The sequence below is a fragment of the Orcinus orca genome, chromosome 2 (assembly GCF_937001465.1).
Source record: "Orcinus orca chromosome 2, mOrcOrc1.1, whole genome shotgun sequence".
NCBI lineage: Eukaryota > Metazoa > Chordata > Mammalia > Artiodactyla > Delphinidae > Orcinus > Orcinus orca.
The window spans coordinates 53910771-54481332 of record NC_064560.1 but is presented as its reverse complement, the minus strand read 5'-3'; the positions used below and the strand labels follow the sequence as shown (position 1 = coordinate 54481332).

Genomic DNA, 570562 nt, shown 5'->3' with positions numbered 1-570562 from the left:
TCTTCTTTTTCACTTTGGGTGACTCATTTGAATACAGTATTTTGGGTTTCTTTTCCTTTGTTTGTTTTAGAGTTTTTCACATATCTGAAATCCTTTGTTTAATGAATGTGCATCTTCTATTTTAAAAATTTAATTTCTTATGTGACTTCCCTGGTGGTCCAGTGGTTAAGACTCTGCGCTTCTACTGCACGGGGCACGGGTTCGATCCCTGTTCAGGGAACTAAGATCCTGCGTGCTGCATGGCCAAAAAAGAAAAAAAATTAAAAATTTAATTTCTTATTCTGATGGCAGAATAGAAATTTTAATGCAAGGCAGAGAGATTTTGTGTGTGTGTGTGATATTATAGGTAAGTTCTTTTTAAAAATGTGTTTCTGGGGCTTCCCTGGTGGCGCAGTGGTTGAGAGTCCGCCTGCCGATGCAGGGGACGCGGCTTCGTGCCCCGGTCCGGGAGGATCCCACATGCCGTGGAGCGGCTGGGCCCGTGAGCCATGGCTGCTGAGCCTGCGCGTCCGGAGCCTGTGCTCCGCAATGGGAGAGGCCACAACACTGAGAGGCCCACGTACCGCAAAAAAAAAAAAAAAAAAAAAAAAAAAAAATGTGTTTCTAACCGAGGAATACATTTGAAATGATATCAAGAATAGCCCAGACTTCAGATTCTGTCAGTAGGTAATCCTGGATGCAAGTGAGTTCAGTCTTGCCAGCTCTGAGCATAGGAAAGATATTTTATTTTTCTCAATCTCAGTTTCCTCATGAGTAAAATGTGAGTAACGAAGTTATCAGTTGTTAAGGATGAAATGAGCTAGTGTGGTAAAGGGCATTTCACTCCCTACAACATAGAGCTCAGAATATTTTAGTTTTTTGAATAAAGGTCTTTATTGTATAAGGGATTTCACAATCGAAGTTACACTTACAGATGAGATAAACTTTGTAACTCCTCACTATCACATGGAAAGTTTCTTACTTTTATAATCTGTCTGAGCTCAACATCATTATAATTTTCAATGTAAAATATTGAACTGACTTTTAAAAACTGAGTTTGAGGGAAAACGTACATGAAATGCCATGAGCACTTTCTTCTAATTGGATTCCAGCTTATTCTATTGGATTACCATTTTCCTAAAGAACACACTTAAGTCTGGCTTAACTCTTATTTTTAAAAATTATTTATTTATTTGGTTGTGGCAGACGGGCTCCTTAGTTGAGGCAGGCAGGGTCCTTAGTTTCAGCTTGCCGGCTCCTTAGTTGCAGCTTGCCGGCTCCTTAGTTGCGACATGCATGTGGGATCTAGTTCCCTGACCAGGGATTGAACCTGGGCCTCCTGCCTTGGGAGCTCAGAGTCTTAACCACTGTGTCACCAGGGAAGTCCCTTAACCCTTATTTTTATTTTTCAAAAATCCCACTCAGGGAATCTGAAGACTAATGTTATTAGGTTGAACAATATAAAAGTGTCAATACTCAATTCTTTTGACCTAGAAAAATATTTTATTTTCACAACTTTTTTTTTATAACTGCAAAATGAATACAGGATCAAGAAAATAAAAATATAAAAAAGAAAATTAAACCACATATAATTTTACTTGCCAGAGATTAATATATTTAGCAATTTATCGTATTTCCTTCTTGTCTTTTTTCAATTAATATATATTTTTATATGGTTGTGATCATTTTCTCCAATGAATATCATAGTTTTTCACTTAATATGGAAAAATAATCTTTATCAACAACTTCTTTAATGGTTACATAAATCATATCTATGAATAAATCACAACTTATTTACCCACGCTGCTATTGTGTGTGTGTGTGTGCACGTGCACGTGCACGCGTGAGAACTTGCTGACATAATACGCCATTTACGTAAAGGATTCCAAAATGTGTTTAACATATAACAACTAAGCACCTCTCTAACAAACTCTTGGTTAAATGTTAACTAGAAATAAATACATATGCATTTAAAACAGATGGCAACTGTTTATTTCAGTTATAGGCTTACCTAGAATGGAGGCATACACTAAGACAGTTTTATAATTAGCATTCAGTACATTAGCAACTATGTAAGAAACTCTGTACTTATCCCTTGATATTCTAGTCTGTAGATTCACTTAGTTTCTCTTTCAGCAACTTTCCTTTAAAAAAATACGATTACTAATAAAAACCAAAAATGTGCTGAGTTTCACTTTTTCTTTGACTTTCTTTGCCCATATCCTGGAGGAGTTTTCAAAATGGCAATAAGAAAAGAGAAATGAGTACAAATAAGAAATGACAATTCTTTTGAATTGAATTGTGAAAGTTAACCCAGGCTTCACCATGAAGAGGGAGGCAGAAAAAGCCTCGATTGCAAGAGGTGGCCTTTTGGACAGACTTGCGTCAGAAACAGAAAGAAATGCATTGGTTTTTGCGTGCAGCTGTCGAGGAAGCAGAACTTCCTGTGTTTGAAATTCTGTCTGCAGTTAAATAAAAAGAAAAAAAAAAAGGAAGTATGTAGTGCTCTCTGCAGCTTTTCTCCAACTTTACCTAAATACTGCATATGAGCAAAAGAGACCATCAAACTGCAGATGTGGAGACAATGAACAAATGATTCAGGAAATATTTCCGGAATGTAATAATTTTTAGGAAAGTATAATTTGGTGCTACAGTTATTTACTTTCATTTTACTGTTCATCTAGATTTTTAATTCCTACACATTTCCCCTGGGAGATCTAAAATGTCTCATACATTTTTCTTCTGCTTTTTAAGGGATTTATCAAGCTGGGCAATTCAGTGAGATAGTTTCCTTCAAATGCTAGAGAGAAGGTAAGAACAGAGAAGGACATTTTATATTTCACTGCTAACAGAAGACAATTTTCTCATGAACTATTTATTTAGAATTATCTCTAGTGTTCCTGTCCCCTAAGGCTTTAAAAAATTTCTCTCAACTCTATTGGTATTACAAACCCAAAACATGCATAAAGATAACATCACTTTTAATTTTATGTCAATTATCCACATCTGAAAGAAAGCTCCTCTAAATATCAAAAATGGAGGATCCTTCAGAACAAGATACAATTAATTCCAAAGTCTACAATAAAAAATACTCTGACATTTTCTTTTATTATTGATTAATTTAAAAATTGAAGTATAATTAATTTACAATGTTGTGTTAGTTTCTGGTGTACAAAGTGATTCAGTTATACATAAATACATATATATTATTTTTCATATTATTTTTTGTTATAGTTCATTACAAGGTATTGAATACAGTTCCCTGTACTATACAGTAGGGCCTCGTTGTTTATCTATTTTATACACAGAAGCTCGCATCTGCCAATCACAAACTCTTAATTTTTCCCTCCCCCCAGCCCCCTCTTTCCCCTTTGGTAACCATAAGTTTGTTTTCTATGTCTGTGAGTCTGTTTCTGTTTTGTAAATAAGTTCGTTTGAATCATATTTTAGATTCCATAAAGTGATATCATATGATATTTGTCTTTGTCTGACATATCATTTCATATGATAATCTCTAGGTCCATCCATGTTGCTGCAAATGGCATTATTTCATGCTTTTTTATGGCTGAGATGTGATATATATATCACGTTTAGGTTGCTTCCATGTCTTGGCTATTGTAAATAGTGCTGCTATGAACATTAGGGTGCATGTATGTTTTTGAATTAGGGTTTCCTATGGATAGATGCCCTAGGAGTGGGATTGCTGGATCATATGATAACTCTATTTTTAGTTTTTTGAGGAACCTCCATACTGTTCTCCATACAATGGAATGGTGGAACCAATTTACATTCCCACCAACAGTGTGGGAGGGTTCCTTTTTCTACACACCCTCTCCAGCCTTTATTATTTGTAGACCTTTTAGTGATGGCCATTCTGACCAATGTGATGTGATACCTCATTGTAGTTTTGATTTGCATTTCTCTGATAATTAGCAAAGTTGAGCATCTTTTCACATGCTTATTGGCCATCTGTATGTGTTCTTTGGAGAAATGTCTATTTAGGTCTTCTGCCTATTTTTTGCTTGAGTTGTTTGGGTTTTTTGTTATTGAATTGTATGAACTGTTTGTATATTTTGGAAATTAAACCCTTGTCGGTCTCAAGGGTTTAATAAGTTTAAGTATTCTTTGATAATACTTCCTCCCAGTCCATAGGTTGTCTTTTTGTTTTGTTTATGGTTTCATTTGCTGTGCAAAAGGTTTTAAGTTTGATTAGGTCCCATTTGTTTATTTTTGCTATTATTTCTTTTGCCTTGGGAGACTGACTTAAGATAACATCGATATGATTTATGTCAGAGAATGTTTTGCCTATATGCTCTTCTAGGAACTTTATGGTGTCATGTCTTTTTTTTTTTTAGTATTTTTAAAAATTATTTATTCTTTTGGCTGTGTTGGGTCTTCGTTACTGCACGCAGGCTTTCTCTAGTTGCGGCAAGAGGGGGCTACTCTTTGTTGCGGTATGTGGGCTTCTCATTGCGGTGGCTTCTTTTGTTGCTGAGCACGGGCTCTAGGCACGTAGGCGTCAATAGTTGTGGCTCGCAGGCTGTAGAGCACAGGTTCAGTAGTTGTCGTGCACGGGCTTAGTTTCTCCGTGGCATATGGGATCTTCCCAGACCACGGATCGAATCTGTGTCCCCTGCGTTGGCAGGCAGATTCTTATCCATTGCGCCACCAGGGAAGCCCTATGGTGTCATGTCTTATATTTAAGTCTTTAAGCCATTTTGAGTTTATTTTTGGGTATGGTGTGAGGGAGTGTTCTAACTTCATTGATTTACATGTGGCTGTCCAACTTTCCCAACACCACTTGCTGAAGAGACTGTCTTTTCTCCATTGTATATTCTTGCCTCCTTTGTTGAAGATTAATTGACCATAGGTGTGTGGATTTATTTCTGGGCTCTACATTCTGTTCCATTCATCCATGTGTCTGTTTTTGTGCCAATACCATGCTGTTTTGATTACTGTAGCTTTGTAGTAGTGTCTGATGACTGGGAGGGTTATGCCTCCAGCTTTGCTCTTTTTCCTCAGGATTGCTTTGGCAGTTCTGGGTTTTTTGTGGTTCCATATAGACTTTAGGATTATTTGTTCTAGTTCTGTGAAAACTGTCAGTGGTAATTTGATAGGGATAGCATTAAATCTGTAGATTGCTTTGGGTAGTATAGCCATTTTAACAGTGTTAATTCTTCCAGTCTAAGAGCATGGGATATATCTTTCCATTTCTTTGAATCACCTTCAATTTCCTTTACCAATATTTTACAGTTTTCAGCATATAAGTCTTTCACCTCCTTGGTCAGGTTTATTCCTAAGTTGTTTTTTTCTTTTTTTGATGTTCTTTTAAAAGGGATTTTTTAAAAAAAATTCCCTTTCTGATATTTCATTGTTAGTGTAAAGAAATTTAACAGATTTCTGTATGTTAACATTGTATCCTGCTACCTTGCTGAATTTGTTTATCAGTTCTAGTAGTTTTTGTGTGGAGTCTTTAGGGTTTTGTATATATAGTATCATGTCATCTGCATACAATGACAATTTTACCTATTCCCTTCCAATTTGGATACCTTTTATTTCTTTTACTTGTCTAATTGCTGTGTCGAGGACTTCCAGTACTGTGTTGAATAGATCTGATATTTTATTAAATATGAATCTGTGTGGGAAGGGACATAAATACCCAATAACAACTATCATGAAGCTGAAGGAAGGGAATAAAAAAGAATATATTAAATACTATACACCGCAGTACTGGATTTTAAAGAAACTCAGAATAGTTCCCAAAGGTTCTCATTTGTTGGGTGGCAATGAGAGAAAAGAATTTATGTAAAATGTAGCATTGAAAAGGGCCTTCTGTTCACAGTTCCATGTGATCAGATTTGTTCATCTGCCGTCACTGAGAGTGTAGACCTTAGTAATAATGGGTAATGCAGGTGTCTCTTATTTTAATGTAAACTCACTATAAGAAATTCTTAATAAGATGATGGTGTAGAATGTGACTAAATTTTGTCCTCCTTAAAAAAGTGACAATGTTGAAAAGTTATCTCTGACAAGAGGTTGGAGGATGATTATAAAAATGCAGATGTGCATTTCCTGGTATTTTCTATGGTTAGATAAAGAAGTAGGAGAGAGGCCTCTACCTGGAGTTAACAGGTGTGGTGGTGTCTGTTCAGAGGCCAGGAATCATTTAACACTCTGCCAAAAACAATCAGAAGGGGGAAAATGAAAGTAAGGAAACCAGGAGTAAAGAGAATAAGGGCACATGAAGAGAAAGAACACCTGAGAAACAAACTTTCACAAGGGTCCATAGAACAGTAGAGACGAAAGGAACTCTGGGAACAGGTGTGAGGGTAGCACTTTGGAGATCGTAGAACTTTGGTGCCAATGGGAACCCGAAAAGGCAGTGAGTAAACCTCCCTCATTTACAAAGGAGAAAACCGATGCCTGGAGAGGTTGCTGTGACCACTACCCACATATATTCACATTCATTTTTATTAGCTTCAATTGCCCAACAGTTATATTTTTTTGGCTTTTTATATAAATTTTTGGATGTGAGCTATGGATAGATTGCAGGCACAAAATCTCCATCTACTGACTGACTAAAGAAATCAATGGAAAATAAGATTCTGAACAACTTAATTTTATTAGTTTTCTGAAAACATATATTATTTCAAGTAAGGGATACATAGTGTTGTGGGAATAACCAGTCTCTTAGGCTAGTATTATTAGCAATTTTTTCCTAATTATGGAAAAAAGATTTTTAAGAAAGAAGATATCTGTAACCCAGAGAAATGTTCACTGTTAACATTTCCTTCCACAGTATTTCCTTTTAATATCTCACAAAATTGAAATCATATGCATCTGTGATTTTATATTCCTTTCCAATTAACAGTTTCTAATGCTGGATTTTTATCTTATTTCAACTTTATTTTATTGGTATTACAAAAAACATTGTAATGAATCTCATTCATTAATTCATCAAATAGTTTTGAGTGCCAAATATTTTTGAGTTACAAATATTTGGAAAAAGTGTCTAACCCTAAGTGGTTACAAACCTCACTACCAACTTCCTGCCTTCTCTTCCCCCCCAGTTTCATTCCAGCCCTGACCCTGGGTGGTGAAGTTCAGGTCTCCTATGCCAGATCTGTTTCTAAAAATGTTAAAAAAGGAGAAAAAGTGATTTGGAGAATTGTGTTATCTCTGAACAAAGCCATGCTTGCAATCCATTCATCTTGCTGTAGATTAAAGTTTCTTATTTGGAGTGTTAGCCACTTGATATTGACTTTCTGTCTATATAAATTCTTGCTGTGCCAATCCTAATGTCCTCCAAGGTACGCAGATGCCTCAGGCTAACTAGGGATCTCGTGCATGAAAATGCAAAGGAGAAAAGCGTGTTAATATGCTTCAAAAATATCACCCCAGGCATATATACCTGCCTGTTTCTCTCTCTCTCTCTCTCTCTCTCACACACACACACACACACACACACACACACACACACACTCTCACTCATGCTTGCATGGCCAGAGAGAACATTACTTGGCTCCTCTCAGGGCTTGGGGGACCTGCATTTACAATATCCTTTATCCCACAGCCCTGAGCTATTAACCTAAGTATAACATGATTTAATTAACATGTAATGTTGATTAACATGCATTAAGAAGGACTACAATACTTGAGTGACAGAGCCACTGGTATTATGTTATTTAAAAGCAAAACGCTAGTACCTTGATAGTACCCTCTCGAGTGCAACGAGACCACCAATTTTTCCGTGCCACTTTTGCATTTACCATAATCATTGGTTGTCTGGGTATGCTATGGAGAGCAAATCAGCTCGTTAGTCCATAAACTCTAAGGTAAATATATCATTTCAATAATCTTGTCTTATGGAGAAAAATAGAGAGCGCCAATTTAGATTGGGGCTCAGTTTTTGGAAAAAGTGACAATTGAATAGACACCTGAAGAATGAGTAGGATTATCCCCAAGGAGACAGGGGAAGGATGTTCCAGAAGGAGGGGACAAACTTTGTACTGTTCTGATATGGGACAAATGTTAGTGAGGCAGCAATGAAACGTAGAATGAGGTTAAAATTAGGAAGTAGGTAGGGGCCAGGCAAAGCTGGGCCTTGTGAGCCAAAGAACAGGGTTTGATTTATTCAAGATGCTGCAGAAAATCATTGACGTTTTTTAAGCTGGGAAGAACAATTTGTGCATACATTCTTGCTTGTCTTTCAGAAGATATATTTAGGATAGATTTCTAAATGTGGATGTCTGGGCTTAAAGATATAACTATTTTTAAGGCTCTGGTATTTCAACCAGTATTCATACCAATTCAATTTCCTATCAATAGTGTATGAAAGAGTGTCCATCTCGCTAACCCTCAATAGCATTATCATTGAAGAAGAATTCTGCCATTGAAGAAAAGCAGTGTTGTGTTATTTTGTCATTATATTACTAGGGAATCTGAACATTTGTTAATATTTATTAATAATTTATATTTATTTTTTCCTAAATTATCCATGGCCTTGTTTCTTTTTTTTGGTGGTGTGTGTGGTATTTATCTTACTGATGTGACATAGCTTTTTATATTTAAAGACTATTACCCTAGTTCTTATTTCTTGCATATATATATATTCTCCCAGTTTGTTTGCCTTTTAATTTTACTTGTACAGCCTTCCTCACCTTATAAGAGTAATTTGTTATCAAAAAAACATTATTGTAAGTTGAAAATGGAGGTACTATTATTTTAAATTAGAAAAGGTGATTTTATATATATATATATATATATATATATATTCCAGAGTCCCCATAAATGAAAAACACCAAGTCTCATTGAAATAGACCTATTTTACTTCACTAGTTTACAGTACTTGTGATAACACAACATAACAATTTCTATTCACTAATTTCTGTATAATGTGCTGTTCACCTGCATTCCTGAAGGTTTTTATAGTTATTCTGTACATCACACTTAAGACTATGTTCTCAAACAAAGCATACATACAGTATTCAAAGTTTATGTAATTCAACCTTTAATGCAAAATAGAAACATAAAACCAAACTTTAAACAAATAAAAGCAAGACTTTCAGGAGCACGTGCATGAACTTGTTATTGCTACATACTAGCAAACCAGGAACACTCTGAGGCGGGAGTTTAGCAGGATACCCCAACTCTATATAACTGTGAAGTCACCCTCTCTAAACTGGTCCTAAAAAAAACTGAATTGGTCCTCTTTATGTGAAGAAAGTGGGGAAAAGGGTATTAGAAGAAACTCCTTATAAAGTATAAAAGTTGTAACCCTAATGGGCGTATTTTAAAATAGGTCTATATTTGTTTTTGACATATAGGATACATAAATTTTTATATAGTCAAATTTATCACTCTTTTCTGATAAAAATTATTGCTTTAGAGCTTAGGATATTTTTCTCCACACTAATATTACAAACATTCACCTATATTTTCTTCTACCTTTAGAATAATGATTTTCAGTTTATATATATGTATTATTTAAGTCATTTGGATTATTTTAAAGTGTGGAGTGTAAGGTAAGGATATGATTTGATTTATTTTTTAAAGAGACAAAAATTCCACACCAACCTGTTGAATAATCCATGCCTTCTGTATTTACATAATATTTCTTAAAGCAGAATCTGGAAAAAGTGATATGCTGATCAAGTCAGACATTACTTGTCTAGTGTCAGTTGGGGTTGGGGAAGAATTAGGGGTGCTGCGTGGGGTCTTTCTTTGGGTGGTGGTAAATCTCTGAAACATGGCCAAGTTGATGTAAACCATTCCTCACAGCCCACTACTCTTCCTTTTCCCTCTTTTCCTTGACACCTCAGTTCCTTGCCTTCTCTTTGCAGTTTGGCAGATAAATTCATGGTATAACCTAAGTTGTATGGAAATAACTATTTGGGTCTTCTGGGCGTCCCTCCAACTCCCAATCCCAAACCACTGGCCCCCAGACCATCTCCCCTGCCTATTAGTTATTCAGCTGGGGGGAAAATAAGGTAAATAAAACTGTTCTGAAGGGAGTATAGGGCCAAGGGTTAAATTCTAGGCAAAACCAACGTAGAATGAGAGAGAATATCTGTGTACAAAAATAAAAATGATGGCTAAAAACTTTGATTGTAGACAAATGTGCAGTTAGGGTTAGTGACTTCTTTCCTAAAATGTAAGTTTCCTTTTATACATATATGATGTTTTCCTTGAGTGGCCTCTGTGAAGTATATAGAATCATGCAGTCCTCTATTTTACAGATGACTTAAAAAAAAAGATGATTTACTTAAAGCTATTCATTGTTAGAATTCCTGGTCCCGCATTCAAACCAGGCATGTCTTGATTTTTTTCTGACATCTTTTAATCCCTCTGCTCGATTTTAATGGAATATATTTATCCATACAATTAAAATGAGTTTAAATTATTTTGTGATGTCTCTTGAGATAACCAAAATCTCTCTGGGATGTATTAGAACCAGGGCTATGAAATGCTATGTTTCTTCCACAGGTGTACATCATAGAACTCCTATTCAAGTACCACCCATTTCTAAATTCTAACTTAGAGACCAGCTGTGAAAGATTGTTGAATTGGATTAGAATCCCCAAATTTCTTGGACAAGTGTCTTCCGGTGATTTTCAGGTATATATGTCCAAAGAGAATCAGAGTAGGAAGTTTTGGCTGATAGGTCTTCCTTCTAAACTCCTATGGACAAAGGTCATTAGAGAAAATATGTGAATCTATTAAGTATGCTTATCTCTGAGACTTTCTTAATCCACATATGAGGATCTTCTCCTTAGATCTAGAATTACAAACTAAGAAAGATAACCTTCTCCTTACACAAATTGGTAGTGTTTGTGCCAAAAAGGTAATGGGTGGTCCCGTTCTTTCTGAAGTCCTGTTTGTGCACGTATGGAATGAGGAATTCAGCATATTCCCGCAATTTGTTTCGCTGACAGATTTTAAAAGGTATTAACACCATTTTACCGATCTTGCCAATTAAAAAATTAATGCTCCTCCAAGACTTTGCCGTTCCGACGGTGACTCTAGGCAGGTACGAGGCACACGAAAGCAGGCGTCGGCCGGGCAGTGCCCGCAGCCGCGGGTCCGAGCTGACGATGCTGCGGGTGCCGGATCTTTGTGCGCTCCGCTCCCGGCTCCCGCGTGCCCGCACGTACGTAGCTTTCACGTGTGTGTTGATATGAAGTGCATGTGTGGATATGTAAGAATATGCTCAAATTTGGGGAGAGGCGCGGAGCACAGGACGGCGGGAAGGTGGGTGTGGGCGTGCACGGCGGGCCGGGCCGGGAGGGAGCCCGCGCCGAGCCCGAGCCCGCAGCGCGGCCGGCCGGCGGGCCACATAATAAAGCCCGGGGGCGGCGGGCAGGCGGCGGTGAGGAGGCCGGGCCGGCGAGCGGCCGCCCCGCTCAGCCCGCCATGTGAGCGGCGCCGCGGCCTCGCAGGACGCAAACTTTCCCGGCGGCGGCGGCGCCTCAACTCCGCGCCCGGCCACGGCCCGCCGCTCGGCGAGGAGACACCGTAAGTGCGGCGGCGGGGCCTCAGCGCTCCCCTCGCCGGGTGCTTGCGAGTTTCTGTGGTGGAGGCTTGTAAACATGGCGCCCCTGAGGCGCGGAGCCGGAGCGGGCAGGCCGGGTCCGCGGAGCCGGGGAGCCAGGGAGGAGGCCGGGCCCGTGGAGCCGGAGGTGGGGAGGTCGGGGAGCCGGGGCGGGCGGCAGGGAGGCCGGGTCCGCGTAATCGGAGGCGGGGAGGCCGGGGAGCCGGCGCGGGCGGCAGGGATGCCGGGCCCGCGGTGGCTGGGAGGCCGGGAGACCGCAGCCCCCCCGCTCTTCGCCGGCCCTGGCCCGGAGGAGGAGGCGGCGCGGGCGGCGGGCCGGGCGCGGAGGGGGAGGGCCGGGCGCGGCGGCGGCGGCGAGGACCGTCCGGAGCATAATGGTGGGAGACGCTCGGCCTCGGTGGCGGGGCGGGGGCGGGGGCGCGGGCGGGGTGTCCGAGGCGGGGTGTTTGTGGAGCTCGGGCCCGGCTGCAGCTTCTCGGGCCGCGGGCGTGACCGCTGCTCGCCCCCTGCAAACAGCGCCGAGTGAACGGCGGAGCTTTGTTTGCGTCGGGCAGGGGCCTGTTGGTCTGCGGGGGTTCGGCTGCGCACCCCGCCTTCGGCCGGCCGGGGAAGGGCGGCCCTGCAGGAGGAGGAGGCCCCGCAGGAGCAGGACGGCGCGGGGCCTTCACGGGCCGCGAAGCCGGGGAGTCGCGTGAGCGCCGCCCGCCGGGCCGGTCCTCCCCGCGCGCCCAGGCCTCGGGGCCAGCGGTTCGGCTCGGGGTCCGCCGGGACGCGGCCCTGTGAGTTTGGGGGCGGGTGGGGGGCGGGCGTCTGCCTTGACGGCTAGTTGTTGGGAGCGAAGGCCGCGGCTGGGCAGGGTGGTCCCCAAGGGCCCAGGCGAGGCCTGGTCCCCGGGGCTGGTAACGGGCGGCAGCGAGGCCTCCGCCTCCTCTGCAGATCCTCCCGGGCCCCCAGGACCGCCTAAGTGTCCGCCACCCATCCCGCCGGGCGTCCGGAGGGGAGCTAAGCTGGGGCGCAGCAGCCGGCCTGGGACCCCCAACTTCCGCGTGGACTGTCCCCTTACGCTTTTCTGGCCCAGCGCTGGAGGCGCTCACGGTGTGTCCGTGGTGCTCGGTGTTATGTACGGTGGGGGTGTGATACCCAGTGTGTCCGTGGTGGTCGGTGTTACATACCGTGTGGTCATGGTGCTTGGTGTGTCCGTGGCGCCTGGTGTTATATGCTGTGTGTCGGTGTTGCCCAGTGTGCACCTGGTATGTGGTGGGGCATGATTCCTAGTGTGTCCATGCTGCCTGGTGTGTCCGTGGTCCCGAATGTGTGCCTGGTGTTGTATACTGTGGGAGCATGCATGATACCCGTTGTGTTTCTGGTGCTCGGTGTGCACCTGGCACTTGGTGTTATACATGGTGGGGATATCATACCTGGTGTGGGCATGGTTCCTGGTGTCACATATGGTGTGTGCATGGTACCTAGTTTGTCTATGGTGCCTGGTGTTATATACGGGTCCACATGGTTCCCGGTGTGGGCATGTCATACCCGGTGTTACATACTGTGTGTTCATGGTGCTTCGTGTGCGCTTGTGGGGTGTGTACATAGTATCCGGGGTCTTGTGAACTCAAAGCAGGTACCCTGTTGAGGGATGGGTGCCTGAAGGTTGGAGGGGCCCGCTTGGGTCAGATTTTTAGAGGCCCACAGGGCTTACTGAGGTTTAGGTCCTGGGTCCTCTGGTCTGCCTCACCCAGGTGTTCTGCATCCTACAGTAAGCGGTGTCCTGTGGAAACGAGACTGCTTAAAAATAATTTAGTCTGTTTAAGAGCATAAAGTAAAACGTTTTTCTTTTAAACCGAGAAATGTAGTGGTTGTACCTTAGTAATTATGGGATGCATAACCTTTTCAGGCTTTTGGGTCATTGATTCTAATTAATGGTTTGAAGTTAGCAGAGAGATAGTCTTCGTTGTCCTTTAAAAGTTTGAGTGCTTTCTGGTAAGCAGGGTCACCTTTGTGACTTTTCTGAATTCTAACTTGAACAAGCAGGAGATAAAATATGAATTTTGTACAGGCATGTTATTTTCTTTGTCTTTAGCGTTGATTAGTCATTATTTTGGTGGACTCTTCTTTATAAGATGGCCAAGTTAGAGAATCAGAGGTCAGAAAATATGGTCTGTGATTATGACATAATCAATAAAATATTTTTCTTGCTTAACTCCATGCATGATTGACAGAGGATCTCTATTGTGGTACTTTTTCCCTGTAGATGTTGTTCATATGTTTCCCCTTAGATGTTGTTCATATGAAAATGGAATCTCCCTTTTACATTTTGTAATTGGGCAGTTTATTTTTTCAGTTACCTGTTGCAAGGTGGTTAAATAAACATATGTAAGTGCTCCCAGCTTTACAAAGAAAGATCAATTAAAATGTTAAAATTATCTCCTTAGTTCGTATGCATTATTCTTAGGATATCATTACGTTGATACTTTGAGTGTATGGCATCTTGCATGTTTCCGTGAATTGACCTGTGTTTTTTTGAACTCTCACCTTTTTGTAACAGTATCCACTTTTCCTTTAAGGGTTGTTCAGGTAGTGTATAACAGAGACATTCATACCCTTTGGCATACCTAAATTGAGACACTGATTGAAGCTAATTAAGAATTGTAACATTTGTAATAAAGTATCAAATACTGTCCTACTGTTGCTTAAAGCCCTAAACCTCTGGTATCAGATTTTGTGTACCTACCCCTACCATCCTTCAATTGAATTCTCCATAGAAAAAATTTAAGCCAAGAGGCTGTATCTGGAAAAAAGGAGAAAATGTTAAGGAGAAGAGTCTGACTTAAAGAAAAAAAAAAAGTTTCACTGTTTGAAAACCTTAACTTGGACTTAACGTTGAATTTTTTACAGGTTGATTAGATTTTTGTAATTTGATTGGAGGTAGTATAGCAACATGAGTTTGAGGCCAGGTGACTTGGGTCTGAATCTCACCTCTGTCATTACTAGCAGAGTGATCTTGGGCAAATTATTTAAACTTGCCATGCCTGGTCTCAATTTACCCATCTGAAAAACAAGGAGTTTAATTGCTATCTGTATCTCTTACCTGAAGACTTTCAGTTACTTTGTTTCAGTGGCATTGTCAACATTTCAAAACAATAGTAAATCTGCTTTCGTACAGTGATTCTGTGAAGATCAATAGTGGTCTGAAGGTCCTCCGTATCATCAGTGGTCTGTCTTCCTTTGGTCTTGATTTTTGAAATGTTTTTGTATCCACAAGTTTATAACATAAATGAGTACCATGATGAAAATAGGCATCATATATTGTATGTTTACCAAGTGTCAGCCATTGTGCAAAGTTCTTTACATACACTATCCCACTTCTAAAAATCATACACATGATCATCTTAAAAGCATAGCGGTCTTCCTTTTAATTGTGTAAGGTCCCACCTCCTTGTAGCACACCCACACCCCTCAACACACATACATACTCTCTATAATAAGAAGTGAGTGAACTATCAGTAGTAGTTTTTTGAGAGAATATGATCCATATAACATACAGGCTTGAGAATCTGTGTGATAAGAGGTGAAATGATAGAAATGAACATAATGGAAGGGAGATACAAATTGAAATCTAAATACCCAGCAGTATGATGTAATATCTCACATGTAGTATCTTAAACATATGTGCTGCCTTAAGGAAAGATCTTTGTGTGTGTGTGTGTGCCTAATACTGATTTTCCGCTTAGAAAATTCTTGGAAAGCTATTTACAGGCATACCTCAGAGATACCATGGGTTCTGCTCCAGACCACCGCAGTAAAGGAGATATCACAATAAAGCAAGTCATGTGAGTTTTTTGGTTTCCCAATGCATATACAAGTTATATATACACTATACTGTAGTCTGTTAAGTGTGCAGTAGCATTATGTCCAAAAACCAGTGTACATACCTTAATTAAAAAATACTTTATTGCTAAAAAATGCTAACCAACATCTGAGCCTTTAGTGAGCTTTAGTAGTCACATCAAAGATCACTGATTACAGATCACCATAACAAATACAGTAATAATGAAAAAACTTAAAATGTTGCAAGAATTACCAAAATGTGACACAGAAACACAAAGTGAGCCAATGCTGTTGGAAAAATGGCACCAGTAGACTTGCTCAATGCAGGGTTGCCACAAACCTTCAGTTTGTGAAAACAGTATTTGTGAAGGCCTGTAAGGTGAAGTGCAATAAAATGAGGTATGCCTGTAGTGTGTATTGTGAAAATGCTGTACAATATTTGATATCAAATTACTTACAAATGCAAATAAACAGTATGCAAAATTTAAAAAATATTTATTTGGAAATTAAGAAAATATTTGTAGAGACCATTATGTATTTAGTAGGGAAATTTAGCAAATTGTTAGGCTTAGGTATTCAACTCAATTTTACAAATCTAATTTATGTTCAACTAGTAAATATTTAGACATTTTTCATTGTATTTTGGGGGTTTGTTTTCTATTCATCAATACATAATGGCTAATCATTTGCCTAACTTCATGTGAAATTAAAGAAATAGACAAAGAGATTAATAGAAATGACAAAGGTAATGGAATACTGTCATATCAGCATTTTTTTTTTTTTTTTTTTTTTGCGGTGTGCGGGCCTCTCACTGTTGTGGCCTCTCCCATTGCGGAGCACAGGCTCCGGACGTGCAGGCTCAGCGGCCATGGCTCACGGGCCCAGCCGCTCTGCGGCATGTGGGATCTTCCTGGACCGGGGCACGAACCCGTGTCCCCTGCATTGGCAGGCGGATTCTCAACCACTGCACCACCAGGGAAGCCTCCACTTGAGGATTTTTAAAAACAACTTTGTTATGATTAGTAATTCTTTTTTTTTGTTCTCCTGATACTATCTAAGCATTTAAATGAAAGATAGTCCCACTTAAAATCTTTAATATTTTTTCCTAATTTGACCTGCTTGTGTGCTAAGTAAACTTAAAATAGAATTTAAAGAAGGAAGACTCTTCCTTCCTATCCAAGCATTTATCGTATAAACAAAAGAAAGATATATACAAATAGTTAGAAATGGATTTGTTTTGAGAGCTTGTTACTTAATACCAACTTTCACAATTGGGATTTAAAATGCTATATTTTAAAAATGAGGAAGATACTGTGGTGTATTACAAGATAATCTGTCATAAATACATTGTACTTTGATTATGTACACACATTATGTCCCTTTAGAAGTCTTTGTAAGCAGTTTTTAGAAAGCTGTTTTTCATTGTAAAGGTATTGCTTGTGGCAGCACCATTGTTTGTAAAGGAAGGTGTCATTGAGCACCTACTATCCTAGGCATTTTACATACTCCTTTTAGTTCTCACAGTAGCATAATGAGGGAAGTATTTATTATAGTATGATTATATGATAAATTACAATATTATACAGCACAGTTATAAGTATTACATAACTTATAATAGACCCTAGTGCCTGGGGTCACACAGAACACATGATCAAAGGGGTATTTGAATTCACGTCTATGATTAGCAAACCTATACTCCATTAAAAAAAAATTATTTATTTATTTATTTACTTCCTCCTTCCCTTCTTTCCTTCCTTGGGTCTTCGTTGCTGCGCTGGGCTTTCTCTCATTGCGGCGAGCGTGGGCTGCTCTTTGTTGTAGTGTGCGGGCTTCTCATTGCGGTGGCTTCTCTTTGTTGCAGAGCACGGACTCTACGTGTGAGGACTTCAGTAGTTGTGGCACGCGGGCTCATTAGTTGTGGCTTGCAGGTTCTAGAGCGCAGGCTCAGTAGTTGTGGCGCGTGGGCTTAGTTGCTCCATGGCATGTGGGATCTTCCGGGACCAGGTTTCGAACCTGTGTCCCCTGCATTGGCAGGCGGATTCTTAAGCACTGTGCCACCAGGGAAGTACCCCTATACTGCACTTGGCTGCTCTTGTCTCCCTAAAACTCACCAACTTCTTGGATCTTTGTACTCATACACTGTCACCTTACAAGTATACATTTATGTCTGCAAAAGTATGGAATAGTAAAGGAACGTGAAACTATGCTCACTCTTCTTTCAAAAGTAGGAGATGGAAAGAAAATATTAGAAACCTCCTGGTAATCAGAACATCCCATACATAAAATTCTGGTTAATTCCAGTTTCACTGGTAACGACAGCTTGTAACCTAAGAACAAGCATAAATAATTGGCTCATTTTCCTGCTGTAACTATTAGCAACTCACATTATGAAGATAACTTGCCACAGGGTGTGTGGGGGGAAACTTACAATCATTATTTTAATACTTATGTATAGGAGAGAAATGTTTGAAAATATTTGAAATTAACTTTACCACTAAAGTTTTTGTGCTGCATCAGAAGGGGCAGTCATTGTCTTGAGGAATCTTTTAGTATTCCCTCTGTTGGATAAGTTCACTTTGGATTGAAATAGCTAATTTCTTGAAAGTTACTCTAAGTGCTGAGGCTTCAGGAGTCAGTAGGTGTTTATTGTCTAAAATAAAATAGTGTGAAGCATATGGTGAAGTGAGACATAGATCAACTGAGTTGTAGCATGCCCAGGTTCAGATTGTGTTGATGCTCATCAGCGGGGATATTACATAAGGTTTTCTCATATTTAATAGTTATAGAAAGATTTTTTTAAAAAAGTCTTTTAATAAAGGCTAAAGTATCTCAGCTTGAAAGCTATTATGAACGCTTTATTTTTTTTGTAGATTCTTGATTTATCTGCTTGTTGATTGCTTTTCTGTCTCAAAACTGTATCTGAAAAATGCTGTTAGGGAGATCAAGTTCTTAATTTTCAGCTGAGTTTTGACATGGAGGCCATCTCAAATTAGTATTGAATATAAATACTTAAGCTGGCCAGTACTTGTGGTAGGAACAAGTGAGATTGATTTATTTGGGCTTGCCATTGATACCATATTTACAAGGTTTTGGAGCATTTTATTTACTATTAGAGATGTTATCTTTTTAAATTGTAGAGGATATAAAGTTTAAAGTGGTTTATTTTTCTACAGCACTTATAATTTAACATTTCTTTTATGTTTAAAAATGCCACACTTAGTGTAATGTCAAAACACCTGATCATTTATTTTGAAATAACATATTTTCTTATTCTGCACATATATTTTCTACACATACAGTTCTGAAGAAGCCTCTCGATTGTGATGAGTGTTCGTGTTAGATTGTTTTAGTTAAGAAACTTACACTTGAGTAATTTGAAAGTTAAATTTTATTTTCTTATGATTATTAAAATAAACCTAGCTTTAGTCTCATTTATTTCCGAGTGAATTAAAAGTTGAACAACCACCAATCCAGTTTAAAGTTAGACTTTCTCTTGATTCATTTGCGTATTTTAAACAAATGCTAACCAAAAAGATACTGTTGTAAGCCTTGAAATAGTACTTGCATCTTATTCTTTTAAATAAATTCTTTGGGATTTTGGATGACACATGGGAAGCTCTTGATGGTACACTGGTTCTCAGTCATGACTGAGCATCTGAATTACTTTTTTTTTTTTTTTTTTTTGCGGTACGCAGGCCTCTCACTGTTGTGGCCTCTCCCGTTGCGGAGCACAGGCTACGATGCGCAGGCTCAGCGGCCATGGCTCACGGGCCCAGCCGCTCCGCGGCATGTAGGATCTTCCTGGACCGGGGCACGAACCTGCGTCCCCTGCATTGGCAGGTGGACTCTCAACCACTGTGCCACTAGGGAAGTCCTACTTTTTTTTCTTAACAAAAGCATTAAGTCAGAATCTCTGGGGATGGGTCTGGGCTCTATTTTAAAGTTCCAGTTGGGATTTTTTTCTTTTTTTTCTTTTTGTGATACGCGGGCCTCTCACTGTTGTGGCCTCTCCCGTTGCGGAGCACAGGCTCCGGATGCGCAGGCTCAGCGGCCATGGCTCACGGGCCCAGCCGCGCCGCGGCATGTGGGATCTTCCCGGACCGGGGCATGAGCCCGTGTCCCCTGCATCGGCAGGCGGACTCTCAACCACTGCGCCACCTGGGAAGCCCAGTTGGGATTGTTTTTAACTTTTAAAGTTACAAATTTTTATTTCTTTAAGTAGGCCAAGTATATGTGACGACTTCTAGAAAGTTCTTTTTGTAATGGTTTATAGAAAATGATGTACTCTACAACCTTCAGCTCTCTGTCTCAGAAATTATTTTTCAGGAATCTTATTCTTGAAGTTTCCTACACAGGATAATCAAAATAGCCTGAAAAATAAATATATCCCAGGAGAAAACCTCAAGTCTTTTCAGGTTCCTCAGAAATGCTCTGGTATTGTTACTCTGCTGATGGTCAGGGAAGGTGGATAGCAAAGGTGGGGTTGGTTGGTGTTTCCTAATGGTCCTGCATTGTGTCTGAGGCAAATGATATCCGGGGGTAGGCTGCCACCCAGTTCAGTGTCTCTGAGATTTCCTGTAGTTTGAGCAGCGGCCAAGTGTTCCTGCAGGTTGTGGAGTAAGCTTGTGACCCTGACAGGCATCAGAAGCACTTGGATGTCTTTCCCTGGGCGATTATGCCAGCCATGGTGAAGTTGTGCCTGCAGGTGATAGTGGGGCCATCTGAGGAGGTTTTCCTGGCACTGCTGTTTAGCAACCTGGGTATCCTTGGCTTTTGTCTGGATTTTAGGTGATCCTTGATATTCCTACAGATTGTGGGTGTCATTTCCACTTACAGGTTGTTCCCCAGAGATAGGGCCAGAGCAGGAGCAGATTCATTGTCTAAGCTGAGTACCAGAAGATTCTGAGGGAAGAAGCCTGTGAGCTATGAGATTCACTGTCCCTCCAGTCACTGATGGCCAGTATCTGTGTTCTCTCCTGTTCTTGCACTTCTCCCTCAGCATGCTGAGGCTTCCCAGTGGTCTTCCTGAGGACCTGTGGAGAGCCTGAGAATTTGCACGGGTTTCTCTTCCTTCCTCTCTAGTGCAGAATCCATCAGTCTTTGGAAGTCAGGGCTTTAGAGGAGGAGTGGCCTGGAGAAGCCTCATTTGACCTGGTGCTGACTGTTGGTCTTCAAGTTCTGAGCAGGTCGTTCACTCTTCCAGCCGGATGCCATAGCCTCCTCTGCAGGCCGTGTCCCATTGGCATCAGTCCTCTCGCTTTTGTCTATTTTAAAGTGTGTTAAGTCAGATTGTCTTAAATAAACATAAATTTCTCAGTTTTAGATTACCAGATATGTTCAAGAATTGGTTGCTCTTGTCAGAACTGCATTTTAACATAGAATATTCCTATAAAATTGGACCTTGCAGAATAGAGTGGAAAATGTTAGATGGGTATACTATTACAAATTATTTTATATACTCTTTGTTCCTAAGTAGAGGTACTATTTCATAGAATGATTCTAAATATTATAATAATAGGGAGGGAAGAGGATCTGACATCTGATTCATAGGGAAAGTAATTGACTAAAAAATTTGAATTCTACCAAATGAAATGCTGAGCTGAAAACTGGTCACTGCAGTCTGCTCTGTCTCCTCAACTCAGGGAGACCACAGGCTCTGTTCCTGTTTTCTTTCCCTGCACTGTGGCCTGAAATCTGCTAACAGGCAGTATTCAGAGACAATTATAAACCTCTCCTCATTCATTTTCCTTCTCCCAGAGCTTATGATCCTGTCATCAGGATATTTTGGAGTCTGTTCTTAGTCTAATTTTCTAGTCTTATCTCCTGTTCCCCTAAGTAAAACTTTTACTTCAGCCAATTATGTTTATTCTTTCAATAAGTGTTTTCTTTAATGCACAAGTAGTACTTTTATATTAATAATACTTTATAACTTTTGCTCAGGTATCCTCCTTTCCCCTCTGCATTCTGCCCCCAGTGCTGAAGTTAGCTTAAAATTTAATTTAAAATTTGTTGGCATTTGAGATCTCTATCAAGTTTCATCTTCTCCATCTTATTGCTATCCCACAGTGATCTGTCCCCTTACAGCATTTAAAGTTTGCCTCAACTAGTTCTTATTCTGTTGCCTTTTATAATCATCTTATATTTATCTTACCTTCCTATAATTATCTTATTTTCCCAGTTCCTTGACCTGAGAACACTAACTTAAAATTTCTTTATAATACCTAGTACAGTGCTGTACATATAGTAGGTCACATAGTGCATGTAGGTAGACAAAAGAATGCCCCTTTATCTTTTCAGTGCCTACAATGTATAGACAAAACCTGAATTCTGGATGAATTTACCCTAAAACCTGCATGCTGGTAGAGGGAAACTACGGAGCTCATGACACTGTATGTAGGTTCTTGGAAACCAACATACATGGTCATCTGGGCTCTCAGGCTTTCTCTGGTCAGTTCACCGTCCACTTTTCAGTAATGACTTACTAAACTTTCTTCACTTTCCTCACACCTCTCTACCCCCCATTACTCTTGTAGAGGAGTTTAGCCTCTTTTCAGAGAAGGAAGGCTTCCTGTGGGAAGTAAGTAACTTGCTTTACTACAGATCTGCAGACATGCCTGCCCTCACATCTCCTTCTGTCATTCTCTTCACCTGTGTCTCTGTAGATCATCCCTTCTGAAACCTCTTACCTATCTCATTTGCATTCCCTTCTATACTTGCTCTCTTCGATTTTCATTTAGATATACTCTGACATCATCTCACCATTACAAAACAAACAAAACAAAAACAACAAAAATCTTTTCAGAACTCCACATCCACTGCTCTGGTTTTCTTTTCTCCCCTATATAATCTTTCTCCTTTCTGAACACTCATCCAAAGAATCATCTTTCTTTTTGTTTCTGTACTTCTTCCCAGTCCAGCTTCTACATTATCAGACGACTGAAGCTGTTCCAGGGAGGTGCTGTGACTGCCAAGTTGCTGAGTCCACCTGAGCCTTTCAGCCCTCCATTCTACTTGACTTTCAGCAGCCGAGAGGCACAGTTGACCATTCCCTTCTTGAAACACTTTTTTTTTTTGTAACGCCACACTCTTTTGCTTTTCTTTAGAACCTTTGGCTGCTGCTTGTTTACCAGCTGCTCTTCTACCGCCTAGAATGAAACATGAGGTGCCCCCCACTCTGCCCTAGGACTCCTTTCTTTCTTCACTACCTGCCTCCCTCCAGAGTCTCATCCCGACTCATGGTTTCACTTACCACCAACATGGGAATAATTATTATATCAGCTAAGGTGCTTTTAGCTGGAACTTACAGAAGAACTTGACTCAAACTGGCTAATGCAAACTTATTCTCTCATCTAACTGGAAGTCCAGAGAGAGGAAAGACTCCAGGTGACACAAGCAACGGCTCAAAGGACCATCTTTCCTTTGTCCAGCCCTCAGCATCAGCTTTATTCTCAGGCTAGTTCCCCTCAGGGCGGCAAGAAGGCTGCATCAGTTTTGGGCATCATATTAAGACCTAATGATATTTAGAGGGAGAAGAGGCCTTTTTTTAGGGCTAGGAATTGGTCCTAAAAGTAGCCCTAGCACACTTCTCCCTCATTGAGTCACATAGCACTTGCTGGACTTGATGTCAGCTGATAAGGAAGATGGAATTACCATGATTGGTGCAGGCTAAATAGCTGCTGGGAGTCTAATCACTGTCTTCTGCTGAGAATTCTTCAGTGGCTTCCCTTGCCCTTAGGTTAAAGTTTCAAATCCTTTATGAAAGGGTTGGCATATGAAACTCCATGTAATCCGGTCCCTGTGTACTGTGCCGCCTGTGGTTATGGCCATGGCCATTTTTAATGCTTATGAGATGGGATTATTTCAGAAAACAATATGCCTTCATAAACCACAACTAATAATTATTTTCTTTTTTAAAGTTTCCTGGAGACTCACTCTCCTCCCGCTCCTTCCCACTGTTTGCTCCTTGGCCTCAAAATTCTTAACACAATGTCTGTCCTAGGCAGTCATTACTATCTATTAGAAATGTGAAATGAGACCAGACTTTTTTTTTTTTTTTTTTTTTGGTACACGGGGCTCTCACTGTCGTGGCCTCTCCCGTTGCGGAGCACAGGCTCCGGACGCGCAGGCTCAGCGGCCATGGCTTACAGGCCCAGCCGCTCCGCGGCATGTGGGATCTTCCCGGGCCAGGGCACGAACCCGTGTCCCCTGCATCGGCAGACAGACTCTCAACCACTGTGCCACCAGGGAAGACTTTTTTGACAGTACTTGTCAAGATGATGGGAAACATGTTTTACCCTAATTAAAACTCAAAGTACTTTAGAAACAGACATTGTATTAAAATAAGTATTTGGCAACTTAGCTATAGGAAGTGCTGGATTTATTTGCAGACATCAATGTCTGCTATTGCTATTTATTTGCAGACATCAATGTCTGCTGTACACATTTCAGTGTGTAAGATAATTATAAGATTTCAGATTTTCTTGCATAAATAATACTTTATACACTGTCAAAGATATTATAAGCTTTGTGATGTTTATTATAACAGTTCAATAAGACAGTATGAACAACAAGACAGGAATGTGTGTTCCCCAGTCCTACCCAGAGGCCATTGCAGCCTAAATGCCCGCTGTTCTGGATGTTTGACATTAGTGCAGGAGGAGTGCCACATGTTCTCACCCGTCCTGTGTATTTACTTTAATCTAGAAAGTGGTTATGTAATTTCTAAGTTCTTTATTCTTTTGCTCTTTCATTATGGTAAAGTAGATGTAGTTAAGTGGGATATGCTCCTTTGTTGCAGTAAAATATCCTTGTATGGACTGCCAAATAATTGAGGGTTTAAACAGTTATCGATGATTCTCATGCATTCAGAATCCAAATAATGGAAAAGTTCAGTTGCAAACTTCGGTCTCATTTCATTAATTAAAGAGATGGTAATTGTAAAGGTAAATGTATTAGGAAAAAAGAGAGGTCAGTACAGACTGAGAAAGCACCTAGACCTTGTCTGTATAAGTGTGTTGTGATTATTAATGTGCGTGAAATATAAGCCGTTATTTGAGTTGTCTACCTTTTAAATTCATTCAGATGTTTATTGAGCAAGACATGTTTCTTTTAGTATAAACTGTTTGCATTGGATAAAACTGACTCATTTTATGTTGTCTCTCTTTGACCTTGAATATGTTCAGCATGGTGCTAATATGTGCTCTAATTCATATTCCATCAGTTGTGAAGTACAGAATTGCTATTTGTCACTTTCTTCAGATTTCACATTTACCATTATACAGTCTCCAAATTATGAGAGACTCCTCTTGAAAAACATTTTTTGAGAGATGAAGCATTCTGGTTAACTTAGCATGGGCTGGTAATAAATGAATGGCTAATTTAAAATAATTTTTAATACAAACATTATACGCCCTATTTCATAGATATCTAAGTTCCTATAAGACAGTAATTGGGTCAGTTTAAAAGCCTTATTAGGAAACGTTATGAGCTGATTATAGGGGCACAGTAATCCCTGTTCTACCATGCTGGTATTTATCCAGAGTTGGCTATCTCTAACTGGAACCATCATAAAAACCTTCAGTTTTCTTCATCTCCCTACTTAAAATGGTTTTCAGGATGTTTATAATGTTATAAAAATGGTATTCTCAAAACATTTAAAAAGTAAAGATCACATTTTGTTATAATTTCAATTTTTGTTATTCACTGTAGTTATGTTCTGTAAGGTCACCACAAACACTGAATCAGCCAATACTGACCCTTTACCCCAGGGGAAATGCAGGGTTCAGTACCTGCAAGCCTCTGGCCACAAATTTTTCTAAACCAAAATTTCCAATGAATAGGTTCATTTGCCAACATCCTGGTTAAAAAAACAAAAAAAAACAACTCAGTGTCCAAACATGTTCTCCTACAGAGCACTTTTCCTGTAGAGGATTTGCCTGCAAATTTCATTTTTCACATAATATCACCTTTTGAAACCTGCAGGCCAGCTCTAGCTGAGGAGGGTTTAGCATTTTCCTGAACCCTGACGTGATTGTGAATTTCTGTGGCTTTCAGCCTCAGGACAGCGCTGCCCGCTGCACTTTTTATGGATCCAGGAACTTGGCAGCTTTCCTGTCTTCTCTGTAGACAGGTTCCTAGTTCTGGACGTTAGGATGGTTGAGTCTTTAGGAAGCACCTTAACTGGGCCTGAGCTGCGCTCACCAGACACACCAGGTGCATCCCAGCCTTTGAGGCCCAGGAGCCAGGACACACCTCAGCACTGTGGGGGCCATTTTAAACAGCAAAAACACCAACTTAAAAAGCACAACAACTCCAGGCACATGGCCTACATAGAGTTGGAAAAGGACACTGCTTGACGGAGCTGGAACATGAGGGCAAAGCATTGCCCTGTCCCACCTCGGCTGGCGTGTGTGCCTGTCTGCCAGTAACTACCAGAAGGCCATGAGTGTTGACTCGGGGTCACAGATTTAGCAAGTAGGTGAATTCACAATGTGGAATCCACGAATAATGACAACTGACTATAGATGCACTACTAAAGTTCTGTGTCAGGGTTTTTATGATGATTTTCATTTTTGTATGTTTTATTTCATTTTATAAAACAATAAATATTGTGCTGAAATTTCACGGCTACAAATGAAATATAAGAAAATTCCTCTTAGTTTTGAATTCTATTAATTGGACTTCTTTTTCCCTGTAATTTTATCTCTTTTTACAAGCTAGGTAGGGCTTAGTATATACTAGGCCCTTGGTAAATTGGGCTTTGAAAGAAGGATTAGGATTTTTTTTTCCAGAAAACATTTTATATGATTAAACAAATTAAATGTACTTCAGAGAAATTGAGATTTTATGGGGGAAAAATGTACATTGTTTTGGTATGTATTTTTTAAATATTGAGTAAAGTGGTTGATACCAGGGGCGAAAACTGTAAAGGGAAAGATTGGCAAGTTTGATTACATAAAAACTTAAAACTGAAAAAAACTCATTATAAACAAAGAAGGAAACTGGGACAATATCGGCAACATAAATGATAACCCAAAGCATAGTATTCATCAGGTGTTCATAAAGAATTTTGAAGAATCATTAATAAAATGCCAAACCATATAATAGGAGATAGAGAACACAGAACTTTTCTAAAGAAGAGCTACAAATGTTAAAAAACAAAACAAAAAACTTGAAAGATGTTTGGCCTCAATGGCAATTTTAAGAAAAACAAAATAGGATACAATTTTTGCACTTTTGGTTTTGGTGAAAATTAAAACGAGATCAAAAAATCTAAAAAGGCTAACTAATAATCCATAATAATTATGACCTAAAAGCACACACTTTAGTCAGAGGAGAGCATCTACCGTCTTCCACCATGACCGAGGTCCTCCCTGGGAGACCATCTGTCATGAGGGTGTTTATCTGATATTTTGGTGGACAACACATTTAAAACAGTTAAAAAAGGAACAAGGAATCCTTTGAGAAATGCATACTAAGAAGAGGTTACTGTGCCACTGAGTGTGAACACTGAGGGAGAAGGTAGAAAATTACAAAAATCAAGCACGTGAATGCAAAAAGCACGCCTGTTTGGTTTGCAGCAGTCAGTTTGCCCCCTAGGGGATATTTGGCAATGTCTGGAGACATTTTTGGAAGTCAAGCCTTGGGGGATACTCTTGGCATTTGATGGGTAGAGGCCAGGAATGCTGCTAACACCTTACGATGTACAGGACAGCTCCACAACGGTCATCTGGCCCACAGTAGCCCTGAGGTGGAGAAGCCTGGTGTAGGGGCAGGCAGGTCCTGTGTACCTCAGGGGCGTGTTGATGTACTGCTGCAGGTGATGCTGACCCTGGGTTGTTAAGAAAATGTGTGTTTGTTATATACAGCACGCCGGTTAAACAGGTGTGGACATTTCTAATACGTGTATGTTAGATTTCCAATCACATTGTTTAAAGAAATTTTTAATGCATTAAAAAATCATTTACTTGGAAGATCTTTATATCTTATTTTTAAGGATAAACTAGGCATTACTGTATTTAGTGTTTTAACTACATGAGTTACATCACTGTTACTTACTGGAAAATCTTTTTATCTTTTCATGTGATTGCTTTCTTTGTAAAAATTAATTAGGCTGCGCTGGCTCTGTGTTGTGGCACGTGGATCTTTGTTGCGGCATGTAGGATCTTTAGTTGAGGCATGCGGGATCTAGTTACCTGACCAGGGATCAAACCCAGGCCCCTTGCATTGGGAGCACAGAGTCTTAACCACTGGATCACCAGGCAAGTCCCCTTCACGTGATTACTTTCTCAACATAAATATGCTAATCACAAATATGATACATGCTTTAGCTTAAAGGCCCTTAAAGTTAAAATAGTTCTCTAACCTTTAGATAATGTGAAAACCATGTATTTGGAAGTATACTGGTGGATTATATTCATTTGGGAGGTAGCATATTTGTGAAATGGTGAATTTCTCATTGTTTGGTCTGAGTTTTCATAATTTTCCAGGATATGGTTCAGAGTACTTATTTAGTAAAAGCACAAAATAATTTGAGTCAAATTAAAAATTCAAAAAATACCTTTATATTACTCACTATTTTAGGTTATGTAGGCACAGATCTTTTCATTGGTACTGGGGAGTCAGTGGTATGTAATCTATCATTTCTTTGATATTTTTTGCTGGTAGGGGGAGGAGGATATAAAGGCTCAAGTTTGTTTTTTTAACTGAATTTTATAACTTACACTTAATCATTGTTTTTGTTATTAAGGATAAATTACTATGGACAGTAATGAATATTTGGTACCTTTGTCTTGGGAATTTGAGGAAAATAATTTAGATTTAAAATATATGGCAAGATGTTAATTGTTGAAGCATAAGAGTTTCATATAATTCTACTTTTGTGTGTACTTGAAATTTTCCATAATAGTTCTTTTAAACATCTAGTAACAGTGAAAGCAGACAGGAGCTACTCCCTAGTGGGAAGGGAGCTGGTCTCAGGGAGGGAAGGGGAGACACATTTAAAAATAAATGATCATGGTTTGAAATTTCCTTTTAAGTTGAAAACTTTTAATAGAAGCTATAAAATAATCCTCTCATGACTCCTCACATCAACAAAATGACATGTCTGTTGGCTTTGGTGACTGTTTTGAAGTGCACAATTCTGTTGTTTCTAGCACATTCTCAAGGATGTGGAGCCACTACCACTATGTAATTCCAGACAGTTTTCACACCCCAAAAAGAAACTTCGAATCCATTAGTACACTTCCCATTTCCCCTCCCTCGACCCAGGCAACCACTCATCTGCTTACTGACTCCATGGATTGGCCTGTTCTGAGTATTTCATATCAGTGGAGTCATACAACATGTAGTCTTTTGTGTCTAGCTTCCTCACTTAAAATGATGTTTTCAAGGTTCATCCATGTTGTAGCATGTGTCAGTGCTTCATTCCTTTTTATGGCTCAGTAGTACTCCATTGCAGGAATAATATTCCATTGGATATACCACATTTTGTTTATCCATTCATCAATTAATGGATATGTGGGTTGTTTTCACTTTTTGGCATTTATGAATGATGCTGCTATGAATATACATGCACAAAGTTTTGTTGGACGTAGGTTTTTTAAATTGAGGTATAATTGACATATAACATGTAAATTTAAGGTGTATGTGTTGATTTGATACATATATATTGCCCTATGATTACTGCCGTAGAGTTAGTTAACACTTCCATCACATAACGTATCATTTCTTTTTTGTGGTGAGAACATTTAAGATCTAGTTTCTTACAACTTTCAAGTGTATAATACAGTATTGTTAACTATAATCACAATGCTGTGCATTAGATCCCCAGAATTTATCTTCTAACTGCAAGTTTCTGTCCTTTGACGAACATGTCCCTAATTTTCTTGGGCCATATGCCTAGTAGAATTGCTGGGTCATATGGCAACAATTTTTCTCCCTTCTTTTGAGGAGCTGCCAAACAATTTTCTAAAGTACCTGTACCATTTTACATTCCCACTAGTGATGTATGAGGATACCAATTCCTCTATATCTTTGTCAGCACTTGTCTAGTTTCTCAGTATAGCCATCCAATGAGTGTGAACTAGTATCTCATGGTTTTGACTTGCATTTCCCTAATGACTAATGATCTGGGCATCTTTTCATGTGCTTATTGGCCATTTATATATCTTCTTTGGAGAAATGTCTGTTTAAATCCTTTTCCCATGTTTAAACTGGATTGTTTGTCTTTAGTCTGAGAGGTGAGAAATGGTATGTTAAAATGTAGTGTTAAATTACTCTTCTCTAATTATGAGGCAAATTAAGCATCTTTCCATAAGTTTATGGGCCTTTTGTATTTTTCTGTTTTCTGCCTGTCGACATCTTTTGTCCATTTTTTTCTGTTGGGTTTTTGAGCTTTTTCTGAAAGTTGAGGTTATTTACATATTAGTGATATGTAATTTATGACATAAGTGCAAATATTTTTTATACCTTTACCTATTCAGTTTGTCATGTATATTTTTACATTGGTTTTGCAGTATTTTGGCCATGCAAAGGGCCATAATTGTGTTCATTTGCTTACTTGTTTTTAGATTTTTGTTTTTTGTTGTTATTGGTCATGGTAGTTGAATTTCAACCTTTCCCTTATTTTTTTAATTGAACTGTAGTTGATTTACAATATTGTATTAGTTTCAGGTGTATAGCAAAGTGATTCAGTTTTTTATATATATATATATATATATATATATATATATACTTTCAGGTTATTTTCCATTATAGATACTGAATATACTCCCCTGTGCTATACAGTAAATCCTTGTTGCTTATCTATTTTATGTATAGTAGTTGGTATGTGTCAATCCCATACTCCTAATTTGTCTCACTCCCCCTCCCTATCCCATTCTCCTGTTGTTTTGCTTCTGGATTTTGAAACACAGGAATGTTTTTTTTTCAACTCTCGGTTTTAAAGAAATTTATCTATGCTTTCTTCTAGTACTTGGCTGGTTTCATTATTTTTATGTGTAGACTTTTGAAACATTAGGAATTCTAGTGTATAGGTGGAAAAATCCAGCTGTCCTAATGTTATTTATTAAAAATCCTTCTTTTCACCACTGATTTGAGCTGTTTCCTTTATCATATATTTCTGTAAACATTTGGGGCTAAATGTGAACTTTCTATTTTGTTCCAGTAGTTTCTGTCTTCTTATGTGCCCAGTACCTGACTATGTTAATTGTATATAATTGGTTATGTATTAATCCCTGGTAGGGCTAGCTCTTCCTCATTGTTTTTCTTTCTTAGAAATTCTTGCATATTCTTCCAAATGAAGTTTTACAGAACACTTTTCTAGCTCCAAAGGAAATGGAGTTTTAGAGTGTTTTAAGTGAAATTGCATTAACTTACAAATTAACATAGGAAGAATCAGCATCTTTATGATATGAGTCTTTCTGTCCAAGAAATGGTATATCTTTCCATTCATTCAGTTATATATCTGTGTTTTTCTGGAGGACTTTATAATTTTTACCATACTGGTTTTCATATATCTTAAGTTTATGAGTAGATATTTCATTTTCTTTTATATTTTATTATTGTAAATAGGATATATTCTTATATTATTTCTTCTAACTCTTTATTGTACATTATATAAAGGCATTGATTTCTGCATGTTAATTTTCTATCCTGTTTTACTAAATTTCCTTATTTGTATTTTTGCATTCATTCTTCATATTTTTCTGGATGCATAATCATATTATCTGCAAGTAGAGGTAGTTATTCCTCTTTATTCCAATTTCTGTTACTCTGATTTCTTTCTGTTGTGTAATTGCATTGGTAGATACCTCAAATGCAATAGTAAATAAGAATGAAGGGCTCCCCTGGTGGCACAGTGATTGAGAATCCGCCTGCCAATGCTGGGGACATGGGTTCGAGCCCTGGTCCGGGGAGATCCCGCATGCCACGGAGCAACTAAGCCTGTGTGCCACAACTACTGAGCCTGTGCTCTAGAGCCTGCGAGGCACAACTACTAAGTCTGTGTGCCACAACTACTGAGCCCGTGTGCCACGACTACTGAAGCCTGTGCGCCTAGAGCCCGTGCTCCGCAACAAGAGAAGCCACTGCACTTGAAAAACCTGTGCACAGCAATGAAGAGTAGCCCATGCTCACTGCAACTGGAGAAAGCCCGCATGCAGCAACAAAGACCCAATGCAGCCAAAAATAAATAAAATAAATAAATTTAAAAATTAATAAAGTAAATAAATAAGAATGCATATAGTGAAGAGCCTTAACTTGTTCTTTACTTCAGCAGAAAATTATCTAATATTTCTCCATTAAGTAAAACGCTGGCTTTGTGGCCAGTATGTGTTTATTAAAGAAGTATCCCTCAGTTCTTAAGTTCTTGAGCTGCTTTTTATTTTAAACATGAGTGGATGTTAAATCTTGTAAGGTACTTTTTTAGTACTTACAGAGGTGATCATATTCTTCTTAGCTCTTCTAATATTTTTAATTGTGTTAGTGTATTTCCTAATATTGAACCATCATTGCATTTCTAGAATAATGCATTTATTTTAATGTGCTGTTTGATTGTTTGCCAAAGTTTTATTTAAGATTTCTGCAAGGATATCTATAAACTTACATGTATTATTTGTTGTTTATAGCATAAACTTGTGTGTTTATTGACTGTAAGATAATTGCTCCGTTTCAGTCTTACTCCCTGAGATGACATCTTGATGCCTCTCATGCTCTCCCTAATATGGGACTGGATTCTCTCTGGGTCTGCTGTAGAGCTTTTGGTCCAGGAGTTCCCTTTGCTTCCTTTCTGTGCTCAGTCCTGTTTCCTGGACAATGTGGGATCTCCTTTTCTTATGATTAATCTATTGATATTAGTAACTTCCTGAGAAAGAGTGCATAGGATGTAGATTTTGGGGTTACCTGCATGTTTGAAAATCTCTATTCAACCTTCACTAGTTGAACATTTGAATAGGAATTTAGGTTGAAAATAATTTTTCCTTCAAATCTACAAGGCACTTGCCCATTACTGCCCAGCTTCCACATTGCTGTTGAGCAATTTGATACATCTTGGTTTGTGACCACTCCCCATTGTAGTGGAAGCCTGGAGCTCTTCTTTTTCTTTCTTGTATTTGACATTCTAAGTTGATGTGCTTTGGGCCTCCTGCCATTCATGTGTTGGGCACTTGATGGACTCTTTCCATCTGTAAATGCCTATTTTCAGTGCTAAGTACTTGAGTTATTTCTTGGATAATTTTCTCCCCTCCAACTTCTTTTCCTGAAACTCTTGTTATTCAGATATTGTATCACATGAAGTTTTTTCCTCTAGTCTCGATCGTGCGTTTCTCGTCTTTTGGTTCTACTTTATTGGATATCGCCTCAACTTTATTTTCTACTCCTTTAACTGAATTTGTTATGCATCCTATTTAAAAATTTCGTGAATATTCCTGTTTATATTACCCTATTTATGGTTTCATAAATACAGTTCCTTTTCCTGCTCTTCAATGATATTAATTATGTATATTTGGAAACTCTTTACTGTTCCTTCATTTTCTATTTTGAGTTGTTCCCCTCTTCCCCACCAGGCCCCAAGCTCTTCTCTTTGCTTGATATACCTCTTTTCTCTCTTTTATTAAGAAGTGATTCTCCAATGTCTGGTGATCCTTGGCTGTAGGTTTATATTTAAGGGTGAGATGCTAGAAAGCTAGTTGAAAATTCTGTGTATGGGCTTTACTGTAGGGATGTCAGGTGGCTAGATAGCTGTTTCTTTAGGTTCCCTCAGATGTTAATGTTTAAAGGCCCTTGCTCTGGGATAATTTTATTTTTCCAGAAAGGTCTCACTTGGCCTGAGTCTGGAGTTTGGCAGTTGAAAGGGCTTGCCAGCTATTCACAATTCATTATGTAGCTTTTTACTTAACTCTTTGTTTTTAGTCTGTATCTTGCCACTACTATTCTGTCATGCTAGGTTCAGTCTCTCTGGTTTAGCTTATTCATAGCCTGTATTCCTGTTTCCTCAGGGATGAGGATGGGTAGCTGTTTGACAACCTGATGTTTATTCAACATCCCAAATTATCCCTGTACCTGCTGCATTCTATTCCCAAATCTTTCTGGAGTTCTAGGCAAGGGGCTTGCTTTTCATAACTATTTCCCTATGTAAATTTAATCTTCCTCTGGCCAGAAACTTACAATTCCTATATTCATTGTCTTTCTTCACTTTTTGTGGAGTATATGTTCATCAAAGATGTTTGTTTTTGTTTGTTACTTTCAGAGAAGGGGTAGAATGGTCTTTTACTCTGCCATCTTAAAATCTGTAATCAAAGGATAACCTTCTTGAAACAAATCAGATTATGTTATCTTTCCTACTTCCCTGAAGTTCAAAATCCTCTAAATTGCTGCCCATTGAAATTATGTGGAAATCCACGCTGGTTATTCTGGATTTTGGGTCCCCTGTGGTCTAATCTTAACTTCTGCCTCTTAGCCTCTGCCTCCCTGCCTCTTTTCACACTACAACTCTCCTTATTTACTACATTCTGGCCAGTCTTTTCTGCCCCTCAAATATACCAGGTTCTTTCTCACTGTGGCCTTTGCATGTGTTTTTCCCTTTGTGTGGCTTGCTCTTTTTCATCATTCAAGTCTTACCTCAAATAGAGTCTCTTTAACTTCCTATGATAGGATTGGTTAGGTCATGCTGTGATAACAGGCAGCCTCCACATCTCAGTGGCTTCTTGAATGAACAGCATTCCCTTGCTCATCTGACATGTTCCTCACTGATTGACTGGGAGCTCTGCTGTGTGTTGTTCTCATTCTGGGATTTAGGATGACAGAGCAGCCACCATCTGGAGCCATCACCATTGCCCATGGCATAAAGAAAAAGAAAGCATAGCAAATCATAGATTCTAAATCTTCCCAAGTGGAAGTGGTGTAAATCCCATTTACTCAGATTCCATTTGCCAAATCTAGTCACATGGCCAAACCTAATTTCAGGGCAGTGGGGAAGTGCAGTCCTACCAGTGCCTAGGACAAGAATTAGAAATATTTGATGATGAACAATACTAATGACTACCATAGCAACTTTGACCAACCAGTGTAAAGGAACAGTGCTAGGGTTCTCCAGAGAAACAGAACCAGTGGTGGACCCCCTCTCCCTTCAACACACATATGTACGTGGAGATTTATTGTGAAGAGTTTGCTATGTGTTTATGGAGGCTGAGAGGTCCCATGATATGAAGCTTGGAGACATAGGAAAGCTGATGGTGTAGTTTCTGTCAGAGCCTGAGGGTTGAAAGCCAGAGGAGCTGATGGTATACATCTCACGCAGGGGAATATCAGATGAGGTGACCCAGCACAAGCAGTAAGGCAGGGAAAAAAGGGCAAATTGCTTCTTCCTCCACCTTTTGTTCTATTCAGGCCCTAAGTGGTTTGGATGAGGCCCACGCACAGTGAGGAGGGAAATCTACTCTTCTGAGTCTGCTGATTCAAATGTGAATCTCATCCAGAAACACTATCTAATCAGCTATCTGGGCACCCTGTGGCCAGTGAAATTGACATGTACAGTTAACCATCACAGTAGCTTTCCCGATTGCCTGTTATTTTATTATTTTCCTTCTTTTATTTTCTTCATGCGATTTATCACTCACTATCTGATTTCATCTAACTTGTTTCTATGTTTATGTTTTGTCCCTCTATGTAAGTGCAGGAACCTTTCTGAGTTGTCCACTGCTATATCCCAGTTACCTAGAGCAGCGCTTAGCAAATAGTAGGTACTCATAAACAGTGGATACATGTTGACTAGATTAATTCTTTTTTTTTAAATAAGTACAATAATGACAGCATTTTCCACTAAAGGGTCTTTATACTTTCATAAAACTACTTCCATCTTCTAGTTTCTTTAATATCCATTGAACAAAATAAAGTATGCTTTTACTATGAATTGCTATAGACAACTGAGAGGAGTTTCTTTTAATTTAATAATTTTTAGGTATTTGAAACATTTTAGAAAAAGTCGTTAAGAAATCACCACCATTAATCAGTATAAAACAAAGTTATGATAAAAAAGGTATTATGCTTGTAATTTTATGAACTTCTCTAATTGTAACATTGATTTATTTAGGTCACTGATAAAAATAAAACTTCCTTGGCCCAACAATATGGAAAAACAAAATTAGGAATGTTGTCTAAAAGCAAATACTTTCAGGGAGTTCCCTGGCGGTCCAGTGGTTAAGACTCCATGCTTCCAATGCAGGGGGCATGGGTTCAATCCCTGGTCGGGAACTAAGATCCCACATGCCGTGTGGCGTGGCCAAAAAATTAATTAAAAAAAAAATCAAACATTGGGTTGGCCAATATTCAAAATTGGGTTTCCCAAACGAACTCTTTGGCCAACACAAAACTTTCACCTCTTAGCTATGTAATGTTTTTATGACATACTTGTTTGTTTTCTATAAGGAGAGAGACTGTGTTAATCATAATTTTCATTACAAGTCTTTAAAAATAAAAACAACCTTTTAACCTACATCTTTTTGTCTCTGTGGAAATGAATAGTTACTAGCTTTACTCCCTTTGTTTTCAGATGACATTCTTGCTTATGAAAGAAAAATTTGTTTTTTCTGTGAATAGAAAAGTTGTCACATTTTGGAAGGTTTAAGCTTTATATAGTAACAAGCTGCTTTTTGTTAGAAGTGTAAAATTTTAATAGAATAGTTATTGCAAATTGGTATTGATTAGGTTTGCATGCATTATCCACTTTGGTTAAAATTAAATTACTTAGGGAAAGCAGAAAAACTAACAGATTTCATAATATAGTTCTAAAATTTTGTTTGTTTAGTAAATTGTTTATAAGATCAGTTACACCCAAATCTCTTCTATAATTTGATTCATTGCAGATTTCCGTTTTTATGGAGAAATGTGCTGTAGATGGCAAAGCTGTGCATTAGGTCATTTTTTGTATGTGTTCATGTGTTTTTGATGTGTTCAAAATGCAAAAAAAATTTTTTCATTTGAAACGTAGACGACATGTTAACGTATTAGTTTTAAGTATACAACATGACTTGATATACCCATGTATTGTGAAATGATTACCATAGTAAGTTTAGTTAACTTCCATCACCTCACGTAGTTATGTATATTTTTTCCTTGTTGTGAGAACTTTTAAGATTTACCCTATTAGCCACTTCCAAATATATAATACACTATTGTTAACTGTAGTCACTGTGCTGTACGTTATTATATCCTCAGGACTTATTTATCTGGAAATATTTAACTGGAAACTTGTACCCTTTGACCATCTTTACCCATTTTTCTCCCACCTTCGCCTGCCTCTGGCAACCACCAATGTGTTCTCTATTTATATGAGTTTGGTTTTTTTAGATTTCACATATAAGTGAGATCATGCAGTATTTGTCTTTCTCTGACTTATTTAGCTTAATGCTCTCAGGGTCCGTCTGTGGTGTTGCAAAAGACAGGATTTCTTTCTTTGCTATGTCTGAATAATATTCCATTGTATATATATACCACATCCTCCTTATTCATTCATCCATTCATGAACACGTACGTTGTTTCCATCTTTTGACTATTGTGAATAATGTTGCAGTGAACGTGGGGGTACAGATATCTCTTTGAGATAGAGTTTTCATTTCCTTCAGATAAATACCTGGAAGTGTAATTACTGGATCATATGGGAGTTCTATTTTTAAAATTTTCTTTTCCATTATGGTTTATTACAGGATATTGAATGTAGTTCCCTGTACTTTACAGTAGGACCTTGTTGTTTATCCATTCTATATATAATAGTTTGCATCAGCTAATCCCAAACTCCCAATCCATCCTCCCCCACCCCACCTCTCCCTGGGCAACCACAAATCTGCTCTCTATGTCTGTTTCATAGATAAGTTCATTTGTGTCATATTTTAGAATCCACATATAAGTGGTATCATATGGTATTTGTCTTTCTCTTTCTGACTTACTTCGCTTAGTGTGATAATCTCTAGGTCCATCCGTGTAGCTGCAAATGACATTATTTCATTCTTTTTTTATGGCTGAATAGTATTCCATTGTATATATACACCACATCTTTGTCCATTCATCTGTTGATGGACATTTAGGTTGCTTCCATGTCTTGGCTACTGTAAATAGTGCTGCTGTGAACATAGGGGTGCATGTATCTTTTTGGATTAGAGTTTTCTCCAGATAATATGCCCAGGAGTGTGGTTGCTGGATCATATGGTAATTCTGTTTTTGGTTTTCTGAGGAACCTCCATACTGTTTTCCATAGCGGCTGCACCAATTTACATTCCCACCAACAGTGTAGGAGGGTTCCCTTCTCTACGTACCCTCTCCAGTGTTTATTGTTTGTAGATTTTTTTAATGTTGACCATTCTGACTGGTGTGAGGTGATACCTCATTGTAGTTTTGATTTACATTTCTCTGATAATTAGTAAAGTTGGGCATCTTTTCATGTGCTTATGGGCCATCTGTGTGTCTTCTTCAGTGTCTATTAAGGTCTTCTGCCCATTTTTTGATTGGGTGGTTTTATTGTTGTTATTGAGTTGTATGAACTGTTTGTATATTTTGGAAATTAAGTCCTTGTCAGTCACGTCATTTGCAAATATTTTCTCCAGTCCGTAGGTTGTCTTTTCATTTTGTTTATGGTTTCCTTTGCTCTGCAAAAGCTTTTAAGTTTGATTAGGTTCCATTTGTTTATTTTTGCTTTTATTTCTTTTGCCTTGGGAGACTGACAGAAAAAAATATTGATACGATTTGTGTCAGAGAATGTTTTGCCTATGTTCTCTTCTAGGAACTTTATGGTGTCATGTCTTATATTTAAGTCTTTAAACCATTTTGAGTTTATTTTTGTGTGTGGCATGAGGGAGTGTTCTAACCTCATTGATTTACATGTGGCTGTCCACCTTTCCCAACACCACTTGCTGAAGAGACTGTCTTTTCTGCCTTGTATATTCTTGCTTCCTTTGTCAAAGATTAATTGACAGTAGGTGTGTGGTTTATTTCTGGGCTCTCTATTGATCCTTATGTCTGTTTTTGTGCTAGTACCACACTATTTTGATTAATGTAGCTTTGTAGTAGTGTCTGAAGACAGGGAGGGTTATTCCTCTAGCTTTGTTCTTTTTTCTCAGGATTGCTTTGGCAGTTCTCGGTATTTTGTAGTTCCATATAGATTTTGGGATTATTTGTTCTAGTTCTGTGAAAAATGTCATGGGTAATTTGATGGGGATTGCATTAAATCTGTAGATTGCTTTGGGTAGTATAGCCATTTTAACAATGTTAATTCTTCCAGTCCAAGAGCATGGGATATCTTTTCATTTCTTTGAATCATCTTCAATTTCCTTTATCAGTGTTTTATAGTTTTCAGCATGTAAGTCTTTCACCTCCTTGGTCAGGTTTATTCCTAAGTTTTTTTTTTTTTTTTTTTGATGTGCTTTTAAAAGGGATTAAAAAAATTTCCGTTTCTGATATTTCATTGTTAGTGTAAAGAAATTTAACAGATTTCTGTATGTTAACATTGTATCCTGTTACCTTGCTGAATTCCTTTACCAGTTCTGGTAGTTTTTGTGTGGAGTCTTTAGGGTTTTCTGTATAGAGTATTGTGTCGTCTACATATCATGACAATTTTACCTCTTCCTTTCCAATTTGGATATTTTTTTACTTCTTTTTCTTGTCTGATTGCTGTGACGAGGACTTCCAAAACCACGTTGAATAGAAGGGGTGAGAGTGGGCATCCTTGTCTTCTTCCAGAATTTAGCGGGAAGGCTTTCAGCTTTTCACTGTTGACTATTATGTTGTAGGTTTGTCATAAACAGCATTTATAATGTTGAGATATGTTCCCTCTGTGCCCACTTTGATAAGAGTTTTTATTATGAATGGATGTTGAATTTTATCAAATGCTTTTTCTGCCTCTATCGAGATGATCATGTGGTTTCTTGTTGTTGTTGATGTGGTATATCACATTGATTGATTTGCATGTGTTGAACCATCCTTGTGACCCAGGGATGAATCCAACTTAGTCGTGGTGTATGATCTCTTTTATGTGTTGTTAGATTTGGTTTGCCAATATTTATTTATTTATTTTTTCTTGCGGTGCGCGGGCCTCTCACCGCTGTGGCCTCCCCCGTTGCGGAGCAACAGGCTCCGGACGCGCAGGCTCAGCGGCCATGGCTCACGGGCCCAGCCGCTCCGCGGCACGTGGGATCCTCCCAGACCGGGGCACAAACCCGCGCCCCCTGCATCGGCAGGCGGATCCTCAACCACTGTGCCACCAGGGAAGCCCTGGTTTGCCAATATTTTGTTGAGAATTTTTGTGTCCATCTTTATCAAAGATATTGGCCTGTAGTTTTCTTTTTTGGTAGTATCTCTGTCTGGTTTTGGTATCAGGGCGATGGTGGCTTCGTAGAATGTCTTTGGGAGTGTTCCCTGCTCTTCAGTCTTTTGGAAGAGTTTGAGAAGGATCAGTATAAGTTCTTCTTTGTGTGTTTGGTAGAATTTTCCAGTGAAGCCATCAGGTCCTGGACTTTTGTGTGCAGATCTGTAGGCGCAGATCCACTGAAGTCAGGTACCAGGACCGCAGTAGTCTTGTACCTGGACCCACTGTGGGACCTATGGAAGCAGCCCGGACCCCAACGCCGTCCCTGTGCATGCACACCCACAAAGCCTACAACTGCTAATGCCGGACTTGCTCCAGGCACCAGTGCACCCATAGTCCACTCGACTGTCCCACAGGTGCTAAGTTTACAAAGCTGGCCATGGTAGCGTAAACTGTGGAGTGCATAGCTGTGGGGAGAGGGCTCTGATTTCAGCCCTGCTTCTAAGTCATGTGGCCCCTGGGGATGGGCTCTGAATTCAGTCCTGCCTCCACGTGTGGGCAGCCTGCTGGCGCTTGTGAACTCCCAGAGCTTGTAGAGGTGGTGCCCTGCCTGCTGTGAGCATGCAAAGAGGCTGCTATGGCAGGCCCGCCTCCCTTTTGCATGCCCCTTAATAATGGAGCTTCACCTCTATGGTGGGCCCAGGCGTTGTCCGTGTACACACCCTGGTTGCAGCCTGTACCGCACTCCAGCCCCTTCAGGCTGTCTCCATGCAGCCAACCCCAGTCCTCTCCCCGGGTCTGTCCTCTGAAGCCCTAGTTTCAGCACCCAGCCGCCTCGCACACCAGCAGACATGCATCTCCGGCTGGGGAATGCACCAAGGGGCATGGACCATCTATGCTGGTCTCTCTCTGTTCTGCCTGCTACAAACCCATTGCTGTGCTCTTCTCTGAGTCTCCGAAGCTCCCTTTTTGTCCTGACTGATCTCCCTGCTGGTGAAGGGGCTTCCCAGGGTGAGGGAACCTTTCTTCTTTTACAGTTTCCTCCCAGGGGTGCAGGTCCCATCCCAGTTCTTTTTTTTTTTTTCCTTTTGTCCCACCTGGTTACGTGGTGACCTTTCTTGCAGTTTTGGTTTTATGAGATTTTCTTTCAGCGTTCAGCAGGTGTTCTGTGAGAATTTTTCCACATGTAGACATATTTTTGATGTATTTGTGGGAGGAGGTGAGCTCCAAGTCCTTCTATTCTGCCACCTTGCTTGCAGCCCTATTTTTAATTTTTTGAGAAACTTCCACACTATTTTCCATAGTGATTGCACCAATTTACATTCCCACCAACAGTGCCTGATTGTTCCCTTTTCTCCACATCCTTGCCAATAGTTGTTACTTCTTGTCTTTTCAATAATAGTTATTCTCATAGGTGTGTGGTGATAATCTCATTGTGATTTTGATTTGCATTCCCCTGATGATTAGTGGTGTCTAGTAACTTTTCATGTACTTTTCGGCCACCTATCTGTGGTCTTTAGAAAAATGTCTGTTGAGATCATCTGACTATTTTTAAATTGGACTTCTTTTTTGTATTGAGTTTTATGAGTTTTTGTATATATATATATTTTTTCTTTTTTTGGCCATGCCATGTGGCATGTGGGATCCTAGTTCCCCCACCAGGGATCAAACCCGTGCTCCCTGTATTGGAAGCGCAGAGTCTTTAACCACTGGACCATCAGGAAAGTCCAAGTTTTTGCATATTTTTGATATTAGCGCCTTATTGTATATGATTTGCAGATATTCTCTCATTCTGCAAGTTACTTTTTCATTTTGTTGATGGTTTTGTTTGCTGTGCAGAGGCTTTTTAGTTTGATGTAGCTTCACTTATTTTTGCTTTTGTTGCCTTTGCTTTTGGTGTCAAAATCATTGCCAAGACAGATGTCTAGGAGCTTACCCCCTATATTTTTCTAGGAGTTTATGGTTTCAGGTCTTATGTTTGAGTCTTTAATCCATTTTGAATTAATTTTTGTGCATGGTATAAGATAGTGATCTAGTTTCATTCTTTTGCATGTGGCTGTTCAGTTTTTGAGACTGTCCTTTCCCCATTGTATATTCTTGGCTCCTTTGTCATATATTAATTGACCATATGTGCATGGGTTTACTTCTGGGCTCTTTGTTCTGTTCCATTGATCTCTTGCGTCTGTTTTTATGCTAGTACCCTACTTTTTTGTTACCATAGCTTTGTAATATAGATTTTGTCTCTAGTTAAGATTTTTTCTTCAAGTTTTATTAAATAGTTGACATACAGCACTGTATGAGCTTAAGGTGTAAGCATAGCATAGTGATTTGACTTACATATATTGTGGAATAATTACAAGGTAAGTTAACATCCATCATTTCATATAGAAAGGAAAAAAATTGTTTTCCTTGTGATGAGAACTCATAGGATCTACTCTCTTAACGACTTTCAAATATTCACCAGTGGTTAGCTATAGTAATACAATTTGAAATCTGGAAGTGTGATGTCTCCAGCTTTGTTCTTCAAAATGGAGAAATTTTTAATTACCCAATCTGCACCCTAAATTTCTATTCAAATAGACTTATTTACCTCCCCAGTTAGGTTCTGGCATTACTGAATTTGTATTGATCTCAATAATTTTATGGGATTGCCAAAAAACGAGTGCTTTCCTTAGGATTCTGTAGATTTAAAAATGTTAAGAAATCTTTGAAATATGATGAGAACTATTAATTTGCATATGATATGTTACTAGTAAAAGCTGATTACTTCTCTTGCTTGTATTCATCTTCTGGCTTTCCAGAAAGTTTATACATTCCTTCTCTCTCATGTGTAGTCAGCCTTTGCCTCTCAAGTGAATACTCTTACTGGATCTCAGACATTTTCAAGTCTTCTATATTTGAAATAAAAGTTCAAACCTGGCTTTGTCAGAACACAATGAAGTGAACATGTATTCTTACCTGAAACCCTATTGAAATGAGTAAAAATACCTAATCCTATAAGGACAAAAGGAAAGAGATAGACTACAGCACAGAAGAGATGTCATCAACATTTTAGAAACTGGAAAGAAGGTGGATGAAGTGTTTCTGATTTAGCAGTCTGGATAGCTAAGTGCCTGCAGAGGGAAGGACCAAGAAACATGCCAATTTCAGTCTCAAAATCCTGGAAATCTCAAGAATTAGAAGTACTTTGTTCCTCTGGTGGCAGGGAAAGTGGTGTGTGTGTGGTGGGGCAGTAAGAGTAGGGTGATTCATCCTAGTGTGTACAGTTCTATGCCCAGCTCCCTCCTCCAGCACCTTCATCCATGTCACTACCCTGTCCTGTACTGAGAAGTCTTGAATTGTATTTTCTGTAAAGGGCACCCAGAGCAATTGTGAAGTAGTCCCACCTGAAAATGGGTGATACCCCATTAAAAACAGGGGTATTAGGAGGAAGCTTAGACTTCCACTTCCAGCCATGATGGAGGAACTGGTACCAGCCTTGCATTCCCATCATAAACAGTTGTGAAGCTGGATGGGATATATGGGATATATGAGTTCCTAGGCACTGGATAGTAGGCAATGTAAGACTGTGATCCCTGAGGTGAAGAAGCTTAGGAGGTGAGTTCCACAATCACCCTGCTCTTTGTGAAAACTGTCCTGATGGAGCCAAGCAGAGGCTGAGGTTCCTGGGAGCTGAGGAGGCAGGTTAAGGTTTGGAGCAGTTGAATGTGTTGGTCAGTGCATAGAGAGGAGGAAACTGCTCGTCTTAGCTGTGGACATGTTTGGGTTCTCCTAATAGTTTAATCACTGATACTGATTTAATCAGAGGTAGGGGTCTAACTTTCTCGAAAAGTTAAAAGGAAGGGTGTGTGTGTGTGGGGGGGGGAGGTGTGTATGTGAAAGAGATTAAATGACATAGAGCAGGAAATCAATAAATAAGGGTAGGATAATTGTGTTATTTGTAAATACTGAGGTAAGTACCAAAAACAACTAAAAGTGATTGCCTCAGGGTAGCAGAGTTGGGGTAGCAATGGGTGGGACTGTTTAATTTAAAACAAAATCATGTACGTGTATTATTTTAGTTTAAATGAGAATAAAATTTGAATAAACCACAGACCTTCAGGTGACCTCTCATCTCTTTCTAGCTACTTCTCCATCTGCCTCCTTCCCTTTTTTTTTTGGTCAGTCTTCTGGAGAGAGTTCTGTTCTCTATTTCTCTACCTCCTACTTATTCCTTACCCCTCTCCAGTCTGGATTGGGGCTCTATTACTTCACCAGAACAGCTCTTGTTATAGTCACCAGTGACCAACATTTTGCTAAAGCTAGTGGACATTTTAAATTCTTTTTGCTTTTTGACTTAGCAGCAGCAGTCTGTACTTCTTGAAATTCTGTCTTCACTGATTTAAGAGGGCTCTCCTAGATTTGCTCCTACTTGTTTGGTCATGCATCCTCTCCCCAGGTTAAATGTTCTTTATCTAATATTTAGATGTTGGGTTCCTCGAGACTTGATCCATGTTCTCTCTACGAAATTCTCTTGGGTAGTCTAATCTACAGTGATGGTTTCAGTTAGTGCATTTATGTAGGTAACTCACACAGTTGTATCTTCAACACATGTTCTCAACTTCTCTGTGCCCTCTCTCCATATGCCTATCTGGTATCTCCCCTGGTATGTCTAAAAGATAACCAGAACTTTGTAAGCCCCCAAACCAATGCACACACCACTACCTTCTGCAAACTTGGTCTTCATCCTAAATTCCTTATCTCAATTGCAAACACCCCAATACAGCATGCTATGTAAGCCAGAAACCTTGACACTTACCTCTCCCTCATTCCTAGTCCAAAATTAAGTGCTGGTGATCTTTTCTCCTCTCTGATACATTCTGCATACTGTAACCAGGGCAACTTAAAAAGCCCATTATTTTCCACAGCTCCTGTTGGTCTTCCTTTTCTTTTGCTTCTTTTTATCAATTTTGTTCTCTTCCCCGCCTTCCTCTCCCTCCATCCTTCCCCTTCCCTCTTTCCTTCCCCTCCACTTTGAAATGTATACTTTGCACTTACTCCCTGGCATTTGATTGTTAGATCTGTAAATGAACCAGATTCTTTCTTCCTTTTTAACCTTTTGTGAAGTCAGGTTTGCTCTTCCTGGTTGTAGATGGCCATAGCTCAAATTCACAAATGGAATATTTTATTTCCTTTCCTGGGTAATAGCAACTGGGGAAGATTTTCTATGAAAATGGTGGGGGTGAGGATTTGTGATAGAGAGATAAGAACGAGAGGACTGTTTTCAGGTTTTGTTCTGAACGTGGCCGTTGATTTCATGAAAACCAAGAGTAAACACAGAGGCATACAATTTGTTAAATTAAAAATCTTTTTTCTTGTAAACTACACATAATGTAAAATTTACCATCTTAACCATTTAAAAATGTATATTTCACATTCTTGTGCAGCCATCCATCCCTATAACTCATTTAAACTTGTAAAACTGAAATCCTATACCTATTAAATAATAACTCTCCGCTCTCTCCCCAACCCCTGACAACTACGATTACACTTTGTTTCTGTGATTTTTACAGTAAATACCTCATGTACGTGGATTCATACAGTATTTGTCTTCCTTTGACTAGCTTATTTCACTGAGTATAGTGTCCTCAAGGTTCATACATGTAGCATATTGCAGAGTTTCCTTCATTTTTAAGGATTAGTAATATTCTGTTGTGTGTGTAGACCACATTTTGTTATCTGTGCATCCATTGATGGACACTTGGATTGCTTCCATGTTTTAGCTGTTACGAATAATGCTGCTATAAACATGGGTGTACAGATATCTCTTTGAGAACCTGCTTTCAGTCCTTTTGGGTATATACCCAGAAGTAGAATTGCTGGATCATATGATAGTTCTATTTAAAATTTTTTGAGAAATCACCATACTGTTTCCACAGTGGCTGCACCATTTTACGTTCCCACCAACTGTACAAGGGTTGCAGTTTCCACAGTGGCTGCACCATTTTACGTTCCCACCAACTGTACAAAGGTTGCAGTTTCTTCACATCCTTGCCAATTCTTGTTGTTTTCTGTTTTTTTGATAGTAAAACATCCTAATGGGTGTGAGGTGGTATCTCGTTGTAGTTTTGATTATTCTAATAAATCATTACATTTTAAAAAATTATTTATTTATTTATTTATGGCTGTGTTGGGTCTTCGTTTCTGTGCGAGGGCTTTCTCTAGTTGTGGCAAGCGGGGGGCACTCTTCATCGCGGTGCGTGGGCCTCTCACTATCGCGGGCTCTCTTGTTGCAGAGCACAGGCTCCAGACGCGCAAGCTCAGTAATTATGGCTCACGGGGCTTAGTTGCTCCGCGGCATGTGGGATCCTCCCAGACCAGGGCTCGAACCCGTGTCCCCTGCATTGGCAGGCAGACTCTCAACCACTCCGCCACCAGGGAAGCCCAATCCATTACATTTTTAAAGTGAGAGTCTTTTAAGTTATCTGATCTATTTACAGATCTAACAATCAAATGCCAGGGATTAAGTACAAAGTATACATTTCAGAGGATTCATTTTTCCATTTAGGCATGGAATATCAGGTCTTAGAACATAAGGCCAAAAGATTAAATGAACCCAAAGCACCTTAGTTTGAGGTTTTCCAAGTAAGAGCTGTTTGGTGGGCAGATCATAGTTTCTGGAGGCTCCTGACATCCTCACTTCCCACCGTGGTTTGAGCCCACATCTCCTTTCTTTGTGGTTTATTTCAGTTTTAGTGACTAGAGGAAGGGAAGCATCACTTAAAGAACAGATGTACTATTATGTTAATTTGGAAATTTCTTGAAAACAGAGTCTGCATTCTAGTTGAAGTAGTATAAAATACACAGATAGGTGGAGGACAAACACATTGATTTTCATCACCATTCCATAATTGCCCTCCAAACTGTTGTGGTAAGGTTTGATTGATTTTTTCCCGCCATAGTGATAATCTCATTGACCCAGCAGTGTTTTTTTTTTTTTTTTTGCGGTACGTGGCCCTCTCACTGTTGTGGCCTCTCCCGTTGCAGAGCACAGGCTCAGCGGCCATGGCTCACGGGCCCAGCCGCTCCGCGGCATGCGGGATCTTCCCGGACCGGGGCGTGAACCCATGTCCCCTGCATCGGCAGGCAGACTCTCAACCACTGCACCACCAGGGAATCCCAACCCAGCAGTGTTTGTAGAAAGAGTTGTCTTAAATCTGTTGCTCTGCTGTGCCATCTTTGTCACATAAATCAGGTGTCCATATATGTATGAGTCTATTTCCAGATTCTCTGTTCCTTCCCATGAATTTATATGAGTGTTCTTATTCCTATTGGACACTGTCTTATTAATTACTATGGCTTTACAATAAATCTTGATATATGATATCAGATCTTCCAATTATATCTTATTTGTTACTTGTTATTCATATCTTTTTTTGTTCCTGGTCGTTCTTGGCTGTTTACATTTCCGTATCAACTTCTGAATCAGTTTGTTAATTTACACAGCAAAAATTCCACTAGCCTATTGATCGGAATTGAACTGAATTTGTGAATTAGTTTGGGGAAGAATTAACATTTTTTTTACCATATTAGTTTTCTAATCTATGAATATGTTGTATTTTTCTATTATTTAGGTTATTTTTACTTTTTTCAATAATGTTTTAAGGCCTTCTGAATAGAGATCTTGCATATCTTTAGATTTATTACTAGATCTGACTTTTTTTTTTTTAGATCTGACTTTTTAAGGTAACATTGTAAATAAAATTTTAATTTTTTTCATTTACTCATTGTTCATTACTAGTATACAGAACCAAATAATTCTTTATATATACCTTATATCCACTTATATTATTGAAGTCACTTACTAGTTTTAATAATTCATCTGTAGATTTTTGGGGGATTTTTCTATAGATAGAAATATGTCATCTCTGAATTATGGTAGTTTTAATTCTGCTTTTCCAGTCCATATGTATCATTTCTTTTTCTTGTCTTATTGCACTGACTAGGTCCTCCAGTACAATTTTAATTAATTTATTTATATTTTGGCTGTGTTAGGTCTTCATTGCTGCGTGGGCTTTCTCTAGTTGCGTTGAGCGGGGGCTGCTCTTTGTTGCGGTGCGTAGGCTTCTCATTGCAGTGGCTTCTCTCGTTGCGGAGCACGGGGCTGTAAGTGTGTGGGCTCTGTAGTTTGCAGCAGGTGGGCCCTAGAGCGCAGGCTCTGTAGTTGTGGCGCATGGGCTTAGTTGCTCCGCTCTCCGTGGCATGTGGCATCTTCCCAGACCACGGCTCCAACCTGTGTCCCCTGCATTGGCAGGTGGATTCTTAACCACTGCGCCACCAGAGAAGTCCCTCCAGTACAATTAAAAAAATTTTTTTTACTTTATATTGGAGTATAGTTGATTTACAAAGTTTTGTTAGTTTCAGATGTACAGCACAGTGATTCAGTTATACACGTACATATATCCTTTTCCCACATAGATTATTACAGAATATTGAGTAGAATTCCCTGTGCTATACAGTAGGTCCTTGTTGATTATCTTTTTAATAGTAGTGTATATATGTTAATCCCAAACTCCTCCTAATTTATCCGTCCCCCAACTTCCCCATTGGTAGCCATAAGCTTATTTTCTAAGTCTGTGAGTCTGTTTCTGTTTTGTAAATAACTTCATTTGTATCATTTTTTTTTAAGATTCTCTGTATAAGTGATGTCATATACTTGTCTTTATCTGACTTACTTCACATAGTATGATAATCTGTAGGTCCATTCATGTTGCTGCAAATGGCATTCTTTCTTTTTTTATGGCTGGGTAATATTCCATTGTATGTATGTACCTCATCTTTATCCATTCATCTGTCGATGGACATTTTGGTTGCTTCCATGTTTTGGTTATTGTAAGCAGGTGCTGCAGTGAACATTGGGGTGCATGTATATTTTTAAATTAGAATTTTCTCCAGATATATGCCCAGGAGTGCAGTTGCTGGATCGTGTGGTAGCTCTGTTTTTAGTTTTTTGAGGAACCTCCATACTGTTCTCCATAGTGACTGCACCAGTTTACATTCCCACCAACAGTGTAGGAGGGTTCCCTTTTCTCCACACCTTCTCCAGCATTATTGTTTGTAGACTCTGATGATGGTCATTCTGACTGGTGTAAGGTGATACCTCATAGTTTTGATTTGCATTTCTCTAATATTTAGCTACATTGAGCATCTTTTCATGTGCTTTCTGGCCATCTGTATGTCTTCATTGGAGAAATGTCTGTTTAGGTCTTCTGCCCATTTTTTGATTGTGTTTTTTTTTTTTAATATTGAGCTGTATGAGCTGCTTGTATGTTTTGGAGATTAATTCCTTGTTGCATTGTTTGCAAATATTTTCTCCCATTCTGTGGGGTTTTTTTTTTGTTTATGGTTTCCTTTGCTGTGTAAAAGCTTTTTAAGTTTAATTAGGTCCCATTGGTTTATTTTTGTTTTTATTTTTATTACTCTAGGAGGTGGATCCAAAAATATCTTGATGGAATTTATGTCAGTATTTTGCCTATGTTTTCCTCTAAGAGTTTTATAGTATCTGGTCTTACATTTAGGTCTTTAATCCATTTTGAGTTTATTTTTGTATATGGTGTTACAGAATGTTCTAATTTTATTCTTTTATCTGAAGCTGTCCAGTTTTCCAAGCCCCAGTTATTGAAGAGGCTGTCTTTCCTCCATATTCTTGCTGCCTTTGTTGTAGATTAATTGACCATAGGTGCATTGGTTTTATTTTTGGGCTTTCTATCCTATTCCAGTGATCTCTATTTCTGTTTTTATGCCAGAACCATACTGTTTTGATTACTGTAGCTTTGTAGTATAGTCTGAAATCAGGGAGCCTTATTCCTCCAGCTCCATTTTTCTTCCTCAAGATTGCTTTGGCTGTTTGGGGTCATTTGTGTTTCCATACAAATTAAAAATTTTTTTTGTCCTAGTTCTGTGAAAAATGCCATTGGTAGTTTGAGAGGGGTGGCATTGAATCTGTAGATTGCCTTGGGTAGTATAGTTGTTTTGACAATATTGATTCTTCCAGTCCAAGAACGTGATCTTTCCATCTGTTTGTGTCATCTTTGATTTCTTTCATCAGTGTCCTACAGTTTTTGGAGCACAGGGCTTTTGACTCCTTAGGTAGGTTTATTCCTAGGTATTTTATTCTTTTTGGTGTGATGGTAAATGGGATTGTTGTTTTAATTTCTCTTTCTGGAAATTCACCCATTTATGATTAAAAACTCTCCAGAAAGTGGGTATAGAGGGAACATACCTCAACATTATGAAGGCTGTATATGAAAAATCTATAGCCAGTATCATACTCAGTGGTGAAAAGCAGAAAATATTTCCTCTAAGATCAGGAACAGGACAAGGATGTCCACTCTCGCCACTTTTATTCAACACAGTTTTGGAAGTCCTAGCCATGGCAATCAGAGAAGGAAAAGAAATAAAAGGAATCCAAATTGGAAAAAAAGTAGTAAAACTGTTTGCAGATGATATGATACTATACATAGAAAATCCTAAAAATGCTACCAGAAAACTACTAGAGCTCATCAATGAATTTGGTAAAGTTACAAGATACAAAATTAATACACAGAAATCTGTTGCATTTCTGTACACTAACAATGGAAGAGCAGAGAGAGAAATTAAGGAAAGAGCCTAGTACAATGTTGAATAGAAGTGGTGAGTATGATATCATTACACATTCCCATTTGCAGAGAGAAAGTTTTCAACATTTCATTGAGTATGGTTTTTCTGCTGTTGGTTTTATAGGGGTACCCTTTTTCAGATTAAGGCGTTTCCCCTCTATTCCTATTTTGCTTTTAGTTTTGGTTATAATGAGTTTTATTCAGTTTTTTCCTGCATTTATTGAGCTGATTATATGGTTATTTTCTTTAAGTCTATTAATGTATGAATTGCTATGACTGTAACAAACACGGTCACACTGTATTGTTCTTTGTGTATTGCTGAACTTGATTTGCTAGTACTTCATTTAGGATTTTTGCATTCATGTTCATGAATGAGATAGGTCTCTAACTTTACTTTCCCTAGTGTTCTTTGTCATGTTTTGATTTCAAGGTTACATTGATCTCATATCACAAATTTGTACATGTTTCTTTCCTCAGAAAGAGTTTCTATAAGATTGGTGTGTTTTTCTTTTTGAAATGTTTGGTGGAGTCTAAGGTGAAGCAATCTGGTTCTGGAGTGTTTTTTTTTTTGTGGGGGAGGGGGTTTAAATTATTATTCAACCTCTTTAATAGTTATGTAGGCTTATTCAGATTTTCTGTTTCTTATGGGTCAATCTATGACAAAGGAGGCAAGAATATACAAGGCAGAAAAGACAGTCTCTTCAATAAGTGGTGCTTGGAAAACTGGACAGCTACATGTAAAAGAATGAAATTAGAACATTCTCTAACACCATATACAAAAATAAACTCAAAATGGATTAAAGACCTAAATGTAAGACCAGATACTATAAAACTCTTAGAGGAAAACATAGGCAAAACACTCTTTGACATAAATTGCATTAAGATCTTTTGGGATCCACCTCTTAGAGTTACGAAAATAAAAACAACTCTTTTGGTAGTTGTTTAGTGGTTTCACCAGGAGCTTGTCAATTTTGCCCTTTTGAAGAATCAACTTTTCCGTTTAGTGAATCTCTCTTTTGTATATTTGTTTTCTTTTTTTAAAAAAATATTTATTTATTTATTTATTTGGCGGGATCTTCGTTGTGGCATGCAAACTTTTAGTTGCAGCATGTGGGATCTAGTTCCCTGACGAGGGATCGAACCTGGGCCCCCTGCATCAGGAGCATGGAGTCTTAGCCACTGGACCACCAGGGAAGTCTTGTATGTTTGTTTTCTAGTTCATTGATTTCTGTTTAGTGTGTGTGTGTGTGTAATTTTTTTCTACATTTTTGATTTGAGTTTTTATTTTGTAATTTCTTGAGGTAGCTGCTTTTAGCCCCTCCTTTTCTTATTAACACATTTAAGGCAATAAACTTAAGTACATCTCAGAACTTTTGACAATTAGTGTTTTCATTTTTCTTCCTTTCATTATATTTCCTGATTTTTATTGTGAAGTTTTTTTTTTTTTTTTTTTTTATTGTGAAGTTTTAAAGTTAACCATTTAGAGATATGTTTTTTAGCTTTCAGAAACATAGGAATTTCCTTTTTTTTTTTGGCTATCTTTTGTTACTGACTTTTTCAGTTCTATTGTGGGCAGAGAGCAGACTGTATAATTTCAATCCTTTGAAATTTGTTGAGACTTGCTATACCCGACACATGATCAATTTTGTAAAAATTCCATGTGCATTTGAAAAGAATGTGTATTCTGCAGGTATTGGCTGCAGAGGTTTGTATATATCAGGTCAAATTTGTTAAATGTTTTTGTAAATCTTTTATATACCTAGTAATTTTTTCTTTGTTTTATGAGTGGTTGTGAGAGGTACATAAAAATCTCCTGTTGTGATTGTGGATTTGCCTATTTTTTTCTTTCAGTTTTGTCAGTTTTTGCTTTATGTGTTATAAGATTATGTTAAATACATAAAATTTAGAACATTTCCTAATAAGCTGGATCTTTTTATTATTATGAAGTGACCCTCTTTTTTCTTAACAATACTTTACATTATTACACTCTTGCCAACTTTCTTTTTGATATTTTTGCATGGTACTTTTGTTCTTTTTTTACTCTTTTCTTTACAAACTTTTTATGTCCTTGTATTTAAGATGTATCTTTTGCAAGCAGCATGTAGCTAGATTTCTGTTTTATCATAGTTTTTAATTCAGGCTCAAAATTGCCATCTTTTATTGAAGCTTCTCTGTTTAGATTTAATGTAATTGCTGATATATTTGGGTTTAAATCTATCATCATAATATATGGCTTTTATATATCTTACTCCTTTTTCTTTCTTCTTTATTGGCGGTAGTGTTGATAAAGCATTTTGTATTATTTTTTTCCCCATCAAAAGCTTGGTAGGTATTCATTATTTTACTGTCCTTTTATTGATTACTCTAGAGGTAGTAACTGTGTTCTCAGTGTATAAAGGTCGTCAGTTCCTTTTTGCAGTTTGACTTTTTATTTGGGATTCTTTTCCTTCTGCGCGAGGAACATCTTTAATTTCTGTATTGTTGAACTGCGGGTGATGAAGTATTGGTTTATATAAACTATATCTTATTTACCTTTCTTTTTTTGCAGGCATAGAGTTTTTGGTTGGCAGTTACAGCCTTTGAGCACTTTGACGATATTATTTCATTATCTTCTGACTTTTGTTGTTTTGGTTGAGAAGTCAACTTGCAGTTGTATTATTGCTCCTTTGAAGGCATTATGACTTTTCCTCTGGTTGCTTAAAATATTTTTTCTTTTTGTTTTCAGCAGTTTTACTGTGATGTGCCGAGGTGTAGTTGTCTTTGCATTAATCTGATTTTGCGTTCTGGTAGTGACTGTTGAATCTGTTGCTTGACATCTTTTGTCAGTAATGGAAAATTATCAGCCACAATCTCTTTGAAAGTTAATTTTGCTCCCTTCTTTTCTCTGTTCTTGGGATTGCAGTGAAATATAAGTTAAGCCTTATTATCATATTCATATGTCTCTTATGCTCTTGTTTTCTCTATGCTTTCTTCTGGATATTTTCTTTTGAAATAGTTCTTAGGTTCACCAATTTTCTGTTCATCTGTATCTAATCTGATGTGAAACCCATCAGTTTAGTGATTTAGGTATTGTAGTTCTTCAGTTCTGTCCTTTCCATTTAGTTTCTTTTTATTGCTTCTTGTTCTCTGCTGGAATTATCTTTTAATTTCTTGAACATATCAAGTATAAAATTATTTTAAAGTCTGTGTCTAATAACTGCATCATCTAGAACTCCTCCTGTAAGTTTGTTTCTCTGCTTGTCACATATGGAATTTGGGCAGCAACTGATTGTTTTGGAGGTTCTTGAGTCTACTTAAGACCTAGTCAACCATTTATCATTATTAAAGGCTAGCTTTATTCCTCTTCCCTGTATTATTATTATTATTTTCCCTCAAGACTTATTGGGGAATGTATTCAATGAGTAAGTGTTTTAGTGTACAGTTTGTGGTAGAATTTGTTAGGGACATAAGGAAGTTTTAAAATACGGCCTTCTTTCAAAAAACTGATAATGTTGGGCAGATAATACTCACATATGAAATAATTATGTAGCAATGAAAGACAACATGGAATTGATTCAAATTATAACTTTTATATATGTAACTTATAATAAATAAGCTATAATAAATAATAACTGAATACAACTTGATAATTATAACTTTAACTTAATAATAATAATAAAACAAGTTAAATAAAATTATGGGATACTAACAAAAGACCAAACATATCAAAGAAACTAATGCTAGTATAGATAAGAATTTAATATATAATTTAGGAATGTATCACATTCCATTAGAGAAGGAAGAAATCTTTCAATAAATTGTTCTACTACAATTGATGACCTCTATGAAGACATATATTTTCATCTTAAGTCATATTCAAAAAGTAATTCCACAGTTTCTGGTTGGACATGTAAGATGATTAGAAGTTGTCACTCTATCTTAATAGCAGGTAATGAACTGAAGAACTGTAAAATCAACAAATCTACTGAGATCCATGAGAAAAGTGAGGCCACAGGACGAATTGCTGCCACGGAAGCTGGAGAGACAGAAAGGCAGATAGAATCACAACTTACAACAACCCACCAACGGAAACCTCTGCAGGAACCAGTGCTGGGGTAATGAGACCTGGATGTAACTGGCAAATTGCTGGAGGCTCAGGGCAGACAAGTCTGAGTGAAAAACCCAGTGGGACCCAGTCTTAGGGGCTCCTCACACTTCTGTGGGGTTTTCCTCTAGGAGTTCTACCAGACTCTCACAGAGACTGTTGGAGAACAATCCTCTCATGATTCCATCGTGGGTAAGCACAAGGAACCAGCTTTAAATATGCCAGAGCATTCTGTTCTTCTTAACAAGGTGTGCCCTCATGAGAAACTGTTTTACCAGAGCCTAACCATCTGGTGTTTGGTTAGAGCCTAACTGACCTGGGGAAGTGAAATACTCAACTCCCTCCCATTACTGAAGGCCTTTAACTGAAGTTCCTTCTACCCAATACATTATGTCTGCCTTTCAGAAAAATACTAGGCATACTCGAAGGCAGAAAACAGTTTGAAGAGACTGAACAAGCATTGGAACGTGGGTCAATATGGCAGGGATGTTGGAATTATCAGAACAGGAATTTTTTAAAAAGTTGATTAATATGCTGAGAGCTTTAATGGAAAAAGTGGACAATATTTAAGATTACATGTATACTGAAAGAGATGGAAATTCCAAGAAAGATCAAAAAGAAATGCTAGAGTGCAAGCACACCATAGCAGAAATGGAGAATGCCTTTGGTGGGATCATTAGTAGATTGGACACAGCTTAGGAAAGAACATCTGAGCTTGAAGATATGACAACAGAAACTTCCAAAACTGAAAAGTAAAAAGGAAAAAGACTGAAAAAAAGTAAAACAGAACATGAAGGACAGTGGGACAACTACAAAATGGTATCATATGCATAATAGGAATGCCAGAAGGAAAAGAAAGAGAAAGGAACAGAAACAATATTTGAAGCAGTAATGACTATGAATTTCCCCAAATTAATGTCAGACACCAAACTACATTCAAGGGAGAGAATGTATACATATAGCTGATTCACTTCGTTATATAGCAGAAACTAACACAACATTGTAAAGCAATTATACTCCAATAAAGATATTAAAAAATAAAAGAAGCTCAGAGAATACCAGGCAAGATAGATGCCCTCCAAAGGCAGGATAGATGCCTTCCAAACTACACCTAGGTATATCATTTTCAAACTTAAGAAAATTACGGAAAAAGAAGCAATCCTGAAGAAGCCAGCAGAAGAGAACCCTTTCACCTATAGAGAAGCAAATGTAATAATTACATCTGACTTCTTAGAAACCATGCAAGCCAAAAGAGTGGAATGAAATATTTAAGTTGTTGAGGGAAAAAACCCACCAGCCTAGAATTTTGTGTACTCAGTGAAGTTATCCTTCAATAGTAAAGGGGAAATACTTTCTTAGACAAACATTGATGGAGTTTTTTGCCAGAACAAATGTTAAAGTTTTGCAACTGCCTTACAACAAATGTTAAAGGAAAACGATACAGGTCCGAAACTCAGGTCTACGTAAAGAAAAGAAGAGTATTGAGGAATGAGTAAATGAGGGTAAAATAAACTTATTTTTCTGATTCTTAATTGATTTAAAAGATCTGTTCAAAATAATAGCAACAGTGTTTTTGATTATGTGTGCTTATGTGCATGTACAGTGATTCTTGAACAATGTGGGAGTTAGGGTCACCAGCCCCCCAACACAGTGGAAGATCTGCATATAACTTTACAGTTGGTCCTCCACATCTGTGTTTCCACGTCTGTGGATTCAACCAACTGCAGATCATGTAGTACTGCAGTAGTATTTATTGGGGGAAAAGAAATCCACGTATAAGTGGACCTGCACAGTTCAAACCCATGTTGTTCAAGGGTCAACTGTACATGCTTTTGTATGTTTATGCATAAGTGAAAGGAATGACAGGAAACAATATCGGGTTTGGAAGAGAGAGATTGGAACATTTTATATTATGAGGTATTTGTTCTACATGGGATATGAGGTATTTGTACTACATGTGAGTCAGAAAAATAAACATGGGGTTAGTTGTAAATGTATATTGCAACCACTAAAAAAAGTAAAAAAAAAAAGTGTAATATGGTAAGAAAGAGAGAATTGTTACATATAAAGTTCTCAGTTAAAATGACAAAAGACAGAATGTGTGGAAGACAAATAGGCACAATGAACAAAGGTAACAAATAGAAAACAGTAACAAATCTGAGAGATACTAGTAATCCATCTATATCAATTACCTTAAATGTCAGTAGTCTATACCAATAAAAAGATGAGATTGTCAGAGTGGATCAAAAAACAAGACCTAACTCTGTGTTGTCTACAAGAAACCCATTTTAAATATGAAGACACACATAGATTGAAAGAAATGGGATACAGAAAGATATACCATACTAACACTAACCAAAAGAAAGTAGGAGTAGCTGTACTAATTTCAGACAGAGCAGACTTCAAAGCAAGGAATGTCATCAGGTATAAAAAGGGCCATTACATAATAATAAAGGGGTCAATACTCTTAAGATATAACATTCCTTAATGTCTCTGTGCCTAACAACAGAGTGTCAAGATATATGAGGAAAAACTGATAGAACTGTGGGGAGAAATAGATGAATGCAGTATTATAGTTGGAGACTTTTCACCCCCCCGTCAGAAATGGACAAATCCAGCAGGCAGAAGATCAGTAAGGACATAGTTGAATTCTTCACAACAATATCAGTGAATTGGATATAATTGATACCTATAAACTGTTTCATTCTATGACAGCAGAATACACATTCTTTTCAAGTTCACATGGAACATTCACAAAGATAGACCACATTCTGGTCTATCTTAATTAATTTAAAAGAATGGAAATCATTGCAATGTCTGCTGTTAGCCCACAATGGAATTAAACCAGAAATCAAAAACAGAAAGATAGCTCAAAACCCTAAAATACTTGGAAATTAAACAACACACAGGTCAGAGAAGACATCTCAAGAGAAAGTTTTTAAAGTTTTGAACTAAATTAGAATGAAAATACATCTTATCACAATGTGGGATGCAGTGAAAATAGTGCTTTGAGAGAAGTGTCTATAATAGAAAAGAGGAAAGATCTAAAATCCGCAATCTAAGCTTCTACCTTGGAAAGCAAGAAAAAGAAGAGGAAATTAATTCAAAGTAAGCAGAAGAAAAGAAATAAGAATTAGAACAGAAATCAATGAAATTTTAGGTAGGAAATCAATAGAAAAAATCAAAACAAAAGCTAGGTTTTTTGTTTTTTTTTGCGGTACGCGGGCCTCTCACTGTTGTGGCCTCTCCCGTTGCGGAGCACAGGCTCCAGACGCGCAGGCTCAGCGACCATGGTTCACGGGCCCAGCCGCTCCACGGCATGTGGGATCCTCCCGGACCGGGGCACGAACCCGTGTCACCTGCATCGGCAGGCGACTCTCAACCACTGCACCACCAGGGAAGCCCCCAAAAGCTAGTTTTTTGAAAAGATCAGTAAAATCAGAAGTTACTAGATAGGTTAACTAAAAAAAAAAGAGAAGACACAAATTACTAATATCAGAAATAAAAGAGGGGCAATCACTACTGCTTCTGGACCATGAAAAGATAATAAAGGGATATTATGAATAACTGGTGAAAAAGTTGATAATTTGATAACCTAGGTAAAATAGACCAATTCTTTGAAAGGCCAGATCTGCCAAAAATCACACAAAAAGAAGTAGACAGGGCTTCCCTGGTGGCGCAGTTGTTGAGAGTCCGCCTGCCGATGCAGGGGACACGGGTTCGTGCCCCGGTCCGGGAAGATCCCACATGCTGCGGAGCGGCTGGGCTGTGAGCCATGGCCGCTGAGCCTGCGCGTCCGGAGCCTGTGCTCCGCAATGGGAGAGGCCACAGCAGTGAGAGGCCCGCATACCGCAAAAAAAAAAAAAAAAAGAAGTAGACAATCTGAGTAGGCCTATATCTTTTAAAGAGATTGAATCAGTAATTAATAACCTTCAAACACAGAAAGAGCCATGCCCAGATGTGTTCACTGGCGAATTCTACCAAACATTTATGGATGAAATTATACCTGTTCTCTGCAATCTCTTCTAGAAGGTAGAAGCAGAGACAATACTTTCTAACTCATTCTTTGAGGACAGTATTACCCTAATATACAAATCAGACAAAGACAGTACAAGAAGGAAAAAAAACCCCAACAAAACTACCATTGGCCAATCTCATGAACATAAATGTAAAAATCTTCAACAAACTATTAGCAAATTGAATCCAATATTGTATAAAAAACGTTATATACCACGACTAAGTGGGATTTATCCCAGGTGTGAAAGGCTGCTTCAGCATTTGAAAGTCACCGTAATCTATCACATCAACAGGCTAAAGAAGAAAAACCATGTGATTATTTCAATAGATGCAGAAAAGCATTTGACAAAATTCAACACCCATTCATAATTAAAACTTATAGCAAACTAGGAATAGAGAGGAATTTCCTTAACTTGATAAAGACTATCTACAAAATCCCTACATTAACACTATACTTAACAGTAAGAAACTCACAGGTATCCCACTAAGATCAAGAACAATGTCCCCTGTCGCCATTCATTTTTAACATTGTTCGGAATTCCTAGCTAATGCAATGAGAGAAGACAAGGAAATAAAAGTATACAGATTTGGAGTGAAGAAATAAAGCTGTCTCTGTTTGCAGATGACATGATTGTCTATGAATAAAATACAAAATAAGTGACAAAAAACTCTTGGAAATAATTATAGCAAGATTGTAGGATACAAAGTTAATATACAAAAGTCCTCATCACTTTCCTATATACCAGCAATGAACAAGTTGAATTTGAAACTAAAAACATGTTACCATTTACATTAGAATCCCCCAAATGAAATACTTAGGTATAAATCTAACAAAAATATTATTAAAAGATTTGTTTGAGGAAAACAAGATTCTGATGAACAAAATCAAAGAACTAAATAAGTGGAAAGGTAACTCTTGTGCATGAATAGGAAGACTAATATTGTCCAGGTGTCAGTTCTTCCCAGCTTGATCTATAGATTCAGTGCTATCCCAGTCAAAATCTCAGGAAATAATTTTGTGGATATCGATGAACTGATTCTAAAGTTTGTATGGAGAGGCAAAAGACCCAGATAGCCAGCTCAGTATTGAAAGAGAGGAACAAAATCAGGGCCTGATACTACCCAACTTCAAGACTTGTTATAAAGCTATAGTAATTAAAAGTGTGGTATTGGTGAAGTAATAGCCAAATAGATCAATGGAACAGAATAGAGAGCCCAGAAATAGACCTACGTTAATATAGTCAGCTGATTTTTGACAAAGGAGCAAAGGCAATGCAACAAAGCAAAGTCTTTTCATCAAATGCTGCTGGAGCAACTGGACAACCACACACATACAAAAATGAACCTAAGCACAAACCTTATGTCCTTCACTAAAATTAGCTCAAACTGGGTCATAGATCTAAATGTAAAATGCAAAACTATAAAACTCCTAGAAGATAACAGGAGAAAACCTAGATGACCTCGGATATGGTGATGACTTTTTAGATAAAACACCAAGACATGACCCATGAAAGAAATAATTGATAAGGTGGACTTCATTAAAATTAAAAACCTTTGCTCCGTGGAAGACAGTGTCAGGAGAATGAGAAGACAAGCCATAGACTGGTAGAAGTATATAAAGAAGTCTTAAAACTCAACATTAAGAAAATGAACAAGCTGATTAAAAAATGAGCAAAAGAATTGAAGTGATACCTCACCAAGATGATATACAGATGGAAGGTAAGCACATGAAAAGATGTTCAACATCATATGTCATTAGAGAATTGGAAATTAAAACAACATTGATTTACCACTATATCTATTAAAATGGCTAAAATCGAAAACACAACACCGATCGCTGATGAGGATGTGGAGCAGTAGGAACGCTTATTCATGGCTGGTGGGAATGTAAAATGGTGCAGCCACTTTGGAAGACAGTTTGTCAGTTTCTTTCAAAACGAAATATACTCTTAGTGTACAATTCAGCAGTCATACTCCTTGGTATTTACCCAAAAGAGCTGAAAACTTACTTACAGAAACCTATACAAGGGTGTTTATAGCAGCTTTATGCATAATTGTCAAAATACAGAAGCCACCAAGATGTCCTTCAAGTTGACTGGATAAATAAACTGAGGGGCATCTAGACAATGGAACATTATTCGGGACTAAAAAGAAATGAGCTATCAAGCTATGAAAAGGCATGGAGGAACCTTAAATCCATTTTACTAGGTTAAAGAAGCCAGTTTGAAAAGGCTATATATCCTGTATGGTTCCAACTATATGACATTCTGGAAAAGGTAAAACAGCAGAGAAGTAAGATTAATGGTTGCTAGGGATTGTGGGGAGAGGGAAGGATGACTAGATGGAGCACAGAGAACTTTTAGGACAGAGGAACTATTCTGTATAGCATTTTAATGTCTTTATGCGTATGTGAAAACCTATAGAATGTACACCACCAGCAGTTAACTATGGACTTTGGGTAATAACGGTGTGTCACTGTAGGTTTGTTGTTTTTAAGACATGTGCCCTCTTGTTTGGGATGTTGATAATCAGGGAGGCTGTGGGAGTGTGGGGGTATGGGATTCTTTGTATTTCCTGCTGAATTTTGCTGTAAACCTAAAACTGCTCTAAAAAAATAAAGCTTATTAATATTAATACCTTAGAAAAGTTATTCCCAGATAACAGTACTGATGAACCTAGTGCCAGGGCAGGAATAAAGATGCAGATGTAGAGAACGGACTTGAGGACACAGGGAGGAAAGGGGAAGCTGGGACGAAGTGAGAGAGTGGCATGGACATATATACACTACCAAATGTAAAGTAGATAGCCGGTGGGAAGCAGCTGCATAGCACAGGGAGATCAGCTCGGTGCGTTGTGACCACCTACAGGGGTGAGAAAGGGAGGGTGGGAGGGGAGTCTCAAGAGGGAGGGGATATAGGGATATATGTGTACATAAAGCTGATTCACTTTGTTGTACAGCAGAAACTAACAGAACATTGTAAAGCAATTATACTCCAATAAAGATATAAAAAAAGTTATTCCCAGATGGATTAAGAAGTCAGTATTTAAAAAAAATTGTATAAAAGAGGAAAATACAATTGAATATTTTTCAGACTTGAGTGTGGAAGGACTTCTAATCATTAAAGGTGACCATAAGGGGAATACATAGCTAGATTTCAACATTATAATTTCATTTGATGTTTACTAAAAGACAGACAAAAGTATTTTGTGAATAACTTTAATATGTGAAGAAATTAATATGTAAATGGGAAAATAGCATGAATAGACTATCAATAAAAAGTAACTTCAAATTGCTAGTAGAGTTTGGGAAAATTTTAACCTGAACTAAGTCACAAAGAAATGCACATTATACAATGAGATTAATTTTTAAATTTTATGCATTATTTGATGTAAATACTTTAAAATATTTATATATTTGTTAGATGACATAAAAATAAAACAAAAACTTGCACCCCTCCACCAGAGGGGTAAAAATCAGAACATATTTGATGCTGTGTATTCTCCCAGTGTGTTCCTCCTCAATGCAGCCTCTTTTTCCTGCCCCCCTCAACTATTCTCTTGTCCTATCATGTTTATCATTTCCTTGCAATAAAAAGTTTCCCCATATATGTATGTGTCACCAAAAACTCCTTGTTTGATTTTACTTATTTATAAGTTTTTCCTGATTTGCTTTCTCTTTTATCTTTTTTTCCCCCATTTGTAGCATTTGTATGATAGGAAACAAGGTACTTACATAGATGGAAGGGATTGCATTAAATTGGATTTGTAAGGATAGAGAATTACTGGTATTGCCTGGAGGCTTGCCAAAGTTACTTGGACCAGCTTACACCCATCAGAATAACTAGTGTCAAAAAACTACAAAATTATAAGTGTTGATGAGAATGTGGAGAAATTGGAACCCTTGTGCACTATTGGTGGGTATATGAAATGATGCAGCTGCTATGGAAAACAGTATGATAGTTCCTCAAAAAATTAAAAATAGAATTGCCATATGATACAGCAATTCCACTTCTGGGTATTTGCCCAAGAGAATTGAAAGCAGGGTCTTGAAATATTTTGTATACGCATGTTCATAGCAGCATTATTCACAATAGCTAAAACGTGTCCATCCACAGATTAATGGATAAGGAAAATGTGGTATATACATGCAATGGAATATTATTCATCCTTAAAAAGGAAGAAAATTCTGCAGTACGCTACAGTATGGGTGGATCTCATGGACACTATGCTCAGTGAAATAAGCCAGTCACAGATGGACAAATCCTTGATTCCTCTTCTTTGAGGTACTTAGAGTCATCACAGTCATAAAAACAGAAAGTAGAATCATGGGTGCCAGGGGCTGGGGTGGGTAATGGGCAGTTAGTGTTTAATGGGTATAGGATTTCAGTTTACAAGGTTAAATGAGTTGTGGGGATGGATGGTGGTAATGGCTGCACAGCAATGTGAATGTATTGATACCACCGAACTGTACACTTAAGAATGGTTAAGATGGTACATTTCATGTGTATTTTACCACAATAAACGAAATTGGTAATTTTACTGGGAAGTTTTTGGGTTTTTTTTTTTATTAAACTATAGAACTCTTGAGAATCACTGCGAGTCTGTCATATTCCTCAGATGTGTTGGAGCTAAAAAAAAAAAAGATTGAGGACTATATTGTGTATCTCTACAAGTTTTCTGATCTTTCTTTTTGATGTCTTAATCTTTGATATAACATAAACGAAGGCTTACTCTGGGACTTTATTGTTTATATAATATAACTGGAAAAGTTTAATTTTATAAGTCTATATCAAAAGTTTATCATGTTCATAACTATGCTGTGCACCTTGGAAGACAGATGAAAAATAAGACACGTCTTTTCCTTACTTGAATTAATAAATTCTTTTTAGGAATTTAAAATTATTTGTACAAGGCAATACATTTGTAAGAGATGAATAAACAAATTACAGTTAGAAGACACAAGAGAATTGAGTATGATTCTTGTGAAAGCATTGGTCAGCAACATTTGCATCGTAGTAAGTCCTAGAAAGAACAGGGAATTTTTAGTAATTAGTAAAGGGGCAGGGAGAACATTCTAGACAGAGAGAACTGCTTAAACAAAGGGATAGAGTTATGAAGTTTGGGGACACATTTAGAAATTTTGAGTAGTTCAGTTTAGTAGAAATATAATATACATTCAGGTACAATAGACTAAAGTTTGGTTTGGCCAAAATAAATTAAAGGCCTTATATGATAAGCTGTAGGTGCCTAGAATATAAGAAACTAATTTTCTAAGATTTTCTTTTTATTGACAAACACCTAAATTACTCTCCTTATATCTAGCCACATTATTAATCATATTTACTAGCTAATGGAAGGATTTTTGTTTACCTTATTATTATATTCCCAGAGCATAGAATGCCTAACATGTAACAAGCATGCCTGAAATGAATGATTTTAGATTTCATAAGAAAGGAGAATTTCAATGATTGTACTTTAAAGAGATCTTGTCCTAATAAGTCAGGTTGTTTTTGGTACTTTTATAACATGCATCCAAGCTTCACTGTATTCACCTGACTTGGGTTTGCATCTTTGCAGTGTTCTATAACTATGAGCATGTTCTTTATGGTGTACCTTCATTACCAGGCATATCTACCTGTGTGACTCGGTGTAGGTAGATGTCAAAAATCTTTGGCTTTAACTTTACATCTGTTTTCCTGAAGTGTAGCATTGCTTAATTCTTTAATCTTGAGTTTAATCATTTCTAGGAATTAAGTGACATCACTTTTAGAATTTCTGCTACTAGTCTACTATATTCTTCTGGTTGTTATGTAAATAGTTATATTTGCTATTTATTTTAGTATTTGTAAATATTAGCTTTGCCATTATATATCTTTGTATTTCTGAATAAACTATTCTTAACTTTATATGTATTTTGAAAACATCAGTTGAGTTATATATATGTCAACTGTACCTGTTTGTATTCTAGTGTTTGTTCCAAGGATTGTAATACGCATCCTTGATTTAACATAGTTTCTCTTGAATTAGTATAATAAATACCATTTCACATAAAACGTAAGAATTTACAATGATATAATTACTTACTACCCCTTCCCCTCCTTTGTGCTATTGGGTTGTCATCTATATTTTACTTCTACATATGTTATAAAGCTAATGATACCTAACAATTATTTTTGTTTGCTTTAAACAGCCAATTATCTTTTCAAGAAATTAAGAAATTTTGTATTTTCCCACATATTTACCATCTTGTAGTGTTAGTTAAGCTAGAAGTAGTATCTGTTTTGTCTGAATTCTCACAACATATATTTTGTACCATTTATGTCATATATGACATTACAGTTAGTAGTTCCATGTATATGTCAAATTGCCTTTGCGAGTTTTATGTTTTTTTCTGTCAAGGACTAGAGTTCATACATTTTAAAATACTTCATTGTGTTTAGCTATTGCCTTACACAAAATAGGCAACATTTTTTTAAGTGTGCAAGAATGACTGAAATTTTGTTCTTTTATCCGAGTATTTGTATAATCTGACAAGTTGTATTTTTACAGTTCACCATTAGATGTCACTTTCTAACATTTTATATTCTTACCAATAAATTCCATACCATATTGCTTATCAGATTTGGAAAGTTGACACTCCTATACAAGTGCACTTAAACTGAGAAGTTTCTGTACATTTTAAAGTGGTTACTTTCTAGAACAGAGACATTCATAAATAATAATTATAATTTAAAAAATCTCTTAATTTTATATTGAAGTCTATACTGAACCAACTAATTTTCCTTAAGTTTTCTTTAAAACTTGAATGCTGCTGTTGTTTTTGATTCTTAATTGTTTTGTAATTCTGAAAAGCACTTTCTTATTTCAGGAGCCTAACTGATCCTAGACTCACCAGAAGAGAGTCTCTAGTTAAGCTTTAATGGCAACTGCTGGTTTTATTTGGGTTTTTTGGAGAAAGAGGGAGAATTGACTTAGCTGTGAAAAGAAATGTAGAGGTGGAGAAAAAGATTCATGAGGCTCTCCTGGCCAGTCATGGAGTACAATGAAGTGCTAAGAATGAATTTTCCTTTTTATTCTCTCCTCTTAAAAGATAGGAAAGGTCAGGTCAAGGAGATTTCAGCCATCCCCAAAACTTTGATGTTTACCTATGCCTAAGGGCCTCAACATCATAACCTGTATGATTTAGGGGTCAGGTGTCTCGGTGCCTGACAGGTCCCTCTGTGCCCAGGGGAGAGTCCAGGCGTGTGGCCTCTTCTTACAGTACCATCTCTCATCAGACATTCAGGCTGCGACTCCGTGTTTTCCCCCAGTCTTGCAAGGACACAGCTGGTGGCCATTTTCCTCAGTCTATTCAGAATATTGAAATTTGAATAAATTAGCAATGTTGTTTCCTAGTAACATAATGAATGACCAACACCTCATCCAAGCATCTGAACATTTCTAATAATGTGGGTCCATCCATGTCATCCTCTGGTATACCAACCCCCAGCCTTTCACACCTCAGCCAGAAACAACTATTCTATATTTTCTGTTTATGGTTTTATTTTTTTAAAAAAGGAATGTTGTTTTCATTATCAGTATGTCTATATTGAATTAAAATATTTAAACCATGAGTATAATAAACTAAAGTACTTCTAATTCGGACATTTAATTTCCATTTTGCATTGATCTGTCAAATTACACACAATGTAATATCAAAAATGAAATTTTATATAGTAACACTTTTGCTTTATAATAAATTTTAAATGTATATTTCTTTGACATATTGGTATAAGATGGCCACTCATTCTTCTTGGGAAGACCTTTTTTACTGTTGGTCTTGTAGTGTCATTCTTTGTGAAGTAATGAAATGAAAAGTTTTATGGAGTAATTGGTGATGTGGATGGTAGAAAATAAAATAAAAAGTTGGCCATACTATATATTGAGGTGCTGAGAGTGTTACTTATATTGATGATAATTCATTTTGTAACCCGTGCTTTTCCCTTATGTTTTTGTATATTGCTACAGCTGAAGGAGTAAACAGGTCATGGCACGCTTAACAAAAAGACGGCAGGCGGACACAAAAGCTATCCAGCATCTTTGGGCAGCCATTGAGATTATACGGAATCAGAAGCAAATTGCCAACATTGACCGTATTACAAAGTAAGTAATTTTAAACAAAAAAAGTCTATGTAAAATTTTATATAAGACTTTGGGAGAAAAGGTCCAAAGATTATTTATTTATTTATTATGCTAATTAACATATATTACAAAGTACTAGATACTTTGCCTTACAGGAGTATAAAGTTGTTAGGGAAATAAATACTGAAACATACACAAGCAACTTGTGTTTAGAGGTTGTATAAATGAATATTAGATAAGTAAAGTATCAATGTGTACTATTTCCAATAGTACACTAATAGATTTATACTTCTCAAAAATTTTTTAGCTCTTGAAAACAAGTCCTTATTTAAGTCTTTTGTTAAAAAGGCTTTTAGTTAATCACTTGCTTTTATGTAAGCTATCTAAAAGTCTACTGTTCATTATTCATTTTAATGTATGAATAATATATGCTACCATATAGCTTGGTGTAGGTATAGTAACATCTTACTAGTTTGTAGCACACTAACCAAGAATTTTTAACAATTTCATTTTATATTTTAGAAGTTAGAGTAAATATATCTTCAGTTGACAGAAGAAAGTTCTTAATTTTCCAATGCTGTTTATCTTGGCAGTCCAAGATTCAGAATAGAAAAAAATCAGACTACTGTATGAATACTCTATTTACATGTTATGTACTAATTATAAGGGAGTCTTCAAATAGAACTTGATTTTGTTGTGTTTGGTATTTTTAAAGGAATAAAGTTGATCTTTTAAAATGTTTGATATTTTTTCGTAATTTAAATAGAATTTCTTTATACTTATTCTCCAACACATTCTTTAGATGCTACCTATAAAAATGGAAAACAGATGATTTACGAAAGCCCATTTAATTAAGTGCTTATTTTTGTCGTTATTAATAAGTAACAAAGTTAAGTATCAGATTTTTGTCACTTAGCCATATTCTAGTGAAGAAGATTATAAAGGTTACTTGAGAGGGAAGGGACATGAGAAAGAAAGATGATGCTGTATATTGCTTTAACTCTATATTTAACCCTTTGAATATTTTAAAGTTGTCCATGTACAACTCCTAGCTCCTATAGGTGAATAGAAGGGAAAAAAATAGGTAACAGCTATGTGGAAAATAAGAATAAAATAAATAGTACATAATAATTAAATTACTTTTAATATTGGTGATATTGGAATAAAAGTTTTTTTTAACAACCTCAAAGGAAAAAAAGCCTTAAGGATTTTCCTGTGGTTGGGATTTTTAAAAAACCCATAGTTTATGTATATCAAAAATTACTTACAGAAGAATGTAGAAATCTTTGGATTTAATTTTTTAAATTAAAGTCATTTAATCTTGACTGCGCTATTTCAACTTTACAGGCTATTACTTCTTATTAATGCATGGCATCTTTCTCTGAAAGCTCTAGGGACATTCTCTAGGAAGCTGTGGGAATCTCCAGGTGACATGTATAGAGTTTGGCTGACAAGGTTGCTGATATGGGTGTCAGAGTAGTCTTTGGATGACTGTAACGTGTGTACATGTGTATACATGTTAAATTGTGAGTGATGCAGAGGCTGTTGACAGCACTGCACACCTCTTCTCGTTGTGCACAATGGATTGTCCATAAACATTCTCTCTCCTCCTTTCCTCATCAGTACAACCTTAAGGGTGCCAAGGCTTATTTACCTTTCTGTCCTAAGGTCCATCCATAGATCTTAAGATAGATATGAATAAATTCATTTACCTGCCAAATAGTCATTGTTTCATCAGTCTTATCTAAAGATGAAAAAAATACTGAGAAAATCAGAGGGTAAGTGTTTGAGTGGTTCCCAGTGTTTCTTCTGCCTCATCTCATCTGAGAGTATGTCATATTCCTTTTTATTACGGGGGTGCATTTAGAGCATCTTGTACTTCTTTCATAACACTAGTCACATGTGTAATTATTTCCCTGCCAGACCGTCAGCCCTGGGAAGGAGCTGTCTAGATAATTGCCTAGCCCAGTGCCTTGGCTTCTCAGCAGTGTTAATTTCCTTGCTCGTAACCCTTGCCAAGGTAAGTTAGGAAGAAGAATTGGACCATGACAGGAAGTCAGATCTTTTGCTTTAAAGTCTAATAATCTTATTCTGTATTCTAAATAGGTAAATACTTTTCAAGCTTTAGATTAATTTTAAATCAAGGTACTCTGCTTAGTTACAACTAAGTCTGAACATAGAGGTATCTTTAATCTTTATCCAAATATCTTAAGTTACTGAAGGCTTTAGTAGAGTTGATGTGAAGAATGTATATGTAGTCATTAAGTTTCATTCTATATTTGACTGGTGAGTGACTCCATAAAAATACAAACTGTACAGCTTCAGTCACGCATTAAGTTTTGGGCTTTGGGGTCATGGATCTTTATATTTTGAAGCCTGGCACATCCTAAACACCATACTTTACCTCTGTATAATGTTTTAGTTCTGCTTGTTTTTATTTAAAATGTCTTTTAAGTCACTTTTAATCTATAGGTTTCTCATTCATCTTTTTTTGTTGTTTTCCTTTGCAATTTATTTATCTAAGGACCTGGTTCATTTGCTCTGTTGTTTCCTATAGCCTGCCTTCACTGGTTTCATCCCTGTGGTGTACTTTAACCTGCTGCTCATTCCTTTGCATCTCATGGAAATTAATAGTTGATCCTAAGGCTTGGGGGTGGGGGTGAGACTTCTTCATAGGTGGTGATGTGTTCTGCCCTCAGGAGGCCATAATGTATTTCATCTGGTGAGGTTAGTACTAAGCCTGGTATGCAGTGGCTAGATCCAATAATTCATTAAGGATTGCAAAATAGTGATAATCTAGTTTTATCTTTTCTTTTTTAACTGGAATAATTCTATAAGGACATAAACTTCCCATCATGTAGTATATGGTTATCATGTGTTATCGTTCATATCAGAAAGGTAGAATAACTGATTCTTTTATTTACCAGTTTTCACAATAGCATCCTCTAATGGCAACCAATTAGGTTTTTTTTTTTGTCATTTGGAATTCATGCGTTTCAATCCATTTGATATATATCAGTCTGTTTCTGATATAATCCCTATTGATGCTTAACTTTTCCCTTCTTTGACAATTTGGAGCCTCTTCACGTTGGCCCCTGAAGTTCCTCTCTGTTTTCTGACATGACAGAATTTTTTCAGGCTCATCTAGGATACACCCTGCTCCAGTCCTGGAACCACTGATTTCTCCAAGGGTCTCTGGTTTCTCGCAGTTAGAAATTATGTTTCAAGAGCATTTTTTGGCCTTCAGTGTGCTCATTGCTGCCAGGTTGGTCTCTCTTTCTAGGTCTTTTAGTGGACGAGTTAGGAAATACATATAATTGTAAAAGAAAAAAACTACATTATGAATTCATAATGATATTTTCCCCTTGAATTTATGGCTACTGGTTTTTACTGAGCTATCTAAAATCTTTAACTCCTTTCTTACACAGTAAGAGTCATGATTCTTTAGGACATCATGGATAATAACATTTTAGAATATCATGTAGTTACTCAATTGTTTCATCCCAGGCTGTCTGAGAATAATAGCATCAACACTTAACTAATAATACATTTCATGGAAACCATATAAGTTGTCTTGCCCATCTTTAAACAGTTGTGCAAATTCTAAACTGTCACAGAAAATAGCAATTATGTATTATACTTTCTTCCTTACAACTGCCATTTAGTCTTACTTCTCCAAGTAAGTGTGTATTTCATGCTCACCACTGATATCTAAAGTTCATTCTCTAGTACATTCTTTAAAAAAAGTTTTTCACTTCCCCACCCCTGCAGTTTTATTGAGATACAGTTGACATATAACATTGTATTAGTTCAAGGTGTACAACATAATGATTTGATATATGTTTATATTGTGAAATGATTACCACAGTAAATATAGTTAACATCCATCACCTCTCCTAGTTATGAAATTTTTTTTCTTGTGAAGAGAACTTTTTATACTCTCTTAACAATTTTGTATTGTTAACCATGCTGTACATTACACACCCAGAACTTATTTATCTTATAACTGGAAGTTTGTGCCTTTTGTCCACCTTCACTCATTTTGCCCACCCCCAGCCCCTGCCTCTGGCAACCAACAGTCTGTTCTCTGTATCCATGAGTTTAGTTTTTTAAGAATCCACATATACGTGAGATCATATAGTATTTATCTTTCTCTGTCTGACTTATTTCACATAGCATAATGCCTTTAAGATTGATCCATGTTGTCACAAAATGACGGGATTTCCTTCTTTTTATGGCTGAATAATATTCCACTGTGCATGTATACCATATTTTCTCTATCCATTTGTCTGTGGATGGACACTTTGGTTGTTTCCATGTCTTGGCTGTTGTAAATAGTGCTGCTATGAACATGAGGGTGCAGATATCTTTTTTTTTTTTTTTTTTTTTTTTTTTGGTGGTACGCGGGCCTCTCACTGTTGTGGCCTCTTCTGTTGTGGAGCACAGGCTCCGGACGCGCAGGCCCAGCGGCCATGGCTCACGAGCCCAGCCGCTCCGCGGCTTGTGGGATCTTCCTGGACCGGGGCACGAACCTGCGTCCCCTGCATCGGCAGGCAGACTCTCAACCACTGCGCCACCAGGGAAGCCCCGCAGATATCTTTTTAAGATAGTGATTTCATTTTCTTTGGATAAGTACTCGGGAGTGGAATTGCTGGATCATATGGTAGTTCTATTTTTAATTTTCTGAGGAAGCTTCATAGTTTTACATAGTGGCAGCTCCATCTAGTAGATTCATAAGCAAGACTTCCTGGGGACAAATATTTGAGTTCTTGCAGGTTATAATAACAGTTGGTCTGCAGCCTTTTTACTTAAAAGGGAATTTGGTTGGATATAAACTCCTTAGCTTTTATTTTCTTTCTCTGAGGTTCTTATATATGTTATCTATTCTGGCTTAAAGCGTTGCCATCAAAAAATCTGTTGACAAGTTGATTTTCTTTCTGTTGTGACTTTGTCCTTTTGCCTAGGTTCACAAAGATTTTTTTTTCTTTGAAGTCTAGGAACTTGACCGTGTCTCAGTGTTGGTCATTCTAGGTTGTTTTGTTGGGTATACAGTGTCCCTTTAATATGTTTTTTTGAAATATTGAAAATTTTACTTTAAAAATGATAACAGTTTGACCCTTGAGCAACATGGGTTGAACCGTACAGGTCCACTTATATGCGTATTTCTTTCAATAAATACACACCACAGTACTACGTGATTCATGGTTGGCTGAATCCAGATGTGGAACCGCACGTACAGAGGGCTGACTGTAAAGGGAGACAGAGATTTTTGACTGCGTTGGGGGTGAGGCGGACTCTAACCCCCGTGTTGTTCAAGGGTCAATTGTATATATATCATCCATGGACTTTTATTATCTTGTTTAGTTGTCATTTATTGGGACCTTCTCTTATACTGTGTTGGTTTCTTTTCCTATCTTCTATATTTGTAATTTTCAGTTTGGGCAGTTATAAATAAAGCTACTATATATTTTTTGTTTTTAATATTTTCTTTCTTTACAACTTCTACTTATGACTTTTTCTGCTATGTACTCACTCTTGTGTGCCTTTTACTTTGGACTTTTTACTTCTGAAGTGAATTTTTTCATTTACTTCGCATGTTTAAGTCATTTCTGAGTTTTTCTAATTCTGATTTATATCTTTCCTATATCTTAGCATCATCTTCTTAACGTCTTTTCACGTGTTTTAAAATAGTAGTTACAGTTTTCATCTGTGTTATAGGCACATCGCTCAGGCGTGCTTTCATTTTAAGGATGTCCTGCTTCTTCAACCACAGTCCTTTCATGTGAAATCAAGCTTCCAGAACTTGTGTCAGGGAAAGGTGGTTGAGAATAGTTTTTCTAGATATGGCTCTAAAGCATCTTCTTATGTCACTTTTATGAAGAGCTTAACAATATGGCCTCATATTTACCATGATTTCCTGCTTCTTCTGTACCTTCTTCCAGAATCGTAATTTCTTTTGTACCCATTGTCCTTACATTGGAGATCTTTATGACCAGACTTCAGTAGTGTTTGGTACTTTTATTACTAGCAATTCCTCTACACTGTGGAGCTCTGTACTGAAAGGGAGCTTTGGATTATTAATTTTGAGCGTTCATAGGTCTCACTATGTTCTAGCCCCTTAAGGCTTTACCATGAATTCACAAATTACCATCAATTACCTGCAAATGGAAGTGTGTAAAACCCTACCCAGTTTCAACTGCTGTTCTCAAATTGGCCCACTTTGCTTTTCAGTGACTGCCTGTTGGTTGTTTTATCCTCCTATACTCACTTCCATTAGGTGGTCTGTTGTGTCCCTTGCTTTCTCCTGCACAGGTGTCAATACCAATTGCGATTGCAGCTCTTGGAGATTTGTCCTCACCTACTAAGACTTTGGGATTCATGGGGATTCTCATCACTTAATTTTGTTGTTTATGTTGTGCAGGGGTTGGGTTGTTTGTTTGCTTTGGCTAACTCTTCTAGTAACTTTATGTAGAGGGTTTGGGAGACATTAAAAACCATGTTACTTCTACCATCTTCCCAGCTCACAGCAGTCTTGCCGTTTTTCTCAAAAAAAAAAAGTTGTTAAAGGTACTGTGTATTTTCTGAAGTCCTAAAGCAGAGCTAAAAGTGGTAAAAATTCCTTCTAGCAGAGGCAAATTCAAGGAACATTTTTCATTTTTGTATATAACACTAGACACATCAGAATCTACAGCAGTATCATCCTCAAAGGATCATTAAAATATTAAATTTGTGTTGAAATTTAAAAAGAAATTTCATGAGTAGAAGCTTCAGGTCCTCCAAGTTAATCGAACAATTAAGGACTAATAACAATTTCTTTAACAAAATAGGATAATTTTTCTGTGTTGCAAATGTTTCTTCCACCTAATATGATGATGTCTAACTTTCAGGGTTCATAGCAGTAGCCTCCTGTTAGTTGTCAGTACACCTCCCTTGGAAAAAGAGTCCTGAGTCTTTTTTACCACTTTTTTTTATTTTTCTTTTTTTTTTTGTTTTTAACCTGCTAGTTTTCTGTTCAAAAAGGAGTAGAAAAGGTGCTGTAAATTAGAGAATCACTGTTGAGATTTATTGAATATTTCAAGTATTTAAAAAACATCACTAAGAGAAACTTCTTTGACAAGTTCTGTTATTTGGGGATGTGTTTTTATAAAAAGAGTCAATCTGAAATCAAAATACATGTATGGGATGAAGTTTGATTGTTTAAAATTAATGGGTAACCTATGCCTCTGATTTAAAAGCTCATGTTTATAAATTTGATTTAATGATGATATAAAATTCCATACATGTCTGCACTTGGAAACTAAATAAGCACAAATAAATTTTGGCCTCTCCAAAATTTTATAAAATATAAAAAAACATTTTATATTTTTAGAAACTGAAAGATGTTTTGTGATGTTCTAGTCATCATAAGATGGAAACAAATGATTCATTTTATCATAAAAAAGAATATACGTTAGTCAGGTTAGATGAACATAAGCATAGGCAAGAGTAGCTTCTCTTTTAAAGGTCTATAAATGCTAAATTATAAGTAGCACATATGAATTCATCAATTTTTTGACATTTGGATAGGTGTAATGAAATTAAAACTTAGAAATAGTTGATTGCTTAGCACTTATATAAAACAAATATTTATAAAATATTTTTATGTTTAAAATCGTGATGTTAGCCCGTGTTTTACAGTTTTTAAATCAAGGAGCAAAGAGGTGAAGATTCATATGACGATGAAATCAGTAACAGAAATGAAATTTAAACTTTGAATCCCTAAGATTCCCAATATGATTCATAACTCATTGTCAGGTTATGTTTTAAAACGTCACCTATATTTTAATATCCAATAAAAATAAGTTACATGTCATTTTTTCCTCTTTAATCCAAACAAATAATTCATATCTAATTTGGATAATTATAATATAACATTAGAGTTTCATAAGTATTCTAAGTAATAGTTATAATTTAAAGACATATTTTTGAAATAAGTATGGATTTTATATTAGTCTCTGCCAGCATTATTGGCTAACATTATTGGTGTCATTGGGAGAGGTCAAATTAATTTTTTTGTTTACTGTTGGAAAAAGCTGTTGAAACTTTCTTTCCTGTCTTGAACAACTTTGATTTTGTGTTTCTAGAGGTAACCATGTTTGTGACTAGCATGATTAGACTAACATTGGATTGGTTGACTTAGTCCCATTCAAGTTAATGTTTCAGATTAGGGCATCAATTAATTACATGTATTGCTTACTTTAGGGTCAAACCCCAGTTAGAAAATGTGACCTCTGACCTCTTGTGACATGTTTGGCATTGAAATTTGAGTTCTCCTGGAGTTCTTCCTGTCACTACAGACAGACATAAGCCCAAACTGTAAGTCTTCTTCATGTGTAGGTTGCCTTTGAAGTTGCAACTAGGTACACATTATTTATTTATTTGTTTATTTATTTATTACAGTTCAGTTTTATGAAACCCATGATTTCTAGGAACTATTTGTTAAATTATAATTTTGTCTTTGTCAATTTCTATTCCCTCATAAGATTTATTGTAGAATAGGAAAATGGCCATTGCCTAAGTTACTTCTTTGAAAATAAAGTTAGTTTTAAAAAATTAGCAGTTAATGTTATGCTGTATATGTACTTCCAAGAATTCTTCATTCTCATAACTACATTCTCATTTCAATCTACATTGATTTATTCTTTCTTATATATCTTCTTATGGTAGCAGATTGGCAGGTACAGTTTACCACTGTTACCATTGTTATTTTATTTTACATAATAACAGCCTTACAGAAGAAGTAACTGATTCTGAAGAACCATAATCCACAATTCTACAGTGAGTTTTTTCTAGTGGCACTCGCCTTGGCTTGGATTGTTGTCTAGCTGTTTTCATGTTTCACATTTCTCTGCAGTTCTGTGATGGAAACATACAGACAAGGCACAGAAAAGTGTCAATAACCATTAAAGAATAAAACAATAGTACCAAATAATAGGAGAGGTATCACAGACAGAAGACAGCTCAGCCCCATGTGAGTGGAATGTTTAATTAATAACATGATAGACCTTATTTGAGGGGGCAGTCACTGAGGGAGAGTCAGGGAGGCCTTATGGAGGGTATGGAATTGGTCAGGCCTTGGAAGTTGGATGGGATTTGGTGAGGCAGAGAGGGGAGTCAAAACAGAGGGACTGTAGAGTTTTGGGGGAAAGGGAATGAAAAGGCAGAGAGGCCCAGACTAGGAGGGCCTCTAATGCCAGCATTGAGATTTTAATCCTGTGGCTAGAGGGGAATGTAAATGTGTTTGGAGTATCCTAGACTGGATAGATTGAATGGTCCTCTTAAATGTCTGCTCTTCCCTACCTGGCCTGGGTTTTAGCCTTGAGTAATTTCCTGCCTTTGCAGTGGCAGCAGGTTCCTAATTGGGGCCTCTGGTCTCCTGGTCTTGCTAGTCTGTTTCCTCTTCCCGTCACTGGTGTCAGAGATGTTTTTCAAAAACACTATCTTATCAGATGTTCCACAACTGAAAGCCGCCTTCTGTTGCCGATGCTTTCCCAATCCCTTGTTCAGGGTGTCAATACCTCGGCCTTCCTCATTTGCATCACCTCTTGCTGTTTCCTGCTCAGAATGGCCTGTACTGCAGACACTGGGCTCTTGAGGGCCTCAGCTCTGCTGTGTTCCACACTTGGCTGGGATGCCAGTCCTCCTGGACTTGTCCACTAGACAGACTCCTTTTTCAAGACATATCTCCTAGGAAGTCATTTCTGACACCTGTAAGTTGACCTAAGCCTCACATTTTCTCAGTTTTCTAGATTTTAGGTCTGATTATGTTCTTGATTTCCCCATTGTGCGTAAAGTGCAAATACTTGAACAAGCTGTTTGTGCTGAGCCTTTCACAGTCGGACCCTAACTTTCCTTCCTTCCATGACCTGCCTCCCTCAACTCAGAGTCCATCTGATGAGACTATTCTCAGTTGCCTCAGAACCCTATTATTTTGATTCTTTATTTTGTATTTTTCCTTCATTAATGGACAGAACATCCCCTTTCTTTTAAGATCCAACTCAAACATGATTTCCTTTGAGATATTGATTTATTCCTCACTATAACCAATCCCTTTACTCTTACTCTTTGCTCACATAGTAACATGTATAAAGCTGAATTTTTATTATGTGTTATAGCCTTTTATGATCTTTAAAAAATATTTCTGCTTCCTTTGCTGTTTGTGAGCATCTTGAGGGTAGGGCATGCATCTTTCCTACCTTTGGATCTTAGTATGAAGCATAGTAGCTGGGACAAGATGCTGAGAAAAGGTTTCTTAATTATAATAAATATTCGGTTGCATTAACTGAAGAAGTAGTTTCAAAGAAGAGTATAATAATTGAGAACATCGAGTCATTATTTTGTGACAAGCACAATGCCCTATATGATTTCTCATTTAATTTTCACACTGGAACTCCGTGAGGTCTATTGTCATTACCCTCATTTTGTTGATGAAGATGATGAAGTTTAGGCAGGTGAAATAAAATGCCTACAGCCACAGGTTTCTGGCGGTAGAACTGAAATTTGAATATAGATCTAATGTCATAGTCCAAGCTCCTAACCATTAAATGTTTCCTTTTGATATTTAATGAATTTATATTTGTATCCTTGCAAACTTTGAAGTTTTAAAAACATTGTCGTCTACTCGGTGTTTCCATATTATCTCATTTCAGCCTAACAGCAACTCTGGCGTTCATTTTAGCCCCACTTTATGGGTAAAGAATATGAGGCTGTATGAGTAAATTATTTGTCACAGGTTAAATGTTAGAATTAGGGAGAACCTAGTTCTTCAGAGTATAATCTAATTTTAAAAATAAATTCATTGATGATGCTGTTTAGGTTTGAAGTTTATTACTTTTTTGTTCAATGCAATCTTAAAATATTATATACCTATCCATCTATAAAGCACCTAGTGGCAGATCATTATTATTTCTTCTAATTTTTTTTATTGTGGTAAAGTATACAGAACATAAAACATACCATCTTAACCATTTTTAAGTATGCAGTTCAGTGGTATGAAATACACTCACATGGTTGTGCTGCTGTCACCACCACCCATCTCCATAGCTCTTTTCATCTTGCAAAACTGAAACTCATTACCTATTAAACAGTAACTCCTCCTTCCCCCCCAGACCCTGGCAGCCACTATTCTACTTTCTGTTCCTATGACTATGACTACTCGAAGTACCTTATATAAGTGGAATCACACAGTATTAGTCTTCTTCTGACTGGCTTATTTCATTTAATATAATGTCCTCATGTTCATCCATGTTGTAGCATATTGCAGAATTTTCTTTTTTAAGGATGAATAATATTCCATTGTATATATAGACCACCTTATGTTTATCCATTCACCCATCATTGAACACTTGGGTTACTTCCACGTTTTAGCTATTGTGAACAGTGCTGCTATGAACATGGTGTACATATACCTCTTTGAGACTCTGCTTTCAGTTCTTTTGGGTATGTACCCAGAAGTAGAATTGCTGGATCATATGATGATTCTATTTTTAATTTTGTGAGGAGCTACCATACTGTTTTACACAGCAGCTGTACCATTTTACATTCCCACCAACAGTGCACAAGAGTTCCAAATTTTCTGTGACCTAGTCAACACTTATAATTTTCTGTTTTGATAGTAGCCATCCTGATGGGTGTGAATGGTATCTCCTGTTTTGTTTTGTTTTTTTTTAAATTGGAGTATAGTTGCTTTACAATGTTGTGTTTCTACTGTGCAGCAAAATGAATCATCTATACACATACATACACATACATATATCCCTCTTTTTTGGATTTCCTTCCCATTTACCACAGTGCATTAAGTAGTCTTGTTGTGTTTTGATTTACATTGCCCTAATGATGAGTGATGTTGAGCATTTTTTCATGTGTTTATTGGTCCTTTAAACATCTTCTTTGGAGAAATGTCTGTTCAGGTCCTTTGCCTGTTTTTGAATCAGGTTTATATGTTGTTGAGTTTTAGGAGTTCTCTGTATGTTCTGGATAATAATTTCTCATCAGATATATGATTTTTGAACATTTTCTCCTTTTTGTGGGTTGCCTTTTAACTCTGTGGGTAGTGCCTCTTGAGGTACAAAATTTTAAAATTTTCATGAAGTCCAATTTGACTATATTTTCTTTTGTTGCCTGTGCCTTTGATGTCATATCCAAGAGATCATCACCAAATCCAGTGTTGTGAAGCTTTTGTCCTAAGTTTTCTTCCAAGAGTTTTATTGTTTTTGATCTTACATTTAGGTCTTTTATCCATTTTGAGTTTATTTCTGTATATTCTGTTAGGTGAAAGTCTGACATCATTCTTTTGCATTTTGATGTCCAGTTTTTACAGCACCATTTGTTGAAAAGAGTGTTCCCCACTGAGTAGTCTTGGCACCCTTGTCAAAAATCCTTTGGCGGTATATGCAAGGATTTTATTTCTGGGCTATCTTATTCCATTGTCTGTATGTCTGTCTTTATGCCAGTACCACACTGTTTGGATTACTGTAGCTTTGAAGTAGATTTTGAAATCAGGAAGTATGAGTCCTTCAATTTTTTCTTCTTCTTTCAAGATTGTTTTGGCTATTTGGGGTCCATTGAGATTCCATATGAATTTTCTGATTGGTTTTTGTATATCTGAAAAAAAGTCATTGGGATTTTGATAGGAATTGCATTGAATCTATAGATTGCTTTCGGTAATATTGACATTTTAATAATATTAGTTCTTCCAATCCACAAACATGGGATGTGTTTCCATTTACAGTTAACCCTTGAACAACAAAGGTTTGAACTGTGCGGGTCCACTTATACACAGACATTTAAAAAGTAAATATGTACTACAGTACTACATGATCTGTAGTTGGTTGACTCCATGGATGTGGAACCATCGATATGGAGGGCTGACTGTAAGGATATACATGGATTTTTGACTGTATGGATGTAGGTGCACCCAACCCCCATGATGTTCAAGGGTCAGCTGTATTTATGTCTTTAATTTCTTTCAGCAGTGTTTTTTAGTTTTCACTGTATAAGTCTTTCACCTCATTGGTTAATTTAATTCCTAAGTATTTTATTCTTTTTGATGCTGTTGTAAATGGAATTATTGTAATAATTTCCTTTTCAGATAATGTCAAATACTGTGCTCATTTTACTTTTTCTTTTCCAATTTAGATTCCTTTTATATCTTTTTCTTGTCAAATTTCTCTGGCTAGAACTTCCAGTACTACGTTGACTAGAAGTGGTGAAAGCGGGCATCCTTGTCTTGTTCCTGATCTTAGAGGAAAAGCTTTCAGTCTTTCACCATTGAGTATGATGGTTGCTGGGGTTTTTTCATATATGGCTTTTATTATGGTGTAGTAGTTTCCTTCTGTACCCCATTTGTTGAGTGTTTTTTATCATGAAGAGGTGTTGAGTGTTGTCAAATGCCTTATCTGCATCTATTGAGGTCATCATAGGATTTTTTATCTTTCATTCTGTTAACGTGCTTTGTTAACATTTGTTGATTTACATAGTTTGATCCATCCTTGTGTCTATAAAGCACCTAGTGGCAGAGCATTACTGTTAAATTTTTTTTAAACTTCTAAAAGTAACATAACCATATTGTAGGATACTTGCAGAAAAATAATCACCTGTAATTTCTCTACTCCAATCCCATTTTGATGTATTTCTTTCTGGTCATTTTTCACATGCTTATTATTTTCTCAACATTATTTAGCCTTTTTCCTTGTTATATGGTTACCATAAATTATTATTAGTAATGGTTGTACAATATTCCATCTGGTGAGACTGTTCCGTACTGTTTTGGGAGGGAGGAGGGATGAGTAGTAAGATAAACATTTATTGTAAGGTTACATTACATTATCTTACCTTCAAATCAACTGCATGGGTTGACACTATTAATTTTACTTAAGGATATGCCCACTGGGATGCAGAGAGGTTAAATCACTTGTTCAGGGTTATGTAGCTAGTAAGTGGTAAAGCTGGTATTGGAACTGAGACCTGGTGACTTAAGAGGCCATGCTTTTTCCCCTTTACTTTTGTATTGCCTCCATATGTCATTTATTAAATTCTTATAACAACTCGTGTTTTAATATTCAGTAATATAAGTAATGAAGGTGAAAGCTTAGAGGATAACAGTGGTTGGTACAGGAACCATTGGTGTAGAGTGGGTTAGTGCTGGGCACTGGACTGATCGCTTTACATTCATTACCTTGTTCAGCTTTTATTACGACCCTGTGGGTACATATTATCATCATGCTGCCATTGGTTGGATAACTTGGGTGTTTTCAGTTTTTTCACTAGTCTCCTCATGCTTTGAATTATTTCCTTATGATGGATGCTCAGGTTGTCTCCATTTTCCCTCCACCTTGCAAATAACCATGCATTGCTCCAACTCTTCACAGCTACAAGTAACAGTTTAATTTTGACCCGCATGAGTAATTTGTTGATGTGTGTATCCGGGAACATTTTGACTATAGGAAATGCATCCACTTAATTTGACCAAGCTCTCGAGAGGATGCCCATCTACATGTTCATTAGTGCACAAGGACACAGTTTCTGCAAGCGTCTGCATATACTTGACGTCCAGCATAAATTTTGTCACTCAGATATTTTAATTTACATTTCTGTCTTTATTAATGAGAGCACCAGTTCTTGGTGTTCTTAGAAGGTTTTGGCCTTTCTTTTCTGTGGATGTCTGTTTTTATACTTTGCCCATTTTCCCACTGGGGTTGTCTTTTTCTTTTGGTTTGTAGAAGCTCTTTCTGTTAATTCTCCTATACACTTTATGCTTTGTAAATATTTTTTCTTATTCTGTTAATCTGTTTACTAACCTTTCCCAAAGTGTTCTTTGTTGAACAGAAATTTTAGATTTTAATATCAAATTCAATATTTTTTGCCTAATGTTTTGTGCTTTTGAAATTTTATTTAAGGAATCCTTCTTAATTAGACCACAAGAATTAGGTCTTTATCCGTAGTTCTCTTTTTATGCGGTGGTAGAAAAGGATCCAATTTTATTTTTCTCTCTATAGTGAGTCTGCCTGCTTCTTTAGAATTCGAACTTTAGAGTCAGTAACTCTTGGAGATGTTTTAGGGGCCCTTAGCACAACATATAGTTTACTCTTAAATATTTAGTCGTGCCATTTTTTGTTTGCCCTCGGCCCCTGCAACCTCCTCCCACCAATAAGTAAGCTTTATAGGTACGGATCTTTTTCTGTTTTGTGTATTGGTATATGCCAAGCACCAAAAGATAGTGACTGGCACATGACATTCACTCAGCAGCCTTCACCTTACTTGTGAATGTTGGGTGCATGTCCGCTCTTTTCCTGTAGCCAGTTGTCCTTGCTACAGAAAGCTTGAAATCTCTACTAGAACTAGACTGTTTCTGTTATCAGCTCTCCTATTAACTAGCTGTGTTTTCTCAGGGAAGTCAGTTTCCTTTCTTCATCTGCAAATTAATGCCCCTGTGTAACCACCGTCTTAATCAAGATATAGAAAGTTGGGCTTCCCTAGTGGCGCAGTGGTTGAGAGTCCGCCTGCCGATGCAGGGGACACGGGTTCGTGCCCCGGTCCGGGAAGATCCTACATGCCGCGGAGCAGCTAGGCCCGTGAGCCATGGCTGCTGAGCCTGCGCGTCCAGAGCCTGTGCTCCGCAACGGGAGAGGCCACAACAGTGAGAGGCCCGTGTACCGCCAAAAAAAAAAAAAAAAGATATAGAAAGTTGTCATCACCCCCAGAAGTTCCCTTGTAGTCCTTTGTAGTCAGTTCACCTGTTCCTCAGCCCCAGGCAGTAGTGATTGGCTTTTCTGTCACAGTGACTGATTATCTTTGCTTGTTCTAGAATTTTATATAAATGGAATCATATAGTATCTTCTTTTTCATGATTAGCTTCTCCTGGTCAGCATGTTTTGAGATTCATGTGCTACGTATATTGATAGTTTATTCCTTTTTTATTGCTAAGTAGTAGTCCATTATATGGATATACCACAGGGTTTTTTTGTTCATTTGTTTTACTTTTTGGTCACACCACATGGCATGTGGGACCTTAGTTCCCTGACCAGGGTTTGAACCCACGCCCCCTGCAGTGGAAGCGTGGAGTCTGGACTGCCAGGGAAGTACCTATGCTACAGTTTTTAAAATCCAGTCACCTGCTGAGGGGCATTCGGGATTATGATAAAAGCTACAACGTGTTTTTGTGTACTGGTGTAGATGATGTATGTTTGGATAAATACCTAAGAGTAGAATACCTGTAACTGGGGCCATAAAAAAGGATGGATGGTGGATGGTTTTTAATTTGTGTATATATATTATATTCATATGTGTATCAAATAAATATAAACAGCTAGAACTTCATTTGTTCCAAAAATATTTTGGGGACAATTAGAGAAAGAATTAAGTAGCGTAAATAGAGTAAGGTAGTATGTATCAGAAGGGGACGGGAAGGGTGAAGAAAAGAGAAATGAGCATTGATCTGAGTAACCTAATCAACCATTACAGTAGTATAACTCTCTCTCCTATATGTATATACATGTATATATTTTAAAATCTTGTCCATTTATATCTTTAATATTATACCATGAACATTTTCTCACACTGTTGTGTTTTTTAAAACAATAACTTTATTAGGTGCATTTTGCTGTATTGGGTGAATATGTAACTTATTTTATATCCATAATTTATTTTACTGTTATGGACACTTGGATCCTTTTTTTCCCTATAAAATTTCAGGTGTGAGGAACATTTTTTTACATAAATTCCATATCTCATACAGATTGTTTCTATAGAAGTAGAATTACTGAGTCCAATGATAGGGCCATCTATAAGGTGTTGTGAGAAAGTGCTTTCCAGACGGTGTTTTTAGCAAAGCTGTGTTGAGAGTTGGCTGTCTTAATGCATCTTTACCAGCTCTGAGAATAATTTTAAGTATTTTGCTCACTTGACAGGTGAAATAGTTTTCTTACTGTTATAGTTTTGCATTTTAAGAATACAGGCTCTTTGTCTTATTTGTAATAAAATATTCCATTTTATTGTTTGCTTTTCTTTTTTTAAATATTTATTTATTTATGGCTGAGTTGGGTCCTCGTCGCTGCGCGCGGGCTTTTCTCTAGTTGTGGTGAGCGGGGGCCACTCCTCGTTGCAGTGCGCGGGCTTCTCATTGTGGTGGCCTCTCCTGCTGCGGAGCTTAGGCTCTAGGTGCATGGGCTTCAGTAGTTGTAGTTCGTGGGCTCTAGAGTGCAGCTCAGCAGCTGCGGCGCATGGGCTTAGTTGCTCCGTGGCATGTGGGATCTTCCTGGACCACGGCTCGAACCCGTGTCCCCTGCATTGGCAGGCGGACTCCCAACCACTGCGCCACCAGGGAAGCCCCTGTTTGCTTTTCATTTGCAGAATGGAAGTCAGTGGTGGTTGCTCCAGAGGCTAGGGGAAAAAAAAAGGATTTGTGATGTTTATGTCATGGAGAAATTTCACATTTCTTATCTAGTCAGATATTTTGGATCTTCTCCTCTGTTATGTCCATAGCTTTTATACTCAGAATGTCCATTAACATCATGAGATTAGATCAATCTTCACTTAAAATTTTATCTCAAATGTAATGTTTTCAGTTGAGTCTTTTTTCAGCCCCTGAGCCAGTTCAGTGAGGCCAGTTGGGAGCCGTTAGGTACTGAAATTATGGGGCAGTACTGATTTTATCCAGATCATCCAGAGTACACTTAAAATAAATTTGCTATATTGCCATCAAAACGAAGGCCTCTAGCCTTCATGATAGTGTGAAGGTGTAAGTAAGGCAGTGGTCCCCAAACTTTTTGGCACCAGGGACTGGTTTTGTGAAAGACAATTTTTCCACGGAGCGGGGGTTGTGGGGAGGTGGTTCAGGCAGTAATGGGAGCGATGGGGAGTGGTGGGGAGGGATGGGGAGCGATGGGGAGTGGTGGGAAGCGATGGGGAGCGATGGAGAGCGGCAGATGAAGCTTCTTCGCTCACTTGCCTGCAGCTCACCTCCTGCTGTGCGGCCCGGTCCCTAACAGGCCTTGGCCTGGGGGTTGGGGACCCCTGAGGTAAGGGGCAGGAGGACAATACAAGGCGTTCCTTGTATTTTTTAATTAACAGAAAACATACCAGTGCATTTTTTGGTGGTTCCTTCTTCTGCAGGATATGATCATAGTTATATTGTTTTCATTAGTGTGCCCATCTCTCAATATACTCATTTCAAACTGCATGACATGTTTCTGAGATTGAATCATTAGAAGGGTTAAAGATAGATAATTAATTTTAGGAAATTATGATTCATAAGACTTCTTACTTTTGTAAAAATGTTAAATTAGCAATGGCTGTTACCGTCAACCATATTTTTTTGTCTTGGAACATGCAGAATTATCTCAGGGGAGATGAAATAACCCTGGGTTCTGCAGCCTTTTGCTTGGACACACCAGTGCTCAACACCTGTTGGAAAGTAGCATCCTAGGAGAGACGTTGGGAGGGAAGTTATTGGAAAGAAAATGGATAGGATGGGAGAAAATTAAAAAGCTGTTGAAAAAGTTCAGAGAAATTGACTATAATATTTAAATTGTGGACATTTACATACTATTTCATGATTTATACTAAGTGAAATTAAAATAGGAGACTAGATGGCCTTTGTAAATGCATCTCAAACCCAAACTGCTATTTTTGTCTCTCTATTTGAAGATCAGCCCTTGTGATGGATATGTAGCATGTAAGAAAATGAGAGACCTGGAGTGGCCTTAACCTGAATTATTAGCATAAGTATTTTCACAGGAACTAAACCTTCCTGAGTACTTGATGATCTAAGAAAAGGAAGAATGGGTTGGGACCCTTTGTTATATTTAAGGTATTGTTTGAGTCACTCAATCCTTCAGAATATATTTATAATTACCTTGGATAGTCTTAAGGCTTATCCAGTATGCTTAGCCTATAATACTGAGTAAGATGACGTTACTCCTCATTTGTGTAACATCTGCAGCACTCTGGTTCTGTTCTACTTTTTGAGAAAAACAGGTGAGAAAAAGTAAGGAATTCCTCAAGTTTAGGCATTGCTCTGAACTAAGGAAGTCGAGCCCAACATGCTGTCACTAAGAGAAAGGAAAGTTCTCTTCTATTGTGCCTTCATCCATGCTCTACTGTTTGAGTGCACAGTGGCTAAGAAGACCCATTTGTGTGGTGAAATTCAGTGGATTAAAATATATCAAGGAATAATAAAGTATAATGCGTTTCTTGTTAAAACAAAACAGCAAACTGGGACTGGAAAGGAATTTTCTTAATAAAAGCTACCAGTATCCTTTAGCAAGCATCATATTTATATTTGTCACTTTATATTGATAAAATATATCTAATAGTAACCTTCAGCAAGTGTGTTTAATGATGAACTGTTATATGAATCCTTTGTAAGATCTGAAACAAGAATATCCATATTAATACTACCTAAGGGTACATTGTACTGGAAGTCCTAATTAGCACAATAAGAAAAGACAAGTTTAGTAGACGTACTTAGACAAACCTAAAACTAATACGGGTTTAGCAGGGTTTCCCAACCTTGGTGTACCAGCAACCACCGACCAGAAAATATTAAATAAAACCCTCTTTTCAAAAGAAACAAAAAACATGCAGTACCTAGGAAAAACCCAAAAGATGTGCAAGAGTTTTATGGGGAAAAATTATAAGACCTTATTAAGGACATAGAAAAAGTTATAAATAAATTAACAATTATGCAAAGTTCATCAGTGAAAGTTAACATTACTTAATATTGTAATGGTATTTATTCTCCTCTAATCTAAATCACAGCAGTGTTTTTCATGGATCTTGCCGATTGACTTTAAAATTACTATGGATGAATAAAGGACAGAGAGCTAAGATGAGTTTAGAAAGGAAGGAGGGGACCTGCCTAAGATTGGCAAGCTTGTGTGGGACCAGGGAGCTTTCGTACATTTGGATGGATGGTAGATGGTGGCTACTTTTTCGTAAAAATAGTCTTTAGCCAATAGGTACATGAACAAAAATCAAAAGGGAGTACTGTTTAAAAAAAGAAAAGTCTTCCTCCTACCCCTGCCTGCTGAACCAATGTTCTTGGAAGTAATGTCTTTTTTTTTTTTTTTTGCGGTATGCGGGCCTCTCACTGTTGTGGCTTCTCCCGTTGCGGAGCACAGGCTGCGGAGCACAGGCTCCGGACGCGCAGACTCAGCGGCCATGGCTCACGGGCCCAGCCGCTCCGCGGCATGTGGGATCCTCCCGGACCAGGGCACGAACCCGTGTCCCTTGCATCGGCAGGCGGACTCTCAACCACTGCGCCACCAGGGAAGCCCCGGAAGTAATGTCTTTTACAGTTCCTGGAATATACCTCTAGAACTCTTATACAGAGATAATTATATAATGTTTTTGAGAAATTGTACCATTTTATACCATGATTTTTTTTCACTGACTTTTTTTTAAATTGAGGTATAAGTGACAAATAACATTGTATTAGTTTTAGGTATACAAGATAATGATTCAATATTTGTATGAATTGCAAAATGATCACCATAAGTCTAGTTAACATCCATCACCACACAGTTACAAAAAACTTTTTTCTTGTGATGAGGAATTTTAAGATCTATTCTCTTAGCAACTTTCAAATATGCAGTACAGTAGTATTAATTATAGTCACCATGATGTACACTATATCTCCATGAGTTATTTGTCTAATAACTGGAAGTTTGTACATTTTGACCATGGTCACCTGTTTTGCCCACTCCCCTCCCCACTCCCCACCTCTGGCAACCACCAGTCTGTTCTCTGTATCAAATGAGCTTTTTTTTTTTTTGGTTTGTTTCACATATAAGTGAGATCATATGGTATTTGTCTTTACATGTCTGACTTATTTCACTTAGCATGATGCCTTCAAGATCCATCCATCTATGTTGTCACGAAAGGCAAGATTTATTTCCTTTTTTGTGGCTAATATTCCATTATATATCTGTATCTCACATTTTCTTTATTCATTCGTCTGTCCATGGACACTTAGGTTGTTTCCATGTCTTGTCTCTTGTAAATATCTTGGCTATTGTAAATAATGCTTCAGAGAACATGGGGGTGCAGATGTGTTTTCATTTTCTTCAGATAAATACCCAGAAATAGAATTGCTGGATCATATGGTAGTTCTATTTAAAATTTTTTGAGGAACCTCCTCTATTTCTTTTCCATAGTGGCTAAAGCAATTTACATTCCCACTGACACTGTACAAAGGTTCCCTTTTCTCTACATCCTCACCAACACTTGTTATCTCTTGTCTTTTTGATGATGGCCATTCTAACAGGTGTGAAGTGATATCTCATTGTGATTTTTGATTTGCATTTCCCTGATGATTAGTGATGTTGAGCATCTTTTCATATACCTGTTGGCCATCTGTATGTCTTCTTTGGAGTGTCTATTCAGGTCCTCTGCCTGGCTTTTAGTTGGGTTGTTTTTTGCTATTGAATTGTATGAATTCTTTTTTTTTTTTTTTTTTTTTTTGCGGTACGCGGGCCTCTCACTGTTGTGGCCTCTCCCGCTGCGGAGCACAGGCTCCGGACGTGCAGGCCCAGCGGCCATAGCTCAGGGCCCAGCCGCTCCGCGGCATGTGGGATCCTTCCAGACCGGGGCACAAACCTGTGTCCCCCACATCGGCAGGCGGACTCCCAACCACTGCGCCACCAGGGAAGCCCCATGTATGAATTCTTTATGTATTTTGGATATTATCCTTTATACCATGATTTTTTAAACACAATATATCTTAGAACTTATGTCATCTTAATGTCTGTAATACTGCTTCATTTCTTTTAATGATTATATAATAATCCTTGGCATGTTATATTATAAATTAGCCAGGCCCCTAAGATGTATGTTTAGATGTTTCTCATCTCTTCTTGCTGTCAAAAATGCTAAAATGAATTTCCTCCCTTGGGTATTATTTCACACGTGTCTGACTATGTCTATAGGATGAATATCTAGAAGCAGAATTGCTGAGAAATTCTTGTTTAATCCTCTACAGAACTTTAGAATCAACTTGCCTAGTTTGTGGTGGTGTTCAGTTAAATTATCTTAGAGGCAATTTGGATTTTGTTGTCTTTCATCTAAATATCGAGCATGTCTTTCCATTTGCTCTTTTTTTATATCAGTAGCTTTTCAAAAATTTCTTCGTATAGTTCTTGTCCTTTCTTCTATTACTAAGTATTTTATTTTTCTTATTGCTGTAGTAAATAATTGGGGTCTTTTTTTAAATCTCCTAAATTTTTTTGTTATGTATGTGTATATGAATGCTATTAATTTTAGTATATTAGTTTGTACCCAAACAAATAATTGATTAAATTCTTTGATTTAAAATAGCACACTAGCTGATTTTCTTGGGTTTTATAGGTATGTATTATGCAAATAATGATCATTTTAACTCCTTACCAACTTTATACACCATTTCTTTCTCTATTTCAGCTATGTTGGTTATTACCTTTGGCAGAGTGTCAAAGACATTTTTTTTTGTTTGTTTTGTTTTTGTTTTCTTTTTGCGGTACGCGGGCCTCTCACTGTTGTGGTGTCTCCCGTTGCGGAGCACAGGCTCCAGACGCGCAGGCTCAGCAGCCATGGCTCACGGGCGCTGCCGCTACGCGGCACGTGGGATCTTCCTGAACTGGGGCACGAACCCGTGTCGCTGCATCGGCAGGCGGACTCTCAACCACTGTGCCAGCAGGGAAGCCCCAAAGACATTTTTGAATATGCCTGATCAGGTTAAGGAAGTGCTTATTCATTCCCATTTTGTTAGGGGCTAGATGTTGAATTTTACTGATTTTCAACATGTTTAGAAATTCTGTGCTTTTTCACTTTCGATCTATTAATGGGGTGAATTATATTTCTAGATTTCTTAATAATAAATCTTCCTAGAAATCCTGGAATTAAATACCCAGTTATGGTACATTCTTTTGATATTTGAATGTATTAATATATTAACATTAATTTATGTTAATATTTAATATTAGACTGTATATTCAAATATTTTATTTAGGATTTTTTAATACCAGTATTCCTATGGGACACTAGTTTTCTTTTTCTATGCAATTTTTATGGGGTTTTGTTACCATTATTATGTTAGATTGCTTGCTTTCCTTCTTTATTATGTTCTGGAAGACTCTAAATTGCATTGGAGTTACCTGGTCACTAAAAGTCTGATAGAATTACCTTGTGAATATGTCCCTACCTGGTGTTTTTCTGGACAGGTTATTTGCCAACTTCCTCTGTTTATTTCTTTGGAAACATTGGCCTTTTTAAGTATTCTTTTTTTTTCTGTGGTCAACTTTTGATCATTTATATTTTCCTAGAATATTGTAGTGATTATATCTTCGTACAGAAATGAACAAAGTAGTTGCTTATGACTGTTTTAATTTCCCTTTTATATATGGCTTTGTCTCTGTAGACATTTCTTAGTTTGTATGTTTTTGTGCTTTGTGTCTTCATTCTTGATTAGATTAGCTAATGATGTCTTCATTTTATTTTTCACTGAGAAGGAGCTCTTGGATTAATATTCTACAATTTTTGTTTTTTTTCAACTAGCACTGCTTTAGCTTTTTAATGATTTTTTTAGATTTTTTGCAGTTTTCAGATAACCTTCTGAATCAGTAGTTTATGAGAGTTTTCTAGTTTCATTATTAATGTCTGGTTTAAGTTCACTGCAACTAGGAAATGTCTATATCACTTTCGGAATCTATTAAGGTCATTTTTTTTGGCTGTGTTGGGTCTTTGCTGCTGCGTGCAGACTTTCTCTAGTTGCAGCGAGCAGGGGCTACTCTTCGTTGCAGTGCGCAGGCTTCTCATTGTGGTGGCTTCTCTTGTTGTGGAGCACGGGCTCTAGGTGCGTGGGCTCAGTAGTTGTGGCTTGCGGGCTCAGTAGTTGTGGCACATAGGTTTAGTTGCTCCACGGCATGTGGGATCTTCCTGGACCAGGGATCGAACCGGTGTCCCCTGCATTGGCAGGCGGATTCTTAACCACTGTGCCACCAGGGAGGTCCCAAGGTCATTTTTATGGCTGACTTCATGCTCAATTTTAATGAATCTTTCTTGGACCTATTGACAAGTTTGTTTTGGATTTCAGAATGAAATCAATTAGATCTGTCTTACGAATTAGGTCTTCTGTATCCATACTTAATTTTGTTCAGTAGATGTTTTTGTGGACTGAGAAAAGTGAATTAAAGTCTCATAATTCTGTATTCCTGTCCATATTTCCTTTCTTTCTTATAGTTTTTGTTTTATAACTACCTATGCCCTATTTGTCTTTTTTAAAAATGATTTTTGCCCTGATTTCCAAATCCTATCCATTGCAGTATTGATCCCTGTTTCATTTGGATTGCATTTTTATGATATGCCTTTGCCCATTCTTTTTCAGTCTAAGTCACTTTAAGTGTCTCTTGTAGATAGTATATTTTTTGTTTTGTGATCCAATATGTGTTTTTCTTTTAATTGTTGAGTTTAGCCAATTTGTATATATTAGAAAGACAAACTTGTTTGGTTTTGGTCCTCTCATGTTTAATAGCCTTTCTTTTGTTGGTTTTTATCTTGCTATATAATGTGTTTTTTATGAGTTTCTTCAGATAACTTAGAAATTTTGTGTTTTTGTTCAAAGAGTACCTTTATAAACTTAAATGCAGTGGTGTGCTTAATTCCTAAGAGAATTTCTGTTGGCTCCCTATTGTGAACAGTGAGGAAATTAGTACATTTTCACTTTTGCCCATTTCCCTTCCCCATTTTCCAAACTTCAGTTGATTATTTCTATTGGTGTTGACCTTTATATATCAAAATATATTTATACCTCTACTGCATGATTTGTCTCCCTTGACTGACAGTCAGTAAAGTTGACAAATCGGTCTGTGTGGACTGACTCCACCTTGTCTTCTCCTGCCCCTTCTCCTACTACAGTGGGGCTGCGACTCCCCACGTCACTTCCTTCTTACCCTCCAGTTAACTTTAAATAGTGCTGTTTTCTCTGCCAATGCAGTTATCTCCTAAACAGAAAACAGTTCTCTTCCATGAACTGAAGACACAGAAGGCTCTGCAGTCCCTCTGCCACAGTTTACTCCTTGTCTTGCTTGAAATTCATCCCCTGAGTTTAGAAGTTTCTTCAGGGATGAGTTCTTGCTTTTTTTTTTTTTTTTTTTTTTAATTTTTGGGCCACGCCGAGCAGCATATGGGATTTTATTTCCCCGACCAGGGATCGAACCCGCAACCCCTGCACTGGAAGTGTGGAGTCTTAACCACTGGACTGCCAGGGATGTCCCAAGTTCTTGCATTTTGTTTTTTTAGGTTTTTTTAAAAATTAATTAATTAATTATGTTAATTTTTGGCTGCATTGGGTCTTTGTTGCTGTGCATGAACTTTCTCTAGTTGCGGTTGAGCGGGGGCTACTCTTTGTTGTGGTGCGCAGGCTTCTAATTGCGGTGGCTTCTCTTGTTACAGAGCACGGGCTCTAGGGCCTATGGGCTTCAGTAGTTGTGGCACACGGGCTCAGTAGTTGTGACTCGCGGGCTCTAGAGTGCAGGCTCAGTAGTTGTGGCGCACGGGCTTAGTTGCTCCACGGTATGTGGGATCTTCCCGGACCAGGGCTCGAACCCATGTCTCCTGCGTTGGCAGGAGGATTCTTAACCACTGCGCCACCAGGGAAGCCCTTGCATTTTGAAAATGATTTGTTTTGACTGCTTTGATACTTAAATGACAGATTAACTGGATACAGAATCCTCGTGTCGTACTTAATTTTCTTGCAGACACTTGGGCACTTCTGCTCTGTCTTCCAGCACAGAATGTTTCTCTGGAGAGACTGAGGCCAGCCTGGTTTGTCTCATAGTACGTTTTTGTGTCGGGATATCCTAGTTTACTGGTAGAGGGTGTTGGGGTTTGATTTTGGAGGGGAATGGAAAATGGCACAAATTCAACTGTAGCTGTAACATTTTATTTCCTTAAAAAACAAAATGATATGAAGCAAATATGCCATGAGTTCAGTATGATTGCTGAGTACAGGAGATTCTGCAATATTATTCTCTGTGGTACAGGGTGTGTTTGAAATAAAATTTTTTAATTAAAAAATATGCCAGGTAACTATAAATCAGGAAGAGCTTGTATTCTTTAGTGATCGAGTTCAAAATATATTTAATCGAAAAATCACATATTTGCCTTATTGATCACAGCATTCATTCTTGTTTTCTTTATATGTTGACAACCACTTGTGTAATTCCTGTATTTTCTTTAGTGTCATTCCCTAAGTTTTGAGTAAAAGTACTTTATATTCTAACATCTTGAAGATTATAAAATTCTAGACTTAGGATCTGTAGAGTGGAGGTTAGTGGCAATTGCTACAGAGGCTAGAACTAAATGGGATGTTTGACTAAAATCTGTTAAATGATTTATATATGCTAGTTTGGGACTATTTTGAAGAAATATTCCTCTAAATATACAAAGTAGACTTAAGGTTTAAAATATCGTGATAATTGAAAGAGTTAAGTATTGAGGACTGGCTTTTCTCTCTTTCTGCAGGGCTCTGATAAGTATGTCACAATAAAAGAGAAATCACCTCTATTTTCTTATTTTTATTCATTTTTATTTTTTAGTACTAAGGGATTTTAAATTTGTTTTTCCTCTGTATTCAGGTACATGTCTCGAGTCCACGGTATGCATCCAAAAGAGACCACTCGTCAGCTGAGCTTGGCTGTGAAAGATGGTCTTATTGTGGAAACGCTAACAGTGGGCTGCAAAGGTTCAAAAGCTGGTATCGAACAGGAAGGATATTGGTTGCCAGGCGATGAGATTGTAAGTTTTTTTTATTTTATAAATCTGGAACGTTATTTAAATATAACCCATAGAAATTTATTTTCAGAAGTTTAGTAATATTCACTTCCAGTTTTTATTAACATTAAGGACTACATTGGTAGGATGGATACTTTCCTTCCTAATTCTTTAGGAGAAAACTTGGAGCCTGCTTTTTCTGTCTAGATTACCTTGAATCTGAAAAATAAAACAAAGGAAAGCCCTTTTAATGTACGCACAATTTAATGGTACTCCTAAGCGTTTTCTTCAGTAAATATTAGTAAAAAATGTTTCGATGAGGATAATGTTGATGCCATCTAGACAGATTTGAAAGGGATATATACTTTTTTGCTTAGGGGCACATATAGAAGTATATTTTTTTAATGTAAAGCTTGGTTTCATGTGTACTGTTTCTGTCTTCCTACCTTATTTGCTTTTGATTTTTCTAATACCTTCATGAAAAGTCTATTTTTGGAAAGCTTTCAAATATAATAAACATTAATTTTTTAGTTCTGAAAGGAATAGATTTAGTAATTAGATATATTGAGAGTGTTTTATCATGAATTCTCTAAAACCTAAAATTATAAAAATGACACAGAATCTTAAAATTGGTTATTTGTGGAAACATTTCCCCCAAACATTGTCTTTCCCTTTCTGGCTCTAGGCAATTGAGCCAACACACAAACACCCACCTGTTAGGTCTGAGAGCAATAAACTAAGAACACTGTTTTCTGTGGGGAGCTGGTCCACAGAGGCAGCTATCAGTTATATACTTAGAGAAGCTGTTAGTTTTTTACACTGTTTTTGTTAATTTAATATGTGCCTTGAAAGTTTCTGGAAAAAAAATTCACGTTTTCCACAAACAGAAAACATGGAAGAAAAAAATGTTTAATTTCATTGGTATCATTTGATTTGTGCACTAGAAGTATTCTTGAAAACTTAGGTGAAAATGTTTATAGGAGTATAATTCTTCTGTAAGCTAATTCTTCTTTAGCTTACAGAAAAGTAAAGCTTTTTGCCAATAAAGAAACTTTGGGTGCCAGGCCATAATAATAATAATAATGTCAAGTGACATAAATCTGTCTACAGCAGACATTTAAAGGAGGGCCATGATTAGCTGATACCTTATTATACACTCAAAATAATCTAGATAATATAAAATTTCTAGTCCCAAAACACTTAGCCATGTACAGATTTAGTACAGAAGGGTATATTGATACTGGGTTGGCCAAAAAGTTTATTTAGATGTTTCTATAACATGTTACAGAAAAAAGCGAACGAACTTTTTGGCCAACCCAGTAATTTCTGAGATGTATATAGTAACTAACCAATAGTAAATGCAACTTAATCCACAGGACTTTGGTTTGTGGATCATGTGTACATTTATTCATAAAAGTGATTTTATTTCTCCTTTTTAGTTTTGTCCTTTTCCATCTGCTTTTTTTCCCCTTCAAGTTGAGGCTTTTTTGTTCAGTTTAATTCAACAAGCAGTTAATGAGTTGTATGTTCACGACTACATTAGGTTCTGTATTCTACTTTTATTTTTGCATGTTCTTACTGCATATATTTTTATAGCATCCTTTTTCTTTTTTCTAGATGAAATCTTACATGTAAATCAAACAGTGTATACAGATTTTATTAATTCTGGTTGGTTCTTATTCACAAGCATTTTTATACCAAGTATGTGTATATGATTTAACTACAAGTATATTAAAATTATACCTAGTTTATGAAATATGCAACTATTAAAAATACATAGGCAATGTAGTGTAGTTGAAAGAGCTAAGGTCACCTATGTTACAATTGATGAGAGTTTCAATCCCATCTCAAGTATTTTTTTAGTTGTATGACCTTGAGGAAATTTCTTAACCTCTGATCCTCATTCCTCAGCTGTAACAGGGACACATTAATATAGCTTTCATTTGATTGTTTTGAGGATTAAATGAGATTATTTGTAGAAAGCATATAACTATGTACTCAAAGCAAGTTTTTGACTAGTGAATAAGTATGTTTAAAACAAGAAGTGCCTATATATAGAGTAGCAAAAGCACACAAATTTCTTACTGAACAGCAAGCAAAAATTCCCATCACGTTTTTTTTTACTTTTAACCTGTAACCTCAAACACAAGATTTGTTAAGAGATTTTCCCATAAGATGATGGATCTATATTTAAGGCACAGATATAAAATGATGAAACTAATTATATGTGTATCTCATGGCTATGGCTGGTGGACCACCTGCCGACCCTGGGGCTGTCTGTGTGCTATAGTTTTCATGCCCTAAGAATACTCTAGAAGGACACGTGACTGACATGGGTCACACTTGGCACAGCACAGTCATCTTACAATGGCCAGCTCTGTGTATTTGTAGGGACTGTGTGGCCTGTGCATGCAGGCTGCTGTGTATCGGGGCCGGTTTTGAACCGCACAGCTTAGGAAGTGCCATCTACTTCTCAGACATCAGGTACTTGCATGTTTATTCAGCAGATCTCTAGCAGATGGCAGTAAAGCGTCCTGTTCTAACAAAATCAGTCTTAGGGAAGGGTCAACTTTCTAATTGGCACAAAGGTACTTTGTGGGCTAGTGACAGCCCTGCATGCTGGCATTTCAGTCTGGGACTCTCCTTTATAGTTTCTCCACTTTGTATATGATATGATTCCTCTAAAAGCTTGAGTTTTTAGATTGAAAGGTGTACGTTATTATTTTTGTTGACTTCCTACTCATTATCAAGAGAAGAAAAAGTCAAGTAGGTATATATGGCCTTGGGAAGGAAAGGGATAGGAGTTTTTGGCTATTCATTTTTAAACCTTTATTCAAAGTTACAAAGATTCTTTACTCAGCAAGTCAATTGAAAAATGGTAGTAAAGCTCTTCTTCTTTTCCTTCTATAGCCTCTAAAAGTAGTAGCTATAGCTCAGAGGTGGGGGAAAAGTTGATTCCTCTTGATAAGTCCCACAAGTTATATCCCTCGAGATACCTTGTATTAGCAAAGAGGCTGGAATCCTCTTGTATTCACGGCCATGATTATGTTGAGAAAGAGAAGGTAGGCAAGAGTGTCATTTCTTTAGGCCACTTAACTATCATTGAGCAAAGAGTCTGTTGTGTCATGTTTTTATTCCGCCTTGCTACCTTTTTTTGAATGCTTATTTTTAAAAACTTGATGCAATTGAAAAATACGCATATCTTGAACAATATTTTTATTAAACCCAGCTCTCATGTAATAAAAGCCTAACTCTAAGACTATTTCAGGATATAATTATATATAACCGTTTAAGAGGAAGCCTGTGTAAGTCAAAGAGTAGCCTCCATTGTACTGAGACTCTTTCTGCTAGGAATGGAATGATTTTTAGACATTTTGAGATGCTGATATTAACCACCATTTGTATCTCTATTGAAGTGATAATTTATTTGGAGAAACTATGATAAAATTCAGCAATAGACAAGCATCTTCACGGTGATATTTTAAATATGTCCATTTGAGATAGTAGAATGAAAAACATAATTATTAAAAATGAGGCCTCTCTCAATTTTAAATGGTTAGCTTAAATATTAGCAGAATTAAACAAGTAAAAGTATATGTACCAACCAATTTTTAAAACGACAAGCTTGCTGAACCTGGGCAACACTTGTAAGTTTTCTATGGTAGTCCTTAATTTCCAGATTTCTGTCATTAAGATTCACTCATGATCTGAATAATTCTTTTAGAGATCGTTTTTAAAGCTTTTGAAATTATATTGGTAAAAGGCCACTAGACCTGGGCACAGTGTGAAACTGTTGTGTTATATCAAGGCTTGTTTCTTTTGATTTTTCAATTTTTAAAGAAAGACTACATGTTTCCATAGATTGCTTCATCATCTGCTTGCTCTAAACTAATGTACATGGATGGTTACATTCAATCCATATTCGATCAAGATATTTCACATCCTCTATTCTAACAACTTGAGAAATATATTTCTTGGGCAGAATTTTACCATTGCTCAGCTGAGTTGAGTTTGGTATTTAGCTCCCTTTGTAATAAATACAAGTTAATTTCTTATGAGTTAAACTCTTAACCCACTAAAGATAGAAAGGTCTTATAAAAATATTTAATGTAATACAGGCATACCTCGTTTTATTGTGATTTGGCTTATTGTGCTTTTTTTACAAATTGAAGGTTTGTGGCAACCCTGCGTTGTCAGGTGATGGTTAGCATTTTTAGCAATAAAGTATTTTTAAATTAATGTCTGTACATTTTTTTAGACATAATGTTATTGCACACTTAATAGACTGCAGTATAGTGTAAACACAACTTTTATGTCACTGAGAAACCAAAAAAATTCGTGTGACTCACCTTCTTGCAATAATAGCTTTATTGCGGTGGTCTGGAACTGAACCCGCAGTATCTCCGAGGTGTGCCTGTATAAGTACAGTAGGGCCGGTGACCTTGATTTATGGATCATTTGCAGATAAAACATATCAAACGTGTGTTTTAATATTGAGGCAGTTGATATTATTTATTTGGTGACTCCCAACTTGATTCATGGTCCCTGGCACAAAGCTATGACTCTCCCTATAATTTGACAGGTACTTTTTATCTGACATTAAATAATTTGGTCACCAGTGTAGAGGATAACTTAGAAGTGTAAAAAGGTGATGTTTGCTATGAGACTACTTCTCTCTTTACTTACCTGCCAGATCTGGACTCAGGGTCTCATTTCTTCTTGCGTGGTTAATGCCAGTCCAAAAATAAAGTATCAGCTTAGGAACCACAGCTTACATTTTCAGTTAAAGTCCTTCCACCAGGTTCGAGAGCAACTGCAGACATGAGCTCAGGTCTTGGCTGGTCAGCCCTGCTTCAGCTTCAGTACTTTTTACATAATCCAGTTTGTTCTGCTGATAAGCAGGACCTCATGCTAGTTTTTATGTAGGTCTTTAGTTAAGGTTTGATACCTTTTAAGAAGCATCATTAATGAGAATACAAATTTTATGGTTTCTTGAAGAGATTAACATGTTATGTTGGGGATAAGTGGATTTAGTTTTAGTTTACAGAGGGACAAGATAGGCACTTCTTTCCATCTTCATCTGCTTCTCCTGATTCAAAAGGACCAGTCTAAAAGAAACTAAGGTTTATATACCTCTTAAAACTTGGCTAAAAGCTCACATCTTTTGTATAAGAGGTAGGATTGGATTTATGTCTTATTCTTCAGAAATCACACCATTAAACAGCCCTGTCCAGAAGTGTTCTCTTGCTTTGTTCTTGGAAAAATATTGAGAAGCCTGCAAACAGCTTGACTTTCCTAGCCCACTTCATAAATATAGCTCAGTGAAGTAAGATTTTTTTTTTAAAGTTTATATCTTTGCATTTTTCTTGTTATAATTATAGTTGTCATAAATTAATCAGTCATATGTTTTAAATACCCTAAGTCCAAAACTTCATATCCCTTGGATTCTGTTGATTTTTTTAATGTGAAATATATTTTATTATATTTATGTTAATTATGTGCAGAACTACACATTTCTTCCAAAGGTCGTTACCTGCATCAGATACAAAAATATAAACAATTATTTATTTACTAAGTAAAGTATTAAGTAGTAAGTGAAGTATTGGTGATTATTAATTAGAAAACAGTTATACTATGGTTCTATGTGCAAAACTGTAATGTACTTAGATGTTATTCTTGCTTTGGTGAAGAATTTCCATTTTATTCAATAGAATATTTTGGGTCACGCTATCCTGTTATACTCTTTTCACCTTGTGTGTGTGTGTATGAGAGTTCTGTCTTTTTTTGCCCTCTTTCTAAATTTTATTTCACTAAGCAATGTTTTAATATTTTAATTAAAAAATAATATTTAAAATTACTGCAAATATTTAACCATAAAATTCTTACCTCTCAATGATGAACTGAATTTATTAACAGAATTAAACTAAACCTAGAATTGTATAGAATTAATTTTACATTGTATCTTTGTTAAAATACCACATGAAACACATATTTGATGATGTAAGATTTATCTGCTCATTATGTAGGAATAGGGAATTAATTTAAAAGCTGAACTCTCTTTTGAATATGAGGGTAGATAGTTTGGGAGACCCTGTCCAGACACAGTTCTCCCACGGAGCCCTCTTGCTTCAGCGTCTTCTCTAACGCCAAGTTAACAGTGTTTTTGCTCCATCTTGCTTACAGAGTCAGCTGTCTTAATGAACTTAAGGTCCCGAAGAAGAAATTCACGTGTATAATTGAAAGTGTCACATCATTTTGTGACTTGTCAATTCCTGTTTTGTGCTCTATAGCAAATAGATCATCTTAATAACACCAGCTAACCGTTTAACGAGCATTGTAACTCGTTTGATTCTTACAAAAACCCTATAAGCTGGGATTTGAGCCGGTCTGGCTCCAGAGTCTTAACTGAATGCTATAAATGGTGACAGAGACGTAGATCAGCAGGCTGCCTCTTGGTGGTGGAATGTTTTCTACTAGGTTCTGAAGACAGCCTGTATAAACTTCACACTGTGGTGAATTATCAAGTTTACCACATTTACATTCATCACTCCTGATTTTTAAAAAAAAGTCCAGCTTGAACCAGTTTCGGATCAATAAGACATACATTCATGATCTTGTGCAAATTTATAATGACACTGAATTTGTTAGTAAAATGTTTTTCTAACATCTTTATAGGTTTCATGGCACATGAATTCCTATAGATTTTCTCTATGTCCATTTTGTAGCTTTTGTGGTAGTGTAAAAGTTTCCTCTTAAACTAGTGATGATTCTTGAGTTTGCATGCTACTGTCTTTTCATTAATGATTAGCACATTGATAGATTATCAATTGATATCATCTGCAAAATAATATGTCGTAAAGCAAATAATAAACAGTTTGACCATGTACAAAATCCCTTTAGCTCTGTGTATTGCCTGATATTGAGCAAAGTTATAGTAGAGAGACCAAGATTATTTTGTTTTTATTTTGAAAGGCCTACAGTATGCAGCCTTTCTCCAGGACAGCAACCCCAAACAAGGTGAACTAATTTTGCACTATGTTATTTTACTTTAATTCTGCTTTTTTAAAAATTAAATTTCTCTTTCTTTAGGCTAGCTTAGTTAACTCTTGCTAGAATTGTTCATTAAAACCATACTATCTTTACATTGCTTCTAGTTTTGGATTTTGTGCTCATAGGTTTGCTTTTTAAAAACTTTCTTGTATTGAAGTGGCATTTCACATATTATGATGTTGATCAGACTGAATGTAGAGTAGTTGCTGATTTCTGGTGAAATCCAGTGAAAATGCAAGCTTAGCTTTTTGGCATACATTATTGAGTATTAGTCAAAAGCACTGTATAAATGAATTCTGTTTACTAAAAGACAAAGCGTAGGCAACTCTACCTATAATAAACATGCTTATATCGTTTATACCTCAGAAAAATGTTTCCTGGATTCAGAATGTAGTAACTTTTGAACTTGACTTTTGCATGTTTTGTATATTCTAAACAGCTATTGCAGTGATTAGAAGAATGAACAGCACATACATTCCCAGCTCATACTTTCTTTTATATCAGATAAGAGTTAGTTGTATGCCATTATATAAACATATATCCAAATGTTTCTCTACTTTTACTTCATTTGAATTACACTTTCATTTCTATAATTTTTATGAAAAACTAGGTCTAGAATTAAACACCCCATTGAAGAAAGATCCGTTTTCATCCTCGTTTCATAGGTGGATGGGAGAAGGTAGGGATAGACGAAGGTAGGAGGTGATATGGGGAGGCTGGAGCTATGGACCAAACTTGTGTTCTCTTGCTTCCTTTTCTTAGTTAACCTAGTAACTATCATTTTGAGAATCACAGGAAGATGAATTAATGTAAAAAAATTCAAATGATGAAGAATGGCAGTTTCTTTTGTTAATAATGAGTATATATAAGCCACGAAAATCCTTTAAGATGTTTCTGAACAGATATGAGGAAAATATTCTGAAATCCTTTGTTTTAAACTTGGGAAGAGTTAATTAAAAAAAATCTTATCTCCATTGAAACCTAGATCATCAATGATTTTTTGATACAAACATTGAAAGAGCTAAAATGCAGCTTACTTATGAGCTCTGTGAAAGGGGTACACCAATGATTGTTATTTTAGTACAGCCAGGCACCACAACTTACTGTGTTTCTGTGGCATCACTGTGTCAAACTTTTTGGGGGAGATTTTTTCCTACCATGCACAGATTAGGGTTTTCTGTCAAATCAGTATCTTACGATTTTTTAAGCAGTCTGACTGAAATTATTCATAGTAAATCTCCAGAGTTTATACATCTGCAGCAAATAACTAAAAATGGTCATGCTTTTTTCTTTATTACTTTGGTTGATAAAGACCGCCAATTTCTTACTAAAAAGCAAACCAAAAAGTTTACATTTTTGTAGAACTTACTAATGTACTTTAGCCATGACTCTGAATGTAGATTGGAAGGTGTGAATTTCAGAACAGTAGCAACTCCCTTCACTTTTGAAGGAGAGAGACGTAGGCTTCTCATATGGTCAAGCAGTAATACATTTGAACCTTAGGTGCCAGTGAGTCAGTGCTTACTAGACAAGTGCTCTATCGAAGCCAATTTATTGGGGGAGTTATTGATGTAAGAGGGAATGAAAAAGCTGCTCTCTCCCAGAAGCAGAGTAGACAGTGATTTATAAAAAGAAAAATGATGGCAGAATCCAAGTTTGAAATTTCAAGATCCCCATTGGGAAGTGGCCTTGATAACACTGAATGTGGGTTTAACCCTTATTCATGTAACTACCACATCTACAAAAGAAGGTTGAGAATTAATCCATCACTCTTAACAGGGGTATTTTTTGATAAAAGCTAAGAGTGATATTTATGAAGAATGAATTCCAAATTAAGGGAGCTTACACTATTCTCCTGTTTGTGTTTAAATGGTACTGGCTGTACAAAAAAAAAGAGTGTAACAAAAAAGAAAATGTTGAAGAAACCTGTATACCTGCAGTTATGGTCTTTTATTTCCAGGAATAGTCCCAATAAGAAAATAAGCCTGCTTCCTTTTTTGTTTTTTTTTTTTGTGGTAATGTCCTTTGGAGAATGTGATTAAACCTTTAGTTTCACATTTTCAATTTATTTTTCCAAATTCAACAGACCCTGAAAATTTGACAACCTATCAGAACATGGACATTCTGATTAATGGTTATTTTCAATAAAGCATCCAATACCATGGATGAGAAGATAAGAATAGTGAGCATCACCATTTATTACTATTCTCTCTGTTCCCAAAGTATGCTAAGTACTTAGTATATTTTTAAAAAATCAGAACAAAACAGAGGTTTGTTTATTTGAAATACTAAGTTATAGATCTTGCTTTGGGGTATTCCATTTACTGAAGAAATTATCCCATAGACGATATAAAAACGAAAGATAATGTTAGAACTGGGATTGGCTTTGGACTTATTTCATTTTGGACTGGTTTTGTTATCAGATCACCTTAAGATATTTCTGAATATTAATATGTTTAGGAGAGAATTAAAAATTTAAAGAAGCGAATTTCTAGGTATTTTTTCCCTCTTGTTTTAACACAGTAAATGTCTAAAATTGTTTATAATGCCTAACTTCTGATGGACTTTAGTTTCAATTTTGTTCTTAGTCATTGCAGATATTGACAAAATGTCATACGAAACTATTTTGTATTTTTTGTAGGACTGGGAAACAGAAAATCATGACTGGTATTGTTTTGAATGCCATTTGCCTGGAGAGGTGTTGATATGTGACCTGTGTTTTCGTGTGTATCATTCCAAGTGTTTGTCTGATGAGTACAGGCTTAGAGACAGCAGTAGTCACTGGCAGTGCCCAGTTTGCAGGGTGAGTACCTATGAGCTTTAATGTGCTGGTCAGAGGGGTGGAATTCATTAATAATAGCTGCACAAAGATATCCCAGGTGGTCTTGCCAGGTTAATGGATAAAGTACTGGAGGGTGGGGGTTATCTACTGCAATGTTGGTTAATGAACATAGAACACTCATAAATGAATATCATAGGACACATATTCAGGGTATGGATTTTAGAAAGTTTCAATCATGTAAAAATATACTCTTTTCTCTTACTTTACAATTCCCTCTGGATTGTGTGACTCTTTAATGGATAGCCTTTAGGAATCAAGAACCACTCTCCCTTCCCAAGGTCTGTTCAGTCAGTCCTCTCTGCTTCTCAGAAAACACAGGTAGCAAAAGGCACATTGTTGGAAACGTTCTGTATCTACTTCCCATTTTATATCCATGTAATGTGGCCTTTATTTTTTGTCATATCATGGGTTAGTTTATTTCTTTTATTTGGAGGGTGGAGGGATGGAACAGTTGTATATAAAGAATTCTACAAAATGAAATAGTCTGGTAGGTAAAATAGGTACTTCCCACAATTATTTTCATTCATATTATTTCCCCATTGAAAAGTATACATGGCTGTGCTTGTTGGTTGCAGATGTGGTATGTGTGTATATGAGTGATGTGAGATGCCTAAACACTACATTATGTATGGCATTGATGGTGATCAGTAAAGAATTATTTGATTGGAACTTCTATTGTTTTGTACTTACAATTGTTAAGATACTTACTTGGAACCATGCAAATTGCCCAAATTACTCATGAGTCCTGTTGGTGAATACGTTTTATAATACTCATTTATTCGTCCAAAAAAAGTTTTGTCTTTATCTCCTCTTTGGTATCAGCTAAAAATTTCCTGGCTCATTTGCCAGCACGATGAGCAAAGTACAGTGTTCATTCTAGTCTTCCCTTAGTGTCTGTGGCTTTGTATTACCTTGGTATGTTTCTTAACAGCACTGCTGTACATATTCAGTAGGCAGAAAAAAAAAAAAGACCATAGGGATTGCATTTTAAAAAATGTGTAATGATGACTTGTAATCAAATGCCTAAATGCTAGGTAAGTTGTGATAAATCCCTAGGTCTGAATAAATCAGTGTCAGGCCTCAAGGTATAGACCTCCTCTTTGAGGTCTGCAAGAATTATAATGGCTACAAGAAATCAGTGTTATTGGTCGTGTGGGAACTGCATTAATACTCATAATTTACTCTCATGGATTTGTGTTTTACCAGTAAATATATCCTGGTTTTTGGTAACAATTTACACTAGAGGAAGTAAAGAATTAATGAGATCTGAAGAACAAAAGCATTAATGTAGTGAAAATATAAAAGAGGTGTGGTCACTGATCAAATAATAGGGACTTAGGAAATACAATTCTGGACACACCTATGTCTTTATAGCCATAGCTTTTTAATATCTAATATTTAGTTCATATTCTCATAGTAAAGAATTTAAACAAAAACACTGGGATTTTTGAGGTTGGGTTAAACGTGATGGTAGATGTTTTATATTCCTTACATGAAGAATGGAAGTTGAACATTTATACCTTTGAAGAAAATGTGTAATACTTTCTCCATCAGAATTCACTATCAAGTAGTCAGATTCCATTTTCTAAATGTGTTTGCTCTACTCTTTGCTGATAAGATGAAAAATTTTAAGTTTCAGTGAGTTGCTGGCTCACACAGAAAAGTGATAGCCAAAGTAGAACTTAGCCAATCCCATTCTGCCTTTCTCTTCTTTCCTTTGGTTTTCTTTTTGTCTTTGTCAGGCTAGATATTTTCACATTGTGATATAATTATGCTTACTGAAATGATGCTGTGAGTCAATAAAAAATTGTGATTCACATATTCCTTTCATAGACTGTGAGCTACTCTTTCGTTAGACTCAAAAAGCCTGTGTCTGGGTTGGGGATGGTGAGTTTTAGCTTGAGCTTTAAAAATTCCAAAGAGATAGTTATTTCTATGTTAGATCTGTTCTATTTTTTAAATTGTTATGTTCAAGAAAAGGATAAGTGCTAACAGTTTCTTTCCTGAGAAAAGGGATAATAATAACCTTGAGATTCTAAGAGAATTTTAAATATCTTTTTTGGTTGGTTTTGGGTTAATTTATTTTTTTAAACGATGTGTCAAGACTTCCAGTAAAGCTGTTTTTAATAATCTAACGTGAGAGTAACTGACCAGATTTAAATATTCTTGGACTAAGAGAACTAAGTCTGTAGACTGAAACTTAAAAATTATGGTTCCAAGTCAGCATAATGACTTCTCTACTTTTCTTTGAAATTAATGTTTGGAAAGAATATATATTGATTAGATTTACTAATGAAGAATTTTGAAGATAAGATGCGAGGGCCAAATTTCAGTACAGGATAGAAGCCAATCACTGCTATATAAAATTGAAGATGAAAACATTTTTAATACTTTATAGTGGTCAGAAGACTTGTTTTTATATAACCTCTGTCCCTTACAGCACTGAATAGGTTACCTCTCACCCAGCTGTGAGCTGTTACCAGATTCACTTCAGCTCAAGTAACTTTATATCATATATCTGATGAATTCCAAAATATCTTAAGAAGGCAATGATGGGAATTTTTCTCAATTTAGAATAGTTTTTTCAGTTTTCATAATAAATCTCAGAACCCTGAAGATATTTCTTTGGAATGTATGCCTTTCTAAACAATAATTAAACTATTGTTTTACAAGTACAGTAGATTGTTATTGAAATAGAGCCTATGAATATCAGATTAGCATTTTGCTTTGAAAAAAGTTCAAGTAATGTCCTGTTTCACACTCCTGTTACTGAGAACTCTTATTAATTGAAAATAAAAAAGAATTTTAAATTACTTTTTTAAAAGTTTACTGTAAAAAAAAAATTCAAATAATTTAGAGGAGGATAAAGCAAAAAAATAAAATTCCCAGAAATGCAACTGCATCATAGGTGAATGTGCTCACAGACCTCTCTGTACGCACATGCACATCCATTTGTATCCATCTGTGTAACTGGATGGATTGATGGCTTACATACACTGCTGGATCATAGCCAGTTTGCTTCCTCAACAATGTCCCAGACATCTTTTTTCTACAGTGTGAAAGGGCTTCCCTGATGCACATTTATGTTGTTTCCATGTGCTGTCTGACAAGCAACACTGCACTGAAACTCACCTGTCAGGGTGGGCGGGGGATGGGACACCAGTACCACCGTGTTTGGGATTGTGCCCCCTTACACCTGGAAGAGAGTCTGCTCATAATAATTTATTTCTGTATGAAACTGAAGTTTATATTTTGTTATATTTAGATATATTTGAATTTTATATTCCTGAAATAGCCATGAATTTTCCAGAAAAAAAATGAGAAAACCATAACTTTTAAGTGAAAATTGCTTTAGAGATTTTATTTGCCTAAAGGATATATCTTCTAAACAAAATGTAGTCAATTATATTTTTAAAAAAGAGAATTAATTTACATATGTCTACCTAATTCTGTTTGATTGCCTTCACAGGATAAATAAATTCATTGAAGTGGAATTCTTAAAGGATAGGCACATTTCAGTTTGTGATTAAAAGAATCACCAAGTTGTCCTTCAGAAGATTATACCCATTTATACCAACATTGAAAGTATTCTCCAACTTTTTGTTACCAATTTGATAGGCTCCAAATAGATATCTCATTTTAATATTCCTTCATTTTCATTTATATGGTTTTCAGGTTACAGTCATTTTTTCCTTGATGCCGTAATTGCAGAAGGCAGGCCTGTGTGTGTGCACAAGACTGTGTGTGCGTGTGTGCCTGTGAGCATACGTGTATCCAATGTATGTCTGTGTGTGAATGTGTATGTGTGTATGCATGTCAGAGTTGTGTGTATACACGTGTGTATGCATTTGTGTGTCGTGTGTGTGCAGCTATGCATGTACATGTATGTGTGTGTGCGTGCATGCACGCACTGCACACTTGGTGGCCTCCAACCCTGCTGGTAAACATCATGGTACTGTTTGAATGATATCTACTCGGGTTTTTTAATACATGGGCAAGGTGACATCTTACAGGAAACCCTCAGACCACCCCCCAGGTTGGTGCCATGTTGCCTTTTAGATCATAGCTATCTGGTAGATCTTTCTATGGGCATGGAAGTGTTCTCTCTGTGCTGTCCAGTAGGAGCCACTGGGCATGTGTCTGTTGAGTACTTGAATGTGGCTTGGAGACCCAGGAACTGGATTTCAGTTTGGCACATGTGGCTTATGGCTACTTACTGTATTAGACAGTGCAGTGTTATAACTGCATATCTAAATGCCTGTAGTACTCCAAGAGAAACATTTTGGTATAAAATGTCAGCCTCATGAGTGGCCTGGCATTTGTTCTCCCTATCAAGCCATAGTTACGACTTGGAAGAATTCTAAAGGAAGGTTATAAACCAGCTTGCGCCCTGCCGCCCCTCCTCTGCACAGCAGATCGTACAGCAAGCACTGCATTGTGGCTGTGTAAGTTACAGTGTGGTGTAATGTAATGTATAGTGCACAGATCAATGGCTACAGTATTTGATAGTGCTGTGTTTGCTATTAAGCTGGTACTTCCCAAAAATCAGATCAACTGCAGGGGAAACTGTATAGCAAAACAAAATAGTTGGCACTTTCCAGGCTAACAATTCTGAGACAATAGTATTTTGAAAGGTCCCTATTTCCTCCATCCTCTTTTAATACGTTCATGTTCCTTACATAAATGAATTTTGTTTTTATAACTTTAAGGAGTTGTAGATTCATGTTACTGCTTTCAAATTCAGATAAATGAAAATTTTATGTTAGGACTAAAATCTGTCATTAGGGAGCAGAATGGAGGGCTCTGAACTGTGCTCCCGTGGAAAGTACTAGAATGGGAAGTCTGCAGTGACCTCTTTGCCTCCTTTTCCATATTTGGTCCACTGTGCTGCTCCAGTGAAATCCATCCAAAGATTTTTTTTTTTTATTGAGGTATAGTTGACATACATATTATGTGTTTCAGGTGTACAACATAGTGATTCACAATTTTTAGAAGTTATATTCCATTTAGTTATTATAAATATTGGCTATATTTCCTGTGTTATACTAAATATCCTTGTAGCTTATTTATTTTATGCATTGTAGTTTGTACCTCTTATTCCCTTACCCATATCTTAGGCTTTTATAATTGTCTTATAATATAAAAATGTTGTATTACTATTTATATCCTTAACATCTTTGATTCACTTTACATCCCATTTATGATGCACTTGTCGTGACTTATATATGAAGGGATCAACTTAAGTCACAAAAGAAAAAATACCATTCAAAGTATTGGATAGGGGATATATTATTCCAGTATGTCTTTAAAACTATAAAATACTCATCTGCCCACAAATGTTTCATATGGTATTTTTCTCTGTTTAAGGGTCACAAACTTTAAAATTTGTGTTAATGTACAAATGTATGGTGAATCAACTTAGCCTACTAATAAAATACAGAAACACAAGAAAATGTAGATAAGAAAATGAAGAAGAATTTATATGGGAGAATTTTACTTATTTAAGAATACTTTGGTTCTACATCTAATCCGCAAAGCTCTCCCAAATTTGCAGTGCCTGATTCTCTGATGCTTGACTAGTAGGCCATCTAAGGAGATCCGAGGAAGGGAGCTACACTAGTAAGAATTATTCCTAAAATCTCCCTACTACTGCAGCTTCTCCTTAAAATATTTAGAATGAAGATGTCTATTTTACAGGCAACTTAATAGATATATACAGAAAGAAGTCTATAGAAAGCATTTAAAATTAACTTTTAGATTGGATGTTAATCCCCAGGTACTATATATTTTTTTCACATGGGGTATAGTATACTCGTTAGACAGCTACTGAAAACAAGGGAATTTAACTGTTTACTAAAACTAAACCAAGACTGAGTTGCTATTTAGGAGGTCACCATGGGTACATACTGACTTGTCACTGTTAACTTAGTTCTGGGTAAGTTATATTTGAGTCATTTGTACTGTGACTCCTGATGAAAGCTATTTCTTGAAACTGGAGATAGAAATTTACTTCTGAATTCATTTTTCATTCTTTTGGGTATGTAGGCAGTATAGTTTTTTTAAATCTCAAAATTAAGGAGAATTCTCATTTAATGTTCAGAGTGAAACAGGACAAAATGTGAAACGAAAATATTTTGAACGTATATTCTTTATGTATCTACTGTGAAACTGTATTCTTGCTTTCTGATTAGTCTTCCTTTTTTAATGTGGGAAGTTTATTAATATTTTCACCCTGAAAGTAAGTACTTTTACCTTCAAGATACATATTATCAATTCTGGAGTAGAGATTTGATTTTTAAATAAAATAGAAGAAGCGTTTTTTAAAAATGTAGACAATCATAGTATTGAAAGCTACGAATGAACATTAATCAAATTTTTTTTTACAATTTTTAAAGACAATGGGGTCTTATTTTTATACTCACAAAAGTAGAAAATTAATTTTTAAGAAGATCTTTGTCTGAACCAATTACTTTGTAAGGCAGTTTTGGTATTCATTCCTGGCTTTACTAGAGGAAAAAGTAATGGGAACATTGATAAAGGATTTTTTTTTTTGCGGTACGTGGGCCTCTCACTGTTGTGGTCTCTCCCGTTGCGGAGCACAGGCTCCGGACGCGCAGGCTCAGCGGCCATGGTGCACAGGCCCAGCCGCTCCGCAGCATGTGGGATCTTCCCGGACCGGGGCACGAACCCGTGTCCCCTGCATCGGCAGGCGGACTCTCAACCACTGCGCCACCAGGGAAGCCCTGATAAAGGATTTTTAAAATTGGATCTAGGATATAAAATTGTAAAATCTCATGTATTGTTATATAAGCTCTTTATAAAACTACCTGGAGCCAAGCAAGAAAGAAAAAATCCACACTTTCTACATTGCCTCCCCATGATGAATTTAACAAGTTACAGTCAGAAGGTGTTGGATGTGAGTGTGAAATGTTTGGGGTGTATTTTGTCCTTGAGATGTATCTTTTTAGTGGCTTTTAAAAAATGTTAATTGAGCTTTATCTTTTATTTTTAGCTATAAGGGATTAAAGAGATAATAGTTGGACTGGTTCCTACATCAAGGTGGTTACAACTTAATCTAGATAAGTGTTTCCAGTATTGATGTACTGAAAATATGTACAAAGTGCGCACAATTTCCTTTTATTGTCTCTGCAGGTGATGAGGCCGGAGAGGAAGGGGTGGAGAGGTAGGAGTGGGGAGGTAGGGAAGGAGTGGGGAGGTAGGTAGTGTAATGTTGCCTGGTTGTCAGCCTCATTAAGCAGAGAACATATGATACTCATTCCGCGACCCCAGAACAGAGACATGTAAGTTATTTTCAGAAGAGAGAATGGAAAGGTTTACTCCATTGAAGAATCCGTCCTCCCTCTGCCTTTTGAATCTTGTTCTTTCTTTAAAGACTAGTGTTGGTAGAAGATGGAAGGAACAAGGAGACACAACCTGTGTTCTATGAACTTTTTCGAATGTCCCTTTCCTATTCTTAAATCCCTGTAATCTGCTGCAAAACAACTTAAAGTTATGTCCAAAAGTAAATTTAATTTTGAATGATAAAATTCCTGACATAACAAGAATAACATAACACCCTTCTCTCTATAGCTAGTATTATAGCAATTTCTATGTGGATGTAGTGGATATAGAAATATTCCATGTTTTCACAATACCAGTCAGTTGTGTGACTTGTGGAATTAATTTGAGACTATACTTTAATAGTTGGTAAATCACCCTGGACTGGCAGATACAAAGCTGATTATATCATCTGAACTTAGTCAAAACCTCCCAACCTCAGTTAGAGAGCAAAGAGTTGACTCTGTTAAAATTAATAAATATAGATACAACTGAAGTAGCATTCAGTGCTGTTTTGTGAATCTCCATGAAGAAGTCTGGAAACCCTGTGCGTTAGTGATTCAGTAGGAGCAACTTCTCAAGTAGAGAGTGCTTGGGAGTAGAGTCATGTTTGCCAACACACTCCAAGAATCCACCTCAACATGTTCTTTGTGGTTTGAATTATCCTCCAAGTTCAACTTTTACCTATGAGTAAGAAGGCATATTTGTGACAGCCTAGGGGAGATATTTAAACTTAAGTTTCTTTAACTTAAGTTTAAAAAAAAAAAAACTAGTGCCAGAAACTCAAGTGCAAATGATTGTTGCTGGACTGACCACGGGAGATGTAGGATGGAGCTATAGGGAGTCATGCACTCCTAATGCAGAAGTGTTTAACCAAGTTCCTACCCTGGTGCTGGCAGCAGGTGTGGTGTTCTGTTCTTCTGCTCTTGTTGAGGAGACTTAATTTCAGTGTGTCAGTACTGGGGGTGAACAAGACTGAACATTGGTATATTTTTAGAAGACTGTGCTAGAAAGTGATTGTCATTGAGGGGCTGCTGGGGTCCCAGTGGTACAGAGGAGAAATAAATAGTAGGGCTTGGGGCCACTCCCACCAGACCAGCTCTACTGTTAAAATCTCAGATATTGGGTTTCTTATAAATTCTTTGATTCCTTTGTGTTCCAGCATTACAAGTGGTTATAGAGAATATTGCAGAGCCCCTGATTTCCTTAACATAGGCAATTTAGGTGCAGCTAAAATTCATTGGGATTCATTTCTATTCTGTGATTGCAGATAGTTATGGAGGAGAGCTTGGAGCTTCCTGGTTCCTCTGACAATATAGGTAATTTATATGCAGACTAGTGTTTCTCCAATAAGCCCCAGAGACCATCTGTAGCAGAATTACTGGATGTGCCTGTTTAGAACACATCCTTGGGGTTGGGGCTCAGGAGTCCTGCACGCTCACTAACATCCAGTGAGCCTCTGATTGCTAGAGGACATCAGCCATGTTTAGGTGTCATCTGACAGTGAAATGGTACATTAACAAAATGGTTTATGGTGGCTTGAATGTGCTAACACAGCTTGGGTGTGAATAAGTATTTCACATTTTGGAAGGATCTTGTATTGTTGAGTTCAACTACATGGAATGTTTTTTTCTAGTAGGCAATGAAGTTGGTTAGTAATGACTGCCATTAGGTCAATTCAACTAGTATTTATTGAGTATTTACTATTTGATAGATACTGTACGAGGCCCTGGCAAAAGAACACTGAACTAAACCATCATGGGACCCTGCTGTCATAGAACTTATAGTCCAGGGGTTGGCAAACTACGACCCATGGGCCAAATCAAGCCCACCACCTGTTTTTGTACTGCTCATGAGCTGAGGGCGGGTTTTCTACTTTCAAATGGTTGAAGAAAAAGAGAAATAATATTTTGTGACATGTGAAGATTATAAGAAATTAAAATTTCAGTATCTACACGTTTTATTGGAACACAGCCCTGTTCATGGAACGCATGCATTATTTATAGCTGTCTTCTCACCACAATGGCAGGGCTGAGTAGTCGAGACAGCCACTAACTGAATGTCCTCAAAGCCTAAAATAGTTACCATCTGGCCCTTCACAGAAGTTTGCCTGCCTCTGGTCCAGCCTGCTGTGGGAAGAACATTTTGGGTGTTGGGAATCCCCAGGAAAGTGGGAAGCCCTTGTTAATAACAGACTTGGGAGCTTGGATTTGGCGTGGTGAGCAGCACAGATATATTATCTGAGGAAAAGACCCCTGGATTTCTGATTTTACACTTCTTTTTTTCTTTTGGATACTTGGTGTATAGAAGTGGTATTTCCAGAAGTTAATTCTCTGCTAAAATATGTTTCTACAACTGAAGTGCCCTATGTTTCTAGGGCACATTGAAAATTCCAGACTATTCAGTCCTGAATGTTCCTTCAAATAATGGTGCTTGGGCATCATTATCAATAATCAGCTGTGGATAAACCTTGACAGGATCAAAACTTGTTCCTACCTGCTTCCAGCCAAAAAACACTGTAAGGCACTGAGCATGGCTGAATTACTTTATTCATGTTTTGTCTTGTGGTATCTACCTAGACCCATTTGATTTGCTATAATCCAGCAATTATTGTAACTAGCTTAAGAATTCCTTACTCAAGAAGATATTCAAGATTTTCTATTATTTTTCCCTTAAAGGGAAGCAGCCCCTCGGTTATCTGTAATATACCTAAGTGCATCTTAGGTTAGTGGATGTCTTATCCACCTCTGTAACACAGCTTTGGCCATGTGATTTCTGTTGTCTAACAATGGTTGCAGCAACTTTGGGCATGTAATAGGAAGTTTCGCTCTTTATTATTTGTAGATATTGACCAAAGTCACTCCTGTATGCTGCCAGGTGATATGGGCAGTTACCAACACTTACTGGGCTTCACTCTGCTGGATCCTGAGCTGTCACTCTTACAAAAAGGCCTTTACTGAGGAGTTCTGAGGTCTGCAAAGCAGTTCTTCAAAGTCTGAGAAAGAATTGGATCTGAAATAATATGCAGATTTTATACAGCACTATTTTTCTGTTTTTCTTACCTTGTTGTCAAGAGCTATCTGCTTAGTTATGTTACAAGCAGAATGGTGTTTACCTTAGAAGCTACCTCTTTCATTTCTCTTATAGTGGCTTTTTTCAAGCCACGCCAATGTCCTGGTTTGGCCGACAGGCACTAACTCTGCTGTGACTGTCACATAAGGCAGCTCACAACATGCTAACTAAGATGTCCTTAGAAGTCTTAGGGTGCAGCCCTGGACGGAGCTGTGTGCTCTGTTGATTTCCTTTGTGAAATACCAACTCTCTAAATCATAACCAGAAAGTGTTAAAAAGAAAGCCCACAAGTTTAGCAAATGTGGAAGCGTCTTATAACAAGTGCTTCGTCCCTACAAATTGTTGAAAGAGATTTTGCATCTGTTCAGGGTCTTCTCTTTTGTTTGCTTCCCTTCTCTGAGCAAGTGCCTCAGCCTGCACGTGTGGGAAGTGGGCTCCCCCAGCCTCCTGGATACACCTACCAACTGGAGTGTTCACACGCACTTCAGTTCTTGCCCTACATCTTCAGTAGAATCCCATATCTGTCACCAGAAAAGATGTATTGGGTAGCAAGTAAAAAAATAAGTAACACAGAGGCTTTCAAAAAAATAATCCTCCTTGGATAGGAAACTTCTTTTGGTGACTCCTGTACAGCCAGAATGATTGAAGTTTCTAATACGTTAACTGAAGAGAACCAACAAATAGTTGAAACGTAAGAGAGGTGCCTTTCTGTTAGTGTGAGCAAGTAGACAGAGAGGCTTCCAGATCTGGTGTCACTTTAGAAGCCAGCTTCGCAGCTCTGCCTCTTGACTCTTCTCGGGACAGCAGCAGAGGTGAGTTGGGCCACTGCATGTGTTTGTGTAAGGAAACAGCCTCTCTTATGTTGCTGTGCAGTGGTTCTCAGTCGGGACTGCCTGGGAGAAATACCTGGGGTGTTAGGACTGCCAGTGCCCAGGCTCCTCTGTAAACCAGTGTCAGCACCATCTCTGGGTGGCACCTAGACAGTGGTGGCTTTTTCCTTGGAGGTAAAATTTACATTGCAGTGATTTGCACAAGTCTTGAATATGCCACTTGAGAAATAGACCAATGCACACATAGCTGTGTACCCAAGTCCCACCGACATGACCATTGAATCCCACCCCATACCAGATGGGCGTCACTGTCATTAGTGTCCGTCAGATAAGTTGTTCCTGTTCCAGAACTTTGTATAAATGGACATTGGTGTTTTTTTAAAGGCTTTCCCAGGCGGTTCTAATGCACAACCAGAGGTGATCAGCACTGAAGTGGGCTGCTTAAATCTGGGTGGCACTTTATAAAATGTGTAGGGGACTTTCTAGGTAGTAATATTTTGCCAGAGTTGGAGCCGTGAAGGGTGGGGGTGGGTCACATCCATTTAGCCACAGAAAGTCATCCATCCCCCTTGTTTCCTTTTACATTTTGCTGAAATATAGTCACTTTCCTAAGCGTATATCACCACTTTCAGTTGCACACTGAAGAGGAGAGATACTCTAGCATCTTACTCTAAGCAAATTTAAACATGATACAAAATCAGATTTTTATCCTCTAATTTATCATTTATTATATAGTTTTGTAAAATTAAGGCCCTCGGCCTGAACTCTGTACATTTGGAGTCTTCCCAGAAAGAAGTGTTGCTGCACATGGTTATGCTAAATTAGCAATTAATCTAGAAATGTTTAAACAGGTGAAACCAAAGTAAAAGCATTCTGAGAGCACGTAATACCCATGTATTTTGTAGATTCTCTATGGAAAGGAAATAGGAACTGAAAATAGACCTTCATTTAAACAGGGGAATTACATGAACAATGTAATGCACAGTTACCTAAACTTAAGCAAAGTAAAATAGGGTTTTCCCTGTTTCAAAAAGTTTCAATATTTTTTTATTTCAAAGAAAGAACCAGTTGGTTAGGATATTTTAGCTATACAGGCATACCTCGGAGGTATTGCAGATTTGGTTCCAGACCACAACGGTAAAGCAAATATCACAATCAAGTTAGTTGCACAAACTAGTTGGTTTCTGGATGTACATAGAAGTTATGTTTAAACTAGTAAGTATGCAATAGCATTATGTCAAAAAAGGTACATACCTTAATTAAAAAGTACTTCATCGCTAAAAAATGCTAACCATCGTCTGAGCCTTCAGCGAGTCATAATCGTTTCACAATAGTAACATCAAAGATCATTGATCAAAGATCACTGTGACAAATATAATAATATAGTAATATTGAAAAAGTCTGAAATACTATGAGAATTACTACATGTGACCTAGTGACACTAAGTGAGCGAATGCTGTCGGAAAAAGGGCGCCAATAGACTTGCTCAATGCAGGGTTGCCACAAACCTTCAATTTGTAAAAATCACAGTATCTGCGAAGTACAATAAAATGAGGTATGCCTGTAGAGATATTCTGATTCTAGCACTGCATAAATTTCACCCACAGAGAAACATTGAATTGCTTTATTTTCTAAGGCTCTAAAACCAAAAGGAGTTGGATTCTAACTAACAGTGAAGTACTTCGTAGGTTGATGTTGAGAGTGCAGAAATGAGAAAAAAATATTACTGTGCATGTGTAGAATACACAGCAGCCCTGGAGACAGGGCAGCCATGTTGCAGGGGATGCAGTGAGCACCCATCCCCACCGTCACCTCTCAAGTGACTGCAGACGTCCCAGCACTAGTGGACATCGGCTTCAAGAGCACTCATTGCCTGGTTGAGCTCGAGGTATTCAATGGGAGACCCAGAGAGGAGAGTGTTCCCACCCTGCTTAGTTTGGCACAATTTTTAGTGAGCATTAAAGTAATATTTCAGCACTACATACAGTGCTGGTTGTATATTTCACCTGAATAATATGTTACCTATTAAAAGAACCATGACCCCACAGATAGTATTACAAGACTTCTAATCTGATGTAGGTTGCTGTTATACCTGAGTTTATACACAGTTGTATGATTTAATGACCAGAATGATATTTGGGATCTGCAGTGTTGGTAGTCCTCCCAAAATATTTCCGAGTTGGCATGATAGAGCATGTAGTTGGAAGCATTTGGCTTTTTTGTCTGTTTGTTTTTGGCCATGCCATGCGGCTTGCAGGATCTCAGTTCCCCAACCACGGATTGAACCCGGGCCACGGCAGTGAAAGCCCGGAATCCTAACCATTAGGCCACCAGGAAACTCCCTGGAAGCATTTGTTTTTATTCTCCTCTCTTTTTAAGGGAATATAGGTTTCCCAGGAGGTGAGGAAAAAGCCTTCTTGGCCTTCTTACCCTTTCTTCCCTATATCCAGTAGCTCATCAAGCTGTTTAGTATAGAAAGCAGTGCTTGGAGGGATGGCCGTGCTAGCAAGAATGTTTACACAAAAGCATTAATAGCTGACTGTGTTTCAGATCCACTGTTTTACTCTGGCTTACAGGAGGGAGCAGTTAATAGTTCTCATGTGTTTGTGTGCCTGGGACTCACTGGGGATTTTGTTTAAAATGAGAATTTACAAGCTACATCAAAGTCCCTTTCCCCAGAGATTATAAAAGCTGGGGTTCAGGAAATGTCATTGCATTTTAAACTCCACATCTACACCATTGGTACTTGGTCTTGGCCAGATGTCACAACCACCTGAGGAACTAACAGTGAATGAATGAACTTTCCCTTAGAAATTCCAATTCAGATGCTCAGGGGTGGAGCCCAGCTGCATTTTATGGGAGTCCACCAGTGTATCTGAGGTATGGCGGGGGTTGAGAAAAACTGCTCCATAATAAAACTGCACAGGTCATAGAATAAAGCTGAGTAAGGAGAGCACTGACTGCATTGCCAAAGAATCCAGGTGAGGAGGAAGGGAGGGGATCATGTCAAACATGAAGTGTATGAAAGTAAGTCTCCAGCTCAGAAAACAGTTTTCCACTTGTTATGCAGATATTTTAATGTTGTGTATGTATAATCAGTTTGCTTAAGCCATAGCTAAGTTTTCTCATTTACATGAGAAAGTTTTGCTCCTTCTTCCATTGTACTTAGGATATTGAGATGACTTCCTGTGTATAAAATTCTTTTGGGAGTAAGTAATAATACCACTGGGTAGAGACTCATAATGTAGCGGCCTGAAAAAGTTAAAGCGTCTATTAAATAGTGGCCCAAACCTACTCAGTCCTCTGCAGTGCAGTCTACTTGTGGTCCAGTGTCTGTCATGGTATATTAACCTTGACTAGGGAAACGGGAACATTGGTCCTTGTTTCCTAGCTGTCTAGAAATGACATAAAAGTTAAAAAATCCTGTCTTTTTTTCTTCATGTAAAGTTAATTTTCTGAGAGATAAATTAAGGAACCTAATTAGCTTTTAGGCAAGACTAACAGAAATTGGAGTTATTACTGAAGAGATCTGTGACACTTTAGAATAGTTATGTAGATGTGTGTGCTGCAGTGTATGTAATTCCTTTGTGACACAGACATTTAATAATCTTTTTAACAGAGAATAATGTTATGTTGAAATTCACCATTCAATATTGCTATTTTAAAATATTCCCTAAAGGATTTCAGCCATTAATGTTTTTTAATAAAATAAGTGATTCTACATTATATCATTATTATATCATTATTGTTATTATTTCTTTTCATCTGAAAATTGGTTGAAGTTTTAAACATCAAGAAAAGAAAAAAATGCATAGTTCTCTAAGTTATTATGTCAAGGACAGTATAATATTTTCTGATTCTTACCTTGTTAAATGCTGTTTTTGGTATGCAAATTTTGAAGATTTCTCGGCATCAGATAATGTTGGAAATAGTACATCTTTTAAGAAAATCTTCGCACACTATAATCTTTTATATAAGAGACATCTTTTACAAGAATATAGACTTATAAATGATCAGATTTTATCTTGGCCTTTTCTATCTTCAACAGAGCATCAAGAAGAAAAATACGAACAAGCAGGAGATGAGTACGTACCTGAGGTTCATCGTCTCCCGCATGAAGGAGAGGGTGAGTCCTGTAAGGGGGGCTCTCAGAATCGCCCAGAATATATTTCACTCTGGCTTACTCCTTAAAAGTTAGTGACTGACAAGGAACAAATATGCATAGAGCAGTATGAGGGGTGGAAACCACTGCTGTCCCGTTTCTTTTGTGCAGTAAATAGTTCTATAAAAGGCTTTTAAATTTGTTTTGTCTTTGTTTTCAACTCAGGCATTTCTTTAGCTGTATTAGATTAGAAACATTTATATTTTAAAATTCCATTTATCAGAGTGAACATTTTCATTGATAATTAGTGTTTAAAATGAAATTGAATTTTCCAAAATAACTGTTCTTTCTATTCAAACCTTAAGGAATGCCACATTAAACTATAGTGCATGTACATTTTTCATTAAGTTCTAAAGTACTTGTTGTTTAGAAATTGATGTTTTACCCCTCTCTCTAGCCACGTTTAAACTGATGTGTCTCATGACCTTTCAGGCTATTGACCTTAATAAAAAGGGGAAGGACAACAAACACCCCATGTACCGGCGGCTGGTGCACTCGGCGGTCGACGTCCCTGCCATTCAGGAGGTAAAGCTCCCTGACAGCACAGCCCTGGTCGTGCACCTGCCGCCCTCCTGCCTGAGCAGCTGCCCTTGTGAATGGCATGCACTCCCTCTAGTGCTCTTTAGGGGTCATCTTTTAAGAGGCTTGGTTTTCAGCAGCCTGTTGATTCTTGACACTTGCTGCTTAAAGAAGATGTATTGTAGCCTGGTCAGTGTAATGTTCCAGATGTAATTAACATGTGGATGTGGTTTCCTAGTTTCAGAAGCAGTACTTAGGAGTTTCTCTCAAGGGAAGATTAGAACATAGAACTGATCTAGGATCTTGGGAAACACAATGACATGCACTTGAACAAAACAAAGTTTTAACTAGAAAACTTTATCCTTCTTTAATGAAGTTCTTATTTTTACCTACTCTAGCTGAGGATCGTTAATGGGTTTGTTAATATTTAATTACAAATTGCAGTAAAATGCAGTGAACACTTTGACCTGTTTCCAGTTAGCTTTGCAGATTTATTAATTCTGTACCTATGTATCGTTTTGAAGTTTTAAAATCTTATGGTTGGCCATAATTAGGGAGACCATAGGAATAATTTAATATCATCTTACTCCTTTCTTAACCTGCTTAATAGCTGAGGAAGAATGAAGGTGTATTATTTCAGTGGAAGAAAGGGATAAATGAAGGTTGTTCATAAAAACGAGCAATTTAAATTTTACCTCCTACCCCTAGATTGTGTGGCTTCAGGCATAGCCTCTTTTCCTAACTCTGAGCCTCTGAGAACAATGAAGAACTCAGCTGCCCTTCCTGCCCTCTCCCTGTGTGGCCCCTCCCCACGTTCTGCAATCTGATCCTGTTGGGTCCATGGAGCACACTGGCTGGGCTGATGGTGCCTTGTTAGCAAGTGCTGACCATGAGCGGAAGCACCATAAAGAAAATGAAGAGGAAGACATGATTTTCATGCTTTCAGGAGCTTACAGTCCAGACCAAAATACGAGCTATGATGGTGCTTGGGGACTGTGGGGTGCGGTTGTCCCCACCTGGGTATAGGCAGGTAGCCTGGGAGCGCTGCACAATGCCAAGGCCTGAGCACCTGCGAGCCCAAGACCATGAGAAGTTCAGGGTGGAATTCAGATATCAATATTCATAAAAGTGCCCTGTGACCCTTGATGCCAGACAGAACCATCATTTGCCTTGGTGCATAGAGGACCTCCTAGGACTTTAAAATTGTTTATACATCAGCACCTAATCCCAATTCAGAATTATAACCGTATCTTCTTTGTGATAACGGTAAACTGTCACAGAGGCTAACAGCTCTTTGTTCTTTCAATTTTTATTCTCTTGAGTTATAAAAATAGTAGATATGTAGTTAGGGTCTCATCAACCCCACTGACCAAAGCTTTCGTTATTTACAGTGCTTAGCAGCAGCTTTTGTTATTACAGAATGAGGTGTTCACGCTGCAGAGTTCATACTAGTAAATAAATATTGGGGACAACGTGGCTGCAGGATGTTGGCTCTGCACACTTCACCATCCTGTAATAGTCTAACTGCAGACGGAGTTGTGGGTTTCTTGTACGCACATTCTGTCAGTACCATGGGACACAGGAGTAGTCATAATGCCATTCTGGAAAATTTGCCTGTTTCCTACACTCTAACGCTGTAATGCTGACAGGTGTTTTCACCATTAACCCTTTGCCATTTTGTTGTTTTCCCTCTGCAGAAAGTGAACGAAGGGAAGTACCGAAGTTACGAAGAGTTCAAAGCTGATGCTCAATTGCTTCTCCACAACACAGTGATTTTCTATGGAGGTTGAATATTTTTTGTTTTTTTCTTTTGTGTAGTTTTTAAAAATTCATACCATTTACATTCCATGTTGAAAAATATCTTATATAAAATATTATATTAAAACAATACCTGAATGATCTGTAAGTAATAATGTTAGGGTTTAAACTTAAAAATATTTGGTAATGGAGTTATAGCTTATAGAATTGACTGGCCAAAAGCAGAACTCTAGTTACACTAAGTAATATTCATAGTTTTATATATAAACTTAGTTGAAAGGCTTTTTATAAGCACTTTGATTGCTTTTGATTTTCTGCATTAATATCCCCTCATTCAAAAGTAATGAAAGAGGTCCCTCTGTACCTAGAGTATTATGTTATATTGGATATAAAATTAAAGCTGCTGATAGCGTTTTCTTTTACTGCCTTAATTTTATTTTAAATACACGTTTTTTGTTTTAAATGGTATGTGTCCACTTTTGTTAAAAATGAAAGAAAATTTAAACGGCTGTATTAATTTTGATAGTCTTGTGTTTCTAGATCACTGGTAATAGATACCTGTCTTTAATTACAGCAGACAGTGAGCAAGCTGACATAGCAAGGATGCTCTATAAAGACACATGTCATGAGGTACTATCCATGCCTAATAACTAAACTCTTGCTATATTCCACATTAATCTATTTCAGAATTCCACTCTGATATGTACATTTTAATTTTGCCATTTTCTTTAAATATAATTTTATTTCCATGTATGACATACATGGGAAATAACGCAAACAGAAGGGGAAGAATTCTGGCAGAACTATTTTCAGAGAAATCCTGGGAGTTAGATTTAGTTACTAAGTAACTTCTACTAGTTAGAAGAAAAGGAAACTTTGTTCTCTCCTCTTTACCCTAAAGAGTATTAGTTATATAACTACATGTAAATGTGCTGCACTGGGCAGGCACTCAATAAACATTACCCTCTGCAAATGAAAGGTTCAAATTTGAGTTCTTACTACACTACACAGGCAAAAAAGCATCCAAACAACAGCATGCATATTTATACAATAAATGAAATATATATTTAGGGAAGGATTTTTTGGGTGGTCTTTCTTATTTGAAACACTCATCTATAACCATACTATCTTTGCAAAAGCATCTCAATTTATATAAAAAGTTTTGTTTCTTGATTCCATTTCACATATGACTTTTTAAAAATTCGTTAAACATGTTTATTGAGTGTCTACTGTGTGCTGTGTTAGGAGGAATAAAATGGGGATCAGGATGCTGGCTTCCTGCTCATACAGTTGCATTCTGAAGAGGGAGACTCAAGAAAAGGACAGACAAAATAGGTTTCTTTACAAGTTATAAAAAAATGTTATGAAAGAAAATAACACTAAGAGAATGAGGCAAAGTAGGGACTGCTTTTATTGGTAGCGGATATTTTATATGGGTAGATCAAGAGACATTTCTGAGGAAATAGCCTTTAATCTGAGTGCTGAACTGGAAAGGTATCAGTGAGGCTGGGGAAGCAGAGGTCAGATGCAGTGGTCCCCTAAGGAATCTGTCCTCTATTCCAAGTGCAATCTGGGACCTTCGGGAGGTTCCAAGAAGAAAGTGGCAGGCTCTTCTGGTATTATTCATTGGAAAATTAGAATTTTAAGCTTAAGGAACAAAACTGGAGACTGTATACATGAAAGAGAATGTTAATTTGCATGGATCTATTTTATATAGTTTTATGCATGTGTGTATTTTATGTAGGCTAAATAGTTGATTTTCTTCTTCAGCTGGATGAATTACAACTTTGCAAGAATTGCTTCTATTTATCAAATGCTCGTCCTGACAATTGGTTCTGCTATCCTTGTGTATGTAAAATTTTGAGATTTTTTTTTTAACCTCTTAAGTGTCTGATGTCTTATTTCCAATTTGCTTGAAGATTATAATCCTTCTAAATATTTTTCTTTGTGTCATAGTATGTATGGTTTTAATGAGTATAAAAACTGAAACATGGGGGAAACAACTTGGGATCAGTATCCATTTCTGACTTTAAAATGAGGACCCTCAAGAGTAGGAATAAACATTGAATCCCTTAATACATAAAGTAAAAATTTGCTTTTCCTCTCATTCTCTCACAAGAAATCTAAGTCTTTATATATACTTATAGCTGTGTGATTTCCCCTAAAATGGCATGATTTCAAGGAGTGTTCCAGGGGCAGCCGCCCACCGCTGGCCATGGTGTAAGAGCCTGCCTGAGAGCCCCTATTCTCCGAGATATTAGTGTGCTCCTCAGTCACTTGAGGGTCTCATTAAAGTTTGCATCTCCGACTTGATAGATCGGGAGGAAGGCCTAAAATTCTCCCATTTCTTATAGGCTCCCAGGGTTGGACTGTATTTCATGAAGCAAAGTTAGGGTGTTCTGTTTGCCACTGTTACACTGCTGGCTTCATTCCAGATGCCACAGGCTATCAAGAGATTCTTTTCACTGTCTTTTCTGCGAAATGAAGGTCCACATTGCTTATGCAAATTTTAATTTTTTTGGTGTTTTCCTTGGAGGCAAAATCAGTCAATCCTGGGGTGGGGGTAAATTCTGTGTGCTTAGGAGTTAGAAAAAAAATATTTTCAAAATTATGGATTATGCTTGACTGAGTAGTTCAGTATTAATGATATTCTTGTATTTAATACTTTAAAAGTAGTATGACAAGGTAAAACATTTTATTTCCAGATACCTAATCATGAACTGGTTTGGGCTAAAATGAAAGGTTTTGGATTCTGGCCGGCCAAAGTCATGCAGAAAGAGGACAATCAGGTTGACGTCCGCTTCTTCGGTCACCACCACCAGAGGTAAATCATGTGCAGCATCACCCCTGGGCCTCCAGGAGTCGTGGGGGGCGCCCAGTCCTGCTTTACCAGTGCTCTGTGGGCTTTGCCATTAGAAACTGTGTGAACTGTATTTCATTTTATTTTTTTATGAATTTATTTATTGTATTTATTTATTTTTGGCTGCGTTGGGTCTTTGTTGCTGTGCGCAGGCTTTCTCTAGTTGCAGCGAGCAGGGGCTACTCTTTGTTTCGGTGCATGGGCTTCTCATTGCGGTGGCTTCTCTTGTTGCAGAGCACAGGCTCTAGGCGTGCGGGCTTCAGTAGTTGTGGCTCACGGGCTCAGTAGTTGTGGCATGTGGGCTCAGTAGTTATGGTGCATGGGCTCAGTTGCTCCGCGGCATGTGGGACCTTCCCGGACCAGGGCTTGAGCCCGTGTCCCCTGCGTTGGCAGGTGGATTCTTAACCACTGTGCCACCAGGGAAGCCCTGAAGTGTATTTTAAATTAAAAAACAAATCAGCACATAACTTGACTGGGCACCTAACAGTGCTTTCTATACATGGTATTTCTAGGTGTATTTCAGATAATGGTTACTAAACAGGACAGTTTCAATAGCTGACTGTTGAGTTCAGAAGCGTGTTAATGGTGGGATTGAATCCATATTAGGAGTTAAGTGGAAGGTTTCTCAGGATGTGTTCATTTCATAGAATTGTAATATCATTACGGTAGTTTCAACTGTACTTTCAAGGTTCTGTCAAAGCCATAGACAAAAATAATCAACTGAGGAGTACAGGAGAGTGTCGATGTTATGATCTAAGAATGTACATGAGGGAAAAATTTGACTTAGTTTTTTGAATTTCATTAAATAAACAGTTAATTTAGAAAAATGAAGAATTCAGTTATTTTTAAAAAACATTCTACTAGATGAGAACAATCTGATAATCAGAATTTTCCTATATTTTCTTTTTTCACTAATTTTAAAACAACTTTATAGTATCTTCAACCATGAGTGGTATTTTATTAATAATATGAGTTTGTTTTATATCATTCAGTATATACTGTGCAGAAAATATTTTAAAAGAATAATTGAGCTGATTTACTTGGGTCCTTAGAGTAAGTTTGTCATCTGAAGAGGGAATTAAACCAGAAAATTACATTTCCAGAGTCTTCTTCCCCCAGACTTCTAATTTCTTGGAAGATTTTATCTAAAAAAATTATGGACAGATGGGACTCTAAGGACTTTATTTTAGAAAATAAAAGATCTACAATTTTACTATAAATACAGTTTTATTATGAATCTTTTTCATTTGCTTTTCCTGGTTACAATATAGCAGCAAGATATTTCAAGTGAATGATGGGGACATACCTTAAAAATGATACTCTATCATGTTAGAATAATTGATATATTAAAAAATGAACTCTATAAAAATAATAGTTTTAATTACTTAAGCAACATGTTATATACCAAGAAGAGATGGCCTATAAGGGCCCCCAGCTACAAGTTTTCATTAGTAAATACTTTAAAACTATTGTAAACATTTTTTAGTGTGCCATTCAGTGGCATTAAATACCACATTGTTATGCAGAGATCACTATGAATAAATACAATAAATATTCTTTAGCCATTTTATCATGTCTTTACACTTAGGTGGAAGAAAAAAAATTTAAGCAAATAAATGATTTTGGACTAGTCCCTCTGTATGCTCACACCAGAACATGCTGCTCCCTCCCTAGACCCTGAACCCTGAGCAGGTTGTAATGTTCAGGGAGCAGATGCCTGTGGTCCTGGTAAGTACAGGCAGGGTTTTCATAGGGTATGCAGGGTTCTTCCTGTCAGAGGAAAAAAAGTAGCTGATAGGGTCTGACTGTCAGCAGGGCTAAATCTGCTGCTGCCTGTAGTTGGAGGGAGCAATGGCACAGGGAAGAAAGAAAGGGGACATTTTGGGTTCATTTGCCATCATATCACTGAGCCATTTTATTGTGCATATATTCAGAGAATTCCAGATTGACAGATGTGTAGGTATAGCCAGATTCGATTTTACCTCTTTTTATTAAACTTACTGTAAAATTGTGGGGTGCAGTTTGCCTTTTATTTTTAGTGTAGGTCAGATTGCATGCTCAGTGATACTCTTTAAAACTGAAATCTGATTATCTACAATAATGGAGATGATTAAGAGAGAATAGGAATGTTTTTATGAATTGCATTGAGACGTAAGTCTCATGTTAAGAATAGATTCAGTTGATTAAATCAGTAGATTAAATTCAGTAGATTAAAGGCAGTGGCCATGTATGTAGAAGTGCCAACCTAATAATTAGGCACAGTGAGGACCCTCACTGGGTTCCAGCTGGTAGTAGATAAATGAATAAATTCAATAAATTCAGTAGATTAAATAGATTCAATAGACTAAATATATCCAAGGGGATAAGATTCTCTCCTAGGTCACAAGTTGATTCCAGGTAGTCAGCACTGCTTATAACAGAAATCTCTCTCAAAAAACATACTGGTTTTAAAAAGTGTTTTAATACTTTTATTGATTGACTGGTATGTAATAGGTGCTCAATAAACGTTTGTTGACTGAAAGAGTAAATATAATATAAATACAAGATCTAATGGTAAGGAACTCTTCCACAAGCAAAATTTTATTTGCACTCTTTTTCAAAGTGTAGTTTACTTTGGTTTCTAATAAAGCACTGTCAGATGATACTGTTAATGTAATATTTATAAATAAGTTCAAATTTAACAATTTCAGTTATCATTACCATATAACTATGGATTATTATATATTTAAAATGTGCTTTTAAATTCTAAAGCAAACAGCTTAGTTTGTACAAGCAAATTAGAAGTCTACATTTTTGTCTTTAGGCATATGTGCCGGGATTCAGTAAGATCCCTTCAGAACAGTCATAGGTCTAGAATTTCTGAAACTCCTAATAAGACTGAAAAGAGCAAATCTGTATATTCATAGTGCTGGATCCCAGCTTGTACCCTGTGCTTTAGAAAATGTCATACTAACTGTGGCTCACATGTCCTTATATTTTCTTATTTCATTTGTGACATCCCTTCTGCCTAGAAGTCCTCCCCTCATGTGGTCCCCGTTTAAATCTTACTCCTCCTTCAAGATGGAGCCCAAATGAAACCTGTGACCACTCACAGCCAAATGAAACCCTCTTCCTCTCCAGAGTACCCCAGAGTCACCTCAACTCTGTGCTGCACTGTTTTATCATTGTTTCTCAGTTAAAGGCAGTGGCAATGTATATAGAAGTGCCAAACTAATAAATTAGGCGCAGTGAGGACCCTCACTGGGTTCCAGCTGCTAATAATAGCTCTCCTTAACCCCATTTTGGCAGCACCTCTGCCAGCTGTCAAATGAGGTGGGAACAGTCAGTCATAGGTCCCATGCACTGTATGCTTTGTGGTGCCTTCCACTGGCACATGGTAAGCCCTGGTTGAGTTGGATACTAATTTAAGTCCAGTCAAGCAATTAGCACCCAGGAAAATTTTCTTAAGTTTCTAGCATTCTTCCCAATAGAACCAAATGTAGTTTTAAATCAACTTATGTGTTCGCAGTTGAGTACTTGGTTGCTGAATGATACAAACGGTTTTCCATTTGTTGGTCATGGTTCATCTGATGAATAGGGATGTGATGACTTACTAGATAATAGTTGTTAGATGCCCTCATTTTGTATGTAAGTGTCTCATGAAAATTTCTGGGCATTTACAAATGATTCTATAGTTCTAACATGCAAATAGCTAGATTTTGAATAATTTACAGTATTCAAAACAATGAGATATTGAACATTTTAAAAAGAGCTGTGAATCACTCCCATTCTGAGAACTTTGCCTTGATAAATGTGAAAAACAAATGTCACTTCACCTATTTTCTACTTGGTAAGAGTTTTTATTCAAGCCACAAATTGTACTTTACAATTGGTAGACTTTCTACCATTTTGGAAATTTCTTCTTTTTTTTTGATGTGGACCATTTTTAAAGTCTTTATCGAATTTGTTAAGATATTGCTTCTGTTTTATGTTTTGGGTTTTTGGCCACGAGGCATGTGGAATCTTAGCTCCCCGTGTGTTGGAAGGCCAAGTCTCAACCACTGGACGGCCAGGGAAGTCCCTCCCATTTTGGAAATTTCTAACCATCCCTTTCAATGTTGTTCACAGGGCCTGGATTCCTTCTGAAAACATACAGGACATCACAGTCAACGTTCACCGGCTGCATGTTAAGCGCAGTATGGGCTGGAAGAAGGCCTGTGATGAGCTGGAGCTGCATCAGCGCTTCCTTCGTGAAGGGAGGTTTTGGAAGTCTAAGAATGAGGACCGAGGGGAGGAGGAGGCAGAATCCAGCATCTCCTCTACCAGTAATGAGCAGGTGAGAGGCACCAGTGAGAGCCTGTCGGTTCTTGTTCTGAATGTGCAGGTGTCAGCGCACACTCCTCACTGGAATGAGCAGATTCTGACTTTCTTCTTCCTTTCGTGTAACATTTGTAAAGTGCTCTGCAAAAGAAACCAGAAACATTTCCAATACAGGGGAGCCACCACCAACCCTGATCCTGACTCTACCAGCATATTAGCTCTTTCAAGCCCTCGGCCCAGAGGAATCATTCTGTGAGTGCCAACCACGTGGTCCTGAAAGAGCTAATGCGAAAGGGAACAAGTGCTCACCCCTGACCTGTGGGTCCCTGGCTAGTCTTAGCAGCAGAGAAGTGTTTCATAGTGTCGGGAATAATGTGCTGTTACTTTTATGATGCCCACAGCTAAAGGTCACTCAAGAACCGAGAACAAAGAAAGGACGACGTAATCAAAGTGTGGAACCCAAAAAAGAAGTAAGTTGCCTGCCTTGCAGTGTCCAGGTGGCAATTGAAACAGGAAATATTTTCACAGTTGTGATCAAGGCAGTGCTCCTCACAGGTCCTTGCGAAAAGCATTGCTGTCAGTCAACCTGTAGCAACCAAGATGGACCCAGTCTTCCCACTGTTCCCGTCATAGAGTAACACACGGGAGCTGCAAGTCTCCTTACCAGTTAAACAGCGGTGACCACGGCTGGCTAAGTGGGAGGGCACTTTGCTGTATTTTCTAGAACTCTGATATCTTCTCATAGTACTAATAAAAAACAAAGTGTTTATCCAACAAATCAATGAGGCCAACATTTAAAAACTAGAGGAAACTATGGCTGAGCTCAGCCTTTTAAAATTATATAATCCATGCATATTTTAAAATCAGGTGTAAATATGGGCAAAATCCTACCAGATATTCAGTGAGAAGTGGTTTAGGGTATTTGTTAAAGAATCTAAACCAAAGAAGTGACTATAAATTGATAATGATTTTGTACGACAAATTTTTTTGTTTAGTCTGTTTTGAAAAGAAAAAACAATATTGATATGTAATTGTAAATGACGTTCCTGTTTAGAATTATTGTACCTACTAATTGCATGTGTTTTAAATTTTTAAAAATTAGTTTATTTTTAATTGTAAAATACACAAAACAATTTTCCATTTTCTTACATTGTGTTTGAACTGCAGTTTTTTATATGGCTATTTATGTATATCACTCTGCTTTTCTCCTAATAGAGCTTGCTCTTGAACTAGTGAATTCTATAGCACTTTCCTTATCCTTTAGGAACCAGAGCCTGAAACAGAAGCAGTAAGTTCCAGCCAGGAAATCCCCACGATGCCTCAGCCAATCGAAAAAGTTTCTGTATCAACTCAGACCAAGAAGTTAAGTGCCTCTTCACCAAGAATGCTGCATCGAAGCACCCAGACCACCAGTGACGGAGTGTGTCAAAGCATGTGCCACGACAAATACACCAAAATTTTCAATGACTTTAAAGACCGAATGAAGTCTGATCACAAGCGAGAAACTGAAAGAGTTGTACGAGAAGCTCTAGAAAAGGTAACGCAGCCTCCACTGCCAGTGTTGCCTTCAGACGTCTGGGCAGGATAAGTGAATAGTCTTCCTATTGTGGTTTAGCTTCTGTCACTGAGGCATCAACCAGGTAGCTGCTTTTTAAAACTAGGACTATAATAAAATATCTTTTTATAATATTTTAATTAACAGTAGCACTTTTCTCATCTAAAATATTTTATAGCCCTTAATGAAATAAAGGGAAGAGGTACATCAGTTAAGTAGAAACTATGTATTAAGGTTTTGCTTAATGGTCTGTGTAAATTATGAGCTGACATATTGTGGGTTAACTTTTTTTTTCATTTCAGCTGCGTTCTGAAATGGAAGAAGAAAAAAGACAAGCTGTAAATAAAGCTGTAGCAAATATGCAGGGTGAGATAGACAGAAAATGTAAGCAAGTAAAGGAAAAGTGTAAAGAAGAATTTGTAGAAGAAATCAAGAAGCTAGCAACCCAGCACAAACAACTAATTTCTCAGACCAAGAAGAAGCAGTGGGTAAATACCACTATTTTCTTAGAATCTGATTTCTAAAAAATATATCATAGGTATGATGAAAATTAATTCAGAAAGATATATATGGCATATGCAAAAATTACTCCTGAAATAAGTTCTGATGTGAAATTGTCAACTTTAATTAACTAAAAAAATTTTTTTAAAACTCCAGATCCCACATTACTGAGTATTGCTCAGGATTATTTTGTTAAATTGAGATTATGATACTTTGGGACATAACATATTTAGTATAACTGATTTATATAACTTTTCCATCTATGCAAGTATTTTATTTTGATAAGTGGGCTGGCCCTGACTTTTGCTGGTAACTCCTGACAGGTAATATCTAACTTGTAAAATTGTAAATGTAAGTATCGTAATAGCAAACTAAGGATTTTCAGATTTTACTGCACTTAACATTTATACATTAGATTCTAGTAAAGAAATCGATTACTTTTACTTTATGATAGTAACATCTCACGGGTCTCTAACTTAACTGAAAAACTGACAGATGTTCATTTTTTATGTCCTGTTTGTGACTCCTATCTTCCGCTCAGATCAGCAGCTTCTGAGCATACAGATGTTTCTCTGCCAAATGACTGAGCTATGTGAACAAAGTTTTGTTCCCAAAAGCTCATAGCTTGCTTTTAATTTTGATGAATTACTGTATGAAGTTTTGGATTCTTCATTTGATCCAGACTACATTCTGAAAAGAGTCTTTAAATATATGTAAATGTTTCATGAGGGAAAATAAACATTTTTAAATTTTTGATGAAGATTTGACAAGAAGGAAAAGAAAAACAGATATAACTTAGAAGAATATATGAAGATAACTTAGAAGGAAAAACAGATGAATGATGAAATATAAATATCACTAGATCGAATTATTAAGGTGTGCTCAAGATCTTATCAAGCAGAATGCCCCAACACCATGTCTGTAATTCTGTCTTCATGCAAAGATGAGAGAAAGCTAGAAAGTAGACACTAGACTTATAAGGGGAAGTTCCCATAAGTTTACTCATGAATCAAGGAAATGGGAAGAGGTGGCTAAAGTAAAGAGTTATAATACTGCTTTTTATAACATTTTACCATTGATGAAATAGCTGAATTATTATACCTATTTGATTCCACATATAAATGATACCATGCGATATTTGACTTATTTTACTTAGCATAATACCCTTGAGGCCCATCCATGTTGTCCCAAAGGGCAGCATTTCCTTCCTAACTCGTGGCTGAATAACCTTCCAGTGTGTGTGTGTGTGTGTGTGTGTGTGTGTGAGTGTAGTAGTATATATACATACATCACACTACGTTTTCCTTAATCTGTTCATCCATTGATGGACATGTAGGTTGTATATAGATATCTTGCCTATTGTGAATATGCTTCAGTGAACGCTGGAGCACAGATATCTTTTCGATACCCTGTTTTCATTTCCTTTGGGTAAATACCCAGAAATGGAATTGCTGGATAGTATGGTAGTTTTATTTTTAACTTTTTGAGGAACCTCCATACTATTTTCCATCATGGCTGCACCAGTTTACATTCCCATCAACAGTGCACAAGAGTTCCCTTTTCTCCACATCCTCACCAACACTTGTCTTTTTTTATGATGGCCATTCTAACAGGTGTGAGGTGATATATCACTGATACTGATTAGCATTTCCCTGGTGATTGGTGATGTTGAGCTGTTTTTATGTATCTGTTGACCATTTGTATATCTTCCTTGGAAAAATATCAATTCAGGTCCTCTGCCTTTTTTTTTTTTTTGCGGTACGCGGGCCTCTCACTGTTGCAGCCTCTCCTGTTGCAGAGCACAGGCTCCGGACGCGCAGGCTCAGCGGCCATGGCTCACGGGCCCAGCCGCTCCGTGGCATGTGGGATCTTCCCGGACCGGGGCACGAACCCGTGTCCCCTGCATCGGCAGGCAGACCCTCAACCACTGCGCCACCTCTCTGCCTATTTTTTGATTGGGTTATTGGGAGTTTTTTTTTTCCACTGAGTTGTATGAGTTCTTTATGTATTTTGGATATTAATCTCTTATGGGATATGTGGTTTGCAAATATTTTTTCCTATTTCAAGGTTGCCGTTTTATTTTGTTGCTGGTTCTCTTTGCTGTGCAGAAGCTTTTTAGTTTGATGTAGCCCCACTTTTTATTTTTACTTTTGTGGCCTTTACTTTTGGTGTCAAACAAAAAAAAAAATCATTGCCGAGACCAATGTCCAGGAGCTTACCCCCTATGTTTTCTTCTAGGAGTTTTATGGTTTCAGGTCTTGCGTTAAAGTCTTTAATCCATTTTGAGTTGATTTTTGTGTATGGTGTAAGATAGCAGTCCAGTTTCATTCTTTGGCACATCATTGCCCAAGTTTTCTCAATACCACTCATTGAAGAGACTGTCCTTTCCCCATTGTATACTCTTGGCTCCTTTGTCATAAATTAATAGACCATGTTTGCATAGGTTTATTTCTGGGCTCTCTATTCTATTCCATTAATCTATGTGTCTGTTTTTATTGGTTTGTTTTTTACATCTTTATTGGAGTATAATTGCTTTACAATGGTGTGTTAGTTTCTGCTTTATAACAAAGTGAATCAGTTATACATATACATATGTTCCCATATCTCTTCCCTCTTACATCTCCCTCCCTCCCACCCTCCCTATCCCACCCCTCTAGGTGGTCAAAAAGCACCGAGCTGATATCCCTGTGTTATGCGGCTGCTTCCCACTAGCTATCTACCTTACGTTTGGTAGTGTATATATGTCCATGCCTCTCTCTCGCTTTGTCACAGCTTACCCTTCCCCCTCCCCATATCCTCAAGTCCATTCTCTAGTAGGTCTGTGTGTTTATTCCTGTCTTACCCCTAGGTGCTTCATGACATTTTTTTTTCTTAAATTCCATATATATGTGTTAGCATACGGTATTTGTCTTTCTTTTTCTGACTTACTTCACTCTATATGACAGACTCTAGGTCTATCCACCTCATTATAAATAGCTCAATTTCGTTTCTTTTTATGGCTGAGTAATATTCCATTGTATGTATATGCCACATCTTCTTTATCCATTTATCCAATGATGGACACTTAGGTTGTTTCCATCTCCGGGCTATTGTAAATAGAGCTGCAATGAACATTTTGGTACATGACTCTTTTTGAATTATGGTTTTCTCAGGGTATATGCCCAGTAGTGGGATTGCTGGGTCATATGGTAGTTCTATTTGTAGTTTTTTAAGGAACTTCCATATTGTTCTCCACAGTAGCTGTATCAATTTACATTCCCACCAACAGTGCAAGAGGGTTCCCTTTTCTCCACACCCTCTCCAGCATTTATTGTTTCTAGATGTTTTGATGATGGCCATTCTGACTGGTGTAAGATGATACCTCATTGTAGTTTTGATTTGCATTTCTGTAATGATTAATGTAGTTGAGCATTCTTTCATGTGTTTGTTGGCAGTCTGTATATCTTCTTTGGAGAAATGTCTATTTAGGTCTTCTGCCCATTTTTGGATTGGGTTGTTTTTTTGTTGTTGAGCTGCATGAGCTACTTATAAATTTTGGAGATGAATCCTTTGTCAGTTGCTTCATTTGCAAATATTTTCTCCCATTCTGAGGGTTGTCTTTCGGTCTTGTTTATGGTTTCCTTTGCTGTGCAAAAGCTTTGAAGTTTCATTAGGTCCCATTTGTTTATTTTTGTTTTTATTTCCATTTCTCTAGGAGGTGGGTCAGAAAGGATCTTGCTGTGATTTATGTCATGGAGTGTTCTGCCTATGTTTTCCTCTAAGAGTTTGATAGTTTCTGGCCTTACATTTAGGTCTTTAATCCATTTTGAGCTTATTTTTGTGTATGGTGTTAGGGAGTGATCTAATCTCATACTTTTACATGTACCTGTCCAGTTTTCCCAGCATCACTTATTGAAGAGGCTCTCCTTTCTCCACTGTACACTCCTGCCTCCTTTATCAAAGATAAGGTGACCATATGTGCGTGGGTTTATCTCTGGGCTTTCTATCCTGTTCCATTGATCTATATTTCTGTTTTTGTGCCAGTACCATACTGTCTTGGTTACTGTAGCTTTGTAGTATAGTCTGAAGTCAGGGAGCCTAATTCCTCCAGCTCCATTTTTCGTTCTCAAGATTGCTGTGGCTATTTGGGGTCTTTTGTGTTTCCATACAAATTGTGAAGTTTTTTGTTCTAGTTCTGTGAAAAATGCCAGTGGTAGTTTGATAGGGATTGCATTGAACCTGTAGATTGCTTTGGGAAGTAGAGTCATTTTCACAATGTTGATTCTTTCAATCCAAGAACATGGTATATCTTTCCATCTATTTGTATCATCTTTAATTTCTTTCATCAGTGTCTTATAATTTTCTGCATGTAGGTCTTTTGTCTCCTTAGGTAGGTTTATTCCTAGATATTTTATTCTTTTTGTTACTATGGTAAATGGGAGTGTTTTCTTGATTTCACTTTCAGATTTTTCATCATTAGTGTATAGGAATGCAAGAGATTTCTGTGCATTAATTTTGTATCCTGCAACTCTACCAAATTCATTGATTAGCTCTAGTAGTTTTCTGGTAGCATCTTTAGGATTCTCTATGTATAGTATCATGCCATCTGCAAACAGTGACAGCTTTACTTCTTCTTTTCCGACTTGGATTCCTTTTATTTCCTTTTCTTCTCTGATTGCTGTGGCTAAAACTTCTAAAACTATGCTGAATAAGAGTGGTGAGAGTGGGCAACCTTGTCTTGTTCCTGATCTTAGTGGAAATGCTTTCAGGTTTTCACCATTGAGGATGATGTTGGCTGTGGGTTTGTCATATATGGCCTTTATTATGTTGAGGAAAGTTCCCTCTATGCCTCTTTTCTGCAGGGTTTTTAATCATAAACGGGTGTTGAATTTTGTCGAAAGCTTTCTCTGCATCTATTGAGATGATCATATGGTTTTTCTCCTTCAATTTGTTAATATGGTGTATCATGTTGACTGACTTGCATATATTGAAGAATCCTTGCATTCCTGGAATAAACCCCACTTATCATGGTGTATGATCCTTTTAATGTGTTGTTGGATTCTGTTTGCTAGTATTTTGTTGAGGATTTTTGCATCTGTGTTCATCAGTGATATTGGCCTGTAGTTTTCTTTCTTTGTGACATCCTTGTCTGGTTTTGGTATCAAGGTGATGGTGGCCTTGTAGAATGAGTTTGGGAATGTTCCTCCCTCTGCTATATTTTGGAAGAGTTTGAGAAGGATAGGTGTTAGCTCTTCTCTAAATGTTTGATAGAATTCGCCTGTGAAGCCATCTGGTCCTGGGCTTTTGTTTGTTGGAAGATTTTTAATCACAGTTTCAATTTCAGTGCTTGTGATTGGTCTGTTCATATTTTCTATTTCTTCCTGATTCAGTCTTGGCAGGTTGTGCATTTCTAAGAATTTGTCCATTTCTTCCAGGTTGTCCATTTTATTGGCATAGAGTTGCTTGTAGTAATCTCTCATGATCTTGTATTTCTGCAGTGTCAGTTGTTACTTCTCCTTTTTTCATTTCTAATTCTATTGATTTGAGTCTTCCTTTTTTTCTTGATGAGTCTGGTTAATGGTTTATCAATTTTGTTTATCTTCTCAAAGAACCAGCTTTTAGTTTTATTGATCTTTGCTATCATTTCCTTCATTTCTTTTTCATTTATTTCTGATCTGAACTTTATGATTTCTTTCCTTCTGCTAGCTTTGGGGGCTTTTTGTTCTTCTTTCTCTAATTGCTTGAGGTGCAAGGTTAGGTTGTTTATTCGAGATGTTTCCTGCTTCTTAAGGTGGGCTTGTATTGCTATGAACTTCCCCCTTAGAACTGCTTTTGCTGCATCCCATAGGTTTTGGGTCGTCGTGTCTCCATTGCCATTTGTTTCTAGGTATTTTTTGATTTCCTCTTTGATTTCTTCAGTGAGCACTTTGTTATTAAGTAGTGTATTGTTTAGCCTCCATGTGTTTGTATTTTTTACAGATCTTTTCCTGTAATTGATATCTAGTCTCATAGCATTGTGGTCGGAAAAGATACTTGAAACAATTTCAATTTTCTTAAATTTACCAAGGCTTGACTTGTGATCCAAGATATGATCTATCCTGGAGAATGTTCCATGAGCACTTGAGAAAAATGTGTATTCTGTTGTTTTTGGATGTTATGTCCTATAAATATCAATTAAGTCCATCTTGTTTAATGTATCATTTAAAGCTTGTGTTTCCTTATTTATTTTCATTTTGGATGATCTGTCCATTGGTGAAAGTGGGGTGTTAAAGCCCCCTACTATGAATGTGTTACTGTCGATTTCCCCTTTTATGGCTGTTAGTATTTGCCCTATGTATTGAGGTGCTCCTATGTTGGGTGCATAAATATTTACAATTGTTATATCTTCTTCTTGGATCAATCCCTTGATCATTATGTAGTGTCCTTCTTTGTCTCTTCTAATAGTCTTTATTTTAAAGTCTATTTTGTCTGGTATGAGAATTGCTACTCCAGCTTTCTTTTGGTTTCCATTTGCATGGAATATCTTTTTCCATCGCCTTACTTTCAGTTTGTATGTGTCTCTAGGTCTGAAGTGGGTCTCTTGTAGACAGCATATGTATGGGTCTTGTTTTTGTATCCATTCAGCCAATCTGTGTCTTTTGGTGGGAGCGTTTAGTCCATTTACATTTAAGGTAATTATCGATATGTATGTTCCTATTCCCGTTTTCTTAATTGTTTTGGGTTCATTATTGTAGGTCTTTTCCTTGTGTTTCTTGCCTAGAGAAGTTCCTTTAGCAGTTGTTGTAAAGCTGGTTTGGTGGTGCTGAAGTCTCTCAGCTTCTGCTTGTCTGTAAAGGTTTTAATTGCTCCATCAAATCTGAATGAGATCCTTGCTGGGTAGAGTAATCTTGGTTGCAGGTTTTTCTCCTTCATCACTTTAAATATGTATTGCCAGTCCCTTCTGGCATGCAGAGTTTCTGCTGAAAGAACAGCTGTTAACCTTATGGGGATTCCCTTGTGTGTTATTTGTTGTTTTTCCCTTGCTGCTTTTAATATGCTTTCTTTGTATTTAATTTTTGACAGTTTGACTAACATGTGTCTTGGTGTATTTCTCCTTGGATTTATCCTGTATGGGACTCTCTGTGCTTCCTGGACTTGATTAACTATTTCCTTTCCCATATTAGGGAAGTTTTCAACTATAATCTCTTCAAATATTTTCTCAGTCCCTTTCTTTTTCTCTTCTTCTTCTGGAACCCCTATAATTCGAATGTTGGTGCGTTTAATGTTGTCCCAGAGGTCTCTGAGACTGTCTTCAGTTCTTTTCATTCTTTTTTCTTTATTCTGCTCTGCAGTAGTTATTTCCATTATTTTATCTTCCAGGTCACTTATCCGTTCTTCTGCCTCAGTTATTCTGCTATTGATCCCTTCTAGAGTATTTTTCATTTCATTTATTGTGTTGTTCATCGTCGTTTGTTTCATTTTTAGTTCTTCTAGGTCCTTTTAAATGTTTCTTGCATTTTGTCCATTCTATTTCCAAGATTTTGGATCATCTTTACTATCATTATTCTGAATCCTTTTTCAGGTAGACTGCCTATTTCCTCTTCATTTGTTAGGTCTGGTGGGTTTTTATCTTGCTCCTTCATCTGCTCTGTGTTTTTCTGTCTTCTCATTTTGCTTATCTTAGTGTGTTTGGGGTCTCCTTTTTGCGGGCTGCAGGTTCGTAGTTCCCGTTGTTTTTGGTGTCTGTCCCCAGTGGCTAAGGTTGGTTCAGTGGGTTGTGTAGGCTTCCTGGTGGAGGGGACTAGTGCCTGTGTTCTGGTGGATGAGGCTGGATCTTGTCTTTCTGGTGGGCAGGTCCACATCTGGTGGTATGTTTTGGGGTGTCTGTGGACTTATTATGATTTTAGGCAGCCTCTCTGCTAATTGGTGGGGGTGTGTTCCTGTCTTGCTAGTTGTTTGGCATAGGATGTCCAGCACTGTAGCTTTGGTTGTTGAGTGAAGCTGGGTGCTAGTGTTGAGATGGAGATCTCTGGGAGATTTTTGCCGTTTGATATTATGTGGAGCTGGGAGGTCTCTTGTGGATCAGTGTCCTGAAGCTGGCTCTCCCACCTCAGAGGCACAGCACTGACTCCTGGCTCCAGCACCAAGAGCCTTTCATCCACATGGCTCAGAATAAAAGGGAGAAAAAGTAGGAAGAAAGAATTAGTAGAAGTAGAAAGAAAGAAAGGAGGGAGGAAGGAAGGAAGGAGAGAAGGAAGGAAAAAAAGAAGATAAAGTAAAATAAAATAAGATAAAATATGTCATTAAAATAAAATTATTAAGGAAAAAACGGATGGATAGAACCCTAGGACAAATGGTGGGCGCAAAGCTATACAGACAAAATCTCACACAGAAGCATACACATACACACAAAAAGAGGAAAAGGGGAAAAAATCATAAATCTTGCTCTCAAAGTCCACCTCCTCAATTTGGGATGATTCGTTGTCTATTCATGTATTCCACAGATGCAGGGTACATCAAGTTGATTGTGGAGCTTTAATCCGCTGCTGGGAGAGATTTCCCTTTCTCGTCTTTGTTCTCAGCTCTCAGGGGCTCAGCTTTGGAGTTGGCCCCGCCTCTGCATATAGGTCTCCGGGGGGCGTGTGTTCTTCGCTCAGACAGGACGGGGTTAAAGGAGCCGCTGCTTTGGGGACTCTGGCTCACTCAGGCCGGGGGGAGGGAGGGGCACGGAGTGTGGGGCGAGCCGGCGGCAGAGGCCGGCATGACGTTGCACCAGCCTGAGGCGAGTCGTCCGCTCTCCCAGGGGAGTTGTTCCTGGATCCCGGGACCCTGTCAGTGGTGGGCTGCACAGCCTCCCTGGAAGCGGGGTGTGGATAGTGACCTGTGCTCGCACACAGGCTTCTTGGTGGCGGCAGCAGCAGCCTTAGCGTCTCATGCCCGTCTCTGGGGTCCGCGCTTTTAGCCGCGGCTCACGCCCATCTCTGGAGCTCCTTTAAGCAGCGCTCTTAATCCCCTCTCCTCGTGCACCAGGAAACAAAGAGGGAGGAAAAAGTCTCTTGCCTCTTCGGCAGGTCCAGACTTTTCCCCGGACTCCCTCCCGGCTAGCTGTGGCACACTAGCCCCCTGCAGGCTGTGTTCACGCCGCCAACCCCAGTCCTCTCCCGGCGCTTCAAATGAAGCCGGAGCCTCAGCTCCCAGCCCTGCCCGCCCTGGAGGGTGAGCAGACAAGCCTCTCGAGCTGGTGAATGCCGGTCGGCCCTGATCCTGTGCGGGAATGTCTCCGCTTTGCCCTCCGCACCCCTGTTGCTGCGCTCTCCTCCGCGGCTTCGAAGCTTTACCCCTGCGCCACCCGCAGTCTCCACCCGCGAAGGGGCTTCCCAGTGTGTGGAAACCTTTCCTCCTTCTCGGCTCCCTCCCACTGGTGCAGGTCCCATCCCTATCCTTTTGTCTCTGTTTATTCTTTTTTGCCCTACCCAGGTACGTGGGGGGGTTTCTTGCCTTTTGGGAGGTCTGAGGTCTTCCGCCAGCATTCAGTAGGTGTTCTGTAGTTGTTGTTCCACATGTAGATTTATTTCTGGTGTATCTGTCGGGAGGAAGCTGATCTCCGCGTCTTACTCTTCCGCCATCTTCCTGGAACCCCCCGCTTCTGAATAACTAGGCTTTAAAATGCTTAGGCCCTGGATTCTACCTCAGCAAGTTTCTGCCTAAAACTGAATCTATGTGTCTGTTTTTATGCCAAACCATACTGCTTTTATTTATACCCATTTTTTTAGATAGGAATTTGAGGCTTATCAGATTAAACAGAGTGACTAGAAACCTGGTCGGTAGCGCTGGGACTCACCCTCCTAAGCTACTTCTGCTCGTATGTCGATTCTAGTAGACTGGTAAAAGATTTAGAAGTATTCTTGTATTATAGTTTTTCTTGTATTATAGTTAAATCTTACATTATTGTAAGAAGCAGTACAGTACTGTAGGACAAGAGAGTATGTAGGTAAATCAGATACCCAAAAAGTGGATGTTAAGATGGCATACAATCAAGAGAAACATAGTAAGAATGATACATCCTTTAAATATATTCACAAAGAAAGGCAGAAATACAAAATGAATGCATTAAGTAATAGAAAGGATGGTGCTGCCTGAAGTATTATCTTAGGATGAGGAAACTAAGAAGTTAAATAAACGTGGTCTGAACTCACTTGATTAATTAGTACAGATCTAAGATTCAAAACCAAATCTGACTATTACAGCTACTTCCAAAATTAAAACATGCTATCCACACTTTTTAAATAGTAACCTCACTGAAGTCACAATTGCTGACATAGTAAAATCACAGGAAATATACCAGAGTACTACTGACATTTGGACCAAAAAATTGGGGACACTCCTGTGCACCGTAGGATGTTTAGCAGCAGCTAAGCCTCTATCCCCACCCCGAGTGATGACAATCAAAACTTCTCCAGACGTTGCCCCATAAGATGAAGGCTGAGAATTAACCACTGGTTTTAGACCATAAGTGACCTTGATAATAGCACATTCAGTGGCAAGGCACGGGTGAAAGACTGCAGTGGGCTTAAAAAAGAGGGGAAGAGAATACTCTGAAATAACAAGTGTAGGTAATTCTTCCAAGATGTTTGGGAAGGGGAGCAGAAAAATGGGGGTGGTAGATGGAAAGAAATATGAGGTGAAGAGCCTTTTTAAAAAACTGTGGTAAAATAAATTTACTATCTTAATCATTTTTAAGTTTACAGTTCAGTGCTATTAAATACATTCATGTTGTGCAACATCACTGCCATCTTATTCCCATAACTTCTTTCACCCTGTAAAATGGAAACTCTTTACCTATTAAACAGTCACTCCCTGTTCTCCCCTCCCCCAGCCCCTGGTAACTACCATTCTACATTGTATCTGTGACTGTGACTACTGCTGGCACCTCTTATAAGTGGATCACACAGTCTTTTTAGGACTGGCTGATTTAACTTAGCATAATGGCACCGAGTTTCATCCATGTTGCAGTATATTGCAGAAGTTTCTCCCCTTTTAAGGCTGAATAGTACTCCAGTGCATGTATATACCACGTTTTTGCTTATCCATTTACCCACTGATGGTCAGTTGGGTTACTTTCATGGTTTAGCTATTGTGAATAATGCTTCTATAAACATGGGTGTACAAATATCTCTTTGAGATCCTGCTTTCAGTTCTTCTGGGCATATACCCAGAGTGGAATTGCATGGTTATATGGTAATTACGTTTTAAATTTTTTGAGGAACCACATGCTGTTTTCCACAGCAGTTGTACCATTTTACATTCCCACATGACAGTGCACCAGGGTTCCAATTTCTCTACATCCCCACCAACTCTTGTTTTATTTTGATAGTACTCATACAAATAGGTGTGAGGTGGTGTTTCACTGTAGTTTTGATTTGCATTTCCCTAATGACTGGTGATGTTGAGCATCTTTTCATGTGATTATTGGCATTCCTGTATCTTTGATAAATGTCTATTCAAGTCCTTTGCCCATTTTTTGAGTTGAGTCTTAGGAGTTCTCCATATATTCTGGATATTAATCCCTTTTCAGATACATGATTTGCAAATATTTTCTCCCATTCTGTGGGTTGCTTTTTTATTCCATGGATAATTTTCATAAAGTGCCATTTGTCTATTTTTTTCTTTGTTAACTGTGCCTTTGGTGTCATATCCAAAAATTCATTGCCAAATCCAGCATCATGAAGTTTTTGTCCTTTGTTTTCTTCTAAGAGATTTATTGTCTTAGATCTTACAATAAGATCTTAGAATTATGTCCTTGACCCATTTTGAGTTAATTTTTGTATATGGTGTTAGGTAAGGGTCCAACTTCATTCTTTTGTATGTGGATATCCAGATTTTCCAGCATCCTTCATTGAAAAGACTATCTGTTCCCCATTAAACGGTCTTGGCACCCTCATCAAAAAACAATTGACCATATATATGTTTATTTCTGTGCTCTCTATTCTGTTCCATTGGTCAGTATGTCTGTCTTTACGCCAGTACTTCACAGGTTGGATTAATGTAGATTTGTAGTAAGTATTGAAATCAGGATGTATAATTCCTCCAGATTTGTTTTATTTTTTCAAGATTGTTTTGGCTATTTGGGGTCCCTTGAGGTTCCATATGAAAATGTGGGTGGGTTTTTCAATTTCTACTAAAATGTCACTGGGATTTTGATAGGGATTGCATTGAATCTTCAGATCACTTTCAGTAGTACTGACATTTTAACAATATTAAGTCTTCTAATCCATGAACGTGGCATGTGTTTCCATTTATTTATGTTGTCTTTAATTTCTTTTAATTCTCATTGTATAAGTCTTTCATCTCCTTGGTTAAGTTAATTCATAAGTATTTTGGTTTTTTTAGGCTGTTTTAAATAGAATTGTTTTCGTAATTTGCTCTTGAGATTGTTCATTGTTTGTGTATAGAAATGCAGTTGATTTTAGTGTATCGACTTTGTATCCTGCTCCTTTGCCAAATTCCTCTTTTAGTTCTAGCAGCTTTGTTCTGGAGTCTTCAGGGTTTCTACATATAAGATCATATCATATGCAAAGATAATTTTACTTCTTCCTTTACAATTAGCATGCCTTTGATTTCTTGTTTGCCTAAGTGCTCTGGCTAGGACTTCTAGTACTATATTGAATAGAAGTGGTGAAAGTGGGCATCTTTGCGTTGTTCCTGATCTTTGAGTATGATGTTTGCTGTGTGTTTTTCATATGTGGCTTTTATTATGTGGAGGTAGGTAGTTTCCTTCTGTTCCTGTTTGTTGAGTGTTTTTATCATGAATGCGTGCTGAATTTTGTCAGATGTTTTTCTTCACTTACTGAGGTGACCATGTGGTTTTTCCTTCGTTATGTTGATGTGGCATATTACACTGATTGATTCTTATATGTCGCATCACATCATTGGTGTATAATTCTTCTAATATGCTGCCGAATTCCATTTGCTAGTATTTTGTTGAGGATTTTATCTCAGTGGTCATAAGGCATGTGGATCTGTAGTTTTCTTTTCTTGTAGTGTCTTTGGCTTGGTATCAGGGTTATTCTGGACTCACAGAGTGAGTTAGGAAATATTCCCTCCTCTTCCATCTTTGGGAAAAGTATGAGAAGGTTTGACAGCTCTTTAAATGTTTGGTAGAATTTACTAGAGAAGCCATCAGGTCCAGGGCTTTATTTATTGGGAGATTTTTGATTAATAGGTCAATCTGCTTATTAGTTATGGGTCTATTCAGATTTTTTCAAGATTTAGTCTTGGTAGGTTTGGGGTTTGTAGGAATTTGTCCATCTCATCTAGGTTATCCAGTTTGTTGTGTATAATTGTTAATAGTGCATTGTTACAATCCTTTTTATTTTTGTAGAATCAGTAGTAAGGTCCCCACTTTTATTTTTCATTTAGTAACTTGAGTCCTCTCTTTCTTCTTGGTCCATCTAGCTAAAGGTTTATCAATTTTGTTTATCTTTTCGAAGAACCAACTTTTGGTTTCGTTGATTTTTATTATTTTACTCTTCTGTATTTTGTTGAGCTCTGTGCTAATTTTTTTTTTTTTCTTCCTCCTGCTAACTTTTGCTTTAGCTTGCTTTTTTTTTTTTTTTTACCAATTCCTTAAGGTGGACTTTTTGGCTACTGATCTGTTTCTTCAGGTAGATATTACAGCTATAAATTTCCCTCTGAGCACTGCCTCACTGCATAACCTAAATTTTTCTTTGATCCATTGGTTGTTTAAAAGTGTTTTTTTAAGTTTCCACAACTTTGAATTTTCCAGTTTTACTTTTGTTTTTGCTTTCTTATTTTATCCCATTGTGGTCAAAAAAGATACTTAGTATGATATCTACCTTTTAAAATATGTTGAGACTTAATTTGTAAAGTGTCCCACATGCACTTGAAGAATGTGTGCTCTTGTTGTTGGGTAGAGTGCTCTGTGTATATCTGTTAGATCTAGTTGGTTTATTGTGTTACGCCCTCCCTTTCCTTACCTATGTCTGGTGGTTCTATCCCTTAGTGTGAGTGGGATGTTGAAGTCTCTATTATTGTAGAACTCTCTGTTTTTGCTTCTTATGTTTTAGTGGTCATTACATGTGTAAATATTTATAATTATTATGTCTTCTTGCTGTATTGAACCTTTTATTAATATATAGTGTCCTTCTTTGTCTGTTGTAACCTTTTTTTGATTTAAAGTCTATTTTGTGTGAAATTAGTATAGCTACCTTGCTCTCTTTTGGTTCCAATTTGCATGGAATATCTTTTTCCATCCTTTCACTTTCAGCCCATTTGTGTCTTTAGGTCTTAAGTGAGTCTCTTATAGACAGCATATTATAGACGTGTTTTTATCCATTCTGCCAATCCGTGTCTTTTGATTGGAGAGTTTAATCTGTGTAAATTTAAAGCCCCATAACTTTTTTGACCCTCATTTCCTGCATTCTTGTTTTTGTGTTTAGTTGATTTTTTGTAGGGAAATGTTTAAGTTCCTTTCCTTTTGTTTATATGCTATAGCAGTTTTCTTTGTGGTTACCACGGGAATTACATTTAACAGCCTAAAGTTATGAGACTCTAATTTGAATTTATAGCAATTTTAGTTTAATAACATATATAAAATCTCTGTTCCTTTACAGCTGCATCTCAACCCTTTGTTTGCTGATGTTATAAGATCACATTGTCATACATTGTGTGCCCAAAAACATAAATTAAAAATTCTTTTAAATGTATTAGTCTCCTAAATTATGTAGAAAAAAGATTTGGGTTTACAAACTAATTTACAGTAATACTAGCTTTTATACGGATAACTTTTTTCTTTAAATCTTGGCTTCTTAAATCGTAGAAAAGAAAAAGTACAGTTACAAGCCATTGTAAGCCATAGTACTGGCTCTTATAATTGCCCATGTGTTTACCACAGTTGAGATCTTCTGTTTCTCCACATGGCTCCAGGTCACTGTCTAGTGTCCTTTCATTTCAACTGCAGGACCCCCTGAGTACTTCCTGCAGGTACAAAGGAGAGTTTTGCTGCATATAGGATTCTCCACTGACAGGTTTTTTTCCTTCTTTTAGCGCTTTGACTATATCAGGTCTTCTGGCCTCAGAATTTCTGATGAGAAATCTGCTGATAACATATTGATGATCCTTTGTGTGCGACAGCTCCCCTCTTTCTCGCTGCTCTCAGGAGTTTCAAAAGTTTGGTTACAACATGTTTCAGTGTGGCTCTCTGAGTTCATCTGACTTGGAGTTACTGAATATTTATATCATATCTTTCATCAGATTGAAGGAATACTGACTAAAAACTTCCCCAGTATTCTCTCTGCTCATTTCTCTCTCCCCTCCTTCTGGGACTCCCATGATGCATATCTTGGTCCATTGGCTGATGTACCACAGGTCTTTTTAGGCTCTGTTTGCTTGCTCTCCAGTCTTTTCACCTCTCTTGTTAATTTCCATTGTCCTGTCTTCTCTCTGCTCTGCTCAAATCTGCCTTTGAATCCCTGAAGTCAGTTTTTCACTTCAGTTAATGACTTCTTAGCTCCACGTTTTCTTTTTGGTTTCTATCTTTTTATTGATGTTTCCAGTTCATACATCATTTTCTTGACTTTCTCCATATTTTCCTTTAGTTCTTTGACCTTCTTCAATAGTTGTGTTAATGTCTTTGTCTAATATATCTGCCAGTAGGTCTTTTTCATGGCCAGTTTCTGTTGACTTGGCTTTTTTTTCCTTTGAAATAGTCATACTTTCCTGCTGCTTTGTATGCCTTGTGGTTTTTTGTTGAACACTAGACATTTGAATCTAGTAATATGGTAACTGGAACTCAGTTTCTCCTCCTTCTCATAGTTTGCTGTTTTTGTTTCTTTGATGGTTGTAGGCTGTCTATTTCTGTGCCAAAGATCAGATTGAGGTGTAAACTAAATGCCTTCTTAGGTCTTTTCTGAGCGTCTCCTTGGGTATGTACATTCACTTTCTAATTTCTCCTGTATATGCAGTTGATTTTGAATGTCTGGCTTGCAAAAGGGGGAATAAAAGGGCAGTGGCCCTTTAACTCTTCTGAAAGTCACTTCAGCTGGAGGAGTTGTGACAGCGGGGGCGGGGGGTGGAACAGCAATGGCTGCCCATTTCTGTGACCAGAAGCGCATCTTTTTTGCCCACCCTGGCTCCCACAAGGTGCTCCATTCACAGCTGCTTGGGTGGAGAATAGGGAAGAGGTAGCTATTACTGTGCTAAGAGCCGAAATTGACCAAAATTAACCATAACTTACTGTTCAAGCCTTCAGTAGACTTCAGAGTTCCAAAATAGTTACTTCAGACAGATTCTACAGTACAGCTCTTGTCCAGGTGGGAAGGGAGATCCTGGTGCTTCTGCTCTGTCATCTTTCCAGAATCTCAGGCCCTTTTTAAGAAAATAGAAATTACTTACGCTTGTGTGCTGACGGGAATTACCTAGTGGAGATGGAAAAGTTGATGCTGTGCCCGAGTAAGCTTGAGTTTGCTGACAAAGGACTGCGTGCTGAGCCTCGGTCGTCCATCCCATTGTTTCCTGCCATCCTGCTCAGGACAGAAAACATGTTCTTGGTGATACTAGTTTAAGCTTGAGCCAGAAAGAGCTTTAAAAGCACAGTTTCAAAAGTCTGTCAATCACTGTACCCAGCTTCCTATGCATTTCATCCCACGTTTAACTGCTGGTTATGGTTTCTTGCCTGCAGTGCTACAACTGTGAGGAGGAGGCCATGTACCACTGCTGCTGGAACACATCCTACTGCTCAATCAAGTGTCAGCAGGAGCACTGGCATGCGGAACACAAGCGCACCTGTCGCCGGAAAAGATGAAGGCTGGTTCTTTCTGGAGAATCACTGACGATTATTCTTCTCAGACACAGCGGTTTTTGTTTCCAAGAAGCCAAAATTGTTTAGAATTTGCTTCCCATTTTGCACCAGCCTTTAAACACTTTTCGTGAAGAAATTTTGCACAGTAGTTAAATCTTTTGTTAATGCTCCTCTGGAGTTTTTCAGGGGGTAAAAGTAACATCAGTGGAGGGTATTATTTTAAATAAATTTTAATTGAGAGTTTGTTGCATTTTCAGCAAATTTTAAAACATTTTTAGGTTTTACAGAGATTTTAACCTTTAAACAACAGATCTTTAAAAAAACAGCAGGTGAATACAAGTGAGTTTAACAAAGAAACATTTAAAATAGATCTGAATGTAAGAACTACAGAACTGTTTCAGAAATAAAGCATACTACCTTGATGTGAAATTTATTTCTTAACCTTGTTGAGCTGGTTTTGTTCAGCTTAATTTACTGTTTAAAGGCATTATCTATTGGTTATGCCAGTGGGTATATGATTGATTGAATTTAGGGAACAGGGTTGACACAGCAGGTGCTAGTCCTGCATATTTTTTCTTAAATATTTCCCAATTGTGTTTTTCATTATTTCTTTTCAATATATAACTTTTATAACAAATTATTAGCTTTGATCTTGTAGTTTAAAATTGCAGGGAACTGGGGTAATCTTTTACTGAGCTGGATCTTAGAGAAAATGAATATTTAAATTTTAAAGTTTGCACATTTCATCTTTGTCCTAACATGAGTGCTTGTAACAAAATAAACAAAAATAAAATAAAAAGCCAAAAACTACCTTTATCCATACACGAAATTATAGATGAGGCATACAAATTTCTCTAATGCTTCCCTTCCCTCCCCAAATATCATCTGATTGATTGATTGCCTATTATCTGGTGTCACCTCTTACATTGTAAGTTAATACTGAAAGGAAAGAAAGCACTTAAGTTTCACAGAAGCCGTTATGTTTGTAGTAGTGGGTCATTGCCTACTAATGAACTCCACCACTGTACACAGAATGAAGAATAATGCATGTTAATTTTCTTGTATTAAAGATGCCGTGATTTGTAAAAAGTCTGTATTTTGCGGAATGTCTGGATTAAGAAGCATTACCAATAGGAATGGATCGATAGTTGAATAATGATTTTTTTATACATAGACATATAAAATACAGCCAGGAAAACTTAAATTACTTTTTACAAAAAAAAAAAAACTCACAATTTATGTTTTTTCAAAGACTGATCTTAGACCAAGTCAAAATAAATTCCCATTTATCATTTATTTTTAAGGTTAGAGAAATAATTTGTAAATATTTATTTAGACCTTTGATATTTATTAAAGCAATTACACACCATGTAAGTGAGAGAATCAGGAGAAAAACCTTTTTAAAAGTTTTCTCCAGGTTTGTCAGGGTCACTCTAAAGAGCCTTCTGTGAACTAATCATCCATCCAGTCCTGATGCTGTTACAGATGGTGGTGACACAAGTTAATCGACAAGCTACTGCCCAGTGGCGCCCAATGGCTTGTAGGACCTGCCCAGTAGCCCCGTTTCAGCACCGTACCTGGATTACGCAGGGACTCGGCACTCTCGGTCCCTCCTCGTTGCTGTGTGATTTGTCAGTGTTGCCACGGTGCCGTGGTCTGAGCAAGACGACGTAACCATGAACACTTAACCTTCTCTGATTGATTGTTTTGATTTCAAGTTTTAAAACTTCGATCCACCCCTATGAGAGCAAGTTATTGTGGAACTATTTTTGGTGTAAAATCATTCCAGAGTGTGTACTATTTACCGATAGCTGCATGAAAGTAAGATTCGTGTTACTTTGGCTTTTTTGTCTCCGTTGACACGGTTGCACATTTCCAAGTTACTACAGCGTGAAAACTGTGTGTTAAAAAAAAAAAAACAAAATTAAAAAAAGAGATTGTGGCCTGGTTTTGTAAAAGTTTTAGGTAAAATTACAATTGATTGTTTTAGGAATCATTATTAAAAATTTTCTGCAATCATAAAGCTATATCAAGGTGTTGAGCTTAGCCACTATGCACATTGTAATTATTCATCGTGGCTGTCCAGTTCTATGATGCATTCTGGCATTTTGTAAGCTGCTCTGACTAGCAATATATAGGTTCATTTAATGTGTTAACATTGGTTAATAAATGTATTTAAAAAAACTGCCTTTAATAAATTGTTGATTTAGTCCATTCCCCTAAACCAAAACAAACACAACTGTATCACATGGTAATCATATACTGTGGGCTATCCATTGGTGACTGTATAACTTTATATAAAATCAGTGTGTTAAAAATAATTTACTTAAACATTTGTTTAAGTTGAACTTACTTTTTACCAGTTGTCAAGTTAAGGTTTGTTTGACTACAAAGCCCCCTTTCTGGGTAAACTTATGCTAGGCTGAACATAAAGATAGAAAATTATTCAATGAACATTTGAAATTAGTCAATATCATCAATTTCAATGCATCTAGAATCACATCCATCATCTCACCTTGCATCACTGCACTCCTCCAACCAATTCACATGATGCCAATCTCAATTCAAGCCAGCGTCACCCTCCTGACCAGACTGTAATGCAGTAAGTGGCTCGACCCTCTTCTTTGCCTTCCTCTCTAATTCAGTGGTTCTCAAACTTTTGACGTCAGGATCACAAGAGGGCTTGTTCAAACACTGCTGGTCCCCACCCCCAGCATTTTCATTGCCGACAAGTTCCCAAGTGTTGCTGACGAGGGCATCCTTTCATAACCACTGCTTTACTGATGATGAAAATAAAAACAGACCCTTTCATAACAATATACATAAAGTTTCAGTATTTTACAGAGTCCTAGGGCCCATCTGTAGACTTCCCACCCCCATAAGGATCCAGGTCCCTCATGTTAAGAATCCCGGATCCAGTGAGATTAGAGAAGCAAAAAAAGGAGAGGTAGCAAGAGTCCTGTTACTGTGATCTAGATCAGAGCCTCTCAAATGTTCCTGTGCACACAAATCGCCTGGGGCTCTAGTTAAAATGCAGACTCTGACTTAGATGGTCTGGGGTGGGTGGAGCTGGTGACTCTGCCCTTTCTCATAAGCTTCCAAGTGATAACTGCTTGTACTGGCCAGGGATTACATCTGAGAGGCTAGGTCTTAAAGGATATGTAAGTGCTCAGAAGTGTAACTACTACTACCACACTAAATTATAAACTATAAAACAATGCCGTCAAGTGAAATTATGTAACGTGAGGTACCTAAGAAATTAAAAATTTTCTAGTAACCATACTAAATATTAAACCATTAAATAACCATATTAAATATTTAACCGTATTAAGAAGGAACAGGTTAATTTTAATAATATATCCTACTTAACCTAATATATCCAAAATATTTCAATATTTAATTAATATAACTGAGACATTTTATATTCTTGTTTTATACTAAGTCTTCAAAACCCAGTGTGTGTTGCATGCTTTCAGCACATCTCCATTCGGACTAGCCACAGTTTATTCACGTGTGGCTGGTGACTACCCGTGTTGGACAGAGCAACCTAAAAACAAGAGCTTTGTCTTACCAAATAAGGGCCCCCATCAGCACCTGACCTGTAGTCAACATGCATTCAGCAAATGTTTAGTAGAGGTCCTCCTTGAAACCTAGGAGCTGACAAGAAAAAAATTAATCAGTTTTCAACAGAATTTGACCTCTCTGAGGGTAGGCTTAGTCTTTCAGAGTCTGAGATTTGAGAGCTTAAAAATCTTCCAACAACCTCTAAACTGACATCGCAAGTAGGCAGCCCTGGAAAGTTACCTAAGGATCCCTATGGCTCTACAGGGCAGTTTGAAAACCTTTATCTACTCCAACTCCTTAACCTCATACTGGAGAGAAAGCCGAGACCCAGAGCTGCTCAAAGTCAGGAACCAGGTTCCTGACATCATACCTCCTGTTCTACAGCCCCATGAAGACAGTCTGTGGCTTAATAAAGTCGTGCAGTGATAAATAATCCCTACCTCCAGGAACAGGAAAGAGTATAACTGGGGGTATAGACTGCTAAGGAAATTTAGAAGACAGTGTAAATATTACTCATTCATTTAATAAATACTTGAGCCCCTCCAGCATTTGTGTTAGATGCTAAGTGTATGATAATGAGCAGAACAGACACATTTCCTGTCTCTATGTAGCTTATATTCTAGTGAGGGCATCAATCAAATAAGTACAACTTTAACTATAACCCAGAGTTGGGTGCAATGAAGAAAAAATATGGGACTATAGGATACGGAGAAAGCACAACAGGAGGGGAAAGAATTAGGGAAGGCTTAAGAAAACCTGTACGGAAGCTCGAACTTGAAAGGTGAGCAGGAGTTAGCTGGAGAAGAAAGGCATTCCAGAGCATCCAACATTGATTTCGGATGATTCATTTTTTTCCTTCATATTTCTACTATGAACATAACTTTTAAAACCAGGAAAAAAAGTTACAGAAGAAACAAAATTCTTGGCTAGAGCAGTCTGCAGGGTTAAAGGTTACAGGAGAGTAATTCTTTTCAAGCAATGAGAGAGATTTGACATGGTTAAGGAAGCCATCAGACAGGAAGCAGGAATGAGGGTGATGCCACGAGAGAATAACTAGAGGGTAACCTCACAGTGACTGCGGAAGATGAGATGGTGCAAAACGACAGATGATAAAGTGAAGATGAGAGAAGCCTACTCTTGAAAACTGCTCGTGAATGGGAGGGAAATTATGTTTAGGACAAGAAGAGGCTATAAACAAGTGATATCAGCATCACGGTGGTGCAGGGTGTTCCTCCTTTTGTCCTTTTTCAACAAAGAATTAGGGCATCTTTCATGAACACAAGGACCTCTGTGGTTGCTGTGGGAACCAGCACCATATGCCAGGGGACCTGTAAGGGGTCTTGCCCACCTCTGCATCTGGTAATAGGGTTAGGGTTAGACCTTGATATGGGCTGTGGAGCCCATGGGGCAATAAACTTGCCTGACCCTTCTGGCTGCAGTTGGGAAAAAACCTGGAGTGTTGACCTGGGCAGACACCCACAGAAGATAGAGAAGTTGCAGAAATCCAGCCTTTCCTAGGGGAGATTCCAGCATGTCATTGGAGAGGGAGAAAGTCTGGATGCAGTGGATCTAGAAGAACTTTCTCAGCACTGCACCCCACCCCCACCCCACCCCCCAAGGAATCACTGCATACAGAGGATCTATCTGACAGTGGTGACCTCTTTCACAAGATACAAGGAGAGCAATGAGTGAGTACCTAGCTAGCCAGTGGTGTGGGAAGCAGCTGGAGAACCTGTTTCTCTCCAGCAGCACCCAGAGTACTGACGCAGGACTTCCATGACTGCCAAGAGGGAGGAGATCAGGAAAGAAGCAGATAAAAATATCGAAGGTCTTTAAAGGGATGCAGTTCCTGCTAACTGAACTCAGCAAGAAGTTCATCCATGAGCCTCTGGGAGTGCCACTCCTGGGGATCCCCTTACCAGGTCCATGGGCATCCCCAGTGCCCCAAAAGCTAAGCTCACACTCTCCCCCACTCTGCAGCCAGCATCTTGTGCATGGCTCCTGAGTGCAGCAGCAAAAGCAAGCTCCGGTAGACAGAGCGTGTGATCAGAGAACTGGCCAGGGTCTGTGGGCAAAGGAGAAGCCAGAAACTTGGGCTGTAGCATCACCTTCTTGAAAACAAAGAAGCCAGTGGCCAGTCTGGTGAGTTGTAAGAATGAAAAAAGATACAAAAGCTTTAAAAGTTTGCCACAAAAGGGAACAAGCAGAGTGAAACAAGGGTACCCAGAAAAAGGCAGAATTAATGACAATACCAACAAACAGAATGCCCCATTTGAAGACAACTAGCAAAGATTTGAGGAGGTGTCTGCTACTTCAAATGCAACAGCAACAACACAAAACTACAAGGAACATGAAAAATCAAGGAACCATGTCATCGCTGAAAGATAATAATTCTCCAATAACCAAGCTTAATGTCATGGAATTTTGTGATCTAGTTGATAAAGAATTCAAAATAGCTGTTTTGAAGAAACTCAACAAGCTATAAGAAAGCTCAGAACGACAATTCAATGAAATCATGAAAAGAAAAATACTGGTTCAAAATGATATTTACCAAAGAAATAGAAATTATAAAAAAGAACCGAGGAGAAATTCTGGAGCTGAATAACTCAATGAATGAAATGAAAAATGCAGCAGAGAGCATCTGCGGTGGAGTCCAGCAAAGGGGAGACAGAATAAGTGCGTTAGGTGACGGGAATTTGAAATAATTCAGTTAGAGGAGAACAAAGAAAAAGAGAAAGAATGAAAAAGAGTGAAGAAAACCTACATGACCTATAGGATTCCATCAAAAGAACAAATAGAATAATTGGAGTTTCAGAAGGAGGAGAGGGAGAAGGGGGCAGAAAGTTTATTTAAAGAAATAATAGTTGAGAACTTCCCAAACCTGGGGAGGGAATGAACTGGAAGTCTAAATTCAAAGTTAATAGATCACCCTATTTTCTCAGCACAAAAAAGACCTCCTTCAAGGCACATTATAACAAAACTATCAAAAATCAAAGATAAAGAATTCTAAAAGCAGCCAAAGGAAAAAAAGACTGTAATCTACAAAGGAATCCTCATTAGGCTATCAGCAGATTTCTCAGCAGAAACCTTATTGGTCAGGAGACAGTGGAATAACATATTCAGAGTTTTGGGAAAAAAAAACAACGCTGCCAGCCAAAAATGCTCTCTCAGGCCAAGTTACCCCTCAGATATGAAGGAAAATAAAGATCTTTGTAGACAAACAAAAGCAGAGGGAGTTCATCATCCTAGATATGCATTTCAAGAAATGCTGAAAGGAGTTCCTCCAGCTGAAATGAAAAGATGCTAATCAGTGACATGAAAACGTAAGAAAATATACAACATACTGGTTAAGGCAAATATATAGTCAGACTTAGAAAACTCTAATTCTGTAATAGGATGGTATGTTAATCGTTTAACTGTAGTGTAAAGATCAAAGGAAAGGTATTAAAATAATTATAGATACTACAATTTGTTACTGCATACACAATATAAAAGAGTTAAATAATGACATACAAAATTTTAAAAGGGGGAGTCAGTAAGTGAAGATTTTATAGCTGATCAAAGTTAAGTTGCTATCAACTTAAAATGGACTGTTTTATCTATGAGAGTTCTTATGTAAACCTCATGGGAATCACAAAGCAAAAACCTATAGTAGATTAAAAAGGGGGAAACAGAGAGAACCACCACAAAAAACCCACAAATTTATGAAGGTGGGCAGAAACAGAGGGAAAGGAAACACTGGAAATGCAAAACAACCAGAAAATAATTAGTAGGATGACATTAGTAAGTCCTTGATGCTAAATGTAAATGGGTTGAATTCACCAATCAAAAGCTAGAGTGGCTAGATGGATTGAAAAAAAAAAAAAGCCACACAAGACCCAACAATATGCTGCCCATAAAAGACCCACTTCAGGTTTAAAGACACATAAACTCAAAGTGAAGGGATAGAAAAGGATACTGCATGCAAGTGGAAAGCAAAAAATAGAGCAGGGATAGCTATACTTATATCAGACAAAATAGACTTTAAGCCAAAAACAGTAATAAGAAAGTCAATATGTAATGATAAAGGGGTCAATTCATCAGGAAGATAAAAACAACTATAAAGTATAAAATATATATGCATCCAACATCACAGCACCTAAATATATTAAGCAATAGTAACAGAGCTGAAGGGAAAAATGGAAAAAAATACAATAGTTGGGGGTTCCAATACCCCACATTCAGCAATTGTTAGATTATCTGGACAGAAAATACCAGGAAATGTTGAGTTTGAACCATACATTAGACTGAACTGAACTAATGGGCATTTATAGACATTCCATCCAACAGAAGGAGAATACACATTCTTCTCAAGTGCATACAGAACATTCTCCAGGATAGGTCATATGATATGACACAAAAAATGTCTCAGCAAATTTAAAAGATTGAAATCATAGCAAGTATCTTTTCTAACCACAATAATATGAAACTAGATATCAATAACAGAGGAATGATGAAAAATCTACAAATATGTGGAAATTAACATACTCCAGAATCACCAATGGGTCAAAGAAGAAATCAAAAGAGAAATGAGAAAATACAGCAAAACAAATGAAAATGGAAACAAAACATACCAAAACCTATGGGATGCTACAAATGCAGTTCTGAGAGGGAATTTTATACCAATAAATGCATATATTAAGAAAATGGGAAGATCTCAAATAAACAACATAACTTTACACCTCAAGGAACTAGAAAAAGAAGGAAAAATGAACCCCAAATTTAGCGAAAGGAAATAAAGATCAGAGCTGTAATAAATGAAATAGAGACAAGAAAAACAATAGAAAAAAAAAAATCAATGAAACTCAGAGCTGTTTTTTTGAAAAGAGAAACAAAATCTACAACTCTTTATTGAGACTAACAAGAAAAACAGAATGAATACATAAATAAATAAAATCAAAAATGAAAGGGAAGAGGTTACTGGTACTACAGAAATACAAAGGATCATGAAACTATCATAAACAATTATACACCAGTAAATCAGATAACTCAGAAGAAGTGGATAAATTCCTAGAAACATACAACCTGTCAAGACTGAATCATGAATAAATAGAGAATCTGAACAGACTAGTAACGAGTAAGGAGATTGAATCAATAGTCAACACTGAAGCAGACTCACAGATATAGAGAACAAACTGGTGGTTACCAGTAGGGAGAGCGAAGGGGGAAAAAAGGGTTATTATGGGATACATGAAATCATGTGTATAAAACTTTTGAAAACTGTAAAGCATTATAGAATTTAAAGAATCTTTCATTCAACAAGAAAAAAGAAAGAAAAAGAAAAAAACAATTCTAAAATTTGTCTGGAACCACAAAGACCCTTAATAGCCAAATCAATCGTAAGAAAGAATAACAAAGACAGAGGTATCACACTTCCTGATTTCAATCTATATTACAAAGTTAGAGTAAGTTTGTAATTTACGGTCAACCAATTTACGGTCAACCAATATTTGACTAGAGAGCCAAGAACACTCAATGGGAAAAGGACAGTCTCTTCCACAAATGGAGCTGGGAAAGCTTGAATAACCACCCAAAGAGTAATGAAATTGGACCCCTATCTTACACCACTTACATAAATTAACTTGAAGTGGATTAAAGACGTAAGCATGAGACCTGATGATAAAACTCCTAGAAGAAAACATAGGAAAGAAACTCCTTAACATTAATCTTGGCAATGATTTTCTAGATATGACACCAAATGCGCAAGCAACAAAAGCAAAATTCAACAAGTGGGACTACATCAAACTAAAAAGCTTCTGCACAGCAAAAGAGCCAATAAAAAATGAAAAGGCAAACTATGAAATAGGGAAAAATATTTGCAAAACACATATTGGATAAGGATTTAATATCCAAAATATAAACAACTCATACAACTCAATAACATAAAAGCAAACAATCTGATTTAAAAATGAGCAGAGGAACCAAATAAAATTTTTTTTCAAAGACATGCAGGTGGCTGGCTAACAGGTACATGAAAACATGCTCAACATCATCAGTCACCAGGAAATGCAAATCAAAACCACAATGAAATGTCACCTCACACCGTTAGAATGGCCATCATCAAAAAGACACAGAAAATAAGTGTTGACCAGGATGTGGAGAAAGGGAACACTTATGTACTGTTGTTGGAAATGTAAATTGGTTTAGCTACTATGGAAAACAGTAGGGAGGTTCCCCCAAAATTAAAAATAGAACTACCATCTGATCCAGCAATTCCACTCCTGGTATATAGCCAAAGGAAGTGAAAACAGGATATCAAAGAGATATATGCATTCCCATGTTTACTGCAGTATTCACAACAGCCAAGATATGGAAACTACCTAGGTGTCTGTCAGTGGATGGATGGATGGATAAAGAAGTTGTGGTACTTATATACAATGCAATATTATTTAGCCATGAGAAAGAAGGAAATGCTGACATTTGTGACAACATGGATGGACCTTGCGGTCACTATGCTAAGTGAGATAAGTCAGACAGAGAAAGACAAATACAGCATGATCTCATTTAAATGTGGAATCTAAAAGAGCCAAACTCATAAAAACAGGCAGTAGAATGGTGGTCACCATTCGACTGAGGGGTGGGGGAATTGGGAAGAAACTTGCAACCAATAGGCAAATAAGTTTTGGAAAACTAGTATGCAACATAGTGATTACAGACAACAATACTATATTATAAACTTTTGCTAAGAGACTAGGTCTTAATTTCCACCACAATTAAGTGATATGATGGAGGTGTTAGCTAACACTACAATGGTACTCATATTGCAATATATAGATGTACTAAATCAACATGTTGCACACCTTAAACTTATACCATGTTATATGCCAATTATATCTCAATAAAAATAAATTTTAAAAAAGAAGAATACATTTATAATTTAACAAGGAGAGCTGACTGAGAGAGAGCGAAGGTGCGAGTCTTCTACAATGTAGAATTTTTTAAAATTATCTTTTGTTTAGCTCTTTTTGGTGGTTCAAAAATAATTATTAAATAGCAATTATGATAATAGTACAACATCTGACTATAGACTGTGGTCCGAATTCTATTATTTATGGAATATAACTTCATAAGAGTTTCTGTATATTCACCACATAGCTCTTTTTTTCTTTATTCTTTTAGTCAAAGAACTTTTATTCCACTGAACCAACTATCTTAAAAAATGTTTTTTTTGCATTTAAAAATATTTTTAGAACAGTTTTAGTTTTACAACAAAATTGAGAAGCAGGGACCAATATTTCCCATATGTCCCCTTCCACCACACATACACAGCCTCACCCATTATAGACATCACTCACCAGAAGTTTTTAAAATTTTTTACCAAGGATGAGCCTACGTGAACACATTAATCACCTAAAGTTCGTAGTTGACATCAGAGTTCACTCTTGGTGTTGTACATTCTAAGGGTTTGCACAAATGTGTAATGACATATATCCATCATAGTATCATACAGAATGTTTTCATTATCCTAAAAATCCTCTGTGCTCTGTCTAGTCATCTCTCCCCACCACCATCCCTGGTAACCACTAATCTTTAAATTGTCTCTATAGATTTGTCTTTTCCTGAATGTCATATTGGTGGAATCATACAGTATTTAGCTTTTTCTGATTGGCTTCTTTACTTCATAATTTATCATTTAAGGTTCTTCCATGTCTTCTCGTTATCTGAGAGCTTATTTCTTTAGCACTGAATAATATTCCACTGTCTGGATATACTTCAGTTTATTTATCCGCTCACCTACTGAAGGCAACTATGAAGCAAGCTGCTATAAACATCTGTGTGGAGGTGTTTGTATGGACATAAGTTTTCCTTTGGGTAAACACCAAGGAATGTGATTGTTGGATTGTATGGTAAGAGTACGTTTCACTTCGTAAGAAACTACCAAATTGTCTTCCAAAGGTTGCATCATTTTGCATTCCCACCAGCAACGTAGAGAGTTTTTGTTGCTTCCCATCCTCGCTGGCATTTGGTGTTATCAGTGCTTTGGTTTTTGATCATTCTAAGTAAGTTGTGTAGTGTTATCCCATTGCTGTTTTAATTTTCATTTTCCTGATGAAATATGATGTGGAACATCTTTTCACATGCTTAATTGCCATCTGTATATCTACTTTGGTGGCATATCTAATCAGGCCATTGGCCCTCTTTTTATTTGGGTTGTCCATTTTCTTATTGTTGATTTTTAATAATTCTTTGTATATTTTAGATGAGAGTCCTTTATCAGATGTGTCTTTTGCAAATATTTTCTCCCAGTCTGTGGCTTGTCATTTCATTCTCTTAACACCGTCTTTCACAGAGGAGTTTTTAATTTTAATGAAGTTCAGTTTATCAATTTTTTTCATGGACCATGCCTTTAATATTATATCTAAAAAGGTATCACCATACTGAAGATCATCTATGTCTTCCCCTATGTTACCTTTTAGGAGTTTTACAGTTTTGTGTTTTACACTTTGGTGTAAGATCATTTTGAGTTAATTTTAGTGAAGGGTGTTAAGGTCTGTGTCTAGATTCATATTTTTGCATGTGGATGTCTAGTCATTTCAGCACCATTTGTTGAAGATACTATCTTTGCTCCATTGTATTGCTTTTGTTCCTTTGTAAAAGATCAGTTGGCTATATTTATGAGGACCTATTTCTTGCCTCTCTACTCTGTCCCACTGATCTATTATCTATTCTTTCTCCAATACCACACTGTCTTGATTACCAAGGCTTTATAGTAAGTCTTAAAGTCAAGGTGCATAAGTCCTCCAAATTTGCTCTTCTCCTTCAATATTGTGTTGGCTATTCTGGGTCTTATGACTCTCCATATAAATTTTAGAATCAGTTTGTCAATATCTACAAAATAATTTGCTGGGATCTTATTGGGATTGCATTGAGTCAAGGTAGGAGGAATTGACATCTTGATAATATTAAGTCTTCCTACCCATGAATAAGGAATATCTCTCCATTTATTCTTTGATTTTGTTCATCGGAGTTGTGTAGTTCTCATGTAGTTTTTATATGTATTTTAGATTTATACCTAAGTATTTCATTTTGGGAGTGCTAAAGTAAAGGGCATTGTGCTTTTAATTTCAAATTCCACTTGCTCATTACTGGTATATAGGAAAATGATTGGCTTTTTTTTTTTTTTTTTTTTTTTTGCAGTATGCGGGCCTCTCACTGTTGTGGCCTCTCCCGTTGCGGAGCACAGGCTCCAGACACGCAGGCTCAGCGTCCATGGCTCACGGGTCCAGCCGCTCCGCGGCACGTGGGATCTTCCTGGACCGGGGCACGAACCCGCGTCCCCTGCATTGGCAGGTGGACTCTCAACCACTGCGCCACCAGGGAAGCCCAAATGATTGGCTTTTGTATGTTAACCTTGTATCCTGCAACCTTGCTGTAGTCACTTATTAGGCCCAGGAGTTGTTTCATTGATTCTTTTGGATTTTCTCCATAGACAATCATGTCATCTACAAACAAAGCAGTTTTATGTATTCCTTCCTAATCTATGTATCTTTTATTACCTTTTCTTGCGTTGTTGCATTAGCAAGTACTTCCAGTACAATGTTGAAAAGGAGTGGTGAGAGGGGAACGTCTCTGCATTGTGCCTAATCTTAGTGGGGAAGCTTTGAGTTTCTCACCATGAAGTATGATTTCAGCTGTAGGTTTTTTGTAGATGTTCTTTATCAAGTTGAAGAAATTATCCTCTGTTCCTAGTTTACTAACAACAAGAGCATCAACAAAGTAGCAATATTGTCTTCAAATCTATGAACATAGGATGCATTTTCTTTTACTTATATCTTCTTTAATTTCTTTCAGCAATGCTTTATAGTTTTCATTACACCCAAAGTGATCTACAGATCCAAAGTAATACCTATCCAAATTCCAAAGATGTTTTTGCACAAGAAGAAAACCCCATCCTGAAATTCATATGAAATCTTAAAGGACCTCAAATATCCAAAACAACCTTGAAAAAGAAGATTAAAGTGGAAGAATTTGCACTTCCTGATTTTAAAACCTACTACAAAGCTACAGTAATCAAAATGACATGGTATTGACATAATACTGACATAGGAATCACATAGAGAGCCCAGTAATAAACCTTAGCATATAGTTTCAAATAGTTTTTGACAATGGTGTCAAGAGCATTCAATGCAGATAGGACAGGTTTTTCAACAAATGGTGCTAGCAAATGATATCTACATGCAAAAGAATGAAGTTGGAGCCTTGCCAACACCATATACAAAAAATACCTCAAAATGGATCAAAGACCTCAACATAAGCCCTAACTCTATAAAACTCTTAGAAGAAAACATACGGCCATAACTTCCCATATTAGATTTGACAATGACTTCTTAAATATGACACCAAAGGCACAGGCAACCAAAAAAACAAGTAGAAAAACTTGGCTTCATGAAAATTTTTAAATTTTGTGCATCGAAAGACACTATCTACAGAAGGCAACCCACAGAATGGGAGAATATATCTGCAAACCATGTATCTGATAAGGGATTTATATCCAGAGTACACAGAGAACTCCTAAAACTCAAAACAAACAAACAATTCAAAAGTGGGCAAAGGACTTGAACAGACACATCTCCAATGAAGAGCTACAGACTGTCAATAATCCCATGAAAAGATGTTCAACATCACTAGTTACTGGGGAAATGCAAATCAAACCTATGAGATACAACCTTACATCTAGTAGAATGGCTACTATCAAAACAAAACAAAACAGAAAATAAGTGTTGGTAAGGATGTGGAGACATCAGAACTCTTGTGCACTGTTGGTGGGAATGTAAAATGGTGCAGCCACTGTGGAAAACAGTATGGTGGTTCCCCCTAAAAATTAAAAACAGAATTTTCATATGACCCAGCAATTCCTCTCTGGGTATAAACCCAAAAGAACTGAAAGCAGTGTCTTGAAGAGATATTTGTACACCTATGTTCATAGCAGCATTATTCAACAATAGCTAAAACATGTAAGCAACACAAATGTCCATCAATAACCGAATGAGTAACAAAAGGCAGTCAGACGTCAGAGACATCCGAGTAGTGTCAGTCATGGTAGATAGGGAGCAATGCCCCAGTAACAGACCCTGAGTTCCTGAAGCTCAAAATTTCAACTCTGAAGGCCAAGGGGACATCCAGAAACCAGGCAGCAAGGCATGTCATTGAGAGATCAGAAGACAAAGGTCACTGCATGGATCCAAAGACCCCTCACCTTTAACCACCTGCAGAAGACACACTTCTCCCCCTACTCTAAAAACTCTTGAGGGGAAGAGCAGGAGACAGGAAGTTAGCTCAAAGACCCAGTGTTCTTGTCCACGAGAGACTGCACATGACCTGAGAGGACCAATTCTATAATCAGTTTAGACCAAGCTTTCCTTTGAACCAGGTCTGTTCAGTGAGTGAGGTCTCAGGTAGTAGGCAAGATTAGGTTTAAACAAAACAAATTATTACACATTTTTTGTTTAAAAAAAAAAAAGGAATGACAATCTACTCTTTTCTAATTCATTTTAAAGAGGATCATAAAGATTAAGAAAGATCAAGCTATAATTCTTATAACCTTTTAGTAATTCCAGCCACCGAGTACCTGCTGCTGGAGAGTGAAGACATGCCATGGAGCACACCTTCTCCATTTGTGTGTCTCCAGTTTAAATCCTGCGATTTGTGTTCAGTTTCTTTCCGCTGTTGATCTTTAGGCCAGCGAGTGGGAGCTCTTCTTGTAAATAAATCACTTCCAAGCATTTTATTCTGGATTTTACAAGAGTTTGCAGTAAGTTTTTCAGAAGCATAAGGAATGGTCTTAGGCACTGCCCGAGAATCCCAGAGGGCCTCCCCAGACCCGGGCACCTTCTTGGAGAGTGGCTGTGACATGTCCCCCACACTGGCGGGGGACTCCTCACCTGGGCCTGCGTGGGGTGCTCCTCACCCGGCCTTTGGGCCGAGAGCTGCATCTGCTCTGCTCTTGGTCCTTATCCTGGCTGCCCTGAGCCTGGGTCTGAGCAGAGAAAATACATAATTAAGAAGGGCTCAGAAAAAAGGATGAGGGAAGAGTGGAAAGGCGGGAGGGGAAGTTTACCTGGCAGAAGGTCCACGTACAAGTTACGTCTCACCGCCTTTTGTGCTAACCGTGCCCCTTGGGAGAGCAGCTGTCGGTGAGACCTGCCGTTTCAGGTCCCTTATCCGTGTGGAAGCTACCTTTCCCCCCAGGTCTGTCTTTGCATCCTTTACCTCTGTCTCTAAAACCCTTCCTGCAGCTCTGGGAGTAACAGATGGCTACAAGCGCCTACCTGTCCACATGCATTTTTTTTTTCTTTTTTTAAGCATCCAGCTCACGTCCCATACCGAACTTTTCTCTGCTAATCAGTCCTTTCCCTCAGGTCTGATGTAATAATTAGGACTGGTTCCTTTTATCCGCAGAAATGGCATAGTATCTTGATGCTATACACATTCCTCTGGTCTCCCAGAAAGCGGCTGGTTCCTCCGGAATTCTATTTGAGAGCATACAATAAGAGATGAGATTTTTTTTTTAAAGTAAATAAGTTTATGCACAATTGGAATGCAAAGCGGAATCTTTTCTGGTCTTGTAATATTAAGAAGTACAAGGAAAGTGCCTGATCGGTAGCAACATACACTTATCAGAATGACTATCTCCAGGCCCTCACTCATCTTAGGCTCCAGAAAGTCTGGAGCCTAAGACGAGTGAGCCTCGTGGAAAAAACCAACTAAGCAGGAGAAGTAACATGGACTGAAAGCGTCATGTGCTCAAGCACAACAAACTACAAAGCCACACAAGGTGGATACATTCAACCACATAAACATAAGAAAGTTCAGCGTGGCAAAAAAAGTGAATTAAAAAAACAGTGACACAAAGAGGGAAAAAAAAATCTCAGCTCATCACAAAGGGCCAATCTCCCCAACTAACAGAACTCACAGCAATCAGAGGAAAAAGTGTGTCCAGGACAATGGCAAAGAGGAGCAGTCACGACTCCCGTGACTCCCGATATAAACACGTATCAAAGATTTTACAACGGGTTCACAGGAGGATTCCAGGAACGCCACAGATACAGAAAACAAGGAATTCTGAAGTGAATTTACAAATAGATGTGAAACAGGTCTGTCTACAGGGACACAATCTGCATTTCTATGGACAAGAATAATCAGTATTATTATCAGTCTTCCACAATTTACAGATTGTAAAGTAGCTCAAGGACAGTAAAAGGCAGAGAACCTGGATAGGTGAGTTAGACAGGACTTCCAATAATTTTTTTTTTTTCCTTTTAAAAGCTTTCACGATATTTCCTGACAAGTTAGTAGTTCAAGGGACATGAACAAACAGTCCACAGAAAGAGAAATACAAGTAGCCTTTAAGATATTTTTAAAATATTCAAACTTACTTATAATGAGATAAATGCTAATTAAATCGATATTTTCTGTCTTGAAGAGTTGCTGGTGAAAGTGAAATATCAAAGTGAAACCACTATGGGGCTCTCTGGCAACATCCGTCAAAGTTACAGATGCATTTACCCGATGACTCATCAATCCTATGTCCAGAAATCTACCCATCAGATACGCTTGCCTACACGTAAAATCAACTGTTTTTGTCATAACAAAAGTTGATTGGAAAAGGCTAAGTGTCCACTGACAGGAATGGAATTAGGGAAGATGGAATGCTGTGACACTTTTTAGAAAACAGCAGCTCTCGGTGCCAACATTACAGAGCAGAGTGTATGGCAGACTACCTTTGGGTTAGAACCAAGGGATGATAGGATATGTATTCATAACTGACTTGTGTTCACATAAAGAAACACAGAAATGATACACCAGAAATGAGTATACATGGCCACCTGTCATGGACTGTGTGGGGGGGGGGCGGTGCCAGGACAAGACTGAACCTCTTCCTGTAGTTTCCATATTTGGACCATGTGACTGGCTTACCTATTCAAAATGTTACCTTTTTTTCAAAATGACGATTTGGGTTTTCCTAACAGCCCAGGCTGTAAATGGTGAGGTGGTGATGGCAGGTAACAGTGATATTTTTCTCTTTTTCCTCTTGTCTAACTGCATCGTGTCTAACTGGAGAGGTCTGGACACCTTCACACACACTGCGCCTGCCCACTCGTGCTTTCTAGCTTCATTTTCCATAACTAGACTGTTGTCCCTGATGATCTCGTGCCTCCTGGAACCTCCTCCCTTATCCTCATTAAGTGCTTTAAACATAGTAGGAGCTCCTTACAGCCATTAAACTGACTTATTGTCCTTGTTCCCTGAACCTCAAGGAGCCACGGGAGCCCACGGCTGAGTGAATCGAGGATTATGTGGCAGAGATGTCTGGACGAAGGACAGGCTGGAAAAGCAGAGAGGTGCCCATGGGGAGAAGGACCTTCCTGCAGCAAACTGTCCTCACAGACCACCCTCTCGCATGACTAAACAAAATATTTAACACGTGAAAACTTGAATATTTGACTTGAATTTTAAGCAGACCAAATGGAGGCTTTAACTGTTCACATTACAAAGGACCATGGGGTCTCTGTAAACAGCTTCTCAAATGTTTCTCCTTCTATCCTGAAACATTTGATAGAGTTAGAAACTAAGAGCAAAGTGTTAGCCTCTGCTGATAGATTATCCATCAGGCACTGAAATATAAAATTCTGAACTTGGCTGTTTAAAAAGAATCCTGACATTTTGGGGACTTCCCTGTTGTTCAGTGCAGGATACCAGGCGCCCTAACTCCTATACCACGAAGGGAGGCGGGAGGGGCCGCTCTGCTATTACTTGCCGACAGGGCGTATCGGCACGGACGACGCCCCCAGACACCCTGAGGCATGTGGCCAGTTCACCCTGGCTCTACTGTGAGAAACACACGAGTCCCTTCCTCCCTGTGCAGTCCCGGCTGAAGCAGGTTAGTTCCGAGGAGCACCAGCTGCTTGATGGTGAGACGAGGCGCTGGCCTCATCACTGTATTTTGGTTAGAGGATTAGTCTGAAGAACAGCGTGTGTAAGGGAAACAGGATCAAGACCGTCCAGTCTCACCCTTCTTTGTAAAGACGGGAAAGCTTATGTGATCCCCTGTGTTGGCAGAGCCAAGACTGACCCTCAGTCTCTGGCTCAGGCCTTGCTGTCCCTGCTGGACACAGACTCGGAGGAGGGTGGGCTCCTCCCCGACTTCAACCCAGCAACAACCCATGGTTGGTGCTCAAATGTTTATTGACTGAATAAGTGAAAGAGACAGAAGTTGGAGAATTAAAACATTTAAAGCCCAAACTATCAGACTCAGAAACTTATTGCTTTTGAAAGAAAAACCAGAATCAGAAGTTAATTCTCAAAAGTTTGCCTTATTACTTGTGTGTCTTACAACAGGAATCAGCAAACTACAACCCCAAAGCTGGCCAAATCCAGCTACTATCTATTTTTGTAGGGCCCACAAGCTAAAAGTAGCACCTATACTTGGAAAAAATCCACAGAATAATATTTCATGATGGGAGAATGATATGAAGTTTACGTTTCTGTGTTCTTAAATACAGTTCTGTTGGACCAGATCCTTTCCCACAGATCTGAGGGCTGCACCTGGGTCACAACATCAGGACTTGAGTGGTTCAGACAGAAGCCACCTGGCCCTTTACAAACATGTCCGCCACCCCAGCCTTAGCAAGCTGGTGAGGATCCGGTTCAACCCTCACTGGAGCTGTTGCCAAGATGCAGCATAATCAGTGTGCCATTGCCCGTCCAGGTGTAACTGCCCGCTAATGACCAACGGTTTAACCTTAACCAAAAGCGTCCCTAAGACCCGTCAAGACCGGCCAACTCACCTCACAGCCCACTCCTACCTCCAGGAACCCCAGCCGGTGACACCCTGCAGCCATTGTCCAGGTGACGCTGACCTGAAAGCCGTGCTGCCCCCTTGGTGGCTAGGAGCTTTGCTCCGCGAGGAGAGCGTCTGCCTTTGAGGATTCACCCCCTGGCTCTCAGCTTCGGATGCTTTTGAGGCTGCCTGACCTGTGGGAAAGCCCATTGGACAGTGGTCAGGACAGGTGGCCTCTGCCCTCTCACGGGAGGCTGAGGAATGGGATGCACAGCAATGCTGCCCCTTGCCCCCCAGGTTCAGGGAGCATGGACAGGGCTCAGGGACCGCCAAGGGTGACTTGACAAGACGCGTGGGTGCATCCAGTCCCTCGGAAAAAGTCCCACCGGAATGCAGGGAGGGGGCAGCTCTGGCCGCACATGGCCCTCACCTCACTGCTCCGTCCCGGGCTCCGCCGAAGTGCGGGTCCCAACGCGGTCCTCGTCCTCCTGACGGTCAGCAGAGCAGGGATGCATCAAGTTAGCAGACCTCTGCCCCTCAGCGGCTCCCCCGCATCTCCTGAACGTCTGCTCGGGCTGGTCTGGCCCGCAGAGAACACATGCCCTGGTCCCCCCAGGGAAACTGGACAGGCCCAGAGATATCTGTCAACACGTGTCAACACCAACACGAGGTAGGGAAACGAAGCAACACGAGGGGAGCTGAGGCCAAGCCTGGATCCTCTGCGCCCGCACTGCCGGGCTTCCCTTCCCCCTTCTCACTTTCCATTTCTGTTCCTTTGCTTTTCCCCTGGTCAGTCTGTTCCCCGAGCCCGACAGCCCCACGTGGGGCCCCGCGCTCTCTTCACAGGTGACGAGTGAGGAGCCGCGGAGTCGAGCCACCTGCTGGCCTCCTGCCCCGACGACCAGCACGACTGGCCCGGCCGCAGATGCCATCCATCTGCTAGAGGCCTCTGTGCCAGCCCTGGGTGGGCCTCCAACTCTCCCCCCATGAACGACCGAGTTGGGGGTGACAGTGATGTGCAGGATGGAAGGGGGAGCCGAGGGGTCACTGAGACACGGGGGATCCACCCCAGCCAGAGGAGCTGATGCGTGGACCACCTCGAGGGGTCACCACCGCCAACCACCGCTCGAGGCAGCACGGCCGACCCAAGTCTCTCGCTAAGGTTCGTACTGACTTGGTCTTGCCCAGCTATTCTGTTCACGGATTAACCTTAAAAACGGAAAGACAATAAGAGGAGAACTGAGGAGCCCACTGTACTGGAGCCAGAGCGCCGTGACGGGAAAGATGCCCTCTCGGGACCCAGCGCCCGCCTGCGGGCCGGCAGGAGGGAAAGGGCTGGCCCACCGGTGGGGACGGGGGCTGTGGGTTCTGCTGCGAAGATGTCGTAAGTCGAGACTACAAGTCACAAAAGACGTGGGTGTCAAGGAAACGGAACCTCTCTCCTCGGAAGCAGTGACACCACGTTCCTTGAGGCGGACACACCACCCGACGTGGGACACCGAGACAAAGAGGACGGTAAGACCCAGAATGATGATTGACCAGCTGATCAAACTCCTGACTGTGTCCCCAGACCTCAGCATCGTGCTGGAGGACGCAAAACGCAGCACCAGAAGAAACTCTACGCACGCACAGGAACACACACTCTGCACAAAGCACGGCCACACAGGGCGGTTCTGTGTCAGCAACGTTCTGAGTCACCCAATGCAGGTGGTCTGCACCAGCCACCCACTTTTATACCCCCCATTAGCGCGGGACGGTCCTGGTACAAGTGGAATTCTAACACAAAGGCACTCGGGTGAAGCCTGTCGATCTGTGTGCAGAATCAGTTCTACTGATTTTCACGTGTATTAGACTTAAGCTTTTGTAACCATTAGGCTGGTGGTCAGTTAACCCGCTACTACTTTTTTTTTTTAAACGTCTTTATTGGAGTATCCCGCTCTTTCCAAGAGATGAAGCCAAGATCAAAACAAAGATAATCTGGGTTGGAATCGTCAGCGAGACCTATGTCCTGGCAAAGCTTCCTGCCGAGGAGCAGCAGAGAGTATGTGCTCACAGACGCACACTCCTTGTTCCTAAAAGTTACCAATAATCTGTACACTTGGAGCAAAATGTGAACAAATATATTTAGATATATTTAAAAGAATTAAAAAAAACATTTCACAAAACATTTGTTGCCATAGGAAGATTTTTAGCAATAAATGCCCACATCAAAATTTAAACATTGTTCAAAGTATGATTATCTATACTGATAAGTAATGCAACAAATTATGTAAACAGAGTCAGATACATTCCTGGTAGGAGTCACTTCCTTCCTAGGATGGAAGCTGGCCCAGTTTTCCAGGGGACCAATTAAGAAACTGCTATTTTCAGAGCAACAAAAATAAAAGCTTTTATTTGTTCATTTGAATATAAAACAGGCGTTATCACAGATGTACAAAGCTTACTGGTGGTTTAACATACGAGAAGGTTGCCGTCCTTTGCACATAAAAATTTTGTTTGAAACCGTGATTGGTTGAGTACATGAATTTCTCTAACCAGTCACCACACTATGAAATAACGCTGCTAGCATCCAACTGGTAAAAGGGACCGTTTCCCTTGGGTAAAGTGTCAAGCAGGATTAAATAGATATAATAAACAAGCACCATGAGGAAGCCGCCCTGTCGGGTTGGTCTGAGTCTCAGTGATCACTGTGTACCCTCCTGTGTGCAAGGTGATCACACGGTTTTGTCTGACTTCAAAAGCACAAGGTCACAAGACAAACACTGGTTACGTTCTCATGAATGACTCATCCACAGCACAATTCCTAGTACAGAACGATCTTCCTTTATTGCTAAACGGGTGGTACTTAGTGTCTCCTTTCCTTTTTCTTGCACAACAGAACTTGGATCCCAGCCCTGAGCCCTCTGGACCTCGACGCTGACACAGGACAGCAGGACCAACCTCACCCCACCTCGCTGGGCCTCGCGAGCCACCTGCAGTCCTGCTTCCTCATCAGTGTCGGACCCGAAACCTTAAACCCCTCCCCCTACACAAGGTGGGCATGTGTGTCTTTTCTGTGTGTGGTGGGGTTTTTTCCCCCTTAGGAAGCGAAAGACTGTGGGAATGTGTATCTGAAGCATGGAGAGAAATATTCATACACAGCAATGAAGTCAAACAATATTTTAAAAATCAAATAACTTGTGGAGATGGAACAACGCACCCCACATGCAGACAATTTTTTTTAAATGCCACTTAAAATTTTAACAGCAATTAGCCTTGGATCTCAGAAGTCAAACAAAACTCTCTTGTAGCAAAGGGCTCACTGCCAGCACACAGAGCAAAGGCAGATAAGACAACCTCACAGAAAGGGTCTCAGTCTCGCCAGCAGCAATCTTAGTCATGCAGACCTGACACAGCCCCCGTGGGGCGCACTGGGGCAATTACAAAGTGAATCTTGCTCGGACAGCTGATACTTCTTCCTGGCTGGAGGCAGACGGGCTGATTCAGTCCGGGAGTGTGCGAGGAGCTCTGAAAGTTCCAAGGCGTGTGAGGCGGCAGCAGCAGCAGCAGCAAGAGATGGAAATCAGAAGTGTGTCCTCGCAGGAGGTGCGGTGACGGGGGTGGGGGGTGGGGGTGGGGGTTGGGGGCCTCCTGCCCCAGCCAGTGGCTCTGTTGTCCTGGCAGCGGGGGCGGCTCCCCAGGCACGACCCCCTCCTGGTGAGTCTCTTCCCTTAAAGCCGCTGAGGGAGTCAGCACAACCTGCTGCAAATGACCACAGAATGACATTCCTTTCATACCGAGGACCAAAAAAAGGTGACACAAACAAAAATGATGGGAACATTGTGCAATGACTTCTTGTGGCCGAGAGAGCGCGTGCTGTGGGCCAGCTGCTCCCCAGGCCGTGCAGTGCGGTGGGCACGCGGCACTGACAATCCGTTGAGACCCCGCAGCAGAGGGAAAAGTGCACGTCCAGCTCCGATCTGCCACCTTTGAGGCGACAGCGCCACTTGCTGGTCTCTGGTTCCAGAGGAAAGGTTCCGACTGTGCTGCTGGCTGTCTGGCCGCGCACACCAGCAACGGGCGAGAGTCTATCTACAGTGCAGTGGAGGGGACGCCATGCAAGTGACAGGTTCTGCGTTTTAAACTTTAAAATCTCCTTTGTTCTTAGTGAATTTATATTTCATATATATATATTTGTTGTGATGCTATCCACGCAAGATAATACAACACTTTTTATATTAGCAAACATTACAAGACTTTAATATTCTTGAATGTTTTCTCTGTTATACTTCTAAAGAGATCAAAATAAATTAAACGTTTTGTACATAATTACATAAGTAGTTAACTTATTTTATCATTTTAGTTTAGTACAAAGATATCTGCAAGGTAATTGCCGAAATACACCTTATTTATAATTTCTTCTCATTCCATGCTAAAATTCGAAGGCCGATTATTAGCCTGTTTCTTCAGCACATTTCTGACAAAGAAAGCTGCTAAAATCTAATTGGAAGGTGCTATTTGGAAGGTTTTCTCGTACCTCAACAAACTGTCCTAAAAGGATGAGCTCCAGCAATGGCTTAAGTTAGTAGCAGGTCCATGGCATTAAGATTTCATGACACATTAAAACAGAGAAAACAATTCTTTGTCACACTACGTAAATTGTTTAAAAGAACCCATCTGGAGGGCAGAATATTTTTTTTTAATTGCTAGTTTGGCTTAACAAAATACCACATTTACGAAGAAAGCACTTATTATCCAATAATTAAAAAAAAAGAAAAAGTTTTTGAAATGGGCTTTTCCAATAAACTGAAGGCAGTAACGCAAAGTCCTTCTGAGCAAACTTCACATTTCTCGTCTCATCCCCGTGCCGATCAGGACGAGTGGAAAGTCTCCTCCCCACCGCTTGGCAAAAGCTCCGCTCGGGAACTCGCCCTGGCGTCTGCACACTCGCGACACTGAGCAGATGGCCCGCCTCTGGGAGTGTCTACATGTTGTAGGCCACGTAAATGGGGTCCAGCTGGTCGGCCAGGAAGCCGTCGCGGAGGTGCATGCGCTGCTTCTCCCCCCGGGAGTTGATGGGGATGACGCCGATGTCCACCACCACCACCACCCCCACCACCAGGTAGTGCTCCTCCAGGACCACGTTGGTCACCAGGGGGACCAGGTCCAGGGCTTCCTGCTCGGACCCGTCGAGCTCAACCACAACCACCAGCAAGTTTGTCCAGGTGAACACAGCACTGGAAGAGAGAGAAGCATCACTGTACAGCGGGGCTTGAACTTAACGATCCTGTTTTCTTTTCCAGACGTTCCATTGGGTTCTTTGTGGACCTGCCTGGGCGCTAAGCCTCCTCAGGCCTGTTGGTCCCTGACCGGCTCTCACACTCCCGTCACGCGCACCTCCTACCGACCTGCTCTCGCGGTGGCAGCCCCACCCCTGCCCTCCCTGGATCCACACACCCCTAAGGGTGGAGTCTGTCCCGCCAGGTGATTGGGTCAGCCTGCAACATGGTCTGCGGGCTTGTTACTGAGGCTAGGACAGCGGGGGCACTGGGGCTGGTCCTGACTTGCCTCTGCCACCAGGGGGATGAAAAACATGTGCAGAAGAGGTGCCAGCCCCTGGCCCGCCTGACCCGTGGGCTCCAGCCATGCTGGGGTCCGATTCCTCAGCGGTCGACTGTAGACCCAGGGCACATTAACTGATTCCTGTTTGAAGTACTGAGTTTAGGATGAGGGCAATGCGGTGAGACCTGACTCATGTGGGGTAATTCCTGGAGAACTCCAGAGATGCACCCAGAAGTGTCTTATTTTGGATCTTTCAACAGGAGTGCCACCCGGAGTATTCTGTCTGCCCAATTTGTAGACGCCTAAGAACAGTGTTTTACACGTTAAGCCACTTTAACATCACATAGTTGGGCTTTTAAAACGTGGTTGTTTAAGAGCCTTAACACACACTGCCCTTGGCCACCAGAGCCGCGTGGAGGCCAGGCCAGGCTCTGGCGCCCTGCAGTGGGCTGCGGGGATCTTTCTCTTGCCAGACACAGAGAAGGTTCCATCTCAGTTGTGAGGCAGGAAGTATCTGGGAACATTCACTATTGTTTTCTGAAAGCACAGAGTATGCCTATTAGGAAAAAATGAATATTTTGTTCAGTATGGCCAATGAATACATGAAAATGAAAGGGAAACACTGGAGAATGTGTTCAGCAGACCCCTCCTTCTGGATTTTGCTTTGTGACGAACGTGTACGCCTAAGGGAACAACCTTGTGGGGAGCTGTTCCCGAGAAGAAGGGCCAGTGCCGAGTCCCAGGGCACAACTCCCAGGCACCGGTCACCGCTCCACAAGGGCAGCGCCTTGAGCCCGTGAATCACATGTGGCAACTCTGACGTGCGCTGGGGACAATCTTATCCTGGCATTTGAAATCGATGGCGCAGCATCAGGACCAGCTCAGACTCCACAGTTAACTGGGGAGGGGGTTTGCCAGGAGGCCGCGGGCTGCTGCCAGCTACTCTCTTTCCGCCGGAGCTCTGCTGGGGGCCGCGGTGGCTGAGAGGGCCGGGGGGCTGGACTGTACTCAGTGAGGCAGTCACAGATGTGACCTGGCATCACATCCTTCTTTCTCTGCATGAAAGTGACGGATGGGGGCACCCTGTGGGGGGGCCACAGGCAAGGGGGAGGGAAATAACAGAACAGTTGTGCTGCACAGACTCCAACAGAGAGAAACCCTTCGGAATAAAATGCAGCTTTATTCCACGTCACGGCATCTAAGCAATGCTCAGAACAGAAAGGAGAAACCTACGAGGGGCACTCCTGCCACACACTTTTAAGTGGAAACGGCACCTTTTCAACTACATAGAAAATACTCGAGGGAGGCAATACAAGCCAGTCAAAATTATTTTCTTAAAAATACAAAAATTGAAGGCTGTGATTGGTATTTATAGCTATTCAGATGGAAACTGAGGTGGGCCCCTGCCAATGTCTGGGCTGATACCTTTCTGGGGTTTCTGCCCTGCCCTCCTCGACACACGAGTGGACAGGCAGCTTTGGCAGGCGGAGGACTTGTGCTCCAGACGGGCTCCGTCACTGCTCGCCCTGAAACGCGGCACCAAGTGGGGACGAGGCGCTCCCGTCCACCCGACTCTTCTGTCTGCCAAGTCCTCTGTGCAGTGCAGTGCGTGGCCAAGAACACCAGCCTGCGTCAGCTAACAAGAGGCAGCCGACAATCTCAGACCAACCCACCTGCCGAGAAAACTGCTCCCGAGGGGTTTTGGAACAAGCCTCCCCTGGGGCTCCTGCCCTGAGCTTCCAGACCGGCTCCATCAGGCCTCTGCCAGTTCAGGGACTAAGGGAATGAGCACACCTGCAGCCAATGGTGCTGAAGCCACTTTTCACTCTCAAATGCCACGTAAAGGCCCCGAGGAGGTCGTTAGCGCTGCAGCCCCCAGGCCAGGCGGTGATCTGGGCACACTCACACATCACAGCCAACCAAACAGACAGGGAGAAGCGTGGCCTGCAAGGCTCCTCACCCCCAAGGACGGCTGGGGTGGGTGACTTGTCACTGACAACCCAGTGATGCTGGCAAACGCGGCCCCTCCTGGAGCCTAAGGTCTTCCCACAGGCAGGCTGCGTTTAGGCTCCCGCGGACAGTCTATTTCCCCTACATCACGCCTTCCTTAACAAAAAACCAAATAAACGGCTCCCTGGAAACACTGCCCAGCCGTCTGTATGTCACTCTCGGGAAAAGCAACAACTCTGCACTAGGAGTGCTCTTCGGAGGTTCAGATTCACCCTGGAAAGCTGACTCCGCCCAGGACCCCGTGCCCTCGGGCTGCCGCCCCCTCCTCACCATTCCGTGACGCTTTTGTGGGCTCTGATGACGGAGGTCTCGATGTCTATCGGGTGATACCTCATGCCGCGCAGCTCCATGGCCTCATCTAGGGCCCCCACCACGTAGAGGGCGTCGTGGCGCTCTGTACGGGGAATGGAAACCGTGTGAGCTTCACCGCAATGCCGCTCAAACCGCTTAAAAAATAAAAAAAGACTACCCCTGAATGCGAAAGAGATGCAAAGAAAAGATCACTGAGCAAGGGATGCTGTCTCCCTTCTACCAGGGAAACTCTGCAGCCCGAGGCTTTCAGGGAGAAGGTGCAGGCGGAAGTGCTGCCTGGCTCAGCGCTGGCCGCACGCCTGCACGTCCCTCCCCTCATCCCACAGGAGTAGCCTCCACACGCCGTCAAGTGCGTTATCACACAGCCCTCAGCAGCATCAGCACCGCCGGGACACGGGCCAGCAGACCTGCTCCTGGAGTCACATGGTGAGGACCCAGCACAGCCCAAGTTATGCCCAGTTCCCTCTGGTGCCAGCACATGAGCTCTTAACTCTCTTATTACTGCACGTCTGGGCGGGAAGAGGAAGCATAGTTTATGAGAATGTTCATGAACAAAAATTTCCTTAGCTCGTGTAATTGTTCAATTTATTCTCATCAGCTGTGCAAACCTTGGGATAATGACAACATGCAGTCTGTCCATCTTTCCTTAAAAACAAGGAGGCATCTTTAATCTTTAGACTAGTAAATCTATCACGGTGAGCTTGAGAGAAGTGACTGACATAAAACACTAGAAAATAAAGCTTTTCCAGTTTAAGTCAGATGAGGTGGAGGCAGTTACTTGCTGGCTTCTAACCACAGCTGCCGTGGGGTATCCCACTGTTCCAGCCCCCGGGCTCCGCAGGACGGGACCTGCCCTGCCTCCTGGGAGGTCTGGGTGTTGCTAAGCTTAGTTCTTCAAGGAACCCCAGATAGCATCCTCAAGTAAAACAGTCTATGATTTTCCCAAATTGAAAATGCAACACCAAAGTATCCTGCACTTTTCCCCTAAATTCATGCTGGTTCAGCCAGGTTGGCACAGCCCCCATCAGACAGGTGGGTCAGGAAGGCTCAGGCCCCATCTCTATGTAATACCCAAGTCCTGTCTCTGTTTTTAGTGAAATAAAGAGCGGAGAAAGGATTCCAGGATCAGCAAAGACCTGAAGAGCAGGCAGGCTCTTAATGTGTTAGTTCTGCGTAACACCCACGCCCAGTGCCAGCCCCTCAGAGCTGCTGCTCCCCTCAGGCACCTTGCGGCACCAGGCCTGCTGGACAGGTGCAGAAATGCAGAGCGCCCGAGGCCAGCGCCTCCTGCCCTGGAAGAGAGTAGCAGGGCTTCAGGAGGGCCTGGGCTGGTGGCTCCAGGACTGGCGACAAGTCTGTGAGCTGCACTTACAGGCACTTGTTGTGGACAACATGGCACCTGGCTCTTGCCTCTGGTTTTAAATGTGTTCCTGGCTCACATGGGAGCACAGAGCACGCGACATGCAGCTTCCACTGCTGGATGCACATGCCCTGAGCTGGCGCTCTCTCACCCTCGGCTGTTTTCAGGCTGGCTTGCAGCAAGCATGCACGCATGCACGTTCTCCCGGGATTGGGATCCCAAACCCCAGATGGGTTTCCGGGGTCTGAGGACCTTCGTGCCGCCTGTTGGGACTCTCACCTCCGTTTGCATCAGTGAGTTCAGTTCTCCGCAGGAACCCCAAATAGCCTGTTCGTGCCCAGATGGTCTGTGTGTCTCCAAAACTTAATCTTGAGTTGAAGTGATCTGACTGGAGGGATTCATCTCCGTAAATAGTGAAATAACCACTGGCATTGTGGGCACTGTGAACCCAGATCTGTTAAGGAAGCAGAATATAACTGGATAAGTTAACTTGAGATGATCTCCAGGGCAGAAGCTGCTTTTACAACTCAATAGATTATATTCCGTGCTATTGAAACTGTCCTTGCCCTCCAAAAACAAGACGATTCCAGTTTCTGGGGAGACACAGATGCCACAAAGTTTATTGAAATGAAGGCATGACAGCAAGCTCATGGCTGAGCAAACAACCAAGCCATCATCTGTTGAGAATTCTATTAAAGCAGATGGATTGAGGGCTTTTGAAATAAACATCAAATGAACGAGGTTGTATGAGTTTCCTTGTATTTATTCAAATGTACCGACTGTTTCTAAAAAGCAAGCTGGAAAAATGTTAAAAAGCTTTGTGATTTATTTTCCCTTTCACTTGGTTTGCATACTTTTGGGAATATTACATTGTAATAAAACAACACAACACAAAACAAACTCTATCAGGGAAAGGCATTGTAACATCAAAAAATGGGGGACAAAAGTGCCTGAGTGTGGAAATGGGAACCTGCTGACACGGTGCCGACCACGTGGGCTGAGCAGAGCCAGGGACAAGGCAGAGGAGCCCATCAAGTCCGCACAGATAAGGCCCGGAGGAGCCGAGGTCTAGCCAGCGGCCCTCAGTCGTGCCTGCTAAGCAACGAGGAAGCAGACCAGAGACGGAGGGCACCCCGTCGAGCGACGGGAAGGAAAACCATCTCTGTTAAGACACGTTCCCAGTAGAACATCAGGGTGCAGTGGTCCCTGCCCCTCCGCCCAGCGCACCCGCTCAGCTCCAAGCAAGGCCGCCCGCTGTGAGGACAGCACCCGCCGGGAGCATCTCCAGGTGCCCGAGATGGCGGGTGCTACATCCCAATTTCATTCCTAGACATGTATTTAAAGGAAATCCCTAAAATATAGTGAAGCTCACAGACTAGTTCTGATCTTCACATAGAGAGAGACGAGTGAGGGGCCAAAAAACTGTCCAAGAAGAAAAAGGGTTTGGGGAGTGAGCAGTGGTTAGGACTCACGCCTCATCACTGTTCACCCCTTTACGAGGTACACACATGTGCCCAGGGCACCACTCCAGGAGAGTGGCGGGGCTGGTGTGCTGGTCGGGTGCCAGCTGTGGCAGCCTTTTGTGTGTGGCCAGAACGGGTCAGAGGAAGGGGGGGAAGCTGACCGAACAGTGGGCGGCACCTGCAAGAGGGTCCTAGAGGGCAGGACAGGGTCACTGTGGGCTTGGCCTTGGAGAGGAAAACGGGGGTGGGGTGGGGAGGGGAGGCAGACATGTCAGAAGAAACAAGTCCATCAGGGAGAGAGAAGGACAGTGTAAGGCAGAGGCGGGCACACCTGGCCGGCCGAGCAGGGCAAGCTGCGGGGATGACGGCCCAGGAAGGGTCTCCTGCAGCCACACGCAGCCAACAGCGCGCAGGATGAGGGGGCAGGCGGGGAGTCACTGGCCAGGTTCATGGTCAACACAAGGGAGCGGAAGTGACTTTCTGACCCAGATAAACACCTGTCGTGTCCCCAGCCTGCCTGCCACGGTTGTTGGTGCTGTTACGATTCTGGGGTTCGCAAGAGTCCCTCTGCACGTTCTCCACCGTGTTCCTGATGAAGGACTTCCCTGCTGTGAAAGCAGCAGGCACGTGGAAGACAAACCAAGGGCTGGGAAACAAGGAAACTCAGTCCACTCACATGAAGTTTCCTCTTTTCTAAACTTTTGAAGAGAATCTATGATACTCCCTTAAGGAAATCCTACTTTGTAATCCTGAACTTTCATGGACACCCTGTACCTCACCTCACCCAGGTGTGAGTCCCCAGAACTCACCTCACCCAGGTGTGAGTCTCCCAACGGTCCTTTTGTTTCTGGATTGGCAATTATGATCCGAACCCCTGGAAGTATCTATGTTGGAAAGAAGAGTCTCATCAGCGGACAGACAGGTAGATACTGCACAATCAACCTTGACCTTGCTTTCATGCCATGTGCCTATTTTCCTGATTAAAATGGTTTAGAAAGTGAATGGCTTTAAATCAAAATTATATACCACAGCATTATATAATTACAGCAAAACAATTACATTTCATTGTAATTATTACAGTGACAGAGCCTGTGTTAAAGTGCTCCTAAAATTAAGAATTTGAACAAAAACATGATACATGATATAATTTAACAGGCTCAATGCTTGCAAAATAGGATTTAGTAGAGCTGCTCTGTGGTGTCCAGAAGAGACGGCCGTCACCACCCATGCGTCTGCCGAGCCACGAGGACACCGCGCCTGCGGCTCTGCCCCTCTCCTCCACCACACCGCCCACTTTTCCTGCTGGTAAACAGCTTCTAGTACAATGTCGATAGGAAGCACCTCCTTCTTAATGGACGTTTAGCTCAGAAATGCTCCACATTCCACTGAAACCACGTAATGAAGCAAAACCTGATTCTGGAAATTTAGAACAGAACCCGTCTCAGTTCAGCTAATTAACACTGTGCGGTTGAGATAAGGCAACACATCTGTGGTGAACGCTCCTGGAACACGTCTGACGAACGGCCCGCCAGACCAACTTGGGTGGGTGGGTGGGTAGCGCCGTGTCCCACCTTAGAGCCAACTTAGTACCAAGAATTCTAATGGGCAGTCATGTAGACACAGACTGTAAAAGGTCCAAAAACAATATGCTTTTAGAATTATGTTAAATGGAGAAGAGATCTGACGATTGGAGCCAAAAAAGAAAAAAAAATCTTCAATTACGTTTAAATACGTTTCTTGCATTTAGTTCTATAAACAAGATAACCACTGTTGCAGGAACAACTAGCTGTCCCCTGATAACCATTCTCTGTCCAGCTCCACAGTAAACAAGCCCCGATTGTTAGCCAGGCCCGCAGACATTCAAAACCAATGTAGTGCTGCCAACCTGCCTTTCAGCTGTGGGTGACAATGCCCAGGGATACTTAAGTGTGAGTGAGGCAGCTGAGGAGCTGTCCTTACAGTCTGCACCTTTGGCCTCCTCCTTTTTCTGCTTCTCCTCCTCTGGCTGGAATGTGCAAAGGAAGGCTGGAGCTGGAAAAACCACTCTAGACCCTGAGGCACCCTTGGGAGGGGAGGCCAAGACATAAGATGTCACGGTCCCTGGTGGTTTCTTCTACATGAGAAAAAAACCTAACTCATTTAAAACACTGTCATTTTGAGTTTCTGTGCTCATGGCCAAAACCAGTCCTGATATACTACATTCAAGAAAACTTTTTTGAAAAAAAAAAAAATCTACCATCTATTTCTTGAATTTTCAAAGCCCATAAACTGAGACTCATGTTTATATGGACATGCATACGCCTTCCTTCAATACTTACTTTTCCTGATTCCATTAGGGGCAAACTATGAGGAGATCCTCTTTCTACTAAACGGACTCTACAAAGAGAAACAGAAGGTGTTACTGTGTTTTCTGTACCAGCGGTTCCCTTCCTCCACATCCAGCACTTGGTCAATGCCTGGCAGTCTGATGGGGAACATTAACTCTGCTGATGAGCATTACCCAACGCAAAGATAGTCTAGAAGTCAAAGAAAAAGCAGTCGATAGTAGAGAGGAAACGGCGAGGGCCACCACACAGGCCACGGAGAATGGAGATGCAGTCCCACCTACCAACCCGAAAAATGACTGGGAACGATTCTGCATTTAAAGTAACCGGGGGTCGACGTAGCACTTGCAGAAAAGGGAAAGTATAAGGATTAAACTGCATTCCTCAACGAGCTGCCACCCCTGTGACAGCGATGCCTGGTCCTGAAACACTCACGGCCCTGCCCCTGCAGACCACAGGCAGGGCCTCAGACACAGCTGCACAGAACCCACCTCCTCAAACAGGCACACGAGAGAGGACCGGCCAGTTCAGACAGCAAAAGCTCCTTTTAGAAAAGAAGCTCTTTTCCGTTTAAAAACTATTCACTGGTGATTTAATCTTAAAACTGTGGAGGACCCTGGTGCCAGTCACAACCTGAGCTCGCTAAGTCCTTCCCAGCTGTGTTATTTTAACTATTCTGTGACTGGGTTTACATCTCTCCATGTTACTGTGAGACTGTGACGCTGACCATCCACCTACAGGCAACTTTTATTTAAGGAAAACGGAGTGAAGGGGAACCTGCTGGGATGCCTGACTGCAGAACAAGGGGGCGTCAGCAGGAGGATGGGGCCAGGGAACGCGGGATTGTCAAATTCACCAGCACGACCCATTCTTTGTACCAGCACAGATCTGCCCCCATAACTGATAAGTGTGGCTGAAGGGGGATGGGCAATGAAGGAAGGACCCTGCGAGGCACAGCTTGGTGGGGCTCCTTCGCAGGCTCTGCTCCGGTCGCCCAGAGTGAGGGTCCAGGGCGCGGATGACAACATGAGCAGGAGGAGGGCAGACAGACAAGGTCCCGACAGAGAGGGGTGTGGGTAGGGCTCCCGTGCCGGCAGGCATCCTGGGGCTGCAGGCCTCTGAAAAGCAGCTGAAAAGCTCTTACTTTCAGGCAAAGGATGCCCTGCCTTCCAGCCAGCCTTTGGTGTGGTGTCTCGTGTGGCTGCAGACAAAAGGAGCAGAGGAGACCCTGGGAGGGCTGGAGGTACCTGAGTAGCTGCAGCAACGATGTAATGAGTGGAAGAAGTCACTGCAGCAATTCTGGATCACTTGATACCCACCACATGCTTCGGCATTTGTCTCTAGGAAGACCCTGATGCTGACAGCAAGAGATGAGGGCTATCAAAGAAAAACCACCTAGATCTTATACTACTTAAGCCTTCCAGAATGTGGGCACACCTCCTTTTATTGCACTTTGTTTGCTTTACTGCACCTCGCAGATACTGTGTTTTTTGTTTTTTTTTTTTAACAAATTGAAGGTTTGTGGCAACCCTGCATCAAGCAAGTCTATCGGTGCCATTTTTCCAACAGCGTTTGCTCACTTCATGTCTCTGCCACATTATGGTAGTAATTCTTGTAATATTTCAAACTTTTTCATTATTACTATTGCATTTATTATGGTGATCTGTGATCTTTGATGTTACTATTGTAATTGTTTTGGGGTGCCACGAATTTGCCCTTATAAGATGGTGAACTTAATAAATGCTGTGTGTTCTGATTGCTCCACTGACTGGCCATTCCCCGTCTTTCTCCCCCTCCTCATTCCCTGAGACACAATGATACTGAGATTAGGCCAATTAATAACCCTACAATGGCCTCAGTGTTCAAGTGACATTCTTCTCAAGGAAACGTCACGCATTTCTCACTTTAAATGAAACAGTAGAAGTGATTAAGCTTGGTGAGGAAGGCAGGTCTAAAGCTAAGATGGGCTGGAAGCGAGGCCTCTTGCACCACCAGATAGTTAGCCAAGTTGTACATGCCAAGGCAAAGTTCTTGAAGGAAATTAAAAGTGAACATATGAAGCAGCCTTATTGCTGATATGGAGGAAGTTTTAGTGGTCTGGATAGAAGATCAAAATAGCCACAACATTTCCTTAAGCCAGAGCCTAACCCAAAGCAAGGCCCTAACCCTCTCGAACTCTATGAAGGCTAAGAGAGGTGAGGAAGCTGCAGAGGAAAGTTAGAAGCTAGCAGAGGTTGGTTCATGAGGTTTATGGAAAGCAGCCTTTTCCATTACACAAAAGTAAAGGGTGAAGCAGCAAGTGCTGATGAAGAAGCTGCAGCAGGTTATCCAGAAGATCTGTAGCTGAGATCATTCATGAAGGAGACTCCACCGAAAAAACGGTTTTCAATGTAGATTGAACAGCCTTCTATTGGAAGAAGATGCCATCTGGGACTTTCACAGCAAGAGAGGAGAGGACAATGCCTGGCTTCAAAGCTTCAAAGGACAGGATGACTCTTGTTAGGGGCTACAACACCTGGTGACTTGAAGTTGAGCCAGTGGTCATCTACCATTCTGAAGATCCTAAGGCCTGTAAGAATGATGCTAAATCTACTCTGCCTGTGCCTGTGCTCTGTAAATGGAAAAACAAAGCCTGGATGACAGCACATCTGGTTACAACATGGTTTACTGAATATTTTAAGCCCACTGTCGAGGTGTGCTCAGGAAAAAAAACTCCTTTCAAAACACTACTGCTCATTGACAATGCTTCTGGTCACCCAAGGGCTCTGATGGAAATGGACAATGAGATACAGGATGCTTTCATGTCTGCTAACACGATATCCATTCTACAGTCCCTGGATCAAGTACTAATTTTGACTTTTAATTCTTATTATTTAAGAAATACATTTTATAAGGCTATATGGCTGCCATAGATAGTGATTTCCCTGATGGATCTGGGCAAAGGTAATTGAAAACCTTCTGGAAAGGATTTACTATTCTAGATGCCATTAAGAATATTCATGATTCACGGGAAGAGGTCAAAATATCAACATTAACAGGAGTTCAGAAGAAGTTGATTTCAACCCTCCTGGACGACTTTGAGGGGTTCAAGACTTCAGCGGAAGAAGTAACTGCAGATGTGGTAGAAACAGCAAAAGAACTAGAATTAGAAGTGGAGCCTGAGATGTGACTGAATTTCTGCAATCTCATGAGAAAACTTGGACAGATGAAGAGTTACTTTATGGATGAGCAAAGAAAGTGGTTTCTTGAGATGGAATCTATCCTGGTGAAGGTTCTGTGAAGATTGCTGGAATGACAACAAAGGATTTAGAATATGGCATAAACTTAGTAGATAAAACAGGGGCAGGGTTGGAGAAGACTGATCCAAGTTTTGAAAGAAGTTCCGCTGTGGGTAAAATGCTGTCATCAGCATTGCGTGTTACAGAGAAATCCTTCCTGAAGAGTCAGTGGCGAACTTCCTGGCTGTCCTATTTTAAGAAACTGCCACAGCCGCCCCAACCTTCAGTAAGGACCACCCTGTTCAGTCAGCAGCCGGCCACACTGAGGGGAGACCCTCCACCAGCAAAAAGATTATAACCCACTGAAGGCTCAGATGATGGTGAGCGTTTTTTAGCAACAAAATATTTTAAAATTAAGGTATGTATACTTTGTTTTTTTTTCAGACATAATGCTATTGCACGCTTAATCGACTACAGTGTAGTGTAAACATAACTTTTATATGCATTGGGAAACCAAAAAACTCGTGCGACTTGCTTTATTGTGATATTCCCTTTACTGAGGGGGTCTGGAATCAAATCCACGGAATCTCTGAGGTCTGCCCGTGCGCCAACAGGCTTAGCGATGCCATCCTTCAAACATAAACTACGGGCTGCATTAAGACAACTAAAAGGGACTAAAACTCTTCTAGGACCCAGGTAGCATTATGTTAATTTAGGGTGGGTTATAATTAAAAATTACCATTAGAGCACGAAGAATCTATGGAACTTCACCTGTAGCAGCTTTCAGACAGATGCGATGCTTGCAGGAAATATCAATGCTGGGAATGATAACTTTTTATAGCCTGCTGGGTCAGGAGGCTGCAGCCCGTTACACTGAACTAAATCGGGCCAATTTAAGTAGTTAGGTTAAGTGAAGAAGCCTGTGTCCAAGTGCTGGCTGGCCGACTGTGGAGTGTGGGTATTGGCAACTGGCTACGGATGGAGAAAGCAATAAAGAAAGAGGCCCAATTGGCCGGGAAGATTATGAGTGGGCAGAAGCAGGGGTGAGGAAAGAGGGAAAGAATGAAAGAGAAAGGGGCCGAGGTAGCGGCTGGCTCAGCCCACCTAGTCTGGCTGCTGCTATGGGCAGGGCAGCTGGCCGGCGAGTAGGCTGGGTGTCCTACAAAGGCCAGACCATCAGGCAAGGGAAGGGAGCAAAACCTTTGCCAAAAATGAGGGCTGTTCTGGATAAGCTACGCTCTGCTCTTTGTCCACTCACAGCCACCACTCAGGTAGCTCTGGCCGTGGCACTATGACAGGGATGACTTCTGAGCGGGGCACCTGGTGTCATGAATGGAACCAGGCCACTTGAGCCAAGAGTGGGAGCAAGTGCCCTGGCCTGCGACTCGAGCCCAGACATTGTGCTTCTCCTCCTCTCAGACCCCAAGGTTCCCGCCAGCATGGGGAGTGGAGTCCATGGCCCGGTCCTCCTTCAGCAGTGGGACTGCTGGCCACACACACTGGCCGGTCTCTGCCTCTCTGGCCAGCAGGCCTCCCCTGCTCTCGGAGTTTAGGAGTTTATCTTGTCTCCTGACCCTCCCTGCTGAGCTGAAGCCTCTGAGGAAGGCAGGCAAATGGGATGTCACCTGAGGATGTCACCTGAAATGTGGGAAACCCTACCGCTAAGAACTTCCTTGTGGCCTCCTGGCTGGGCTGCTGAGTGGTGGCAGGGACCTGGGCAAGCACGGAGGGCAAACGTAAGGACAGAACAAAGAATTTCTTCCCTGGTCAGTATGAAACGGTGCTCTCTGTCAGCAATTCACAGGCAAGCAGGAAGGGGGCGCTGGAATCACTCAGGGGTGGTCCTGTCCTGCCAGCAAATGCCACACGGGTGGCCGTTCCTTCACTTGAAAATATCCACAGAGCAAAGAGAAAACCACCCCTTACAGGAGGAGACAGAGATGTATCTTTTGAAAGAGCTGGGAGCTACACACACAGGCAGCACACACGGGAGGGCGAGTGACTCACAGAAATACAGGAAACTCAGTAGGAGCCCTTCCCAGGCTGGCACCACGGGGAGGGGAGGCTCTCTCCTCCGGGGACCGCGCCTGCCCACACACCGTAACCCAGTGGCTCTGGAGATGCGCCACAATCAGGAAACCACAGCACCTTCCCCACAGGAGGGCTGGCAGCGCCACAGCTGCTGTCAGGAGCCGGTCACTTCAGAACCACGGACAAGAGCCCAGCGTGGGCACATCCTGACGGAGCAGGTCAAGAGGACGGGGGTGCTGGACTGCCCAGCGGCCAGCCCAGACACACAGGAAGAGGAGCTGACAGGGCCCAGCGGCGTGCACTGGGCAGCCAGGACGAAGCGTGCACGGCATTCCTGCGTCCGGGGTGGCCCTGGGCCGAGTCTCCCATGTCCCTGGGCAGCAGGGGGAGGACAGTGCCTTCCAGGAAGGGACACGGTAATTACTCCTTAACGTAAGACATCTATTTGGGTTTCTGCCCCCTTCAGAAGAAGGGGCCCATCAGGAGAGAGCGGCGATGAGCCCGGGCGTGCGGCAGGACCGCAGCCTGGAGGAGCTGCGTGTGGCAGCACCAAGCCAGCCCAGGGAGCAAGGCTCCCTGCTGTGACTGCGAGAGGGTGCCTCCAGGGACAGAAACCAGCAGAAAACCACGTTCAAGGGCAGGACTTTGCTTTGGTTTCTTAAGTCAAACCCTGACGAAGACGAGGAAGGGACAAGTCCAGTGCACGTGTTTCTGGTGTCTGACACCAGCTCCCAGCCATGCCTGTCCTCTGACGCAGGACAGAGCTGAGAATGTGAAATGCGAGCCTGGAGAGTGCTCCAGGGACAGAGGCGGGGACGACTCCGAGGCTTTCTCACCAGGCCTGGACAGGGCGGGTGTGGGATCCCTCTGACACTGAGCAATGCTACCCTTAATTGTAAGGGTCGATGACATTCCTGACAGTGTCACTAACGTATGACTGCATAGCAATTTCCAGTTCACAAAGCACTTTTCCTTCTGTTTTGAATGACCAAGTCAGGAAATGTATGTATAAGAGATTATTTTACAGATTAGAACAGAAGTGTCACTTAAAAGGATACAGACTTCCCAAGGTCAAAAGATTAGGAAAAGAAACTCCTACTATGACTCAGGTCTCCTGGCTCTTTCTAGAACAGAGAAATCAATCTGATACTGGACTTTTATTACTTTACCATGATACATCGTACGGGTTCCAATTTCACTTTTCCTAAATCACAACTTTTCTCAATAGGAAGATCTGCCACACTGAAGACAGTTAAGAAGGTAGGTCACAAAGCTGTCAGAAAGGAGTTTCTAGATTTCTTTCCTTTTCCAGGAAAGAAAACTCCCTGAACCCCACTCCCAACCATCCCTGGTACTCCAGGAGATTTGTAACACACAATGGGACCAACTGTCCTTTCCTGATTACTATTCTTGTGAGTAAGTCCGTCTGAGACTGTAACCTACCCTCTCAGGCCCCAAAGATCAGCAGTTTTTACCTAAATGGTCTTACAAATTTGATCTTCATGTGTTTTGAGGGTCAGGTCACAGACAGAACTGCATAAATATTACTCAAACGGCGATTCTTTGATGAGCTGTTTTTCACCTTCTGAAGTTATAAAGTTTTTTTCAAATGATTTTTATAGGGAGTAAAGTAGATTTCTTTTTAAAGCCCAGAAGTTGTATTTGGAATTTATGCCCCTGAAACACTGTTACTTAATCTCTTCAGAGCTAAGCATCTGCATTTTGAAAATGTTCTGGATGGAGCTCTGCTCTAGTGGGCCGGTATGCTCTGGTGGGCCAGTGGTTCTCTCTGCCACCAGATGGGCTGTAGCCTGTGATTCCCTGTGAATAGCAGGGTCTAAAATGAGGGCTACAAGGGCCGGGAAGCACCTCTAAGTGTGATGTGTTTAGGTGGATGCAGCGTTTCTTGGTCTCGGCACTGCTGCCACGCTGGTCATTTGCTGTGTGGCAGGAGTCTGTCTTGCGCACTGTAGGATGTCTGGCTGCATCCCTGGCCTCTGCCCCCCCACATACCAGCAGTAACACTCCCCAGATTACGCTAATAAGACATGGCAACATGGCAACTCGTCCACTGGGGGTACAAGCACCCGGCTGGGAACCCCTGGTGTGAGTGGGGGCTGGCATTCCCCAGGATACCTGAGCCTGCATGGCACACCTGGCCCCTTCTCAGCCCCTGCAGCTCTGCCCCTGACACACTCACTCACACACAGGACTCAGTATCATGGAAGAACACGCTCAGCCAGGCCAGGCTGGGGGCTCCTGGTTTCCCACCCACAGCTTTCACTCTGCTCTCCCAGGTGCTGTGAGCACAAGGCACACGTCAGCAGGCACCACGTGAGGACACGCAGAGCAGCACAGCATCTGGCCCTCACAACGCGTCCACAAGCACCTCTAGTGATTTACAAAAGGACACCTTCTACTAGAGTTCACGCTTACTATTAACACGTCACAGAAGCATCAATGAATGGGCATCTCCACAACTACCCCAAGGAAATGACCTAATCAATGGGGAAGTCTATAGGAAAATGATAGAATTCTCTCTTCCCCCTCACGCATGTCAGGAGGGACCCCTTTGGGAGCAGAAGTTCTGCTAAGGATTCCTCATCTTGTCTCCACCTTCCCTCCCTCAAGGTCAACTCACAAGCACTCACTAGCAACACCCCCTTTCGTTCTTGCTCAAGGCTGCTTAGGAAGCTGCACAGAAAGGTCACCTTATATTTTAGTTTTTCATGGAAATGCCGTGACACAAATTTTCAATTCATGTCAAGAAATGTGGGCAGTGTTGATATTTTATCAGGTTTAAAATGGTGTCTGACTAGAGTGTTCAAGTAAAGGACCAAGTCTTCTGGGCAGACTGTGCGAAAAAGCAACTCTGGTTGCAACGGCTCTGGGCCAACCGTTGTCATTTGTGTCTGAAAACAAGAATTTGGTTGCTCACTGGGTACCTCACGCAGTAAATGTGGAGAGTTGTGAAAGCTCGCTCAATGAACCACCTTGTTTGGAGCAGATGATTCTGTACTCCTTCTAGAAGGAACCCTGCACGCCAGGCACCAAGAAGACAAAAATCACAATACCTGTCGTGTCTCAGAGCTCTCATGTCCACGTAGACGGTGGTCGGATCGGGCCCCGAGGTCCCCTGCAAGCAAGGACACAGTGAGGTTAACACGAGTTTGCTTTGGAGGAGCTGGGTCTGTGCTTCCTACTGGCTAGGGAGCATTTCTATGGTAAAGTCTGAACAAAACCCAAAAGCACTAAAGCCACACCTCTCAACTGATAACCCAACTCCGAAAGGAACATCTTATTAAGATAATACTGGACTTTCACACGGCTTGACTGTCAATCACATTTATGAAAATTAGAAAGAAAAGGGGCATCTTGCCAAATAAAAGAAGGCTGAAACTACAGAGGCAGCATTTTGGCAAAAGCGGGTCGCTGAGGATGTGAAGCATCATTTGTTGAGAGATTCTCATCACATGCATCCCAAAAGGTGTATTTTTAGGGCTCAAGATATTGTAGCAGAACACGTGACGTGAGCTGACAGATTAAGGGAGAAGAGATAAAAGATAATGACCTTGTTCCTTCTAGTTCTAATTGTGCCTTGGTTTTCCTCCAATGCGGGAGGCCATTTCTGCCCAAGACATAAGTCAGGGAGGTTGTGTGTTTACCACTGGTCATCTGGGCAGCACCCTGTGTTCTGAACTATTCATTTACCACAGGGTCCAGAAACCTTATCTTGGCATCATAAATCTCTTCAAAATATATGCTGAGTTGACTTCTGAACAGTGATCTCTGCTCATGTAAGAGCAATGGCATTAAAGCTGCATTACAAACCGAAATTCTACATACAATTCTTGGGAAAGTCATGCAATACCTTGGGTAGAAAAAGACAGAACCTAAGAAAAATCTGCCAAAAAATAAGGGAGCCTCTCAGAATTTATTTGAAGAACTACACTAAAATTCCTCACGAGAGAATCTTAATCTTACACCAAAGGCACGTTTCAATATAAGAAAAAGATAAAAATAAAGACACCTTTGTTGTACCATACTGGACCCCCCGATAATCCTCCCCACAGAGAAAGCACATGCAATCAGCCTGGAGGAGGAGCTGCACTGCCGTGTGGCCACGGCGCCCTCGCTGATCTGTGACTGCTTGGGGGAGCTGTGTTACAGACCAGCGCTGAGTGGAGAAGCGGTTTGTGGTCTGAGTAATGCAAAGCACATAACCATAAGAGGCCAATTAAAAACAAACAAATCAGAAAACAGGTCACTAGAAGTGGAAAATGAAATAAAACGGAGATGACCCCAAACTGATGGTATAAATGGAGGCACAGCGTTTGTCACAAACGCGAGACGTCTGACAAGATCTGAGAAGTGACACCGCGCTGGCCGTCAGCCCTCCTGACCACGGGTCTAGAAGCCCAGCCCATCTCTGCACTCAACTCCTAGTCTGCCCACTGCTGGGAGCTGACGAGACGGTGGTGGTTAGCAGGCACTGGTGTGGATGAGCGGGAAATCCCTACCTTCTCAGCCAGCTTCCACAGCCGGTGGGGCTACAGCAGCAGGAGGTGGGAGCAGAGGAGAGGTGAGGACACCAGACCAACAGACACCGAAAATCCAGGACACACACAGACACATAAACAAACAACCCAACAATAAAAGTGGGATGAAGGAGAGAGAGGGGTGGGGAGGAAAATGCAAAAAGCAGGGAACAAAGTAAAAAGAAGATCAAAAACAATGTCAAATATGGAAGTCGTTAAAATCAATCACTGTACCATTAAAGGTTAAAAAAAATCTAAAAAGATGTCCACATATCCACAGAGCAACAGAGGAGAGTAACAGATGACTAGCCACGGGAAGGTGGACCTGAGTAATTGCTTTTAATACATATGGTCAGTGGGTTTTGATTTTATGGTACCTTTCTCTAGTTTCTTTTCTTTTCTGAGAAAGTGGGGAGTATGAATTTTATTGGCCAAATCTGTCAAGTGTTTCTTATTGAAATAGTTTCAAGTTTCTTACTACAACAATGAAGGGGAGCCTGGAAGTTTGTGGATCTAAAATCAGGGTGTCTAGCCCTACTCACCTACAAGATTAGGACAAGAAAAGAGGTCAGAGTACGAGTGAAGCGTGAATCAAATCTTGGGCTCCTAGGTGGTCTAGCTCAGCGGTGCGGGGAGGGACCCCCCAGTGAGCACCCTGCTTCACCCTCAGCTCTGTCCTCAGAGACACTGCCTTCATTTCTCTCTTGTCTTCCACGGTTTTGGTGCCCACCTCTACCCCTGTTAAAGCATCTATACCCACGGGGGAAAGACTCCAGAAAGCAACGTGGGCAAACTTCTCTGATGTTGTGTATTCCCTGGCTGACCCGGTGTCTTTCCCAAACACTCCTAGAAAACTAGAACAGGGCCAAGTTCTCCCTTGGGTGCGGTCCTGACCCCGTCATCACAGTCACTAGGTGGGCTCCAGAGACAACAGCAGCAGCAACAAAGAAGGAGCTCTTCACTAGGTTTCCTGAGGCTGCAATTTGTGAATAAACAAGGCCAGACTGAAAACCTATCATCACGCAACTTGGAGGCAAGTCTATTTAAAAAAAAAAAAAAAAGCAATGGTTCCAGATTTAAAAATTACGATTCCATCCTTCTCTCTGAGACTTCCTTCACTGTGGTAACCATGGCTACTGCTTTCTCTCAGCATCTCTATTTTTAGAAAACTGAGGCAGGACTCCAGGAAAGAGAAGAGGGCCAGGAAAGGTGTGTGCACCTGGAAGGCACACACGACTTTCACTGGGTCTCTTCAAGCTGAATGCAATAATTTAAATAATTTCTCTCATGATTCTTTGAATCCCAAACATTAATTGGAACAAAACTAAGTCCATGTTCTCTCTCTAAATTATTCTAATTCACAATTTTTAAAAATAATGACTCAAAGTAGTATCTCAGAAGAAAAATACACATGACTGGGAACAAGTTTCCTATCTTGTAAATGCGTGGAGGAGATAACATCTGGAGCAAAATCGGTCTACTGACTAATGAGGGAGACGTGAACAAAGAGTTAATGTACATGTGTTTCCAAGTTTCAAAAACCCTAAGGTAGAAAACTCTGAGATTTCAAGATAAATAGTAGGGAGTGCATATTTAACAAAATCTTTACTTTGCCAAAGAATGCAAGCTGGAGTTCCTTTAACTAAGGAGTATGCTCCTAAGTATTTAAAGATAACGGAATACTTCCAGAAGGGACCAGCAAGAAAGCAAAGCTATCTATTCCAACCAAAGTTTATCAGAAATGAAGTCGAAACATGTTTGAAATTGCAAGTTATATTAATCAGAAAAGAGGATTAACTTTAATGTTCAGTTGTATAATAAAAAGTTCCATATGGACATACAGTAAAAATCATTTTTTCTTATTGTCATAAAAGTGTATCAGTTAGGTATCAAGCACTTACTGAACAAATGAGTTATAGTTAAATCTCAGCTGTAGATATACAGACTCACATCCCAAACACAGCACAGCCAATTCAACCCAGTACTTATCTGAACACCTGGGCTGAGTGGTACTTTTCTATTCAGCAACTCACATACTATAGCATCAGTACAATCTAGTATTAGCACATAACTCCTTAAGCTTAAGTAGCAGATTCTAAGCAGAAACATGATATAAAGACACAGTTCCAGAGTACTGATACTGGGCATATCTACTGTGCTGGTGTTTGAGGAGTTGAGGGAGTTTCCCATAACTGGGGACACAGGAGACAGCTCTGGACTGGATTCCAGCAGGGTATGGGCACAGCAAAGTGGCTCATCAGTGGGCTCTTCCCCCCTGAACTTTAAGCAGTGTTTCTGCCTGCATGACCCCAAGGCACATTCTTTGGTCCTCCTAGCAGATCTGTGTATTAATAATAATGTTTTCACTATTTTAACTGAGATTTCAGCTTTCTTTTGATAAGCACTAGTATGGTGCAACTTTTCCATGCTTATACCTTTAATCTATTTGTGTCTTTATTTTTAAACCATGTTTGTTTTAGGCTATATATAACTGGGTCTTGCTTTTTAAAACTCCAACCTCATGATCTCTGCATCTTAAATGAAGTGGTAGAGGATTTATATTTATTACTGATGTGATTATGTTTAAATCTATTTCTTGTTGTTTATAATTCATCCCATCTATCCCCCCACCTTTTCTCTGCCTTCTTTTATAGATCCACTCTCTCTCCTCTGTTGGCTTATTAGCTACAACTCTTTGTTTTTCTAATTCTAGTGGTTACTTTATGGCTTATAGCATACATCTTTAATTTTCCAGTCTACCTTCAAGCGATATTACACCAATTCACATGTTGGAAGAACCTTATGATAGTATACTTCCATTTTTCCCTCCCAAACTCTGGGCAGTTGCTGTCATCAGTTGACTTTTATAGATGATATAAACCCTACAGTATATTACAAGTTTTGTAAAGGCAGTCAATTACCTTCAAAAGAGACTCAATAAAAAAAAAATCTTATATGTTTACCTATGCACTTGCCATTTCCAGCATTATTCATTCTTTTGTATAGACCCAGATTTCAAACTGGTATCATTTCCCTTCTGCCTAAAGGATTTCCTTTAATATTTCTTGCTCTGTGGGCCTGCTAGTAGTTGATTCTCAGCTTTTGTATGGCTAAGAAGTTTTTATTTCAAGTTTGCTCTTGAAGGATATTTCCATTGACTACTATGAAATTCTACGTTGACAGTATTTTTCTTTTAGTATTTAAAAGCTGTTTTCCACTGTCTCTTTGCTTACATTTCTGATGAGAAGTCTGATGTCATTCTCATCACTGTTCCTCTGTAACTTGATTTTTTTCATCTGCTTTTCCCTGTATCATTGGTTTTGGGCAATTTAGTTAAGCAGTTTCCTTCACGTTACATTAGAGCAGTGGGATTTGTGGGTTTATAGTTCCATCAAATTTGATATATTTCTTCATGTATTTTTTTCTAGACCGTACTCTTCTTTTTCCTCTTTCATGGGAACTCCTATTATATGTATACTAAGTCCCTTGAAGTTTCCCCCGATTTCACTGATGCACTTTCCATTAAAAAATATTTTCACGTTTCATTTTGGAAAGTTTCTATCTGTTCAAGTTCACTAATCTTTTCTTCTGCCATTGATTCCATCCAGTGTATTTTTCATCTCACATATTATAGTTTACATTTCTAGAAGTTCAATTTATTTTTTTTTAAACTTTCCATGTCTTTTCTTAACTTTCTGAATATGTGGAATACAGTTAAAATAACTTAGTGTCCTTGTCTATAAATTCAACATCTGTGTCAGTATGGTTCAGTTTTGATTGACTAATATTTCTCCTCATTGTGGATCTGTACCTGCTTCTTGGTATGCCTGGTAATATATATATTTTTTGGTTGCACTGTGTGGCATATGGGATATTAGTTCACCGACCAGGGATCGAACCCATGCCCCCTGCTGTGGAAGTGCAGAGTCTTAACCACTGGACCGCCAGGGAAGTCCCTGCCTGATAATTTTTTATAGGATGTCAAACACTGTAAATTTGACCTTGCCAGTCACTCATCCCACTGTGTTCTGGCTTCCCCTGTATCTGATGAGAGTTCAGCATCATTTTTATTATTGTCCCCCTTACATAATACATCTTTATTTTGCAGCTGCTTTAAGAATGTCTCTGCTGTTGGCTTTCAGCACTTTGGTGACGATGTGTGTAGGTGTGTTTTTTTAAGCTACTGTGCTTGGCGTTCACTGAGATTCTTGAATCTGTGTGTTGATATCTCTCATCAGTTTTGGCCGCTGGGTCTTTAAATTGTTCTTCTGTCCCATTTTCTCTCACCCCCTCCTTCTGGGACTCCTATTACATGCATGTTAGACAACCTGCTATTCCACAGATCTCAGAGGCTATCCCATTTTATTTTCATTCCTGTTCCTCTTGCGTTTCAGTCTGGATAATTTCTACTGACTGGATTTCAAGTTCACTCACTGACGCTGTCCCTGCTGCATTCAGTCTGCTATTAAACCATGAGGAATTTTTAAGACTGTAGTTTTCATTTCTAGCATTTCCATTTGGCTCTGCTTTGTGGTTTCTATCTTTCTGTGATATTCCTCATCTCTCCATGCAAGGTGTATACCTCTCCCACTAGATCCTTTAACATATTTGTCATAGCTATTTTAAAGTCTCTGATAAATCCAACACGTCTATTCTACTGACTCTATTGACCGTGTCCTTTCATGGCCATGTATCCTATTTTCTTTCTTCATTGCACGTCTTTTTGATTTTGATTGTGAAGCAAACATTGTGTTTAAAAGCACAGTGGAGACTGAAGTAAAAACATTTACCCCCAGAAAAGGGCACACTCTCTCTCTCCTGTCAGCCCACTAGTTTGTGTGTCTGAGTGAGCTTGGTCTGGGATTTGTGGCAAAGTTAGATTTCATTCATGCTGGCTTCCCACACCTGTGAGCATAATCAGGACTTTGGATCTGAGCACTAGTAAGATTCTGGATACCTCTTTATGCTTTATAGCTTAGAGACTTGCTTTCCAAACTGTGGGAGATCTCTTTCTGCTTCACAGCGTGGCTGCCAGCTTTTTGCATGACTGGCTGCTTCTCTTTCCTCTTCATTCTGCTGCCCAACCCCTAGCCTTTGGAAGGCAAGATCTGCACTTGGGGAAGGCCCTGGGGGCCTGAGAGAGATGTGCTTGGCCTCCCTTATCCCACCTCCGTCTTTGGAGCGCAAGGGTGGCACACCAGATGATCTGAGGCTCTCCAGAGAGGGGCTCTCAGCTTTTCTGCTCTCCTTCCAGCCCTCAGGACCTCTGCTTTCCACTCACTGAGGAAATTTTTTCACCTCCAGGGCCCCTCCTCAGACTTCAGAGACCTGTTGCTTTGACTCACCAGAGGCCCACAGAACTGCAGCTGGATTCTCTCAGCTCCTGCTCTGTTCCTGGCTTTTGCATCCTGCCCTCTGGAGTAGGTGAGGTCTGTGGGGAGTTGGTGGGGGGTATGTAGAATGACTGGGCTGGGGGTCCCTGGGATTCTCATCCTCTTGCCAATCTATTTACTGCTGTTAACATTCTCAAAAAAGTTTGGCTGGTTCCTGCTCCCCTGTAAGGGGTGAAAACAATTGTAGGTCTCTTCTCTCTGAAAGATTTAGTTCATTTAGATTTCTCTGAATCTTGGCTCTCTGCTGAATTTTAAAAGCTATGATTCTGTGTATTAACCAGATGGTTTCAATAGTTAGGGCTGGAACAAGTCTCTTGTGACTTACACATCCTAATCAAAAATGGAAGTCCAGCAGGGAACTACAGATATATTCAGTATCTAAGGGAAAAAAAGGGAAGTCCAGAATCCTTTTTAATGAATGTATTTTTTGCTAAAATTGTGGTTAGCATTAAGCACATTGATTGATTTATAAACTGGTATCAGGAGTGGTTGTCAGGGAAACAGGGATCTGAAATTGATTAGTTGGTTTGGTAAAAGCCAAAGGGCAGAGAAAATCCAGCTCATCTGCCAGGCTGGACTCTGCAGATGTCCATGCCATACCTTGGCAAAATGGTAATTAAACCTCTTTCACAGGGGTCAGCAAACCCCTGTTTTTGCAAAGTTTTCCAGGAACACAGCCTCACCCATTCATTTAAACAGTATCTGTTTCTGCCTTGAGCTACAGAGCTGAAGGTCCCTGAGAAGAGACCACAGACTGCAGGCCCAGCTCTTCACTCTCTGGCAAGAAAAAGTGCCCCAAAGGCTTGTCTTGGGGACCGCTGATCCACAGACCAACGTGAAAACATAGTGAGACAACCCAAACCAGAGGGAACATCTGATTGAGAAGCTTGTGGGTTCAACATCACAGTCTACTAGGACCCCGAACTCCTCATGTGGTTTATTTCTGAAGCCCCTGAATGTTCAGATGGAGAGACGTGCTTGGCTACGGCAGTTCCAGCACTGATTCTCTATTCCATGCGGTGCCCCCGTGCCCAGCACACATCAGACATCTGATGGTGGTGCTGAACTTGACAATCGAGTCTATGGCTTACAGAGAATCAGTGACGGAAGGGCCACCAGCTGGAAACCCTGGACCTGGCCACAGTTGTCTCTTCGGGACAGAGGAAGGGTATGGTATTGGTTGCAAGAGTGAAAACTGCATTGTGGTGGGGTTTTGTGGGGGAGGGGTGATGGGTAAGAACGGGATGAACGTAGCCTTTGGTCGCTCCTTTTTTGGTCATCAGGCATCAGAACTCTTTCTGTATTTGGGCAAGTCCTCCACTTTTGGAACCTGGTTGGATACAAAGCCTCTGTCCCTCTGTAGTAACTAAAAACATCTGCCACTCTCCTGCTCAGCTTTCCTGGAAGCCAGCCTGCCAGGTAGCTGCACCTATTCACAGCAAGAGGAAGCACAAATGTTCTTGCCCTTGGCGGCGGACACGTCTGCGACACCACCCAGCGACATTTTAATAAGTTCCTTTTAAGTTACCAAAGGTTTCTGCTGCCCACAAATTAGAACCCTGACTGATATACGGGTAATTGAGAATACAGGTCCCATGACCTCAAATGTTAATTTTCATTATCTGGGACAACATACATCAGCAGGAGAGGATGTGGAAGTTCTGTGGATGTGACAAATTCCCTGGAGCATGGGAAAACCCCAGAGGCACCTCACTTATGTTCACTTCCCTCGTCTAAAAGCAGTGTTGGGAGAAAATGAATTGGGGGCTCAAATGAATGAGTCTTATTATAACTATTAATTTTATCTTGAGAATTACTTAAGATCTATGTCACCCTGAGCCTTCCACTTTTTTTTTCTTTTAACAATCAATGACTCTACTTATCATCAGGGTGGCTGTATTTCTCTTTCACTGTGTGAGTTTCAAGATTTAAGGTTTAAGACCTTAAGGTTTCAAGATTTAAGACCATAACTTTAAATACTGATTTAATTCCACACAGCTATTTATAATAAAGCTTTCCTCAGATAAATTAATCGTTATTTTTCTATATAATAAAGATCAAAGTTTCTGTTTAAAGTGGCTTAAAAGTTTTTCCTAATAAAACAAAAATTGAGATTTCTTTTGGAAAGCAGAAGACCTCATTTCCCCTCCCTTCTTCAGCTGGTGAGGAGGATGCTAATTTTTGTTACCAAGAACTAAATTTCTAAATCTAATACATCCAAAGACCTTTCAGCTTATACTTTTGAAAAGAGTAATTGTGGATGAAGCACAACATCTCTTTTGATGCAGGTTAATAAGCCAGTGGCACTTCCTAACAGAACTAAGGAAATTTATGTTAAAGCCAATCTCACAAGTCATAATTTGATCTCTCTAATGCCCACTTATTGTCATAAGTTCAATAAATCAAAAGTGTTTTAAAGTCATTTTTACAGCTAAAGATTCTGGGAAATGTCATTCCTAAGTATAACAAATGGCTCATACTTCTAAATTTCTTTCTTCTGCAGAGTCTAAAATACTCTGCAGAAATCAGAGTCATATAAAACCAGAGTCATCCACAGTGAATTTTATGAGTCCATTCTTTTGCCATTGAACTATGTCAAAAGGACAATTTCAAAATAATTAATGTGTCAATTCCTGCCTTAAAATGATAAATGGGTAAACAAGTCACTCGGTTTCTAAGATACAGAAGCCGAAACAACAGCATCACAGAAATTATGACTGTCTCAGTTTTCTGTTATTCTACTTTTGCGATTGCCTCATATGTAAAATTTTTTAATTGCTCATTTGCATACTTGACAATAATGTATTTGTCAATTTTCATGATTTTCTCTATTACAAGAAACTAGGGTTTCATGTCACAGCCCATGAAAGCAGGCATTGCGGAGTCCCTTTGTGGTGGCCCTGACTCTGTTCCTAGTACACGCCGCCCCCCGCCTCCCCACCCCCTGGTGACAACAGACTGAAGAACAGCATCTAGCACACAGATGCACGTCTTCTGAGCTGTTTGATTTAGGTCACACGGAAATAGGGGGTCTGATTTAAAATGTTCCAGGAAAACAGTCGAAGGCAGGATATCCTGCCTGTATACAGTTCAGTTTTGTAAACAGTTTACAAGGCTGTTATTTCACTTGCATAATAAACCACAACATGGAATTGGCACCTGACAAAACTGCAAAATGTGAGATTTCTTTAACATGTTGCTCTGTTTAGATGACACAGTCAGTAGCAATGCCAGTTCTGTTTCCGTCAGCTGTTTTTATTTCCCTGCTTTGTCAGGAAAGCTCACTTAACTTCTTTGAGCCTCAGTTTCTCTCCTCTTAAAACGAAACGACCGAGCTTGCTCTCTGTGAGTTGTAGGAAGCTCTAGCCAGATGCTGCCTGGAATTGAGTGGTGTGACACATTTGTGAGAGAATTTTTTGTTTTCTTTTTTGGGCATGAACTCTTTTTTCTGAAGGTGCAGGCCCTGGAGCTACTGTTTGAGATGAAAATGCTGCTAGAAGCCTGAAGAGCAGCAAACTTTTGAGTTTCATTTCATTTCATTTCACTTCATTTCATTTCATTTCATGATAACTTACAAATGATGCTGTGAGTTTTTACCTGATGAAGATTCACATGAGTTCATTTCAGAGAAATTTCAGGACTGCTATGTACTTACTTCCCTCAGGAGGCTTGAGGCTAATAAAAAACACGCTGAATTTGTCAAATGTGAAGCATATTTGCAGTCAGAGGAGTCGACACCCAGTACTTTCTCAAAATTCAGTCTCAGGAAGTGACTGTGTGACTATGTGAGTTGTGTACTGGGTTCTCTAAGACAGTTTTTCACAGAGCAGGGGGACAGAAGTTGTTTATGTACATAACTGTGAACTATGGCAGACAACATTAAGTGGGACGGATGACCTGCCATGGGAATTCAGAGGAAGGAAAGTATTTCTAGCTGGAGGAATCAAAACATGACACCTGGAAAGAGAAGCAGGCTTTTGCCACATGAAGAAGGTGGAAGCCCATTTCAGGCAGAGAACAGCCTGAGTTGTGGCATCAGGAAGTAAAAGCATGAAAGACTCTACGGTAGAGAATGTCATTTAGCATCAAATTGTACAAAGGGGAGAGAGATGCTCAGGCTGGATTGGTCGGCGTGCCACTGATGAAGTAAACACAAGCCCTGATTTATCTCACGTAAGTTCAGAACCTCAGGCATGAGATGCGTCTCATTCTGCAGTCACAGCACCCTGCCCACTGCACAGCCCAGCCTCCCCAAGGCCAGGGGGCACTTCTGGAAGGGGACCCACAGACACTAAAATTGTGGTCCCCAGCGAGAGCAGCTTGTAAACCCCACATGGCTCGGATGAGGCTCCATTCCTCGTCTGGACAGCGTCCTTCGCGTCCCTACCCACGTACCTCGTGGAGATGGAGACCTGCCCTCCTCCTGCAGGGCTGCCCTCTACCTGAGCACTCAGGGTCCAGACAAGGGCCCTGAGGAAGGACGACAGGCGATCCAGGTGAGAAAACATGTCCTCAAACAACAACAAATCCACTGAAAACAAATATGCCCACTAACTGATTTCACATATATTGGTAATCCTGGTGTTCCATAAGGAAAATGGTGTAAACGTCTCAATGTCTTTAAACATTTAGGACGGGTTTGGAATTTAGGAACTATCTTAGCACTTTAAAAATTTTTTTTACATCAAGGGAGTAATGGTGATTATCTCTGGGTATGACTTATGAATGTTATTTATTTATTGGCTAGTCTGTATTTTCTGATTTTATTTCCTAAAATAAATATTCTTTTGTAAAAATACTTAATCTATAAAAAAATTCATAACTTTTCAGGTTGTTTTCCTCATTTCTTTGTCTAAAAATTCTTAAAAATTCAGTTTTAGTATATTTAACATCTTTATTAGGCATTTATTATGTGTCAGGCCCCGGAGAAACACAATGGGAACAAGAGACATGGGATTTCTACCCTCAGACCTCAAGCTATGCCTGCTCTGTTTGCTTGGGACCATTATCACATATTTTTTAATTTCTGCAAAAATTAATAGAAAACAAACATTTCCACTGACCAGCCCTGCCTCAAGCCTTCTGCACTTGATGCTGCCTTTGCCCAAATTTTTGTATGTTCACCTCAGAGGGCACTTGGCTGAAATGTCACCTCATAGAGAGGTCTTTCTTGGCTACCCTTCCTAAAATTGCCTCGTGTGTCTCCTTTTCCTTCTTATTTTATCTTTACTAAGAATATTTTACTCACTTACTGAAAAAATCATCTGTGTTTACTGTCCATCTGGTTCCATGAGGGCCAGAACCGTGTCTTGCACTTATCTGAGTAAACTCTGACTTAGGCTGACACGAGCTACTCACAGGATGGAGCGTCACCGAGAGACACCATGTGTGCGGTTACGGGGTTCTGCTCGCAGCCTGCTGGCTCCTGCCTCCCCAATGCCAGAGAACTCCGTAATCCCGACGCACACCTGGCCCCGGGGTTGGCAAGGACAGAGAGTCTGCATTCCTTAGTATGATACACTTAATTTATTTGATTTATCTCTACTATCAGACACACTGATATTTTCAGCTATTTTCTAATACTGACCATTCAGAAAAAGAAAAACTGGCTGAAAATTAGTTGAGAGTAAAGCACCCAAGTAGAAAAACTTAAAATGGACAAAAACACTTAAAGGTGCTGTCAACATTCCAGAACAGCACCCTGACCCGTGACTGGGGATGTCAGCTCTGATGTGGGGGTCATACTGACGGAACTGTTTTCTAGAAAAAGAATATTTATTCTTTTTATTAGGAGTACAGAACTTAATTTATCCAACATTCTTACAACACATATTTATTAAATATTTACAAAGCACCAGGTACGGGTCTAGGTGCTAAGGACACAGGAATGATGGAGCTCATGTTTTAGGCCACAGAGGTGGCGAACACCTGTGGGCCAACTTCATTCTCGGCTTCTTACCCTTATTTTCTGTCACCTCTATCTTTTTAATTATTTTTAGTGTATTTTACTTTCCCTACTTAATCTACTGCTTCCCTATAAAACTTCTTAAAACATTTTGGATCAAGTAGACGGAAATAAATGAAAAATAAAAAGGTAAATAACCATAAGTGCTCTATTTCTAGTATCTACAAAGTTTTAATTCTGTATAATAAAGTGTAGTAGAACTTGCTTTGTTGCCTGTATGAAGTGGACAAGTGCTAAGTGATATTATGTTAATATGGGATCTATTCTATGCCCTTCTCCCCTTCATCTGCCAACATTCTGAGAGAGAGAGAAAGAAGAAGAAATATTGTGGCCAAGAGCCTGTCTCTCATGGATCCCTGATTTTTTCCCCACTACTTGCAGGAGAAGGGAAGCATTACATTATCCTATGGCTGAATTTATTTAAGAAGTGGATTTCTGTATTTCTCATTTCTCCTCATGGAACAGATGGCTAGAAACATTTAAGCAAAACAGATCAAGGTGAATAGGAAAAGAAAACTTCAATATTTAAAGAACTAGTTTGGCAAGATAAATCCAATTCTTCAGATTACCTCTTAGAAAAGGGAATTAATTTCAATCATAGAACAAGGTTCAACCGACTCTTGAGAGGACCCTGGTAGTTATAAATTTTTAGAAATGGAGCTAATTCAAAGAGAAGGAAGACAGAAGCAAAGGAACACCAATGAAAATCAGAACACCTTCCTGTAGCTAATTTTTCTGAAGCGAGCTCAGCAGACTGGTCACATGGGGAGAGTCCTTCCTCTCCAAAGTCCACGCTGAGTCCAGATACTGAGAGCACTGGCCGGGAGAGAGCTGACCAGGAGCTTCCCGAGGTCTCCCAAGGGGAACTGTAAGCAGCATCTCTGGGTCGTAAATGGGAGAGACAGTGGGTGGGCAGGGAGGCGAGATCAGGAGCCAGCTTGTGTCCACTGTCCTGCACTCCAGCACCTGCTGTGAGCAAAGTTCTTGTCCTCTTAATATGTTCCAGGAACAAAGCCTGCAGCTGAGCCCTGGGCTGGCCTGTTTTGGATGAGGCTGCCCAAAGGGCACTGGGAACAGATTCCCATAGGACTTTCCCTTCCTTCATGGACTAGATCTCATGTTAAGAGTTCAGAGACGGAAAGGAATAGTGAAGATGGTCTGAAGTGGGCTAATGAAGAGAAAGAAAGAAAATAAGCATTTTTTTTTTTTTTTTTGCCACATATAATGCAAGGCTATCTTACGAGGGCAGCCTCACTTACAGCTCTGCCTTAGAAATGCAGCAAAAAGTATATACTTCAACGTCATCCCAGCCGCAAATTCATGAATCTGCTTAATGTCCTGGAATTCTTCCTACAGAAGTTACTGTCTGCATACAAGAGACTAAGTACTTCAAGAGACAGGATTTCTTGCCACAATGAAACATTTGTTTAGTATCTCATCTTTAAAGAGCCTGCCTTCACAGGTCTTGACAAACTGCTACTCGTGTTACAAAACTTAAAATGCCCCAGGACATAATAAGCCTGTGAATGCTAGTTATGAATAATGGTTACTGACAAATGCAGAGTATAATTAAAAACAAAACAAAACAAAACAAACAAACAAAAAGTGTATACCAACCACATGCATTTGACTGAAAGATACCTTCTAAATGTGGGTAAGCATCAGCAGGGGAAACTATGTTGAGCAGTGTGGCGCTGTATGCCTGTCTTTAAAAGTCACTCTCTGACTCACGCACTTACGGGCATCAAGGAAACTCACCTGCAAGCAAATCGCCAGGTTCACTCTACAGCCAAACGAGGTGCTAACGGCCCGTGGATGGAGGCCCAGGTCTTTAAACAGTTTTGAGAATGACTGGGTGAGTGCTATTCGGGGCCGTTCTTCTGCCACCACTACACAGGTCCGCACGCGGGACAAGTCCAGTCCTCGTGCCTAGAAATAATGACAGCAGTAGGAGGTCAGCCTTGCCAGTGTTAGGGGTGTGACCTGCAGGCTCCTTACCCAGATCTGTACAACAACAGAAACTCCACACAGATATTCATTCCCAGGGCTCTCTGTGTCTGCACCATTAACCAAAATGCTGTAGAACACGTGTAAATAAAAAAACGCCCATATCGGTAATCAAGGATGCCATTACAAACATATTTTAAATAATTCAAGAAGCATAATGAGGAGAAAAGTTGAAGGAAAACAAGGTGTGCATAAAATAATTAAAGGACAGGGTTTGGGGAAGAACAGAAGCACTTGTATACACTCCTGCCAGCATGGATACACAGGAACATCTGTCGGAGAGAAATGAGAAACCTGCTTTTAATGTAAGAATGGAAACTGAAAACATCTGGGCAGCTTCTTAAACACAGCTCTCCTTTCATGTCCTGAGACGTAAAAGGTCCCAGATAAACTGTCACAAGGAAGCACAGCTCAGTTCTGCCCAAATTCCATCTAGTGAACGAAATGGCAACACCCGGGACAGGAAATGAAGTGCCTTAAAAGCACAACACTCCCAAGCGGAGCTGAGGAAGAGCAAAACGCGCAACGGGAGTGGCAATGAAACAGGAGGCGAGGGAGCGACAGGGTCTCCATCCCCACACAGGACAGTCGCCAGGAGCCATCAGCGTCCTGGAGAGCTGACAAGGGCACCTGAGCTGAGGAGGGACACGAGTCAAGATAACGACAATCTTCCATACGTGCAGTTACACAGGGAAAATTAAGTCCAGGTAACACGAATGACCCTCGACACATGCGTGTTTTGGGAGGCAATGCACCCTGGGCTTTGAGATGGTGCCCCTGGAGCCACAGATTCAAAATTTGGCTTCAAACTTTACTAAATGTAAGAACTTGGAGAAAGTGCTTAATTTCTATGTAACCTAAGTTTCCTCATCTTTAAAATGGAAACAATAATGGACCTATTTCAGAGAACTATTGTAAAGGTTAAATTAATCAATTATGTAAAGTGCTTAGAAATCCCTTATTATTTCATTTGGTTATTTATAAATGCACCTATAGGTAAAGTTCATGAAACGTACTCAATCATTTTATAGCATAATATAGGTGGACATGAATAATAATATTTTATAAATTTCCTTTGCTGTATAAACATATAACTTCAAGTAATATTTATTTATGTATCTTAATGTCAAAGTTATCTTGCATTTTGCTTTCTTGTTCAAGCTTAATGCACTAGGTCTGAATAGGAAAACAAAATTCAGAAGAGAGAAGTATATTGCTTTACTAATGGCAAGTGTATAGATAATTTGTATGTGTGCATATATACTCACAAATATAATCTGTGTATATATCTATACATACACACTCACACATATCTGAGCATATAAACAGTGAATAGTTGGAATATTAACCAAAATAGGTCATAATTATTCTCTCCTAGTTACTTGAATAAGGACTACATAATTTACTATGAAAATATGTCTATCAGAAAGTCCTTGGGGCTTCCCTGGTGGCGCAGTGGTTGGGAGTCTGCCTGCCGATGCAGGGGACACGGGTTCGTGCCCCAGTCTGGGAGGATCCCACGTGCCGCGGAGTGGCTGGGCCCGTGAGCCATGGCCGCTGAGCCTGCGCGTCCGGAGCCTGTGCTCCGCAACGGGAGAGGCCACAGCAGTGAGAGGCCTGCGTACCGCAAAAAAAAAAAAAAAAAAAAAAAAAAAAAAAGGCCTTGGCTTAAATGAAGGGAAATGTTGTTATTGTCACATAATGGTAATTGAATATTAAAAAATAAAACCAAGCCACTGTTCACTGGATTGTAAAAATGAATTTTGGTTAGGACCCAGATCTACCAATCAGGGTCCTCAAGGAAAACGAAATGAGTGGCTAAATTTAGACGTATGACTCGAACCCCAGCGTTGGGATAAAACTAACTGCACTCAAGAACTGAATTCACCAACAAATCAAAAGGCAATTCAGGACTCTCCAAGTAGCCCTAACAGAATTAGAGACATCAATAACATACACTCTGACCTCTAACTCTGGCAGTGGGAAAATAGCCATGTTATAAAACAAGGTTTTCACGTGAAAACAACTTCGTCAACCTCACGTGACAGGGGACCTTATGTTGGCTTTTCTGAAGGATCATTTAGCCTCACCACATCTACTCCACACCCTCTGACACTGGTGCTTTCCCAGGATGCTGGCAAGTGTCCCCCAGGCACTCTGAGGGCTGCTTACCTTGAGGGATTCTGTCTGCGAGCCCAGCCCCTTGGTACACAGTTCCATCACTGAGTAGGAGCAAAATGTATCCCGGACTTTGTATTGACTCACGGCAAGCAGCCACAAGGCAGGGTTGGTCTCCAGCTCTGCAGGTGGGATGAGGATGGACTGGTGCCCGGAATACACGCTGCACAGAGAGATGGGAGGGCTCAGTAAGGATGGAGAATGGGGGACCAGCCAGCCTCTGAGAAACACCTACTGTCCATTTGCAAGAGGGGACAGTCACACCAACTCTACTCTCCGGTATTTGTAAATATAAAACAAAAGCATGTTTACAAAAACATTCTGAAAAATACAAAAGAACTATGGGATTATGATCCGCAGTTACTGCCATTTTGAGCACTCATTGAAAGATCTCAAAGCTCTGATGCTGTTAGGTTTCTCTCAAAGCTGCTATATTCACAGAATGGACTCTCACAGTGGGAAACACAGGACTGAATTTTGGTAAAAGGTCTGGAAGTTCAGAACAGGAGTTAGCAAACTAGATGCTGCCTGGTTTTGTAAATAAAGTTTTATTGGGACACGGCCCTCAGTCCTTGCAGTACCATCTGCAGTGGCTTTCACACCAACGGGCAGAGCTGAGGGTTGCGACAGAGACCATGGAGACTGAATATTTACTAAACAGCCACTTGAGGAAAAGCGCGCCCAACCCTGGTTCAGAAAACTGACATCCAGAGTAAATAAAAGGAAACTAGGACAATTAGAAGAATTAGGATTATAATTTTACTTCAGAATGATCCAATTGGATTACCAAACAGAACTAAGGAAAATACAATCATTCTCTAATTTTACCTTTACATTAGAGAGCACGGGGAGAGAAACAAGAGGCTATTTTGTTTCACCATTAATTAATGGGGCAACTGTGATTTTAAAATAATGAAGTATTTGCCAAACTACATTTTCAATGGTATTAATTTTGTTTGGTTTATGGCTACAAATCAACATTAATAGATATATGCTATAACAGAACATCCTAGATAAACTACCTTCTAAGATTTAAGTAAAAGAGATTTTTAAAATTGAAGTATAGTTGATTTACAATGTTGTGTTAGCTTCAGGTGTACAGCACAGTGATTCAGTTTTATATATATATATATAAAATATATTCTTTTTCAGATTATTTTCCCTCATAGGTTATTACAAAATATTGAGTATAGCTCCCTGTGCTACACAGTAGGTCCTTCCTTGTTGGTTATCTATTTTATACATAGTAGTGTGTATATGTTAATCCCTCTCCCCACCACTTTCCCCTTTGGTAACCATAAGTTTGTTTTCTATGTCTGTGGGTCTATTTCTGTTTTGTAAATAAGTTCATTTGTATTTTTTTTCTTTTTTTTTAGATTCCACATATAAGTGATACCATATGGTATTTGTTTCTCCCTGGCTTACTTCACTTAGTATGATAATCTCTAGGTCCATCTATGTTGCTGCAAATGGCATCATTTCATTCTTTTTTATAGCTGAGTAATATTCCATTGTATATATATACCACATCTTCTTTATCCATTCATCTGTTGATGGACATTTAGGTTGCTTCCATGTCTTTGTAAATTTCCAGGCTACTGTAAATAGTCCTGCAATGAACATTGGGGTACATGCATCTTTTCAAATTAAGACTTTTCGCCAGATAGATGTCCAGGAGTGGGACTGCAGGATCATGCGGTAATTCTATTTTTAGTTTTTTAAGGAACCTCCACACTGTTTTCCATAATGGCTTCACCAATTTACATTCCCATCAACAGTGTAGGAGGGTTCCTTTTTCTCCACACCCTCTCCAGCATTTATTATTTGTAGACTTTTTGATGATGGCCATTTTGACTGGTATGAAGCGATACCTCATTGCAATTTTGGTTTGCATTTCTCTAATAATTAGCAAAGTTGAGCATTTTTGCATGTGCTTGTTGGCCATCTGTATGTTTTCTCTGGAGAAATGTCTTCCTAGATCTTCTGCCCATTTTTTGATTGGGTTGTTTGTTTTTTTGATATTGAGCTGCATGCACTGTTTGTGTATTTTGGAGATTAATCCTTTGTTGGCTGCATCATTTGCAAATATTTTCTCCCAGTCCGTAGGTTGTCTTTTTGTTTTATGATTTCCTTTGCTGTGCCAAAGCTTAAGTTTAATTAAGTCCCATTCATTTATTTTTGTTTTTACTTCCATTACTCTAGGAGATGGATCCAAAAAGATATTGCTGAGATTTATGTCAGTGTTCTGCCTATGTTTTCCTCTAGGAGTTTTATAGTAACCAGTCTTACATTTAGGTCTTTAATCCACTTTGAGTTTATTTTTGTGTATGGTGTTAAAGAATGTTCTAATTTCATTCTTTTACATGTAGCTGTCCAGTTTTCCCAGCACCACTTATTATTTTTAAGATTTATTTATTTTATTTTTGGCTGCGTTGGGACTTCGTTGCTGTGCGCAGGCTTTCTCTAGTTGTGGTGAGTGGGGGCTACTCTTTGTTGTGGTGCACGGGCTTCTCATTGCGGTGGCTTCTCTTGTTGCAGAGCATGGGCTCTAGGCACACGGGCTTCGGTAGTTGTGGTGTGCAGCTTCAGTAGTTGTGGCTTGTGGGATCTACAGTGCAGGCTCAGTAGTTGGGGTGCAAGGGCTTAGTTGCTCCGCACCATGTGGGATCTTCCTGGACCAGGGCTCGAACCCATGTCCCCTGCATTGGCAGGCAGATTCTTAACCACTGCACCACCAGGGAAGCCCAGAAGACCCCCAGCACCACTTATTGAAGAGACTGTCTTTTCTGCATTGTATTATTCTTGCCTCCTTTGTCGTAGATTAATTAACCATAGGTGCATGGGTTTATCGCTGGACTTTCTATCCTGTTCCACTGATCTGTATTTCTGTTTTTGTGCCAGAACCATACACTTTTGATGACTGTAGCTTTGTAGTATAGTCTGAGGTCAGGAGGCCTGATTCCTCTGGCTCCATTCTACTTTCTCAAGATTGCTTTGGCTATTCGGGGTCTTTTGTGTTTCCATACAAATTAAAAAATTTTTTGTTCTAGTTCTGTGAAAAATGCCATTGGTAATTTGATAGGCATTGCACTGAATCTGTAGATTGTCTTGGGTAGTACAGTCATTTTAACAATATTGATTCTTCCAATCCAAGAACATGGTATATATTTTTATATGTATATATATATTTATATATATCTTTCCATCTATTTGTGTCCTCTTCAATTTCTTTCATCAGCATCTTACAGTTTTCAGAGTACAGGTCTTCTGCCTCCTTAGGTAGGTTTATTCCTAAGTATCTTAGTCTTTTTGATGTGGTGGTAAATGGGGTTGTTTCCTTAATTTCTCTTTCTGCTCTTCTGTTGTTAATGTATAGAAATGCAACAAATTTCTCTATTAATTTTGTATCCTGTCAATTTACTGAATTAATTGACGCGCTCTAGTAGTAGCAAACCGAATCCAACAACACATTAAAAGGATCATACACCACGATCAAGTGAAATTTATCCCAGGGATGCAAGGATTTTTCAATATTTGCAAATCAGTGTGGTATACCACATTAAGAAATTGAAGAATAGAAACCATATGATCATCTCAATAGATTCCAAAAAAGCTTTTTATAAAATTCAACATCTATTTATGAGAAAAACTCTCCAGAAAGTGGGCATGGAGGAAACATACCTCAATATAATAAAGGCCATATATGACAAACCCACAGCTAACATACTCAACAGTGAAGAGCTGAAAGCACTTCCTCTAAGATCAGGAATAAGGCAAGGATGCCCACTCTCACCACTTTTATTCAACACAGTTTTGGAAATCCTAGTCACAGCAATCAGAAAAGAAAAAGAAATAAAAGGAATCTAAATTGGAGAAGAAGAAGTAAAACTGTCACTGTTTGCAGATGACATGATACTATACAGAAAAATTCCTAAAGATGCTACCAAATGGTTTTTTTTGGTCTTAGTTTTAAAAGTCTTATTGTGGTTAAATATGTATAAGATTTACCATTCAGCCATTTTAAAATGACACTCCAGTGGCATTAATTACGTTTACAATGTTGTGCAACCATTACTGGCTATGTATGTCCAAAATTTTTCACCATCCCAAACAGAAGCTCTGTACCTAACCCATCACCACTTCCACCTCCCAGGGCCTGGTAACCTCTAACCTACTTTCTGTTTCTGAATTGCCTATTCCAGATATTTCATTTAAGTGAAATCACACAACATTTGTCCTCTTCTGCCTGGATTATTTCACTTAGCATATTGCCTTCAACATTCTTCCATGTTGTAGCATGTGTCTTCAAGGCTGAATAACATCCCACTGTATGGATAGACCACATTTTATTTGTTCATTCATCCATCAATGGATGCTTGGGTGGTTTCTACCTTTTGGCTACTGTGAATAATGCTGCTATGAACAGCACGTACAAGTATCTGTTTAAGTCCCTGTTTTCAATTCTTTTGGGTATGTACCCCAAAGTGGAATTGCTAGACCACATGGTAACTCTATGTTTAATTTGCCGAGGAACTGCCAAACTGTTTCCCAAAGGCTGCACAATTTTACATTCCTACCAGCAAGGTACGAAGATCCCAGTTTCTCCAAATTTTCCCCGGGACTTGTTATTTTCCATTTTTTTTTAGTACAGCCATCCCAGTGGGTGTGAAGTGGTACCTCATGGTGGTTTTGACTTGCCTTTCCCTAATGACTCATGATTGAGAACCTTTTCATGTGCTTATTGGCCATTTGTATGTTTTCTTTGGAGGAATGTCTAATCAAGTCCTTTGCCCATTTAAAAAATGTAATTGGCTTTTATTATATCACTGATTGAGGAATCTTAAGCCCCTCTGTCTGTTGAAAACAAAGATTCAAAAGTGTGAAAGTTACCCAATAGTGAGTAGTTCATCATTAGAGCTGTATTCACACACACACACACACACAATGTTTTACGATACAGCATTGTAATGCTGCACTGGTTTTGCTTTTGTGTTATTACTTGAAGTTAATGTGTAAGCCAGGAATGTTAATTAATCTGATCTCCTCTGAAGGAATATCAGAATAAGTAAAAGAAGACATTGCCCCTTTATTTCAACAATTCTATGCCAGTTAGAATTCATTGCACAGGCTGTATTAAATCTACTCAAGCATCTCAGAGCACACTCAAATGCCACAGTTATTGTAGAACAACAGAAGTTTCATTTAAACCAATGTCTCCTTTTAAAGGACACTGCTTCTTCAAGGGAGGAGTAAATAATGAGCCGAGAGTTAGGGCTCAGAGGAAACACCCCCGTGAGCTGAAGGGCCTCTGAGGTTCCACCCACCTTCCCTAGACCACCCTGGGGATCCCAGCTGAGCAAGTGAAAATCATAAGCAAGAACTTTAAAAAGAAGGTTCTTAGACTAAGTCTGTCATGTACAAATAACTGACATGCTCTTTGGACGTATTAGAATAAGCACCATTTAAAGAACCTGTTTTTGCTTCATACAAAAGCCTTAGCCTGATGAGGTGGGCTGGGTGTGCCCCTCGGATGTCCCTTCAGAAAGGACCAATCCTGTGATATGCTGCGGGGCAGGGGAGGGTGGAGCTCAGGAAGCTCCCGGTGGTGCCGGTTGCCCTGTCCAGTTCTCTGGCCGCCTTTTTACTTGGACAGGTATGACCCCCACAAAAAGCTCTCCTACTCCCAACTCCAGCTCATGACGGCTTTCAGAGGACCTTTCCTGTTTGTAGTGGAAACACTGGCTCCCAGGGATCACACACTCCCAATGTGGACCACTAGGAAGAACGGTCTTTTTAAGGAATGAAAGTGATTTGTTGGCAGATGTGTTCTAACTTGGCTTCTAAAGATGGATTCCACAAAACTTAAATCCAAGACACACGGTTAAAAACTTCCCATTTTTAATATTAAAAGGAGAAAGTGGGATATGGAACCACATACAAACTACGATTATAGCTGTGAAGAAGGGCAAGAGCACAGGAACAAACAGAGCAGGATACTAATGGGGGCTAGGGTAGGGCAGAGGGACCCCGGGCATTTCTCTGCCCATTTGTCAGTTCTCAGGGCACTCATTCATTTCCATAGAATATGACCCATAAACACATTCAAAAACACACACATTTCTATCCTGGAATGCCTCTATCACACATTTCTTAACAGGATAACAAAATGCTACAAGTTGGTGATTGCTTTAGATTCTCCTATTGGAGCTTAATGCATCAAAACATCAGACAACCAACAACCAATGTGTGGGGATAAGATGTAGGTGTTATTCTAGGAAGGATATTTGATAATCAGGTGGGAATTTTTCCGGTGGTGGCTTTTGGATTTTTTGAATTTTACTTAATCCTTCTGAGCAAGGAAATCTGATAATGAACAGAGCCCTCTGTATTTAAAGAATTAAATGAAACTCAGAATAGAATAAGAACTTGTTCCAAGTTGAGTTTAGATGAACTTTAAAGAGCTCTGAGGATGTGCTGACTGCTCTCAGTAACCAGGAGAAAGGATTATTATGCCCAAAACTTTCCTTTGAAAATTTTCAAATATTTCCTTTGAATTCCTGCTGATGTGAAAGTTTTGTTACACACAAAACATGCAAAACTACACATTCCAGTGGAGCCCTGTGGAAAAGTATAAAAATTATTTCTATAGTCAGTATACAAAAATCAATAAGATACCATTCCAATAATTATAACTCTCAACATTCTGTCAATTTTTCTTTAAGATTTGTCCTTGGGAAATTGATTTAGGCCTTTAAAGACCACTTTACAGTGCGGCTATTTAAGAGCTCAAACAGCACGACAATATATCTGCATTACAATACTGACACCTTGGTCAAACAACTACTTACTGCAAGTAGCATCTATCCAGTAACACTTCTGTACAAATTTAGCTGAGCCCTTGCAGTTTGTGAAAACACGCTTTCATCTGGAAGTCCTTGTAGCCAACACTGTGGTGCTTTAAAAATCAGAGTTTCCATCTGGTTGAGAATCCGGCATGTTTTGTTTTCTCACTTCTGAACCAACCACCACCAAGAATACGCACTGGGGGTCTGAAGTCGAGCCAAACACCTCCTCGGCTCCCGCAGCGCATCAGGGCTGCTCCCCTCACACCCGGAGGTCCTGCGGGCTGTTCCTGAGCCCTTGTCTTCTTTCCAGGGGCCATGAGAGCTAAGGGAGACCCCTGCCCCTGAGGCCACCGACACAAGAGGCGGCCACCTGCGAGGGCGACTCGTTGGACACCGGTGTTTTGTGCCACAGGCACTGTTGCACCCTCTGCCCTTTGCAACGCAGCACTCAAGGATCAGCCCCCACACCACGTCTGGCGTGACCTTGAATTAGAGCTTTCTTTGTAGCTCATGAACCAACTCCAATGAGAAGCCTCAAGGCAACATTAAGCAGGAAGAAATAAAAATAACGGAAAATTTACCTCTGCTGAATGGATATTAAAAGGACAATCTTGGCCAAAAATGGGATCATACACCAGGTAACAGCCCAAGATCTAACACCCTCGCACATCACGCACCATGTAAATCGTTAATTATCCACTAGGAAACATGCCTTTTCCCTCTTTGAAAAGTGATGGTGCACAGTTTTCCGTTAGCACCAAATGTTATTCAACCCATTCGTGAATCGGGGTTAACGAGACCACCTTAATTAGATTCCCCTGCATGACTTTTATTCCAGCTCAAATTTACACCACTTCTCTGACACTGAGGACTTTTACATTTTCTGGCAGGTACCGAACACAGTTAATGACATTGGAGCCCCATGTCTTAGGGAATCAAAATGCAGGTAAAAACCTTACGATGATCTGCTTAATTATGACAATCTACCCATATTGTTCCCAGCATTTTCCTTTTACATGCTATCATAAGGAGACCAGAAATGAAGAAAAGGAAATACAAATCACCCACTGCTAGCTTTCTCAAGAATATACACCAGGATAAATGACTTGCTTGATCAGACTGTTAGCACATGAAAGGGTAGGGTCCAGTGTGGAGTTCAAGGCTAGAGAATATAAGCATACTTGTGAAAATGAAACATAGTTTCACCTCTGTCCTCATTCCTATAAACAGAAGACAACATTAAGAAAAAGTTATTAAATTCTAGTAGAGGTCAAACAGAAAACCTGATTCACCAATTTTCTACCTGCCTTTTTTTTGCTCAATCCAACGAAAGTCGATTTGTTGCTTCATTTATTAACCAACACTGATTTCTTGGCACTGGCTATAAATACTTCCCTACTTAATAGCAGTTGCTTATAGGGAAGAAGATTATTTCCTGTGAATTTCTGGAACCTGAACTATTCTAGTTTAGATCTTAACTTCAAAAAGAACGAAACAATTTAAAAAACATTTTGGGAATATTTTCTCTCAGCCTCTGGCCTGCTCCCATTCTTGCGACAGTATCTTTTGCAGAGCAGAGATGATTAATTTTAATAAAGTCAGCCTATCAATTATTTCTTTCATGCATCATGCCTTTGGTGGTGTATCTAAAAGTCATCAACAAACCCAAGATCATCTAGATATTCTCCTAAGTTTTCTTCTAGGAGTTTTATAGTTTTACGTTTCACATTTAGGTCTATGATCTATTTTGAGCTAACTTTTGTGAAGGCTGTTAACACCTGTGTCTAGATTCTTTTTTTTTTTTTTTGGCCTGTGGATGTCCAGTTATTCCAGCACCATTAGTTGAAAAGACCACCTTTGTTCCACTGTATCATTGTATTGCCTTTGCACTTTTGTCAAAGATCGATGGACTATACTTATGTGGGTCTATTTCTGGGCTCTCTACAATACCAAGAGTGAGCCCTGATGTAAATTATAGACTCTGGGATGATAATGTGTCAAAGGTAGGTTCCTAGTTTGTAAAAAATGTACTACTCTGGTGGGAGATGCTGATAACAGGGGAAGCTGTGCGTGTGGGGCTGGGGCGTGCATGGGAAATCTTTGTACCTTCCACTCAATTTTGCTGTGAACCTAACAATACTCTGAAAAATAAAATCTAGATAAAAAAACAAAAATAAAAAATGTCTGAACAGGAGAGAGAGAGAGAAAAAAAGACATTTTGGTAACTAATATAAATTTGTACATTTGTAATTCAATGATTTCAGATTATTAACTTGATAAAACATACAAAGAATTGATAACTCTCACAATTTGGGCACCCTGAGCAAGGCAGCCACACAACTCACGACAACACATGTCACCCTGTGGTGTCACGTGGGTGAGCCTACTGAACTGGGAGGGTAGGGTCTGTACCACGCACTTCAGTTACTCCAAGGAAAGTTGTTTTCCTTTTTAAAACTTTTACTTAGGTATAATTTGCATATCATAAATCTATCCATTTGCAGTACAGAATTAAAAGAACTTTGACAGTTTTGCAGAGTGTATAATTATCACCACAATGCACTTCCATCACCCTAGAACACTTCCATCACCCTAAAGGCATGCCTTGTATTCATTTGTAGTCAATCCTGTTTTCAGCTCTAGCCCCAGTTAATCATTATTCTACTTTCTGTCTCTATAGATTTGCCCCTTCTGAACATTTCCAACAAATGGTATCACATGATACAATCATATAATAAGTGGTCTTTTGAGTCTGGCTTCTTTCAGACTTGGCATATGTTTTTGAAGTTTATCCAGTCTGGGGAGAATTTTCATCTTAACAATAATGAATTTCCTAATCCATGAATACCAACTGTCTGACGTGCTTTTTAAAACAGGTCCAGTTTTTTAAGCAAGTCCATTGTGATCTGTTTCTATAATGGATTTCAGAACGAAGAAGTTTACAGCTGTTATGTATTTATTTTTAGTGCTGCAGGGGTCATAGCTGATTTTGTGACTTCTGAATGAATTTGCAGGTAAGACATTAAGCAAAGGGTCACTGCCACCCTCTCTGTACAATTCCTCTAGAGAGTCCCATTGCTGCTGGTGACATGCAGCAGGACTCACTCCAACCAGCACCTTCTCTGTGGATTTCACGGGGCTTGGCTGGGTGAGCCTGCAGAACCAGAAGGCACTTTTGCCAAGTAACAAGAGACAGTTGCCTATAAAGCTGTAGTTCAGAATAGGTTTCCTTCTCAGCTGGCCAGATATGTCTAAAGTCACTTTGGCCCTACTGTTGGAATGGTATATTCTGAACTATTTTCCAAGAAAAAATTACCCACAATGCTATTGCATTCTGAACTGAGGCAAAAATCATTAAAATATTTCAACTGTTCAATTATATTTGCTTTCTCAAAAAGTTTAATTGTGGTGATTAGAATGATAGTGTTTTTAAAAAATATGTAATTGGATTTAGTCCAATTTAACCCAATTGAATATTATAAATGCATTAAAATAATTGTTTTAGGAGAATGTTTAAAGATGAGAAAATGTCTACTATTATGAAAAAAGGCAATTATAAGCAATTTCACTGTAGCATCTCAGTTTTATAAATATATTAATGTACATTTACAAAATTGTATGTGTACTTAAAGGTTTATGGGTGAAACCGTATGTTTTTTGGTGTTTGCTTTAAAATGCCCATATGGAAAAGGGACAGAAATAATCAGAAGGCTGGATGAAACCAAACCGGCAAAGTAAGATCCACGTGAAGCTGGTTGTTGGGCCCTGGTGTTTGTTACAGTGTTCTTTATACACTTAAACATATACACTTGTATATGTTTGAAAATGTCAATAATAAAAAAATAGTACTACATTAGAAAATAAACTCTGTAAGACTATATGCCAAAATGCTACTAGTGAGAATTTACTGTTATCTCTGGGTAGTATACTTATGGATGGCTTAATTTTCTTCTTTATATTATTTTGTATTTTCTAAAGTTTCTACAATGAACATCTATGTACAATTAGAGAAAAATGACAATAAACATTCATCCTCTCCATTAATACTTGTTGGCAGCTACCAGGAGCTGGGCCTGGGGGCTGCCAGCTGCGGAGTGGGGGCCACGCAGGGGAGTGGGGGTAGGGGAGCCTGTGGAGCTTCCTTCCGGCCTCCCGCAGCTGAAGTCAGGGAGAAGCCTGAGGAGGAAAGAGCCTGGATGCCCCCGGTGAACACAATTCCAGGCCTGGGACACCTGAGAAGATTTAGAGGCATGAGAAGCAAGCCCACGGCCTGGGAGTTGCTTGGAAAACAGATTCCCAACAGACAGCTTCTGAGAATGGCCCCAGATTCTGTCTCTGTTGGTTTCAGCAAACTTTACGGAGACTAAGTTTTCAGATGCTGGAGAGAGTGGCTACCAGGGCAGGTGTCCCTGTGGCACCCGGAGCTGGGCTGAGGAGGAGCCGCACCCTGCAGGCGGCCCCCTCCCGTTAGCAGTTCTCGCAAGTGGTCTGAAAACACGTGTGTGATTTACTTATGTCGTAAAGGTGCAAAGACGAAACTCACCTACAGAGGCACCACAGGACAAACCCAAGTCCACAGTAAGGGTCCAGGCAGATGGCCACTTCTCTAGAGGGGTAGAGCTCACACTGCAGCTTAATAGAACGGCAGAAGGCACTGGTGGCTGCGTGAGACATCTGCAAGACAGCAAGGTCGCGTTAAGTGCACGGAGCCTGAGCCCATCCTAAGGACTCCTGTAACAGAACGAGGCCGCATGAAATGCATGGGACCTGACATCCGATGCCTAAGGGTGGTTTTATAACAGAGAACAACTGTAGCCAAGCTTTGGTTTTGTTAGGAGACAGCAGCCTGCTGATGTTCTCATTAGTCTTCCCATTTTCAAGAGTAAACCACAAGCAAAACTTCCTGGTCCCCCAGGACTTAGTAACCCTGGCCCATGAAGTCAGGACGTCTTGCATCTGAATGGCGGGTTTGACTGCGATCCCCACTGCAGCCCTGTACAGTAGGTGGGGACTTGTGACTCCTCACATCCCCTCTCCAGGCAGGGACGACACCTGACTTGTGATTCATCTCCAGGCCCAACACCACACCTGTCGTGCAACAGGGGGACCAGCAGAGCACACTGGACGCACGACTCCTGTCTCAATGATCAGGAAATGTGGCTCAGAAGGCCACACACGTTTGTGCAGTAAGACATGCTCGTCATTTGACGGCAGCCCAAATCCAATCTCAGTGCAGCTAAAGTAAAGAGCTTCTCCAAAGTCAGCAACCAGTCCCACCACAGTCAGTATGGAATGTGAATTCTTTTAAAGTGCTGGAAATTATATCTAGTGACATCAATTTTCTCACAGAAGCTTTCTAGCCAAAGAAATCTAAGAGGAAAAGGGAAGTAAAAGCAGCCCAGAAAACTTTACCAAGTTCGTGGTCTTAAACATGTCTCAAGTTACCGTGGAGCGCACGTCACCCAGAGCTGAACTGTAAAAGGGACCAGTGCAGAGCATCGTAATGTTCAGGGAAGTCCAGTCAAATGCCTGGGAAAAGCATTCATTAGCCACTCCAGGGAAGAGAGGAGAGAAACCAGGAGAGGGGGTTTCCATCCTACCACAGAGGATCCCTGTCAGAAGTTCTGCACAGAAGATTTCATTGCGGATGTTTTACTGAATTCATACAAAGCAATGTAGAATCACTCTAGGATCTAACACACAAGCAGTTCTTCGCAGTTTGTTTTTAAAACCACAACATTTGTTTAAAGAGGAAATGAAGCTGGATTTATGAAACATGCCTTCAACCCCCTGCCTGCTGCATCAGGAGTTAGTAAGACCACAGCTACCAAAATCATCCACATTCTCAGATTAGCAACTAAAGCAGACCTTCACAGAACCCCCGCTCTGTGCAGGTGTCGTGTACAGCTTGAGAACCGAGCTCTCAGCTCAGCTCGGCAGATGCTAATTTGTTAACAGAGGACTTGTGCTTGGGATATAAAAAAGAACACACAGCCTCTGCCCTCAGGAGCTGGCCACGTAGTGGGAAGTTCAGAAACTTGGTAACTGCAGGGGCTGCAAGCACTTTGACAAAGTGTGCATAGAGCTCAGAGAAAGCAGATGATGATTCTCACACCCCTCTGTGGGCTCAGAGGGTGAGTTAACAGAGTTCAACACAGCGACCAGGAAGCTAACAGGTTAAGAAAACATAACTAGGAATGGGGACTGTCTATCCCTAAGCTCATTCCAATCTTGGACCCTGCCAACATCACAAACCCAGAGCCCATGCTCGAATGCTTTACCAGAACCTTTTAGTAAGAAAAACTCCTGCAAACTTGTACTTGAATAAAGAATTAGTTTTCTCAAAGCCCCAAACATCAAACTCTAATGCTCTACTCTAAAAGGGACGTCGAGAGCAGATACTTCAACGTGGAGGAACTGGGGATAAGGCCAAGGGTATTTATTTTAAGGATGTATCTTATGACATCTTCAGCAAGTTTACCTTCCAGTGAAGTTTTGCTTTGGCTCACGTTAGAATAAGTGTCCATTCCTGGGGCACACATCAGCTCACGCATCAACTGCAGTGAGCAGGAGAGTGCTCCAGAAGCAAACTGGTGTCAGCGCTAAAACACCCTGCAGGGAAGCCCACCTAAAGCACATGCAGGTGCTGGGCAGGCGCTCCACAGGACGGCTGTGGAGTGGGGCGAATGCAGACCTAGGATCTATCTATTAGGAACCTTCAGAGTTCAAATCACACTTCTAAACAGGGAGCATGAACTTAAATTGAACACCTGAACTTGTACATTTTATACTAAATCGGACATTCTGTAATGCCCTTTATAGGGAAATCACTTTACTGGAAAGGCTTTTCTCTGTCAACTTTTGGTGTGTATTGGACGCTCAATGATATTTTTGTTCAAAAACTGAATCAAAATTTATTTCTGAGAAAAATGGTGACCTGAGCAACCAAAGAGGTGGGAGTTTCCATTTGGAGCAGACTGTTAAGGCAGATAATTTCAGCTCTATTTATGCCTCTCAGTATTTGAAGCATGTGGGTTTTTCACTAAACAACATCACAATACACTTCATTTCAGGTACTCATCAAACAAATTAAACAGTCAAAGGTTTAAGAAAAACATGAATTTGAGAGAAAGTCTAGTTATTCATCTCTCTGGGATTTCCAGAGTCTATACTTACATTAAGAGAAATCATTAGGAAGTAAGAACATAGATCACTTTGGCTCTGTTTCAAGTAGTAAAATCTTTATAGAATCAAGATTTAATATTACAGCTCCCACTTCTGTAGATCATGAAAATGGTACGATCAAAAGTGTGTGCTTCTCTTGTGGCTGTGACAGTAGGAGGCCAACCCAATTTTCATACTTAGTAAGTAATTCATCTTGGTCTGAAAATATATCTTTATTTTTAAAAGCTTTTCAAAAATTATTTTATTTTATAATGTACTTTATTGGTGTACCACCTCAAATTCTATAAAAAGCAGAGGAGAGGGTTCAGGGATGATGGCAGAACAGGAATCCCTGTCCTACTTGGACAGTATCCGCACAGGCAGAATCTGATGTAACTACAGTGGAGCTCAGGAGTCAGTTGAGGGCTTGCAACTTCCCGGGGGGCAGGGGAAAGCTTGGACAGTGAACCGCAATTAATTTTGGAGAAATTAAGACATTCCCAGGTTTAAAAAAAAGTTAAGGGAGTTCATTACATTTAGACCTGCTGTAAAAGAAATGCTCAAGGGAATCCTGCAGGTTGCAATAGAAGAACATTGTAACTCGATGTCATTTGAAGAAGTAACGGTCTCAGTAAAGGTAAACACAAGACAATTATAAAAGCCAGTATAATTGAACAATTGCTTAAAAACTCTACTTTTTGTTTTCTACATGATTTAAGAGACTAACATACGAAAACAAAACGGTTATTGGCCTAAAAACTAGTGTTACTGTAACTTTGGATTTCAATTCCACACTTTTCCTACATAAATTAAGAGACCAATGCATTTAAACGTTTATTACTGGGACTTCCCTGGTGGCACAGTGGTTAAGAATCTGCCTGCCAATATAGGGGACACGGGTTCCAGCCCTGGTCCGGGAAGGTCCCATATGTCGCGGAGCAACTAAGCCCATGCGCCACAACTACTTAGCCTGCACTCTAGAGCCCAGGAGCCACAACTATTGAAGCCTGTGTGCTTAGAGCCCATGCTCCACAACAAAAGAAGCCATCATAGTAAGAAGCCTGTGCACCACAACGAAGAATAGCCCCCACTTGCTGCAACTAGAAAAAGCCCATGCACAGCAACAAAGACCCAATGCAGCCAAAAATAAATAAATAAATGTATTAAAAAATGTTTATTATTATATGTTTTGGGTCATACAATGTATAAAGATATAATTTTGGACATCAACAACTGAAAAAATGGTGGGACAGAGCTTCACAGAAGCAGTTTTGTATATTACTGAAATTAGGCTGGCATACAAATTAGAGCATAATAACTTTAAGATATCAAATGGAATCCCATGGTAACCACACAGAAAATAGCTATAGAATATATACAAAAGGAAATGAGATAGGAATTTTAAAGTATCACTACAAAAAATCAACTGAGCACAAAATAAGACAGTAAAGCAGGAAATGAGGAACAAAAAAGCTATCAGACATATGGAAAATAAGAGAGATGAGAAACGTTCCTTCTTATCAGTAATTACTTCAAATACAAATGGATTAACTCTCCAATCAATGACAGAAATCGGCAGAATGGATGAAAGAAATGATCTAACTACTGCTGTCCACAGGAGATTCATTTTAGATCAAAAGACACAAATAGTTTGAACATGAAAAGATGGATAAAGATATTCCACGCAAACAGTCACCAAAAGAGAGCAGAGGTGGCTATGTTAATATCAGACAAATAAAATTTAAATCAAAATGGATACAAGAAACAAAGAAGGGCATTATATATTAATAAAAGGTTCATTACGGCAAGAAATATAACAATTATAAACATCTACAAACCTAAAAGCAAACCATCAAAATATATGAAACAAAAACAGACAGCTCTACAACAATAAGAGGAGACTTTGATATTCCCTTTCCAATAATGGGCAAAACAACCAGACAGAAGACAACTATGGAAAGAGAGGACTTAACACAATAAACCAAAGAGCTCTAAGAAACATACAGAGGAATATACAACCACAACAGAATACACACTCTTCTCAAGAGCACTTGGGTCATGTTCCAGGGCAGACCATATTTTAGGCCACAAATTAAGTCTCAATAGATTTAAAAAGATAGATAACATACAAAGTATCTTCTCCAGGCACAACAGAATGAATAGAAGAAAAACTGGAAAACCTACAAATCTGTGGAATTTAAACAGTGCCCTCTTAACCAACAGATCAAAGAAGAAACTACAAGGAAAATCAGAGAATATTTAGACACAAATGAAAATGAAGACAATATAACCAAACCTAAGCGGATACTGTCAAAGCAGTGTTAAGGCAGAAATTTATAGCTATAAATTGTTATATTAAAAAACAAGAAAGGTCTCATGCCAACAACCTAACTTGACAACTTAAGGAATGAGAAGACAAAGGACAGACTAAACCCAAAGGTAGCAGAAGGAAATATTAAAGATTAGAGCAGAGATAAATAAGTAGAGAATAGAAAAATAGCAGAGATAAACAATGAAACCAGAAGTTGATTCTTTGAAAAGACCAACAAAATTGACAAACCTCTGGCTAGATGGCCTAAGAAAAAAGAGGGAAGTATCAGATTACTAAAATCAGAAATGGAAGTGGGGACATTTACTACTGATTCTACAGAAATTAAAAAAAAAAATTATAAGAGAGTACTATGAACAACTATACAACAACAAACTGCACAACCAACAAGAAACGGAAAAATTCTATTTCATGGAATTTGAAACACAAGCTATCAAGAAGGAACAAGAACTCTATGAAGACTAAATCACAAAAAATAGAAAATTTGAATAAACCGGTAACTGGCAAGAAAGACAAATCAGTTAAAAAAAAAATCATAAAGATGTTAAAAAAAAAAATCCCAAGCAAAAAAGGCCCTGGAACTGATGGCTTCACTGCTGAATTCTATCAAACGTTTAAAGACGAAATAATACCAATCTTTCTCAAACTTCTCCAAAAACTGAAGAGGAGGGAACACTTTCTAATTCATTCTTGGAGGTCACCAAAATCCTGATACCAAAGCCAGACAAGGATACTATAAGAACAAAAAACTACAGACCAATATCTCTTTTGAACACTGGTGCAAAAATACTCAACAAAATACTAGCAAACCAAATTCAGTAGCATATTGAAAGGCTTATGCATCATGACCAAGTTGGATTTATTCTTGGAATGCAAGGATGGCTCTACATATGAAAATCAAGCAATATAAAACATCACATTAAGAGAACGAAGAGAAAAACCCCAGATGATCATCTTGGTCAATGCAGAAAAAGCATCTGACAAAATTCAACATCCTTTCATGATACAATCAATCAATAGACTAGAAATAGAAGAAAAGTTCTCAACACAGTAAAAGCAATATACAAAAACCCACAGTGGGGAAGTAGCCACATAGCACAGGGTGATCAGCTCGGTGCTTTGTGACCACCTGGAGGGGTGGGATAGGGAGGGTGGGAGGGAGGGAGACGCAAGAGGGAAGAGATACGGGAACATATGTATATGTATAATTGATTCACTTTGTTATAAAGCAGAAACTAACACACCATTGTAAAGTAATTATACCCCAATAAAGATGTTAAAAAAAAAACCCACAGTGAACATCATACACAACTGTGATAGACTAAAAGCTTTTTCTCTAAGATCAGGAACAAGACAAGGATGCCCACTTTCAACTACTTCTATTCAACACAGTACTGGAAGTTCTAGCCAGAGCAATTAGGCATGAAAAAGATATAAAAGGCATCCAAATTGGAAAGGAAGAAGTAAAATTATCTCTGTTCACAGATGATGTGATCGTATATGTAGAAAACCCTAACAATTCCACAAAAAACTGTTAATAAATCATAAATGAATTCAGCAAAGTAGCAGGATAAAAAGTCAACATGCAAAAAGTAAGTTGCATTTCTATACACTAAAAGAAAAATCTGAAAAGGAAATTAAGCAATTCCATTTACAATAGCATCAAAAAGAATAAAAAACTTAGGAATTAACTAAGGATGTAAGAAACTTGTACAATGAAAACTATAAAACACTGCTGAAAGAAATTAAAGAAGAAATAAATGGAAACACATCCCTTATTCACAGATGTCAATACTACCCAAGACTATACTGATTCAATGCAATCTATATCAAAATCTCAATGATACTTTTTGCAGAAATAGAAAAGCCTATTGTAACATTCATACGAAATCTCAAAGAAACCTGAGCAGCCAAAACAATCTTGGAAAAAGAACAACAAAGTCAGAGGACTCACACTTCCTGATTTAAAAACTTAGTACAAAGCTACAGTAATCAAAACAGTGTAGTACTGGCATAAAGACAGATATAGAGAAAAACAGAACAGAATATAGAGCCTAGAAATAAACCCTCACATATATGGTCAAATGATTTTTTTAAAAAAATTTTCACTAATTTATTTATTTTTACCTAGACGTCACATGCAATTGATTTGATTGATTGACTCATTGAGGTATAATTGACATACATTATATTAGTTTCAGGTATACAATATAACATACATATGTGTATGTATTGCAAAATGACTACCACAATAAGTCTAGTGAAGACAGCTACTAAGATTTACTCTTTTAGCAACTTCCAAATACACAGTACGGTATATCATTATCTATAGTCTCCATGCTGTACATTACATACGCAGGCCTTATTTATAATTGGAAGTCTGTACCTTTTCATTCCCTTCACCCATTTTGCCCATCACCAATCTGTTCTCTGTATCTATGAGCTTGGTTTTCTTTTTTTTTTTTTTTTTTTTTTTAAGATTCCACATATAAGTAAAATCATACAGTATTTGTCTTTCTCTGCCTTATTTCACTTAGCATAACGTCCTTCAGGTTCATTCACGTTGTCTGAAATGGCAGGATTTCCTTCTACTTTATGGCTGAATTATATTCCATTGTGTGTGTATGGGGGAGGGTGTGGGTAGGTGGGTGGGCATATCACATTTTACTTATCCATTCATCTGCCAATGGACACTGATGTTGTTTCCATATCTTGGCTATTGTAAACAATGCTGCTATGAACACGGGGGTGCAGATATCTTTTCGAGTTAGTGGTTTTATTTTCTTCAGATCAATACCAAGAAGTGGAATTGCTGGATAATATGGTAGTTTTATTTTTAATTTTTTAAGGAACCCCCATACTGTTTTCCATAGTGGCTGCACCACTTTACATTCCCACCAGCAGTGCACAAGGGTTCCCTTTTCTCCACCCTCTCACGGACACATGTTATCTCCTGTCTTTTTGATGATGGTCATCCTGACAGGTGTGAAGTGATAGCTTATTGTGGTTTTGATTTGCATTTCTCTGGTGATTAGTGATGTTGAGCATATTTTCATGTATCTGCTGTCCATCTGTATGTCTCTTTCAGAAAAATGTCTATTCAGATCCTCTGCCCATTTTTAAGAAATAATTGTTTGTTTTTCTGCTATTAAGTTGTATGAGTTCTTCACATATTTTGGATATTAACCCATTATCAGATATATGATTTGTAAATATTTTCTCCCATTCAGTAGGTTGCCTTTTCATTTGTTAACGGTTTCCCTTGCTGTGCAGAAGCTTTTCGGCTTGATGTAATCCCACTTGCTTAACTTTTGTTGCCTTTGCTTTTGATGTCAAACTCAAAAAATTGACAAGACCGATGTCTAGGAGTTTACCCCTATGTTTTCTTCCAGGACTTCTTTGGTTTCAGGTCTTACATTCAAGTCTTTAGTTCACTTTGAGTTCATTTTTATGTGTGGTGTAGAAAATTGGTCCAGTTTCATTCTTTTGCATGTGGCTGTCCAGTGTTCCAAGCACCATTTATTTAAAGACTGTCCTTTCCCCACCATATATTCTTGGCTCCTCTGTCATAAATTAGTTGACATATATGCATGGGTTAATTTTGGGGCTATTCTGTTTCATTGATCTATGTGTCTGCTTTTGTGCCAGTATAATAATACTGCTTGCATTACTGTAGCTTTGTAATGTCAGGGAGCATGATGTCTCCAGCTTTGATCTTTTTCAAGATGGCTTTGGCTATTGGGGGTCTTTTGTGGTTTCATACGTATTTTAGAATTGTTTGTTCTATTTCTGTGAAAAATGCCATTAGAATTTTGATAAGGATTGCAATGAATCTGTAGGTTGCTTTGGGTAGTATGGCTTTTTAACAATATTAATTATTCTAACCAAGAGTATGGAATATCCATTTATTTCTGTCTTTTTCAATTTATGTCATCAATATTTTATAGTTTTCAGTGTACAGGTCTTTCACCTCCTTGGTTAAATTTATTCCTAGGTATTTTATTCTTTTGATGCAGTTGTAAATAAGATTGTTTCCTTAATTTCTCTTTCTGATATTTCATTATTAGTATATAGAAACACAACAGATTTCTCTGTATTAATTTTGTTATCCTGCACTTTACTGAATCATTTATTCTAACAGTTTTTGGTGGAGTTTTTAGTGTTTTCTATACATAGCATCACGTCATTTGCAAATAGTGACAATTTTACTTCTTCCTTTCCAGTTTGGATGCCTTTTATTTCTTTTTCTTGCTTAATTTCTCTGGTTAGGACTTCCAGTACTATATTAAATAAGAGTGGTACAAGTAAGCATCTTTACCTTGTTCCTGATCTTAGAGAAAAGCTTCAGCTTTTCACTGTTGAGTATGATGTTAACTGTGGGTGATCAAATGATTTTTGATATGGGTGCCAAGAACATTCAACGGGGAAAGGACAGTCTTTTCAACAAATGGTGCTTGGAAAACTGGATATCCACATGCAGAAGAATTACGTTGGACTCTTACCTAATACCATAAACAAAATTAACACAAAATGGAGCAAAGATCTAAATATAAGATCTAAAAAATAAAACTTTTAGATGAAAATATGGGACAAAAGTTCACAACATTGGATTTGGAAATGTTTTCTTGGATATGACACCGAAGGCAAAGGCAAAAAAAATTAGACTTCACAGAAATCTTAAAATTTTGTGCATCAAAAGACACTATCCATAGAGTAAAAAGGCAACCCAAAGAAAGGGAGAAAATATTTGCAAATCATATATCTGATAAGGGATTAATATTCATAATATACAGAGAACATCTAGAACTCAACAAGAAAACAATCAATTCAAAAACAGCAAAGGACTTGAATAAACATTTCTTCAAAGAATATATACAAATGGCCAATAATTCCATGAAAAGATGCTCAACATCATTAATCTTTAGGGAAATGCAAATCAAAATTACAATGTGATATCACCTCACATCCATTAGGAAGGCTACTATTAAAAACAAACAAACAAACCAACAGGGAGTTCCCTGGTGGCCTAATGGTTAGGATTCCAGGCTTTCACTGCAGTGGCCTGGGTTCAATCCCTGGTCAGGGAACCAAGAGCCCACAAGCCATGCAGCGCGGCTCTTCCCCTGCCAAAAAAAGAGGACATTCAAAAAAAAAAAAAAACACCAATGGAAAATAAAATACAAGTGCTGGTAAGGATGTGGAGATATTGGAAACTTTGTGCACTGTTGGTGAGAAGGTAAAATGGAACAGCTACTGTGGAAAACAGTACAGCAATTCCCCAGAAAATTAAAAATATAATTACCATATGACCCAACAATTCAACTTCTGGATATGTACTTAAAATTGCTGAAGGCAATGTCTCGAAGAGATATTAATACACCCATGTTCACTGCAGCATTATTCACAATAGCTAAAATGTGAAAGCAACTCAAGTGTCCATTGATAAACGAATGGATAAGCAAAATGTGGTAAATACATACAATGAAATATTAACTCAGCCTTAAAAAGGAATTCTGATACATACTTCAACATGGATGAACCCTGAAGACACTATGCTAAGTGAAAATAAGCCAAACACAAGAAGACATATACTGTATGATTCCACATAAACATGGTACCTAGAATACTCAAAATCATAAAGACAGAAAGTAGAGTGGGAGTTGCTGCAGGCAGGGGTGGTTTCAGTTTTGTGAGATGAAATGACTTACAAAGATGAGTGGTAGTGAGAGCAGCACAGAATTCTGAACGTGTTTAACACCACTGAGTTGTACACTTGAACTGGGTAAATGGTAAATTTGTGGTATATGTATTTTACCACAATTAAAAATTGGAAAAAAAAGTAAATGGAGTAAGAGAACTAAATGAAAATTATGCAAACCCAGCAGTCAGGTGGATAATAGGTGAAGGGCTTCCTGAGGCCAGAGAACTTAACCGTGTCTTTTTTTTTTTTTTTAACATCTGTATTGGAGTATAATTGCTTTACAATGGTGTATTACTGTCTGCTTTATAACAAAGTGCATCAGCTATACATACACATATATCCCCATATCTCCTCCCTTTTGCAACTCCCTTCCACCCTCCCTATCCCCTCTAGGTGGTCACAAAGCACCGAGCTTATCTCCCGGTGCTATGCAGCTGCTTCTCACTAGCCATCTATTTTACACTGGTAGTGTATATATGTCCATGCCACTCGTCCCAGCTTACCCTTCCCCCTCCCCGTGTCCTCAAGTCCATTCTTTACATCTGTGTCTTTATTCCTGTCCTGCCCCTAGGTTCTTCAGAGCCTTTTTTTTTTTAGATTCCATATATATGTGTTAGCGTATGGTATTTGTTTTTTTCTTTCTGACTTACTTCACTCTGTATGACAGACTCTAAGTCCACCCACCTCACTACAAATAACTCAATTTCATTTCTTTTCATGGCTGAGTAATATTCCATTGTATATGTGAACCACATCTTATTTATCCATTCATCTGTCGATGGACATTTAGGTTGCTTCCATGTCCTGGCTATTGCAAACAGAGCTTCAATGAACATTGTGGTACATGACCCTTTTTGAATTACGGTTTTCTCAGGCTTAACGGTATCTCGACAAGAACATTGCCTGAGCTGTGAGGGTCCTAATTCTGGTGACACACATAGTAGTTCCATCATTCTTTGATAAGAAAAAGCATCATTTCAGAGGCAATGAGCAGCGTGCTGGCAAGTTATAATGAGACCCATGTTAAACAAGTGAGAAACTCCAGTGCACAGAGTTTTATAACAGAATACTGGGATTTGAGAACCAGCAAGAAAAACATAGGCAGTTTTTAAATTAGAGGTTAGGGAAGCTCTGTTTACATAAAAAAATAGCTGGAACATCTGGAAATAATCAGTCAGCCTAGCTAACTATTGAAATGGTCACGCATTTTAGAGCTTGAACAAAATGCACATATATCGCTCTCTCTCTCCGTGTTTTGCTGCTAGGCCCCACTAGAGCCCTATACCCATAAGAATGAAAACTGACCATTGCTTTGTGGCTTGCTAACTACTATTACGCAGAGTGTGTTTCTCACCTTCACTCCAGCTAGCATCCCAGTCGTGGACACACTAAAATCAAGATAGGCTAGTGTGTCTGGGTTGGAAGGTTTGTAGATCTGGGCAGGCCGCTTCTTTGGCAAATCATCTAGAGAGCAAAACAAAGTTGTTAGCATCTCTGACTTAATGGAAAAGCAGATAAGCAAACAAACATATCAGCGAGTTGGAGGACGAACCTGTGTCCAGTATCGGGGGCCAGGCCCTGACGTCTACAGCTGCAGCTGCCTCCCTGGACCGTAACAATTTACAGATCAGTTGTGTTGTCATCAAACAGGCGGAGCGGCTCACCTGAGGGTCAGAGAACAAGGAATGGAGAGGAGGAGGGTAAAGGACGGGGATGGACGCATGCTCATGTGCCAGCTGTGCACCACGTGGAGGCCATGAAGCTCGCAGCACAGGCTGGGCACCAGGAGCACAGCTGCCTCACAAGGGGCTGTGCTGGCCAATGGAGTCCCACATGACCAGGAATCTGACCACGGAGCACACAAGCAGACCTTGTGGGGACTGAGGTCCCTGGCAGTATCCCCTGTGTGATGGTCACACTCAGAAAGCAGCATCCAAACTACCTGCTCTCACTGTTAGCTCCGTCCCCCAGAAATGCACACATTTACACACACAGTACCATCTACCAGAGTGACAACCTTGAGGGTCCTCCAATACAACTACAAAGAAGTATTCATTTGTGATGTCCCTCATGGTTCCTCCTCCAAGGGAAAAACATATCCTAATCCTTTTAAACTTCCCCAGGCAAAAAAAAATTAAATCAAATCTATACTTTCAAAAAGGAACAGGATGCTTCTCAATCTTGAGGAAAGAACCTTTAAAAATGTATGACTTTCCCACTTGTTTTGGTCTGCTCCTTGGGCTTGGTAGGGAAGCTCCCAGTGTCCAGAGGGATGCCCTCTCTGGGCATCAATTCCCACGCATTGTGGCAAAGCTGCTCTCTAGCCCCTAATTCTACGCACAAGCTGCTATCTTCCTTCCAGAACGAGATGGCCAACTCCTAGAGGGAAGAGGCTGAGTCCCACTCCACCGCTGGGACCGCCGACTCCCATGCAATCCCATGCCTGCACCCAGCCCTTCCCCGGGAGCCCAGGCTCTGTGATCTGCAAGCCCAACACTCAGGCGCAGACACCCGCAGGCAGCGTTACCTCCACGATCATCTTCACGGTTGGCAGCGTGGTTGCGATGTTCTGTGGGTGTGGAGGACGGACGGTTATTGGCACACAGCCTGCATACAGGCAACCATAAAATGCTGCGATAAGGTCTATTCCTACATGGGGAGAAAAGCAAAAGTTCTCACTTGAAACAAAACAAGCTGTTTAATTGCCATCATCCCTGTCAGCAGAATCACCAGCTGGAAACAGTCAGACGGGTACAGCAGTAACTGAGACCTTGAACAGACCTGTCCTCCTCCCTGTGGGTCTGTTAAACTTCAGGGGTAACTCCCACCTGGCCTGTTCTTTTAGGCACAGGAAGCCAAAGCAGCCCAGAAGCTTGATTGCTCTCATTTCTCTAAGGAATTACTCAACTTTCTGATTATCAATTCAGTAGTCAAGGATTTAACTACTATTGATTAAATGAACTACCTCAGATAGCTAATAAAACAAATTTAGATACAAAAGTCGTTGTGAACTACCGCTTTATCTGCGTCCCTACTATTAGTGGTATAGCACGTAGCACAGTCTGCACAAGTGAGCGAGGCAGGAGAGACAGTGCCCATTTTTGGTGGTAACACACAAGGTCATCGAGCACCAACATGTGCAGTGAAGGGTCTCTCGGGCAAGGGTTGGTCTTGCACGGCCCTGCTTCTTACCTGGTGGGTAGACCAGAGCGACATGGTCCCCATCCTGCAGGTGCCCTCTCTCCATCAGCATCACGGCTATCTTCTCAGCCCGCTTGTGCAGCTGGACACACGTCAGCGAGTTCGCTATTGTGCCCTGAGTAGCACAGGAACAAGCAGGTAAGATTTTTTTTTAATATGACAGCTTTGAGGTGCAGTTCATATACCATACAACTCACTTATTTAAAATGTGTAGTTAAATGGATGTATCTGCAGAGCTGGGCAACCACCACCACAGTCAGCTTCAGAATGTTTCTGTCACCTCCTCAGAAGACCCCCACCCACCACTGTTAGCATTCACTCTCCTTTCCTCCCCACTGGCTAAGAAGTACAACACCAAAGAGGCATCTAGATACGTTTGTATTAAAAAGAAATATTTAAAAAACAATGACTTGACTTGAAAAAACAGCTAAAATCACAAAAAAAATCAATCTAGTAATTCTGGGACTTAAGTGTAATTGTCATGGGCAATAAGAATTAGTCGTAAATCTGCAGGACTCACACTATGAAAAGTAAGACTAATTGAAACTGCTTTTAAGAAAGACCACATCGAAAGTCAGGGAGGTCAGAAAACAAACAAACCCCCAGAAAAGCAACAGTCAAAAAACCCCCAAAAAACACAAAAGAAAAAAGGGAATTGTCAAATTCATTTAATGTAGATTTTTAAATATGCAGGAGCAAATGTAAAACACACTTGGATTGAAAAGTACCTTAAAAAAGCTTTGTAGGCGAAAATCAGTAGCAAAGTAGGTACTAAGAGATATCAAAATACATGATGTTTACTCTTTAAAGAAAAGCAAGAATGAACTGCAAATTATAAACATACAACTATCCAAAAAAAGTTTCTCTTGAGAATGCACTTTTCATTTGCACATATTCCCAGGTGAGAAGAGATCACTGTCTACAGCTATTTAAAAACTGCTTCTTTATTATCAATTCCTACTTTAAAGGGATGAACAGGGTGAAGGACCTTTCCTTAAGCAACAGGCAAACTGGCCAGGAGTGTCAGGTGAGGAAGACCCTGCAGCTGAAGAAACGATGGTGGACAATTGGGCCAGATGCTTTTATTTAGGTGGGGAGCTTCCAAGGAGGGTAAATGAGCTGGTGGGTGACACGGAAAAGACTGTCGCCTGAGCAGAAAGAAGTCAACAGGAAGGTGGTGTGAGCAGTTGGCTGTGTGGGAGGAGAAACGTGGACAGGAGAGACCAGAACCTTTGGGGCCGTTAAAGGACACTGGTGACCTGGTGACTTGAGGTGTGGGAAGAGACATTAGAATTCCCACCCAACTGGAACACGTGCACAAGGTGGGTGGGAACCGATGGGAGTGAAAACCATTTAAAAGGCATCAGGAGGTATATACCAGCAGCCGGTGTCTGCCTAAAACACTCACGAGATCACTGACGGCCGTATCTACCCTGGGAAGCAGCAGGCTCTCTCCATAACCGGGGCCCAGGGCCGCAGAAGCCCGGCAAAGGGAGGCTGCCCAGGCAGCTGCCAGCCAGGTTCTGGCCCCTTCCTGCTGTGCTGGCACTGGCCTCTCCCACAGTGGACAGGATTAGCTTACATTTCTCTGATTTGAACTTTCTCATCGTATATATTTTCCTTAATTACCTTCCTTCTAAGAAAGGTTAAAAAATAATAGAAAAAGATATATGAAATGGAAGAGCCAGAGAGCAGAATGTGCTGGCATGAGACTGGCGTCTAGAAACCCAGCCCAAACCTGAGAACTTGGTGCCTTCTCAACTGGACTGTTCCTCTGAGCAGTTACTCCTGGGGAACACACCTGTCGCATGAACCAAAACACACACTCAAAAGGACCCAAAAGTCCTGTGAGCTCTTCTAAGTGAAGATGGGTCACCAGCCCCCAGCACAGCTAAGGTGAGGCCCATGCCAGGCCTCCTGACATGCGCACACCAGCTGTCCTGGAGGGAAGCCAGCACTGTGCTCCTGGTGGGGTGGCAGTGTGCCACAGGGGAGTCCCACCACCACCCTGCTGTCCGCTGGTCGTTAGCCAGTCTTATCTTAAGCAGCAAGCATTCTCTGACTGAGTTGTTCAACTTCTGGGACTGATCTTCTCCCCATTATCCAGAGAGCAGACACTGATCCCCTATCATAACCAGCTTTTCTGTCACACAACAAAGCCTATGAGATTTGAGAGGCACCAGTGACTCACAACCAGCAGCCATATGTTTTGACTCTGTTTACGAAATTTCCACCTACAGGTACTTTAAAATGGTGAAATTTAATTGGCATTCTGTCCTTTAGGAATCTCTGCGAGTGTTTCACAATACCCTTTGCCACCCTACGGGCTTCACTCCAGATGGGAGGAGGGCCCCTCTGGGCAGTCGGTTGCCAACGAGCCCAGCCCAGCCTCTCTCCTCCACCCCAGCCTGCAGGCTCCACTGGCTTCACTGTGGCTCCCGGCAGGCTCCACGTTGAGGGAGCCAAATGGGATACAGGCCTCATCCAGCCCCGGACTGTGCATCATCACCACTGGTTATGGGGAGTCTCAATACAGCCTTTCACCTCGGGAGAAACACCACTGATTTTCAATCACACATTTCATTTTCCAAAGTGCTTGCTGTCATAAAAACATGAAATGCTGTTTATCCTCAGGTCAATGGTTACCTGGCATCCTCATCAACATTCATGCGAAAAGTTGGGTTTTCAGTACAGAAACCCACTGCCTAAGAAGAATGTTCTAGGAAAAAGCACCTCACAGGAAATTAAGGCTAACTTTTCCTAAAAGAAGCCTTGGCCGGTATCATGACAGAATGGCAATGCAGGGTAACCCACCACCCAATCCCTATTCTAAAGACCACAGATTTCAGTATCAATGACTGCAAATGTAGCACCATTTTAAAGTTTTACATTAAATTAAATAATGACAAGTAAAAAACATACTGAGGAATGAAGAACAAGCCAAACAGGATTCACATTTTTTTTTTTTTTTTTTTTTTTTTTTGCGGTACGTGGGCTTCTCACTGTTGTGGCCTCTCCCGTTGCGGAGCACAGGCTCCGGACGCGCAGGCCCAGCGGCCATGGCTCACGGACCCAGCCGCTCCGCGGCATGTGGGATCCTCCCGCACCGGGGCACGAACCCGTGTCCCCCGCATCGGCAGGCGGACTCCCAACCACTGCGCCACCAGGGAAGCCCCAGGATTCACATTTTTAAATTCTCAAAAGGTAAAAAAAAAAAAAAAAAAAAAAAAAAAAATGTTGTAATAGTTGGCTGGTGTTTCTCTTAAAAAAATAACAGGGCTTCCCTGGTGGTTGAGAGTGGTTAGGAGTCCGCCTGCCGATGCAGGGGACACGGGTTCGTGCCCCGGTCTGGGAATATCCCACATGCCGCGGAGCGGCTGGGCCCGTGAGCCATGGCCGCTGAACCTGCGCGTCCGGAGCCTGTGCTCCGCAACGGGAGAGGCCGCAATGGTGAGAGGCCCGTGTACTGGAAAAAAATAAAATAAAATAAAAAATAACAGATGCTCTTCTGTATGTAAGTAAGTTCTAAGAATGTAAGTCTTCCACGATTTGCAGTGAGTCACATCCTCACTTCCTACTATAAACCTCTCATAACAACTCTGATCCTATCGACTGCATTGCTGTGGAGGAGGGCATATGGGTGAATACTGTGAAAAGACAGGAAGCCAACGGGTAACCGTTTTAAGGGAGCCACGACCAAGTTGGGGAATTCACAACCAACGGAAGGGGCTGTCTAGGACAGAGGAAGCCTGGAAGCGCGTTGGGGCCCTATGCTGGAAGGACAGTGTTTGGGTATATTGAGTAAAACACATTATTAGAATGAATTTCACCTGTTTCTTTATACTTTTTTTAAATATTGCTTTTAGAAAACATTAAATTGTGTGTGTGGCTTGCGCTGTATTTCTATTGGACAGTGCTGAACTAGAAGGTTGAGTGAGTGGAAATGACACTGTAACCACCATGGAAATGATGCTCTTGACCTTTGGGTTCAGGTTGAACACTTATCATAAGTGTGCACATGGGGTTGGAGAGGCTGGGAATGAACACAGATGTCTGGCTCCGATATGACCCTTCCAGCTGTTTGGATGTAGCTGCCTTCACGTCAGCAGAGCCTCAGGAGATAAGGTCATGTCTGAAAGGAGGCTGTTGTAGACCACGCTGTCCCTGCGCTGACCTGAAGTAAACTTTCTCATGGCCTTGACCTCCACAGCTCACCCCATCAGACCTTCTGTTGCTGCTGCTGAAGCCCTTCTAGAATACGAGTCATTTCTGGTGAACACATTTCTCCTAATGATCCAATGTCTAGCCACAGAAAAGGACAGTGAACTCAGGGTATGGAAATGGGGTTGATCTGCCCTGCACACTGTCAGTCCCCAAGCAAGATGCAGTTAGCATGGCTGTTTTCCTCCCACTGACAGGACTATAGTCTATGAACATGCCTGAATCATTTTTGAATCTTTGTGTTTGGGACAGCTAAGAAATTTCCTCTTACCCAGAGCTCTGGAGGGGTCAAGCTGCAGGGTAGGGAAAAGGGATGCCGACCCAACTCTCGCCCCCTTGCTGCCCACAGTTCACGGGGGATGGCAGGCCTATCCTGGGGACGTCCTGTCCTACCTCGTCACGTCAGCACCACGGCCCCACTCAGGGAACTGAGTGAAGGGGCTCTGAGTAGGAGTCCTTCCCAGGGGCTGGGGGACAGGCTGCAGTGTGGCTCCAGCTCCAGCTGCCCCTCTGAAGGTGCTGTTGGAAACCTCTAGAGGCCACGAGAGACTCTGGAGAAAGAAGGGGAAGTCCCCAACAGTCTCCAGGAGACACGCCACGTGCACAGGACGAAGAAAGTCAGAAGAAGCAATTGGAGAGACAGGACAGCACCAACCGGCGACGGTGCCAGGAAAAGAGAGTCTTATCTGTGTTTACAGGCTGAGGAGGAGCCAGAGGAAAGAGATGGACGAGAGCAGCAGGGCAGGCATGTTTCAGATGCGACGCAGGGCCTCCTGGTAACCACACGACCGTCGGGCTTGCCCTGCGTCTCACCACCATGCACCTGTGCACAAGAGCATTTATCCTGGGAGGAGGGTCCACTAGGCCCAAGCGTAGGCGCCAAAAGGCAAGGGTAGCAAGTGTTCCTCACAGAGGCTGGGGTGCGGGAGTGCTTTCTAAGACTCTTCCTGGGGTTGGTCTTGAACAGACACAGTGAACAAGAAACTGCTGAGGTCAACTCAGCACGCAAGGCAATTCAAGACAAGCTGTGTCAGAGGAGGACCAGAGGTTACTTCTACCAACTAAATCACCGCAAAACTTGTCTGTAGCTGGATATCCAAATTATAGGTTCAGGGAGTAACTTATATTGTTGGCATTTCCTTTCACTTGTCCTTAATCTACTGCTTTAAATGACAAGAGGTGCCTTCGCGCACTAAGATTTTGCCATTTTGCAACTCTGAAGAACTTCTTAAAGTTGCCAGTACCCATGCTTGTCAAGACGACCTACGTTAAATCTATTTTTCAGGCCTTATTTCCAAAGCAAACACAAAGTTAACAAACGTACTAAAGACTTCTGCATTTAACGTTTATTGTTAGTACTATTTCTTGCCTTACTCTTAAGTACTATTATGGAACACTACCTGAGGAGTTTGCTTTTCTAATACGAGATGTAAATATGAACTTAATTATAAAATAGAAATTATTTTCATTCCTAAGAATGAAAGCCTATAACTAAAACATGACTTCTTATAAAAAAAAAAGGAGTTGAGTAATAAAAATAAAGACATAAATACCTCATAGGTCTGCAATTGTTCTGTTGTAGACATTCATCACTCATTTTGAGGGGAAGGGAAATATTGCAAAACAATATTGCTAAAATACACACAAAAATATATGTGTACACACACGCGCGCACACACACACACACACGCTCAAACCCTTATATTTCAAAGCAACCTTTCTTAGGTGAAAAGGTCTCAGTCAAAATAGCAACAAACAAACAAACAAAACGATTCAGGTAAGACTGAGGAGAAAGGTTTGAGTGGAGAATATGATACAGAAGGATGAAATTGTGGACCACACAGGGAACGACCAGGGCACACGGGCGGGGCCTCACCCTACAGTTGAGCAGCGTGTACAGCACGTGATCCGGGGTGGTCTGCGCCCTCCACTGCAGGACCTCCGAGAGGAACAGGAACTGGAACAGAGCACAGCCATTAGGTCTAGACTGTCCTGGGGGGTTGGGCTGGCCTCAACATCTAAAAGTTTAGTCTGTCTGGGTGCTTTTAAGGTGGCTTAAGACAGCGAGAGGATAATCCCATATAAATATAATTGACAGAATAAGCAGGTGCTCACAGTGGAACTCACTGTGCTTGATTCAGACCCAGGAGTCAGAGGGTTGGTGCCATGCCACCATGAGGGAAGTTTTCTGAAACCTGCCCAAGGATGGGAAGACTCTATTCTCCTTATAGACAGAGTAGCCGACACAGAAAAATCCTGTCTCCTGGGGATTCCAGAAGATGCAGCAGTGATTTCTGGGGGTTGCAATGACAGAATCAGAGCTACCCTGTTTCAAAAACGGGCTCTCTTAAATTTGTTGTGTTTACAATGGCCATCCCTGAAGTCATTCAATAGCTCTGCAGGTCACACAGGTGACACATACCCACTGACTCAGTCTCTAGTAACAAGGATGGCCCTGTTTAATGTCAGGACACAGCACTAGTGTCAGGATACAGGAAACACCCACATCTTCACCTTAATCCATTTTGTGATGGAAATGTACTGTGAGGTGGGGAACATGGTGATCAAGTGCTTTCAGTGAACGTGTTACTACATGTTACCAAATTGGCAACATCTTAAATGGTTGATTTTGTCACATTTCCTGGGAGCCCATTTAGAGCGGGACCACCTTCTGGTGAATCATGAGCGTTCTCAAGGCTGAATGTTCTAATGGGGACTTGTAGCTACGCGTGACAAACTGTGTGTCTGATGTTTAAGTGGAGTGGGGCCCAAGGATTCCTCCTACAGCTCCCAAGGCTGCTTTAAGAATGTCTGGCTCCCAAACCTGGGTTTTGCATTGACGTTTTCTTGAATTCCAACAATCAAAGGACTGAAGCCTCACTGTAAGGTGGCTGTGAGGCAGTGTGAGTGTCAAATCAGGGCTGGAGGGAGAATCAGGAACAAGTGCTTAGGGGATGCTAGGACACGACAGGGATTGCAGACACTGGCCTCAGGCCTGCTAGTCGTGGGACTGCATCACCTACCCATGCAGTCCTACAACACTGCACCCTCAGCAAACACGTTTTCCTTATAAAATTACACAGACATCTCTTGCAGGCCCAAGAGGGCAGGTAGGAAGAAAGGTCATCAATGGTAGATACTGGGCTGCCAGAGAGGGCAAGTGGGAGTTGGTGACGCCTGTGATACAGCATCTGGGCAGGAGTGGAGAAGAGCCCAGGCGGACATCTGACCCTCAGCTCTCACCTTCCGGGCCTGGTCATTGTCTTCTATCTGGCCCAGGTCTCTGCCGCTGGCCTGTGCGATCCTCTTCCCAGACACCAGGTTTCCCACCATCACAGAGGCAGGGCCGATCTCTGCAAAGAAGCAGCGGCACACACGTGAGGAAAACACGAGTGAAGTTCCTGAGAACATGACTTCTCACTTTGGGAAGAAGCTTACTCTGGGGAAATCCTTTCAAAGACGTAGCTTTGAAAAATCTAATTAGAACAGGATTTCAAGTAAGTCACTACCATGAAAATGACAGCAAATATGAACAAGCCTCAAGTAAGGGTACACAGAAATAATGCTTTCACCAAATTCCCGTAAGTGTTCTCCCAGGCCGCTGCCTTTGTTCTCCAGTTAGGGAGATGCTGACATCTATTCATTTAGTATTTGTTAACAAACAAACAAACAACAAACAGTTTTTTGAAGACAAAGTTATATAACCTCCAATATTTAACAAGAATAGATGAGATAACCAGGTAACATTAGAGAATCCTTTCCTTACAACTGCCAATCACACGAAGCTGCATTTTCTGTGCTGCACGTAAGAGTGGTGTGGATCCTGGTACCTGCCATGGGCGCCCTGAGGAGGAAGGCGCCCAACCTGGCTCTCAGAGCCTGTTCACTGGGCCACGCGTCCCTGTCATGGGTTCCTAGATGTCTGACAGGTGTCTGAGCCCTGCAGCCCTGCAACGGTCATGCATCTGCCAACGATCCCTCATCATAAATGTCTGTCCTGAATTCTGCTGTCACAAACTGCGTCTCCAACACCTGGGCCCACTGGCCACCGGGTCGAGGCATCTGATGATGGACCAAGGTTAAAGGTGGGAGGAGGAGGTTGGGACAGTGAGTGAGGACACCCCGGGGAGCCGAGACACTCCTGTCGATTCCGTAAGAACACGGCAAGAGCCACGCTGTGGCAATCCCGGTGCTGCTGCTTGCACAGAGGGGCAAAGTCGGCGAGCCTGGTACCTGCTTTCCTCCTGCAGTATCAGCGTCCTCACCTGAATCTGGAGAGATCGCTCACCCCCATCTCATCAAGCTCACTTCTGGGGGTGGCCTGGGGATGGGCTGGTTCCTATATCTACCGCCAACTGTGCTGCGCCCAGTACCCACTAGCCACCTCTAGCTGTCTCGCCAGGAACTCTGCCCATGCTGCCACTCTTCATCGGTGGAGTGAAGAGTTGTCAGGGCTGGGCCTGTCTCTCCTACACTCTGGACCCACAGCCTTAGGCAGTTCCTGAACCCCTCTGTGGTACGATTTCCTCATTTCCTTGCAAAATGGAGATAAGAGGACGAAATCCATGAGGATGAAATGAGTTAATACATGTAACGTGTGGACAAGCAGCCTGCCTGTGCCAGGCACTGTTGGTTGTCGTCCTAATACCCCAGCCCGAGCTCATCCTGGCTGCCTCCGAGGTCTGTCTGCACATCAAGCCTGGAGGCCTGGGGACCCTCCATCACTACACTGGCAGAAGAGTTGATTCCTCACCACCATATTCTTGCAATGAATTCGTTTTCCTGTGTGCAGCCTTAAAGACTATGATCAATTAGCTGCTAGGAGGATCAAGTCAGATGGTAGATAATTACGTGTTCCCCAAATTGCAAAGCAGCACACAAATGTTTACCACCATGACAACATCACGAGTAGATCTGTACGATTCCTCACAGGCTTCCAGTTGCTGTGACTCATGAAACAGGTATGGAAGCCTTATTCTAATTTGTTCAACAGGAAGCCGTGACCCTGAGAGGTTCTCTGCCAAAGGCCACCCAGGAGGTCTGACAACTGCCAAGAAGGCTAGGCTCAGGCACCGCCAACCCCTCTCCAGCCAAGTGGTCTACAGCCCCTGCTGTCTGGACTCTGCTGCATTCTATCCCATGCTTGGTAGAAAGACATCGCTTAGCGGGAAGCTGACTTGCCTGGGAGTGTGTGATGGGAGACGGGAGGGGAGGGAGGCTGAGAACCGTGGTCAGCGTGGCCCCCACCCAGCTCCAGGGCCATCCCGGGCCTGCACGGCCCTCCAGATGTACCTGGTTGCTTCTGCCGAGGCTTGGGCAGGTTTGTGACGCACGTGTGGGGGCACATCAGGACATTGCAGGGGTGAAGTGAGCCCTCCAGGAAAAGCTGCTTCGTTTCTGACAAATGGATGCCACCGAGTGGGGTTTTGGGGAGGGTGTTTGCTGGAACCAATGCCAGACAATAAACCCCAACCTGATGTATACTGTCGATTGCCTGGAAGGTCGTGAGAGAGGGAACCGTGTTAAAATAGGTATCATGAACAGGCATGGAGCAAATACTCAGACTGTGCAAATCACAACACACAGAAGCAGGTGCAGCACCCGTGATGCTCCTGGCATGGAGACGCTGAGGTCAGAGGAGGGCAGGCTCGCCAAACTGAGCAGAATACAGTTTTCATAGCACTTGTGGGACACCACACACACAAGAGTTCGCACACTGGGAGAAAAGAAAGCACGCTCTCAAGGCCATAACCAAAAGGTCCTGCTGTGACCTCCACGAGCGAGTGGGAGGCCAGTTCTGCAAACCTCTGAACCCTAAGCCTGGTCTGTTTAGCACCTTCCCTAGAAGGCAACTGTAAGTTTCATGGCTGATGCAATCTCTGGTCAAAAGGAGGGATGATCCAAGAGCACAATGGTGCAGGGAAGCTCACGTGAGCCCAGGAGAGGGGCTCGGGGCAGGAGCGAGCTACCTGCAGCACCCTGCTCATCCACTGGAAGCTGTCCTCCTCCGTGGAGTCCGGCCTCTGCTCAGCCACGATCACGATCCTCTCGTCGTGCAGGACGGTCACCGAAAACACGGCTATTCTGTGGGGACAGACAGAAAATCGCGGTGATCACATGCTGGAGAGGCTCACGAAGGGATTGGCCCTGCCATAAAGCGCTTCGCAGCTGTTACGACTGCAGAGCTCAGGGGTTCCCAGTGCCAACTACCACCTTGACGGGAAATTGCAGCTTCCAACTCCCAGGTGCTCACCCAAGGAAGTGCGGCTTTGGGGGAGAAGCCTGGCAAAGCCGGAGGGCAGAACCACCACCCTTCCTGTGGAGGTAGCCCGTGGCTTTGGGGGACGGGCCTCATGCCTCGGGACAGAGGAGTCAAGCGCAGGCATCAGAACTGCTGAAATTTACTGAGCCGTGCGACTTGCATCTTGCACCTGCGAAGCAACAGTCTCCCAATCAGCAGAGATTGGCCATTTGGGAGCTAATGGTTTTCTGCTAGCTGCGTCTGCCTCTCATGGGAAGCACAAAATGTGGCGAATGGCCCTCCAGGGTGCCCTGTGCACGAAGGTGGCTCGGCTACCCCCAACCCCAAGCTCTGCTTCCTCCTGCTCCCACTAGCTGGGCAACTCAGGGTGAGATCCAAAGCAGCTGACTTCCTCCAAACCGGCAAAACCTCAGGAGCCGTGGTCAGCGATCCAGTGTCGGTTGTGTGCCAAGCTGGGGTTGGGGGCACCGCCGGGAAGAAACCCATGGGAGCCAATTTCCAGGCAGTTTGTGGCTCAACTGTTACCTCTGGGTGAATGAGCTGCAGCAAGATAAATGCTTGGCTCTTTTCTCTGTGTAGTTACTTATTAAAAATAAGATTTTCAAATGGACATTCTTATTTAACGTGGAAGAGAATTTAGTGAAAGTATATTTTTGGTGCTCAGAAAAGTTTCATAAAATTGGACATTCAGAACTGCATGGAATCTCAGAAGTAAGAGAGTCCAGTGGCTTCATTTTACAGAGGAGGACACCAAGTCCCGTTAGTTTAAGCAATTTTTTGCAGTTTTACACAGAAAGTGTAGTCTGCGGAGAACTGTGCCAACCACAGAGGGCGCTCACCTTCCCCTGTACACGAACTTCATGGGCTCCACGGCCAGTGCTGTGGCCACGATGTCATCGGCGTTGTGTCTGCGCCCACTGACCACCATGAGCCCGTCCATCTTGCCCACCACGAACACGAGGCCCCCAGGGCCGACGAAGCCCAGCAGGCCCGTCCTCACGAAGGGGTACTCGCTGACCGGGGCCCCCGAGCTCGTCACCGGGAACACCTGGGGACAAAGAGCTCTGAGTGCCCAGCAGGGCCCGGCCTCCACCCTCCTCCTTGGAGCCCACTGGTCCTGCTTCCCCCCAGCTGGGTCTCCTCACCTGACCCTGGCTGGAGAAGCCCAGGTCCGCATAGCTGCTGTGAGCGCCAGCCTGCGGGCACCTCCCCTCCCTCCCCAGCTCTCACAGCTCGTCCCACCGGCCCATGCGCAGGGGCCTCTGAAGAGGCCTGCCACAGTCTAACAAACACTAATTCATTCTTCTGCTTATAAAACCACAGCATAAAAATGGTTAAGTGGAGAAGCAAGGTGCATTTTAAATAACATCTGTCAGTTGTAAAGTAATCCCTGTTCATTAAAATGCTATTTTTCCTTATTGGAAATACACTCAAAAGAAAAATACAGAGGAAGCAGGCCCCACCACGAGTTCAAACTCGATCCCTAGTTTCCTCAACCCACCCGACAGATAAGTCGCAAAGAAAAGGAGATAAGTTTTCTTTAGACTGTGTTTGGCTCAGTTTCAGGGGCACTTAGAAACCTGAATCTACATTCAACAAAGCTGCCTGTACAAGGCACCACACCACATGTGTTCACATCTGAAGTTCTACATGTTAATAAATTTATCCCCAAACAACTCATGTTTGCTGACATACAACTTAGTCAAAGTGAGTTCCTTCTAAGGTCAGGCACACTTGGTGAAATGATACGAACTCTGAGAATGCTGGGTTTACTGGGCAGTGTGTGCATGTGTGTGCTAACTGCATGCCACACCCGTGTGCACACGGCACGGACACACACTTGTGTGGTAGAGGTAGATGTGCAGTGTGCATGTCTGGCCGAGGCTGACAGGCCCCAAGGGGGCCGCTGCTCCCTCCCCCAGCACGGCCGTGCACACTCTCCAGCCCTCACCTGTCAGCTGCTGCTCTTCCTAAACAGGTGAGAATGGCAATGAACAAAAAGGCCCCTTTTAAAAAAACTGTACTTGCTCTTTCTCAACTCTGGTTATGAGGTGAAAACAACGCTGCTGAGCCAAATGTATTGAAAACTATAAAAATAACGGCAGGAGAAAGTGCAACCATTTTCATTACTATGAATACGTTTCATTGAGAAATTACCATCTTCTCTTTCACGTCTATTCCACGCACCTGGCAATGGCTGTCTGACGGGGCTCACCTCCCACCTACCTCGAAGGTGTTCTTGGTCATACCCGAGAGGCCGTAGTAGGACGTGCCCGTGGCAACTGCGCACATGCAGAGCTCCCCGACTTCGTCCGTCCTGCACAGCTGGGGAACCCCGTCCGGCTTCACCGAACACATGATGGCTGAACGCAAAACGAAGCACAGTGACGTTAGAGAGGGAGGGAGGGAGGGAGTCAGAGAGAAGAAATGAATGAATATGAAAAAGAACCCAAACGAGCAGAAGCAGCGTCTGCAGCAAAACCGCAGGTGAAAGCGAGCAGGTCCTCACAGTCCCTGAGGCAAGTGAGTTTCCACGTTGCAGCAAAACCTCACATTTTATAGTTGTGACATCAGTAAATAATTCCAATTGCTTTAATTTTAGTGTGTAAATGGCATTTAAAGGGAGTAACCGTTTCTGCCATCCAGACGTGAGGACGACACTTAGAACACGCCTGAGCGTCACTGCCGCATGCTGAGCGCCATCAGCCAGCCCACACAGCCTCCAAGATGCAGCCTGAGCCCTGAAACCAACGAGCAGGAGACACTTGCTCAACAGCCTCTCAGGCTTTTCTAAACAGAACGCCTCCCCCGTCCCACGGGAATCTCAGTCTTTGACCTCAGATTCCCGTCAAGGTGTGCCCTTCAGGGAAGGCTGGCGGATGCTAATTTTCCTGTTTGCAGAGCGCCAGCGATCCGGGCTGAAGCTGGTGTTTCAGGGAGGTGGTGGGTGCACCGAGTGACAGCTGAGCTGGGCAGAAAGAGTCATAAAGCTGCCCCTCATCCCCAGGTTGGTGTTAGGTGACCGGAAGTGCTGTGTCTAAAAAGAGACCCACTCAAAACACGGGAAGATTTCAGCTCACTCATGGTAAGAAAAGTTCAAATTAAAATGACACCAAAGTATTCTTTACCCCTCAAACTGGTAAAAATAAGAAAGTCTGAAAATACACTGGGCATGAGGGTGTGGAGAAAGAGGGGCGTCCCCCGCTAGCAGCAGGAATATCAATCCTTATGATCCTTCTGAAGGACAGCCTCATCAGAGTCACTTGGGTGTGTGCCCTTCACACTGCACGTTTCTAGAACTCTCCCTGTTAGCTCTTCCTCACACCTCTGCAGGCTGGAGCACAGATGAGTTACTGCATCAACCACACTGCAGGGGCAAAAAGTGGAAAATCGCCCAATGGAAAGGGTTTGGATAAACTATTATGTGTTCAAACACCATAATGCTCCTCAGCCTGGAAGGGAATGTGTGAGCTCTTCACGTGCTGCTAACAAACGAGCTTCAAGATTCAAGATATGAGCAGGCACGAAGGGCTCTATTGTTACGTGAAATTTTAAAAAAACAGGAAAAAGAATATGCCAGTGAGAGAGAGAGAGAGAGAGAGAGAGAGAGAGAGAGAGAGAGAGAGGGAGAGTGTGTGTGTGTGTGTGTGTGTGTGTGTACATGTTGCCTGCATGTCTCCACTGTGGTTGCCTCCAGTGGCTGGAAAGGAGGCTTTTCACTGTACAGTTTTCTCATCTTTTGAGGTTGGAACCATGGGGAATTTATTTGAAAAAGCAAGAAAGGAATGGAGCCAGGAGGCCTGGCTGAAGCTGCAGCTGAGCTGAGCATGTGCCTGGCTTTGGGGTTAGGTTGTATGTGGATGCGACTGCCCCCTGATGAGGCGAAGACAACACCCATGTGCGCGGAGGCTCATCAGGAGAAGGTCCAGACCCTGGAGGAACTGCCCCAGGAAAGGGGGCCCACTCCCCGGGGACGGCATGTGAAGAGTGAGGAGAGGCAGGGCCAGGGAGGGAGCCCTACAAATCAGACCGGGGCTCCCTCCTGCCAGCAGAGCTGTTCCAGCTGCACTCCCTGGGGCCCCCGCGAGGCCTCAGGAGGTGTCCCAGCACAGGGCAGGGGTGGAAAGGCAAGAGGGCTTCATCAAGGCAGGTCCTTCTGCCGGGAGCTTGTCTGTATGCAACGCGGAAATGATTTCTGTGACTTAAACAAGGGCTCTTGTGCTGCAGGCAAGCTTCCATAAGGGTTTGGCCCCCAGTGCACCAGGACGACCAGCAAGAAGCTGACCTTTGCATGGGGAGAAGTTGCCCAGGTGACTCTGGGGGTGCAGAGCAGCCCCGGGTGCCTCCTGGGGTCCCAGGGTGCATGTGACATAGAGGCCTTTCCTCAGCCTCATGAACATTTTGGGTTTTATCAGGAGGGGCCATGTTACCGCACCTCCTGGGCTGAAGCTTGGTGAACATGGGACCAGACTGGAGGCCAGGCCGAGGTGGGCACGCTCACAGCCGGGGATAGGGATGCCAGCCAGGGCAGCACTGGCAGCTGGTCCCTGGCTGGGCTCTGACTCTGCGCCTGTACCCGCGCTCACCTCCAGGCATCACGAGGCCGACGTCCTGCACGGTGAGGACAGACAGCTTTTCCTCCGAGTCCACCCGGATGACCCCATAGGTCAGCCCGTGCATGGAGAGGACGCCGCGGCCTGGGGGCTGGTTGCTGTCATCGGTGGGCCTGTAACGGCAGTTTGCGTCTGGTTAGAAGCACGTCAGCTGTCTGAACACAGATATGCATGTAAATATGCTGCATGCACACCAAGGTTGCACCTTTGGGCCCTGAAGGCCTCTGAAGGCAGGTGTGGCTGCCACACGTCCCTGTGCTCTTCTCAGCACCTGTTTTCTCTGTTCAAGAGACACCAATGTCTGCTCCTTCTACTTCTGGGCTCCTGAGAAGTGTAGAGACGCCGAGGGACTCCCTTGTCCCCCTGCCCTCCCCTTACATGTGTCCACCAGAGAACGACCAACTCCTTTTCGCACCCACTCCTTTCTCTGCAAGGTTGGATTTCCCAGGTTTGAAAACGGCTAAGAAGGGAGAGTCGCGTCTCCAAGAAGGAAGATGACAGGAGTGAGCAGAAATGCTAGACCGCCTGTGTGGCCTCCAGGCCAGACGTGCACTGTGTGGGCACAGGCTCAGTACTTGTAAAAATCGGCAATTATTTCGATGAGAGACCACATATAAAGTGCTTGATGGCTGGGGGAAAGTACAGCTTCACCACATCCACGGTCTGCCTTCGCCACCGTCCATGGGCCCCGAGGCTGCCCCGGCCTCACCTCTGCTCTTGTTCTCCCTGCTTCCACGCAGCATCCAGCCCTGCTCTCCCTCCAAACCCCAGCCCACTCCCTCCGGGGCCCTGGCCTCCTTCTTGCCTCTGGCAGACGGCCTCGTGGCCCTCCCCCTCACTGTCCTCCAGGGTGGTCCCGTCTCCATAGCAGGAACCATCTAACTATCTGTCCACGTCTCCTCCAGGAGGGCAGGAGGGTTTTCTTCTGGTCACTGCAGAGCCCCCACCCCTGGAGTAGTGTACAGCAATAAATGTCTGCTGACTAGATCAGGGAACAAATAAATTAAAACATTTCTAAGATCATGGATTTTATCCCTGCAAGCTAAAGATTCTTCAATGTAAGCAAAGTGAGAGAGTGCAGTCTAGGTAAACATCACATTTGTTTCTCTAATTTTCCATATACAAATGCTTAAGGTAGTTTTAGGATCTAAAATATGGACTACAAATAGAAGTTTGGGGCTTCCCTGGTGGCGCAGTGGTTGAGAGTCTGCCTGCCGATGCAGGGGACACGGGTTCGTGCCCCGATCCAGGAAGATCCCACATGCCGCGGAGCGGCTAGGTCCATGAGTCATGGCCACTGAGCCTGCGCGTCCGGAGCCTGTGCCCCACAATGGGAGAGGCCACAACAGTGAGAGGCCCACGAACCGCAAAATAAAATAAAATAAATAGAAGTTTGCTATACGGCTTTAAAGTATCATCAAAGTTTATAATGAAACTAAAACCATAAATGGGAAAACACAGAAGTTAAAATTTGCAAAAAGAGATCTAATTTGAATGAAGTAACTGGTGTATTTAAAAAAGAAGCATATGTTATATGTCAATTATATCTCAATTTAAAAAAGTAAAGAAGTATAAGAGTCTGAAAATCGAACTATTCCATCTGTAACAATCAAAAAGAGTAGTGCTAAAAGGATATGAAATGAAAGTCGCCCAAATAATAAGACCCACATGAAAGCACCTGGAAATGAGCCCCAAACACTGGAACTGATATTGCTCTCCTGGCTTTTTTCTTTTCCAAAGATCCCAACAAATCAACACTTTGAAATGAAAGACAGAGGAGTCCTGCAGGAACCCTCTGCGGCCAGGGCTCCCTCACCCTCGTCCTCGGTCAAGACCCCACATAAGAGTCAGAAATCATAAGCCTAAGTGACTGCTGTAGGCTGAACTGTTTCCCCACAAAAGACACGTCCCCGTCTTAACTCTCTGAACCTTGAATGTGACCTTACTGGGAAACAGCATCTTTGCAGAAGTAGTTAGTTAGGAAGAGATTATGGGTCTGCAAGCCAAGGGTTGCTGGTACCACCAGAAGCCAGAGGGAGGCCCGGAACAGATTCCCCATCAGAGCCCCCAGAAGGAACCAACCCTCCTGACACCCTAATTTCAGACTTCCAAACTCCACAACTGTGAGAATAAATTTCTATTGTTTACAGCCACCCAGTTTGAGGTACTTTGTTATAACAGCCCTAGCAAATGAATTCTCCAGCTAAGTAATATAATTTAAAAGTGCACCTGTTTTAGGACTTCCCTGGTGGTGCAGTGGTTAAGAATCCACCTGCCAATGCAGGGGACATGGGTTCGAGCCCTGGTCCGGGAAGATCCCACATGCCACGAGGCAACTAAGCCTGTGAGCCACAATGACTGAGCCTGTGCTCTAGAGTCCATGAGCCACAACTACCGAAGCCCGTGCGCCTAGAGCCCATGCTCTGCAACAAGAGAAGCCACCACAATTAGAAGCCCACACACCACAATGAAGAGTAGCCCGTGCTCGCCACAACTAGAGAAAGCCCGTGCGCACCAACGAAGATCCAACACAGCCAAAAAAATAAATAAATTTAAAAGTGCACCTGCTACATCTCAAATAAACAACCTAACCTTACACCTAAAACAATTAGAGAAAGAAGAACAAAAAAACCCCCAATGTTAGCAGAAGGAAAGAAATCATAAAGATCAGATCAGAAATAAATGAAAAAGAAATGAAGGAAATGATAGAAAAGATCAATAAAACTAAAAGCTGGTTGTTTGAGAAGATAAACAAAATTGATAAACCATTAGCCAGACTCATCAAGAAAAAAAGGGAGAAGACTCAAATCAATAGAATTAGAAATGAAAAAGGGGAAGTAACAACTGACACTGCAGAAATGCAAAGGATCATGAGAGATTACTATAAGCAACTATATGCCTATAAAATGGACAACCTGGAAGAAATGGACAACCTGGAAGAAATGGACAAATTCTTAGAAAAGCACAACCTTACGAGACTGAACCAGGAAGAAATAGAAAATATAAACAGACCAATCACAAGCACTGAAATAGAGAGTATGATTAAAAATCTTCCAACAAACAAAAGCCCAGGACCAGATGGCTTCACAGGTGAATTCTATCAAACATTTAGAGAAGAGCTAATACCTATCTTTCTCAAACTCTTCCAAAATATAGCAGAGGGAGGAACACTCCCAAACTCATTTTACGAGGCCACCCTCACCCTGATACCAAAACCAAAGATGTCACAAAAAAAGAAAACTACAGGCCAGTATCACTGAACATAGATGCAAAAATCTGCAACAATATACTAGCAAACAGAATCCAACAGCACATTAAAAGGATCATACACCATGAACAAGTGGGGTTTATCCCAGGAATGCAAGGATTCTTCAATATAAGCAAATCAATCAATGTCATAAACCATATTAACAAACTGAAGGAGGAAAACCATATGATCATCTCAATAGAGGCAGAAGAAGTTTTCAACAAAATTCAACACCCGTTTATGATAAAAACCTTCCAGAAAGTAGGCATAGAGGGAACTTACCTCAACATAATAAAGGCCATATATGACAAACCCACAGCCAACATCGTTCTCAATGGTGAAAAACTGAAACCATTTCCTCTGAGATCAGGAACAAAACAAGGTTGTCTACTCTCACCACTATTACTTAATTTTGGAAGTTTTAGCCACAGCAATCAGAGAAGAAAAAGAAATAAAAGGAAGCCAAATTGGAAAAGAAGAAGTAAAGCTGTCACTGTTTGCAGATGACATGATACTATACATAGAGAATCCTAAGATGCTACCAGAAAACTACTAGAGCTAATAAATGAATTTGGTAAAGTAGCAGGATACAAAATTAACGCACAGAAATCTCTTGCATTCTTATACACTAATGATGAAAAATCTGAAAGAGAAATTAAGGAAACACTCCCATTTACCACTGCAACAAAGAGAATAAAATACCTAGGAATAAACCTACCTAAGGAGACAAAAGACCTCTATGCAGAAAACTACAAGACACTGATGAAAGAAATTAAAGATGACACAAACAGATGGACAGAGACACCGTGTTCTTGAATTGGAAGAATCAACACTGTGATAATGACTATACTACCCAAAGCAATCTACAGATTTAATGCAATCCCTATCAAACTACCAATGGCATTTTTCACAGAACTAGAACAAAAAATTTCAAAATTTGTATGGAAACACAAAAGACCCTGAATAGCCAAAGCAATCTTGAGAAAGAAAAACGGAGCTGGAGGAATCAGGCTCCCTGACTTCAGACTATACTACAAAGCTACAGTAATCAAAACAGTATGATACTGGCACAAAAACAGAAATATAGATTAATGGAACAGAATAGAAAGCCCAGAGATAAACCCATGCACCTATGGTCACCTTATCTTTGATAAAGGAGGCAAGAATATACAATGGAGAAAAGATAGCCTCTTCAATAAGTGGTGCCGGGAAAACTGGACAGCTACATGTAAAAGAATGAAATTAGAACACTCCCTAACGCCATACACAAAAGTAAACTCAATATGGATTAAAGACCTAAATGTAAGGCCAGACACTATAAAACTCTTAGAAGAAAACACAGGCAGAACACTCTATGACATAAATCACAGCAAGATCCTTTTTGACCCACCTCCTAGAGAAATGGAATAAAACCAAAAATAAACAAATGGGACCTAATGAAACTTAAAAGTTTTTGCACAGCAAAGGAAACATAAACAAGATGAAAAGACAACCCTCAGAATGGGAGAAAATATTTGCAAATGAAGCAGCTGACAAAGGATTCATCTCCAAAATTTACAAGCAGCTCATGCAGCTCAATATCAAAATAACAAACAACCCAATCCAAAAATGGGCAGAAGACCTAAATACACAGTTCTCCAAAGAAGATATACAGATTGCCAACAAACACATGAAAGAATGCTCAACTTCATTAATCATTAGAGAAATGCAAATCAAAACTACAATGAGATATCATCTTACACCAGTCAGAATGGCCATCATCAAAAAATCTACAAACAATAAATGCTGGAAAGGGTGTGGAGAAAAGAGAACCCTCATACACTGCTGGTGGGAATGTAAACTGATACAGCCACTATGGAGAACAGTATGGAGGTTCCTTAAATAACTAGAAGTAAAACTACCATACGACCCAGCAATCCCACTACTGGGCATATACCCTGAGAAAACCATAATTCAAAAAGAGTCATGTACCACAATGTTCACTGCAGCTCTATTTACAATAGCCAGGACATGGAAGCAACCTAAGGGTCCATCCACAGCTGAATGGATAAAGAAGATGTGGCACATATATACAATGGAATATTACTCAGCCATAAAAAGAAACAAAACTGAGTTATTTGTAGTGAGGTGGGTGGACCTAGAGTCTGTCATACAGAGTGAAGCAAGTCAGAAAGAGAAAAACAAATACTGTATGCTAACACATATACATGGAATCTAAAAAAAAAAAAATGTTCTGAAGAACCTAGGAGAAGGACAGGAATAAAGGTGCAGACGTAGAGAATGGACTGGAGGACATGGGGAGGGGGAAGGGTAAGCTGGGACGAAGTGAGAGAACGGCGTGGACATATATACACTACCAAATGTAAAATATCTTTTGGGAAGCAACAGCATAGCACAGGGAGATCAGCTCGGTGCTTTGTGACCACCTAGAGGGGTGGGATAGGGAGGGTGGTTGGGAGACGCAAGAGGGAGGAGGTATGGGGATATATGTATATGTATAGCTGATTCAGTTTGCTATACAGCAGAAACTATCACACCATTGTAAAGCACTTATACTCCAATAAAGATGTTAAAAAAAAAAAGTGTGCCTGTTTTCATTTTAAAAAGCCACATGAAAGCAAAATGCTGGATCAGCCCAGACATATCCCAAGTATGGGAAGACTGAAGAACTGATCTGTGGTGACCAGCAAGTACCGCACACGAGAAGCTGGAGGGAGAAGTTCCTTTACGACCCAAGAGTGTACAGTTTGTCTTAGTTACGAGATCCACTTTCCTACGTTTAATAACAGTAAGAATCAATATTTAAATACCTTAAAATCATGAACTCCATTTGCTACCAGAAATTTTCAATTGCGTCTGTAAAATGGTAGTTATGGAAGACTGAGTTTACTCACCTAAAATGTAAACCGATGGCACTAATCTGGCACTACTGTAACCTACGCTGTGTATTTATATTTATTAGAGTCCCCTGCTAGTCAGAGACACTCAGACACCTAGGTTCTCCCTTGGCAGAGTTGCAAAACACATGCAAGAAGGCAGAACAGAAGCACCTGAATTCCTAGGCACAGTACTCGGCCTCGCTGCCCCGCTTACTCAGACAACTGCATTCCCGGTTCTGTCCCCCAACCTCTCTTCAGGACCTGCTTGCCGACAGCCCCTCCCTCCTGATGGGGGAGCTGTGCTCAGTTGGTGTTTCATGTGCCGGAACAGTCCTGAGCCCTTTACACACCGACTTACTCACTATCACGAACCTGCACAGGCACTACTATTCTCCCATTTCACAGATTAGAAAACCAAGGCACAGAAATGCTAACTTAGTTGCCTGTGTGAGTGGTGGGGCTTGGGGGGATTCAGACCCACAGCAGAGCCCCTGCCCAAACATCCTGTCTCCTTTCCCAACACTTACCCTGCCTCTGGCCTAGGAGACCAAGCACTTTTTAGTTCACTGGAAGTTTTCTTTTCGTGAACTTTTAAAACAGTGATATGAGTAACATGTGAGCACACCCTTTGGATGGACAAAGCAAGCACTGCACAAGAACATACAGCAAAAGGCGAAAGACCCTGCTTATCCTCCGGCCCCTTCAGACCCACTCCCTCCCCTAGGCAGCCACTACCCACACTAAATATGACGTTCCTGCCTCTTTAATACCCATTTACCTGTAAAATACGTGCATACACAAATGTATTTACATCCGCAGAGAAGCAGAACCGCAACATGCACATTCTTCTGCAACTTGCTTTTGTCACCGAATACCTTGCAGATCTTCCCACAGGAGTGTGTGCATGTGAACATATATAGTATGCGTACTGGACACATCAATGAATTGACTTGTTTTAATTATTAGATGGTGTTCAGTAATATGAATATATGTTTATTTTATTTCATTTAATCTGTATGCATTTAGAAATATTTCTGTAAGATACACATCTAGAAAGGGGATGGAGGAATTAAAGAGCATACACATTTAAAATTTTAATAAAGCCTAAGTACCTTCCCAAAAGACTAGGTCATTTTGCAATCCCACTAAGAGTGGATGAGTATCATTACTTTTTCACTCACTAGACATGTCTATTGCACCGTGGACGTTTACGAGTGTTACGAGTGTTAACTAATCTCTTTACAGCGACCCTGTGGGACAGACACAACTGTCCCCCACTCACAGGCAAGAAGGGCATCGCCAAGGCAACAGCGGTGGGGCTGGCCAGGCAGCATGCTCAGAATGGCTTCAGAACACCCGTGCCTTCCACCTTGGTGCTAAGCTGCCCTCAGCCTTACCCGTTTCCACACACTCGTGCCGACACTGATCACCAACCTTATAACTGTTCCCAATATGGTGAGTAAAATGCATTCCTCATTGTTGTTTCAATTTGTATTTCCAGGATTATTAACCAAGTCAGATGATCTTTTTCTCCATTAACACCTTCCTAGGAAATAAAAAGTCCGAGGAGATAAACTAGGTGAGGGAGGAAAAACCAATCCCAACAAGCAAAATTCCTAGGAATTTCAGAACATCCACTTTCATGATCAAAAACAGTAGATTAAATAATGGCAAAGAGAGCCACAGACCCACGTGTCAACTTTCAGGTTCAATTCCAAGGTGAACGGTGTGCTTGTGTCTCACAGAGAACACCAATTACAGGAGGAATCGTCCCGGCAATCTCAGGACTACACAGAACTGGTCTTCACACTCTGAGAAAGCACACAGCTAGGAACGGCCGACACTGCCGTGGCGGCGAAAGGGGAAAAGACCAGGCTGCAGCCAAGGAAGAGGGGAGTCAGCTCAGTGCTCGGCCCCACCAAGAACGAGCTGCCAGGGATGGCCTTCAATCGGGCAGTTTATACCCACTGTCCACTTGTCATGCCATTTCCAGCCTCTGTAACACACTCAATGCGACTTGAGTTGATCATGCTTCTGCCAATGCCTGAAGAAAGAGCTCCTATACACGCAATGAACACATCAGCAGTTTGCAAACAGCTGGCCAGACTCAAATGTGCATCGATGCCAAGTCAGCAACAAGGGTTACGAGTATTTCCGCTGCCAGGATTCAACAGGGTAACTACACCTCTTTAGTGCCACCGCCATCCTCCAGGCCCTCGGACAGGCAGGACAACAAAGATACAAGGTTGAAACACAGTACTCCCCAAGTTATAAGTTATTTTAATGTAATGTTCTCCCTTTTCTCTGATGAAAGCATTAAAAAAAAAATCAACCCATTTTAAGAGCTATATAACACAGAAAGGAACGTTTTCCCTATATCACATCCTCACCTACCCAGTAAGTATGCAGTTATCAGATTTTCTTCCTGCTAAATATATTATTTAGAGAGGCTTAATTTTCTCCCAGCCAGAAAAGGGATCACACCATACAAATTGTTTACAAGCTGTGTTTTCCATTTGTCCTGGCTACTTTTCCACGTCAGACGGCAATCAGTCAGAACCAGCAAGCCTGCAAGTCCGGGAGGCTGCTTCCCAGAGTCCACTCTCTGTGCATCTCAGTCTCCACCAAAGCAAACTTCTGTGCGCAATTTAGTCCAACACCAAACACAGCAGAACAGACTCAAACACACGTGGTCAGGACAAGATAACACTGTTACTCTGCTCTTTACTGCTACTTCATTAAGTCATTTTAATTTAGATGGTTATCATCTCCAAACTATTTTGTGTTAGAGAAGTTTTAAATTTTTATCTAAATTTTTAGATAAAATGACAAACAACATATTTTTATCTTCTTGTGTTTTAAAAATAAGATTATGGATCTCTAACTCTGACTTTTTTGGGCAGTCAAAAACATTCTTGAAAACCCCACTTCAATTCATAGGCTGTGTTAACTGTTTTGTCACTCTGGATCACTGGTTGGTTTGCCCCTGTCAGAAACCGTCAAATTTCAGTGTCAGATGGGTGCTATATGCTGAGTACAGTGCCATGTTTGGTGTCTTTGCCCGTGGTTTTTGCCCAGCTTTCTAACTTCTGGGTTAGCTGTTTTCGAAGTGGAAGATATTTATGGTGGCAAGGGGGTATCTTCACCATTCTTTGGAATTACTGTTTTAATTACTGTGTTATATAATTATTACCTTTTTATCACCAAAGTGTCAAGGTACTGAAATGATACCTTGCAGCTGAAAGGGCTACATAAAGTTTTTTTTAGTTCAATCAGTATTATCACAATGGATTTAAAAAAATGGACTCTATCATCTATATTCTAGAGACAGAGACATAATCAGACAGTGACCAAGGAGAAACCCCCCAGTTTTGTAATTCTACTGATGAGTTTAGGCATCACGAATCCATATTTCTCTAATAGTTTTTATTCTACAACTAATCTTCAGAGAAAAAGAAAATACAAAACATTTACCTGGAGGATGACAATTTTAAAAAGATGGAAGCAGATTAAATACTTGGGTAAAAATAAGCCTCCCACAGGAAGCCAGAACAGACTTCAGAGAGCAGCGTGGCTTCTTGTCATCACCCGGTGGACACGTGTGCAGGTGGACACTTTAGATACATGTGAACAAGGGCACACAGGAAGACAAACACACGTAAATTCAGGCACACAAGAAGACATATGCATGAAGACAGATACATGTGCACTCAGACATGCGTGGCAACGGACACTCACCAAGACGGACACATGTGAAGACAGGCACGTCTCCTGTCCTTGTTCCATCAAGTTCTCTGACTCAAACATCCTGCATAAACCCCACTCATTTCCTGGGCTGACCTTTGTTTCCTCCTGGGGAGCATCCCTCCTGAGGGGAATGCTGATGGGGCAAGTCTTGGAGTCAGACACAGCCTGGGCAGCACACCTGGGGGCCCAGACCTCGGCCGGGCTCCTGTTGTCAGCTCTCTAGGGCGCCTGCACATCCTGCCCATTTTCAAGCAGGAGGCCTAAGATGACCATGATCTCTGTGCACCCCAGAGCCTTCCACATTCCCTTTCATGTAGGTGAGAGGTGTTCTGTTGTCTTCAAGAAGAGTGACATCAAGATACTCAATGGCCATGGCCACGGGCACCAACCCACCAGGACCGGCGTCCACTCTGGCAGGACCAGCTCAGACCAGCTCGAGAAGGCTGGCCCTGCACATGGCACTGCGGGCTTCCACCCAAACCCACCGACTGCCTATGCAGCTCTCTTGTAACAACTCAGCTTGCAGATTTACAAACATTATAACAGAAGAGAATCACAGAGTGATACGTGTGATACGTGTTCAGAAGGGCCAAGGCCCTGTAAATCTGAGCAGTGGAGATGTATCTGCAATTGTTCTTCAATGAGGACCATAGGCAACAACTGAGTGTCATTTTCTACTTAAGTGGATAAAAGCCAAGCAGGCAATCATCTGCTCCCAGCTCCTTACCGCAAGTTCAATCTCTTCTTCAACGCAGGGCAGAACAAGCTGTCCTGGGAAGGTTATTCAAGCACAGGACACAAACGCTCAGACGATAGTGCAAAGGAAGCATCAGCCCCCAATCCCATTTGAGTGAAGGGATGAGCCACAAAATAGGGTGACGTGGCCGCCAACCACCCATTTTTTGTTTTCTTTCCTTTTTCCTTTAAAGATCATCCTCTGAGTAGCAGACAAAGTGAGGACTGCAATGCTTCCCATGATGACTTTATAACATTTAAGAAGCATCCATTTTGTCCTCACATCAAAATCCACAGGAGCAATGACTAGGCCTCCTGGACCCCCAGTCAAAATGGCTTGAATAGAATGGATCAAAGCTATTTTTACTTAATAACCTGGCCTCTGACTTCTTATGTGTGGAAAGTTCACTTCAAGTTTTAGGAAGAAAATAAGCACAAAGTATTACAAAATAGGTGTAAACACACAGGCTCATTTTCCAAAAGCAAGACTTTTTCCAACCTTTCTGTGGACACAGTCGTGTATATGAACACCAGGAATGGGGAATTTGTCCTCTATTCACAGGTCACAGAGAACAGCCCGCAGAGGAGGACATTCACAAAAATGTAAGTGTGAGTGTTTTCATCAAGTTTGCTTGAAAATGATGTAAGCACGTAAGAAACAAGGACAATGAAAGAAACAGGTTCTAAACAGGAGTCTAGCATGTGTTTCTCTCCTAAAGATATTCACCCCTGAAACAGAGCCCCTGTCACTGGCTTCACCTCCACGCAGAGCCTGAGAGCGACAGCCGGGTGCAGAGGCCATGCTCTGCACAACCAGCACTCAGTAGCTCCAACATGCAGCACGTGCATAATAACGAGATAAAAAGATGACAACCATCTCGGTGAGACTGAGAAATGATCAAGGCGAGGGAACGGAACATGAAATAAGAAGCGACCAGGGGGCTATTTAAATTTTGATCACACCATTATTCCTATTTCTACTTAGAAGACTAAAATTGTACCTTTTTTTCATCTTTTCACCCCTGTCCCTCGGTTTACTCAGGAACCTGAGAGACGCCAATCACAAAACTGGTGGTCTGAGAAGACACCCCAGCCAACCAGGGCGGGCGGCTCTGGGGAGGGGCTGTGGAAGCCAGATGACTGGAGCCTGAGAGCTGTGCACGCGGGCCGGGGGCGATTTTACCGTATGTGCTCAGTGCAGAAAGTGAGGTGGCAGAACCCATGTCCTCCTATGTTTTTTTATGTCTGTGTTCTACTCAGCTCCTGACTCTCCACGGCTGTGCATGCAGCACATAGAGCCCACACATGGCTCCGGGGAGCCCGGGCAGAAGCAAGTTTCCTGCACAAACTCTGGGGTCCAGAGCTTGCTCCTGTGGAACGGATGAAGCCCCCTCTCTCCCTGCCATTGTAACATCACCCTGACAGCCTCAGACTGCTGCCCCAGACCCCACCTGCGTCCACGCCTTCTCCCCATCTCTCTCCCTCCTCCTCTCCCCTCCACTTCCTCCTTCTTTCTCCCACTCCTTTTCCCCCCTCCCCCCCTTCCTCCCTCGTCTCAGCCTTTCTCATGACCAGCCTCATGGGGGCCGTGGAGGGTAAGGACACAGCTTTCTGCTGGTGCTGTTTTCTCAGGAGACCAGATTATGATACCAGAACTCTAGGCTGTTAGGTGCACCTAGATCATCAAGTAAAATGAAAGCAAACAAAACCCCACATGACTACTCTCAGGTAAAACTGCAAGGGAGCATCTTCCTGCTTAGGTGGGCGTGCACATCCTGTACACAGACACGCGGGAAAAGGCTCAACTCTTCACAGCACTTGCTGCTGGTACATTACGAAGGGTCATCTTAAGTGTCTGGCAAGGGACTTTTACTTCTCACTTTACATATTTTTAATTTTTCTTTCATTCATCTATTAACAAAATATATACTAAGCACCAACTATTAACCAGACAGAGACAGAGAATAAACAATAATACACCAGTAAATCACACAGCGCATGAGAAAGTGGCAAATGCTGAGAGGGCATCACAATGAGTCACACAAGCGTGGGAGGGGCGAGTTCACTCTGTGGGGGGTGGTCAGGGCAGGCCTCGCCGAAGTGAGCAAAGACAGAGCTCTGGCCGTGCTACCCTGGGGGCACACCAGGTAGAGCGGGCAGCAGAGACCAGGAGGTCTGGTTGCGGGGAGGGAGGATGGGGCAGTGGGAGAAGGGGCCAAGAGGGGGTGTGGCCAGACTGCATGGCCTTGTGGGTCCTGCAGGCTCTGGTCAGGAAGGACAGCAGGCAGAAGGCTGGGAACCCCGGTGAGGAGGCAGGAGAAACAGCTGGGCTTGGATGTTCCCTGGTGAATCGGATGGGATGTGAGAAAAAGAAGGCTGGAGGCTGGCGGGAGGTGTGGGGTATGTTTACACATGGCTTCACTGAATAGTAAGTAAGAGAGGATGATCACGGGGGTGGAGGCTTAAACTAAAAATCGTGACCACTCTGTCCCCCACTCTCCTTCCCACGTGAAAGGAGAACTGAGTCTACAAATAGTGGCCAAGATCTAAGAGATGAAGACCAGCCCTCGGTCTTTGCATGCCCCTGGGTCTAACCTGAACTCATGGACAGTGAACAGATGTGACGCCTTGGGGGGGTGGGTGGTGGGAGCAGCAAGAGGGACAGTGGTTACACACAGCCTGGAGCAGACATGGGTGTGGGCACCAGGGCCTGGTGTGTCAGACACAGGTAGGAGGCACAGATATCCACGGCCTCGTTTACACGCAAAGAAACTGAGTGTCTCAGAGGCTAACTGGTCCATTAGAAAGTAAGTCTACAATCTGCCTTTTCTATCAGATAAGGTGGTTGTGAAAATCAAGATGAGAAGACTGAAAAGCACTCTTTCAAATGTACACAGTTCTGGACAAACTCAAGGTAAACAACACCACGGCGAACACTTGGCAAGCACTTGCCGGTCTTGAAATGCACCCTGAACTCTGCTCCTAGGACCTCTCTCCTATTGGATATGGTGAGCATGAAGTTTGTCATTTCAAGTCACATCAAAAACCAAAATGGGTTGGTGGGTAGCACAATGGAGTATTAGCCACCATGAGAATCTCTGCATGTGGGAATTCGCCGGCTGCTTTGGGCCAGTCATCAGTGATGCTCTGTTCATTTTACTGCAACGAAGTGAAGTACCACTTCCTGAGGCACTCCAGGCAGATGTGTGCCGCCTGCAGGCGCTGGGTCTCCAGAACCACAGGGACACGACATCACCTGGCCAAAGCCACAAAAGAACAAGACAAAACCTCAGAAAAAGAACTACATGAAGCAGAGATAAGCAATTTACCAGACAGAGCTCAAACTACTGGTCATGAAGATGCGCACTGAACTCAGGAGAAGAATGGAGGAACTCAGTGGGAATTTCGATAAGGACACAGAAAATATAAAAAGAACCAAACAGAACTGAAAAATAACAGAAATCAAAACAACACTAGAGGGACCCAAAAGCAGATCAGAGGATGCGGAATGGATCAGTCATCTGGAAAACTGGGTAGCAGAAATCATCCAATAGGAACAGCAAAAGAAAAAAGAAAGAAAAAACATGAAGATGGTTTAAGGGGCCTCTGGGACAACATCAAGTGCGTGAACATTCACACTATGGGGTCCCAGAAGGAGAAGAGACAGAAAACCTATAGCTGAAGAAATAATGGATGAGAACGTCCTTAATCTGGGAAAGGAAACAGACATCCTAGGCCAGGAAGCACAGAAGGTGTCAAGATGAATTCAATGAGACCCACACCAAGACACATTATAATTAAAATGGTAAAGGTTAAAGATAAAGAGAGAATCTTAAAATCAGAAAGAGAAAAGCAACTATTTACATGCACGGAACCGATAGAGACTATCAGCTGACTTGTCAGCAGAAACTCTGCAGCCCAGGGGTCTGGCAAGATATATTCGGAGTGCTAAAAGGAAACACTCAGAACCAAGAAGACTGTACCCACAAAGCTCTTATTCAGACTTGGAGAGAGAAGAATTTTACAGAGAGGCAAAGTTATGGGAGTTCATCACCACTAAACTATTCTTACAAGAAATGGTTTATGGTTTCTAGGCCATAACTAGAAACAAAAAATTATGAAAGGAAAAATCTCATTGGTAAAGGCAAACATATAGTAAAGGTAATGGATCAACCACCTGTGAAGCTAGTAGGAAGATTCAAAGACAAAAGTAGTAAAATCATCTATATCCACAATAAATAGTTAAGCAACACACAAAATTAAAAAAATGTAAAATATGACATCAAAAACAAAATGGGGGGGAGTAAAAATGGAGTGGTTTTAAAATGTGCTCAAACTTAAGTGACCATCAACTTAAAACAGACGCATATATACACAGGTTGAAATATATGAACCTCATGGCAACCACAAACCAAAAACCTGTCACAGACAGGAGAATAAGGAGAAAGGAATGAAACATACCACACTGAAACAATTCTTTTTCTTTTGCTAATACCTTCTTACCCTACCCACCTCCTGCCTACAGAAACCTTCCATTTTGTACAACCCCTAGGAGCGTCTTTCTACTTGCTAGATGGGATGCAGCCCAATTCATGAATTGCTTAATAAAGCCAACTGGACCTTCAAATTAAAAAGAAACAAAGTTGGAAAGCATGCTGGTATGTCTCCCCAAAAGGAATAATCCTTTTTATGAAGTGAGTGATCACAACTCAATGTCTCTGCTTTAGAAATCTGGATTTTTTTTGTTTTTATTGAAATGTAGTTGATTTACAATATTGTGTTAGTTTCCGGTGTACAGCAAAGTGATTCAGAGATATAAATACACACACACACACACACACACACACACACACACACACACACCCCTATTCTTTTTCATATTCTTTTCCATTTTAGGTTATTACAAGATACTGAATATAGTTCCCTGTGCTATACAGTAGGTTTAGCTGTTTATTTTACGTATAGTAGTGTGTATCTGTTAATCCCCAAATCCTGATTTATCCCTCCCCCACCCCCTTGCCCTTTGGTAACAGTAAGTTTGTTTTCTATGTCTGTGAGTCTGTTTCTGTTTTGTAAATAAGTTCATTTTCATCATTTTTTAAGATTCCACATATAAGTGATATCATATGATATTTGTCTTTCTCTGACTTACTTCACTTAGTATGATAATCTCTAGGTCCATCCGTGTTACTGAAAATGGCATTACTTCATTCTTTTTTTATGGCCGAGTAGTATTTCACTGTATATATGTACCACATCTTCTTTATCCATTTGTCTGTCAATGGACACTGAGGTTGCTTTCATGTCTTGGTTATTATAAATAGTGCTGCAATGAACATTGGAGTGCATGAATCTTTTCAAGTTAGAGTTTTTGTCTTTTCCAGATATATGTCCAGGAGTGGGATTAATTCTATTTTTAGTTTTTTAAGGAACCTCCGTACTGTTCTCCAGAGTGGCTACACCAATTTACATTCCCACCAACACTGTAGGAGGGTTCCCTTTTCTCCACACCCTCTCCAGCATTTATTATTTGTAGACTTTTTGATGATGGCCATTCTGACCAGTATGAGGTGATACTTCATTGTAGTTTTGCTTTGCATTTCTCTGATAATTAGTGATGTTGAGCATCTTTTCACATGCCTGTTGGCCATCTGTATGCCTTCTTTGGAGAAGTGTCTATTTAGGTCTTCTGCCCAGTTTTTGATTGGGTTGTTCATTTTTTTGATATTGAGCTGTATGAGCTGTTTGTTTATTTTGGAAATTAATCCCCTGTCGGTTGCATCATTTGCAAATATTTTCTCCCAGTCAGTAGGTTGTCTTTTTGTCTTGTTTATGGCTTCCTTTGCTGTGCCAAAGCTTTTAAGTTTCATTAGGTCCCATTTGCTTATTTTTGTTTCTATTTCCATGAGTCTAGGAGATGGATCCAAAAAGGTATTGCTGCGATTTATATCAAAGAATGTTCTGCCCATGTTTTCCTCTAGGAGTTTTATAGTATCTGGTCTTACATTTAGGTCTTTAATCCATTTTGAGTTTATTTTTGTATATGGTGTTAGAGAATGTTCTAATTTCATTCTTTTACATGTAGCTGTCCAGTTTTCCCAGCACCACTTATTGAAGAGACTGTCTTTTCTCCACTGTATATTCTTGCCTCCTTTGTCATAGATTAACTGACCAAAGGTGCATGGGTTTATTTCCTGGCTAATTTGCCTAGTTTTGTTAATAAACTTTTAATCTTTTTAAAGAAAGATTTTATAAAAGATTTTAAAACATGTTTAGAGAAACAATTAAAAATCCTTTGCTTCTTCCTGCCTGCTGATCCACATAGCAGAGGCACACGTGCTGGTCTGAGACTAGGCTGAAGCCCTCAGGTTTACCTTGCTTTCTGGAGAGCTTTCTACTGAAACTTGTCAATACCCTGCTTATATAAACCACAGATTGCCAAAGCTCTGAATCTTCTATTGTCTATATTTTGTCTGTTTGGAACTATTTATGAGACTAGAAAAGCACCTCTTTTTCTTCATGTATAAAATGAAACCAGATGAACATCCTTCTAGCACTAAAGCTCTAGGTTGACTACATGTAAGTGCAGTATATGCGTCTTACTTTTTCTCTGAAAATAAGAGCTTTACCACCAGACAATAAAAATTCCATTCATTACTTTGGTCCACAGATGAAGTCCTCTTAAAGAAGAAAATTTATTTGAAGAAAATAAGACCTGATGTTGGGTCTCATTCAATTCATGCACATCATTTATTACTGAAGGGCAGGGATAACATTCCATAAACTAATGGCGATCTCACACTATTTATTAGCTTATTTGATGCTAATGAGCTGACAGTATTGGCTTGTTGATAATGGCACGTAACCTGACAGACTGAATAACAGCAGCCACAACTGGAAGATCATGAAGAAGGTTTAGAAGATCTTTTTTTCCTGTAAGAACAATAATTCACTTGTCCACCGTTTCAAACTAAGAAGCCTACTTTTTCTTCACTTGTCCTCCCTGTGACTATCCTTGTCCCTAAAAAATAACTTGAAGTTTTTTAAAGGTTAAAAAACTTACTAGGAAAATATAACTGATACAGTGTTATAAATGGTTACTCCCGTATGAAGATAGTTTTTACAAGTTTGAAAGCTTTTTGCACAGACTGTTAACAGCGTGGATTGCACTTATATCAGCTAGATATGAGTCAGATATGAGGCAGCACCTATAAACATCATTTTTTCTTTTTTTGTCTAAAGCTGTAAGAAATGCCAATTCTCAAGTCCTACTTTTTAACTTAAATAAGCGGCATTTCATTCTAATGACATTCTCAGACGTCAGTCAGGAGGCTGTGTTAAAATGAGGTCTTGCCAGTATTTCTAAATTGCCTTGGCTGGGAACTACAGCTCTATGGAGTAGCAGGTTATGGTCAGCTCTATTGAGTACGTTCTTATGCACCTTATAAGAATGTAAATCAAACAACAAAAATCTGAATTTGAACAAATTAAATATCATTATTTTTCATGTCATCTTCAAAAAAAGCCTCCTTTGCTCATCCCTTCACCCTCTGCCAATCAACTCTGGCATAATCTATACAACATACCTTAAAGGCACAGAGAAAACACTTTTAGGAAAAGCAAATGAGCAAATCATTTGATCATAACAAGTCTACATGAATGAATCATTCATTCTGTGAATCATCTCTGGCAATGGTACTACTTCACAGAACTGTGGAATCTTAAAAATTTACAGGTAGAAGGAAAGTGAGAGATTACTGAGTCCAAGCCCCTTGTTTCTTGGTGAAGGAAACCGAGGCCCTGGAGAGAAGGAATGTGCCCAGGATCGTGGGGCCAGCCACCAGCGGGCGGGGCTCAAACTGGGACTCCTGGTCCCAACATGCTTCCGGAGGCTGAGTCCCCTTAGAGTCAAATTAGACACATACTTGAATACTGATTTCTGCAGGACAACGTGATGGCAAATCTGCTACTGCAATCCTGATGTGTTTTGTACTCCAAGGTCGGACATAAATCTCAGAAGATTATTTGTTGCAAACCTTCTCTTTTGGGGACGACAATGCCATCCTTTAAAAAATGAACACTGGATTCTGGTTAATGGTGCCATATTTCCTCATCAATTTAAATTACGTTATAGACTTTTAATTTCTGGTTCACTCAAAATTAAAAGTGGCTTCTGGGGACTTCCCTGGTGGCACAGTGGTTAAGAATCCACCTGCCAACACAGGGGACACAGGTTTGGGCCCCGGTCCAGGAAGATCCACATGCCGTGGAGCAGCTAAGTCTGTGCACCACAACTACTGAGCCTGTGCTCTAGAGCCCGCGAGCCACAATTACTGAGCCTGCGTGCCACAACTACCAAGCCCACGTGCCACAACTACTGAAGCCCTCGCGCCTAGAGCCCATGCTTCGCAACAAAAGAAGCCACCGCAATGAGAAGCCTGCGCACTGCACCGAAGAGTAGCCCCTGCTTGCCGCAACTAGAGAAAGTCTGCGCACAGCAACGAAGACCCAACACAGCCAAAAATAAATAAATAAATAAATAAATAAATTTATTTATTTATTTTAAAAAAGTTGCTTCTGATACTTTAAAGGTTTTCAATTTCTCAACCTGTTAGGCGGCCTGGTTAATTTCACATTAACAAACTCCTAAAAGCATCAGAAGGTGTCTCTTTAAGGGCAACCTTTACATGAATATTTTTGCGAATCCCAACCTTTCGGTAAAAAGAGCAGAACTCATGCACTTTGTGCACCGAAAGCTCTGTCATCCACTGCTACAACAGAGCACACTGGTGTGACACGAAATAAAACATACTTAGAGACAGAACCCAAAGATGCTGGCGAATTAGTCATGTATAGGCTGCAAACGTCTGGGTGACGCAAACCCTCCTTTCTCAGGTTAGTGTGGATTACTGGGAGCTGCTGACGGTCAGACAGGCTGCTCTAGCCCTTCTCACCCTGGGCAGGGTGAGCTCTTATGAGCCGTACCACGGCCTGTCCCTGACAGGCCCCAGTGGCTCTGAAGCAGGCAGTGATGCAGGAGTGACCTAGGACCAAGGGCACTCACTGTGCTTGCTGGCCTTAGCAAGAGCCCCAGAAGCCCAGCTCCACACAGCGGGAGATTCCAGGCCCCAGAACCCTCTGATGTGCTGCTGAGCTGCTCAAAAGTTCAGAACACCAGTTTTTAAAGTGCAGTATTGCAGAAAATGAAGATGACATAAAACCCGCATGTCCAAGGGCACAGGGGTGGCCACAAAAATTTCGTTTCATCCAACATTTACTCTGTTCTATCCTCAAGTTAAACCTGAGCCTAATACAAGCAAATGAAAATGTGCATAACCTGCCAGGACAAGGTTCACTGCTCAGCGTGCCTGTGGACAGACTTCCACTCACTCGGGAATTACAGCGAACCTCCAGAGTGAAAAGTGAGTTTCTAACTAACGAATCTAGACTATTTAAGAGAATCCATTCTAGTATACACTAGAATAAAACCTCGTCTGGAAAATCTGGGTCCTGTTTTTATTCTCACACTAAGATGAACTGTGATGGCTCCGGGTCTCTGTTAGCTGCTGAATGAGACCCCTCCCCAGGCTGCCCACTTGAGTTAACACAGCAGTACCTCCTGATGGCCACAGTGAGAGCTTCTGGTGAGCTGGCGCATGGACAGATGACCTCCTGGCGTAGACCTTTACTTTGGAAGACGTTGAGAAACGCGTCACAGGAAGAAATAGACCCTAGAGGGAAAGGGGGGATGATAATCAGACAGGCGAAGCAATGTGGACAATTAAAAGTATCCCATAATATAAAATGCTTTTGAAGTTAGGATCTAGGCACATGGGGAGTTAGGCAGCATGGAAAAATACTTTATTTAATATATAACTTATCACTCGTGTTACAACGAAAGATAATATTATTCTCAAACACAGAACTCAAGAATTTAAAAAATGCAACTTCTATACTTAAAACCTTTTTGCTGACTGAAGAACTTAACTTTAATAACTTTTCTGAGACATGTTCTACCATTTTCAACATACATGTTCCAAGAAATAAGTAAATCTAAACCCAACTAAATGAAGAAAACATTTCTCTATATTAATATGAGTGATGAGATCAAGGTATAATTACTAGGAACCTATCAGCTAAACTAGCTCCTAATACAGGTTCACCTTGCTTCCTGTAAGACACATTACTCTGAAGAGTTATGGGCAAAATCAATTGTGTACTAAACAGCCCACAATTTATGGAGTTATTTTGTAAATGGAAGAATCATTTATAAAACTAATACAAAATCACCTGTTTGCAAGTCCACTTTTGCATATCAGATGTTCTTTAAGAAAGTATATACTGCTTTAATTTACAAATATATATGCTGCAGAGTTTACAAATGTGGTCAGAAACATACATTGTTCATTCAATTCACTTCATTCACTTTGCTTCTCGCTTATATACTCTTCTCATAAAAAACAAGCGAGCTGGGTTTTTGTTTCATCTGACTGAAATATTTCTCAAGGTATATTAACAGTATTCTGTGGAACTGCTAATTTATTTTACCTAGGTAATTTCTGCTACAGGATTTGATAATAAAATTCCATTAAAAATGACAAATCAAATTTCCTGATCAATAAAACTACTATGGACCATAAAATAATAATAGTTAATATTTCTTGAGCACTTATTATATCCCAAGGAACTGTACACAGGGATTGCTTCATTTAATCCTCATAAAATCTGATGACTGGGTACCATCTTGCAGCTAACAAAAGGAGAAGAATCTTAACAAGTAAGATATGTTCTCTTCAGAATCAGGAAGTGGAAGGGCTAGGACTCAACCCTAGGGCTGTGTCTGGACCTTCAGGCCCTGGTGCCCGTAGGCTACGCTGAGTAATACTGTTTGGCTATTATCTTAAGGCCACTTCTTCACTAAGGTAAAGACTAGAAAAGGGAAAAATCAAACCCCAGAGAATGAAACCTGGAGAATGAGGCCCCCTCCTGACTGCCTGGTGCCGTCACTTACAGGGATTTGCGCCGTCGGCCACTATCAGCATCCGGAGAGAGGAGAGGTTGATGTCTCTCTGATCCCTGTGTGCCACCAATGCCCAGTGCATGTCCCTGGATTTGACACAGGCCACTTTTGCTGAAGGAGAAGCAGGGGGGAAGTGAGTCACCGCCTGTGCCGCAGGATGGCGTGACATTAAAGGGGCAGCCTCCGCAACGCACCTTTGTACTGGCAGACCTTCTGAATCCAGGACAGCGGGTTCACCTTCATCAGCGAGTACGGGATGCTGATCACGTGCATCATGTTCATGACGCTCTGAAAGCAGGACACTGGGCAGTGAGTGGGGGAGGGCTCCATGTGGGACTCACCCTGCTGCCAGGGGCTCCCTGGTGGGAGGGTGGGGACCACACAGGCATCTCACTGGGGATGATCCTTTAAGAGGCTGTGGGAGTGGACGCGACTTCTCAAAGCTTGTCTAGTCCTCCCGACTCCTGCTTCTACTGATACAACTCAAGAATCTAAGTCCAATGGAAGCAACCTAAGTGTCCATCGACAGATGAATGGATAAAGAAGGTGTGGCATATATATACAATGGAATATTACTCAGCCATAAAAAGAAATGAAATTGAGTTATTTGTAGTAAGGTAGATGGACCTAGACACTGTCATACAGAGTGAAGTAAGTCAGAAAGAGAAAAACAAATACCGTATGCTAACACATATACATGGAAACCAAAAAAAAAAAAAAAAAGGTTCTGAAGAACCTAGGGGCAGGACAGGAATAAAGATGCAGACCTACTAGAGAATGGACTTGAGGACACGGGGAGGGGGAAGGGTGAGCTGGGACGAAGTGAGAGAGTGGCATGGACATATATACACTACCAAATGTAAAATAGCCAGCTAGTGGGAAGCAGCCGCATAGCACAGGGAGATCAGCTCGGTGCTTTGTGTCCACCCAGAGGAGTGGGATAGGGAGGGTGGGAGGGAGATGCAAGAGGGAGGAGATATGGGGATGTATGTATAGGTATAGCTGATTCACTCTGTTACACAGCAGAAACTAACACACCATTGTAAAGCAATTATACTCCAATAAAGATATAAAAAAAAAATCTAAATCCAAATCCTTTTCTTATAAAAACTTAAGTTGAATGATCACTTTTTTATTGGCCTTTCAGTCTTGAAGCTTAGTTCTCTCTGGTGTAGTCTACTCATTTTTATTCACAAAATTAACTTCCTTTATTAAATGTTACACTGAAATCCAAGGAGCGGTGGAAAGTTGTCTTAACACCCTCACTCTTCCATCTAGCCTGGCTCATGTAGACCAGGACCCGTAAAAGGTTTCTTTCTTTAAAATGGATGACAAAAACTAACTTTTTAAGTAAATGGTCAGTCCTCACACATTGCAGCTGGGACTCATACATCTGAGTGGCTGCACGCACAGACCTGGCAGGAAGGGACCACAACATGGGGAGCACTGGCCAAGATCCCCCCTGGTTGGCTCTGCCCCCGCTGTGGGTGGAGGTGGAGAGAGAGGGCATGGACACTCTGCAGAGCGCTGGTCTAGCTCAGAAGCTCTGCAGGAAGATGACCACGTGCACCCTCCCCCACACGGGTGAGCCTGCTCACCGCTAGCATTCACCTCCCTCACCTCGCGCTTGCTCCCCATTCCATACTGGGGGTGGGAGCATCTTTCACCATAAAGAAGATAAGATGCTTTGGAAGAGTGCGTGCTGCCTAGCCAGAGTCCTGTCTTGCTCTAGAAGGTGGCAGCCAGAGACAGACTCAGAAACCACCAATTCCGGAGGCAGTAATCCACAGCATCAGTGAGCAGGCGGGTGACCACGGCAACAAGAGCTATCACACAGCTCTTGAAAGCAAGACTGCCACGAGAGAACTCTGATGGCAACGGTCATCAAGCAAGTAGATGGGCCAGGCACTCACTGAACGTTAAACCACGTGGTTCTCACACGGTCAACATTCCCATTGGACAGATGAGGAAAACAGAGGTGCAGAGTGACTCAGGCAACAGACGATTCTTGGGCACAGGAGCAGGTGACGTGCCCAGAGTCACAAGCTACAGAAGGAAGGACCAACATCCAACCTGGGTTCTCTGAGGCTGTGCTCTTCCCATGACACCAGCAGGCCACGGGTAATGCATGTGTGGGGCTGTGTTTCTGTCTCACCAACTAGTGTCCAGACGGTAAAAGAAGGAAGCTGGCTGGGCCGGAGCCCCAAACCTTTGTCTATATGATGTCTGCATAAATTCTGGTTTATCAAGAAACAACAAATCCCTCTTTTTATAGTTATGTTCCTATCACTCATGTAAAACTACTAGAGTTTTTTGCTTCTAAAAAGATATACGGTTTCAGCATAAGAAACTTAAAAAGAAAAACAGGTGAGTGGAAATCATCACATATGAAACAGACACAGGGAGATTCGAAGCAGTGATGCTACATATGTTTCTTAAGTGCTAAGCATATCTTAATAATAAGGTTACCCCTCTATTAAAAGTGCCTACAGCTTTGAATGGTCATCACTTCTCAAGTGGCACTAACAAAAATGAGACATACATTCTCTGCAACTCGTGTTGAATTTTTGGCCAAGGGGAAATCTCAAAGTACTTTTCCCCCTGCAGCATAATTCCCGAAACATTCATTAAACGATGATTCACAGAAAGATAAAAAGAATTTTGTAGCCAAATCATATGTATGGGCAAAGTGACCCAAATGCAAGACATCAACGTTTCTGCACAATCTGAAATGCCAACCGTGGGAAGAAAGATCCTGAACTTCCCTGAGCCTAAAAAGGCCGCTCTCTCTCACAGCCGCAGCCTCAGAGCGTGGGCCCACGATGCAGGCAAGCAGCCACTGACCCGCTGGTCTGCTGAGCTCCTGGAAGTTACATTAACTTAAGACTTCTAAAAATGGTAACTTTTCTTTATAATGTGGGAGGAAGGGGCTTACCCAAGCCGCTGTGTACACAGATCATCATTCTAATCCCAACACTGAGCACATTCAAAGTTAAACAGGACACTGCAGAGCAAGGGGCGTCTCACTTACTGTTAGGATTCCGTGCCAAAGCCCAACGTCTTTCTTGAAATCCAACACATTCACAATTGTTTCAGCTATAAAATAAAGAGTCAAAGATTTTAACAAAGGACGGTCACAGACCAAAGGACAAAAAAAATCCAATACCACATCAGTGGGAAGTAATGGGTCTTAGAAAAACATCATTTCACTGTCTTTACAGAAATGCTGCAGCCTCCAATCAGACCCATTTAAAATGCTGGCCTGCCTGGGAAGTGTTTCTAGATGAGTATTCTGATACACAACTTAACAGCAATAGCTCTTCACAGCATCACTTAAAACGCCTTATTCCTTCTCCTTTTATATATTGGGTTGGCCAAAAAGTTCGTTTGGGTTTTAATGAACTATTTGGCCAACCCAATATTTGTTTTCCCTCTCCCTGCCTTTTCTTTCTTAAAAGATTCTTTTCATTTCCATCACATGTTCTCCCAAGAGAGGGAAATGCTGTGTACTTGCAGGAGGAGGCAATTTCCAGCAATGCCACTAGAATGCTCGCCAAAGCTTCAGTACCGAGTGTCTCACCCCCTCTCAAAAAGGGACATTCAAAATACACAGCCTGTATTCTATCTTATGCAAGATTTTTAAAAGTGGAGAATCAGGAAGCAAGTATGTATCTATCTTCCCCAATCCCTGCAAGAGTGATGGCCCTGGACCTTTAGGAAATTAGGGCAAGGAATACAGGTCATGAGGTTGTGAGAAAAACTAGAAAACTGAAAACACTGACAAACAGGGTGGTGATCATTAGAGGCAGTGTCTCTCCACGTGTGACAATGTCTGGGAAACTTGTCCAGGGACCAAACATCAGTGGAACATCTCCATGAGACAAGTGAACTGGTCTTAAAAAGGGAGACTGCCAGAAGGATGGGGAGAGAGAGAAAGCAAATGAGAACAGCAAAAAGAGAAAAGTGTCTCATCCATGGCTCGTGACAGACGCTTGGGTACTGGGAAGAGACTCCAGTGTGGCGGGTGCCTGCGACGTGGCTAGTGCGGGGACCTGATGGCAGATACTCCAGCGGAGGGAGCTGTGGGTATGTGGGGTCTGATCCTTCCTACCATGAGCCCATCAGCACTGTCAACATGGTTACCTCCAGTGACCCTAACTCTGTGCCTCCAGGACAACCCCAAACAGGGCAAAGAAAGCACATCATGGAAACCAACCCTTTGACTGTGAAATGCAGCCCCAGAATCCAAGCCAGCTGCGGGGAGGGGGGTGCACTGTAGCATGCGCACTTTTTTAAAGCTCCCAAAGAGGTTCCACTGTGCAGCCAGGAACGAATATACATCAATGGTGTCAACTATCTGTTATGGCCTAGACTGTTTTCTCCCAAATTCCTATGTTGAAGCCCTTACGCCAAGTATAAATGTGCCTGGAGATGGGGCTCTAAGGAGATAATTAAAGTTAGGTAAAGTCATAGGGTGGGGCCTGATCCAATAAGAATGGTGTCCTTTTAAGAAGAGGAAGACACACCAGAGCTCCCTCTGCACACAGAGGTGAGGCCGTATGAAGACACAGCCAGAAGGTGCCGTCCGCAGGCCTGGAAGGGGGTCTCCCAGGAACCAACCCTCTGGCACTGGATTTCAGACTCCAGCCTCCAGACTGTGAGACGTCAACATCTGTTGTTTAAGCCCCAGTCTGTGGCGTCTGTTTTGGCTGCCAGAGCAGACTGAGACGCCAACTAAACAATCCAACACACAGACCTTCGGTGGAGCCGCACGACTCTCTGAGTGACTAGTGGGAACAACACTCATCTCCACAGGGCTGGGGTCTGGGGTCAGGGTCCCCCAGGAATGGTCTGCCCATACCTTCTGTGTAGCCACACGCCTGTGTGAGGGCCTGGCAGTGGGTCAGAAGCGCGATCCTCGTCACGGTCACCCCGAGCACGCTCCCATCCTTGCACGTCTTGTACTGCAATGAGAAGGTGCTGAGAGGGTAGAGCTCCGGGCCCACATCCACCTCTGACCCTGAGCTGTGTAAGGGTTGCAGTGCGTGTCACTCAGTTCCCCAACCTCGTCCAGACCCAGCAACTCACCTCGATATACGCAGTGTCATTATTTGCGTCCTTAATGTGCGGGAACCAATCTCGAGGAGGTTTAGAGAGATGTTTTGACTCTGTGACAAACCATAATAGCTTTGGCCAACCTTGGAAATAAAGGACAAATTCCTTTCAGGCAAGCATCCCCCAGAAGACAGGTGTGACACCACCTTCCCGTTGGTGGCATGCTTCACAACAGCACAAGCCAGACTAAACCTCTGGTGTTTCCACCAAGTCTAAGGCCACGGCTAAGGTGCTGTAAGCCTCCTGCAGTTACAGCACATCACGTGCAGGCTGAGAGCACGTGGGGTGTGATCTGAAACCTCGTGTGTGGACGGTGTGTTGGCACAGATGCCTCGGAGCACATCCTCCCCGCCCGGTGCTGAGGCTCACCTTTGAACTGTGGGATCTCCCCCGTCGGGCTCTTCGGCAGCCCTTTGTGGCAAGCGTCACTCGTCAAGGCTACAGTCACTCCACAGCTTCCAAGCAAGAACCCGATCTGCTGGCTTCCTGCGTCCTGGGAGACGGCAGCAAGGAGAGAAGGGTCACGAGCAGAGATGATGGCCACTCTCCTAACAAAACACGGTCTCGCCCTTGGGCCCTGGGATGGCACCAACCTCCCTGAGGAGAGGTTCAACCAGAGTGCCAGGGCACGGGCTGGTGTCTGCACAGCTGGGGTCAGTTCTCAGGCTGCCGCTTGCCAGCTGCCTGACCTTGAACAGGCCACTAGCTTGGCCTCAGTCTCGTCATCTGCGCCGTGTCCTTGGCTGGCTGTAAGGGATGCACACGGGGAGCACAGAGTGTGCTGCGCTCAGGGGGTCTCGTTCTGTTCCCCTCTGGTTGTACAGGACCATGACGTCGGGACACAGAGCGGGTCCAAGAACACATCTCTGCACTCAGGACACTAACCCCAAGCGGTCTTTGATCACATCCGGCGTGATGGACTGGACACCCATGCTGACCACAGAGTAAGGGCGTGTGCGTGGAGGGGCGCCGCCCCACGGACTGACTGCCAGGACTTGGGAGCAGATGCTGCGGGAGGGGCAGCCCCGGGCGCCACCACCCTGAGCGTCCAGCCACCCTGCCAGTCAGTTCAATTCGCTTTCCTTACTCCCACCAGCTATGATTCAGAAAATAAAGCCGTGAAGCAGCCGGCATTCCTAGAAGGGAAACGTCAGGACTTTGGTGAGGCTGTCACCTCCTTCCTTCCCACGTGAGACAACATTCTCACCCCAGTAAAATCGGCAACATCGACATCTCAAAACTACGTCTTCCAAGTGCCTAGTTCCTACTCCTCACTGCAGATTTAAAAGCCGCATCTCTTTACACAGCATCACGCACAGCCAGCCTCCCAACACCCTTGCAGCCCCGACAAGGGGGAGGAGGCCTGGTGCTCCGCGGATGGAGACCTTCCCATTTCGGGGACCCTGTGGGATTGTTCCTTCAAGCAGTGCTTTTTCAAGGAGAATTATAATCAGTCACTTCAATGTGAATTTGGGTATCACATGGCCAAAAGCTGTGACCGGGTAAAGGGGTGGGGAGATGGGTTCTGAAGCCAGGTTTAGGAGCAGAAGGGCGTTTCTTTAGGAGCGTGAACTTGCTGGGACCGCCTACAGACAGGCTCAGAATGGCTCAGGAGAGGGAGCACCAGGGCCAACTGCAAGACCTGTCAGGGTCCACTGTGGAGGTCCGCTGTCCCCTGGGCCCTGTCTTCCTAGTATCTGCTCCTAAAGACCCTAAAATACAGAGGAAGGGTTGAGAGTAACCGAAAACAGAATCCATGGTTACCATGAAATTCAGCTTCCATGCCTGCTCCTCCTCCATCTTCTTGGTCTGGAAATTCCTACTCAGAGGTCCAGCCAAAAGCCAGCTTCGCAGAAACAGCCCCACCCAAGAACCCCACCGGGCTGAGATGAGACCCCTCCACCTGCTCTCAGAGCGCTCTGTCTCCTTCATGCACCGGGATCCCTGAAATTACGCCCAGCTTGACTCCAGAGCCTCTGGCAGAGCCCACAGAGCCATCTGTGGCCTCCATGGGCCATCTCTCCTGGACCTGGGGACAGGGCCCTGAGCCCCGATACTTGGGAGCCCCCCGACACCCCACACCACTGTCCAGAAAGGCTCCACAGGAAGCTACTGAGGAAACACGTGAACCACTGCCCTGACAGCCAGAGCACTCAGGCCCTGACACCGCCTGCCGTGTTTCCTGAGCGCTTTTCCCTGGAATGGCTGTTTCTGGCCTGCGGCTGGGCTCAGGGGCCCTTCGTCTGTAGAGTTGAGCTGTCCAGGACCACAAAATCTCACAAATGACTCTCTTTTGCTGTGCAAGAAAAGCTGACCCACACCTGAGTTCAAACCTTTCCCTCACTTTCAATCTTTCTCCAACATAGAGAGCTGACGAAGCATGTCCCTTCCCCGGCAGTCTCTCCACACCCACGGTCTCTGACAAGTCACTTCTCAAGCAGTAAATGCGCCCTCGACCAGCCCCACCCCGTCCCGTCTCAGTCTCCAGGTCAGAAAGCATCAGCCGTGCCCATGAGAAGGACTCTCTCTCCAGTAAATGTGAGGTGAGTTCACAGAAAGCGTCTCTCGTGAACTCGTTACGGATTTGTGGACCTGCAACGACCAGCTGGTGTTTTCCAATTCTGATGCTTGCCTACCCAAACCGCTGGCTTCTCAGCTGCCTCAGGAGGAGAGACAACAATGCAGATGAAACTGAGTGAGGGGCTCTCAGTGCATTCCTCTGCAGAGTCAACACAAGACAGGCTGCAGACCCATGAGTTTAAAGATTATTATGGTCATACAACCAGGGGATCCAAGAAACCTGACCAAGGAATTTTCCTTATCAGTACTAAGAGAAACATGTCATTAATGTACTGTTGTTTTGCCAATTAATTTTTAACTTTTTATTTATACTGGAAATTTCCAAGCAGACACAAAGATACAAAGAAAAGGAGAAAGAAATCCTACGTTCCTGTCATCCAGCACCAACGATTATCACCGTTGGCAAATGTGTTCTCATCTCTTACCTCAAACACATGCACACGTGCAGATGTGCAGATTTGTTATTTTAAAACAAATCCCAGACGTGGGGCATAACCTTCTACCCACAAACACTTCCGTTGGGTGGGTGTCACCCTCGGGCTGCCCCATTTCCCTCCCTCCCCACCCCAACTCCCTCTGATTTCTTCCAGCAAAATGCACTCCCAAGGGAAGGATCATGTGATGGTTCACGTGAGATTGTAAGTATGTGACAAGACGTCTATGTTTTTCCTTCCAGAGATGTTTCATTTTAACAGGACATCTGAAACCTTGGTTAAAGCAAACAAGTGGGGCATGTGCTAGATTCTAAGGAAAGAACAGTTTGCATCATGCAGGACAGTGAGCCCCCCCTGAGCCCAGAGGCAAGTGCTGATGGGCCAGGCCCTGCCTGGCTGGACTCCTGTGGCCTCCGGGGCCCACTTGGTCTCTGGCCCTACGGCACTTAGGATATGCAGAATTCCACCCCCGCTACAGCCTTGCTACTTCCCACGCTGGCAGAAGGGAAATGCAGCTTAGTGGTCTCCGCCAGTCCACAGGCCCACTTTGCTGTCATCTGGCCTTCACAGACCAGCTCAGCCACCTCAAGAGGGCGAGGAGGCCAGCCACTGTCCAGACCTGCCCATCGCGGCACAGACTTCTGGAGGCTCCTCTCTTGCCCCTGCCTACTCCGTGGCCAAACCATTGGAGGGACACCCATTTCTCCCACTATGAACTCTTCAAGTGAAAAATGAGCCTTCTCCCCAAACCCCAAGAACTAGAACAGAGAATAAATAAATACACATGGGACAAAATCATTCAGTGAGGCTAATCAACATTGATGATTCTGAAAATTTGGTTCTCATTAGGCCCTTTATTTTAAGACAAGACTAGCGTGCATAGAACTGGTGGATAGAGGATTCACAAACTTCATCCCCTACACCCCTGTGCACATCTTACCCTGTGCTGAACGGCAACCGAGCCAGTGGATTCTTTTATTTAAAATTAAGTAACGTTGGGCTTCCCTGGTGGCGCAGTGGTTGAGAGTCCGCCTGCCGATGCAGGGGACATGGGTTCGTGCCCTGGTCTGGGAAGATCCCACATGCCGCGGAGTGGCTGGGCCCATGAGCCATGGCCGCTAAGTCTGTGTGTCCGGAGCCTGTGCTCCGCAATGGGAGAGGCCACAACAATGAGAGGCCCGCGTACCGCAAAAAAAAAAAAAAAAAGTAAAGTTTTCTAAGAACGAACATTACATTCTGAAACCACAGACTGAGGCCCAACGCACAGCTTCTGGTTTAACAATAACCTGTGAGTCATCTGCTGGTTCTGTTCCCCTCAGAAATGTTCCGAGGGAGAGAGGGCCAAGAAGAAACCTCAGCTTTTTCTTCTGAGAGAGGGTTCCTGGTCCTGAGGTACATGGTACAATATGAGAGTCTGAATGGGTCTGAGAGGTGAGTGAGACAGAGCCACCTGGCAGGTCACAGCCTGCAACGCCTGAGACGGCTGGCCAGCACGTGTCAGGAGACCCAGAGGAGTTGCAGGTGAGACACCCTGGCCCCGCTTGACAATGCCTGGTCAGGAAGTGGCAGAGACAGGTGCCTCTTCATTCAAATGATTTTCCTCTGCAAAGCAGACCTGGTCTGGAAGACACCAGGCTATAGATGTAGAGTAGACAAATCTAAATTCGATATGTGATGAGTAAACAATAACTGCTACTCATAACAGCAATACCAAATGTTCTGGAGTCTGCTTCGTGCAGTGCTGACAGAGAATCAGTCTCTTCACTCATTAGGCTATGAATTTCTCCAAATTAGCATCCTGATGCCATTGACTAGAGAATCCAGAGGGTTTTCTTTTCTATTTCCAGAGGACCTCAACCCACTGAATTAGATATCAATTAAAGAGGAGCATCACACATCCCTTGAGAGGCTTTCCAGGTTAGTCACAGCACCAAAGAATCACATAGGAGAACGTGGCTACCTGCTCAGTAAATCCCCAAACCCTTCTGCATTTCTCGTCAGTTGTGAAGGTCATAGGGCTCAGGAAGATGAGGAAGCACTTTATGGGGTGTGTATCGTACAGCAGGAATGCTAGAGGCAAACCCTCGCAGAAATCAGCGTTCTCCTCAGGCCACTGGTGGGGGCTCTGATGTCAGTGGCTGCAGGGCTCACCCCCCTTCCAGGGCCACCTGCCACCCCGCCTGACACTTGCAGGTGCCTAGGAGGCCCAGGAGGGAACTTGCAGATTTTGTACCCAGGAAAACGGAAACAGTAACCATTCCCCAACCTTTTTCTAAAGGATCCCCACGTTCTCTCCTTCCGACCCAAGGAGCAGAGTTTCAAAGGTACCCACACACCGTGAACAGACCTTGAGGCACTTCCCCATTTTCATAATGAGTAGCCACAAAGACAGCTGGAAGATTCTCTGGAAACTCTGAGCCTGGGCACATGAAAACCTTAGCATTTTGGAGCTGGAAGAGTCACCCCACACACTCTGCTCATGATGACGTGCTAAGTGACGGCCCGGTGAATCCAGGGTGGAGCCCAAGGGCACGACACATGACACAACCAGTGGCAGGGCACCTACCCCACAGCCGTCGGCCCCGTCTCCTTCGACAGCATCAGAGCACCTCTCGGGGGACCTCCTCCCTCTGCCTTCCCTTCCAAAGTTACCACAGGTCTGTGGTGCAAGAAGCCAATCATTTACGCGGACAAAGACACACACACTGCTGTGCAGGGTTCCGACACTGGACTACACTACAACTGTAACAGCAAGATAGTTATTTATTCTAACCACAGAATAAGATCCAACAAATCGTAGGTGAACCTGGAACTTGTTAATGTCCAAACACCTGCACAAATGCAACAACGGCCACCCCTGAAATAAAAACAAGTAAAAAATCTATCATTTACCCAGATTTCTAGTGCAGTGACACTGAGGAATGAGATACTGGAACACCTGCTTTGCTGGTAGATCACCCTGCTCAACGCACAGAAGGTGCCACCTCAGGGCAGCAGCTCAATCCGGCCACTGAGTGGAGCTGCAGTGTCAATGCTGCTCCGTTGTCTGGGACAACCAACGACAACCTGCGCAGAGCCTCAGAGAGAAGGCAAACAGCCCTGTGCTTCCTGATCCACATCCTGCTGAGATGAAAGCTCTTGAAGATGGCCGTCTGCACATTCTGACCCCATGACAGAAACTTCCAGGGCAGCAGAGTCAACCTTCCCGGCCAACAGGTTTGAACAGAAAGATACGTTATTTACCTTTCTCGTGAGGGGCACCTCGATGGGCACAGGCACAACTTCGGCCAGCAGGCAGCCGTAGAAAGCCACCATGGAGGCAGCAGGGTCATTGTTGGGGAACACCAGTGCCACCTGGACCAACACAGAGAGAGAGGGATTAACCACTAACACGATGCCACTGGAAAAAATTTAGATGCCCTGCTTGAAAAATGCATATTAGTAAGATGCATCTTAATAAGTTATCAGATGCTTTTCCTTGATCTCACATGGAAGGCAAACAGATTATCCGGGTCATCTCTGACACCGCACCAGAATGCAACTACCCTTGCTGTTTACACTCCCCCATCGGCACATATTTTTACACAGGTGAAACCACAGTGCATACACTATCTGTCTCTCACTATTCTCACTGGGCTCTGAGGTGCGTCCTCGTACGTCCACAGAGTCTTCACCATCGTAACTGAACGCTGTGCACTTCCTCCCTAAGGTGCTGGGCTCACAGCTGACTCTACTCTGATCCCAGCTCAGATTTAGCTCCCCAAGCCTTGACTTACCTGAAAATTGAGAATATTAGTGTCCTAGCATTGTAGTAAAGGTCAAATGAGAAAATGTATGCAAGAGCTCACACCGTGCCTGACACACAGCAGGTAGCCATGAACCACAACTGCCCACGAGGCCCCGGCCCTGGGAGCCGGCACTCGGTCAGCCCGCACCTGCGGCATCTGGCTTTCTGCCCTCCCAGGGAAGGTTTCCGTGAACACCTGGTCACACATCTCCAGCCGCCCATTGCCTCTCCAGCTCAGCCTCTGAAGAACCAGGAGTACAATAATCATGGAGTTCTAAAAGGTAAATTTAAATTACTACCCTAATAATCCAATAATGGACAGTATGATTTTTCAAATGTTTTCTGATAGTCCTGAAGGGAATCTTAATGAAGAACAATTTTCCATCAGATGGCTTATAATTATTCGTCCTTGTATGAACTGTGTTTCATTTCCTTTGTTTATTTATCTGCTGGTGTTTTGACATTTCCCATAAAATCTTTAAATATACTTCATAGTATTAACTCTTACATTTGATGCAGACTTCTCGATACAATATTCTGTTTTATTTTTATTAGTATCTTTAATGTTGCATGCAAACTTGTCAAGTTTCTCCTTTATGTTGTCAGCTTCATCCCATTTACATCCACCTGGCGCTCAGGTTAGCATCTTGCTGTGGAGCTACCGCAATGTCGATCCGCTTGCTCTCCTGTTGCCCGATGCTCCTTCTGGAGTGGCCCTTCCTACTCTAGCTCTAGAAGCTGCCTTCAGGATACAACAGGCAGTCCTATTTCTGGATCCTCACTGAGCTCTGCAGGACTCTGCTTCCACTTTAACACAAGCTTCTCCCAAGTGTTGCTCCAGCATCGGCACTGCTCTTCCTTGTTGATGATTAAGCACATAAATCCCATGATTCAGCAGATGTATATGATTTTTGTATTACCTCATTCAGGAATTTAACACATTTTTTTCTTTAAAAATGCCCTAACTAGAAGTTATTAACTTTGTCATGAACAGTTGGATAAGACACCCTAATTACCTCAATATCTAAGTAAGCAGGTTGGCATAAAGGACTCAGATGACAGCTGAGGATGGAGCACGCTGCATCTTAAATGTGGCTCTGTTAGCAACACAGGATAGTTGATGAAAATAAAATTAAGTTTGGAATTATGTGAAGATTGCCTTTCTATATGGTATTCCTGCAGTTTACTAAAATCAGCCAAACAGAGACAAATGAAACCGTTAAGGCCAATAAAAGCCATTCTGCACTACTGAAGAATTTTAAGAAACCCTGTGAAATAACTGTTGATTAGATATTAATCCTTATTTTGTCCCAAAAGCACCCAGACAGATGCCAGACTACTATCAGTAGGATTTCAAAGGAGGAATAAAAGGATTTATTTGCATGTCTCTGCATATGAACCACAAACAATTATTTTAAAAATGATCTGAGGTTTGCACTGGCCTCAGGTGTCTGCCTTCAACTGGTGGTCAGAGAGTTGACAGCATCTATTTTTAGTTCTGGATCTGGCAAAGCAACAACATTCAATCAAATGTTTGCAAAGCTTCCAAGGCACCACTGCTGTAAGACTGCTCTCCTTGAACCAAAACAGAGGATGTTAATAAAATGCAGAAGATGTTGAAGTTCCACCCAAAACTAATGGCTGCACCCACTCATAGAGGACTAGTTAAATTTGGACTTGTTAGTCCTCCTAGGACTAACCTATTCCACACGCAAGAGTCTTCAAGAGCATAGAACCGAGAGAAAGAAGGTGCTGCTTCCAGAGCCAGACTGTGGATCAACATATTTCCAAAGAGGAGCTTCTGGTCTGGCTCCTATCCCAGCTCTGTTCCAAGGAAGGGCAACTTGATCCAGGATTTAAAATACCCACTGCTCGATCACTAAAGTTCATGCTGATAATGCCATATTATATAACCTTGCAGAGTTGGGTTAAAACAGGATGAAATGTTATATTAATGTAAAGTAGATAAAAGCAGAATATAAAATTGTGCGTTATATGCTCTCAAAAATATAAAAGTAACAAATAGAAAATGGTCAAATAGCTAAAGGCTCATTTAGAATCAAAACTGAATTTTTAAAAAATTTGTTTTAAGGAAGGGAAGACTGTATTTGTATCATTCTCACCAAACTTTCCTTTTGTATCTCAATCAGTCACAATTCCTGCTTTTTGGTGACTACACAGTGATTCCAGTGCAATACTGTACAAATATACAGATGCTTCATTTTCATAAACCCACATCGTTTCTTTTCATTCAATTCCCTATGTATTCTCTGATATTTCATCACACTTAACTATGCACAGAGCGTCAACAGACCACCTCCTTCCTCCACTCCGCTGGTCTTCCTGTAACAGCCTTGCTGTCCCAGTGCCCGGCCTGTTCTGTCCACATACCACACAATCCCCCCTCAGCTCCTTTCCACACTCTGTCCTACAACCTGACCAAGAGCCACGGGCTTGCTTTTTCTCCTCAAGAAGTCTTCTCAGATGCCAGAAGCTCCCAAAATGAGAATATTCTCTGTCCTTCCCAAAGAGTTCAGCTGTATCTCTCACCACCTATTTTGGGGACCTGTAACATTTTCCAATTTACAGATAGCCAATTATCAATGTCTTTTTTTTTTTTTTTTTTTTAACTCTGCAAGCTCCCTGAAGGCAGGCTTCACATATGATGCATCTTTGTTTGTTCCACAGCTCTCACTATAATATCCTGAAAACCTATTCAGCTTAGGCACATAAGTACCTTTTCAAAGCCCAAGCAGGACTCCCCAAAGTGCATTAATAGGGTCACCTACATGAAAAGCGTCTATAATTTTTATGCTAAGGACAGAATGTTCATTATCCTCGGAAAATTATATTTAATTAAAAATGATTTTCAAAGAGGTAAAGAATCCTGTTTATTGTGATAGAAGGCTATTATCAATTGAATACTACAGTCACATATGCTTATTTAATAAGTATTTATATGCACATGCCAGGTGCCAGCCATATGAAAACTTTTTAAAGGAATAATTTAGAAAAGTAGTCCCTCCTCATACAATTCAAACCACTCCCTGCTAAAGAAAATCTTTTTACATATTTTGTTCTATCAAAACTTGCCCCCCACATTCCTACTGACTTCTTAGCAGAACAGAGATGGTTTATTTTGTAATTGCTATTGTAAAGGAACTTCAAGAGTCTGAAGGCCAAAGACTTTTTTAAAAAAACTACTAAGACTATTAACCAAATTATAGATAAGGGAGATATATTACAACTGACTTTTTTTTATCGTGATAAAAAATATAACAAAGTTCACCATCTTGACCATTTTCAAGTATACAGTTCAGTGGCATTAAGTACATTTACACTGTTGTAAAACCATCATCAACCATCCATTTCCAGAACATTTTCATTTTCCTAAACTGTAACTCTGTCCCTATAACTGCCCCTATAACAATAACTGAAGCCGCTTCCCACAGCCCCTGGTAACGATCGTTCTTCTGTCTCTAGGAATTTAAGTACTCTAAGTACCTCATATAAATGGAACATACAATATTTATCCTTTGTGACTGGCTTACTTTACTGAGCATAATGTCCTCAAGGTACATCCATGTTGTAGAATGTGTCAGAATTTCCTTCCTTCTTAAGGCTGAATAGTATTACACCATACGAACATACCACCTTCTGTTTATTCATTCACCGACCATGGATGCTTGAGTTGCTTCCTCCTTTTGGTTTTCGTGAATAGTGCTGCTATGAACATTGGTGTAGATATATCTGTTCAAGTCCTTGCTTTCAATTCTTTTGAAACTGAAGTGGAACTATCGGATCAGATGTTTAATTTTTTAAGGAACCACCACAGTACTGTTTTCCACAGTGGCTACACCACTGTATATTCCTACCAGCAATGCACAAGGGTTCCAATTTCTTCACATTCTTGTCATCACCTACTATTTTCTGTTTTTGATAGCAGCCATCCTAATGAGTGTGAAGTGGTAGCTCATGTGGTTTTGACGTATATTTCCCTAATGATTAGTGATTCATGGGCTTATTTGGCTATTTGTAAATCTTCCCTGGAAAAAGGTCTATTCAAGTCCTTTGCCTGATTTTTAAACTTTTTTTTTTTTGGTTGTTGGTGTTGAGTTGTAGAACTTCTTTATATATTCTGGATACTAATCTTTTATCAGATATATGATTTGTAAACATTTTCTCCCATTCTGTATGTTTCTTTTTCACTCTCAAAAGTGTCCTTTGGTACACAGAAGTTTTTAATTTTATACATTTATTTTATTTATTTTTGGCTACGTTGGGTCTTCGTTGCTGTGTGTGGGCTTTAGTTGCAGCAAGTGGGGGCTACTCTGTTGTGGTGTGTGAGCTTCTCATTGCGGTGGCTTCTCTTGTTGCAGAGCACGGGCTCTAGGCTCACGGGCTTCAGTAGTTGTGGCACACAGGCTCAGTAGTTGTGGCACACGGGCTTAGTTGCTCTGTGGCATGTGAGATCTTCCCAGACCAGGGCTTGAACCCGTGGTCCCCTGCATTGGCAGGCGGATTCTTAACCACTGCGCCACCAGGGAAGCCCAGAATTTTTTAATTTTGATGAAGTGCAATTTATCAATTTTTTTGTTCCCTGTGCTTTTGGTGCCATATCCAAGAAATCATTGCCAAATCCAATGTCATGAAACATTTCCCCTATGTTTTATTCTAAGACTTTAGGTCTTTAATCCATTTTGAGTTAATTTTTTAATATATGGTATAAAGGTTCAATTTTGGGTTTTTGCTTATGGATATCCAATTTTCCAAGCACCATTTGTTGAGTAGACTATCCTTTCCCCCATTTAATGTCTTAGCATCCTTCTTGAAAGTCCCTTGATCCTACATGTAAGGATTTATTTCTGGGTTTTCTATTCTATTCCTTTGGTCTATATCTGTCTTTGCGTTAATACCACACAGCTTTGATTGCTGTAGCTTTACGGTAAGTTTTATAATGAGGAAGTGTGAGACCTATAATTGACTTTTAAAAGCTAAATATCAAACTTGTTCATTAAACTGGAAAGAATCATAGCCTACCACAGAATCCTGGGGCTGCAGCAGTCTTATTAAAAATTCCCCATAATGGGCCCATGTTTTTATAATGTCGCTTAAGTAAATCATAGCTTATATTCTTGTTGGTTTATGGTGCTCTAAAATGATATTTTTATAAAATTAATTTGGAGTCCTTTGGGTGCAGGTGGGTAACCCAGTCTTGGGGCATTCTGAGGTAAACAGCAACATATGGGAAAAAAATCACTCCATTTAAGGCAAGAAAACTAGGTTCTACTCTCAGTCTTAATTGGGGTGTAAAGCTTGGGCAAGATTATTAACTGCTCTGGGTGTAACATTAAAAAGGAAATACTAATATCTGTTTTCAGTAACTTAGCAGATTGTAGTAAGAATAAAATTGTGCTTTTCAATGAAAGACAGTAGCCTATATCAAGAAATTTAACACTAGGAAAGGAACATACCAGCAGTTTGCTGCCAGGATTTTCGATATCACTGACTAATATAAAAAAGTTCTAAACACAACTGTCCTGCCTACTCAGGGAGACAGTGCAAGTACATTCCAAACTAGGAGACCACATATGTCAGGGGTTAGGAACACAGGTTTTGTGGTTGGACAGAAATGGATACGAGCACTGGCTATACCACTTTCTAGCTATGTGCCTTCAGCTGATATGATTCTTACCCTCTCAAGTCCTAATATCCTCATGGATAAAATGTGAGAACTACTATAGTTAAACTCGCTGAGTTACTGTGAAGATTAATCCTGCTGAATAACTGCTTCTGGTTCACAGTAAATGTTAAGAAAGCCTGATTTAGTAGTATGGAGGCACTGAACTTTGCAACTTTAAAACAGTGGGTGTCTTCTCCACCTTAGACCACGTGTCTTGCAGATGTGATAATTTAAATTGCACTTACCCTATCTCCAGGTCGCACCATAGGTTCTTGTTTTGTACCTAATTTATGCAGAATGTTGTAAGCAACCTTCATACTTCTTGTCCACAGTTTGCCTATCAATACAAATTATAAAGACACAATTAATTGTACACATGCATTTTCTGTTGTGTACATGTGTGCACATTAACCTATATAGAGAGTATTACTTTTTCACTTTAAGCCTTTCAAGTTATTCCGAGCCCCTGGAATCAAGATGGGAAACAAAAGCCAGCAAATCTGACTTAAAAATCTGAGAAGCCTGAACACTGGAATAAGGTATTAAATACAAATACACCTAGGATGCTAAGAACCTAGAGGAAAGCCACACAGAATTTAATTACCATCACAGAAGTGGGGAGGATTTCTAGGGAGTAAAATAGGGCAGGGACCAAGGCATTAGTGAGTTAATGCTAATTTATGTTGTGCAAAATGACACCTATTTCCTCTATTAATGAGTCCTGTCTTGTGTGATTGCAATGAATGTAAAGGGCACTTAAGACAGGCTTTGTAGGGCCTGATCCCTCTCCTTCCCCACATCCTAAGTTTCTCAACTTCAACTTTTCCTAACTTTTAGGATTTTGGAATCCTAATCCCTGAATTTAGATAAAAATTATGGTAAAATTTTTGAATTATTTTAAAGTTTTGAACTCTAGAAAAAATCACCACAAAGCAGGACTAAAAAGATTAAAAAAACATGAGAAAAATAACCAGTTTTGAAGAACTTGCAGATTCAAATCCCTGCCTTCATTCCAGTGCCAGACATTTCCTCAGCATACCCAGGTGATAGCAAACAGTCTGAGATCAAACCAAAATGACTTTAAAATCTAACATGAATTCTTGGACACATAAAGGCCTTTTACAACTTTAGCTTCTATAAGCTTTCAGAAGCAGTCAAGGTGTTAGAAATTATATTAATGCAATAATAGTATAATAAAGATAACAACAATTTGAACTATTTCCTATAAATGCAATCACTGCTCTAATCTTTTTCCTATTTTAAATATAAAAGCTAAATTAATATACACTTTAATTATGAAATTAAATTATGAAATTATGAAATGAAAAAAATCTGAATTTGTTTTATCTCATATTGGATTTTGCAGCAATCCAAACTAGGGTTCTTACTGTTTTCCTATCAATGGATTTATCAATTTGTCTCTTCCTTAGTGATTAGGGGGACAAGGAGGATTTTTCCATTATCTCTGATTCCTATAATTCCTAGGACATTCCTCGCTCATAGTATGTGCTCAACAAATGTTTCTTTGTTTTATTAACATCATAATAAAGCAAGCTATAAAAAACAAAATCGCAGTCTACATTTTAGCCTACTTCTTGATCATTGAGAGTAGCTACTAGGTGTGATGTTTTATTCATGCCCCTCTTCCACCTTCCTTAACTCCACCTCCTCAAGACTGGCTACTTTACAATTATTTGATGATTATATTTTTGCCCCAGATAGTCACTAGCCATTAGAAATAATGCAAGGAGTTATTTTTTTCCTAAAGAAATCACAAATATTTTGTGCCTTCAGATTTATTTAATGTGAACAATGTTAGGAAATTATTATAGTTAAATTACAATCAACCTGTTGTAAGAGAAAAAAATCAACGATTGTAAACAAACAAATCAATTACAATCAAACAATTAGCACCATTATATTTTGTTAAAGTTTCAACTTCATTCTCAGTTTGGAATATTAAAGTCGAGATCATCATAAATTCATACAAAAGCCAATTTACAACAGAGAGTTTGAAAAAGGAAACAACAAACTTTTGGCAAGTTCTAGAAATACTTTCAAATAGAAAAAAATGAAGAGTAAATTGATGATTTAAATTAAAGAAGATAAAACAGTTCTTGACTGATTTAGAAAGGAGAAAGAAAAAAAAATTCCAACCAAGAATACTCTCCTGGCCAAAATTATCATTCAGAATTGAAGGACAGGGTTTCCCTGGTGGCGCAGTGGTTGAGAGTCCGCCTGCCGATGCAGGGGACACGGGGTTCATGCCCCGGTCCGGGAAGATCCCACATGCCGCGGAGCGGCTGGGCCTGTGAGCCATGGCCCCTGAGCCTGCGCGTCCAGAGCCTGTGCTCCGCAACGGGAGAGGCCACAACAGTGAGAGGCCCGCATACCACAAAAAAAAAAAAAAAAAAAAGAGAAGAATTGAAGGACAGATAAAGTTCTCCAGACAAGCAAAAAGCTAAAGGAGTTCATCACCACGAAAGCAGCCTTACAAAAAAAGTGTTAAAGGAACTTATTTAAGCTGAAAAGAAAGGGCACTAATTTGTAACAAGAAAATATGTGTCTCACTGGTAAAGGTAAATATTTAGTAAAGGTAGTAGATTAATCACTTATAAACCTAGTATTAGGTTGAAAGACAAAAGTAGTAAAAATAACTACAACAGTTAGTTCAGGAATACACAAGATAAAAAGATGTAAAATGTGACATCAAAAACATAAAACAGGGGAAGACTAAAAATGCAGGGCTTGAGAATGTACTCAAACTTAAGTTTTTAATCAACTTAAAACAGACTATTATAAATGTGTTATATGTAAGCCTCATGGTAACCATCAAGCAAAAACCTATAGTAGATACACAAAAAATAATGTGAAAGGAATCTAAGCACACCACTAAAGAAAGTCATCAAACCACAAAGGAAGAGAGTAAGAGAAGACTAAAGGAACAGAGGAACTACAAAAGAGCCAGAAAGAAATTTAAAAAATGGCAATAAGGTCATACCTATCAATAACTACTTGAAATGTAAACAGACTAAATTCTCCAATCCAAAGACACAGCGGGTGAATGAATTTAAAAAAACCCAACAACACAAGACTCATCTACATACTTCTACAACAGACCCACTTCAAGTACAAAGACACACACAAAATGAAAGTGAACAGATAGAAAAAGATATTCCATGTAAATGGAAACTAAAAGAAAGCTGGGGTAGCTATACTTATAACAGATAAAATCAACTTTAAAACCAAGAATGTAACGAGACAAAGGACATTATGTAATGATAAAGGGTAAATCCAACAAGCAAATATAACATTTGGATATATTTACGCACCCAATATAGAAGCACCTAAATATATAAAGCAAACATTAACAGACATAAAGAGGGAAACAACAGCAATATAATAAGAGTAGGGGATTTTAATACCGCATTTACATCAATGAACAGACCAGCCAGACAGAAAATCAATAAGGAAACATCAGCCTTAAATTACACATTACACCAGATAGATTTAATAGATATATAAAGAACACTCTATCGAAAAGCAGCAGAATAAACATTCTTCTCAAGCTCACATGGAACATTCTCCAGGATAGATCATATCTTAGGCCACAAAACGAGTCTTAAATTTAAGAAGACTGAAATCATATTGAGCATCTTTTCTGACCACAATGTTATCTAACTAGAAATCGATTATGAGAACTGATAAATTTACATGTATGTGGAGATTAAAAAACATGCTATCCAAAAACCAACGAAACAAAGAAATCAAAAGAGAAAGTAAAAAACACCTTGAGACAAATGAAAATGAAAATATAACATACTAAAACTTACGGGATACAGCAAAAGCAATTCTAAGAGGGAAGTTCACAGATAAACGTCTATCTCAAGAAACAAGAAAAATCTCAACCTAACTTTACATCTCAAGTAACTAGAAAGAGAAGAACAAATGAGGCCCAAAGTTAGAAGGAAGAACGTGACAAAGATCAGAGCAGAAATAAATGAAATAGAGATTAAAAAGACAATAGAAAAGATCCATGAAATCAAGAGCTGGTTCTTTAAAAAGATAAACAAAATTAACGAACCTTTGGCTAGACTCACCCAGGGAAAAAAGAGGACGCATAAATGAGGAATGAGAGACATTACAATTGGTATTAAAGAAATACAAATGATCGTAAGAGATTACTATGAACAATTACATACCAACAAACTGAACAACCTCAAAGAAATAAATTCCTAGAAACATACAACCTTCCAAGACTGAACGATGAAAAAACAGAAAATCTAAACAGACCGTTTACTAGTAAGGAGATTGAATCAGTAACCAAAACCCTCTCCACAAACAAAAGTCCAGGACTAAATAGCTTCACTGGTGTATTCTACCTAACATTCAAAGAAGAATTAATACCAATCTTTCTCAGGTTCTTCCAAAAAACACAAGTTGAGAAAACACTTCCAAACTCATTTTACAAGGCCTGCATTACCCTGATATCAAAACAAGACAAGGACCCCATGAGAAAAGAAAATTACAGGCCTGAAGAACACAGACGCACAAATCTTCAACAAAACATTAGCAAACCAAATTTAATAATATGTTAAAATGCTCATACACCATGATCAAGTGGGATTTATTCCAGAGATGCAAGGATGGTTCAACATCCGCAAATCAATGAATGTGACACAGCACATTAATAACATAATGAAGGATAAAAATCATATGATCATCTCAGCAGATGCAGAAAAAACATTTGACAAAATTCAACATCCATTTTTGATCAAAATTCTCAACAAAATAAAAGTCATATGTTTACAAACAAAATAAAAGTCATATGTTTACAAGCTCAGAGCTAACAGCATACTCAACAGTAAAAAGCTGGAAGCTTTTCCTCTAAGATTCAGGAACAAGACACTTTTGCCATGCTTATTCAACATAGCATTGTAAGTGCTAGTTAGAATAATAAGGCAAGAAAAAGAAATAAAAAGCATCCAAACTGGAAAGGAAGAAGAAAAACTCACTACTTGCAGATAACATGACATTATATATAGACAAACTTAAAGACTATACAGAAAAACAGAGTAATAAATGAATTCAGTAAAGTAGCAGATACAAAATCAATACACAGAAAACTGTTCTGTCTATACACTAATAAAAATCTATCAGAAAGAGAAATCAAGAAAATAATCCCATTTACAACTGCATCAAAAGGAATAAAATACCTAGGAATGAATTTAATCAAGGAGGTAAAAGACCTGTACGTTAAAAAGTATGACTTTAATGAAAGAAATTAAAGATGACACAAATAAATAGAAAGATATTCTCTGCTCGTGGATCAGAAGAATTAATATTGTTAAAATGTCTGTACTACTCAAAGCAATCTATAGATTCAACGCAATCCTTATCAAAATTCCAGTGGCATTTTTCACAGAAATAGAACAAACAATTCTAAAATTTGTATGAAAACATGAAGGACCCCAAATAGCCAAAGCCATCTTGAGAAAGAAAAACAAAGCTAGAAACATCATACTCCTTGACATTACAAAACTACCAGTAATGAAAAACTGTATGATACTGGCACAAAAACAGACACATAGATCAATGAAACAGAATAGCCCAAAAATAAACCCACGCATGTATGTCAACTAATTTATGACAAAGGAGCCAAGAAAGGGGAAAGGACAGTCTTTCAATAAATGATGCTTGGAAAACAGTACACAATCAGCTCCATGGCTGAATCTGGCAAGAGATGAAGGTCAGACAGGAAAGTCCTCTGTCTTTTTGACTGACTAAAATCTATTTCCAAGAGTATAACTTTTAAAAAAATGAATCTTATGCCTCATGATGGGTGAAATACCCTCTCTCCACTCCACTCAGAATTTCCCAACAAAACCAGAAAAAAAAAAATGAGACTGTGAAAACATATGCTCCTAAATCCCATTTCCTTCCATGAGATGCACAGGATAATGACTGAGGCACAGTGGGTGCCTCACGGGCCCCACACCCACTAAAAGGCTGGGCTATAATACTTAACACCTGGCTCTTGACCTCCATTGCTAATGGAGAAAACACTTTCTCTCCTACCTGCAATTAGAAGAGCATTATCATCATAAAAACAAAACTGAAAGTTAAAAAAAGGTAATCTAACCTCACACATGCAGACATAATATAAGCCATTTTGGTGTTTTTGTTACGAAGCTTGTTTCTTTGCAAAACTGTAACAGAGAGTGTGAAAATGACCTGAAAATTTGCTTTCTCCGCCTCTTATCCGTGGCGCAAAGAGAAAGGAATCTCTCTGGTACAGTTAACTATTTCCAAGTTTATGGACTGCATTAATGGTACTGAATAAAGAATTAAAGAAAAGTTTGTTTTCTCTTGCTTTCTGAAAAAGCACTTTGGAAACAGATTCTGTTTCTTCTAAGTGAGTGACGCATGTCAAAGAGCTCTGATATACATTCTTTGACTACCAATCCTTCTTGAAAGCATTAATTTAATTAATATACATTCCAAGAGGTAAAATCTAACATCTTATTAGAGTTATAATCACTAATTTTTTATATCACTTTCTGGTTTTTACTCAAAAACATTTAACAAATAGTAACTTTTCATATTCAAACCAAATAATTTTCCTATAATATTCCTTTCAGGTTCCATTTATTTCTGTATTAGAAACATAAGGCAACACAAATATGAATCGGCCACCCTGAAAGTGACAGTTGTGTGCAGGCACAAACAAACAAAAGGTGGATAAGTCTCACAGGATTACCGTAAGTGAGGATGTACAGAGGTTTCCCATTCGTGTCCATCGTGGTCAAGCATGGGGCCTTTGGTGAGATGGTCCCCCATCGCTGTAACGCTGCTTCTAAAGATGGGGGCCAATTTGTAACCACACCCAGCTGTTCCCCACGCATCGCCAACATTTGGGCTCCCTCTGGCTTTGGCTGGTTTGGATCTGGTTGTTGAACTAAATACATTTGAACACAAAAGGTTTTCAAGAAAAACACATCCATGTTAGCACAATCACTTTTTTATTCCTTTTAAGGAAGCTAGAAGATTTACACTGGAGTTAGACATGTATTAGAGGACAGGAAACATGCACAGGTGTTTTTCTAGAATTAGAGCTATGACCGACACATGAGCCTCATGGATGTAACAAAAGCACTTAATTCTTACAATTTCCAAGGCAAAGTCAGGGTGTGGAACTTAGGGAGACCTGAATGCATTTATAAACTGACAAGTAAAACTATGCATTTTAACATGCCTAGAGTCTAGGACTGCCATGTTTAAAACATCGGTTATCGACATACACTAGTAATTATAGACTCCAAAGAGCTCAAATCTTGCTGAATTATATTTTTCCCTTAAATACTGAGATGTAAATTTGAATTTGCTACAGCTACTATGAATAACTAGCACAGCACATATTTTCTTACGTATAACAAAAATAAACGCCCCATAATAAAAACAATTTGCCCAACTCTTTAGATAGGTAAGAATCTGAGAGATTATTCTCACTTCTGGGAAAGGTTTCTCTTATAGTTGATGATTCACAATTTCCACCTGCTGGCTAGAAAATCAGCTATGTCTTACTTGTGGTATAAAGAGCAAGAAAATAAGCAGTTTGGGTTTGACACAACAAGCAGTACTTTGTTTCAATTTTAAGTTGTTCGTGTTAAAAGGCTCAGGACTGTTCAGGGGTTAAGAACACCAGCTCCTGAAGCTGTCACGAGAGGCAGGAAGGTGAGATCTGCCACGGCTCATTCTGCGTTCCTCTAAAGCCTATTCAGAGAGAACGCGCTGCTGCAAGCTCAGGTTGCCTATGATTTATCAACACCAGCATTCCTGTAGCCTCAAGGAGTCCTCAGAAAGAGGCCTGGCTCACGGGACAAAATCGCATTCTGCTGAGAGTGACACACAAATGGTATCAACCCAACTGTGCTGGGCCTGGCGTATCTTTAAAGGGACCTTGGAGAATAGTACCTACAGTTTCTAGGCAGGATCCCTGTCTTCCCAGGAACACCAAGATTACTGTTCTTAAAAAGTCTAACAGCCTTGGTAGAAAAACACTATACTCTATAGGGTCACAGAAACACTGGACGAGCGGGTAGGAACGGGCTCTTTCACCTTCCAGCAGTTCTTCAAAGTCATCGACGAAGAATTCCCGCAATGGTGGTCGTTTGGGTCGTTTGAGGGTGTTGACAAGCTGCTGGATTTTTGCTGATACCCGGCTACTTACAGGCACTCCTGAAAAACAGAACCATGGGGCAGGTGGACTGACTGTGAGCATGGAACAGCGTAAACAAGCAGCTACAGTAAAAACAGCCATGACAGCACACCCTGCCCCATCTCAGGGCTGGGAGCCCCTCAGTGTCACCAAAGATGACTGCTGCTCAACGAGAACATTCCAAGGCGGACGGTCTTAGCATGTGACCTTACTAGGAAGCCTCGAGAGAGCATAAAGATGTAGCAGAAATGATTCCCTTTTACACTGTGAACTGTCCTGCTCTGGTGACCTTGGGAAAAACTCCAGACAATAGACTGGGCTCGGTCCCGCCTCTATTCCTAAAACAGGGTCTGTCATCTCCTAATTAATACCGTCTCAGGGTCCCCTGTGTCCTTGGGGGTCAGAGAGCTGATTAAGCAGTGAGACCCTCCCCAAGTCCCAATCTCCCCTGAGACCACCTGTGCTCAGCCTCCAGCTGCCGCCCCTGAAAGTAAGGGGACTCAGGTTCTACAAGCGCTGCTGGCAGGCCTTGTCCTCTTGCAGGTAATGGCCAGGTCCCTCCTATATGTCTTTCAGACCCACTCTCCTGAGTGAACATTTAGGCAATGCATTCTAGAAGCACAGCAATTAAAAGTCTCTAAATTCAGTTTCTGATATAATACAGAACTTACATATATTTATCCATGTGTACTGAGAAAAACAGACCCAACCTTATAATACATTTCTCACGACAATAAATGTGACATCGTTTTCAAAACTGAATAAGTGAAATGATCAATGAAAAAGGCATGAAATTTAAAAAATTTTACATAACCCAAATAAATGAAAAAAATGGAGCACCAAGAGACTGAATCCGTAACTGGATCACATGTACTCTCTGCAGGCAGATTTCATTCCTGCTGAACAGTACTTGGAAACCTGAACCTGGTAAATACGAAGGCCTGGAACCTTCACGGTTCTCAGACAGAAGAACCACGACCAGAGAGGGTCTTTCCCATACTGACCGAGGCAAAGCCCTTCCTCCACGGCACAGTGTCACAAGAACAGAACTCAGCTTTTGGAACGAGTATGACAGAATTCAAGGAAATTTTTCTATCCAATAAAAACCATTTTAACAGATAGTCTCAAAATACTCTATGGGCACTTTCAGAATTGAGACATTAAATATTTTACAATCTTGAAAATACATAAAAATATACAACCCAGAATTCTCAATATCTAAACACAAAATTTCCCCATTAAAGAGTCCCAGTTAATCTGGTTTGGATGAATCAGAGATCATTTCACAAGGCCACTGGTGCTCCAGCTTAATTTAGAACACACACAAATCATCCTAGGACCCAGCCCAGAGCTTCTGATGTGTTAGGTCTGGGGTGTGGCCCAGAATCTGTTTTCCAACAAGTGCCCCATGTGGTTCTGGTACGAGACACCATCACAGCACTGAACTGGACAATAGATGAATTTACCTGGGGGAGCAGGTGAAGATGATGAACTTCAAAGACAACAAAGTTACTAAAATGGTGATGAAAAGAATAACAGTAATGACCAATTCAATAAACAATGAACTTAGTAGAGGACTAAAGCAAAGCTTGATACTGAGAAGCATTCCAGGGAAACCAATCATACTGGAAACTGGAGTGACTTCAAATATACTAACAGAGAACTCAGAACCCAGCGACGTTGGGCTCTGACCACAGTGAAGAGGCATCTGCCTGTTAGAGGCTGGGTCCAGGCCTCCTCATCACCCCCGAGTCACAGTGTCACGGACACAAGCATAGTGGGATGGATGGCACACAGAGGCTATTTTGGCCATCTTCCAAGAAAATAACACTTTATATCATCATCGGGGTCCAGTCTAACTTTCATGACTCTGGAAGGTCAAGGAAAGCAGAATAAAGCATGAAATTCATGTTCGAGCCTGTCACTTTAGGATGGGTAACAGGAATATGTCAGAGCATACCAAGATGAAAGATTCAAGGAATAAGAGAGAACCCGAATGGCTGTATTTATCAAATCACCAATACTTTTTCCAACATGGAGGAAAAAGGACCATCTTTCTTCCAAAGTCTAAAGCACCATTCTGCCCATCTCTGTGCATTATTTTGGTTGTGTTTAGCTCCATCTTGCCCTTCCAAGTAACCATTCACAGTCTTAACACCTGCACTAATTTTCTAATTGTGGAATCAACATTATTCATTAGCAAAAACATCAGAATTTTATCAAATCTTTTTATTCTCATGACAAAATTCCCACAACGTTGACATTTTTCCTACAAGGAATAACCCTTGGCCCCCTTGGAGATAGCCTGCACTTCCTGTAACTATGCCACCTTCTCGGGAGGCTCATAAAGAACCTGATGAGTCAATGGGCCGACTGTGTCACTAGAAGAAACACATCCAGTCAGGGCACAGAAAGCACGTCAGCAGAACTTAGAATTTACAAAGGAGGAAAAACTTGCTGGAAGACATACCGTCGCCAGTCTCCATGAGCTCGGCATTGCCATACTTTGGGGCTGTTCTTGACGTCGTAGAGCCCTGCGGCCTTTCTACTTGTATTGAGTGTTCTGAGGTGTAAGTGGTTACGTCGGGAGGTGCAGAGTGATTTTCTGTAAAGAAGCAAATTGTAAGTTTTCTGGTTATCATGATACAGTTATTCTGAAGCCTACGTAAGCAATAAGGTTTCAAAAATGCCACATCCTAAGAAGAGAAAAAGATTCTCAATCAAAAACTACTACAAAAATCTCAGCATAAAGATGATCTTTACAATAATAACATCACTACAGGTGCCACATCAACGAATCACTGTTGCACTTTAATTAAAATAATGTCTTCAACTGGCCTAAGGAAAAAGACACTGTAAGTTATGTGTTCATAAAGGAGTAATTTTCTTGTCAGTCATAGTAGAGGCAGTTAAGAGCTCAAGCTTTACATACAGAGAGCCTGGGGTTTGAATCCCAGTTCTGCAAATTCTTGAGACCTTGGAAGCATCCTGATCTCTATACCTTGGTTTCTTCATCCATCAAATGGGAATAATGGCAACTACCTCCTTGTTGGGTAGATGCAATGAGTTAACATATGTAAAGTACTTAGAACATTTCTTGATAGAAGGTGAACATTTAGGAAATAGTAGCTATTTTATTATTTGTTTTAGCATGAATAATACTGAACAGTCCAGTCATTCAAAAAATACCTGTTTACATCTAATGTGAATGGTGTGCCGTGTTCTGCACAATGAAACGTACAGCAGGCCTTCCCCATAACATTATTTGATGATAAAGTTAAGTACTTAAATGGGGAAAGCATGATTTTGTATTTATTACATAAGACATTAAGGAGAGCATGTCAAGTGAGAATGTCCATGTCATTTTATACGTACTAAGTTCTAATAATGAGTATTATACTATTAATTTTGATTTGTTAATCATACTAGATAAAAACTTGTCGAGATTCTATAGTTCCACGTGACAGAAGCACAACATTTTATGCTGTTAAAAGGGGAGCAGGTACTGGAAGGCCTTTCTCCGCTGTACACTGCCCACCTTGGCACTACACGTGAGGGCCAGTTTAAACTGTGAAATCACTAACATAAAGCACAAGAATGAGGAAAAACAGAGCACCGAAGAGATCACATAAAGGACGCTGTTTACAGACTGCGCTAAACTAGAAGCCGGGGCGTGGCCTGTCGACTCCGCTGGGAACATACACATCGGGGACTCAAATTTTAGCCGTTCTGCAAATGTCTAGACCTCGAGAAGCCCACGGGTACTCATTTGAGGGTGCAGGTAATTTTAACAAGTAGGCAGATTGGCAAGTACCCAATCCGCCAGAAGTGAAGACTGACTTCTGTGTCAGTGAGCCTGTGTATGTTAAGGGACATTACACTGAGTGAGACTTGAGGCCAAGGAATATTAATCTGAATTCCTAAGCAAGCTTCAAACATAGCAACCAGCGTGACCAATGCCGGTGCTTGGACTCGGGAGACCCTCAGTCCTAGGCACACTGACCAGTAAGTGTGTGGAAATGTGCACGGGGCCTGAGGGCTGGGCCGCCAGCAGTTGCCCAACTGGTCCTCAGGTCCGCGTCTCAGAGCTGATCACCTGGGACCGGTTACTGACCTTCCTATGCCTCGGTTCCCCATCCTGTAAAAGGGGGTGACAATGACAATGCCTACCTCTGAGTTACAGTGGGGATTAACGTAGATAAACAGATACAAGCACTGGCGTCACCAGGCACACAGAAAGACATGCCAGGAGAGGAACACATGGGCAGCTCTCTGCACCAACAACTACTCTTCCAGGGTCTGAGCCTGGAGATCTCTGTGAAGATAACAATCGGCATCAGCCCCTAAACACAGGCCATCAGCAGAGAGTCCAGCTCCCCATTTCTCATCTCCCTGTTCCAGGAGTGTCCAGCCTGTTATGGACTGAACTATGTCTCCTCAAAATTCACATGTCGGAGTCCTAATCTCCAGGACCTCAGAAGGTGACTGTGTTTGGAGATGGAGGTCTTTAAAGAGATGATCAAGGAAAAACAAAGCCACTAGGATGGGCCCTAATTCAATCTGACTGGTGCCTTATAAGAAGAGATGAGGACAGAGATGCCCAGAGAAGATGGCTGTCTACCCGCAGGGAAGAGAGGCATCAGGAGAAAGTGCCAACACCGTGAGCGCAGACTTACAGCCTCCAGGATTGTGAGCCACTGAATGTCTCTTGTTTAAGCCATGTTTAAGGTGCTTTGTTATGGCCGCCTGAGCCAACTGACACATACCCTTAAGGGCAATTTCTTAGATCTTAGCCCAGAAAAAGAGTACCTGTGAGAGGGAGGAGGGTGCGGCAGGGATGCTTTATCAGATCCCTGAGGGGAAGAGCAAGAGGGAGAGAAGAGGACCATTCAAATGACCTCTTTAATATTTCAAACACTGCATTCATTCTTCTCATCTCCTCTACCTGTGCTCTTGCCAAATAGACTTTATTTCATGTTTCAAAATGATCTAATTCTCCATGGCTGAGCAGTTAACTCCCTGGGACCCCATATTTCAAACAAAAATATAATAGATGCCAATGTATGACGAGCAACATTTCCACATAAGACAAAAGCAGCTAAAATGTAAGTTCACTGCGTTCCATTTTACTCAGGTTTACTTGTGTTTACGTTATGCTGTAGCTGCATCATTGGTGGCAGCCACTGAGTCTTTGTGTTGGGCAGCAGACGTACTCACTTCCACTTTGAAGTTGGGAAAAATAACGATTCCAATACATCTGGTGATTAAAAAATAGGAACAGTGACAGCTGCATGACTTCAAAGTGCTTTCCAAATTTATGTTAGCTCCTCTCCCCCTCCCTTTCAAACTCTCCACATATGCTGTCACTGTAGGATTATAAGCCCAGCAGCGGGCTTCTGTTTAGGAAGCCAGAGAACATTCTTCCATTGCAGTGATACATGGTGCCCTATTTTATTTTAATAAACATCAGGACTCCAAGTATTTAACTCTGTTACCTATCTTTTGTGAGTATTGAAAAGACCTTTGTATGTAACAGATGCTCAAGAAACACTTGCTGACGGGTCAGAAAAAGTAGGGTCTGGTTGCAGGTGCAGGGTCAAAGGTCTAAAGTGCTTATCAGCCCCAGGCATGATGCCAATCAGGTCCATATGCAACAGGAGCATTTCAAAGATTAAGAACTCTCATCAGAGCGGGTTCGTATCTTCTGAGCCAGATGACCCACTGTTCCTTAGATCAATTTCCCAATACTTTAAAAATCAACAGAAAAATGGCGGCCAACCTTCCAGCCACCTATCAGGTGTCACCTCCACTGTGACTGCCCCAGAGCTACTGTGACACCTTTGCATCTGCTCCCTGACAGGTGGGTCCTGTCTCATTCACCCCTCTATGGCTTTTGCTCGCAGCAGCCGGCATGGGTTCCTTAAGAATCTGGAATCAAGGCACAAGGGGCAGGTGGGAGGGAAGTGTAATTCACCCGTCTTCCATGATAGTATCTGCTGTTTTGGAGCCATCAGCACCAGGGGTCCCATCTCACTGCATCCCCCTCCCACTCTGGATTTTAGTCTGTTACTCTTGCCAACTATCCACCCGTTTTGGACAGCTGTTTTGGCCATGACCGTTTCAGGTTACTAGCTGGTCTTCCTGCTCAGCTCTGCGTTGGAAATTCCCTGCTTCCTTGAACTAACTCGTTTCTCATCTCCTGCTCTTGCAGGCATCCAGCTCAGTCCAGCTCCTGTGTCCTACTCAGATGCTGAAGTTGTACAACACCCAGCTCAATGTCGTTTGCACTCAGCAAATGTTGGAGTGAAAGTTCAAAGAATGAATGAACATAAGAATGAATACACTGGAGCACTTGACGACTAGAGATAACATGCTTCTGGTTCTCACACCGCTGAAAAGCAGCTTTCTTTAATTCTAACTATATGACTGGGAACCTCAGGGATCAGTGGTCAGAGATCCTACCTCCCAGCCTGTTATTTTTCAGTCCCCAAATAACTTCTAAATTAAGAGAAGAAAAAGAGGAAATCTGGTTTTCACATGTAGAAAGCAACGTGCTCGTGGTCCACTAACTGATGATAGATAAGGAGAGACGAGTTCAGAGGGACCCAGCCTTCCATCTATCAACAAGGCCCCTCCCGTGTCTCCTACGGTCCATCCAACCTCCACAGTCACTGAGCAGAAAGCGATACAGGCCCTCAGACCACCCGTCCACCCAGCTGCCCTGGCTCCCTAAGATGACACGGCTGTGCCCTCCACATGGCAGCAGAAAACCAGGTTCCTCAATGAAAATATGGAGGTGACAGGTGGTGAAAGGCATCTGCAACGATGCTGAGGGAAGGAGCTGGCCTCACGGCAGAGCATCCAACTTGGCTGCTGGAGACGATGCTCAGCTGCCCACTGCACCGACCCATCTTCCAAGCACAGCTCATGAGAAGAGCAGGACTTCCTCCTTGGTTTCCCCAGCAATGTCCAACCTCCCTGGCTCTGACAGAAGCCCCCAACAGGAGAGCTTACTGGTGTCTCACCCATGTGTCATATTGACGCATGACAATGTAAGTGAGGATTTATCTCCTTAATCCTTTAATAATCACTCAGGGACAGAACAGTATACTCTGGTTACCTGTGAGAGTGTGTGTGATACTGCTAATGGCGATTCACAGCTGCTTTTCAAATTTGCAGACTAAACCTGGAGATAGTTAGAAAGGGCTCAGTGGTTCTATATTCAAACATTTCTCTCAGCCAAGGCTCTCAGAGGTTGACTTTAGAAGCATTACACAGGTTCTCAGAACTGGAACAGCCTCCTTCCCACATTTATGCCACAAAAATCCATAAAGATGGGATAGTTACTGTTAGACAAATCTCGGGATGTTCTAATATCAGAACAGAAATCTTTAACTTCAGACAATAGCTTCTTGACTTTTATATCTGCAAATTCAAATTCATGCTGAAGGGCTCCAATCATCACAAGCCTGTACAGACCACAGACCCAGCAGGATTGTGATGGGGATGCTGGAACTTTTACTGTTTGTGCAAAGTTTAATTGCATTTCTGTCTGCAAAGAGCTCTTGTTCTGTTTTTTACAACCAGGGCCAAGCTGGAACACAGACACTGAGGAGGAAGCGGGACTGGAGTGTCACGAGCAGGTGCTCCTACACCCGACAGATAGGAGTCTGGTTCCTGCTGACCACTTACTAGCTGGGCGCCCTTGGCATCACATCCACCTTCCTAAGCCTGGGTCTTCTCACCTGGGGAACAAGAGTGCTGCTACTCGCTCCTCACCAAGTCTGAGGGCACAAGCGACACTACACCGTGACATTCTGCAGTGACAGTGACACTGCCATCCTCGCTCTCAGGCCCAAAGGCTCCCGCTCTGCCATTTCTCCTCTTGCGTGGGAATCCTTTCCTCTCACGAGTTCCAAGAAAGAATCTGTGAAACTCATGGCATTAAGTGTAGATGACTGCATTTGAACACTGGGAGAAACAGAAGAACTGAATAGACATCTTTCTATTTGGTTGGCTGCGTGCACCAACGTGTGAGCGGCAGGCTCCGAGGTACTCCTGCAGCGTGGAGTAGGCACTGGATGAAGGGTTAGGATACTTGTGGGTCAAAAATCATTACTTTGATTCTAAGTATAAAATCCAAATAAACAAAATCAGTTTTGAGTGGCAAAAATCCCAAAGCGTTTTTGGAGACAAGAAACCGGAGCAGATCTGTGCCCTAACAGCATCAACAGGGCAACAAGGACAATATGAACGGGACAGATATGAGGCTGGAAGGGGCTGCAGCACTGAGATGGGAGGTGAGGTGTCTGGATGCAGGGTCGTGGGAGCAGTAACGGAGAGGAAGGAGGTCTGCAAGACACAGGGTAGCCAAACGCTACCCAACAGGGACTGTGCTGGTCTGTGGAAGGAGGAGCCAAGGACGGCAAGGTCTGGAGTCTGCTCCTGGGAGTGCAGGACCTTGTCAGACGAGGCGACCTGGGGACACAGCGTAGGGCTGAGGTGCAGGGTCAAGAGGCACTCTGAAATGTGGACGGGTGAAGGAAGTACAGATCTGAAGGTCGTGAAAGAGCAGATGGCCTCGAAAACTGTGGGAGTGGATGAAATGGGCAAGAACACAGAGAGAAAGGGTGGGGAGAGGAGCCACCAGAGGAGAGGAAAGGACAGAGCAGGAAGGAGAACCAGGGTGTGGTGCAGGCCGGGAGAGGAGGGAATGAGTGATCATCACAGCCAAAGCTCCGGTTCACCAATGGGGGAAGCTAAGATACAAAAGAGAAAAGAGCTGAGCCAGCAGATTTGGGAGGAGCCAGAATCCAGAATGAGGATGAAAAGATGAGTCTTGGAAAGAAGGAGCTTTCTTCCCCAGAAAAGGAAACATAGCAAAAAATGAATGGAGAAAGACATGGAAACATCTCAGCTGGAAAAGGATCAGTGGTTAAAGATGTTCGACAAGGGGACAGAAAAAGATCCATGGTGACATTCACTCAATTTCAGTATCTGTGCAGATCTCAGCTTTATTATGAACTGAGCAAGACAATGCAGGATTAGAAGCCAGACCTAGGACCTAACTAAAAATTCCCACAGTCACGTCGGCCAGTGAGAGATCCCTCTCTCTTTTAGTACTGTATCACCCAAAGAGCCACGAGAAACACGCAGTAATTGATGGAAGAGTCTCATCGGCCTTGTGTTACCTAATGCAAATTTTCTTTTCTTGCTTACTTTTTCAATAGCGTGGCTTAAAACTCTCTAAAACAGGAGTTGGCAAACTATGGCTCACAGGGTGGTCTGTCAGCTGTGTTTATAAATGAAGTTTTGTGGGGGCATAGCCATGCCTATGGTTCACGCACTGTCTTCTGCTCTTGAGCCAGCGGAATTCAGCAGCGGCCACGGGGACTGCATGGCCCACAAAGCTTAATATCCACTCTCTGGTCCTTTCCTGGAAAAATTCACTGACCTGCCTTTGAATCATGAAGCTCTAGATGCAGGGATGCCCCAGCCAGGAGGGGAGGTGAGGGTATAGCAGGGAGACCCCAGCCCCAAGTGTGCAGGCTTTGCTAACATCACCATCCTCGGTGTGTAGTTAATATTTTAAGACTGTAAATGTCTGAAAAGTATGGATAAAGAGATTATAAAAGAATTCTTTGATACTGTGGATGATTATACGTAAATAAATTAGGGTAACTTATCACAACAGTGGCTACGCAGCCCTCTGAACAGATTCCCTAGAACACCAGAATCTAGGTCCAGACAACAGCTGCCAGGCTCCAGGCTAACTATGTATCAAGCACGTGGGGGCACATCTATCTGCTCACCAGGATCAGAGGCAAGAAACCTGATGAGAATTTCCTTGCTGATACAAACCGCACACACCAAAAGCAGCATTCATGCTGACGAATTCTAAGATAGTCTGGAAATGGCAATAACTTCTATGAATATCTGGCTAATGACAACACACCCCCAACACATGCAGATGAAACCCGAATGTGACAACATCTCAGATGTGTCAGTTACAAAGGGTGACACAGACCTTACCTATACATCTGGAGCTACAAAATAAGAGAACAGCTCATGGAGAAGTCTCTTTAATTTCCTGAATATACAAATTTTGATTCTGAATATACAACCATGTTATCTATTATGCTTTGTTCTTATTTCTTAATCTAGAAATGTATTAATAGCTCCTCTTCAGTTTCTCCATTTCTATGTAGCTTACTAATTCCTATACTATGTTACTCTAGTACCTTTTACAAATATGCCTCTTGAAGTTTCAAAGTGTTGCTTTAATTCTCCTGGTTACTCTAAATTATGCTCCTTGACTTTTGATAATGATAAAATATTTTAGAGGTGTTGATCCTTTCCTTTCCAACTGTCTTAAGAACATGACATGCACAGAGGTTCTGAATAAACACCTTCTGGTTCTCTATCATTGTGGAGAGAGGGCCCTTAATGACGTGCAGGCCCTGTTCTGTCTGAGCTGCAGGGAGCCGTCGCATGGCACATCCATCTTCTTGTGCCACAAATGTGCACATCTCAGGCCTTAGCATCTCAGGATGGGGAACGTCTTGAGCTCTCATTGTCAGTGTTTTAAGTGTGAATAACAACAAGCAGAGCCATAGGAGGAAAAACCACCTGGACGGGGACCGCATGGTATGTTAAGCCAGCCTGATGGGAGATGCACGTGCAGTGTCCCTGTCATGCTGTCAGGATGGATCCACAAGGACGCAGGATTTCATTCCAACAACCACAAAGCAGAAGTACCATCCACTTGTTACAGCCTCTTCATGGTCTTTAAACACCTGTCTTTCCTCTACCCTTTGGGCAAAAGAGGTTTCTACAGACTCTATCCAAGTACTTCACCTTGAGGGACCAGAGGTACTACAAGTTGGTGGTTTATTTGACCCTAAATTCCTTAAAACACAGACATACATAGAATACTTTCTTATTTGTAGGCTTCTGATGGCCTCAACAAAAGGTTGAACACTGCCAATTCTGACTTTTTACTTCTTTTGCTTTTGCCACAGGAGTAAAAAAATTTTTTTTTTTTTTGGCGGTAGGCGGGCCTCTCACCGTTGTGGCCTCTCCCGTTGTGGAGCACAGGCTCCAGACACGCAGGCTCAGCAGCCATGGCTCACGGGCCTAGCCGCTCCGCGACATGTGGGATCTTCCCGGACCGGGGCACGAACCCGTGTCCCCTGCATCGGCAGGCGGTCTCTCAACCACTGCGCCACCAGGGAAGCCCTGGAGTAAAATATTTTAATTCTCTTTTTCTTATTTTATTATTTTGCCACTGCTTTCTTTCAAAAAATTTTTTTCATATTTACAGAAAATTCCTGGATACTCTAGGAACTTATCTATGTGCCAAATTAGAGATTACTGAAATGTCACACACTGAGAAGCTATATTTAGGTTACACTGAGTCTTAACATACCTGAGTAACGCAACCTTTTATAGCTCGGATAAATTTAATTCTCCATGCTATAATTTCCTCCAATATTCCACACGTAACTACATAAAGGGAGAAACAAATGCAGGGAGTAATCTGTTCAAAATTATGTGTTTCTCTTGGTAAGATTCCTGATATTTCCTTAGAAGTGTACTCAGTCAGAAAACACACATTCCTAAGGTAAGAGCGAGGGGCAGAGGTGGAGGGAGTTCCACGTCTCTCCCGCCCAGGTGGCTACCAGACAAAGCACACGGACTGAGCCTCAGGGCTATCTCAGGTTCCAAAACACAGAGGAAGAAATTTTAGCATCTGAAACTCTTTAACGGTCATATACATTTCTGCTTAATTTTTATCTATGATTTCAAATAGAGGTTCTCAGTACACATTAACCAGTGTATGTTCCCGAAAACGTTTTAAACTGAAATTTAATACTACTACTTTGCATGTGAGTGTTACTTTAAAAACTGTGGAGAATTTTCCTATTTTCTCCTTTTTACTCGCAATGGGTACAAAGGAAAGACATTATCATTCCTTTTCTTCCCACTAAAAAACTAGAGCAGGGAATACTGACTTCTGAAGAAGCCGGCAGCTGTTAACGTGAGAACTGGGACCAGACCCAGCCCTCCCAACCGGCTGCCTGTGTCCTGCTGGTAGACAACCAGTCTCACTGCTGATTCTGAAAAGGCTGTTGCTTTTAACCTCAACTTCATGCTGAGCAAGTGCCACTGGGGCCAAGTCCTGAGAAGTCAGTTTGGAATTCCTCTGACTCTTGTCAAGTAGCCAATAATCTAGAAATACTTTTTGAGTCTGAGAAGCTGGCAGAGTATTTCATTCATTCATTTCACTTACCTACTTTCTAAACATGGAGTTTTCGGATAAGAGGATAGATGTGGGAGGATGCCGTGCACCTGCCCTGTGCTCGATGATCAACCACTGCACAGGGAGGTGCAGCTTCCATGTCCCTGGATGCGGCTGACCCTGGTCCACCCCATTTGAATGGAGAACATACTGAACCATCTTGGCACCACATTCAAAGCAAGTAATTTACTTTGTGAAAAATTTTTTATTGAAATGTTTAAAAATCTCAATCCACAGCTGAAAATGGATCAGACAGATCTGGACCTCATGCTGTGCCTTCCACACCAGATGAATGTGGCGCAGTGAGTGGGGGGCTAGGGTGCAGGCAGAGAAACAGGACCCTTACTCACCCCCTCCACGCAGCCCCCTGCTCACCCAATATGCTCCTTTCCTCTAATAATTCTCACTTCATCTCCTGTTTTACACTATTTCCAAACATCTTACCAATGCTTCCTAACTCTGTGCTTTTTTAAATACAGAGGATCCCATGTATCATGGAACCTACACACAAAGTAACGTGAACCACCCCAGAAAGCTGAATGCCTATGGCAGAAAACCATATAAGCAGTAGTGATGAAAGCCTCCCCTTCCTAAGTAACTTCCAAAGTAAGGGCAAACTCACTCTGAAGTCCCCAGCCTTGTTTATTAGCATAATTAAAATTTCATTTAGGAGCATACTTTAGCATGAGGAGAAGAAAGCACGTAACCAGATACGGCTGCAAGTTTCCCTAACGAACAAGAAAGCATTCTTCTACAAGCAGAGGAGACGTCTGGGATGTAAAGAATAGTAAAACCAAGGGTTTCACAAAACAGTAAAACCAACGCAACAAAGCAGCCCAGAAGCGGGAGTGGGGCTCTGTTCTGTCCCTCGGATGGATTCCATGGCCGAGATGCACAAATAGAGAAATTTCAAAATAAAAAGGGCAGGGTTACTCAGCAGCCACTCAGATGTAAGGACAACGAGAATAAGACAGACGACTGCCCAGCAGGGCACTCACCTAGGTGCGTCTGAGCCATGACGTCAGCCAGTCTGTGGGCGGCGCCACTCCCCCCACTCTGGGTGGAAGAGGAGGAGGTGGTGGAGGTGGTGGAGCCGTGGATGGCCTGGCTGATCCAGTGCTCCATGTTGATGCTGCCCTGGCTGGAGGTGGGGGTCCCCTGGGAGTCGCCCTGCACCGAGCCTTCGTCTTCTGAGCCAGAGGAGGTATCTGTGGGAGGCAGGTGATCAGCCGTGTATATCACAGCAAAGAAGTCCCCCCCAGGATTAGTCCCTCTCCAAACACTGCGAACACAGACCTACCTCCCACACTAACTGATCGACGACCTTTGAACACTCTTGAAAAATTACACACTTTTCAGATGACAAATTATTTTTCACTGCAGTGAAGTCTTCATCCAAAACACCTTACATATATATGCTACAGAAAGTTGTGACATTACAATCTCAGACAAAGACATACTCACCAATTTCCTCCACTCAAGAGTTTGAGGGAGAAACCAAATGTTTTCTGTGTACTCAGACACAAAGCGAGAAGGTCAAGGTGGCATTTTCTAAAAGACACTGAACTTGCACGTGTTTCGAAGTGTGATGCTCTGTAGCCCTTCTTTATACCGAGGTGTTTCTCTGAGTCATGTGCTATTTTAAGTTCCATGTGAGTGTGGCAGGTCTCATCCTCCTGCCTCTCCCAATCTGGACTTCTCTACCAACCTACATCTAAGGACTCTGCCTCCTCCTTTCAGGAGGACAGTAAATCACCACACTACATTCTGTGATCAAACTAAATGCATTTACTTTTATATTTGTTCCTTATAAAAGTTTTTCATTATTTACTTGATTTATTTTGCTATCTATGAAAACTGTGTATCTTGGATTGAGCAAAAACATGTCACTTTTTGCATTAAAATTAATGGAAATAGTATTCATTTAATAACTTTTCACCTAGAAGCAAGGTTTTCAAGAACGAACCGTTGTATACTTGTTATTTAAACTTCAATATAAGAATGACATTTAGGATCATACATATAGGTGAGTTATGTGAGATGCCAGGAGGGAAAAAGGAGGAGAGTAGCTCCAGAACATTTACTGAGAATAAGTGAAAGGGTAATTTGTCTTAAATCAAGAAATAGGACTTTTTCTTTTTTTAATGTTAATTTTGCTGTTTATTCACTCATTCATTCATCAATACTTATTAAGCACTTACTAATGTATTAATTACTGTTCTTTTTTTTAAATTAATTTTTATTGGAGTATGGTTGATTTACAAGGACTTTTTCTTTAACACAGCAATATTTGTGAAGGATATTTACATTGCATTTTATTATCATTGTGACGTGACCTAGGCTGTCTAGAAATTTTTTAAAAGTTTATCTATTAGAAATTTGTTACAGAAGCAACAATAATATTAGAAGGCCAACAGATTCTCTTCCCTTGTCCTTCCTTTTAAAATAACTTAGAATTATAATTTACATAAAAATAAAATTTATATTTTTGGAATTCAGACCTAAGAATTTTTTCAATTTTTTTGAAATTGTGGTAAAATACACATAACATAAATTTTACCATTTTAACCATTTTTACGTGTACAGTTCAGTGATATTAAATACATTCATAATGTTGGACAACCCTCCCCATAACTCATTTCACCACCATCCATCCACATAACTCATTTCACCTTGTAAAACTGAAACTCTGTCCCCATTAAACAGTAACTCTCCATTGCCCCTTCCCCCCACATCCCCTGACAACCACCACTCTACTTTCTCTCTGTGTAATTCTGACTACTCTAAGTACCTCATGTTAAGTGGAATCGCACTTTTGTCTTTCTGTGACTGGCTTATTTCACTTGGCATAATGTCTTCAAGGTTCATCCACTTTGCAGCATGTGTCAGAACTTCTTTCCTTCTTAAGGCTGAATAACATTCCATGATAATGTACAGACCACATGTTGTTATCCGTTCATCTGCTGTGGACACTTGGGTTGCTTCCATGTTTTTGCTGTTGTGAATAATGCTGCTGTGAACATAGGTATATAAATATCTCTTTGAGAGTCTCCTTTAAATTCTTTTGGGTATGTACTCTGAAGTGGAATTACTGGATCATATAGTAAATTCTATTTTTAATTTTTTGAGGAACTGCCATTCTGTTCTCCATAGAGGCTGCACCTCTATGCACCTCATTTCCACCAAGAGTGCACAAGGGTTCCAATTTCTTCATATCCTTACCAACACTTGTTATTTTCTGTTCCTTTTTTTTTTTTTTTGATAGTAACCATCCTCATGGGTGTGAAGTTGTATCTCTTTGTAATTTTGATTTGCATTTCCCTAATGATCAGTGATGTTGAGTATCTTTAAATGTAATTATTGGCCATTTGTATATCTTCTTTGGAAAAATATCTATTCAAGTCTTCAGACTTAAGACTTCTGAGAATGTATACACCCCTATATCCACACAGAGCATTACCACCTCCCCAAAAGTTTTCTCATGCCCCTTTACAAATCAATCTTTCATTTCCCACCCCATCTTTTCATAAGAAAACTACAGAACAATATCATTCATGATATAGACACTAAAATCCTCAAAAATATTAGCAAACATTATCAAGCAACATATAAAATGACCAAGTGGTAACCAGGATTACACATATGAACATGAATTAAGGTTAATTTGACATTCAAAAATGAATTAATGTTATATATCATATTAGTAGAATAAAGAGGAAAAAAAAGTATGTTAACCTTAAAAGTCAGAAAAAGTATTTTACAAAACCTAACACCCACTCATGATAAAGCCTCTCAACAATGCAGGAATGGAAGGAAACTTCCTCAACCTGATGAAAGGCATTCATGAAAACCCATAGCTAACACTGTATATACTGGTAAAAGACTGAATACATTTCCCCTAAGATAAGAACAAGGCAAGAATGTCCCCTCTTGCCACTTCTATTCAACATTATCCAGCAGGTTCTGGCCAGTGAACTACAGGGAAAAGTAAAAATTAAAGACATCCATCCAGATTAGAAAGGAAGTTGTAAAACGGTCTTTATTCACAGATGACATGATCTTAAATGTAGGAAATTCTAAGGAACACATGGAAAAATTCTTGAATTAATAAATGAGTTAGCCCCTTCTGCCATGTAAGGACACAGTGAGAACATGGACGACTATGAGGAAGAAGGCTCTCACCAGACAATGAATCTACCAGCACCCGGATATTCTCAGCATCCAGAACTACCTCTGTATTGACAAAGTCATCAATGTGCCCAGCTAATTTTCCAGTTATCCTTGAAGTGGGGGTTGGGGGGGGACTTAATCAAAATTTGTTGAGTGGAGCCTCCAAGAAAGTTCTTTAATGGGGAATGCCTCTGTTGAGAGGACTAAAAGACAATGGGACAAGATGAATTTCTGCAGTGGGACAAGCACACACAGAGTGAGAGAACCAAGATATCTCTTATCAAAGCAGATAGGCATCAATGCTCCCCCACACCCTTTTCTGGCTGGACAGACTGCAAATTATTCCCACCTCCCAGGGAACAAGCACACGTTGATCTAGTAGTCAGAAGTCAAAATCCAGCCATCCAATCAGTTAGCATGCGTTGTCACTGTGGCAGGTGAAAAGAGTTGCATAGTTATACATCTGACTTCTTAAATTCACAGGACCACCAAAAAAAGATATGAAATATCTTTATAAGATACTAGCACTGAACAATAAGAGAATGAAATTAAGAAAAAAATTCCATCATGACAGCATCAAAAAGGATAAAACACTTAGCAATATATCTAACAAAAAATTAAGACAATACCTAGTAAAATCCCAGAAGGCTTTTTTTAAGAAATTGAAAGCTTATTTTAAAATTTATTTGGAAATGCAAAGGCCTGAGAATAGCCAAAATAATTTTGAGGAAGATGGAGGACTTCATTACCTGATACTAAAACTTACTATGAAGTTAAAGTAATCAAGATAGTGATATTAGCACAAGAATAGGCATATATTTCAATGGAACAGAACTGAACCCAGAAATATAGTCTTACATTTATGATCATGGTCAATTTATTTTTGACGAAGATTCCCAAGATAATTCAATGAGGAAAAGATCATCTTTTCAACAAATGGGCTGGGCAACTGAATATTCACGTATCAAAAAACCAAACCAAAATAAAAAACATAGATCCTTACCTCATACCATAAATAAAAATTAATTCAAAATGGATCACAGGCCTGAATGAAAGAACTAAAACTATAAAATTTCTGAAACTTCCCAAAGCACGATCCATAAAATAACTGATGAACTGAACTTCATCAAAATGGAAAACTCTTAAGCTATGGGTAACATAACAAGTCACCACTAATTCAGTGGCTTACAACACTGCACATACTTATTATCTTAACAGTTCTGGAGGTCAGAAGTCTAAGATCAAAGTGTTGGCAGGGTTTTATTCCTTCTGGAGGCTTCAAGGGAGAATCCACTCCTTTACCTTTTCTACCTTCTTAGAGCCCACCTGTGTCACCAGCTCATGGCCCCTTCATCGATCTTTAAAGTGTATCCCTCCAACCTCTGGTTCATTATCTTTTTTTTTTTTTACTTTGATACTTTTCCCTAAGGACCTTTTTTCCTCCAGTTTTATTGAAATATAATTGATATATATCACTGTATAAGTTTAAAGTGTACAGCATAATCGTTTGACTTACATATATTAGGAAATAATTACCATAGTAACTTTAGTTAGCATCCATCATCTCATATAAAATAGAGAAAAAAACTTTCTTCCTTGTGATGAGAACTCTTAAATTTTACTCTCTTAACAACTTTCACATAGATCATACAGCAGCGTTAACTATAGTTATATTGTACATCACATCCCTAGTACTTATAACAAGAAGTTTTTGCCTTTTGACCACCTTCCTCCAATTCCCTCTCCCACCACTCCCTGCCTCTGGTAACCACAAATCTGATCTCTTTTTCTGTGAGTTTTTTTTTTTTAAGATTCCACATGTGACTGAGATTACACAGTATTGTATTTCTCATTCTCTGCCTGAATAGAGACTTCTTTGATTACAGTGGGCCCACCTGGTTAATCCAGGATAACTGCCCTATCTCAAGGTGCTTAACTTAATCATGACTGCAAAGTCTTTTTTTACAATGTAAGGTAATATATTCACAAGTTCTAGAAATTAGGACATGGATATCTTTGGAGGGGGCCATAATTCTCTCCACCACAGACAACATTAAGAAAAGACAAACTACAGTTTGCAAATTGTATACCTGATAAAGAACTTGTATTCAGATTACATAGAGAACTCTTAACCAGTGAGAAGACAGACAACTCATTTTAAAAATGGGCAAAAGGGCTTCCCCGGTGGCACAGTGGTTGAGAATCCGCCTGCCAATGCAGGGGACACGGGTTCGATCCCTGGCCTGGGAGATCCCACATGCTGCAGAGCAACTAAGCTCATGTGCCACAACTACTGAGCCTGTGCTCTAGAGCCCGTGAGCCACAACTACTGAGCCCGCGTGCCGCAACTACTGAAGCCCGCATGCCTAGAGCCCGTGCTCCACAATGAGGGAAGCCACTGCAATGAGAAGCCCGCGCTCCGCAACGAAGAGTAGCCCCTGCTTGCCGCAACTAGAGAAAGCTCACGTGCAGCAACGAAGACCCAACGCAGCCAAAAATAAATAAATAAAATTTAAAAAATAATAAATAAAATAAATAAAAATGGGCGAAAAATCGGGACATTTCACCAGTGAATATATACAAATGGCTAACAAGCACACAAAAAGATCCTTAGCATCATTAGTCATTAGGGAAATGAAAATTAAAACCATAATGAAATACTATTTCATATCCACTAGAATGACTATTAAAAAAATAAGGACAATACCAAGTGTTGGTGAGGATGCTGAGAAACTGGAATCTTTATACGTTGCTGGTCGGAATATAACATGGTATAGCCATGATGGAAACAATGTGACAGTTTCTTAAAAGTCAAACATAAACTTACCATAAGACTCATTAATTCCACTCCTAGGAATCTACCCAAGATAAATGAAATTATATATATACACAAATATATGTGCATAAATGTTGATAGCAGCATTATTCATAATAGCTGAAAAGTGGACACAAGCTAAATATCCATCAACAAGTGACTGGATAAACAAAATGTGGCATATCTATCTAATAGAATACAATTCTCAATAAGAATGAATGAACTACTGATGCTACAAAATGGATGCTCAAAAACATGCTAAAGAAGATACAGAAGGATATATTTTATTAATTCATTTACAAAATGTCTAGAATATTCTTAGAGGTGTATAAATCAGATCAAATGCTCCCTAGGCCTGGGTGTGAGAATGGGAATTAACTGCAAATGGGCACAAGGAAACTTTCCGGGGAGAAGGAAATGCTTTAAAACTGGACTGCACCAATAGCTTCACAATCTATATATTTACTACAAGTCATTAAATTATACACTTACAATGTGCTAATTTTATGGGATGTAAATTATACCCCAAGAATGGTATTAAAAAGGAATGTGTTTTCCGCAATAGTTGGGCATAATATTCTGTAAGTATCAACTACATCAAGTTGGTTGATAGTGTTGTTTTGACAACTTTCTTATGATTATTTAAGAAGAATATTTTAAGAATCTCCAATTATTATTTTTGTTTTTTCTATTTTTCCCTTCATTATGCCAGTTTCTGCCTTATAAATTACAATGCTCTGTTTTTAGGTATATAAATATTCATTGTTATAACTTCCTGGTGAATTGCTCATTTTCCAATATGCAATGTTCATCTTTATATCTGGTACTACTTTGTCCTGCTGTCTACTTTGTCTGATATTAATATAGACTTTTCACCTTCCTATGCTTTATGTTTGCATTGTATATTTTTTCATCATTTTATTTTTAACTATCCTTGTTTTTATATTCAAATGTGTCTCTTATAGACAACATATAGATGTATCTTCCTTTTTTATTCAGTCTGACAATCTCTATCTTTTAAGTGGGCGTTTGGTCCATTTACATTTATTGTAATAATTTATATGAGTGAGTTTACATCTAACATTTTGCTATTTGTTTTCCATTCATTCCTCCTATTTTAATCTCTGTTGTTGATTTTTCCCACCTTTGTTTCTATTAACCAAAATTTTTTTTTTTTTTTTTTTGCAGTACGCGGGCCTCTCACTGTTGTGGCCTCTCCCGTTGCGGAGCACAGGCTCCGGATGCGCAGGCTCAGCGGCCATGGCTCACGGGCTTAGCCGCTCTGCGGCATGTGGGATCTTCCTGGACCAGGGCACAAACCCATGTCCCCTGCATCGGCAGGCGGACTCTCAACCACTGCGCCACCAGGGAAGCCCCCTAAATATTTTTTAAGAGTTTCATTTTATGTTCTCTATTAAATTCTTACCTATACCTTTTCTCATTTTTTTTAGTGGTTACTTTAGGGCTAAGAATATGAATCCTCAATGGGTCCATACGGGGTCAATACTGTAACTGTTTGCTCTTCAAATCTGACACTACAAACTTTCTCTCCCATCTCACATCACACCTGACACTATTCATTTCATTCTTTCCATTTTCTGCTTCCTACTTCATAACCATACAACAGTATAATTCCATTCACCTGGCCTTGTCTTTTGTGCAATTGTTGTTTTAAAGAAAATTACAAGAAAAAGCATAGAATTTTACGTTTACCCAGCTATTTACTGTTTCCAGTGTTCTTCTTTCCTTTTCATAGATGTAAATTTTTATCTGGGATCATCTCCCATCAGCTAAATGACATCTGTTAGTGCGTTTGCAGTTCTGCTGGCACCATATTCTCTGAGCTTTCATGTGTCTCATTATGCCTTTTTTTCACCCTCGTTTATGAAGTATATTTTCACTGAGTATGAATTGACAGTTTCAGTCTTTTCCTTTTGGTACTTTATAAAAATGTCTTCTCATTGTCTTCTGGCCTTTACTGCATCTTCACATAAGTATTCATAATTCATATGACTGTTCTTCTGTATGCAATATATCTGTTTTCCTTTGATGACTTTCAAGATTTCCTCTTAATCTTTGGATTTCAGCACTTGGACTATTATTAATTTAGGGATGATTCTTTTCATACTTAATCTGCGTGGCATTCACTGAACTTCTGGGATCTGTGAGGTGGTGTTTTACATCAATCTGAGAAGTTTGTGACCCTTATTTCCTTAAGTAGTTTTTCTTCCCTTTTCTCACTCTCTTTTCCTTCTTGGATTCCAATTATAAGTATGTTAACATTGTATCACAGATGCTTGAGGTTCTGTTAATTTTTCTTTTATCTTTTGACTTCTCATTCTTCAGTTTGGTTAATTTCTCTTTATCTAAGTTCACAGACTCTTTTATCCTACTTCTCCAATCTGATGCTAAGCTGATCTAGTAAAATATCATTTCTGTATTATATTTTTCATTTCTAGAGTTTCTATTAATTTTTAAAATATTTTTGCCTTTCCCTGATCAGCTCAAGTATTAAGATAATATTTTCATTTAGTTCTTTGACATATTTTCATTTGATTCCCTGAATGAGGTCCACTGCCTAAAAGCAGTCATCTTATTTGTTTTGTGCAGCTTTATAGTTGTTTATGGTGTATGGGTTAGTCTGGTAAGTTATTTCATTATGGCTGGAAGCAAAAGTACTGACAAATTCTTCTTATATTTTTGTACGTGAAAAATAAAGCAAAGTTTCATCTATAGAGACTGGCATTGCAACGATCCTAATCATATCTTTTCTAGAAACTATGATACTAGTCAGCAACCAGTCACTTTATGCAGAGAATATAAACTTCAGGAATATTCTCTGAAGAAAACTGGACACAAAATTAGTTCTAACAAATGCTATCAGCAACCAAGGAAAACAGAGTGAGAGAAAATGAAGCTGAGCCACGATTTTCTTCAAGCAAGTACAGTTACAAATATGTAGACTCCTGATAAGCACAAAATAGGTTATGAATGAAAATTTTTATGATGATGGTGTTGGCATTTATGATTGTACAAAACTATCCCATGTGATACTGTTACTAGGACTCCTGAATGACAGTTTACAAAATGTATTATATGGTGTACGTGAAAATGCTAACCAAACAATTAAATGCAAATGTTGCACCAAAAATGACACTCATTTCCAATAACATTCTTTTATATTTTGCAAAGACCTTTGTACAAGGTTCGTTCTCCTGAAAGTTTTGTCTTTCATCATGCATGACACAACACTCATGAGGATGGATTCAACATGTGAAAAAGCACATACACAAATAATCACATTGCACCTTGTACTTTAGACTCAACATTTCCCATAAAAAGTGGCTCAGAAAAATGTCCATCTCCCTGAATACTGTCTAGTTCCAAAGAGTTGGCTAAAATATATTTTAAATGGGGTTTGTTATTCTTATAAGTCCATTCTGTTTGTTGTATAAACACATACAAAATAATTTTTCACCACTTATAAATTTTGGCAAATTATAACCATAAACTAAATAGGATTAAGTATATTAATTATGCTGATTTAAAAAGAGTCCAAAATACATGCTGTGGCTCAACAAAAAGGAAGGAAATTGGCGAAAAGGACACCCTTTCCTATTAGAATATTATATTCTTGAGATAAAGAACACTTGTGGTATTATCTGTTAAGACAAAACAAAACAACTAAGTTTTATATTATTTAAGTTTTGTCTTACAAAGCTCAGGACGTTCACTTTTAGAGGCATGTAAAGCTGAAGACTTAAGAGTTGTTTGAAGCAGTATTGGATATACTTGACCACATCTGTGAGTTGAAGTGTGTGCTTCTATTACCCTCACTGTTTGCAAACACTCATGACTAACTTCAAAAGACTCCAAAAAATGCTATGTATGTTCAACTATTCTTACTGCACCCTAAATTTCTCTTATGAACAAACGGGTGTGCCAGGTAACTTAGATCTGCAGAAAAGACAGAGTGGCAACAACGACATGAATAATGTTGGAACCAGAAACACACACACACACAAATCAAGTAAATTAGGTTCAATCATTCATGTTTCTAATAGATACCTGGACGTTTAACTTCATGTTTCACTTCAGTTTTGAAGATCACAAGATATAGATTATAATTATTTGGGTAGAGTAGAGATCTTAGGTAGTTATATAAAATTCAAGATTAAACAAAAGCAGAAATACAATGGGAGTTTTTACCTTCAACCATTTAGATCAGGGGTTGGCAGGCTTGTGGACCAAACCCTCTGCCTGTTTTTGTGACTAAAGTTTTATTGACACATAGCCATGCCTTTCACTGACATGTTGCCCATGGCTGCTTCAGCACCACAATAGCAGAGCAAGCAGCTGTGATACCCCAAAATACTACCTGCACTTCACAGGAAAAATTGATGACACCAGATTTAAGTAACTGCCTAAATTTTTCAATTCATTCAATTTCTTAACAGAACATTACAACCTACTGACATTTTAAAGACTTGAGAATATGCATACACCAGTCTAAGCAGAAGAGAAATCCAGCTTCGGTTAGAAGGATGGATGTACAAACTCTTCTCTTGCTTTATAAAGAATTAAATAAAATTTTATAGGATTTAAAAAAAAAGTCTGTATCATATTTGAGTCTAAATGAAAAGTTTAAAAACACTTATTTATATAGACATATATATAATCATGCCAATTTTCCTTCCAAGTTTTATTTAGAGCGTATTTACTATTTCTGGACTTCTGGTTCTCAAAATCTGAATTACAGCACCATGATTTTGAAAGTTAGAAAGATCGCAGTTGCTGGCACTGACTTCATGAAGCAGACGGGACCTGCTACTCACCTGGGGGTGTGTAGGCGTCCATCGAGGTCTGCACAACCAAGGACCTGCGTTTGGAAGGCATAGGCACTGCCATCTTCCTTTCTTTGTGTTTAGCGAGCGCAGCCTGGACAGCTTCTGTATGGACGTCTGAAACAAAGCGAGAGCTAAATCACTCCATTGTTCAGGGACAGCCCGAAGGCCCCAAGCTTTTCTGCTTTCTTTCTGGTCCTGTGAAAGAGTTTATCATCCTACAGAAACTGTCACAAATGGATGAGTGGGGAAGGAAGGAAAATAAGTGTAAACCTGCTAGTTTGAAAGCTCCAGGAAAAAGGCATTCAAATTCATTCAGACTTTTAACTGTTCATTTTATTACCCTAGATCTGTATAAATAATCAGATACGGGATGTAAATCGCTGTGATTTTTCTTTTCTTAGAGTGAAAGGACATGGATCTTCAGATATTTCTTCACAGGTCACATTTTCAAGCTTCTTAATTCATTTCAATGTTCTGTTAAGGTAAGTATGTACACCTTACAGGCTGTACGGTAATGATCTTAGCTAACACTTTCCAAATATCAGTTATGGGGCAGTCACTATGTTAGGTATTTTGTGTGTATGAACCCATTATGTTAACTCCACAAACGATATTTTACTGCAGATTTTGTAAGGTGGTGTCCTCAGGGCTTGGCGTGGAGAATCAGGTGGACAAGGTATTGTGTCTCATGCAGCTCACTTTCTAAAGGGTTAAAGACAGACAACAGACAATCAAAGGGGGTAAGAATGAAAATAAGATAAAAAGATTGAGTACCTACTTAACTGTGAAGCCAGGGAAGAGCTCTCTTACTGTAAAATCTGAATAGTAAGATGAGAATCTCCAAGACAGAGGGAAAAGCCAGCTCAAAGGCCCTGCACTGTGAATAAGGATGGTGCTGGCACAATGCACACAACACCAGCAAAGGGACTCACCAGGATGAGGGCTTTACAGGAGTGGTACAGAGCTTGGCTACCATTCTAACTTTGACAGGGAAGCATGGGGGAAGAAGGGTGAGCATGGATGACATGATCTGATTCCGTTTTGGAGGGCTCATTCTGGATGTTGTGAAGGAGACTGCAGGAGAATCAGAGTAGGAGCCAGGAAACCAGTTAGAAGTCAGGAAACCAGTTAGAAGTCTGCAGTCAGGATACTACTACACCCACGATCTTCTACACGCTCTGTGGAGGAGCCACTCTTATTATTCCCATTTCACAAATGAGAAAGCAAAGGTATGAAGCTCCCCCAGTGTCATGTAACTGGTGAGTAGCATTGACAGGGTTTGAACCCAGGTGTGAGTAGCTCCAGAGCCCACACCCTTCACCACTAACCACCCTATTCTCTAGCTGTTCCTAGGAAAACTCCACCCTGTTAACATTTTAGAGTGGGGGTAAATATAGGCCAGCCCTTGGGCCAGATGCAGCCTGCAGTCTCTTTGTAATAACGTTCACTGGAACAGAGACACACTCATTTATATGTGTATTGTCTATGGCTGCTTCCATACTATAAAAGCATGGCTGAGCAGTTGTGACAGAGACCATAATGGCTAAAAATATTTTCTATCTGGCCCTTTACAGAAAATATCTGCCAATACTTGTTTTAGAGCATATCACATACCAAACACAATGAATTTATTTATTATTTTACTTTGTTCAGATTGTGTATGCACAGCTCTTTTCTCCTCAACTAGACTCAAAGTACTTTAAGACAAAAACCTACTTTCTGGTCATTCTTTTTCTTAAACTCCTAGATTAAAAACTGATGACTGAATGACTTGTATTCACATTACTGAATAAAACTAAAGGGCTCATCAATGAGGTGAGAGTACATTGATTCTCCACATATCAAACACTTTGTTTGATATATTTCTCCTTTTGAACTTTTTGGATGTAATTTCAAATTTACAGAAAATCTGCGAGAATAGTACAGAACTCCCGTATAACTTTTACCCAAACTCACCACTTACATTTGACCCCATTGCTTTCTTTATGTAAGTATGTTTTTTCCTAATCATTTGAAAGTAAAATGCAGGTACCATGTTCCTCTATACCTAAATATTTCAAAGTATTTCCTAAAAACAGAGATATTCTCTTACATAATGTAAATTCTCAAAATCAGGAAGTTTAACAATGATATACTATTACCTAATTCAAAGTCCATGTTCAAATAGTGCCAATTATCCCAGTAACTTCCTTTGCAGTTATTTTGTCTTCCTAGTCTATGATCCAGTCCAGGACCACGGATGCATGCATTTATCAGATTTTCTTTGCCCTCCTAGACCTGGACCAGTTTCCCAGCTTCTGCCTCTCGTGAAACCGGCCATTTTAAAGAATACAAGCCAGTTATCTTGCAGATTGTCTTCAACTTGGATTTTCTGATGTTTCCTCATGATTAGATTCAGACCATGCATTTCAGTGGGGGTTCCACAGAAGTCTGTCCTCTACTGATGGTGTTAACTTTGGTCCTTGGTTAAGATGGTGCCCATCAACTTCTTCCAAAGTAAAGATGTTACTTTTTCCACTATGTAAGATTCTGTTTAAATTTCAAAGAAACTGCCAAAGTGATTATAATATTTCACATCCACATCACCAATATATGAGATTCTAGTCCTGCCACCAGCACTTGGTACAATCTTTTCTACAGTAGCTGTTCTCATGGTTGTGAAGTAGAATCATGAAGTTAAATTTACATTTACCTGATGGCTTATGTTGAGCACCTTTCCTGGACTTCTTGGACATTTGCATATCATCTCTTGTGAAGTATATGTCCAAGTTTTTGAGCTGCCTTTTTATTACTGATTTATACTAGTTCTTTATATATTATGGATACAAGCTTTTTTTTTTTAAGATATATGTTTGAAAATACTCATCCCAAGTCTATGGCTCAACTTTCAAACCCTTAATAGTGTGCTTGATGAGGAGAAATTTTTCATTTTCATGAGATTCATTTTGTTATCTTTTCCTCTCTAGCTAGTGCTTTTTGAATCCTGCCTATAAATTTCTACCTACCCCAAGGTTCAAAAAATACACTCCTTTGTTTTCTTTGGGAAGCTTTATACTTTTACCTTTTACTTTTAGGTCTAGGTACCATCTCAAGTTAATTTTTCTAAGTAGTGGAAGTGGAGGTTGGTGTTCACATTTTCCCACATGCTTACCTAATTTTTCAAGTACCATTTGTTGTAAAGATTTTCCTTTCCTTATTAAATCGCCCTAGCTCCTTTGTCAAGTGTCACCTGACCATGTGTGTACGGGTATAATTTTGAACTCTCCATCTGGTAGAGTAAATCCATTTGTCTATCCCTCTGCTAGTTCTATACTATGTTGATTCATTATATATTTTTTTCAGTTAGAGTATTTATAAAACAACATATAAGATTCACCCTCCCAACAATTTTCAGGTGGTCAGCACAATACTGTCAACCACATGTACGTTATTGTGCCACAGACCCCAGAAGTCCCCATCCATCCTGCATGACTGAAGCTCTACACCCACCTAACAGCAACTCACCACCTGCCTGCCCCCAATCCTGAGCAACCACCATTCTACTTTCTGTTTCTATGAGTTTACTATTTTAGATCCCTCATATAAGTGGAATCACACAGTATTTGTCTTTCTGTGACTGGCTTATTTCTCACAGCAAAATGTCCTCAAGAATATGCTGTAGAATATGTCGTAATTTCCTTTCCTTTTAAGGCTCAGCAGTATTCCACTATATATACACACCATATTTTCTTTATCCATTCATCCACCGATGGATTTAAGTTGCTCTGACCTCCTGGCTAATGTGAATAATGCTGCTATGACTATTGGTGTGGCAATATCTGCTCGCATCCCTGCTTTAATATTTTGGATATATATCCAAATAGAATTCATAAATCATATGGTGGTTCTATTTTTTATTTTTTGAGGAAGCTCCATACTGTTTTCCATAGCTGCTGCACCATTTTACATTCCTACCAACAGTGCACAAGGGTTCCAATCTATCTACATACTCACCAACATTTGTTTTCTGTTTAAGAAAAATTTTTATAATAGCCATCCTAATGGGTGTGAGTGGTATCCCACTGTGGTTCTGAGTTGCATTTTCCTGATAATTAGTAATGTTGAACATCTTTTAATGGACTTATAGGCCATTTGTGCATCTTCCTTGGAGAAATGTCTATTAAAGTTTTTTGCTGATTATTAAATTCGGTTATTTAATGTTACTGAGTTGTAGGAGTTATTTATATATTCTGGATATTAACCCATGATCAGATGTATACAAGAGGATATGTTCTTCAATTTCATAGGTTGCCTTTTCCCTCTATTGTTTCTTTACTGCAAAGAAGTTTTAAGTATGATGTAGTCTCACTTGTCTAATTTTGCTTTTGCTGCCTGTGCTTTTGGTGTCATATTCAATAAATCACTGCCAAATCCAATGTCATGAAGCTTTCCCCCTTTGTTTTCTTCTAAGAATTCTACAGTGTCAGGTCTTACATTTAGGTCTATAATCTATTTTGAGTTAATTTTTGTATATGGTGTAAGATAATGGTCCAACCTCTTTCTTTTGCAAAACAAAAGCCAATTTTCCCAACACTGTTAGTTGAAGAGACTATCCTTTCCCCACTGTGCAGCTCTGGCAGCCTTGTCCAAGATCATCTGACCATATACACAGAGTGTATTTCTGGGCTTTCTATGCTTTTCCATTATTCTACATGCCTGCCTTTATGCCTGTACCACAGGGTTTTGATTACTGTACCTTTGTAATTTATATTGAAATCAGGAATTGTGAGGCCTCCATTTTGTGGTTCTTTCTCAAGATCGTTTTGCTTATCTGAGGTCCTTTGAGATTCCATATGAATTTTAGAATTTTTTCATTTCTGCAAAAAATGTCATTGGGGTATTGATAAGGAAGATTATTGTAGTTTTATCATAAATTTTGATATTAGGTAGTGCAAGTCCTCCGACTTTGTTCTTTTCAAGTTTGTTCTGGCTATCCAGATTTGATCTCATTTTCATGGAAATTTTAGAAACACTCTGTCAATTTCTACAAAAACTCTGTTGGGATTTTGATTAGATTCATGTTAAATCTATAAATCAATGTAGAGAGACTATATTAATATTGAGTCTTCCAATCCATGAACACACGGTGGATCTCTCCATTTTTTTTCTCCTTTAATTTCTACCAACAATGTTCTGTAACTTTCACTGAGGAAGTCTTCCTAAATGCTGGATGTTACTGATGTTATTATAAAAAGCATTGTTTTTTTATTTCACTTACAATTTTTGTTGCTAGTGTATACAATTAGTTTTTAGATACTGAATTTCTCCCTTCCGCCCTTGCAAAATTCACATTATTTCTACTAGTTTTGTAAATTTCTTAAAATGTTCAAAATAAACCATCATGGTGTCTGTAAATATAGTTTTACCCCTTCCTTTTCAGTTCAGTGAACTACACAAAAATATTGAGTAGTCATGTAAGGGTGACAAAATTACAATGTATTGTTTTTTGTCCATTCTTTTAGATATATGCAAGGTTTTTTGCCTTGAGCATAAATTACTTTTGCAATCAGATAAGAGTTATATTTTTGACATAAAACAATCATTTTAGAAAATATGAATAGATTAGAAAGGTACATTTTAAAGAAGTGTGGATTTTTTCCCACATTTAAAAAAATTGCTAAAACCAAACACAAGTGTGCTAAATTTTTTTCACAAAATTGAAAGAAAATAGTAAAACAAGAATATTTTCAATCACAAAGACACTCACATGCCCAAACTAGGAGCCACTCCTGGCCTATGCCCCAGAAGGTAAAGAGTTTACCCACAGTTGGCCATGAGTCAGAAATAAGTGCTTGTTGCTGTTAAGTCACTAAGATGTTGGATAGCTTACTGTACAGCAAAATTGAACAATACATAAACTGATGAAGTAACTAATTCTTTTCAAAAGCCAACTCTGTGTCTTATTTTAACTGCAAAACAATGGCATAAGAAACATTTAAAACATCTATAAATAGCACCCTGAAGGGTCCATAACACAACATGATGAATAACGATGGTAGGTGGAATACCAGGATGATCCTCCCCAAACAGCAGTGCTGGCGTGATCACTGAAGACCCCTAGAGACCATGCTCACCCAGTCAAAACAAGGCAAAGATACGGAAAGAGGTGTGCGGCCCTGAAGTTGAAGAGCTGCCTCTGGGGTGCACAGTGTAATTAGGGCAAAAAGCATTCACGGCAATGTTGAATGAAATGTTAGGATCAGAATTACCTCCACATGGTAAGCTTTTCAGGGCTTAATACTCCCCACTCCCAACCCAAATATCCAAACCAAAAAAGGACCACTAACATCTCAGGAGAGTGACTAGATGGAGAGACCTTTTTGGAAAGATGTTTCGAAATATGATGATTAGTCAGGGGAGAAAACCAACCCATGTCACCGTGCGACTCTCCTGGTTGTTCTAACTTGGCTTCTCCCTTCCATCCTCAACAAGGCTGGGAGCTCTCCTAGTTCCCCCTGTTGCCAGTTGTACGTGTCTAACAGCTGCAGGATGAGAGGAGAGAGTAAGACTGGACCACACGGCAAAGGGGACACAATGAAGTCTACCTTCTGTGAGAACCAACATGTGTCATCGGGTGCCATGGGGAGGCCCCTTGGCAGTTCCAAGCGCCCTGGATTCCAGGAAGGGGCGTCTGGATCAACAGTTAAGAAGACTGGAAAAGGGGTATTAGCTGAGAATACGTTCATAGCTCTTAGCCTAAAACCCAGATCAATCCTACAAGACCTCACGAAACTAAAAACTTTTAGGAAAACGTGGATAAGCAGGTTGCTACACAGCAAATCTTCCCTTGAAAGCTCAGCATCATTGCACGGGACGCATCCACGAGTGACATCAGTAGCTCTGATGCAGGAACCACGAAGGCATTTGATTAAGTGTCACAGAACCTTAATTACAAGCGTCTTGGATGCAATTCTTACACAGCCATGTGAATTAGGAACTAGATGAAAGCTGAGGAAGGGAAATAATAAGAAGTGGAGTCTCCCACTCATTTGAGGTGCTGGGCAGGGAGACAGAACAGTCGAGCTCCCGGCCACACAACGCGTCAACAAGAGCTGCTGATCATTATGAGCCCTGAGTTCCAGGGAAGGTCTGAAGCACAAATGGACCGAAAAAGATTAAACTAAATACCAGGAGGAAACAATACGGCTCAAGAGCTGTACATTTAGTTTTACAGGAAAGGGAACTGCTATTTTCTAGTATTTCTAACGTCAATGGAGACAAGTACCAAAAAGCGGTCAAAGACATCCCACACTTCCCATGAAGGGGCTGGGAAGTGGCAGACTGCAAGTCCATGGACACAGAACATGATTTTAGTTTGGGATTCCACGGTGGCATTGATGTTACCAAAGCACAGAGGAAAGAAGCCAGTCTGATCAAGAAGCACTGAATTAGGCAGGGCAAACATGGCAAGGGTGTAGGAAAAAGGGCAGAGATTTGAAAGCTTTCATAGCATAATGAAAGGCACCGTGCTACCCGGAAACCAAACGTGACCTCCGCCCTCCAGGGCAGGGGTGTCTCACAGAGCTATCCCTACAGAGCTGTACAGGGCACGCTGGGTGAACTGCTGGCTGGTGCACAGTGCAGGGGCTGCAGAAGCCAGCAACACGCAAGAACCAAGAACCACTCCTGTTGAAAGGCCTCCACCTCCTCTGCTAACAGCTGCACATCAAGTCAGCTGACAAAGACAATGCAAGGGCCTAGATCCATTCTTTCCTGAGAAGGCAATGAAGGTGGATGCAGGTCTGAGAGGCGATAAATTGATTATGCCACATTTGAAAATAGGAAGCAAAACTAAGTAAAATCCTCTCATCCGCCCTTCCTTCCTCTGTGGCAGCATTCACAGCTTATTCAGCCTAGGTCTTTCATTCAAACATTCTCAAAGTATCCATCTATTCAGAGAAAGGAGATATTTAAGGTCAGCTTCACGTGGCATGGAATAAACAGATCACTCTGGCTAGTAAAGAATTTTTTGGGTACTTACATTTATAGTAAGACAAATTGACATGCTAATAAGATGTACTTCTTCAGCAGAGTTTCAAAAATAGTGAAAATGGTAATATAAAATACGCCCATAGTTCTAGGCAAACGCAAGAATACTGAAGTGAGAGTCCAAGCTTTGGAATCAGAATGCTGGTTCTGCCACTTACTAACTGTAAAATACTGAATAAAATTTTAAATCCTTCTAGGCCTCACTTTGATCATCTGTAAAATGGAAACAAAAATAATAGAGTTGCTGTGAGAATTACGTAAGTTAAAATATACAAAGCAAGCCACTAGGTACCTGTCACCTAGCAGCACTCATTAATGACAGCTGTTTTTATTAATATTTTGAAGCAATGGTTTGGTACAGTGGGTTTGATCAACTGAAAAGGCCCAAGGAATCAGCATTGATAGTCTGTCTTGGAGTGACACCACCACAACAATGGTGTTCTTGCCAGGCACACATCACAGACCATGGGGTAAACCTACGAATTATACTCAGCACAAAAGGAAGGAAGACAGGCACTAAATGCTGATGCCTCTGAGCATGGGCTCCCATTGCTGCAGCCTCGGGTCTGCAGCTCAGAGGGCAACCCCAGAGGGCAACCCCAGAGGGCATGCACTCGGTCGAAGGTTCTTACTCTTCACAAGACTTCCATATTTTTGACCCCTGCATCAACAGTCTCAACAAGGTCTTCGAACAGATACAAGTTTCTTAATATCCTGAACAGAAGCTCTATTTTCCTTTTGGTTTCTTCAAAACAGACTGTACTTTCATTTGCTCAGTAAGAAACTACTATCCTGCAACACAGTAAGCAGTGGGATATTTGAAGAATAAATTATAAATAACTAGACACCTTTACCCCCCTCAGAGGAAGGGCGTATCTCTGTGTATCTATGGGTTTAAATCTTATTTATTTATTTATTTAACATCTTTATTGGAGTATACTTGCTTTACAGTGGTGTGTTAGTTTCTGCTTTATAACAAAGTGAATTAGCTATACATATACATATATCTCCATATCTCCTCCCTCTTGCGTCTCCCTCCCACCCTCCCTATCCCACCCCTCTAGGTGGTCACAAAGCACCGAGCTGATCTCCCTGTGCTATGCGGCGGCTTCCCACTAGCTATATATTTCACATTTGGTAGTATATATATGTGCATGCCACTCTCTCACTTTGTCCCAGCTTACCCTTCCCCCTCCCCGTGTCCTTAAGTCCATTCTTTACACCTGCGTCTTTATTCCTGTCCTGCCCCTAGGTTCTTCAGAACCATTCTTTTTTCTTTTTTTAGATTCCATATATATGTGTTAGCATATGGTATTTTTCTCTTTCTGACTTACTTCACTCTGTATGACAGACTCTAGGTCCATTCCCCTCACTACAAATAACTCAATTTCGTTTCTTTTTATGGCTGAGTAATATTCCATTGTATATATGTGCCACACCTTCTTTATCCATTCATCTGTCGATGGACACTTAGGTTGCTTCCATGTCCTGGCTATTGTAAATAGAGCTGCAGTGAACATTGTGGTACATGACTCTTTTTGAATTATGGTTTTCTCAGGGTATATGCCCAGTAGTGGGACTGCTGGGTCGTATGGTAGTTCTATTTTTAGTTTTTTAAGGAACCTCCATACTGTTCTCCATAGTGGCTGTACCAATTCACATTCCCACCAGCAGTGCAAGAGGGCTCCCTTTTCTCCACACCCTCTCCAGCATTTATTGTTTGTAGATTTTTTGATGATGGCCATGCTGACTGGTGTGAGGTGATACCTAATTGTAGTTTTGACTTGCATTTCTCTAATGATTAGTGATGTTGAGCATCCTTTCATGTGTTTGTTGGCAATCTGTATATCTTCTTTGGAGAAATGTCTATTTAGGTCTTCTGTCCATTTTGGGATTGGGTTGTTTTTTTGATATTGAGCTGCATGAGTTACTTGTATGTTTTGGAGATTAATCCTTTGTCAGTTGCTTCATTTGCAAATATTTTCTCTCATTTCTAAGGGTTGTCTTTTCGTCTTGTTTATGGTTTCCTTTGCTGTGCCAAAGGTTTTAAGTTTCATTAGGTCCCATTTGTTTATTTTTGTTTTTATTTCCATTTCTCTAGGAGGTGGGTCAAAAAGGATCTTGTTGTGATGTATGTCAGAGAGTGTTTGTTCTGCCTATGTTTTCCTCTAAGAGTTTTATAGTGTCTGGCCTTACATTTAGGTCTTCAATCCATTTTGAGTTTATTTTTGTGTATGGTGTTAGGGAGTGTTCTGATTTCATTCTTTTTTTTTTTTTTATTTCATTCTTTTACATGTAGCTGTCCAGTTCTCCCAGCACCACTTATTGAAGAGGCTGTCTTTTCTCCATATGGGTTTAAATCTTAAGAAAAACTGATGCTTGCCTGCCTCACTTCTCCCTCCTGAAGTCAAAAGCCATGACCCATTTTGCTCGTGCTGCTCTCAGAGCCCACATTATATCGATACAATTAACAGTAGGTATGTAGACAGAGAGGGGGATGCCCCTCCCACCCCGAAGGAAGGCAACAGCAAATCAACAGAAGAGAATGTTTTCTGTAAGGAAGCTTATTTGTTTCCAATAGTGTAACAACTGAGACCGAGATGCAAGCCAGACTGCTTGGGTTCACATCCCAGTCCCTCTGCAAGACTTCTGACACATTACTTAACCTATATGTGCCTCAATTTCCTCATGTGCAAAAAAATGAAGCAAGAAGAGTGCCTGCCCACTGGGGTGGCTACAAGGACTATGTGAGTCAGTTCATTACAAGACTCAGGGCAGAGTCTGGCTCGTGGTACTGAGAACACTATACTGTAGTCAGATCGTAACATGATGTGTCCAGTATTAATGTCTCCAGACTCTAAGCTGGAGAGAGAAGACAGGGAAGAAACAAGTGTGGGAGAAACTGAGCTTCTTGGATTCTGACTACTGCCACTCCCCAGCCCCACCACCAACCAGGGCCTGTCCAGGCTCAATTCCACCAGAGTTTCTTCTGTGGTCGTACTGTTTTTGTGCTTTGAGTAAAATATGCACATAGAAGTACAGTTGTGCTATCAAATTACCAATGGCATTGTTTACAGAACTAGAACATAAAAATCTTAAAATCTGTATGGAGACAAAAAAGACCCCAAATAGCCAAAGCAATCTTGAGGGAAAAAAAGAGCTGGAGGAATCAGACTTCCTGACTTCAGACTATAATACAAATCTACAGTAATCAAGACAATATGGTACTGGCACAAAAACAGAAATACAGATCAATGGAACAGGATAGAAAGCCCAGAGATAAACCCACGCACCTATGGCCAACTAATCTATGACAAGGGAGGCAAGGATATACTATGGAGAAAAGACAGTCTCTTCAATAAGTGGTGCTGGGAAAACTGGACAGATACATGTAAAAGAATGAAATTAAAACACTCCCTAACACCATACACAAAAATAAACTCAAAACGGATAAAAGACCTACATGTAAGACTGGACACTATAAAACTCTTAAAGGAAAACATAGGAAGAACACTCTTTGATGTAAATCGCAGCAAGATCTTTTTTGACCCACCTCCTAAAGTAATGGAAATAAAAACAAAAATAAACAAGCGGGACCTAATGAAACTTAAAGGCTTTTGCACAGCAAAAGAAACTATAAACAAGACGAAAAGACAACCCTCAGACTGGGAGAAAATATTTGCAAACAAATCTGTGGACAAAGGATTAATCTCCAAAATATATAAACAGCTCATGCAGCTCAGTATTAAAAAAAACAAACAACCCAATCCAAAAATGGGCAGAAGACCTAAATAGACATTTCTCCAAAGAAGACATACAGATGGCCAAGAGGCACATGAAAAGCTGCTCAACATCACTAATTATGAGAGAAATCAAAACTACAATGAGGTTATCACCTCAAACTGGTTAGAATGGGTATCATCAGAAAATCTACAAACAAATGCTGGAGAGGGTGTGGAGGAAAGGGAACCCTCTTGCACTGTTGGTGGGAATGTAAATTGATAGAGCCACTATGGAGGACAGTATGGTAGTTCCTTAAAAAACTAAAAATAGAATTACCATATAACCCAGCAATCCTACCACTGGGAATATACCCAGAGTAAACCATAATTCAAAAAGACACAAGCCCATTGTTCACTGCAGCACTATTTACAATAGCCGGGGCATGGAAGCAACCTAAATGCCCATCGACAGACGAATGGATAAACAAGATGTGGTACATATATACAATGGAATATTACTCAGCCATAAAAAGGAACAAAACTGGGTCCTTTGTAGAGACTTGGATGGACCTAGAGACTGTCATACAGAGTAAAGTAAGTCAGAAAGAGAAAAACAAATATCGTATATTAATGCATATATGTGGACTCTAGAAAAATGGTACAGGTGAACCGGTTTGCAAGGCAGCAATAGAGACACAGATGTAGAGAACAAACGTATGGACACCAAGGGTGGAAAGCGGTGGGGGGGTGGTGGTGGTGGGATGAATTGGGAGATTGGGATTGACATGTATACACTAATATGTATAAAACAGATAATAAGAAAAAATAATTGACTATCATGTACTTGACAATAAAAGCCAAGATTCTGAGAACAAAAAAGTTAAAGAGAACCTATATAAAATAGGTAAAGGATTAACTGATGCAGTCTTTTGGGAAAACACTATTTTCAGTAATAATTTGTTACTGTTTATAACAAAAGTGCAACTACTGATTAAAAAAAAAAGTACAGGGGCAGGGAGTGTGTAAAAATGGTGAGAAGAGCGGAGGCGACAAGAAAAGGAATGGTAGTTAAGAAAGCGTGTTTCCAGCGAGCACTGTCTTTGGTCAGAAGTGGAGCCAGGGCCACCATTTGGTTCCACCTACTTGCTGCTTCAGTTCCATTCCCTCCATTTCTCAGTCCTCAGGAAAAACATGTAGGTACATGACTGTACAGAGGGGCATGTACTGACCACTGCACTCATGTGTTCAATTATTCATTGAGCACCTACTGTGTACCTAGTCTCTGCTCTCAAAGAAGGCTGTTTGGGGATGGAGACCAGTACACCAACCAGACAGGAGGATGGGATGGATACGACATGTGAAGAGTGTGGGACCTAAGAATGCAGAAGATGGGCATCTGGCCCAGGCTGCCAGGAGAGGCCTGGGCAGGAAGTGACATGCAGAGAGGACCTAGAAGAACAGTGGGTACTCAAGCCTGTCCAATCAACAAGGACGTGTGACAGAGATTCATCTGCACAGCAACTGACCTTGCTTGTTCCTTAAACCCTTTCACTGGTTCCTGGCCCTCCTGAGTCACGTCAGATGCAGAGGCTCTCTCAGGACACGTACACAGGTCCCATGCACTTCCTCAACCAGTGCTCTTCCTCTCTCTCTCTTTACATTGAGGCTATACAGACACTCCACCTCTTGCACTCCACTCCACCTGCTGGGTCTTTGGCCTTCAGAACTGTTTCCAATGAAGAATGAAGAATGTCGCTCTTCAACAACTGAGTGAATGCGGATTGGTGCCTTTGCTGTGCCAGGCTCTGCTCTAGGTATAAATTATCTTCATTTTTTTTTTTCATCATAAACTCAGCCTATTTTTAACCACCACCTTTAACTAATGCTTTTGTCCTTAATGGGCAATAAGGGGGATAAAATTTTATAACAGCTACAAACTAAGTACACAGGAAGCACACCAAAATTTAATTAGAAAAACAAAGGCAATGACTCTTCACCATGAAACAAGCTAGTGAGACACTCTTGAAACATGTGATAGAGAAATTACATGAGTTAAACAAAAAGCGTTTAGAGCAGTGTCTGGTTCAAAGGAAGTGCTGGATAAATGCTGACTGCTGCTAGGATCACGGCTGTTGAGGTTTCACTATGCATCTTGGAGGAGGCCACAGTTAAGTACCAGCGTGCTAGCTATTGCTACTATTATGCATTTTCTAGAACTTCATACAAATGTATTGTAACATCAGTCTCTTATGCCAGGCTTCCTTCTATCGGTACGATGCTTTGAGATTCACCCATGGCACCTCTGCAGTTCTTTATTGCATCTTGCCTGTTCTTAGCTCTTGCTCTTCCACATAAATTCTACAATCAGTTTAAGTCCCACAGAGGACCCTGTGGGGACTTTTATTAGAATTAAATATAAATTAAGAGAGCTGATATCTCTGCAGGATCCATTATCACAGGGTATCTATTCATTTTGGCATTAATGTCTTCCATATAAAGTTTCACAATTTTTACCATGGAAGTCTGGCCCATATTTTGTTTGATTTTTCATCAGGTTCCTCATAAAGTTTATTGCTACTGTACATAAAAACTTAAATTACATATTTACATGTTGCCAGTGTATAGAAATATTATTAATTTTTGTCTGTTCATATTATATCCAGACATTATGCTAAATCCTTATTATTTCTAGCAATTAATCTATAGATTAGTTGGGGGTTTCTCTGTAGATAAAGTCCTGTAGTTTTCCTTTCTCATCACTGTCCTTTTCCGTTACTGACACAGGCCTCTGTCCTAGAATGAACATGAACACAGAAGGCTTTTTTCTCTTTCCATTCTCTGAAATTGTTTGTTTAGAATCAAACTGGTTCATTTCTTGAACACTGGGTGTAACGTAATATAAAAACCTTCGGAGCCTGGTATATTTTTTGTGAGAAGATTTTTAGCTACTGTTTCCATTTATTTATTGGTCATAGGATTACTTAAGGTTTCCATTTTTTCTTAAGTTTTTAAACTAGGAATTTATCCATTTAATTAAGTTTTCAAATTTATCGTCACATGGTTATTCACAGTATTCCAATTATCTTTTTTCTTCTTGTGTATCTGTAGTAATGTCCCATTTTAAATTCCTTATATCATTTATTTCTGTCTTCTCTCTGCTTTATCATTCTCACTGGAGGTTTTTCAATGTTATTTGTATATTCTAAGAATCATCTTTGTTGAACTTCTAAATTTTATCATTGTCCTTTATTTCTTTTTTTAATTAACAGGCTTTATTTATTTATTTTTTTGCGGTACGTGGGCCTCTCACTGTTGTGGCCTCTCCCGTTGCGGAGCACAGGCTAAGGACGCGCAGGCTCAGCGGCCATGGCTCACGGGCCTAGCTGCTCCGCGGCATGTGGGATCTTCCTGGACCGGGGCACGAACCCGCGTCCCCTGCATCAGCAGGCGGACTCTCAACCACTGCGCCTCCAAGGAAGCCCTAACAGACTTTATTTTTCGCAGTTATGAACAAAGCTGCTATAAACATTTGCATGCAGGTTTTTGTACGGATATATTTTCAACTTATTTGGGTAAATACCAAAGAGTGTAACTGCTGGATCATATTGTAAGAGTATGTTTAGCTTTAAGAAACCACCAAGCTGTCTTCCTGAGTGGCTGCACCATTTTGCATTCTTGCTAACAATGAATAAGAGTTCCTGTTGCTCCACATCCTTGGCAGCATTTGGTTTTGCCAGCACTCTGGATTTTGGCCACTCTAACAGTAGTATCTTATTGTTTTAATTTGTGATTTCCTGATGATGTATGTTGAGTATATTTTCCTATGCTTACTTTTCATCTGTGTACCTTCTTTGGTGTGGTATCTACTTAGACCTTTTGCCCACTTCTTAACTGGTTGCTTGTTTTCTTACTCTTGACTTTAAGAGTTCTTTGTATATTTTGGATACCAGTCCTTTATCAGATATGTGCTTTGCAAAGCTTTTTCTCCTAATCTGTGGTTTGTTTCTCATTCTCTTAACTATGTCTTTTTTAGAGCAGAAGTTTCTAATTTTAATGAAGTTCAACTTACCAATATTTCTTCCATGGACTGCGCTTTTGATGTTGTATCAGAAAGTCATCACCAAACCCAAGGTAACCTATATTATCTTCCAGGAATTTTATAGCTTTTTGTTTTACATTTATGTCTATAATCCATTTTGAGTTAATTTTTGTGAAAGCTGTAAGATCTGTATCTAGGTTCATTTTTAACATGTCAAAGTCCAGTTGTTCCAGTGCTATGTGTTGAAAAGATTGTCACATATTGGTTAACTGTATTTATGTTGGTCTATTTCTGGGCTGTCTAAAATATGATCCATTGACCTACATGTCTTTTCTTTCACCAATACCTCACAGTCTTGACTATTACTAGTTTATAGCAGGTCTTGAAGTCAAGTGGTATCAGTCCTCTGACTTTGTTCTTCTATAACATGTTGGCTATTTTGGGTCTTTTACCTTTTCATATCAACTTTAAAATCAGTTTGTTGATATTCACAATATAATTTGCTGGGATTTTGGCGGGGATTGTCCTGAATTTATAGATCAAATTGGGAAGACCTGACATCTTGACAATATTGAGTCTTCCTACCCATTTATTTAGATCTTATGATTTATTTAATCACTTTTATAGTTTCCTTCATATAGGCTTTGCACATTTTTTAGAGCTCTACCTAAATATTTCATGTTTTTGGTGCTAATGTAAACAACATTGTTTTGGTTTTTTGTTTGGTTTTTTATTGAAGCATAGCTGATTTATAATATTGCATTAGTTTCCAGTATACAGCAAAGTGATTCAGATATATGTATGTGTGTATTCTTTTTCACATTCTTTTCCATTATGGTTTATTACAGAATATTGAATATAGTTCCTTGTGCTATACAGTAGGACCTTGTTGTTTATCCATTCTCTATATAATACTTTGCATCTGCTAATCTCAAATTCCCAATCCATCCCCCCCACCCCACCTCCCCCTGGGCAACCACAAATCTGCTCTCTATGTCTATTTCATAGGTAAGTTCATTTGTGTCCTATTTTAGATTCCACATATAAGTGATACCATATGGTATTTGTCTTTCTCTTTATGACTCTGCTTAGTATGATCATCTCTAGGTCCATCCATGTAGCTGCAAATGACATTATTTCTTTTTTTATAGCTGAGTAGTATTCCATTGTATATATACACATCTTCTTTATCCATTCATCTGCTGACGGACATTTAGGTTGTTTTCATGTCTTGGCTATTGTAAATAGTGCTGCTATGAACATAGGGGTGGTGCATGTATTCTTTTGAATTATAGTTTAATGACCTTGTGTTTTTAATTTCAAATTTCAATTGTTTATTGCTGATATATAAGGAAGTGGCTTTTAAAAAAATAAATTTATTTATTTTTGGCAGCACTGGGTCTTCGTTGCTGCGTGCCGGCTTTCTCTAGTTGCGGTGAGCAGGGGCTACCCTTCGTTGTGCATGGGCTTCTCATTGCATGGCTTCTCTTGTTGCAGAGCACAGCATCTAGGTGCACAGGCTTCAGTAGTTATGGCTCGCAGGCTCTAGAGCGCAGGCTCAGTAGTTGTGGCACACGGGTTTATTTGCTCCGTGGCATGTGGGATCTTCCTGGACCAGGGATCAAACCCGTGTCTCCTGCATTGGCAGGCGGTTTCTTAACCACTGCGCCACCAAAGAAGTCCCTAGAAAGTGGCTTTTTTAATATTAACCTTATATTCCACAACCTTGCTATAATCACTTATTAGTTCCAGATTTTTTCTTGATTCTTTGGGATTTTCTACATAGACAATCACATCACCCCCAGTATGTATACTTTTAATTTCCTTTACTTGTCCTATTGCATTAGCCAAGACTTTCAGTATAATGTTGAAAAGTAATGATGAGAGGGGACATCTTTGCCATGTTCTTGATCTTAGTGGGAAATCTCACCACTAAATATTATGTTAACTGTAGGTTTTTTTCATAGATGTTCTTTATCAAATTGAGGATATTCTCCCCTACTTCTAGTTCGCTGAGAATTTTTGTCAAAAATGGGTATTGGAGTTTGTGAAATGCTTTTTCTGCATCTATTGACAGGGTCATGTGGGTTTTTTTTCTTTAGCCTGTTGATACGATAGATTACATTAACTGATTTTCAAATGTTAAACCAGCCTTGCATACCTGGAATAAATCCCACTTGGATGTGTTGCATAATTATTTCCATCCATTACTGTATTTGACTTGCTAATATTTTGTTGAGGATTTTACATCTATGTTCATGAGAGGTACTAGTCTGTAGATTTTCTTTCTTGTAATGTCTTTGTTTAGTTTTGGTATTAGATTAATGCTTGCCACATAGAACAAATTAGGAAGTATTCCCTCTACTTTTATCTGCAGAAAGAGGATATAGAAAATAGGTATAATTTCTTCCATATATGTTTGGTAGGTTCACCAGTGAAACCATCTGGCCTGGTGTTTTGGAAGGTTAGAATTGTTTCAGTGTTTTTAGTAGACACAGGCCTGTTCAGATCACCTATTTCTTCTTGGGTAAGTTTTGGCCAATTGTGTCTTTCAAGGAATGGGTCATTTTCATCTAGGTTTTCAAATCTGTAGGCACAGAGTTGTTTGTAATACTCCCTTATTATCCTTTTATTGTCTATGGGATAAATAGTGATGGTCACTTTTTCATTTCTGATACTAGTAATTTGTGTGTTCTCTATTTTTTTCTTAAACTGGCTAGAAGATTATCAATTTTATTGATCTTTGCAAAGAACCAGATTTAGGCTTGATTTTTTCTATTGATTTCTCATTTTCAATTTCATTATTTCTCCTTTTATTTATTTCCTTCTTCTTTGGATTAACTTTGCTCCTTTTCTTAGTTTCCTAAGGTTGAAGCTTAGATTACTGTTTTTAGATCCTTCTTTTCTACTATACACATTCAAGGCTATACATATGCCTCTAAGCACTGCTTTTGCTACATCCCACAAATTGTGATCCCTGTATTTTCATTTTTTCAGTTCAAAATATTTTTAAAATTTTGCTTAGATTTCTTCTTTGACCCATGTGTTTTTTAGAAGTGTGCTATTTAATCTCCACGTATGTGCGGGTTTTCCAGCTACTTTTCTGTTACTGATTTCTAGTTTAATTCCACTGTGGTCTGAGAGCATACTTTGTTTGATTCCTACTGCTTTCACTGTTACAAGGTGTTTTATGGCCCCGAATGTGTTCTATCTTGGTGTATTTAGCTTGAGAGTGTGTATTCTGCTGTTGTTGGATGCAGTAATCTATAACTGTCAGTTAAATACAGTTGACTGATGTCCTTGCTGGATTTGTCAATTACTGACAGAGATGTTAAAGTCTCCCACTGTAACAGTGGATTTGTGCATTTATTCTTGCTGTTTTACTGGCTCTTGTCCCACGTGTTTCGATGTTTTGTTGTTGGGCAGGACATGTACACATTAAGGGTTGTTGTATCTTCTTAAAGAACTGACTCCTTTTTCATTACATAATGTTTCTCTTTATCTCTGATAACTTTCCTTGTTCTGAAGTTGGCACCACATGAAATTAATATAGCTACTCATGGTTTCAGATTAGTGTTAGTACTGTGTATCTGTCTCCATCCATGTCTTTATATTTAAAGGGGGTTTCCTGTAGACAACATATAGTGGGCTATGCTTTCGACCCACTGACAGCCTCCATCTTTTCATTGGTGCACTTAGACCACTTACATTCAAAGTGATTACTGATATATTTGGATTACTATTTACCCATGTTTGTTACTGTTTTCTGTTTGTTGCATTTGTTCTTTGTTTCTTTGTCTTCCACTCTTTTTCTGTCTTTTCTAGTTTTAATTGAGCATTTTATACAATCCCATTTTTTCTTCTCTCTTGGCATATCAATTATACTTGATTTTTAAACTGTTCTTAGTGGTTGTCCTTAAGTTCACAATATACATTCACAATTAATCCAAGTCCACTTCCAAATAACACTATACCACCTCAAGGGTAGTATGAATACCGTATAACAGAGTATTCCAAATTCCTCCCTCCTGTAACACTGCTGTCATTCATTCACTAATCCACAGGCTATAAACACCCAATACATTGTTTCTATTATTACTTTGAACAAATGTTTATCTGTAAGATCAATTAAGAATACGAAAACCAAAAGATTTTATTTTATCACCTATTCCTTCTCCAACATTCTTCCTTTCTTTATGTAGATCTGAGTTTCTTACCTATCTACCTTCAGTCTATCAATCAGTTCATTCTTCATTTCAGCTACAGTGTTTTTGATTTCTAGCACTGTCTTTAGCCTTTCTCTCAGAGTTTCCATTATCCATCCCCAATTCTGGGGCAGCAGTTTGCCCAGTGACCTCAGTTCTTTTCTTTTCTTTTTTTTTTTTTCCGGTAAGCGGGCCTCTCACTGTTGTGGCCTCTCCCGTTGCAGAGCACAGGCTCCGGACGTGCAGGATCAGTGGCCATGGCTCACGGGCCCAGCTGCTCCGCGGCATGTGGGATCCTCCTGGACCGGGGCACGAACCCACGTCCCTTGCATCAGCAGGCGGACTCTCAACCACTGCACCACCAGGGAAGCCCGACCTCAGTTCTTTGATGGTTCAAAGAAGGGTTGCTGATTTTCCATTTGTAAAGCTTTTTCTGGTGAGGATGTGTATGATGACTTCTGTGCTTCTACTACAGGCCAGGGTGGAAACCAAGTCTATATCCTCTATTCCACTTTATTCTCTTCATTGTTTTCTCATTTCTTCTTTTTGGGAACTCATTCAATTTTCCTTTTCTAACTTCTAAAGTTAAATCCTATTTCTTCAATTTCTAGGATCTCTTCTTACCTAATGTAAGCAGTTTTAATTTTGTAATTATTCTATCAATTTCTTTCTAAGTACTATTTTGGTACATCCCACAAATTGATTCACATTTTTTACCTGAAATACAACATCCTCTTAACATGTCCCTCTTCAACCAGGAACCCATCCCAACCCAACTAACTATACATTCCTGCTACACTGATATTTCTAAAATGCAAATCTGACTGTGTCATTTTCTGTTTAAATTACTAGGCACAGCTATCAAGTTTGATTAGTTTTGGACAAACAGGCCTTTAAGAACTGTCTTCAGCTGCTATACTACAAAGCTACAGTAATCAAGACAGTATGGTACTGGCACAAAAACAGAAATATAGATCAATGCAACAGGATAGAAAGCCCAGAGATAAAACCATGCACCTATGGTCACCTTATCTTTGGTAAAGGAGGCAAGAATATACAATGGAGAAAAGACAGCCTCTTCAATAAGTGGTGCTGGGAAAACTGGACAGCTACATGTAAAAGAATGAAATTAGAACATTCCCTAACACCATACACAAAAATAAACTCAAAATGGATTAAAGACCTAAATGTAAGGCCAGACACTATAAAACTCTTAGAGGAAAACATAGGCAGAACAAACACTCTCTGACATATATCACAACAAGATCCTTTTTGACCCACCTCCTAGAGAAATGGAAATAAAAACAAAAATAAACAAATTTTAAGTTTAATGAAACTTAAAACCTTTGGCACAGCAAAGGAAACCATAAACCAGACAAAAAGACAGGCTTCAGAATGGGAGAAAATATTTGCAAACGAAGCAACTGACAAAGGATTAATCTCCAAAATTTACAAGCAGCTCATGCAGCTCAATATCAAAAAACAAACAACCCAAACCAAAAATTGGCAGAAGACCTAAATAGACATTTCTCCAAAGAAGATATACAGATTGCCAACAAACACATGAAAGGATGCTCAACATCACTAATCATTAGAGAAATGCAAATCAAAACTACAATTAGGTATCACCTCATACTGGTCAAAATGGCCATCATCAAAAAATCTACAAACAACAAATGCTGGAGAGGGTGTGGAGAAAAGGGAACCCTCTGGCACTGTTGGTGGGAATGTAAATTGATACAGCCACTATGGAGAACAGTATGGAGGTTCCTTAAAAAACTAAAAATAGAACTACCATATGACCCAGCAATCCCACTACTGGGCACATACCCTGAGAAAACCAAAATTCAAAAAAAGTCATGTACCCCAATGTTCACTGCAGCTCTATTTACAACAGCCAGGACACGGAAGCAACCTAAGTGTCCATCGACAGATGAATGGATAAAGAAGGTGTGGCACATATATACAATGGAATATTACTCAGCCATAAAAAGAAATGAAATTGAGTTAGTTGTAGTGAGGGGGATGGACCTAGAGTCTGTCATACAGAGTGAAGTCAGACAGAAAGAGAAAAACAAATACCGTACGCTAACACATATATATGGAATCTAAAAAAAAATAAAAATGGTTCTGAAGAACCTAGGGGCAGGACAGGAATAAAGACACAGATGTAGAGAATGGACTTGAGGACACGGGGCAGGGGGGAAGGGTAAGCTGGGACGAAGCGAGAGAGTGGCATGGACATATATACACAACCAAATGTAAAACAGATAGCTAGTGGGAAGCAGCCGCATAGCGCAGGGAGATCAGCTCAGTGCTTTGTGACCACCTACAGGGGTGGGATAGGGAGGGTGGGAGGGAGACGCAGGAGGGAGGAGATATGGGGATATATGTATATGATAGCTAATTCACTTTGTTATAAAGCAGAAACCAACACACCATTGTAAAGCAATTATTTTCCAATAAAGATGTTAAAAAAAAAAAGAACAAAAAAAAGAACTCTCTTCAGCTGCATCTTATGCCTTCTCCATTCTTACACAACCTTGGGCCTAGTACAGCATTACGAAAGAGAACCTTCTGCTGTGGTGATGATTTTCCATATCTGCACTGCGCAGTATAGTAGCCACATGCCTTAAAATGTGGCTGGTAAAGCACAAAAACAGAATTTTAAATTTTATTTAATTTTATTAATTTAAATTTAAAAGGTCCCTTGTGGATACTGACCACCATGCTGGGTGGTATAGCTCTGCACAGATGGAGCCTGTCCTTCACTGGGAATATTTAGTTTAGTATGCAGTCTGATTTAAGTCTTCTCTTTTACTCTAAGTAAGAAAATGTTATTTCCTGATTTTTACTAAAATAAATTAACTAATGAAACATTTAGTTGTTCAGAGAGAACACAGGTCATCACAGAACTAGGAACCACATTAAAATGAGTAAATCTTGTCAAGTTTACTAGAGAAAGAGAAAACTTCTCAATCTAGAAAATTAAACTTCAGCGTCAAGGAAGAACTCACTATAGGGTAAATAAACTCTGGAAGCAAACATGTTTTCTGTATTTTTGCCTCACGTGTAGTCCAGAGCGGAATGCTCGGTACACAAACCTATTTGCATGTTTGTGAATGAATGAATACTAGGATAAAGTCCTTAGTCCCGGAAACTGATCATTGCTATGAATCAGACTTCATCATCAGCACAAAATCAGTCTCAAGGATGGGTTCAGAAGTAGAAGTTTCTAGTTCACACTATCTCTCAATTTTCTATTAAAAAAATTCCATTTTTATAAGTCTCATAGCAATGGTTCTCAAACTCTTTGACCCAAAGAACACTTTAAACTCAAAAACTGCTGAAAACCTTTAAAAGTTTTATTTATGGGATTAATACTTTGATATGTACTGTATTAGAAAGGAAACGGAAAAACTTTTTAAAACACAAGACTTCACAATCACAGATTCCACTGGCGGTCAGAATGATGATATCACCACATGTCAGGCAGCCTCTGGAAAAACCCATTGTACATTCATGAAAAAAGTGAGAATGAAAAAGGCAAGTAATGTGTTAGTGTTATTCTGAAAAGGGTTTGACCTCACAGACATCCCTGAAAGGGTCTTGAATCCCCCACGGGTCCCTGGATTCTGTTTTAGCTCCTCGTCCTAGAGGAAGACAGGGCTCCGTGACATTCTACCAGGAATGAGCACAGGGTGGATCAGGACACCTCAGCACTGAGAAGGCAGCTGCTCTTGTCCATGTCTGCACACAAATTATGAGATGTAGTTTTTTTCAAACTGTTCCTAAGCCCATAAATAGACAAAACAATCATTTAAAACATATTAGGAAATCATATGTTATATTTTAGTTTTAATATATTCTTCCTTGTCATAATCAGTCTTGGTTGGAATACAAACAACTCAAGTCTCAAGGTTTTCTTTTCCACGGTTTTTGGTTGAGGGAAAAAGGTGTTTAAAAAAACAGCTAGAATCTTTTAAAGCTCAAGTTAGACTTTATCAAGTGAAAGTAATAAAGTGCCCAATATAGAGTTTGACATTTTCTAGGTATTCAGTAAATGCCTATTCATTCACTTTCCAAATCAAATTTTAGTTCCCAAAGAAAATTATTTAAAAAGAAGAGAGGTGCACACTATTCTAAAGAATTCTAGTAGGAGTTCATTACCATGTAAGGCCATGGGTTTAGAAATGAAATGAAAAGGTATAGCCAAGAGAGATTAAATCTGTGACTATATGGTTGACTAGATCGACTGTTAATTAGGTCAATTGTCTAAAAGATAATAGAATTACTTCTTGGCTGATATATTTGGTCACTGAAGCAACCAAAGTAACTCCACTGCAAATTAAGTGGTCAAAGAATTTTAGAAAGCAAAATCTCCTTAAAGTCACAAAACTTTTTCTCTTAAATGTCTTAAATCTTCTGTGCTGGCTCAGGAGAAAATAAACCAGAAAATCCTGAAACATGGACACTGGTAACAGACCAAAACAAGCTTTTAAGATTTCATAACCACAGTTTAAAAAATATATGAGCATAAACTCCAAGAAGTACATCAGTGAAATGTCTAAATTAAGAAAACCGACTAGAGTATTTAAAAACAGGAAATAGCAGATAACAACGTAGTGAATGAGACTACCAAATGAGCCCTGGGAATGACCCAAAGGCCCTCCTTAGCTTTCCTCTAGGGCGGATGACATCCTATACAAGGGGTGGTGCTCCATGTCAGTTATAGAAAACGAGAACCCAACTGAGCTTTCAAAAGCATATGGAAAGATCCTCTGGGTATGTTTGCTCCTTATGTAAATTAAGCAGTCATTATTTATTCAAAATTGAAAGGAGTGTAAACTAAAAAAAAATTAAAACAGTATATACGGCCTATTTTTCACATCTTACATGACACTTCAAGGAATGTCTACACAATTTTTCATGTATTCTCTACTTAGTAAGTGAATAGCTGAGGCGAATTCCACCATCTTTAACCTACGAATGAAAAACTTAATTCTCTAAAGGCAGACCCAGAGACCATCATCTATACAACTGTACAACCCAGACATCTTGGGGTCACCCCCAATCCCCTCTCTCACACACTCCTGCCTTAACTCAGCCTTCACGTCCTCAAGCTACTATCTTCTAAAGACATCTCAAGTCTCACTGGCACTGACTGATCTAAACAAATATCTCAGGTATTCAGGGTCTTTCCAAATACTCCACTTCTAATCCATATCTCCACAATGCCACCAAAGTACTCTTCAAACCCCACAACTACTCCAAACGTGACTTTGCCTAAAATCTTCAAATGGTACCCTAGCACCTTCAGGATAAAGTCCAAATGCTTGAGCACATATACAAAATACCTTAAAATCTGGCCCCTCCTACCTAATTTCTTGCTTTTCCCAAATGTGCTCTGCTCCCTTCATCACCCTTCTTTTCTTCAAAAACCATTAACTAGGCACTATTTTAGGTGCCTGGCATACACAAATGAACAAAGCAAAGATCCTTGCCCTGGTGGACCTTACATTCTTATGGTAGGTAGAGAGCTGACTGACAGATGGAGAGAGATGTGGGTAGACGGATGACAGATTGTAGGTAGATAAATAGATGGTGTATATAGATAGATTATTGGTAGATGATAGATAGCTAATAGATGGTTGACTGATAGACAACTTGGTAGACAGATGATCAACAGACAGCTAACTAGATAGACAGATGATTGATATTGGCAGGTAGGTAGGCAGATGATAGATTACTGATACAGATAGATAGTGAGATGATTGACAGATGGGTAGATGGACAGACAGATGACTGAGAGCATGCCAGGGGTAACAGATGCAGTGGATGCAAACAAATCAGGCTGGAAAGGGAAGGGACTGTGTATGAGATGGCATGGTGCTTTACCATTTTAATTGGGTGGTCAGAGAATGCCTCACAAAAACAGGGAACACTCAGGGAACCAGTGTGGCTGCAGAGGAGGGCGACGTGCAAGACGAGAGTGTGGAGTGACAGGAGGCCAGACCATGCACATGGTGGGTCACTGTTGCCACACGACTCTTACTCTGAGAGCAACAGGAGCTGCTGGAATTCTTGAGCAAAGGAGTGTCGCCAGCTAACGTGCGTTTAGAATTCAGGGCGCCGTTATGTTGAGGACAGCCTCTGAGGGCAACCGAGTGAAGGGAACCAGAAAGAAGCAGACGAAGTGGGACGAGGGTGCCTGGAGAGACGCCCACAGGAAACGAAGTTGCAGGGACAGGAGCTGCTGGAATTCTCTGCAGCTTCCTCCAAAGTGGGGAGAGTTCCGAGTCTGGAGTTCTAATTGGGAAGGACTAACGCAAACCGGAACTTCCCCTGCCTCACGATGATGCTCACGAGAACGAAGTGATTTAAAGTAGGGCCTGAGGTAGGGGCTGGACAGGATGGGGTCTGGTTTCCTCTGCAGAGGGCTGTGCTGGCCATGTCCCTATGGACTGGTGACAATCAATCCCCTGACGTCGCCCTCCATTCTTCTCCTCAGCACCACCCCTCCATCGAGTCTTCCCCTCCGCCCACAAAGAGGGGTGGTAGTGTGCACAGGTGAGCGGAGACGCACCTGAGGCCCAGAGATCACCACCTCCTATTGTACTGTGTTCACCTCTCTCAGACTTTTACTTGAAAAGAAAAACAGTGACACCACCGCCACCTGTCCTACTGATTTCCCAAAATAACTAGGAGGATTTGAACAAGACAATATACCTTATCAAAGGCCATATAAAGTTTTTACGGTATATCATCCTCCACCCTCATCGTTAGGAAAGACATATAATGTAGGACATAGATCGTACTATGATTTAATTTCCATCTAAACTTAAAAAATTAACACAAAAAATACAGGTTAGAAATGGACAGGAGATATAATCTTCTATCTGGTAAGAAGTCAGATTACAGGGTCAGACAAAGCTAGATTTGCATCCTAATTTGGTGAGTTAGTTATCATTAACAATCACTGAACTTCAATTTTCTCATCTATAAAATGGAAATAAGAACTTGACCAGTTTCTCTGAGAACTAAAGATATGGATGATAGTAAACATGTGTCTACCTGTGTGTCTAAGTGCATGTCTACCTATATATCTATGTGTATGTCTACATGTGGCTATCTACCTGTATGTCTCCTGTATGTGTTACTATGTATGTGTATCTACCTGTGTGTGTCTATGTGTGATATATAAAATGAACAACACACTCAAGACAAAGGAAAAAATGGAAACATTCCACAGCAAGTCGACAGCACATATGTGTGTGCTACCCTCCTAATTATTTGAAAGGGGCCTTTGAGATGCCCGAATGAGTACAGTGTGCTCTTGGTATGTGCTAGGAGTTAAAATACCTGTGAAAAAAAAGAAGGTGTATTTGGGAACAAACTCCTGCCCTCACTCCACCCCCACATACTGTCCCAGGCACCAGGCCTGAGGGGGCCAAGAAGGCAGGAGCAGCAGTGAAGCTGCACTGGGCTTCTTCCTAGTTTCTCAAGACCATTCTTCTTGCTTCCGCAGATGAAGATTTCTGATGCCATAAAATCTGTCTTACCCCTTCTTCCCTTCCAGAAAGGAGAGCAGGGCCAGGCAGTCAGGCACACAGCTCCTTAGCGGGAAGGGTGGTGGTTTATCTTGCAAGCCCCCATTAATGGAAAAATTCACAACGCTGAGAGGCTCACAGGGTTGACCCACCCACCTTGGTATGAACTGGCTGAGCTACTTCTCCTCTTGCAGTCTCAGCTTCCTCTTCTGCAACATGAAACAGTCATAAGTACTTCACCTTTCTGTTATAAAAACCAAGTGAGATAATGCCTTTGCAAGTACTTTGCAAAATATAAAGTGATATATAAATGTTATAATTTGGGTTGTCATCATGAGCAATCCACATGTACCCTGAACTGGTGTCCCAGCAACAACCCTTACTGATAATTTTCTTTTAAAAAATTAGGGAAGCAGGTAAAAGCAACTTTAATCCAGATGTTGGGGGAAAAAAACTTTTTTCAAAAAGTAAAACATTAATCACAATACAAGTTTCCTGATGCTCAATTAATGAAAGAAATTTAAGCCAGTCAAGCCCAGGTGATGACTGCAATAAAACGGAACTATGAAGATAGCATTCTTATACACAACATCATAAAACACAAAGGAAATAATAAACGGAGAACATATAACTTATTAAGAATCTTATTACTTTTTTGAAAATTGTACTTGAAAACAGAAATCACTGAGGTTAAAAGAGAAGGAAAAAATACTAGCGACCAAGATTATGAAAAGTAAAACCAAACTTTTAAACAGTAACACCTAAAAGAAATAAGCAAAATTTGGCTTATGAGAGGTTACTTTTTAAGTTCTTGTGAAATTCTAAATAATGGAAACTATCTTAAAAATATAAAAAGAGTTATTATTTACTGAATTTTAATGTGTACCCTAGAGGGTATATTTGTGTCTGAGATAAGATGGCATCTGTGGGCCACATGACCAACCACAGGGACATCCAAACTCACTGCCTCATACTCACACAGCTTCTGCAGACATGTGCCCACTCGTTCATTTCACCATCACCCACATTACAGACCCCACACCTGGTGCCTTACCCGACCGATAGCGCTCATCTCGTGACCCTGAGGACCTTCGGCGGTGATAGCGAGAGGCGGAGGAAGGAGTAACTGGAGCCCGGCGCTCTGGAGGCAACGCTTGATCCACTCCTGGGTTAATGAGGAAAACAGCAAAGTAAGGAGAGGTTTACTGGCAGCTGGAGTTAACTTATTTTGCAAAACAAATCATTTGGTAGAATAAATCTCTGACTCTCTGCTTTCCCACAGCCAAGCTGAAGCACACAGGGGAGTGGGCATGGAGGGCTGGGACATCCTGGACAATGAACAGGAAAGGAAGAAGTATCCGGGGTAGGGCACGACTCAGGGCCCCGACACTACAGCCTTCAGAAACACCGGTCCAGGCTCCTTCACGTCACAAATGCCTGTTATGTCATGTGCCGTGATGCAGAGTAAGCTACAAGCAATAATTCTTTAAATTACATTTATCATTAAATTAAAAGCAACTGCAAATAAGTCTTAAAGGATATTTTAATAATATAATCCAGGTAACCAGGATGGAGCATAAACTTTCATCTTTGTTCATTCAAAATTTCAAACTCTCTGCAATCTGACTCCATTTGATGCTAAACAACTGAACAAGTTGTATTTCAATATGGCTTTGAAGAATTACTAAAACTGTTTACATGGTCAGATAAAAATGATTCAATGATACTGGCCAAAAGCTGACCTAACTCTAACAATCTTGATACCTATTCAGAACTAGAGTAGTCAGAGGCACAATTTAGATAAAACTAGGTACTACGGGAAAGATGTAATCACTACAGTTCAGAAATAAAGTAATTCTGAGCCCTGAGTATTAAAGATTAATGGTTGCTTCTTCAGAAAAGGGTTAGTAATGCTCAGGAGAAAGTAAACCAGAAAGAGCAATTTTAGCAAAAAACTGTCTGGTCCCTGGTTTTCTGTGATGGCTCCATGAGAGTTAGCTATTCGTCCCTGAGATTTAATATCCCTCTTATGCTGGTGATTTCTGAACCTCACTTTTTAATGGAATGTTTGTGGGCCCTACATATTACGTTTGCTATGTTAGAACTGCACAAAAGACACCTGCACTGCAGGCCTGGGTTAGGTTCCATGGTTTTTCATCTAGCAAGCGTATTAACACTGCTAATTAACAGTCCTTGTCACTGAACTGTTCACAGCTCCAAGTCTCCTCCAGCTATTGTCTCAAATCTTTTAAAAAATTACTTTGTATTTTTGTCAAACAGATGCACAGAATTTATGAAATCAAAGACTACTATTAAGTCTCATAATGAAAACAGTAGTTACCTGGTATTTACATTCATATTGAACCTTAGAATTCTAAACAAAATTATTTGTAAATTTAAAAATTTTAAATTTATTTGTATAAATATATTTATTTGAAAATTATATTCATTGCCTTTCCTGTCAATTATTGTCAAGAAGTTAAATTATTAAATGTCATTCTGATACTATAATCTTTATGTAAAATCTGTTTATTTTTTTCTTTTCTCCTGTGTCAACATTTATAACTTTTCCTTTAATCCCACTGAAGGCAGTGCAAGCAAGCGTTTCTTCCTATGGCAGGGGCGTCACAGATCTACTTCCAGTAGGTCTTTTACCTGGGCTGTTCCGTTTACCCAAAGAAGAGACGTCCAGTCTCCTGTACTGTGACTAAACACAGTGTTCACAGTGTTTAGCTGGAGCTATTCTCACTCTCCAGCAAATGCGCTCTGATTCAGGGCCTCTGGGTGCAGTACTGCCAGGTGTCCCCAACTCCAGAGGCTCTTAGTTCCCTTTCTCCAGAGAGCAAACATCTCTGGGGGAATGGGGAGGATGTGGATCGCCTGTTCCCTAGATGCCATGCCTACCCCCACCCCCCGCCGTAGTTTCATCAGCACCTTCATCTGCTGCCTTCCTCCCCTTGGCTAAATAAGAAGCCTCTAATTATCTACCTTATATAGCTTAAAAACACATCACTATTTCTCCCATTCTCTTGTCCTGGGGATTTATACTTTATCCATTTACTGACATCGTAGTGCAGCTCTGGGAAGAAGCAGAGCTAAATGTACACCTTTGAGCTGCTGAGGTTAAACAGTGCCTGATACACACACACACACATCTAGCTTTCAATCTCAGCAGTTACCCATCTAGTTCTTTCAAATACGCTTTTTGGAATTAATTTCAACCTTGACCCCTTCCAGGTCCCTAGGTTGTCATATACTTCCTCTGGGAAGTGTAGTCATAGCACTTACAGACCAGCTATACAGAGTTGTAGGTTAGTTCTCACCTGTTGCAGTCCCTACACATCTGTCTTCAGAAAGCTAAGTCTGCATACAAGCACTGTGAACATTTACTCTCATAGGCTGAAAAATAGAGCTTACAACCCAAGTTTTAAAAAGAAATGAATTAGACAAAAGGAAAATAGCTTCAACAGGTCACCAGCAACAGGACATTAAAAGAGACTAAAATATAAGTGTGCATATTTCAATCATTAGTTTTTATCTGACCTCACTGTAAATGAAATCTGAGGTAGCTTAAAGGTACCTCAGTCACATATGCAACTCCAAATTAGAATGACCTGGTACCACAAGAGAAGCCACGGTAGTATAACTCATGGCCCATGACCCACAGTAAGAGGAGCTGACCACATGGCGCTGCTGGGATGGGCTCCCTCCTGGTAAGGCTAATCACGAATAATTAGTAAAACACATAATTACAACACAGTACTCAGCACTGCTGAGGTCTCACATTCAGGCACGATTGAAAACTAGCTCAAAGGAAAGCCACAAGATGACCAGTGTGTCTACGGCACAAGGTGAGGCGTCCCAAGGAAGGTGGGGTAACTGTCCAGAAACACGCAACGCAAGGGGGATAAAAAATTCTCCTCAGGCAAAAATGAGACAGAGATCAAGACTGGATCTCTTCTCCGACACACATCTATTAAGCACCACTAGCTTTTCAGATCCCACACAAATTGAGGGGAAATGCACTGGGGACACCGCCATGCTCTGGAGCTGGAGCCCCATCTGCTGCCATCACGATCTGACCCTGAGCCTCAGTTTCCCATCTTTAGGCAGGACTGATAGGAACAGCCAACGCTTTACAGCACTGGTGCAAGCACTTTATATTTACTAATTTATTAACATAGCATATGACATAAGTTTCTGCCATTTCACTGAGAGAAAATGCAAGCCCATAACTGGGTCTTGAACTCAAGCAGTCTGTGCCACTCTCACTAGTGCCCTTCCATTTGTGATGGGCATCCTTTCCTGGTGCTCCTGGGCACCTGCTGTCACTCAGAGCCCAAGCAGAGGCCAGGCCCTTGAAGCGGAGGCTACGTGCTGTTCAGTGCTGCACTCCAGGTGCAATGATCACTGGTTACATGGACCAAGTCCAGCTGGTACTTTGAATCCATGAAGAGGTATTTTTGTGATCTCACCACAAAACTACTGTTCAAGAGCATTCTTATAAAGAGAGATGGAAACTGCTACAATTCCAGACTGCTGCCCAGGAACAAACTCAGAGCAGGTGAAAACTGCTGAGGTTGTGTGACATGAAGGTGTGCACACATCGATCCTTGCTTGGGACAGGGGCAGGTTAAGAGCCCAGAGAAGGCAATGACTGACTCGCTGTCTGCCTCTGGCCAAGTGCTGCCCCTGGCTCACAGGAGGGTCTCAGGAAGCACTGCTGAACCAGTAAGTGAAATTTTCAAGGCTCGTGCAGAGTGCTGCAACTCATCAATTCATATACTACAATCTCAGAGAGCTTTTGTTTCCTCTAGAATTGCCACGGGACTGTAAATAAAACTCCTCATCAGAGGAAGAAGACCAGAGGTGCATAAGAGGAAAAGAGGAAACAAAAGGACAGCACAGGAGAGAGCAAAACACACCTCATCCCGCTGCTGAGCGTGCGCCTTCCTGGGCCCTCACACTTCTGCACATGGCACCCCACCTCTCCACTCCCTCAAACACCTCCATCCCCTGGGACTCCTCTCTTCCCCACCCTACACTTTATCCTCAAGGTTAGAAAGGTCACCAGGCTTAGCGCCCAGCCCTGCCCGGGCGCCTTCACAGTCACACGCCACCTGCAGCTCCCAGCACCCTCTCTGCCACCAGGGCCACTAGAGCCCGGAATGTCAGTCTCTCTCTTCAATCCAAGCAGGGCTCTGACTGGTTCATGTCTCTACACCCTGTGGACCACAGAACCGAGCCCTAAGCTCCTTCCCTGACTGCCAACCTCCCTCCACCACACCCTCCTCGCCAGCCACCTCCCACTCGTGCCTCCAGGTTCCTGTCACACAGAAACACTCTTCCCAAGTTTTTGCCCTGTCCTATCACTATTCACTCCTCCAAATGCTTTTTTTCCCATCCATATGTAAAAACTTTGTTTAAGCCCAAAGGAGAGAAAGCAGAGAAATAAGCCATTTTTATTAGAACTTCAATTACTTCTAACACATGTTTAAGAAAGGTTCCCCCAAACTAACGTAATATTGTAAATCAACTTTACTTCAATAAAAAAAGAAAGGTTCCCCAAAGAAAATCCTAACAATATAGTTCTGGCACCTAAACAACCCACCAATTTCAGATTATTAAATAAATGCAGGTATTTCATTAACGCTATGGTAAACTAGATAATAGAAATCACAATAATCCTCCTATTAACCTAAGACTAAGGCCCACAGGGGCTGGTCCATTCACCCAGACACAATGGTGCACTACAGGCCAGAAGACCTGCAGTATAGACACCTGCTAGAAAAAGTATTTCTAAATTCAGACAGTAAGGGAAATACACTGAAAAACCTTGGTTTTCAACATATTTTTAAAAGAAATCATGAAGGATGTGTACAAGATAACCTGCATAAAAATGTATATAAGATTTAAAACAAACATCTTGATTCAAATTCTGGTCTTATTTTTACTAATTGCATAATGGGACAAATCGCTCAGCCTCTGAACCTCGGTTCCCACATGTGTTGGGGTGCAGCCATGGACACATTAATACAGGAGTGACTGCTACTCCCAGGACCCTCACCGTGACCCAAGGCTCTCTGCTCCCTGCACACAGCATTCGTGGATCTCAGGGTCCCTCGACCTCACCGGGCACCCAAAGGGCTCTCACTTAAGTGAAAACATGCTTTAGGCAGTTGGTAAAACTGACAAGGATTTTTCCATATTTCAAGTTTGTACAAAAACAATTTTTGAATTGTCCCATTCTCTTCTAGCACCTAATTATACTTTCCTTCACACAACAGCACTTATTTCTAACGTAAGTACCATCAAGGAGTTTGCCAGAAAATAAACAGGACAACTGTAGTACAGGTGAGAAATTTACTACATTCACGTCATACTGACACAAATGAGAACAGCACAAAAGAGACAGAAATCTCACCATCAGCACTGTAACATCTCCCTGACCATGCTGGCCTGATTCTTACATTACTGTCCCTCTTGTGTCTACCTTACCCTCCATTCGCATGAAGCCTTGCAATAAATCAGTATAAATTTGCTAACCATTTTCCTATTCATGTTTGAACTTTCGTAGGGACTCATGCCTGGAAAAGTACAGATGACCTGGAGTTCAGGGTTTCACAAGAGCCCCTACCATCGTGCATCTGTGTCTCATCCCCACATCCCAGCACTTGGCTTTGCTCAGCAGGGAAGTTCGGAGGCAATGAGAGTATATGGTCAAGATCAGGGCTTCGGATTTCTGCGTTTTCCTTATAGATTGTCCACAAAAACCCATATGAGCCAGACCCAAAGTAGACACCACTCTCCCTGCTCCATGCCCAGCTCCGCCTTCCGTAGAGGCTCAGCTGTTCCCTGTTAACTACTGGTGTCTGGGGGAGGAACATGATTGGTTCATGCCACCAAAAAGAAGAAGAAACCCATCAATAATCACCAGCTGTGTGTGATAAAATACGAATACTACTTAGACAACTGAGAGTAGCAAGCTGTGTATCAAGATCATGACCAGGGCTTACCTAGGATACAGGTCTGATGAAAGTTCATTTCCTGTAGCAACTCAGTCTGGAAAGAATTCATGCTAAGTCGCAGGCCACCCTGATTTAACTACTCATATTTCTCTTTTTCTGGCATTTAACCTTGCAGGCTACACCCCATCCATCATGAACAGATGGCATGGCCGAAGAAGTCCCCTAGGACCAGCTCTGTGTCCCTACAACCCAGGTCAGACAGGCAACACACTGCTGTGCCCAGGGAAGTGAGGGCTGCATTTTGGGAGACAAACTCTGTGGCAGGATGAAAATATAGACCAAATTGTGCACCTGGCACCAGAGAAGCAGAGCAGTTGTTAATGTGAAGAAGCAGAACCGATCAACCACAGCAGTGCCAGTAAGCTTCATTTTCTGGAGAATATAAAACACAACGGCCTGTCCTAACCCCAGGGATCAGGCAAGAAATCCTTGTCGAAGTGACACTGCACTGAGCTTTAAAAGATGCACAGGTACAGGCAGAGGGCACAAGCACGTACAGAATGCCTCACATGCAGTGTGACATCGGATGTAGGCTGGAGGAGGTGAAGAGAGGTCAGGCTGCTATCCGTGAAGCCCTTCTGATGCAGACGAGTCTGCACTCCGGGTGGGGCCGTCTGCCTTCTCCAAAAGAGCAAAAGTGGACAATAAACTCGCCCTAACCAAGAGAGGCTCCTCTCTGAGTAGGCTGTTCACGTGGATCCCAGAGCCGATCCCCGGCGAGCAGGAAGGAAACAGACAGACTTGCCCTCTGGTCACGGTAGCCGAATTCACCAAGATTTTCACAACTACACAGTCACAGTAAGTCCTTGTAACTGAGCACAAGACGCTTGCTGTTGGAGGAAAGGCGAGATGGGCCTGGAGAAGACTGGATCTATATAAATCACTCACCACTCAGAAACATTTGATGCCAATCACGTGGAAAGTAATATCTAGCCAATACATGCATCATGAGAATAGAGGGACTATTTGGTCAAGGAAAGTTTCACTATTTATGGCAATGTTGGAATGTTACTACCTCACATCACCATGGCCTTGTCATGAAAGCAGTGAAGACTCATATAGAAGCTAACACCACGTGATTAAGATACCCCTGGAGAGAGTGGTAGAGAGTGGACTTTATCTTCTATTTTCACAAATTTTATCAGGTTCAGAGACTAATGAAAAATATATAGTTTCAAAGACTAATGAAAAACTGCAAGACAACTAGAACCAAGTAAGTTCTCCTGAATAATATTTTCTCTTTGATAATGATTTTCAATATATTCTGACCCCTTACTTCATTAAATACATAATTTTCTTTTTTCTTTCTAGCTCTGGCACACTTTCCCTCATCCAGCTTTAGGTGAGCATTCAACACTGTGCTCCCTGAAAACAGCGTATCTTTGACTGGGTTCCCCAGTCACTCACTTCTGTGCAGAGAAGAAAATCAGGAAAAAGCCTGCTTCCCCAGCATTTTGCCTCGGATGGGGTAATGCTTGGGAGCTCAGACTAGGGTGCTCAGCTGTTGCTGAAGGCTGTGGAAGCCATCCTAATTCATAATCGTGTGTCCCAAACAAATCTCCAAAGTATATTTGAAATATCTTTAGAATACTTTCTAGAGAAGTCTTTAAACAATTTTTTTTAATATATAAATTTATTTATTTATTTATGGCTGCATTGGGTCTTCGTTGCTGTGCGCAGGCTTTCTCTAGCTGTGTTGAATGGGGGTTACTCTTCGTTGCGGTGCGCAGGCTTCTCATTGCCGTGGCTTCTCTTGTTGTGGAGCGTGGGCTCTAGAGCACAGGCTCAGTAGTTGTGCTGCACGGGCTTAGTTGCTCTGTGGCATGTGGGATCTTCCTGGGCCAGAGCTCGAACCCATGTCCCCTGCATTGGCAGGTGGATTCTTAACCACTGCGCCACCATGGAAGTCCCTCTAGAGAAGTCTTAACTTTTTCTCTGATAAATAAAAATAATGTTAAAAAAAAAAGAAGTAAAGTTCATCAAAACACAAACTACTTTTAGAAAAGTGTATGGCAGGATAAGGGTAACTAAAAAGGAAAACAAGATATTTCTCATAAAGATCCTACACCAGGGCTTCCCTGGTGGTGCAGTGGTTGAGAGTCTGCCTGCCGATGCAAGGGACATGGGTTCGTGCCCCGGTCTGGGAAGATCCCACATGCCGCGGAGCGGCTAGGCCCGTGAGCCATGGCCGCTGAGCCTGTGCATCCGGAGCCTGTGCTCCGCAACAGGAGAGGCCACAACAGTGAGAGGCCTGCGTACCGCAAAAAAAAAAAAAAAAAGATCCTACACCAAAAGAATCATGTCTAAGACTGGCCTAGTCAAGAAAGAATTCTCTGATTTAGATCCACGTGCTCTCCTTACTGCTTCCCAGAGAGTCTTATACGTGTGACCATTCATCCAGGGCAGCTTCTCAGAAATACAGATCAGCAATAAGAACTGCAAAACTACCTGGGCATCTGGTCGCCCAATCCCAGCATCATGGGTGAACCTGCCTTCTCCTTCCCAGTGGGAATGGCGTGGCCACAAGGGCCAGGGAGCAGTGTTCCCAAGCAGCTCTCACAGCCTCACACATCCGCAGGTGCAGCAGTGAAGCATACAGAAATTGCGACGGGGCCCCTGCAGCTAATGCCCAACTCCACCGCCCGCCTACCACCGCTCCGCTCTTCCCCACACAGACAGGCATCACGCCCATCAGCAGGCTGGCATGGAGAGGAGGGCAGAGCCACAGCGGAGAGACCCGGCTGGGTTCCCTCCTCTAAGATCCTGGGGGTCAACTGTGACATAACAGCTTAGTGTCTGTACCTGATTCTCAAACAATGCCTTTTATTTGAGGTAAAACCCTGAAGCTTATAAATGCTTATTCCTTATTGTACTAAAAGGCGCACGGAACTCATCTTTTTGGGCTTCTTATATTCAAAATATTGCTCACTAAAATAATTTTGACCTCTGAATAGGATCACGACCTCTAAGAATACACTCTATGATTAACTGGTTCAATTTTTCAATTTCAAAACTCCATAACTGCCCTCTGGAGATAGGAATACCACGGAGCTACAGACCTTACTCCCTGAAGCAGATCTCAGAGGTCAGGATTCATTAGAGTTCATCCTTCACCCAGGTCTCTGGCTATGAGACAAAGTTTAGCGGAATATCAACAATTTTAGGAAGAACTGTATGATCTGTCATGCATTCTTCTTTCTTAAGTGTTTTGTAAGTGGTGCTCCAAATGCAAAACTATGGTTGTAAAAACCGAGTATTATATTTTAATAGAAAACACTCAAAAACTGGGCCCTGAGTCAGCAGGATGATCATGGTCCGGGGTCTGTGACAAGCTCTTTGCCCAAGGAGCACTGTGGCCTCGATAAGTCGCACAAGTTCAAATGGAGAACAGGGGCTCAGAAACAGGACCTCCTATGTTCCCCCAAGGCTGAGCCCTCACTTCTGTTTAGAAAGGCATCAGGTGGACAGTCCATTGCAAACGTGCCCTGCCGTGGGGGGGGTGTGTGTGTGTGTGTGTGTCTCTCTCTCTCTCTCAGTTAAGTGCGCTCACCGAAACGAAAGTAAAACAGTGGCCGGTTTCCTGCGGTGCTGGCCGCCCGCTCTCTGACCGCGGCGTCTCGGATGTCACACACCCCGATGTTGCCAGCCTGCAGCATTCTTCTCGGGGCTCCTTCACTGTGCTGCAGTCTACACCGGACCACGGCAGCTCCATTCGCTGCTGTAACAAGTTGAAAAAAAACTAATTAATTCAAACTTTAGTTTTTTTTAAATTTGTTACAGCACCGAGCAGAGCGGCCGACCCCATGCAGAACAGCATAAAGAACATCAAAGGGACCACGCCACACAGGGCCACCCTCAGCGCTCAGCAACACGGGTCAGCCACGTTCCTGGCACTGTCACAGCTCCAGAGCCATCTTCTGGGAAGGTGCAGAACTGCTTCTGTTTCACTTTTGTTTGGTAAGGCACAGACAATAAAATCTAGCAACCCAAAGGGCCTACAGTCTCCCCGCCAGCCTTCCTCCAAGACCAGGAGGGGCCAAGTGCAGACAGGAATTCATCACAACAGCTCTGCTGGAGCACGAGAGGAGGAAAGCGGGGAGACCACATCTAGTCGTCTGCCCACGTGTGCTCTGAAGTCTCTCACACATGGGGTCAGCTAGACAACACACTTATGTTCCATCCACTCAGACAGCGCAGAGCTTCTTCCTTTTACAGACTAGACAGCAGGAAAACCCAGGCCGTCAGCTAAGGCAGGCCCACGCAGCCGGTCCATCTTTATGTTAACTCTCTTAAGTACCGAGAAAAGAAAGAAATCACACACAACCAAACAAAGCTAAAAAAAGCAGCAGAAACTCAACACACAAGTTAAGTGTCCTGGAATGTGAGCCACAGGTGGGGACACTCCTTCTGCGCCCACAGCACTGGAGGCTGTGTCACAGCCCGGAGAGCCGGTGGGCCTGCGCTGGGCCTGCACATGCAGACTTGAACCTCTTCTAGCAGAAGCGGCTCAGCAGAGCTTCACATTTGTTCCAACACTGAACACTGGAGAGTCTATTTCTGTTGCTGTCCTTCCTCCTGGAGGACTTGTGTTAGCTTTAAGCCATTCCTAATGCCCAGAAAATTCTCAAGGTTGCCCTTGGGCTGAACTGAGCTTACATCAGAATGGAGTGTTACAACTGCAGCCCAGTATCATCTTCCTTTCCCTGAAATGTACAGAACCCCAGCTTGAGGACAGAAATTCTACACACTTGCACACGTGCAAACGCTGGAATTAAACAGGATTTGTACTTGGGGAAGAATCCATTACGTTGACAATCACGTTTCAAGAAACAACCAACCTTTACAATTTTATAATACCAGGCAGGATGTTACACCATTTTTCTAGATTTCTAGATTGGCCCTCCACCCCGCACCAATGACGTCAACGAAAACCTTGGATTAATTTAAACCATTATCAATAAATTTAACTTACTAAGACAAAAGTCATGTTTAAACCATAAATGCTCTCATATTTTTTATGACTGTAGCCATTTTAAAGTAACCAAACATATTACTGCAGCTCTATGAATAAAATACCTATTAAATTTATTAGGCACATTTATAGAAAAGTCGTATGTATCTTCTAAATTCACAAAATATCCTGCAATCACACAAAGGAGTAGGATGTGCCTAGTGCCACCTCAATGGCGTGATCTGCATGCAGACTGGGGACTGAGGGAGGACTTGTGCTCAGCTGTTCTCTCGCGTGTTACAGTTAACTCTTAAAATGGGATGCTTTATGCTACTCATCAAGGTTTACGTACTCGGAGGCTGGGGCAGGTAGGCTCCAATCAATTTCGATCTCTTCTTTTCATATCCTTTTTGTGTGATGTCACCTGTAAGAGAAGGAAAGGGAAGTTCAGAATGCTTTCACAGGTAGAGCTGAACACTCAACTGTGAAGACACAGTCACATCTGTGTGTGTCTTCTATTTCCTTATAATTATAATTTAAGAAGAAAGCACTTCATATCATTCACCTTGACATTTCCTCTGCTCACAAATAAATACTCATTTAAGTTATATAAAATCCTTCACTACGCACACACATGCTTGTCCCTGGCCCCTTCTCACAAGGTTTTGGGTCTGATGGGGTCCAGAATTAGATTCTTGCAATCTTATTCACATCTGTGGGGCAGGAAACCTCCCCAATCTACACGGCTCTCATTAACTCAATCAACAATGGATTCTGCAGGTGTCTACCCCAGTGAGAGCTGGCCAAAACCACCACTGATTAGCATCTTCCTCCATTAATGAGACTTTTTTTCTTATCAGGCGTGTCGGTCCCAAGGACTATACTTACTGCTAGCGTATTTTTGAAAATAAGTGTCTAAGATGAAATGAAACAGTAGATAAAACAAAGCAAGAGAACATAGGACCTATGGAATCCAAAATATATGAGAAAGAAGCTTATCAATAAAACAGGAATTAAATTGCTGATGCCAGAGATTCAAGAGCCATTGCTAGGCTGGCATTTTCCCCAAGTGCCAAGTACCTGGGACAAATAACCTTTATGACGTGCAACAGCCTTTCCCAATTACAAGCTCGAATGTACCCAAAATGCTGATTTGTGCCCTTGAATTTTTCTGAAACTGTTAATTTTTTTCCTAATATTCTGACCAAGCCATCATTCCTAAAAGAGCTAAACACTAAAGTTTCAATAAAAATACAGCAAACAAATGAAAAGTTATAATGAGTCACACACAAGTTGCTAAGTCCGCTTTTCCTGGTGGTGGTGCTCACTACATTTGATCAAACCAGAGGGCACCCTGACCCAACCAGCTCACAGCTCACTGCAGTCTTGTCCAGCCCACGAAACACATGACTAGTTTATGCACATGGAGCTGTAAACAACATAAATAAATGAAAACACAGCCCGCTATTGACTATTGAGCATTTTTGGTGCTAAAACACACTGACCGCTCTTTGAAGACAATAAAACTATGAGAAAGCTATTTTTTGTGCTAATTGTGCTGCTGCTCAGCATTTTATAAACTCAAAACTAGTTTGCTCCCTGAGGGGTTGCCTAGAGGAAAACAGAAGCACGAGACAGGGAAAGGAGCACGTGTGTGGGGGGTGTGTTGGTGGGAAAAGCACATACTGGCCTGTTGGGAGGCCACCTGAGCACAGGGTAGACACCTACTGTTTACCGGGTGTTTCCCTCCAGTGCTCTCCCTTTCCCAGCCAACCCCACAGCTGCTCTGCACAGTCCTGCCATCAAATCCTAGCCTGATGAACGAGCCCCGTCCAGCTTGTTCTTCACCCAAAGTTCAGCTTAAGTTTTGAGGAGGAGATCAAGATGGCAGAGCAGGAAGATGTGGAGCTTACCTCCCCCCATGAACAAATCTAAACTACATCTACATGTGGAACAATTCTCACTGAAAACTAACTGGAGACTGGCAGAAAGACTCCTGTACAACTGGGGCTATAAGAAAGAGCCACATGGAATAGGGTAGGAAGAGAAGTGATCTGGTCAGGAGCTGTGCCCCACGGAGGGGACTCAGAGGAAGAGGGAGATCACAGGAGCAGAGATCTGCCCTGGGGAGTGAGCGGTTTGGCCACAGATCAGGCTCCCTGGTCCTGGGGTCTGACACAGTGAAGATGAGTGCCCTTGGCTGGTTGGAGGGCCCATGGACTAACGGGAGGGCTGTGGGAAGCCTGGGCTCCACGGTGAGGAGTGTGCACGCCGGCTTGCTCCCATGCAGGGTGGAGCGAGGGCTGCTCCAGCAGCTGCTGGTTTCCCATAGCCTCAGCCAAGCGACCGCTCCAGTCCCGCTTGCTTCATGATGGGGAGAGGGCCCAGCTGTAAGACTCAGAGCAGCTCAGACCCAAAGCAGCGACTGAGTGGGGTGGCGGCAACCACTAGCAGCGCTTACACAGGTGGCGAGTCAGAAGCAGCCCTGACCTCTGTCAGTGGCCAAACCCCCCAACCCCGCTGAGAGCCCACACAGGCACCTCTTGCTTCAGCACTGCTGGGGCGACGCGACTGGTGCGGGGAGCGTGGAAAACATACACTTAAAGGGAATGGAGCCGGCTTGGAACTGACCCTCAGGGCTTCTGCTCCAGCAACTTGGGACCTGGCCCGGCCCCAACAGGATGTTGATGCCATCGAGCAGAGGGGAAGCCCAGCTCACACCTGGCTGCAGCCCTCACCCCTCCATCTTCAGCCCCTCCTCCTAAAAGTTGAGAGCTGCCAGCACACCCTAGGGGTAAGACATGACTTGTGCTCACAACAGATAATGAAGCAAAAATAAACAAGTTACCAGATAAAGAATTCAAAGCATTAGTAATAAGGATGCTAACTAAACTTGGGAAAGGAATAGATGAACATGGTGAGAATTTTAGTAAGAAACTAGAAAATATTTTTTTAAAAAAGAACCAGTCAGAATTGAAGAATACAATAAGTGAAATGAAAAACACACTAGAAGGAAAGAAAAGCAGATTAGGTGATAGTGAAGAACACATAAGTCATCTGGAAGATAGAATAATGGAAATCACACAAGAAGAACGGTAAAAAGAAAAGCAAATTTAAAAATGAGAACAGTTTAAACAATCTCTGGGACAACATCAAGCACACTAACAACCACATTATGAGGTTCCAGAAGGAGAGAGAGAGAAGAGGGTAAAAATGTATTTGATGAAGTTATGGCTGAAAACTTTACAAACCTAAAGAAGGAAACAGATATCCAGGTACAGGAAGCACAGAGAGTCCCATCCCAAACAAGATGAACTCAAAGAGACCCACATCAAGGCATATCATAATTAAAATGGCAAAAGTTACAGATAGAGGATTCTAACAGCAGCAAGAGAGAAACAAAGAGTCTCATTCAAGGGAACCCCCATAAGGCTATCAGCTGATTTTTCAGCAGAAATATTGCAGGCTAGAAGGGAGTGGCATGATACATTTAAAGTGCTGAAAGGTAAAAACCTGCAACCTAGGATACTCTACCCAGCAAGGTTACCATTCAGAATTGAAGAAGAGATAAAGAACTTCTCAGACAAGCAAAAACTAGAAGACTTCATCAATACTGAAGCTACCCTAAAAGGAATGTTACAGGATCTTCTCTAAGTGGAAAAGAAAAGGCTACAACAAGAAGAATCTATAGGAAAAGAAAAACCCCACTAGTAAAGGCAGACATACAGTAAAGGCTGAGGATCAACCATTTAAGCTAGTCGAAATATTAAAAGACAAAGTTCAGCTCAAGTTTTAAAAATTTCTCAGATGAACATTTAAGTATTGGGGGGGGGGTCCCTCCCTTGAAGCCAACCTCAAAGGACACTCACTATTCACTCTCATTTTAAATGTGGTCTTACTTTGGAAAGCTCCAGCTGTTAAGATCCTGGCCTAAAGGAACACAGGCGCTTTCCGCGTGAAGCCACAGCTCCTCTTTAAAGGGGAGATGCTAATGTTGGCCTCACAGGGGCGTCCACTCAGGTTCCTGACCCCACAGACTCAGAAAGGCTGGGCGGGAGGCGGAGTCAGTACCTCCACGCAGGTGTTCTATTTCAGCTCCACTACTAAATCATGCCACTAAGCAGTCAGCTCGGAGAACCTCCAGATATGACTCAGAAATCCCAGGCTGCTATCATCTTTCGAAACCTAGAAGAGGGAAAGGGAGACACTATTTATTGAATAACTTCCACACCCCACGAATTTCATCTAAATCACAGGTTGGAAAACTACAAATCCAGCCTGTGGGCTGTTTCTGGAAATAAAGTTTTACCAGCACACAGCCATACTCCCTGGTAAGCACCACAACACACAGCGTGCAGCCTGCATAGCCAGAAGTATTAACTACACGGCCCTGTCCTATGCGTCCTAAATAATCTCTTTTAATCCTTATAACAACTGATTTTACAGGTAAGAAATCGAGGTGCAAATAATGGTTATGTTTCTTGCCCAGGCCCCCAGATCTATGAAGAAAACCACCTCTGTCCAAGTCCAGAACTTTTCCCATGAAAGCCACACCTAGAGTCTCCACTCGAGCCTCCACTCTGTGACCACTGGTCAGCATTCTTGCCACCGGATGTCCTGCCCAGCTCTCCGCCTGATCCGGACGCCCTCCTCAGGGACAACCTCTCACCCCACTGCCTGTTTCCATGCCCCCAGCCCCTGCCCTGTCTCAGTGACATCCCAGCCTTGAGCTCTGGCCACACAGATTCCTGCACAAGTCTCATGAGGCCTCAGATGGCTGCTTACAGTCTGTTTTTGTAACACATACGAGTGGCTTATCTTCAAAGCCGGGCTGTGACACCTTCACGGGTCAGTGTCCTACAGAACCGAGTATGACCCCTCTGTTTTACAGACCAGGACTATGTATTGATGGAGTTAATCACAAATGAGCAGCAGACACCAACACACAGAATGACTTCAAATAAGCGACTGGACAGATGCTGCATTCATAATCAGGGAAAGTGCCTGGTGACTATTTAACTGTTTAGTGGCCATGTGGGGAAAGGACAGAGGGAAATCGATGATTATTCCATCATTAAAGTGTGTGAAACACCAGCCTGGCTCATGTGTTACGTAAAGGATCCAGCGTCTGCGGCAGGAGCAGGTTCCTCAGGCGTCCCAAGCATCAGGGCTAAAATGTCCTCGCTGCGTTTCCTTTTCCACGCAGAAAGTCCAGGTATTTTTAACTCTGGAGCTACTTTAGCATCTGGTAGACCGAGGTCCAAAAGACTATCTATGTCAAACTCACTGCAAATTTATATAAGTAGGGCGATCTTGTGTTCTGAAGCAACCAATGAGGATAATATAGTAAGACAGATAAGAGAGGTAGATGAATGGAGATAGAATAAATTGAAAGGATAGATAGATGACTGATAGAAGGAAGGAAGATAGATGAAAGATGGGTAGGAAAGACAGAAGCTGGCTAGCTTTACACACAACTCCATCCACCCAGAGCCCCTCCTTGGTTTCTGCCTGAGGTTGACCTACAATCAGTGCCATGGTATCACCATGGAAACACACAGTGTTTCTCTTCACTTTACATCCATTCAGGCTAAAGCTGGATGCTTTAGCATCCAACTTTGGCTGCTCCTCCCCTCTGCTCCTCACTTTGGATCTGTAATGAGCACACAGTCTTCAGGATGAAACTTTGTAAACTCAATGCAGAAAGGCTATGAGAGAGAGGAACCCTACTCCACATCACATTTCTAAGCAAGACTTTATTAAAACCTATCAATCTATAAAGACTATTCCATGGTTTACGGCAGGTTAATTAGTATTCTTTCAACCTGTAAGCTAAAAGAACACTATCAAGGAAACATGTAGATCACTTCGCCCATGCTGCGTCTACATTTTGCTCCTTGAAAAGGCGCAAACAGTTGCTGATGTTAAAGGACATGGACCACAGGATGCCTTGCTTGAGAATTTCCCATACAAAATTCCAAAGAGTGTATTTTCCATGCTTTGATACTCAAGACACCCATCTAACTCTCCTTTCATTTTAGGAATAAGAATGTATGACAGAAAAGTAAACACATAAATCGTTTGTAACTTCAGTGAAGAGAAAATAAAAGTGATTTTTTGAGACACTTTCTACTTTATCAAAAACGCTATTTATATTATTATTCTTGGACAAAGAAGCTCCATAAGACCAAGAATTACAACAGTAGAAATTAAAGTTCTCATGTGTTCTGTAACAAAGGAAAGAGAGATTTACAGCCAAGTCATAAATTTGAACTGAAAATGCAAGTCAAGTAAAGCCCCCAATGTACGGTTGAATCTCACTAAGACAGAGACCATTCTCCCCCACCGCCCCCACCCTGGGAAGAATTCTTTTTCTTACTTATATTGTAGTCCAGAGTTTCCAGGCAAACCCTGAGTCTTAGAAAAGCGAAGGAAAAACCAGCCTAGGAAATGCAAGAAGGGAGGTGATACTGCAGCTCCTCTCTTTTTCCATCCTGGCCTCATTCTGGCAAACTTGGACCCCACAGGAATTTGCAGAGCCTGTGGGTGTCGGGTCAGAATAGGACAACCCGTAGAGCCAGGAATACCCCCAAGGGGGGAGTGTGTGCCCCAGAGCCACCTCCACAGCTGGGTAAGCGCCGAGTAAACAGACCAGCCTAACAGGGATGGTTTCCATTCTTGGTGTCAGGAGTTTATTATTTAATGCTGGAACGAATGCTTCATATAACAAAGCAATCATTTCCATGTTTGGAATTTTATGGCTGTCAGGAACCTTCAGAACGCCTCTCTCCTAAGCCGCTGGCTTTATAAGGCTTAGGGAGCACCCTTGACGGCCTTCTCCCTCCCACCCAGCTGCTGGAGGCACATTTGTCATCTCTGTGGGAAGCTTTTCTTTTCTGCAGAGAGACTGTGCTGTCCTGGCAAGAACCCACCTGTCCAGGGGAGTAGAAGCAGGCAGACCAGGAACCTCTCCTCGCCCTGAACACAAACCATACGTCAGCTAACTTCTCTGGTCTCATCTTTCTCAGTGATAAAATATTGGTAATAACACCTATCACCTTCCACCGTAGTTGAAAAGATCAAATACACAGAACGTGAAACGTCTCAGAAAGCATGAAATAGGGAAGAAAACATAGTTTAAAAACCCAGCAAGTACTCATGTGGTACCTACTACACGTGCAAACTTGTGAAGGACACTACCAGGCTCCCAGGCGCGGCACCTGCTCCGAGTTGGGCGGGAAGAATTCCATGCTGGGCGAGCCAGCCAGCAGTACATGCGAAGAGCAGGATGGCTCCAGGGGAGGGAGGCCGAAGGCAGATGACAGAGTATCAGAAACCCCGAGGAAACTTGAAATCCCAACCTCTTAGGCATCCACGCGCTTCTCTTTTATCCCCGCCACAGTAACCGGACCTGGGGTGCCATCAGCTCTCCCTGTGTCGACCACACAGCGGCTCGCAGCTCTGGATCTCAGTCCCCAGCGCCCGCCCGCTCCCCACCCACTGACCTACCACTAGGAGGGTGGTGAGACCGCAGGGCCTCATCCTCGGAGCCTGGCGAAGGCTGCTCCGGGACTGCGCGCAAACCCATCAGCAGCACCTTCACGTCCTTCCAGAGCCTGGGCCCACATCTCGAGACGTCACATCACTTCCCAATTATTGTGTTTTCCTTTGTTACTATCTTACGACTGGATTTATCGCTCTTTCATTTTTCTCAGGTTTATGCCATATTTCCAATGTAAAATTTAGAAATTTGAGTTCTATAAGGATATTTTAAGTAAGGTAATCAGGATAAATATAAACCCTCCTCTAGGATTATAAAATCACCAACGCTTATTCAAATGCTCAGGATGATGGAAAAAAATTCTCAACATGATTGGGATTTGTACATTTATGGGAATAACCATAAAGTTCCTCAAAACATTTAGTTAATGGCATGACCAGAAAGAAAAAGATATATTTTAAATATGGACTATGTTGAAATCTTAACTTTAGCCAGTAAGGTCCGGATGTTACCACTTAACTTTGACACTTGTCAGAGTCAGGAAGGGTGAGTGCAGGTCTACAAACACAGGGGCACCCCCAGTTCCAGCATCTTTTCATCCTCTTACAGTCTTCCACAGAACAGAAGTTTTCATCTTGATGAAGTCCAATTTATCCATTTTTCGTCTTAGGGACTGTGCTTTTAGTTTCAATCTAAGAACTCTTTGCCTCATCCTCAGATTTGAAGACTTCTCTATTTTGCTAGATGTTTTGTAGTTTTACATTTTACACTGAGATCTATGATCCTTAATTTTTGTATAAGGTGTGGGATTCAGGTCTAGATTTTTTTTTTTTGGCCTATGGATGTCCAATTCCTCCAATATGATTTATGGAACAGGTCATCCCTCTGCCATTGAATTGGTTTTGCTCCTTGGTCAAAAATTAATTGGGCACTTTGTGTAGGTCTGAGTTCCCCACCCCATTCCACTGCACTGTGGGTCTAACCCACACTCTTGACAACTGTGGCTACACAGGAAGCCTTAGCATGGGGAAGAATGATTTCTCCTACTTTATTCTTATCAAAGCTGTTTTGGCTATTCGAGGGCCTTTCCCTTTCCACATAAATTTTAGGAAAAGTTTGTTATGTCTACCACAAAGCTGAGAACTTGACAGGAGTTCTCTTAAATCTACAGATCAATTTAGGAAGAACTGACATCTTTACACATTGCATCATCTGATCCATGAACAAGGTATTTAACTCTGATTTCTTTCACTAGCATTTTGTGATTTTCATCATCCTGATCCTTTGATAACGCACATTTCCATATGGAACCTCTATCCTTAGGTTCCCAAAGAAAACAGTCCAACTCCAGGTCAATTCTAGAGTGTATGTGCCTGGCTCATCCCCTTTTGACCATTTCGGACGACATCCTCTGAGCCATCAGCCAGGAAGAATGAAGAAGGGAGGGCCCAGCCCTGACCACATGTGACCTGACAGTACGAAAAACCACAGCACAAGCAGCCATAACCCTGTGTGTGAAGAAGGCACAGACCTGGATTCGGTAAGTGGGGGACTGGCTCCCAGAGGGTCACTTACCCAGCTGTAAGTCGGCTAGGAGCACAACCTCCCCAGCCCTCAGTTTTCCCATCTGTACAATGAGGAGCCAGACTCGGATCTACAAAGCCTCAAGAGCCCTGCAGTGAAAGCAGGGGTGCAGAGTAGACCCAGAGGGCTCCCCTCTTAGAGGGGAGACTATGGAGAGGCAGAGAGATGTAAGGGAGGACAGGAATGCGCACGCGAGGAGGGACAGAGGGGAGCAGGGGTTTGGTTCTGTGGAGACTGGGCCAAGCGCAACATGACAAGCAGCTGCAGCGTGTGCGAGAGAAAACGCGCAAGAACCCAGAAGTTCAACGTGAAATACAGCAGGGGATTCACCACAGGACCCTAAGACAAGAAAACAGGGCTTATGAGAATCAGATAATTTTAATTAAGCCTAAAAACACAGTTTAGGAGCGAAGCATGGTTTAAAATTTCTCTTTGAATGTGAAGCGGTAGGTTGGTAACTAGGGCATCCAGCCCACGCTGAAGGGTGCTCGTGCTCTCCCGACATTTGGGGAGGGGCTGCTGTTCTCACCCAGCATCCCAGGCAGACCCTCAACCCAGAGCACCAAGTCCTCCACTTACTCAGAAGCCCACTCTCCTCCTTGTGCCCACCCGTGGGGTCTCACTGGCCCCACTGGGAGCCCCGCAGTCCCAGGATGCCACGTCACACCAGGTGAGCGCATCACAGGCAAACAAGGTCTAGGTTCTGTGCACTAGCTTCCTGGCTTCAGGCAACCACGTTCCCCTTTCACACTGTAAACTCCTCATCAGTAAGAACATCCTCCATTCCATCATCACTGGATAGGGCACAAAGCGAATACATCCACCACTTGGAGCCTCAAGCCGTGAGGACCACCCCGCTGGAGATTCCATGTGTAGGGGGCAGAGGAAGGGCCCCTTTCAAAAATCGGACAACTCTTTTGTTTAGAGGCAGAACCAAGGCAAAAATTGCTTTCTTTGAGCAGGAACAAGGCCCTTTTAACACAAGATTTACAGAGCATTTATGTAAATTACATGTCACAGGAACATGCATGGACCAAACGCAGGAAAACATCAACCCATCGCATCAGCTGGATGAACCCCAATGAGCCCCTTCTCTTGTGAAGAAATATTTAAGTACACACACACTCATATTTTCTCCACAGTTAAATTTAAAAAACCATTTCTGGCACAATGAGCTTAAGTGCTTAAGTGGAAGTAAATGAAAAAAAAACAGAAAAGCCCAACCCTGTGATTCCTTCCCCATCCCCACAAACTGTTAATAGATTTTGAATATTGGTCTGTGTGGGAAGACTTCTGTTTTTTCAAGTAAAAGAATCACTGAAGAAAAATATAAAAGATGCTAAAGTGTATCTTGCGGATTTAAAAAAAATTACCGGGCAAGGAGAAAGTACACACACTTTATCTCCTCCAGCAGTTTCTGGTTGTTCCACCGTAGCAGCTACTTTTCTTTTTACCAACTTCAGAATGAATCCTCACCGATGGTAAGGAGGAAGGGAAGAACCTTCACCTCAACTTGTAACACCCGTTTGGTGCTGCAATTAGCTGACTACTCTGTCTTCTGCCAAAAGCTTATCCTCTACAAACGTACATGTGATCCAGTAAAGATCAATCCCACGATGCACGTCAGTTACATAGATCTAGACAAACCTGATTTGTGGAAGCCGGATGCTCAACTGTCTAAAGAGCACAATGGTAAGACAGACGCTTCACTGTGACAGTCCCCCAGGACACGGGCTACAGAATACAGAGAACATGGAGGGAGGCAGAAGTGAAATTTCTTGAGGCAACTATCATACATTGGGAGGTGGAATCTCAAAACATAAGTGCCACAAAATTAGTTATTTTGGAATAGGCTGGGATAGGGAAGATATCTGTGAAGAGTTTTAAAAACACTTCAGTTTTTGCAACATTCCGCTATGCAGTTGACCTATTTCCTAGCAATCTTCTCTGTGGCAACAACAATCTTGTCCCCATTACTCTTCTGGCCTGTGATCACTTCTTGCTTCACTAAGGGCAAAGAAAGGAATAAGACATCTACAAAGTGTTGAGTCCAAGAAAGCATTCTTGGTCTGAACATAAGATAACCAACTGAAGGAAAGTGCTTGGAGCATTTCCCCTGAACCTTGCTGGCTGTGCGCAGGCGACTCTGGGGGAACATGATGTCTCTTGACAGCCAGCCACCTGGGCTACACAAGCCTCGTGTGTTTCTCTCTCCCAGTCCACCAGGACTCAGGATGGGGCCAGGCTCAGCATCTGCCGCAGATGAGCAGTCCAGACACTGTCATCCTTGCTTCTGCTGGTCCCCAGGCAGCTTTTTAGTGGGCTTGTTAGGAATGCACTTTCTGTCCATCAGTGACTGTTTGACTTACATTTTATTTACCTGAAATTCAATTTCTACCCATTTCTTCTCAGCTAAATAAAATTCTTCAAGGAGGAAATCTGCTCACCTTCCCCTGTATCTTCCCTTGACTATTTAATCGTCCATCAGCATACACAGCACCTCAGTGCCAACTCACACTCTACCCCAGGGACAGCCGAGGCCCAAAAAAACTTCCACTGTGCCACTGAGTTAAGGAACCTATGAGAATATGTTGAATCCTACTGGCTAATAATTAATAAAAAATTTCAAAACTCTGTAAATGCTTACGTATAAGTTTCTCTGTACTGTATGATTTATTTGCAAACTGACATTTCTTACCAACGTTACTCTAGTTTACAAAGAACTGTTGACCGTATGAAGAATGACTTCCTGTTTTTGTGGAAGGAACCAATTCTGAAAAACTTAGTCTAGATAATTTTCTCCCCTAAGCAGGCAGACCCTCCTCAACATTCTTGATTACTTTGAATGGACTGAGAATAGCTTGTTCAGTGGAAACGACACCACCTGATCCCCTCGATGGCAAGACTGGTGGATGTGCACCTGCAGACTGGTTGCCAGCACTGGCCCCAGGAACCAAGGCAGTCACATCTATCATCTGTGTCCCTTTTTGAACTGTTGGGCTTTTCCAAAGGACACCTGGGACTTCTAGTCATCATTCATCAAACTGTTCATGTTACCCTACAGAATCGACACACTAATCCCTGGAACTTCATAATGACCCAAGTGCTAGCTTAGGGACCCAAGACCACCATGGTTGGAGGGGGGTGGATGGACCCCAACTCTAAGCTGGTCAGCTCCTGCTCAGAAAGGTTCCTGGGCCACCTCAGAGGGTAAGTTTAGACACAGAAAATAAAACTGGCGACCCCCTCAGCAAGCCCAGACCACCTATAAATGTTTACGGGGATTTGGGCCAGGTCAGGTCCTCTGCGCAAATCCATACACTAGGAGCACCCTGGTAGACGTACTCACTTCCCTCAAAAACCACCCCTGCCCCGGGTCAGCCAGCGGTCAGGGTCAGAGGTAGGCTCACACGCTGCTCCCTGCAGCTGTCCTGCCTTTCCCACCAGCAGGGCCCCGAGCAGCTTCAGGAAGCCCAAGATGCTGGCCAGGAGACCACCTGTCACAGGCACGGTGATGTAAGCCTCGTTTTCCTCTCTGAAATGAGGGGCCACCACAGCCCTCTGTTTCTTCTCTCAGACGGGAAAGAACACAGTATCAAAGGGGCACTCTGACCTTCTGGAAATCCAGGATCTGAAGAGCACACTGCTACTGTCCAAGACTGAATCACCTCTGAAATGGTACAAAATACAGCTTTCACTTGGCCCTTATTAAATAAGCTTCATACTCATTCCTACTCAAAATTCCCAAACACCATGGAAGTGACCCTGACTTTTATTTTCCCATTCATTCATCCAAGAGATCCTACTATGTGCCAGAAACAGACACAACCCCTATCACTAAACAATTGCTGAATGAAAGATTAAATAACAGTTACATTCTCACTTTTAAACCATGTTTAACAATGTACATAAAGTGGTGCCTAAATTAATGAGTCCAGTGACTTTCTTAAACAAACTGCCCAATCTGGGCAAGTAATGGGAATAAAATGGAGACAAAGATTTTATTAGAAAGATAAAAATGACTGAATATTATCTCCCTCTTATAGTTTTGCAAGATGCAGAATATTCTAGGATTTTTATATCATTTTATCTTCAAATTATACATATATAAATATATATAACATATATAAATATTATATAATTATATGTATAAATATATATATTTAAATATTTATACACATAAACTTAAAAATCCTGCTTTCTAAAATAATGGCTCTGTCCTGAAAAGGCCTGCAGTTGAAGGATTTGGGCGGTGGGGGGCAGGAGGGCAAAAAACATACTAGAAGACGTGTAGTAGGCTAGTTATTTTGAGTAAGTTTGTATAATGGTTACTTCTTTTTGTGAGACCAATGAGCTACAGGAATTCTCCCAGCAAACACTGAGGCTTCCTGTGCACAAAATCACTTTCAAGGTCAAAATTACCCTGAACTACTGGGAATAAAACATCTGGACAATCTTGGCATATAATGTGTGTGATAAAGTTTTGATGAGTCCACTACCTAATATTAAATAAGAATTACCATGACAGTACAAACTCCTAACTTATGGAAACATTATGCTTTCTAAACATTTTGCCCAACTTTGATCACGCGGCAATTATTAATAATACATCTATTCAAAAGGTAAATAATGAAGCATAATGTATACAATCCTCTACCCACTGATGTGTCATTAGAAGTGGAAGGCTCTGTAAACAAAGATCTGTGCTTTAGTTTTGGAACCCACAATCTCTGCTGGATTTTCGAGTACGTGTGTATTTACAGGTAATCTTTACAAAGTATGCATATTCCAAAATACGCTCCATACAATCACAGGATAAGAAAAAAAACCCTCTTCCATTTGAAATAAAAAAAAATAATGAGTAATCAAAGCTTAAATCAATATGCAAAGACAATGTGAAAATGTGCTCATGTTGCAAACTAACTTGGATAGCAAAGCAATTCAGACAAGCCAAGGACCAGGGTAGAAAAGCACAGGTGAAAATGAAATGACACTTAACTCAGTGTGCAAGCCCAGTGGTTAAGGATGTACAACACTGTTCACTCATCTGCAGTAACTCTTCCATGCCTACACTGTTTGGAGTCCTTGGCACTTAAACTCAAATTTCCACCCACTTTGAGACTGTTGTCTGTCCTGCCTACCTGGTAAGGAGCAGGGACATTCCTGACCATTATTCCTGGGCTTCCCATAGGCCCTGCAGTCAGGGTACAGTCAGCCACTTAACACATCCACTGAAGTGTTGGACACATCAGGGTAACCCAGTGACTGCTTTTTTACCCCAGTGCTTTCTCACCAGCTGCTCTTAATGGGTCCTTTTACATTTTCTGTTCGTAAATGTTTACCTTCCTAAGGCGTGTGGTATTGAAAATTTTTAAATGCAGCCCACAAATATATGTGGTTTTGGTTTGTTTCTGTTTTTGTTTTTGTCCTAGAGGCATATTATTAAGGTAAACCAAATTCACAAAGATTATAAGGGTTTCCTGAAAACTGACTCCTAATTTTGAGGGAAAAAATGGCTCTCTACTATTAATACTGATATAGAAGAGTGTTGATGTCTTCTTTGTTTATAGAAAGGGAGAAAACCACTGAATATTTATACATACATGAGCACACATATCTGCAGTTGTATCCAAACAACTTAAGATATGTGTTCTTACAAATGTAGGTCAAAACTAGTAAACAAAGTGTATGTCAAAAGCACGTGACTTTTAAGAGTCCTACACTTTCTAAATACATGTATCCAATATTGGGTATTTTCCTTCAGGGGCACTATACCTAATTTAACATTCCTTTTTTTTTTTTTTTGCGGTACGTGGGCCTCTTACTGTTGTGGCCTCTCCCATTGTGGAGCACAGGCTCCGGACGTGCAGGCTCAGTGGCCATGGCTCATGGGCTCAGCCGCTCCGCAGCATGTGGGATCTTCCCGGACCGGGACACGAACCCGTGTCCCCTGCATCAGCAGGCGGACTCTCAACCACTGCGCCACCAGGGAAGCCCTAACATTCCATTTTTAGTCACTGGTTTTAGAATCCGTGATTAGGTTCAGGCAAAAGAAATATATTTAACTTATACTACTGAATTAATGACTTCTAGAAAAAAAGCCACCGAATTAATAATGCCTTCTAGGAGAAAATGGTTAAACTTTGCAAGCTAAATTTGCTGGACCTCACATAAACTAAAAGGTTTGTTTTTTAAAGTTATTTCTGTTGTGTGTTTGTGTATGTTTCCCTTGAGAATGGAAATCGCCACTTAATTTTACTCAAAAGCAACAGACACCTGTGCAGGGTTTGAACCAAAGGTTACTCTTCAGCGTGGCCCGTAATCCTCACCCTTCACTGTGCCTGACACACCTTCCAAGTGGAAGTCATTAACTATAACCAAGAGGGAATGAGCAGAAAGATGACACCATCCCCAGTGTTCAGCATTCATGCAAGTATTTACACTAGTAAAATATTCACCACAGGAAAACAAACAAAACCCACCCACGTTCACTCATGGTGGCTGGCAGATTCATTTTCATGACAGTTTTAAGTATTTCATTAAGTAAAAGGAACTAACTGGAACCTTCAAGAAAAACAAACTTTTATGCAAAGAGACAGGCATTTGCAAACACTAATGGTGAAGACAGGACTTCACACCCCGGCTACCCATTGTGGAGGCTACAGGATGCAGACGATCCCTGCTCACACAGTTGAGTGTCTGAAAAGCTTCCAAACTCAACGATGTAAAGACTCTGATGCCAGCTGAACTTAAACCATGAATTTCCAATCAGAAAACAGGAAAATGAACCAGCTCCCAGTGACACTTCCTCTTGTCTGCATATGGGCAGGAACAGCATGAATGTCAGCCACCTCAGAGTGAGAAAAGGTCCCGCTTATCTCACTGGCTCTGAGGGATGTATTCGATCCCACCATGGACACCTGCTCACACTGACGAACTACACCGTTTCCTTACGCTTTATTCTACTCAGACATTCCGACCAGGAGGGAGTGTCCCTTCACCACTGCTGTGCACGAAATCTGAGTTTCCACTGATGTGCTCGGAGTGTTTAAGCAGCAGACCTGCAGCTCAGTTCAGGAAGCCGAGCTGGTCAAGTGTTTCCCACTTGCTGGCACCCAACGGTCGTGAGAGCATCAGCCCTGTTCTCAGCATCTTTCCATCTCTGTTCACTGAATCTTCACAGCCTGCCTCCGGGGCAGCTGTTGCCAAGAGAGTTCTCAAGCTGGGAGGGCTGAGCTCAGACCACCCAGAGCAGCTATCCTGGTCCTTCCAGACCATGGCTTCTTCCAGGGATAGGCCCCAGGGATTAGCCCAGAGGTGTCTGCTTCCCCCTCATTCTTAAGAGTCCCAGACTCCAACCCTCATGGGCACTGCTGCTGCTTTCTCGCCAGCATTTTCTTTCCTTGTCTTCATTGCTCCCAGCCACGCACATTCCAGGCCCTGGTGGCCCAGTGGCTCCCACTCCAGCAGCCTGTGTGTGGTTAGGACTCCCACATATCAAATGCCAGCGCTCACGTATATTATCATCTATTCCCCTGGATCTGATAATCAGGAGTCTGAGTATTGGAATTAGGAGACTATGTTTGCTTAGTATTGTGGAAGTGAAAGATAAAAGATTCTAAGTGCCTACAACGACCTCATTTCTGTACCTAAACAAACACAGTGGTGGCAAAAGACAAAAGGGGTTTTTAATGTCTTCTTTCTATACAAAATGAATGCAATTTAATTTCTTCATGTCCGCATTTTCAACATTTCTCACCTGGCAAGCATGCAAATACTAATTTCCAAAGAAATAAGCTGTTCTATAATTTTAACATTTAGCATTATCACTATTAAGCAAGAATTATCCCAAAAGAGACAAGATAATCTTGTTCTCACATTCACAGATTGATAGTTACATAGCTCAATAACAGTTTAATGGAAAGGAAACATTTCATTTTAGGTTTCTGATCTAAAAAAAAATGAACAGAATTCTGGCAAAGAGATAAACATTAATTACGTAACTATGCAAAATGCCTCAGGAAAAGTTAACAAATAATGTAAAACAATTAGTTATTTAAAATGTTATAAATGTAGCTGAGTTTTAATAGTAATTTGTCCATAGTTAAAAGTGTCACAAAAACCTTTTAAAATTTTGATACTGAAAGAATAACTCTTCCAGCTTGCATTTTGTATCCATTCATGGTTAACACTTCGAGTAATTTTTAGCTGATATTTTTAACATATGCATAGTTATTACTCAGTTGAAGTATATCCCTTTCTACTCCAAGACTGATTTTCATACTTATGCTGATTTTTAGTAAGTGAAGGCAGCTTTAAAAGATGTCAAGATATCTAAAAATAAGAATTTAGCCCTCAAAAGAAGCTGTAAGCACCCCTGCAGGGATCGCACAGCAATAGTGTCTCATCTGATTTCAGTATATACATAAAGGTTCACTCCCTTCTTTACACACGATGGTAAACATTCACCATCAACACAAGACGCTCCTGGATCTGCTAATGGTGGACTAAGACAAAACTAATGGCCCCACAGTAGGGTTCAGCTGTAAAAGCTACGACATTAAGAACGTGTTTATGCTCAAAACTAGTTCCTTTGATTTGGGTTGGGGGGATACATTGTAGGGAATCCCTCACCCAGTGGAATAGTTTGTACTCATAAGGTCCACAGGAAACTGGGTGTTTATCCTAAATGCTGGTGGAGCTTCCCACCCACCCCACGCCCTACTCCCCACTGTTACGGAACAACAGTGTGAGAAGGTACGTGAGGGTGACGGTGAGGGGGGCGTTCCCCAGCCCCACTGGTGATGTCAGGATTCGACCACAAACATAGGAGGGGTTAGAGAAAGTCTTCCAAGTTTAATAACCTTCCTACAGACCCTCTTTCTTTGGAAATCAGTGAATACACATTATTTTGCCCATTTTAGTGACAACCACACAAGGAGGAATTTCTGAACATCGGACTATTTCCTGTGTGTGAAAGTGCCAGCTGAATCACTCAGTGGCTGTCCCTTGTCCCTACTTAGAATCGGCGCACATTACTAGCCATGCTTCAGCTCAAAGTCCTCCCTCTTCAAGGAGCACAGAGTATCAGGTGGCGAGCAGGCTGTCACCCTCACCCCACATCTGTAGATTGGGAAAAGCCAACCCAAGAAATAGGACGCGAATTCTTGGTCACTCTGCTTGTCACATCCTGCCAGATACATCAGCACACGCTGGCTTTCCAGTTAAACAGCAACACAAGCTTATCGATGTACCTGTTCTTTAAAAATCAGAGGCAAATTCAGATTTGAAGTTAATATGAATGATACTATACTAACTCAGTATCTCAAGATAAGAGAAACAGAAGCAGCAGAAGCGAGAGACACACCAGAGAAGGGCAGTTCCTCCAAGAGGCGGCAACTATGGCTTTAGGGGTTTTCTTGGCAACTTATACAAAAAAAGGTACCCTGGGCCACTGACTACTTGCTGTCGATGGGAAGGACATCCACTGGTGCATGGAAACAACCTTTCCTGGAATGACCCCCAGCAGCGAGCACCATGGGTCCTTGAGTAAGCAGGGGTACGTGTCGTCACCCTATGCATAATACAGAACCACACTTAACCCCCACATTTCAGAAGTCTGAGGATGACATGGAGTCAGCCTAGACTCACACAAGACCCCCTGAGGGTACTGCAGGGTGACGTGGCATCAAGCCTTTCCTGACAAGCTTGCTTTGCAGGTGATCTGCACTGAGCCCAGAATCCTTCATCCGTCCCGCTCTGCCTGGTGCCCACGCAGGGACACAAGGCTCAACAGGGACCCAACTCCCAGGTCCAAGGCCATCACCAACCTGAAAGAGCTGTCTAGACTCTTTCCAGAGATGGCTGTTGGATGTAACAACTCTCCCGCGCCAGAGCTTTTTCCTCACCTTGTGGGTTTTAAGAAAGGAATGCAGAAATTCAGGTCTGGTGGGACGAACACCTGTGGATGCCTGACTCCATGGAAACATTCTAATGCTGGACTCCGCCGCCCCACCCAGTCCACGCGGCCTCCACGCTGCAGCTGGGCACTAAAGCCCCTTCCCACCCCCATCCCTACGGCTCTTTATTCCACGCACAAGTCCCTACCTTGCCAAGCCCATTCTCTTTCCCTGAAACACCTCCCCCTCCCTCTCTGAGTACTTAACTGTATTCATCAAATCTAATCCAAGGCAAATTACATTACCTACCACCAAGGTAAAAATATGCTAATTAAACTAGGCTGCTCCCTTGATTGTAAAGTGCATCCCCATTTCAGAGACGGTAAATGAAAAACAAACAAAAAGAAGAAGGCTTGAGAGGAGTCACAGGATCTGTGGATTTTTTCTCCCCTGAAGCTTCCTCCCACCACACGAACCTGCCCACACTTGTCACACCTGGTCTGAGAGCTCCCTGAGGACAGGGCACTGGCACCTGCTCTCACCACAGCGCCCAAGGACTTGCACAATACAAGTTTCTTGTTGGTGATGATGACAAAAGGAATTCCTCATTATACTCAGATCATGAGAGGAAAAAAACAAGCAGACAAACTGTGAACGACTTCTAATGAATTTTTGAAAGATTAGACTGGACGCCGTTCATCATTTTCCATCGGAGTCGGAACAAAATCAATACTCCAAGCAAACGTGTCAGTAGCAGAAAGATGGCCCCTTTCTTTTACAAACACGCCTATGTTACACTGAATTTACCTCAAGGCACCCCTATTTGTGCTGCTATAAAATGTCACTTGTTGATATCAGCAGCAAGCCAGAGGGTCAGGCAACACTTAGGTGCCATCTAAGAGTCAGAGGAAACGTGGGAGCCGCTTCAGTGCAATTCTACTGGAAAGAAATATATTATGTCAGTGAAATCCTACACCTATTCTTCCACTTCCACGTGAAGTTCACACTTCAAACAACACAGAGAGACTGCCAGAGCTTCACTGAGCATGGCTGGCCGGGTGGGTGGGGTTTGAGGGAATTTTACCGATAAAGGAAACATTAATATCCACCTTCCCTCTAACTTAGGAGGAGCACCGACTCCAGAATCAGGCTCCCCCTCAGAACCATGTGTGGTCTTACAATGGGCTGCAGCACTGGGACAGGCTCGGGGCCCTAACTGAGCAGGAAACGATGGTTCTCCCATCAGCTCCAGCTCCGAGTACCCAAGAACGCTGCCCAGCTGAGTCGTGGAGAAGTGACTAAGGAATTAACACTGTTCTATCCAGGCAGCACTTCCCCTTCGACACTAAAGCCAGTGCAGACTCGTAGCAGCACGGCCCTCTGCTCCTAGACGAGCGTGCGGGTCTGCAGCACTGATTTCACGGCACTTCCTCTGTCCACAAGAGGCTCTGTCCCCTCGAGAACTGAGTTTGGTGGAAAACTAAACCTAAACGTCCAGTAAGTTGGGAATGTAGCAATGGGGCAACTGTCACTGACTCATGGGACAGGGGAGGCAGGAGAGGCCCCCAGAGCTGGTGTGACGAAAGTTCCTGCACGGTGCAATAACAGGTCTCTTCCCCTCGGACAACAATCCCAGCAGCCCATTCCTCATCTCCTCTGACTCTCTAAATAAACAGTTTTACTGTTAAGGAGGAAGTGAGAAGGATTGTTTTACATTAACCCACTCCAACCATGTCTAAAGACCACTTCACTATTTAACCCACTTCAACAGTATGGGAATTCCTACGTCAGATCTGCAAGCCTGGGTTCTGCATATGGAACTAGCATGAACTTTTCAAGCTGCCCATCCAGTACCCACTTCCATCTGTTTGCTGACAACAGGCCGATTTTTCTTTGATATCCATCCTCCCCCTGCAGCCCCTGCCATGGTGGTTGGCTCAGGTAGCCCAGGTCTGAGCTAACCAGCGCCTGACGTTCTCCTGGCCATAGGGTCTGGGCCGGTCCTCAGGCTGGCACTCAGCCTCCCCACCGCTGCCCCTGGGTTCTGAGGGGACCCCACAGAGGATGATGTTCCAGGACTGCTATTGTGCGGTAGCCACAGGGAGCACGCAGTGGATAAGGCCGTGCGTGGGAGGCCAACTGGAGCAAGAGCCCAGGCTGGACCGAAGCCAGTAAACAGGCAAAGCATAAGCCTGTCCCACTTCTGAAATTTCCAGGCTCACAAACCCACTCACTCAGTCACCGATTCGTCCAGTGGGGCCTCCATTCCTGCAGGAAGACGTGACAGATAAGCTGCTCTGACCACATTCCCACCACAGGTCCCAGAGGAGGTGCCATTTAGGCAGGACGGTGGCACAGCCTCTCTCAGGGCCCAATCCGTCACCTTCATCATCAAAACTGGGCTGAAATCTAACCCTCCCACCAACATGACTCTGACTTGAGTACAGGGAGGACAGACACGGTCTCTTGCTGTCTGTAATACTCTTTCCCCGCGTGCATCCAGTTACAAACGCACCATGTGGTTAGAAGTCACGCTCCTGCTTCTGACACTGCAGAGGGAAGGGGTCGATGCTGACACCAGGGAAACTGACATACAGATGTGCAAATGCTGAGGGTGACAAGGTACTTTAAACAGCTGCTTCTTCCACAAAAACCTTGATCTAGTCTTGGTGATAACAGAGAAAACATGAAGCTTAACTCAGAGAAAAACGATGCTTTTCCCCACAATACAAGCTCATGAATAACCAAGGACATGTTCACTGCTTCCTGGTACAGTTCACTTTACTTACACCCTGAAAAATATCTGAATTAATGAATAGTACTAAAACAAAAAAGTCATGCAACAAAATTTAGAAGGCTGTGTCAAATTTCAGTAGATCCAAAGATTCTGAACCAAGATTGCTAATTAATAAGCTAAGATAGTGGACAGTTTTTATATAGATCAGGGAGCATCACTAACTGGGGTGATGCTGGAAATTCCACTGTGAAATTTAAAACATGGACATACTGAAAAAATGATCAGAAGTAAAGTGAAACATCCAATGTAATTTTTAAGTAATGGTAATACAGAGCTTAAACCAGCCATACTGTGCATTATATGCTTTAAAGACGTGTATGTATATGCAGAGACTTATCAGAGATTAATTTAGGATGGGGAAGAAAAAAGAAAGTCAGAAATGAATTTAAATGACTTCGGCATTACACAAAAAATGTATTTCCATATCCACAGCGGCTTTCTGAGTAAGAACGCTTACATAAAGATGCATATCCCAAATATAAACAATTTGGGTATCTACGGGAAGAGACAGTGTCTCTCTCCAGGAAATACATGAATTCTTTCAACCTGACTGGACTCTGAGGCCCATGGGTCTTCCTGACGTCCATCACATCATCTTCTCTGCTCTCCACCACTTGGCCCTGCACATTTCCTGGCGCCCTCCCTCTATGCTCAAAGCCTGGGGCTATCAACACCCCAAAACTCTGTTATCTTTCTGTTCTGCTGCCATCAACTATTAGCCACAGAACTTTCACTTCTGCGCAAATAAGTAGAAAACTGGAAAATTACAAAACCTTTTAGCTTTTTCATATTTTGCCTTTTCAGATAATACAGATGATCTGAAAACATAACAGATCTTAAGCGCTGACTGTACTTCCAAGGTTTGTTAATATACTGCCTACATCTGTGTATTAAAGTGAGTGCTCACTTCGGCAGCGTATATACTAAAATTGGAACGATACAGAGAAGATTAGCATGGCCCCTCAAGGATGACACTCAAATTCGTGAAGCGTTCCATATTTTTAAAGACAAACACCATATAATATCACTTACATGTGGAATCTAAATATGGCACAAATGAACCTATGTACAAAACAGAAACAGACTCACAGACATAGAGAACAGACTTGTGGTTGCTAAGGGTGAGGGGGAGAGGGATGGACTGGGAGTTTGAGGTTGGTAGATGCAAACTATTACATCTAGAATGAATAAACAACAAGGTCCTACTGTATAGCACAGGAAACCATCTTCAGCATCCTGTGATAAGCCATAATGGAAAAGAATATAAAAAAAGAATGTGTATAACTGAGTCACTTTGCTGTACAGCAGAGATTGGCACAGCATTGTAAATCAACTATACATCAATAAAATAAATAAATAAAACTAAAAACAAAGTGTGTTGTCTGATATATGTCATTTAATCAATAAATATCCATAGGGCATAAACTGTTGGCTACATTTAGTTGTGATAACGTTTTAAGTGAAAAGCTTTAAATTCAGTGAATTTAGATATCCCTCAAAATTTAACCCTTCTGACACCTGTTAATTGAGAATGCTACACCTGAATATTACAAAATCAAGAAAAGTGTTTAAATAGTGGAGCTCTAAATATATCCACACATGCACTGTGATATACTAATACATAAACGTTCGAACTTTAGCATTTTCACCAATTTTTGAGCCCAAATTCCTTGATTTTCACAACTACAGGGGAATAAACATCTACGTAAGTGTAAAGTTCAAGCACTGGCTCTTTAAAGCCACTGAGTCTGACTCCAGGCAGCGCAAAATGAGGTTTACTTACCTACAGACAAACCTAATCAGTGTACCAGTGGTGACACTGCACTCATGAGTCCCACAATCTCACATTTAAGCAAAGACGCTGAACATGAGGATTCTTTATCGTGATTCTGCTTTCGGGGGAAGACTGTACATAACAGCCTTTGGTTTCTGACTCTCTATGTCAAAGACAGCTCTATGAAGCAGCTGTGCTGCTTCTGGTGCCAAAGAATGGATCAGCTCGTTAAACTAAAGAAAAACAGGTTAAAAACATAACCCTGCAAACCCTGAGCAAAACCATCCCAGGTCTAATTCCATCTGTGCCACTCTGACTGCATTCCTGTTCACAATGCTGGAGTCACTACCCGTAAGATGAGAAGTCAGAGCAAGGTGATCTCTGCATCCTGCCAGTTCTGGAGTTAATCACTGATTCTGTGATTAACTTCTCAGTGAATTAGCTAATGTCACAGTTACGTTTTGAGTAATTTGGCTATATGTATATTAACAGGGAAATCCTGGACACACAACACCACAGGCCACTTCCCTCACACAGCCTTTACTATTATCTTTTTTTCTTTTAAATTAGCTTTATTTTTAGAGAGTTTTAGGTTCACAGGAAAATTGAGAGGAAGGGACAGAGATTCCCCATGTATCCCCTGCCCCCATACATGCACAGCCTGCCCCACCATCAACTTCCTCCACTATCAAGATCCCCCACCAGATGGGACATTTGTTAGAACTGGTGAACTTACAGGGACACATCATCATCACCCAGAGTCCACAGTTGACATTAGGGTTCACTCTTGGTCTTGGACATTCTGTGCATCTAGGGTTCCTCCATGTCTCTTCATGGCTTGATAGCTCTTTTTTTGGCTGAATAATATTCTACTGTCTGGATGGACCACAGTTTATTCACCTACTGAAGGCAAAACTCCCGAGTTTTGAAAGTTATGACTAAAGCTGCTGTGAGCATCCGTGTGCAAGGTTTTTTTGTGGACATAAGTTTTCAACTCCTTTGGGTAAACACCAAGGAACGTGATTGCTGGATCACATGGTAAGAGTACGTTTAGTTTTGTAAGAAACCACCAAACTGTCTTCCAAACTGGCTGTACCATTTTGCATTCCTACCAGCAGTGACTGAGAGTTCTGGTTGCTCCACACCCTTACCAGCATTTGGTGTTGTCAGTGTTCCAGATTTTGGCCATGCTAATAGGTGTGTAGTGATATCTCATTGATTTAATTTGCATTTTCCTGTTGACACACGATGTGGAGCATCTTTTCATAAGCATATTTGCCATCTGTATCTTCTCTGGTGAGGTGTCTTTTCAGATCTCCTGTCCATTTTTTATTTGGATTGTTTGTTTTCTTATTGAGTTTAAAGAGTTCATTGTGTATTGTGGGTAACAGTCCTTTATCAGACGTCTTTTGCAAATATTCTCTCCCATCTGTAGTTTGCCGTCTCCTTCCCTTGATGCTATGTATTTAATTACACAGAATATGGACTTCCCAGTTCATCTCAGTTTTCACCACTTCCTACTGTTGTTGACCTCACTCCCTCCCCAGGCCTCTTCTGACCTTGCTTCTTTAGTTTTCTTGATTTTCAACATGCAACAAAGCTCTACTGAAGGGAACAAAAGGCAGAAGGGCTTGCAGCCTCAGGGCAGGAGGCACACATCACACTGGGAAACCCCTCAAATCACACGCCAAGCAAAGTACCTCCCAAAGCCTGAGCAAGGAGCAGGAGCCCATGTCCCAGGCTGGGAGCTCCCTGCTGTATCAGCCAAGCAAGTAACCTGAAACTCAAAACCCCACCAAATGGGGCAAAAAACTTTCACTGCCAAAGGCTTTCAATGAATAAACTAAAGGTCGGGCTTCCCTGGTTGCGCAGTGCTTAAGAATCCACCTGCCAATGCAGGGGACATGGGTTCGAGCCCTGGTCCGGGAAGATCCCACACGCCGCGGAGCAACTAAGCCCATGAGCCTCAACTACTGAGCCTGCGCTCCAGATCCCGCGAGCCACAACTCCTGAAGCCCATGTGACTAGAGCCCGTGCTCTGCAACAACAGAAGCCACCACAGTGAGAAGCCCACGCACCGCAACGAAGAGTAGCCCCCGTTCACCACAACTAGAGAAAGCCCGCGCGCAGCAACAAAGGCCCAATGCAGCCATAAATAAATAAATAAATATATAAATAAAATATGCTTTTAAAAAAAGAAACTAAAGGGCAATGCCTTGAATGAGAAAACAGTAATGGCTTCAGATTGTTTGCATGGTTGCAGTGTTTTTTTGTACCTTATGTAAGGAACCTGAGAGCACACACCACGACTTCTGAGTCTGGACCTAAAAATTCCAGCTCAAGAGAGCCTAACAATTTCAGGAATCTGAGGAATAGGGCCAACGGGATCCTGCAGGAGCTGAGGACAAGCGCTGACCATGTGGTCAGTGTCAGTCAGCTAGGGTGTGGCCTGAGGCTGGCCACGTCTCCCCTCCTCTGCTCTCCTGGGTCTCACCCAGCAGTGCGACACCCCCACCCCCAGCCCCAGGACTCAATTTCCATGCTGAGACTCCTGAAGGAGGAGCCTTTACTACCCCAGGGAGGCTGGAGCACAGATCCTCCTGGGACCCATTTGGTGCTATACTGAGCAACCAAGTGTTTCCAGAAGTGGCTGCAGACAAACTTCAGTTTCCAAAAACTGAAATGTGCTGTGTAAAACCAAGAATGTGGAAGGAGATAATTCAAGACAGTCCCTGCTCAAATTTTAAAGAATAGTTGAAAAGTCAAGTATGAGGAGACAGGAAACTCTTTTAATTACCCTCATGGCCATAACTAAAATCACTGTAATAGACATATCTCTAATCAGAAGTATAAATTTTTAAAAATGTATAACATAGGAAATAAACCATAAACAAGTAAGCTTTCAAATCTGACAGTCACACTAATCTCACTGACAAAAGAGGTCTCTGAAGCAGATTATTAATTATCCTCCAATTCTATATGGATATTAAAATTATTAAGTCCTGGCAATCAAGGTTCTCTGAACTGCCAGCATTTATTTTTAAAATAAAGGACACACTGTCACTCTGAATTTCTATTTTAAATGATCACTTTTACTTAGAAACTGTACCACTTGCTAACCTGACATCCAACATTACTAGAAGCTAATTAATTCAAGCACTAGTGAGTTTATTTATTTTAATGGAAACGCTGATTAGGAAAAAACTGCTTTAGGGACCGTCAACGTTTTAAAGCATAGTATTGTCTCTCTCCCTCTACTCAGGAGTAAGGAGGTTGTGTACAGATGTGTTCAAAGCAATCTGGATGGTGTACACATAGAGCTTAAGACAGAGTCGCACTTCCAAAGTCAGAAAGTCAAGGGTGAATCCAGGATATTGTGAATAAGGTCACTCTGCAACTAATGTATATTGAAAATATGTCATATATCTGTAATTTGGATGGAATATCCTCATGAAAGACAACCAAGTCTAAAATACAGAAAAGCATTTTTAATGAGCCATGGTCCTTAAAACCAGAGTAATATTTCAGTGACAAATCATTTCATATCAAATTTAAAACACCCATTTGAACGAGTTTTGTCATGTTTTCCTATTACATTTCAGAATTTCTAAAGCTCCTAAAGTCTCAGATTGAAGTAGAGTCTGACTTCGACAATCTCCACATCACAAACGTGTATCAAAAGCGATTGAGAATGCACTTTTTGATGGAAACCTTTACAAAAGGAGACAAAATACCTTGAGGAATACAAAGGCTGATTCAACCTACAACAGAATGAAGACAAGCGCATTCTGGTGGACTATGGTTGAGCTACTAATCACTGAACAAACAGGAAGAGGAATACAAACAGGGAGAAGTCTTTCCAAATAAAAGAAGATGAGGGCTTCCCTGGTGGCGCAGTGGTTGAGAGTCCACCTGCTGATGCAGGGGACGCGGGTTCGTGTCCCGGTCCGGGAAGATCCCACATGCCACGGAGCGGCTGGGCCCGTGAGCCATGGCCGCTGAGCCTGCGCGTCCGGAGCCTGTGCTCCGCAATGGGAGAGGCCACAACAGTGAGAGGCCCGTGTACCGCAAAAAGAAAAAAAAAAAGAAGATGAGCTGAGCTGACAGAAGGAGACTGACCATTGTGAAGGGGACCATGGCTGCTTATGAGCCTTCAGAAGCGTCTTCACCTGTAAATGAGAATGGACACCTATCCTGCCTACCTACAAGCGGTAAATAACAGCAGGATAGACAGTGATAATGCTTTGTAACTAAAAAAAAAAGAAGGAATGTTTAGCACCTACTACAAGCTGAGCTGTTTACATATTTAATCCTCACAACTACCTGATGTCAGGCATTTAGATGAGGGATCCAGGCTCAAGGTTGACATGACTTGTCTGGATAAACCCACACCCTGACCTGTCAGGGCTGGGTCCAGGAATGTGCATTTCCAAGAAGCTGCAGGTGAGCTGCTGTCGGGGCACAGCTGCACTCACGTCACCTGCTGTGGCCAGGGGGAGAACACCCCTGCTCCACACCCTCGTTTCTGAGGCCTGGGCTCTGATTCTCCTCACCTGCCACCACCAACTGTCTTCACTGAACTTACAAACAGAAGGAAAGGAGAAGGACAGAGAGCGGACTGCAGAGCATATAAAAGTCTGCAAGAGAAAGACTTCACCTGAACTAGAATCAAATGGGGTTTGAGTCATCGAGTACAGAGAAAACACAGGAGAACACACTGTGCACCAGTCTTCTTTTAGGAAAGGAGGTGAACCAGCAGCCCCGAGCCGTCGCATCAACCCTAAGCAGTCTCATTTCTACTTGGAAAGCAGGTTGCAGGGATGCAGGCACCGTGCAACTGTCTTTATGCTACATACGTAATCCTGGTGTTTATACTCACACCGCCATGAAGTGACTGTGTTTCCTTCCTTCAACTGTGCCTCCGCGCAATGCCCAGGACCAACACGTGACAGCTGGAGTCTAATATCCGTACTCGTCCATCATAGTCCCACCCTACCCACTAAAAAATTAAAAAGCCATGGGGTTTAATTCAAAATCAATTTTAATAAAATTAGGCTTACAACACTTTTAGAGATGAAAATATCTGTAGTTATGGCATAAGGACAGAGTAGAAATCCTGGTTTCCAGGGGTCAGAGGGAAGGAGGAATGGGGAGTCAGTGTTTAATGGACAGAGTTTCAGTTTTACAAGATGAAATGAGTTAAGGGGATGGATAGTAGTGTTCGTTGCACAACAATGTGAATGTTTTTAATACCAGTGAACTCGACACTTAAAAATCGTTAAGACAGTAAATTTTAGGTTATATATGTTTCACCACAATAAAAGGGGGGGGAATCCATTGTTCACATTAATTTTCTTTCACACACAATCCACTGTGGATTATATTGGGGGTTCAGGTGACACTCGGCTTTTTGCTGGCAATACACACTGTGCATTTACTGCACACCATCTGAGCTGGGAGGTGGATACTGGTAACGCGTCACGGGGCCCCCTGCGGGGTGCAGGCTAGCTCTCTGCCAGTCCCCGTTCCACATACCCAGCTTACACACAGCCTCAGCCCCGTAGAGTCCCCTCCTGTCCATGAGCACATGCATCGACCCCGCTCCCAGCTCACAGACCCAGAGAGGTAAGGTGACGTGGACACCTCAGGAGCTTGGTAAGCCCCACTATACTGACACTGTCCCACTCAGGGCAGCTGGGAAACGACTTCACTGCTGGTTTGGATCCCCTCACACACAGGCTGTGCTCAGCTGGCTGCACACCCTCCTGTTCAAATGAACAGAAAACCTACTTAAAACTCTGGAAACAGGAGTGAAAACACGGCGACAGCTCCCGGGGTGCAAACTTTCATACACGTCACACACACCTTCGCAAAGACTGGGAGGGAATGAGATGCATGGCCCTCAAATCTGCCAGTCAGACTGGGTCCTAAGCTCCATGGGAGCCAGACCCACCAATTCAACCCACAAATGTGTATTTCTACAGGCCAGGAGCTCTTCTCCACTCATGCCGCTGCCTGTTCACAGGCGGCCTGACCCCCCGCTGTCAACGGCACACCCCGGGTCTGCTGAGCATTCACGGAGCAGGTGTCTACACGTAATGCTGCTTCATTAAAACTCCTCATCTGTTTACTTCTGGTTCCAATTACAGCACCTGAGAAAGCTTTTATCCTAGGAGATGGGGTAGTCATTAGGGGAGAAGATGAAGCCCCGCTAGAACCTAGTATCTCCACAAGTCGAGTCATTGCGAAGAGATCAGCATCCTTGTCGTTCGTGTGGCTCCTGCTTTGCTTTATTTTTGTTGTTTGTCTTTAAAAGACACAAAAGCTGTTTCTCAACACCAAAGGCCTATTTTATTGTATTTTACACTCATGCTTAGGTATAAAGTAGCCGACTACCTACTCCAGAAGGGAGATTCCAGGAAAAGAGACACGAGGAAGACAAGCACTGATGAAAAGGGGACATGTGGACGGTGGGAGGAGCACCAGAGGCCACAACTGGATGCTTCAGTTATTTCTTCATTAACTAGTCATGAAGCCTCAGGCAGGGCACTTTACCTCTTAGATTATATCCTTCAGGGGTTTTAGGGCTATTATTTTCAGTGGATAAGTTCTCCTAGCTGGGGAGAGAAAAATCAGCTACAATTTTTTGCTAACCAAAAACGTCTTCATTACCAGTGCAAGGCCGGCAGGTCGGGCTGCACTAACCAGTTAGTCTTCCAAGACAAGAGTTACACTTTAGAAGTGCCACACTCTACAAACACTGCCACTTGACAGGTTCTCACCTTGAGGAGCCCCCGTGGCCAAGGCCAGGCCAAGCAATGACTGACGTGCTAATGTGGATGGCATTTTATGCCATGGTGAAACTGCTCCTGCAATTAGAAAGGAAGTGTCACAGAGGCCTAAAAGGTGTTAGATATCAAGTGTAGCGTGAGGAGGACTGATTACATTCCTCAGTTATTTGCTGCTCAATTCAAAATAGCTTTCTGGGGGACCTTCAAGATGGCGGAGAAGTATGACGTGGAGATCACCTTCCTCCCCACAAATACATAAAAAATACATCTACATGTGGAACAACTCCTACAGAACACCTACTGAATGCCGGCAGAAGACCTCAGACCTCCCAAAAGGCAAGAAACTCCCCACGTACCTGGGTTGGGCAAAAGAAAAAAGAAAAAACAGAGACAAAAGAATAGGGACAGGACCTGCAACAGTGGGAGGGAGCTATGAAGGAGGAAAGGTTTCCACATACCAGGAAGCCCCTTCATGGGCGGAGACTGTGGGTGGCGGAGGTGGGGAGCTTCTGAGCCACGGAGGAGAGCGCAGTCACAGGGGTGCAGAGGGCAAAGCGAAGAGATGCCCGCACAGAGGATCAGCGCCGACCAGCACTCACCAGCCCGAGAGGCTTGTCTGCTCAGCCGCCAGGGCAGGTGGGGGCTGGGAGCTGAGGCTCCGGCTTCGGAGGTCAGACCCCAGGGAGAGGACTGGGGTTGGCTGCGTGAACACAGCCTGAAGGGACTAGTGCACCACAGCTAGCAGGGAAGGAGTCCGGGAAAAAGTCTGGACCTGCCTAAGAGGCAAGACACCATTGTTTCGGGGTGCGCGAGGAGAGGAGATTCCTTCCTCATCTGCCCACAGAAAGCAGAGCACCACCTAAACAAGCTTCAGAGACGGGCGCAAGCCAAGGCTATCAGATCGGACATCAGAGACGGGAATGAAACGCTAACGCTGCTGGTGCAGCCACCAAGTTTCTGAAGTGCAAACACAGGTCACTATCCACACTGGGGAGCCTGTGCAGCCCACCACTGCCAGGGTCCCGTGATCCAGGGATGACTACCCCAGGAGAACACACGGCGCGCCTCAGGCTCTTGCAACGCCATGCTGGCCTCTGCCGCTGCAGGCTCCCCCTGCATTCCAATTATAACTAACATATCCTTCCCTCCCCCTGGCCTGAGTAAGCCAGAGCCCCCAGTCAGCCGCTGCTTTAACCCCCTCCTGCCTGGGTGGGAACAGATGCCTGAGGTCGACCTACACACAGAGGTGGGGTCAAAACCAAAGCTGAGCCCCGGGAGCTAGCGAACAAAGAAGAGAAAGGGAAATCTCTCGCAGCAGCCTCAGGAGCAGCGGATTAAACTCCCACAATCAACTTGATGTACCCTGCATCTGTGAAATACCTGAAGAGACAACGAATCACCCCAAAATTGAGGCGGTGGACTTTGGGAGCAACTGTAGACTTGGGGTTTGCTGTCTGCAACTCATTTGTTTCTGATTTTTATGTTTACCTTAGATGAGTTTTAGCGCCTGTTATCATTCATGGATTTGTTTATTGGTTTGGTTGTTCTCTTTTTTATTATTATTTTTTAAATTTTTTTATTTTAATAATTAAAAAAAAAGGTTTTTATTATTTTCTTTCTTTTTTTCCTCCCTTTTCTTCTGAGCTGTGTGGCTGACAGGGTCTTGGTGCTCTAGCCTGGTGCCAGGGCTGAGCCTCTGAGGTGGGAAAGCCGAGTTCAGGACACTGGACCACCAGAGACCTCCCGGCCCCACGTAATATCAATTGGTGAGAGCTCTCCCAGAGATCTCCATCTCAACGCTAAGACCTAGCTCCACCCAACGGCCAGCAAGCTCCAATGCTGGACATCCCATGCCAAACAACTAGCCAGACAGGAACACAACCCCACCCATTAGCGGAGAGGCTGCCTAAAATCATACTAAGTTCACAGATACCCCAAAACAAACCACCGGACACGGCCCTGCCCACCAGAAAGACAAGATCCAGCCCCACCCACGAGAACACAGGCACCAGTCCCCTCCACCAGGAAGCCTACACAAGCCACCGAACCAACCTCACCCACTGGGGGCAGACACCAAAAACAACGGAACTATGAACGTGCAGCCTACAAAAAGGATGCCCCAAACATAGTAAAAGAGAGAGAAATATGAAGCAGACGAAGAAGGAAGGTAAAAACCCACCAGACCAAACAAATGAAGAGGAAATAGGCAGTCTACTTGAAAACGAAATCAAAGTAATGATCATAAAGATGATCCAAAATCTTGGAAATAAAATGGAGAAAATATAAGAAATGTTTAACAAAGAACTAGAAGAACTAAAGAGCACAGAAACAGTGATGAACAACACCACAAATGAAATTAAAAATTCTCTAGAAGGAATCAATAGCAGAATAACTGAGGAAGAAGAACGGATAAGTGACCTGGAAGATAAAATAGTGGAAATAACTACAGCAGAGCAGAATAAAGAAAAAAGAATGAAAAGAATTGAAGACAAGTTCAGAGACCTCTGTGACAACATTAAACACACCAACAATCAAATTATAGGAGTCCCAGAAGAAGAAGAGAAAGGGACTGCGAAAATATTTGAAGAGATTACAGTTGAAAACTTCCCTAACATGGTAAAGGAAATAGTGATGAAAGGGAAAAACCTACAACCAAGATTACTCTACCCAGCAAGGATCTCATTCAGATTCGACACAGAAATTAAAACCTTTACAGACAAGCAAAAGATAGGAGAATTCAGCACCACCAAACCAGCTTTACAACAAATGCTACAGGAACTTCTCTAGGCAGGAAACACAAGAGAAGGAAAAGACCTACAAAAACAAACCCAAAACAATTTAAAAAAAGGTAATAGGAACATACATATCGATAATTACCTTAAATATAAATGGATTAAATGCTCCAACCAAAAGACATAGACTGGCTGAATGGATACAAAAACAAGACCCATATATATGCTGTCTACAAGAGACACACTTCAGACCTAGGGGCACATACAGACTGAAGGTGAGGGGATGGAAAAAGATATTCCATGCAAATGGAAATCAAAAGAAAGCTGGAGTAGCAATTCTCATATCAGACAAAATAGACTTTAAAATAAGGACTATCACAAGAGACAAAGAGGGACACTACATAATGATCAAGGGATCAATCCAAGAAGAAGATATAACAATTGTAAATATTATGCACCCAAAGTAGGAGTACTGCAATACATAAGGCAAATAAATGCTAACAGTCATAAAAGGAGAAATCGACAGTACCACAATCAGAGTAGGGGATTTAACACCCCATTTTCACACATGGAGAGATCATCCAAAATGAGAATAAATAAGGAAACACAAGCTTTAAATGACATATTAAACAAGATGGACTTAACTGAGATTTATAGGACATTCCATCCAAAATCAACAGAACAAACTTTCTACTCAAGTGCTCATGGAACATTCGCCAGGAGATCACATCTTCAGTCACAAATCAAGCCTTGGTAAATTTAAGAAAACTGAAATTGTATCAAGTATCTTTTCCGACCACAACACTATGAGACTAGGTATCAATTACAGGAAAAAAACTGTAAAAAAATACAAACACATGGAGGCTAATCAATACACTACTAAATAACGAAGAGATCACTGAAGAAATCAAAGAGGAAATCAAAAAATACCTAGAAGCAAATGACAATGAAAATACGACGACCCAAAACCTATGGGATGCAGCAAAAGCAGTTCTAAGAGGGAAGTTTTAGAGCAATACAATCCTACCTCAAGAAACAAGAAACATCTCAAATAAACAACCTAACCTTACAACTAAAGCAATTAGAGAAAGGAGAACAAAAAAACCCCAAAGTTAGCAGAAGGAAAGAAATCATAAAGATAGATCAGAAATAAATGAAAAAGAAATGAAGTAAACAATAGCAAAGATGATAAAACTAAAAGCTGGCTCTTTGAGAAGATAAACAAAATTGATAAACCATTAGCCAGACTCATCAAGAAAAAAAGGGAGAAGACTCAAATCAACAGAAATAGAAATGGAAAAAGAGAAGTAACAACTGACACTGCAGAAATACAAAGGATCATGAGAGATCACTACAAGCAACTATATGCCAATAAAATGGACAACCTAGAAGAAATGGACAAATTCTTAGAAAAGTACAAACTTCCGAGACTGAACCAGGAAGAAATAGAAAATATAAACACACCAGTCACAAGCACTGAAATTGAAACTGTGATTAAAAATCTTCCAACAAACAAAAGCCCAGGACCAGATGGCTTCAAAGGTGAACTCTATCAAACATTTAGAGAAGAGCTAACACCTATCCTTCTCAAACTCTTCTAAAATGCAGCAGAGGAAGAAACACTCCCAAACTCATTCTACGAAGCCACCCTCACCCTGATACCAAACCCAGACAAAGATGTCACAAAGAAAGAAAACTACAGGCCAATGTCACTGATGAACACAGATGCAAAAATCCTCAACGAATACCAGCAAACAGAATCCAACAGCCCATTAAAAGGATCATACACCATGATCAAGTGGGGTTTATCCCAGGAATGCAAGGATTCTTCAATATATGCAAATCAATCAGTGTGATACACCACATTAACAAACTGAAGGATAAATCTCAATAGATGCAGAAAAAGCTTTTGACAAAATTCAACATCCATTTATGATGAAAACTCTCCAGAAAGTAGGCATAGAGAGAACCTACTTCAACATAATGAAGGCCATATATGAAAACCCACAGCCACCATCATTCTCAGTGGTGAAAAACTGAAACCATTTCCTCTAAGATCAGGAACAAGAAAAGGCTGCCCACTCTCACCACTATTATTCAACATAGTTTTGGAAGATTTAGCCACAGCATTCAGAGGAGAAAAATAAATAAAAGGAATCCAAATCAGAAAAGGAGAAGTAAAGCTGTCACTGTTTGCAGATAACATGATACTGTACATAGAGAATCCTAAAGATGCTACCAGAAAACTACTAGAGCTAATCAATGAATTTGGTAAAGTAGCAGGATACAAAATTAATGCACAGAAATCTCTTGCACTGCTATACACTAATGATGAGAAATCTGAAAGAGAAATTAAGGAAACACTCCCATTTACCATTGCAACAAAAAGAATAAAATACCTAGGAAAAAACCTACCTGAGGAGACAAAAGATCCGTATGCAGAAAACTATAAGACACTGATGAAAGAAATTAAAGATGATACAAACAGATGGAGAGATATACCATGTTCTTGAATTGGAAGAATCAACATTGTGAAAATGACTATACTATAGTATACTATACTATAAAGCAATCTACAGATTCAATGCAATCCCTATCAAACTACCCATGGCATTTTTCACAGAACTAGAACAAAAAAATTTCACAATTTGTATAGAAACACAAAAGACCCCATATAGCCAAAGCAATCTTGAGAAAGAAAACAGCCTGAGAAAGAAAAGAGCTTGAGAAAGAAAAGAGCCTGGAGGAATCTGGCTCCCTGACTTCAGACTATACTAAAAAGCTACAGCAATCAGGACAGTATGGTACTGGCACAAAAACAGAAATACAGATCAATACTGGAAATACTGGAACAAAACAGAAAGCCGAGAGATAAACCCATGCAGATATGGTCACCTTACCTTGATAAAGGAGGCAAGAATATACAATGGAGAAAAGACAGCTTCTTCAATAAGTGGTGCTGGGCAAACTGGACAGCTACATGTAAAAGAATGAAATTAGAACACTCCCTAACACCATCCACGAAAATAATCTCCAAATGGATTCAAGACCTAAATGTAAGGCCAGACACTGTAAAACTCTTAGAGGAAAATATAGGCAGAACACTCTATGACATAAATCACAGCAAGATCCTTTTTGATCCACCTCCTAGAGAAATGGAAATAAAAACAAAAATAAACAAATGGGACCTAATGAAACTTAAAAGCTTTTGCACAGCAAAGGAAATCATAAACAAGACGAAAAGACAACCCTCAGAATGGGAGAAAATATTTGCAAATGAAGCCACGGACAAAGGATTCATCTCCAAAACATACAAGCAGCTCATGCAGCTCAATATCAAAATAAAAAACAACCCAATCCAAAAATGGTCAGAAGAACTAAATAGACATTTCTCCAAAGAAGATACACAGATGGCCAACAAACACATGAAAGGATGCTCAACATCACTAATCATTAGAGAAATCCAAATCAAAACTACAATGAGATATCACCTCACACTGGTCAGAATGGCCATCATCAGAGAAACCACTAACAATAAATGCTGGAGAGGGTGTAGAGAAAAGGGAACCCTCTTGCACTGTTGGTGGGAATGTAAATTGATACAGCCACTATGGAGAACAGTATGGAGGTTCCTTAAAAAACTAAAAATAGAACTACCGTACGACCCAGAAATCCCACTACTGGGCACATACCCTGAGAAAACCATAATTCAAAAAGAGTCATGTACCCCACTGTTCATTGCAGCACTATTTACAATAGCCAGGGCATGGAAGCAACCTAAGTGTCCATCGACAGATGAATGGATAAAGAAGGTGTGGCATATATATACAATGGAGTATTACTCAGCCATAAAAAGAAATGAAATTGAGTTATTTGTTGTGAGGTGGATGGACCTAGAGTCTGTCATACAGAGTGAACTAAGTCAGAAAGAGAAAAACAAATACCGTATGCTACCACATATATGGAATCTTAAAAAAAAAAAATGGTTCTCACGAACCTAGGGTCAGGACAGGAATAAAGATGCAGATGCAGCGAATGGACTTGAGGATATGGGGAAGGGAGACAAAGTGTAAGCTGGGACAAAGTGAGAGAGGGGCATTGACATATATAGTAAATGTAAACTAGACAGCCAGTGGGAAGTAGCTGCATAGGACAGGGAGATCATCTCAGTGCTTTGTGACCACCTAGAGGGAGGGTGGGAGGGAGATGCAAGAGGGAGGGGATATGGGGATATATGTATACTTATAGCTGATTCACTTTTTTATACAGCAGAAACTAACAACATTGTAAAGCAATTATACTCCAATAAAGATGTTAAAAAAAATAGCTTTCTGAACCCAAGGGACAAGCACCTCCAACTGGTAAGGTTCTGCTTTCTTTACAGAAGAGTCACCAAATGCCCATTTCACAACTGCTATTCTCATCAGAACTTGAGGCCAAAGAAAAGGGGAAAGTAGCAGGGGGCAGGGAGTGACTCTAAATTTGTAGGAGGTTGACCAGCTGCTTGAGCAGGTGGAGAGGCAGGGCGTCCCTCCCCATGAGTTAAAAGTCATGCCAGGACTAAAATGTTAATAAATAAGTAGATTAGTTAATAATAAAATGGATGCTTTTACGAGTGCACAGAGGCAGAGTGCTGCACATGCTGGAAGCCAGGTAACAGCTGCTTGCAGAGCAACCAGTCCAAAGGTTGCTGATCTTGTTGAACTGAGGTCGGGGGAGCCTGGGAACACCAGCCAACGCAGAGAGGCCGGGCGGGTCTGGACCAAAGGAAACCTGCCAGTGTGTCCGAGGAATTCTGGGTCTGACAAGTGGCTCTGGGGAAATCACTGCATCGTCTGCGAGGACACGTCTGGAAAACTTTAGAGGCACAGAAGGCTCGTGAGACAAATGGCTGCAAAGGTCCCAAGGGCAAAGCCTGCTGTGCTCCGGTCAGGAAAATGGACTTTTGGTAGGAAGCAGCCAGTCATAGGACGATGCTGACAGCAGCCTAAGGGTATGGGCTCCCCACTACACTCAAGCACAAGTGCCTAACTCCGTGACGGAATCTGAAGATCAGGCTGTAACTGGTGATAATTCCGTAACTTATTTTATAGACAAACTGGGTGAACACAGGGTTCCCCTGGACACCAAAAGGATCAGCCCAGGACCTCAGTCTAAAATGCAGATGGCCGCTCTGAGCATTGCTAGGCACTCTCAGCACTGTAAGTAATTCTTGACCTAAATAAGTAAATGCACTTTTTAAAGCAGAAGGAAACGTGAGCCTTCCTGTTGCACCTTCTGAAACATTCTCGTCCAAGGGCCAGTCCACCTACTCTGGCAGGAAGCTCTAGTATCAAGAGCGCTGACTTGGATGTGGGACAAATGCAAATCCAAGAAAGTGGTAGCACTGTGTCCTGGAGCCGGCACCCCCCTCCCCTGAGCCCTGTGTCCTTCACCGCTTCTCCGCAACACAAGGTCCCTCTCAAAGTGGGAAACCCAGGACAACCTTCCTCCATGGAAGGCCCAAGCAGAAAAACTGTTTAATCCAGAATCTCCATCCAACTAGGGGAAACTGCACGGCATTTCTCATCAGCAAACAAGTCAAAACTGTCATCTTACGTCAGGCAACCAAAACAGTTTTTTATTACTTAAAAGATCTTGCTGTCTTTGTCCATTTAGAACTGATATTTCTTAAACTAAAATGATTGAACTGGATCATATGAACTTCACTGTGTAGACTGTAGCCCAGTCTTAGGGGTTATAGAGATTTTTCTGGTTTTTCATTCTGTCTGTTGAAGTTCAATATCTAAAAATGGGTCAGAATTGACCACCCCTCCTCTAGTAAATTCTAATGGTAAACACAGTAAAATCCCATGAAGGTTGAAGAGAGACAGGTTTAAAAGGTAGTGAAATTAAAAATGTAATGAAATTCTGATGCTCAAATCATAATCAGTATTTTTAAGAGGCACCTTACTTTCCTATGCATCTAGCTTGCACATTAACTGCAAGCATTACCAGATTCCACAAGGTCACGCCTCTTCCCCTTGAGGAGATTCTCAGAGGGACACAGATTTCTAAAGGCATCAGGATGAGTAGATACCGCAATTGGATACACACAACACAACTTAAAATAAACCAAAGAAGTGCTCCATTCCTTCAAAACAGTCTCTTCTTTTCAAGGTTAGACAGCCTCCTAAAATACTTTTTATGGTGCCAATGTGTTTATCAAATGTTTCCTTCTACTCGGGAACAGAGATGGTACCACATGGAATTACAAAATGGCATATTAATGACATCCAAAGAAATGGAGGGTTCAACATACTAAAAACATTTTTAAAGTCCTTTCTAATAGGTACTCCACCATGATGCCCAAACTCACGTCTTCAGTGATCAATAATACAATATTGACAGACTGCAGAGAAGACTGCTGGCTACCCCTCCCCAGTGTCCATTCTCTTCTTCCTGGAGTAACAAACCTCAAACTTCAGCTGGGCACATGCCTCCCACACAAAGATGATGTTCACCAGCCTCTCCTCCAATCGAGTGAGACCTCGTGATCAGGAATTAACCATGGGGTGTGAACTGGTCAGGCACAACTCGAACGGGGAAGGCACGGTCCACCCCCTTCCTTCCTCTCCTTCCCGCTGGCTGGAATGAGAGAGGGGAGCCTGGTCCCTGGCAGACCTCAGACAGCGACCACCAACCCACCCCACACCTGCTGACCTTTACCTTACAGAGGAAGACCCTGACCTAGGGTCTCTATTACAAAACATGTTTGCTTCCATTCCTTTTGAAAAACTCAGAAACAAGAAATGGGTGTTTTGCTGAATGACAGCATCTTAATTATTTAGGGGTTTGGATCAAACAAAGCCATAACAGAAGAAAACAGAACCCTGTTTTAGGAGACCAAATTCTAGCCCGATGTACCACTAATGGGCCACATGGCCTCAGATACTTAGTTATTTCATCTCACAGTATTTCTTATCTGCTGGATGATCAGTGACTTTAAATCACAATTGTTCTCAAAAGCCAAATCTAAGAACAAGTAAGAAACTAGTTTCTGGTTGTGGGGAGAAGAGAGCCATGCCCGCTATTCTATTCCATGCCCATTTCCCCAGACAAGCTGAAGCCGTCTCAGAATGCAGGGGTCCACAGAGCAGGTCCACAGAGCACCTTTCAAGCCTCAGCACAGGCAGTCCACCCTTCAACTGTGCATGTTCACGAGGAAAAGGCAGCATGGCTCAAACAGACCTTCTGCCAGAGGGCAGCCCCTGTCACAAGCCACCTGGCCCCGCAGTAAAGCTTTCTGCCCCCAGAACCGTCCCCCCAGATAAGAGACCGGCCTAGAGAGAAGGGAAACATAAGCCGGTTAAGAGAAAGGAGCTGAGAAAATCACTGATCCTGACACGAACCATTATCTACTCCAATGTGCCTGCCAAACCCAAATTTCTAACTGGTCATTTGACCTAAACTCCTCGAGGGTATTTAAGTTAAACACTAAATCATCAACACCCAGGATTCTCTGTAGCGCACACTCTTCACAAAAAGGCCAGCACTTGGTGACACGTGTGTCCCTGCAGGTCTCCCTGGGTTCTCCCTTACATATTTCACCCTGAGCTACAAATGGCCACCATGCTAATGTTCTGTGATGCGTGCTGAGAGTCGGCGTGACCCGACCACAGAACTCACAGCAGACCACAATCTTAATTATCTTACTTATTTTACTGCTCAAGATAAAACGGTTAAGTCTGATAACACAAACACTGGTGCTTACATGGACTGCGGTCCCCAAGTCACAAACCCTCAACTCAAACCTTCCACCTAAACGGCCGCCGAGAGCATGTGGATTCACTCAAGCAGTTACTGCATTAATTCGGGAGGTGTGACACCGTGTATGTCCGTGCACATGCATATGTACACGTATATACATATTTGTGCCGTATTTTCAACATCTATCTCCCATTCCCGTGTAAACTTTCGTCCTGGGCACTGATGGTGTGCCAATAACAGTCAGATGGATGCTACCTTAGTTTCCTAGGTTTGCCATGACAATTACCACAAACTGCATGGCTTAAACGACAGATGTTTATTCCCCCAGTTCTGGAGGCCCGCAGTCCAAACTCTGGAGGCCCTGTGGGCAGGGCTGCCCCCTCGGGAAGCTCTATCAGAGGAGCCTTCTTGACTCTCCAGGTTTCTGGGTCCCCTGGCATTCCTGGGATTGTGGCTGCATCACTCCAGTGTCTGCCTTGTCTTCACGTGGCCTTTTTGTCTGTGTTTCTGTGTCTCAGACCTCCCTCTCCTTTTGTACAAGGATACCACTCATCACATGGAGGGCCCACCAGGATAATCTCATTTGGGATCCTTATCTGTTTCCCAATAAGGTAACATTCACAGGTACTGGAACTTGAACCTATCTTTTGGGAAGACACAGTTTAACACAGGACAGGTGCTGAAACAGCCAAAGGAATTACAAATTTTGCAATCCTAATCCCAGCGAGCTGTGGAGGCAGAAGCCACTGTGGGAGGGCGTGAAGACAGAGCAGCTTTGAGTTACCTTTAAAAGTCTCATCAGTTTTTACTGATTAAACCTTCCTGCCAGCATGTAGTTTCTACGTGGACAGAAAAGAAAGAGTGTGAAATTCGAAGGGAGAAGGTTAAGATCTGAAACCACGTTCTTTTTCTTGAGTTACCATGGTCCCATTTTCAATTCTGAAGTATTTCAAAGCCCCATTTAAAAATCATTAGCTAACACATACTAGTTTTTCATTCTTTTTTCCCCTCAGAATGCATTACACATGCCACTGTGATACCACTTGTTTTGTAATAACAGGAGATAAACTACAATTTTTCAGTATCTAGGTATCAGCACTGTGTCCTATTCAGCCTTTCATCCTCAGCATGGAGCATAACGGGCGCAGTCAGTCTTCATTAAATGCTCACCACGTGGCCTGGAGGAATTTGCCCTGCTGAGGGGCTCCTTTGTTGAAGTTTGATTTACCCCATGGGGTGGGGGAAGCCTACAGAGTGAGTTGATAATCAAAATCACACTAAACATAAGGCCACACGTAGGACGTAAGAGGAAGTCAGAGACTCCTGTGGCTGCTCTGGAAAATGTATGTCAGATTCTTACAGGTATACACTCTCCACTGAGAACAACCTGTAAGACCTCTCTAAAAACTCCCATTGTTAACAAACAGGAATTATGGCCCTGGCATAGACTTCTGATCCTTTCAGGCCTAGCACGTTCCCTCCTAATGCCCAGGAAGCCAGAGGAATGACAGGTCTGCGGGCCTGGCTCAGGGGTGGCGGGCAGCCTGTTAAAGCTTGCACAGTGCTCCTGAAGCCCACCAGCACAGGCGTTATCCCCACCCAACCAAGCTTCTTGTTTCACCCTCAAATATGACTGTCCAAGACACAGAGTAAGAAACATGACAGGCCCAGCAGAGCCCGTTCCCCCCATCCCAGTCCCCCTTAACGAGCAGGCAGGGCTCCCGTCCGCGAAGTAGTTTCAAGTTCTAAGCTCTCTCTGTCTCGCTTCTGAGGGTCCTCTGGGGTTCAGATGAGGCCACAATCACAGGGTCCCTTCCAGTGAGTAGAAGGGGATGATTACTGGGAGGTCGAAGCTAAGAAACCTCAGAGTGGGGACGATGAGGATGGCTACCCAGTGCACTCAGATCTAAGCTGCCATCAGTCAGCCTGTTTTATTCTGGTTCTCGAGTCTAACTTAAGGACCTCAAGTAAAAGTCTAAGAACCTCAGAATATCCAGGAAAGGATATAAACATTGTAAGGTTCTGATTTATAATTTTTTTTTTTTTTTTTTTTTTTTTACAAAAAACCCCCCTGTACCTATTCATACTTCTACCAACAACTGTATCAATGCAAGCACTGGGTAATGTGATTTTGAAAAACTGCTAATTAGAAATGGAAAAAGTAGCATGTCGTTAATTTGTACCTGTGTGAAACTAATAAGACAAAACTTCTTTCCAAGTGTTTGTTAATCTTCTATATTACCTCAGTTGTGAAGTGTTTGCTCATTCATCTTTGCACATCTACCTTTTAGTTTTAAGGCATTTTTTACCAACTGGAATAAGCCTTTCATATAGTAATCATATTAGCCCTTTAATCCCTGTTTTTTAAATTTAATTTGTATAGATTTGGAAATACAGAGGTTTTTAAAAGTTTCTATGTAACAAATCTTGCTAATCTTGTGTTAAGAAGTCTCTTATACTATTTTGAAGTCCTTCCTGGTCCAGACACTTGATATGTGTTCTGTGTTTTTTTAAAAAAAAATAACATAGAAAATTTAATTTTGTCCAATTACTGAACTAATCATCCCAGTCAATTTACTGAATACGCATCCATTTTTAAATTTCTAAATTCTTACAGAAATCACATTCATATTTTAAGAGAGATGTTTTGGTTTTTAAAGTAAAGTAACCAAGATTTTTGAAAAGCAGCAATATTATACTTCACAGGATAAGGCAGACCCTTAATATGCAAACATACGTAATTTCAAAGCTAACCACAATGTAAAACACATTAAAAAAACATGAATACTGAAATATGTGACCCACAGACACCCCAGAAACAACCGCAGGCTGAAGAGAGCCCTTGCCTGTCACTACGTCCCTTGACTCCTCACGGTCTCAGCAATAAACCATGGATCAAACACAGGTAGCCCCACAAGAACGTTAACAACACAAACTGAGGAGGCCACAACACACAGCATGCTTATGAGGACAGGTAGAGAGTTATAAAGTGATGCGTGTGCCTTAGAATCAACAATGAACGTTCAGACTCTCAAGTCTCCCTGAAACATTAGATGTTAGTCATCAAACCTCATGTACAGAGAGCAAGTTCAGAATTCTTACGATGATGGTGTCATCCCTCCATGATTATCTTGGACCTGGGTTTGAGGACATATGCCTGGTTCACAGCACGAAAACAAACCTTGTGGCCCCAGGGATTTACCACCACATGACCACTGCTTTCCTCCATCTCCCATGGAAACAGGAGAAGATGACCTAAAAATACATCTTAAAACCTAAAGACAGTCTTTCCTGCATCCTCTCTCTGCTGCCCCTCTCTTACTGAAAAGCTTATTGATGAGTAATCTATGATGGGGGCCAGGGTCTGGGGTGGGCATGTGGAGTTAGGGTTTAACAAAGACAGAGCTCCAGATTGGGAAGATGAGAAAGTTCTGTAAATGATGTTGTTGGTGGCAGCCCAATATTGTGAATTCAGGTAATGCCAATAAACTGCACATTTTAAAATGGTGAAAATGGTAAATTTTAAGTAATGTAAATTTTACCACAATAAAAAAAAAATTAAAAAAATTTTTAAGAAAAAGTAACCTATAACTACTGTCTCCAACTTCTTGCATCCTGTAACGTCCAATTTGCTTTTGAAAATATTCATCTCTATTATGGAAATGAATATGCTGTGGTTTGTAAAACAGGCAGAATCTTTTAAGTTCAAAATACAGCTGGACGGGCCTTCCCTGGTGGTCCAGTGGTTAAGACTCTGCGCTTCCACCACAGGGGTCACAGGTTCAATCCCTGGTTGGGGAACTAAGATCCTGCATGCCACGCCGCACGGCCAAAATACAGCTGGAAAACGTGTGTTAGAAGTCACAGGACAAATCCATGTTAAGACGATGATGACAGCTATACGCGGACAGCAAGGACCAGGAGATGCTAATGCCCCAAGGCACTTGTATATGAAATATTAAGGATGAATTCCTAACACCATCACTGAATATTCATGATGACTCACTCAGCTGCCACCACTGACAACCATCCTGGCCCCATGTGCTCTCTGCCTGAGAAGCACCAATAAATCCATGGCTGTTCATTAGGCTAATTGGCAAACACAGCTGTGGCCAGGCATGTGGGCCCTGCTGGAACCTCAGCTGCTCAGAGACAGTCCTAAAAACAACACAACCTGGGATCCAAGCAGAGCGGCCCCCCTGCCTGGTTATGCCCTAACCTAGTAGGTGTACGAATTATCCCACCTCTTTCCCTTGCTTTCTCGATGTGCGTCCTAAATAGATTTAATAAACTGTGTGATGGGAGCAAGAGTCCAGTCTGCGAGCCTTCTGGCTCCATGACCTCAGGGGCAGCTGGCCTGGAAGACTGCTTAGAGACCTCCAGTGCAGTGCGCTAACTTCCCACAAGACGCATGCCTTCTACATCTGTGTGAGCTGGTGCCGGCCCTACTGCTCCAGCGAAACGGCCCTAAAGAAGAGGAATGTCTTAGGCAAATCCCCCGTGGGCACCTGCAGCCCTTACCACACCTGCCAGGCCCGGTCTCCCCTGGTCCCTCCGCTCCCTGAGGACCTCTCCTCGTCCTCCGAAATTCCTGTGAAAACACATCGCAGGTTTTGCCTATACCCTCTTCCTCCTCACTCCATGCCATCTCCACTCTGTCAAGTCCACATTTCCAGTCCAACCTTGCTTATAAGTTCTGGAGCCACAATTAGCACTGGATTCAAATTCCACTTCTTATCTATGTGACAACAGGCAAATTACGTAACTCCCAACTTTTACCAGATTACAATGATTTCGACATTGAGGCGTATTTTCAGAATTGTATCACACAATGCAGTGCCTAGAGCGCTGCACTCCTCAACAAATATCTCCTCTCCCCTTCTCCTAAAGGAACAGTGTAGAAAGAAGGCTGATTCCTCAGGGTTCCTACTTCTAAAACTGGGAAAAACAAACTTCAGAATGAACAGCATGGCCAATCACCTTAGCATTTCAGAAATCATACACCCAACATCCCCACACTACCCACTGCTGACAACGCAGGCTCAGGAAACGCAAAGTAATTTTAATATTTTAATTAAAAGTAATTAAAAAGTAGTAAAAATGCTCCAAAGTCAAGTAAATGACATTTTTCAACAATCTGACTAGGGGTGGGTGTTCTAATTCTGTCCCTCTCAACAGCACAGATAATAAAATACTTTGAAAAATAAAATGCATTTTAAAAATCAGCATTTTTCTGCAAGCCAGTTTTTTGTTTTTTTGTTTTTTTTTGTGGTAAGTGGGCCTCTCACTGCTGTGGCCTCTCCCATTGTGGAGCACAGGCTCCAGACGCACAGGCTCAGCGGCCATGGCTCACGGGCCCAGCCGCTCCGCGGCATGTGGGATCTTCCCGGACCGGGGCATGAACCCATGTCCCCTGCATCGCCAGGCAGACTCTCAACCACTGCGCCACCAGGGAAGCCCCTGCAAGCCAGTTTTAAAATGTTGTGAGTCTCACGGTTAAATATACTGCAATCATTAGGCTGTGCCCTTATTTCCAAAAAGGAAAAAATAATTCTTCAGTGCCACAAGATCCTCAGAAAGAAAACCTATGTCAACATTGAAAGGGTTTACAGGAAGAGGCTATTCTTTAAGCAATGCTTCACCAAGAATCTGCCTAATGAAACTACAGCAAACGATATCATTCACTAACATGCTAATTTACGTGAACGCTGCAGGTGACAGATTAAAGGGATGTGCCTGTAGGAGGAGTAAGTCAAGAAATAAGCTCATACCAATTTGTGCACTTTCAAAAGCAACCTCATGTCCTCACCTGCAGAACAGATATTTCCAGGTGACAGGAAGGAAACTCAGGGAACACCCGTCTCCTGAAAAATCATCTTCCTCCAGCTGCTGGGTCCACCTAATCTGGGTTTTCCCAACAACCTGCCCAACATGGTGTTTGCTTTAGAAGATAGATCAGTGAGTGCGTTGGCCCTCTCGGGTTACAGCAGGAAGAACTGGAGGGCATTCTGTGAAATGCACAGGTGTCCTAGAAATTAAGATCCTGGGGAGTGCCATAAATATGGCTTCTTGACAGCCCCTCAGCTGGTTCTGATTGCAGCCAGGTTTGGAAACCTCTAGAAGGGGCTCCAGCTCCATGACGACAACACGCCCCCTTCCTCCATATCACCCCCAGGCTCAAGTGGGTGGACAGGCATCAGGGGGTGTTCAGGTGTGTATTCCTACCAAGAGTAGTGTGCCCTGCACAAGCTGAGCTCTGCTCCAGCGGAGTGCTCAGAAGGCCTGCCCTGGCCAGTGTGCAAGAGGCCGGAGGAACCAGGCATGAGAAATCTCCTCACCCCTGAAAATCAGATGCTGCTGCCCTGCCAGCTCAGTCAGCAGGGGCCCCGGTCAAGCACAGGGCAGGGACCTGAGCTCAGAACGTGTCAGGTGCCAATCCTGGCAGGGACATTCACGGGCATCCTCGAGGAGCCATGGTGGCTAAACGCTCAGATACGAGGAACACCTGTGGAGGATTGTGACCATTCTGCCCACAGCTCAAGCTGTTACAGACAAAAAAGAACGAAATAATTCCATTTGCGGCAATATGGATGGACCCAGAGTTTGTCATACTGAGGGAAGTAAATCAGACAGAGAAGGACAAATATCACATGATATCGCTTATATGTGGAATCTTAAAAAGTGGTACAAATGAACTTATTTACAAAACAGAAATAGAGTTAAAGATGTAGAAAACAATCTTATGGTTATGGGGGGGAAGGGTGGAGGGATAAATGGGAGACTGGGATCGACATATACACACTACTGTACATAAAACAGATAACTAATGAGGACCTACTGTATAGCACAGGGAATGCTACTCAATACTCTGTAATGACCTATATGGGAAAAGAATCTTAAAAAAGAGTGGATATATGAATATATATAACTGATTCACTCTGCTGTACAGCAGGAACTAACACAACATTGTAAATCAACTATACTCCAATTAAAAAAAAAAAAAAAGACGACTGAATATCCACTTATGGGAAAAAAAAAAATCTCCTCTAGGAGTCTCTCTGGAGTCACGACTCCCACATGCCTGTCCTGTCAGCCTTCGCCAGATCAATGCACCTTTCTAGGTGAGCAACTGTGCAGGTCCTGCTACCTATTTCCGTGGGGAGGGTACACACAACACATAGAGATGGGTAGCCCTGACAGTAACTTTGCAGCAAAGACCTAAATGATTAAATGTGCCAAATTTTTGTTGCCATGGAGATGAAACTAATGTACTATGACTGCATTTCTTGCCGCTCTACCAAGGGCCTTTCGGGCAAAAGAAATTTTCTTTTGCATAGCACTCAGCTCACACACACCTACATGTCCACTCCTTCTCTGTATGAAGAAGAGCAGTTAGGTTGCTATGTAATATAGAAATTAAGAATACAGGTTATGACACAGCACTGTGTCTATTACACTCGGATATGCAATTTAAGATCCTATGAAGATGGAGCAAGGCAGATAACTCTTAGGATGAAAGTTACACGGTAACACACACTAGGTGCAGTACCCTCCACATTCTAAGATAGCCATACCAGGTATCAATACCAGCAAAGAAGTACTTAGTTTCTTTTTAAATTGAAGTACAATCTACAAACCACAAAATCTCTTCAGTGTACGGTACAGCGGTTCTTAGTATACTCGAGTTCAAGGTGCTACAACCATCACCGTATTCATTCCAGAATGTTTTCACCACCCCAAAAAGAAACCCCATAACCCCTAACCATCACTTCTCATTCCTCCCTCCCCCAGCCCCTGGCAACACTCATCTGCTCTCTGTTTCCAAAGATTTACCAATTGTGGCTATTTCATGTAAATGGGATCACACAGTATGTGACCCTTCCTGTCTGGCTTCTTTCACCTAGCATGCTTCCATGGTTCATCCGTGTTGTAGCATGTATTCCTTCGTTCCTTTTCCAGGCTGAATACTATTTCATTGTATGGATATAGCACATTTAGTTCATCCGTCAGCTGGCAGACATCTGGGTTGTTTCTACACTTTTCCACTACTATGAATAATGGTGCTATGAAACTTCTTGCAAAAGTTTTTGTGTGGACATATGTTTTTAATTTTCTTGGGCTTATATGCCTCGGAGTAGAATTGCTGGGTCATATGGTAATTCTCTGTTTAACTTTCTGAGAAACTGCCAAACGTTTCCAAGGCTGCCGCACCATTTTACATCCCACAGCAATGTATGAGGACTCCAATTTCTCGACAGCCCTTCCGACATTTGTCACTGTCCAGTACTCTGATTATAGCCATCCTAGTGGGTATGAAGTAGTATCTCATAGTAGTTTTGAATTTCATTTCTATAATGACAAGTTATGCTAGACTTTTCATGTGCTTTTCTAACGTCTTTATTAGAGTATAATTGCTTTACAATGTTGTGTTAGTTTCTGCTGTATAAAAAAGTGAATCAGGCTTCCCTGGTGGCGCAGTGGTTGGGAGTCCGCCTGCCGATGCAGGAGACGGGGGTTCGTGCCCCAGTCCAGGAAGATCCCACATGCCGCGGAGCAGCTGGGCCCGTGAGCCATGGCCGCTGAGCCTGCGCGTCTGGAGCCTGTGCTCCGCAGCAGGAGAGGCCACAACAGTGAGAGGCCCACGTACCGCAAAAAAAAAAAAAAAAAAGTGAATCAGCTATACGTATACATATATCCCCATATCCCCTCTCTCTTGTCTCCTCCTCCCACTCTCCCTATCCCACCCCTCTAGGTGGTCACAAAGCACAGAGCTGATCTCCCTGTGCTATGCGGCTGCTTCCCACTAGCTATGTATTTTACGTTTAGTAGTGTATATATGTCCATGCCACTCTCTCATTTCGTCCCAGCTTACCCTTCCCCCTCCCCGTGTCCTCAAGTCCATTCTCTACGTCTGTGTCTTTATTCCTGTCCTGCCCCTAGGTTCTTCAGAACCTTTTTTTTTTCTTCTAGTTTCCATATATATGTGTTAGCATACGGTATTTGTTTTTCTTTCCGACTTACTTCACTCTGTATGACAGACTCTAGGTCTGTCCACCTCACTACAAATAACTCAATTTCATTTCTTTTTATGGCTGAGTAATATTCCATTGTATATATGTGCCACACCTTCTTTATCCATTCATCTGTCGATGGACACTTAGGTTGCTCCCATGCCCTGGCTATTGTAAATAGTGCTGCAATGAACAGTGGGGTACATGACTCTTTTTGAATTATGGTTTTCTCAGGGTATATGCCCAGTAGTGGGATTTCTGGGTCATATGGTAGTTCTATTTTTAGTTTCTTAAGGAGCCTCCATACTGTTCTCCATAGTGGCTGTATCAACTTACATTCCCACCAACAGTGCAAGAGGGTTCCCTTTTCTCTACACCCTCTCCAGCATTTATTGTTAGTGGTTTCTTTGATGATGGCCATTCTGACCAGTGTGAGGTGATATCTCATTGTAGTTTTGATTTGGATTTCTCTAATGATTAGTAATGTTGAGCATCCTTTCATGTGTTTGTTGGCCATCTGTGTATCTTCTTTGGAGAAATGTCTATTTAGTTCTTCTGCCCATTTTTGGATTGGGTTGTTTTTTGATATTAAGCTGCATGAGTTGCTTGTATGTTTTGGAGATGAATCCTTTGTCCGTTGCTTCATTTGCAAATATTTTCTCCCATTCTGAGGGTTGTCTTTTGGTCTTGTTTATGGTTTCCTTTGCTGTGCAAAAGCTTTTAAGTTTCATTAGATCCCATTTATTTTTGTTTTTATTTCCATTTCTCTAGGAGTTGGGTCAAAAAGGATCTTGCTGTGATTTATGTCATAGAGTGTTCTGCCTATGTTTTCCTCTAAGAGTTTTATAGTGTCTGGCCTTACATTTAGGTCTTTAATCCATATTGAGTTTATTTTTGTGGATGTTGTTAGGGAGTGTTCTAATTTCATTCTTTTTTTTTTTTAATTTTTTATTTATTTTATTTTTGGCTGTGTTGGGTCTTTGTTGCTGCGCGCGGGCTTTCCTCTGGTTGCGGCGAGTGGGGGCTACTCTTCGTTGCGGTGCGTGGGCTTCTCATTGCAGTGGCTTCTCTTGTTGTGAAGCATGGGCTCTAGGTGCACGGGCTTCAGTAGTTGTGGCACACGCGCTTCAGTAGTTGTGGTGCACGGGCTTCAGTAGTTGTGGCTCACGGGCTCTAGAGTGCAGGCTCAGTAGTTGTGGCGCACGGGCTTAGTTGCTCCGCGGCATGTGGGATCTTCCGGCCCAGGGCTCGAACCTGTGTCCCCTGGCTTGGCAGGCGGATTCTTAACCACTGCGCCACCAGGGAAGCCCACTAATTTCATTCTTTTACATGTAGCTGTCCAGTTTTCCCAGCACCACTTATTGAAGAGGCTGTTTTTTCTCCATTGTATATTCTTGCCTCCTTTATCAAAGATTCATGTGCTTTTTAAACCAACTGTGTACCTTCTCTGGAGAATGTCTATTCAAATCCTTTGCCTATTTCTAAATTGGGTTAGTTTTCTTTTTATTGTTCAGTTGTAAGAGCTCTGTACATATTCTGAATATCAGACCCTTATCAGATATATCATTTGCAAACAATTTCATTTTGTGGGTTGTCTTTTCACTTTCTTGATGGTGTCATTTGAAACACAGACATTTTAAATTCTGATAAAGTCCAATTTATCTTTTCTTTGGTCTCTTGTGTTTTAGGTGTCATATCTGAGAAACCATTGCCTAACTTAAGGTCAAAGATTTTCACCTATGTTCCATTCTAAGGGTGTTAATGGGCTGAGATGTGTCCCCCCAAAATTCATATGTGGAAATTCTAACCCCTAGTACCTCAAAATGTGACTGTATTTGGAGATGGGGTCTTTAAAAAAGTACGATTAAATGACGTCATGTGGGTGGATCCTAATCCAATCTAACTGGTGTCCTTATAAAAAGAACATTTGGACACACAAAGACACTGGGGACCATGTGAGGAAACAGGGAGAAGACAGCCATCTACAATCCAAGGAGAGAGGCCTCAAGAGAAACCAGCCCTGCAGGTGTCTTGATCTTGGACATCCAGCCTCCAGACTGTGAGAAAATGAATGCCTACTGTTTAAAGCTCATGTCTGTGGTACTTTGTTATGGCGGCCTGAGCAAACTAATACAAAGGGTTTTTAGAGTTTCTGCTCTTACACTTGATCCATTTTTTGTCATTTTTTGTGTACAGTGTGAGAGATAGGGTCCAACTTCATTCTGTGCATGTGGATATCCAGCTCTGCCAGCACCATTTCTTAAAAAAACATTCTATCCCCACTGAATGGTCTTGGCACCCTTGTCAAAAGCCTGCTGACCACAGATGCATGGGTTTATTTCTGGAGTCTCAGTTCTATTGTATTGGTATATGTCTGTCCTTATGCCAGCACCGTACTGTCTAGACTACCACAGCTTTGTAGTAAGTTCTGAAACTGGAAAGTGTGAATCCTTCAGTTTTGTTCTTCTTTTTCAAGACTGGTTGGCTTTTTACTTCATTTTTATCCCATGGGGAATTTAAAAGATGGCAGTAAAGGATTAATCTTGCCCAATGGAAGGTTGGCCCTTACCTAGGCTCCTGGGAGGTAACTTCCAGCTTCTTGTAAAGTCCTACCTGATAGAAGTGTCCTGGTTTACCTGGACGTGTGTCACACCAGGTGTGGGTCATGGTGGAGGCCTTGGTTCCTCTTGATCCCTGAAGGGGCTGGAGACAGAGGTCAGGCATGCGGGCCATCAGCCACGTCTACTTGGTCAACCTCCGGCAGAGTAAACACTCCGGACACCAAGGTCCAGAGAGCTCCTCTGGTTGGCCACGCTCCATGCATGCTGCCAGAAGAGGTGAGTGCTATCCGCAGACACCCCGGGGGGGGACTGGAGGCTCCACGCCTGGACCTCTCCCGGACCCTGTCCTGTGTGCTCTGCTCTGATGATTTTAATCTGTTTCCTTTCACTGTAATAAATCATATGTGAATGCAGCATCTTTTCTGAGGTCCTCTAGCAAATTATTGAACCTGAGGGCGGTCTGTGGGACACCCGACTCACACAAATTGAAAAGCAAAGAAAAGTTTTCCAGGTATTGATGAACTTTTATTCAAAAGTTCTATTTTTTGCACCTAAAAAAGCCCCCTTCTGGCTAATTGCTGGGTCCTCCTAACTGTTTTACAGTGTATTCTAGATGCAGGCGAACCTGGAAAGGGTTTGGCTGTCAGCCAGTATTTTCCAAACCACATTCAACAGAATACTTCGTTCACAAAGGACCTTTACGAGATTAACACTATTTTTCAAAATGTGTCCGGAATATGAAATGTTCTGAATTGTGAAAGGAAAAAAGCAATCCCTTCAACCATTTCTCCAGCAACAGACTGGAAGATATAAAGAATAGTGGACAACTTGATATCAGTCTATACCAGTGGTTTTCCAAACTTCTGGGACTCAGGAACTCTTTGCACTCTTAAAAGTTGCTCAAGATCACAAACAGCTTTTATGTGGGTTATTTCTATTAATATTTACCAAATGAAAAACTGTAAGAGAAAATTTTACATATTTTGTATTAATTCATTTTAAAATAAACTCAGTATATGTTAATAAACACATTCATAAAGAAAAAGAACATTATCCGCCCCCCCCAAAAAAAAAAGCGTGGCAATGAGCTACTTCGTTGCAATTTCTAATGTCTGGCTTAACACAAGACAGCAGACTCTCATGTCTGCTTCTGTATCAGTCTGTTGCAAGATGTAGCTCTAAATATGGCCTCACAGTGATAGCTGGAAAAGAAGCATTTAATCAGTTTTTTCATGTAACTTTTGCTCTTCTTTGATGCAGCACCAAATTTAATAACTGGCACTTCTTTACAGGTTGTTTGGAATGTGGAATCTGAAATCTTATTGATGAACTTTCATATTCAATTCCTTGTATGTTCGCTGCCCTCTTGCACTGTGAACAGCTTTTACTCATGTGTGATTTCGTAACCACGCACTGGTCACTTAGAAAACGCACAGCTTTCCAAAGGCTGACACAGTCCTTCACATAACATCAAAATATCACTTCTATTAAAATTACAATTGGCCACATCAGGAACAGTGGTGAATACAACATTTCCAAAAGTTTAATATCTACCTGAAAGCTCAAATTTTATCATTGGGAACAAATGTATTTTCCATGAAGTGAAAGAGTAAATTTGTTCATTTTTGAGAAAACATCTCCAAATACCTAAGTCTGAATACTCATAGTTTGCAAGTCATTCTTTAAAATAAAAAAAAGTTCCCAGGAAAAAGTGGCTGGTTCAGCTCATCATGAGTGCTTTTCCTTGAGAAAACCATCACACTGCAGTATGTGGCAGAAGTACCTTACACACACTTCCCATTTCATCAACTCAGAATGTTAAAGGAAAGTCTACCAAGGGTTAAGATTTAATAAAACTAAAACTTTTACTGTTTCATCAAGTGTATTCCCAAGTGAAACTGGCCTTCCCCCCCCCCACCTCCCCATGAGTTTGTGACAGCAAAGAATGTAGTCAAACAGAACAGGCTGGTGATTCACGCCAAGATGGCAGCAGTTCTGCCACCATTGCTTACGTGTCATCACTGTAAACATCCATACAGTGAGGAAGACAAATAGCATCTTAGAATTGTTATAATTTTTTCTGACCTCATGGATTTTCTGAGAGGGTCTGGGCATGCCCACAAACCACATTCTGAGAAGTGCTGTCTAAACCCAAGGAAGCAGCTAGGCCATAATGACATGGGGCCAGGAAAGCAGAAATAGCACAACTACAATTTCTGAATTTCTCAGAGACTGTATTCAGCATCGTATCTCTCTGATCAATGATGTGTGGTGCATGAGAAAGTGTCTACAAAATTGTGAACTTTTTTTTTTTTACTTTTGTATTCAGACTTACTCAAAATTATAAACCACCAAGAACTCAGAATTAAACCAGAGAAAAGGCTCAGGGCAGTGTCCTCCAACTATGGCCACTGAGACAAGAACTGAGAATGACTTATCAATAAGAAATAATTTAATCTATAAATAAATTAACATAATCAAGAGCTCAGAGAGAATTACCTACCTGTAGAGCAGGCTGTTTTTGGACTTAAACACCATGTACACTGAACTAGTCACAAATACATAAAACCTATTCATTCCTGGTTCCTTGTTAAAGCATGTTGCTGAAGATGTCCCTCTGTCACCAACACTCATTAGCTTAACTTGAAAATTTCATTCTCAAAATTATTTTTAACTTTATTAACAAGCTTTCATTAAATCAGACCAGTAATGACTTCAAATTCATGTTACTATGTCATATAACCTGGGTCTGTTAAGACTAGGTTCAAATGATCAGAATAGAAAACCTCGAATTTCCAGTGGCTTAAACAATACTCAAATATATTTCTTGCTCACACAGATAATACTAGGGTATCTCCACCAAGCTGTGGGGCCCAAGTTCCCCCCAGCTCACCATACCCAGATATGACCCTTAGTCTTGTGGTCTCAGACAGCTACTATAGCTCCAGTCAACGAGGGAAAGCAGGTCCCCAACTTAAAAGCCTCTTAGAACTAGCAAACCACACTTCCTTCTCAATAGCCAACTCTTTGTCACTGGCCACAGTACAGCGGGACAGGAAAATGACACTGCTTTGTGGCTGGACAGCAGGTGCCCCACAAACACTCAGGGTTCTTGCTCTTCAGGAGGAGAGGTGGAGTGGGTGTTGGGGGCAGTAAGTCGTCTCAGCCCACAAGTTGACACCAATAGCCCCCTAGCACTTCCACACACACTGTTTAATCTGATAACAACTCATGAGATAAAAAGGCATTATTGTTTTTACCATTTTATAAATATGAAAACTGAGATCCAGAGAACTGATGATCAGATGCTCTTCCAACAGGCTCCCAGAAATATTTTTCAAAGATATATATATATATATATATCAACCACATGTGTGTATATATATATGTACATGACATATATTAAATACCATATATATGACATAAATAAAGTCACATATTTTACACACCCCTCTCTTTCCCCTACTTTCAAGCTCACCTCCATTCCGTGATGAACCCAACACCTCATACCTCCCTGCTTTGCTTCTGTTGCTCCCTCGGCCTGGAACACTCGCTCTCCCTTCAAATGCGCTCTCTGTGAGAAGCCTCCCCTGTGTCAGAGCGTAACTGTGGTTTACAAAGTGCTCTCACACACGCTGCCTCCTGTCATGACACCCAGGGCCCACTTCTCCCCACTCGCATTCCCACACATGCTGTCAACACCTCCGGCATCTCTCCTCTCTGATCCATGTGTGCCAGTCTGTGCCCTCCACAGGGAGCAGGGCGAGAGGGAAGGAGAAAGTTGTGCTCTGCTTCCAAAGAGGCCATGCCCTGAAACACCCAGGCTCTGAGACCCATTTGTGAGCACACCTCAGGATGCTGAGCTTCCAGAACACACTCTGGAAGAGAGAGAACGGGCAGTTGGTAGATGTTTGAGGGGGGTTCTCAGGGAGGGAAAAGGTGGGGTGTCCTCCAAAATACTCAGACCCTGGACCCGCCACACCTGCACAGCTCAGGGCTGTGAGCTGAGTTGTGCATGAAATTTTAATTGAAATGTTGTACCTGACTTTAAAGAAAAGTAGCAATTTAGGCCACTCTGTACACTTAAAGCATGATACAAATACAGCATACTTCTAAGACCAGAGAAGAGGACACTGGCAGGAAGAAATACAGGGCAGCTCAACTCACCCCAAAACGCAATCCAAAAAGTGATTTAGGATTAGAAACAAAGAGTCCTTACAGTTCATCCGGCCAGTCCCCACCCACATGGGAATGGAAAAAAGGAATGTAAATTCTACTTAGAGTTAGAAACGAAAATTTTACTTTCTACTTGATGGAAAACAAGAAACCCATCAGGAAATACCACAAGCAATGGCTTCAGCAATCCTCCAATTAAAAACTCCATCTTTGTGAGGTTAAGTCAATCATTTAGGGGTGTGTGTGTGTGCGTGTGTACGAAGGTTTTTCATCATTGCCCCTCAATCCCCTATGAGCCTTCTTAGACTTTGTCCTTATCACTCCCACCCCCAGGAAATCTGAACACTAGATAAACTTTATCCATTCACATGCTGAGAGGGGCACCAACTGTTGTTAGATTCAGATTCTCCCCAAGAGCAAGTCACCCTGTTGGAAAGCACGACATGTACGGATAAAGACCCCACTATTACAAATGAATCGTCTATGCTAGCAGATGGGGAGATGTGGCACACGAAAGGGAAACTAAGACGCTCAGACATCACCCAGCACCACCAAGGAAGAGGCAGGGCAGGTAGCCTGCTACCAAACACCCCAACTCTCCCAGAAGACACTGAGGGGCCTGACCCAGCGCTGGGGCTCTTCACTTCTCACTGTTCCTCCCTCCCGCTCTGCAGGTGCAGATCTTTACCACAAAACTAAGCATCTGTGAGTGAGACAGATCACTAACACAAGCCACAGGTGGGCAGACACAACAGGAGCACATGCCATTCAAGAGAAGAACTCACATACCAAACTTAATACTGTGACCTTATCCACGCACAAGGTTTATCTTCCAGAACCGTGCTGTCCCATGTGGAAACCACTGGTGACAAGCAGCTAAAAGTTCATGGAAATTAAAAGTTCGGTTCCTCACCTGCGCTAACTGCATTTCAGGTGCTCAGTACCATGTGGGGACAGCTCAGAAACACATTTCCATCACTGTAGAAAGTTCTATGAACAGCGTTGTTCTGGACCCTCTCCAGATCTGTATATTGTGGCTAATGATATTCCATTTGCTGTAGGCGTGAAATAATCAGGGCTATTACAACATCGGGTCTGTACTGATGTCTTCTCTGTAACACAAGTATCTACAGGGCATCCCCATTCCACTCCCACGCTTAGCGTTGGCAGAAACCTGAACTTCTGGAAAATCAGAAGGAAATCAGATCCCTAGGCCCCTTCTCCTATAATTTTTTTTTTTAAATCCCTTTTACATTCAGGATAATCACCACAGTTGCAGTAAACAAACATCCACAGGTCATTTGGCAACAGGGAAGGAAGACGACTCAGGTCCTTGACTCAAACCCACCCATGGCTTCCAGCCCCCTCAGCGACAGTCCTGGCTCAGGTGCCGGCTCTTTCCTCCGCCCCCCCCTCCCTCCTTTCACCTTCTCAAAGAGCTTCCCTGCCTTTTCTTGACATCGAGACCACCCCCGCCAGCACATCGTGGGGCTCACTGCCCTTCCCTGCCCCAGACCCACGGTTCCCAAATACTGCCCAGGAACACTGTCCACAAGCACTGGCTCGTGCCTCCGGCTGCAACATCACAACATTCTGCAGCCAGGGTCTGGCCTCCTTTCTCGAGCAAGAGTGGCTCTTGGTGAGCAGATCCCAAGTTCCCATATCAACTTCTCTTAAAGGGAAAGCCTTGGTTCATGGTCCCACACCCAGAGCCCCTGCATCCTGGTGGATTGAATCAGGTCAAGTACTGATGGACGTTCACTTCAAGGAAAGCCCCTCACCTCCCGGGGCAAAAACTCTCACAAGAACAGTGTGGACCAACAGAAAGTATGAGCTCAACATCCACACAGTAGCACCTATGAAGGGAATCAGAACTGCTGCTGAGCACCTGCTGCACCACTTTCAAATTTTTCTAAAACATTCCTGGTGTTAAAGTTCAGTCTCAACTGATAAGGAGCATCTTCTGGGAAAATTCATGCATGTCTGTTTTCTGTGGGCTGCAGAGAAAAGTTAGTGTTTATATTCCTTACCTAGCACAATACTCAGCAAAAATATATGAACAGACGCAAGATCCTGGTGACTGTCCAGACATTTGTCCACTCCTCCATCCTATGAAAGGGTCAAGTATAAATGTACAACCACTGATTAACTGTCAGAAGCAGAATTAACCCCAAAGTTCTCTCAATGAGCAGTCTTCTTCAGTCCCAGGTTTGAGGTTCACCACACGAGACCACCTGACTGAAGTGCCCCTTCATCCAGACATAACGACGACACATGGGAAGACCCACCCTACTTGTGCCTCCAGGAAGGGAGGACCCTCCAGATCCCTCACAGATGTGCCACAGCTGCTTCTATCCGAGAACAGCCACACATGGGAATTATGGGGAAGGTCCCTTCATCTCTTCAGAGAACGAACGACTGCTTCTTCTGCAGCTTTGGGAAGGTGCACTAGTCTCGGTGACCCGGGTTCAGGTGTGCAATCTAATGACAGTTGCTATGGTGACACACATTCTCTGTTGTGGCTGATGGAGGCTGTCAATGGCAGTTCTATAATTTCTGAGATCTCCTCTCCAGACTTTCTATTCAGTATTTAGAAATAAAGTATCATAAAGTTCTAGTAAAAAAAAAAAATTCTACAATCTGTCACATTGAGATAAAATTTAGCTGGAATTTAATAGGGTCTATGCAGAGGAACAGATGGGACTATTTTAGGAACAGTGCTTGCTGGCTTTTTGGAAACATAGTAAAGTCCCTGCCAAGTAAAAGGATGGTTTATGCTTTTGCTTTGGAAACAGTTTGGAAGCCTTTCCTTATTATTCTGATATATTAAGTATGTACATATTCTGTATTCAAAAATAAGTAATTACATTTGTTCTACTTCATTCCTTAAATCCAACTTTGAGAGAGGTGACCCAATGTCCTGAATCAGCCCGGCTCCAGCTGCTCTGTGAGGTGATAAAGGTAACAGGGGCTGTTGTGCAGAAGCCTCCACAGATCTGGCCTTTGTTCTACAGCTGCCATATGTGTTGCTGTCACAGAGCAAGGAAGCCCAAATTTGCTATTTTATGGGTGAGGTTCAGAGGACATTACATTTTGCCTCCAACCCAGAGCTAGGAACCATTTGCAAGAGAGGGCTTGGTGCTATTGAAAGTCCTTTCCACCAAGTTCCTTGTTCCCAATCCCTGGATCCAGGGGTACACGGGCCTGGCCAGGGGTCTCCCTCCACATGATGCCCAGGCTATGAAAAGCCCTCTGAGGGGCAGCAGTGCCTTTCTTCTCCCTTCCATCCTGCTCCTGGTTCCTTGCGGGAGCCGAGTGGTGCCAGCTGGACACACAGTCAGTTCACATGTGGCCCCCCTCCCCCACGCAGAAGAGTCCACAAAGCAACGCGCTACGTGTTCATGACAGGGGCCTGATGTGCATGGATCTGCAGACACTTAACAATGCAGGTGCTCTGTTTATTTAGTGAACCCAAACTACAAACCACTCACTGTAGTTGTTCAATTCTTTACCCACCCTGTGTGAAAGCCCAGTTTACCCAGAGGACTGCAGAAGTTTGAGTTCAAAGTTTCAAGTATGGCATGATGCATTCAGAATTCACATAAAATTTCAAGTCACTACGTGTATTTTTCATTTGTCCGTTCATTCACTGAACAAGTGTCTCGAGTATGTGCACTGAATGCTGTGGAACTGGAGTAAGATTTAGTCCATACCTTCAAGAAATAGATAGCATGCACACAAAATTATATATACACACACACTTGTAACTATAATACAATGCAGAACCAAAGAGAACCTTAAAAGGGTCGCTTACGAAGAGCTCAGGAAGAAGAGGAAGCGGTCATTTCCATCCATAGCAGATGAGCACTGTTTCTTGGAGGAAGTAACATCTACAGTGAGGCCTGCTTTTTGCTGTTTAAATTTTGGTCTGATCAGATATTGAATTACCTCATTCTAATGTCATCTATATAAAATGCATCATTGTTAGGGAAGACTGTAAGTTATCACTAAATAATGTACATACTTCGTGCCACCTCAACGTGACATGCCAGGGGCTCAGGGGAGCAGGGACGTGCGTTTCCCTCACCATTGCCCTGCGCTCTTGAGAAACAGGAGGGCATGAGCCCCTGTGCGTCCTTCCCCTTCCTGCTCCCCACAGCCAGGCAAGGGAAGAGAGGATGTGTCGTTAGAAATGGTGCCAGAGCCAGGGTTCCCAGGGCACAGGCCGGACTCTTTCCACCCCATGAAGGGAACAAAAGCTTTGAGGAAAGACCACCGTGGACTGGCAGTGGGTAGACAGTCTTTCCCGGAAGAGCGTGTGCCTCCAGAAGGCAGGACAAAGCAGGAACCGAGAGCAAACCATCTGGTGATTCCTGAAAACTGGGCACAGTGGGATGACATGAGAGCCCCAGAAGATATGCCACCCTGGAGGGCTGGAGCACCCACAGGAGGTAGCAACTCCGTCCCCTCCTAACTGGACAACTACTTCAGGCCTTAAAACCAGGACACAACGTACTGGCAGGGTTGTGTTAGGAAAGCGCTGACGTTGTACCTGGACACCTCACCCCATGACGGTGACTGGGAATGACATCCACACACAGACCTTCTCTTGCTGTCACACAGGCATGGCGGCCCTTCTTATGCATTAAAGACACTTGTTCTGGGCTTCCCACTTAAATGTGGAGATCAAGGTATAGAAATGTCACAAAGAGACTGTAGACAAATACCTCCAGGATCATATTTAATATATTTATCCCGGGAGATTTTTTTTGCATATTTTTCAAAAATAATGTGAACTGCAATCAACTAATGCAAATCCAACAAAGAAAATAAGGATAAATAAATGTAAAAATGCATGCCTACTAGAAGCAAACCATGGCCTCTTTCCCCACATGATACCCAAATTTCAGTTTAGTTTCCATCAATATTTCACTGCTGCTCCTGCCGCTCTCATTAGCCATGTAACAGGCTGCTCTCTCTTCCCTCCCCTGTGATGCATCCATCTGCCCCTCAAAGCTCCTTGCTTTTCTGTGGTCTCTCAGGTGTAAACAGTATCGTTATTTCCCCAGTTATGTTTGTTTCCCTGGGTAGGGACATGTGTGTGTCAAAAATCAAATAACAGAATGAATATTGTTAGAAGAGAGGAGGAGGAGGAAATGCTGGACAGAGAGCTCCTCAGCCACCAGATCCTCTCTGGACATGCCCACAGGAGGTAGCTCTACAACCCCAGTGCTGGAGAAGCGATGTCGGCAGGCAGCACTGATCCCACCCAGGAAAAAGAAGGTGTTTAAACAACGAATAACTGATTTAAGTCAGCCTTCAGTTAACAAAAACTTAATCCCACCCCAAGCAAGAGTTACGAAGCAGAATTCACAGCTGCGTAACCTGTCAGAGGAATATCATGAACGAATTTCTTTAAATAACTAAAAAGGCACTTTTAGAAACAGGACAGGCATCTAGACTTGTGGGATCTGCAGATGGGCGGTACCTACACTGACCCTGGGACTGGGCAGCTCGGCACCCACCGGCCCACAGATCTCAATTCTGGAAGGTCCACCTGTGATGCCTGCTCCCCCACCAAAGGGCCTGCCCGGCCGGCAAACCATCAAAATGCTTGAAGTTTGGGGGGATTTTCTCCCTGTGCTTTCTCCTTGTACAGAAGGACAGTCACTTGATCACAGGACGAAAGTAAATGGATCGGGCCTGATTTCCTTTTCCAAAACTGAGTGTTCACAACTCACTTTCATGTGCCCTAACTGCTGAGTACAAATAGATTGTGAGACTTTACAGTGCTTTCCCAGGCCTCAAAGATAACGCGACTGTACTGTAATTTACTGCAATCGATCCCTTCTCCTGTTTTAAGGATGGCCATTGTGTTTGCCTATTTTTCAAAAAACCGTCCTCTGAATTCTCAGTAAAACAGCGTCCACAGAGGGCTACGAGCAGAACTTTCAGGTACGCTAAGATAAATGTTAAGGAACTTGGCTTATCTGAAGACACCCAGCTTTTAAAAAGTGAGATAGTCTCCTACAATTGTGCTTTCGTTTCTGCCTTAGACCTCTGTTCTATCCTAGGATTTCCCCCTGTGCTCTGACCTTAAAAACAGTCCATGAATCTCTGCCCTCTCAGCTGCAGCCCAGCTGGGAGAGACTCTCTCCGTACTTACACTGGCAAATAGAAGAAGCTCAGAGGGATGAGAACAAAGACAGAGTGAGGAGCAATCTTATTTTGTGCTCAACAGTGACTAACCGGAAGGACTCTGGATTTCAACAGTCTCGCAGTGGACTCCCATGTGACAAGTGCCTCACTCCTCCTCATAAAGCCCTGTGAGGTAGGTACCATTAGTGATCCGTTGCATGACAGGACACTGAGGCCCAGAAAGGCAAACGACCGGCCAGAAGGCACACAGCATGCAGGGGGCAGAGCTGAGGTCTGCATCCAGGCAGAGGCTCAGAAGTCCACACTCCTCACTGCTCTCCAATCAGCGCAATGACATGGCTTTCTAACAAAAAAGAAAATGGATTTTGAGCATGAGGTATTTTATATGTTAATTTTTAGTTAACTTGCCTTGCAGGAACTTTGCCTAAAGAAGGACTAAGACAGTAAAGTGTGGGGAATCTGTGTCACGTGCTAAATGGTGAAGAGAGTCTCCATTTGTCTGGCAGAGGGAAGGTCGGAGAGATGTGATGGCTGGCTCTGATGATGAAGAGCGTCGAGGGAAGAAAGCACAGAACTGCTCTGAGTTGGTGGAGAAGGCAGAGAGGTTCCAGGGAGTCAGGGTGAGGCGGTGCCCACTGCAGAGCTCTGTGAGAACACGAGTCTTACAAGAAGTGGGAGGAACACTGTCACCCAGCATATCCCTGCTCGGCTGAAGGCTTGCTGTCTCTTCCAACCCCTAGATTCTAACATTCAACTCAGAGGGAGGCCAAGAATGGCAACACCCAGGGGCCTGGAGGTGGTACCTTATTCATCTCTGTAGCCCCAGGATCAGCAGAGTATCTGACACAATATTAGGTCCACAGTAAAAACATGTGTCAGAAAGAAAAAAAAAAGCACACTGCTGTTACTATAATTGTTTGAAGAGGCTCTTTAATAAAACAGGTCATGTTCTGGACACCTGTGAATCACTGTTGAGGTCAAAACTCTCATTTTTACACACAAGAAATCCCAGACCAGGCTATGTGCCTGTGTGCCCAGGTCACAGCCCAGGGAAAGGAACTGGTACCGGCTCCCACCCGCACCCCAGCCGCTGCCAAGAATCACGTCTTAGGAAATTATCCAGGCAAACAACGACTGAATGGCTGACACTTCCTACCACTCGGGCACTTCCACACGGTTTCACCGTCCAGCTGAGCAGAATGACTTGGAGCAGAGGCTTCTCCTCCGGGACAAGTCCTCCACGACGCTGTGAGCGAGTGGGGGGTGCAGCCTGGCCTCCCCACCCCAAGCCGTGGGCACCACGGGGCCGTGTGGATGACGTACTCCACAACTGAGACCAACTCGGCCAAGGACACCACTCAGCCCTCCTGCCCCACGGGCCCTGGCCACTGTCACTGCCCCCACCTGTCCAGGGCGTGGCCTGAGGCAGAATGACAGGGACACACAGGCACGCGTGAGGGTCCTCGAACTGTGAACGTCATCAGCCCTCGGGGAGCTTCCTCAGAAACCCAGCAAAGAGAAGGAGGTGCTCACCCGACTCCAGACTCCAGCTGCCGAGAGCAGAGGGTCAGCTGCCACCCAAGGCTGGCAAGGTAAGAGCCTCCCAGTTTCCTGCACAGAATAAAACTAGGCAAGTCCACCCAGAGAGATGCCAGGAAACAGGACGGCGGCGGACAAGCTGCTCTCCACTCTGTTCCCTCCATTTTCTATCCTTTTATCTCCCAAATCTTCCTCAGGGTACTGTCATAGGTCTGACCTGAGAACAATTTTTTTCAAATTCAACATTCTCGTTATTTTCACCATTTCAGTCACCATGCCTTCCCCAGAGCTCATTTCAAAGCATTTTTCTCAATTGGGTACAACAAACATACTTACCATCTTAATAATGTTTTTCATTAAGATTCTGGAATGTTTTGTGCCTAAAACTAGTAAATTAAGCTACTGCTTACAGCTGATGCCCCCCTAACAAGCTTGGAGGGAGGGCAACGCTGAGAGTACCTCTAGCACTGGAATCAATAACCAAACGTACCTTAGAGTCTTTGGGGTGTAACAGGCCCCTCGGGAGGCCCCTCTCCCTCTAACCTGCTCCTGGAAATCAATCCACAGGAGGGGCACCCGGGGCCCGGGGATATCCCTGCACCACAGCCTGGTGGGCGGCTTCAGAAAGAACTCACCACTGAGCACATTCGCCATTGAACCCAAGTGCTTGTTTCTTCTTAAGGCTGGTGTCATACGCCTCTGCCTCATGCCTGCTTCTAGCAAACCCATTTACCATCTTTAACTCCCCTTCTAAAAACGGATTTTTTCATTCTTTTTATGAGCCTGTTCCACGTTCTTTCTCATTCTTATTTTTTCTGTTTCACTTGTTTTAATAACCAACCATTTTTATCAGAGATGCAAAGTAATTAAAGAAACAAACATAAAGGTAAGATGCCGACAAGTTGCGGTCACTTTCACGCTCCCCACCCCTCCTCCTAGAAGCCGTCAACTGTCAACTCTCCTTGCCACCCTCACACGACTGGAACACACTCAGGAGCAAGGCGCCAAGGAAAACGTGAGACTCCGGAAGGAAACAGCACTTCAACTTTCCAGTCAGCACCCCCATGCCCAGCCCGACCCACTCTGTACTCGTGACTAAGTCTCAGGCTCTGTCCCCGTCCCTTCCGCTTCTCTCCCCCAGCTCGAGCCCCATCCATGTCCTCACCCCAGCCCAGACCCTCCCTGAGAAGAAGGTCCCTATAACCAACCAGCCACTGCACATCTCCATGGGAAATCTCCAGGAACTCGCACACTCAGCCTGCCCAAGCTGATGTCAACCTCGTGCTCCACAAAACCAGCTCCGAAATGACACCACCATCCAGCTGGTGCCCAAAGCACACCTGGGAGTCTCCCCAACTCCCTGCTGTCCCTCTATCAGGTAAGTGGACAAATCTGCCCAACCCACGGCCCTCCTCTCTCTCTGACCTGCCCGCTCCATGGGCAATCCCATGGCTGCAACTCCCCTTCAAGACATCCTGGCTCTTGCCATGTCACTGGGACAGCTGCTAAACAATCCCCCACTCCCACTTTATTAAAAACCATCTTTTGGGGGGCTTCCCTGGAGGTCCAGTGGTTAAGACTTCACCTTCCAACGCAGGGGTTGCAGGTTCGATCCCTGGTCAGGGAGCTAAGATCCCACATGCCTCAAGGCCAAAAAAACAAAACATAAAACAGAAGTAACACTGTAACAAATTCAATAAAGACTTTAAAAATGGTCCACATCAGCGGGCTTCCCTGGTGGCCCGGTGGTTGGGAGTCTGCCTGCCGATGCAGGGGACGCAGGTTTGTGCCCCGGTCCAGGAGGATCCCACGTGCTGCGGAGCGGCTGGGCCCGTGAGCCATGGCCGCTGAGCCTGCGCGACCGGAGCCTGTGCTCCGCAACAGGAGAGGCCACAGCGGTGAGGGGCCCGCGTACCAAAAAAAAATGGTCCACATCAAAAAAATCTCTAAAAAAAATTAAAAAAATAAAAACCATCTTTTTACTGTAACATCAAACAAAATAAAGAAGACCACCTAAAACAAATGTATGCCTTAATGAATTACTTTAAGGTGAACCTTTTAACCACCACCAAGTCAAGAAACAAAACTCTGTGACCCACCCCAGAAGCTCGCCCACGGCCCGTCCCAGTCCTTCCCTGGGAAGGACAGCACCACCCCTTCCCCACAAGTATCCTGATGTGATTTTTACAATTAGCACCCAAACGCATGTCCACTTTTCCTCTGTCACTCTCCATATTGCAGCCAGATTGTATCAATTGCCTATTTAAAAATCCTTTCGAGGCTCCTTTTTTTTTTTTTTTTTTTTGCAGTACGTGGGCCTCTCACTGCTGTGGCCTCTCCTGTTGCAGAGCACAGGCTCCGGACGCACAGGCTCAGCGGCCATGGCTCACGGGCCCAGCAGCTCCGCGGCATGTGGGATCTTCCCGGACCGGGGCACGAACCCGTGTCCCCTGCATCGGCAGGCGGACTCTCAACCACTGCGCCACCAGGGAAGCCCGAGGCTCCATTTTAAGATAATGTCCAAAATCCTACATGGCACGGGAGCCAGCTCCAAGAAGGCCTCATGACCCCACCCCCTGGTGCTCACGCTCTTGCACAGTCCCTCCCACACTGTGCCAGGGCTGCTTGGTGTGACCAGTTCTCTCACATCTCAGCTCTGGAGAAGCTGGCTGCCATGCGGTTGGGGAAGGGCCAGGTACGAGGCCCTGAGGCCTCTCACAACAGCCATGTGAGGGCACCATCCTGGAAGCAGAATCTCCAGGCCCAGTCAAGCCTTCAAATGAGTGCAGCCTGGCCATAATCTTGACCACAACGAGAGGACCATAGACAGAACCGCCCCGCAAAGCTGACCTGAGCCCATGACCCACAGAAACTGTATAATAATGAATGTTGGTTGCTTGGGGACAATCTGAAACACAGCCACAAGTAACTGATATACACAGGTACCAGGCCCTGTGCGATAGGCCTCTACCCACCTTCCTGGTCTTATCCAGAGTCACCCTTTGGGCTTCCTATATACTAGCAACACTGTACTCCTCTCACTACCTCAAAGGTTGCCAGGGGTTTTTTTTCACAGAATATTTTAAAGCATGAGAAAATGTTCACAACATAATGTTACGTGAAAAAAAGTATGCAAAGTACATCATATGATCCTACATGGGTAGGTACTCACAGGAGCACACGCACATGTGTGCGCGAATTCTCCAAACTCTAACCATTATATTTGGGTGCCCACTCTACCAAGACTGGGTTGGGTCCCCCCTGCACGCCGCACACATGCCAGCCCTCCACCTGCCTCTTGGCACACTGGCTGCTCCCAGAGCAGAGGCTGTGCCTTCTCTCCACATTTCCAGCAACCAGCAGAGACTGGCAATAAATATTTATTAAACCAAAGACTTGCCCATGGACAAATCTGAAAAATTGTTGTTAAACAGGATTCTGCAGTTTTTACCAGAGATCATACTATCGTTTCCTGTGTACATCCTGTGGTACTTCTAAACGTTTCGTAGGAGTGTCGCCAAGAATACCAATGGGCTCAGGCCAAGACACTTGCAACTACTGGAGCTCTGACGGAAAGCTCCAGACTCAGACTATGCAGAGAGTAATTAACAGCGATTTTGTTTTGACACTTGCCTTTTGTACTTAGATTAAAATGAAAAACAAGATGCAAAAGTAGTCCACGTAAAATTCCCTGTATTTCTGTAGTAACTGGGCTCTTTCCCTCTGGTTTCCCAGCCAAGTGTTAAGAGGGCCAGAGTAGTGGGAAGGAGACTGAGAGAGACTGAGAGAGACAGAGTGATGGAGAGGGAGAGATGGAGAGGGAGAGATGGAGAGGGAGAGATGGAGAGGGAGAGATGGAGAGGGAGAGACAGACGGGGGAGAGAAAGAGAAAGAGAGATGAAGAGAGACAGCGAGGGAGAGAGTCGAGGAGTGGGGGGGGCGCGGGGGGGAGACATGAAAATGAAGAGACAGAGGGAGAGAGAAAGAGAGACAGGGGAGAGAGGCAGAAGCCTGAGGCGGGGGAGTGCAAGTGTTGCCTAGTGACACTGAGATGTCTCCACTCCACTGTGGTAATGCAGAGCCGGCATCGTTGCCAGCACAGCTGGATTATATGCCAGGACTGAAGTAATAAAAGTGCTTAAAGAGAGGAGCACTTCAGCCTAGTATTTTTTTTAGATTAAGGTAGTTCCTGGTTTGCTCCTGTCCTAATACAATTTTCTATAAATTGTAAAGATAATGCATGTTGTTGTGAGACACACAGTTACCAAAATATTAAATATAATAAAAACTAGATCACTTGAGAACTTGGTGCCAGATGCTGTGGCTCCCTAACAACAGCCCTTCCAGGTAGGAAAATCTTCCCTCATTTTCTCAATCAAAAAACAGGTTCAAAGAAAATTCCCAGCGTACACAGCCAACACAAAACCCTGCAACTTCCTTATTCTTACCTGAAATGAGAAGACCTGAGTCATTTGCATAAGTAATTTAACCAGTTATACTTCGCAGAATTCTAAATATTCACCCCCAAATCTCAAAGTCTGTATCATTCAGAAATATGTAAAGGAAGATATAATTATGTATTCGTAAACTACCATATTACAGTACTGATTTGCATGACTTTGTATTACACTTGGTCTATCTATCTTTAATTTCAAAGAGCTGAACCACCACAGTCTTCCTAGCAATAGAAAATCCAGGGAGGCTTTAGGCCCCTCTACACAGGGCCATATGGCTGTGGGCAGGCTGTGGAGGAGGGTGGGAGACGGGGCAACTGGAGTCCTGATTTGCCCCTGAAGCAAACGTGTCAGTAGGACATGGGTGACGATGAGATGGATAACGGTAAGCCCACTACAATCTGTCAACATTTAGGTGGAAGAGCTTCATCAAGTGGTAGCACAGGGGAGCTGCAAAACAGACAAAAGAATCTTCTCTGTTGTCTCTTGAAGCTACACACCTTCGTTACTGACCTCAGCACAGCCAGAAACTTCTCTATTCTGAATGCAAAGAGCACCTCTGTCTGCACCCACTCATGGGGCCCGACCAAGGGCATTTCCCACCCCAACCAGAAAGAGACTCGGTCAGGTACAAAACACTGACCTGAACATGCCTGAAAGTTGGGACTGCTGGCATGTTCTCACCAGCTTAAAGTAAGATTAAAAATTATAATGAATGTCAGCATGTAAATTAAACCATTTGTCACTGCTCGATGAATGACAATGGGAAGTGACAAATGCTACTTTAATGAAATAAATTAGTTCTTCAATGTGGTTTTCACAGGCATCTCATTCTCCAGCTATTTATAAAATTAGGGTAAACTATTAGTGTTTTGTGAAATGACCCTTCATGCAAAGATTCTGCTTGGTACTGCTTTTTATTTACACTTAATTCCAACAAGTTCTCAGTGTTTGGTATGGCTTTTTAGGAAAACATTTGTTTTGAGTGTTTACTCTAGATATCCTTTGCAGAGGGTTTATAAGGCAGTTTTTTTCCCCTATGAAGCAGTTTTGTCCACCTTCCATCATTTACATCATTCCAAAAGTGAGTATTCTTCCTTTTAGATACACTCAAACACGTAACACACACACACAGACACACATGTGCATTTAAAAGTCCTCAATCCATAATTTGGTTACCTACAAGCCAGCAGAAATAGGGCAGCCTAAATACAAATAAAGCCTGAGCTCACACAAAGACTTCTGGAAAACAACAATTTTTTCTGTACTTAAAAATGTCTATGTCATTCATTTGCTTGTAAATATTTATCAGATGACCCCACAAATCCAGCACTGTTTATAGGATAGAGGCCAGCTCTCAGGGAGTCACTGTTCTGGTGGAAGAAAGGAGCCAGGAAGGAGGAGGAAGTAGTAAAAAACAATAAAAGAGCAATACTGATTACTGCTAGGGTTAAGGGGGTGGTGCCCTGGAGTTACTACTTCAGATTAAGTCCTCAAGACAACTCTTGAGTTGGTGAAATTTAAAGACAAACGCCCAGAGATTCAGATAAGGGGCAGAGGCAGGAACAAACCTGGTTGGGCCAAGGGGCCAGGGTATGGCCATCGTCTGTCAGACTGTCATGGTTAAGGAAAAGTCGCTCTTCCTCAATGTGAATCTGATACCTTAAGGTGTGTCCCTGATATGGGTAAGCATAAGTTAACATTTCAGGAATCCACAATTGGTCAGATAGTTATCTGTACGGCATGAAGACTGTTAAGTCTTTCCCAGCTTTGAAACTCTGGGATTATTCCTCTACCAACAAATGGTCACTCTACAGAAAGCATTTCAGCACAAAGAATTCCACTGGAATGCGAAGGTGGGGCCCTAACTTTACCTGTTTCTGGTAAATATTATTTTTCTAAGTTAACTGAGGCAACAATGGAACAAGATAATGACAAATGTCAGTGAGTCCACTTGGCCAGTTTAACAGTTTAGGCCCGGTAACGACGCTCCCCCGCCAAGGCTGTCTCATTAATGATGTAAAGGGAAGAATCCAGAGGAAGGAGCAGAACCCCAGCTCTGCCAGGAGCCTTCACTGTGACCCTGAAGAAGTCACTTACGTCTTTCTTCAATTTCTTCCCTGGTAAGAAGGAGAGTGAAGTAGTGGCAAAAGACCTGAGATTTCCAACAGAGTCTGAAAGAGACTTTCAAGATTTTGAAAGTTTAATAGGAATTATATATTTGCATCTACGAGATCACACAAACTAATTAAGAGTGGAATTTTTCCTCTTCTCTAGAATTATAATCAACCGGGTGTGAGAGCACTGGCCATATTTTATGCTGATCAGAAGTTCTGAGGCAATGATGTATCTTAGAGGAATGATTTTAATAATGAAGGAAGAGCCTGGGCACTTGGTCCTGGACCACCAGACGCTGGAAACGATGTGTGACTGGGAAAACAGCCTGGCCTAGAATGTCTGGTCTTTATGGGGGAACTTCAGAGGGAAGAGCCAGAAAAGGGCCACAGTAAACCCAGCTCAAGTACTGTGCTTCTTACATAAAGATAATCAGTCTTGAAGGGCAGCAGAACACGCCACCCCCCAAAACAAGACTGCAGGAGTTCAGGACGTGCCACCCCAAAATGTGCCACTTTGGTGTACTGACTATCTCGAGCTGAAGGCACCTGAATGGCAGCAGATGCAGGGAGAACTTCCTCTGAACCCCCCCATCTGCCTAAACACAGAGCCTCCACAGGAACTCAGGGGTCACAGGTCCCCTCCCCAGGAGCTTCACCAACAGGAAGACTGACTCTTGTCACAGGAGAGGAGCCTAGAAGTGGACCCCACCCCCAGACAGACCCTGTCACCAACGGCCATCCTCCCATCCGTCCTCTAAGGGCCACTCATCTTCCCTAAAAATCCTTCCCCTCTCCTAAGAGCTACCTTCCACTTCTCCTTCACCTCTTAGGATTGTTTTCATGTCTGAATTCTAAGCCACCTCAGGAATTACTTATTTCCCCTGGGCATCTCCCATGTGCACATGAGATATGTGTGTTAATAAACTTAGGTTTTTCTCTTGTTAATCTGTCTTTTATTATGGGAGCCTCAGTTAAGAACTCAGAAGGGTAGAGGGAAAATTACTTTTTCTCCCCTATAGCATCAGCCACAGACTTTTTTTTTAATTCAGGAAGGAACATATTAGCCCAAAACAAGTGTCACTATCCCACAGCCCCACATCCCCAGAGCCTCTGACACGGCCAGGTTAACTGGCACCCTTCACAGTAACAACAGCAAATCCTATAGTAGGACAGTTCCAGCAGCAGCCCAAAAGCCAAGATTCCTCTTTGTCCTTTGGGGAAAGTTCCGGCGTGGGAAAGCCTCTAACCAAGATGAGCTCACGACTCTGCCCACGAAGAGACTCATGGTGGCCCTCCTGCCTCGGTACCTGCACCTTCTAGTCCCCGCATCCTTCTGTCCCCACACCCTCTGGTATGTTAAGCCCAACCTCACGGGATCCCCTCACAACCCGCAGAAGGAAGGCAGCAGAGGAGCAGGTGTGGCTACAATCCCTGCAGGAGTTGGGACCTGGGTGTGCCACATGGAAGCCTGGCCACACCAGAGGAAACAGCTACTCATCTGACATTAGTCTGTTAACCGGAGACACAGAAAACCTGAGACTCTTATCTCTGCCCTTGACTAAGTTCCCCTCCCTGTTCTCAGTCCCAGTTCACTCAGTGCCCCTGTCTCTGCTGTGCCTACCGCTTCTGGAATCCAGACAGTTATGATTTTTAGAAGCTGAGAGTTATAAACAAAAAGAGGCACGCGAAGCAAGTGGTTACACGCACCTACAGCATGCATGGCACAGGCAGGGCTTCTCTGAGACTAACGTCTGTGGGGAAACAACACACATGCACAAAGGAAGGGTATTCTCTCGGAGGGAATGCCAGGGGACAGAGCAGGAACTCAGGGAAGGGAGCGACAGCTGGAGGACAAAGTTAAGAAGGGTTCAGTGACTGGAACTGGATACAAACAGAAATAAAAAGCCTCGGTGACATGTGATCTATTCAAGGAGAATACCTACCTCACTGTTAATTAAGAGTCAATCAAGATTTAAGTTCTTGAACCACTTGACATCCCAGCATGCAGGCTTCTCGAATGTCCCACTCCCTGGCAATAAGCCCTCGAATCACTCTTCCTGAAGAGGTGCCACTGTTTTCTTGAAACGCTACTGGTTCTCAGGCTGGTTTCACAGTAAACTTTCCCTTTGCTGATAAACTCGATAACTGACATACTTGAACACCCAATGACTGCCAAAATGATCAGCTAATTGAAGAAAATATTAATTACCACACTGGTTACCATCAACAACCACCACCAATCACTTTCTGGTATTTTTTCATATGTGTGTGTCCATTTTCTTGGAGGCAGGAAGGCTCACAGTTGACAGAAGGAGGGAATTATCCTGCTCGACAAAAGTCTCCCCAAACAGGACTGATGATCGGCCTCTGGCCAGGGTGGATTCCAACTCCCTCAAGAAGACGGGGGACCATGCTTTGGTCTCCACCATCAGCTCTATCTCCTCGATCATAGATCTTGCTGGGCTCCACCTGCTCCCCTTCCCTGCACCACGGCCTGGGAAGCCCCACAGGCAGTAAAGGGACCATCACAGGGCTCCCTCACTCGTTTCCCCTCTCAGGTCATAGTCCCTCTTTGGATGCTGATTGTCCATACATTTGGTCTAGTGTTTTCTTTGAGGTGCCAAGGTGAACCTCGTCCCTGTAACTCCACCTTGGTTGGAAGCTGAAGTCCAGGTAACACATTAAGCTACAGCATAGCCTAGAGCCAAGGGTATCAGCTCAGAAGGCAGACAGTTGTGTTAAAACCTGTCACTTCGCTTTGTCATCTGCCCTTTCAGCCTCAGTTTTCTCATCTGTAAAATGGGGGCAATAATAGTATTTGCCTCTTGGGGTTTTTGTGAGGATGCAGCGAGTCAATACATCTAAGTACTCAGAACAGTGCCTGACATAACAGTATTTGGACCAAACACTGGTGACATCCACCCGTTTTCTTCAGCATTTCACAAGCATATGGGTAAAAACTAGAAAACAACAGATATTTTCCAGCCTGACTTGCTGGAAGACTCAAACAACCAGACAATACAGTCATTCTTTTCCCTTTCTGACCTTCTGCTTTATCATACTCAAGCAAAACCACATCACAGCCCAGCAAGCTCAATATTCTACTGCAAGACCTTGAAAAGCAAAGCCTTTTTAAGGATGAACAGAATAAATAACTTTTTTGGTCCCCTTACCTGCCACAAATTTCCCTTCTTCTATTGAAAGAAGGCACGAAGCTGATGTACCTACAGGTGTAGGACTGTATCATCACTCCCGGGGGGAGCATCAGAGACAGGGAGCCCAAGGACACCCTCACCATGGGCAGCTGAGCCAGCTCAAGCCTGCACTTGTCCCTAGTCAGCGTCAGGGCCCCAAGTGCCCACAGCAGATGGAGTAACGTGTCCTCTGTCAACAGACCAGGCATAAACAGTCATGATCCCATCCTCTGTGCAGAGCAGCACATTCGAGTGTATGCACATCTCCAAGTATGAAAAGAGTGCTGCCCTTCCAAAAGTTTTACCCACTCAAGGAAACAATGTGTCACTTCTAAAATATAAAACAGTACCGGTAACACGCAACAAGTCACTATTTGGACTTTCAAATAGTCTACACTTCACTGTGAAGTGAAATTGTCTTCAACTACAATCAGCCCAGAATATTTCTTTTCCATCTTAGTTCTAGCTTTTTAAACAATGCATGAGGATTAATCAATTTTTCCAAGTTTAAAAGAAGGCATTTTCCACAGACTACTACCCTGATAACACCTAGAATTTAGAACCTTGGAATTCACACGTGTTAAAGCAATAAGATGTAAAATTGTGCTTTTACCACTTGCTACACGCAAGTTATGTTTCTAACAGCATATCATCAAACGCACTTAAATTTCAAACTCCTGGAGTCATTCCAAATCTAAAAGACAGGAGCACAGTTACACCCGTACTTATATAAACTGACAAGAGCAAAGAGAAGTTAAACACATGAGTTATATACACTGCATCTGGGCACACTGATGTTGAATAGTTTAGGAACAGTAACCGTACTGCTGAATCAGAAAGAAGAAAGAAACCATCCATCAGAAGAATCATTTACAAGAACCGTGTCTCTGACTTCTTGTCATCGTTTGAAATATTTACGTGTTCCTGCATTCTCCTGGGGGGCGGAGGGGCTCTCACTACTGTCCGTGAAGACCTACGTCCTGATGCATTTGGAACTTCTTGATGGAGCAGAGGAGCAGAAATAAAGTCTGTTTCACAACTGGACCACATTTTAAGGGACAAAAAGTTTTTCAATACGTCCTTTTAGGGTGTTTTTGTATTAAAATCCTCAGTCTAAAAAAAATGCAGTAGTTTACATTTTAGCTTAATCTAAAGAGCTTTAACGTAATTTTTGCCAATTTAAAAACTACAGTAATGACTGCCATTTATTAAAAGCCTACTCTGTCAGGAATCTTCCAAATACACTTTTCCATTTAATGTATTTACAGTGCAAATGTGTGCATTTTTCTTTAGAAGGCTCACTATTACTTACCTGTTCATTATACACAACTATTATTAGCCAAAAGGAGACACAACCAAACCCTTCACTTCTATGGTTGCCTTTCCCTCCTGTTAAATTCCATTCCAAAATAAAAGGTCCTAACACTCTGGCACTGTTGCTGTTTTCAGAGTTCACTTGGATTTTGAAGCTTACGTGTTCAGAAAGCAAGAGGAAAGCTGGTGTGGAGGGGATGAGACGGCCCATGCCCAGCTGCAGGCATCCATATGAAGGCTCCCAGGCCAGCAGAAGGCAAAGAACGTGAGCCTTTGTGGCAACTCGGATTCAGTGACGATCTCACCACAAAGTCAACTCCTGAGGGTGACTCAAACAGGAGCGTAGCAGTGGCCTATAACTTTTAATCCTGCATCTGAAGGAACACCCGTGACACAACAGCTAGTGCTGCCCAAGTCCTTGATGAGAACACGGCTGTCTCTACACCCCTGTGCCCCTTCTCCATCAATGCTCTGTCTCTGAATCAAGACTCAGGTTAGAAAAATCCTATTCCATAAACCATGAAATGACCCCCAAGCAAGCTTAGAACTGATGTTCCAGTGGTTGAAATCTCTTTTGATAACTGACCTATTCAGGCAAAGTAACTCTAGGTAAATAGAATTTAACATACACTGGGCTGCACAAAGCCTGAACCTGAGGTTCTTAGCACGGCCTGGGAACATGCACATATTCGCCTATCCCAGACCCACCAAATCAGAAACTCAAACACTGGCCCAAGGACAGTAACCAGGGTTTTAACCAGCCCTCCGGGCAACTGTGATCCTCCCAATAATGCTCACCAAAATAGAGAGACGGTAGATATTACCCGGGTTGCTGTTTTCCTTTGTCAAATGTGCTTCCTATACATCTGAATGTTTCTGGGAAAATTATGTTCAGCTTGGCTACCCCTTGAGCATCAGCATGATACAGAGAAGAGCATTTCTGATCAAGGCTCAGAGCAGGTTCTGGGGCAGCACTGAAGGGTGCCATGGTAATCAGTCACCACCTGAACTTCCAAGTTTACTGAGGATGACATAGTAGTGACAGCACCCTGTAAACAAGTGGAATGACTGTGTGAATGGTCACACCCCAGAGCCACCAGGCAGCCTCTGAGGTGAGGGAAGAGGAAGCATGTGTCTCACAAGCAAAACAGCTCTCTTGCTACCGAGGAGGGGAAGACCACCTGGGGTGGAACAGTCAACAAAGACGAGGGTCAGGAACCTTTGCACGTTTGGGCAACGGGGAAGGCAGGGAGAGGAAGGAAAACAACAGAAGACATGTTGAAACTGGTTTCTTTTTGAGGTTTTTTTCCCTAGAACCCGAAACAAAAGTGAGAATTATAATCCACTTGTGAACTCAGAAGTAAAGCTCTAAATTAGGAGGAAAAGTGATTTTTCTACAAGTCTCATAGATTCAAGTGAAAGCAGAAGATAAACCAATTGCACAGGATTAGATTAGAAATTATGTCCCAGTGACATGTGTTTAGGAACAAATAAAGTTTCTTTCTGATCTAGACGACAGTTGTGGATCTACTAGAACGTTTCTGCAGTAAATGTCTCACAGAGCTGTTCTCTAGCAAAGTGACAGAACGAAAACACCCAGGTGCATTCTGTATTTTCTTGGGCCTGTGATGGTGACAGTGTAGCAACAGCATCCACTCCCGAGAGATACCAGCCTTGCAGAAAGGGAAGAGATCTTTAAAAAACTGTGAAGTAAGTTTTAGCATCAAGTTGAGCATTCTTAGCTGAAGTGATGAAGTAATTAAACGGGACTCCCGCTCGTGGTGAAATTAAAGATCAAACTTATAAGTAAAATTCAGTCAGGAATCTGCAGACAATGGTCCCAGATGGAGACCCAGTGAGCTAAAAGTGATTGCTACATTTTTAAAGGATTTAAAAAACAAAGAAGAATTTGCAACAGAGACTCATGTGGCTGGCAAAGATAAAGCAGAAGGTTGGCCAGCCTAGCTCCAGCTGCAGAGCTCTTCTGTAAAATAGTCACCAATTCTTTAAAACTAAGCGTGGGACATTCAGGGCTGGAGTGGACATCATGTGCTTGAAACAGATCTGATTTTTGTAAAAGCTGAAACAAGGGAGGCAATTCAGCTAGGAAGTAATACAACTAGAGAAACACAATGATTATGATGGTAGAAGAGCTACCTGAGTTCCTGTGTGAAAATAAACTCCAAAGTCAAATTCAGAACACTACCAGCTAAAGCGTAGTCTGGCCTTTCCAAGCAATCAGTTAATCAGCTCATGATAACTAACAGTATGAGCACTTTATAATCACTGCTCAACTTTATTTGGAGATCACTGCAAAATGAAGTGAAGAGACATGACTAGAGGCTCTAAGAGACTAAGCCATCATCAATGTGAAACTGTGTCTCTGATACCCTCAGGGCCTCCTGAAAGGAGTCCTCCAGAACCTGCACGAGATGAGCCCAGAGGCCTTGCCCTAGAAGGCAGGACTTGGGAGGAGACAGAATATCCGGAAGCAGACAAGGTCCCTTATTTTACAAATTTACCACAGTTCCATTCTTCTAGACTGCTGGACATTTTGGAGCAATCTGGGCTTCTTTCGCTTCTTCATTTTCCTTTACCTGTAAGTCAGTAAGTCTTGACAGCCAGAGGTCCTACTGTTTCTGGCATCAGACCTTCTCTGTGTTTCCTCTACCTTAACCTATGTTTTCAAATCCAATCAGCTCATCCCTGAATTATTTCAATAGCCTCTTAGCTCCAAATGACCGTGCACACCACAGGCCAGAGTGTACCAGATGCCACAGTCGGGCTGTGCCTTGGATGAGCAGACCAGGTTACCAGATGACTCCGCGCTGTTTCCTCTGGTTCTGACCAGCTCCACCACTGTTTCAGCCTACTGATGTCACTTATAGCTGCTGTCATTTACTGAGTTTATGTGCCAGGAAAGAGGGAAAAAAAATCCACATTCATCATCTCGCTTAATCTTCACAACCTCCTAAGGTGTGTTTTATTTTGCTCGTTTTGTAGATAAAGGAAACTGAGTTTTAAAGAGGCTAAGTACACAGTCCAGAGTGACACATGGGTAAGGCCAGCAAAGGCCCTTCTGATTCCAAGGCTGGGCGGTGACCTTTGCCCTGAGCCACTCCTCAGTCTTTACACCCATTGCTGTCCAGTATGAGCCCATCCTCCTGCCCAGCTGGATCACCACCTTTCCCAAAGCACAACCTGCACCTCCCATTTCCCTTCTTCCTCTCCCCACAGCCCACAGATCCAAACTTCACCATCTTTCAACACAGGATCAAGCACAACTTCATCCAGAAGGTTCTCTAAAACCTAGAAGTGACGCCTTTCCCCTCTAACTGTATGCAGCACGAGCCTGCACTTTTCTGCTTCCTTCATTTCATGGGTTCTCAGATATTCCCGTGAGGCACCATCCAACTGACTACAGTCTGTTGAGAGTGGGACCTGACTCCATAAATTCATCCCCACCCAGAACACTGCCTTGCATAAGCTAAGCAATTAATTGCTGAATTACTATCAGCAAGATATTTCCATTCAAAGAAAAAAGATCAAAAGCGGTTCAGTAATAACGAAAAATTACATTTCATTAGTCATTCAAAATTGTTTATGCATCATAATAAAAAATGTACGGGGCTTCCCTGGTGGTGCAGTGGCTAAGAATCTGCCTGCCAATGCAGGGGACATGGGTTCAAGCTCCAGTCCGGGAAGATCTCACATGCCACAGAGCAACTAAGCCTGTGCGCCACAACTACTGAAGCCCGCGCGCCTAGAGCCCGTGCTCTGCAACAAGAGAAGCCACCGCAATAAGAAGCCTGTGCACCGCAACGAAGAGTAGCCCGCCTGCAGCAACAAAGACCCGACGCAGCCAAAAATAAATAAATAAATTTATTTTTTTTAAAAGTATTCCTTATTTACCTTTATTTAATAAGAGGCTATTATTTTTCAGTACAAAACTTTCAATCAAAACCCCTATACAACAAAGGCATCATCTATCACCTCAGTTTTGCCACAATAGAACTGCATTAGCCAACAAAACACAGACAAGATTTTCTCCACCAACTCAAGAATCTGAAGCTAGCCAATTGCTCTGAAGAGTAATAGACGTCATTATTCTCTAACATTTCCAGGGAGAAACCCCTCAACTGAACCATGATAAATATCATAAAATAAAAAGAATCCAAAGAGAGGAGTGCTTTTCTTTCCAGTTGGACCTAATAAATAACAACTGTGACAATAATCTCTTTGGTGAAGATTTATACTCATTGAATATCTGTATCAGTGACCCACTGACAAAGGGGAGATGATCGTCGCATGCCTCCCTTCACCTCCCCTGGCAGCCTGTCATTTCAAGCTGGCCTCTGCTGGAAGGGGGGCTCCCACAGACCTGCTATAATCAGCGCTTATCACTGCCCAATAGAAGTAACTCTTTAGTCTCCCTCCCTCCTCTCCCAGTTGTTCTCCCCCTTCCTCTTTTCCTGTCCTCCTCTCTCTGCTCCCCTGTCCCTCACCATTCTCTCTCATCTTCTGTCCTGGGATGGGGTTTCTCAGTCCAAGTTAGCCAACTTATCTTCAGGGCCCATTAGGTTCACTGAGGAATTTTTTCCTTCTGTGTTTTCATTGCAATGATTATTTCTAACATTAATATAACTATGTTCCAGTCCACCTGGATGGCCGCCTTGTAACCATCTCCTGCCCTGTGATTTCCACATCAGGTGTGCACAATTGCACAAGCAGCTTCACCTGCCAAGGCGGGTGGGGAGCGAGGCATAGGGGATATTCAAGGTGTAGGCAGCACATTTTTTCCACAACATGTCATTTAAATTCACAGATTACATAATTTTGTTACTAACTTGTAATTTGCTTTGGATATATAGTTACAGAGGAGCTACAAGCATTACGGGATACACATTTGGTTCCATGTTCACAGTGTTATCAGCAACATTATAATACACTTCACAGCATATCACGCCCTGCCTCTACACCACAGCTAACTATGCATCCTTTCCTCCACTAAAATTCCCAAACTCCAGCAGGGCAAGGGTTCCCATTCCAGCCAGCTTGGGGCTCTGCATGGCAAGGGCACTCAGGAATGACTGTTTCAGAGTAGTGGATCTGCCCTGCTTTTACACTGTCTGGGATCAGCTCTTTCTGGAAGGCATGCCTTCCAGTGATGACCATAATAGCCCATACCACACTAGCTCAGACTGGCAAGAACAAACAATGGCTTTTTCTTAGATAGTCAAATGATTAGACAAGAAAGGTGGCATCATTTTCATGACAGTTTGGCAAGTCAAATTGGGAACACTTTTATAGTATTTCTTCCACACTCTCCTGCCCAAAGTGAGTACTGCCAGATTCTTACCGAGAATTCAATGAAGGAAAAGCTGTTTTTCCATTATTTGCCACTTTTTCGAGTATCACAACAGTGAAGAATATGAGTTTAAATGTATACAGTATCACACTTTGACACAGTGAACACTTTGTAAATCAAATTTTACCATAGTGATTCACAGCTTACCATGGACAAAACTTCCCAATAATCCCCAAGACAGATCATAGATGAGCACTCTTTTTAGTATAACTTCTACTCATCTAATAGGTACAGATATACTTTTTCTTCCATAAAACTCCAAAAGGGCTGTAGGTGAGAGTTAAATGTGTGAATTCAGATTAAAAAAACAAACAAAAAAAAACGGCTCCCTCAGGCTCCACAGGTAAACATCTGGAGAGCTACCCTCTCAAAGACCAGTGTAGTCAGGAAATTACTCTCCCCAATGTTAGACTAAATAACAGCCGATCACATTAAGACTAAATAAGTAACCAAGAGACTGAGGTCTCTAAGAGCAGAAAAAGCACTGGAGTCCAGATGTCCTATCTCCCTGGATTTTCTACAAATAGGCCATTCTGTCCAAATATTGAAAAAGTAGACAGAAATGTTTTCAGAAAATGGTACAATCAACCCATAAATAAAAGGTACCAACTATTATCTTCCTACAACTAAACAGCCAAGAATAAGTTGGGAAGTGCATACTGTTTATTAAAAATAACTATTCTGTTGTTTTATGTACACATAAAATCAAATGAAAAAATTTAGTAGATGATGCTCTGGAAAACAATATTTCAAATAATAACAGTGAAATAGAAAATAATTCCTTAGGTGACAGCTTCACACAGCATCTGACAATCTAAATTTCTCTGTCTCAAAGCCAAGCTTGTTAACTGAAAAATAGGAAAAAAGCACCGGCCATCTTAACAAGTTGTCATCAGGAAAGTACAGCTGACATTTGTTTCATCTTCTTGATGGGATAAGCAATATATTCTTTTCAAGGAATGCTAATTAAAAAACACAAAATCTGCCCGAATATGAACGTTATTAGGCTCCTATTAACAAACACACACACAAATCTGGCATAACCACCGAGGTTTTTATGCAGGCTCTCAAAAATCATGGAGTGTGTTCTATGTACAATTCTTGAAACACTCAAAAGCCAGGTATCTTGAAGTTGCTCCGATACTGAGGTTTCGTTTCATGCAGACAAAGTGGAAGCGTCACTGCTCAGTGACCTCTCTCAGTATTTGATGCTTTATACATGCAAAGTCTGCTACTAAATCTTATTTGTTTGATATGATTCCATTTGTCACAGAAAAGATTCATTTAATTCAATATGCCAATTCCTTGCTTTCACCATCATGGTGGGAATGGCACCCATATACGGAACAGGGAGGGAAGATTCAGGAGAGTTGGTCTGTTGCTGGTGCTCAGAAACCGACATTATCTGTTTGCCAGGCCTGGCTTAGAGAAAACAGACATGAGAATGGAACTAAAGGGACTCACTCCATCTAACACTGTCATGTTCTCAACTTTATCTTGTAAAAAACACCAGAGCATAATGTTGCAAATGCTAATTTGAAACTCAGAATTACTTATATGGTATCAAGGTTTGAGTGAGTACAATTCATATTATATATAAAACGATTAGCAAGTCTGTGATTGCTTCTATAAAAAGTAAATAAAATTCTCATTTGAGGGTCACATATATTAACTGATGTTTCCAGATACCAGCAATAATTAGCACTAACTCAAACTGTACAAACTTCTTGGCCTGATCAAGACAGACTTTTTTTAAAAAAGGAAGGGAATGGTGAATTTTATGATATGTGTTCTTTACCACAAAAAAAGGAAGGTGGCCATAAGGAAGGGAACTGGGACCAGCAACTACTTGTGCTTAAGACTCTTCTAGGACTCCAGGTCAATCTGTTTGCAAAACAGAGAGAGGACTATGGTGATTTAAACAGTGACCTCTCTTTAACAGACAGCAGCAGGGGTCTCAGAAGGTCAATGCTCTTTCCCATGGGCACATGTGAACCTTGCAATGACACAGGTGTGCATCTTCAGAAAGGAGAGAAGAGCATATGCCTTAGAGCCCTGAAATCTGAGAGGAGAAGGACGGTCCCAGAGGGATGATGCACGAAGGGCAATCCATGAGGGTGGGAAAGACCAGCTGTCAGAACATGGAATGAAGGGCACACTTATCCTTTTCTACCCATAAGCACTGCCACGCGGAGGCCACGCCCTCTCCAGGCTGAGGGGAGGCTCAGGGGCAAAGGCACTGCAGGGCACATTTCCCTCCAACCTGATGACAGACTCAGAATGTACACCCAGCAGGTTCTTGGTACTGGGAGAACTCAATTGGGGCACAAACGCAACAACTTCCAGTGCCATTTTCAGAAATACACGACAGTACAATACAGTCTTCTCCTACCCATTCCTCGTCTCTACTGCAGTAAAAGCTGAGTTAGCATTTTTATCAGGCACACTTTATCAGACTCTGAACGATTTTGCATTTTTGTCCTTTCAAGCATTCCCCTCCCCTAACACGGATGTTATTTCTGGAAGCAGATGTGCTCATTCCCAACACGGCTCACAAGCCATGTGCCCAGCTGTGACAACTTCAGAATGCACATTTGTCTAATACAAAAGTAATGGAGATTTTTAAAATTTAATTGCCATATACATTTGTTGGTCCAGTCTAACTATGTTATTCTATTCCAAATATGCTAGCACCTAACAGTGTTCAACATTTGTTTTATCCAATAAGTTTGTGAAATGGACTCCATACACTACACTATGAAGGCATTTATTCATAATTACCATCATTAACCATGACAGGGTTGTAAAGCAGATGCTGATTCACCACAGATTAAATCGTGTTTTAGTACTAACTGTATTTAATCATAAATGACTTTGAAGACTGTTTATTCGTGTGCTGAAAGGCAATGTTAAGAAGTGGCTGGGACTGTCCACAAATTTCTACTCTCTCTAACCCCAGTTTTTTCATCTCTAGTTTCTTCAATAATAATGCTTCTACCTCATAAGGCCGCCATGAGAATTAAATGAGCTAGCATGTAAATTACCCAACAGAATGTACCAGATAAGTGTTTGTTTCATTTTACTTTCTTTCCAGTTTAGTAAAACCAGATGCTATTATTGAGACTAAATAATAACAAATATGATGGAACAGAGTATCACAAATAGAGATCCACTTCCAGTTAAAGCCTATGTTCCATTTATGTAAGATTTTAAAAACTGTTAAATGGTACTTGATCTATATATAATCTATATATTTTTTCATCGATTGTGATATTGTATATGCTTCTGAAACTGCTCAAAATTTTAAAGTTGAACAAATCACTCCTGTGCCCTGGGTGCACCTATCAGCAAAAGACGAAATGCTTACATTTCATAGATAAGCAAATTTCAGTAAGGATGCACCCAGTAGTATTTAAGAATCCTTTGATGATGTGAAACCGAACCATCTTTTGACATATTACTGGTACCTATCAAGGAGAATGGTCTCCAGTTAAACGAATACATCACTAGATTTAGAACACATACAGAGTTTCTCACCAATTCATCAGGATTAGCAATGATATTTTTAAGGTAAAAAAAAAATCAGGATTATAAGTAGAAATTAATAAACGCAAAAGTAAATTTGAAAAATTTATCACGTCAATTCCATTTTCTATGTGCCCTTAACAGTCTGTACACCTGTTTTTTACACTTTGTCACACCAGTTGCCAATGTGTTCTCCAAATGTGGTGAGAGTTTCACAAATTAAAGAAGCTTGGATTCATCTTTGTTAACACTGTGCTTGGGACAAAACTCTGTGAAAGTCTGTCAAGGAATAAATGGCCACTGAAAGGTTTTACAGCCATTAGCCCTGTAGCTACAAAAAGTATAAAACAAACTCCTGCCTTCCAGGTACTGTTATTGTGTTACTGTCAATTTCTCCTTTTATGTCTGTTAACATGTGACAGTAACACAGTAACAGTAGGAGACTTCAACACCCTACTTATATCAATGCACAGATCATCCAGAGAGAAAAATCAATATGGAAACACAGGCCTTAAATGACACATTAGATCAGATGGACTTAATGGATACTTATAGAGCATTCCACCTGAAGGCAGCAGAATACACATTCTTTTCAAGTGCACATGGAACATTCTCCAGGATAGATCACATGCTGGGCCACAAAGCCAGCCTCCATAAATTTAAGAAAACTGAAGTCATATCAAGCATCTTTTCCAACCACAATACTATGATACTAGAAATCAACATAAGAAAAAAACTGCAAAAAATACAAACATGCAGAGGCTAAACATGCTACTAAACAACCAATTGATCACTGAAGAAATCAAAGAGGAAATCAAAAAATACCTAGTGACAAATGAAAACAAAACACAACAATCCAAAACCTATAGGATGCAGTAAAAGCATTTCTAAGAGGGAAGTTTACAGTGATACAAGCTTACCTCAGGAAACAAGAAAAATCTCAAACAAACAACCCAAACTTACACCTGAAGCAACTAGAGAAAGAACAAACAAAACCCAAAGTTAGTAGAAGGAAAGAAGTCATAAAGATCAGAGCAGAAATAAATGAAATAGAGACTAAAAAAATAATAATAATAGAAAAGATCAGTGAAACTAAAGTCTGGTTCTTTGAAAACATAAACGAAAATGATAAACCTTTAGCCAGACTCATCAAAAAAATAGGGCTGGAAAGGCCCAAATCAATCGATAAAATCAGAAATAAAAATAGGAGAAGTTACAACGGACACCACAGAAATACAAAGGATCCTAAGAGAGTACTACAAGGAACTATACACCAGCAAAATGAACAACCTAGAAGAAGTGAACAAATTCTTAGAAAGGTACAATCTCCCAAGACTGAACCAGAAAAAAAACAGAAAATATGAACAGACCAATTACTAGTACTGAAATTGAATCAGTAATTTTAAAAACTCCCAACAAACAAAAGTCCAAGACCAGATGGCTTCACAGGTGAATTCTACCAAACATTTAAAGAAGAGTTAACACCTATCCATCCGAAACTATTCCAAAAACACCGCATAGGAAGTAACATTATGAACCCATTCTATGAGGCCACCATCACCCTGACACCAAAACCAGACAAAGCTATCACCAAAAAAAGAAAATGATAGGCCAATATCACTGATGAACATAGATACAAAAATCCTCAATAAAATACTAGCAAACTGACTCCAACAATACATTACAAGAATCATACACCATGATCAAGTGGGATTTATCCCAGGGATGCAAGGATTTTTCAATGTCTGCAAATCAATCAATGTGATACATCACATTAAAAAATTGAAGAATAAAAACCTTATGATCATCTCAACAGATACAGAAAAAGTTTTGATAAAATTCAACATCCATTTATGATTTAAAAAAAACTCTTCGGAAAGTGGGCATAGAAGGAACATACCTCAACATAATAAAGGCCATACATGACAAACTCACAGCTAACATAATTCACGGTGAAAAGCTGAAAGCATTTCCTCTAAAATCAGGAAAAAGACAAGGATGCCCACTCTCGCCACTTTCATTCAGCATAGTTTTGGAAGTCCTAGCCACAGCAATCGAAGAAAAAGAAATGTAAGGAATGCAAATTGGAAAAGAAGAAGTAAAACTGTCACTGTTTACAGATGACATGATGCTATACATAGAAAATCCTAAAAACACTACCAGAAAACTACTAGAGATCATCAATGAATTCGGTAAAGTTGCTGGATACAATATACAGAAATCTGTTGCATTTCTATACACTAACAACAAAATATCAGAAAAAGAAATTAAGGGAAAATTCCATTTACTATTTCATCAAAAAGAATAAAAGATCCAGGAATAAACCTACCTAAGGAGGTAAAAAACCTCTACTCTGAAAACTATAAGACACTGATGAAAGAAATCAATGATGCAAACAGATGGAAAGATATACTGTGTTCTTGATTGGAAGAATTAATACTGTTAAAATGACCATACTAACCAAGGCAATCTATAGATTCAATGCAATCCCCATCAAACTGCCAATGGCATTTTTCACAGAACTAGAACAAAATTTGTTTTTTAATTTGAATGGAAACACAAAAGACCACAAATAGCCAAAACAGTATGGTAGGGCTTCCCTGGTGGTGCAGTGGTTGAGAGTCCGCCTGCCGATGCAGGGGACACAGGTTTGTGCCCTGGTCCGGGAAGATCCCACATGCCACGGAGCGGCTGGGCCCGTGAGCCATGGCCGCTGAGCCTCCGCGTCCGGAGCCTGTGCTCCGCAACGGGAGAGGCCACAACAGTGAGAGGCCCGCGTACCACAAAAAAAAAAAACAGTATGGTACTGGCACAAAAACAGATATACAGATCAATGGAACAGGATAGAAAGTCCAGAAATAAATCCACACACTTATAGTCAATTATCTATGAAAAAGGAGGCAAGAATATACAATGGAGAAAAGACAGTCTCTTCAATAAGCGGTACTGGGAAAACTAGATAGCTATGTGTTAAAGAATGAAATTAGAACATTCTCTTAACACCACATACAAAAATACACTCAATATGGATTAAAGACCTAAATGTAAGATTGGATACCATAAAACTCCTGCAGGAAAACATGGGCCGAACACCCTTTCACATAAATCACAGCAATATCTTTTTGGATCTGTCTCCTAGAATAATGGAAATAAATACAAAAATAAACAAATGGGACTTAATTAAACATTAAGCTTTTGCAGAGCAAAAGAAACCATAAACAAAACAAAGAGACAACTTAATGACTGGGAGAAAATATTTGCAAATGATGCAACTGACAAGGGATTAATTTCCAAAATATACACACAGCTCATACAGCTTAATATCAAAAAAAAAACCCAATCAAAAAATGGGCAGAAGACCTAAATAGACATTTCTCCAAAGAAGACATACAGATGGCCAACAGACACATGAAAAGATGCTCAACATTGCTAATTATTAGAGAAATGCAAACCAAAACTACAGTGAGGAATCACCTCACACCTCACAGTCAGAATGGCCATCATGAAAAAGTCTACAATAATAAATGCTGGAGAGGGTGTGGAGAAAAAGGAACCTTCCTACACTGTTGGTGGGAATGTAAATTGGTGCAGCCACTATGGAAAACAGTACGAAGGTTCCTTAAAAAACTAAAAATAGAGTTACCATATGATCCTGCAATCTCACTCCCGGGCACATATCTGGAAAAGATGAAAACTCTAATTTAAAAAGATACACATACCCCAAAGTTCACTGCAGCACTATTTACAATAGCCAAGACATGGAAGCAACCTAAATGTCCACTGACAGATGAATAGATAAAGAGGATAAAAACACACACACACACACACACAATGGAATATTTCTCAGCCATAAAAAAGAATGAAATAATGCCATTTGTAGCAACATGGATGGACCTAGAGATTATATTTAGTCAGACAGAGAAAGACAAATATAACATAACATCACTTATATGTGGAATCTTAAAAAAAATGATACAAATGAACTTATTTACAAAACAGAAATAGACTCACAGACATAGAAAACAAATTTATAGTTACCAAAGGGGATAGCGGTGGGCGGGGGGAGATAAATTAGGAGTTTGGGACTAACATATACACACTGCTGTATATAAAATAAACAACAAGGCACTACTGTATAGCACAGGGAACTATATTCAATATCTTGTAATAACCTATAATGGAAAAGAACCTGAAAAAGAATACACGTATGTGTGTATACATACACACACACACACACATACATGAATCACGTTACTGTAATCTGAAACAAACACAACATTGCAAATTATCTTTACTTCAATTTTTAAAAATGGTTATTAAAAAGAAGTGTATCACAAACCTACTACTTATTTGCTTCTGAAAAGCCAGGTATGGGCAAAACACACTTCCTCTAGACCCTTTCAGACTTTTTTAGAGGCTGTTTTACACATCCAGCTTCCCCCATGATACAAGGAGCAACAAAGGATTCATTAGGAACCCGTGCAAGGTGAGGAAGTAAATATCTTCCTCTGGGGAGGAATTAAATATTTGTACCAAGAGCCCTGAAAATCTGCATACTTTCCATACCAGTAATTATACTATCATTTTTATCAAAGAAATCATCTGCAATATAGGCAAAAAAGCATATTTGATTACAGGTTGTTAATATAAGCAAAAAACTCACTGTAGTATTGAGAAGTACTGTTACTTTTTTAACAGCAGAGAAGTGGAAGAAAAGCCCATGGATATACTTTCATAGTGGGGAGAGGACTGTGCTGAGAAACCATGTCTATGACTCTAGGACGAAGCACTATGTAATCAAAAAACAAACCAAACAAAACAAAAAACAAAACTTCAGAGGAATGAAGGAACTTCAGCTGGAGGTGGCTGCCCGTCATAAGCCAATGACAAGAGCTGGACTCCTCTAGCCTGTCCACCACACTTGGTGGTTCACCAGTAGGAAGCTGGGGGGAAGGTCTTGTCCTGTGCTCTGCTTCTCGGAGGTGTCCCAAACGTGAAAAATGGGAGGAAGGTCAAGAAAGGAGCTGGGGAGGCAAGATGACCCTCCCGGAGCTCAGCATCCACTGACCAGGCCACTGGACGTGTGCTGCTCTTGCGCAGTGAGGAGCCGTCTCAGGAGAACTCATCCAAGTGACCATCCGTGGGGGTGGCTGTACACCGCCGACTGTTCCCCTAACATATGCCACCTCCCTGGAGCCCATTTCTCCAAAGGACACAAACAAGTCTTGTTCCAGGTCTGCAAGGTTCCATAATAACTGCTTCAGGGCCCCGATTCAGGATTTTTTCAGAGTCAAGAATACATCAAGCTGTCAAGAAGCCAGTACAACAGAAGTGGGGCAAATATGAGGTAGAGGCTGAGCTGAGGAAGAAAGCTGCCAACTGGCCACGCAGACACCGAGGCACCAGGGTGCCAGTCAGATAGCCGCCATGGGCAGCACATGTGTGTCTCAGAAAACCAGAGGGGTTCCTGCATGCATGTGTGTGCACACCCCACATGTGCACATTCCCTCACACACCCCAGACACACATCACTTACACACCTTCAAGTACATGCACACATGCATAACCTAGACACACACCAGCCTAGAAATTGTCAACCTTCAACCACAAGCTTTGCGTTTTTCTCACATCACTTCTCTTGTCGTGTTACATCAACACTGAGAGACATCTAACGTGGTAATGTCTGACACCCAGGGAAGCCTCCATCTCTTAAGCAGAACTGCAGTCCCAAGTTGGTTTCATTTAGATGTTCCTCACAATCTCCTAAATGCCAGTCTTTGCCTCAAGGTGCATCAGTCTACACTGACAAAGTTTCGCAATCCAGTAAAACTAACAGGTCTCAAAGCTGCAGAAGAAAACAGGAGGGCTGCTCAGGACACGTGGAATGTGCGTTTCTCTTATTTCCACAATGCCACCTATCATGAGGTAGAAAGCAGCAGTTGGAAGTTTCTGGGAGGCAAAACATCTTGCCATCAGAGGGCAAAGCACTTGAAATCTTACCTTCCGAATGAAATAAAAGAAACCTAACATTGGTGGCCAGAGACAGCTAGCATGGGCACATAGCCGCCTGATTTCCACAACAGCCCAATGAAGTGGATGCTGGTAGCTACGTCCTACAGCTGAAACACCAACTTGAGAGTTCTCCTGCTACAGTAGGAAGAAACAAAGGCATCTCTGGAGATGATTTTAATTGGGACTTACAACACTGCACGATTCTGGCTAGAAGTTTACTGGAGCATGTTTTGCAAGGTGCAATGCACAGAAAAACATTACCAACCTGAGTATAAGCTACTGCTGCTCTGCAACAAGGAAACGACAGTAGGAGAAGATCATGAATAGAACACTGCAAATATTCAAAAGGAAGGATACAATGCAACAAAAGAGTCTTCTGTCAGTTACAGTTTATTTAAATTATTAAAAAAGAAATAGATAAAATGACAGCATACATATTTCTGGAGATTTTTCTTCTGAATTCTCTAATATGCCAGTACTCAGAAAAGTAGAGGGAATAATTTATAAGGATAAACTTGATGAGGCAGTATGTTGATGTGATAAGAAAATGGTAACAATTAGTTAACTATTTTATTTAAGTACTTCCTAGGAGTTCAAATAAGAATAAATTTGTCCCACTAGCTTTGCACCACTTCAGATGAAAAAAACAAGGTTATTACCACAGCACAGAAAAAAAGCTGATATAGCTCAAATCAGATCTCACAAAGGGGTCCAACAGGTTATGGTTCCTTCATTATGTTTACTCTAGTTTTTTAAAAAAAAATAGTCACACCAACTGCTCTTTTGCAGTTTTCTGGTAGAGACCCAACGAATTATCACTGTGGAAACAAGCCTGCGGTGAAGGGCGGGAAACCGGTATGCAGAGAGGGTTTTATAAAGAAGTATTTCACCTAAGTTTATTTTTCATTGTGTAATAAAGAGCTTCCAGAAAGACTGCTCCATCTCCACAAAGAATGTGAAGTGGAATTCATTCTAGTATTCTATGAAAAGGCACAAGTAGGAAAGAAAACAGAGAATAAGCAAAGTACAAAGCTGATCAGACTAGATGCTAACAGATACGTTTAAATGAAGGGACTCCTCCGAGAGCTGGGGCAGCCTGGCTTCCCACAAACTGAGGCAGTGCTAGCCATGTGGTGCGAGCACCTGTTGCTGTGCCACAATCTAGGAGTAAGCATCCTAAGCACCAGCACCCTTCGTATTTGCAAAATCACCTGCTTTGAAACCTGCAGAAACTGATTTCACTCTGCAAGGAAGAGCCACTGTCATAGTCTCTCCCGTTGGTGGTGAGTATAAGCACACCAGGCTCTGTCAGGAAAGAGACAGTGCAGCCAAACGGTGGTAAATGCATTTCTATAAAACTACTTCAACCCATTTTCCAGTGGAGAACAATGGGATCTGCCTCGAGGACTAGGGGTCAGGTACTCACTGCAGACCAGCAAACAGGGACCCCTCACTCCCACAGTCAGGGCTCCCTGAACTGACCCATGTGAATTAACCAGCCAGCCTCTCCAAAACAGAAAAAGTACCACTTCCTTCTCCTCCTCAACCCTTAACTGCCCCAACTCCCAAGGCCCACTGTCCTCAGTGGCTGCCAGCAGTCAGCAGTCACATGGCGATGGGGGTTGGAGGCATGCTCCCGCCCACCTGCTGCCGCAGGACAAGCACCGGTTAGCGTCCTTTCCTTCTCCTTCTCTCTGGTCTCTATGGACATCACAATGAAATCAACCCAGGCGGCTGTCTGCACCAGAGACACAATGACAAATGCACTTCCGAAACAGTCACCACCCTAAACTCTGCTTCACGATCCTAAAACCCACTCTCTGGGAACGTCCCATTTCCTTAATTCAGGAATACCCACAAGTCGTGTAGGCTCCAATACAACCAAAGAAGGAAGTCTGGACACCCGCACAAACTGTACAAAATTTAACTGCAAGTTCTTACCTGTAATTTAAACAAATAGTCATTTCTCAGAAACGTGCCTGTTTAATGAGTTACATTTCACGCTGAAAAAGCACACACACACAAACCGTCTGAGAAAAACAAACTGTGTTTTTTTCCCTGTGAATAAAAGAAACTTGCTGGATTCATCATCCATCTCCTTCTGATAAGAGAGAAAACACAGAGAAGTATTTTCTGTTAAAACACTGATCTGAAGACAGACGACAGTTCTTTCCCCTAGTCCTCCTGGAACTTAATATCTATAATGGCTATTTCAAACCAATGTACACGAATTTAGAAAAATGTTATTTCTTGACACCTTTATTTTTGGTTTCCATACTGGTAGACACCAGAGCCCTTAAAACAAATATTTTTCATTTGGGAAATGTGATTTTTCTGGTCCTAAGTCACAAAATGCTGCATCTACTAGGATGATGACGAGGGTCATGGCTGTGCAGAAACTTAAGTGTTGAGTGTTTATTATCTGACTAAACTGGGCTAAGAACTTCACCTGTGTTATCTCATTTACTCCTCACAACAGGTGAGCAGCATCATCATCCTCATTTACATGTGAGTAAACTGAGGCTCAGAAGAGAAACTCCCTTGCCCGAGTTCCCTCCACATTATAGGCAGAATAGGTCTCTGGACCCTATGCTCCTATTTCATCCCCACCAATTCTGAGCAACAGATTACATCTTAAAGGGTGCTCTGTTCTCCCTTTTCATTATGTTCTATTACAGGGTGAAAAAATAGCTAAAAGTCTTACTGTTATATTTATCAACTGACTTCTAGTTCTGGCCCAATTCAGGAAGGGGCATATGACACTGCTTTCTTTCCCTCTCCAAGAGACCCTAACAAATTGCAAACATCAATAGAATTAACAGAACAGGAGCGAGGATTTGTTTTGCCCTGACTTTCAAGAGTCACACAGGGGAACTTTTTAAACTGAAAAGTCTTCCTGTCAGTGTCTTGCTCAACTACAGCCTAGTTAAAAAGCACAAAGATGAAGGAGAGGGTTACCATCTCCTGGGAGTAATAAAGCTATAGAACAATGTTCTTTATTTCCTGTCTGGCATAAACAGGTGTCTCCATAGGCAAAGGATTATCTGTTGGAATGCTCTGAGCACTTTTTGTTTGTTTGTTTTTTGTTTTTGAGCACTTTAAAATGTGTCAGAGACATTGCCATCTAAACCAAAACTTGAGCCACACATATCTAAGAACCCAACGACTCTGCATGTGACCGGGCTGTGCCAGACCTGACAAGAAGACTTGCAAACCATTCATCGCCCCTTCAACCTGGGGGCGAGACCTCAAACATTCAACAGTGGTGATAATTCCTCCTCTACAACTTCACAGTTTTAATGTAGTGTTAAAGACAGGAGCACACCTCAAAGATTTGAGAGAAGGAGATTTGTTTGCAGTTCTCAGCTCTACGCAAACCCTTCTCTCTCCTCCACCAAGACCACCCCTGTCTACCACGGCAGGGGGACCTGGTGCCCCTGATGATGATTTTCTAGGGAGAAAGCAAAACACCCACAACACTTAGTGCAAAGTGAGAACAAAGTTTGACCCATTTAATGTTTTCTATACTTAATGCTATTGTTTAAATTCCATTGAAAGCAGTGTGTACACGCATGCGTGTATCAGGATCTAGTCTCCAGGCCCATCAGAGGCAAGACAAGAAAGGTTCCCTGGCTTATTTCCGCTGAATCAGCTCATAACGGACCAGGTCTTGAGGGCCTGCTAGACACTTCCCGCCTCAACACCCCGAGTCTTCGGTCTGGGAACACGAGGTCAGTGACAACCATGCTGGCCACTTAGAACCAGAGGACAGAACCACCGGGCACTAAATGCAGAGGAAGAGGCGTGCAGGATTATGAAAAGCTTACTGATCTGTAACTCCCTCCTGCCCAGCTTCTTGGCTAAGAGGAAGCAGAAACGGCACTAAACATCTACTTTCCCTCCAGGGCTGGGCTCTTTTTCTGCTCAGGAGTCACATACACCTTATGTTCACAGGCATGGCTGATTATTTTAACGACCTATACAAAGTACTTTCAGAATTTACTTTAAATCTTCAGAATGGGGACTACATCTAGCTATCTCCCTCAAAACGCCTCCTGTCTTACGGCGAAAAGAAAAACCAACTGAGAGAGAGATCAAACAAAGGCCATAAAACACACCCCGCAATTTAGACATTAAAATTTAATAACACACTTTAAGACAAATGAAGTTGCGTTCCCAAACCTGAAAAAGGCATGCAGCCTCCGGTGGCAGAGGCGGGTGCAGCACAAAAGGCTATCCTCTGATTACCCAGGTCAAATAACGGCTCAAAATTCCTTCCCCCAAAGCTGCCGGCTCCTTTCTCGGTTTGGAATCAGGAGGAGATGCGAGAGCACCTCGTGTGGGCCGCCCAGACGCCAGCGCCGGCGCCCCCCACACACACCTGGCGCTGCCCGCGCGCCGGGCCCTCTCACGCGCCCCCCCACGGCCCGCACCCACACACACACCGTGCCCCCCAGGAAAGCAGAAGCGGAAGGTGGGACGCAGGGCAGGTGCTCACCTGGCGACGACGCCGACTCTCCACTGGGCTCCCTCACGCCGGAGGGCAGACACCTGAGCCCACGTCCAAGGAGGTCCCTACGCAGGGACCTGACGGTGGGTCTCCTCATGGCTCACTGGGTCTGCGGACCTCAGCCGGCCATGTCCCGGGGTGGGAGAGGAGCTGGGCGCCAGAAGACTGCTGACGGACGGTGGTCCCAGCAGACGGCTGAGGCCCGCGGACGCCGACCACTCTGAGGAAAGGTGCAGGCGTGGGCCTTGTTCTTTCACCTCCAGGGAGGCCAGAAGGCTCACCACACGTCCTCACAGGGAGTTAAGATCCTACTTTCTCTCAGAGTACCGCGCTGCAATGGCGGAGCAAGCAATCCCGCCAGTTCACACAGCAAGGACGCACAACGCAGACTGAGAATAGGTGGGCACGCGAGCCCCAGTGCGCATGCTCCGAGAATACAAGGCGCACCTGAGTGGCGGAGGGCATGCCGGGAGAGCCCCAGAGCGCATGCTCGGGGTAATACAAGGCGCACGTGAGAAAGAGGGCATGCCCCGGAGAGTGGAGGGAGCACCTGAGAAGTGGGTGGTTGGATAGGAAATTCTGCAGGCTTTCAGGTGTATGGGGTCCAGCGCAGATAAGGAAAGGCCTCATGCATTATAGTTGTTGTGGACTGAATGTGCGTCCCCCAAACGCATAGGTTGACCCCTAATTCTTAAGGTATTAGGAGGCGGGACCTTTGGAGATGATGAGGTAATGAGGGTGGAGCCCCATGATGGGACTAGTGCCCTTATAGAACAGACCCCACAGACCTCCCTCCACCTATGAGGGCACAGAAGACGCCGCCTACGAACCAGGTGTGGGTCCTCGTCAGACGGAATCTACCAGTGCCTCGATCTTGGACTTCCAGCCTCTAGAACCCTGAGAAATCAATGTCTGTTGTTTAAGCCCCCAGTCTATGGTGTTCTGTTACAGCAGCCCAAACAGACTGAGAAAATAGAGAGCCTGAGAAGTGGGAGGATGAGAATAAATCTTCTTCTGGCTTCAGACAATAAAAGAACTTGGGAGAAGGCTGACAAGACCATCTTAGAAATTTCCAATCTAAATGTAGAGGGAACTAAATAGCACATATGCAGAAAATGGCAGGTTAACACGTCACCTTAGAAATGTTCCTGAAGAAATGAACATAGATTGTGTTCAGCAAATAGCATTCAAATGTCTCTCAGGCACTGTTATTTTTAATAATACTTGAGTGAATAATTGTATAAAACCAAGAACCACAAACCAGGGCTTCAGCTGAGATGATGCACATCCTAAAACTCTGTTTGCTAAAGTGGAGCCAGCGAAAATCTGGTGTAGTTCACAGGGATACAGGAAAACTGGCTGAACTAGATGCTTCTAAACCAGCAATACCCTAACTTCCCTCTGGGCTTGCAATGCCTTTCAAGGCACACCTGGAAGAATCCCATTCAAAAGTGAGGGATAATTAAAATAACACTAACTGCAAAACTTGTGGCCCTTAAAGAATGAACTTGATCTACACCTGAATACACTAATCACCACACAAAAACGTTGGGGGAGGGAGTTCTTGTTTGCATTAAACATTCCTAACTGCCATATAAAAGGGAAAAGCAATTTGCTCAACCAGGAAACATAGCTCTTTAAGAGACCCAGAAGGCCCCAAAGAGATAACGCCCTCAAAACCGAGAAGGGTAATGAATGCATATATGGTCAACTAATATTTGACAAGAGAGCCAAGAACACTAAATGGGGAAAAGACAGATGGTGCTGGGAAATGTATGCTGGGAACAAATGGTGCTGGGAAAGCTGGATAACCACACACAGAGTAATGAAATTGGACCCCTATCTTACACCACTCATAAAAATCAACTCCAACGGATTAAAGACTTAAATGTAAGGCTGGAAACTGTAAAATTCTTAGAAGAAAACACAGGGGGAAAGTTTCTTGATGTTGTTCTTGGCAACAAATTTTTGGATAAGACACCAAAAACACAAGCAACAAAAGCAAAAATAAACAAGTAGGAGTATATCAAACTAAAAGTCTTCTGCACAGCAAAAGACACAATCAGCAAAATGAAAAGGTAACCTATGGAATGGGAGAAAATATTTGCAAACCATCTATCTGATAAAGAACTAATATCCAAAATACGTAAGGAACTCATACAACTCAATAGCAAACTAGCAAATAAGCCAATTAAATGGACAAAGGACCTGAATAGACATTTTTCAAAGAGAACAAATAGCCAACAGGTACATGAAAAGGTGTTCCACATCACTAATCATGAGGAAAACGCCAATTAAAGCCACAATGAGCTATCACCTCACACCTGTTAGAATGCCTATCATCAAAAAATATATATCTATAGATCTATGTAAAACAAATGTTGGTGAGGATGTGGACAAAAAAGAACTCTTATGCACTGTTGGTGGGAATGTAAGTTGGTGCAGCCACTATGGAAACAGTATGGAGGTTCCTCAAAAAATTAAAAATAGAACTACCATATGATCCAGCAATTTCACTGCTGGTATTTATCTAAAGAAAATGAAATCACTTTCTCAAAGAAATATCTGCAACCCCATGTTCATTACTGCATTATTTTAAATAGCCAAGACATGGAAATAACCTAAATGTTCACTGACAGCTGAAGATGTGGTATATACACACAATGGAATTTTAGTTATAGCAAAGAAGGAAATCCTGTCTTTCGCAACAACATGGATGGACCTTGAGAGCATTATGCCAAGTGAAACAAGCCAACAGAGGAAGGCAAATACTGTATATTCTCACTTATATATGGAGTCTAAAAAAGCAAAACACATAGAAATAGAGTAGAATGATGATTGCCAGAGGCAACCACTGATCTGCTCTCCATTCCTATGGTTTTCTCTTTTCCAGAACATCATGTAGATGGCATTTTACAGAATGTAGTATTCTGAGACTGGCTGCTTTTACTCAGCAAAAGGCCCTGGAGGATCATCCAAGTTGCCGTGTGGATCAACAATTTGCTTATTTTTACTGCTGAGTAGCATTCCACGCTATGGATATACCACAGTTTAACTATTCATCTGTTTGGGGGAACTATGAATAGAGCTGCTATAAACATTCAAGGTCAAGTTTTTGTTGATCTTCAGCTTTTGATTTTCTCGGGTAACTATCCGAGTGGGACTGCTGGGTCAAGTGTTAAGTGTATGTTTATTTTTGTAAGAAACCGCCAAGCTGTTTTCCAGAGTGGAGCATTCCACACCTACCAGCAATGCACAAGAGCTGCAGTCTCCCATCCTCACCAGCACTTGGTGTTGTCAATGTTTTTTATGTTAGCCATTCTATTAGGGCACCTCATCATGGTTGTATAATAATTTGCCTTTCAATAGGATTAGTCACACTGACCATTTCATGTGCCTTATTTGCCATCCTTATATCCTTTGCAATGAAATATCTGTTCAGGTCTTCTGTCCACTTAAATTGTTTGATTTCTTAGTACTGAATTTGAGGAGTCCTTTATATATTCTGGATACAAGTCCTTTGTAGAATACGTGATTTGTAAATATTTTCTCCCAATGTGTAATGTCTCTGCATTTTCCTTAACAGTATCTTTCACAGAGCAGAAGTTTTTCATTTTGATGAATTCCACTTACGTTTTTCTTTTAGGAATCATAGTATTACGTCTAAGAACTCTCTGTCTAACTTCAGGTCAAGAAGAGTTTCTCCTATGTTTAGTTCTAGACGTTTCAGAGTTTTACATTTAGAGCTTGAATCCACTTAAAGTTAACTTTTGTATAAGGTGTTTTTCATTTATTTTGCATAAGGATGCTCAGTGCTTCCAGCACCATCTGTTGAAAAGACTATTATCCATTTTCCATTGAATTGGTTTTGCACACCTTGTCAAAAATCAATGGCCATATTTGTGTGGTTCTAGTTGTAGACCCTCTATTCTGTCTATTGATCCATGTTGTATCCTGAGCATATTATAATTTACTACTTACTTTAGTAAATGTTTCTTTGCGGAAAAAGAAATTTGTCTGGAAGCAAAACAAACTAATAATGCTCTATATGATGTTATTCTTCTTGTAAGGAAGGTATGAGGCAGCACAGCTGTAAACAGATCAATGCTTTAACAGCTTCCAGGCAAATATACATGTAAAACTTGAATACATTTAGGGAGAAAGCAATTCATTTCAAAACAGTTTCCAAAGGCTATCAACATGGCACCAATTTCTCCATAAAAACTCCAACAATTTAACAACAGAATGACATTCATAAAACACTACTGAAAATATTTTAATTAAAATTATAATATGAATACATCCTCACATTAAGATGGTTGGATCAACACTGACTAGATAATAAGTACCTTCAAGGTGCTGCACAAACAGGTGAAAAACTGGAGGTGGTTTCCAGTAGAGTGGCCCTACACAGCTATCTAACCTGCAGGAAAGACAGACACACTCTCTCTGAATGGCAGGTCCTGAGAACAAGGCCACAACCATACTGAGATGCACTAAACTGGGGACGAGACTGGCAGCCCAGGGCCTGCCCCGTGGAGGCCTCGGACCAGATGGCCTCTTGGGTCCATTAACAAGAGGGCCCGATGTTGGGACAAGAGCAAAGGGTAAGTAATTATTGGAAGAAAGCATAGTTTGTGCATGGTGCAAAATAAGGAGCTAAAATAGTACAGTGCCTCAAGTGGAATACACCGTGACACAAGGTCCTTACCCACGTAAGCTCTGTTATTCAGCCCTGGAAAGGCTGGAATTATTAACTCCCACACTGATCATCTTCTCTTGGTGATGACCCTCGGGTGGCCCAAGGCCCCACAGCTCCTTTTAACCCAAGAGGTTCAGTGAAGAACTTGGATGCTGACCCCTTTGGCAGCACACGCTCCTTTAAATCTGGGACATCATAAACAAGGCACATGACAGCTTTGATTCATTCACATCTAGGTTAAACAAGACAACTCATGCCCTGAGTGGTGAACAGAAGAGTTTACTGCAGTCTTTAAACAAACACAGAGCCAGAAAGAAGCTACTGTCTATTCCTAAATAGGGTTCGGTCCCTGTGAGTTAGATGGTTCTTATTTTCCATTTCTTTGCCTTCAGAGTACTAGAAATCAAATTAAAAATAGAAGGAGAAGGAACCTAGAAACTCTACGAAATAAGAATCAGATGTCTGGCAGATGGTGGGAAATATTCCCACCTTAAGACAGAAATATACACACACATCAACCCACACCAACTAACTGTTATCAAAATGCTAGTCTGCTAAACCCTCCTCACCCCACCATCACAAAATAGTGCAGAATGTATGCTGACCATACAGTGCAAAACCCCATGGGATGGTCACGTTTCGGTAACAAACATACCGGAAGGTACATATTCAAAGTGTTGTCCCTTTCAAAAGGGCTCCACAGAAAATTATACATTCATTCCAATGAATTAATGGCACGGCACCAAACAGTTCTGGACTGTTCTTCATGCAACATTTCCTTCTGTCTGAAGTGGTCTAACAAAATTCGTAAAATTCTTTGAGCTGGCAAGGACTTCAGAGATCTCCTTATTTAACCATAAATACTCTCTGCTCAGGTATGAGGTAAAGTAAATGATTCCCAAACCAGTTGTCTTATGACGTGTTGTATCTTGTGTCTAGTAATGGCAATCCTCATTCTATGAAGGATTAAATTTTTGTAAATAGTCCAGAGTGAGAGATAACTATTTCTGGTGAATTAAACACCAGGTATGAATACAAATTAATGTGTTTGGCTCTTCACATATGGTGGATAAACTGAATGAAAGGGATGACAGACAGAAAGAAATTGAGTCCTGTGACACAAGAATCTGACGCCTTTGGGAAACTGGACTTAAAAATGGAGCAAACGTTGGGTGTCATGGAAGGGGCTGAGCTCGGCCAGCACTGCCCATCCTCCTGAGGGCTGGGAGTGCAAACCCGATGCCCGAGGGACAATCTTTGCAGGGAGGGGCTCCTCGTCACCCCTCTGGACCGTGGAGGATGGGAGGTGGTGGAAAACCAATGCCAACCCACCCCTCCTGTTGCTCAGCCTCATTTGGACAGTGCACTCTTCTGGAAACTCCCCTATTCTCGGCAGCAAAGGGGTTGCTTTCAGGGCCCCAGACCTTGTCTGTCCTATTCTGGGGTCTCAAGTGACCAGAATGAGCCCCCTGCTCTCTCCCCTCAAGTCACCCCCACTCTCGAGGTCATCTGCAGGCATGTGAGGAGGGTCAGCGCATACACAGGACCTGAGGAGCCCGAGGGAAACGGCTCTCGATCAGCTGGATCCACCAGGACCTGCAGCCGTTGTCCCCTCTTCACTGCCCGCTAATTACGCCTCAGTCACGGAATCCCTACTCTGTCCTCAAAGGGACCCATGAAAACCATCTACAAGCGGTAAGGCTCAAGCTGAACAAAGTGTCCGTTCTTACCTTTCACTTGTCAAGATCAATGCTGCAACAGGGATTCCGTGCACATCACCACTAGAAGTGAAATAATTATCTCCATTTACCACAGATGATGCAGGAGCTTTTCCATTCCTGGTATAATTTGTAAGCCGACCTCTCACACCCACTCCCACATCTTTTAAAACCAGTTTCATGGCTGCATTTTTCTCAGCAGAACCACCAGACAGTTGCTCATTTGGAGGACAAATAACCACACTTATTTTTTAAAACAAAAAAATACTATCAATCTGCACAGAAGCTTCCAAATACCCAGTTGCTTTGAGCCTTGCAAATAAAGTCATGCTGGTGACCAAATGAAATTTTCCTTTTCATTTATTTACTTTATGAGTTAGATGAAAGCATGAAGTCCATGAAATAGAAATAAGGGAAATATCAGGCAAAAAAAACTTTCAAATAAAAACTTCAGATGTAAACAGAAAGACGCTACAATATCCTACATACCCCCTCCCCACAAACACACACTTAAAGACTTCAAGACAATGAAACAGGGACCTTTGTCAGAAACCCACTCTGTTTAATAATCCCGATGTGTTAAAGGTGAGGTGAATGGTAAGTCATCCAATGACAGTTGAAGCATCTAAGGTAGATCTACAGCAAGTTGGTTATTGGGAAATTATGTTCCACAAATGGGAATATTCTTGTGCAATCAATTTTTACATTTCATTAAACAACTATGTGCCATTCTAAGTGTGGAGATAGAAAACATACATTAAAATATAATTTCACTTTTCAACTGAAGAACACTGGTCATGTAAAAAGAAAAAACATCATGGCCATATATTTGGGATTATTAATCAAAATGCAGTTTATTTCAGTTCTAAATGTATAACTTCACATTCTCAGATTTTTGTATAATTAATACATTTGCTGAATTAGCAGAAATTTTTAATAACAAAATAAACAAACTTAAGATCTGAGGAGCCGTTTGGATGACATTAGACTCCACATTTGTGTGTACTTGAATATAAAATGGTTCTACGTATTATCAATAAACTAGAACTGTCTTTCTGTATGGCTGCAATCAGAGTTCACGCTGGTTAAATGGCACATAACGTTATCACATTATAACATTCTTAGCGTCTACAAGGAAATCCTGAAGTTCTGAATAGACCCACACACACCAAATAGTCCAAATGCCCATCAACAGGAAAATGGATGAATTATGTTCAAATAATGGAATTTTCTACAGCAGTGAAAGCCAAACAAACTAGAGCTATCATATTAACTGGAATAAAGAAAAACATGTTTTAAGTTCATTAAGGGAAATTACTAGATGGAATGCATCTATCATAAATGTTTGCTTACAAAGAGTATTGCTAACCCTGTGATTCAAAACTTATAGTTTCCAAGTTGTGATAAACCGACTAGCTCTTCTTGCCTCTGTGTGTATCTATAAATCCTGTAAACATCTAAGAGCAATTTTGGATTATGCTGTTTAGCCTTTGAATCCCATAGTTACCGGGGTCTTTAAGGGGTTCTGTCTCCTCTGCCGATTTTCCTTCTTTGCCCATACTGTTCATCCAGGTTTCTATCCCTTGCCCTCCCTCAGTAGACAACCCCACTTCGGTGTCTTACCCTTGTCTTGGCCCAACGCCACCCTAAGGATTCATAAATGTCCATCTTCAGACCCCAAGATGCCCACACCTAGGGTGATAGTAAGAACGTGTCTGCCCAGTGTCCTGATGTATGTTGTGTCCCCAGATGATTTCAATGGCACCCTCTTCCACTCTGGTCACTCTGCCCACATCCCACTGGACATTCCTACTGAGGATGCCCCCCAGCTGCAAACACAACTTCCCCCAAACAAAACTCACTGCCTCCTTCACTACCTAACCCATCCCCATTTCCTCCTATCTTCCTTGTTGGAAAATGATACCTATCATCTAACTAACTGTCCCAAATCGGAAAATTGATTCTCCACCGTTCATTTCTAAGACCCTCAAGTCACCACCGACTGCCATTAATTTCACCTCCTAAGTATCTCTCAGCTCATCCCCTGCCCTCCAAACTAGTGCTTTCATCATCTCTCGCCTAGTTTATTTTAGAAAACTACTATTTGGGACCATCCTGCAAGCAGGATATTAACTCTTATATAACTATTTACTGTTTGCGTTATGAACATCATTAAGTCTGAAAGCAATCATTTTTGACACCTAAACAAATTAACTGACTATCCTCCCCTGATCAGAAGGGGACCCTGACACATTTGGACCTGTTGTGTTAAAAGGGGCACAAATACAAACTCCAAGAACCGAGGGTCACAGGCCCTACACTGGCTGCCGAATTGCTTGGATGTGCAGTTACGGTCTGTTCCTCAGTTTCCCTACCTGTCAAAGGCACGATAATACCTTCCCTACTCCAAAGAGCACGGGGGAGACACAAGCAATAAGCATGATGGAAAACAGAAAGATCCCATAAACAAAATACCCTCATTTTTCAAAAATGAAATTCATTATATTAATGTAAATATTTAATTAGTCCATGATAGTCAATGTAATACTTGATATTAAGTTTCCTCCTTATGAGACATATCATTTATTCACCCATTTATTCTGTATATATTTATTCAACTATTTTTAAAAATTATACTTCAGGAGACAAAGACAAGTAAGCCATTTCACCTTGAAGAAAGACGGGAGTCCAGGCGGAAAGGACACACCGGGAACTGAACTAGCATAAGGGATCCCGGCAGAGTTGTCAGCGGGGTGACAGCTACCCTGTCTGAGCTCCTTGGTGACAGCCTCCACCTACAGCCCTGCCAGCTCCTGCTCATGAGCCACCATTACCAGCACTTGATAAAGACACAAAGCAACCACTCAGACAAGTTCACAACCTAAGAGAAGAGATGAGAGTGAAGCAGGTGAACAAACATGCAGAGGGAAAGGAACAGCAAACAACACTTGGAAGCTATTCCATAACCGCAGGTTATTTCCTTGAAGTGACCTGTAGGTTTCCTCCCAGCCCTGAGACCCAACACCCTCCACCCTTCCTGGTCCACAGGCAGAATTTGAGCATACACACTTAGTGACCAGGACACACAGAGACAGAAGGGCCCTAGTTACAAAAATGTGAAACATTTTACCGAGTATCAACCAATAATCAATGTTTGCCACAAAATGAGAACAGTAAATATATATTTTTAAATTTAAAAATATAAATATATTTTTTAATTTAAATGAATTTGTTTCATGATTTGCTCATAATACATGATTCGTGATAAAATGAGGCCTATTGATGATTATGTAAGTCTTTATATGCCCGTGAACTACTTCTGTCCCCTCATATTTTTATACCAAAGAAGCCTAAGGTTAGAGGAGTATAAATAATATTACTGACAACAGCTGGGACGTCACAAGGGCAGAACTTACACCCACAGGTACTGACTGACCCCAATTTCTCTCCTTTCTGTTTATAAACATACAGAAGAAACTATCAGTCAGGACTGAGCTTGCCCCCACCCCACGTCCCCAGGCATCACTGCTGCCTCCCCTGCACACGCCCTACAGGGCAGGTGTGCCCTCCTTTCGGCCCTCACCCCGCAGCAGCGGGGGGCTGGACGTCACCACCTAGGGCCCCAGCAGGCAGCCGCCCTGGACCCCATCAGTGCCGCAGTCAAGTCAACACTGGAAGAAGCTGATGGATAACCAGTCATCCCCAAGGAAAACTCCACGTGTCTTTCCAGACAAGACACCAAGGGTGCCCAGTGAATCGCCACAGGGGTGAAGTCCTTACACAAAAAAGAAAATGTTATTAGAGCAGCATTTACTTGAGGACACTCGTGGGCGGCCTCCCGTCTCATCCCTGCTTTGCAAGGTTCCTAAATCGAGCAGAAATTCAGGCTTTATTTTTTTTTTTTTAAAAAAAGGACTCAACGGGCTTCCCTGGTGGCGCAGTGGTTGAGAGTCCACCTGCCGATGCAGGGGACACGGGTTCGTGCCCCGGTCCGGGAAGATCCCACATGCCGCGGAGCGGCTGGGCCCATGAGCCATGGCCGCTGAGCCTGCGCGTCCGGAGCCTGTGCTCTGCAACGGGAGGGGCCACAACAGTGGGAGGCCCGCGTACCGCAAAAAAAAAAAAAGGACTCAACCTTTTCTACTGCTAAACTTTACAATTTTAAAAATTAACTTCTATGTGTTTAGCTAAGCACGAAATTTTTAATTTCCCTGAATCACAAGATTTCAACTTATTTCTTCAAATAAAAGATATTCTTGACTTCATAAGCAAAGGTCATTAATTCTAACTAATTTGAAGAAAGCTTAGTCTACATTAGTAAATAGTTTGAAATATATAATATTTGGGACACTATATTGTTATAATTTTTAACGGTAAATAGGATACTATCTGAGGGACTGCCAATTATAAATTTTCATAGTTGAGTTTTATGGGCAAATAGTTTTCTTGAAGGAGAAGAATTCAGCCTATTCTTTTTTTTAATTTTTATTTTATATTGCAGTATAGTTGATTAACAATGTGTGTTAGTTTCAAGTGTACAGTAGAGTGATTCAGTTATACATATACATGTATCTATTCTTTTTCAAATTCTTTCCCCATTGAGGTTATCACACAGTATTGAGCAGAGTTCCCTGTGTTATATAGTAAATTCTTGCCAGTTATCTATTTTAAATATAGCAGTGATACATGTCAATCCCAAACTCCCAATCTATCCTCCCCCCCCACCCTTCCCCCCCCCCCCCGTAACCATAAGTTCATTCTCTAAGTCTGTGAGGCTTAGAGACTTAGAGAACTAAGGAGACTAAACAATATGCTACTAAACAACCAATTGATCACTGAAGAAATCAAAGAGGATATAAAAAAACACCTAGAAACAAATGAAAATGAAAGCACAATGATCCAAAACCTATGGGATACAGCAAAAGCAGTTCTAAGAGGGAAGTTTATAGCAATAAAATATTACCTCAGGAAACAAGAAAAATCTCAAATAAACAACCTAACCTTAGGCTTAAAGCAACTACAGAAAGAACAATCAAAACCCAAGGTTAGTAGAAGGACAGAAATCATAAAGATCAGAGCAGAAATAAATGAAATAGAGACAAAGAAAATAATAGAAAAGATCAATGAAACTCAAAGAGCTGGATCCTTGAAAAGATAAACAAAATTGCTAAACCTTTAGCCAGACTCATCAAGACAAAGAGGGCCCCAATCAATAACATTAGAAATGAAAAAGGAGAAGTTACAAATGACACCACAGAAATACAAAGGATTGTAAGAGACTGCTATAAGCAACTATACACCAGCAAAATGAACAACCTAGAATAAATGGACAAATTCTTAGAAAGGTACAATCTCCCAAGACTGAACCAAGAAGAAATAGAAAATATGAACAGACCAATCACGAGTACTGAAATTGCAACTGTGATTTAGAAACTCCCAACAAACAAAAGTCCAGGACCAGATGCTTCACAGGTGGATTCTATCAAACATTTAAAGAAGAGTTAACACATATCTTCTGAAATTATTCCAAAAAATGGCAGAGTAAGGAACACTCCCAAACTCAATTCTATGAGGCCACCATCACCCTGATACCAAAACCAGACAAAGATACCACAAAGAGTGAAAATTAGAGGCCAATATCATTGATGAACGTAGATGCAAATATCCTCAACAAAATACTAGCAAACTGAATCCAACAATACATTAAAAGAATCATACACCATGATCAAGTGGGATTTATCCCAGAGATGCAGGGTTTTCAATATCCGTAAATCAGTGTGATACACCACATCAACAAATTGAAGAATAAAAACCATATCATCACCTCAGTAGATGCAAAAAAAGCTTTTGACAAAATTCAACACTCATTTATGATTAAAAACTCTCCAAAAAGTGGGCAGAGAGGGAACATACCTCAACATAATAAAGGCCATACATGATCATACTCAACAGTGAAAAGCTGAAAGCATTTCCTCTAAAATCAGGAACAAGACATGGATGTCGACTCTCGCCACTTTTATTCAACATAGTTTTGGAAGTCCTAGCCATAGCAATCAGTGAAGAAAAAGAAATAAAGGGAATCCAAATTGGAAAAGAAGAAGTAAAACTGTCACTGTTTGCAGATGACATGATACTATACATAAAAAATCATAAATTCAGGCTTTAAATCAACAAAGAATCACAATATGGATTTCCTCTCCCTTGATCCAAAAGGTCACCCTCACAAAGCACACATACAATTAGGACATGCATTTCCCATGGGAAACAGTCCAAACCCCACTCGGGCACCATGGGGACACAGTCACCGGAATGCTGGCCCTGGACTCCTCATCCCCTCCTGCCCCCTGGTGTGCCAAAGACTCCACCTGTCCCAAGCACTTGCTCCTCAAATCCAAAGCATGAAGGGCGTGAGGGTTTATCTTCTTAAGCATAAGAATAACAAAGTGAGAACCTTCACTGCTGCCCGAACATGACAGCATGTGAAGCAGAGTGAACTACCTGAAGCCAGGCAGGGAGTGGCTGCAGGCACCCCGGCACCATTGGTGAATTTGCGGTTTATTTTATTTTAAACTGTCACTGGCAAAAGAAAAGCCCATGGATGTTTGTCTTTCTGTCAAAAGCAGGGAAAACTTCACCACAGGCCACCCCCACGGGCACCTTCCCATACCCTGAAAGTTTCTGCCTCAGAGACAAACGTGGACCCTCGTCCTGCTTCACAAACTGAACTGACAAAGGCTCTGTGAAACCGGGACCTCGGAAACAAAGTAAGCGAAGAAAGGACAAGTCAGCCCTAATTGGGCTCCACAGACCACGAGCTCTCCTGGCTGTGAACCGGGTTCGGAGAGCAGAATCTGGACTCCGCTCCGTAGGAGGACAGATGAAGGTCATGTCCCCTCGTTCTGGGGAGACGGCAGCCTCTCCCTTCCTCAGATTCCAGCAGAAGTGAGACTTCCCTGAAAGGGTTAGAAGTAGTCAACCACGCACACGGAACAGGTAAAGACTTAACCAAGACGTCCATTTGAACATAATACCCAGCAAAAACAAAAGTTAAAGGAATTCACAGAAGTGTCAACTTAATCTGAGTGTGATTCCACTCCTACTATCTGTGTGATATTTAGCAACGTATCTGGTGAGGCAGCTCCTGGAATCACAAGGCACTTCCCAAACTGCAGAATGATAAAGACCAGAGAGAAAAGGGAAGGCTCAACAGGTCAGGAACAGACAAAACCACAGCAAGGCACAGTCTGACCACCCGCTTTCCGGTTGAAGGGAGGGCAGTGCAGCTGCCGTCCGCCAGCGCGCTGCTCATCCTTGGGTCACCCAGGGCCACCTCGAGGTACTCACCTAAAAAGGGCTGAAGGAACCTCCCAGCTCATCTCATCCAGCCGCCACAGCTGACACTGCAGACCCGTGAAGCTCAGAGCTCAGTGTGAACTGGGGCAAACCGAGCCCTGTAACTCATGTGTCCCAACTGCTCACCACCCCCTCCCATCTGTCCTTTCATATCTCATGGTGTTTACTGAAGAAATATGAAAGTCACGAGTTTCCAAATAAAACATTTAGATTCTGAGCAAAAAATGCGAGCTAAAAACATGAAGGTGAATGGTAGGAAACTTTGGAAATTAACCTCAATACAGTTTACTGAATATACAAACTCGAAACATCTTCCAAAAGGAGATCAGATGAATTTAAGTACTTTTTAAATTTCACTGAGAATCTGGAGTGATCTAGTTCCTTCTTCCCTTTTAATACATGAATAATCCAAGAAAAAGTTATTTCATTTCAGGGAAAAGGCTAAAATCATTCTTAAAGTCCCTCCCATAAAACGCTGATTGTTCATCCCTCTCTGTTTTATAATAAAAGGGGTATTCAGCTTTAGGCGTGTGCAATACGGTTTTTGTTAAACAGCATTTATGTGAACAGACACAAGGACATCATGAAACACTTGGTCTGAGCTCTTAGAACCCGCAGAACACACTGTAACAGCAAGAGGAAAAGATACGGTGGTGTGGATCACCTAAAGATTCTTTGTCTTCATCCTGCGAAAAAGCCAAGTAAATGCCCCGCCATGTCCACCAAAAACAAAGAAAAGTGTCCCTCAGATGAGCAGTTATTTTTAACTGCTTCCCTCTTATTGCCGTTGACCAATGAAGCCTGCAAGATCATTTCAACACATTCAGCCTTTGATTCCACTGAAATTAGGCTGAAGAGTTTATAAACTTAGAAATGGTTTGCGTATTTTTAGAATCCAAGTGTGGGCTCTGATAGAAAAAAACGCCTTTAATTATTATGAATGAGTTCTCTAAACCTTTCCAGAATTTTCTTTTTTTAATTTAACTTTTTATTATAATGAATAAAAGTTATTATTGAATAACCCCCACCACCTTAGTTGAAATAAAAACTAAGGTGTTCCAGTGAAGGGGCAAGATGCAGTCTATGCTCCACTGCAGGCCGCAGGGGGGCCATGGCGCCATCACCACCAGAAGATTGTCTGAGGACACAGTCAGCCTCGGTGCAGGTGCAGGACTAGAGGAGGTGCCTGGAACTGAACGGGGAACCATTCGATCACGTGGAGTAAGCCGTGTGTCCGGGGAGCACAGGCCTGGTGTCCCTCTGGTCCTGCAACTACTCAGCGAAGTCTGAAGAATAAAAACTAGTACAGACTCTGACAGCACACAGGAAAGTGGTTCCCCAACTGAGTCAAGACACAACAGGATCCAGGCTTTGAGCTCCTCCTCGTAGCCCTTCCTACAGCCAAGGTGGGGAATGAACCAAGGTTTTCTAAGGCTCATTAAAATCTCTCTCCAATGTGTGACGACAAACAGCATCTCAGTAACCAGCTTTGCCAAAATTCAGGGTGTGTTTCAGATTAACATGTGAAACAGTGCACTCCTGGAAGCCTCTGCACCCTTCCAGTCTGCTCACATGCCTTGAAATAAAGTCACCACTCCATCTACACTCGCTGTATTTCCTCGCGTGGTTACAAAGGAAAGAAAACCAAAAAGATGGCTTCTTTCAGGCAGTCACCTACTTTAAGTTATAACACTTTGACTGCTTCACAGATAATGAGGCAAAAATCAAAAATAAAACCATGTTAAGGCTTATAACACTCAACAATAGTTTAAAGACACACCTGTGCTTCGAAAATCACCATTCCTATTTTAGATGCCAAAATGTTTACGAGAGAGGTAGAAACACCCTCAATATTTTAAAAATCTTACATAGAAATGACCACTTTTATTATTTAAAATTTTTTTTCTTTTAAGAAACAACTCCTTTTATAACTACAATAATTCATGGTTCCAGACAGATGCTGAGGATTGGCTTACTCAATTTCAATTCCATCTGAAGCTGGAAAACTAAAAATAGGTTTTCCAGACACAAGGGTTCCCCATGTGCTCAAACACGCCTGGAATGCAGACGGCAGAGGATTCCTTCCCGCCCACTCTAGCCATTCTCTGCTGAAGCCGCATGGCAGGTGAAAAACAAATCTGAACTTGGGGAGGAGAGACTTTATTCAAAGGGATTATTGCAGTGGGAAGAGGAGACTCCTACAACAGGGGGCAGAGCACTGCGACCCCGAGATCCGCCAGCACCTAAAGGGTGAGGCAGGAAGGGTGTTTCCTTTATAGGGAGGAGTTAGCAAGGCCAGGAAAGACGAGTGTGGGGAATGGGATGGAAAGGGCCTGGTCAGACTCAGGTCAGAGAGGGTTTCACTGAGGCCAGCTGCGCTGGGGGACCCTGAGGAGGGGCTCGGGTTCGAGGACCTGGGGACGGAGAGAGCTAACACTTTGCTCTCACTGATCAGTGGTGGGAGCAGCCCAGCTTGTGGTTTAGCAGACAAAGGTGGGATCTGGGACGGTGTGCAAGGGCTTGTTCCAGGCTCACAGTGGCGGGGGGGGGGGTGGGGGGGGGTGGGACATCGGAGTCTCATCCAGGTCTCATCGGAAGGGCATTCTTTGCGGTAAGTGAAGGGGCAGGGGGACCTCTCAGCCACCCTGCCTGGCAAGACGCACGGCTCAGGAGTACTCAGGTGTCAGCCGAGGTCTCCACGGCCTGGAGGACAGCCCAACAGTCCTGGCTCCACTCCTTCCACCGAAGCTCCCAGAGGGTTTCTGCACTAACCCGCGGCCCACATGAGTCCTTACAGCACACGCGAGGCAAAGGGCTCGGTTCTGCACAGACACACGACCACAGCAGCCCGGACGCTGCAGCCCGGGTCAGCACACCACTAATCGCTGCCTCTCCATGGGCCCCAGCGGAAACCCCACACAGAGGCTCGCAGAGCTCCTTGGTGGGTGGGACGGGTAAGCAAAGATGACCCCCACCCAAAACAGGCATTCCCTCACTTCCTAAGTGGGGGCACTGCCCGCCTTCCTAAGCCCCCAGTGACAGCAGTGGCGATACAACCCACCAGACGGGCTGCAGGAGAGCTCACTGTGCTCACACTAAGGATGGTTTGCTCAGGGGCAACTGGCCAAGAACTTGCCCCACACCCCACAAAACAAAACAAACAAACCTGCCCCAGGAATGCCCTACCACACCACTGTGCTTGCGAAAACGTCCCATGTTCACACTGAAGTTCCAACATGTCAATCAGTACATGAAATCTATGTGAACATTATTTATTACAAAGTACACAAAATAGCAGAGTGAGAATGTTCAGCGAAGTATGCAGTTTCACTGTGTCCCAGTCCTCAAACACGGATTAATGCTGATCCACAACGTTTTTCTACCTCTCGTATTACTTTCCTTCCTTATTCTCACAAGCAATGCATAGTAATTCCCCAGTGAGATCTGAACAAGTGTTTCCAACACAATGTTATTAACAAGACCAAACTATGTGATCCTAATGTCATTTTTAAAGGCCTAAATAATAGATTCAGAGAAGATAACTATTTCTGTCCAATTTTCTTTTCCACTGTACTTTAAATACCTATTATCTCCTAGAAACCACCTCTCACTATAATTTAAGGCACATTGAAAGGCTGATTCAACCTGGTCATTTCTAAAACATTCAGAGGCAATGAACAGAAGCGCTGTTTTAATTTCCTACTCCTGCTGTAACAAATTATCACAACTTTAGTGGCTTCTGACACCACAAATTTATCTCCTAAGGTTCTGGAGGTCAGAAGTCTTACCGGGCGAACCTTGAGGTGTGGGCAGGTCTGGCTCCTCCTGAGGCTCCGGGGAGAGTCCATCCCTCATCCTTTTCCAGCTTCTGGAGGCACCGCATCACCACCCCAACCTCTGACCCCATCATATCGCCTTTTCTGACTCTGACCCTCCTCCCTCCCATAAGGACCCTTGTGATGACACTGGTCCACCCCAATAACCCGGATCATCTCGCCATTTTGAGATCCTTAATTTAGTCACATCTGTAAGGTCCCCTCTGCCATGGAAGGTGACACATTCTCACTAGGGATCAGGATGTGGACATCTTTGGGGGGCCATTATTCTGCCAACCACAAATGCTGACAAGTAAAAATTACTTAGAGAGGGCTTCCCTGGTGGCGCAGTGGTTGAGAGTCCGCCTGCCGATGCAGGGGACATGGGTTCGTGCCCCGGTCCGGGAGGATCCCACGTGTCGCGGAGCGGCTGGGCCCGTGGGCCGTGGCCGCTGGGCCTGCGCGTCTGGAGCCTGTGCTCCGCGACGGGAGAGGCCACAGCAGTGAGAGGCCTGCGTACCGCAAAAAAAAAAAAAAAAAAATTACTTAGAGAATGTCTGTGGTTAATTTTCTATTTAACTCTTAAATTTAGGACCCAAGTATTACATCACACAACAACCATATTAATCACTAACCACACAGTCACGGGATGTCAACCAACATGACTTCCAAAAAAATCAGCCAACCAACAAGTACTGAGGGGCCAACGTATTTCCAGAGCTGCATGGTGTGATGGAGAATATGTGCATGTTCGCACACAGACCCACACACACAGGAACACGCACACAGACACATACACATGCACACAAAAAGACATGCACCCAGACACACACATACATGCACACAGACACACACACACACAGAAACCCACAGACCCATGTGCACACCCACAAAAGTTTAAAGTCAAATATAAGGAGCTTTCAACTTTAGTATTCTAACTAAATCTTATTACAATAAAACAGCCTCTTGACTACATAAATTTTTATAGTGTGGGGTTCCATGTTTCTTTTCAAAGTAACTATCCCCCCCCGAAAAAAAGATATCTCCATAATTACAGAAATGAATTTCCTCCACAAAAAGGTACACTAAAGGAAAAAGACAAGAACTATTTAGCTCATTAGGGGAGCTGCCTATGCTGGCCAAGCATGATTTACTCCTGGCCATTTAGGGAGCAGCAGCACTAAAATTTGGGGGGAGAGAAAAATGTGAATCTTCACTTGGGATCAGGTCATATATTCCAGGTTTTCTCCTCAAAATGCTGGCTTGCTGCTTCTCCTACACATTCTCAATTCTAGCCTCTTACAAAAACTAGAGTTCAAGGAAGCAGAAAAGGCCATCAGCATCTGAAAAATCTACAAACCACAAGGTGAATCAAAGACCATGAACAATGAGATTGTTTAAGATAACTCGGAAGGTTTAAGCTGCACACCTGAGGCTTACAAAAAACAGCGAGGACTGCCTACACCTGGCGTGGGGCAGGGTCTTCGCTCTCTCCCTCTGGCCGGTACCCTCCTCGTGATGTTCCCTGGGAATCACAACCTCCGCCACTGGTGCATCAGTCATCAGGGCTTCAACGTGGAACATTTTAGATTCAAGCCGTGTTTCCTCTTAAGATGGGGAATTGGATTTGGGGCAGCACAACTGGATTTCTACAACTATCTCAACTACTGGCTTTTGGGGGATCTTAGGAAATCATGAGAATCCCAGTCTATTAAAATCACAATAGATTCCAGAATTTCCTGAAACATTCTTTCAATTTGTACTCAGGGACCTGATACGGTCTAAATTTCCTACCAAAAAACATAAACACCACAGAGAACAAGATCAACTGATACACTGGTCTAAATACAGAAAGTGAATTTATACAAGACTGCTCTTCTCAGCAGAAACTAGAAACCATGAAGCTTCATTACCCCCATTTTGGAATGAACGTGCAGGTTGCACTGAACCAGGCCTCACGTTTCTAAAGTAGAACGTGTTTCACTTCCCCGTCCACCTGTTTGGGGGTACTGATCCCCCTCAAAACTAAGAACAATAGGTCACTGATACTTGCAGGTCATTTCTCCAGCCACAAAATAACAACGGCTATGCACTAAAAATGCCTTCTCGGGAACTACTCTCATGCTGACACAATGGTAACTAAACGAGGAAGCTGAGGACGCTCTATGAGGCTAGCAAAGGGGAAAGGTCCTCCATCACACCAATCAAAACCCAAGAAAACAGGTGAGTCGCTGGAAGGCGCGGAGCCCACACACAGTCCCTCGCGCCACCCCCCTCCCCAAGAATGCACCATCTACGGGTCTTTCTAGGGGGTCTCCATTTGTGAAACTCCCCCCACTACGAAAAATCAACTCCCCACTTCTGGTCCCCAGGGCACGCTTTGAGGCTGCATCCCGGGACAGGGCTGTCAGGCCCCGAGCTGCCGCAGGGTCTGGGAGGCACGGATGAATGTGGGGTGAAAGTACACGAACAACAACCCCTTCCTTCCCTCTGCTTCACTCTGACTCCTAAGCGTCTCTTCAGAATAAATTCCATTTAAGTAAGGAAGTCAGACCCACTCTATCGCAGCCTCAGCATTAAGGACTCGGCCAATGAACCTCACGCCCAGCATCCTCGGGCTCCACCCCTGTCTGGGGGGAGCGGAGGGGACCTCCCAGCAGCCATCACCCTCCACACTTCTCTTCTGGGATCTGGAGTTCTCCTTAATTAATTAGGACGAGGGTCCCACTGCCTAAGGACTCCACCCAAAACCCCTCTTAAAGAACAATGCTTCTGCCATCTCAGAAACCAGACCCACCCTGAAGCCTGGGAGACGCATGAGGCACATTTGTAGGATCCCTGACCTGTCAATCATGTCAAATCCTCACAGTCTGCTCCGTTTGGGGGCGTAAAGCTGAAAGGGCTTTATCACAGGGAGTCAGACTGGAGTCTGAAGAGGTGTTTCTAGCAATTATTGGACAGGCAGCCAGAATGCACCAAAAAAAGCCCAAACCACCACCTTCCATATTCAGGGACATGCCAGGGACACACACACACACACACACACACACACACACACACACACACACACAAAGCCCAAACCACCACCTTCCATATTCAGGGACATGCCAGGGACACACACACACACACACACACACACACACACACACACACACAAAGCCCAAACCACCACCTTCCATATTCAGGGACATGCCAGGGACACACACACACACACACACACACACACACACACACACACACACGCTGTGCATGGAGAGATGACAGGCCCAGTGTGGAGCCAAGCACGGAGCAGGCCCTACAATGGCCTCTTTACTCTACATGGGCTCTTCCGCCCCAGGGAAGAGGGCCTCAAGCCTAAGACTTAAAGTTCTGGAACTTGGCTCTGCACCAGGAGGCCTTAAAGATACCAGTGTCAGGGCCAACCCGCCTCTTGTAGACGGTCAAGCACGACTCGCAGACACAGCAAGACTTCACCTCTAACCTGTGTGACCATTTTGCCCCTTGCAAGCAGTTAATAATTCACTGAGCTAAGATAAAAACGTAGATGCGATTACTCCAAGGACACGTTCAAGAGCCGCAGGCCACATCAATCCCCTTCTGGTTCAGCTCAGCTTGAAGGTGACTTTTCAGGTCACACACCCTGTGGTACCATTTTACAATAATAGTATGGCTGCTGTCTTCAACAGAGACTCGGGTAACCTCTTCTCAGACAAGAATCGCAATCTACAATCCTCAAAAGGGATAAGATTCTTAGCATTCTACAGGGTCAGACAAAACCAAACCAAAACCAAACTAGGTTTAGTCAGCCACTGGTGCCATTCTCATTAAGACACAGGAATCTATGGTGATGACAGTGACTCTCATGCAATCCCGTGGGGTGAGTGGTCCAAAGGAAAAGGCTGGGCTCGCAGACACCCCTGCAGGGCGCAAACCCAAATCCTCAGAGTCTCACTGGAACACACACAAATGCTCATCAGCAGATCTGACAGAGGGCTCCCAGATCTCCCTACCACGGCCTGAAAAAGAACCCGTTACATACAAACACAGATCATCTCAAAACGCTATTAACACTGCCTTCAACTCTGCCCATTCAGGACAGACTTTCTGGAGATAAACCTCTCCTCCAACTGCTGCATATTCTCATGTGACACAACACAAAGGGTTCAACATACAGAAGATTTTGGATAAAAACAGAATCATTTCATTACAGGAACAATTAATGCGCTGGTTTCCCCAATGCGCAGCACAACATTGAAAGTATGACTGACTTGTGCCCCTAAAAATCCTAACACATTCGCAGCAGAAAGCCAACTCCTATGTCACGAGCGTAACTCCTCCATCATCATTTTTCTGCCGTTAGAGTCACATAAACAAAGGAATACTGTAACACAAAGGGAAAAGGTAAGGACACATCCAGCTGTTCTGACTCACTGCTCTAAATTTAATGTACAACAGCTAAAAATATCAAGAGACAAATAATGATTAGAACATATTTAACAACCTCTCCCTAACTTCAGGTCTCTGTTCAAGCACTTGACCTTTTCTCTCGTTATACGAACTTTCCAAAAGTAAACTCCAGAATTAACAAGATGACAACTTTTTCTGGTGGTGGAGTCAGGAATGGAAGGCTGTTTTCTCAGCCGTCAGGAACTTTTCTTTTGCAAACTACCACAGAGGGAGAAGCATCCTGCGCTCTTTATGTTCACTTCCAGTCCAGCAAGCAATGTTGAGTGTAAATACCAGCAGCATATTGTATCAAAGCAGTTTCTTTAAGGAATGAAGCACCATAGGTCTTTTCAAAACTATTTCATACCACCTAATAATTAACTCAATTCAGAAACAACAGAAGTCATCCTTTCATCTTTGAAATAAGAGGGTGATTTTTCCCCAAAATAGTTTCCCTTTCTTTCAAATGATTTAGTTTAATCTAAGATTGAGAGTATTTACCAGGATACTCTCAAGTTCCTTGACTTCTTAGAAAATAAAATATCTCCAATACCAAAACCTGAACAGATAATCCCACAGTTTAGCCAGGTCTGAAGGCACTTTAAAGGGAGCAAAAATCTACCTGCATATTTGGGGCTGACATGTAGCTCTGTCTGTGCAGTTTCCGCCTCATCTGTCCCCGGGTCAGATCCAGCCGGCGCCCAAGTGAAAGACAGAAACCAAAGTGCGTGTCCTGCAGCTCCCCCCCACCACCTCACTTCCCATGGAACTCGTGTGCGTGGCGCTCTGAGCTCCTGTGGAGAGCCTAAAACTAACCAGACAGGCCGCCATGCAGGAGGAGGTGGCACAAAGGCCCAGGACCATCCAACGAATGTCAGCTCAATACGTTTTGCCTAGTTTTTAAGCCCTCGGCCAGAATTCCTGAGTCCACCCCCCAGTCTTCCTACTGTCCCACCTCAGGCAGTCTGTCCAACTTATTCGTCCACTACAGCTTTTCCCAGAGGCCCCAGGGCCCGGAATGCCGTCCCTCTCACCAACAATTTCTAATATTTCCCTCCACAAAGTCTTTTTGGATTTAGCACTAGAAAAGCTAACTAAGCATGTCCTTTGACTTCACTTATTCTGGATGAGAAAAGATTTTATGCTTTCTATTCAATGAAAAGAAAGAAAGAAAGAAAAAAACAAGGCCCCTGAGGGCAGGGACCGTTTCTTATTCATGACTAAATCCCCATCTCCTAGAACAGGGCCTGGTCCCTCCTCACTCAACACACAGTAGTTGAATTAATATGACTGGCATTACGTTGAGAGGTTGAAATAGAAGCATCTCTATGACTTCAACCCCGCTGGATCCTCCAGGTGGCCCACTCAACTGGCATTTGTACTGGAACCACTTGAAACTGGCATCCAAATCCCTGTCCAAGTGATTCATTTATTTTCAGCACTTTTCAGACACAGCTGCCTTTTCTGTATTTTATTATTTTTTAGGGGATCTATTACATCAGTTACAACCAAGAATAAACTAATTCACCCAATTAACTTTTGCAAATAAAATGTCAAATATATGTTAAAAGAAGATGAAAAATCATAGGAAAGTTATTATTTAATCCATGGGGCTTCCCTGGTGGTGCAGGGTTAAGAATCCGCCTGCCATTGCAGGGGACACAGGTTCGCTCCCTGGTCTGGGAAGATCCCACATGCCGCGGAGCAACTAAGCCCGCGAGCCACAACTACTGAGCCTGTGTGCCACAACTTTTGAGCCCTCATGCCACAACTACTGAAGTCCTCATGCCTAGAGCCCATGTTCTGCAACAAGAGAAGCCACCGCAATGAGAAGCCCGTGCGCCACAACAGAGTTGCCGCTGCTCACCGCAACTAGAGAAAGCCCACGCGGAGCAACAAAGACCCAAATGCAGCCAAAAATAAATAAATAAATAATTTTTAAAAAATAAATTAATAAATCCAATACAGCGGGTTTAGCCATATCTTTAAATGAGGATATGAAGATGGAAAGTTCTCCTAGGATGGGGAAACTTCAGTTATTAGATAATCTAAAAACCTCAAGGAGAAAGAATGAAGAAGGATGAGGAAAGACCTCTAGGTAACATTTTTGCTTTGAATTTGATTTCAAAAGGGCAGAGACATCTAAAATGTGAGCTCAGGCAGCACCCTTCTCAGCCTGACTCCTTCACACCAGCAGCCCTACGGAGGGACCACGCATGTCCTCCATAGAAAGAACCATGATTTACACGTCTGCTCACTGCTTTAGCACAGGCGCAGCTTCCAGAAACGAAACGGATGCTGGTGCTCCACGGAGCCAGTGTCCACTCTTCCAAGTCAAAAAGGGCCGTTTTAGTTACCGAAAGACATGCTTACGTTCTGGTTTCATACTTAAATAAACTCAGAAGTTTAAAGGACGGCCCTTCTCAGCAGGCATGCACTTGGCGTTGGTCGCCGTAGGGATGAGGTTCAGCCACATGCTTCCCTCATCTTGCCTAAAACGAAACATCCCACACATGTGAAATGCGGGTCAAAGGACAGGAGCGCCTGTGGCTTCGGAGGGTCGACAGCAGAATTGTGTGCCGACTGTCTCAGATGTGCAAGAACATTGCTCCTGTTTCTAAGGAAATGGCTGCAAAAATTTATAACAAATGAGTTAAGAGTTCACAGGAGATTTCTAATTCCGTTCCATAAGAACTTTACAGAGCAGGTGTGCAGGAAATGAAGTACCCCTGCTCTTGGCAAGTCCCTGAGAGGGTGGGGTGGGGGTGGGGGCCAGAGCCAGGAAAGGCAGGCAGGGCACCAGCGTCTCCGAGCTGGAAACTGGCACACGCTTGAGCCCCACCCAAATCCAGGGACGCAGAACCTTTGGAGCTGGGCCCGGGGCGATCCTCAAACTCATTCAAGTGTAAGACCGACAAGCATCAGGGCCAATGGATCCCCAGAAGCCAATAACGAGAAAACGACGCCTTTTAACACCTCTCGCCACCGTTCTGCTCCAGCTGAGCCCAGACTGGACACTCAGTTCCAGAAACCCTCTCCCCAGACAGGGCGCATCCCAGCGTGGGACCTACTGGAAAACCAGCAAGAAACCTTAGCTCCCCTGCCAAGCACAGCTCTGGAAGGCCTCCGGTAAAGGCCGCCATCCATCCCCCAGATGGCCCGCGACTGCCCAGTGCCAACATCTCCACACTTTAGAGTGTCAGGAAAGAGCATCCGTGGGAACCCACAGCCTCCTGACTGGACTCTTCTCCTGGCGAGGCCCACACATCAGTGAGCACAGAGGCCGCCAGCTTATCTTGCGTGGGAGAGGGTTCAAGAAGGGACCCCCCGTGACTTGTTCGAGGTCTGTGCACTCTGCTCCCATGGGAGGTGTTTACCACTCACTCAGAAGAGATTAAAAACAACTGAAGATGTAATTCCCCTCGGCCTCAGTGTCCACACCTATAAAATGCCAGCCCGACTGATAAGATAATGTGGTGTTACTTCCATAAATAATCGCTTGTCCTGGCACTTGAGTTATGTGCCTGCCAGACCTGGAGGGGCCGGCACCAGTGGCCCAGGAACCGACTAGGAGGAGAATTAAGGCACCAAAGGGTTCCACGGGTTTACATTCTTGGCAAGGCCGGGCCAGGCAAACACCATGTCAGCATCCACCCTGGATGGCTCTGATTCCAACTCCTTTTAATAATTACTATTGTTTCTAATTCATGATAATTGAAAGGGGAATTTAACAGCAGGTAATTAAAGCCACTGTACCATCTGCTCCTGAATTACCATGCCACACATTTCTAATAAAAGTGGACTTTATACCAGGAACTGTGGCCTGGAAATGGGGTCCAAGAGGCTCTTCCCTGTGGCTCCCGGGTTGCAGCCCCTGGAGGGGAGAGGCCCGGACCACCACTCTGTGATACGTTGATGTCTGACCTTCGCCCATCCAAACCAGTCCCCTGCCGCCCACCTTCCTCCAGCCTAAGAGACTCAGGGATTTTTTTTCTGCATAGATGGCCAGGGAGCCTGGGTTATCCAAACCAGCCACTGCATTCAAACCAGCCCACAGCACTCTGACAGCTGCTGAGGACCAGGAAAGCTAACTCAGCAGCCGTTCCCAGGCTCTCTCGTTTCAGGATGCACGTATGTCTGTATTCACATTAGCAACCACATCTTTTTGCCACACGAATAACACAAACGACGATGTAGCTTCTGCACCTGGCCAGGAATCCATGCTCAGCCCCACCTGTGCCCACAATTTGAGATCACACGACCGGGAACTCTGCTGTTTGCCCTCTCCGTGTATGGTGGGACCTGCCACAGTATTCCCAAGGACTCACTGAGGCGGGGCCTGGCCAGGGAAGCACAGGCACGGCCCGTGGCCCCCACCAGATCCCTGTACCAACTAAGAAAGCGGCCCAGGCAGCAGGCAGCTGCCCTGGCCTGCACGAACCTTGAGGTTCATGGACAACAGAGACCTCAGGACCCCACGTGGCCCTCCTGTCCAGGTGCTCCCGCTGGGACGGCCCTGGCCAGCAGAACTTCCATGGAAATGGAAACGTCCCAGATCCGCTCGGTCCAAACAGAAGCCAACGCTCATGTGGGGCTGCTGAACACCTGAGAGGCTGCAAGTGTGACTCAAGGACAGAACTTTCAATTAATAAACTTCTTTTCCAAATGTATTTCTTTAATTCATGTGACTAATAGCTGTGGCTACTGGCTACCAGATTGTATGTCACAGCTTAAGGGAGTCAGCGTGCCCACAAGCTCTTACGGTTCTTCAAAGTAATTCAAGAGGTGATCATAAAGAAAATCTCCTCAGTGACCTGGACAACAGAGGCCATGAGAAGAACTCGGTCTCTGGAGCCAGAGAGACCTGGCTCTGCCCCCCAGCATCTGTCTCCTCTTCTGAAAGTGGTGATCACACCCACCTGCACAGGTAGCAAGACAGGGAAGACGGGATGGCCCAGCCAGCCAGGTGTCACCCTTTGGAAAGAGGGCCCTCCCACAAAGGAGTAATGAGGAGACACTTCCTACGACACATCTCATGCTCCTCAAGGGGACATGAGTGGAAATCCTACCGTGGAGGGTGTCAGGTCTGAGCAGCCACTTCTGCCAACGTTCAAGTGACAAAAATAGAAATCGTGTGTACGCCACTTGCTTTGTCTTTCAGGAGAAGTCATTTGCACAGCCGTTAAGAAGATATCAAATGGTGTATGTGTTCTATCTAACCCCACGGACCACACGGTCCCTTCTGCAGGGCCCAGAAACTTGCAGATATTCTCATTGGGGCCGGGTTGTATATAACAGGGAACAGGTTACTGTGCCTGTTAACAGGGTTTTGTCTCCTCGGATACATTCAGCTCATCGAGATTTCACCACTGAGACCTCAAGGTCATTTATAGTCATTTACCTGCAACTACAGAAGGGAAGTAAGGACACTGCATTACCAAACTTCAGTTCTCTAAGACACACCCCCTATCCAACGTATAAATGTTTATAAAATGTCCACTTTCTTGGGATTCTGGAAGAGACGGCTAATGGCAGTTGTCCTGAGCTCTTTCTTCGCTGGAACTCTTGACTCACCTGAAACGATGTCACTGACAGATTTTACCAATGGAGCAAACATCCACTTGGAAGAGTTCCTGGGCTATGGTGTTGAAAATCTCACATTGGATTACAACAGCCTCCAAACAGTAGGAACTGTGGCTCACATCAGATGATCCAAAAGGGCTCTTGGAATGAAACCCTACCAAATGCCACCACATATCCTACTTCCAAACTAATTGCTTTTTGTCTGCCAGTAGGCTGCACTGACCAACTGAGTCAGATTTTATGAGCACATGAGAGGTTCAGGATCTGAGGGAAGAAACTCTTGGTGGAATTCTTGCACACCGAGCGCCCTTTTCTTCCAGAGCCATCCTGAAGACCGCTGAGAAATGGCATAGGGCCCTTCCCCCTCTTCAGTATAACAACTCGGGCTTACGTCCCCCCACCCCGACTCTGTCTACCCCTCGATTATAGGCTTTTGTGGGAAAAAAAATCAGTTCTTTTTACTTTGGGCTCCAAAACAAGTACATAATTTCTAACAATTCTATCAATTAAATTGTCAAGCAGCAGTTTGTAATCTGGACCACAATCTGATGCAAAATTCACAAGTAATTTGGGCTGCAATAACAGCTCCTATTTACATTACAGATGAACACAGATGAACACTTCAACTAATCTGTATATATTGTTTGTGGGACCAATTTCATAAACAAACCAGCTATTCAAGCAAAGAGAGTGCCTTCAGTCAAATGCAAATTAATTTGCTTCCCTTATAAAAGATCTTTTTCTTTGCCAGTATGGATTTTTAAACCTATGGTCATAGGAGGAAATGCCATAAATCTGCATTCCTCCTGCCTAGGTCTGTGTCCTTCCTTCTCAGAAGGCGGCACAGTGAGACTCTCCTAAGCCTCCCATTGGTGGCCCACCCACCAGAGTGAAGCAGCACAGAAAACCACACATGGGACCAAGGGACAGGCCTGGAATCAAGCCTGAGGCACAGAAACAACCTCTCCGAGTTTCCCCACCCATGCGGTGCCCCTCAGGGGACTAATGTGACCACGCACATGAAGGATGCAGTGCTGAGCCGGCCAGAGTGGATACACAGCCAGTGGGATGTCCCTCCTGTGACGTAGCAGTTCACCATGGGGACAGGTCTCGGGAACAGGCGTCCAGGGGCCTGAACAAGGCATCAAATCAATGCCTTCAGGAGCAGCAGGTGGGTAAATGGGAAACTGGAATTTGGGTGCCCTTCTTAGGACACAAATACAAAAGTTCTTTTCCCTCCTTTATTGAGATGTAACTGAGGTGTGAGGCTGTGTCAGTTTAGGGTGACCTCACAATCTGATACATTTAAACAGCATCATGCGTGACACCACAGTTGGGCAGCGCTGAAGACCTCTACCACCGCACAGTCTCACTCTGTCTTTTTTTGCCATGAGAGCATTTAAGATCTACTCTCAGCAACTCTCAAGTACATAATACAGTACTTGAAAGTTGTTGTTAACTATGGTCACTGCATTCCATCCCCAGAACTTACTCATCTTACGATGGAAGTCTGTGCCCTTTGACCAGCATCTCCCGTTTCTCCTCCCTCAGCCTCTGGCACCACCATTCTACTCTCTGCTTCTATGAGTTTGGCATTTTTAAATTCCACATATAAGAGGGATTATACAGTATTTGTCTTTTTTAAATTTATTTTCTTCAAGTATAGTTGATTTACAGTGTTAATTTCTGCTGTACAGCAAAGTGACTCAGTTATGCATATATATTTTTTTTCATATTCTTTTCCATTATGGTTTATCACAGAATATTGAATATAGTTCCAGGTGCTATAAAGTAGGTCCCTGTTGTTTATCCATCCTATATTTAACAGTTCGTACCATGCAGTATTTACCGTTCTCTGACCTATTCCATTTAGCAATATGTCCTTCAGGTTCATCCATGTTGCAAATGGCAGGATTTCCTTCTTTTTATGGTTAAATAAAATATATACCTCACAGTTTCTTTATCCATTCATCCATTGATTTCACACTTAGCTTGCTTCCACGTCTTGACTCTTGCAAATAATGCAGCAATGTACACGAGGGTGCAGATATCTTTGAGATTTTTATTTCATTTCCTTTGGAAAAATACCCAGAAGCGAAATTGCTAGGTCATATGGTAGCCCTATTTTTATTTTTTTGAGGAACCTCCATACTGTTTTCCATCGTGGCTGCACCAGTTTACATTCCCGGCAACAGTGCACACAGGTTCCCTTTTCTCCACATCCTCAGCAACCTTGTTATCTTTTCTTTTTGATGATGGCCATTCCTGCAGGTGTGAGGTGATATCCCACTGTGGTTTGATTTGCATTTCCCTGATGATTAGAAATGTTGAGCATATTTTCATGTACCTGATGACCATTTGTATGTCTTCTTTGGAAAAAATGTTTATTCAGATCCTCTGCTCGTTTTTAAAATGGATTGTTTGTGTTTTCTTTTTTCTTTCATTTTTTTCCTCTTTAGTTGTATGAGTTTCTCATAAAATCCCATGCTGATGAGATAAAACCCAGGACTGACTCTAGGTCTGAAACCCCATGGTTTGCATTTGCCTGCCTGCGTCAGTGAGTGAAAGGATGCAATCACTCCATAAAAGGGCAAATCTCTCATAATCCTGGTTGACATCACAGTATTTATCCCAAAACATAAAGGTATTGGTGAAATACCTCCCGAGGAAACAGATCAAAGTTGACACATTCTTCTTTAATTATTAAAGCCTTAAAATCCATTCAAATTATTTTAGTCTAAATTTCTAGCATAGTACCCACAACATAGCAGGCAGTAATTGAATCTTGGTTCATTTGACTGGTAGATCTGGACCCAAAGCCCATAAGCCCTCTCAGTGGACATCTGGCCCTGTTCAAGCTCGTGCACGGTTCCATTTACCGACATCTACCTTTCTGGGTTCACGCCCTATGTTCCCAACTTTCCCAACCATGCAGCTAGCTCTCTGAAACAGTTGGGGGCCACCGTGGCTGCCAGAGCTCCTTACAGCAGGCTTTACAGATCTGGCAAGATGTCCAGGAACCTTCTACCTCAAGCTGGTATTCTCAGGTAGGTCTGAACCTGACTGGCCTAATCCTACAGCAGTGGTTCTCAAACTTCATCCTGCACAGAACCCCCAAGAAGGCTCAATGAAACACAGATAGGGAGGGTTCCTCCCACCCCAGAGTTTCTGATTCAACAGGGTTAGGGTGGGGTCCAGCATCAGGATTTCTGACAAGTTCCCAGGTGACAGTGACGCTGCTGGTCTCCAAACCACCTTCCTGGGGTATTCCCTCCCTTGGCAGGACATCAAGGAATGAAACTGCAGCTTTAGTTCGGCTACTTCCTGCTCTTTCTCATGCCCTCCTGAGTTTGCACAGGTAGTACCAACTGTGTGATGAGGCTCCCTCACACTTTCCAACAACGAAGTCCCACCTACCTGATCTAACATAGATACTCTCATGATTCGGGTTTGCTACATAGCATGCAGCCATTAAAAGTGACATTTGTTAAGAATGTTTGTTAACATGGAAATTTTTCATGATATGATACTAGTAGAAAAAACAGCAAGTAATAAAGTTTATTATTTAAATTATTATTTCAGAATACAGAAGTATTGGTTTAAATATAGACAGGTGGATGGATGGGTACTTGGATGGATAAATGGGTGGCTGGATGGATAGGTAGTTGGACGGGTAGCTGGATGGGTGAGTGGATGGATGGATGGGTAGTTGGGTGGGTGGGTGAGTGGGTGGATGGAAGGATGGGTAGTTGGATGGGTAGGTGAGTGGGTGGATGGATGGATAGTTGGGTGGGTGGGTGGGTGAGTGGGTGGATGGGTGGGTGGGTGAGTGGGTGGATGGGTGGGTGAGTGGGTGGATGGATGGATAGTTGGATGGGTGAGGGGATGGAAGGATGGGTAGTTGGATGGGTGGGTGGGTGAGTGGATGGATGGATGGATGGATGGATGGATGGATGGATGGATGGATGGATGGATGGGTGGGAGGGTGGGTGGGTGAGAGGGTAGATGGGTAGTTGGATGAGTGAGTGGATGGATGGATGGATGGGTGGGTGGTGGGTGGATGGGTAGATAGGTGGATCCTGAGAAATCCCTGGAAGGAGATACAATATTAAAAGAGGTTATTCCTGGCGGTGAGATTATTTGTGTTTTTTGTCAAATAATTTTCAATTAATACTACTTAGTAACAGGAAAAAATCAGTTGTTTTTGGTTTGTTTGAAAATGTTTTAGGAAACGTATGCTTTCCTAAAGCTTCTTGATCAGATATTTTTTATTGATTATGCTCGTTCTCATTTATCCCAGAGTCAGTGTGACACAGTGGGAAAGTGTATCTTTTGAGTCCAAAAACCTAGTCCTGGCTTCACATCTGTAAAATGGAGATAGCATCTCCCCTTTCTACTCCAATGGGCCATGAAGACCATATGAAACCACACATGAGGAGCTTCCCGAGGGCTCAAAGCACTAACGTGACATAAAGAAAGAGACAGATTTGGCTCCTCAGCTCCTCTTGGAAGCTCGGAAGCTTCCCCACTTAATGCGTACCTCACCCAAAAGGCACAGAAAATGCTGTATTAAATTTTAATATAGTTGCATTTCCACAGTATATGAATGCAAAAGGAGTACACCCTTGAGTGATTTGGAATCCACTCCAACCAACACCAGGCAGGCATGCGGTTCCTGCCTGCTAGCAAAGAGCAAAGCAACGCAGCTCTGCACCCAGCCTAGTACAGGACTGCCTTCCAAAGTCAGCCGTAAGCCTTGACAAAGCCCATTTATAAACACTAAATATCCAAGATACATAACTAAGTAACTTACTAATTCAGGAAGGATTTACTGAGCAAACCCTAAGCAAGTGTTCGCCCCAGTGGGCACAAAGAAAATGACAAAATAACGTTAACAGTGCTAAGATGGAGATGCACATGCGTCACCATGACAACACAGAGAGGGAAACAACTGCACTTGAGCCAGAGAGTTGGGTCCCAAGGAGCCCAGAGAACCCTAAGACCCTCCAGCCTCCGATGTTCTCTGGGTGCACTAGGCTGCACCCACCCCCCCGCAGGCCTGGTCAGCAGCCCCCACCTTCACCCACTGAGGTTTCTAACCGCACAACCAACACCACTAGGACTCACTGTCTATCTTAAAGCAGACACCCAGGAAAGATCACCTCAAACTGTACTTTTGCTAGATAATCTCCTGCATTTTAGATCCAGGCTCCAGATGACAACTCTGAAAACAAAGATACGTCAACCTAATTTACAGGCATTTTTTCAGCTGGCCATTATTTATACTAATAATTACAAAACAACCTGAACTCCACTGCAGCTGGTGGACAACAAGCCTTCTATGATCCACTGGCCCAGCAGCCTGGTGGACCTGCCCAGCATCCCTCCATCTGCCCGTGCTGGTCAGACTGACATGAAGTCTCATGACGATGACTAACAGACAGTCACACACCAGCTTCAGCCCAGAGGAAACACCATGTAAACAGTTAAATACATCTTTAAAAAAGGCAGCTGGCTGCAGCCAATTCCTGGATTAAATGTGGCTCAGGGGCTTCCCTGGTGGTGCAGTGGTTAAGAATCCGCCTGCCAATGCAGGGGACATGGGTTCGAGCCCTGGTCTGGGAAGATCCCACATGCCACGGAGCTACTAAGCCCGTGCGCCACAACTACTGAGCCTGCACTCTAGAGTCTGCGAGCCACAACTACTGAAGCCCAGGTGCCTAGATCCCATGCTCCGCAACAAGAGAAGCCACCGCAGTGAGAAGCCCGCGCACTGCAACGAAGAGCAGCCCCCGCTCGCCGCAACTAGAGAAAGCCTGTGCGCAGCAACGAAGACCCAACGCAGCCAAAAATAAAATAAATAAAAATAAAATTAAATTAAAAAATGTGGCTCAGAGCGCTTCCCTGGCCGGCGTGGCTCCGTGGGGAAGGAAACGTAGCTGGGCTCCACCTGGACCTGTAGGCTGAGCCACCAGCAGCCGACAAGACAAAGCTTTCCACAGCTTCCGAGGGCTGGCGAAGGACATGGGAGCTATGAACAGGAGGAGGAGGTTCGGGGGGAAATAGGAAAAAGCGCTCCTGAATTGACAGAAGATGTGAAGCCGCGCATGGCCTCACACACACCTGCCAGACACCCTGCTGTCTCCATCGGGTCAGGGACATCAGTAGCTCCTAATGTGTCCAAATAAATACAGAGACCACCTTTCCAAATCGCACCGAATTTTTTATTACTTACAAATGGCAAACAGTTGCCTAAAATCCTCCCCCCAAAATTAAAGTTAACCTGAAATTGTATATAATAAAATTTATTTTAAAATGACAATCCTTCAGCTTAAAAGAATTAAATACTGAAGGATACTGCATTAGACAGCAATAGAATAAAACAGTGAAGATGAATTACCATAGAAGTCCCCAGAAAAGGGCCTCTAAGCAACATGCCAAGATTTCCACAAACTGGACTCGAGAAGAGCTGCATCTAATGAAACACATGATGAGCTGCTGGGTTCATCCCAAACTAACAAACTACTCAAATTGTACTCAAAAGTAAAGCAAGCTGATACACTGTGAATAAATGAAAACAAATAAGGAACCAGGATTTTGATGGGATGCTGCTTCCAAATTTCAATTAACCTTCAATCCTGTCACCATAAACATTCATTAAAAACGGCCATGGGGAGTCCCCTGGTGGCCTAGTGGTTAGGATTCCGGGCTTTCCCTGCTGGGGCCTGGGGTCAATCCGTGATTGGGGAACTGAGATCCTAAGAGCCGCACGGTGTGGCCAAAAAACAAAAATAACGGCCACACTAGTTGAGAACCTGTGACGTGCGTACCTGTGATCTTCACAGCCACCATATGACTGAGGTAGAACTATGACCCCATTTCACAGATGGGAAAACAGAGGTAAGGACAGGTCACGGAACCTGCCACAGCCACACAGCTGGTAAAGAGCAGCCACAACGGCTGCCAGGACCTGGGCCCATGCATCCCTCTAAACCAGCCACCCGCCGCCCCCGACGGAACTCAGTTGTGTCCACTTGCCATCAAGTGCATCCACACAGGGGGCTGGAGTGGGTGCGGGGGACACCACCTGACCCGCAGCCCCTGGAGGAACAGTCACAGGGCCACCTCCTCTCTCCACCTCACCTCCGCTTCTGGTCTCTTTCTCCTCCCCGCACACTTATTTTCCGCTCCTTTGTACCCAGAGCCCCTGAAGTGGCTCCACCGCCTTAAAGAGTCTCAGTGCTGCCGCCAAAGATGCTCTGGCCTATTTGGGACAGGACGGGAGAGAGGGGCGAGTGCCAGCACAGAACAAGAGCCTGAGACCACCTACTGAGCCCAACTCAGGGGAGAACAGCCAAGGCCACAGACCGTGAGTCGAACTAAAACCTGTTTCTGCTTTTTCGCTACAACTCCCATTTTACACCATTCATGAGCCAATCTGTTAAATTTCCCCCAATAACCGTTAGCATTTATTCTTTGGCTACAGACACCATTCTCCTATGAGTTACTGATAAGATCAAAAGCCTTTTTTTTTCAAAAGCCTTCTATATCATACAAAACTCATCTCTCTGTCCTCCTGTCATTAAGGCAGATCTCATCACGTCACTCGCTGAGGCGGGAGTTCTTCTGGCTCAAGAGGAAACCCGGCAGTGGCTCACGTAACAAGGGCCCTCGCCTCGTGGTACGAGGGAGCGGGCCTCGGGGAGCAGCGCACACAACACCCTCACGGGCCACGCTGTCACCCACCTGCCTTCACGTGGCTTTCCTCCTACACCCCAAGAAGCTGCTTTGCCACTGGGCATCACGGGCGTGTCCCGGGCAAGAAGAGAGGGTGAGAGGGCTGGGGGTTGTTTGGTTTTTTATCCCAAAAGGGACACCCTCCCCAGGAACCTTGCCAACTCCTCATTCCCTAGAACCTGTCTCCCAGCCACTGCTCGTTGCAAAAATGAGTTTTAAGCTGAGCCCACAGCTTCCCCGAACAAAACCAGGGATTTGTTCGTAGGAAGAAGGGAAAATGGGCATCTTCTTGGCGGCCAGCAGCCGAGAAGCCCCTGCGAGGAATCTCATCTTCCCCCCAACCGAGGTCACCGGCTGCCTCCTCTTCCACAGCCCCCGAGGAAGGTGGGTTTGCCTCACCTATCAGCCATGGTCTATGGGAAATCCTTAGCCTCCGTTAAGGCCAGGTGAACAGAGAGTAAGGTCACCAACAAAGATGCCTGCAACGCCAGCCTGGTCCACCCCTGCCGGGCACAAACAAGACAGCATCTCTCGGCCACAACCGTTTGCACCTGGCACAGAAGCACCTCCTGGGCAACGCTCGTGTGCACAGATGCACCGCAGGCCGGGCCCACCAGGTCCACCTCACTGCCTCATCCCGACCTGACTGGAGCTTTGTTGCACACACAGTTTTTTCCCATGACTTAGGGGTTTACTCAGATACTAACATGCAGAATCTGAAAGGTCGTTAACATCGTCCTCAACCACATTCCAGGCATAGCTCTGAGTGCCTCACGTGTAATAACTTATTGCTACTTAATCAACAAGGAAACCAAGGCACAAAAAGGTTTGGTAACTGCAGGAAATTACACTACTGCTAAGTAGCAGAACTGGGGTTCAAGACAATGTTAACCACATGCCGACCTCGTTCTCTACGCTGAAATAACATCCAGAATTTACAAGATAAAATATCACTACGTAAACAAAGCAAAGGTCGCCTCTAAGTACAGCCCTGGGTGGCTGATTTCTTTACTGCAGGCTGAGCCCATGAGCTCAAAAGCCTGCCGGCACCAAACCCAAACTTTTCACACATCCGATAATGTTTAAATAGCCCAAACAAGCATATCCTAGCCACTGAGAGCCTGCCGCTCTGCCCAGCAATGGGCTCTGTGCCAGGTGGGGACGGGAGGGAGGTGCAGACGGGGACCACACCCTTCGTCCAGGGCAGGTCCAAACCGGAGGGTCAGACAGGCCACGGCACACAGCCACCCTGCAGGAGTCCTGCAGGGTCGAAAAATGTTACCCAGCAAAAATGGGCGCAGCAGGGACCCTGTCAGAGAAAAGGAAGGGCCTGATTAAAGAGAGGGGAAGGGAGCATCCTGAGTCTCCAAGAACCACCAACAGTTTCCTTCAGCCAAACCTGCAGGGTTCCTCAGCCTCAGGGCTACAGACACCTGGTCACCTGCCATGGGGACGTCCTCTGCAGGGCGTGTAGCAGCTTCCCTCTCTCTCCCCACAGGTGCCAGCGTCACCCCAACCGCAGCCCCAACGATCAAAAATACCTCCAGGGCTTCCCTGGTGGCGCAGTGGTTAAGAATACGCCTGCCGATGCAGGGGGCATGGGTTCAAGCCCTGGTCCGGGAAGATCCCACATGCAAAGAAGCAGCTAAGCCCGTGTGCCACAACTACTGAGCGTGCTGTAGAGCCCGCAAGCCACAACTACTGAGCCCACGTGCCACAACTACTGAAGCCTGAGCACCTAGAGCCCATGCTCCACAACAAGTGAAGCCACCACAATCAGAAGCCCGCGCACCACAACGAAGAGTAGCCCCCGCTCCCTGCAACTAAAGAAAGCCTGCACGTGGCAACGAAGACCCAATGCAGCCAAAAATAAATTAATTAAATAAATAAATTTTTAAAAAAGATACCTCCAGAAACATCCCACGTCCCCTGCCCTGGGCGCTGAGGCCAGGAACCACTGGGCCCACCAGGTGGACAAGGCGGATTCGTGGAGTGTGGGCTCGGAGGGCTCTGAGCAGCTTAAGAGGAAATGTGTTTTTTGTTTCTGTGGGTTTTGCTCCCAGGACTGGCATGATCAGCGCTCTCCTTAGGACAGCAGGTGGAAGACATTACAGAAGAGATGGCCCACCTGGATCCTCATCGCCTGGATCCACGGAGAAGGAGGCAGAGGCTCGACACAGGGTGGCAGTGGGGAGCCACCATGCCTGACCCTCAGGTCTGCGCATGCCAGGGGCCCTCGGTCACCTGGTGTGGGGATTCTTACAGTGACCCTGAGAGGTGGCTGTGACTGTCCCTTTCTCTAGAGGAAGAAATTGGTCCAAAATCAACACAAGGATACGGGTTCATCTCAAAGCCTGGGTCCCTCCTGGGCATCAGGGCCACCCTGGACACAGACTCGCCCCTGGCGCTGCAAGAATGGAGGTGGGGAGCCCAAGATCCAACCCCCCTCCACCTGCCAGAGGCCAGTCGAGGGTGGGCACCCACACAGACACCGCCAATCAGACACTTCATAGATGGACCTGGGCTTGAAGGACGACGCTAAGGCCTGACTATGTGGAAAATAGGTCCACTGTTCCTGTGGATCAGACTCAATGTCGTTGCTGGGCTGCCACCTGCGGGGTCACCAAACGTGAGTCACAGGAGGTGTCCTCAAGGAGGGGCAGAGACCAGAGCGCTTTATGGAAAGCTAACCACCAGTTCTGTGTTAAGTTCGTTCTAACTAGATCTGCACTAAATTCTTCCCAAGTTTTGGTACTCCGAGCTGAGGGCAAGAGACAGGTTCCACGCTGGGAAGTGGACCCTGGCACGTCCTTCTCCAGGGGTGGCACCTGTTCCCCAAGGGGCTGCTGAAGAGCGTTTGCTTTCTCATCCATAAAACAGCAAAGCTGGACCCAGCTGTCCTTTCACTGTAAAAATCTGTGCTGTAAAATCAAAGGTGCTCACAGACTCGGCCCACATCTCTATCTGAAGAAACACAACATGAGGTTAATGAAACCACGCAATTAGCACCAATCAGAACGGAACTGACTGCTTTGCTTTTCTGGTGTTTCTCTTTGTTTAAATAATCAAAGATACTTGTACACAAGGAAAAACTGCACTATGGAGCTGAACAAAAAAAAAAACAATTTTCTTTCTAATTAAAGATTTTTAAATTCTCCCATATACTTTCTTTAATAGTTGTAATTATAGCCCTATTTCATGTGAAGCACTTCAACTAAATGAGAGGTTAATTATACAGACTGTGGTAATTATGAAAAGTAAAATAACATATAAAATGTCATAATGAATAATTAATAAGACCTCTTTGATCTGGTTCAGACCAGGGTTGCAGAGCTAACAGGCTCCGTCTGTCTCTTTGGTATGGGGACAATCTCACTACATAAATCAAGTATCTGGTACCAAAAGCAGGAGTTCATAATAAGCATTTAACCTTGCCTTAAAAATAAAGGTAAGAAGTTCTGATTTGTTTCATACTTAAACAGATATCCCAGCAGTGAGGCATGGTGACTAACGTACCTTGTGGTACAGAACAAAGACAATATATTTGTGGCAGATGTTCTAGGATTCCCTTCTACATCCTGCTAGACTGTGTTATAGGGTCGTCACATGACATGAAAACCTTCAGGAAATAGACAATGTGGTAAACACGAAAGCAGCAGCAAGGAGGGACCTTGCCCTCAAAGAACATTAAGACTTCTTAGTGGGTAAAATAATTAATTCACGTAACTCAAATCAATAATTAAAATTATTTCATATATTATTAATTAAAGTAACAAATTAATTCAAACAATTTACATTATTAAAATTATTTCAATTATGAATTTAATTTAATTTTAAGTAATTAAAATTAATGCAAATTGTTTCAATTATTTAATTAATGTAGTAAAATAAGTCCATTTTTAAAAGTACCATTTTCTTTGGAACTTTCTATTTGTTGCATTTCACATCTTCTAGGGGAAGCACAGTGAGTATTCTGGAATCTTATTTTCCCAGGCTTTTGTCTGTCCCTTGGGGCATTTATAGCTTTGTAGCAATCTCCATTTTAATTTAATCTGCATAAGAATATATCATCAGCAGCGACTCCATTTTGATTCAAGAACAGTGACACCCATGATCACATTTGAAACACAGTTAACTATCAATGTTAATACTGTTTTAATGTGTCACTTTGTGACAACCAGCAGCTACACCAGGAGCAGAACAGTCCACAGAAGGTCCTGAAACACTTTCACAAGAGCCTTCCTTAAGGAGTGGACCTTTAGAGGGAACACTAAGGAGTCTTTCAAACTAATTTTACATTGAGACAAATCTTTATCAAACGTTCGTTCACTCAATGCTAAACACCCCCTTCTCCAGCCACCCCTTAAGAGGCATCTAAAATTCAGGAAAGGAGTAACCTTTTCAATATATACTTCAGTGATGTATTCCGAGGCAGAGGGCTTTTCACCTCCACATCATTAAGTATGAAGTTCGGTGAAGGCATTTTAATATTTTTATACAGGTCCAGGATAGAAAACAAAGCATCACTTCCACTCGAATACTCTACTTAAAATGTAATTTTCCAATAAGTAAACCACCAATATTCCATAACCAACATTCCAAAGGACTTTTGAAACCTTTAGAAACTAGTAAGTAGGATCAAATGTTATTTTTAATTTTGGGGTTGGGGAGAATAGAGAGCACATGAGTAAATTAAAATAATGGAATTAATAAAAGAGATGGTGTAATTCTATAAAGCAACATTGAAGCAGGTTTCAGAAAAGGCAGACTGAGGTCATAAAAACACAGAGAGTCCCTTTTCTATTGAGGTCTGAGATGAGATAAACTATTAAGATGAAGAATGTTATATAGAATGTTGTAACTCTTAGAAAGGTAGTGAGGACCAGTCCACTAACTTCGGCACCACCGGGGGCAGGACCACCCGGGGCAGGACCACCCAGGGCAGGACCAGAGCTCAGCTGGGTGGCTTCTGCCTGGGAGCCGCTCAACCTAGTCACCCATCATCACACTGAACTCGAAATTGTTTTTGCAGAAGCGCCTTCAAGGGAACAAGCACCCAGTCCTTCCATTTCGGTGGAGATGTAGCTGGTGATGGCTCTGTTTTTAAGACACTTTTAATAAAATACTTTATCCTAAAATGACTCTACATTCCTTCGCGTTACTTCAATGTTTGGGCACACGTCACATCCCTGTCCTGGGTGCCTTTTCAAGGGTTCATGTGTGCTCTGGGATGCAGACACTGGGCAGGAGGAGGGACACCGGGGGACAGCGTCTCTCTCGACACTTGGTAAAATGAAAAGAGTTGATGTTCTGACTGACAACCATGCCTCTGTCACCACCAGGACATTTTACTGTGACTTACTCATTGGGAAACCCTACCCAAAGCAGGTGGCTGGCACACGGGGAGGGAGCCACAAAGGGTACCTGTGAATCAATGTGAAGAAACGTGTTCAAATCCCCAAAGAGAGGCACATACACAGCTCTTCTCCTTAAACCCTTGTCTCTCTCCTGGCTTCGCCCCTTGTAAGGACGATTCTACGGTCCCAGCAGCCCAACCTCCTCCCAGAAGGTCCCCCCAGATAGTCTCCACTATCTCAAACTGTCTCGGGTTAGCCTGGCCTGAGTTCCACTGGTGATGAGACTTACATTTATAAACCCTAGTAATCAAAGAACATGAAGCCTTCCCATCTGGGCAGTCTTGTTTTAGTAACCAAATTAGCAGCATTTCATTGGCAGAAACACCAACAAAAATATCAGCGTCTACATAATGCCTCCTTCTAGACACTCAGACCTCACACTCACAGCACAGCCAGGGGAATTGCCTTGTCCCCTTCACTTCTAACCTCTCCTGACATCGTATCTCTGAGCTTCACAATGTGTCATTTTCCACCTGCCTGTATGAACCAGCTGCACTAACCAGCCTCTACTCACAGTGGTAGCAGCTCATGAAAATTCAAAGTGACACCAGAGAGTAGGAAGGTCCTAGTTGGAAATGTCCCCCATTCCTTTCTTCCAGGGATGCCAAGTGAGCCTCTTCAGTGGTTGAGGGTGTTGGCACTGAACTAACCTTCGATCTAGCCCAGGCCACTGCTTAATATTCATGTAGAAATGATGAACCACCAAAAAACTAAAGTTCCTTAGGAAAAGATGCTCATGAAACTGTCAACATCCTAAACTCTTCTGAAAGTAGCACAGAAGTATTGCGTAAAATGTAAAGCAAGTTTGATCAAAAGTCCGTCCTCAACAATCCACCTACGTAAATCTTTATTTCAAATTGGCCCCAAACGCTTCAAGATTCAAACAGCCTGTGATGATGGTGTCTAGGAGCAATCATAAACACGCAAGATTTAAGCAAACTTTCCAGTTTCACTGAATCTAGCTCAGGCATTCACCTTGAGAAGAGTGGTCCCCTTGACGCACAAAACACACAAAGAGGAGTTTACAAACGGTGGTAACAGACACCCCCCTTTCCAACCTGAGAGAAACAGGGAGACGGGGAGAATGTCACAGATTTTTATCATCACTAATGCTGAAGAAACTCACAATATAAATTGCTGAGTGTTCCTGATTTAACGTAATAAAAAGAGGTTACTCTTCACCCCCCCCCCAAAAAAAAAAAAAAAACATATACACACACCAGGAGTAGGTCTGACAATTTCCTGGCTGTCTATAAACAGGCTGTTGATATAAAGGAACTACAGCTATGGGACTGATTTTCTACAGGTACAAATCCTGTCCCAAAGGCCCACTTAGGTGGCTAAATGGACTCTGTTCTTCCTGACAGACAGAAAACATCACCAGCGTCAGGGCAGCATGTCTAGGACGGTTGGACCGATGTCCAAGTCGGACACCGAACGAAGACCCAGGGCTCAGGCAGAGGAGGGGGGCCGGTGGTTCATCTCAGACAAAAACAAGCAGCAGCAGAGTGGCAGGGTCACGGTGAATAGGCAGGAGCACTTGTAGCACTGAGTGAGCTGAGCTGGAACGGAGATGTCTGCCCCGTGCATCTCCTGTTCTTCCAAACAGGGAGGAAATGACCGCAGGACACAGGCCTGCCGCTGTCAGGAAAGGCACAGAGACAGACCAAGCAGGATCACGCTCTGCCTCCCTGGAGTCTGGAGCCAAGGCCACCTTGGGGGCTGCACAAACCAGTGGGTCCTGAGAGCCATGCCCAGGAGGGGTTCCGAGCCCCCAGGGAGAGGGGGTCCTGAGCCCCCTGGGGGAGGAGACAGACAGTTCCTTCGGTCACCCGTCCAGGGCACGGTTACAGGGCACCCACTGCAGCCAGTGCTCTAGCTGGGTCACCCCAGCTCTGGCTGACCCTGAGGAAGGCACAGTCCAGTGGGGAGCGAGGCACAGACACCCGCGCCGTGAAGGGCACAGGAAGGGCACACAGAGGGCCACCCTCAGGGGTCGAGCACAGTCGTTTCTCGCCCAGGGTGTAAAGATGACCGTCGACACAGACCAACTCAAACAAGATGTCTGTATCTGAGGGAAACTGTTAATATAGACATTAAAACAGGCAGTGCTTAAATTTTTATAAATTGTTTCTCTAACCAATTCTCCAATTTTTAAGACAATCCACACTAAATAGATATGTTTAGTATCATTTACACTTTTAACTATGCACAAAATAACTTTATGAGAAAGGAAAACTACGTGGGAAACCCAAAGGGAAGAAATCCTACAATGAATCATGAGAATCACATCACAAATACTTACACAGACATACCCTGTATCTCAATCCAAAAGTGCAGCTTGGTATTTTCTCTTAATTTCCAGATTTCTTATTTTCTCCTACTTTTAAACATACTAAAAAACTGAAACGACGCTACAATGAAAGTACCCAAACTTTCTCCACGTGGATCCAACAACTGTTAATATTTAGTTATGTTTACTTTGTCATCTACTGACCCACCCACCCACCCGCCATCCAACCAGCATCCCCCTTCCCCCAGGCCCACTGAAGGGGAAGTGGGAGACTTCTAACTGCTCACCCCTCACTCCTCAGCCAGACATTTCCTAAGAAGTAGGATACTACACAACCACAAACCAGCATCACACATAAGACAATTAACAATAATTTCATATTATCATTGTCCAGTTTATAATCAAATTAGCTCAATTAACCCAAAAATGTCTCTTACAGCTGTTTCTTCTCCAAACCAATCCAACCCAGGTCACAGCTGCATTTGGTTATTCTCTTTTCACTGGTAACAGTCCCCGCCCCTCCCCGTACCCCACCCCACACTCTCTATTTCCCATGGTCCTCACTTTTTCACGAGTCCCAGGCAGCTGTCTCGAAGAACGTCACTACTCTAGACGGTCTCTTCCTCAGCAGTCACCACGCTGTTCCTCTCCCCGCCCACACCTCCCGCTCACAAGAATCCAGGTAAACTCTTCAGAGCAACCTGGCTGACTAGGGTCACGTACTGCCTACCACAGTGCACAATCACGGCCACCCCACCCTGATAAATCACAAATAGCTTTCGAGGGATGCTGGGTGGGTGTCTTGCCCACAAAGTCTGAAGAGCTCAGGCGCGCTTCACGCTGCATCCCACCGGAGACGGGCGCTGCCCTGTCAGGGCACCAGGGCTGCCTGCTCAGTAGTCAGCAGCCTCTTCACCGAGAAGAGCATTTCCCTCTTTTCAGTTAGTTCCCAGCTACCACCCCTATCCACCCCCCCCCCCCACACACACACACTTCCAGCATCCAGGGAAGACCCTCACCAGAATCAGCCACCATGCTGGGCTTAAAGATGCTGACTGACCACTTCCATCACTTCCTCCTGGACCAGCCTCAGTAAATAAGAGATCCTTTCCCAGCTCACCCCTTCCCTTTGCTTTACATGTGGACTTTTATTTGTTTTTTTCTAACTTGTGAACTTTTATTTCTTCAGTGCCATGTGGTGAGTAATAATCACTGTTTTGACACACGAAATTTGGCATTAACTTCTGCTCTTGTGTAAGTATTGCTGTGAAAACATAACACGTAATAAGGTGATATTCACATTATTTTTACAAGGCATACTTACAAGGCTTTATGTATCACAAGATGATTTAAGTGATCCTAATCTGCATTTCTCCAGGACTTAGGGCTGTTTTTTCCAGACCCATTTCCTACACCACTAACACACCAAAGTCCGTGGGGAAGGCATTTATCTGAGTATTTGGTAAACGTTCCCCTCGTGCTATAAAACTCTCCTGAAAAGAGAGCACAGCCAAGGCTGCAGGGCCCCTCACCTGCGTCTGTAGGACACTCAACCACAGATGCTGACATGGAAGAGACACAAGCAGTGTGGGTCTTCATTCTCCACAAGGTTTTTTCCCCCCCCCAGATATTTGCGAGATTTCCTTCCAACCTTCTCAGTATTCTTCAATGGCTAAGATCACAGATTTCATCCACATGTTTTTTTCTCCAAATACTTCTATATTCCTCATACAATATTACCTTAATTTTCCTCCATGACAAATTACACAATGCCCATCGGAATAAGTGTCAAGTTTCAAAGACGGGGCAAGAACCAGGTCAGATCATACTGTTACGTCAGATTCTAGACGGTTCCCAAACAGGTAAGGAAGTGGCATAGTCCTCCTGGATGTCTGAGGCAACAAGACGTGAGAGCAAAGGCATCATCTGACGAAAAAGGCCACCAATTCGCAGAAGACAGTGCTTGTGCTTCTGAGACAGCTCAGGATGACGTGGAAAGCAAGAGGCTTCAGACACGTGAACGCAAGCATCTTCCCAAAGGGCCAACGACCCATACCCACCACTTCCATCCAAGACTGCCCAGTGTTCCTTGTTCTGGTAGGTGATTGTAAATTCCAAGATCTCCCGTGTTTTCACTGCTCAGAAGGCCAAAATCACCATTAAATTCGTTTTCTCTCTTTTCCAAAGTTTAACAAGGGAGATTTAACTAAAAGAGATAACTAATCTGGTAGGAAATAACCAAATCTCTTGCCCAAGGACTACCTCCAAAACAGAATGTGAATATCTCCTGACCCTTCCTTCATTCTGAGAAACTGCGGGCACACGGCCCCGACTCACGCAGAACATGTGTGAGCATCGGGCAAGAAGGGCCTGCCATCACCTGTGTGCCGAGTCTGAGAAAACATTTTCTAGTAAAAATAAAACACAACTACTGTGCCAAAGCATCTTGCTTAATTATCTCTAAACCAAATTCTAAGTGCATTCTTATTCCAGAGATAGAAGTAACTGTTTAAAAATATATGTGAACAGTGACTAGGGAACTAGGACAGAAGCATCCAATCCATGATTGATGAATAAATGAATTTCAAAAATGTTGAGAAGAGTACATGCTATTTAGGAAAATGCTATATAATTTGACATCCTAACTATACAGCTGCTCCTTCATACTGAGAGCAGGTTTTGCTTCAGTTAACTGAAGAAAAGGTAAATACTTCTAATGAGAAACCAGAAGTCTTTACAAAGAGTAATATCATGGTGCAATCCAATCGTGCATGATAATTTAGCCCAAATATTTAAATTCCCAAAGCACAGTTCTTGCAAAACAAGACATTAACATGAATAAATACATCACCTTTAGCAATACAAGAAAACATAGGCTTCTCCTGGGAGGTGACAGGGCTGTATTGCGAGTTCCAGGCAGAGGCTACCTCCCATCGTGGTGATAAACGTTCCAGAGCCAGGCAGCCTCTTGCCCACATCTGGACGCTCTGCTAACAGCAGCCGGGGTCCTGGCGCCCCGGACAGCATGCTTCCTGGTCCTCTGCCCTTTGGAGCAGGCAGTGTGCCCACTGTCGACGAGGCTGAGGCCTGATAAGCTGGAATCCTTGTCCAGGCCACACACAGGAGTAGACTCACTAGATCTCATCCTGACGTGGGCAGGAAGCTTGGCTGCCGGGCCGCCGCCCCCTCCATGCCTGAGCCCCCCATCCCATCTGCCACGAACCCACAGGCTCCGCAGCCAGAGGTCTGCCCTCCCCCACAGGGCCCGACCCTGCCTGACTGTTCCCCAGACGGAGGGCCCAGGCCACGTGCAGAGGGCACCCAGGTGACATGGGTGACCGTGCCCAGACAGGCTGCCGCCTCCTGCCCAGGCTGCCAGAGGCCTTGCCTGGTCCCCAATTTGCTTCCTGGTCTCCATAGACGGAGAAGTGCATCCACACAGTAGCAAAAAGCAGCCTTTAAAAGTAACGTCCACAGAGACAACACTCCCAGACGGCAGGGTCCCGAGCACTGGTGACAGGACAGCCACAGCTGCAGCTCTGGCCTGGGAGCCTCACCTCGGGAAATCAGCTCGCGGTAAAAACAACCCTGGCACGCGGCACTGAGAGCCAGGCTGCCCTGAAACCAGCATAGCAGGTGGACCTCAAATTCCATGCTGCCAGGAGGGGCTGGTGGGAAGAGGACAGAGAAACGGCAAGGCCTGCCTCAGACAGCAGCCCCGCCAGCCACAGGCCATGGAGACAGAAATGCCCTGACCCTGAAGGGCCTGTGTCAAGGCAACGGAGAGCACGTGACCAAAAGGGGCCGGGTGCGTGCACATGCATAGCACGTGTGTGAACACGCACTATCACAGGATCACATGGCCGCGTTTCTCTTCTGTGACTTTGTTACATCCCGGTTGGCATACTGAGACTTTCTTAAGATACAGATTCTTCCACCCTTCCTATCAAAAAAGGGGGTGTGGGGAATAGGTCCAAGGTCATTCCCGACAAATTATTGATAGTTGAAGTGAAAAATCTGTTCTAATCTAAAAGGATCTCAAGGTCACACCACATTCCTCTAGGTCAGACCTGAGACATGCCTTCACCTACCCCACGGCCTGTGTGATCTCAGAGGATTCGCTCCTGAGGATGGTTTACAGGGCAAACCCCTGAGGCCCATTTGTGCTCTGAGGTCACCGGAGCTGGGGCGTTGGGACCTACGGGCAGGCCAACCACACAGTAACTCTAACCAAAGCACAGCCGGGCAACTCAGTCTGTCCTGCTCACTGCGTCACCGTACTTGTGGCTTTTGTTCAGTACTCCAGACCCCAGGACCCTCCTGCCAGCTCACAGAAACACCCTTCTCTCCTGCTGGGCTCCCGAGAAAATGTCAGTTGGTCGACACTCGGCGGGCTACGGGTGTAGTCCTGCTAGACCGCTTGTATTCTAACTGACCAGGGTGAATGGTTTCATATCCTGCTCCAATATGCAAAGACAGGAAGTACAGAGCTCACTATAATTCTAAACAGTGCCTACCAATTTGAAATCTTTTCTAAACACGACGAAAGAAATCATTTTTCTTACCATACCCGTTTTAAGAAAACGTTTCTATTTTTCTGCCGCACAATACTGTAACTAGCTGTTTCAGAACCTGGCCTCTTTATGTTGGAAATTCAGCAGAAGCCTGGTTCTCCGCAGCCAGTAAACCAGAGCTTCTGAACCCTGAGCTTCACTGGAATTGCCCAGAGGGCAAAGGGCGTATCAAAGGCGGGAGGGGGCTCCCTCCCCCAAATCTCTGATTCTGAAGGTCTGGGAGGGACCAGAGAGTTTGCATTTCTAACAAGAGCCCTGGAACCACGGCAGGTGGGCACGTTTACAGGGCAAATGTCCACAGACCACGTCCACCGGGTGCCAATTTACACCAAAGTAAGAAGCAGGTTTCCCTGAACAGGTTGTGTCCCTAACGACATGTCGGAACCAGCTCCTTCTAGAACAGCTTCTCTCTTTGTCCAAAGTAACAGCCTCAGGCCCGGCACCGTCGCAGGGTGGGGTCTGCAGGGCCTCCCAAGTCTCCATGAGACAGGACAGTCGCTTCTGCCTTTACTCTAAACCACAGCTGGTGTTCCCCAGAGGCTAATTTAGGAAAGGAACATAATACAGACACGTGTGAACTCCACTTTCCCCACACTCTGCACGGACTCCACGGAGGAAAGTAAAAACAGATCTAACCACCCAACATGGGAGCCCATGGAATAAACCGCCCGCCATCCCACACGACATGTCACAGCAGAGCGCCGAGGTCACGGTCTCAGACCTAATTCACCAGACTCATCATTCTGATCACAGACCATTCGAACTGGAAGGGATGTGTCTTCATCGTGACGCTTCCACCAAGTCCATTTTCATCAATAAATACACATTAGGCACCGATGATGCACAGGGAATCCCTTCTGGCCACCCAATGCTACCCATTCCGTACTGAATTCTGGCCGCTCTGTGATGTTACACGTATCAATACTTTTTACCATTTATCCCCCCAGTTTTCAAAAGAACTCTCATTTGATGCACTTGCTTTATTAAATCTTACTTCATACTTTTAAGTCAGGGGGAAATATAAGAAGTAGAAGGCTCACTTGAGGGTGGAGCAAGGTCACAGAACTGGAGAGAAACGTGCCGAAGCACATGTGTTACTTGAGAGAAACACAAGGAGGACGTGCAACAGGGAAACAGCTGTACCGCTCTCTCCACCTGGATCCAACGACTCCAACTCCACTCACAGTGGAGAAGGACAAGCAATTCACACAGTGCGGAGGCACAAGACAGCGCAGGACGCTGTCTTAAAAGATAAAACAATTTAAAAGACTGTGACTATGTAAGCTGACTTGTTATTTATTTTTTTGTTTTGTTTTTGTTTTTGATTTTTTTGTTTTTGTTTTTGTTTTTTTGCAGTACGCGGGCCTCTCACTGCCACGGCCCCTCCCGCTACAGAGCACAGGCTCCGGACGCGCAGGCTCAGCGGCCATGGCTCACGGGCCCAGCCGCTCCGCGGCATGTGGGATCTTCCCGGACAAGGGCACGTGTCCCCTGCATCGGCAGGCGGACTTTCGACCACTGCGCCACCAGGGAAGCCCTGACTTGTTATTTAAAATGAGAAAAGACACTGTAGTAAGAAGTCCTCGGCACACCCCAGAGGACAAAGGACGTGCCACCCGCAGGGACAGGATGGGGAAACTTGGTCCAGGGAGAGGAGCAGCAGCAGGGGTGCTGGGAAGGCAGGCATCCAGCAGCTTTTCCCCGACGTTCCTAACAACCAGACACTGACAGCGATTCCGTCTTAATTAAGTTACCTGTGTCCTGGGCTCTAAAAAGAGTGAGACTCACTGGTGAAACCCTACTCCTCCAGACAGCGTTCCAGACGTGTTAGTGAAGAACACGATCTGCAGACTCACCTCCAGAGGGTGGACCGGAACCGGCTCCTGCCCGGGCATCAGCCACCCCACCCCCGCAGGGGCACCGCACGCAGGACCCCTCGCTTCTGGGAGTCGGGCGGCTCGGTAGAAACGGCATCCAGGCGGCAGCTTCGCTATAAGCTCCGCTGCTTCTCAAAAGTCCTGATGGAGACAGGGAAGTAAACTAACGCGGCCACCGACGCCTCAGACACAGTTAAGCTGCGAAACCCGGCATCGCAAGACCCAGCGTCCGTGGGACAAGGGCCAAATGCACCTGGAAACGTGAGCGACCGTGAAGTGATGGTAGGGACGGATTGACGGCAGGGATGGAGATGGAAGGGCTTCAGGACTGGTGAGAAACACAATCCAGAAAGACGGAGCCGAATGTCACTGTCATCATGAAGACAAAGGGAGAAAAGACTGAAAACAGTCAGGAGGAAAACACGATACAAGAGTCGAGCCGCCTCATATTTCGCCTCCACGACACTGAGTCCCCAGAGAAGTGGCAGACACAGGCTCTGACGGGCGAGGGCTGGCAAAGCGGCCCCATGTCACCCGAGCTCCCTTCCTGCCACACTGACCCAAGGACATGCTCTCATCAAAATGGAAATCGAAGCTCAGAAAAGACTGTGGGGTCTCCTTTCCCCGGGGGGACCCCAAACTCAGGAATTATCTCAGACAGACTCTGACCCCAGGTCGCTCCCCGGCGTGCCTCCTGTCTGCCCCACCCCCACATCCAAGAAGTGTTTAGGAAATTATTTACTCTTTACAAAAATTTATATTTAAGTATATAAGAAAACCAAAAAAATTATAGGGCATGAATGACTTGGTGGGATTACAAGTAATTTTTAAACAAAAACATCTCAATTTTCTACGATAAAACATATACTACTTTTAACAGTAAAAGTGTTTTCTAAGTCATCGTGAACAGCGACATATATGCAATATGATCACCGTACAATAAAAAATAAACAGCAAACACCAGGACATCAACATACTGATGATGTTTCTCTCTCAATGGAGGGAGGGCGGACGACTGTTTTCCCCTCTATTTTCTTATATTAACAAGTGTGCTACTTTTGAAATGCAAAGTAAAACAAACTCCAGTTTAGGAAACACTGTCAATCAGCACATAAGCCCTCCTCCTTCAAAATGCTATCCCACCTGTCACTCTGATTTCATGTTTTAAATCAACTGGATTTTTTTCCTAGAAAGTAGCACATAGTATAATTATTTTTTAAATTAAAGTGAATTAACATTCATGCTCACTCAAATACATTCTGGAAAGGGGATGTGTAAAAGCTGGGGTGACACTCGTTTTGTTCTCCAGGAGACACTGGCCCTGTGTGGGCTGGATGCCCATGAGGGAGAGAAGCCCCCGTCTGCACCCTCCCCAGCCCTGACGGGGACCCCGCAACAGAGCAGAACGCCAGCCACCTACAGACACCTGGGAGCCACTCGACCGCTGATAATCGCGACGGACCCAAATCACCCACACCCACCTCTACACCCGGGAGGGATGAGGACCCCCAGTACCAGAAGGCACCGGAGCCCCGAGGGAAGGGTGGGCTGTCCACTCTCTAAGCACACAAAGACATTCCAAGACAAGACAACCTCGTTACAAAAGAAATAAGTGCAATTTTATCTTTGCTGTCTAATTTTATAATACTTGATTATAACGCACATTAATTTTTATAGTAATTACTAAAATGATTCATGATGCATTTGCCATATTAAGCCAAGCAACTGAAAAAACCAAAACGCACAAGCAGAATTTTATATGTTTGTAATAGTGTACGTTAGACTATCCAATTATTTTAAATTGGAAATTCAGCTCATTAAATCTGATTCTTGTCTGATTCTCGAGGTGCGCACACACACAAGGGAGAAGTTTAAGGTATCTTTTTTTTTTACTTCCGAACTTCCCACAGACCCTCTTCGTTGAGAATTTCAATTGCTGGAATTACATCCTACTCCTTGGGTTGAAAAACCACTTTATTAATACTTATGAATAATAATATTTGTTTTTCATAAGCAAGCTTGAACATAAGCGATGAGGCCAAAGCTTGAACATAAGCGATGAGGCCAGAGGTGGGGAAGGACAGGAAAAAGGTGAGTAAAAATACTTTTAAATTAAAATACTGGGGCTTCCCTGGTGGCGCAGTGGTTGAGAGTCCGCCTGCCGTTGCAGGGGACACAGGTTCGTGCCCCGGTCCAGGAAGATCCCACATGCCACAGAGCGGCTGGGCCCGTGAGCCATGGCCGCTGAGCCTGCGCATCCGGAGCCTGTGCTCCACAACGGGAGAGGCCACAACAGTGAGAGGCCCACGTACCGCAAAAAAAAAAAAAATTTTAAATACTGCACTTCCAAGTGTGTTACCTTTATTTTTATTAATTTTCAGATAAGTTTATATCTGATAAGGAAATAATTCTTCCTACTGGAAAAGGAGAAAATTAAATAAATGTAATATAATGCAACTCACTTAAAGCAAAACACCAGAGAACCAACTTTTTCTTTTCTCACATTATCCAATAATTCTCAGATTTAGAGTTTTGTCATGTTAGAGCAAATGCCATGAATTAGAGGGAAATCAGAAGTCAGAGAACACAGCATGTGAGTGTTATTCGAATTCTCCATGAATAATTAAGTCAAAGATCATGTTCAGAGGGCCATAAGATGAAATTAATTTACTTTTAGTTTAAACCAAAATCCCAAATCACTTGCCAAATGATCCTCTATTTTAAATAAAGAACAGGTTCTTTCTGGCAGAAAATCATTAAACTTTTTATGTGAGGTAAGAGAATGCCCTGCTTACACCGAACACGCTCACGGCCCCCGTAGGTGACCATTTGCCACCAGCATTCCAGTGTGGCACTGCCCTGTCACACCCCAGTAACACAGCCACATGGGAGGGGGTGGAGATGGCACCTGTGGTCCCGAGCACGGGTCCACCCCAGCCGTCCAGCAGGGCACACGGTTTCCTCACGGGCAGAGCCCTCACTCTCCATCTGGGAGGGGGCGTGCCGCCTCCAGGTCCACCCAGAGGCCCTCCCGCTCGGCACCAGACACTGGGAGCCTTCGCCTCTGCCCCGCCCGGCTCTAGGCCCCAGCCCCCCAAGCACCACCAGCCCCTTTCATCCCAGGCACGCCATCCCCTACTATATCAGGGGCCACATCTGTCTCTCATTTCTATCTCTGGCCCAGCACTCAGCTCAAGGAACTGCACCACAAAACTCTGGAATGACGGAATGATGGACTGAATAAATAAAAATGGTCGGTAAAAAACAGAAGACATGGTAGAATGTATGTGAACATTACAATTATACAATAAGGATCCATATGGAAGGTAGTATGGAAAAGAGTCACATTTTTCTTTAACTGTGTTTCTATGCCTTTCCAATAAAATATATTTTTAAAAAATATTTCCCCAAAAAGGTACATCTTTTATACTATAAGAATATATGCCCCTGAAAGCAACGTGGAACATTTATTTAAATGAATTCACATCCTCAAAGTTTTTCCTTATCCAAAATTCTGGGGGGTTTCCAAATACCATCCTTGGCACAGAAAAAATCTCTCCATTTAAGCATCGTGAGGCATGTAGCTGCTAGACAAGTAGTACAGCAATCCCCACCCGAGATCTGTCACCACGGTGAAGGGACGAGTGAAAAGTAACTTATGAAGGAAACTACAGAAAGGAAGGAATCTCTAGAACTCAAGGGTACAAAATAAAAGGAAACATTAGGACATTCCTGAGGAACACCATATTAACAGTCCTGAAATACACAATGAACCCTACTTTCCAAGAGCTGGCACCGTAGTAACATGAACAAGACCCCAGAACTGGAATGGGGTGCATCTCAATGACTGCTGCACATCCCCGGGGACCCCCCCCCCCCCAGGGAAAGGCCGCAGCCAACCACCCCACTTCCACCGCCGCCCTGGACTGCTCATCTGCCTCCTCACGCAGGGTGAGCCCTGGTGGGGCCCCGGGAGCTGTGGCCCCTCTGCCCAGAGCAGCGCCTCCCCTCGGGAAGCCACACCTGCTGTGCAGGAGGCACACCAGGAGCCCCGGCCACCTCTGCCCAAGACCTGGGACCCCAACCTCTCGTGACCAAGAAACTGTCATCGGTTGAAGCTGCTCCACGCTCACATCCACTCGTCACCGCAGCCAGGCCGACCCACCACTCAAATCCCACTTCAATCACTTGCTTTGAAAAATAAAATCACAGAAAAGTAACAGGTAGGCACTCCTTCGCACCCACTCCCAAACCCCCTCCCCACTTCCAAGCATCTTTATGCATTTTCCCCACTCACATGAACTCAGAAAGATTGCATCTTTTTTTTTTTTTTTAACAGAAATGGGATCATGGGAGATGACCCTTTTTGTCCCGTTTCTCTGCTTTCTTGGGCACTTTTCCCAGCCAGCAAACACAGATCCTGCTCCTTCTTTCTTAGCAGCTCCAGTGCGGTGCAGGCTGCACTGTAATTTCCATCCCGCTAAACTGCGGGTATTTCCCTAGACGCCTCAAACCCTTGCCATGTAACAGGAGGTCATGACTCCGGGGGGCCCCCGCCACAAGCCGGGACAGCCAGACCTCTCTCGGCCAAGCGGGGGCAACCTGAAGGTCCCCCAGAGCCCGGCACAGCCTGGACAGTGAGGAACAAAAAGGCACACATTTGACGTTACGGTCACCACTTCCTCGCCCACAGGGTGCCTTCATCTGTCACCGTGCATCCGTGAGTGGCAGGAGGCGTGGAGCCCGAGGGGGCGGTTGACGTGGGGCAGGAGGAAATCTACCAGCCACCCCGCCTTAACCTCAGGTGGTAAAATGGACAATCACACGTGGGAGGGGGGTCTTCCAGCTGTGGTCACAGTCAGTCACTCACACTCTGGAGCCATGCATTTGTCTGCTAGCACAAACGGTTCATCCTACTCTCCTGCACAGGGTGTGAGCGGAATACCCAAAACCCAGGGCCACGAGACTCAGTACACTGCGGCGGGATGTCTCCCGGCGTGTGGGAGGATGGCCCTGGCATCTCCGTTCAATACTAAGTGTTTCCAGATTCGGGGTGTAAGCACGTCACCGAGAACCATCGTTCATGTTTCCTCCTACTGAAAACCACTCATTTCTGGTTAGAAGACAACATCTGGATGTCTAGAGACTGAAATTTTCCAAGAAAAATGTTGCTAAGACCCAAAATGCCAACAGTCACGCTGGAGGCTGAGGACCGCGCCCGACCCCATGGTTTTGTGGGGCAGCCCTGTAGGGAACACGGCTGATGCACCACGGTTCCTCAGTTTTATGCCACCAGCTTGGCCAGGCTGTGCGGCCACTGGTGGGGCTGGTTACCAGTGGGGGTGGGGGCAGGGATGAGGGCAGAGTGCTGCCCTGGGGCGGGGTCCCCGTGCGCATGCACGTCAGAGACGCTGGTTCCCCTCCACCTCCGACAGGCGTGACACCACCTCCCTGGGCCTGCAGCATGTAAAGAAGGAAAAGAGGCAGAGGCTGCCCTCCATGACCCCATCCCGCTTCCCACTGCCCGCCCAGCTGTCGGGGCTGGAGGTCAGGAGACACCCTCCCTCAGCCACGACGCAGCCCTGAGTCCCCTCTGGCCATGCCCACACCCTCCCCGGGTACCGCTGGAAAGGGGTACATTTCCTGAGAGAAGGACAGGGACTCAGGCTGGACAGTGTTTGTGGAGAAAGAGACACACCTGAGTGCATGTGACTGGCCCACTGCCCTCAGCCACAAACATATACATGCTGGCCGGCCTGGGGGCCTCCACCAGCATCCCCACCGAAATCCCCTAAAACACCCTGATGGCTGAGAAATCCTCAGTGCACTTAGCAAATCAACAATCCCCTTAAAGGCTCACTGATAAGCCTCGGGGTCCTCCGGGGAACAGCATCCTCCCCAGCCTGGCCACCCTGTGCACAAACACCGCCTCTCCACGGCCTGAGAACTGCTCCTGGGACGACACTCTCTCCAGGGCGCTGCTGCGGTTGAATCCACAATCTTTCCAGGAACAGTTCGAGAGATCAGTCACCAGACCACTGTGAGCAGGAAATCTCCCTACCGACTAGTTAGTTAACAGAAGAGCAAGGTAGCGTGTAAAACACGTGAGCGACACCGTAATCGAGGAGACAGGAGAGAAGCTACATTAAACCACTGTTTTACTGGGGGGACACTAAGACTGGGGTGTCGAGTCGAGCTTCTGACTGAAGTACATCCTTTTAGCCAAAGGCCTCTGAGAAATTCCACGGAGCCCCAGCCACTCCCTCTCCTGGTCCCTCTTCATTCCAGGCCGGGCAGAAGCAACAGGGCTTCCCACAAAGACAGCTGCACGAAATCCTAAAGAAATCAGCAAACATGCCCCCGGTGTGGACAGTTGCCCTGGGCCCCCGACAGAGGAGATGGGATTTCCACCTCTAGTGGGTCCAGCTCCTGCACCACCATCTAAACTGTGTGAGGACAAAAGTCATCGAAAACTCCAGGACATCCTGTGACCTGGAGCATCTCAGTCAGAGAGGACTTGGCAAGGGAGGTGGGCCTTTGAGGGGCAAGTGGAATTTAAGGCAAAGTATATACACTCCCGGTCCTCTGCTTACACTCGGGGTTTATACCCGTCGTGTCACAGCTCTGACTCTGGAGCTTGCTAGAGTGATCATCTGTTATGAATTAAAATGAGAGTCAGCATTCTCTCAGAAATGCTAAGAGTCCTCCACTGGGATGGAGACCACAGGACTCTAATGGTCAACAGCTGGATGGGGTTCCCAGCAAGGCCAGCAACTCCAAAAGGACATTAAACTGTCCTGTGACTAATTCTTAAGCTTGAGAAACCCAAATTCTCTTTGTGAAGGACTTCCGAAAGGATGAGACCAGAACAGCTCGGCAGAGAAGGTCCTGGCTCCTCCTGGAAGGGCTCCTGCTGGTGTGTCTGGGCTCGCAGACGCCTGCAGACATGTCTCTCTGGACCGGGTACAGCTGCCAGCCGCACGTCACACGCTCCTCGGGAAGACCCAGCACTGGCTGTGCCACTCACTCTTCCGCAAGGAGGGGTCCGGCCAGGGTCCCACGAAGGAGCCCCACAGCCGAGGGACAGGCCAGGGATGAGCGCAGCCCCCGCGTGGTGCCCAAAGCAGCCCCAGGGCTGGCGGAGCATAGCACCTCCCCGATGCTGCCTCATCACAGCTGCCTTTCATCACACACTCATTGGTGCTCTCTGACAACTAATGGGTTTCTCTGAAAAGACCGCAGATGGAAGAAGGGAGAAAAGGCATAACAATCAGAAGTCCTTTCCACAGCAGCTGGACACGTAAAACCATTCACAGTACGAAACGTCCAGAGGGCCCTGCATCCTGAGTCCTAGGGGGTTTTCCCAAGACATTTCTGCTTTTGTTAAAATGAAACCTCACTTCATGAAAAGGCTCTGATTTTTCCACATTGTTTGCTATGTATTACACATATGTGTCTCTTTTCGAATGAGGGAAAGTACTTTAGAGACATAACTGGAATATTAACAACAGCTAAAAGCCACCGAGCAGCTGACATGGGCCAGGCATGATGCACCTGTTTACACAAAACATCCATTTCCTACTACACAGAATGCACAGAGCACCACAGATACTACAAAGCAAATAGAGGCCATCAAACAGTCCTGAGAATGAAGGGCCCGAGAAGTAAGAGAAAACCGCCTTTCCACCCTCTCACGGGACTCAGTCCTGATTCTCATCGTAACGCAAAGAAGAACCATCAAGGGCCCGCGGTGGGTGCTCCGCCTGGCCTGCTGCATGCACTGTCCCACCAGACACCACCCCAGAGAGAAGCCAGTTACACTTCACGGCAGCTCTTCTCCAAGCTCTTCTCAAGGGCAATACTCCAATGTGATTTTATAAACATCGCGTTTTAAAGTAATAATGTGTATCTGTATGTGAACGCACATTTCACTATAACCAGTGCTATTACCTCTTCTACATAATTAACCATATCTTACAGCCAGGCCTCTCTGGGCCTTTTCTTTTGGAGTCTCTGGTTTCCTATGAAGACAAAAGCAAGGTCCACAGCAGGATCCTGGGACACCGACATCGACACAGAATCATCACCCAGCACACCTGCCGGCCTCACGTCACGGGCATAGCAGGAGGCTCCCCGGACTCCCATCAGGGGACAGCAGGCATGAAGCACACAGCAGACTCCAGGACGGCAGAACTGAGGCGGGGGGATGCCTGGCACCTCAGGCAGAAGGGCACAGAGCTGACCCATCCTAAGGAACCTGGAGCCTTGCTGACACAGTTGCACTCCTGACAGCCGTGGCTTTAAAGAGGGAGGAGTCAGGCTTCCACGTGGTCACATGGAGGGGACTCCACCTCCACTGGTCTTTAAGTGACACATTCAAGTTCATGGAGAAAGTAAAGCGGGTCTGAGAGCAGCTGTCCCAGCTCTGGCCAAAGTCACCAGGAGAAACCAAGCCCTGGTGTCACTAAACCGGCAGGGGGCGGGCGCCTCCCCCACATCCTACAAAAGTCCACACGGCCTCTGTTACAGAAATGCTAACCAATCCCCCCCCCCCCATTAACCAAACACCACTATCAACAGGCCCATGTTTGTCTTCTGTCGTGTCCAGGAAATTCTCCACAAAGGTTACAACCAGCAGGTCCTGATGGTATTTGTATTTCAACCGCTGCCCCCATTTAAACAGTTTACTCCCACGAAGGGCGTAGACAAAGTCTCTATACCTTCAGGCGCTTCTGCCCGACGGCCGGAGAGAGGGCTGCAGCATCAGGGGAGAGGCTGTCCAGTGATGCGGCCCCCAGAGAGGGCTTCCCAGTCCCGCGACACGCACAGAATGAGCACACGCACACGCACACTCACACACAAGCACACACACCACACACGCTATACGCAGAAACACACATGCATCTGCACACGTTCACGCCTACAGACACATACACGCAGAAACACACATGTGCACACAATCATACACACATGCACACACTCAGGGGGCCCGATCATTCACTCCCATTCCCCAAATGCACCTTCTTGAAGCTAATGAGCCCCCTTTACTGCATGTCTCTCACCTGGAATGACATAGCCTCACCATGCCCCGTGCCCTGCCGTGACCTCAAACCTGAACTGAGCTGAGCTGCAGGTTATGATCAGAGGCAGCAGAGATGTGACTTCGGCCTCAGACTGAGTGTGCTCATTCTTGGGCCCCTGGTGACAAGGCCTGTAGGAAGGAGCAGTGGAAGGTGGGGCCACTTACTCCCAGGACTTCCTGGGACCTGACCCACTTATGATGTTTTCTCTGTCGGACTGCCTTCTGACCAAAATCATGAGAGAATTCCTGCCCTTCCTGCTCCTTCTTTCCACGCCCTGTTCACTACCCTTCATCATCTCAGGCATTAAATCACAGTTGTCAAAACTGAAGGCAAAGAAACAGCCTTCAGAAATAACACCACAACAAAGTGAACCAGACGGGAAAATGCACAAAACCGAATCCAAGGCCTGGGTCCCTCTCACGCCAGAAACGCACAGATGTGACCGGGAACATTCAGCTCGGAGCTTGGCGTCTACATGAAGATCCCACCTTCCTACCTTCCTATTGACGCAGCTACAGGGAAGACTCAACGGACAGAGGGAGGAAGCAGGATGACATTTAAAATACACGTCTGCCTTACAGGGCCATGAGGACAGTGAGGCTCACGCTTGACAGAGAGGAGCTGTAAGGATGCTACAAAGTCCTTAGACCCGGGGAGAAGACCCCATGCGCCGGGTGTCCTGAAAACACTAGAAACAGTCGCACGGCCAGGTTCACCACCAGGTGCTCGGAACACAACCCGCGAGGTGTGGCCATGAGTTCCACAGCCAATTTCTAGGAATCTAATTTTAAACACCTCCCAGCGAACATATCACAAAAATACAGTGTTCCAAATGCTGCAACACAAGTGCTAAAAAGCATCCAACCAAAAATAAAAGTGGCATTTTCAGACAAAACCCCAGAATCAGAAGAATGCAAGTTCTATCTTGAATTTCTCCTAAACCTTTTTTCTTCCTTCAGCTATATTCACCCCCAGCTCCCATATAATGATGACGAAAATGATCCGAGTCAGAATATTTAATTTGGCAAAGATCCCACGATCTTCTCTCCCATGAAGACCCACTGTCCACAATGTGAAAATTCCATGTTTCTCCCATCATCCCTCCCCCGACCTCTGACTCCAGTTCTCATCCAGGTGCCGTGTGTGACTGGGCGAGCTCTGCAGATTCCACGACTAACTCCCACTCGTCACTTGTCACCAGAGAGGAAGGGACACACAGGACTGAAGGAGGGCCAGGGGAGCCATGCACCTGCCCCCCACCGGATGTGGTTGCCTCGGAAATGGAACTATACAACTTGGGGACCATGCTCCCAATGGAGACTGAGGGCTCAGGCATCCCAAGGGCGCCAGACCTCAGCACACAGGGTCCCAGAGCATGAGATGCCGCCAGAGGCCCTGGAACCGACTGTGTTCTGTGTAAGGCGGTCACCCCGGGAACCGGGTACAGACAACATCCACAAGGCCAGGTCCGCGCCCTCCATGGGCACCCGGCTCCACTGGGCGCCTTCCTGGTGGTCTCGGCCTCTCCCTCCACAGCCCCCCTAGTCTGCAGGCATGTCCTCCCCAGGGAAGTGCTGTCACCCTCAGACCCACCTCCCATCCTGACCGCTCTTCTCGGTACCGATGGCCCAAGGCCTGGCCTCCTGCTCCAGCAGCACTGGGGCACCGTCTCCCCAGGGCTGTGACTGGCTCACCCCGGGGCCATGGCCCCTATTGCTCCCGACTCTCCTTCTAAACGACCAGCCGTGCACCCTCCTCAGCCTCCCTGCTTCCCACCTGCGCCCTCCTCCACTCACTACTGACTGCACCCCCACTGGGGGACCACCGACCCTGCCTCCGGCCAAGTGCCTCCCCAGGCCTCGCTCCCCACTTCCAAACTCTCAGCTCACGTGGTGTCCAGAGCATCTCAAAGTCCAGTCTGAAATGAACTTGTCACCCTCCTCCCAGACCTGCTCCTGTTTCCCACAAGTACCACCAACCCCAGCTTCAAACCCCGCTCCCCCTCCCTCTCCTCCTTCCTCCCCCAACTCAGTTGTCAGGCTGTCGGTTCACTTGTTGACATGCACTCCGCCAGCCAGAGCGTCACCACCCAGGCCGTGCCCCCCTCCTGCACGTGCTGCCCTGTCAGACGCACCGCTGGGATCAGCCATGATGCCCCCAGAACCTTTCCTGGCTCCGCAGTAACCCGACAGGTGAGGACTTCACGTTCTGGCCCCAGTGGTGCTCACACACATTTTATCTCCCATGAAGCTGTAAGCATCAGACCTGCGTTCATCTTAGGCCCCAGCTCCTCCTACAAGCTCTGTGTAGAATACCTAAAACTTTCACATTTTAAGTGAAACGTGTGCTCTTAAAAAAACCTTTCCTGATAATTTGGTGACATTGCAAGACACAATGAACAGCTGCCAAACAAGAGCTCAGGCCCACGAGCGTGAAGGGTCCACCGGGACCAGCGTTGTCCTCCCACGAGCTACGTCCCACCGTCCCCGCCACAGGCTCACGAGGCCACGGCCGCTGAAGCCACCCTGCTCCTGTTCGCCAGCCGAGCGGCCGCAGATCACGAAACAGGTGCATCTGTCCCTACATCTGTCCCTGCCGGTGTACCCGTTATAGGTTACTCCACCCCAAAAATAAAATGGGACTCTGAGAAGAACTGGTTCCATGAAAACTAAGTGGAATGTTTTACAAAGACTTGATATAGAAAAACAAAATGTTGCCTTCAAATTAGGTGTGGGTGAAGCAACGATAAAAATATTATAGGAAATAATAAATGTTTTAAATCTGAGACTCTAAACTGAGATTGTCTCTCAAATGTTGGCTTGCTCTCTTTCTGAGAAATCGAAACTCGGCAGTGAGAGGCACCATGTCGCGGCTGTGGTTTGGGCAAGACAGTCGCCCGAAACCAGGGAACCAACTCCGAGGACCCGCCCAACGTCCAGAGATGGGAGCGTCCGCGTCTCCACACACTGTCACCAGGAGTCCCAGTTCAGGGCTCCTCAGTGAACTGAATGGAGACTGTGATCCCATCAGAAAAATGGGTTTCTCCTGGCTAGGGAAGATTTTTAAACACCTTGGGCCCTATCAGGATGGACGATGACCACGACTAGGCAGCACTGCCCTCCGGCGGGGCGGGGGGGAACTTGGGGGTGACCCCCTCACTGCCCTGGCATGGGCCGCGTTTCTGCTGTAATTCCACATCCAGCTTAAATAAATTATGGGAAACTCAGGTATGGTAAAGGAAGGCAACTGAACTGATAAACGAATAGAAAGGCCTGAAGGGTCACCATCCACAGACTGGACCTGGTTTGGGACAGCAAAGGCCAACGGGACCAGGAACACGGTGGGGGGTGGGGGGTGTCACCCTCTACCATAACCGAAAGGTGAGAAGAGTCTTTACAGAGGGATTGGAATCTCCGAGCCCAGAACTCCCGCCACGGAACACAGCAGAAATCCCCAGAGCCCTGCATCCTGCACCCTGGGCAACAGGAATGTCAGATGTGCTCCAACACACATGAGGCAAAAGCACAGAAGCACACACGTCCACTGCCATACAAACACCTCAGGATCCAGGCATCAGACGGGCCACATTCCTGTGAAACAAACCCGTGCCCCAACTGAGGTCTGGACAGTGAGGTGTATATGTGTGTCTAACCAAACACCAATATTCAACCAGGTCTGTCACACAACTAGATTTTCAAAAACTAGAAACAGCTGCTAATCAAGTAATGCAAAGTGCATGTCTCACTCTGCCATCAAAAGCAGCGATTCTCCACAGGGGGCAACGTTGCTGGGCGTGAGGGTGCTAGTGGCATCAGACGGGTAGAAGGCAGTGATGATACTAAGTGTCTTAAGATGCACACAAAGAACTCAACTGTACCGAGGCTGAGAAGCCCGACCCGAAGAATCAAGTTCCTTGCCCCAACTTCGCAAGGTGTAATTGACAAATATAATTATCTATATTTAAAGTGTACATGTGATGATTTGTTATACATATACATTGAGGAATAACTACCGAGATCAAGATAATTAACACATCCCTCACCTCACGTTGTTAACTCTGGGTGTGTGTGTGTCTGTGGTGAGAAAGTTTAAGATCTCCTCTCAGGAACTTTCAAGTACATGATACCTAATTGTTAAGTACAGTTGCCACACTGTACATCAGATCCTTACTCATCTTAAAACTGGAAGTTTGTATCCTTTGACCAGCACCTCCCCATTTCCCCACCCCCAGCAACCACCCATTCCACTTTGTTTCTATAAAATCAGCTTTTTTTGGTAAGATCCCACATTATCAATGATACCATGCAACATTTGTTTTTGGCTAATTTCACTTAGTGTAATGCCCATCCATGTTGTCACAGAGAGCAGGATTCTATTCTTTTTATAGCTGAGTAATAGTCCATTGTGTGTGTGTGTGTGTGTGTGTGTGTGTGTGTATACACATACACACCACATCTTCTTTATCCATGTATCCGTCATTGGACACTTACGTTGCTTCCATATCTTGGCTATTGTAAATAACGCTGCTATGAACATGGCGGTATATACATTTTCAAGTTAGTGTTTTCATTTTCTTCAGATAAATACCCAGAAGTGGAACTGCTGGATGGTATGCTAGTTCTATTTTTAATGTTTTGTGGAACCTTCATACTGTTTTCCATCGTGGCTGCACCAATTTACATTCCCACCAACAGTGTAGGAGGGTTCCCTTTTCTCCACATCCTCACCAACACTTGTTATTTGTTGTCTTTTTGATGATGGCCATTCTGGCAGGTGTGAGGTGATATCTCATTGTGGTTTGATTTGCATTTCCCTGATGATTAGTCATGTTGAGTACCTTTTCATGTACCCATTGGCCCTTTGTATGTTTTCTTTGAAAAAATGTCTATTCAGGTCCTTTGTCCATTTTTTAATTGGATTATTTGCTGTTTTGCTATTGAGTTATATGAGGACAATAGGGAAAAAAAACAGTTTCTGCAATAAGTGTGTTGGGAAAACTGGAAAACCATCAGTTTTCCCAACACCACTTACTGAAGCAGAAGAATGGACTGGACCTCATTTTACACGACTCACAAAAATTAACCTGAAATGGATTAAAGACCTGAAAGTATAAAACTCCTAGAAGAGACAGAGGAAAGAAGATCCTTGACATAGGTCTTGGCAATGATTTCTTGCATAAGACGCCAAAAGCACAGGCAACATAAGCAAAAATCAAGTGGGAATACATTAATCTAAAGAGCTTCTGCACAGCAAGGGAAAACCATCAGTGAATTAAAAAGGCAACCTACAGAGTGAGAGAAAATATTTGCAATCCTTTTATCTGATAAGGGGTTAATATCCAAAATAGAAAGGATTAAGTTTTGTGTTTTCAACATAGTTCAATTCTGAGGCATCTTAACATGTAAACTTTCTTCTACCTTTTTTTTCTTTAACAAAGTATGGTGCCTTGTAATAGACAAACCTTTATATGACGCAACATAAGGACCTAGCAAGTTTATTTTGCTCCAGGAGGGAGAAAGGGAGGACCGCCTTGGGAAAGTCCACTGAACTTCTGTGACTTCTTGACTAGAAATTATCCAGTCGGCAATCCTGAGTGTGGGTCCTAGCCCACCTTCACCCACTGTGAGCCCCGGACAAGATGTTTAACCTCGAACCTTGTTTTTACTGAGAAAGAACAAAAACCTGTTTCATGTGGTTAATGGATTCCCCCCCCATAAAGTAATACAACAATACATGTGAAACACTGTTATAAACTAGACAGCACCAACATCGTTTCACCACTGTTATACTTCTGGACTAATTAAAATGACATGGAGACATAAAATGTATTGTTGTTACGTTGAATTGTAAAATTACAGATTTTTTAAAATCTTTGTCCCAATTTTTATAGTGTTACTTACAGATTTTTTAAAATATCAATTTATATTCTAAAATAATATTTGTGATGTGTTAAAACTGTAGTGTATCAAGCATTTTAAACTGTTCCAAATATACATCTAAAAACACATAGGGAACTTTTTAATAAACATTATGGCAGAGGAATTACAACTCCTAATTCAACATATTATAATTCAGAATAGCAGAAAAGTTACACAGTTCTCACAGACTCCTGAAGAAACATATAGTAATAAACTCCAAAAAAGTATGTTAGCAAATTTTTATAACTGTGAAACGCTTTAAATTATCAACTAATAAGAAAATGTCTGTTGAATTATGACTGGCAAATGCCAAAATCATCTTTCCATCTTTCACTCTTTACTCTGGGGCTGGTGAAGACAGATCTGCCTGGGAAGTTGACGTTGAAAAAGTAAACACAGAGCTTTGAAGAGTTACGTTTCCTGGATACAACAGAAAATCATTGTAACGTTTCTGTACCAGTGGGTCCTCTCAATCTTTATTTTTGCTTTTTTCTTTTGATGACTTATATAAAGTATACATATATATTTTAACATATTTTAATACATAATGTTACATATCTGTGACCTTTATTTCATTATTAACTTAATTCCAAAGCTAAATGGTACTTTTTTCATGGAAAAAAAAAGTGGGAAGGGGATAAATGGTAACTATGTAACCTAGAACAAGATTTTGAATTGTACAAGTCCACTAATGATACCATCTAGTACGGAAAATATTTTCTAAACTTCCAGAAAACTTTACAGTACATGAGTAAGCTTTTCAGAAGAAAAACATAACACAGTTGTTCAGAAGATTCTGAGTTTTCCCTAAAAACTCTGTAGAATCTACATCTTGACCCCTGTGTGATAAGGCGTGGGATGATGGCCCACCACCCATGAAACTCTGCCTCTCCCTCAAGGAAGCCCTGAGCAGGCCTCACACCACTTCCCTGGAAAACCGTCAACCACAGGAACCGGGTAAAATGTGTGAGAGTTAAATAAAAACAAGAGCTGAGCTTCTCTCTTACAGGATCTAATGCCAGGAACAGTCCATAAAGCTGACCCTGGACTCAGCATCCCTGGTCCCTGAACACAATCTGCTGGTACAGGTCAGCAGTGGGATGCAAATCCCTCACAGAAGCCGCTTTCCTCCCTCCGCAGAGGCTCGGGCTCCACCTCAGCTTTGACGCAGGGATTGAACTTTTAAGGACCCGCAGTTACCACCTGAGGCTGGCAGACATCTGGCATCACCGCCCCCATCGCTGCTGTGCACCCCAACTCCAGGCGGGATGCGGGAGGTAAGCCTAGCTCTTAGCATCCTTCCTCTTCTGCATTAATTGGGGGGGGGGGCGGGTAATATGTATTTAAAATAAAAGTTCACATAACACAATTCTGGATTTCGTTTTTCTTCAAACCGGCCACCTGTGCGCAATTATTCTTTTTGTACCTATTGGGAAAGTTGAAAATAAAGCCTAGGACACAATTACCTACCCCCAAATGCTCCCAGAGTCAAGACTAAACCAGAATTTCCTACCGTCTACTTCTTTTCCTTCCACTCTGATACCCTTGTACCAAGAAATGTATGATAACCTTCAAGTGGGTGGAGAGGCCCCAGGGTCCCACAGGTTGGCCAGCTGCCCTGGACTTGCCTGGAGACCCACACCCCTGCCCCGCCCAAGACCGTCAGTCATTCAGAAGGTGGGAGCTGGGGCAGGGAGTCAGCCTCCCAGGTGACTGCAGTAAACTGCCTGTTTTCCGCAGGAAAGAACCAACAGATGGTAAAACAGAGCCTGGCCGTCCGCGTGCTGGCCACACCTGTGCAAGTTTCAAGGGCAGTGACAGTCTCAAGCTGAACTGGCTTTCCTCGGGTGGCTGCCGGGCTGTGCGAGGGCCATGGCCTCGGGTGCCAGGACACCGTCTGGCTGCGGTCTGGGCAGGGGGGCTGGGGGAAGGTGCCTAGGCTAAGGCACGTGGTCAGACCCATCATGCTCCCCCAGGCCCACAAGACAAGGGGAAGCCCCCAGCCAGGAACCACCCCTGCAGTCATGTCTGCCTGAGAAGCACTGTGCTCCCCACATTGGAAACAGCCAGGGGGCTCGCTCCCAGGCCGCGGGCTACGGTCCCAAAGGAAAAATGGGGAGGGGGACAGGACACACGCAGAAATAAAAACAATCACTCACATGTGCCTTTGAGAAGCAGGAAAGGTCCCGGTGCCATCATTCCACTAGGCTCAGTGCCCGAGCCCCTGGCCCCAGCCCCACAGCTCAGCCAGAGCAGTCAGGCCAGGAGTAGCCAGGCTGCGAGCAGGGTCGGAATGGCCCACCCCAAACACAGGTGCTCCAGGCACAACGAGGGAAGGGCCGCCCCCCAGCATCCAGCTGCTCCCTCCTCGGCACTCAGAACCCTCCTTGCTGAGACCACTCACTGGGTGTCTGAGTGCACACGGCCTCGAAGTAAATCCTTCTCAATTATTTGTCTATCGATACTGAGCTTCCCACTGGCTTCCATCCTATCTCCTGGATTATAAAAACAGCTGTCGCCACTCCCATAGTTCCCAAGAGACCCTCGCTCAATAAATTGCAAATGAAATAAATGCTTAAGGAACAGAACAATTCAAAAGCTCTCATGTGGCAAAAACAATCCCTAACTTTGGAATCAAATGTGATTGAATCAGTTAGATATATGTGTGTATGTTTGCACCTACACACACACACACGCACACACACTCTTCCACCTAAATACACACCAGCAAGGGGGTGGGGCATGTCAGCCACTTAAAAGTCCACTATATTTGGTGTTAAATAGTGAACAACAAATAATATGGAAAAGCTATTCCATCTAAATCCCCAGAGAGTATTTTTATTGTAAAGTAATTTATCCTCTTAAAATAAGCAAGTATCTCCTTTAGGAACTGTAGACACTCTAAGTAAAACACAGAAAACAGTATAAGCACAGCTTTCAAAGTATGACAAAAACCAGATGCTTTTTTCAAAAAGGTCATCAAACATCCAAACCGAACACACCCTAATTTGCAGCTGCTGTTCAGATGAAAGCATCTTTGTTGTCCACTTGTGAGTGATAATAATACTGTAATCAGTTTTACATTTCATATCCACCTCAATGTGAGGTACTTCCAAACAAAGGCCAGAATTCTCAGGGCCACCACAGGAGCAAAAACAATCCACACTCAAATGACAGGGAAACTATTTATGTGGCAACATGTGATTTCTTATTTATAGAGCTCTGTTAATTATTTTGCATATAAGAAGTGTTGAACCAGGCCTGCAGAGTTTGAGTACACATGGGCTGGGTGGAGTAATTGGTGGGGCAGAGAAAGGTCAGCCCAACCCCACAAAAAGCAATTAAAATTTCCACAGATGGTCCACAAAACGGGTGATATTTAAGCAATAGAAAGTTCATTTAGAGGTGTAGAGGTGTCTTGCTCAAAAAAAAAAAGTCATTTCCACAGGTCATCAAAAATCCACAGCAGTCAGGACCCCACCACACACACACACATCCACCATATACTGAGGGTCTGTGGGTGAAAGACAACAAAATAGAAGAAGGATGGAGGGAGAAGAAAGGAAAGAATGTGAGTGAAAGGGATGACCAGTAGGGACTCAGAATTGAGAACAACGTGAAAAACGGGTATTAAATATACGACTGTATGGTTATCATCCCAGAGAAACCAGGAGTTAGTCTAAGTTACAATGTTATCACTCCGAGCCTACAGCCCATCTTCTGGATCGGATCTGTATTATGAAAAAATCAAAAAATAGTTAATTCACAATGCAGTGAAATGATTCAGCCATAGATAACCACATTAATTATAATCCACTAAAAGTCAAATTGTATCGTTTTTAAAGACTGGGCTAGGGCTTCCCTGGTGGCGCAGTGGTTGAGAGTCCGCCTGCCAATGCAGGGGACACGGGTTCGTGCCCCGGTCCGGGAAGATCCCACATGCCATGGAGCGGCTGGGCCCGTGAGCCATGGCTGCTGAGCCTGCGCATCTGGAGCCTGTGCTCTGCAACGGGAGAGGCCACAACAGTGAGAGGCCCACGTACCACAAAAAAAAAAAAAAGATTGGGCTATTATGCAGATAACGGGCAGCTTTAGGTTTAAAACAAGCTGGAAATGATCTTGTTTCCCTTAATTCTATCAGCATAGGCCCAGCTAGGCCAAGACTGATGGCTTTCACAGCTAATAGAACAGGTGTGATCATAAATACATGAAAATGATCTGGAGACAGAATAATCCATGTTCTCTGTTTAAGCTAGTCATGGGATTTCTGATAAGTGGGTGAAACATTCACAGTTCTTACAAGAAAATCATGGCAAATACATAGTACACAAAACCATCTTTGTTCTGGGATTTATTTATTTACTATAACACAGAATGTATTCAGGGCTTCCTGATACTAGAACATCTACCTTTATTAATGAGGAGCTACCGGTCTTCTGACCAAGTTGTCAGTGTCCAGAAGCACTATTTAAACAGTCCATCTTATAGCAAAAAGGCATGATACATGCACACACATACAAGTACCATCTTGGACACACTTGTATTCAAATTTCTGGTGCAAATGGAAATAATCAGGGAACGGGGAGGGTGTAAACTAATGAGAATAAAGATGGATGCTCTAGAAAATTCCTGAGACAATATCCCAGGGTGACCATGTCACACAAAAATCTTATCCACTTTATACATGGTCATTCCTGCCAACACTTCCCTGGATTAAGATTTTTTTATTTACATAAAAGAAAGGAGACATAGATTTGTCCTAACAAGATCCTCTAATCACTAGACTATTTTCACAATTATGAGTAATCACTAAATAACTTCCACTCAAGGAACAAAAAATAAAATAACAGGGCTTCCCTGGTGGCGCAGTGGTTGAGAGTCCACCTGCCGATGCAGGGGACACGGGTTCGTGCCCCGGTCCGGGAAGATCCCACATGCCGCGGAGCGGCTGGGCCCGTGAGCCATGGCCGCTGAGCCTGCATGTCCGGAGCCTGTGCTCAGCAACGGGAGAGGCCACAACAGTGAGAGGCCCGCGTACCGCAGAAAAAAAAAAAGGTAATCTATGTAAGACACTTAATGCAGTGCTTAGCACACGTGAACAATCAGTGAGTGGTGGCCTGAGACATGTAAGCGTCCTCCCCCATAAACAGAGATAACAGACTTTGTTCACGCCAAAAAAGACATCAATTTGCAACATCTGATTTAAAAATCCGAGTTATGCACTGTCCGCTCCTACTGACACGACTCCGGTTCTCTGGGGACCAGAGATGAGGGTGGATCACATCCATTAGACGTGGTCTGCATCCCTGCAAGGCCTGGAGAAGGTCAGACAGGCACTCCACTTCGAATAAAAGCACTCTACATAAAAGACCTAAGATTGATTGCCTTGTAAGTGATTGGTGGCGGCTTAACCATGATCGCCATCATCCTGGTTAGTAATAGGGAGCTTTGAGAGAGGTCACTCTCGCAGAGACACTGAAGAGGTTATTCCTGGAACCTCATGTAGAATATTTTTCCCAGAAACAACACAAGAACTAACAGCATCGTCTCTTGACCAAAACGATTAAGATTTCAGATAAGCCATATCATATCCAGCCTCCTGATTCTAAAGGATGCTGTTCCGGGGCTTCCCTGGTGGCGCAGTGGTTAAGAATACGCCTGCCAATGCAGGGGACACGGCTTTGAGCCTTGGTCCGGGAAGATCCCACATGCCGCGGGGTAACTAAGCCCATGCGCCACAACTCTAGAGCCCGCAAGCCACAACTACTGAGCTCTCACACCTCGAGCCCGTGCTCCCCAACAAGAGAAGCCACTGCAATGAGAAGCCCGCGCACCGCAACGAAGAGTAGCCCTCACTCGCCACAACTAGAGAAAGCCTGCGTGCAGCAACGAAGACACAACTCAGCCAAAAAAAGAAATTTTTTTCATAAATAAAGGATGTTCATCTTCCATGAGAAACAAAAAAATTTCAAACATACAGAAAACAGAGCTGTACAGAGAACACCCATATATTCATCCCCTAGATGACAGATTCGATCTTAAATGCAAAGTTTAGGGGCAGCCAGCTAAGAAAACATGCAGCATAAGCCTCCACCCGTTACAACCACATGCAAGGGAAATTCGTCTTGATTTCCTCACTGACTTGGAACAGGCTGCTGGGGAGGGCGCTGCCCACGGCCCACACTCCCGAGAGCACCCAAGACTCCACAGAGCTCCTGCTGCTGATCTCACAGGAGAAGACAGGATCCCCATCATGCTTCAAAAGGAAGCAGCTCGGTGGTTCAGTTCACTCGTGATGGTGAAAATGTGTCGGGAAGCCAAGATTCTAGGCTCGTGATGAGTTTCTGATCATTTGAAGTCTCCTCATCTATACAGAGAAGCTAATGTCATTTCCTTAGAAAATATTTTCAAAGGACTAAAAAAAGGTCAATATGAAAGCAGTTAAAAGCTATAAGGCACCATGAGATGTATAAGCTTTATTTCATATCTTTGTTTCAAGGAATGCTAGTGTTCTAAATACTGCTCCCCACCCCACATCATCTTTCAAGAATTAGTGATAGTGATGAAACCTGCCCTGTGACCGCAATGACACAGTCAGCCTGTGAGCTTTCCATCTGTGGTAGGCACCCCCAACAGCAGATGCCCATCACCCGAGGAATGGCAGCCCATCCAAGGAACCTCTGCCCACGTTCCTTCCCCATGGCTTTGCTCCTCTGTATCCACGGGAGACAGAATATTGTACAACACTTTCAGAAAGCCTGTTTTACTTAGACACTTTCCATAAAGGGCAGATTTCATCCAGAATCCTATTTGTGTCAAATTCAACATGTCATGAAGGAAACAGCAAAATCAAGGCTACGTTCTTCCCCGTGTCCCAGGCCAGATCTTCCGAATAACAGGAAAGAAATTCTAAAATACCAACAGCCATTAGAAAATCCTTTACTGGTATGGTAGCTAAATAATAATTCGCCACCATCTAAAACAGGGAGGCAGAATTCTACTTCCTTTTCGTATTAATTTATGTACAAGTAACAGAAATTCTCGAAGTCTGAACTCTGATAGCAACAGCAAAATAACCCCAAGCGCTATTTCTCATTTGGCCCAGGTCAATGTTGTGCTTGGTGGGGGAAGCCTAGCCCCACCATTTGCAATAAGACTATATTCACTTGAGCTAAAAGCAAAATGAAACAACAAAACCCACCCAAACACCAAGTCTCAGGTTGACAGAATTTCCCTACAGGACAGGCACTGCAACAGTAACTTGTAAGCATGTGGTACATTCTAATGTACCTTAGTAACATTAGTAACAAAGTTTCCACCCTGGCAAGTTGATACACTATTTCCTTGGGTTTAAGTAGGTGGTTGGTTTTTGTTTTTTTTTTTTAAGATATTTTTTGATGTGGACCATTTTTAAAGTCTTTATTGAACTTGTTACAACATTGTTTCTGTTTATGTTTTGGTTTTTGGCCGGGAGGCATGTGGGATCTTAGCTCCCTGACCAGGGATTGAACCCGCACCCCCTGCACTGGAAGGCTAAGTCTTAACCACTGGACCGCCAGGGAAGTCCCTAAATAGGTGTATTTTAATGACTTAAGTTTAATGGAATTGCACCCTTGCTTAAAGAGCTCCTTAAAGACTACTTTACATTACTAAATCTCAACAGCCTTCAAGCATCCATCACGTTCATCAAAACAAGAAAAAAACAAAAGATGTTTCAAAGCCCAATGATGCTCACTTAAGCTATCCTGAAGTACAGCTCCACCTTAGTACTTGGTGTTACTCTTCAGTTGTTTTTACACGTAACTGAAGCCATAACTTCTGTGATACCATTAAATTCACAGCGGGGGCAGGGGGGGCTTCAAACTATCTCTGGTTTTTATTTTAAAAGAAGCAGCTTATGAAAGTCGATAAGAAAAAGATCCCACTCACTCACAAACCCACACGGCCCTCAACTGACATAACTGCCAGGGTGATCGTAAATGATAAAAGCCCAGGATCTGTTACAGGTGTTGGGCGGGGGGCACAGAGCCCCGGGTCCACTGCCACGGTGAGCCCTGGCTCTGACCTGGCCTCTCAGAGCTGCCCAGCCTCACGCAATCCCACCTATGTGGCCTGTTGGGTAGCATCTACGTGCACTTGTCTCAGCACAGGACACGGGGGCATGACGAGAGGGGAGCCAGCTCAGTCCCTCTCCACACACACTGAGGGCAGGGGGACACACACCTCCAGGAGGACACTTCCCACAGTCACAGCGGTGGAGCTCTGTGTTTCATCCTGGGGGCACTGTGGTGAGGGGACTGCAGGAGATGGTCAGGCACTTCCTCCACGAAGCTCTGGAACAACTCTGATTGGAGGTCCACACATGGTCCTGAGATTCGATGATTACAGCCTAAAAGGACGTCCTTCTGGACACACCTGGACTTGAATCTGACCTAGGACACCTTTCCCCAACTATTCTCTTGAAAAGTAAAGGGGCTGAAAAAGGGATTCCAGGAATATTGACACAAAGAGTCCACCAGAAAGGAAGTTTTATCTTTAAAAAAAAAAAAAAAAGAGGCATTGCAGCTCTGAAGCTATCCTAGCACAGGGTAAGTGCCCAGATAGCATCTATTAAGAGGTGCACCCTCCAAGCACAGGAAAGTGAAAGTGCTTTCCCGCACCCGGGCCTATGCCGCCTCTCCACTGCTTTTCTCCGAAGGCCACTGTAACTCAAATCACCTGGATAAACTGGGGAGGCGGCGGGAGGGCAGGGAACTCTGTCCCAGTGACAGCACCTCAGAGGGAAACTGCAGGGCCGGATATTTATGGAGCAGATACTGTGACTCTGCCTCGCTGACCCCCACCACCATCCCAAAGGCAGAGTTCTTAACCCTATCTGACAGCTGAGGACACCAAAACTGGGAGAGCCTGGTGGCTTATCCGGGGTGATGCCACGACTGCAGAGCCCCGGACAGGCCCTCCCAACGTAGGAAAATCCATAGAAAGACTTCTCAGTGGACACTCACATGAGAATCTCAAGATCTTCACACAAATCTCCAAACAGGATTTAGAAAAAGACCCAAAGAGGTTCAAGAAGCACAGAAGAAGGTCACGCACAAGTTAAACACGGATTTTTGTGCTTTCAGTGCCCACTGCACCAAATCCAGCCCCTCAGACCGATGGCTCCAGAGTGAACCTGTCCTTCCTAAAGCAACTGGCCAACTCCAGATTTCACCCCTTCCTGTCCCCTGACAGCATCAGGCTCTGTGACTGCTCTTATCCTTCTGTGAAGGTTTATAAGCTATATTTTGTCAGGTATTGTGACACTGACATAACTGGATGTGCTCTATTTGCAATAAAGCATGTAATCTCCATTTATCTACTTTATTCATAAAGACCCAGAATCTCCTGATAAGGTTAATTAGTAACAACACAGTTTACATTTCTGTTTTCATTTCAGGTAAACTGGCCAGGAAGCGCTTCCTTAGAGAGCTGGTCAGCTAGACCCACGCCACCTGCATCTTCACAGGGACATGACTCTGGGCTTGGCCAGGAAGGGGACAGGGCTCGATGTGGAGGTCTGTGTTCTTCCCGAGAGTGAAGCGGTCCGGACATGTGGCTCTGCCGACTCGAGGGAGTGGCAGGAACAAAGCCACAACGGCGGATTAAGACCTGCCGCGTGGAAACTGAGATGTGTGGGCCTCTCCCCACTAAAGCTTAACATGTTTTATAAACTCCTGACACATGGCAAGCTGCACTGGTAAGACACATGGTCAGAACACGAGAGACTCACTTTTCTGGTTTTAATTAGACACTCAGGACCAAGTGTCCAGCAGGGAACTGCCTTCCTCCTTGGCCAGAGGCTCAGACCTGAGGCTGGTGGGTGTGAAGCCGCCCACAACAAAGAGGGGACATATTTACATATGAGTTTTTTAACTTCATAATTTTAAAATGTTAGAGTATTCCTCTAATTAAAAAAATAGAATATGTGACTTGACTAACCAGATAATTCAGTAAAAAAAAAAATTAATTGTGCATAATTGCGGACAAATATCTAAGGAATTGCTCTCGCTGGTGCCGACAGAACTAGTTTGGATCTGACCCGCAGTCTTCAATCTTTTCATGAGGACACAGAAAGTTTCCAACTTAATAAGCAAAAAAAAAAAATATTTAAAACCGGCAGCCCAGAAGAAAAAGATCTATTTAACCCACTATCAATCACAGAATCTCTCAGTCCTCACTATCTTCGGTCGTTTTTTCCCGGATTTTTTGAACCTACTGCACGAAGCATTTGGTAAAGAACCACCTCAATTTGTGATTCTCAGCACAGAGAGCACATTTCATTCTCCACAATATTCAACAGCAACAGAATTAAAGAGCAACCTCCCCAGTCCCCCACCCCACAAAAGAAGGCTGCTTGTCATGTTGACTTTTACAGCTCAATATCTTAGCCTTTCCCACTTTATTTGTCTTAAGGGCTTATGAACATTAACACCCTGCTGGGTCCTGAAGAAAGTGCCATATACGTACAAACCTGACGCCTATGTTCTTCCCCCACCAGCTGGGGTTCTCAATTAGATCCTCCCCTTTGAGGGCGCTATTTATTATCAAGAACAAACGGAGGCAACTGCTTCTTTTGAGACATGACAAGGTTTTGACCCTCTCAGCAGAACACAGCACTGGCAATGACAGTAGGTAACTTTCGTAGGGCACACGAAAAGCTCATGAAAGAAGGAAAATGAACACGGGCAACCTTGAAAGTAGAGGCATACAGACGGAGAGACCGGAGAACAGGAACAGTAAACAGTGGCCAGAGCCCATCGCATCCCCTGAGGTGCCTTCCGTGTACCAGGATAAACAATGATGTGCGAAACCAAGCCAATAACTGCAGGTGAGAATCTGCTTTTAGTCAGGTACCTGAGTAATTATGAGAATCTTAATATGACTAGGATTTGAACTGGTGAGTCAGTCTATATACATGACATCAAAATGAAGATTATCCAATACATTCTCTTTGCAATTCAGAAGAACGCTACAACTCATCCCATAAATCACTGCTTTAAAAGAAAAAAATCAGCTCTAAAAAAAGAGACAACCCATGTGAAAAAGGCTGGGAGGAGGAAGGCAAAAAGTGACTCATATCATCCAACAGCTTGTAGCCTCCAAACCATAACAAGAATATAAAGCCAGTGGGCCCAGAATGAAACAAAATAGAGTCGTTGTTACAGCTGTGACCTCACAGCATTCAGCTCTGAGCATGACTACAGCACCACAAAGATCTTTTGAGCATTGGGAGCAACCTTACACATCAGTGCCTTTAATGTGTGCCTTTAATTTCCTGGCTAAATTTGACATCTATATTTATTCATCAAGAAAAGAACATTCAAATTTAACTATTTTCATAACTCTGAATAACTCTTAAAATTCAAGTCCACACATTTCACATCCCACACATATCAATGCTGCCATTTTGTACATATTTTTAATTCAGATAACAATCTTTTAGATTTATCAAGCCAAGTAGTCTATTTCATTCACCACAATACGTACAGCTACTGGGGGCAGCTTTGAGACGATGTGACAGAGCGAACAGGTTTTCTTAACAATGGTGAGGTCTGATCCCCGGGGGAGTGGCTCAGCTATTCCCTGAATCTACTGACCCCTTCCCTCCTCCCCTCCCGATGACAACAAATTATCAACAAGACTCTAGAAGAAAGTATTTTTTCACACATTTGCTTTCCAGAGTCCACTATTTCCTTTCAATGAGAACATTTGGGTTGCATGAGAGACAGCAGGTCTCCTCTCCCGGACCCTGGAAGGTGGTCCCAGGCTTCAGTTTGGGCGGCCACCTCTGCAGCCACAGGGACCTCCAAGAAAAGCACAGGGGCTGATGGAGACAGAACTGACGTTCTAGAGCTAAGCGTATCTGCTATATTGTGCTGGAAGCCCTGAAAATGCCACACACACCCAAATCTACAAACCTTCCAACCAAGATTTTACTCTGGTGACAGGATTATGCCAGCTGCATGTGAATTGCTCACCTGCAATTTAAAAAATCACTGGTTCCTTGATCAACACAAAGAACGACAGCATGCACCTCCTTCCTTGAGTAGTTTCACACTTACTAGAAAATGTTAAGTTGGACTCGAGTACAGAACATAACTAATAGTTGCAGTAATTCTGTACCTTACAAACTGAGTAACTCCCATAAGCAAGAGTTAGGAAGTTAGTAAACACACTCACAATTCAAAAGCCACAAAGTAGAAAGCTAACGGGCTTCTCTTCTGCAAACACCAAACAGTTTTCACAGGCTACATACATCACGAGGCAATTTCCCAAAGTCCTACCAAAATAAGAATTCAACCACTCCTGAAACAGTGGGATGATATCGTCTACAGGTGCAAGTCCAGGGTGTGTACAGCCCAGGACACAAGCCGTCAGTTAACACAGAAACTTATTGCTGAAGTTCAATCAACAACTGATTTTTTTTAAAATAAGACATGAGTCTGTCTTTATTGAGAAATTTTGTTTCCTCTCTGCTTTGCCAGTGTTTCCATTTAAAGTTTTTCCTTAAGCCAAATAATGTCTATTTACATATTAATGAAACTACTTGGGGGCCCTCTGAAAGCCAAATAGAAAAATGCATGATTCCAAAAGGCAAGAATGAAGGGAAGGGAAGGGAAGAAAAAAATGATTCAGGGAAAAGTGTGTGAAGAAAAGAGCCACCGCTACCCCACCTGGCACCCAGCAACCAGCCAGCTCACTGGCTTCCTCTCCATTTCACGTTGAGTCCCAAGAATTCACCAGACCGACAACCCCTGGCTCCACACCAAAGACTTTACCCGGACCCGTGGATTGGAGGCCATTACTGCCCACAGGAGGGGCAGCCACCACATCTCCCCACAGAAATCTCCTGTTCTTTGCTGGCACCAGATCTGCAGGGAGAGCAGCCCAGTTTTCCCCCAAGAGGGAAGCATTGGGTAGCAACAGACAGTGGAAAGAAAAGAGGAGGCAACCAGCAGGGCAGGAAAGTGAAAATCTGACTTCTGCAGCCAAGAAGTCAATCTGCAACCCTCTACCAAACAGTGACCCATAAAATAAAATAACCTAAGTGTGTGTAGCAGCACGAGCAGACAGTGCAAACCAAAACTGGACCGGCATCTACTAATCTAGATAAGATATACAACCATTAACAGCTGGCAGGCCATATAGGAACTTTGAAAGAGGAGTCTACTCTTTTTTCAACCTACATTATGTGCTTAAAATGGAATTGTTTTCCCATGCTCCTTTGTAGGAAGTGAGCACTGGAACGTCCACACGTTTCCACAGTATGTTCTGATATTTTAATAAAACGATGAAGACTAATTTAAAGAATTCTCTCCACATGAATCCTGATTGAGATAAAATATGAAAGCAATATGCTTAAATAACTGGGCATTAAAAGCTGTTTTAACTTTTCACTTTGAAAGTGGCTATGTTGGGGGATTTTAAGTTCTAAAATGTAAAGAGGCACAGATTTCTGATCCCTCCATTCTTTGGTTGCTATTAAGCAATACTGGAAAACAAGTTGATTCATCTAATTTAAGACAGTAAAACGACTCTACGTAGTCACAAGACACAAAATTCCAAATGACCTTAAAGAGAGACCCAATCGACTCAGCATGGACAAAGCAAGTCAAAGATGACACAGCTAAAGCGGGGAGATGTGGGCTGAGGCTGGGTGGCCAAAGCAACAACCCTCTGACTCTTACTCTTGGGTGAGGCAGCCAGGCCTAGCAGAGTTTAGAGAGAGAGAAAAACAATAATGTGATTCCCATATGCAAACACACACCCCTTTCTCTGCCCAGACACTCAATAAGAAACTCATTAAACCCTTTTTAAAAATCTGTAGGGACACAAGAAATTCACAGAGAACTAGGCTAAGCACACCTTGGTCTAAAGTGGTTTGCCATCCCCTGGACAACAGGGACACATTCTAGGAGTGACTGATGGTGACAGGTGAGTGCAATCTAGCAGGTGAGTGTCCACGTCCACAAGCAGGCACTCCCACCAGGGACCACGCACTGTCCCAGATGTGCAGAAGCAAATGTGAGCCCATCCCAGACCGATGGGGGAGGTGGAGGGCTCCTGGTGAGTTCAGACAGCTTCCCGCTTTGCCAACACAGGTAGGGTACTGACACTTAACACCAGTATAATACAGACATAGCAGAAGTGCTTGTCTGGAGAGAATGCATGAATGATACGGTGTTGTAAATAACACAACTGTGGTGCACAGCTACGGGGGCCTGTAAAGTGAGGGAGAAAAACCCATGTGAACATTGACAAAATCAAAGAACTTGGGCAAATATTTTCCAATGGGCACTTCATCCCTCCAAGCAATCTGTCCACACTGCACACCTTATCCACCAGTGTAAACCTAAGTACTGTTCGCCCAGCTGGGCACTGCACTGAGGTACCAGCAACACCCTCATCATCTACAACCCTTCAGAACAGTGTCTGTTGAGCACAGAGTCCAGGAAACGGTCTCCTCCTATGGGACAGTTGAGCATTACAGAACCCTGCAGAACCCCAAATGTGAAACAGAAACATCTCCAGTCTGTGACATCTGAAAAGACACTTCACCCCAGGCCCCCACCTGTACCCCCTTCTTCGCCCTGAAAGTGTTAAAAAGGAAACCATACGGTCAACACCAGCTTCTCCCTGCTGATGAAAACTGGCACGAATGAATTTACTTTCTGGCTGCCAGCCCCACAAAACCGTTACACACACACACACATACAAGTTCACCACTAAACTGCTCCAAATATAAATTCGAGACAAGCCGGCCTATCCCCACCCCACAGTGTATTAGTGGCCTTCCCAGGGTGAGCTGGGTGAATTCTAAATCTATATTAAACATTCAACATTTCGGAACTTCAGTGGGTTGTTTTTTTTTAAGACAGCAAAATCCGATCTGAAACTTATGACAGCTGAGCACATGATCCCACCATTAAGAGCAAATAAGAAACCGTATATAACACTCCATGAAATCACTGTGGCAAATCTGTCACAAATTCTAAGTATGGGACGATGGGAACGCGCCACAGACCCTGGCCTGAGGGAGGAGGCTTTCCAATTTCACCCAACCTTCGCATCCCAGCGGACGGGAACAATAGTAGTACTATCCCGGTCCAGCCAGGATGCCTCGGACACCGGCGGTCAAACCTCAAGTCCAAAGACAAGTTTCGCATTAGAACGAGGCCCGCGGAGCCTCAGGCCGCGCAACGCGGAACCGCCCCCGGCCCGGCCGCGGTGGGCAGCGCTCGGACGCGCACCAAGGACACGGCCCCGTCCGCCAGGCCGCGCGCGAGGCCGCCCCGGCCCCGCGGCCCGTCCTGCGTCCCGGCTGCGCCCCGGGCCCCGCGGCCCCGTCCTGCGCCCCGGCTGCGCCCCGAGCCCCGCGGCCCCGTCCTGCGCCCCGGCTGCGCCCCCAGCCCCGCGGCCCCGTCCGGCTCCCCAGGGCCCCGGCGCCGGGGCCGCGGCCGACGACGCGGAGCCGCAGGGCGGGGGCCGCGCTCGCACCGCGCCGAGACCCCCGCCCGCCCGCCCGCGCCCCGGCCCCCGTGACAGCGCGGCCGGCTGAGCGCGGGGCCTGTTACCTTCCGACAGCTCCAGCTCCAGCTCGGCCAGCCGGGCCCGCACCTCCAGGGGCAGCGCCATGCCTTCCAGGCTGCGGTCCGCCATGCTCGCGACGCCCCCGCCCCAGCCGGCCTCCCTTTGTTCCAGGCCGCGGTCTCGCCGCTCCTCGCGCCCCGCGGACCCGCACCGAGCGGCGGCAGGCCGGGCGGCGGCGCAGCGCGCTCCTCCCCGGTGCCTCCTCCGCGCGGCCCCGGCACGAAGGCCTCGCGCCCGCGCCCGCGCCCCCGTCCCGCCCGGAGCGCGCCCACCGCCGCTCCACCGGGCGGCTCCGCGGCGCGCGCGTGACGGCGAAGAGCGCGCACGGGGCGGGGGCGGCGGGGGCACGCGCTCCGGGGCTGGGCCGGGCGGGGACGCGCACCGGGGACGGAGGGCGGGCCGGCGCAGCGCGCGCTCCCGGGGGCGCGGGGCTCGCACACCGGCACAGCGGGGCCTCCCCCACCCCGGCACGGCCCTCGCCTACCCAGGCCTAAGGCAGAAAAATACCTGCTGGAGCCCCCGGCCTCGGCGTTCCGGGTCTTTGCGGGCTGAATTTTTTTTTTTTTTTTAATAAATACGTTGTGTGTTGGGGGCGGGAGGTGTAAAAGACAGCGTGGGCTGTGGAAAGAGGAGTAGGCTGGAAGTTCCTAATTCGCGTTGATTTAGGACCTGCCAGCCTGGCCCGGAGGCTACAATCAGTGCCTCTCCCTCGGCTCCGTCTCCCCACCATGAAGGCGGCTAGAGAAGAGATGGGTCACCGAATCTCCACGTTCCCGGTCAGCCCGAGCACGCTCGCCCTGATACCCCGGCCCGTCCTCAGCCCGGGGCTCCGTGTCCTCAGCAGGTCTTCCCGCGCCCTCGCCCGAGGGCCCTACGGCTCGTCCTCCGCGCTTCTCTCTTCCGCCCCCACCGCACCGGTGTCATCTCTGGGGGCATCACCAAACCTGGCCTCCAGTCCTGACCGTTTGGGGAGGCTAGCTCACCCCTCCGACTGTCCAACTGAATAACGTCACCCAGATGCCCCCAAACCCCGAACTGCACAAACCAGCCCCTCCTCCTGGCTTCTAATAACTTCCACCATTTTCTTAATGATCCAGGCTGGGGAGAGTCCCGGGAGTGTTTGTCTGTCTTCCTCAGTCTTCACACACCCTCTGCTTCCCTGTCCCCTCAAGGCTCTCGCGTGTCATTTTCATTCCGGACCCACTCCTCCCAGTTCAGCCCCTATCGCAGACTTCCTGGTGGCCCCACCACCACCATCTGCTTGACCCTGTGGCAGGAGGGGCCGAAGGTGGCTCCGGAAACACAGTGGCATTTATTCCCCTTTCAAAAATAGGCAATTTAATACTTCCTGCATTGTCTACTGAATACAAGTCCACCCTCTTAATGGGAGACTCCAGACCCTCCACCACTTGGCCCCTATCTGCAGTCACACCATGCGCCCCCCACAAGCTGGTTCCTGAAGACCTAGTGGCCTTCACCCTGAGTGCCCCCCTTCTCCGCCCACACGCTCCCACAGCGTCCCTAACATCAACTCCAGAAAAATCTCTCCTCCCCCTTACTGTGCTCCCACTATCTTATCTACTTGTTTCTGCCCTTATATCCTTGGCCTTTATCTTTCTCATTAGTCTGAGTGACAGCTCTGGGGACAACGACCAAGCCTTCTTCCTCAGTGACCACTAGAGAGCTGTGGGCATTTCTTACATAGGTCTCACTGATCTAATACAGATCAATGATGAGCTTAAAATGGGCGAACCCCAAACACCTCTGCTTTATGGTCTTGGACGTAAAGCCAGTGGACGTGGGGGGCCACACAGGTATGCTCCACCACAGTCTCTCCCCCTTTCAGGATAAACAGACCACTGAGGCAGAGAGCCCTCAAGAGGCTTTGGGGCTACAGGTGAAGGCCTTAGAGAAATAAAATGCAGCAGAACCAGGATTCAAACCCCAGTCTCCAGAGCAAATCTCTGCGCTCATTTCTTCACAGCAAAGTGGGCCTGTGCATTCCACACATCGAGTGTGTCAAGTCAGTCTAGGTCCAGATGGTATCAGAATAAAATTATGTATTCTGCTTTAATTCGTGGGTGGGTCTTGATCATCCATGTCTGATGCTGTAACTGAGGTTAGTTCCAAAGAAAACCACTATGTTACACTAAACACATCAAATGTCAACTTGGATTCCAAGCAGATGCGTCTTCATTGGGGCAGGTCTCTGTATGACTACTAAGTACACTTGGGAGAGTGTTCGTGGCATTTCCAATGTCCTGAGACACATCTTTATCTGGAAGTCCTTCCACGTCTTCAAAACACGTTATGTCTGAAATCAAACTCCACTTGCCTCCCACCCTTACTGTGTTCTTACTCGAGAGCAGCCCCCATTTCTCCTGGTTTCCGTGCTTTGAGTCATGCCCGTTGTCAAGCTTCAGTAACATCCACCCCACAGGCCCACTGCCACTGCCTAATTCAGGCACTCAGAGTCCCTACCCTGTTTTTCCCCTTCTGATCTTCCTACTGTGGCTGCCATGGGTTACAGTCCCCTTGCTCTACCATCTACAATGTTCTCTGCCTACAAACCAAAGAACTCCTTGATCTGACACTGAAGGCTTCACAGACACAAAGTTTCCTTCCCTACTTTCTATCCTGCGCTCCCTGCATGCACCTGTGGTCACCTGAGGAGTTCTCACTTGCCTGTGGGGCATCTCCCCTTCTTGTATCTCTTTTGCTGACGTGTGCCTCTCCTCTTCCTATTCCCCCACCCAAGTCATGGCCACACGTCGGATTTCACCCATCCAAGTCCAGGGTCAAATGCCACCTCTTCCATGAAGCCTTCCTTCCTAATCTCCCACCTGGAACTACACACCTCTCTTCCCACCTGGTCTTCCTGGTGCTTGTATTTAACATGTGCATCTTACTGGGCAGCTAGTCCACCTGTGATTCCCCCGCTGTGTTGAATGACGTATAAACAGCACACTGTTTCTCAAAGTACAATCCAGCCTTGGAAAAGGGGAAAGACTATTTCCCTTCATCTCCTTCTGCTCCAGTCCTGGCCAGTCTCAATGAAAGTGGCGCTTAGTGAAAACCCAGTTATGCTTTGTGTGTTTCCATGTATAAAAACCTGGTTCAAGTGGATGTCAAGGTGGGCATAACAATACCCAACAGAGGTTTATTAGAATGAATTGAATACCTGCTAAGGGCTATTTGCTTCCAAAGCTCTCCGAAAGCCCTGAAATTCCATCCTCAGAGCTACACCTGTGAACTATGGTCACTTATCTTCAGAAAGCCACTGTGACATCTCATGACTGCTACTTGGGAAGAGCTAGGCATCATTAGCACTTATCAACACACTAGCATGGTTTAATTTGCGAAATAAGCCAGCTTTTACATAACAAATCCCAGAGGGTCTGAGACATGTACAAAACCTGTAGGTGTCTAGGAGAGAAAAGCTGGAGAGGTAGCCAGCCCGAGGCCTCAGGACTGGAGGGATGCTGACACGGGACACGTGAGCTACCTCTGCTCCTCCACGGTTTTGAGTTCCACAGAGGGGCAGGGACAGAACAGTAATTGAGTAATTAACCCCGTGACAGCCAGCACTGGGGGGCCTCTGTCGCTGTCTTGACTGTCTGCTGTGGGGGATTTGTTACCCCTCTGCCAACCTGCAGTACCTCACCTCTATTTTGTTCTGTCTCACCGAATTCCAAGCGAATTCTGAATGAAAACTTCATTACTCACATGTATTGGGGCTCTAGACTTGAGAAAACCTGGTTGGGGTGGAAGAGGGTAGTAAAGGGGTGCTGATTAATCAGGTAACTCGCCGGTGATGCCCCGAAGCCTTGTTGCTGATGAGAGTTGATCCTCTCACTCCTAGTCAGATTCCTGCAGAATTTGTTCATGCCGTGCTCTCTCCTACGGATCCCAGTTCCGAGAAATTTTTACCTTTTCCGAAGTGAGCAGGAAGAGCTGGTTGTCAAATACTCTGTTCGGATTCTCCGAGCACATCATAAATCCAGGGAGTGGGGGCTCACGCCCCTGTTACAACAGAACCTTCTTAAACTGGAATTTCCCTACAGAACTATGCCTGGCCATTCACGTTTTAGTTCTGTTTCATTTCGGTCTTACCATATTATCAGGAATTCAGCTTGGGTAGAGTGTTAGGTTTAAAGAAAGAGCAAAAGTGAGCAATGTGACACAGAAAGTTTGGGTTTAATGAATTAGTACTTAGAAAGCAGCGTGAACCCTTGAATGAAACTACTCTATGCATGAAAGAGATCGTTAACATTTTTGTGACATTTTTTCACATCACTATAGAATTAACTAAACAATGTGTATGTGACTGAATTCACTGAACCACACATGTGTTTGCATTTCTGTTATGGCTACTGTCTTCCTCTAGAAGTAAGAGCTATCCAACCTATTCACCTAAGAACAAGTGTACCCACAAAAGAGGAGTAAGAAGTAATCCCACAGAGGGCGTCCCTAGTGGTGCAGTGCTTAAGAATCTGCCTGCCAATGCAGGGGACATGGGTTCGAGACCTGGTCCGGGAAGATCCCACATGCCGAGGAGCAACTAAGCCCATGCACCACAACCACTGAGCCCGCACTCTAGAGCCCGTGAGCCACAACTACTGAAGCCTACGCTCCTAGAGCCCGTGCTCTGCAACAAGAGAAGCCACCACAGTGAGAAGCCTGCACACCGCAACAAAGAGTAGCCCCTACTCGCCGCAACTAGAGGAAGCCCACATGCAGCAACAAAGACCCAATGCAGCCAAAAATAAAACAAATAAATTTATATATATAAAAAGACAGAATCCCACGGCAAAATTAGTCTAATTTTCCAGACCATAACTGGAAGTGCTGAGAATTCAACTGTGAGTCAAAGGTGTCTTGATGGAAAAACAAGTGTGTGAAATTTATCTTGGACAAATAGTCTGAGTGTCTCCTTGTATATGTAATTACAAATCAATACACAATTATCAATAATGTAATTACTTCTGATCATTTTAGTGAATTCTAATCACTCATGCTAATGGTGTTGTGAATAGCACAAAACAACCAATTAGCCAAAAATTACTCCTGTTTGGTCTTAGATTGCATCATATTTTTACAGTATATTTCCTTTGCCAAGTATGATTGACTACACTCTGGCTTAATTAAGGTAATGTTAAAATTAATTGTCATTCCCAGAACTCATATCAATTAATGGCTGAGACAAGTGACACATAGGTTTTTAAAAAACATTTTACCAAATATTCTAAGATATAAGACTTTATTGGATGTTAAAACATACGCTTCTGAAGTAGAAAAGAAGGGAGTGGTTGAGGACTAAAATTTTGCCATCAAAAGTCCACAAAGTGGAATAGCATCATAAAAGAAAGTTATAAAATTGACCTCATCCCTTCAAAATGGAAACATATATCAATACATAGAGAGAGAGAGTCAGGCACATTCCTGAAGGGCATCTGTTCTGCCAAGAAAAACTCCACCACAAGGTTCATAGTGGAGCCTAAAAAATTTAATTGTGTAAAACACAGAATCTTGTTGTGAAGTTAATTAAAAGCAGTGCTTTGCAGTCAGTCTGTGTGAGCTCACGCACACACTCAATGAAAGTAAATAAAAATAAAGATTGAGCCGTTGACACTGCCCACCACTGACCACAAGCTGGGCTGAGAAGGTCCCAACCACTCCAGGGCCTCGGCATGCCAGCCAGCACCCTCCCCCGAATCAGAAGATAAACCTCGTGCTTTGACTGTGGGACAGGGCAGAACAGGAGAGGATGGACCAGCACAGCACAGCCAGATCCCAGTTACCGGGAGGTTTTACCTTAGTCGGGACTGGGGCTTCAGCTCCTTGCAATGCTCACAGTTGTGTAAATGGACCGGGTGATGCAGGGTGGGTTCCTAAGAAGCAGAGCCTGAGACGAGAGTTCAGGGCACATGCTTTATTGAGGGCATCCTCTTAAAAATGGAGCCTTTTGGAAGTGAGCACATCGGGGCAGGAGGGAAAGAGCAGGCCTCAGTGGCCCGGTCCACAGATGGATGGGGCAGGAGCACCACAGAACTGGTGGCCAGCCTTTGTACAGCTGTGTCACTCAGTCGCTGGTCCCCACTGGGGACCCACCAACAGTTTCTCCCATCAGGAAAGTGAGTAGCTGTGATCCATTAGCACAAACACTTACAGCCCCGAAGGGCTGGCGCACCCAGCCTGTAAAGGGCTCCAGGTCGGCACCGTGTCCCCTCCTGCACATCTGTGGGGCAGACGTTTGGGTTACCACTGATTCAGCCATAGTGGCTACATCCACCCTGAAGCTGGTCTGGGAGGACAGATGATAGAAAGTCAAGAACCTGGAGAATCTCAGGGGGAAAATTGGACTTGGGCGATTGGGTTTATTCTGTATGTTAATATTCTTTGGGTTTTTTTTTTTTTTTAATAAGACAAAGAATCATTCAAAATGACTGTATTTGCTTTGCATGGGGTCATGAAGGATTTCAGAAGATGCCCGTCATTCATGGAAAGTTTTACAAAGCGACGGGCATGAAACCCCTGCCGGGCACCATGTACAATGCTGCTCGTACTTCCAGGAACTTACTGTCCGGCCGGCTCGGGGCCAAGTGAGACACAGGTGTGAACGGAGCAGGCGGGAGCTGTCTCCACAGGCCGTCCTGGTCTGGAGCACCTGACAGAGTTTACGAAGTATCCCATATCTTCCAAAGATCTGATTCCCAAGCACCTTGCCCAGCTGTACCTCGAGTTCCCTCAGCCTTCAAAGCACAGGCAGGCCTCTCACCAGCAGCTGCACGTCCAGCTGCCCCAATTCCCTCCCCAGATGTTGTGCAGCTGGCATTTCCCCACCTCGTTGACCTCGGGCGTCGGCGTGGGAAGACCCCAGGTGGAGGGGAACGGGACCCTGGGGTGTCACGCACTCTGGACAGGTTCCTGAGATCTGTCTCCTTTGAGTCTCTCTCGGCCCGCCACCCTGGCCCCAGCTGGGAGCCCCTCAGAGACCCCAGTTCCCAACGCGTGAACAGGGAAAGCCTCACTGCTCAGCCCTCACACAATAGCAGCATGGAGGCCTCAGCCCTCTTGAGAATCTAAGTTCTAGACCAAATGTTTGCCCCCAGCCACCTCCAAACACCCAGGCTGGCAGGGGCAGGGACAGGGGCTGGAGTGGCTCTCTCACCCACCTGACTTCCCAAACCTGTGGTCCCTCGTAGCATCCTCTCTATGCAAGCAGGCATCCTCCCCAAGGGCTCCACAAATTCTCGCAGTGGTTTCAGACCTTGGGAAGAAGAGGATGTGGGTGCAAGTCACAGTAGAACAAAGAAGAATTTAATGAGTGCCACATGGGCAGTGTGTTTCTGAAGAAGGTAAAGAATGAGGAAGTTAATTTAGAAAAATTCACTAAATCTTCAGGTGAGGCTTTGATCTCTAACTGTGGAAGCTGTGTCTAACAAGAGCTGCTCTGCTCTCGTTCAGATGCAACGCGGTCTTTTCTCTCTGACCCCGATTCCCCACAAAACTAGAGGAAAATCCTCTTAAGCACAAGAAAGATTGAAGATGGAAAGAGAAAGATAATGAGCAGAGGAAGAGTACGAGAAAGAGACGGAGGCTGCAAGCAAGGGAGGAGGAAGGTACACACACAGACAAGTTAATGTTTCAAGGAACATACATTCAAGGAAGAAGAACTGTGTTAAAACAGGAAAGAGGACTCATGGAACAAAACACAAATACAGGCAAATGAAAACTAGTAATTTTTAAGATATAATAAACCAGATACAAATTTTAAAAATAGGGAAGCAAAATGGTACTTTGAAATGTTGTTGTGGAAATTAGACCTTGGATTCCTAGGGCTGCTGTAACAACATGGCACAAACTGGGAGGCTTTAAGCCAGAGAAACATGCTGTCTCAATATTTGGAGGCTGTAAGTCTGAAATCAGGGTGTCGGCTGGGGACGCACCCGTCCTTGCCTCTTCCTGGTGCCTGGCGGTTCTTGGCTTGTCCTGCATCACTGCAGGCTCTGATTCCGTTGTCACACTGGCCTCTGTACATCATCTTCCGTCTGTGTCTGTCTCCAAATTTCCCACTTAATAAGGACACCAGTCACTAGATCAGGGCCACCCTCGTGACCTTACCTTCACTTGGTTGACTCTGCAAAGAACTTATTTCCAAATGAAGCCACGTTCTGAGGAACTGGGGGCCAGGACGTCAACATACCTTCTTTTGAGGGACACAACTCAACTGAACATAATAGCTGTTGATATGGGAATAAAAACAATCTAGATAAAAACTTACCAAGAAATCGAACACCAAGAAATTACAAAGGACTAAGTACTAAAGAGAAAATTATGAAATGAACAGATCAGAATCATGAACTGGGATTGAAGCAGCAGAAGAAATCATTAGTCGCACGGATATATATACAACTTCAAATATTTTTTGGATAACAAAAAATACTAAACTAAAACAAAAGCAATAAAAGATGATTATGAAAGAGATTAGCTTTATGTCTCGCACAAGAGAAATGGGTAGCACTCAGTAATTGACTCAGTTGACTGATAAGCTACTTTTCTTTGTCACCTAAAATAGTTTCATTTTAATATCAGCATGTTTCAATTCACGTTAGTAGATGAACACCTGTTCTGATAGGGCCTCTGATTCTATAATCTTTTAGGAGACCAAATATTCACTTTTATTATAATAACACTGTTGCTGGTGAATGTGTCTTACACCTGCCGGCAAACGGGCTCCCCAGTACTGGGCCCTGGAAATGTCCTCCTATAGCCGCCTGGGGCTGGCAGCCTCCTCCTGCAGGCAGAGTCCGCCCTTGCTGACCAGCATGCAATGTGTCCTCCACACAGAGCTCACCCACAAGAGGAACAGAAGCCAGCATCCGGGCTGTGCTGTGTCTTCTTCGTTCTCACCAGTCAGGTAAGATACTTCGCTCTCTGGCGCAGTGTGTGCATGCATGTGTGCACATGGGTGTCCACCTGTGTGTGTTTCTGTTTATAAATACAGGAAGCCTAGGAATGTTACACGAAGAGAGCCACGCCACATGGAGGAAACACAAGATTTGTGGAGAGGTCTTCCCTGCACAAAAGTTAAAAATGGAATTGATAGATTAATTGCTGTGGTTGATCTTGCATAAAATTTTAGTGAGAGAGGGCTTCCCTGGTGGCGCAGTGGTTGAGAGTCCGCCTGCCGATGCAGGGGACGCGGGTTCGTGACCCGGTCGGGGAAGATCCCACATGCCGCGGAGCCGCTGGACCCGCGAGCAATGGCCGCTGAGCCTGTGCGTCCGGAGCCTGTGCTCCGCAACGGGAGAGGCCACAATAGTGAGAGGCCCGCGTACAAAAAAATTTTAGTGAGAGGCTATTGTAAGGGATGGGGAAAATTACCAGTGATTACTCCAAAAAGCTAATCTGATAGAAGAAATAAGGCAGTTATTTTTAGGAAAAACAAAAAGAAAGGATCCAGGTTCACAGTACACCGTAAGGATGAATTGTGGGCAATATCTGCTTATAATAGAATGTTAGGGCGGTTGGACTTGATCGATCATTTTGCAATTAGTTTTCTGTCTTTCATTCCTTTGTTCCTCCTTTCCTGATTTATTTTGGATTAACCAAATATTTTCTTAGTATTCCGTTTGAACTCCTTCACACTTTCCTGTACATCTTTTCATTGTTTTGTGTATTGTTGCCATATACACACATTACATATACATATACTACAAATGCCACAAAGCAGTGGGACAATATTTGCTTTGCCAGTTATATGTCTTTTTTCTTTTTTTTTTTCGGTATGCGGGCCTCTCACTGTTGTGGCCTCTCCCGTTGCGGAGCACAGGCTCTGGACGCACAGGCTCAGCGGCCATGGCTCACGGGCCCAGCCGCTCCACGGCATGTGGGATCTTCCTGGACCGGGGCACGAACCCGTGTCCCCTGCATCGGCAGGCGGACTCTCAACCACTGCGCCACCAGGGAAGCCCCTATATGTCTTCTTAAGAGAAGAAAATTAAAAGGTGTGTAGTCTTTTCTATTTACCAGTTTTGATGCTCTTTATTTATTCTTGCAGATCTGAATTTCTATCTAGGGTCGTGAAGAACTTCCTTTAGAATTCCTGTAGTGTGATAATGCTGGCAACAAATTATCTTCACTGCATCTTCCATTTTGAATGATGTTCGAAAACCTGCTGGAGTTAGAATCTTGGGTTGACAGCTTTTTTCTTTTGGCATTTCACAATCTTGTTCTATCGTCTTCTGGCCTCCACTGCTTCCGATGAGAAATCAGCCATAGTTCCTATCATCACTCACTTGTATATAATTGTCATTTTCCTCTGTCTGCTTTCAAGATCTTTATCTTTGGTTTCAACATTTTGACCATAATGTGCCTTGTTCTCCTTGTATTCATCCTGCATAGAGTTTGCTGAGTTTTCTGACCTCTAAGTTTATACATTTCACACAATTTGGGTGATTCTCAGCTATTCTTCCGACATATTGTTCCTGCTCCTTCTTGCTGTCCTCTTCTCCTGGGTTCCTCTGCACTTATGCTGTATGAATTGATATGGTCCTGCAGGTCAGTGTGACTCTGTCCATGTTTCTTTTTTTTTCCCCCAATATTTTTTCTTTCTGTTTTTCAGACTGAGCTGCTCATTGACACTTCCTTGTAACTCCTGCAGTCCACTGTTAAGCTCATCTTATTACTTTTTCATTTCATATATTGCACTTTTCTAATTTCCCTCTGATTCTTTTTTTTTATAATTTACATTTCTCTGTTGAGAGTCCCCATTTGTTCACTAATCATTGCCATTTATTCAAACAGCTGTTAGAAACGTGTACATTTGTGTTCGCTGCTTGAAAGTTCTAGCTTGCTAATTCCAACATCTGGGAAACCAAGAATGAGTTTCCAAAAACTGCATATTCTCTTAGCTATGGGTCCTATTTTCCCATTTCTTTGCATATGCAGTAATTTTTTTTATTGTATGCTGGACATTGTGTATGATGTGTTGGAGAGAGAGAAAGTCATGTCTTCTTCCTTTATAGGTGTTCAGTTTATTCAGGCAGACAGTGAAATCATTGGTACCTACTTATGGTCTTGTCAGCCTTGGTTTTATTCTTTCTTGGAGTGGGCCTACTTTGGTTTAGAACTCATGTTTAGGAAGTATCCCATACTGTAGAGTGTGAAGCTTACTCTTACATTTTGGCCTTTCCGGAATCTCAATTCTGTTCCATACTTTTCAATGACGTCTCTCCACTGCCTCGGCTGGTGTGTGAATGTCTCCCAGAACCGCGTGCTGTCTGCTGTCACTGTTTTCCTCTCAGCCTGCAGCTGATTTCTATTAAGCCTCATGGATTTTCGCCTTTTGCCTGTGCACCCCAGTCCTAAGCTAAGGACTCACAAAGAATCCCCATGCAGACTTCTTGGAGCACTTCTCTGTGAAGCAATCATTCCTCAGAAACCCTGCCAGACAGATTCCAACCACTTCAAAGATCTGAACTTCAGCATCTTCCTGCTCACTTCAGAGAGACCACCTCCAGGTTGATGGGTACAACAGTCATGGGGCAACATTGTGCTCTCCTCAGGGGTGTCTCTTCTCCTGTGATACTCATTTTTCAAAGCCTGAAAAGAATCATACCATGTATTGTCCAGTACTGTAGTTGTTGGCAATGGAGAGCACTTACTCTCTCATGGCTGGTGGTAGAAGTCTCTGAAAACTATTTCATAAGCATGATAATGTAAAGAGTAGCCCAAATTGGAGAAAAATGAGGACTTCTGGGGGATGTCTCCAAGAAAAAAAATGAAACTAATAGAATGAACACACTGAGAGGAGTTTGGAGTTGAATTATTTTGGTGATGAATGATATTTACATAGTCATAATAAGGTAAATTCTGGATATTGACATAAATGAAAAACAATATAGTTGGGGAGGAAGAAAATAAGAAACGTGTGTGTGAGCCTAGAGAGAAAACGGTAGATAAGAAATCCATGTCCACATCTTATCGTGTAGACAGCCAATAAATAGTATCTAAAGATGAAAATTAAAGATACAGAACTGTAAGCTTATATTTAGAAATATAGAGGTAAACACCAAAAGAAACACCAGAAAACCTGACCGTGCTTGCCTCTAGGTAGTAAGATGGGCTAGGTCTGACCACTGTTATTTTTCATTAGAAGCCTAATTATACAAGGCTATACTTTTATTGTGAAAGATAACACATACAGGAATGTGCATAAATGTTTCAGCATTTGACAAATATGTAGAAAGCCAACTAACTCTCAACTATGTCAGAAAATTAATTTTCATTGGAAGTCTAATTTTTCTAATCTTAAACATTTCTATTGCAAACTATAATATACAAAAGGTGCATAACAAACAGTTATAAGGCCAAGTAACCATGAACCAGGTCAAGGAACTGAACATTATTTATAGCCCAAAGGTCCTTTCTGACTACAATACACTCATTCCCACCAAGGCAGACCATCCTCCTGTCTCTTATGGTAATTCTAGCCTTGCTTTTCTTAAGCATCCTTGAATGCATCCTTATAAAATATATTTTAATTTTGCTTACTTTTGAACTTTATATAATTAGCATTATACTGTAAGTATAATTTTTGTTTTATTTTTGATCCATTCAGCTTTAGGTTTATAGATTCATTCATATTGTTTCATGTAACCTACTTCTTTTTTGGTTCTAAGTAAATATTTTCTGAATGACTATATCAAAAAGTTTATTGATCCATTCTACCATTCCACTGTTGATGGACATTTGAGTTATATCCAGACCTGGGTTATTATGGGGAAAATACAATATTATAATTTAGTATTATATGATTATATCTCATATATATCTGATATATTCTCATATATGATATCTTGGTGAACATAAGTGAAACTTTCCCCCCCACTGCTCTGAATTGCTCCCTATGTCGAATATGACTACGCACATACAGGCTGTATGTTTCACTCGTCTGTTTGTCTATTTCTGCACCAATACAGCATGGTATTGATTAACATAGCTTTACAATATCTGAACACTTGACAAGCTGAGGTTTTTCATTCCCTCTTTGACCTCTTCCCTCCCATCCTTCCTTCTCCTCCTTCTTCTTCACTGCCTCAGCTATTTTTCTCCCTGGAATTGTTTCACATTTTGAATTATGTTGTCACATGTCATTTTCCCAAAATACCTATTGGGATTTGGAGTGGGAGTGCACTGAATACAGAGATCAATTCAGAGATGAATAACCTCTGCATTTTGAATCTTCCATTCTGTAAACATGGCCTATTTCTCCATTTACACATAATGTCTTTCCGTAAAGTTGTATAATTTTCCTCATAAAAGTCTTTCACATCATTCTTTTATATTTATCCTAGTTGCTATTTTTGGATGCTCTGTAAGTAGTATATTTTAAAATTAACATTTTCTATTTGTTGCTCTTATATAGAAATATAATGGAATTTTTATATTGATTTCATTTTTTGGTGACCTTGCCATAAACTTTCTTATTAGTTCTAATATTTTATATGTAAAAATGTTTTATTTAATACATATAGAATCATTTTATCTGAAAACAATTATAGCTTGGTTTCTGCTTTTCTAAAGTTACTAGTCTTGATTTTTTTTCTTGTCATATTGTACATCCAGGACCTCCTGTTCAGTATTGAGCAACGGTGACGATAGTGGTGATAGGAGGTGTCCTTTTCTTGTTCATCATCTCAGACGGAAATTTTTCACACTTTTTAAAAATGTATTTGTTAGATATGGTGTTTATTGTAGATTTTTGTACCTTCTCTTTATCTGATTAAGAAAGCCCTAGTTTACTCAGTTTTTAATCTGATACTGAATTTTATCAAGTGTTTTTCTTGCACCTACTGGGATGATCATATAATTTTTCCTGTATTAGCTAGCTAATATGGAAAATAATTAACTGATTTTTTAAAATGTTAAACCAACCTTGCATTCCTTGAATGAATCTGACTTAGTCAAAATGTATTATCCTTTTTACTGCTGAATTAGTTTTATGTAAAACTCATCAATATTTTCCCCCAAATAATCTGAAATTGAGAGTAATACATTGGCAATTTTCCTTCCTTTTCTCAAACAGAGGCTGATTAAAGTTCTTAACCTCCTCAGGGGTTGTGTAGGGGGCTAGGGCAGCTGCAGGTAATCATTTATTTCCTGGGAGATGGAGGAGTAGAGGGCAGGTCCCTGCAACCCCAGTATTCTTCCAGCCTAATCAGTGGGTTTCTGAGATCTATGTCAGTGTCTTTGACAGCCCAGTCACCACAAAAATCAAAATTTTCTCCACTGATATTGAAGCCAAAATTTGACAAACAAAGACCAGAAACAAAGGTGAAGGGGGAAAGATAAAAGACAAAAGCGGGGGGGGGGGCACTTCCCCGGTGGTCCAGTGGCTGGGACTTGACCTTCCAATGCAGGGGGTGAGGGTTCGATACCTGGTTGGGGAGCTAGGATCCCACATGCCTCACGGCCGAAAAACCAAAACATAAAAATAAGAAGCAATATTGTAACAAATTCAATAAAGACTTTAAAAATGGTCTACATCAAAAAAATATTTTAAAAAATAAAGGAAAAATATGACCCCACCCCCCAGCACACACATATAAAACAACATCAGGGGCTGAGTCTTGTGTGCAAGTCTGATGTGGCCACTCATGAACTTCACAATCATGGGACCTGTGTTTACACAACTGATTTTATTTGAATCTCATTATCGTATTGTGATGGGGCTTTACTACATTCTGAGAAATTTTACATCTATGTCCATGAGTGAAATTAGCCTGGAAATATTTCTGACCTATTTGTCCTTGGTCTCAAGTTTTGCTCTATCATAAAATAAGTGTTTCTTCTTTTGTTGTCTGGAGGTGTGTGGTAAGAATGAAACTGTTTCTTCCTTGAATGTCTGGAATAACTACCTAGTGAAGCCAGCTGGCCTGGGGCTTTCCTTTCAGGTTACACGCGTACTACTGATTTAATTCTTTAAAGATTTGGGACTGTTGCAGTTTTCTGTTTCTTCTCCAGTCAGTCTTGGTATCCTTCCCCTAAAATTCATCTTCTTCATCTATATTTTCAAATGTATTGGTATAAAGTTGATAATAATATCTCCTTTCTAAGATGTCCGGCATCTGTAGTTATATTCTCTTTCTTACTCCAGTACTGTTTATTTGTACCTTCTCTATTTTTGATCAATTTCACAAGAGGTTTTATCAACTTTATTGGTTTTATGAAAGAACTAACTTTTAGCCATCTAGAGCCTTCCTATTGTATGTTTGTTTTTGTTTCATTTAATTACTGCTTCTATCTTTATTATTTACTTTATTCTTCCTTTTTTGGTGTTAATTTTGTAGTTGCTTTAAAAATTTTTTTTGATGTATACTAACCTCATTAATTTTCAACCTGTCTTCCTTTCTAACATGTGGATACAAACCTATAAATTTTTCTCTATTTGACTTCATCTATAGTTGTAATATGTAGCATTTTCATTATTCAGTTCAAAATTTAATTTTCATTATAATTTCTTACTTGACATATGACTTTAGAATGTTGTTCCTCATTCCCAAAGACATGCGAATTTCTACCTGCTCTTTGTTATTGATTTCTCCCTAATGTTATGACCAGAAAATATTTGAAGATGCTTTCAATCCTTTGAAATGTTTTAATTCTTACCTTTTTTCATTATTTGTAAATTATTTGTGTGTGTTTTTAAATAATATGAGGGGGTTTGTGGTTGGTTATAATGTTTAATAGATGCCATAAATCTAGTTTGTTAATTACATTGTTCAGTCTTTTGTATCTTAACCAACAGGTTATTTATTTATTTATTTGGTCTCATTATATCTATCAATCCCTGAGAAGAATAAATTTGCCCTCTATAATTGTGAATTTGTCTATTTCTCCTTATAGCTCTATTAAATTTTTGCTTTATATATTTTTATGAGGTACCTACAAATTTAGATAGTCCTATCTAAATTTTTATCATCATGAAGTATCCTTCTTTATCTCTCACAATGCTTTTTGCCTGATACAATCTATTTTGTCTGGTATTAATCTATTTATACCAAATATCTTTGCAAATACAAATGACATATTTTCCCATCCTTTTACTATTATTCTCCCTTTATTCTCATGATATACAGAGTTCAATTTTTAAAAATCCAGTATAGCACTATTTGTCTTTTTTTAAACCATAGAATTGAATTATGTTTAATGTAATTATTAAGATAATATTTTAAAATCTGCCATCTTATTTTGTGATTTCTACTTGTTCCATGTCTTCTATTTTTTCCTCTCCTTTTCTGTAGTGTTTTGATTGGCTAAGAATTCCTTCTTATTCAATTTTTCCCTCTATTAGTTTGGAAGTTATACATTCTAATTATCTTACTCTAGAAATTATAGCACCAATGATTAGATTATCCAAAAAAATAAAATAAAATCTTTATTATTTTCTTGGATAATACAAGGATTTTAGAACACTTTAACTCCATTTATACCCCATAATTTATCTCTCCTTTTTAGGCCCCACTAAATATTATTATTAACATTGCATTCAGTCAATGTTCATTTACATTTACCTGTTTGTTCATTTCTCTCTTTGTTATTCTATTTTTATACCTCAGAACTTGCGTTTGGGATCACTTATCTTCTGCCTGAGTATCTCCTTTAGAATTCCCTATAGTGAGGAATTCATTGGTGATTATTTCAGCTTTTACTTCTGATAATGCCTTTACTCCACTCTCATCCATGAAATACAGATTCACTAAATATAGAATTCTAGGTTGGCAGTTGAAGATATCAGTAAACTGTTTTCTGCTTTCAAGGTTGCAATTGAGAATCCAGATGTGAGTAACTGTCAATCATTTGAAGGTGATCTGTCCATTTTCTTTAGCTGATTTGAAAATTTTCTCTTTCTCTTATAAGATACCCATTGAGTTTTAAATTTTGGTTATTGTATTTATTTCTGGAAGTTCTATTTTCATAGTTTCATGGTTCCTGGATATATTTCCAGTTTTCATTTTATTTCTTTAAACATGATATATTTAGTTGTTTCAAAATGTGTGTTTGATAATTTCATTCTTTGACATCTGTACAGTTATGTTTCTGTTATTTTTGTGTTCTCCTAATTCTCATTCATGTTGTCTCCCTACCAACCTCCACCACTTTCACTTTGGTGCCTTCTTATCTCTGACTTCCTGCTTGTCACTGTCCTTGAAAATTACTTGAACTTGTTGGTTACCCAAAGTCTAGGATGGATATGCCCTCCTTCGGAGAGCATTTGTATTCCTTTCTAAAAATGTTAGGGCATACTAACAGGTGCAAACATCTCAAACCAATTCCATAGCTTGATCTTCCTTGGCCTCTGAGTTCTAGATTGTGTGTACCCAGGTGCAAATCTTTGTAAGAGTTGATCTGTGGTCCCAAAATCTCTGGAATTTTTTCTTTCTTTTTTTTCTCCTTTTCTGTTTTTTTTTTTTTTTCCAAGGCAGCTTTCTTTAAAATCTCCCATGGTTGGAGTAGAAGGTGGATTTAGGTATGATTCACCCTTACTCTGAGTGTGATTCCCCTTCCAGGAACCAGCTTAATGTCAGGACTGCCTCCTTTAAGACCTCGGATACTGGGATTGACTTCTGTTCCTCTTCTCTTTTTATTTTTTAATTTAATTTAATTAATTTTTAGCTGCGTTGGGTCTTTGTTGCTGCGCTTGGGCTTTCTCCACTTGCGGCAAGCAGGGGCTAGTCTTCATTGCCACGGGCTTCTCATTGCAGTGGCTTCTCTTGTTGTGGAGCATAGGCTCTAGGTGCATGGGCTTCAGTAGCTGTGGCATGCAGGCTCAGTAGTTGTGGTGCATGGGCTTAGTTGCTTCGCAACATGTGGGACCTTCTTGGACCAGGGCTTGAACCCATGTCCCCTGCATTGGCAGGTGGATTCCTAACCACTGTGCCACCAGGGAAGCCCCTGTTCCTCTTCTCTTTTGTGGATGTAGAGCCAAAACTCTCCTGTCCTGTAGGAAATGCCCTCAGGGCATGAACATGTTTGATGAGCATGTATACTCTCACGTACAGTATATTTGTATGCTTATAACTCTCTTTGCAGACTCTCATGCAATAATTTGGAGTTCCTACTGTCTTTTCAGATTTCTGATACTTTTAAAGTTATTTTTTATTATATAAAGCTATGTTATATAATACTTTTCATTGTCTTTAGATGGAGAGTTAATCTGACTAATCCAGTCTGCTGTTTCTGGAAATCAGAAACCACTATTTAACTTCAAAATATTTTTACATATTACTTTTATTAAAATAAAAGTAAAGTAAAAGAAAAACATAAACAGACATCAAAAATGTGGGGACTGCAGAAAAACAGCTATGTACGAGATGGACACAGAGCAGAGAGTGACTCAGTCTAGAGTTTGAGGTAAGGTTTCACACAGAAGAGACTTCAGCTGAGTACTGAACAATTAGAAGAAAAGTTCGGACAAAGACAAAAATGTGGGCACATCAGGAAATGTAAGCAGCAAGTACAAGAGCAAGAGGAGTGAGAGAGCACGGCGTGTTCAGGGAAGTGTCACGGTGTGGCTGTCACCATGCAGCCAACAGCCCAGAGGGCAAGATGCCCACACCGTAGCACTGGTGCCCTTCCAACCTCACTCTCTCCTTCATCCTATTAAAGTCACTTCCTCCTTACCTCTGACTGACCTGACTCTTGACTTTATTTCCCAGTTTCAGCCTTGCCTCTGCTCATCAGATTTGATGGGAGAAGTCATTTTCCTGCACCAATCCTGAACCTCTCATGATTTTCACTCACCCTCTGGCTCTTTCTGGTCCTGATTCCCTTAGTTGGTTTTCAAACTAAATTTAAAGCCCTGATGCCAACCATACTGCATCACTATGGCCCCTCCTGTGACAACCAGTGGTGCTAATCGCCAAGATCCAGAGAAAGGAGGAGAAGCAGTTTGTGAAAGAAGATGATAAGTTAAATATAAAGCACGTAGAGTTTGAGAAACTGAAATTTTCAGTAGGTTCTTGGATACCTAAGTCCAGCACTAGAAGGGTACGTAGAACTAGAGATAAAGATTTAAGAGTAATTAGCACCTAAGTGGTAATTGAAACCTTGGGAAAGGATGAGGTTGGTCTGCTAAATCAGGTAGAGTGAGATCAATGATCCAGGAATGAACCTGGAGGCCAACACTCAATGTGTGGTGAGAAGAAGAGGAAAGAAAACCACATGTTCGACACCGAAGAAGGTCTGCATTACCACTTCTGTTTGCTCTGGATTATGGACTGTGGGAGTTAATGCAGGTTCTTAAAATGCCTAACTTATTCCAGGAGAAAAGGTTGAGGTCAGCAAGAACCCAGTTCAACAGCTATTAAAATATATTCTTCTCTTTGAATAAACGCTGTTAGAAAAGTGAAAAGTATTGCTTATTAGGCCTCCAGATCCTAGTTGGCATTTTTTACTACTCTGTTTTTAAATAGTTCGTGGAATGAGGATAATACAAGTTTAGACAGAACAGTCACTAAGTTGGATTTCACTAAACCTCTTCAGCTGCCGCACAGCATCTTCACATTGAAGGTGGAAATGTGAACCTCTGTGCAATCAGAGACTCCAGCTGGAAGGACCCTTAGGGTTTTTCTTTTTTCTTTTAGTATTTTTGATGAGGACCATTTTTTTTTAAGTCTTTACTGAATTTATTACAATACTGCTTCTGTTTTATATTTTGGTGTTTTGGCCGCAAGGCATGTGGGATCTTAGCTCCCCAACCAGGGATCGAACCCGCACCCCCTGCATTGGAAGGCGAAGTCTTAACTACTGGACCACCAGGGAAGTCCCGTGGCTGCAATGGTAAACTGTAAAGCTTCAAGAGAGGCTGGTCCTCTCCATCCAGGCCATTGTCTCCTAACAGCTGCATGTAACAGATCACTCATCAAGTTTGTGGAGAAAACTTATACAATATCGTTTCTCTGCAGGGAAACCTCACATACGTGCGACAGCTCAAAGTCCGCTGAAGACAAGAGATCTGAATGGACTGAATCCACCACCCAAGAAACTGTTTGCAGCTCTAGCCCAGCCAAGAAAACACCTACCAAGCAAAGGAAACAATCCCATGGAGAAAAATGCCAGAATTTTGACCTGCGCAGCTTCCTTTCCACACGACCAGGATACAATCCCAAACCACCCAGCCCATGAAGAACCAGGACAATAGGACACATCTCAAGGGACAAGAAATCCATCGAGTCTGACTCCAAGTTTGGTTCCAGATGTTGGAATTTACATTCCAGCCTTCTGCTTGGTGGGCTCACCTGTCCCCCAGCACCACTGACAGAGCAACCTTCCCACCTCATTCTGCAACTCCACCTACATTCTAGAGGCAACTTATCCAGTTACACTAAAAGAATAAAATGAACGAAAACCTGTTGGAAGTGTTATTGAGTCTACTTGGAAACAGTCATCAATTTGGGAAGACTTTTTTTTTTTATAACTTTATTTATTTTATTTTATTTATTTATTTTTGGCTGCGTTGGGTCTTCGTTGCTGTGCGGGCTTTTCTCTTGTTGCGAGTGGGGGCTAATCTTCATTGCGGTGCGCGGGCTTCTCATTGCAGTGGCTTCTCTTGTTACGGAGCACGGGCTCTAGGCGCACAGGCTTCAGTAGTTGTGGCTCACGGGCTCTAGAGCGCAGGCTCAGTAGTTGTGGCACGTGGGCTTAGTTACTCCGCGGCATGTGGGATCTTCCCAGATCAGGGCTCAAACCCGTGCCCCCTGCATTGGCAGGCAGATTCTTAACCACTGTGCCACCAGGGAAGCCCAGGAAGACTTTATATCACAGTGTTGCATCTACCAATTCATGGGCCTCCCTAGCTTGCCATTTGTTTAGGCTCTTTCAGTGTCTCACAATGAAGTTTTATAATTTTGCCTGAAGAGGTCTTTTGTTAGATTTCTGAGAGTTTGACAGTTTTTGATGCTACTTTAATGGTATATTTTACAAATGTTTATTTTTTGTTTCTTTCTTGACTGTAGGAATACAATGCATAGACATTTCACCAAAGAAGACATACAGATGGCCAAGAGGCACATGAAAAGATGCTCAACATCACTAATTATTAAAGAAATGCAAATCAAAATGACAATGAGGTATCACCTCACACCAGTCAGAATGACCATCATCAAAAAATCTACAAACAATAAATGCTGGAGAGGGTGTGGAGAAAAGAGAACCCTCTAGCACTGTTGGTGGGAATGTAAATTGATACAGCCACTATGTAAAACAGTATGGAAGTTCCTTAAAAAACTAAAAATAGAACTACCATATGACCCAGCAATCCCACTACTGGGTATATACCCTGAGAAAACCATAATTCAAAAGGACACATGTACCCCAATGTTCACTGCAGCACTATTTACAGTTGCCAGGACATGGAAACAACCTAAATGTCCAACGACAGATGAACGGATAAAGAAGATGTGGTACATATATATAATGGAATATTACTCAGCCATAAAAAGGAATGAAATTGGGTCATTTGTAGAGATGTGGATGGACCTAGAGTCTGTCATACAGATTGAAGTAAGCCAAAAAGAGAAAAACAAATATCATATATAAACACATATATGTGGAATCTAGAAAAATGGTACAGATGAACTTATTTGCAGGGCAGGAATAGAGATGTAGATGTAGAGAATGGACATGTGGACACAGGGAGGGGAAGGGGAGGGTGGGACGAATTGGGAGATCAGGATTGACATATATACACTACCATGTGTAAAACAGGTAGTTAGGGAGAACATGCTATAAAGCACAGAAGCTCACCTTGGTGCTCGGTGATGACCTAGATGGGTGGGATGGAGGTAGGTCCAAGAGGGAGGGGACATATGTATACATATAGCTGATTCACTTCATTGTACAGTAGAAACTAACACAACATTGTAAAGCAATTATACTCCAATAAAACAAATTAATGCAAAAAACTGAAAAAGGGCTTCCCTGGTGGCACAGTGGTTAAGAATCCGCCTGCCAATGCAGGGGACACGGGTTCAAGCCCTGGTCTGGGAAGATGCCGCAAAGCAACTAAGCCCATGTGCCACAACTACTGAGTCTGCGCGCTAGAGCCTGTGCTCTGCAACAATAGAAGCCACCACAATGAGAAGCCTGCACACTGCAACGAAGAGTAGCCCCTGCTTGTGCGACTAGAGAAAGCCGATGCACAGAAGCAAAGACCCAACGCAGCCAAAAATAATAAATAAATAAAATAAATTTATGTTAAAAAAACTCAGAAAAATTTTTCAAAAATAAAAAGGGGAGAAAAAGAAATACAATACAATACGCAATTTTTAGTATATTAAACAGTGCAAAGCTCACTTATTAATTCTAGTAACTTATCTACAGATTTACTTTGGTTTTTCTATGTGCACATTCATCTGTGAGTAATGATAATTTTATTTATTCCTTCACAGTCTTTATAACTTTAACTATTTTAGTCCTTATTACTCTGGAGGAGCCATCCAACACAGAGTTGGATAGAAGTGGTGTTAGCTGACAGCTCTGTCCTCTGCAAATTCTCTGCATTTCACCATTGAGTACGGTGTTTGCTGCAGGTCTATCCTTTATCAGATTAAGGGAGTCCCTGTCTATTTTTAGTTTGCTAAGTAAGAGGTGTGCTTTTTTTTTTTTTTTTTGCAGTACGCGGGCCTCTCACTGTTGTGGCCTCTCCCGTTGCGGAGCACAGGCTCCGGATGTGCAGGCTCAGTGGCCATGGCTCACGGGCCCAGCCGCTCCACGGCATGTAGGATCTTCCTGGACTGGGGCACGAACCCGTGTCTCCTGCATCGGCAGGCGGACTCTCAACCACTGCGCCACCAGGGAAGCCCGAGGTGTGCTTTGTTTTAAATTATGAATGCATACTGAACTCCATCCAATGCATTTTATAAGTCTACTTAGGTAAGCATATTATTTTTCTCATTTAACATGTCAATACATTGAATTTTACTGACTGATTTTCTAATGATAATCTATTTCTAAAACACATCCACCTTGACAATGAGGTATTTTTCCTTCTCCTTTTACTGATTTCAGTTTGCTAATATTTTGTCTAGGATTTCTGCATCCATGTTCATCGTGTGATTTTCCTTTCTGGTGATGTCCTTATCTGGTTTTCGTATCAAGGTTCTGCCAGTCTCATACAACAAGTTGGGATGTGTTTCTTTCTTTCCTGTTTTCTGAAATCATTTATGTAAGACCAGTGTTACTCCTGAAAGGCCTCTGAGACCTCACCAGGATCACCACCTGCCGGCACTCCACCGAGCATGTCCTGAGGCCGGCTCTCAGGGAGGACCCGTCTTCCGGTCCCTCTCTGCTCCATGCAGTGCCAGGGCACCTCTCTGGGCGTCCCCAGGGCTTCAGCAGGCGAGGGGCCTGTCTTCACATGGTGTGGCCCTCACAAGCCTTCCCACCACGGGGGACGCTGCACTCGCTGCTTGGGGACAGGACAGCTGTGTCGTGCTGGCTTCCTTGTGCCTCTCTGTCTCCACCCTGTCACTGACCCCAGAGGTCCCCCTGCTTCAGATCTTTAGTGCTTTCGTGGCATTTTCTTTCCCTAAGTACAGTTTTCTCGTGTCATTGCACTTCGGCAGGATGGTCTAGCCTACTGACATCACAGACACCAGCACGTCAGACACTCTTGTTGGCCACGTCAGATGACACGTCCGCAAAGCCAAGCCATCTGCTTTCACCACTGACGCGACGGAGGTGGGAGGGAACTTTCTTCCTTTTCTACAGAAAAGCATCAGCAGTGCCTTAGAAGGAGGTGCGGCTTCGCAATCAATCACAAATTCCAGTCAGATGGGCCCCAGCTGCGAAACTAACACAAGCTCAGACTTAAACATTTTTTGAGTGAGCACACGTCTTGGTGTCCTTTTTAAATGACTAAAAATGGAAACAGTTTTTCATCTCTCTGATCTGAGGAAAGTCTTATAATGAATGTCTTCAAGATGCACATCTAAGAGTAATAGAATAGGAATCAGGAACACTGTTGAATAAATCAGAAGCACCAACAAAATCTATGATTGTATGTATGCTTACGTGCTTGCAAGAAGAAAGAAAAATTCCAGCTATGCTTGGCTTTCAACAATATGCCAGTAAATTTTATCTCTTTCCAATTTCTAGGGTTTGGTGTCTGTAAATATACACAATTTTCAATGTTCTTTGAATAAAGAAAGACAATCTGATGATGTTTCTGAATCTCTGTTGCTTTTTGCTGTGGGAACACTGCATAGATCAACAAGAGTAGGTATCATTTTTTTTTACCACTACAAAGGAATACAGACTTTCCTCAGTCTGGATCCAAAGTCATTATTATTTTTTAAAAAGGAGAGAGAGAGAGAGGAAAGAGATTCTCTAAAGTATATGCAGTGGATTTTGTAAATCAAAATCCTACTCCTGTTAAGTGTGGGTGCAGAGTAGGTGGACAGGCAGGTTGTCTGAGTGTGTAAACTGCTCACACAGACATTCTCCTACGGGGATTACCTCACAGCAGGTGATGTTTGTAGAGAACATTGCCCCATTTGGTGGGTGCTTATTGTAAATGAGCTTAAGGAAAGAGTGTCCAGGAAAAAGGCAGCTTGTAAACATTAAGGACTTGGTATCATGGAAAAGAACCTTTCAGAAGGTGAATTGCTGTTTTGCTATCCTCAGGTCTACAGGGAAGAGGCCGGTGACCGTCGGAGCACGTTGGCTACACTCACCTGGGCAGGAGAGTGCCCTGTTCCCCCAGCACCAGCAAGGGCGGCTCACCCTGAGTGATGGGCTGAGTTACAGGATCGAAGGGGCAGCCGCAAGGAGGAGGGTTAGAGCGCAGCAGGTCCAACAGGAGGCACCCACGCCCAGGGGCCCTGTCATCCACTAGCCGGTGGTCCTGCCTAGAAGATGAGTTTCAGTTTCTAAACTTCCCAGTAAGTCGACGGGCTAGATTCCAGAGCATCTTGACAGCTTTGACATTCTCTGTAACTGTTAATTCCACTTCCAGAAGCTGTTGCAAAGATCAGTTCACATGCCCTGGTTTTCTGGTAGATACTTGGGGAGCAAAGGACAAATGGACCAATGAGTAGGAATGAAATTTGGAATTTACCTTTTCTTTTGTCAGTGATGAGCAGACATGCAGGTCTACGTGGAGAAGCTATGAAGTTGCTCAGAGGATGATGTCTGGTGACTCAAGAAGACATGGGCTCGACTGTCTCTCTGTCCACTGCACAAGTATCCACAGCCACTGAAAGAGATGATCTTTACTGATAAACTTAGGGAGTCTTGAACTAATTCTATAAATTTCTACTCAAAGATCATAATCATTTTTATACTAAAAAAAAAAAGGAAAAAGCCTTTCTAGTGTGATCAGAAGTACATTCTTTTAAATATTTCATTCTCGGTACCACTTAAGCGATGAAATGGCATTTTGTGTAAATAAAAAGAGACAGAGGGACTTCCCTGGTGGCGCAGTGGTTGAGAATCCGCCTGCCAATGCAGGGGACACGGGTTCGAGCCCTGGTCCAGGAAGATCCCACAGGCCGCTGAGCAACTGCGCCCATGTGCCACAACTACTGAGCCTGCGCTCTAGAGCCTGCGTGCCACAACTACTGAAGCCCACGCGCCTAGAGCCCATGCTCTGCAACAAGAGAAGGCACTGCAACGAGAAGCCCGCACCACAACAAAGAGTAGCCCACACTTGCCGCGACTAGAGAAAGCCCACATGCAGCAACGAACACTCAACGCAGCCAAAAATAAAATAAATAAATAAATTTAAAAGAAAAGAGAGACAGAGATGGAAATACAGAGAATGTTAAAGTATAGCCCAATTAGTACCTACATGCAAATTAGAGGAATATACCTGAGTCCCTGTCTGCTGTTGCACAGAAACTACCCCATCACCCCAGAGCTGAGCAGCCTCTTTCTTTGCCCCGATTCCATGACCAGTAATTTGGATATCAGGCAGAGATGTGGCTGCATGGTCTTTGTTCCTGGCTGGAAGTTGGCTCTGGCTGTCGGGGGGATCACGTGTCTCTAGAAGGCCAGCCTGGGCTTCTTCCCACATGTCTGAACTCCAGAAGTCCAAGATGGAGCATGAGCTCCTGGGAGTATGAGGCTCCCAGGACCCTGCTAGGGACATTGTGTCCACTGTCTGGAAAGAGAGACAGAGAGGGAGAAAGTAAGGGACACAGGTGGAGGGAGGAAGAGAGGGAGCTGGAGAGAGGAGGAGCCCAGGAGAGGGAGGGGGAGCAGAGGGCAGAGCCCAGGGGATGCGGTACCTAGGGCTCCAAGTCTCCAAGGAGCTGGGACGTGCCCCAGACCAGAGGTGGCTTCCACTTCCATCCCAGGACCTCAGAGCTCTTCAGAGAGAATCCACATCATCCACCATTAAATGGAAAAAGAGGAAACAAACAGGGACATGGCAACTTCCCCAAAGTTGAAAACCTTATCAGCACTCAGACCCAGAATAGAACGAGGATCCCAGATTTTAGGTCACTGTTGTCACTTTCTCTCTTAATATCCACAGACCAACAAAAGGAGGGCTCTGGGGTTCTGACGGGAAGGGGAGACCACAGTGAGTCCTTCCAAATAAGATTGAATTGTACATTCAGAGTCTAAACGCCACGTGCATGAACCATAGGTTTTAAGTGAATACTTTTAAATTAAGCTTTTTAGAAAAAATTTTAAAAGTACCTGAAATACACCAGGGTTTCAATTATTCCACTAAGGATACTCTAGCACTGTGGTTGGACTGTGTGATTTATAAACAGTAATTAACACAAAGTCACTTTGACGCCTTTGTTATAATTGACATTCACTCATTCATCCAGCTTCCCCATCACCTATTGTGTACCAGGCACCGTGCTAGGCTCTGAGGAGATGCATTTGGGGATTAGGCCCTACTAGATACCTGTTAAGGAAACAATTTTAAATGAGAGCTAGCCTAAGACAGAAAATAGTTATGGTATTTTATATAAAAACAAATTGGTAAAATAATAGCTAATGTAACTTCATTTTTGTAAAACAAACAGTGTGTGTGTGTGTGTGTGTGTGTGTGTGTGTGTGTGTGTGTATGTGTGTGTTTAAATAGTAGCCATCTACTTGGGTGTATGGTATCTACTACTTTTATAATTTGTAAGTTTCTTATGCTCTAAAAAGTCTATACCTCAAGGAACTAGAAAAAGAAGAAGAAATTGAGCCCAATGTTAGCAGAAAGAAAGAAACTATAAAGATTAGAGCAAAAATAAATAAAGTAGAGAACAGGAAACAATAGAAAAGGTCAACAAAACTAAGAGGTGGATCTTTGAAAAGATAAACAAAGTTTACAAACTTTTAGCTACACTACCAAGGAAAAAGAGAGAGGACCCAAATCAACAAAATTATAAATGAAAGAGGAGAGATTACAACTGATAACACAGAAATACAAAGGATCATAAGAGGCTACTATGAACAACTGCATGCCAACAGATTGGACAACCTAGAAGAAATGGATAAATTCTTAGAAACATAAAACCTAGCAAGACTGAATCAGAAAGAAACAGAAAATCTGAACAGATCAATAAGGACTAAGAACACTGAATCAGTAATAAAAAACCTCCCAACAAAGCAAAGCTCAGGACGAGATGGCTTCACTGATGAAGTTTATCAAACATTTAGAAGAGAGTTAACGCCAATACTTCTCAAATTCTTCCCAAAAATTGAAGAGGAAGAACATTCCCAAACTCATTTTACTAGGCCAGCATCACCCCAATACCCAAGCCAGAAAAGGACACCACAGACTAATATCCCTGATGAATATAGATACAAAAATTCTCAACAAAATACTAGCAACTGAAATTCAGCAGCACAGTAAAAGGATCATTCACCATGATCAAATGGGATTTATCCCTGAGATGCAAGGTGGTTCGATATATGCAAATCAATAAATGTGATACACCAATTAATAGAATGAAATACAAACATCACATGATCATCTCAGTTGATGCAGGAAAAGCACTTGACAAAATTCAATATCCATTCATGATAAAAACTCTCAACAAATCATAATAAAGTCCATATATGCCAGGCCCACAGCTAATATTATACTCAAAGATGAAAAACTGAAACCTTTTCCACTAAGAAAAGGGTACCCACTCTCACCACCCTTATTCGACATAGTAATGAAAGTCCTAGCCAGAACAACAAGGCAAGAAAAAGAAATAAAAGGCATCTAAACTGGAAAGGAAGAAGTTAAATGGTCTCAGTTTGCAAATGACATGATTTTATATAGAGAAAATCCTAAAGATTCCGCCAAAAAAACTGTTAGATATAATTAATGAATTCAGTAAGACTGCAAGATATAAAATTAACATACAAAAATTAGTAGCATTTCTATATACCGATAACAAATTATCTGAAAAAGAAATAAAACAATCCCATTTAGAATAGTATCAAAAACAATAAAACACTTATGAATAAATTTAACCAAGAAGGTGAAATATCTCTACACTGGAAACGACAAGACACTGATGAAGGAAATTGAAAAATGCACAAATAAATGGAAAGATATTTCATGTTCACAGTTTGGAAGTATTAATATTGTTAAAATACTTGTATTAACCAAAGCCATCCATAGATTTGATGCAATCGTGATCAAAATTCTGATGGCATTTTCTTTCTATATTACTTTGTCTACTTAATAGACAATTTAAACTAAATAATTGATAACCTATGAGGTTTTTTTTTAACTTTTGAATTTTATTTATTTTTTTATACAGCAGGTTCTTATTAGTTATCCATTATATACATATTAGTATATATATGTCAATCCCAATCTCCCAATTCATCACACCACCACCACCCCCGCCACTTTCCCCCCCTCGGTGTCCATACATTTGTTCTCTACATCTGTGTCACTATTTCTGCCCTTCAAACCAGTTCATCTGTACCAATTTTCTAGGTTCCACATATATGCATTAATATACAATATTTGTTTTTCTTTCTGACTTACTTCACTCTGTATGACAGTCTCTAGATCCATCCATGACTCTACAAATGACCCAATTTCATTCTTTTTTATGGCTGAGTAATATTCCATTGTGTATATGTACCACATCTTCTTTATCCATTCGTCTGTCAATGGGCATTTAGATGCTTCCATGACCTGGCTATTGTAAAGAGTGCTGCAATGAACATTGGGGTGCATGTGTCTTTTTGAATTATGGTTTTCTCTGGGTATATACCCAGTAGTGGGATTGCTGGGTCATATGGTAATTCTATTTTTAGTTTTTTAAGGAACCTCCATACTGTTCTACATAGTGGCTGTATCAATTCCCACCAACAGTGCTAGAGGGTTCCCTTTTCTCCACACCCTCTCTAGCATTAGTTGTTTGTAGATTTTTTGATGATGGTCATTCTGACTGGTGTGAGGTGATACCTCATTGTAGTTTTGATTTGCATTTCTCTAATAATTAGTGATGTTGAGTATCTTTTCTTGTGCTTCTTGGCCATCTATATGTCTTCTTTGGAGAAATGTCTATTTAGTTCTTCTGCCCATTTTTGGATTGGGTTTTTTGTTTTTTAATATTGAGCTGCATGAGCTGTTTATATATTTTGGAAATTAATCCTTTGTCCGTTGATTCATTTGCAAATATTTTCTCCCACTCTGAGGGTTGTCTTTTCATCTTGTTTGTAGTTTCCTTTGCATGCAAAAGCTTTTAAGTTTCATTAGGTCCCATTTGCTTATTTTTGTTTTTATTTCCATTACTCTAGGAGGTGGGTCAAAAAAGATCTTGCTGCAATTTACATCAAAGAGTGTTCTTCCTATGTTTTCCTTTAAGAGTTTTATAGTATCCGGTCTTACATTTAGGTCTCTAATCCATTTTGAGTTTATTTTTGTGTATGGTGTTAGGGAGTGTTTAATTTCATTCTTTTACATGTAGCTGCCCAGTTTTGCCAGCACCACTTATTGAAGAGACTGTCTTTTCTCCGTTGTATATCCTTGCCTCTTTTGTCATAGATTAGTTGACCATAGGTGCGTGGGTTTATCTCTGGGCTTTCTATCCTGTTCCATTGATCTATATTTCTGTTTTTGTGCCAGTACCATATTGCCTTGATTACTGTAGCTTTGTAGTATACTCTGAAGTCAGGGAGTCTGATTCTCCAGCTCCGTTTTTTTCCCTCAAGACTGCTTTGGCTATTCGCGGTCTTTTGTGTCTCCAAACAAATTTTAAGATTTTTTGATCTAGTCCTGTAAAAAATGCCATTGATAATTTGATAGAAATTGCATTGAATCTGTTGATTGCTTTGAGTAGTATAGTCATTTTCACAAAATTGATTCTTCCAATCCAAGAACATGGTATATCTCTCCATCTGTTTCTATAAACTTTAATTTCTTTCATCAGTGTCTTATAGCTTTATACATACAGGTCTTTTGTCTCCATAGGTAGGTTTTTTCCTAGGTATTTTATTCTTTTAGTTGCAGTGGTAAATGGGAGTGTTTCCTTAATTTCTCTTTCAGATTTTTCATCATTAGTGTATAGCAATGCAAGAGATTTCTGTGCATTAATTTTGTATCCTGCAACTTTACCAAATTCATTGATTAGCTCTAGTAGTTTTCTGGTAGCATCTTTAGGATTCTCTATGTATAGTATCATGTCACCTGCAAACAGTGACCGTTTTACTTCTTCTTTTCCAATTTGTATTCCTTTTATTTCTTTTTCTTCTCTGATTGCTGTGGCTAGAACTTCCAAAACTATGTTGAATAATAGTGGTGAGATTGGACATCCTTGTCTTGTTCCTGATCTTAGAGGAAATGCTTTCAGTTTTTCACCATTGAGAATGATGTTTGCTGTGCATTTTCATATATGGCCTTTATTATGCTGAGGTACGTTCCCTCTATGCCCACTTTCTGGAGAGTTTTTATCATAAATGGGTGTTGAATTTTGTCAAAAGCTTTTTCTGCATCTATTGAGATGATCATATGGTTTTTATTCTTCAGTTTGTTAATATGGTGTATCACATTGATTGATTTGCATATATTGAAGAATCCTTGCATCCCTGGGATTAATCCCACTTGATCGTAGTGTATGATCCTTTTAATATGTTGTTGGATTCTGTTTGCTAGTATTTTGTTGAGGATTTTTGCATCTATATTCATCAGTGATATTGGTCTGTAATTTTCTTTTTTTGTAGTATCTTTGTCTGGTTTTGGTATCAGGCGATGGTGGCCTCATAGAATGAGTTTGAGAGTGTTCCTTCCTCTGCAATTTTTTGGAAGAGTTTGAGAAGGATGGGTGTTAGCTCTTCTCTAAATGTTTGATAGAATTCACCTGTGAAGCCGTCTGGTCCTGGACTTTTGTTTGTTGGAAGATTTTTTTGTTTTGTTTTGTTTTGTGGTACGCGGGCCTCTCACTGTTGTGGCCTCTCCCGTTGCGGAGCACAGGCTCCGGACATACAGGCTCAGTGGCCATGGCTCACAGGCCTAGCCGCTCTGTAGCATGTGGGATCTTCCTGGACCGGGGCACGAACGTGTGTCCACTGCATCGGCAGGCGGACTCTCAACCACTGCGCCACCAGGGAAGCCCTGTTGGAAGATTTTTAATCACAGTTTCAATTTCATTACTTGTGATTGGTCTGTTCATATTTTCTATTTCTTCCTGGTTCACAGTCTTGGAAGGTTATACCTTTCTAAGAATTTGTCTGTTTCTTCCAGGTTGTCCATCTTATTGGCATAGAGTTGCTTGTAGTAGTCTCTTAGGGTGCTTTGTATTTCTGCGGTGTCTGTTGTAATGTCACCTTTTTCATATCTAAGTTTATTGATTTGAGTCCTCTCCCTCTTTTTCTTGATGAGTCTGGCTAATGGTTTATCGATTTTATTTATCTTCTCAAAGAACCAGCTTTTGGATTTATTGATCTTAGCTATTGTTTTCTTTGTTTCTATTCCATTTATTTCTGCTCTGATCTTTATGATTTCTTTCCTTCTGCTAACTTTGGGTTTTGTTTGTTCTTCTTTCTCTAGTTCCTTTAGGTGTAAGGTTGGATTGTTTATTTGAGATTTTTCTTGTTTTTTGAGGTAGGCTTGTATTGCTATAAACCTCCCTCTTACAACTGCTTTTGCTGCAGCCCATAGGTTTTGGATCGTCATGTTTTCATTGTCATTTGTCTCTAGGTATTTTCTGATTTTCTCTTTGATTTCTTCAGCAATCTCTTGGTTATTTAGTAACATATTGTTTAGGCTCCATGTGTTTGTGTTTTTCACGTATTTTCCCTATAATTGATTTCTAATCTCATAGCATTGTGGTCAGAAAAGATGCTTGATATGATTTCAATTTTCTTAAATTTAGTGAGGCTTGATTTGTGACCCAACATGTGATTCATCCTGGAGAATGTTCTGTGCGCACTTGAGAAAAAAGTGTAATCTGCTGTTTTTGGATGGAATGTCCGATAAATATCAACTAAATCTATCTGGTCTACTGTGTCATTTAAAGCTTGTGTTTACTTACTAATTTTCTGTTTGGATGATCTGTCCATTGGTGTAAGTGAGGTGTTAAAGTCCCCCACTATTATTGTGTTACTGTCGATTTCCTCTTTTACAGCTGTTATCAGTTGCTTTATGTATTGAGGTGCTCCTATGTTGGGTGCAGATATATTTATAATTGTTACATCTTCTTCTTGGATTGATCCCTTGATCATTATGTAGTGTCCTTCCTTGTCTCTTGTAACATTCTTTTTTTTTTTTTTTTTTTTGCAGTACGCGGGCCTCTCACTGTTGTGGCCTCTCCCGTTGCGGAGCACAGGCTCCGGACATGCAGGCTCAGTGGCCATGGCTCACGGGCCTAGCCACTCCATGGCATGTGGGAACTTCCCCAACCGGGGCAAGAACCTGTGTCCCCTGCATCGGCAGGCGGACTCTCAACCACTGCACCACCAGGGAAGCCCTCTTGTAACATTCTTTATCTTAAACTCTATTTATCTGATATGAGTATTGCTACTCCAGCTTTCTTTTGATTTCCATTTGCATGGACTATCTTCTTCCATCCCCTCACTTTCAGTCTGTATGTGTCCCTAGGTCTGAAGTGGTTCTCTTGTAGACAGCATATATATGGGTCTTGTTTTTGTATCCATTCAGCAAGCCTGTGTCTTTTGGTTGGAGCATTTAATCCACTCACATTAAGGTAATTATCAATATGTATTTTCCTATTACCATTTTCTTAATTATTATTTTTTTTGTTTGTTCGTTTGTTTTTTTGCGGTACGCGGCCCTCTCACTGTTGTGGTCTCTCCTGCTGCGGAGCACTGGCTCCGGATGCACAGGCCCAGCAGTCATTGCTCATGGGCCTAGTTACTCCGCGGCATGTGGGATCCTCCCAGACCGGGGCACGAACCTGTGTCCCCTGCATCGGCAGGCGGACTCTCAACCACTGCACCACCAGGGAAGCCCAATGGGTTTGCTTTTGTAGGTCCTTTTCTTGTCTTGTGTTTCCCACTTAGAGAAGTTCCTTTAGCATTTGTTGTAGAGCTGGTTTGGTGGTGCTGAATTCTCTTAGCTTTTGCTTGTCTCTAAAGCTTTTGATTTCTCCATCGAATCTGAATGCAATCCTTGCTGGGTAGAGTAATCTTGGTTGTAGGTTGTTCCCTTTCATCACTTTAAATATATCATGCCACTCCCTTCTGGCTTGTAGAGTTTCTGCTGAGAAATCAGCTGTTAACTTTATGGGAGTTCTGTTGTATGTTACTTGTTTTTTTTCCCTTGTTGCTTTTGGTAATTTTTCTTTGTCTTTAATTTTTGTCAATTTGATTACTATGCGTCTGGGTGTGTTTCTCCTTGGGTTTATCCTGCCTGGGACTCTCTGTGCTTCCTGGACTTGGGTGGCTATTTCCTTTCCCATGTTATGGAAGTTTTCGACTATAATCTCTTCAAATTTTCTCGGATCCTTTCTCTCTCTCTCCTCCTTCTGGGACCCCTATAATGTGAATGTTGCTGTGTTTAATGTTGTCCCAGAGGTCTCTTAGACTGTCTTCATTTCTTTTCATTCTTTTTTCTTTATTCTGTTCCACAGCAGTGAATTCCACCATTCTGTCTTCCAGGTCACTTATCCATTCTTCTGCCTCAGTTATTCTGCTATTGATTCCTTCTAGTGTATTTTTCATTTCAGTTATTGTATTGTTCATCTCTGTTTGTTTGTTCTTTAATTCTTCTAGGTCTTTTTAAAACATTTCTTGCATCTTTTTGATCTTTGCCTCCATTTTCTTTCCGAGGTCCTGGATCATCTTCACTATCATTATTCTGAATTCTTTTTCTGGAAGGTTTCCTATCTCCACTTCATTTAGTTGTTTTCTGGGGTTTTATCTTGTTCCTTCATCTGGTACATAGCCCTCTGCCTTTTCATCTTGTCTATCTTTCTGTGAATGTGGTTTTTGTTCCACAAGCTGCAGGATTGTAGTTCTTCTTGCTTCTGCTGTTTGCCCTCTGGTCTTAATGGCATTTTTTACAGAAGTATAAAGTATAATCCTAAAACTTATATGGAATCACAAAAGACCTTGAATAACCAAAGCCATCCAGAGAAAGAAGAACAAAGCAAGAGGCATCACTCTTCCTGTATGCAAACTATAGTAATCAAAACAGTATGATACTGGCATAAAAACAGATACATAGATTAAGGGAACAGAATAGCCCAGAAATAAACCCACACATATATGCTCAACTAATATTTAAAAAGGAAGCAAACAATACTCAATGGAGAAAAGACATTCTCTTCAGTAATGCTGCTGAGGAAAATGAATATTCACATGCAAAAGAATGAAACTAGACCCCTATCTTACACCATTCACAAAAATTAACTCAAAAGGGATTAAAGACTTAAAAATAAGACCTCAAACCATAAAACTGCTAGAAGAAAACAGGAAAAAGCTCCTTGACCTGGGTCTTGGCAATGATTTTTTAGATGTGATACCTAAAGCACAAGCAACAAAAACAAAACATAAAGTGGGAGTACAACACACTAAAAGCTTTTGCACATTAAAGGAAACCATCACCAAAATGAAAAGGCAACCTAGGGAATGGGAGAAAATATTTGCAAATCATATATCTAATAAGGGGTTAATATCCAAAATATATAAAAACTCATACAACTCAAAAGCAAAAAAACAAATAATCCAATTTTTAAATGTGCAAAGGACCTGAATAGACATTTTTCCAAAGAAGACATACAGATGACTAACAGGCACATGAAAAGATGTTCAGCATCGCTAATCATCAGGGAAATGCAAATCAAAATCACAATAAGCTATCACCTCACACCTGTCAGAATGGCCATCATTAAAGACAAGAGATAAAAAGTGCTGGTGAGGATGTAGAGAAAAGGGAACCCTTGTGACTGTTTGTGGGAATGTAAATTGGTGCTGCCACTATGGAAAACAGTATGCAGGTTCCTCAAAAATTTAAAAATAGAACTGCCATATAATCCAGTAATTCTACTTCTGGGTATTTATCCAAAGGAAACTAAACCACAATGTTGAAGAGATACCTGCACCCCCATGTTCATATTATTCACAACAGCCAAGATATGGAAACGAGAAGATGTGGTATATATATAAAGGGGGATACGGTTCGGTCATAAGAAGGAGTGGAATGAAATCTTGCCATTTGCAACAACACAGATGGACATTGAAGATATTATGGTAAGTGAAATAAGTTAGACAGAGAAAGACAAATACTGTGTGATCTCACTTACATGTGTAATTAAATAAAAACCCCAAACTCACAGAAAAAGAGATCAGATCTGTGGTTACCAGAGGTGGAGGGGAGGGGAGGGGGATTTGGAAGAAGTTTGTCAAAAGGTACAAACTTCCAGCTATAAGATAAATAAATACTAGGGATGTAAGGTACAACATGATTAATATAATTAACACTGCAGTATGTTATAATGGAAGTCGTTGAGAGTAGATTCTAAAAGTTCTCATCACAAAGAAAAAAATTGTGTAATTATATGAGATAATGGATGTTAACTAAATTAACTGTGATAATCATTTTGCAATATATGTACGTCAAGTCATTATGCTGTACACCTTAAACTTAGACAGTGCTGTATGTCTATTATATTTCAGTAAGATTGAAAAAAACGAAAATTAAAAATAAACTGAAAAAAATCTAATAGATATCTTTCCCACTTGTTTGGAAATATAATAGTAATACATGGTCATTATAAAAATGCTAATTGTACATACAGATAAAGTCACTCCCCTAAATGCAACTTCTCAGAAATTATAAATTTTTTCCTGTCCATTTCTCTTTCTATGCTTTTACATTTATAATTTTCCATATGTTATTATACTTATTGCTTGGTAACATTTTTTTTTGGCTTAAGATATTATAAACATTTTCCACACCAATTTATATAAATCTACTTTATTCTTTTGAATAGCTACATAATATTCTCTTAATAAGACATGTCCTACTTTATTTAACCATTCCCTACTGATAGAATTTAGAATATTTAAACAATTTTTGTATAATAAATAATACCTTCATGGACATCCTCTTGCAAGGCTTTCAGTTCATCTGTTTTTTTCCCAGAAATATAATTGCTGGGTTGAGGATTATGCACTTTAAAATCTTGATATATTAAGCCTACTATTTCCTGATTCAGTTATCTCATTCCCCAATAATGCTACATAACAAATAACCACAAACCTTACATTTAAAGATCTAATAATAAGCACCTCCTGCTCGTGTGATCACCTCTTGCTTCGCTGGTCTTGGCTGGCTCGCCTGCGTGTCTGCAGACAGGTTGGGTGGCCCTGGCTGGGATGTCACATACTCTCCTCTGCTCACACGTATCTTGCCCTCCAACAGGGTAGCCAGGGCACGTTCTCCTGGTGCAAAGAGAGAGGTGCAAAGAGAGAGGCCAACTCCAGTCACGTGCCTTTTCAGTCCCTGCATTCTGTGATCACACCGTGGGCTGCTGCAAGTCTCACAGCTGAGCCTGGACCCAAATGGGCAAGTACCATGAAGCCAGGAGGAAAGGGGCGTCAGTTTACGGAGGGTGTAGAACTGAGGACACCTGAGCTATTGCGCCTCCAAGCAGGGTGTTCGTCCACAGTCCTTCCAATATCAGATAAGAACTTTTGTTACACCTATATCAGATAAGAACCTTTGTTTTACCAAAGGCTTACTAACATTGGATATTATCAATTTTGAAACTTTATGCTATCTGGTAGGCAAAAAATTATATTAATCATGGCTTTCATTTTTATTTCCTGCACTGCTAGTGAGGTATATCTTATTTCCATGTGTATACTGGCTATTTGTATTTCTTCTGTGAATTGCCTCTTCGTATAGTTTTTCTATTTCTCTCTTGGTTTCTTTTTAAGATAATGTTTAAATATTTTTTCAAACAAGCAAGGTCTCAATTTTCCTTCCCTAGACTGCTCTTTTATTCATAAAGGTGAAATGGAGGATAAAACAACTTTGCAGGTAATTCAACCAAATAAAATCTGTACTTTGCGCTCAATTATCTGGATATTCCAAGGGCAAATTTTGATATGAATTATCTCTATAATTTCTTGAGTTCTTGCTTTACTTTAACCAGGAAAAATTAGATTCTTTCCACTGTACTTTGAAGAATTTAAAAATGAAATATGGCTCCACTTTGTCCTTAACAAAACAACAATCTAACACTAGAAATCAATTCCACCTTTCTATTTTCAGTAGGTGTTTTTTGGGTTTTTTTTTTTTGCGGTATTTGGGCCTCTCACCGTTGTGGCCTCTCCCGCTGCGGAGCACAGGCTCCGGACGCGCAGGCTCAGCGGCCATGGCTCACGGGCCCAGCCGCTCCGCGACATGTGGGATCTTCCCGGACCGGGGCACGAAGCCATGTCCCCTGCATCGGCAGGCGGACTCTCAACCACTGCGCCACCAGGGAAGCCCCAGTAGGTGTTTTTAACAAAGCCTTTCTTACTGTTTTTACCTAAAATCTTCTAAAGCTTTGAATTGGGCATATTCTTTGGGGCCATTTTGGTTGAACTAGTGAGTCAAGTTGTGGAAGAAAAGATGGGTCTAAATTCAGCTGTGTTCCACCTCCTCCAAACCATTATCTCATCTTCTGGGGGGTCAGGCATGACCCTGGGAGAGGTCAGGAGTGGGGGGTGGTGGCGGTGGGATGCCAGTCAAGGGTAAAAAGCAAAAAGATTATTCCAATAAGAAGGGAAATAAAAATAATAAAGATACAGTCCTTATTTACAGGAGCTAAAATTTTCCCTATGGAAATAAAAAAGAAATAAAATTTAAATTAAATTTTTGGAAAAGTGGCTGCATGTAAATTTAATTTTAAAATTTCAATAGCACGCCTATATACACTAACAGCAATGACTAGTTAGAAAGAGAGAATGCACGCACATGCTACCATTCTTGACAGGATCTAAAAATATAAATATATTTTAAAAGTTTAAAGAAAAAGGTGAAGAGCATATGTGACAGAAACTACACAGTATTTTTATGAGATAAGGAAGGCCTTCTGGGAATTCTCTGGTGGTCCAGTGGTTAGGACTCCACGCTCTCACTGCTGAGGGCCCAGGTTCAATCCCTGGTTGGGGAACTACGTTCCCACAAGCCATGCGGTTCAGCCACAAAAAAAAAAAAAGGAAGGACTCCTGTTTTTAATAACGACTAATAATAATACTAATAGTGATAATAACTACTGGACCACATGCTCGCAGGAAACAACTATAACATTCAGATATCAGCTGCCTGAAGGACCAGAGGAGCATGTAGGTTCTGCCGGAGTCCACATACATTTGTATGAGTCAGTGCCTGTCTCTGTAGCTTTTTGGCAGGGCCAGACACAATGAGCACTGTGCCCAGGGCCCTGAGGGTGCTGGTGGGAAAACCCTACTCTTTAGTCTTGGAGAACTAGACAGCAGAATCCAGGGAGACTGTGACCTCCTGAGGGAGAGAGAGAGAGAATCCAAGAAGGGAAATCCAGAGAGGGGATCCCCAAATCCTATCTATCTGTCTCTGAACTACACATGTGTTGGACAGACTCTGAGAATACCTGCTCAAGAGAGAAGATCTGAGCTGAGGCTGGTTCTGAAGCCCAACCAGATAATTGTCTTCTAAAACCAAGAAACAACACTCCCCAGAAGAAATGAACAGAATCCTGAGTCTTCCCAGCTTAATGTTTTGAATGTCCAGGATTTCCAAAATTACCATATAGACAAATGAAAAACCCAGGGAAATGGAACTCACCCTCCAGAGAAAAGAAAATAAATTGACATAAAGACTGAAATGACTTGGATTCGGAACTAACAGGAAAGATTTTAAAGTGGATATTATATCTAACCTCAGTGAGATAAAATATGTTCACAGAGAAATAGAAATGAGAAAAAAGAACCAAAAGAAAATTTCTAGAACTGAAAAAACTTAATATCTCAAAAAATTCACTGGATGGACTTAAAAGCCAAATGGAGATGACAGAAGAATAACTAAACCTAGTCAATAAATAGAAATGACACAGTGAGAAGAACCAAGAGCATACGGGTTGATAAAGAAGATGGAATCTTGAGGGACCTATCAGGGAAGATCAAACAATCTTAATGTATGAATAACTGAAGACCTAGAAGGAGAGGAGAAA

The 570562-nt window shown here is 42.1% G+C and overlaps 2 protein-coding genes and 1 non-coding gene across 40 annotated transcripts; 2 read left to right on the top strand and 1 right to left on the bottom strand.

Moving 5' to 3' along the window:
* Positions 1 to 11006: 11006 nt before the first annotated feature.
* Positions 11007 to 148118, top strand: ZMYND11 (zinc finger MYND-type containing 11). 34 transcript variants are annotated; one of them, XM_033403052.2, is made up of 16 exons: positions 11007 to 11128; positions 66396 to 66530; positions 93158 to 93317; positions 100266 to 100310; positions 102985 to 103146; positions 118474 to 118551; positions 119020 to 119112; positions 120804 to 120891; positions 121439 to 121494; positions 122635 to 122712; positions 123570 to 123688; positions 127832 to 128039; positions 128425 to 128493; positions 129288 to 129560; positions 129881 to 130066; positions 146737 to 148118. In XM_033403052.2, exons 2-16 carry the CDS (start codon positions 66415 to 66417, stop codon positions 146857 to 146859), a joined length of 1854 nt encoding a protein of 617 aa, XP_033258943.1. In that variant the 5' UTR covers positions 11007 to 11128; positions 66396 to 66414; the 3' UTR covers positions 146860 to 148118. The 34 variants fall into 34 exon arrangements, with proteins under 34 accessions (XP_033258943.1, XP_004278417.1, XP_049561645.1 ...); XM_033403051.2 differs by having other exon boundaries at positions 11126 to 11229; XM_049705681.1 differs by lacking the exon at positions 11007 to 11128 and adding an exon at positions 11241 to 11493 and having other exon boundaries at positions 121442 to 121494.
* Positions 148119 to 168351: 20233 nt separating this feature from the next.
* On the bottom strand, positions 168352 to 531244 carry DIP2C (disco interacting protein 2 homolog C). Of its 5 annotated transcripts, XM_049705659.1 has the most exons (40): positions 530918 to 531243; positions 360089 to 360202; positions 356370 to 356441; positions 354617 to 354784; positions 345093 to 345203; positions 316483 to 316608; positions 305661 to 305870; positions 294832 to 294966; positions 292262 to 292381; positions 290904 to 291101; positions 284389 to 284480; positions 277917 to 278027; positions 272029 to 272152; positions 271633 to 271742; positions 271406 to 271508; positions 269576 to 269640; positions 266739 to 266832; positions 266536 to 266655; positions 265141 to 265255; positions 244890 to 245029; positions 242530 to 242666; positions 241143 to 241351; positions 240011 to 240125; positions 239334 to 239535; positions 237285 to 237394; positions 235918 to 235998; positions 229812 to 229935; positions 229147 to 229268; positions 228172 to 228283; positions 227974 to 228083; positions 215969 to 216099; positions 204575 to 204743; positions 202154 to 202324; positions 189020 to 189049; positions 187574 to 187635; positions 179245 to 179302; positions 177736 to 177810; positions 175743 to 175917; positions 174062 to 174185; positions 168352 to 171456 (listed from the first exon to the last, which is right to left on the bottom strand). In XM_049705659.1, the coding sequence occupies exons 4-40, from the start codon at positions 354720 to 354722 to the stop codon at positions 171204 to 171206; spliced, it is 4650 nt and encodes a 1549-aa protein (XP_049561616.1). In that variant the 5' UTR covers positions 354723 to 354784; positions 356370 to 356441; positions 360089 to 360202; positions 530918 to 531243; the 3' UTR covers positions 168352 to 171203. The 5 variants fall into 5 exon arrangements, with proteins under 5 accessions (XP_049561616.1, XP_033258954.1, XP_033258955.1 ...); XM_033403063.2 differs by lacking the exon at positions 360089 to 360202 and having other exon boundaries at positions 530918 to 531244; XM_033403064.2 differs by lacking the exons at positions 189020 to 189049; positions 360089 to 360202.
* LOC117196028 (U6 spliceosomal RNA) lies at positions 378698 to 378801 on the top strand. Its single transcript, XR_004476009.1, has one exon. It is a non-coding gene; the product is annotated as a U6 spliceosomal RNA (small nuclear RNA).
* Positions 531245 to 570562: the final 39318 nt, after the last annotated feature.

Coding starts and splice junctions, on each gene's coding strand:
- ZMYND11 (XM_033403052.2), top strand. CDS start 66,415: ATGGCACGCTTAACAAAAAGACGGCAGGCGGACACAAAAGCTATCCAG. Junction 120,892..121,438: donor CACAGTGATTTTCTATGGAG/GTTGAATATTTT, acceptor CTTTAATTACAG/CAGACAGTGAGCAAGCTGAC. Junction 122,713..123,569: donor ATTGGTTCTGCTATCCTTGT/GTATGTAAAATT, acceptor TTTTATTTCCAG/ATACCTAATCATGAACTGGT.
- DIP2C (XM_033403063.2), bottom strand. CDS start 531,002: ATGGCGGACCGCAGCCTGGAAGGCATGGCGCTGCCCCTGGAGGTGCGG. Junction 316,609..345,092: donor AGATGAGCGCTATCGGTCGG/GTAAGGCACCAG, acceptor GCTTTGTTTCAG/ACGTCCATACAGAAGCTGTC. Junction 187,636..189,019: donor TGTGGAAGCTGGCTGAGAAG/GTAGGGATTTCC, acceptor CCTTGCTTGCAG/GGGACCTCGGGGCCCGATCC.